Source organism: Rattus norvegicus, chromosome 5 (assembly GCF_021556685.1).
Source record: "Rattus norvegicus strain SHRSP/BbbUtx chromosome 5, alternate assembly SHRSP_T2T, whole genome shotgun sequence".
Taxonomy (NCBI): Eukaryota; Metazoa; Chordata; class Mammalia; order Rodentia; family Muridae; genus Rattus; species Rattus norvegicus.
In genome coordinates, this window is record NC_141538.1 from 108,122,353 (window position 1) to 108,699,068 (window position 576,716).

Genomic DNA, 576,716 nt, shown 5'->3' on the forward strand with positions numbered 1-576,716 from the left:
CCACTTTGTAAATGCAACAAGAAAACTATCTTTAAAATGGCTTTTGCCACTTTTGCTGGACTGATAAAACTAATATTGGAGTAATCACCACTAGGTGATCTGTGACAGGAAGTGACACAGAGAACACCCACAGAACTTCCTTGCTATAAATATTTGGCCTCAGCTAAGCAAAGCTTGTGGGTCTAACTCAAATCCTCGAGAAAGGAAGTGGGCAGGGAAAATTAAGTTAAGCCACTCTATGACTTCCCAATCCCAGAGATAAAGAAGATCTGGGAACCAAGGAGCTTGGCCTCTTATGAGATGTCAAAGTCAAGACAGAAACAATGAGAGGAGACAGGGAAATGTCCTAGGTAAAAGGATACTAAAGAGACACAACACTCCAGGGCTAACATTAAACTCTGGGCTGATTGCTGCTTCGAGGGCTCTTTAGGAAAACACTGTTCTTAAGAGAAATACTGTAAACGTTTAGGGGTGAGGGGTCGTGGTGTGTGCACCTTACTTCTAAAGGACTGGAGGACAGGAATATAAACTGAGATAAAGCTCAGTCAGCAAAAGACTAACAGGGAACCTGGACTCCCTGTAGTATTTCTCGTGCACGTCAGTATTGGCTTGCAATTCTTCAAAATGAAGGTGAGGGTATGCTTCTGTCATAGCGGGGAATCACAAGATTAAAGACTTACGTGAGAGTATGTGGAATTCTCATTTCAGGGGAAAGAATAATCAAATCAGCTATCTGAAGAGTGAGAGAATAGTTAAATAACCCAGACATTACTAGACAATGTTAGAGAGCAACTGATTCTTCCTCTCTTGTGTGAGAATGGTAGTGTTACTTTTTAAAACAAAACCCAGTTCTTGAGGGATTTGTCTCTAAGTACTGAGACTTTCAGGATAGTGAATGGAGTCACTGTTATATGACACACATGTGCATCAAACATGATTATATGTTTATAAATGGGGGCCTAAGGCATTCAATAATTCCCTAAACATATGTACACATTTATACACATAGGTTCTCATATATACTGATTGTCATTAGATGTTCATTTTATTCAAAAAGTCGTCTCAGGTTCTTACCTATTTTTCCTTTCCTGCAAACCATTTAATTCCACTATGAAGAGAAGTACTGTAAATATAGCCAGCTCTCTATCCAGCTGCAACCACTGTGGCAACCACCAACTACTAATCCCTGAAATGTGGCTACAGCTGAGAAACTGAGTCTTCACTTTTAATTAATTTGCATTTAAATTTAAATAGTCATGTGGCTATTACTCTGGACACTGCAACAATATGGTGCATGCAGAACTGGATAGTAGAGATGTTAGAATTCACAAGCTTAAATAAAGGGCAAAACTAAGGGGAAAGGTTCAAAATAACCAAAAGTCCTTAATGAACATTGCAGAATGAAATTCCGTTTTAAACCTACTTCAAGCCATTGTAACTATCAGAAAAGAAGGAGCACTTAGTCAATTGCACTGAATGAACATGGTTTAAGAGGCCACAACTGTTGTATTGCTGTAATGCGTATTTAAAATAAATTCTATCAAAAGTGTGGTTGCACTCACAAAGTTGGCTTTATTTTTAAATGTGTGTGTGTGTGTGTGTGTGTGTGAGAGAGAGAGAGAGAGAGAGAGAGAGAGGCAGAGAGAGAGGGGGGAGACAGAGACAGACAGAGACAGAGAGACAGAGAGACAGAGAGAGAAAGCACACCCTGTAGAGTTTAGAGGACAACTTGTTGAAGTTGGTTCTCTCCTTAGTCCATGTAGATCTTAGAAACCAAAGTCAGGTCATTGAGTTTAGCAGTGAGGACTCTTACCACTGAGCCATCTTGCTGCCACCCACAGACTTAGTTTATACACATGCTGCCAGTGACATTCGTTATATAAGATAGGCTATGCCTAGCCAGTCCTGCCACCAAGCACTGTTCTCTAGTACCACAGTCAGTTATACTGTCAACTCTAAATGTGTGTCCATACTTTGGAGAAGTATTTTAAAACCCACTAAGATGGAAATTTCTGGAATCGTGTGCACATAAGCATTTGATGATTTGTCTTTATCACTATCTCCTACCAACCTGGAACTTTTTCTGATTGCTTTCTTTCTCTTTGTCCGTACTAGGGATTAAACCTGACTGGCACTAAGCCAGCACTCACTCAAACACATTTTACTCAATGGACAGACAACAAACCAACACACACACACACACACACACACACACACACACACACACAATCTTACAGAGTAAAGTTACAGAAACAGCTAAATACATAACTATGTCTTGTTCAACTTAGAATGCTTTTATGTACCAAAAACCAACCAATTATCAAAGTAATTTATTTTCAAATACAAAAATATGGTAAAACTGTTTGGATTCAATATTTTAAATAATGAAATTAGGCAAATGTTTTCATAAGAAAAAAATTAGTCTTCACTGAAATATGATTCACAAACCATATTTAAAGTATGCAGTTCAGGCCAAGTGCGATGATGCACACCTTTAATCTCAGCACTCAGAAAGCAGAGAAGCGACAGGTAGATCTCTGTGAGTTCAAGGCCAGCCTGATGTACATAGCAAGTTCCAGGCCATCCAGGGCTACACAATGAAACCCTGTATCAAAAAACAGAAAGTACTAAGCAGTATAGTGAATTTACTCCTGGCAAGTCTGTACTCCCACTAACACAACTTCGGAATATTCTACCTCGGAAAGGCGCCCTGCACAGTTCAGGACCACCCCCACGCCGCCACTCACATCACTGGGCGGCTCTCTGTGTCTGTAAACTTCCCTATTCTGAATATCCACATAAATAGAATGAAATAGAATGACATACCATCTTTTTTTATGACTAGCTTGTCTTTTCTCTCTTCCTTTGTTGATAGCAAACATATGGCTTGTTTTTACCATTTTTTTACTAAAAACAATACTATTAACAAATACTTATGTTCTGGCTTGTGCATAGGCCTTTGTTTTTTATCTGGAGAAAACGAGATACCAAGGAATAAAACTGCTAGGTAATACAAGAACTCTACATTTAACCCTTTAAGGACCTACCCAGCTGTGGTTTTCCACAGGGCCTGCATGCAGCATTTTATACTTTGCTCAGCAGTGGGCAAGGTTTCTGATGGCTCCTTGTCCTCACCAATACAGTACCGCCTGGTACTCTATGACCGCCATCCAGCTGGATGTCTCACTGTGGAGTGGATTTCCATTCCTCACTGGCCAGTGGTACTCTCGGCACCCAATTATCGGCCATTTATCAACTTAAAGGAAGTCTTCTCAGAGCCTTTACCAATATTTAGCTGGTTGGTTGGTCCGAAGAGTCATAAAACATAGATTCTAAAGAAATTTTCATAATGAAATGTAATTTTTAGATGTTCTCAACCTTTGGTCAGGCTATTCGATCGCTGTCCTCTGAACACACGTGCTCCACGTTCCTAGAGAATGTACCATGTGCTTGTGACCACTGCCTCTGGTGGTTTCACTCCTTCTCGACAGCACACCTGAGGGCATGAAGATGAACTCCTGTGCTGTCTTATGAAAGCTCTACAACCATTGCTCTCCACATAGGTCTTTTGGTAGTAAAAATGTTCACTTCGGTTTGAGATAAACTGTATGTATAATGTGAAACAGGATTGCCTTAATCTGTTTACATACAGATCCAGTTCTGTCAGCGCAGTTTGTTTAAAAGACAGCACTCCCCTGAAGCCTGTATTAGCTGGAAGTGTGTAAGTTTGGCTTTGGACTCGCAGTTCTGCTGCACAGGTGTGTACCCATCCTTGTATCATCAGCACCGCACTGTGTCCACTGCTGTTGCTCTGAAGTACGTCTGAGTGTTAGGAAGTGTGAGTTCCCCCAGGCCTTTTGTTTTTTTCCATTAGTATTTTGGATGTTCTGGGTCCTTTGTAATTACATTTGGATTTTAAGTCAGTTCAACAGTTTTTACAAAGACATCATGAGAGGAAGACTCTAAGGAGATCTACTGAGACTGTACCAACTCGGGGATGTCAGCATCTTAACACAGTCTCTCAACCCAAGAGCACAGGAATTCCTTCCATTCACTTCTATTTCTTTAGCTTTTCCAATAATGTTATAATTTAAGAATAAATTTATAATTATTTTGTTAAGTATATTCCTGTTTTTCCTGATATTCTTAATATAATAACTTCACTAATATCACCTTCATATTGTTCACTACAAACATATATAAACTACTATTAATTTATATTTACCGATCCTGTAACCTAAAAAGTGAACCATGCAGAATATTCAGTCCTCAGTCAGACACAAAGATATTAAATACTAGTTCCTATTACTGACATGTTTGCATTTCAAATGTCTTATAATAAAGGTGTATCACAATAAAACATTTCCTCTATGCCTATGTGAAAAACTGTGATTTTTTTTTTTTGTAATTGTTCACAAGAAACTAACAACCTTAGAAACAAGAAACGCTATGCATGGATCCTACTGAACACTATAAGACCCGGATAATAACTTTGTTTTGTTTTTCATAACAAAGGATGTCCATTCATCCTTTAAGAGCCTCAGGAAACCACTTGCTTTCAAGCTGAGCCACGAAGTTCATTTTTCCTGATTCTTAACTTTTGTGTTTCATACCTGAATTTATGTGTCTCTTTGAATTTGGTACTACTGCAGGGTGATGCTGGTGCCCAGTACTGGACCAATATGACAGGAGGGCTGAGTGTGTTGTGAGCTCTAGCTCTGACTTTCCTTTCTCTGAAATCTATTTCATGCTTTTGACTTCCCAACGAAAACTAAGACAAATGGGGAGTGAGGAGAGAGAAGGGGGCAGTGAGGCCCCAGAAGTTCCTCAGTCCCCAGCTTCTGTCCGATGGCACTTGCTGAGTGCTTTTAGCCAACATTCTCACTCCCGTTCTCAGTCCCTTAAGCTTGGACATCTGGTTGGCATTCTCAAGTAACCTTTAAAAGCAACCAGGTCCTTTTTTTTTTTTTATCCAAGCATCATTTGCTTTGCTTCTAAATAATTTTTAAATTGCAGTCATTTGTTGGAAAAATAACAGCCACAACCTACAAACCACAATTTGTCCCACAAAGTCCAATTGTAGCCCAGATCTATTTTTGGCTTCGTAACAACTTGAGCTCAAGAATCTTGGTGCATTGTTCAAGTTGCATTATGAACAGTTTCTTGAAAGAAAAGCAAAACATCGGAGTTGGGGATTTAGCTCAGTTGTAGAGCACTTGCCTAGCAAGCGCAAGGCCCTGGGTTCGGTCCCCCAGCTCCGAAAAAAAGAAAAAAGAAAAGCAAAACATCAAATGCTGCACAAAACCTAAAATGGTACAGGGTATGAGAAGGTTTTGAGTTCCAACGTCTGCTATAGAAGGACGAGCAATGCCCTGCTCCCCCACGTCTCACGCGACTTTCTCAACCCAACTGTATGAAAGCAATCCTCAAACATGGTAAAAGGAAAGGTTGTCCCCTGACCTCCATATGAGCCACGGGACACCATGTTCATCTTTAAACCCATACACACACAAAGCATCAGTGACACAGGGCTGGTGACACAGCGCAGTTGGTAAAGTGCTTAATATGCAAGAAGCCGTGGGTTCGAGCCCATCACCACGTAAAACAGTGAGTGTTGGTAATTCCAGCAACTGGGAAGCAGCTGTGGCCCCACAGAAAATTAGGAGCTGTAGACTAGAGAGATGGATCTGTGGTTAAGAACACTGACTACTCTTCCAGAGAACATGGGTTCAATTCCCAGCACCCACGTGGTGGCTCAGAACTATCTGTAAATCTAGGTCCAGGGGATCTGGTACATCCTTCTGAACTCTGGGATAGTAACATGGCACACTTACATACAAACAAGCAAATACTCAAACACATAAAAATAAGTCAAACCCTGTCATACAAAAAAATTTTTTTTGCTGTTTTTAATTTTAAGCCAGACACTCACCTTTAATCCCAAGGGTAGGGAGTCAGAGAAAGGTGAATCTCTGAGTTTGAAGCCAGCTTAGTCTACATAGAGTTACAGGACAGCCAGGGATACACTAAAAGACCATGTCTCAAAAAGTATATAGCCAAGGCTATATAGTGAGACACTGTCTCAAAAAATAAATAAATAAAAATTAATTAATTACTTAAGATGCCAATCTGAGCTACATAGGAACCTGCTTTCCCACCCAAAACAATCAAAAGAGTAATAGTTTTGATGGTGATACCAGCAATGACCGTTTCCAACAACATGGGGCACTTGGTGGCTATACAGATAAGCTTCATGGGCCCCTTACTTAATCTTAGATCTTGGTCTATAACATCTACGTTAGGTGAGATTCACACATCTGAGCTAACAGAAATGGCTCTCTGCCCTTTCAGCTAGAAACAACTAAACTACACCCTACCATACAGGTCCAGAAAGTTCAGGGGCATCATGAAAGGGAAACATCAGAGATGAAAACGTACCCTTAACAGATTTAAGGGAACTTCTAATCTAAGCTAACTGTCCTTTATCAGTCAGCTCAGCTTCGACTTTCTGGAATACTTCGTTCAAATTCTCTTACCTGAGCAGGGCCCATTCAGCTCCTTCCCTGTGGTATTTTTCCAACTTTACAACAACTCTCCTGTTGTACTGCAGCTTCTCTTTAACATGCCTGATGCCAGTCAAGTCCTACAGGCGACAAAAATACCACCCTTCCTGCTTCTGCTATTTAGTTTCACTGTTCAGCGCAGTGCCCAGCTACTCGCTGGCACACAAAGGAGGTTAAGTAAAGGACCAACGCTTCAAAAATGCAACCTTCGATAGCCAGCCCCAACCCTCTGGAGCTTCAAACACAGCACTCAAGAGACTGAGGAAGGCTGAGCCAGAGTTTACAAGTAAGCTAGCCTGGGCTACAAAGTAAGTTCCAAGACTGACAAACCCTGTCTCAAGCAAACCTCTGTAACTACAGATCTATCATCATCGTCATCATCATCATCATCATCATCATCATCATCATCATCATCATCATCACTATTTCTATTATTACTATTACATGGATACTTACAAATGTGTTACAATGCATGTGTATACTTGTAGATGTGTGTGTGCCACATTGCACCTGTGGAAGTCAGGGGACATCTCTCACAGGAGTCTGTTCTCACCTTTCATTATGTGGGACCCCAGGAGAATCAAACTCAGGTCATCAGGCTTGGCAACAGCAAGTGCCTTTACCCGAAGAGCAGCTATCCTCCAGCCAGTGACATGTGTCTTTACCTGTTCCCCTCGGAGCACTCACAGTCTATGTACGGAATGAAGGGATCCCCAATACTGCTTCTCTCATAGAGGCTGCAGCTGTTTCCCAAGTGGGAACCTATCATGACATCCAGCTAGATTTTCAGCTTTGGGGAAACTCACATTTACATTTTGTTGCAAAACTTGCGATCCTTCACATACAGAAGAAGTCTTAAAACTTTCATCCCTGATTCAAAGAGAGAAGCCAGCACCTACTACTCGGCCATTTCCACTCTGCCCAAGCACCTAGCAGGGACATCCAGACAGTCAATGAACGCTAATCCTGCTTACTACAGGAGAATTAGAATCCGGCGAGAATAAAACTTAGATGAGAGCAAATTAACAGTTCAAATTCAACAGCACTGAGATGTCTTTATGGGTCACCAAAAATTTTTTTCTTAAAACAATAAAATAAAAATAAAAATAACTTTTAATTCATGGCAAAGACCTAAGAGTCCCTAAAGCATTTCTAGGGTTTCTTTTATCTTTTCTTTCTTTTCTTTCCTTTTCTAAGTACAGTCAATCACCCACCAGCGTGTTTGCTTTTTCTCTGCTCCGCTGCCCCCCAGACTCAGACTGCTCTAGGGGAGGAGACTTCAAAACAACAATGAGGCATTTTACAGCCGACTCCCTAACTCTGGGAACAGTCAAACTTCACTGCCGGCTGCTCTAACGTACAGACATACCTGATATTCTGCCCATCTTGAGTTCAAATACACTTTAGGAATAGAGGAAGAGGAACAATTAATTCAGGCATTTTGTATTCCAGATGACTTCTCCAGTTGCTGGAGCTAGAAAGTCATAAATGTTTTCTCCTGTTTCCCAAGAGTCTTGAAAACTTACCTGGCAAACACACCCCACAACCCCCACACCAGCACAGCACAGTGAATAAGGATCTGAAGGTGTGTGTTGAAGGTACAGTTTCCATGAGCATGGAAAGATTCACTTCATGCAACAATGTGTTCTTTCCCTAGCTAACTGACCAACATAAGATGAACTATAAATGTCTACTGGAAAGTCTGGCTCCTCCCCACCCCCACACCCACACCCACCCCCACACCCACCCCCACACCCACCCCCACGCCCACCCCCACGCCCACCCCCACACCCACCCCCCAGAGTTTCTTTTGCTGCAATGAAAATAATTTTAGTCAGACAGCAATAGAAAAAGAAAAAAGAAAAAGAAAACCGCCGACAAAAGGAGGTATAGCTTTAGGGAGTGCAGCACTAAACACCCAGTAGACAGACCCCCTCAGTGACACACCTTCAATAAAAACTTCCAAACTGGTTCCCTTTTTGTTCCTTTGAGAAAATGGTGAAGTAATTTGCATTTATAGCCTACTTCCTGTTTCCAAAATGCCCCTTTAACTTTTTCTTTTCTTTTTTTATGGTCAGCATAAATAGAACCAAATTGTCAAATCACAGCTATTCTGTGTGCAGCCGATACAAATAGGTCTGATTTCTAGCCAGCCATAAAACAATTACTGCTACATTCCTACTGCTCTTTGATACCAGGTTATCCAGAGCTTCAAAGCCAGTCTCTATGACTGTTCTCAGGGCACTGCTGAGAAACAACAGAAACCCAGAAGACAGATTGGTCTCAGCTCCTACCAGCACACAAAGACATGACTAAAAAGTAAAACAATTCTGTAGCTTTGAGTTGGAGAACTGATTTTGTGTGGTACAGATCCACTAGAAATATTTTCCTGGAAATCATAAAGGCTATTCTGCCTGTTTTCAAACTTCAAAAAAATAATAATAATAATCACTTTGCTTTCAGAGAAACTTTTTTATTTACTAAAATAACTTATCCCAGGGGAACTTGCAGGGTCTTAAGCACATAAATAAAACCACAGCACAATACTTATGGGAGGTAGCAAAATTCATTAAGGCTGCACGTTTGAATGAGGTCAAATTTGGTCAGAATATCAATAGAGGGAGTTTTTGAGCAACTGAATGTTGTGCCTACAAACTAATAGACAGCTTTCTCTGCGGGCTTATGAAACATCACCACGGTGTGGGATGACAGAAACAAGTAAGGCATACAGCACACACACAGACGACGAGCAGCAGCAAGGAGGCTGCCAGCTAAGTCGCAGCCTTAGCAACACATCCTTCACAAGACAGACAGGGAGTGCAATTACAGAAATTTACTATTTGGCATCGAGGATGGGAGGCAAATATAACACGATTATGAAATCTCCCATCCCCCCACCCCCGGAAAGTTCTGTTGGGCTGCAAGACAGTTCCGAAGTTGGACGCACTTGCAGCCTGATCTGATAAAGTGGTTTGATTCTGGAATCCACATGGCAGAACGAGAGAAGAGACTCCACCAGTTGTCCTCTGACATCCACATTCATGCCATGGTATACGCATGTCCACATACATAAAATAAATGTATGGAAATCATTAAAGCACACACCTGCAAATATATACACCTTTAATCTATACATACTTCATTCTATATATCAACGCCAAAAAAGATGATTAAAATGTTTCCTTTTTAAAAATATTCTTTCCACCACTGACACCAAGCCAATGGGTTTTTCCTTAACCCAAAACTTTTGGCTGCTCCACTATGATATGCCAGGATTTCAAATTAAGTGGCTGCCAAAGATGGCTGTGAGTGGAAAATACAGTTGGTACAGCCTTCCTGTACAGAGAAGATCTTTAGACATGATCTTCAGACATGAGTAAAGGGTCTCTAGTACTCAAGTTCTGCCTCTAACTCTGCCCTTCCTATTCTCAAGACTTCATTTAAAACATTACTCCAGACCTGAGTTGACCAGCTTCAGTATCAGACCAAGGACCCAAAAATGCACGCACGGCCAAGACATGTACTGCATTATTTTATGAAACCTAGACAAGTCAGCACTTAGAATTCCACACAGCGTGTCGCATTGAAACCCAAACTCTTCCCATTCACAAGAGCCACCTGTTTACAGCACTGATCTCGAGAGCAGCTTTATTTCTTACCCTGGCATCTAAAACTGGTACGAAATTTCTTTACAACAACGTGATTGTGTAATCTCTCAAATTTAATTATGTTTTCTCCCCTCTGAAGCTTTTTTAACCAAGGCTAAATGCATTAACATACAACAAAATTCTCAACGTTGAGGACAAAGATGCAAAAAAGTAACCTTTGATCCGTGCTATGTAACTGATTTTATTCTCTTTTGGCACGTTTGAAGTAACTCGTCTAAGGATTAGTTAGGCTTTTCCACACTTCTTTTTATCAGGACTCTACCATTCTTGATTTAGTTTTGAGAGAAAAGGGTTTGCAAAAACTGTAATAACCTCCCAGCTGGAGATTGCTAGAAAGGCTGCCACTCCACACTGTCCCCTGAATTTGCAGGAAGGCTTTGCTGCTCTCATTTTATATGTGGAGCAGTTTGCACTGATAAGGTACTCACAGACTGGTTATTTTAGATTAATGAGAAGCTCAGTAAAATTTTATGTTAAATGGCTGTAAACTTTCTCTTTAAAATACTGAATGAACTGCATCTTCAGTTTTGATTCCATTAAAACCTTAACTCTCATAATCTGTCTTGATAATGTTCATGCTAGTGGCAAAGGCAGTCTTAAAATATTTAAGAAGTATTATTTTCAAATAGAGAAGGAATCCAAAATTTTAGGCTATGAATTCAGATGGGCTGGCTGGAGCCTCGGGGCAAACACACGGGTTTAATCACACAGCTGTGGTTTCCAAATCTTGCCCTTCTTTCTCAGCCTTAGTGAAGGACTTCCCTGCCCCTCAAAGCTTCAGCAATAATGCAAATGTATGATACTAAGGACTGCAGTGCTGCTGGGATTTTGAACGTTATGACATTGATGTCAGTGGTGCTTGGCACTGCTCTAGTTGCACACATAACCCGAAATGAGTTTAAAGTCAATGACTTGGTATTTCCTCTCCCTCTAAACTTCACACCACGAAAGTACACCAAAAATGCCTTAGCACCAAGGAGTATAACTCAACTCCCACAATTCCTTTTGCTATCCCCATCCAGAAGCAAAAGTCAGACTCTGGAAAGTATGAGTTGATGTTCTTAGATCTGCCCGAATGAAAGCAGAAAGGGAGAGAGATGTGTCATACTCCAAGCGTTAAAATTACACATTGTCTGCTATCCTGCACACCAGTAAGGCAGAAGCTCATATCGTAAGCCCGGAGGTTATATCCCGCCCAGCAAGTTTATCTGCAGAGTAGAGATGACAGCATCGGAAACTAATGGTGTTAAATAATTTCTTCTTTGGTGAAGCCATGCAAAACCTACAGCAGCTGCCTAACTGTGCTTTTATAACCCAAGGAAGCCTTCCAAGGCGGCGCTGGCCTGGTAAGCAGAGCAGAGATTTCAGTCTCAGTCACAGAAAGGGAGAGTGAAAACAGCACTATTCCTCAGTCAGTAAGCTTTCTTGGCAAGCTCGTTTTTTACTAACCTTCAATGTTTACCTTCCTGTGCATCCACAAGACCTGTGTCTTTCTGTGTGTGTAGACAACCCTAACAAGGTCTAAATGCTGGCTGCGTGAGATAAACTTCAGATAGCTATCGCTTCTTTTAAGCCACTTATAAAACTACTGGGAAGAGTTTTAGCTGTTCAAGGGCAGAACTGAGGGAAAAGGGAAAAGGGAAACATTTAGCCGCTACTGCTGTAAAGTATTTGGCCACAAATCTCTGATTGTATCAGTTAAGAAAACTGTAGACTTTGTGCCGCTTCTATATGACCTAATCCACTGCAATGATTCTGATGGAGAAACAAACTCGGTTCCTTGAGACCTATTACTTTCTATCTATCAGTACTTACACCATTTAAAATAAACACAAAACCCATCTTATTACAGAGAGTCACCCACCCAGTCTCACCAATACATCTGAGATACCTGATCCCTCAAGTCTTTTCTACCTAGTCTGTGAAATACAAGTATTTCCCCTAATCAGGAAGAATAGACATTTATTTAAACAGAAATCCAACACTCTTCATAAATCAAGCCTTTGAAGTATGTGAGGGGGGGGGGGAAGAAATCAGTGGCCTAACAAAGCTATGATCCACTATGGCTAGCAATCACAGGCTCACCCCAGAGAAAGGAGTCAAAGTAACTTAAAATGAAGTTACGTGGAAACAGGCGTGATTTAGCACTCCCACTTCAGTGTTTAAACTTAGGTTATACATTAGGTTAAGCGCATAACTTCATTTGTGTTTGTGTGTCTAAAGAGGGCCTTTTCTAAAGACCAATGTTAATCCAGTATTAATTTATAATACTTCTGATAATGCTTATTTCATCAAAGATTTGTGCTACATTTTAAGTTGTTGTTCATCCCTGCTACACGCCAAAGATTTCTTACTAAGAAAAATCAGACGTACTGTCTACTGTGAAGACCCCCATCCATGTACCATGCTACCTCATGTACAAGAAGTGTTGCTCCAACTGGTTTCTACAGGACTAAGAACTGTTTAAAAAACTATGAATTAAAATACACATATTAACAGACAGTCCTCAGTTCACATATCACGGCTTGTTTTTAAAAGTAAATCCCAAATACTAGGTTAATATGCTCCCCTTTTGTAGACTTAAGCCATAAATTCTTCAAACACAATTAAACAAATTGGTTTTTCCCCTAATTACCGGCGGGAACTCAGCGGCGTAAAGCCATCCCTGTATTCTCTATAGCTTGGGAATGTAACTGGCCATGTTCACTATAATGCACTCAGAGGACCTCAGAGCCACTGCCTGTAAAATCTCCCATGGAGACTCAAGACCACCCATTGAAAACAGTACATTACTGCCCCAAGCAAGAAGCTACTGCACAGGACTGGTCACTCAAGTCTTTCAAATACTATTTTATTGAGGGATTGTGGGAGGTGGTGGAGGGGGACGAGGGGGATTCATGAGTGGATGGGGGAGGAAAACTCAGACATAGAAAAAACAGAAAATTCTAAAGCCCGGGTCTCTAGGGCACCCCCATTCCTCCCTCTACCCCTCTACCTTTTAAAAGGCTACATAAACAAAGTAATAAGTGCTCAGTTTCAGAGAGAATTATATTATCCTCCATCGAAACAGTCTACAAAGTACTTTTATTTGAAAAGCCGCTTCTCTCCTGTTATAAACAATTTTACTCCACACTAATTTCCAGACGAGACTGGGGAGCATTGGGGGGTGGGGGAACGCTAGGAAAAAATCCACTCCCTGTCTTTCAAAGCCTTAAAGAGTTGATCCAATAAAGATCCTTTAGAGAAAACTTTAAGTCTATTTTTTTCTCCAAGTAAGCAAATCATACATGAGGGCTTTTCTTTTCTGGAGGACTGCACCCTGTCCCTTTAAATGCCAGGCCTGCCCCATTTCCCACGCATTCAATGAAAGCCCCACGTTTGCTGGCCTCCGGCCCACAATGTCAAGTAGTTTTCTTGCTATTGAATTTCAAGATTATTCTTTTGGATCATTTGCCCTTTAGTTTTAAGCACGCCACAGCAAAAATAATGTCATTCTACAATGACATAAAGAAAGCCCTGAGCCTTCTACAAGCCCACAAGTAGAGAACACCTTGCCCTTTGGTTCCTCTTTACTGCAAAATATGCTCCGCTGCATAAGCTGCAAATAAAGGCTATTATCCACTATCTGGAACTGCCGTGGCCTTGCCCATCCAGTAACAAGGCAGACAAGTAGACTCATTTAACAGAGTCTGCAGTCTCCAACAATCCGCAGCGTTCAAGTCGGCCCTCCAGACTGCTCCAACTCTCAGTCCTTAACTCAGTCCACTGGGGACACGGCTGGAATAAATCTTAAAACGGTGACTTTATTTAAAAACAATTATTTTATTGCCTGCTGTTTCCAGCCCCGACAGCTTTGTAAGTTAATGATTAGAACAGCAGTAGTCTCAGGTCAGTCCTACTTCCCTTGTTCACACACATACCTTCGTCCTAAGGAAAGGAATCCAGCCACCACAAAGGCCATTTAGAACTCTCTCAAAAGAAACAGAAATAGTTAGGTAAAAAATTAATCCACAGAACTAAATTAAGCTCTGGGAAAATAATGTCACTCCAAACATGACCATATAGAGCTTGAAGTGTCCACATCACACAAGCAGCTCATTGGAAACACCCAGGTCACAAACATGAGGTTTTTTTCTCTGAATATTTTAATAACTTGATTATTTGGTTATTTTATTTATTTACATTTCAAATGTTATTCCCCCTTCCCAGTTTCCTCGAAGGGGTTTGCAACCCCATAGGAAGAACAGCAATATCAAACACGAGTCTTTATATTCGGTAAAAATTCTAAGGTGGAGTTAATCTAACCACGATTGGTAAGTTTCATAAAAAGCGCACAATGCTAATAGTTATTTGTGCTTGGCCTACATTTGTTATGCATTAGTCCATAGTACATTTATAGTAAGAAGTCATTATGATAAAAAGAGGAAAGATACTTCCTAAGGGATCATAAATTAAAATCAAAATTTATAATAAAAACACCCTTGAAGAAAACCGAAATTAACTCTGTTTTGGAAATTTTTCTTTTCTTTTTTTATACCATTATATCAATCATCTATATTACAAATGAAGCATATAGTTTTATTTTCATTTTTCAAAACATGTAGTTATTTTCACAGCTTAAATTTGAAATCAGGTTGAAACTACATTGGTGGCACCAGAGACATGTCTCGGCAAAGGACTCAGGTTTCCAGTAGCTCACAATGTCTGTAATTCCAGTTCCAGCGCACACGGCATATGGTTCACAGACATATATGCAGGCAAAACATTTATACACGTAAAATAAAAATAAAATTATTTTAAAAAGCATATTTTACCACTTTTTAAAGACTTATTATTTTTAATTGAGTGTGTCCATGCCTGTGTGTAGGCCAGAGGCATCAGATCCCCAGGAGCTGGAGTTATGCATGGTTGTAAAGCACCCGATATGAGTGCTGGTAACCAGCTCATCTCACCAGCCATATATGGTTGGTCTAAGTGCCCAACTAACTCTCCCGCCCTCCTGAAATTCGTGCAATATAAACCAACTGTCCACCCAAAAAGAACTTTCCTCCCCATCCCAACTGTATTGCTTCTGCCTGACTTAATGTTTCATGATCAACTTTAAACTGCATACAAAGACCAACAACAAGGAGAGAGAAGCGGGTCTCTCCTTCCAGGCACAGATAGACTTTATTGATTACTAATACTGTCACCATACATCTGAGCATCTTCGTGAGTATCATTTCATTTGTAGCTGATTTTTAAAGGAGGATATAGGCTTTGGAAATGTTTCTAACACTACACATCAAGAAGATAAAATAATAAAGTTATCAAGCACAAAAAAAATCGAAGCATTTGAAACTACTTCCCTGTGTTCTCCCACAATGTAGCTCTCCCTCCTCATCTTCGGCTTCCACATCCGAGAGCCAACCGGGCATGGACGAAAAAGAAAACCTTTGTATTTCGGATGTGCAGACTAGGGATTGGGGACTTAACTCACAGAACAGTACACAGGGCCCTGAATAGCTTCTTCAGGTCCAAAACCAAAAAAACAACAGAAAGTACAAACACAGCACATGGACAATTATTTGCATGGCATTTACGTTTTATTAGGCATTGTAAGGAATCAAGAAATGGCTCAGGGAAACCTACAGACCACAGCCAATGCTAAGCCAGTGCGCATAAGGAACTTCCGCACCCACAGATCATGATCTTTAAAGCAGTCAGTCCTGATGTCCTCCTCCTGCGGTGAGAGCCAATGGCACTAAGCAAAAAATAAAATATGACTGTGTCTGCTACAAAAATGCCTTAGATGATATATAAGTTAAACTATTTTCATATCTTTACAACTATGAATTAAGAAAGACTTAAAACATGTGTGTGTCCCTTTAAAGCTAAGCAGGTGATATTTATATTCATATTTATAGTGATAATAAAGAAAAGGATTTAATAAAACGTGGTGGCAAATTTTTATATAATGAGACACAAAATGTTCCTGGGGGGAGAAAAAAAGTCCTGCTTATTTATGTTCCAAATGACATCACTACTTTTAAAGGAACAAGAGTTTACTATAAAGATGTCCATGTATACATTTACATTTCTAGTTTTCATTTCATACAGGTAATATGGAAGCTTTACAGAAAGGCTTTGATTCAGATAAATGTTTTTACAGCTTGAGGCTGGTCATGGTGTTCCACATTTGTAATCTTGGCACTTGGGAGATGGAGACAGGAGAATCCCTAAAAGCTCAAGGCCAGCCTGGGTACATACTGAGTTCCAGTCTAGCCAGAGCTACACAGTGCGATCATCTCAGAAAACAAAGGCTAGAAGCCAACTCAGTGGGCGAAGTGCTGCTTTACAAGCTCAAGATTCAAAGTTCAGCCCCCAGAGACCACACTAAACAAGAATTAAACAGATGTGATGCTCCACAGGTAAGCACAGGTGCATCCTGGGGGTCCTTGGCCAGGTGGCCAGCCAGCCTACCCTACACTATCTAGAAAGTTCTAAGACAGGGAAAGACATTATCAAAACAAACAAAAACTAGTGGCTCATACCTTTAATCCCAAAACTCTGGAGGCAGAAGCAGGCAGATCTCTGTGAGTGTAAGGCCTGCCTAGTTTACATAGTGAGTTTCAGAGCAGCAAGAGCTAGGAGCTACGTAGACCCTGTATTTAAAAAGAAAAAATAGTGGTCCTCAGGCCTCACGAAAGTGCAGGTACAACATACATGCACAGAAAGAATAAGAAAAAAAACTTGTAAAAATCCAACAAACTTCGCTAGCAACAGACAGCAGGTCCTGATCTCCTGCTCCTCAAGGGTATTTTGCTGAGTTGGAGCATGAGGTCCTGCTTCAGATCCCACCACTGTAACATGCATTTTCTTGTATGTTACACACACACTTTCCTGTAGCATTTTCTTCCATTCCCATCATTGATATAATTATACCTGTAACAAAATACTCAAAATCTGTATAAAGATTAATAATTATGGACATTCTGATACAAAAAAAAATCAAAACTCAATCAAGTAGTAAAACCGGTGATAAAAGAAACTTCAAGAGCAAGCCTCTGTTGAAGAATATAAGGAGCGTAGCGCTAACCACAGACTCACTCGTCACCTTCCCAACACATCTCTCATCCCCGTGCTGTTGTGCTGACAATGTTTGAATTTGTTCATCTGCACATATATTAAGTTTTGAGTTCTCTTTGGTCACTTGACAATTTCCCTTAACAAGAATAGATTAGATTGATTTTCCCCTTGCCCTAAAAGGTACCTGGCATGTTACAACCAAGAAATAAGGAGCAACTTCAATTAAGATTCAATTAATAGCATTTTATAACACTGCCCAAATTGTTAAATGGACAACTTTCCAAGTATGTTGAATGGCCAAATGCTAGGAATACTCTGTTCCTGCTTGGATAGGATGCCGGTCCAATTTGTCAATTATTACTCTAGCAGTAGAAACAAGCAGATACATGTTAAATTACACCTCAGCAAATCAAGCCAGGTTACAGAATCTCAAATCAGATGAAGACATGAAAAACCCAAAGACCCAGGGACACCATCAAAACTTGCATTTTAAGAAGCAAGGTGTCGGGGTTGGGGATTTAGCTCAGTGGTAGAGCGCTTGCCTAGGAATCGCAAGGCCCTGGGTTCGGTCCCCAGCTCCGAAAAAAAGAACCAAAAAAAAAAAAAAAAAAAAAAAAAAAAGAAGCAAGGTGTCTTTAGACCCTGGAAATAATACAGAGGTTCGGTAAGTAATTTCTGATGTTACCTGTAAGTAGTTGCTGATGGTTGATGTAAAAGAAATGGTATTAATCTATTTAGAAACACAAACAAAACCTATCATATAATTCTAAAATACTGACACTCTTGTATCGATTTAGAAAACATTGATTCTCTAGACTGAGGGCATATCTCAGTGGAAGGACACTTTGTGGATTGACACACAGGAGACATGGGTGAGCCCTCGAGCCTCCAAAAGAGGAAAAGGGGGGAGGGTGCCATTTTCCAAATAATTTTCCTTAGAGTAAAAACGAAAAATTAAGTATAATAGCACAGGTGCACTGCATGGCAAATCAAGCAATGGGCATTTAACTGACAGAGGTTACTGTGTTGCTGTTATAAAAGCATCAGAGCAATTACAAACCTGGGTCTGTCCTTTTTAAAAATGTAAGAACAGTACTTCCAAGCTGGAAAAGTAGTTTATTGTTCAGACATCCCCTTTCTCTTAGGTCACACAGGCTTTCCCTGCAGCTCTGAGGACACTGCTTCCCAGGGCCTGAGATATGTTTCGTTCAATTCTAAGCCTCAAAGTCTGGGTATGTTTCATGAAGTAAAATAATTGAGAGATGACCAATTCTTTCAAATGTGTCTAGCTTTTTAAAACACAGCAAAAATAGATCACGACAGAGCTGAGAAGATGGCTCAGTAGTTAAGAGAACTTAATGCTCTTGCAGGGGACACAAGTTTGGGTCCCAGTTCCTACATCTGGTGGCTCCCAACCTCCTTTAACTCCAGCCCTAAGGGATCTGACACCCTCTTCTGGCCCTTGTAGGTACTACACTCAAGTGAACATTGACACACACACACACACACACACACACACACACACACACACACACACACACACACCCCTGATTTTTTTTTTAAGATGGGGTTGGGGGAAAATCAGGGTTAAAAAAATACAAACAAGATGGCTTTGACATGCAAGCCTGATAGTCTAAGTTCAACCTGTGGGTCACCTGTGGATTAACCAGGACCCCACATGGTATGGGAAGGAGAGAATGGACCTTCAAAAGTTGTCCTCTAAGCAATATACACATGCCAAGGCACATGCATGCCCACTCTTACATACAAACATATCATACACAGATTCACATACATTTTTTATTTAGCAACAACAATAATAATAAAGAAAAAGGGGGTTGCATGTGGTGGTGGATGCCTTCAATCCCAGAAAAAGCAGACAGATATCTTCGAGTTTGAGTTCAACCTGGTCTAGATAGTGATTTTTGGTCAGCCAGGATTACACAGTAAGAAGCTGGTTTAAGGAGGAAATTTTATTTTTGCCTATTAACAAAGATAAACCTATTCTAGAAAAGAAGTAGTTCAATACATACAATGTTGCGATGGATGGTATTGTTTACACAGTTCTTGAGCTACAGAAAAAGTATGTTTTAGAAATGAGAGGCAATCTACAGTTTAGCCAGTAGAAGCCAAGTTTGGGTGCCTAAAACCCTTTCCTTCTTTGTATTATCTACCTTGGCTACAAAGAAACCCAAAACTTGCAGTCTCTAGAAAGGGTATAAAAGCACATGGGCAGGATCTAGTGATACAGGAGGCCAGCACTGCCCCATGCCTAACTCTGATGCAGTCTAAGGGAAACAAGACAGATGCTCAGATAAGGACAGGATGAGCACGTGACATGTGGCATTTGCTCCACCATGCTGCATGTGAGGAGCAGTTTAGGCAATCAACTCACCTAGCACACGTACAAAAAGTCATACAAGGAGCATGTTGTGACAACTCCATGCCACGTACACGCTAAGTGACACATCTCTGGCAGCAAGCAAATCTCAGCAGCCCAAACTCTCCATTTCTCACTGAGTTCCAAATAGTACAGGAATTGGAAGAGAAAGCAAAAGAGGGAAAGGGGTATTCCCGTTGTTGTTTGTTTTACTTCGTTTTATTTTGTTATTGTTATTGCTAAATAGAATGTTCTTCCACACTAAGAACTATTTATCAATGCACATAGTGTAAAGTATGGACAATACATGGAGGGCTCAGGGGGTCTTGCCTTTTCCTGTTCAAGGTATCTTAGACGTTCACCAAAATGAACAGACACCTGAAAGAACCAGATAGCCATGTCCTCCTGGTACCTTAGAGGGAAATGGAAGTGGACACAAATCCTAGCTGCAAAAACTAAAAGGTATTCTACAACTAAACCTGTGCCCAGAACAAGACAAACATCCTGTTCTCTAGTGGTTTTTTATAATAGAACTTCTTTTTTAATTGAGGGGAGGGAGGTCCGTGCATGTGACCACAGGTGTCTACAGAGGTGTCAGATTCCTGGAGCTGGAGCTAAAGACAGTCAGGAACCACCCAACATGGGTGCTAGGGTCAGTCAGGCCTTCTGCAAGAGTGTAACATGTTCTTAACTGCTGTGCCACACGACAGCCCATACTGAAAGATTATTAACATTTACAGAAACTGTTAAAATATGTTTTGCTTTTTACGAGTAACATATATGCACCAAACATTTGGCCTGGTATAGATGATGACATAACTTATAGATTCTACTGAAAAGAAACAAGCAAACAAACAACAAAACAGCTTTAATAAAATTAATATTTTCAAATAAAAAAAGAAAACTATTTGGCTCTGACAATGTCAACCCTCAAACACAATAACTAAGTTCAACTAAACATCTTTATAATCAACAGGGATTAATGATCACCTTTATAATCAATACCAATTATTACTCTAAGAAAGCTGACCTCAGAGTTAGAAGTAAAGGCAAGCTTCATTCTCTAATAAAGCTAACTTTGAAGGCCAGCAAGACGGTTCAGTGGATAAAGGTGCTTGAGACCCACAAAGTAGAAGGAGCAAACCACCTCTTGTAGATACTCTGCAAACACATGTGTCCACACGTACACACATATTTAAAAAAGGCCTTAATTCTAGCACTTGAGAGGCAGAGGCAAGAGAATCTCTGTGAGTTTGAGGCCAACCTGGTCTATATAAAAAGTTCTAAGACAGCCTGGGCTACATAAATAGTGAGACCCTGCCAGGACATGGCTGCTAGTCACTATGCACCAACAGCTCTCCTAATGATTTTGTCACAAAGAAAAAACTTCAACTATGTATCTTATATGTGTGACTATTTTGGCTACATGTATGTTTGTGCACCATGCTCATGCAGAGTGCTCACAGAAATAAAGTATCCAATGTCCTGGAACTAGAGAGGTAAGCAGTTGTGAGCTGCCAGTGGGTGCTGGGAACTGAACCCAGGTCCTCTGCAAAAGCAGCAAGTTCTCTTATCCACAGAGTCATCTCTCAAGCCCCCACCCTAGGAGAACATCTTAAATCAATCCATAAAAGGAATACGATTTTATATAAAAGTAGCCACAGTACTTTTTTGTTTAAAATGTTATCTACCGTGGTCACTACTATTTAATTAAATCCTAGGTCATGCCTATAAAGGTAGTTATTACTGAACATTTCTCCACTGATATAGGTGAATAGTTACTCAATGCTTTAAAAGTAAACACTGACCACCATTTATTAGCAGTTCTCTTTGCACAGGTGACTCATTGTGTCTACACCCACAATCACTGCAAATCTCTGAGTCTGATTAAAAGGAAAAAGAGGGCTGTGGCTGTACAATATATACAAAATTATTATATTATTATTTTATTATGTATTATACATTAATCAAAAATACAATAATTAAAATATAGTAATGATTAAAACATATACATATGAATAGATGTCTACCAAAATATTAACTGTTTATCTATGACAATTTCAAATAGCTTCTGTATATTTATTAGTTTTTTCTATAAATGCATACATATCTATACCTTAGTAAAAACATGATTTTCATTTACATTTAAAATGATATGAACACTTCATAAAGGCAACACTGTCCATTTGTGGCATACAATGTCCTACCTTTTAAGTAGATTTATTTACATGTGCATGTGTAAGGTCTGTGTGGGTATACTCCATGTCTGTGCAGGTTAGCCTCAGAGCTGAAGTTAATTTATAGGCAGTTGGAAACCACCCACATGGTTCTGGGAACTGAACCAGGGTCCTCTGGAAAGGCTGTCAGAACCCTCTCAACCTTGAGCCATGATTCTAGTCCAATAATTTCCCATCTTCTATGCACACTTCTTTGGATGACTGAAAACACCAAGAGATGGGAAAGAGGGTGGGGGTGGAGAGGAAGATAAGAAGAGAAGAAGAGAAGAGAAGGGAAAGAGAAAGGAGGAGGAAAAGGAGAGAGAGAGAGACAGGGACAGAGAGAAAGAGACAGCCATGACATCTTTAAGGTAAAATTACAAAAATCAATTGGTGTCTCACCATTTTTAGTTAAGAGGCGGTTCTACAGGGCTCACCTAACATAATGACTGTACAAACTTCTGTGTAACACAAATAGTATATCATCAAACAGACTGTAAAATCAGCTATAAATTACACCCAGTGGCACTTCAGTTTGGACTCTCCTCTTGTGAAAGCACAGTGACATAACTGTTGTTCCCTGAGCACCTGAGCAGGAAAACCCTTGAAACTCCTACCCTTTCTTTTTCTGGGACGTGAGCAGGAGTAGTACAGGCAACAACAGTGACAACAAACAAACAGTGGCAACAACAAAGGGGACTTACTCTGTACATGATAGGTAATTTATCCATGTCAGGCTGTATGCTGAATACCTAGATTCCATGAGCCATTTCCAGAGTGTAGTCTCACTATTCCTCAGATCCGGTTCTCGAAATGGTGACACTACAGCTCTTTGTACGATGGCTCCATGTTTCTTTGTCTCAGTCTCTGAGGCACACAATCTGTCTGGGGCTGCGTGACAATACAGCTAACTGGGTATAACTGTGGATGAAGCTGCCACGCATCGTACTGATGAAACCAGACATTAAAGACATTTGTACCATGAAACATACACCGCTTCTCATTAAGTTTTGCTGTTTTAAAAATATTTTTCATTAAAATAATATATACTGATAGGTCGCACGTTGGTTATTTTTACACGGAAAAGCCCTTTGAAGTCTGGTTTGTGAGCCCGAAGTTTCATAAGTTTGAGAATAATGATATATTTAACCCTGGACATGCAAGTTGTGCTTCAACAACTATTCTCATAACTCAAATGAAAAAAACAGACGGTGACCAGAGACATCTCCTAACCCGGCTCTGGGGTCAATGTGTACTCCTAACCCTAGTTCCCCTTCACCATGAAAAGCAGAACCTCTCCAAGTTAAAGATCACTCTTATGATGATGTGCTCGCCCATTTAAAAAGGAAAGTTTGGATTTGTATTCCTTCTACTTCAGTCTTACAGACTAATGTGTGGTCATCATGACTTTTAAATTTATGGGGTTTATTTTTTCAAGTAAAATCCCACCATCACTAACACAAAAATCTGCTCAAAGCAACTACTGGCAAGACCAATGCCCAGTGCCCACAACCTGCGCACGCACGCACACATGCAGAATCTGAGGCACTTCCTTAATGGGATCACGCATACTTAACGACTTGTCTCACCAATTATCGATCTTCAACATGTGCCTACATTTACCTACACATCTGTCACCTTTTTTTTTCTTTTTCTTTTTTTTGGAGCTGGGGATCGAACCCAGGGCCTTGCGCTTGCTAGGCAAGTGCTCTACCTCTGAGCTAAATCCCCAACCCCATCTGTCACCTTTTACAGGTTGTCACCACTTAAGCACACCCGTTTGAAGACCCTTATATGTCTTCCTTCCTAATTTTTGCTATTAAAAGAACAGTCACAGTCACAAGAAATACTCGATGCTTGTATACTTGGGAAGCCATAGCTACTAGAAAAATCCCTGGTAAGTCTGCTGAATTCAATGACATAAACATTTTAAATCTTAATAGATTTTAGCCAGATGCCTTCCAGCTTCCGGTGCCCAGCTGACATTTTCACCAACAGACGAGATTCCTCCAGCAAGTCACCTGTCAAGTGGTTCAGGAAGTCGCTTCTGTAGCTTTGCCCTGATAAGGTCTAAGGCTGTTCGCTGGTCAGTGCAACTCTCCTCACAACTTCAGGCAGCCGAGATCTATCCATCCTCATTCTTTCAACTTGTGCATTTTTTTAAAAATGTCTCCAAAGACAAAATATACAAGAAAGTCCTCAACTAAGGAATCTCCGCATTATTAGGTCCTTGATAAAGAAAGTTTATCCAAATGACTTCGAAAGATACAAAATCAGAGCTATAGAACAAAGCTAATCACACACTCCTAAACCAAAGGAGAGCCGGAAGAGGGCAGTGATTATGTTTTATCTGCCCACTCAGAGGACTAGAGGCGACAAGTAAAAAGCTATCCATTCATACCAGGGGCCAAATTAGTTTTCATAAAATAATAAGCAAGAGCTTTCACATCATAAATGTCAATAGAACAGATTGCGATATTAAGGACGGCTATAATTGGAAGGAAAGTTCACCGAAATCTAGATCCGACTGAAAATGAAAACATTAATATTTTAAATGGAATGTTTTGAATATGACTATTCATTTCAGTCATATCAGACCATCATAAATCTTTGGTAATAATATGTAGGATATGCTCTTCTCCTGCAAACAGATAGTCTGGAAATGCATCAGCTCTGACCTGCCTATTCTTCATCAGCTAATGGATATTCTAGGCCTCACTATTTCATCAAAACCTCTTTTTCTAGGACTGTGTGCCAGTAGTTTTAAATTAAAGGTCTCCCACATGTCTTTGTGACAGAGTAAAACCTCATTAATTCAAATCCAATTAGCTCAATTCCAAAATGGTATATATAATTCTCATTTGGCAACAAGTTGAAAATACTATAATTTCTTCCTCTACAAGTTCTCATAATATTATTGTGAAGTAAAGGAAATCAACCTGAAAATCAATTTGCTTTTTCTAAACCCGGGATTACAAAGCTAAGGACTCTTGTATCTTCATGGCTGAACCATTCATACTCAGTCCTGGGGTTCCTCAGCTTGTTAGTGACTGTATATAATGCACAAGAGTTAACTTGTCACTAATAACAGCGTAGAGTAGAAGCATTCCTTCAAACATACTGTACTCAGATCTTTCTCAATTCACTTTTGCAGTTCCTCCCATCTCCAATTAGTTAAACTTTATCCTATCAATTATATCAATTATATAGCAAGATGCAGCACCTTAAAAGGTGCTAGAAGAAGCCTTGGGAATTCCTGGCAATCTTATTTTCCAGTTGTTCTTATCATTTTCAGAGACTTGATAAGCCAAAAGACAGATCCCAGGATTAAACATCGTGCTTGGTGTTGCTTGAGTTTACAGCTGCTATTCCCAACGAGCAGTGAAACCTCTCGAAATCTGAATCATGTGTAATTACAGTATGACAAGGTCTCTCCTGGGCGATATAAGTTGGCGTTTTTCCCAGGACTTGTCACATCATGGGAACCACACAACACAAATAAAAATCCAAAAATAAACATTTTAAAACAATGGCTTATCGTCGACATAAAGAAGAAACTCCCCGGTTGAGAACTGCAATTGTAAAGTCCAATGAACAGACATCCCTTGCCCGAGAAATGTGAGAAGACACTGTTACTATCAAGGGCCCAACCCACCTCTCAGGTGTGTGCTCTGAACAGAGACCCCTACTTCTCTCAGGCTGGGCAGAACATCTGTAACTACAGGATATACAGGGCAGCATCACCACACACACCCAGGAAGCAGAGAAATGGTGGTAAATACAAAAGAAGAGGGATTGAATGATTATCAAGGTGCCTAAACAAAGTTACCTTAAGAGCAACATTTTCTAACAACTGAGTTAATTTCTCTGACACAATGAATATTGCTTTCTAAAGTCTACTTTGCCTGAATGAATGGCAGCCAAGTGGCTGTAACAGAGGATGGAGGAGCCCAGGAGGGGCTTTCTTTTGTTTAAACTCCTCTGCAATGGCTCTACAGACTTATGGGAAAAGAGGATTCCATCAAGCACTGTCCCCCATCACCTGCAGACAGGGATGGCACCCTTGCCATGACTTTGGAGAAATACAAAATATAGTTCCTCTAAAGTGCTAACAAATGCTAAGTATTATCTCCTACAGGCCATGCAATCCCTTACGGTCTATTAGAAGCTGGATGTATTTATTAACCATTCAACAAAGCCCATCAAAATTTCAACCATTCAAGTTTTGAAAGGGAACTCTAAACCTAACCACTGAATGGCACAAAATAAAATCCTACTTCCCACCACACAAGCATTAAAAATAAAAATAAGCCCCAACCCTGCCACCTCAAAGGCGCACATCCTTTCTCCTTTCTTTATCCAGCCCTGAATGTTCAATAATTTCCCCATCACTCTAAGCAGAATGGATTTATTATGATGTTCTCTAAGAAACTGCAGGAGTTCTAGATGCCAATAAAGATTACGGATCAAATGGGAGATAACTACTAACCATTGGGTCGACTTAGATAAATAAAGCCGCTCACAAACAAAGCACCTTATTGTATTTCTACTGTTACCTCCAGTAATCCAACGCAAACGACCAGACAGTAGCTTTCCAGAGGCAGGAGGAAAGAAAAACCAGTATTTTTCAGAACCTCTTCAGACATCTTTTTAAATGACACACCCCCACCCCCGAACTGTCCTGCTCTGTTTAACTGAAGAGGTCGGGACCACAGAACCTCAGCAAGAGTGTGTAAGCCCGACTTTATGGCTGAGGATCAAGGTGTCGGAAAGAAGAACTAAAGAAATTGGCAAAACAGCACCTTTGCCTGAAACTTAGCTTGCAACCTTAAAGGAAACTCCCTCCCCTTGTGGGTCCCAACCAGAAGACAGTGCAGAAGGTAGTCCAAAATCTACTGGAGTAGTAAAATGCACCCCCAGGTGGGGGGGAATAAGTCACCCAACTAGTAAAATCCAGGCTGTGAGGTGGAGGCTAACTCCCATAGGGACACTCTACAGCGACTGGCACCTAGTGTCTCAAACACAGAAAAGGCCAGAATTGCCTAGAGAACCGACTTCTCTAAACGGAACAATAACTACCTCCAATGCATTCTTGGCTAGTAACACAGGTAAAGCTAGGTTTCTCCGGGAGGTGGTGAAAAGATGCAAACTGTTTATTCCTTCCAGCTTCGCTCTCCAAACCTCCAAACCCAGTAACTAATTACGCCTTCCCCTAAGGACCTGCAGCAACCCAAGAGGCCTGGGAGGAATAAACACGCGACACCTGACGGTCCTTTCTCTGTGGTGACTTTCCCTGAGCCCAAGTCGAACACTCACGCGCGCACGCGCGCGCGCGGGCAGCAGAGACCTGGCCAGCACGGCCCTGGCCAGCACGGCGCCGCGCCCCCGGGTCCCAGGCTAGACCGGCAAGCGCGGCGCGGGGGGGCGGGGACCGGCCCGGGGAGCGCCGGGGCCCCGCGATTGTTTCCTCTGGAGCAAAGACATTTTTTATCAAGTCTCTTTTGTATTCGAGCCCTACCTCTTTTTGGCCTAGGGAAGCTTTCATGCAAGTGGAAGACGACTTTCTCCACAAAGTGCTGAATGTTACTGTGCTCCGGGCCGCGCACGAACACCATCCAGTCGTGGGTGAAGCCCTCCACTGTGGGTTTCTTCCTCACCTGGGCGCGGTGCCCCAGCTCCAGCTTCACCTGCACGGCACACTGCGGGCAGGGGGAGGAGAGACAGCAGTGAACAACAGGAAGGCGACCGTTCGCTGCTCAACATTGCGCCTGACATTTTTTTCCCTCCTCCTTGAAACGCACATAAAAGGAAACGCCAGTGCCCTCTCCATCCACGTTTCACGCGCGTGGGCGCGCACACCCCACACCCCCAGATACACCGGGTCGGGCCGCAGGGGCCCCCGGCGCCTCTGCACAGCGGCTGGGATTGTAACGGAATGTTACCCCTAGTCGCGAAGGGGGTCGGGGAAAGGGGAGAACACGACCACCATGGCAAGCACGACAACAAACGCGTCGGTAACAAATTAGGAGACAATCAGGAGGGGATGCTGGGGCTCTTTCCCGGCGTGGGAGGGGAGGTGGTTGGGATGGGGGACCCGGGGTTCTAGAGAACCCCCTCCCCGAAAGTACCGCGGCGACAGGCACACACCGAGGAAGTCTTTGTGTACGTGTATGTGTGCGTGCGTGTGGAGCGCGGTGCCAGGCGGAATGGAAACTACAGGCAGCCTCTGCTAATGGGCACAAACTCCCGTGTTCTTTCTTACCATGGGGTTCATGCACAAGAATGAGACGTCGTCACACATACACACACTCACTCACGCCCGCACGAAAACACGCCAAGGCATCCACAACTCAAAGCACCCCGCACCCCTCGGCGAACAGCCCCCCACGACCGGCAAGGCCAGTCCAACAAGAGCCAACGCTGCACACTTTCAAGAGCCAAAGTGGTCGCAAACTCCCTCCAGCCTCCCCCCGCCAGCGAAAGCCACGAAATGCAGAAAGGCAGGGCTACTGGCGGACCGCCGCCGAGTCCTGGTCGCGCACACCGGCCGCTGGGGCAAAGTTGCGAGCAGCCCCGCCGCTGTCAGCCCGCACACTCGGGCTCACGCGCGCGCCGCGGAGAACGCACCATCGTGGCGGCCGCGGCGCTCGGCGGCGGAGGTGCGGCCGCAGAGGCTGCTCGCCGCGTCCCCGGACCGTGCCCGCAGCTCCCGGCAGCGGCGGCGGCTGAAATATGGCTGAGTTATTATTCGCCTCCTTCCACCGGGTGTGAGTGTGTGTGTGCGCGTGTGTGAGCCAGAGGGAGTGTGAGTGCGCTTCTTGCGATTGCAAAGAGGCGAGGCGGGCGGGAGGCGCGGGGGGGTGGTGGTGGTGGCGGCGGCGGCGGCGAGTGTGCGAGTGTGTGCGCGCGCGCCGGGGGGGGTGGGGAGGAGGGAGAGGCGGCAGCTCCCCGCGAGCAAAACCAACCTTTCTCTAATTGGAACCGCGGAGCGCTGGCGCTGTCTGGGCTGCGGCGGCGCGGGGCGGAGGAGGAGAGGGAGGGGGGCTTTTATTATTATTTTTGCATGTACTTACCGAGCTAGCCATGCCTGGGGGCCCGGAGGTTTGCCGGGGTGTTGTGTGGTACCCCCCTCCCCCGCCCCCTTCAGCTGTAATTCATGAAGAGGCTGCTATGAATGAGAGCGCGCCCGGGAGCTGAGGGTAGATGGCGGACATGCTCTGCCTTTGCCCCCACCCCACCCCGTGCTCGCTCTCTCGCTCGCTTATTAAACTCAGCCCCAAAAGCAAAAGCAGCAGCAGCAGCAGCAGCAGCAGCTCCGGGGCCAGAGGATGAGTCCGGAGCATGCGCCGTGGCGCCTGACACCCGGGCTTCGAGCCTCTCGGGGCGGAGGGAGGGCGCGCGGGCGGGGCGGAGCGCGCGGGGAGGCCGAGCGACCGAGCCAGGGGGAGCTCGAAAGAGCCAATCAGAGGCCGCCTCCCGAAACCCCGGCGGCCCGCAGCGCCACACTGGAACGCCTCGCTTAAAGTAACAGGTTCCTGATGGGGGAGGGGGAGGAAATGGAGGGAGGGGGCCTGGCACTGGGAGAGCGGCCAGCTGGGGAGCCATCCCGGCCCCTGTGCAAACTCCGTTCGCCCTACAATAAAAAACGGATTAAAACTGCTGGAATGTGGCCACTGCCTGGAGCCCCCAGCCGCAGGAGATGGGGTAGTTAATTCAAGTCTTTGGCGGCAGTGAGCACGTTTGGGAAGGGGGAGCAGGCTTGTTTTTACTTTCCACCATGGATTTTTGTGGGTTTGTGCTGAAATCGCAAGAACGCACACCCAAACAAACTTACTTAAACAGAGAGCGAGAGAAATCCACGCAACAAAAAAATTTTTGAAAAAAAAAAGCCTCCTAATAGCAATCTCTGGGACTGAACAGCCCGCAGCAACCCTTAAATCCCTTTCCCTATCTACTCGGAGGCACCAGCCCACCCCGCCCTCCTGCCGCCGTTACTGAAAACTTAAAAAAGAAATGAACGCGAAACAAGAATGTCATTTCCTTCCTAGGAAACGCCTCCCGCCTCGGTGTTCCCGGACTGTGAACCGTGCCCAGGTGGAGGCGGGACACCTGGGAGTGCCCGGTGCAGAGCCTCTGGGAACCAGTTGTTTGCTTCTTGTGGCTCCCCCACACACACCACTGACAACCTGCTGGGTTGCATCAGGGTCTGCCCTCTCTCTAAGGGCGCACCAGGCTACTGGGAGCCTTAAAATAGATAAAGTTAATACTGACTGTAATGTGCATAAATTGGATTATAATCTTTAGGCATATTGGTGACAGCCAGCACAATCCATCTCTGGGTATTAACCCATTTAGGCTCCCGGGTGACAACCCTTCGCAGAAGTGTTCTAGAGTCGCTCTTCTACAAATGCCCCAGCTCCGATTGTATTTTGTCTCAGTGGCCATGGGTAGAATATCAAGCCATACGTGAGGCGAAAGGGGAAAATAAAAGAGTTACTAGCTTCCTCTAGAAACCCAGACAACCTTTAAAAAGGAAACGGATAAGATCTAGGCGAGATACGAAAATGAAAGATGGGTGTGACTTTGTTTCGTTAAATAAAGTTCTTGTACCTCTCTGGCTCTTAACTCCTTTCTTGAATTGGTTTGGGGAGGTGGCTATTTTCCAGACTTTCTTTTGTTCACCACCCCTTTTCTCTGGATTGTCAGCTTCTGTCCTCCTTTCTCCCTGGGTTTTCTGTCTCTCTTCCTCTTTCTGACTCAACTTTATTGCTCTCCTCTTTTCCTCTCGCCTGGAGACCTTGAAAGCACAACTCACTCACTCCGTCCTTGCATTAAAGACTTGAGAATAACGGGAAGGAGGTTGCCTGGGGTGCCTTCTCCATGACCATGTTCTTTTCTTCCCACTACTCACAAAGTGGATGATGGGGGATTAGATGAGACCAGGTCCAGCCAAGTTCAAAGCAGCAAGTTTCCAACTCATAGTGTGATTCTCCTAAAATTGATACACCCAATCTCCAGAATTCCACACAGAGGTGGGGAGACTTGAACAGAAGTCCAAGGACATATTTCTCAACCACATCTATAAGTGCATGTAATCTTGTACGCTCATGTGTGTTTGTGTAAGCGCTAAGTTAAACAGAGCTGTTGTGTGGGGGATGTAAGCAAGGTATAGCTAAGTACTGTGCATTCATACACCAGTTATCAAATAACCAAATTGCAGAGGACTATTTTGAATGATGAGGTTGAAAACTGAAGATTAGATGAATGTCTTTAGTAATTGAAAGGTGAACATTCAACGTTTGCATTGATTCCAGAGTTGCTCTCTTGGTGTTCTCTCCAGAAACTGGAACTTGTATTGTAAGAGGGAGTCCCTGCCCCACCCCCTCGACCATGTGCTTGCTTGTGAGTGTATGTCTGTGTGCGCGCGTACGCGCACAGGCGCGCGCACTCGCGCGCGTGTGTGATATTTGCAGGATTCTCATTTATCCCAGCAATCACAAATAAATCATAGAATCTGACAGAGTTTTCCCTCAACACCCTTCCTTTCTCAAATGCCTTAACCCTCCTCCCCAATGTAAAGTAATTCCCCGTCTGCAGATGCTGGAGATTTAAAATATGCCAGTAGATGGCGCACAGAGCCCTTCCACCAGCGTCCTTACTTGACCCTCCTTAACAACAAAAAGACTTCTCTACCAGGAAAAAGAAAAAGAAAACACAAGCCGGAATACTCCAGGTTCAACTTTGAACAAAGGAATTTACACCAGTCTTTCCATTTGTAGCTATTTTAATAAGTTCGCCGTTAACAACAATAAAACTGTGATAGCAAATGTATTTCCTGTCAATTGATTCTGAAATAATAACAACGTTAAGTGTAGAAAATGCACTTAAAACAATCGGAGTGGTGGATCACATTTGGGAGGCTGAAGCAGGAGCCTGTAGGTTTCAAAGCTAATCACAGCTACATACCAAGCTTGGACATCATGGAAAAAGTGTACGGCATAAGACAGACGTCAGTGCTAGGTAGCAAAGAATAGGAATATTTAAAATAAAGTGATCAATGATAAAAGCATTTCCTTGTTCAAATAGAAATTAGCCCACGGAAATTCATACTGTGATGTATACAGTACAGTATGAAATTGGGTTACTCTAATGAATGGAAAAGTGATTAACATCAAGTTAAATAAGAACAGTGCTGGAGAATGGAAAGGATCTGTGTGTCTGAGCTTAACTCCTCACAGGACCACCACATCACCACTGGTTTGGCTCCAGCCTTCCCATCTCACCAGTTTGCTAGTTTGGAACTTCAGACCAGTTGGAATGATGCTTCTGCCAGAACAAAAGGGAAACACAGCCTTTCAAGTATAACTAGGGTGTTACAAAGCACCATCAAGTAGATTTTACCCATTCACTATGACAGGTTATTCGTACATACACTCAGCTAACCAAATCAACAAAAAGTAGCCATTTTCCACCCTTTGCTATGTGGGTTTGTCAGGGACGGGGAAGGCCCATGGAAAAACTACCAGACACTAGGACAATAGACATTTTGATAACTGCACATTCAGAACAACCAAAGCTCCCCCTCTAAGGCCTACTGGGTGTTTGCTTGTTTGTTTTATAAAATATCTCCCTATGTCGGTTTACCAAAACTGGAGCATATGTCAAGAACAAGACTGTAAGAATGCTAAGAGTTGGAGTGTAGTTAAGCCAGCAGAATGCTTGCCCCACGCGCCAGAAGCTTTAGGTTCGCCTCTCTGATTCCTATTAACTGGTCATGGTGGACACACTCATAATCCCTACTCAGTGGGAGGTAGAAGCCAGAATTTAGAAATTGAAGGCTACACAGAGAATTTGAAGCTAGGCCAGTATGCATGAGACCTTATCTTTAAAATAATTAGTAAAAACAAGATAAGAATGAATGCTGGTTCCTGCTATCATACAGTCCATGGCTCCGTGACACAGAGGAGAAAGTTCACCGAAATCATTTCTTCTTTCTTTGAATTTCATTACACCTAAGGTTAGGATAGCTGTATGTGTCACACATAAGCAGGCAGCATAGAAATCTGACACAAACAGTCAAAGGACTAGAAGAGGCAATGGCAGATTAGAAGCTGTTACTGTTGCCCTCAGTTCCACCTTTTTTTTTTTTTTCTTTTTTCTTTTTTTCCGGAGCTGGGGACCGAACCCAGGGCCTTGTGCTTGCTAGGCAAGTGCTCTACCACTGAGCTAAACCCCCAACCCAGTTCCACCTTTCAATACCTGAAAAGGGAGAATATGGCTGGCAGCAAATTCCTAATTTCCTTGGCCTTGAACTTTAGTGTTTCTATGCTCATTTCCTTGGTGTTCTTTTAGGTAAAAACAAATCCCACAATGAAAGGATTTCAAGACCGGGGGCTGAAAAGCACTGTTTCTGGTGGAAGTGTTCCTTCAGAACATTACGTGCTTAGTTATATCTAACTTAGGGTTCTAGGGCAGCGTGTCTGGAACTAACTGAATATACTTTGATATCCACTCAGCCACCTAGTGCAAAGGCTTGTTCCAGATATAATCAATGCACCAGGCTTGTTTAACCCACAGAGCCTCTTCGTGTGTAAATTATTCCCCAAGAGTCATTTAAGCGATACATTTATACATTCAGAGCATGAGTGTCTCTGAAGCAATGATTTATTAATTTGGTAGGCTGTATCCCTAATTTAATAAATAGCACCTCAAGGCCTGAAAATTAATCGAGGATGTTATGTAAGATGAGCAATACGAGGCACTGTAAATATTGAGGTCCATTGATAGAGTGGGAATGAACATGTCTCCCTGGCCCCACTGGAACCTCGGCAAAATAGCTGTAGGTAGGGGAAGTGCCTGAAACAACTTGCAGGGGAAAATTATCTCAAAGCTAGGATGGTTTATAATATCTTGATTTCTTCTTCATCTCTTCACAGATTAATAGGCAGTTTTCCATTACTGTGTGTGTGTGTGTATGTGTGTGTGAGTCTGTGTGTGTGTGTCTGTGTGTGTGTGTTTGTGTGTGTGTGTCTGTGTGTGTGTCTGTGTGTGTGTCTGTGTGTGTGTGTGTGTGTGTGTGTGTGTGTGTCTGTGTGTTGTTTTGGGGGGGGACAAAGTCTCACATAGCCCAAACTCACTCAGCTCTTCAGCTCTTAATCTTCTGCCCGCTATCTCGCAAATGCAGGGGTGTAGGGTCCACAGGTGCCCGTCCTCTGTCTTGTTTTGTCAGAAAGGGCCTGTTCATAATCCTAAAGTTTATCAATTCTGCTAGGCTGGTCCCCAATAACCTCCAGGGATCCGGTTGTCTCTACCGTGCCCCCACCAGTGAGGGATAGGTTTTACAGAGAAGCACACCATATCTAGCCTTTATGTAGGCGTTAGTGATCTAAGTGAAGAACCTCAAACTAGCTAGCACAGCAGACATTTTACTGACTACTCCGTCTCCCCAGCCTCCTGACATTTGTTCTTTTATTGTTGTGTGTTTGGGTGAGTGACTGCATGTATGTCTGTGTACCACCTGTATGTCTGGTGTCTGCGGAAGCCATAAGAAGATCTCCTGAAACGGAAGTTACAAATAATTGTGAGCTGCCACGTGTGGCTGCTGGGGATCTAACTTGGGTCCTCTGAAGGAGCAGCCAGTGCTCTTAACTGCCATCTCTCCAGCCCTTTCTATCCTTTGGGGTTGATCTCTGTGGTTTTTGGTGGGAATTTTGCTTATCTTCACATGCCAGCTCACCTCTTCCACTCATATAACAGCGAATTGGGAGTCAAAGTAATCATTTTACCTTAAACATAAACTACATTTTGCCTTATTTGGAGAAATGGAGAACATCAGGTCTAAAATTTAATGCAGATGCTGAATAATCAATTAAAGAACCGAAAGGGGAAGAAGGAAGAAAGGAAGGACAGGAGAGAGGGAGGGAAGGAGGGAGGGAGGGAGGGAGGGAGGGAGGGAGGGAGGGAGGGAGGGAGGGAGGGAGGGAGGGGAAGGAAGAAAGGGGGCAGGCCCTCCATATAGTAAATGATGTGACACTGGCTTGGAAATAACATAAAACCTCTAAGAGAGAGATTTACTACCTTCTAGTAGGATCATGTATTTTGGTTGGGTTAAGCAATTTACCATCAACCCTGAATAATCCGTGGGTATACTCCCCACTTTGCAAATAATCCACAATGGAAAAGTTAATATGGATTTTTTTTCATGTAAATCTATAAGAAGTGAGTTTTTTGACTGATTACATTTATTTGTTAGTTTCCATTTATAGTTTTTGTCGCAGAAAAAATATTTATCAATCTCTCCTTTCTCTTTTGGAACTTTTTCTATATTTTATAATTTACTTTTAGACGGAGTCTATAATTTAGTTCTGGTTGACCCAGAACTCTACATAGATCAGCCTGACTTCAAACTCACAGAGAGTTCCACATGCCTCTGCCTCCCTAGCTGTGGTATTAAAGGTGTGTGTCATCATGCTTGGCCCTTCTTGTTCTAAATATGGTGTAAAGGTTTGAGATACACCTCTGCTGTCACAAGGTTTGTGGATTCTGTCTCAAGCACTGCCCTGAGTCAGGCATGGTGTTATACACCTGTTATCCTAGTACTACAGAGGTGAGAAAGAGGAAGCAAGTTCGAGGTCACCTTCAGCTAAAAACAGGTTCAAGACCAGCCCCAGCTACATGAAAGACACTCTTTCAAAAAAAAAAAAAAAACCCCCACAGGAAAATTTTTTTTAAATTATCATGCAAAGTAATGGGTTTCACAATGGAATTTTTTAAACATATTCATCATGGCTTTAATTCACCTCACCCACAGCCCTGCTTCCTCTCTTCCCATCTAGTAGCCAGACTCTCCCTCTTCCTTAACAGTACCAGTTCGTTGCGTTTTGTTTTGTTGTGGGGTGGGGTGGGGTTCCAGACAGCAGTCCTTTGCATAGCCCGGGCTGTCCTTGCTCTATAGACCAGGCTGTCCCTTGAACTCACAGAGATCTGCCTGCCTCTGCCTCCGAAGTGCTGAAATTAGAGGTGTGAGCTGCCACTTCCCAGCCAGTCCAAGTGGGTAAGAGTTTGTTCCAGACTTGAAGAGCAAGTTCTGTCCCTAGCACCCATGCCAAGTGTAACCTCAGATCCCCAGGACATGTGACCCCTTTGAGGGCATCCACACTCACATGCACATACCCACACACAGATGCTCAGTAAGCATATAATTTTAAAAGTATTCAATGTAAAAAAAATTTTTTTCCTAACAACACATTGTATTAAGCAGTGAGTCATTCTACATATAACCCTCCTTCACAAAGAACTATTGATCTAGGAAACAGTAGATACTGTTTGATGGGAAAGAAGGAATATTCATTACCAGTGTGCTGAATCAAGAGAACTATTACCCATTGGAGGCTATTACCCATTATAGCTATGTAATACAACCCCTGTGAAATTAGATGGGGGAAAGTTAATGATGTCCTCTGTTTTTAATAGCAATTTGGGGGAGATTTCAAGTTGTAACTGATAAAAATTACTAGTGAAAAGCAGAAGAACTGTACTTATTTCTAGATTACTGGACCTCTAATATTTATTGTTTCAATCTTTTGTCTTGTGTTTCACGACTTCTGACATTTGAGCAGAGTGTGCTCAAATGCGTGATGTAACGCAATGAAAGGCAAACAGTATCACCTGTACAGTACTCCTGCCCAAAGGTTCATCTTGAACCTGACCATAAGGACGAAATGACTCAAATCAAGAGCAAGTGAGGGCATTTACCAACACAAGTTGCTTAATCTCTCCTTAAAATGGCAATATTGTAAGGGGGAAAAGGGAACAGTAGAAATGCTTTCTATTAAATTTGACTAACAGAAAAAACACAGCAGCCACATAAAATGAATGTTTGATACTTGCCTGGATTCCAAACTGGAATCAAACACAAACACAAAGCAGCCTAGAGAAGTTCAATAGCTGCTGGAGATGAGGTGAGGCACTTTTACTAAGGGTTATTTCCTGATGTGCTAATAGTGCTATAGTTACAGGGGGTGTTCTCTTGTGGCCAAAGAATTATGTATGCAGTGTTTTGGGTAAAGTTGTCTGTCGTGATATCTACCACTTACTCTAGGGCAGCCAGTTAAAACAGGCAACTAGTAAGCACAAAGAAGCAAGCAAGGATACACGTGTGAATCAAGATTTAAAAGAGAGGGGTATATGAAGAATGGAGGTAGTCATTGTGCTACCTTTTCTACGATATTTGTCTTTTACTCAAATATACATTTCAGGAGATAATTTAATACTCAAAAGTTAAGGCTAATTTTTCTTTTTTTGAGACAGGGTCTCTCTGTGTGGCCCTAGCTGGCCTGGAACTCACTATGTTGAACAGGCTGGCCTTGAACTCTCAGAGATCTGCTACCTCTGCTTCCAGAGGGGGTTAAAAGAGTGCACCAGCTTGGTCTGGCTGACCTTGAGTTTAGGATTCTCTGCCTACAGTTCCAAAGAGCTCGCGTTATCACACCTGAGTCATGCAGTACTGGGGGCGGAGTCCAGGCCTGGTATATGCTAGGCCAGTGCTTCACCAAGAGCTCTACATCCCAACCTTCTTTTTTCTTTCCTTCTCCTTTCCCCCCTTTTCTTTCTTTCTTTCTTACTTTCTTTCTCAGGTTGGGTCTTTATCTGCCTTACGTTTTCTCCTTTTTGCCTATCGTTCCATTGCTATTTGAACTGCAAGAATGCGATGGCTTTTGATTGACATATTTGAGGTCAGCATCTTAGGTGATCTCAGCTTTTCTCCGGCAACAAAGGACACCAAAAGGGAGCAGGACATATGACATGGGTTTAGCCTGTGCCGCTGAATGAGTGACAATATTTTCATTGAATGCTCTTTCAAAAGTAGATGCTGTGTATGAAAGGTTTTCCTCATGAGATTACAGCAATTTAAAGGTCATTCAATTCTGCAGACCACTTAATTGTGCCCCATTAAGCATTTCTCAAAAAAGAAGTGTGTGGCGTGTGTGTGTGTGTGTGTGTGTGTGTGTGTGTGTGTGTGTGTGCGCGCGCATTTAATAGCATTCAAGGACTGCCAGTATCAGCATTGTCTAACAGATTTTCTTCTTGCCTTCCCTCACTGACCTGATGTAAAGCACACTGACTTTTCCTTTTTATTGTTCAAGGGCAGCTGGATGAGTGGCCTTGGCTCATTTAGAAGCCATCTGATGCTTTTGTTCTCAGTTAATATTTTCTCTAAAGGTCACCTACCTCTGACACCTGTCAGGTTGCAGTTCTCATAATCAGGAATAGGACCTTCACATGATAAAGCACAGTGAATGCACTGTCCGACGACTGGCCAGCATAGCAGACTCATCACAGCCCATTAACAGATTGCTCTGTGAGCTCTCATTTTAGCCCCAGGTTCCTTGTGGGCATTTCTTGCTAACCAGATACCAGAGGGAGAAATGTGAAGAGAGAAATAAGAACAGAGTCGAGAGTTCCATGTTAGAAAGCACAAAGGCAGCCCTTACGCCAATGCCTGCCAAAGGAGTAAAGACCACTGAGTGAAAACTGGGAAGGGGAGCTAAACCAAGAGCAAATAAAATAAACCCAAACCACTGAGATAAACACAAAGCCAAACCACAATGCAAAAATGTATGAGAAATCTGAATATAATTAGAATATTAAGGGGAAATTCTTTGAGTCCAAGGAAAATGTTTAGAGAAGCTTTTGAGTTTTATTTAGTGGCCTCAGTTCAGAAGCTATGATTCTATGTAGCTAGTCCATACCATCTAGAAAGGAGTTAGTTCTGATGTTGTGGGTTTTTTGTTTGTTTGTTTTTGTTTGTTCGTGTGTTTGTTTTGCTTCAGCTGTGGCAAACCTATAAACAAACAGCACCAGAAAGTGTCTTTGAGATTTTCAAACTTCTTAAGTTTTCCATCAATTAGACCCTCAATTCCCCCATTATGTTTAAAAACATTTAAGGAGGTTACTCTACGGTCTGACTTGGAACTAAACCCAAGTTGAGCCGTGAGGGCAGCAGTCATGTACACATAGCAAGAGAAAGATGCAGATACACTTTTCAGGTCATGATGCAAAATATTCCAGATAGCTTTGTCTTCCTTGGCTCAACATCTTAGCACAGTTTTTTTTAGCTAGAACACTCAAAAGTGTTGACTTTTGTTGTTTTGTTTGGGGAAAATGTATGGGAAAGTTGAGACTCCTCTAATCCTAATTATTGTAAAAGAACAATTACCATAATCATAACAAAATTATCTTTTCTTCTACTCACCTGTTTGTAAAACTATTGATTGACTATGATTGAGCATTACAAAACAGAAAAGCATCTTCTCAGTCTCCATGACACTACAGTTTGTGTTAGCAAGGATTTATCGTGCACCTGTGCTGGGCAGGTAAAGCACACAGAGCTGAAGTTTGTGACTTTAAATAGAATTCAGTGCAAGTGTAATTGATGAGAGGGTTTGTGTAGCTGTGAATAAAAGACATACTCCTTTAATCCCAGCACATGGAGGCAGACGATCTCTGTGAGTTTAAGGTCAGCATGGTCTACCAAGCATCTTGCCTGTCAGCAGTGGGCAAATTCTCCCACTTAGCTGCACTCCCAGCCCAGAAAGACAATTCGGGTAAAATCAGTGTTGACTGAAAGGAGGAGAAATAAATGTTGTCCTCTCCAACATGGCAGCCTTGCCATGACTTGCAAATGTTAGGTCAATACTGGGCGATGCTGAGGGGGGACAGAGTCTGAGTGCCCACGGTCACAGAATGCATGCTGTCAGGAAAGTAGAGGACGCCTTCTGAGAAAATAGAAATTTAAAAGCTCCCATAACAACTCAAACCCTAGTGAACAAAGCCTTGAAATTATCCATCAACTGGTCCATACTGGCTACCTGTATTGGACTGACAAGCTTATCCCTGATGACCAAGAAAAGCACAGGATCTTGGAGTCGAGGACTAGGAAGCAGCCAGCAACAGCACGGAGCACCTTCAGCGTCCGTCCTCTGTGCACGGAGCCTCCCGACAATGGATGAGCAAAAACACTTGCTTCCCTAGTCCCATAGCAACGGATAAACTGAGGCTTGCTTGCATTCTGTCTCAGTCATACTGTGTGACAAGATGGTTATCAGTCCTCATTTTGGGTGTTAGAAGGAAGAACTGGAGATTGCTCAGCATAATACTGTGTATCATCTAATCTCCTCTCTACCCCGCACCATCTTATAATTCACCTACATTTGTATAGAGCCTTAGCAGACTTTGTGTCTTGGCTATTAATGATAAACACAATGATCTCTCTCTCTCTCTCTCTCTCTCTCTCTCTCTCTCTCTCTCTCTCTCTCTCTGTTGAAAGTAACTCATTACAATGAAAAGGGGGTAAAGAGAAGGCAAAGGGGATAGGAACTAAAATTTAAACTATGGGAAAACAACAAAATCAAACAAACATCCAAAATGCTCAGGACTAGAGAGATGGCTCCACAGTTAAGAGGACCCATTGCTCTTGCAGAAGACCTGTATTCCATTCCCAGCACCACAGGTTGGCTCACACCATTCCTAACTCCAGTCCCAGGAGATCCAATAGGCATGCACGGGGTGCAAACACATGCATACATGACAAATGTTAACATAAAACAAGTAAAATAGACTTAGTAATTGATACTTTTCATTGTACATCCCTTGAGCGGGGAATAGTGATTGTGATGATTCATATTGATTGTCATTTTGACCAGCTCAGTATCAGCTAGGAGACAAGCTTCCTGGCAGACTATGGAGGATTACATAAATCAGGTTAGAGGTGTGGAATCTACTGGAAATGGAGTTTCCAATGGTTGGGATCTACCATGTTCTCCCAGGAGAGCAGCCAGTGCTCTCATCGTCTGAGTCATCACTGCAGCTCCTGACTCAGAACATTCTCGTTTGCTCTGGCACTCGCCGTTAACCCCAGGCTCCTTTCTCCTTTTTTAAAAATCTGTTTGTGTGTATGTGTGCATATGTGTGTGTGTGTGTGTGTGTGTGTGTGTGTGTGTGTGTGAGAGAGAGAGAGAGAGAGAGGGAGAGAGAGAGAGATTGATTTACCATATTGGTCATTTTGGCCATTTCAAATGCTGCTTTGTGTTTTATGAGTAGAAACCTTGGCAGATAAGATCTAGAGGTAACCATTGAGACTTCTTTACTACGTTGTACTTGTTTGGGGTCAAGAGTTCACTGAGCTCACATATTAATATGTGAAAATGCAAAGAAATGATGGTAAATCAATCTTAGCAGGTTGGTTTCCTGATGAAAGCATTGATTCAAATATAACTCCACTAACCTACTCCTCAGTGTCAAAGATAAAATGATTTAATTTTTCTGTATAAGAAGCATTTGGCAAGTGCGCAGAGCAACAGCAACTCCGAGCCAGCCGTTCTTCAAAAAGGAAGCTCTTTGACATGAGAGGTTGTCTCCAACTGGCAGGGTTTAGGAGCAGACATTCTTAAAATAACAAATTTTAGACATCTTATTTTATTATAAAAATAGAAAATAGAAAAATGTTGCCAGGTCTTGTTTTTGCCGTGTGTGTGTGTGTGTGTGTGTGTGTGTGTGTGTGTGTGTGTGTGTGACACATGCTAGAAAGTAAACCCACAGAGCATTGGAAGCATTCAACCGCCACTAACTGTACTCTTAGAATGCAAAATAATTTTCAATTAAGTTGAGAATATTAAGAAATAAAGACAGCAAAGTACCATTAACAATAGGTAAAAGTTCTATTTTCTTTTCTCTCTCTTTTTTTAAACAAGCTCTGTACCACTGAACTAACTATATCCCAGTCCAAACTCTGATTTTTTTAATGTGTGTGTGTGTGTGTGTGTGTGTGTGTGTGTGTGTGTGTGTGTGTGTGTGTGTTTCACCCCCATGACTTCCTTTATTGGTTCCCACCATAATGCCCTGAAACAGAGTCCTTTACTTGAACTTCAGCTAGGCTGACTGGTAGCATGCTCCCCAGAACCACCACCTTTGCTACACCCTTCCCCATGTCACTCCCAGGGCTAGTGTTACACACATGCCCATTGTTTTAGTGAGAGCTCTGGGGTTTGAACACAGATCCTGTCTCAGTTGCACTCTATTGGTATAAGAACACACCAAGAGAGAGACCAAAAGTGACTTGAGGGAGGAAAACATTTGGCCTTACACTGCTACATCACAGTTCATCCTTTAGTGAAGTCAGGCCAGGAACTCCAGGCAGGAAGTGAAGAAGAGACCATGGAGGCACACTGCTTACTCAGTCTGCACAGTGGGGTTAACACCCACACTGGGCTGGGCCCTCCCACATCAATCGCCGATGAAGAAAATACCCCCACAGCTTTTCATCCTGACTAATGTGATGGGGCCCCTTTCCAGGAGCCCCGGCCTGCATCAGGTTGACAAACACTAACCCACACAGAATCTCACTATTGCACAGGAAGTGCTTTTACCCACAAGGCCATCTGCCCAGCCCCAAAGTAGTATCTTTTAAAACCACATGTCAGTTTCTATGTTTATTTGCTTTCCTTCTGTGGATATGCATAATTTCCTAAGTCTTAATTCTCTCTTCAGAAATAAAGCTAGGGCTGAAGAGACCACTGCTCTTTCAAAGAACCAGAGTTCAGTTCCCAACTCCAGATCAGGAGGCTAAGAAGTCTACCTCCAGCTCTGGGGCAGGGGACATCCGACACTTTGTCCAGGCCTCTGCAACGCCTACACAGGGGTCCCACATACTCATATACACGTACATCTTTTAAAAAGAAAGAGAGGAAACTTAGGGCAAAGTCTAGCCTTTCTGAGTCATGACAACCTAAATTTACTACTCACTGAAAAGCCATTTTCAAGAGGGAAGGGGGAAAACTTTTCACAACAATCTCCACAGTGAGGGTGGGGAATTGAGGACAATCCAGATTGTACAGTAAGACCTTGCCTCAGAAGCAAGGCGTGAGAGGAAAAGGGCAAGGAAGTGAGTATATTAATTACTTTTCCTTTTATTTTTTACTATAAAAGTTTAAAACTTTTGATTTTTTTTTTTCCGGAGCTGAGGACCGAACCCAGGGCCTTGAGCTTGCTAAGCAAGCGCTCTACCACTGAGCTAAATCCCCAAACCCTTAAAACTTTTAAAAATTAATTTTAATATTTAATGTGTATGTGTTTGACTTTATAAATGTTTATTGCTAGCATTCTGGAAAGAAGCCAGGAGAGGGCCTTGGATCCACTGGAACTGGAGTTACCAGTGGTTGTGAGCTGCCATGTGGGTAAGGAGAATTAGATCAGGTCCTCTGGAGGAGTCACTGAGCTGTCTTTCCAGCCCGCTACTTACTTTTCTAACTGGTATGTGAAAATACCTGACAATAGCTGCTTGAGGAAGGAAAGGTTTCTTTTGGTTTCACCATTTGAGACTGTGGATGTCGTGGCGGGGGAGTCAGGGTAGCAGGAGGATGAGTCAGCTGCTTAGACTGCGTGCACAGTCTGCTCATGAATTAAATTCCACACCCGAGGCAGAGGACAGGAGATGCGATCCCAGAGCCAGGGTACGCTCAGCAGCAGACGCAAGTGTGTACAAGGCTCCAGCTTTAATCTCCACTAGATGTGAGGGTTTAGTCACACTGGACGTGTCAACCTACTTATCCCATTTGACTTGAACACATTTCGGAGGTTATTGATTTAAAATGACATGGACAAGGGCTGAGGATGTAGTCTAGCAAGCAAGCGTGAGGCCCTAGGGTCAACCACAAAGAAAACAGAAACACAAGTATGTGAATTTGGAGATGTTTTATGTAAAAATGTGAGACCCCTACTTCTGAAGGGGAAAACAGTCACAAGATCTAACTTGGCACTTGAAACTGACTCAAACGAACAAGTCAGCTGAAACCTTGAGCAGCACCCTGTGAGGCCAGCTACTCCTGTTACCTCTGAATACAGCGTCCTATAAGGCTGGGTAGTTCTGTTGCCTCCAAATACATTACATGAGTTTGGAGTCAGGGACTGGGCTGGGTGTTTGTGGATTCTTGGCCTCATAGCCAAAGAATTGAAAATAAGGGTTCACTGAGGATTTCTAGAATAAGCAAAGTGGCTTAGAACAAATCAACAGTGCAGACTGAAGAGGAATATGCTGTCAGGACTGACAACAGCAGGCCACACAGGCGAGAATACTCCTTAGCGTACTTCACGATCCTTACGTGGAGTTCCAGAGGAAGAACAGTTTGATTACTAAGGGCTATGCCTGATCAGCTCTCTATTTTGATTAATACATTGAATTTTACATTAATTTGCCCTGCTGCATATGTTCCTTCCTATCATAATACAGCTGATTTTACTCACATGGATGCATAGGCAGGCATAAATCAGTAAACCAGTCTCTCTAAATCTTTACTAGAGAGGGGCTAGAGAAATGGCCCTGCAGTTAAGAATATATAATACTCTTGCAGAAGACCCAAGTTTAGTTCCCAGCACCCACAGCTGGCTGTTAACTCCAATTTATGAGGGGATCCGATGCTTCTGATCTCCACAGGCATCTGCAATCACATGCACATACCCACATGTAGGCACACACATGCATATATACTTTTCAAGCCAAAATAAGTCTTTAAAGTTTGCTAGAGGAACGAACTTTGCCTTAGTGCAATAATACACCCCACACCAAGTTCAGATTAGCCCTTCTATTTTTCATATCTGATATGTCAGGAGTACACTGTCTAAATTCGGTTACTATTATGAATGGACAAGCATTGTTCAAAGGTGAGAATGCAAGTAGCCTGACACAGGTGAGGAGCTGAGGTAGTTCTGAAGTTGTTAAGTGCGTTGTATAGAGAGAGTTGTGTGTGCACAGTGAATGTAGGTGAAAGAACTGGACCATTAAATGAATCTGTGTGGGGTTGGGGATTTAGCTCAGTGGTAGAGCGCTTGCCTAGGAAGCGCAAGGCCCTGGGTTCGGTCCCCAGCTCCGAAAAAAAGAACCAAAAAAAAAAAAAAAAAAAAAAAGAATCTGTGTGCTCTGCCTCAGGATAGCAATCTGTCTCCCAGGCCCGCCTGCTTCAGATCCACTCAGCCATTTCACTTGGTCTACTGGCTGAAGCTGTAAGCCCTGTAGGCATGATGAAAATGTGGTTCAGATATGTGACTGCTTAATCACCAGGGAGTGGAACTGTTTGAGAAGGACTGGGAGGTGTGACCTTTTGGAGAAAGTGTGTCACACCAGGCCCAGTGTCTCTATATCTTCTTGATGCCTGCAGATCAGGATCTAAAGCTCTCAGCTATTGTCCTAGCACCATGCCTGTCTGATTCCCTCCATGATGATAACAGACTGTCTGAAACTGTAAGCTAGCCCCCAATTAAATACTTTCTTTTATAAGAGATGTCTCTGTTATGGTGTCTCTTCACAGCAGTAGAATAGTTACTAAGACAACTTGTTCCTAGAACGCTGTCACTGACATGAGACAGATAAGGGGAACCTCTGACCAGCCAAATAGGCACAAAAACAATTCTGGTTTAAGGAAACATTTTGTATGTTTTGTTTGTTTTGGCAAGGCTTCACTATTTGGCCCTGACTGGCCTGGTATTAGAAGAGGCTGGCCTTGAACTCAGAGAGAACAGCTTGCCTCTGCTTCCTGAGTCCAAGGATTAAAGGCTCAGGCCACTACTTGGGTCCTGGCCTCTTATATTCTTCCAGCATCCTTCAGTCCCTACCTGTTACAAGGTATTGCTGGTGAACCCCACCCTCTACCCTGAACTCACCCAGCCTAGGTGCTGGGCTACCTTCTCCCCAAAGCCTTTTTCCTTTAAAATTCACTTTGGTTGCCCACTCCTCTTGCTCCTTTTATACCTTTGGCCTCCTAGCCGCTGTACTTGACTCTCTCTCTTCATTCCTCTCCCTCTCTCCCTCATGCTTCAGGATCATGTCTGGACACTCAGAGATATGTCTTCATCTGGTTATGCTCCTCCACATATCTATAATGAACTTTCTTCCCCCCACAACTAGAATCAATCTTGTCCTTTCCTTTCCTTGTTCTTTCTCTTTCTTCCTTTCTTTCTTTCTTTCTTTTTTTCTTTCTTTCTTTCCTTCCTTCCTTCCTTCCTTCCTTCCTCCCTCCCTTTCTTTTCTTTCTTTCCTTTCTTTCTTTCTTTCTTTCTTTCTTTCTTTCTTTTCTTTCCTCCTCTTCCTTCTCTTCCTCCTCCTCCTCTTCCTCCTCCTCCTCTTCCTTCTCCTCTTCCACCTCCTCCTTCTTCCTTATTTAGCCTTCAGTGATTATTTTCATAAATTCTGTTTGGAAGACTATTCAGGATCATCACAAAACACACAGGGACTGTTACAATAGAGTCTTGCTAAGTCAGCTAAGAGGATCACTTGGGCTGGTGTGGAGCTCAATCCAAACCACGGCATGGCAAGAACAAATGTGTAATTTAGGAGCAGGGGAGGGTTCAGTGGATGGACAAATCCTGAGCAGACATATAGACCAACCCAGCAGGATACAAACTTAAGGATTCATTCGATTTTTCCCTTCCTACACCGTCTTGGAAGTTCAGTGTGTATGCAGCTGTAACCCATCTTAGACAAGACTATCCCATTTCAAACTGCCAGTATTTTAAGGTCAAAGATGAGCTCAGATAATATTAAGTAAAGTGGGACAGGCTATTAGTACCAGCACTTGGGAGGCAGAGGTTGGAAGATGTCTAAATTCCAGGTCAGCCTGGCCTGCAGAACAAATTCCAGAACAGCCAGGGCTGTATAGCCAGACCTAGGCTCAAACAAACAAGCAAACAAACAAACACCAACCAACCAAACAAAACTATTAAAAGAGATATTTAGGATCATAGCTCTATGGAATAGCACGATGTTAGCCTATGAGAGAGTGTGTGGGCCCTAGTTTTAATCCCAGCACAAAAAGACTATTTGCACAAAACAGCAATTTAGCTGAGATGTTAAACCATTTACATAACAGAGAAGCCAAGGAAGTAGGGAAAGTGGAGTGGAGCAAGAACAAGTAGGTGTAAAGGTTGGGTCAATGAACTAAGAAGTCAATGGGGCAAAAAAAGGAGGCTTCAAAGATGATATTGGAGTTTGCAAGTCCTCTTGTGGAGTTCAAGAAAAACCTAGACATTTCATTATTTGCATAATGTTTATGCTTCCGTGGATTCATCCTGATGAAAACGCTGCTGAAGGTTTAGGGTTCAGTCCCAACCAGCTAGGTGTAGTGGTACACACCTTCAATGCCAGCACTTGGAGGCAGAGGCTGACAGGTCTCTGTGAGTTTGAGTCTACATGGTAAGTTCTAGAATGCGAAAGGCTACATAGACCCTGTCTCAAAATTAATTAATTAATTAATTAATTAATTAATTCAAAACAGCTATCAAGTTATCAAGGCCTACATGATTTCAAAGGACAGCTTTCAGCCTAGGGTATTATGTAGATAGACAATAAACTAATCCAAGCCCCTTTTTCTTTCTACTGAACTTGCACATGAACGGCCTTGACTAGGACTCTCTTGGAAGAGGGGTAGAGTCAGCTCTCACGGTTTCTTTCCTCCTTGCTGTGAGCTGGGGCACAGACCTTGCAGTTTTAGAAGTAACAGAACAAAGAAAAATCACAAACTAAGACGCCTTTCAAATGTTTGGTAGAAACACCAAGGAGATACATTCCAGAAAGCAGGAAATCTTAGTTATAGATCTCCGTTGCTATCTGACCACATTCTTAGCTGTTTGGGTGGTAGAAGAGTGTACATTCCAAAGGATTTCCTGAAGAGTCACACATACGTAGAGAGTCAATTAGAGAGGCAATAAATGGCTATCAAGGGGGAGTAGGGTGGGGCTAAAGATATCCCAAGATAAACTGTAAGTAGGGTTTAGGGCTTGCAACACTCCAACCTCTTCTCAATCATCCACATTCTAAACATTTAATCAGCATTGCAGTCTCTCCTTCTCTGTCTGCCGACATGCTGCCATGCTTCTCACAATGAGGATAGAGGACTAAACCTCTGAAACTATAAGCCAGCCCCAATTAAATGTTTTCTTTTATAAGAGTTGCTGTGGTCTTTGTGTCTCTTCACAGCAGTGGGAACCCTAAGACATCTAGGGTCAGACTCAGTGAGACTAATGTTTTATCTTCATTTGCTTTCTGTTTTGTTTTGTTTGGATGCTGGGGATGGAGCACAAAGCTTCACACATACTAAACTACCACTTAGATAAGTGACCTACACCAGTCCTTATCTATGTTGTAGTAATGCATAGACAACAAACACCATGGATGGGCAGGGACTAATTAAAAGAAATCTTGAAGGTCATTGTATTAATTCCTTTTCTGTTGCTGTGATAAAACAAGACCAGAAGCAACTTAGAGAAGGTATAGTAGTTTATTCTGGCTTACTCTTCCAGAGGGATAAGGTTATCATCATGACATGGAAGCCAGCAATAGGTAGGGTGGCAATAGGAGAGGGCTGAGAGCTCACATCTCAACCACAGGTGAGAGAGCAAACTGAAAGTAGGGTGAAAGACTCAAAGAGACACACTTCCTCCAGCAACTCCACATCTCCCAAAACTCCCCAAACTGCTACCAGCTGAAAAACAAGTGTTCAAATACCCCAAACCGCCTATGCAAAACACTTCTTCAAACTGCAGTCTGCCAGAGAAATCAGCCAATGAAGATGCATGCCTGACCACCTGAGATTCACCCCCAGAAGACCACCTAAAGGTAGAAAGAGAGAACCAACGCCACAAAGTTGTCCTCTGGATCGCCTCATGCATGCCTACCTACACATGTGTGTGCATGCGTACACAACACACACACACACACACACACACACACACAGAGAGAGAGAGAGAGAGAGAGAGAGAGAGAGAGAGAGAGTCTCAGAGTCTTAATTAGGGTTTTACTGCAGTGAACAGACACCATGACCAAGGCAAGACTTATAAGGACAATATTTAATTGGGGCTGCCTTACAGGTTCAGAGGTTCAGTCCATTATCATCAAGGCAGGAGCATGGCAACATCCAGGAAGGCATGGTGCAGGAGGAACTGAGAGTTCTATATCTTAATCTGAAGGCTCCAAGCAGAATATTTGCTTCCAGGCAGCTAGAACTAGGGTATTAAAGCCCATACCCACAGTGACACACCCACTCCAACAAGGCCACACCTACTCCAACAAGGCCACACCTCCAAATAGTGCCACTTCCTGGGCCAAGCATATACAAACCATCATACACACACATACATATGCACGCACACACACACACACACACACACACACACACACACACACAAAACCACTATCAATAGTAATAATTTTTAAATTGGATTTTTATTTATTTATTTATTTTATTTATTTATCTATTTATTTTTTTTTGCAAAAGCTGAAAAAGAAAGCAATCTTGAAATCTGGAAGTGTTGCAGCATAGTACACTTGGAAAATTCCTTTCAAAGCCAGTTGACCTTTCACAGCTACTTTAGAAAGTTCTAGTTATTTGTAAGTAGCTGAATGCTACTTACATACAAACAAGATAATTACACCTTTGCATGAGGACAGACAGAGGAAAGAGAGGGGAATTAGAAATCCTCAAACAGAATGGCCTCCTTTTCATGAGATGGTGACATTGGTAGTTGAGGGCTGTCTGATGCTGGTAACCACTGAGCCATCTCTCTAGCCCTACTAGAAAGACTTTTAAATTGTCTGCTTCTATCTCACCTAGACCTTGTTCGAAACAGGGCAGAGTGGCTGTGCTGGATATTTTTATGTCAACGTGACATAAGCTAGAATCACGTGAAAGGAGGGTACTTCAATTAAGAGGATGCCTCCATAAGATCCAGCTGTAGGCCATTTTCTTAATTAGTGATTGAAGGAGAGTCCAACCTATTGTGGGTGGTGCCATCCCCAGGCTATTGGTCCTGGGTTCTACAAGAGAGCAGGCTGAACAAGCCGTGATGTGCAAGGCAGTCGGCAGCTCCCCTGTGTGGCCTTTGTTTTGCATCAGCTCCTGATTCCAAGTCTTCCACCCTATTTGAAGTTCCTGCCTTGCTTGAGTTCCTGTCCTGATTTCCTTCTATGATGAACTATGATTTAGAAGTGTAAACCATGTAAACATTTTTCCCCAAGTTGCTTTTATCTAGTGTTTCATCGTTGCAATAGAAACCCTAACTAGGACAGTGACTCACTCCTGCAATCTCAACAAAGCCAGACTGAACGACGTTGTGAGTTCAAGACCAGCCTACAGACTAAAATATTGTAACAAAACCAAGCAGAAGTCAGAAACAAAGCATAAAGCACCTGCTAAGGGATAGAACGGATAAAGAAGCTGGGTGGCCTGTGGGGCTAGAGAGAAGACTCAGTGGTTACTAGCACTCTTTGCTCTTGAGCCAGCTCAGAGATTCTAGGATGTATTCCAGAAATCTCTAAGACTGGAATCAGGAGCACGACACCACCCGCCTCTCTCCCTCTCATCCCCTGACTGTTAGATTTATGTCTTCACTTATTTTGAGAACAAGGGCTGCATTCACATATTTACCTATTATAGGAGGTTAGGTTGGGGACTTTAGGTTAAAGAGTATGGATGCTAGGCAGTAAAGTGCTTGCTCTGAAAGCATGAAGAGTTAAGTTCAGCTCTCTAGCACACATGTCCAAAACCTAGATATGGTGGTACATACCTACCATCCCAGCAGTGGGCAGGTAGAAGCGGAAGGATCCCTGAGGCTTGCTGACCTGCCAACCTAGCCAATCATTGAACTCTAACTTCAAGGAGACACCTTGTCTACGGATACATAGATATTTTCATTCACATGAACACATACATGGATACACAAACATAAATAAAAATACAAAAATTTAAAATCCTAGCAATATTTCTCTGGAAAAAAAACCATTTAGGTTTTCAATTTAGGTGGTGCACACCTATAATCCCAGCACTTGGGAGGCAGAGGCAGGTGGATCTTTGTGAGTTCTAGGCCAGCCTGGTCTCCAGAGTAAGTTCTAGGACAGCCAAAGCTACACAGAGAAACCCTGTCTCAAAATGAAAACTATTTCATGCGTGTGAGTGTGTGTCTGGGTGCAACATGTACATGTCTAGTACCCAAAGAAAGTAGAGAGTGTACTAGATCTCATGAAACTGGAGGTGTGGATAGTTGTGAATGGCCACATTGGTGCTGAGTTCCTCTGCAAGAGCAAAGAGTGCTAGTAACCACTGAGTCTTCTCTCTAGCCCACCATCCTTACATTTTTTTAAAAATTAAATTTTAATATATTTGGGTTTTAGTAGAATTATATATGCATTGATACTTTGTACTATCATTAAAACAAAATCCAAGCATAAGGGAGGCAAACCTTTATAAGTTCAGTGCCAGCCTTATCCACATGGCAAGTTCCAAGCTGATGAGACACTGGATGGATAGACAGACAGACAGACAGACAGACGGATGGATATAAAATCGCAAATTTTTAGCTGGGCATGGTAGTGCCTGCTTAAAATACCTGTCCTTAGGTGGAGCAGGTAACTCATAAATTCAAGGCCATCTAGTTTGAAGCCAGCCTGGGTGTCTTAAAAAGCCCCACCCCAAGAAAAATCCAAACAAATTACTCTCCACATTGATTGCTCATTTGTATCTTTGCTTTGAAGATATGCCTGTAGTTTATTGTTATACCTTTTTCCTTTCAAGTTTCTATGTTGTCTTTATTGATTTAAAATGCTACACACTTTATTGATTAAACTGCTACACACGTTTTGTCAGATACCTTGAAAGATTTTTATGCTTTGTAATTTACCTTTCAATTTTTTTTTTGTGAGTTTCTGTTGGAGTGACTTGAATTTTTCATGTAGTTAAATCTTTGGTTTGATTCCTTCGTGATTTAGTCCATTGATTTTGCTCTTAAACAATTCTTCCTTCAGCTTAGGAGCAGGTAAATAGTTCTCCAAATATTCTTCCAGTTTCTCAACCAGCACCTTGGCAAACATTGATTTTGCTTCAGATACATGCTTTAATATTTATCTTACATTGAGCGCTCTTCAACTTTAACACGAGGAATTAATTTTAAGGCTGGGAAGATGGCTCAGCAAATAAAGGTGCTAGCCTCGAGATCCTGCTGGCTGGAGCTCGGTACTCAGAGCCTGTGTTAAAAACCAGATGCACCTGTGCTATCTGTAATCCTGTGTGTGGCAAGGACTGGGGTAGGGGGAAGCCGCAGGGACAGCAAAGTTGCAGTAGGTCTCCTGGAAGCTCAGGACCCACTAGCCTAGAGTACACAGCAGGAGGCTGAAACAGCAAGGGAGAGCCTGCTCCAAGGTGGAAGGCAAGAACTCCTGAATGTCGTTTTCTGACCTCCACCCATGCTGGCATCTGGGTCTATATGTACACACTCTAAATAAACAAAATAAAATTAGCAAAAAGTAGATCAATTTTAGCTGTGTATGACAGTACATATCTTTAATCTCAATATTTAGGAAGCAGAGGCAGGTAAATCTCTGTGAGGTAGAGGCCAGCCTGGTCTATAGAGAGAGCTTCAGGATAAGCAGGACTACACAGTGGATTGAATAAAATGCATAATTTTTATAATGAAGACTATCTATTCTTTGTTCAGCTCCAAAGATATGTTTACACATTTGTAGTATTAATATTCTCTAGTTTTTATTTGTTTTGTTTTGAGACAAAGTAGCACTATGCAGTCATGGCTGTCCTGGAACTCAATATGTGGATCAGGCTGGCCTCGAACTCACAGATATCTGTCTGTATCTACCTCCCAAATACAAAAGTGTGTACCAACAAGCTCATTTGTTTTTAAGATTTGTTTATTTCATGTGCATTAGTGTTTTGCCTGTATATACATCTGTGTGAGGATGTCAGATCTCCTGGAACTGGAGTTTCAGACAGTTGTGAGCTGCCATGTGGATGCTAGGATTTGAATCCAGGTCCTCTGGAAGAGCAGCCAGTGCTCTTAACTGCTGAGCCATCTCTTCGGCCTGAAGTCTGTCTGTTTTAATGTCTTTTAATCAAGGTAGAACAAGCCCCTGTATCAACCGTCTTGGCTGCAAGTAACAAGGTTTTCCCCCTTAACCAATCAGCGCTCAGAGCCATCACACTGCAACTTTTGAGTTGGGTATCTATCCTTTCTTCAAAAGTATCTTTTCCATTTTATTTCTACTTATGTATTTTTATGTTAATATGTGTTTATCTCTGTATGCATACCATGTGTGTGCAGGAATCTGTGGGGTCCCATAGTGGGCATGGAATCCCCAGGAGCTGGAGTTACTGACAGTTGTAAGTGATCAGAAATGGTCGCAGGAAACCAGACTCTTGTCTTCTGAAGAGCTGAAAGTACACTTCGCTGTTAAGCTATCTCTGCAGCCCTCATCAATCCTTTATAAGGTGTTTCCTGGATTGGGGATATAGCTCAGTAAAGTGTGTAACATGAAATATGCACAGTGACACTGGCCTATGATCCTAGCACTTGAGAGGTGGAGGCAGGAGGATCAGAAATTCAAGGTCATCCTTGAGTTCCAGGCCAGCTAGTGGTGGTGGCTCACTCCTGTAATCCCGGCACTTGGGAGATTGAGAACAGAAGGTTGCCATGAGTTTGAAGCCAGCTTGTGCTACAGAGTGAAACCCTGTCTGGGGGAAAAAAAGTATTTAATACCATCTTTATTATTTTTTTTCCCCCGGAGCTGGGGACCGAACCCAGGGCCTTGGGCTTCCTAGGCAAGCGCTCTACCACTGAGCTAAATCCCCAACCCCATCTTTATTATTTCTAACAATCAACTCTAGATTCACTACTTCAAGCTTTAAGACATATCCCATTTGGCTTTTGATTAGAGTTGCATTAAATGTATAAATTAATTTGAGATGAACTGGTCCTTTTATAATGGTCATTGTTATCCAGGATCTCAGTAGGACCCTCATTCACTCAGGGCTTCTTTTATGGTCTTCAGTAAAATTTGTAGTTTTATTTATACTGTTCCTGTCCATTTCTTGTTACGGTTAATCAGAGATATTTTATGTCATTCATTTTAAAGTCAATTACAATCTGACTTCTACCTATTAATCTTAATTCTTTTGTTACTAAAGCATGGTGTGGGGAGAAAGAGGAGGCAGGCGTTATTGCAAGGACACTGGAGCTCGGCAGTTAGAGAAGTGAATGATGGGTAAAAGAGGCTGGGCTGTCGCCTGGCTGAGGCTGGGATCCATGGGCTGAAACAAGGCCACACTCTTCCAACCTACACTCACCTCTGGCCTCTCTCAGACTCCACTCTTCGCGGCTGATCTCTTACGCCTACACATATCTGTCTTCTGACTTTATTCTGGTATTTCCATTATCTGGAAGTAGTTCTCTAGTGTAGCAGAACTAATAGAATAAATCTCTTTATATATACATATGTACACATATGTATGTGTATGTATGTTTGTATATATATATATATATTTGTATATGTATATGTTTGTGTATGTATGCATATATAAGGATTTATTAGAATCACTTACAGGCTACAGTTCAACTAATCCAACAATGGCAGGCTATGAACAGAAAGACGAAGAATCCAGAAGTTGCTCAGTCCACAAAACTGAGCAAATGATGTAATTCTCAAGAAGGAGGCTCCAATGCCAGTGAAGACTTGCTAGCAAGGTGACAACAAAGCAGACAGAGAGTAGAAGCTTCCTTCTTCCATGTCCTTATTTAGGCCTCCACCAGGAGGTTTGGCTTAGATTTAAGGTGTGTCTTTTCTCCTTAAGAACCACAGATCAGAGAGCAGAAGAGATGACTCAGTGGTTAAGAGCATTCCAGAGGTCCTGAGTTCAAATCCCAGCAACCACATGGTGGCTCACAACCATCTGTAATGGGATCTGATGCCCTCTTATGGTGTGTCTGAGGAGACTGACAGTATATTCACATACATTAAATAAATAAATAAATCTTTTTTTTGACATTTTTACATATTTTTAATTTTTTTTTAAATTTTAGTTTCTTTTTTTTTTGGGGGGGGGTTCTTTTTTTCGGAGCTGGGGACCGAACCCAGGGCCTTGCGCTTCCAAGGCAAGCACTCTACCACTGAGCTAAATCCCCAACCCATATTTTTAATTTTTTAAAAAATTCTTTACCATACTTGGTATTTTTATTGGATTTTTTTCATTTACATTTCAAAATGTTATCCCCTTTCCTGGTTTCCCCTCCAGAAACCCTCTATCCCATCTCCCCTCCCCCTGCTTCCATAAGGGTACTCCCCCATCCCCCCACCACTCCATCTCACCTCCCTGCCCTGACATTCCCCTACACTGGGGCATGGAGCCTTGACAGGACAAAGCACCTCTCCTCCCACTGATGCCCCACAAGGCCAATCTCTTCTATATTTGCGGCTGGAGCCACAGGGAGCTCTGGGGGGTCTGGTTGGTTGATATTGTTGTTTTTCTTTTTTTCCCCCCCTCCCCCGGAACTGGGGACTGAACCCAGGGCCTTGCGCTTGCTAGGCAAGTGCTCTACCACTGAGCTAAATCCCCAACCCCTATTGTTGTTTTTCTTATGGGGTTGTAAACCCCTTCAGCTCCTTCAATCCTTTCTCCAACTCCTCCTTTGGGGACCCTGTTCTCATATGAGGGAGGAGAGATGGCTCAGTGGTTAAGAATACTGACCTGCCCTTCCAGAGGTTCTGAGTTCAATTCCCAGCAACCACATGGTGGCTCTCAACCATCTATTATGGGATCTGATGCCCTCTTATGGTGTGCCTGAGAAGACTGACAGTGTATTCACATACATTAAATAAATAAATCTTGAAGAAAAAAAACAGAACTACTTAACAAAGGTGTGTGTCTTTCTACCTCAAAGTAGGATTCACCCACCTTCAACCAAGCAAAAAAATCTCTCACAGGTGTGCCCTTTATTTCTGGATTGTAGTTCATATCAGATGTGGTCAAGTTTACAACAAAGAACAGCCATCATGTCTGGATTCCTTGGAATCCAGATAGAAGAACAAAGGGCCTTGCTCAGATAAGCTCATAGACATTGAAACTATGTTTAACACAACTTGAGTCATGTGCCTGTGCATGGGAACAGGGAAGCATGTTAGTATGGAGGTGGGGACCTCTGGAAGGTGGGGCAGGTACTGAAGATCATTATCACTCCGAGCTGATATGCTATGGCTGCTTTGCTGTTTCTTTTCCACTGATTTACTTTTAGAAACCTTTGATGCAATTGAAGAACATCTCAAGTTCTCTCCTCTCTTGTTCCAATCATACATTCTGTTTTGTTTTGGTTTTGTTGTGAAGAGGGAAGGACTCACTGTGTGGCCTTGAATTTCTGATCCTCCTGCCTTTGCCTCCCAACTGCTGGAATTCAGGATTGTTGGTTTCCAATACTATGACTAACATTTTATTTGTTGGTCTGTTTGCTTGCTTTCCTTTTAAATTTCAAACCTTCCTTCTCCTACACATCCTTCCTATTTGTTTTGTGTAGGCTTTTATCTTTGGCTTCTTTCTCTTCTAAGTCTTGATAGCCATCTTATTCTGTGGCTTACTTTATGGAAACTTCTTGGGTTTTGTTTTTTTTTTTTTTTCTTTTCTGGAGCTGGGGACCGAACCCAGGGCCTTGCGCTTCCTGGGCAAGCGCTCTACCACTGAGCTAAATCCCCAACCCCTTATGGAAACTTCTTAAGACCTATTTCATTCTTTAAGGTATGTATACATGCATATGTTTGGGTTTGCTTTCTACCGTTGTGATAAAATAATATGACTAAGATCAACTTGAGGAGGGGTCAGTTATTTATGATAGACTGTAGTCTCTATCAGTCTATCACAGAGAGAAGTGAACCCAAGAACTCAAGCAGGGAAGGAACCTGGAAGCAGGAACTGAAGCAGAAGCCACAAATGAATGCTGCTTATAGGCTTGCTCCCCTACCCAGGAATGATAGGTCCCACAATAGGTAGGGCCCTCCCACATCATTCATAAACCAAAGACGTGCCCACAGGCCAATCCTCAGTTGACGTTCCTTCTTCCCAGACGATTCCAGATTTTCAAGTTGACGCAAACAAAAGAAAGCAGAACGAAAACTATCAAGAGTGCATGTATGTGCACATGATTGCACGTCCTGGAGTAAACCAGTTACAAGTGGTTATGTCCTGCCTGCTGAACATGACCTCAGGTCTCTCTACAAGGACAAATGTATGCTTTCAAACATTGAATCCTCTCTCCAGTATTCGGTGGTTTTATCAACTGCTCAGAGTTGCTTCTCAAATCCATTGCTCCAGGCCACTTCTCATTCCTTAGGTTAGTCCTTGAGACATTAGAGTCTACCGAGAGACTTCAACTTGCTGTGACTACAATTAGGATAGTGACTTAAACTGTCTTTTCATCGTAGAAGACGATGAACATACCATGAGTATTTTAGAAATGTGAATTCTGTCTTAGAATGAAGAGTAGACACATTCTTCCATTTTTGACCTGTATTCAGGTAGAAGCATCTTGCTGTCGTTTTAAATTTCATCTCTAATAAGCAGAGAGCTAGACATTGCATAATAATTAGAATACCATGCTATTTCCAGATTTTGTTTTTGGTTGCTGAGCCTTTTTTCTTAAAAGACAGTCTAACTCTCTGGGTATCGCAAGAGCTATCACCGAGATTACAGGTGTGTGCCACCGAATAAGACACAGCTGAGTCTTTTTATAGCTAAGATTCCTAATTGATGATTATGATGAAGATCCAATTAACACATGGAAAATCATTTCACAGACCATGAACAATTAAGGTAAGCACAAAAATATGTGCTACTCTTGTATAATTTTGCACGTCTATTCTATAGCTGTGATATGAACATTAAGTTTGATTACTAACAAATTGCAACATATAAGGTGTCACCTCTTTCTAGAGGTTCTTAATGAATTAAGTGATTTAATTTAACCCGACATACAAACAGCAGTCTCGTATATAAAATATATCTACCTCAACTCCGAAGCCAATATCACACCGTGATTGGAACTGTTAGAGACATCCTAGAGCAGTGCCTCAGTAGTGGTGTCAAATGCCTTTAATCTCAGCATTTGGGAGGCAAAAGCAGGAGAATCTCTTGAGTTCAAGGCCAGCCTGATCTACAAGAGTGAGTTCCAGGACAGCTAGAACTACACAGAGAAACCCAGTCTGGAAAAACAAAACAAACGAGGAGAGATATGAAAATATCTATCATCTTTACTCAACCCTGTACTGGAGGTGGTGTCAATCTCAACTAGAAACAAGAAGAAATGTACATTTGACAAGTGTACAGGGCCAAGTGTATGCCTACCATCCAAATGCATAGGCTGCAGCTAGAGGCTCAGGAATCTGACGCCAAGCTCAGCTACAGTAAGAGATCCTGTCTTTAAAAGTAGAGCTAGGTTTAGTGGTGAAATCCTTTAACCCCAGCACAAGGGAGGCGGAGACAGGACAGACTGGGCTACATTGTGAGTTCCAGGCCAGCCAAGGCTACAAAGTGAAATCATCTCAAGACAAACATAAAAGAAGCATTTAAAATCAGAGATAAAATTAATTTTATTGGAATGCTGTTCAGATTACTGGTAGACATGGGGGAAAAAAACCCAAAAACTAAATGTGGATCTATACCTACCAACATTAAGCAATTCCATTTAGCCTAAATATTTACATGTAAAAAAAAAAATGAAACGGTAGGGGCTGGAGAGATGGCTCAGAGGTCAAGAGCTCAAGAGCACTGATTATTCTTCCAGAGGATCTGGTTCGGTTCCTAGCACCCTCATTGTAGCTAACAACCATTTGTAACTCCAGTCCCAAGGGAGTTCTAGCACCCTCTTCTGGACTCTGAAGACACTATACACATGTAGTACATAGACATATCTGCAGGCAAAATGCCCATACACATAAAACAAAAATAAATAAATGGAAAGAAAGAAACTCTGACTAAGCATGGTGGCTCACACCTAAAATCCTAGAGGCTCAGGAGTTCTAGGCCATCATTGGCATTACAAAGAAAGCTTGAAGCCAGCCTGTGCTACATGGGACCTTATTTCAAAAAAAGCGATGGTAGCTATTTAGGTCCATGGTAGAACACTTTGGCTCTCACAGCTGGCAAACTGGAAAAGAATGTTTGGTATGCATACCACAGGCAAACAGTATTCTTCATAACAGAAAGAGGGCATTTGAATATCAAGCAAAATAAACACCTATGGGGGGAGGGGTGGATGAAGATGAAATTAAAAGGAGGATTGGAGGTCATTATGACCCTACACAAGATAAGAATATGTATGTATGTATACTTACACATGTATGTAAAAATTAATGAAAAAAGAAGCTATACATCTGAAAGAAATTAAGGTGGGATATATGGGAGGTTTGGAGGAAGGAAGGGAAAGGGAAAAATAATTTAATTATAGTCTATAAGTAACCTACTATAAATTATAGTCAGAAAAATTAAAACCACAATTAAAAATGCATTTCCTCAGGGATGTCTGGTTTCACAACCTTGATTTACATGCTTTTCTCTTCAGTACTGATGATCAGACTCAGGACTTCACACAAGTCTGGAACCCTCTCCCACTGAGCCACACCGCTAGTCCTAATCATTTACCTTAATTATGGGACCTCACCCATTTCAGACTGTAAGATTCTGTTCCCTTTATTTTATTGTGTCCTGTTTTAAAACTTGGAGTTAGCCTGCCCTTCTGAGTCCTGACTCAGAAAGTTGTAAGGTTTTTATCTTCTCTGTTGTCTGTCTGAAGCCCTCTGAGGTGCAGATCAGAACCTAAGCATTCTCCGAGTTACCACTCCCTCTGGGCTTCTTTGCTGTTTTAGTTGTCCGGTAGATAGATACTGTGTGGCTACTTCAAAGGGCATGGCTATCTATCTATCTGTCTATCTATCTATCTATCTATCTATCTATCTATCTATCTATCATCTATCTATCTATCTATCTATCTATCTATCTATCTATCTATCCATCTATCCATCCATCCATCCATCCATCTATCTCTTTCTCTGTCTGCCTCCATCATCTCTCGATCTACAATAAAATTCCCTCTAAGACTCTGAAGAGAGAAACAAAGAAAAACCTTTTGTGAGCCTCGTGGCTCAAAGTTTGTAAGGCTCCCCATTGAAGAATCCCCTGCTCTTTCTGTGTCATCTTCTTGGCTCTTGGTTCTAGAGCTTAGGCACTCTAGAACTCTGGATGCGCCTCTGAGTGCTTCAGGGACTCCAGGCAGGCACTTCACGCCCAGTCTATGCAGTGCTTTGTGACTGCTAGGCAAGCACTCTGCCAACAGAGCCATACCTCCAGTTCCAAGAAAATCCTTTTTATTTGTGGGGCCCTGGTAACCCAGGACCAGTATCTAAGAAACAAGACTACTATGGTGAGGAGAACTGGGTTCCGGGGATAGCACTATTCTGCACGTGAAATTACCATCCTTTATATTAATATTAGATCACTTCTGAAACCGTCTTAATCCAGCGGTTTATGTTTGAGGGTAATTGTTGACTTGCCTCCTTTCTATGTCATTTGTTCATAACTTCTGAGCTAAGTTTAAGAAATCTACTGCCTATGATCTATCGCTAAGAAACATCTGGTTCCTGGGGTTACAGTGGCTCACAAAAGCTGTTGAATGTTTTCAGTCTGAGTACATACATACGTGAGATAAGAGAACCATCCAAAAGGGATGCAGACAGTAAAAGGCAGCAAGCAGCACGTGACAGCTGCAGACAGCACAATGATGGCCAGATGGTTGACAGGAAGGTCAGAGTCGGAGCAGGCTACATTTTCTGCCCCTCCCCGTCTCCCTCTCTGAAGACTTAACCCAACAAATGTTTGTGCATTTGTTTGTTTTTGTTTTGTGGGACAAGGTCTCTCTGTCTAGCTCTGGCTGTCCTTGAACTTGCTATGTAGGCAAGGCTTGGCTGATTCACAGAGATCCCCCTGCCTCCTGAGTGCTGGGATTAAAGGCATGCTCCACTGTGTCTTTTCTTTTCATATTTCTTCTTATATTTATGCATAGGTGCATCTACATGTATAGTATGTGTACCCTCGGCATGCTTGGTGCCTATAGATGTTAGCAGAAGGTCTCAGATCTCTGAATCTAGAGTCACAGATGGTTGTGAGCCATCTGTGGGTGCTGGGAAGCAAATGAGGCTCCTCTGAGGGCAGCAAGCATGAGTTCCCCAAGTTTAGCCGCTCCTCCAATTTTTTTAAAGAAAAAAAAAGTTCTAAAAACTATCTCCTGACAGCAACCAACTGTGAACTCCACTACAGAAAGCACAGTAGAGGCTTCCTACTGTTCTACCTCTTTGTCCTTCTTTATCAGCAAAGTCTTACACATTCAGAGCAACAGCCTTTGTGCTTCTTAGGAGAACAGAGTCCAGAACTCAACTTCAGAACTGGTCTCCTGGGAAACTAAGAAAAGCACTAATTTCCAGGCCTCTGAGAGCTTTGTGGACAAACAAACAAATAAACAAATAAGAACTCCGGTGTTGCATCTTGCAAGGATCCCGTGATACTCCTCCTGAAAGTCTGCTTGGCTGTAGCACACTTTGATTGGCCAAGTGACATCTTGAGTCTTTTTCTATAGATTAGGAAGCAGGGCTTTCCTACAAAGTCTCAGGGGAGACAAAGAGCACATTGTCTAATGCTTCCATCCTGAAACTTGGAAGGGGAGCTCCTACGGAAGGTGACAGACCGGCTCTGGCTTAGCTTGATTTAGAAAACTAAGAAAGTGTGATTTCCCCACCCCATATGTAGGAATTATGAAGCAGGTGACAGAATCAGTGATTTGAACATTCAGCCCGGAGTAATCCTTAAGTAATCACAAAGCGATGACACGCAGCTACATTTACAAGGACTACAAAGACAGTGAAGATTAACATGCGAGAATTAAATTGGACATGTTTTCTGACTAGGGCAAAATAGTGTTTGACTTGTGGGCTTCTGGTTACTAAGGATACCAGTAAGCTAGAAGTAAAGATTTCAGAAATGTAGAGGTCCTCAAGTTAATCCCTCTGGGGGCTGAGGTTCACATGAAACTAATATATTTTCCAGTAAGACTCTCTTTGTGGGCACCACACTGTTTCTTCTTGGATTGAAACAGTAGGCCTTGACTCGAAAGCCGATGGCACAGCTTGATTATAATGCAGTGGCTTGGATTCTCCTGCAAATTCCGTGTTTGAAAAATGAAGGTGTGATTGGCTTTACCCCACGCACTTAGAAGGCATTGATGGATTGCTATGGATAGCTCAGTTCCTGAATGCCTGCTTTCTCTCTACATGAATTTTGGCTGCATACATAATGCAACACAGACCTTTTAAATTATTAATTAAAAAACTGAGCAAAATTAATTTTTAATATAATTTAAAAACATTAAAAATGTACGCATATGAGTGTTTTGCCTGGATGTATGTCTGTACACCACCTACACAGCTCGTGCCCGGGGAGATCAGAAGACAGCATCTAGAATCCCCTGTGACAAAAGTTACAGACACATGTGAGCAGCCACGTGGGTGCTAGGAATCAAGTCTGTGTCTTCTGGAAGAGCAGACACCAAGAATCTTAACCACTGAGCTTTCTACCTGCTTCTATTATTATTTTTTAAAGATTTATTTATTTATTTATTATGTATATAGCCTGAATTTATGCCTGTATGCCAGAAGAGGGAATCAGATCCCATTACAGATGATTGTGAGCCACCATGTGGTTGCTGGGAGTTGGACTCAGGACCTCTGGAAGAGCAGTCAGTGCTCTTAACCACTGAGCCATCTCTCCAGCCCTGTAGATCTGCTGGCCTGAACTGCTATGTAGACCTGGCTGGCTCATAAAAATCTGACTGTTTCTGACTCCCAAGTGCTAGGATTAAAGTCATGTGCCACCATGCCCAGCCAAATTTTAGTTTAAAAACATGTTTGTTGGGCTGGAGAGATGGCTCAGCGGTTAAGAGCACTGACTGCCTTTCCAAAGGTCCTGAGTTCGATTCCTAGAAACCACATGGTGGCTCACAACCGTCTGTAATGGGATCTGATGTCCTCTTCTGGTGTGTCTGAAGACAGCTACAGTATATTCATGTAGAATATATTCATATATATTCATATAGATAAAATAAAGAAATATTTTAAAAATCTTTTGTTTTTCTTAAATTTTTTATTATGTGTATATGTCTGTGAACATGTGTATGCCCATGGAAGCCAGAAGAGGGTATCATCTCCTGGAGCTGGAGTTCCAGGCAGTTATGAACACACAAAGCAGGTGCTGGGATCTCAACTGCTGATCTCATGAAAGAGCAGCAAAGTCTCTTAGCTGTTGCGGCATCTCTCCCCGCAGTCCACCTCAATTGAGTTGTAAGACGTTTTAAACTAACACAGGGCAGATGGTTGTTACTCGAGGCAGCCTGAGCTAACAATACATGAACGGCCCTGCTGGGCAGCTGTTCTGGTGTCCTTCATGAAGTACTGGTCCTTTCTAGAAGCAGAAAGACAAGCCCCAGCATCTGCTAGGAGGGCAGGTCGGAGAAGAACCATTGGCTCCTTCGTGCTGCCTAGCCTTTGTCTGGAGCCAGGAGAAGTGCAGGTCCTAGATCTCCTTGTTCGTTATCATTTTCTCTTCCTGGCTCCCACAGAGGAGCTTGTACTTTGTGACTCTTTCCTCTTCATAGAGGTGCTGTCCTTTGACCAAATTCCCTGGTTAATAGTGGTTGAATATAGAGCTTTAATCTTAGCACTCAGTCTGTCCCTTTAAAGAATGTCCAAAACACATCAACAAAACCCCTGAGAAGTAAGAAAAGGACATTACAAGTGGACTTGGATGTTGTAACTGCAGCCTTAACTTGTAGGTCATAGGAATGGGATGAAATGTGTATCCCAAATCCTATGCTGATGTATAGTTAGCATTCTAAATACGGCTGCTTATTGGGAGTAAAGGTCATATTAAAAGAGATATTTGTCCCATCTCTCTGCCTATCTGTCTACCTGTCTGTCTATCTATCTATCTATCTATCTATCTATCTATCTATCTATCTATCTATCTATCTATCTATTTATCTATCCATCCATCTATCTATCTATCTATCTATCTATCTATCTATCTATCTATCTATCTATCTATCAATCTATCTTAAGACAGGGTTTCTTGTAGCCAAAGCTGACCTCCAATTCACTATGTAGCTGAAGATGACCTCGTAACAGTCTTCCTGCTTTAGCTTGCAAGGATTGGGATTACAGATGTAAACTCAATTCAGGGTAGCAATATTGTATTCTCAATGACGACCAAACGAACATTAACGACAAATCCCAACCATCAAAGGTTGTTTCTTTTTTAACAATATCAATGACTATGTTTAGAAGTAAAAGTACATTTTAACACGCTCTTGTTTCATCCATCAAGGTGTCTCATCAGGCATCTGCAATCAAGCCTGAGGACCTAAATTCAATCCTTCGGACCCACACAGTGGAGAAGAGAACTGATACCCTAAAGTTTCCCTATGACCTCCACAAGGTATCCTCTGTTCAGATGCATCTTGCGGCATAAACCTCCACACCGACACCCACAGTAAACAAAATAAAATAAAGAGCTCTTTGCCAGGCACAGTGACTTGCGATTGTTTTGTGTCGTTTCTGAGACGAGGTTTTAGTTTTGTAGCCCTGGCTGGCCTGGAACTCAAAGAGGTCTATGTGCCTTTGTCTCATAAGTGCTGAGATTAAACACAGTTTGTTTCCTTTTATGTTTATTGAGGGGGTGGGGGTGTGAGACTGTCAAGGCGCATATGTGGAGGTCAGTTGTAAGAGTCAGTTCTCTTCTAACTAGGGACTCAACATAAGTCGTCAAGCTTGGCGCCCATATCTGCACTTGTGACATCTTGATCTTCCCCCTTCCTAGTAGTGCTCGGAATGAAATCCGGAGCCTTGCGCAAGCTATGCTTTATCTGTAGAGCCATCTCACTGGCCTGGTGGCTTGTGCTTCCAAGCCCAGCATCCTGAACTACAGCATGAGACCCTGCTCGAATGACAACGAAATACTCTTTTTTTTTTTTTCTGAATGAAATATATTACCAGTTTTCTACAATACCTGTCATAGGCTATCATACACACACACACACACACACACACACACACACACACACACACACACATACATACACACTCACTTGACCTGTAGGTACACAATTCTTCTATTTGCCATCTGTCCTCAATCACTTAAAAAGCATTTATTATTCTTTTAAGTGCTGTGTTGGGGCTGGCCTGTTGCTCAGAGGTAGAGTGCTTTGACCGCCTTCCAAAGGAGCCACCACACATTCCTAGCTACACCCGAGTGTAGCAAGCTACTCTGAGCTGTGTTTCCTGTTTTCAGAGAACTCACATTCTAGTCAATGCTTTAAAAAATAGTATCAGAATGCTGCTAATTATATGCATTTTATGTAATATGAAAACGTAAGAGGAACCAGCTTGTGGTAGTATTATCTTTAATCACAGCACCCGGGAGGCAGAGGCAGGAGGATCTCTGAGTTTGAGGCCAGCTCAGTCTACAAAGAGGTTTCAGGATGGCTACATAGAGAAATCCTATCCTGGCTTTATCCTGATACATACATACATGCATATACACATACGTATGTGTGTGTACATATATGTTTTATATATGTAGTCTGTCTGTGTATGCCTCTCTATATGTCTCTCTATATATGTAATCTTTAACTTGAGATGCATTGTCTGTCACAGCAGAGGTGTGGCTCAGTGGTGGAACCATTAAATCTTAGCATGCAGGAGGCTTTGGGTTTTACATACAACTGTGTTGGAAGGGGAGAAGCTCAAAATATCACAACATTTTCTGAAAATATTTTCCTTCTGCTTTTTTAGTTCTTTCCTAAAAGATTCTATACTAAAACCTGTCTGTCTGTCATATCTGTTGCCAAATACATTTTGTTCGGAAGTATTTTTAACCTTTTCACTAGAAAATGAATATAAATAGTCAATAAACATTAATTTTTCTTAAAATCATGAAGTACATCCTGAGGGAGGGCATTTTCACATGTGATCAACCTAACGGGAAAATGGACTGTTTTGTGAGACAGCATCTCCCTATAGACCTTGCTGGCCTTAAACTAGTAACAATTTTCCCTAGGCTGGGATTAAAGACATGAGTTACCACACCTGGTTGAAAAGATGATTGTGATAAATATGTCAAAATAAAATATCAAAATATGAGGTGGAGAAAAGCCCACTATTTCCAGCGAGAAAACAAAAGGCACACATAAATAATTGAGTGCCATGAATGTTGGAAAAACCAGATTTCTCCATACCAACAGGGGAGAGTAACTGGGAATATGTATTTATAACTCTAAGTATTATTCACTCCTCATTCTTTCTTTTCAAATTGTCTTTGTTTCCTTTTCTCTCTTTTTTCCTGTGTTCTTTGAGATAGGGTCTCACCATATAGACCTTGAACTGTAAACACTACCTGAACATCTGTCTTCCAGGATTACTGATATGAACAGTCACACTTAACTTACTTTCTTAGAAAGCTAGGAAAAAAATTAAACTAAGAAAATAAAATAAACGAAATGAGAAAATAAAGGATCTGTTAATGTATCAGGCTTTATTTTTCTATCAAAGGTAGCTAGTTAGTCAGCCAAGGGCTAATATTGCATAAGCACACCCTCCCCCATGCATAGAAAACATGTATGAGAATCTTTTAATCTCCCCCATCTGATGAGACTTCTGTTTAAGCAAAGGCCCTGCAGTATTTCTGGGATTTGGGCTGACTGACTTCTTCTCCTTTTCCTTCATTTCCTGTGCACTGATCTTTTAAAACTAACCAAGCTCAGAAGCTGAGGTTGGACCTCAGTCTGTGGGGAAAGATAGACACGAGCTTCAGAATAAAACCAAGTTTGGGTTTGGTCATGGAGCACCATTCCTTTTGGCAAAAAGAGTCTGCACTGTCAAGTTACTTTCACTTTGCTTATGTGTTTCTTTGTGTGACACCAAGAAAATATTTGCTTCTAACACATGGAAAGGAGTGAAGAGAATTTTATACCACGAAGCTCTAAGGGATTTTCTTTTTCCATAAAACTCATAAAAAGAAAGAAAACAACAAATAAGGGGTAGTAACTAAGGCATGGCCTAGATAGGAAAGATACTGATAGCCAGGGTTCTCTTCCCAGCAGCTACATGGTGGAGAGAACTGGATCCCAAAGTCGTCCTGTAGTCTGTAGTACATGCTCTATAGTATACATGTGTGTTCGTGCACACACACACACACACACACACAATCCACACACATTCACATACACACATTCACACACACATTCACATCCATACACAAAAAAAACTTATGAGCTTTGTGTTGTCACACACCTGTAATCCCAGTACTTGGGAACTCAAGGCAGATCAAGAGTGCGAGGTTAATCATCAGTATATAGCAAAAATTTAAAAATTTAGAAAGCCAGAATGAAAAGTCTTTGAATTTTCATTACACTGTTGTCTTTGTTCTTCTCTACTTGAGAGTCTGTGCTGAAAACGTTGGAGGAGACTAGTGACCTCAGATTATCTGGTTTATAATGGTTTCATTTTCACAACTGGATAGAGAAAAAAGCAGAGGGAAAGATGCCCTCTTAGCACACTTAGGAGGATAAATGAGGCAGAAACATTTACTGTTTATTGGCATAAGCAAAGTTGCTTTATCTGTCAGAATTATTACCTCATATAAAAAAACCACCCCTGCTGATAAGCAAGTCCCTAGGGCTGCTACTGTCTTTATTATACAGGATCCTAGATAAGTGGCACAAAACAGTCGTTTTAGTATTTCTATTTCAATGTGATGTTATAAAGCAACATCTTTATGAAAAAAATCCAAGGGGTTAGGGGAAAGAAAGAAATTGAAATAGCCTCTAAAGGTTGGACACATCCAAAAATTGCTGGGATTGCAGGGCAACAGGAATGGCTGTTGAATAGAGCCTTTTGTGGTAATTGGAGCTGTCAGGGGCCATGAAAAGATTGCCTTTGCCGAGGTCACCTTCCACATATGAACTAGCCTATGCTTGGTGATACTCTTGTAAGGAGGTGGAATGGCAAAGCTAAAAAAAAAAAATAATAATAATAAAATAAAAAAATAAGGCTGGAGAGTAGCAGTGCTTTGGAGTAGTAGAACGAAATGCCTAGCACAAGAAGTGCTAATCCCACTCAGATTTCACTGTCCATCCCTTCCCCGCCTACACAGAGGGTTGCTTGTCTCACTTAGCTGGACTCCTCTTGGAAGTACATTAGAAGGTGTCCCTTGCCTTCTGCCCTGCAGTAACACTCAGCTAACGCGAGTCCTGTGAGAGACTGGAGGATGGCAGGGAGAGGCAAGAGCTTTTATTTCTTTGCTCTTAGATGTTTAATTCTGCCATTCCGTAGGGTTGTGTTCCTTTAAGGACCACAGCTGAGCTTGACTAGGTTGAGTCAAGTGAGACTGGAGGCTGTAAAATTCAAACAGACCTCACTTAGTGTTGGGAAATGGCAGATCTGGCCGAGGAGACCAGAGTCTGAGGGCTCCTTGATCTTGACTAATAAATATATCCTCCCTGGTGCTGGGGAAGCCAGCCTAAGCCTGGAGGCATCCAGAGCTCCCTAATTCCTCACAGTACTCCTCCTTGCCTGATCTGGTTCAAGTTGCCTTACATTAGATTAGCACAGTAAAGGTCCACTGAAGGAATAGAACTCTTTCTGATCCAAAGAATAGAATGTCCTGCGTGTGTGGAAATGTAACATCCCAGTTAGACAGGGTCAGCAACCTGGCTGAGAAAGCACCCTCAGAGGGCAGGGCCACTCCTAGAGAGGTGTCACCTTAGGTCATGTTAAACATGATGGGCAGAGTAATTATCCCTTTTAGAGATACTGTATTTTTCCTTTCCAGAATTCCCACCCACTTCGGGAGCAGTTCCTGGAGGCCAGTCAGCAGTCATGAGGTTCTCCTGGGTCTGCCCACCCTTCTGAGTCTGGCTGAGGAAGGCAGACTTTTCTTTTCTTTCTTTTTTTCTTTTTTCTTTTTATCTTTCAGGTAAAATTAATAAAATTTGAAAAGTATGACTGAATTGGTTCCTTCAGCTCTCCCCGCCCAAGTTTATTTTACATAAGTGTCTGAGATAAAAGATCCCTTGAGGATCTGAGGTGGAGGTAAGCCCACAACCATATCCAGGGAGGCAGCAAGGTTAACTCCTTCCTTTGTACACATTGTCTAGAAAAGCAAGAACAAATCTACTTGTTCCTAAGATCTGGTTATATAAAAGTAATCTGTTTCTGTAAGTCTCATAGGCTAGCACTTCAACCACGCCCATATCTTACTGTGAAGATGTCTGGGAAAGAGTCTGGCAAAGAGAAATATGAAAGGCAGGCAAACTACAGTCTGGGGCCAAAGACCTCATCCTCTGAGGAAAGGGCGAAGAAAGGCTTTTACACCAAAACAAACAATTCAATTCCTTATATTCTGTCAAGTCAAGGAGAGAAGAAGAAATCAGAGGCTTTGAGTTCATTTCCCAAGAATAACAGAGGAAAGTGAACTTGCTTTTAAGACTTTCGGGTGGTAATTGTTTTGCTACATTAAATAACAAAGTGTGCTATGTACTTACTGGGCAGTGACCTACAAATGTACAAAAGATTACACACCGTTCCCAATCTGCAGAAGGAAAAAGGTGAGAAAAATGACATTCATGCTGGACCATCTCACTGTAGCAGGATTTCTTCACAAACATTTAAAAAAAACGAAGAGCTGAAACCCCAAAAAACCATTCCTGGCGATTCCTTTATTATCCATGAAATGAAAGCTGTTTGCTGATGGAGAGCTCCGGACTGTTAGCCCCTCTGTGTGAGCTTACCTGAAGAGTTGCAACACCAGGAGTAACAGGCATGGTCAATTAAAAAGCAAGAGCAACAACAACAATAACAACACAAGAACGTGAGGGCTGTAGAAACACCACAATGGTTAAGAGCACACACCACTCTTGAAGAGGACCTGGATTTAGTTCCCAGTACGCAAGTCAGTTAGTTCAGGAATGCCTGTAAATCCAGCTTTAAGGGATCTTGACCTCTCTTCTGGCCTCTGCCTGTAATTGTGTTCACACTCACAGACATGCAAAATAAAATGAAATACTAAAGACGAAATGAGCGAACAAACAGAAATCAATGCAAAACAAAGTAAATGATCGTCATTGGTTTTCTGAGCTCTTGATGAATTGATGAATACCAGTGTTATCAAAGAAACCACTGCTGGGGCTGGGGCATTGGTCATGGGAGAAGGTGCTTGCTGCCAAGCCCGATAACTTGAAGTTCAGTTCCTGGGATCCCCGTGGCAGAAGGAGAGAACACACTACCACAAGTGGTCCTCTGTCTTCCATACCTGCGCTATGGCATGCTCATGTCTCTCTATAAATAAATGTGATTTTAAAGCATAAAAAATGAAGTCAATGTTAGGTTTAAAATATTCAAAATCTGTAAATTGTCTGTGTACAGTAATTATGGGTCAATGTACTTAAATTATTCCTATTTATTTTTGAAAGTTTCACTACATTTATACAATTACATTTTGATCCTATCTATAAACCACTTCTTTCGAACTCCCCCTAGTGCCCCAACTCCAACTTCACACCCTCCTTTTTTCTTGCTCTTATTAATAATCCCCCTGAGCCCAATTACTGCTGCCCATATGCATGTGGGCATAGTGCCATCCACTGGGTATGGGCGACCTACTGGCAGCTACGTCCCCAAAGGAGAGTGGCAGTCTCTCCTTTGTCAATGGTGCCTCTGGTGAATGTGTTTCTGATAAAGTACTAAATCAGTACAACCTGAAGCAGCACTGTTTGCTGAGATGCCCTTTAACTGATAATCCGAGAAGTTCATGGAGCAGAGAAGGCATAGAGGACAAGTGTAAGGCATGTGACGTGGTAGTGTTTGCAGATCGTTTTCAGAAAGTGCTTAGACCAGTTACATGGTCTTTGTTGTTGTTTTGATCTGTTTGGCTTTGTTATGAGGCAGGGTCTCATTACTAGTCCTTGCTGGCCTAAAACTCACGCTGCTGGCTGGCCTAGAACTCACAGAGTTCTACCTCTTTCTCTTTCCCTTGTGCTAGAATAAGGGCACATGACATTCTGCCCAGCGGATAAACCTCTCAATCACTATTATTGAACAGGAATGGTTTTGGAAATTAACCTTTGCTTCAGATTTGTTTATGTTTCTCAATGTGAAGTCACAAGGCAAATATGGCTTCTAAGAACATCTCAGTCTGTGATAAAGTCATTTTAACAGCTAATGCTGTTTCCGTCGCACGTAATGTCAAGCTGGTTAATACACTCTCTGTGCCATCAGGGTTTTAAAAAGAAGCAGGATTTCCATTTCCACAAAAACTTGCAGATGATATGTTTTTATAGTTCCAACAGGATTTCTTTGAATCTCAATGTAAATGGGAAAAACATTTCCATAAATCAAAATGCATTTATGAAAGTAGATACATATAAATGCAGGGACACGTGGCCTCACAGATTGGAGAAATATCACCAAAATAGACACATTACCCAAGATAATCTACAAATTTCATATAATCCCTATGAAAAATCCCAAGGAAGTTACTTACAGAATAGCAATTAAAAATTTAAAATGTGCATTTGTGGTCCCAAATGCAAAGCAAGACCAACACTGTACTTTATGACATTAATGAGTTGCAAAGCAAAGATGATCAGAGTATTATCAGATTAGGGGTCAGGCCCAATGGTAAAGAATTGGCTGGCATGCTTGAAACCCTGGATTCCATTTTCAGCACCAGGAAAGCAAGAAAAGAATATGCATTTGTGTAAAATAGACTAATAGAACTGAACAGGTAGCTCACAAACAAATTCATATTCTGTGGTTATCTGATCTTCAATAAGGATGACAGGAGCACAGAATGGGTTAAAGATAGTCTCTTTAATAATTTTTTAGTTTGATATGTACATACAGAAGAATGAAATTAGATCCTATTGGGAAAAAAAATCAATGGAGGTGGATCGACAACTTTCATTTAAGACATGAATCTGTTGAAAATAGGAGAAAATACAGGAATAGATGAAATGGGTGGTGGTGATAATTCTTTTTAGATGTGACACCAAATCAGTCAACAATAGATAAATGGGATTAGATCAAACCAAAAACTTGTACAACAAAGGAGATAATCCACCAAGTGAAGAGACAGTCTATGGAATGGAAAAATTATTGCAATATAATACATCCAAAAGAGATTCACATTCAAAAACATATGTGGAACGCCAGCAACTTAATAGCACAACAAACAAGCAAACCTTAATAAAAAATGAACCCAGCAGCCTTGCCTGCTGGAGGAGACCAGTAATTCCAGCTACTTTTCCAGTCTGAGGCAGGGAGAGCATACGTTTAATGCCAGCCTGGGTCACAGAGTGACTTCAATGGTAGTGTGGGTAACTATGTTCCTGTCTCAAAATACAACATCAAAGAAGGGTTGGTGCTATAGCTGAGCCATAGAAGCTTATCTAGTGTGTCTGCGGCTCACCCAATCCCCAGCTTTCTCGGTTAGTAAAGCCTTTATAGAAGATCGCCCAAACGTTGCAACCAGTACTGTCTTGAGCTGTAATTCCACTGCAGCACAGTCTCCCTATACAGGACTATCATCTGGACCACACCACCACCGTCTTCAGGAGTTCCCCTGGAACTCTCAAAAGATCACCATACCTAGGCCTGTTGACTATTTATCTTCCCTAACATAAGGAGGAGGCAGAGGGTCACGAGACTCTCACATGAGTATTCAGCACCCTTCCCAATCACTTGCAAGTTGTTCTGTCCTAATTGTGTGTGCTTTGGGGGAAGGGGCTAGAGGATATAGGTGGGGAAGAAAGAGATTATGGGAATCTAGGAAGCCAAGGGGAAGCCACCATCCCCGCTGGGTGGAGGCCTTCCATTGTGGCTACTTTTAGGTCCCCTATGCTCCTGTCCACTGCCCTCACCCATTGCTCTGTAAGGAAGCCTGGTAAACTCATTAGTTCTCGTGGGTGAACTTTGAAATCATACTTTGATTTGTTGTTGGGACCTTAGCAGGATGGGTGGGGTAGATGTTTCTGTCACTCCTAGGCAGGGACTTTTAGTTATAATCTCCAAAGGAATTGAAATTAATATCTTGTATTGATATCTATACTCCTTATTCATGGTTATAGGAGGATATGGAAATAACCTGATGTCCACCGGTAGATGAATGACAAGAACCATGTGTGTACTCAAGGTATTTATGTAGTCCTGTATGTCTTTGTTTTGTGGTGCTGTGAAGAAAATCTAGGATCTCAAACTTGCTAGGCAAGTGCTCTACCAGCAAGTTAAGTTATAAAGTTATACCTCTAGCACTAGCCACCTCCACCCTCCCATCCCCCATGTTGATTCCTCAAAACTTTTTTTTTTGTAGCATGGTGTCTTACAGTGAAGCCCTGACTGACGTGGGACTCCCTTTGTAGACCAGCCTCCCTTATGATGGGATCAAAGGCATGTACCACTACACTTGGCACCTAACATGTATAAATATTAAAAGCATTATATTATATTAAGAAGGATTAAAAAAAAACAACATGAGAAAAGCTATTCTCATTTTACTTCTTTGGTGATTTCTAGTGAAGTAAAAATTCTAGACCGTAAGACAGTACTGTTATCAATGGGACTAACTGATACTGAGCTTTTGAATTCAAAATGGCAGTTGCCTATATTGTTTTGGGTGCTTCACGGTCTACTGGGCTAATAAAACTCCTAAGGATATATTCCACACCTGGCTTTGAGATTTTTGTTTAGAAACTTGTGGCTTCAGGAATGAAGAGATGGCTTACTGCTGGCACTTGGAGTTCTATACCATTGAGATATATCCTTTTTTTTTTTTTGTGGATATATCCTTTTTAAAAATAGTGTGATTGGCTACAGTTAATAGATACACTGATTTATCTCTACTGTTCTACCTTACACTGCCCACAATACCAGGCATGTGTATAAGGGCGTGTCAGATCAACTGAGTACAGACAGATAAACAGACCAGGAAGGAACCAGCAAAGCCAGCCTGGATAGTAAGAACCTCCCAGGCAGCCCACAGAATCCTGAGAGTGAAAACTCAATTGTTACTTTGTAAGTTCTGTTACACTGCAAAAGCAAGCTGTTACAGGTGATGAAGTGCTACCTTCTTTTTTCTCTCCACTCTGCACTAGGACTTGACCTGTGTGAATTTCATCACATCAGGGAAGAGGGAAAAGGGAGATTTAATTCCTTCATCCCCTTCTTGCTGTATTACTAGAGTCTGATGTGTTCCTTGATCAAATGTTTTTCTTCCTAATGTTCTTACACATGCAGATATTTTTCCTATGGTACTACCTGTGTGTAGGGGTGATTTGGGATTGCCCATATTACTGAGTCTCCCTTGTGATCTTTAAAAATCCTGCCTAGAGCTTTGTTATTGTCTCTTATTAAGCTCTTCCAATTTTCCTAATTTGATTATGCCATCTGTTTCTTGCTGGGACCCTGACTGAGAAGTAGGCCTTATCCAGAAGGTACCATCTTGGCAAAGACATGAATGATCCAACAGAATGAATCATGAAAAGAGCTGGGGGAATTGCCAAGCTCCTGCAGGACTGAGGAGGCAGGATGATTAGGGTCCAGAGAGCTGGAGGGTGTGGAAGGAAAGGTCAAGGTGGTGATGTGTATGATCGAGATAGAGGTACAAGGCCCAGGGCAAGTAAACCATACATGGTCTAATTGGCCTGTGTGCGAACTTTGGTTTTTGTTTTGAGTGGTACAGGGACAATTGGAACCACATACATCTAATTAAAATCTAATGAGTTTGCTTTCTGTTCTGTGCGGCAGTGGCTCTCTGTGACTCAGTAGTGAATTTCTCCTCCCAGTGCTGAGCCTGCTGATAAATGTGTGGGCGTACTCAGTCAGCCCAGCATGATTGGGTGCAAATTCAAGGTTTTGTGTCTCCCTTGATGCTGCGGGTGGCATGACCTCTCTTTATAGTCGGGATTCAGACTACAGTGTGTTTTTTGTTAGCATATTCTTTTCAGTTCTGCTAATGATTTGGGAGTGGACACATTTTTCTTACTCCTGTTCTCTCTCTCTCTCTCTCTCTCTCTCTCTCTCTCTCTCTCTTTCTTTCTTTTCTTTTTTGTTGTTGTTAGAGTCAATAGGCCCTTCTATGCCAGCTTCAAAAACTACTTATCTAAAAGGGTCTTGTACAATAGAGAACTAACTGCCTAACTACTTCAGGGGGAAGACTAGAATACAAGGCATTTAACAGAGAAATACTGTCTGCTTGCCCACCTCTTAGAGATGGTGGATACTACCTTTACTATTTAAAAAGCAAGGACAGACTAGGGAGATGGCTCATCAGGTGAAGGTCTTGCCACCATGCCTGATGTTGGATCTTGGGGACCACATAGTAGAAGAGAACCAACTGTCTCAGGGTTGTTCTCCAATCCCCACATTCACACAATAAATACATGTATAAAAAACTTACAAGACAAGGCATTCATTTTCATGTGCATTATATACATACAATAGTGTATAGGTTTGAAACATATTTTGATGCTTTAATGGCTATTTCTAGTAAAGGTGGCAGGAAATCTAGGTCATCTCCTGAGTAAATGTAAACTCCACTCTCTGCATTGTCTAACCCTTCCACCTTATCTCTGTCCTGGGAGAATGAGACAAGAGTATTGGAAATTTGAGTGGAGTTCAAGCACCCTAGGGAGATTCTGTGTGCTTGTGCTGGTTGGTAGGGAAGAAGGTGTGCTGGGGGAGGAGCACAGTCTCTGAATAATAGTAGATTTACAAACCCCAATACATTTTCTAGCTGTGGGGGTTTGAATATGATGGGCTCAGGGAGAGGCACTATTAGGAGGTGTGGCCTTGTTGGAGAAAGCTTGCCAATGTGGTGATGAGCTTTGAGACTCTCCTGGCCACACGGGAGACAGTCAACTGCAGAATCTCAACTCCTCCAGCGCCATGCCTACTCGGATGCTGTGCTTCTTTCCATGATGTTAATAGACTGAATCTCTGAACCTGTAAGCCAGGCCCAGTTAAATGTTTTCCTTTATAAGACTTACCTTGGTTATAGTGTCTTTTCACGGCAATGGAAACCCTAACTAAGGCATGACTTATATATATTTCAGTGAAAGTTTTGTTTGTGTCTGGCAGCTTATAGAACTCTTTCTGGTTTTAAAGTGTTTACTTTTGGTCTTGTCAATGTGCTGGCTGATGAGTTGATCTCCAGGGTAAATTGGTTTCTGGATTACACTTTTGATCTTGCAATTCCTGCTTTGTTTTGTTTTTGAGACAGGGTTTCTCTGTGTAGCCCTGGTTGTCCTAGAACTCCCTCTGTGGACCAGGGTGGGCTTGAGCTCACAGAGATCCACCTGCTTCTAGGATTAAAGTCATGCACCACCACTGCCCAGCTCATCTTGCAATTCCTATGTTGAAAGCTAACTTCCAATGCAGTAGTATTAAGAGCTGGGGCTATAGCTTAGTGGTAGAGCAATTGCCTAGAATGTGCAAAAAGCCTTGGGTTATCCCCAGCATGCTGGGGAAGGGGGCATGGCGCACTTGGAATTGATTAGGATATGAGGGCTAAATCTCAAGGATGGGGTTAGTATCATTATCAGAAAAGTTCGACCAGGCACGAGGAAGCATATTTGAGATTCCATCGCCTGTGAGGCTGAGGCAAGAGAATGATGAGTGAAAGTCTACCTGAGCTACAGTGCTTTGGAGGTGAGCTTGGGCAACAGAGCGAGACCCTGTGCAAGAACAGGCAAAGAGCAGGATACGGGGTAGGAAGACAGGTTTGAAGGGGAGAGGGTCCTAGGATAGTATAGAGCACATACTTAGAATACATGAAGCCCACAGTTTGACCTTCTAGTATCATCAAGGAGAAAATAAAAATCAGACAAAAAAAAGGAGTCTTTACCCCTTCTGCCATGAGAGGACACAGAAGAAGGTATTGTGCAAGCCAGCCACCAGTTGACAAATCTGTTCTTTCCTCACTTGGGACTTTCTAGTCTATAGAATGAGAGATCTGTTACATATATATGTATATATATTTTTCATCCAGTAAGGTATTTTCTCATAGGTGTAAAAACATGGGCTAAGATCTTTAAGAGTCAGTATTTCCCCACAAGGTCCTAAACTATTGTTTCTGGCAAGGCAGACAATATTTATTGAGAACAGGGTATCTGGGTTCAAATTTTGGCTTTGGTATCAGCTAGGTACATAGCCTTGGTCAAATTGTTTTATACTTTGTGCTTGGTTTCCTAATTTGAAAAATGCAATAACTTTACTATTCAACTTGGTCTGTGAAATAAATAAATAAAACAGTGCTATGGACATAGCAACATGTTCAGTTAGGACCAAATGAGCCTCAAGAAACACAGGAATAAGCCAGGGGTGTGGCCCACGCCTTTAGTCCCAGCACTTGGGAGGCAGAAGCAGGCAGATCTTTGTGATTTTGAGGCCAGTCTTGTCTACAAAGAGAATTCTAGGACAGCCAGAGTTACAAAATGAGAACCTGTCTCAAAAAAAACAAATACAGGAATAGGCAAAGGAAAAAAATTAATATGTTCCTAAAATTTGTACTTGTGTATTTGAAAAACTTATGGGAATATCATCAAACTAATAAAACCAAAAAGGTAATTATAAATCTCACAGAACTCTCATCTCCCCAAGGATATAAGCGATTGAATACAGGAGCAGGTTCAAAATTAACTTAAATTCTTACAGGATGAATGCATTATAAGTTATTGGACGATCTAGAGGTAGTGTGTGGAATATAATTACTGTTCTGAGGTGAAGGATAGGAAACCAAGAATTTCCTGTTAGCATATTATGACGACCTTGCAAATTCAGCTTACAAAACTGCTTGCTAAATTCCGACCACAGAATCAGAATCTCTAGAGATGAACCCAGGCTTCTTTTAAAGCTTCTAAAAGTACATGGGGTTTCAGAAACAGCCAGTTAATAAAATTCTATTCCTTTTAACTTGCTTATTTATTTTTAAACGCAGTTGTTTTCGTTTCTGCCACGTTGTGCCAGGTCACAGACTTCCCCTGTGGGACCATTCCTCCCCATTTCGCTAAAGAAAATGCTTGACTATAATAAATGTTATATAACAATAACAGTCATGGTAAAGTTATTTGAACCAGCTCTCCTTAGATCAAATTCCTCCTTAGCAGAAATTCCTGGGCCTTGACGACTATACAATAGAAGATCGGGCACAGCAGGAAGAAATGAAGTCACTGAGCTGTAGCTACAGGAAGCAAGCTGGCTCTGAACCCTTGCCATTATGAGTACCCTCCCCCACCTCCCCGCCACCCCAAGAAGCTGTCTCCCAAAGCTGCCCAAGGGCAGGTTGCCAATAGGACTCCATGGTTCTGTTCAGTGGCATCTCCAGACAGGATCCTTTGCTTTCACACTCCACAAAGTCAGCGAAGCTCAGTGTGCACCAGTGCGCCTAACACGGCTGGGATAGAGTTACACTGCCAACATCTAGCCGCAATGAGCCACCAAGGCCTAGCCGCGCATGCGCTTGAGGGGGCCGGCGTCCCAGCCGAGGAGGCGGGACTGGCTATCGGAGTAGAATTTTTATTGGCTGTTTCTGGAAGGCCCCGCCTCCCGGTGGTGGAGGCGGTCCGCGGGCCAGGTCAGGCTGGGGAACGGGCTGCGCCTGTGGCAGAAGTGAGGTAAGCCATGCGGCGTGGCTGTCGGTCCACCAGCCGCTGCCGGGTGGGCAGTCGTCGCTTCGGGTCCGGCTGCAGCCGCAGCTATGGGGGCGAGGGAGACCGAAGCCGGAGGATGTGGGCTGGGGTGCAGGCCGGTGGCGGGGCATGTAGTGTCAGGGCCGGGACGACGCGGGCGGCGGACTGGGCATTTGACCTGCTGCTCCTTCTGCTGGCCCTTCGAAGCGTCCGGCTCCGGAGGATCTGGCTTTGAGTGGTTCTCTGGTTTACGTCTCCAGGGCCGACTGGCAGTGGAGGGGCTTGGTAGCCGGAGGGGCTGGCATGATCCATCTAGCTTACCTGACTCAGGTTGCAGTTGTCCTGTCCCCACCCCCCCAACCTCGGTCTCTGGTCCGGGGCAGCGCAAGGGATTCTGGTGTCTTCCTGTCTGGCCTGGGGGTAACTGTCTATTCCCCGGGACTCAGGCAGTTTTTGTCCACTTTAATGCAAAGGCTCTTGGGTGAGCAGGGCCTGCTTTTCTGACTCAGGTCTCTGGCTCTGAAGAGTTTATTTGTGGGGCTAGGTGGATGTTTGTAGACACCTGCGGTTGTGTAGGATTTACTCTGAGTTTGATTCAGCCATGGTGCCTTGACCCCTTGTTTGTAGTTTTGGATTCAGTGAAACCAACCTCTCCATTATACAGTCATCAATTCATTCATTGCAAACTTTTAAAATGAGTTCCTTGGTGAATATTCCCTGCCTTTGCTTGCATTTAATATGTCAGTGCAAGTGTCTGAATTGACAAGATTTGAGATGGACTTTTTCTTTTTTTTTTTTGCTGTTGTTGTTCATTTTCAGGATCTAGATTTAGATGCAAAAGAGGTCCTCCCTCGTACCTCATTCAAAGTTTTGCTTTTTTTTTCTCCTAATAAACCCTAAAACATAGTGACTCTGAGGGATAATCCTAGTTAACTGTGTCACTGAAGACCACCCATAGATGGGCTTCCTATTGGAAAAGTAACGGGGTGAGATTACAAGTATTTGGTAATTTTGGAATGTTCAAGGAGAGATGGGCATACAGCAGATGTATTGAACTATGTTAGCAGTTGGGAACCAACTAAATAAAAAACACATGACGTCATTTATGATTGTGTGTTTTATGTTTCAGTGACAAGTGTTTCTATTCACAGACACTTGACTAGCTAGCAAGTGCATGGTTACAATTTTGATTGACATCCAGTTTCTTCAAAGAAAGTGCCATGACTCATCTAAATTTTGAAGTGTAGTAATCGTGAATTTTTTAGCTACATATAAAGATACTCCATAGAGATAACAGGACAAGAATGCAATTTTCAAACCTCTTGACTTGCTTTGGTGATAAGAGATAGCCAAAACAACCACATTATTTACTTTCCAAGGTAATCTTATTAACAGTTACCATTTCTTCCTTGTCCATATTTTTCTTATTTTTTTAAATTAAACATAATTAAACACTGTACCATGTTACCATTTGGAGGGTTTTAATTGCTTGGTGGTTCTAATTGAGGCCTGATAACTCAAAAGTAACCTGTATAGATGTACTAGATTTTTCATATGGTGATTGGTTAATGGTATTTACAAATAGTACAGATCACCCTTTTCTAGTACAAAATGATTTTAAAGGTGATTATTTTGATATTCTGAGCCTTGTGACGTGATACTTGACGTTGTCCATAAACTGTTAGTTGAATTAATGTCAGGAGTGTAAATCTATTACAATCACTATTAGGAGTAAGTATACTATCTTGAGCTCTCTCATATAAAATACAGTTAGCTTTAGAAGTATATTGTAACTTATAAATAGCAGTAAATTGAGCGGAACTTATGTGTACCATTTCCATCATGGGAAATAAAAAATGCTAAGCTAATAGGACAAGTGTTATTTGTCAGTTTCCTCTATTTAAATTATTTCAAGCTTTTTCAAAATGTAAATCCCATTCATTTCAAACACTAAAACATTTTAAAGTGTGTAAAAAAATACTTTTTTAATCTGTTTCAAGTCACATTGAAAGTAATACAATGGCATTTTTTTATTATTTTGCTAATTTATATTTTCATAATTCAGCCAGAATCAGAGTATGCATGTATTTGTTTGTTTTATTGTTTTATTATTTGTATAGCTGAGAATGGCCTTGAACTTCTGATTTTCTTGCCTCAACCTACCCAGTGCTGAAATTAAGGCAAGTGCTACCCCTTTCTGGTTTATACCTTGCTGGGATTGAAATCAATATCTTGTGCAATAAAAATGTATTATTATTATTGTTAATATTATTGTTATCATGTGTATTTACATGAGCCCAGACGTCTGTGAGAGCTAGAGGTATCAGATCCTTTGAATCTTGGAATTATAGGCAGTTGTGAGTCACCTGATGTGAGTGCTGGGAGCCCAACTTGAGTATGCTAGAAGAGCATTGTGCACTCTTAACTGCCGAGTTGTCTCTCTAGGTATCTGAGTATTCTGATTGTACAGACTCATTAACTTAGGAAGAGTTATAGCCCAAAAATCTTACTGTAAGTCAATAATATTGTACATCAAAAATGCAATTAAGAAGAATCAGCATGACGAGTAATTGTGAGGGAAAGACAGGTGTCTTCTATGAGTTTGAGGTCTACAAAGTAAACTCCAGGCTAGCTCATGCTGCATAATGAGACCCTGTCTAGTTCAGTGGATCAAGGGCTTGCTATGATAAGTGGATTTCTTAGCCCCCCATGTAAATGCTAAATAAATGGGTGCCTTCAATTGCAGTATTCAAGAGCTTAGAAGATCCCTGGGGCAAGCTACATAGTTGTACCAGCTATACAGAGCTGGAATTGATCAGCTATGGTTTCAGCAAGGAACTCTTCCTCATTAAATAAAATGGAGGGCAATTGAGGAAATCAGTTGGTGTTAACTTTTGTTGTCCATACAGTGTACATATACCCATACCCACATATTACCTACAAATATGCCGTGTGTGTGTGTGTGTGTGTGTGTGTGTGTGTGTGCAAATGCACATGCCAAAAAAAAAGGTAAGAGTAAAAACGATTCAATTAAAAAAGTGCTGTGTTGGTAGAGTGTGTATTGCCATCTGGAGACCCTCCTTTTGATCTGCAGAACCTGTGTTTAAAAGGAATTTGGGTGTGGTGGCCTGTGGTCATAATCCTAATTAAGGGAAGGTGAAGACAAGGAGATCACTAAGTCTTGGTGGCCTGCCAGCCTGCCTAGCCTACTTGGCCTATTTCTGGTCACTAAAAAACCCTGTCTCAAACAAAGCATATAGAATATCTGAGGGATGATAACTGAGGATCTCTTTGACCTCTACCTACACATGAACATAGGCTCATATACATGCATACCCATACATGTGCATCTATGTGCACACATACATACATACAGTCCATTTAATATATCTAGCTTATTGATCATCATGGTTTAGCAACTGTACACTCTACGCTATGGGGTCTTTATCCTTGTGATCAAGTGTGGCATGTGCAGTGCCCAAGGAGGCTAGAAGAAAGCACTGGATTCCCTGGAACTGGAGTTACAGACAGTTGTAAGCTACCATGTGGGAGCTAGAAATTAAACTGAGGTCCTCTGGAAGAGCAGCCAGTGCTCTTAGCCACTGAGCCATCTTTCCATCTTCTGATTAAAGGCTTTTGAACATATTTTCAGTTTACAATGCATTATTGAGCTATAACGTCATTATAAGGATATTATAAGTTAAGCTTTTAGGGTACTGATGGGATGTAGGGCTTAGCTGATATGGAAGGAGAATGGTGTGTACCTCACCTGGACATTGATACAGCTGATGACTTATGAGGGAGGGGAGGTGGAGAAGAGAGAGGCATGTGATCTTGGTTTCTGAAGTTTTATCTACCTGGTGGTAGTGGTCAGAGAACATGAGGGATACTTGGATGTTACCCTCTCAGAGTAAGCGATGAGGAAGAGAACATGAGGGATACTTGGTGTTACCCTCTCAGAGTAAGCGATGGGGAAGCACCTTTCCTGCACTTGAAGTTCAGAAGGTTTATTCTTCTTTGATTTGGGCCTCCAAAGATGGAATGTTTGCTTAGTTTTCACCAGGTTGTGGAAATAGGGGATTCTTATGAAGAATCAAGGATGCGAGAACATTTACTGATTGGTATTGGAGTCCAAATTGTTGTGAAGGAAGGAAGAGTGTTTGGTGGGAGGAAGACATCTTTAAAGTGTTTGGAAGGCTGGCTCAGGCCGTGACGTGTCTGAAGACATGAATTTGGATCTCCAGCACCCACATAAAAGCTGGTGTGATCTTGTGCCAAGTTGCTGAGTTTTTCAGTAAGATCCTGCTTCAAAAAACAAGGCAAAGAATGATCAAGGATGATGCCCACTATGGACCTCTGACCTTCACACATGAGTACATGCATGCACACACCTGCATACACATTTACATACAGTCACATGAACAGGTACATATCTCCTACACATATGCACATGTACAACACACACACACACACACACACACACACACACACACACACAATTTAGCTTTTAGGTGGCAGAGTTTCCCTGAACTCTTGTTACTGGCTTTGAAATTCCAATGATTTTAGGTTTTGAGGAAATTCCCTCTGGACAAATGTTAGCCCATCAAGTCATTATTGTTTCTGTTACAAAGCTTGTATAGCACTGTTTTAAGAAAAAGAAAAGACATTTTAGGGCAAAAACTACTTCATTTGTCCAATTGTTTCCTTAAGTCATTGTATTACATTGTATTTATTTACTAATTTACTCATTTTATGTAAATGAGGGTACATATATGGAGGTGGGAGAATAATTTGCTGGAGTTGGCTCTCTGCTATTATGGATTTTGTGGTTTGAACTCACGTGGTCAGACTTGGTAGCAAATGTTTTAATGCTAAGGCACTCATTGGCCTCATTCATTCATTCATTCATTCATTTATTTAGAGTTTGGATCTTGATATGTAACTCAGATTTATAGCAAAAGTTCTGCCTTAGCCTCTTGAATGCTCTCATTTTTAATTGTTAATTATTATGTATGTGAGGGGTGTATGTGTGTGTGCACGCATGTGTGTGTTTGTGTATTAGTGTGTTAATTTCCTATTGCTATGATAAAATACTATGTCCATCTTAAAGAAGGAAGTGTTTCATTTTGGCTTATGGTTCCAGAGGGGTAAAGGACCATCACCAGTATAGTGGGTAAGTGTGGCAGCAGGCAGGCATGGTCACTGGAGCAGCGGTTAAGAGTTCACATCTTGGGGGTTGGGGATTTAGCTCAGTGGTAGAGCACTTGCCTAGGAAGCGCAAGGCCCTGGGTTCGGTCCCCAGCTCCGAAAAAAAGAAAAAGAAAAAAAAAAAAAGAGTTCACATCTTAAACTGCCACACATCTAGGCTTGAAGTTAATAGTAGACTATCACAGGGCAGGAGAAATGGCTCAGTGGCTAGGAGAACTTACTGCTCTTACAGAGGACTTCAGTTTAATTTCCGCATCTACATTGGATGCCTCACAACTGCATAAAACTCCAGTTCCAGTGGACCTGATGCCTTCTTCTGGTCCCCACAGGCACCTACACTACTGTGGTGCGTGCACACAGACAGACAGACAGACAGACAGACAGACAGACAGACAGACACACACACACACACACACACACACACACACATACACACACACACAGTTTACCCAACAGTCTTCAAATTTAGTGGATAGAGATGAAGAACTAGCTTGCTTTTGAAATGGCTCAGGTAGCAGTCACTTTGTAAAGTTATTGCTAGGATGAATGGCATTTAAGACCATGGCCCACTCTCTTCCCCTCTCCTTCCTCCTTTTCCCTTTCCCTTCTAGTCCCTCTTTTTTCTAGGGCATCTCCAATGTTAGGTGAGCATTCTACCACTGAGCTGTATTCTCAGGCCACCATAGCTTTCACCTTTCTTGTGCTTTGAGACAAAATATATCTACATACCCTAGGCTGGGCTTGAATTCATGGCCATCTTCCAGCTTCCCAATCTGGGATTATAGGGGTTGCCTCATTATCTTACTAGTAATGTCTTTTGTTCTTTCTGCCTGCAACACTGTCAGCACAACAGCCAGAGTAGTTTTTCTTTTTTTAAAGTGTGAGTTAGATTTCTTTTTTTTTTACCTGAAATCCTCTAATGGTGTTTTTTCTTGCTACTCCCCAAAAGGACAGAGTCTGTCTTTATAGCTGCCTAAAAGACTATGCTATGATCTGACCTAATTTTGGCCACTTTACTGTAGTTCTCCCTCAGTCAATTATTTTCAGATGAGCTTGTTTCTCAGTCATATGAGCATATTCTCACCATTTTTTTTTTCTGGTCTGCTTTTTTCCCCTCTCCTGGAATTCTCTTCTGACACTATTGCCTCCTTTAAGCCTTGGGAGAAGTGTCAGCTCTGTCAGACCTTTCTTTCCCACCCTGTATAAGACTGGAACCCTTTACCAGTGTCATCCCTTGTCCTTGGTTACATTAAGCATAGCAGTCATTTCACAGGTCCTTGTGACTTAGTATTTTCCTGCTTCCTGTCTTCTCTCCAGTGACTGTCATCTAGCGGGGCAGGAGCGTCTGTCTCCCAGTGCCTCCTGTCATGCCTGGCACACGGCGAACATCTAGGAATTTTTGTATTAAATATATGTAGGTGCATGTATGGGACCTTTTGGAAGGCCCAGGTTTCTCTTCCATGTCTTATGGAAAAGCCCTGAACTGTGAGCTGCCACGAGAGGACATTGGCTTCCTGTAGCAAATACCTTGGTAATCCATGTTCTAATTTGAATTTTCATTATTATTTTTTTAAGGTCTGCTAGGCAGGATTCTACACCAAGGCTCTTTATCTTTTATAGGAAAAATATGGTCTTTCAGTGCATTGGATTCTTGCGCTTGGCCCAGAGCAGAGACTCAGAGACTTCACTTCATGTTCTACGTCAATCATGTTTATGGCGAAGCTGAAGGCTAGGCCTGTGGCACAGTAGGAGAATACTTTGATTCTGCAGCAGTACAGAAAGCAAACCAAGTCAAAACAGAAGCAAAGCAGGTGGGTAGGCCGTGGCTCAGCTGATAGAGCTCTTGCCTGCCACATGTGGAGACACGGCTAGATCCCCAGAGTGACATAATGGGGATGGAGTGTCCCAGAACTCAGGAGGTAGCGGTACAAGCATCAGAAGTTTGAGGTCATCCTAAGCTATTTGAGAGATCCAGGCTAGCCTGAGCTACTCAAGACTTTATCTCAGCTACCATCAGCCAGCCAATACAATAACAACAACAACAACAACAACAACAACAACAACAACAACAACAACGATACAAAAGCAAAACTCAAGTGGTTGACATGAAAGGGCTACAGTATAATGCAGAAAAATTTCAAATATTTTTTTTTTCTTTTTTTCCGGGGCTGGGGACCGAACCCAGGGCCTTGCACTTCCTAGGCAAGCGCTCTACCACTGAGCTAAATCCCCAACCCCCAAATATTTTTTAAATGCATAAATCTGTCTACTAAAAGGAACGAATTGAAAATATCAGTTGAGAGATGTTTTGCTATTCAAAATAAAAGTATTTAGAATTTTAATGTATGGCATAATCATCTTATAAATCAATTCAGACCAGGAGGTTATGGTAATAAGCATAACATTCAAAACGAATGATTCTGAATAAAATTTATAATTTCTTCAGTGCCTCATTTTGCTTCTGTTAGATACCATTAATGAAATCTTCATTCATACAGATGCGTGATACATGATTATAATTTTTTTAAACAATGGATATTGAAATCTTATCATTTTTAGTTGCTTATTTTACCCATTTTAGTCTTTGTGTGTATGTGCACGTGTGTGTGTGTGTGTGTGTGTGTGGTAGGCTGCATATGCATATCACAACATGAATATAGACATCAGAGAACAACTTTTGGGATCCTTTCCTTGCATTAAACTCAGATTGTCAGGCTTGGTGGTAAGCACCTTTGCCTGCTGATCTATCTTGCTTCCCCTTCCCTTCCCTTCCCTTCCCTTCTCTTCCCTTCCCTTCCCTTCCCTTCCCTCCCCTCCCCTCCCCTCCCCTCCCCTCCCCTTCCCTCCCCTTCCCTTCCCTCCCCTCCCCTCCCCCCTTCCCTCCCCTTCCCTTCCCTTCCCGGCTGGGATTAAAGGTGTGCCACCATACTAGGCCATTTTATTTATTTATTTCTTTTTTTTTTTTTGTCTGTATTTTTCTTTTTCTTTTTATAAATTCTAAATAGATTCTTCTCTTGTATAATTCTCCCTACTCCTAACTCCCCCCATATTTTCTCTCTCCTGGATCCATTCTTCCTCAGAAAAGACCAGGCCTCTAAGAGAAAATAACTAAATGACACAAACAAAGTACATTAAGACAAGTCAAAGCCCTCACATGGAAGCTGGACAAGGCAACCCAACAGGAGTAAAGGATCTGAGAAGCAGGCACAAGATCAGAGACACACCACCTCCCACTGTTAGGAGTCCCACAGAAACCTCAAGCTAACAGCCACAATATAGATGCTGAGAACCTTGTGCAGACCCCTGTAGGCCTTGTGCTTGTTGCTTCTGTGAGCCCGTATACTCCCTCCTTAGTTGATTCAGTAGGCCATGTTCTCCTGGTGTCCTCCATCTTCTCTGATTTGTACAATCTTTCTGCTCCTTCCATGGGATTTTTCCAGTTCTGAGGTGAGGGATCCAATGGACTCCAAGATAGAGTCTGCATAATGCCCTGCTGTGAATTTCTGTATTCACTCCCATCTGCTGCTGGAGGAAGCTTCTTTGATGATGGCTGGACAAGGCACTGATTTGCACATATAGCAGGCTATCCTTAAGAATCAATTCTTCTTCCCCTCCTCCCCCTTTTTTTGGCCAGATGTGTTTGGTTCTACCTTAGGTCTCTGAATATCCAGGCTCTGTCACCTGGCCATCCAGGCTGTGTCAGGCATGGGGCTCAGTTAAGTCAGACATTGGTTGGCCATTCCCCCAAGTTCTGTGCCACCATTTCCGTAGCACATTTTGCAGGCAAGACAGATTGCAGGCCAAAGGATTTATGGCTGGGTTGGTGTCCAGGATTTTCTTTCTGTAGCCTTTAGAGCACCAAAGAGACTAGAACTTAGTGAAAGCTCCATGCAGACACCGACTTGACCTCTCTTCATTTGATGAGCCACGTGGATGCTGTCCTTGGCAATGGAGGCCCTGCTGTCAGTGTTGTCCTAGTATCAACCTTGGTTGTTTAGGGATCTCCACAGGACTCCCTCAGCCAATGATTCTACCCAGTGCAACCCAGTCCCACCACTGGAAGCCCACAAGAGATGGGCAGTTCAGACTCTATATCTTCTATTACTAGGAGTCTTCGCTAGGATCACCCTCATAGATCCCAGGAAGTTTCCACTGAACTAGGTTTCTACATCACCTCCCAAGTTCTCCCCAAATCCAGCTGTCTCTCCCAGTATTCTCCCTCTATCCCTTACCTCATCTGATCCCTCTCTGTCCTGTCTCCACCAGACCCCCAGTCCATCTGCAAAATCTATCCTATTTCTCCTTCCCAGGGAGATCTGTGCATCCCCCTGGAGTCCTCTTTATCTAACTTGGCTGACTTCGTGGATTTTAGCTCAATTATCATTTACTTAATAGCTAATGTACATTATATAAGTGAATACATACAATACTTTTCTTTCTGGGTCTGGGCTACCTCACTCAGGATGCATTTTTTTCCCTCTAGATTTGCCTGCAAATCTCATGTCGTTACTTTGTTAATTTTTTAACAGCTGAGTAGGACTCTATTGTGCAGATTACTACATTTATTTATTGATTCTTTGGCTGAGGGACATCTACATTGTTTCCAATTATTGGCTATTATGAGTAAAACTGCAAATGTCTTTGTGGTAGGGTAGAGTGACCTTTGGGTATGTGCCCAAGAATGTTACAGCTGGGTCTTGAGGTAGATTGATTCCCAGTTTTGTGAAGAACCACCATATTGATTTCCATAGTGGCTGTACAAGTTTGCACTCCCACCACCAGGGCCAGGCCCATTTTCCTTGTTCTTTAAAGCATCTTACTGTGGAAAAATTTAAATGCAACATGAATAAGGAGTGCAGTAAGGAAACTTAGTTTCACCAGATTATTTTGTCAATTCTGTGCTAGCTTTAGAATTTACCTACCATAACCCATCATACATTTGCCCATTTTTTTTCTGTAGGAGTGTGTGTGTGTACACATGCATGCATGGATATGTGGGTGCCCACTGAGGCTGCAGGTGTTAGGTCCTCTTAGAGCTGGAGTTACATACACATGGTTGTGAGCTGCCTGATATGGGTGTTGGGAACTGAACTTGGGTCCTGTAGAGTGTGGTATGCACTCTAACCACTGGGCTACCTCTTCAGTTCACAAAAGACCTTTATTTTTGACAGATGCTAAAATAGACTTTCCTTTTACCTACCAATGGGAGGGGGGGGGCTTTGGCTCTATAGATATTATGTTGTATGTGTACTGGAAAATAAATACAAATGTAATCTTTGTGTTGAAGTTTGCCAGCCTTGTACCCTATACTGATTAAAACCAATAGAGGATGTTGAACACACTGAAGGAACACTTATTATTTTTTTTCAGAGGCAGATGATTAATCTCCTGACAAACAGTTTAGAACCAAATGAAATTCCATTAGATTACTTTGGAATACGGCAGGACTGTTATAGCTTCTAATAACTCAAAGGTTGGACTTTCCCGTTAAATAGTATTTAGTAAGTGGTATAATTTGATCCAGTGAGACTTGTTTCTTAGCCTTGGTGATGTGATGAAACTGCCTCTTAAGTAGATGATAGAGACCATGGCTTTCACTGATTTTAATTGAGAGTAAAATAATTTATATTAAGTTTTTATTTGAATTTAATTAATAACTCCATTTTAATTAAAAAATGTATGCCTACTGTAAGGAAAAATTAACATAGCAAATATAATAACAAATGTAATAGAATGTAATCCCCCATCATCCTCTTATTCAGAAATAACCTCTTTATGTACTTTGCATATTTACTTTGTCCTTTTCTCTATTTTTGGTCTGTTGTAAGCATTTCTTTCACATGTCGTATGTATATATGATCTGTGTGTGTGTCAGAGGACATCCTTGGGTGTCAGTCCTCTTCCACCTTGTTTGAGAGAGGGCCTTTCTCCCTGTTGGATGCTGTGGATCCCAGGCTACTTGGTCTGTGACTTGAGGAGTGTCCTGTCTCCTGTTCTCGTTTTATTGGGTAGTGAAGCTCTGGGATCAGATGCTTGAACTATTGTGTCCAGCTTTGCCTTGCCTTGCCCTTCCTTCCTTCCTTCCTTCCTTCCTTCCTTCCTTCCTTCCTTCCTTCTTCCTTCTTCCTTCTTCCTTCTTCCTTCCTTCTTTCTTTCTAAAAGGTTTATTTCTATTTAAGGAGTATGTGTGTAGTGTGTGTGTCTGTTTTGGGGTATGTACACATGAGTGCAGGGGCCAGAGGGGTCCAGAGACAGAGTCAGATCCTTTGAAGCTGGAGTAGTTGTGAGCTGCCCAGCATGGACCAACTGATGTCTGAAGCACTAAGCTGTCTCTCTGGCCCTTTGCATCCAACTTTTCCTTGGGTTCAGGGGATTCAAACTCAAGTTTTCAGGTTTGGATGTCAAGTGTTTTACTCACTGAATCATCTCCCCAGCCCTGCAAGCCTTCCTTTCTATTTAAAAATTACATTTATCCAGCCAGTTGTGATAGCACATACCTTTAATTCCAGCACAAAATACAAAAGAATATATAAACCTATCTCAAAAACCAATCCCCCCGCCCCCTGCACCCCTGTAAATGTACACATCTTTATTTCCTGGGGATTTCGGGGTTTGGGGAAGGTCTACTTGTGGTACTGCTTACTGTACATGTGGAGGATGTGCATGTCTGAGCACGATGTCAGGAGTTGGGTCTCCTACCGTATGTGTCCTGGAGATCTCCTGCCCCTAATTACCTTTTAATTAGCAATGCTTTCGCACTAAACTTGCTTGGTATTTGTTGTTGAGATTATTTAAGTCCTAGGCCTGAGGCTTCTACCTGGCCTTGTTCATTGAATTCCTGGATAAGAAACACACTCAGCCTTTATATTTACACAAGAGCAGCTGTGCAGCTGCCTACCTTCCATGTTGTTAGAATCTACTTTCCTAGCCACAGTCCTGAGTCATGACTTGCTGTTTCATCTGGGCTGCTCCTATCTCCAATTGGTCACCCCTTGCTCGGGGTCAAGCTCTCTAGACTCTGAACCCATGGCTGCTTCTCCTGCGCTTTCTTTTTCTTCCTTGTGGTACTCCTCTTCCCCAAGCCCAGCTAAACCTAAACTCCACCCATGTCTCTTTGGCGCAGCTATTGGCTGTTTTGGACATTGGCATCTTTATTTAGCAATCAGAAAGAATTGTCACAGTGTCACAGGGGCTATGTGCAGACTCCATGTCTTGGGGACGCACTTAGCGTTGCAGTAGACAGGAAAAGAAAAACCTCTACAGTTCTTGGGCTTTTAATATTCTTGCTTCTCTTGAAATGGGAGGCGAGTAGAACTCAAGAACTTGCTGCTGCATGGTTACAGCGGATTGATGAAGGACACCAAACCAAGCCCTTAGGAGCAGCTAGCACACTCTCTTGGAGTGGTTTAGGTTTTGGCCTATTCTGGACTTTCATCTAGTCCTCATCTAATTAGTCTTTTACTTCACTTTTTCACATTTTAAAATTTCTTATTTATTCTTTTTTTATACAGCACATCCCAACTATAGCCTCCCTTCCATCCACTGCTCCCAGTTTCCTCCCAGTCCCCTCCTCCTTCCCCAGATCCATGCTCCTTCATTTCCTTTCAGAAAAGAGCAGGCCTCCCAGGGATGCCAACTGAACACAGTATAACAAGACACAATAAGACAAGGAACAAACCTTTATATGAAGGCTGGACAAAGCAACCCAGCAGGAGGAAAGTAGGGCCCCAAAGAGCAGATAAAGGAGTCAAAGACACTCCCACTTGCATTGTTAGGAGGCCCACAAAAACTCCAACCTACACAACCACAATGCATATGCTGAGGATCTAGAGCGGAAGAAGTCTCCATGACTGCAGCTTCAGTCTCTGTGAGCTTAGCTGACTCTGTGACTTAATCCCGAGGAGTCCTGCTTAGTTGGTTCTGTGGGTTTTGTTCTCCTGGTGTCCTCTACCCCACTGGCTCTCCTGTACACCTTCCCACTTCCTTGGGGTTCCCTGAGCTCCCCCTAATGTTTGGCTGTGGGTCTCTGCATCTGCTCCCATCAGTTGCTGAACAAAGCTTCTCTGACAGAGATCCCTATGAGTGTAGCAGGATTAGGACTCCGCTGTACTCTTGATTTCCCCTAGTTATGTTTGCTTCTCTGGGCTATCCAGAGTCCAGTTCCTGGTCATCCAGGCACTTTCTGTTGGACATGTGCCTCAAGCTAGACCAGTCATTGGTTGGCCCCCCTCACAAGCTCTGAGCCACTAATGCCCTGGTACATTCTTGCAGGCAGGACAGATTGTAGTGAAAGATCCTAGCTCGAGTCTCAGGATGGTGTGCCCCAGGAAACACCGATCCCGGACGAGCCCCCAAATGAAAGATCCCCGAAGAGAGACCCTTTCTAAAGTCTTGGGAAATCGTGGACCCCAGACACAGAGAGACCATTTTGGATGTAATAAGCAAAGGCGAGGTTTATTATGGAGATCTATTACGGGGATCTCCGGGTCGACACGTATCCTGCGCAGGAGACAGAGGTGTCGACCCCGAAACTCAAAAGTCAGGGGTTTATATAGGGAAGGCTAGGGGGTTTGGCACGGTTACACACAATTGGCTAATTTCTGGCGCGGCTATAAGTGATTGGCTCATTCAAACATGGCAGTGAGATTACAGCACAGCAGAAGAGTACGTGCTGACTGGGGCGTATCAGGCTTTGAAGGACATCTGGTTAAGGTGTGACTCTGAGTAAGCTGGGGGAGGTGCCCTTCTGTATCTTTATGGCCTGTCAGTCTTGGCTGTAGGGCAGGCTCTGCCCTGTCTGGACAGTGTTTAGAAACTTACTCTTTTAATTTTATATTTTAAACCTTAAATCTGTATACTTTTCTTTTCAGTAGCTCGAAGGTTTTGTGACTGGGTTGGTGTCCCATTCTCTCTGCTGGAAACCTTACCTGGTTCCAGAAGATGGCTGGTCCAGGCTTTCTCTCCTCTCTTAACTAGTGTCCTCCCTAGGATCACCCTCCTCCATTACTAGGAGTCCTCACTAGGGTCACCCTCATGGATTCTAGGAAGATTCCACTAGGTTGCTACATCACCCCTCAATTCCTTCCAAATCTAGTCATCTCTCCTGTGCTCTCTCCTCCCATCCCTCCTACAACTGGCCCCTCCTGTTGTCCTCCCCATCCACTCTCCGGTCTACCTGCAAACTCTATTATTCATAATAGTCATAAACTGGAAACAACCCAGATATCCCTCAACTGAAGAATGGATGAAGAAAATATCATACATCTATACAATGGAGTATTACTCAGCTGTTAAAAAAATAGCATCCTAAAAGTTACAGGCAAATGGATGGAACTAGAAAAAAAAAATCCCAAGTGAGGCATCTCAGACCCATAAAGATAAACATGATATGTACTTACTTATAAATAAGTGGATATTAGCTATTAAGTAATCATAACCAAGCTATAATCCACAGATCAAGAGAGGCTAAGTAACAAGGAGGGCTCTGTGGGTGGGAGCACATTAGGTTTTTACTTCTAGTAGGCTAAAAAGTTCCTTTAAGACTACATATGTTGGGTTGGGGATTTAGCTCAGTGGTAGAGCGCTTGCCTAGCAAGCGCAAGGCCCTGGGTTCGGTCCCCAGCTCCGAAAAAATGAACCAAAAAAAAAAAAAAAGACTACATATGTTAAGATAGTGTGTTTTGGCTTAAACACTTATGAAATTAAATTCCTCTAAGAAGGTAAGTGTTTAAGATTTTGAGAACTGGGCTAGTGGCCTAATGTTTAATCCCATCATTGGGGAGGCAGAGGCAGGCCAGCCTGTCTACATAGTTACTTCCAAACCAGCCAGGGTTTGATGGTGAGACTCTGCCTCAAGAAACAACAATAGCATTTCCACTTCTCCCAGATCAGAAGAATCAGAGGATGTGAGGGCAATCTATCTGATCTCTGTGACTCCATTGATCACCAGAGCTAGTTTTGTTAATCTGGCTGGTGTTCATCCCTCACCACACAGGTGCATCTCTCTGGAAGCCACACAGGACCATTTTATAGAGCAGGCTCACTGTAAGGGATGTGAGCGTTGGTGATGTGAGTAATGGAATACATGCTTGACATGCTGGAGACCCAAGGTTCACCCTGGTGCCAGATAGGCAAACACAAAACACCAAGCAAAACCCTAAACCACGAGTGAACCTAAATTAACTTCACCCAGAGGCATTCAACAGCATGTCCTTTACAGGTTGGATTTGAGCATTTCCTTCCAGGATCCTCTTCTAATTCTTTTTTTTTTTGGTTCTTTTTTTTTTTTTTTTTCGGAGCTGGGGATCGAACCCAGGGCCTTGTGCTTCCTAGGTAAGCGCTCTACCACTGAGCTAAATCCCCAGCCCCCCTCTTCTAATTCTTGATGCTGCTGGTTATCTCTGTTAATGCAGAACTACTTAACACAGGATTTCCTGCCCAGAATGATCCAGAACGTTAGTATCAGGGTATCAAGAATCCTACCAACAAATCTGGCCAGGAAAAATGCTAGCTGTTTTAGAAAAGATTAGTAAGTGTTACTGCTTTGGGTAATTATATGTTTAAAATACCTTTTACCCCAGTGGGAAATACAGCGAGCACTGCTCTGCTCTTTTGAAGGGCTGTGATGTAGAGCGGATTAAGAGCTTGGCTGTGATAAACGATAGCTGTCAACTGCAGCATTCATGTAAAACTTATGATGCATTCACGTAACAGACTCATTTCCCTTCTCGATCAGGTTCAGCTGCGAACAGTGAAACAAGTTTGCAAGCTCTTGCATGTGTTTCGAATTTTTAAAGAGTGCACCCAAATGAAAAACAATGTATTTAATAAAATCTCAGAATTTTGCTCATTTAATCTTTATAGTTGACTAAAGTTCACCTTGTACAACCTGTACAAAAGTTACTCGCTGAATTAAAAGGAAAGATTTGAATAAGGTATAAACGAACCAATTATTTACCAACCTTAAATGTGTTGGTAGCTGAATTCAGCATACTACATAATGTGGAAGTAAAATTACTTGAAATTCTATTGTTTTACTCTGTTTTCTATCAATTTGATTTTGAGTTTTAATTAGTGAGGAAGGGGTAAATTGTCAGAACTGGAGAGAGGGCTCCCTGGTGAAGAGTGTTTGCTCCGCTGTCATGAGCGTTCCACACACACGTCTGTAATCCCCACTGAGCGGGGTAGCTGGGCTTTGCCAGCTTCTAGACCAGCTAAGACTTGAGCCCTGGGTTCAAGGAGAAACTGCCTTAGAGAAACAGGCAGAGAGTAATGGAGGAAGACACCTGCTGCCCTTTTTGCCTCCTTACGCACCTGTGTATGCATGTATGCATATACACACAAGAACAAAAATGTAAATATTAAAAGATAAAACTTCTCTCATTTGTCACTTTGTGCTTTCACTTTCTGCTCTTATTTTTCACTTTGCGTTATAATTAGGTGTTCCTGATTCAGACATTTTTGACCTTATTTTATATTAGATACTATCTTAAACATGGTATTCAACAGACATTTACTAGCTGCTTGTATGAATAGCTCTGTAATGATGAATAAGATACAGAAACTCAAGAGACTCAGAAGTGCAGGATAATTATTCAGAAGCTTTGGGGAGAACTCCTCCTCCTCAGCCACTTTCTAATTGGCATCTAGAGGCTAAGCACATGCAGTTGCTACTCAGAGGGAAATGTCCCCTTCACAATTCTAAGTCCTCCATGCCTTGAGGAGCTTGAAGGGGCGTTAGAGACTGAGCCTACCTCTGCAGTTTGTCTCCTCTACGCCGAGTACACACTTTCTCTTTGCCTGCAATACAATGTCAAGTTGTAGGTTAAGCCCTGAGGTAGCTGCAAAAACTAAGGAAGAATATGCAGTCACTTCTTCTATGTGATCGTGCTTTTGGACATTTGTTTCTTTCCAAACATTCCACTGTTTCTTCCAAACCCTGGGTTTATGTACCTAAACTAATCTGTGCACACATTTCCCCGTTCAATTGAGCTGTGCTTTCAACATTTCGTGGTTACCTGCCAGTCAGCACTCATTAGTGGAAGTGAAGCTATCTTGGTGTGGTAGCGTCTGAGTCAGCACTTAGGTGAATAGTTGCTCTCACCTATTTATTTCAATGAGAATGCTCTTATGAAAGAAAATGGGCTGGGTCTGGTGGTGTGCATCTTTAATCTAAGTACAGGAGAGGCAGAGACAGGTGGGTCTCTGTGAGGTATTGGCCAAGCTGGTCTATATACCGAGTTCCACACCAGCCAAGGCTACAGAGTGAGAACTTTCAAGAAAAGAAAAAAACAAAACAAAACAAAAAAAAAAAAAAACAAAAACAAAAAGAAAAACAAAACAAAAAAACCAAAAAAAACCCCCCAGTAACAGCAGCAACAACAAAAACCCAAACAACTCACACACACACACACACACACACACACACACACACGATTCTATAGTTGAAAAGGGCCTAAGAAACCATAGTTAACTTTTAATTTACATGATCAAAATTACAGTGTGAACTTTCTTGAGATTAGGGTGCTATAGCAGGGTAGTGGAGGCTCAGGGAGATGGGAAGGAGAAGACGAGTTAGCTGATTGAACCAATGGGCAAGAGCGCTTGGGATCGAGAGGATTTCAGCCTCAGGCGGGGAAGTGTTCGAGGGGTTGAAGGAGCGAGCTGAAGTCCAGTAAGGTGAAGTACTCTGAGGAGACTGGATCACATTAGACCTTTGGGTTGTGGAAGGGAGTTGAGTTTTATTGTAAAGTGTAGTGTGAGCCTCCTGAACAATTTTGAGCTGGAGTTATAGATGGCTGTGAACCACCTGATAGAGGTGCCGAGACCAACAGGTGCTCATAGCCCAAGCCAAGCTTTTCAGCCTTGCAGGGTGGTTCTGTCTATGATCTCTTCCCTTTGTGATTATTGTTATTTTGTGCCGCACTTGTGTGATATTCTCTGGGTCTCATTTTGGGATACATCGATCATGTTAACAATAGAGAAATTTTACTATGAAGTTCAGCTTTTGATTTGGTCTGCTTTTAGTCAACTAAGGATGCCAGTTAAAACCACTAAGCTATAACTTTTCTGTTCGGCATGATTTAATAATTTAATTTTATGAGAAATGACAAATGAGGTTGATTGGTCACTTTGTAGCAATCAAGAAAAATATTGCCATTAAGCTGGTAATTGGTCTACAGGATTCAGGCCTTATTTTGATGTGAGGAATAATCAAGAGACTGAAAAATTATGCTGGTTGTGTTTCTCTTTGAAAATTAAATGTTTTCAAATGGTCTTAAAGCCAATTAAATCTATTTGGTAAAATTAGACTGGCCCGGTCTTCCTGGTTGCTGCCGCCGAAGAGAGCCCGTGGGCAGCACCCCGCGAGCAAACTTGAGCCTCGGGACCACAGGTAAGACCAACTTGTCTGCTGCAAGAGAGCTGCCTGGTGAGATCGGGACACACAGAGGCAGAGTTCATCTAGGACCAGGCACGTCCTGTGTTTGCCGGAGGTCCCGCGGATCCCGGCCCGCAGCAGCTCTCTGCTCCCAGACCCCTTGGGAAAGAGGCCTCACTGCCTGGTCAGGTGGGCACTCCTGAGGCTGCAGAGCGGAAGAGACCACCAACACTGCCCACCCCTGCCCACATCCCTGGCCCAAGAGGAAACTGTATAAGGCCTCTGGGCTCCCGTGGGGGAGGGCCCAGGAGCGGCAGGACCCCTGCCTGAGAACCTGAGGGAAACAGACCGGATAAACAGTTCTCTGCACCCAAATCCCGTGGGAGGGAGAGCTAAACCTTCAGAGAGGCAGACAAGCCTGGGAAACCAGAAGAGACTGCTCTCTGTGCACACATCTTGGACGCCAGAGGAAAACACCAAACGCCATCTGGAACCCTGGTGCACTGAAGCTCCCGGAAGGGGCAGCACAGGTCTTCCTGGTTGCTGCCGCTGCAGAGAGCCCGTGGGCAGCACCCCACGAGCGAACTTGAGCCTCGGGACCACAGGTAAGACCAACTTTTCTGCTGCAAGAAAGCTGCCTGGTGAACTCAAGACACAGGCCCACAGGAACAGCTGAAGACCTGTAGAGAGGAAAAACTACACGCCCGAAAGCAGAACACTCTGTCCCCATAACTGACTGAAAGAGAGGAAAACAGGTCTACAGCACTCCTGACACATAGGCTTATAGGACAGTCTAGCCACTGTCAGAAATAGCAGAACAAAGTAACACTAGAGATAAGCTGATGGCCAGAGGCAAGCGCAGGAACCCAAGCAACAGAAACCAAGACTACATGGCACCATCGGAGTCCAATTCTCCCACCGAAACAAACATGGAATATCCAAACACACCAGAAAAGCAAGATCTAGTTCCAAAATCATTTTTGATCATGATGCTGGAGGACTTCAAGAAAGACGTGAAGAACTCCCTTAGAGAACAAGTAGAAGCCTACAGAGAGGAATCGCAAAAATCCCTGAAAGAATTCCAGGAAAACACAATCAAACAGTTGAAGGAATTAAAAATGGAAATAGAAGCAATCAAGAAAGAACACATGGAAACAACCCTGGATATAGAAAACCAAAAGAAGAGACAAGGAGCTGTAGATACAAGCTTCACCAACAGAATACAAGAGATGGAAGAGAGAATCTCAGGAGCAGAAGATTCCATAGAAATCATTGACTCAACTGTCAAAGATAATGTAAAGCGGAAAAAGCTACTGGTCCAAAACATACAGGAAATCCAGGACTCACTGAGAAGATCAAACCTAAGGATAATAGGTATAGAAGAGAGTGAAGACTCCCAGCTCAAAGGACCAGTAAATATCTTCAACAAAATCATAGAAGAAAACTTCCCTAACCTAACAAAAGAGATACCCATAGGCATACAAGAAGCCTACAGAACTCCAAATAGATTGGACCAGAAAAGAAACACCTCCCGTCACATAATAGTCAAAACACCAAACGCACAAAATAAAGGAAGAATATTAAAAGCAGTAAGGGAAAAAGGTCAAGTAACATATAAAGGCAGACCTATCAGAATCACACCAGACTTCTCGCCAGAAACTATGAAGGCCAGAAGATCCTGGACTGATGTCATACAGACCCTAAGAGAACACAAATGCCAGCCCAGGTTACTGTATCCTGCAAAACTCTCAATTAACATAGATGGAGAAACCAAGATATTCCATGACAAAACCAAATTTACACAATATCTTTCTACAAATCCAGCACTACAAAGGATAATAAATAGTAAAGCCCAACATAAGGAGGCAAGCTATACCCTAGAAGAAGCAAGAAACTAATCGTCTTGGCAACAAAACAAAGAGAATGAAAGCACACAAACATAACCTCACATCCAAATATGAATATAACGGGAAGCAATAATCACTATTCCTTAATATCTCTCAACATCAATGGCCTCAACTCCCCAATAAAAAGACATAGATTAACAAACTGGATACGCAACGAGGACCCTGCATTCTGCTGCCTACAGGAAACACACCTCAGAGACAAAGACAGACATTACCTCAGAGTGAAAGGCTGGAAAACAATTTTCCAAGCAAATGGTCAGAAGAAGCAAGCTGGAGTAGCCATTCTAATATCAAATAAAATCAATTTTCAACTAAAAGTCATCAAAAAAGATAAGGAAGGACACTTCATATTCATCAAAGGAAAAATCCATCAAGATGAACTCTCAATCCTAAATATCTATGCCCCAAATACAAGGGCACCTACATATGTAAAAGAAACCTTACTAAAGCTCAAAACACACATTGCACCTCACACAATAATAGTGGGAGATTTCAACACCCCACTCTCATCAATGGACAGATCATGGAAACAGAAATTAAACAGAGATGTAGACAGACTAAGAGAAGTCATGAGCCAAATGGACTTTACGGATATTTATAGAACATTCTATCCTAAAGCAAAAGGATATACCTTCTTCTCAGCTCCTCATGGTACTTTCTCCAAAATTGACCATATAATTGGTCAAAAGATGGGCCTCAACAAGTACAGAAAGATAGAAATAATCCCATGCGTGCTATCGGACCACCACGGCCTAAAACTGGTCTTCAATAACAATCAAGGAAGAATGCCCACATATACTTGGAAATTGAACAATGCTCTACTCAATGATAACCTGGTCAAGGAAGAAATAAAGAAAGAAATTAAAAACTTTTTAGAATTTAATGAAAATAAAGGTACAACATACCCAAACTTATGGGACACAATGAAAGCTGTGCTAAGAGGAAAACTCATAGCGCTGAGTGTCTGCAGAAAGAAACAGGAAAGAGCATATGTCAGCAGCTTGACAGCACACCTAAAAGCTCTAGAACAAAAAGAAGCAAATACACCCAGGAGGAGTAGAAGGCAGGAAATAATCAAACTCAGAGCGGAAATCAACCAAGTAGAAACAAAAAGGACCATAGAAAGAATCAACAGAACCAAAAGTTGGTTCTTTGAGAAAATCAACAAGATAGATAAACCCTTAGCCAGACTAATGAGAGGACAGAGAGAGTGCGTCCAAATTAACAAAATCAGAAATGAAAAGGGAGACATAACCACAGATTCAGAGGAAATTCAAAAAATCATCAGATCTTACTATAAAAACCTATATTCAACAAAATTTGAAAATCTTCAGGAAATGGACAATTTCCTAGACAGATACCAGGTATCGAAGTTAAATCAGGAACAGATAAACCAGTTAAACAACCCCATAACTCCTAAGGAAATAGAAGCAGTCATTAAAGGTCTCCCAACCAAAAAGAGCCCAGGTCCAGACGGGTTTAGTGCAGAATTCTATCAAACCTTCATAGAAGACCTCATACCAATATTATCCAAACTATTCCACAAAATTGAAACAGATGGATCACTACTGAATACCTTCTACGAAGCCACAATTTCTCTTATACATAAACCACACAAAGACACAACAAAGAAAGAAAACTTCAGACCAATTTCCCTTATGAATATCGACGCAAAAATACTCAACATAATTCTGGGAAACCGAATTAAAGAGCACATCAAAACAATCATCCACCATGACCAAGTAGGCTTCATCCCAGGCATGCAGGGATGGTTTAATATATGGAAAACCATCAACGTGATCCATTATATAAACAAACTGAAAGAACAAAACCACATGATCATTTCATTAGACGCTGAGAAAGCATTTGACAAAATTCAACACCCCTTCATGATAAAAGTCCTGGAAAGAATAGGAATTCAAGGCCCATACCTGAACATAATAAAAGCCATATACAGCAAACCAGTTGCTAACATTAAACTAAATGGAGAGAAACTTGAAGCAATCCCACTAAAATCAGGGACTAGACAAGGCTGCCCACTCTCTCCCTACTTATTCAATATAGTTCTTGAAGTTGTACCCAGAGCAATCAGACAACAAAAGGAGGTCAAGGGGATACAGATTGGAAAAGAAGAAGTCAAAATATCACTATTTGCAGATGATATGATAGTACATTTAAGTGATCCCAAAAGTTCCACCGGAGAACTACTAAAGCTGACAGACAACTTCAGCAAAGTGGCTGGGTATAAAATTAACTCAAATAAATCAGTAGTCTTCCTCTATACAAAAGAGAAACAAGCCGAGAAAGAAATTAGGGAAACGACACCCTTCATAATAGACCCAAATAATATAAAGTACCTCGGTGTGACTTTAACAAAGCAAGTAAAAGATCTGTACAATAAGAACTTCAAGACACTGAAGAAGGAAATTGAAGAAGACCTCAGAAGATGGAAAGATCTCCCATGCTCATGGATCGGCAGGATTAATATAGTAAAAATGGCCATTTTACCAAAAGCAATCTACAGATTCAATGCAATCCCCATCAAAATACCAATCCAATTCTTCAAAGAGTTAGACAGAACAATTTGCAAATTCATCTGGAATAACAAAAAACCCAGGATAGCTAAAGCTATCCTCAACAATAAAAGGACTTCAGGGGGAATCACTATCCCTGAACTCAAGCATTATTACAGAGCAATAGTGATAAAAACTGCATGGTATTGGTACAGAGACAGACAGATAGACCAATGGAATAGAATTGAAGACTCAGAAATGAACCCACACACCTATGGTCACTTGATTTTTGACAAAGGAGCCAAAACCATCCAATGGAAAAAAGATAGCTTTTTCAGCAAATGGTGCTGGTTCAACTGGAGGGCAACATGTAGAAGAATGCAGATCGATCCATGCTTATCACCCTGTACAAAGCTTAAGTCCAAGTGGATCAAGGACCTCCACATCAAACCAGACACACTCAAACTAATAGAAGAAAAACTAGGGAAGCATCTGGAACACATGGGCACTGGAAAAAATTTCCTAAACAAAACACCAATGGATTACGCTCTAAGATCAAGAATTGACAAATGGGATCTCATAAAACTGCAAAGCTTCTGTAAGGCAAAGGACATTGTGGTTAGGACAAAACGGCAACCAACAGATTGGGAAAAGATCTTTACCAATCCTACAACAGATAGAGGCCTTATATCCAAAATATACAAAGAACTCAAGAAGTTAGACCGCAGGGAGACAAATAACCCTATTAAAAAATGGGGTTCAGAGCTAAACAAAGAATTCACAGCTGAGGAATGCCAAATGGCTGAGAAACACCTAAAGAAATGTTCAACATCTTTAGTCATAAGGGAAATGCAAATCAAAACAACCCTGAGATTTCACCTCACACCAGTGAGAATGGCTATGATCAAAAAATCAGGGGACAACAGATGCTGGCGAGGATGTGGAGAAAGAGGAACACTCCTCCATTGTTGGTGGGATTGCAAACTGGTACAACCATTCTGGAAATCAGTCTGGAGGATCCTCAGAAAATTGAACATTGAACTGCCTGAGGATCCAGCTATACCTCTCTTGGGCACATACCCAAAAGATGCCCCAACATATAGAAAAGGCACGTGCTCCACTATGTTCATTGCAGCCTTATTTATAATAGCCAGAAGCTGGAAAGAACCCAGATGCCCTTCAACAGAGGAATGGATACAGAAAATGTGGTACATCTACACAATGGAATATTACTCAGCTATCAAAAACAACGACTTTATGAAATTCGTAGGCAAATGGTTAGAACTGGAAAATATCATCCTGAGTGAGCTAACCCAATCACAGAAAGACATACATGGTATGCACTCATTGATAAGTGGCTATTAGCCCAAATGCTTGAATTACCCTAGATCCCTAGAACAAACGAAACTCAAGACGGATGATCAAAATGTGAATGCTTCACTCCTTCTTTAAAAGGGGACCAAGAATACCCTTGGCAGGGAAGAGAGAGGCAAAGATTAAAACAGAGACTGAAGGAACACCCATTCAGAGCCTGCCCTACATGTGGCCCATACATATACAGCAACCCAATTAGACAAGATGGATGAAGCAAAGAAGTGCAGGCAGACTGGAGCCGGATGTAGATCTCTCCTGAGAGACACAGCCAGAATACAGCAAATACAGAGGCGAATGCCAGCAGCAAACCACTGAACTGAGAATAGGACCCCTGTTGAAGGAATCAGAGAAAGAACTGGAAGATCTTGAAGGGGCTCGAGACCCCATATGTACAACAATGCTAAGCAACCAGAGCTTCCAGGGACTAAGCCACTACCCAAAGACTATACATGGACTGACCCTGGACTCTGACCTCATAGGTAGCAATGAATATCCTAGTAAGAGCACCAGTGGAAGGAGAAGCCCTGGGTCCTGCTAAGACTGAACCCCCAGTGAACTAGACTGGTGGGGGGAGGGCGGCAATGGGGGGAGGGTCGGGAGGGGAACACCCATAAGGAAGGGGAGGGGGTAGGGGGGAGGGGGATGTTTGCTCGGATACCGGGAAAGGGAATAACACTCGAAATGTATATAAGAAATACTCAAGTTAAAAAAAAAAAAAAAAAAAAAAAGAATAACGATACTGAACGAATCCCCAGAACTACCGCAGGTTTTGTTTTTAATACACTTTACCAATTCTACTTGAAATTTTATTTTCTAGAAGAATACACAGTAACTAAAAATTGTATTTAAAGCCTTCTATAGACTTTTGCATTACTAAAAGTAAATTTGTTCTTGGTGAAAAAATAAAACAGTTAAAACATACTGAGTAGCGAAATAACCCTATCTAAGCAAATTTTGTTATTTTGAAAAGTTAACAAGAAACAACGATAAAGCAGTAGACTAACTTTGCCTTGAATTTAGGTGAAATTGGGTCTCCATCTGCTCTGGAACTTGAGGGCATTTTGTTCCTTTAAACTTGTATTCCACTTGTGCCTATAAGGAAAGGAACACTAATGCGTGCCTCACAGAAAGGCTGAGTGAAAACTTCCTACTGAGTCTTGTTCCTGCCGCTCTAAGAAACTCAAAGACGATGCACAGCTTGCTAGAAGTATTTTTTATTCTCCAGATATAATTGTCATCGGACTTTGACTGCGTCTGTCCGCTAACCTACGCCTAGTCCAAGAAGCTTTTAGCTTCCCTCCGTACAATCTAATCTAAGCCTCGAATGTTTTCAGTCTCTGATACTTGCTGTTCACCCCTTCCTAGTTCTTTCTGAACTCTGGCTAGTTCCACTCAGCCGTTCTGCCTCAAGATTTCTCAAAGGCTCAAAGCTGTGTCAAAGTGGCTTTGTTCTGTTTCTCACATAATTGACCTGATTGACCTCAAAACAACTCTAGTAATCACTTCTACTCTCCTGCCTCAGTCTCAGTCCCTGGCTCCCCTTCTGTCTTTACCTGTATCTAGCTTGTTCTCTCTGTAAAACTCTGGAAGTAAAAAGGGCTCCGCACTCCCTCTCCAGACTTTCTCTTCCCCCTCCCCTCCCCCTCCTGCTCCATCTCCACCTCTCCCTCTCTGTACTTTTCTCTGTCATAGCTCCTCTTTTCTCTCTGCTCTCAGGATCTCATGAAAGAGATAATATTTCTCTGATTTATCACTTTGCCTCTCGATTAGACATCTCTTTCTTTTTTTTTTTAAATTTAGAGAATACTTTATTAGTTTTTGTAATCAAACCCACGTAGATAAGACCTTACATATTTAATACAGTGTGTTACCCCTGTACAAATGGAAAAAACTTAAGTTCAACATTTCTAGACCAATATGGCTGTTAATTTCTGTACAGTGCCAACTCAACACAGTAAACGGGGATACTTTTTTCCAAAGTTGACAGCACAGCTAAAGTTTCAAAAAATTCAAATTATATATCTGTATATATATATTTATATTTATATAAAAAGACCAATAATAGCAGTGTGTTATGCATCAACAGCAGCAACAGCTTTTCCAGGTTCTGCAGTCATCTGAACAAAACTGTAGAGACATCCAGCACACTCCATTAAAAAAAAAAAAAAAGTAAAAAAACAAAACCCGAGAAAACAGCACAGTTCTGTTATTCTTGTGGTACCTGGCACCATTTTTTTTTTAAATTAGCTTCTCAATCATCATCTGGAAAGAAAACATTCTGAGCAACATCATTAAAAACAGCTCTGTCACTACTACTAGCACGGTCACTACTACATATCATAAAGCAGGTACAAGCTATTTTACATCCACAGAGGTATGATACAGTACTGTCCTACATCTATAATACTGGAGGATACAATTTAAAAGGCATTATTTGAGACTTGATTCTACTTTTCCAGCAGAGGGCCCAAAGGATGGTGTGACACAGGTTTGTAAAGAAACATACTCTAGACAGGATTTCCTTTCACTAGTGGCACAGTTCTAAGGATTCATTCTCTCCATGAATGTCAGCTAAAACCGTTATTAAAAAAATGAAATATCCCTAGAACAAAACCGTATAACCACCGGATTCACATGAAGATGACCTAGTGGAGACAAGCTGGACCTCACCTTACCAACAAGCTATCAAATCTGTTATGTTTAAACAGTGAGACCTCCAAGGAAGGAGATGCCAAGTAGTGCTTCAAAGCTTCGGACCACAATCAAACACAGCATCCTTTTCAACAGAAGCAGAAGCTCATCTGAATATGCTCAAGGATGCTGACATCAACATTTAATCATCTCCTCACTCATCCAGGAAGAAGGGGAGATCAGTTACTACTGTACTTTATTGTGTTCAACCAAATCACCATGTTACAAAAATAGCAAGCTGCCATAATAAAAAATAAGGCTCCTCTATCCAGCACCAGATAGCATCATTTTACTTTCAAGCCTAGAAATTGCACACTTGTATATAAACCAACCGAAGATGAGGATTGAGAGTTCATCTTGGTGGATTTTTCCTTTGATGAATATGAAGTGTCCTTCCTTATCTTTTTTGATGACTTTTAATTGAAAATTGATTTTATTTGATATTAGAATGGCTACTCCAGCTTGCTTCTTCTGACCATTTGCTTGGAAAGTTGTTTTCCAGCCTTTCACTCTGAGGTAGTGTCTGTCTTTGTCTCTGAGGTGTGTTTCCTGTAGGCAGCAGAATGCAGGGTCCTCATTGCGTATCCAGTTTGTTAACCTATGTCTTTTTATTGGGGAGTTGAGGCCATTGATGTTGAGAGATATTAAGGAATAGTGATTATTGCTTCCCGTTATATTCATATTTGGATGTGAGGTTATGTTTGTGTGCTTTTCTTCTCTTTGTTTTGTTGCCAAGACGATTAGTTTCTTGTTTCTTCTAGGGTATAGCTTGCCTCCTTATGTTGGGCTTTACAAATGTATTTATAAATGTATTATCCTTTGTAGTGCTGGATTTGTAGAAAGATATTGTGTAAATTTGGTTTTGTCATGGAATATCTTGGTTTCTCCATCTATGTTAATTGAGAGTTTTGCAGGATACAGGGACGTGGGCAGGGGTGGGCAGTGTTGGTGGTCTCCTCCACTCTGCAGCCTCAGGAGTGCCCACCTGATCAGGTGGTGAGGTCTCTCTCCCACGGGGTTTGGGAGCAGAGAGCTGCTGCCTTGACATCTCTTTCAAACATGGGTGTTTCCTTCTACAAACTAACGTTACCTTCATTGTTTGGGATTAAAGATGTGTACTTGCTGATGCCAAGAAGTGCTTGCTGACAGGAGCCTGATATAGCTGTCTCCTGAGTTGCTCTGCCAGAGCCTGACCAATACAGAGACGGACACTTACAGACAACCACAGGACTGAGCACAGGGACCTCAACAGAAGAATTAAGAGAAAGAACTGGAAGAGCTGAAGGGGTTTGCAACCCCAAAAGAACAAAAATATCAACAAACTAGAACCAACCAATCCCCCCGACACCCCTCAGAGCTCCCAGGGATTAAACCACCAACCAAAGAGGACCCATGGCTCCAGCCTCCTATGTAGCAGAGGATAGTCTTATCTGGTATCAGTGGGAGGGGGAGCCCCTGGTCCTGTGGAGGTTCGATGCCCCAGAGTAGAGGAATGCTATAGCGGTAACTGGGGGAGAGGGGATGGGATAGGGGATTTGTGGAGGGGAAACCAGGAAAGGAGATAACATTTGAAATGTAAATAAATAAAATATCCAATAACAAACAAAAAAAAATTAGACTGGCCCGTTTTCAATATTACTTGTGCATAAGCATAGGTAGATATAGTGAGAAAATCTTCCATCATTAATTTCTCTCTCGGTTTTTGCTGCCCACACTTTATGAACCCTTTAAAGATAGATTTCAACACTTGAAGTGATTCAGTTATCAGAGCATCATTCTTCCCCGTGCATTTCTTCTCATTCACCCATCTCTCTCCAAGGAGGGTCTCAGTGTGTTGTGTTGTCTATCCTGGAGCTCACTTAGTAGTCCAGGCAGACCTCAAACTCAGAGAGATTCATCTGCCTCTGCCTCCTGAGTGCTGTGGTTACCTGGGTGTACATCAGGTTTGCCTTTTGTATGTTTTTGAGACTGGGTTTCTTGTAACCCATGTTGCTGAGGATGACCTCTATCTCCTAAGTGCTTACTAAGTGTAACTAAGGGCTTACAGCTACGGACCACCATGTCTGTCTTCATTCTCCCCATCCCCCTTCAAAACAAGGTCTCACTATATAGCTCTTTCTGTCCTAGAACTCACTGTGTAGACCAGGCTGGCCTTGAACTCACAGAGATCTGCCTTTCTTTGCCTCTTGAGTGGTCAGATTAAAAGCGTGCTTCACTATGCCCAGCTATATTCCTTATTTCTAAAGAAAATGTTAAGATCAGAATGAAAATTTTTGTATTTGTACTTTTGGGAGTACTGATAGAGGTTCATGGTTTCACCTACTCTGGATGCTGAGACAGGAAAATCTCTTGAGTTCAGAAATTCCAAGCTAGACTCAGAAACAGTAAAACTCTCTAAGCAAACAATCAACACCCTCCCCCACAACACCACAAATTTTTTTTTTGTGGAAAAAATAGAAAATGCAAATGATCCCTTCCCCCCAAACCTTCACCCACATTTAGTTTCTAGGCATTTTAATGTGCATATTAAAACCAGACTGGTGGTTGGGTTGGACTTTACTTGCCTCTTATTACATTTATTACCATACCTCAGGAAGGTTACTGCCTTTTTGATCAGGTTTTTTTCCCCTTACTTTTAAGTATGTACAGTATCTATGTCTCTGTGTGTGTATGCCTGCCTGAGTGTAGGAATCCACCCTTGTCTGGAATTCTGTGAGGTTGTAAGATATAGGATGTGGATACTGGGAATCGAACTTAGGTCCTCTGCAAGAGCAGTATGTACTCTTCACTGCTGAGCCATCTCATCAGCCTTTAAATCTACAGCCCCCCACCCCCCAGCTCCCATAATGAATATTTGCCTCAGGTCTTTGTGGAAAGTAAGCCATGTAAAGTACATTGATAGTTGAATAATTACTTATAAATGTTGTGTGTGTGTGTGTGTGTGTGTGTGTGTGTGTGTGTGTATGTCTGTGCAGTGTGTACAGGTGCTTGCATAGGCCAGCAGAGAGTATCAGATTCCCTGGAGCTGGAGTTACAGGTGGTTGTGAACCGGATGTGGTTCTGTGAACTGAACTCTACTTTTCTGCAAGAGCAACAAACGTTCTTAACTGCTGAGCCCTCTCTCTGGCCTCCGTTTATTACTATGCTGGTTTTGAGACTGGATCTCACTGTGTAACCTGGGCTGACCTTGGACTCAGGATCCTCCTGCCTTAACTTCCCAAGTTGTAATGATCCTTTTCTGTGAGCATAAAAATGTTTAAATATGTTTTATACCGAGTAACAATTATTCTTTGTTAAAGCAAACCATTTACCGCTTGGGAAAAACAAAAAGGCTTTCTTTGAGGACTTAGATTGGCTCCTGTAAAACTTTTATTCCTTGGATAAATAAGATCTTAGATTGTAGGAAACGACCAGTTTTCATTTGTGTCCTCTTACACATTTAGCATGTAAGCATGCACATATGGTACTTTAACATTCAAGACTGGAGAAAGTACTGGACCAGGTCGGGCATCATTCAGTTGGTTTTGCTTCTTATTTCAGTTATCTGTTCTCTCTGGGGAGAAAGAATTCCAGTCTCCTGACTTTGATCTTATTTTAGATTTCCATTTAAAAATCTGCGGGGATAACTTAGAAGGAACTAAACTGTAAAGATAGCTTTGATTGTAGCTTATACACTTAGGGAGTTACAACAAAGGAGTCGCCTGGTCTATTCAGTGTAGGTGATGTTCTTTTTTTTTTTTTTTTTTTTTTTGGTTCTTTTTTTCGGAGCTGGGGACCGAACCCAGGGCCTTGCGCGTGATGTTCTTTAAGACGGGGTAGCACACTGGTTCTTACTGATGGTCCACTGGAATGAATGCTGATTGGAAGTTTGTAACGTTTCTCTTCTCACCTGAACTTTGCCATGGTGCATTTCTCTTTCGCAGTTTGTTTTAACCTTTTCTGGGAGGGTGGTGGTGGTGGTGGTGGTGGTGGTGGTGGTGTCGTCAGTAGGGTAGCAGTTTTCTTTTTTTTTTCTTTCTTCTTTTTTATTCCTAAGGTGGTCAGCACTGAACTCCATCCTCTGGCGTCAGTTTCTGGAGTGGCTGGGAGACTACGTCCCTTCCTTTCTTTGTTAGGATTTAGCTCAGGCCTCCAACTCCCTATGTAGAGGAGGCTGGCCTTGAACTCAGGCCTCAAACTCCCTATGCAGAGGAGGCTGGCCTTGAACTCTTCATTTTCTAACCTCTTCCCAAGAACCGGGTTATAGGAGTGTACCACATGCCTACCCCCAATGTTGTTTTTACAACAGTATCCCAAGTTACTGCCCTCGTGTGTATAACTTGACTCGGATTGTTCCCAGATCTTTCATGTGGTTGTGTTGAGAGAGCAGGCTCCAGTGGGAAGTGGCACATCACGCAGGCTCTAACCTACGAGACCCGCACTGGGGAATAATGAAACTAGTCAGATTACATTCCGGCTGTACCAAAGGATACAAAGGGGTTGAGATGGCTGGTGGTTTTGTTTTGTCCCCCCCCCCCCCCCCCATATCAAGCACAGTTCCTGTCTTCTTTAATTACTATATTGAGTAAAGGGCTCCACGACACTACTTGGTCCTCTGCTTTACCTTGAGTTTGAAGTTACTAACCAAGTATTTTCTAGGGCTGATGATAAAGCTCAGTTAACAGAGTACTTAGGTAGCATTCATGAAGCCCTCGGCTTGATTTCTGATACCACCTACAACTGCTTATTTATGACGGTGCACTTGCCAGGAGGTGGGGGATCAGAAGATCAAGGTCCTCCTTGGCTTCATCGCCTTGGGCCTGGGCCTTATCTCCAGATATATGCATTTTACTTTTGTTAACTCACATACTTTTAGATTCTCTTTAAAAGGCACAGTGTTGAGCTTGCTCTTAAAGGTAGAAACATTCCATTGAGGTCTCCATAAGCTTTCTCCCCATAGGAATCATACTTAGGCTTTGAAATGTCTTGTCCTGTAAACTTGGGAATGTACATGGCAGTGAGAGTTTACAGTTTTGAAGGAGAACTGAGGCTCATAGTTATCAGAATTTAGTACTGGGAGCGGAGCAGGGCCTGCTGCCAGCCCTTAGGGAATAGGAATACTAGGGTCTGGGCAGAAGTCTCAGGAAGATACACATATTGGTGAGCAGGGTAAGATTTCCCAGCTACTCCACTCTAGTTTCAAAGGGCAGCCAATCACCTAGGACTGTCTCGATGATTTTATTCAGTAATGAGGTTGGAACCGGGGGCACATTAGGCAAGTGCTCTACCACCAAACACACACCCCAGTTAAAAGGTATTGATAGTGTTCACCAGCTCTTCATCCAAACAAACACAGTGAAAGAGAACCTGCTTGCCCCAGTCTAGCCATTCCCTCTTGGAATCTGTGCTTTCACTTGCTGTGCTTTCAACTCTTGGTCAGCTGTGGTCTGAAAATACTAAATAGAAAATTCCAGAAATAAACACAAATCTTAAACAGTCCCCCATTCTGCACAGCATGGTGAAATCAGCCAGCCGAGGCTGTCCTGCCTGGCACATAAATCCTCCAGTGGGTCCACACTGTATACTCTACCTGCTCTTTATCCATCCAATCTCTGTCATCAGATGGGACCACAGTGTCACAGTGCTTGTATGTGGGATTTGGTATTGCGTTCAATTTCAGGCCTCCATCAGGATGTTGGAACATAAAAGTGAGGAGGAATATCTTATGGTTTTAACAACCCTAGGTGCACATGTCCCTAGCTAAGCCTGTGAGAAGAAAACTAATAAGTAAGTACCCTGATAATTGCAGGAGCTGATAGAATGTCATTTAGAAAAGAAGTCCTAGATGTTGAGTCTATGAAACAAACTCTGGTTAATGTGATAGGTTAATTTATCAATTTGTTGATCATATTGCTTGTGGAAAATAGCTTTAACAAAGTACTCTGTTTAGCTCAATTTCTACCAAGATTGAATTTTTCCTGCCTAGCGGTTTCATTAGTCACGAACACTTGGTCATATGTCTGTCTTTATGATCCTCTGACCCCACAGCTCCTCCATTTTCCCAGTTCCCAGTATAACCAACTATTCCCTCTGATGGGTTTCCAGGGTTTTCATAGCACTTTTTGAATATAATTGATAGCTTTTTCTCATTTATCTTCAGATTGTATCTTTTATTTGAAGTTTGACAGAAGTATTTTCATGTGATATATGGTGTGTATTTTCTAATCCTGGAGAAGCTGAGAGGGAAGGTTGAGGGCTCTGTGTTTCATCTGTGTGCTTCTCTTTTATTCTAGGGTGCAGCCGATTGATTTATTTTCTTGGAAATACATGTACAGGGCTGAATACCTTAGCAGATAATATGATAATTGCTTATATTAAACAAATCCTTTGATTCATGGAGAGTTAAAAGACCTCATTAAAAATTCTCTTTCTGAGTTAGATTTAGATGGTCAAAAAAAAAAAGCATGACAGATTGGAGATAAATCTTTTAAAATCAGACACTCTTTGTAGTGTGTGATTTATGGATTATATTGTGACTGACTTCCTTTTAGTAAGAATGTCATGATAGGAAGCAGTATATAATTCTTTTTTCTTTAATGTATCAAATGCCCAAAGGAAGTGAATATTAAATATAAAGGACACATGCTACACAATGCTGAAGCAAACACATGCCTTCTTGTTTTGAAATTCCCTGAGAGAATCCATTTTTATATCTTGCAAAGCCAAGTGGTTGTGGTTAACCTTGAAATCTTCAGCAAATGAAAGATGTTTGCAGTTTGTAGCCTTAGCTGATCAAGTTTGATATTGAACCATAGTGCAGCTTGGATGGTGGTTCTCAGAATGCCTTGTGGCCATCTTGCTAGAAAAGACAAAGTTACCATAAATTTACAAATTTAATTACTCTCTATATAGCACCATACTGAAAAATTTCAAAGCTGAGGGATTCGACATCTATATTTTGGTAATTTTGACTAAGACTCCATTTTGTTTACAGTGACCCGCTTGCTAATGGCAGTCATTCCTTTGGGGTGGCTCAACTTCGACCCATTAGCCTAACTCATCTTCTGCTCCTGCATTTGAGTGCTTAGCCCACATTTTCTTCTTCGATTCTGTTTGTGCTGATATTTGAGAAGTCACTTGTCATGTCGATTGCCGTCTGGTTCTGTGGACACCGAATCTCTCTTCTGCTGAGCAATATTAGATCATCAGAAAATTTGCTGAGTAATACTAGGTCATCAGAAAACTGGGCCTGGACCCCATTAGTTGAAACTCTTGCTGAATTCCATGTTACTTTAGAGCTATGCTTTTGCCCAAGGTGTGTTTTTATATTACTTCTTATTAAAAGGAGTAATGTTAAAGTTCTTTGCCTGTCTTTGAGAATATTGCATGCTACTTCCTTTTGCAGCCCATACATAAAACAAAATGTGAAAAGCTTCTTTATAGATGTAAAAACCTTTGCTTTCTTTAATAAAGGAATTCCTTTTCATTCTATAGACAATAAGAGGTAGATAATTCACTTGGCATGGAGCCAAGTTTGGATCTTAATTTCAGCAGTCTGTCAAGATAATTGGTGAGTTAATTGAAACATGTTATGCACACCAGTAGTTAGCAAACTGTGGCTCTCTTAACGCCTGCCTTTTATAATAAGATGGTATCAGTGTAGCCACAACTTCTTCCTTTTTTAAGATTGATTTTATTTTTATTTATGTGTATGTGTGCCTATCTGTGTGTGGCGATGTGTGGGTGTGCAGAGACTAGAAAAAGGTGTCGGATCCCCTGGAGCTAGAATGATAGTGTTGAGTCATCCAACTTGGGTACTGGGAACTGAATTTAGGTCCTTTGTTAAAGCAGGATGCATTTCTTAATGGCTAAGCCATCCCTGCTGCCTTTGATAATTTGTTTGTTTGTTTCCTTCCTTCCCTCCTTCCCTCCCTCCTTCCTTCTTTATTTATTTATTTATTTATTTATTTTTTTCTGGAGCTGAGGACCGAACCCAGGGCCTTCCGCTTGCTAGGCAAGCGCTCTACCACTGAGCTAAATCCCCAACCCTCTTTCTTTCTTTTAAATTAGATAGTTTCTTAAATAATTGTCTATAGTTGCTTTGTATGACAATGGCATATTTGAGTAATGTCTGGCACTTTACAGAAAATGATTTCTGGTAAATGAACCTGGGCTGGTATGAGTCAGACCAAAGGCAGTAATAAAGAAGAAGCGAAATTAGTGCTAGATGTAGCCAGTTGGGAAAGGTTTCACAGATGTGCTATGAAAGGAATTTAGAAGGTCTGAAGTAGTAGGAGCACATGAAGGATAGATAGTCTGTGTGGGTGACAAGTTCAAATCAAATCCCTTAGGAGTGAGCAGCTTGTGAGCTCCTGGGATTTTGGAAAACTCACCTGGGTTGGGATTACAGCTGTGAAAATGAAGGTGAATGGATAATTTGACAGACAGCTCAGAAGCCTTTACACTTAATCTGTGAGGCAGCTGAAGACCTTAGAGTTCTCCACAGGAAAACTGAGGAGAGCCAATCAGACAGAGATGCAGGGAGCACACTCCAGCTCAGAGAGCCCCAAGACTGACCAGGGGCTGGAGAAAGCCCAGAGGGAAGAAGCAAGTCTCCTAGGAGAAGAGTAAATATGGGGCTAGGGGCTAGAAACCCAGTGCGCTGTGACTGAGTTTAGAGAGTGGTGGTGAGGCAAACTGAGAGGAGACAGGGAGGCACACTGCTTGGTTAACAGCTCTTCTGAGAGAAAGAGCAGCTTGTTTTGACAGCTGAGGTCTGCCGCCTCTGGAACTTATAGGTGGCTTTGAACTACCAGAGATCCTCCTGCCTCTGCCTTCTGAGTGTTGGGACTAAAGGCATACACTAACATCTTCAGCGCCTTCCACTTGGTAATGCAGGGTCTCCTGGTGTTCCTGCTCATTGGCCAGTGAAGCTCTAGGGTCATTATGTAGGCCCTGTCTGGCATTGAACCCGTGATGTAGACCCAGCTGGTCTCACAGGGACCTGTCTACCTCTGCCCCCAAGGGCTGGGATTAAAGGCACCCACTACCATACCCAACCTACATTTTCTTGCAAGAGTTGAAGTTCCATGTCAGTAGACACATGTTTGTAGCCTAGGCACCTAGAATACTGCATAGATATATGGTAGCACTTAAATATGTCTAAACAAGTGAATGAATCCCAAGATGTGAGTGAGGTTCACAGACCAACCCCAGTCCCATCGCCCCATCTTCCTTTTCTGGGTTCCCTAAGGATTTGCTTTAGGTATTCTGTTATGATATGTTGTGGAATTTAAAAAAAAAATCAAGAAAGTTGCAACTGACACAATTGGGAAACTGAAGAAATAGTGATTTGCTTAAGGTCATGAGTACATTTAGGTGGGGGAGGAGTTTGCAATCTTAGAGCAAATTGTGAATTGTCAGATTCAAGGGGGTAAAGTTGGACATAGGTGTTGAATCAAAGAGCTGTGCAGTACTCTCAGGGAATTTAACTTCGAAGAAGTGAAGAACGTAGTTAAAGATGCTGCAGCTTCATTATAGCGTGTGTGTGTGTGTGTGTGTGTGTGTGTGTGTGTGTGTATTTCATGATGTAACTATTACTCTGCATTACTGTAATGAAGTGTCTAAGACTAAGGGATTTAACTGTAGTTTGGATGGGCTTCTTGCTGGCAGAGTTCTGAAGCCTCTCATGAGTCATATGGCAAGGAACAAGAAACAAACAAGGAGTGTGTTTGAGTCATTTCTGAGTCGTCTCCTCCTCTTCCTCTTCCTCCTCCTCCTCCTCCTCCTCCTCCTCCTCCTCCTCCTCCTCCTCCTCCTCCTCCTCCTCCTCCTCCTCCTCTTCCTCCTCTTTTTTGCTTTGAGACAAGGTTTCTGGCTTGGAACTTGATCTGTAGACCAGTCTGGCCTCAAACTCACAGATAAGCCTGGCTCTGCCTCCTGAGTGCTGTGATTAGGTGTGCACCACCACTGTCTGCCTTTCTCCTTATAAATTTACTATTCAATGAAGCTCGGCATGCCCTATGACTTTATTAACCCTAATCACCCCTTAAAGGCCACACCTCCAAACCCCTTATTTCAGCTCACTTTTCACCCTCTGAAGAGTCCACAATTGAGGTTAAATTCTAAAGCATGAATCCTTGGGGGTACATATTTGAGCCACATTCAAAGCAGAGCATCTTGTGTGTGGACAGTTTTTACACTGTGCTATAATGAACATGAGATTTAAGCATCTGGATTTCAAGGAATATAATTCTATGGGATGAGTTCTGCATGGCTGTTGGATAAATTGGGCCCCTAAGGAAATCCTTCTATTCTGCGTGTCCTCTTCTCTGTCCCCCTCCTCTTTGTGAGAGCGGTAGGATTGGGAGTTTGGTGTAAACAAAAAACCCTGGTGCTGATTCCTTGTTTGTTCTTACAACAGACAAGTAGTTTATTTGGATGTGCAGGGTTTGAGGCCATAGCTGAACTTCCTGTAGTTCAGCTGCAGTTGGATTCTTGCTGAGATCAAAGCCGGTATCAAAAGGAGGTGTAAGTTAAACAGTCTTGTCACACTTTGACTCTCCCTTTTTAAAAAAAGCTTATTTATATTTTATCTTACATGTGTTTGGGAATGCCCAAGTGTACATGTACCATGTGCGTGCACGCAGGTGCCCCGATGCTGGGAGTTGAACCTTGGTTTTTTTTTTTTTTTTTTTTTTTTGCCTTTTTGTTTTTTTGCATGGGAAGTGCGTGCTCTGAATCACTGAGCCCTTTTTTTAGCCCTCTCTTGTAAGTTTTGATTCATGAAAGGACTAACTTTTGTTTTAAGTATGTGGCTGAGCTTTGGGATTAAAGTAATTTGTTTTTTTAAAGGTTCTGTTATATGAATTCATCTGTTTCAGGATTAGCTTGTGGGAAAACACTGAGCTGTTGGGCACTTTTAGTTTGTTTATCTATGGTATTTTTGAGTGTTGAGTGGTTAACAGCAAAGGTTATGCTAAGAAGTATCTGCAGGCTTCCTGTTTTATTTCCATTGCTATCTTTTAACTTTACTTTTATACTATTTGAGGAATAACTGGTTTGAACTCCAAGGCAATTAGAGGGTTAATAAATCTCTTGTTTTGATTACAGGAACTGTGTGTATAGCTGTGAGAGAAGCAAATATGTCAGATGATATCAAGAAAAGGTTTGATTTTCCGAATTCCCTTATCCAGTCCCAGGTGATTTTTATTTATTTTTGCTTCATGGTATCAAATGGACACTTTTGATGGACCATAAACTGAACTTTGTATTTTCACATGAAATGTTTTCTTTAACTCATGACTTATTTTAGTAAGCAACATTTATATGACTAGTAAATATACTTGAATTAGAAAAACTAATATTTAAATTGTTCAATTTCAGCCTCTATTATATATGTTTTCCCCCTAGAAATAATCTTGATTAGTAGATTTTGAATACGGTTATTCTTTTTCCCTATGTTTAATAATTGGGAACAGAGGTAGATGGTTTCTTATATATCTCCACAGAGTATGAAAGATTAATGTTTTAAACGATATATTTTACCTCTCTACAGCTATTAAGAATACTGGATTTCAGAATAATGATATTTAATAATTAAAGCATTCTGGATTAATGTAATATGTACCTGCTGAGATGGGAAATTGGGACAATTTAATTTACAGAGCTTTTCAATAATTAAGACAAGTGGTTAAACCAGTGATGGTTTCTACAGTTAGCTAAGTAGAAACATTCTAGTAAATCTTGGTACCACACAAACTTAATGTCTCTTTCTACAAGTAAAGCTGACAGCCAGCGAAAGCCAGTCTGAAGGCTTAACCCGGGGACAGCATTGAAGACACCCGCTGTGGAAATTGACTTAGCTGGGAAGTGGGGAATACTTCCGTGAGGAGTAGAGCACTCCTTATGCCAGATTCCCTTCTACCTGGCTGGGTTGAAGTCAGATCCTGCTCTGTGAAACAGAGGCCCTTCCCCTGAAGAAGAAGATGAGGAAGATACTGTTCACAGTTTCCATGTACCCGCATAACCTTCATTAGCATAAATAAAAAGGAAATGCTGACATGTATTACAGTTAAATAAAGGAAAAGTGTATATGTATTGGTTATTGTAGATCGTCTATTTCAATTTGGTTATGGACGTGAAGTAGAAGGTAGTATAATGGATCAGGTGTGTAGGTGTCTCAGGACAGTTAGGCTGGTATCTCTGATGTTTTTCAGGTAGTATAATGGATCAGGTGTGTAGGTGTCTCAGGACAGTTAGGCTGGTATCTCTGATGTTTTTCAAAGATGAATGAAACACTGCTAGGTGGGGAGACCTGTAACGTGAAGTTTATTTTCTTTTAGTCCTGTTTTAAAACTTGGGCAGTGGCTTTTTGGGTGTGTCTGTTGCATTTCATGTTGGTTCTTAGGTTCTTATAAGTGTGCCCCATTCTTATTAGTCATACACAGCTGTTCTTTCTTAACCACTGTGTTGAGATAGTCCCACATCCCATTGATTGACGCTCAGCCCTTTTGCATTTTGGAAATTAGACGGTGTCCAGCAGCTGGTGACAGCAGCTGAGCTACAGTGGGTGCACATTTGTGAACCTGTCCATTATCTTCTAAGTGACTCTAGAAGAGTTCTCTGGTCAATCTAAATCAAAAATTCAAATTGCAGGTAGGTAGCACTGCTTATCGTAGATTAATTGGCAGCCCCTTTTATTCTTTGGTAATGAGTAATGTTGCATCCTTTCAGCTGATGGCCAGATACTCAATGACACATACAGTATAGTTTAGGAAATAGAAACTCAGGCTTCTCATTGGTCCTCAGCTTTCTTATCCTTTTGCTAGGAGATAAGAGACAGCAAATTGAATTACAGTTTGCCTTTATGTGAGTGATTTATTTCTCAGAATTCAAGCCTTGAGGTCTTAAATCATTTGATCATCAGAACATTTGAAATCCACATGCACATGTGCACAAAGGGGGCGGGTGCTATGTAGTTCTTTGAGCTTTTCTAGAGACTTTCCAAAACTGACAGCTGTTTTCAGCACTACTGTAAGTAGTCCCAAGTGTACAGTTGTAGTAGTGGAAATTTCCCTAGCTGCGTACAAAATAGTTACCATTGTTGCCAGCCAATTTCCGTCAGTCAGCAGTGCTGGTTAGGCCTGGAGAACAGGGCCCGGCACTGCGACAGAGGAATTTACATAGTTGTGTAATCAACTCTCCTAGAGTCTGATTTTCATTTTATGCTCTTTGACTGAAGCAGGATGTGGGAAATTTTTAGAGATTTGTGTGACTGAAAAGTTAAGACCCGGGGCTGGGGATTTAGCTCAGTGGTAGAGCGCTTACCTAGGAAGCGCAAGGCCCTGGGTTCGGTCCCCAGCTCCGAAAAAAAGAACCAAAAAAAAAAAAAGAAAAGTTAAGACCCAAAACCTGTGAAAAAGGGATAAATTAACATAGTGGTAAAAGCACTTTGCACTAAGCCTGAGAATGACCTGAGTTTGAATCTCTGGGCCCGCAGGGTGGAAGGAGAGAATTGAGTCCTCCATGTTGTCTTCTGCCCTCCTCATGTGGGCTGCGGCACATGCACACATATACATACATACACATATACACGCACATGTACACATATGCAAATGAATGTAAAAACATTAGAAAATAATGAAAATAGTAGGGTCTAGAGGAGGGAGGACAGGGTGGAGGAAGGAAGAGATACTTTTCAGATCTGTACTGGCTGTGTCCATAAAATGAGGGTGAGTGTTTTTACTAAGTACACCATGAAACATGACAGGGTGGAGTTAGATACAAAGGAGGTTTTAAAGATTGTCTTGTGTTTTAATGGATTATGTAATTCCCAATTATCTTTAATATTAGGTGATCAGAATTTGAACTGAAGGTTGATGATGTTAGCATCTATAAAGTATGGTTTGTTTATGGCTGATCTGGGATAAATTGCCTACCTTGAGGATTGGCCCGAGGATGTGGTTACATGTGTTTAGTGCCTCGGTCAGTGCTTTCTGCATTGCACACAGCAAAGGGACCTTTGTTTTAGTGGATGACAACCTGGCTCGCTCCTGCATGAGAACGAGTGGGATGTTGGTTCATTTTCAGTGCACTCTTTGGAAAGAACTTCTCTGAATCTCTTCATTAATTTTGTCTGTTTCTTAGGCTGTAGGTCATCTTATTGCTGCTGTCTTAAAAGAACATGGCGCTTCAGAAAAGATACACCAGTCCACAAACCAGGTCTGTGTCTAACTTTGTCTTGTGTGTGTGTGTGTGTGTGTGTGTGTGTGTGTGTGTGTGTGTACAGCTGTGTCAAACAGAAACAAGCCAGGATCATCTAGAGAGTAGGGAGCCTCAACTGAGAAAATGCACCGTTAGAGTTGCCTGTGGACAACTCTCTGGGACATTTCCTGACTCATAGTTGATGTGGAGAGCTTAGCTTGCTGTGGGAGTGCCACTTCTGAGGAGGTGGTCCCGGGTTGTAAAAGAAAGCAGACTGAGCCAGCTAGGAGAGGAAAGCAGTCGTCACTGCCCCTTCATGGAGTCTGCGTCACTTCCTGTTTGTACTCTGATTTCTCTTGATGGACCATTCGTGACTAACTCTAGGAGGAGCCATGTAAGAGGTGGAGGGTGTCCAATCGCTATCAGTGGAAGCCGAGGGAGGGCATGAGGGGGCATGCTGAGAAGGTGACAGAGTCCCCTCTGAGGGAATGTTTTTAGCAAGAGAGACAGTGGACACAGTGGTGGGCTGCATTTGGGTGTTAGAGATTTCTCACGCCTCATCTCAGCCCGAGTGTGAGTTCTAAGTTGGAAAGGCTCTGTGTTGATTGACAGTTGGCAGAAAGCTTCCCTTCCCCACACAGAGCAGGTACGTACCCAGATTCAAAGCAGTGCCTCGGAGCTGAAACAAACCAGTTGGGGTTTGACCAGTTGGCACTGTATATTTTGACTTGTTAGAGAGGAAATTGCTAAGCAAAGGTGCCTGTGTGTAAACTGCAGAAATAAGTTTCTCTCCCTCAACAAAAACAAATCAATTTCCTTTTCCTTACCTTCTCTTTCTTACAGATGAGTACATATGTGTGTATTTGTGCATGCAGATGTGGCTCGGTGTGCTTTGGTGTGTGAGAGGGGACAGATTGTGACAGTCTTGTTTTCTTCTTTCACCGTGTAAATCTTAGGATTTGAACTCGGTTTGTCAGGTTAGACAGCAGGCACCTTTGTTGACTGAGCCATATTGATGCACCTCACATTCTTTCTGATCAGCCACTCTCCGGTCATCTATCTTTACAGTACCTGTTGATATGTGGAAGTAAGTGTAGGGTGTGCTTCACTACTTGGCATTCATCTCGTGTTGGTAATAGTCATGTAAATCAGGTTTCCTGGGAAGCCCGATCCCAATCCTGCCTGTAATCACATTATGTACTCTGAGAAGACCTAGTGATCTTACTTAAATTGCTGGGGTTTATTGAATGATAAATCCGTTTAACTAAATGCTTCCTCTTCCACTAATAAATGAATGCCTCCTCCACCAGGGCAGGACAGTCTTAGGTGAGTCTATTCATCCATTTATCTTATTTTTCTGGATGATAGTGGAATGATGGCATTTAGGACCCTGGGCTATTGTGAAGACAGAAAAGAGGAAACAATATAAATATTTCTTTTCTACAGTACTGACTTTTAACTCTGTTGTCCTTTAACAGCTGGTCTTAAGACTGCAGAGGTTTTCAGCAGCTACAGGGAGTAAAGCACAGGGCTGTTCACTTCAGTGGGGGCTGGAGACCCTGAGTTTCCCTTGAATTGTAGAGTTCTTTCTTCTTTTTAATTTAGTGTGGCAGTGTGTGGTGTGTGGCAGTAGCGGTGGCGGTGGCAGTGGTGGTGGTGGCAGCTGTGGTTGTGTTTATGTGTGGCATGATGTGATATTGTGTGGTGTGTAGTATGTGGTATGTATGTTTATGTGTAGTGTGATGTGTAGTTTGTATGTGTATGGTGTGTGGTGCAGTGTGTATGTTTGATGTGTGTGTGTATGATGTAATATGATGTGGTATATATGTGCTTAGTGTGTGATATGGCATATATGTATGGTGTGTGATCTGGTGTGATGTGTGTGTGGGCTGTGTTTATATGTGGTCTGTGGTGTGGTATGTATATATGGTATATGATGTATTATGAGAAGTGTGATGTACGTGTATGGTGTGTGCTATGGTAAGTATATCTGTGGTGTGTATGTATGTGTGTGGTATATGTGATGTATAATGTGGTATGTGATGTGGCGTGGTACACGTGTGTATGGTGTGTGGTATGTATATGTGTGTGACATGTGTGTATGTGGTATATGGTTTTGTGGTGTGTTTGTATTTGGTGTGTGATATGGTATGCAATGTGGTGTGGTATGCGTGTATGGGGTGTGGTATGCATATGTGTGTATGGTGTATGGTTTGTATGGTATATGGTGTATGTGGTGTACTATGTGGTATGCAGCGTGGTGTGGTATGTGTGTGCATGGTTGGTATATGGAATTGTGTGTGTGTGTGTGGTTTATGGTATGTATGTGGTGTGTGTGGTATAGGTATATGATATATGTAAGTGGTATGGTATGTATGTGTGTGTGTGTGTGTGTGTGTGTGATGTGGTTGGGGTGTGTTGTATGTGGTACATAGTGTGTATGTAGTGTGGTTGGTGTGGTTTGTGTGTGGGAGTATGGTGTGTGTGATGTGGTGTTGTGTGCATATGTATGTGTGTGTATGGGTATATGTGTTGTATGCACAATGTATGTGTGTGGTATGTGTGTGTGTGTGGTGTGGGGTATATGTGTGTTGTCTGTACAAGCGTGTGTACTGGTGTGCCCACCTTGCATGTAAGTGTGAAGGTTATAGGAGGAAGTCGGCCGTCCTATCCTATGTTCTGTCACTCTCAGCCTTCCTCCCTCGAGGCAGGATCTCTCAGTGAGCCTGGAGCTTTGGTTTCAGTTTGATTAGAGGCTGGTCAGCAGCAGTGTGCCTGTCTCCTGCTGTGCTGAGGTTACAGTCACTCATGCTTCTGATACAAGTCTTCTTGCCCACTGAACCGTCTCCACAGCCCTGAATCATATCACTATTAAACTGCATCAAAATAAAGAACCCAGCTTCATTATGATTTCATCACCATTGATTTTGTTGTTATTTGAATCGTGTGTAAGTATGTGCACGTTCTGGTTAAGCTAGTTATAGATACCTAGTGGTGCTTTCTGGCAATCGAACTTGAGCCCTCTGGAGGAGCAAGAGTACATGCCCTTAGCCACTGGTCCATCTCCTCCTTGTTATTATTTCAAGTAACAGGATTGTTTGCAGTTTAGGCTAACCTTGAGTTTGCTATGTAGCCAAGGACTCTTGTACCCTTACCTCATCCTTCCTAGGGTTCTATGCTTTTGTTACCATGACTAGGAGTTAGAGAAAGGATTGAAAGAGCTGAAGGGGTTTGCAACCCCATAAGAACAACAATACCAACCAACCAGAGCTCCCAGGAACTAAACCACCATCCAAAGAGTACACATGGACAGTCCCATGGCTCCAGCTGCATGTGTAGCAGAGGGTGGCCTTGTTGGGCACCAATGGGAGAAGAAACCCTTGGTCCTGCCAAGGCTGGACCTCCAGTATAGGGGAATGTCAGGGTGGGGAGACAGGAAGGGGGGTGGTTGTGGAAGGGGAACACCCTTATAGAAGAAGGGGAGGGGGATAGGATAGGGGCCTTATTTACAGGAAACTGGGAAAGGGAATAACATTTGAAATGTAAATTAAGAAAATCAATAAAAAACAAAACAAAACAAAAAAGGATGTAAACCTCCATAGATTTAACCCAAAATACATTTAAATATGTTTTTATTATTTATTAGTGGATCTTTCTGAGGGGGCTATGCGTTCTGAGACAGTTATAAAGCTAAGCAGTTTTGTTTTCAAAATCTGAATTGCCCTTGACTTGCGTTCCCATCCGGTATGTTTTTATTAATAGATGTAGATTCTTAGAGTGAGGGAAAATGGCATTTTTCTTGGCAAAACAATTCATTTTGGATACGTTGCTAGGCATATCAATGGACAGTTGCTAGTCCTCTGTCCTGCATGGCTCCAACTGTCATGGCCCACATTTGAGTTGAGAGGTTTCAGCACAAGTGTGGTTGGAGCTGAGGTGCAAAGGTAGAAGAAGAGCGGGAACACTTTGGAAATGCCATTGCCATAGACGCTTCAGGCATAGACAGTATTTGGAGTTGAGCGTAGTGAACTGATAGACCAGCAGAAACCGTTGGGGGCCAGTCAAATCTTGTAGCTTAACAGATCATGGAGCCAAGTCCTCACTGTGCTGTCATGCTTGGATTCGGCTTGTACTTCTGCCTACAGCCAGCCTTATTGTACAGGCAGACACCAGGGAGAGACTCTACATCCAAACAAATCTATCCCCTGTCTTGGATTTTAGTTCCCTGTAGGAGCAAAGTGACAACGGCATCCTCCTTGGTGCAAAAGCTAGCCCACTGTGAGCCAATTACATGTTGATGAATGGTCGTGCTTGCGTGCATGCTTCTCCTCATCCTAAGTGTGTCTTAATCACTGGTTTGCTTTCAGACCGCTGCCTTGAACTTGCTGTGGGAGAAGAGCTGCAGTGACAATGTGGTGGTCCGAACAGCCTGCAGCGAGGGACTGGTGGCACTTGTTGCTCAGGGTCACGCAGAGTTCAGCTATGTTCTCAATGGGATACTCAACCTGATTCCTTCTGCCAGGTACACTTGCTGCTGTGTTTTGGTTAAAGGTTTAAGGTTTTAGAAACAGAGCTAACTTATTCCTTGCTAAGGATCACAAATTTGGGCTGCAGTAACGAATTGAATTATTTTAAGAAGGAGACTTGGCATAAGCATTTCTACTCACACAGTGACATGGTTCTTACCTCGTATTGGCTATCTGCAGTCAGCCCTTGACACCAGTGATGTGTATTAGAAAATTATAGCACGAGTTTTTCATAAATATCAGTGACATAGGAATGCATCTTCTGAGTATTCCCGGAGAGCAAGTTCTTTGAAGTTGTTTTGTATCGCCATATTTAGTCCATTCACAGACAGAGGGAGATAGAATGGTGGAGGAGGACGTAGGTCAGCTCCTTTTTAAGATAGTCATACAGTCATGTTTGAAGCAGGGGTGCCTGTAACGTCCTCCCTGAACGATGAGAGTTGGGTGAGGCTCTGTGGTGCAATGCCTGCCTCTAGGGTATGTGAGGCTCTGATGCAGTGCCTGCCTCTAGGATATGTGAGGCTCTGATGCAGTGCCTGCCTCTAGGGTATGTGAGGCTCTGATGCAGTGCCTGCCTCTAGGATATGTGAGGCTCTGATGCAGTGCCTGCCTCTAGGATATGTGAGGCTCTGTGGTGCAGTGCCTGCCTCTAGGGTATGTGAGGCTCTGTGGTGCAGTGCCTGCCTCTAGGATATGTGAGGCTCTGATGCAGTGCCTGCCTCTAGGATATGTGAGGCTCTGATGCAGTGCCTGCCTCTAGGATATGTGAGGCTCTGATGCAGTGCCTGCCTCTAGGATATGTGAGGCTCTGATGCAGTGCCTGCCTCTAGGATATGTGAGGCTCTGTGGTGCAGTGCCTGCCTCTAGGGTATGTGAGGCTCTGATGCAGTGCCTGCCTCTAGGATATGTGAGGCTCTGATGCAGTGCCTGCCTCTAGGATATGTGAGGCTCTGATGCAGTGCCTGCCTCTAGGATATGTGAGGCTCTGATGCAGTGCCTGCCTCTAGGATATGTGAGGCTCTGTGGTGCAGTGCCTGCCTCTAGGGTATGTGAGGCTCTGATGCAGTGCCTGCCTCTAGGGTATGTGAGGCTCTGATGCAGTGCCTGCCTCTAGGGTATGTGAGGCTCTGATGCAGTGCCTGGCTCTAGGATATGTGAGGCTCTGATGCAGTGCCTGGCTCTAGGATATGTGAGGCTCTGATGCAGTGCCTGCCTCTAGGGTATGTGAGGCTCTGATGCAGTGCCTGCCTCTAGGGTATGTGAGGCTCTGATGCAGTGCCTGCCTCTAGGGTATGTGAGGCTCTGATGCAGTGCCTGCCTCTAGGGTATGTGAGGCTCTGATGCAGTGCCTGCCTCTAGGATATGTGAGGCTCTGATGCAGTGCCTGCCTCTAGGATATGTGAGGTTTTGATGCAGTGCCTGCCTCTAGGGTATGTGAGGCTTTGATGCAGTGCCTGCCTCTAGGGTATGTGAGGCTCTGATGCAGTGCCTGCCTCTAGGGTATGTGAGGCTCTGATGCAGTGCCTGACTCTAGGATATGTGAGGTTTTGATGCAGTGCCTGCCTCTAGGGTATGTGAGGCTCTGATGCAGTGCCTGCCTCTAGGGTATGTGAGGCTCTGATGCAGTGCCTGCCTCTAGGGTATGTGAGGCTCTGATGCAGTGCCTGCCTCTGGGATATGTGAGGCTCTGATGCAGTGCCTGGCTCTAGGATATGTGAGGCTCTGATGCAGTGCCTGCCTCTAGGGTATGTGAGGCTCTGATGCAGTGCCTGCCTCTAGGGTATGTGAGGCTCTGATGCAGTGCCTGCCTCTAGGGTATGTGAGGCTCTGATGCAGTGCCTGCCTCTAGGGTATGTGAGGCTCTGATGCAGTGCCTGCCTCTAGGATATGTGAGGCTCTGATGCAGTGCCTGCCTCTAGGATATGTGAGGTTTTGATGCAGTGCCTGCCTCTAGGGTATGTGAGGCTTTGATGCAGTGCCTGCCTCTAGGGTATGTGAGGCTCTGATGCAGTGCCTGCCTCTAGGATATGTGAGGCTCTGATGCAGTGCCTGACTCTAGGATATGTGAGGTTTTGATGCAGTGCCTGCCTCTAGGGTATGTGAGGCTTTGATGCAGTGCCTGCCTCTAGGGTATGTGAGGCTCTGATGCAGTGCCTGCCTCTAGGATATGTGAGGTTCTGATGCAGTGCCTGCCTCTAGGGTATGTGAGGCTCTGATGCAGTGCCTGCCTCTAGGATATGTGAGGCTCTGTGGTGCACTGCTTATCTAGGGTGGCTGAGGCTCTGTGTTCTTGCACTAGCTCTACCAGGAAAAGAAATCAGAAAAACTCAAAAGTATCAGATTGCCAACTTCCTGGAAAGGAGTTGCTGCTCTTTGCTTGGAGAAAAGGTTTTTGGAAAAGTGTGTTGTTAACATTTAATGCACCTTCCTTTGTGGCTTCAAGCCACTCGGTTACAGGCAACCTGACATACTTGTCTTTCCCTTTGCTCTTCTACTGAAGAATTTGGCCTTCATGATGACAAGGGATCCTTCCATTCTCCAGAACTTCATAGTAACTCAGTTGTACCACATCAATGATGGGGCAGCTTTGAGTCTTTTGGGGGAAACATTTACCCCAGACTGTTCATGGACCAATACCCACAATTTATCAAGGTGGACAGTAGGCCGGAAGCTCGCTCTGCTTCAGTTTTAAGTGGTAATGCTTCATACCAACTTCCCAAAGTGACCTGGATGACGGTGCAGCTGTGGCTATGGCTCATGTGGCCCTGGAGCTTCCCAGTCCTCCTCGCTCATTCTCAGGTGCTCTTCTCACGTCGATTGCCAGGGCATAATGCGGAGTGCTTAATCTCTATGTCTCCAGAGTAGCTGTGACTTCATTGTGTAGAGACCATTCTGGTTTGGAGCAGTCAGTCTTCATTACCTCTGTTCTTTTAACTTTTTTTTTTTTTTTAATAAAACCTCTTCTCTCTGGTCACCTCTTTGTACACTATTTGATTATTGGCTTTCTTTTATATCGTTCTATCCATAACCCTAAACGCTGTAACATGTACATGTTCTCAAACTAGTGCTGGCCTCCCATTTACGCTGTGTTTCTTCTCATGACCCCTCTACATGGATTTAATGCATTTGTTGACCTCTACCTGAGGCAAGTGCTCCTGCTCCTCCTCTTCTGCTGTCACTGTTATTGTCACTTTCTGCTGTCACTGTCATTGCCCTTCAAGAGTCAGTCTGAATACTTGCGCCTTTTTAGCTCCGTGGCTTGTTCTTTCAGACTATTCTGGCCTGTGTTTTCATAACTGATGCAATCTTTGAATTTAGTAGGTGACCAAATGGTTCTGAAAACGTAAGGATTTTGTCATCACTAAAATCTATTCATTTTCTTCTATTTCTATACACATGTGCACCGAGAGAGAGATAGAGAATATTAGTGATTTTGGAAATTGCTTATTAAAAAGTCATTTTAGGATCCATTAAAAAGTCCCTCTGAGAGGACTTTTGACAGTAAAGATTTTTCATATCTTCCTTACTTATTAGTTGGCTTTAAGTAAGCTATGCAGATTTTCATCTTACTTGCTTCATTTATCAGGAACCAATAATGGCGTCCATCCCCCATAGCTCTGAGATGCTGTGAATCCGTAAGTGTAGAGTCTCCTTGCACTGTACGTTACATGGCTTGGGCCGATGGGCTCAGTGGGTGACGGTAACCGTGAGGACTGGTGGTGGGAGGAGAGAACCACCTCCTACAGTTGTCCTCTTGCACGCTGCGGCAGACGTACACATACACGCAGACGCTGGAGTTGTATTCCTTACACTAGGGTATCAGCAACCGAGAGGACCAGGACAATGCCTTTGTGTAATTACACAGCCCTCAGGGCTGGAGAGAGAGAGGCTCAGTGATTGTGCATGCTTGCTCTTTTTACAGAGGACCTGGGTTGGATTCCAGGTACCTATATGGTGGCCCACAGTCATCTGTAGGTACACATGTGGTACCTATACATACATACAGACAAAACACTCATGCACATAAAATAAGATCTAAATAAAAGAACAGAGCGGTTAGGCCAGGTTCGCATATTCACCTTTAATTCAAAAGGATTAGTTTATGAAATTATGCTGCCATGGGATATTAATCACACATTAATATAAATCCTCCATCACTATTATAAACCATAAAGTATAAGCATATAATACTGAGTAAGCCTGCCATCTGTTTATAATTGCCAATAACAGTATTCTTTCTTTTTTTAAATTGGATATTTTATTTATTTACATTTCTTTTTTTTTTTAAAGATTTATTCATTTATTATATATAAGTACACTGTAGCTGTCTTCAGATACACCAGAAGAGGGCATCAGATTTCTTTACAGATGGTTGTGAGCCACCATATAGTTGCTGGGAATTGAACTCAGGACCTCTAGAAGAGTAGTCGGGTGCTCTTAACCGCTGAGCCATCTCTCCAGCCCCTACATTTCAAATGCTATCCCCTTTCCTGGTTTCCCTTCCACAACCCCCCCTCCCATCCCCCTGCTTCTATGAGGGTGCTCCCCTACCCTCCCACCAACTCCCAACTCACTGCCTTGGCATTCCCCTATCCTGGGGCATTGAGCCTTCACAGAACCAAGGGCCTCCTCTCCCAATGATGCCAGATAAGGTCATCCTCTGGTGCATATGTAGCCGGAGCCATGCAAACTCCTTAAGCTCCTTCAGTCCTTTCCCTAACTCCTCTACTGTGGTCTGTGGTGCTCAGTCCAATGGTTTGCTGCTAGCGTTCACCTCTGTATTTGTCAGGCTCTGGCAGAAGCTCTCAAGAGACAGCTATATCAGGCTCCTGTCAGCAAGTACTTCTTGGCATCAGCAATAGTGTCTGCGTTTGGTGTCTGTATATGGGATGGATCCCTAGGTGGGACAGTCTCTGGATGGCCTTTCCTTTAGTCTCTGCTCCACTCTTTGTCCCTGTATTTCCTTTAAACAGGAGCAATTCTGGATTAAAAATTTGAAGATGAGTGGGTGGTTCCATCCCCCAATCGGGGACTTTGCCTAAGCTCTGGCTATGGTCTCTACATGTTCATCCTCCCCCCCCCCCTTTTTTTTTTAAAAAGATTTATTTATTTAATGTATTTGAGTACACTGTAGCTGTCTTCAGACACACCAGAAGAGGGCATCAGATCTCATTATAGATGGTTGTGAGCCACCATGTGGTTGCTAGGATTTGAACTCAGGACCTCTGGAAGAACAGTTAGTGCTCCTAACCACTGAGCCATCTCTCCAGCCCCCATCCTCCCCTTTGTTGCTTGGGCATTTCAGCCAATCTCATCCCCATTGGGTCCTGGCAGCCTCTTCCTTTCCTGGCATCTGGGGCTTTCTGGTGGCTGCCCCAGTTCCCATTCCCCATTGCTACACACCTCTATTTTCCTGACCCTCTGTATATCATCCCTGTTTCCTGTCATACCTGATCCTGCCCCCCTTTTCCCCTCCCCCTCCTGTCTTCCTCCTAAGTCCCTCCAACCCTCTACCTCCTGTGAGTATTTTGTCCCCCCTTCTAAGAAGGACTGAAGTATTTATACTTTGGTCTTCCTTTTTGAGCTTCATATGGTCTGTGAGTTGTATCATGGTTATTGCTTTATATCCACTTATCAGTGAGTGCATACCATGTGTGTTCTTTTGTGCCTGGGTTACCTCACTTGGGTACCTCACTATATTTTCTAGTTCCATCCATTTGCCTGCGAATTTTATAAAGTCATTGTTTTTAATAGCTGAGTAGTACTCCATTGTGTAGATGTACCACATTTTCTGTATCCATTCCTCTGTTGAAGGATGTCTGGGTTCTTTCCAGCTTCTGGCTATTATAAATAAGGCTGCTATGGACAGAGTGGAGCACGTGTCTTTTTTGTATGTTGGGGCATCTTTTGGGTGTATGCCCAGGAGTGGTATAGCTGGGTCCACAGGTAGTGCAATGTCCAATTTTCTGAGGAACCTCCAGACTGATTTCCAGAGTGGTTGTACCAGTTTGCAATCCCACCAACAATGGAGGAGTGTTCCTCTTTCTCCACATCCTCGCCAGCATTTGCTGTCACCTGAGTTGTTGATCTTAGCCATTCTCACTGGTGTGAGGTGAAATCTCAGGGTTGTTTTGATTTGCATTTCCCTTATGACTAAGGATGCTGAACATTTCTTTAGGTGCTTCTTAGCTATTTGATATTCCTCAGCAGAGAATTCTTTGTTTAGTTCTGTGCCCCACTTTAAAATAGTGTTATTTGCTTCTCTGGAGTCTAACTTTTTGAGTTCTTTGTATATTTTGGATATTAGCCCTTTATGGGATGTAGGGTTGGTAAAGATTTTTCCTAATCTGTTGGTTGCTGATTTGTCCTAACAACAGTGTCCTTTGCTTTACAGAAACTTTACAATTTTATGAAGTCCCATTTGTTGATTATTGATCTTAGAACATAAGTCATTGGTGTTCTCTTCAGGAAATTTCCCCCTGTGCCCATGTGTTTGAGGATCTTCCCCACTTTCTGTTCTATTAGATTCAGTGTATCTGGTTTAATGTGAAGGTCCTTGCTCCACTTGGTCTTGAGCTTTGTACATGGAGATGAGAATGGACCAATATGCATTCTTCTACATGCTGATCTACAGTTGAACCATGGTAGAATTCATATAGTAAAAATGGCCATGTTGCTGAAAGCAATCTACAGATTCAATGCAATCCCCATCAAAACTCCAACTCAATTTCTCATAGAGTTAGAAAGAGCAATTTGCAAATTCATTTGGCATTTTTTTCTTTTCTGAGAAGTTTATGTCTGAACTATTAACTGTGGGGAAATGTAGCTGAAGTCGATCCTGAAGCTAACCAGTTTGCTTTGTGAATGTCAGTGTGAGTGTGTGTGTAGGTACCTGTTCATTAGGTCACATGGAAGGAGAGGACAGCCTCAGGCATTGTTTCTTAGTGAGGTCTGTCATTTCTGCTTTGAATTTACACAGATAACATCTTTAATCACCCAACATCCAGTTTATTTTAGTGCTAACTCTTGGCATTTTAAGTGTTAAGGATTTGGACAGATTGTCTAAGAGTATTATATTTGTTTTTTTCTTTACGCTGACCAAATACTTCACAGGCAACAACTTAAGGAGGGGAAGGTTTGTGTGGGCCACAGATTAATGGACCAGCTTGAATGCACAGGGTAGCTAATAGTGGGAAGTGGGCAGCAGACAAATCGCTCCGTTGTTGTGGAAGTTTGGTCTGAAATCCTCCACAGGCTTCTTTTCTTTTCTTTTTTTTCTTTTCTTTCTTTCTTTTTTTTTTTTTTTTTTTTCCATTTTTCGAGGCAGCGAGTTCTTGGCCTGAAAGATCCTAAGAAGAGTAGGCTAGCTGGCCATTGAGCCCCAGGGATTTGCTTGTTTCTATCTCCTCTTGGATTATATGCATGTACCACTATGCCTGGATGTTGGTTGGTTGGTTGGTTGGTTTGTTTTTATTTTTAAACTTGTGTTCTGGGGGGTCAAGCACTTAGCTGACTGAGCCCAGCTGACTGTTCGTTGTGCTTTGAGGCTGGGTCTTGCTGCATTGCCTTCGCTGGTCTGTAAGTTCTGTGTTCAGGAGATCCTCCCACCTCAGCCTGCTCAGTGCTGGTGCTACATGGCCCTGAGCCTGGTTTCAAATTTAATTTTAGACTCTGATCATAAAGTGTGTTACATAAGATCTAAGCTTGCTTTAATGTCACTAGTAGAGGTCATAACTGTTTGCATGTCAGAAACCAGACTTTTCTTCATTTGCTTTATTTCAAGTAGCAGAGCTTTGAGGTTTGCAGCAATTACAAAACCCAAACTTTGTGCTGCCTATGTTTTTTTATAAAAAGCAAAATGAGAATGAAATTTAAGAAACAGGCTAATTAAAAACAGGGGCCGCAGCCAGCTTCCTCTTCCAGTGCTGCCTGGGGAAACCTCAGCGACAGAAAACTGTGCCTGTCTTTTGAGATCTAGAAGCTGGATGACTTTGGCCAAAAACAGTGGGTTTTCAGTTTGCACTGCTTGGGTCTCTTCTTGCCTCAGGATTTTCTCCACTCTTAGAGGTTGATGGGACTCTGGAGATACTTTAGGAGAAGAGCCACAGCAGGACCGATCCTGCTTTGATTTAGGAAATAATTTCTAAAACTTAGCTTTTCCTATGTTTTAACTGACATTGCTAGGATCTGAGATGGAGGGGTGGGGAGCGCCAGCAGTGAGAAGTCTGTGTGGAGTAGAGCTGTAGAGGATGTGGCTTGTGGAGATGCTTCGGTCCTGCAGCCGGAGGGTGAAAGCTTCAGAGAAAGGAAAAGTGGGTAAGCACCTCTCCAGCTGATTACCAGCCCTGGGGCCCTCGGAGGGGCAGTCTATTAAATGGCTTTGGAATGTGTAAGGAAATCTCTTACCTGAAGCCCAGCCCACAGTGTGTGAGATGCTGGCTTAGAGTCTGTTCCATTGTATAGTCTAATTTTGAGAGACTTGCCTTCTGCAGTGTCCTGGTCGTCTGAACTTAAGGGAGTGGCTGGGAAAGTGTCTGGCTCTGCTTGAGAGACTGCTCTTCAAAGGAATAGTTTGATGTCCCAGAGTGTTCTTGCTTCAAAGCCAGGGCAACAGGAAACAATTGTAAACTAGTTTTTATAGCTTCTGTAAACAAAGAAATGGATTTAAGCCCTCTGAAATGTTCTTTTAATCAGTAAGGAAATTTGAAAAAAAATTGCTTCCCTAGGGAGGGTGAAGGAACAAGGGACCATAAAGGACACACAGTAAGGAAATGATTATCGCCCCAAATGTGAGTTTTGAGATGAATGCAAGCTAGAATTAAAGTGAACGATACATAGTAGTGTATACTTTTCTTGTCCTTTGAAGAATTGCTTGTTTTGAGTTTAGATTGTGTTTCATTTCATCTTCCTATGAGTTTGAGGATTCCCAGTGTAAGGAGTTCCCACTTTTCATTCCTTAGATGGTTTTTTTCTTTTAGCTTCCGGAAAGCTCATGCAGCCTTTGTTACTGTTGCTTAGTAACGGGATTATGAATAAAATCTGACTCTCCTTTGGAACCAGGTATTCAGTTTTCGATATTGAGGTGTCAAGACAGCCTGTAATTTCAGCTGTGCTGTTCCCCCCACCCCCCTTCTTTTTAAAATGTGCCTAGTGGGAAGGAAGGTTAGACTCTAGATAAACTAGGCTAGCATTTGATTTGTGTGCCTTTTGTGCTTTCAAATAGGGAAGGGACCTATTGTTAATATATTTTACAAGGCTGTATTAAATATGGGAAATTAAAGACTATTTTCTCTATTTTCTGAAATACTGAAAAGTCTGCTTTTAAAGGAAATCGTCCATAAAAGATTAAAAATTCCATATTGAGTCTAATGCTTGAAAATGATTCTGAGGACTATTTGGAGTTAAGATTGAGGATAATTGAGAAAATTCTCGTCTCTCAGGGCCTTCCCTTTTGTTGATGATTCTCTTCCTTGAGAGACTTAATTGCTTTGTTATCATGTAGGGATAGGCAGCCAGCAACGGAGGAGACACACTTCTTGGTTTTCTGTACTGGACTTTTGTACCATTTAGCTTCCCTTTCTTCATCTTGTAGGACAGGGAGCAGGAGGGATGTTTGTATGAGAGCTCCTCTACGTGTTTGCAGGATGCAGCCTTTTATCTGGAGCCTTAGGACTTAGGCATGGCTGTGGGTTCGTCCACCTCCCCAGCAGAGTTCATCTTCCTCTTACCAGTCAGTGAGTTAGCCAAGCAGGTCTGCTGCCCCATCTTGTGTTTGAAAATTTCCCTTTAGGCCTCTAGCTGGCTTGCAGATGCTCTGTCTCCTTTCTGTAAAATCCCAAGATCTCCCTTAAAGCTCATCACAAAAGCCGTCCCTCACTTTCACCATCTGCACTCTGCCCTATTTCTTTTTAAAGTTCTGTGATGTGGCTGAGAGTTTGTTTGTCATTTTAAGAGACGTATTTATGCTGAAGTGTTTCTGGGTGATTTAAGAAGAGTGGCTGCTGGACACGTTACTTCTATAATGGAAAACTGCATCAGAGGAAATGTGACCATTTCTGGTACTTAGAGGATAAATGAGCAGGACTTTCTTAAGGACGTTCTTAGTAGTTTTACATCTTACGTTTGTTTTTTTCTCTTTTTTGAAGACACATTTGTTCTCTCAGACATTTAAACAGGAATTCCTCAGGACTGATTTTTACATCCCCCTTCCTTCCTGTGACACTATCTCTTTTTCTTCTACTTTTTCATGCACTTAGACAATGATTTAGTCATGGATCTATTGTTTGTCTCTCTTCCATTTGCTGTTGAGTTTCTGAGAATGCTTTAGGCAGAGCAAGAACCCTTTTCAGGACTCACAAACCTTTTCAGTTAAAAAGGTACTTGGCTAGCTTGGCTGGGTTTGTACCATTTGTATCCATTTTGGGACAGTCTTATTCTTCCTTTCCCCCCTAACCTCTTTTTATTCAATCTCTGGTCAAATAAGGGTAGTTGCTCATATTTCATATTTGATATGTTTTGAAAGTCAGAGCCTAACATTGTGTGTATTTTTTTTTTAAAGGAAGCTAGCATATGTGAGCAGTGTTTAGTGTTGTAATCAAGAAAACTCCAAACGAAAGAAACCCAATACCCCTCATTTCCTATGCACAGTTGTGATCATTTCTATCTGCCGGGTGTGGAACAGTTTGCATGAATGGTTTAAATTACCGTAGTTTGTATAGCTTGGCCAATTTTCTTCTTGTTTGTTATATATGATTTTTTTTGAACATCATTATTGATCCACACTCTTTAATTATAACATCTGAGTCTTGGGTCTCATGCTTAGTGAAAATTGAGGTTCTTTTTGTAATGTCTCTGGTGACTCTCAGAGTTCTTGAGTAATCTTGTGTAACTTGGCCTTAGAAAATTAGGAAAACAATAATTATTATTGAAGAACAGTCATACCAGGTTTCTGAGCATGCTTGAACATGTTAGAGCCCTGTGGGCCTTGAGTTACAGAATCCACTTGAATTAGCTTGGGCCTAAGAATACTCATTGTCTGTTGCTGCTGCTGTCTGTTTCTCTTCCTCTTCCTCTTCCCCATCTCCTCCTTTCAACTACCCCCTTCCTCTCTCCTCCCCTCCCCTCAGTTCCCCTTCCCCTTTCTCGTCTTCTCTTCCACTTTTCTCTTTAAAGGGCCAACATAATAGCCTCATGTAATTCAGACTGGCCTTAAGCCCACTCACTATATAGCTGACGATTATCCTGATTCTCTGTTGCTACCTCAAGAATGCAGACATTACACATGGGCACTACCATGCCCTGTTTATGTGATGCTGGGTATTGAACGCAGGATAGAACCCTTGATCTCTCCCTTCCTTCCTTCCTTCCTTCCTTCCTTCCTTCTTTCCTTCCTTCCTTCCTCCCTTCCTTCCTTCCTTCCTCTTTCCTCCCTTCCTCCCCCTCCCTCCCTCTTGCTTCCTTCTTTCCTGTCTTTCTTGTTTTTGATGAAGGAGGCTTCTGTGTGCCATATGACTCAACAATAGAGATACACATGAGCATTAGAAAAAATTGGATTTCAAGTTGTGTGTTTCATTCTTGGTTCTCACTTCAGACTGACCCTCAGCTGCTTAGCTCACAGGCTGTCTGTCGTTCCTTCCTGGACCGTCCTCTCTTACATGTGTAAGGGATTGCCTGGTTGAGGTCAGAATGTCAGTAGTTCTGAGGACAGGACATGAAGGCGAATCTCTAGGCTCTGCTAGGACCTGTGTGCATTTGTTTCTTAGGGTAAATGCCTATAAATTTGATGATTGGACTCACCAGAGATATGTTCTTTCATAATTCTGCATAGCAAAATCAATGAAGGCTTTGGGGGTAGGCTGAATCTGTTCTGTTTTCCAGCAGCAGACTAGTTCTAGCTCTCAGCTGTGGCTGAATAGCTCTAGTTCTGCCCCTGAGAATCCTGAGTACTCTCACCACACTGTTACTGTGTCTTTAGGTCTTAGACATTCCAGTTCTTTCTCTTACAAGGATGCTGGTTATTGGGTTTAAGGTCTAGTAAGGGTAAGTTCTTCTTGTGATCTTTAATTACATTAACAGGGATGCTCTTTTCAGGCTGTCTCATAGACACACGTGTAGGGGGTTAGGACTCAGACTCACCTTTTTGGAGGTCACAGTTTAACTTTCTACCAGCAATGCCTCAGTGTCTGAGAATGCATATGCCGAGGTCCCTTGCACAGTAATTGAATTGGTGGAGAAGGAGTGTTAACTCCCCACACAGGAAAGAAATCTTGATGTTATACTAAGAAGTTTTCTGCATGGGATCAATGGCTAGCCCTAAGAACAGTTATTGAGGTTGATCTTAAATCTACATGCATGCATACATACATGTATGCACCCCACATGTGTGTACACATGTGCATACTGTACACACATGAACACACTTGTGTATGTACACACACTGAAAAACAAGACTGAATAATCCCTCCAAACTGGAACAATAGCAAATAAAGCAACATAAGATCAAAGTAAAGGAGAGTAACCCTAAGTCAATACTGCGTGGGGACCCAGCCATTTGCTTCATAACCTCACCTCAAATTACTTATTTGATTTTCAGAAATGCCCTGGGCAAGAGGAGCTTTTCCATGTTCAGAATAGTGTCCTTTCATTCAGAGACACACGATCCCTGATGGTTTACATTTTCCTGATGCTAGCAACTATTAACATGCAGTTACTGTGTCTTTAGGCTAGTAGCTTCATAATAACACTTTTATCGGTTTTTCTTCATTTATTTCTTGAAATATTGCTGTAAGGAGAATTTTTCTAATATTTACTCTGGTTACTTAAAAGTATAATTTATAAAGGAAGACCCATACACATGCTTTTCTATTTACTAAATTCCAAAGAGTTGGGACTGGAAAGATGGTTCAATGAATGGTTAAGGACACTTGCCGTTCTTCTGGAGGATCTGCGTTCAGTTCCATTCACCCACCTCAGCAGGCTTATGATGATGTCACTCCAGTACTGGTGGGGACCTGTGCTCACATGCCCATAGCCACATGCACACACTCATTCCTACACAGATCTCAAAATGATAAAGGTAAATCTTAAAGAAAAATTTAATAATTCTTTGGTATGCCCAGGTAGATTTTTCTACTATGATAATTTTAATGTGTTATCATGACTTTAATTAAGGCTTTAAATTCACTTAAAACTCCCATTCTTTGAGGTCTCATTATTTTCCCTCCATTTCTTTTTTTTTTTTTTTTTGGTAGTCACTGTATTTTATTGGAAAACATTGATATATATTTTTCTTCACAGCTTGAACTGAACACAATATTGCCCGGTTTAAAACAACAACAACAACAACAAAAAAACAAAACAAAAACAGAAAAACAAAAAAAAAAAAAAAAAGAAAAAACCAAAACCCCGAAACATTCCGCAAAGTCCACAGCCTCATGCCTACCTGCCCTTGCCCTCAACTCTAGGCTGGGTCTCCTGATAAGCTCTGTCCCTCCCTCCCTCAAGGCTGGCGCCAAGGGGTGAGAAGGGAGTCTCAAAGCTGGGCAGGTCCCAGCAAAAAGCAACAAGATCGCCCTGGGGGGCCAGATGAGAACAGAGAAAGGAACGAACCCAGACTGAACTGCCCACGTTGACTGATGTGTCCCAGAGGCTAGAGTCAGAAGCAAGGGCGCAGATCATGCTCTCCGCTGGGGAGTGGGGCAGGCAGGGCGAGGGCAGAGGCGGGCAGAAAGCGATGCCAAGTCGCCATGGAGGGGCAGGAGGTGCCCGCTGCGTGCTCTGCGCGGCGGCCCACAGAAGTGTTTATTGCAGGTTAGTTCTTGTGAGCATGGTGGGGCTCGTCTCTCCTCTCCCCACCCTTTAGTTGGCCCGGCATGTTTAGGACAAAATCAAAGTTTTAAGGGTCATAAAAGGGGTAGGGGAAAAAGATCACTAGCACGTTACACAGCGACCATCCCCCACATCCATTCCTGGACCAGCCTGAACTGGGCTTTCCCTCCATTTCTAAGGAGGGTTTTGGAGTCTCTCTTTTGAAGCAGCTTGGGAGAAGTGTTAAAAAAAAAGTCTAAAAAATTCAATTGTTCAGTGATTCTCATACATAATAAATTCGTTCAGAAAGGAGGGATGGGAAGGGAATAGCATCTCAAGAAGGCGCTTCTTACAGCTGTGCTTGTTACTGTGCAGTTGGGTCTACTGTTGCTAGATCTCTGGCAGGAGTTTGCAATGTGGGCGATTTGGCTACGTAGTTGATAGTCTTCAGCACAGTTGAGTTTTTATAGGCCATCTGAATATTTAGTCCTTTTCTTACTCTGTCTGGAGTCTAAATAGTTTCGTGTTGTAAGTATATAGATTAAGGTTCACTAAATGAAAACAAAGGCTCTAACAACAAAAGCAAATACTGCCGTGTCTCCACAGAGTTCTCTCATTGTGGATACTATGTTTAGCACATTGAGTATATTTCTCCCGTGTTTATAATTATTTCATTGTCTACCTGTGCAGTCTTTGAAAGGATGGCTTTCTATAAATATACCCAGTAATACCTTTGTTAATTGAAATTAACTTAATAATGAATTAGGAATGTTAAAGAGATCATATGTTCTAGTTTCTTTTCTTTTCTCTTTTTGATACAGAGTCTCTCTATGTAACTCTGGAACTTGCTATGTAGACTAGACTGACTTCAAACTCCCAAGGACCTTCCTGCCTTTGCTTTCTGAGGGATGGAATTAAGGAAAGCACTACCCATTGGGTCTGGGCTGTCTGTTCTAGTTTCAGTGTAAATGTGCTAAATCCTGTAATTAGAAAACTAAATTTACCTTCAGAGCTCCCCTGAACACCAAACATAATAGCTTCTTTGCCACATCTGTCCTAAGCGAGGCATGGAATTGTCATCTCCGTTCTTGTGTTTTGTGTTATGATGTCACAGTGAGCAGAGCAGATATAGTTGTTGCACTCAAATGTATTTGACCGAGGAGGAAAGATTGTCACCACATAGTTTCTCACATTAACTCACAGTAATATAAACTACATGTGCTGATATCTGGTCAGGCAGATGGTACTGTGCTGCTAGGCTACAAATATGAGGGCTTGATGGAGTCATGGTGGTCACAGAAGGTTTTCCCAAGGAAGCAACATTGACATGAGACTAAGGAGTAATACATGTAATGTAGGCAAATGGGAGAGGGTGGAACTTTCATTTACAGGAAAGAGAGTATGACAGATTCCTCTTGTGGGCGGAGGAAAGAATACTCAAAGCAAAGGGAGAGGCATTTGAGATAGGACTGCGAGAGGAGGTGTGGTCAGACAGTCCAGGTAATGGTAGCTGATTCAGAAAATTTGGGTCTTTATCTTGGGTATAAGGGGAGCTATCCAAATGTTTCATGTGTGGGCATGGGGGGGTTCTGAAGTGACTACGTTGGGTTCAGCATGGAGATAAAGTTGTTAAGTTAGCTTTGGGTTCAAGGTCTAGGAACGGCACAGGAGAATTAATCTAGGTGGCTGTTGTTCAGGGGAGAGGTAATAGCTGCTTCTAAAAGAGATGGAAGGAATAGATTTGTGTGGTTTTGGGGTGAAGTGTTGGAGGTGGATTAAGTATGAAGATGCCTGGAAGGAATATATGTCAAAGGTATTCTTTCTCTCCCTCTCAACAAATGGTTCTCAACCTGTCGTTTGTGATACCCCCCTTCACATGGGTAACATATCAGATATCCTATATATCAGATACTTATATTTTAATTCAGGACAGTGGCAAAACTATAGTTTTAAAGTAGCAACAAAAATAGTTTTATGACTGTGGGCCAGCACAACACCAGGAACTATATTAAAGGGTCACAGCATCAGGACATATCTTAGTTAAGGGTTTTATTGCTGTAAACAGACACCATGAACACAGCTCTTGTAAGGACAACATTTAATTGGGGCAGGCTTAAAGATTTAGAGGTTCAGTCCATTATCATCAAGGCAGGAGCATGGCAGCATCCAGACAGACATGGTACAGGAAGAGCTGAGAGTTGTACATCTTCATCTGAAGGCTGCTAGGAGAAGACTGGCTTCCATGTCCTTAGGAGGAGGGTCTTAAAGGTATGCCTACAGTGGCATGCTTCCTCCAACAAGGCCACACCTACAAATAGTGCCACTCCCTGGGCCAAGCATATTCAAACTGCCACAATAAGTTTGAGAACCACTGCTCTAGACTGTAGGGAACATTGGAAAACCAGGTTTGTAGGAAGAGTGTGAGTTCAGATTTGTACATGTTGAACATTGGGCCATTCAGATGCTGAGGAGAGACAATGGGCGGGTGGATTGCCTCCCTCCTTTTAAATATTTATTTATTTATTATATATAAGTACACTGTAGCTGTCTTCAGACACACCAGAAGAGGGCATAGGATCTCTTTACAGATGGTTGTGAGCCACCATATGGTTGCTGGGAATTGAACTCATGACCTCTGGAAGAGCAGTCGGGTGCTCTTAACTGCTGAGCCATCTCTCCAGCCCGCCTCCCTCCTTTTAATGATGCATCTTGAACACCTTCTACTGTGAATACACTAGGCATAATCTCTGATCAGCTCTGTTTTGCCCTGATTAAAGTCTTTGCTTTGAGTTGTTAATTAACTGTTCTGTGTACCTGTGTACCTCAAACTCAGGCAGCCTGCTTGTCTGAAAGCTAATTCCAATTCCTGAAGTACTCCTCAGAACATTAATTAATTAATTTATAGCTCAAGGACTGCTTGATTCAAGTTTGACAGGAAAAACAACAGGACAGGAAAGCTGAAAACGCTAGCATGTTCTGGGCAGTGGGGAATGGAGAGAGATTTGTGGCAGTACTGTTAGGTATGAAGGTCAGAGAGATAGTGGGAAAGCCCGGAGTTTCAGAGGAAGCATGGTTAGGCTTTGGCCAGTATCAAGCAGGAGATACCCAGAGGAAAAGCTAGAGCTCAGAAAGTCAGGTGGGCTACGAGGGGCTCTGTAAGCGGCTGTCAGTAGGTGCTTTTGTCTTTGTGCTGCACTGCGGCTCAAGACCAATTAGTAACAAGACAGACCGAGCCTTTACGGTTCTGCTCATAGTGTTTATTGGGGAGATTATCAAACAATATATTTGCCTTCAGAATCCTTCATCAGGTGAGATTATAACTTCTCTCTCCAACTACTTTGAACTGAATGTAAAGCTTTGCACTTGTAGGCAGTCTATATTGAGCCTCATCCTATATTTTGACCCTTCCACCCCAGTTCTTTTAAAACAACTAATCAACCTGTCCACATATATATTCTTTTAATTACCAAAAGGATGAACACTTTTAAACTATGAAAGTAGTAAATGATAATTTTATTTTATTTTTTATTCAAAGGGGAAACTTGGAGTCAATTTTACTAGAGGTTAAAGAAAAAAAATGCCTGGACAGTAAGCTGTAGATCTTGGCAGCCTCCTGGAGCAGGCATTGAGGAAAGACTAGGTGACATTGTTTGAGTTAGGCTGGCAAGGAGATCTGCCACAGGAACTCAGAAAGGTAAGCAGACCCAGAGGAAACCCCCTAGTATTTTGTAGAGTCTGTATGAAGAGGCAGGAATTTTTTGAGGAAAGCATATTATCTCATTAAGGGGACAATTATTCCTTCTATCTCTTTAGCATGGCTTTTGGTGAGCCTCCCTCCCTCAGGGTTAGTCTTTTTGGCCTAGTAATTAACCTGGACAGATGGGTTAACTCTTAATGGAGGAGCCAATGGTCTGTCTCTATCCAGAAGTGGATTCCAATTGGCTAGGAGGCAACAACTTTCCTTAATGAACCTTCAATGCTACTGTAACATTCTCTACTCTATATATAGCCACGAGATTACTTAGGGTCCAGACTGGAGATTAGGGTTGCAAACACTCCTGGCTTTTCTCTTTCCATCCAGGACAGGACCATGGACATTTTGGCCCATGGCCTAAGGCATGAATTGAGGCATCATTCCTAAATTGCACGTCTCATTTCTGTCCCAAGTGCTTAGTGTCACCCCCTCTGCAGAGGAAATGCTAATTGCCCTTTATGGAAATTGGGTTGAATCTGGCTTCTTTCTGTTGGTGGGGTCATTGGGTGTGACAGTTAGGACACACCTCCAGTGGTCCCATCCTGGGGTCCTTGAAAATGCTCCAGTGGTTACACAGCTTTTAACAGCCAGATGTGGGAGGGAAAGAAGTTCTTGGCTGGTGCCTGGATAGAGCGTGAGGGAGAAGCACAGGCAAGAGTTCTTAACCTTAGAAACCCCAAGCAGGGAAGCAGGACTAGAGCCAAGGACAAGGCACGATCAGAGTCCCTGAGAGTCCCTGCTTGGGCTCCTTCCTCTATCTACTGGGCTGCTGCTCAGTTCCCTTTGGCCTGGAAGACTGGTCTAGAAGGTGATGAGCCTGGGAGCTGACATGAGGCCCTTTGAGAGCTGTTGGAGTGGTTAGTGGTCTGAGGCCCCTGCAGACACTTGGTCCTGGACCATAGTCACCTGCTGTGTCCTCAGAGGAGCTTTTGTAGTGTCTCTCTACAGCCACCAAACCTGCTACCAGACATTTTGATCAATCCAGTCCCTTCATGGCAGCCACATATTACTGGGGAAGTTGGGGTCACCCCTCTTGGGATTCTTAGTCTCATTAAGAGAAGAATTTAAGAATGGACTCAAAAGAAAGCTTGAGGACAATTTCATTAGAGTTTGAAAGGGAAAAACTCCAGGCCAGGAGGCTGTCTCAGCAGTCCCCTGGAGGAGGAAGATAGAGGAGAGAGAAAGTTGTGTTGTAACAGGGAGGTCAGCCACATGGTGGACAAGCTGCCTTAAGGTAGGAAAGGAGCTTCAGATCAAGAGGGAGATAGTTCAGAGGGCCAGAGAGCGCATTTAGGTTCTGGCTAACATCCAAAGGAAAAGGGAAAAGGAAACGGAAAAGCTGCATTTCTGGGTCAGGGCAGACAGATGCAGTGGAGTCTCACGCAGCTCCTAGGGACAGGATTTTAATCACTTTCTGTTTTCTAAAAAGTTCTTTTCTAGGGGGTCCTGGCAAACAGTAGGAAACTGCAGGACTAGAAAACCTTAGCAATGTTGGGTTGTTTGAGAGATTCTTCCAAGGCCTGTTCTTAATTTTCTCTGGGACGTAGAGGAAGCTGGGATCTGAAATCAGATCTAGATGAATGGAATTTGAACAAACTAATGCCAATGAAATTGGAATCCTATTTTTTCTGTGCACAGCCCTTCCAAGTGTTTAAAATAATTCTGAAGCTTGCTTTTCTTATCTTATAATGTGACGGACATCTTTCCACACTGCTGTTTACAAGTTTGCTTGCATCAGTATTAGCAAATTCAGGATATCCTGTAATGTTAGATGCGTCCATGCGTCACAGTTTAACTAATTTCCTACTGGCAAACATAGTTTCCTTCCCTCCCTCCCTCCCTCCCTCCCTCCCTCCCTCCCTCCCTCCCTCCCTCCCTTCCTTCCATCCATCCTTTCTTCCTTTCTTTCCTTCCCTTCCCCTCCCTCCCTTCCTTCCTTCCTTTTCCTTCCTTCTCTTCCCCTTCCTTCCTTCTTTCCTTCCTTCTTTCCTTCCTTCCTTCCTTCCTTCCTTCTTTCCTTCCTTCCTTCCTTTATTTTCTTTTGCACATAGCCAACACAATACAGTGTCTTCCTTATGGGTACATGTAAGGGCTAACTGTAGGGGGATTTTTCATTTAAAAGGTTTACAGATAGTATAAAATTGCTTTCCACAAAGGCTGAAGCAGTGTTTGCTCAGTGTGAGAGTGTGTGTGTCCCCACGCACTCCTTTGGGTGTTATGAGTCTTATTCAGTGGGATTTGCATGTCTATATTCTGTTGGGTTTTTTTTTTTTTTTTGGATATTCATCCTATCATTTAGGTTGTAAATATTTGATCTGTCACTGCAACTTTTTTCCCCTTTAGAATATTTCTCACTAACTAATTTTAGTTATATATTGATTTTTGTTTATTATTTTCCTTTTAATTATTATCTCATTATTTATAACCACTTTTGAATAATTATAGTTAAGTTCTTCTGTTATTCATGTTGATCCCACATTTCTTGTTTACTAAATTCTTTCTTATGTTTGTTTATATTGCATATTATAAAATCAGTCAGCATCTTAAAATACTATGTTAACTGATTTTTAGTGTACTTCCAATGGTGTACAATTGTTTGAATTATCTGTTCGGTGCTTGGCTAGAAGCCAGGATCTCAGACATGCTAGGCATGTGCATATCACAGAAGTGATGATACTCCTAAGTTCCAGGATCTCAGACATGCTAGGCATGTGCACCTCACAGAAGTGATACTCCTAAGTTCCAGGATCTCAGACATGCTAGGCATGTGCACATCACAGAAGTGATACTCTAAGTTCCGCCATGTAGAATGAGGCAGAGTGCAATCCTGAGACCTGAGGAGATTGAGTGACTTTGAGTCACTCAGCAACTGAGGCTGGACAAGTCCCAACTACTATAGGATCTTCAGCCGATGATAGCCCAGCTTCGGTTTCCCTGCTGAAAACTTCTGGATCTTTGTAAAGGACAGCATTGCAGAGAGGAACAACTCTTTGTGGTCCAGGTTCTTCATAGGCCAGCAGTTCTGAATAAAATAAATGGATAAAGAATTGTAAAGGAGCAGATCATTTCAATGTTGTGAATATTGAGATAGCTCCCCTCTAAGTAATGGAGAACTATATATTTAGAGTAGCAGTCGAGAAGATTGTTGGAAGAATCGCGGTGATCCTAATGGACAGAAACGGCCTCCAGAGGTGCCTGAAAACCCTCCTGAGATAGTTATCATGTGTTTTGGCTTTTGTCTTGGCCTCTCTGGGGTGGGCAGCTCTAGGATTCTGGACTGTACCCTTGCAGATGCCCATCTCACCAAGAAAAGAATCAAGCAGCCATGGAACTGCAAACAGCTTTGCAAAGCAGCCAGTGAGGAAACATTTGTGTCCCCTGGAGATCATCCTGTACCTCCTACTACCGTGTAAATACAAGCGGGACACCCTCGTATTTGTGTGCTCTGAGCAGACCCTGTGACTGGCCTGTAGGGTCCCTAGACCTGTCCTCATCACCTGCTCTGTCACTGTCAAAGAAGGCTCTTAGCTAAAGCACAGATCCAGTCCATTTTGCATTGTAATGAAAGGCTCTTGCTATGGGTCTATTGCTGTTTTCTCTACCCATCCCCACCCCCAGTTGTGTATCAAACTGTGTTAGCATGAAGTATTTCCAGCAGCTTTCTCTTATAAAATATAATATACTATGTATACTATAAAATTTTTTATATACTATAAAAGTTTCTCTGCTTAATTTTATTGGGTCACAGTGAGTTTAACTGGTCATTTTGTTGCATGAGGTAAAGTACCATGAAACTATCACAATCATTAAGGGCTATGTGAGCAAAGCTAACCTTTGACAGCCATCCAAGAACATACAGGGGAGACATAATCTGTGTGTATGTGGTGTGTGTGTGTGTGTGTGTGTGTGTGTGTGTGTGTGTGTGTGAGAGAGAGAGAGAGAGAGAGAGAGAGAGAGAGAGAGAGAGAGAATATGAATGAGTGGGTTTACCGGTTCATGTGCATGTAGGAGGCAGGGCCAATGCTGGTACCTTTTTACCCCATTGCCCCCCGCTTTATTGTTTTCCACTTTATCCTGTTGAGGTAAGAGTTGTACTGAGCCCACACCATTCTCAGCCCTGAGTTACTGACATGCTCTGCATTGTCCACCTCTATGTGGGGTCTCGGATCCAAGACTCAGGTCCCACTGAGTACTAGGAGAGAGCATCTTTACTTTCAGCCTTTCATTTAATGTGGGGACCGTTTATAGTGGATTCATAGATGAGCGACTCCATACACATATGATCTATGTCATAAAAGGTTCATCCGTGAACCTTTGCATGGGCATGTAAGAGAATTCATATGAAAGGAAAAACTACTGTTGAAAATACTGTGGAAAATTCAGATTGGAAGGGAAATGTTGACAGTCCCAGAAGAATCTCCTTAGGAACTAAATCTTAGGACTGTCAGCAACAGTGCTGTGAAGTAGAAATATAACATGAGCCGTGAATCTGAGTTACAAATGCTGCTCGAATTTTCTCATAGTTGCGGGTGCAGAGATGGCTTGGTGGTTAGGGACCCTGGCTGTTCTTCCATAGGACCCAGCTTTCATTCCCAGTACCCACATCAGGTAACTCATGAGTACTGTAACTTCAGCTCCAGGGGGAGCTGGATGCATCCCTGCAGGCATGTATACACACAAATAAAAATAAATTGACATTTCTTTTTGATAATAGATTTAAAAAAGTAAAAAGAAACTGATGATACTAATTTTAATAATGAACTTATGTAATCCCAAATGTCAAAATACTATTTGAACATGCAGTCATATTTTATGTTCTTTCTGATTTATTTTTTCTGAGATGGGGTTTCTCTGCATAGCCCTGGGTGACCTGGATATTCAGTTTGTAGACCAGCTGGCCTTGACCTCACAGAGATCCTCCTGCTTCTACTTCTTGAGTGCTGGGATTAAAGTTGTGTGCCACCTATGCCTGCTCCTTCTGAGTATTTCAAAAATATTTTTGTGCGTATGGGTGTTTTTGCATGCACAATATCTGTGTACCATATGCATTTTTGGTGCTCAGAGAGACCAGGAAAGGCATTGGGTCCCTGGAATTGGAGTTACAGATGCTATGTGTGTGCTGGGAATCAAACTTGAGTACGTGTAGCACATCTGGGTTTGGATTAACCACATTACCTGGGTGCCCAGTAGCCAAGTAATGGCCACTGCTGTTGACTGCTGTTGTCTAATCCTTTGTCAGATGGAAAAATTTAAATGGCATGAAAATGTACAGTTAGTCACAGTTCATGTAAGTACTCCAAGTCATGGGAAGTTTCCTGGCCCTAAACTCAGTGCTGAGGGAATGTTCTGTATGGTATGACCAATAATATGTTATGCACTTACAGTGCTCAGCCTAGAGTAGATGCTCAATAAATGTTAGCAAACATTATTTTTTTTTCTTTTTTTCGGAGCTGGGGACCGAACCCAGGGCCTTGCGCTTGCTAGGCAAGTGCTCTACCGCTGAGCTAAATCCCCAACCCCGCAAACATTATTTTTAAGTTGCTTAAAAATTAGTAAGCCATTTTTATTTATAAGATTTTTTTCTAGTTAATAAGGGAGACTTATTTTAATTGAGTACTTCTTTTTCTTTTTGATATATTTTTTCTTACAGAATAAGGAAAAACTTTAAAGTGTAATTCTTCTTTTTATTAATTTCCTTTTGATTTAATGCCCTTTGTTTTGCTTTAATTGGTCCCCTGGCCTGCTCTTTTGAGTGGTTGATCCATTTCATGTGTCTGGTTATTTTTCATGGTCTGCTAATATTTATAAATGACTTGATCGTTTATTCCGGGTAACTGATGTGGTCACTGACTTGAATTATGTGGGCTAATGTTTGCTTTTTTCTCTGATTGATTTTCCCCACGTGTGTGTAGGGAGGTGATTGATAGCTGGTTTGATTTTTTGGCCACGTTTTCCTTTTTCATACATGGGTCTTGGCTGTGCTGAAAGGAGAGCCGAGAGTCTGTAGGTGCCCACCGTTCAGTGTGGGTGGCAGGCGTTTAGTGGTTTGGGAATGATGGAATTGGAGGGAGGTGCAGCTCATTAGAGCGCTTGGCTAGTGTGTGTGAGGCTCTTATTTTAGTATCTCACATCACGAGAAGGAAAAACAGGATTAAACACCTGCTTAGCACATTCATTTTAAGTCTGGAACATTTAGCATGTTATTATGCTCTTTTTACAGGAATATGTCCGGTTTGATAAAAGCCCTTATGAAATTATTACAAATGCAAGCATCCAGGGAAGGACAAGGTGGGGCAAAGGATCTTCAGGACCTATATTCTATCAGGTAAGTCTTCTCTCCTGTGGTGTGTGCATGCGTGCGCGTGAGTGTGCAGACATTTGAGTGTGCACCTGTGTGTGATTGTGTGTATGTGAGTGTGCATGAGTGTGTGTGCTGGAGGATAACTTCTGGGAGTCATTCTCACCTTCTGCTCTGTGAGTCCACGTCTCAAAGTTAGGTCATCAGGCTTGGCATAAGAGAATTTACTAAGCTATTGGGCTGTCCCTTCCTCTCCTTTAAATATAGAGGAAGTTTTACGTCATTCGCTAAATTATGAACAAGATCTATTTCCTTAAGATTTGGCTTTTAAACCAGAAGGATATACATTCAGTCATTGTGGGCTTTACTCCTCAGAAAGTGACCGTTTCAAAGGCTGGGGAATGGTGGAGTTGACAATGTGTTGCGCATCACCAGTGTGCTTTCCAAGTTGCTTCTTTGGAAGTGAAATCTGTTACTCAAAATTGAAGTGGCTTTGCCCTGCCCTGCCCTGCCCTGCCCTCTTCCCCTCCCCTCCCCTCCCCTCCCCTCTCCTCTCTTCCTTCCTTTCTTTTTTCTTTTTTTTCTTTTTCTTTTTCTTTTTCTTTTTGCTTTATAATAACTGTCACCAGGTGTGTGATCTCTGCACTTGGTAGGTAGAAGTGGAAGGATCAACACTTCTGAATACAGAAGACCTCTCAACAACAACAACAACAGCAACAACAACAACAAGCTACTGTTTTCTCTCAGAACTTTGAAACCCGAAGAGCTCATTGAGCAAATATTTTTAAAGCACAGGGATTTGTATGGGCAGGAAGGCCAGCTTCTTCACCATGGAAAGTAATAGGAGACATTTGTTTGCAAGGTCAGGGTCTAGTGCTTTCTCCTTGTTGTCTGTAGAATGTGATAAGGTAGAGTGACTTTAAAAAGAAAATACACAGCAGTAACCACAGAATGCACTGGCTTTTGTGGGAGCTTTTCTGGTAAGGAGGGTGTCCTACTCAGTTGTGATGATGATGTCACTCAGCACCACAGAGCCCTTTCTGAGCACAAGGGTTCTCAGCAAAGCTCCCAGAAGATGTGTTTCACTAGTTCATGTTGTCATAGGAATTTGATGCAGTAGAATTTTTTTCTATTTCAAAGAATGAGGGTAGGGTTGGCTTAGGGGTTGGGGTTGCTTACCTGGGCTGTGCTGATTTGAGCTCACGGAACCTGTAGTTAAGAGTCGACATTGGCCACCAGCCCTGTGGGTTTCTGGAACAATGTTGCCTGCTGATCTCCTATGCTTTCTGTTGGTAAGTGAGCCGTGTCTGGTCCTTTAATGTTAATGTTGCCTGTGGTCGGCCTCATTTTCCTGAGTGTATTTATTATCTAGGACTTCTTAGGATATTTTTAAAAACAAAGTCAGATTGTATTTTACATATTTTTGGCATGTTTTTCAATAATTTCAAATATATAGAAAAAATAGAAAATGTGATATTTTCTTTCTTTCTTTCTTTCTTTCTTTCTTTCTTTCTTTCTTTCTTTCTTTCTTCCTTTCTTCCTTTCTTCCTTTCTTCCTTTCTTCCTTTCTTCCTTTCTTCCTTTCTTCCTTTCTTCCTTTCTTTTTCTTTCTTTGCCATGGCTGGCCTCCAACTCACAGAAATCCATCTTCCTCTGCCTTCCAAGTGCTGAGATTAAAGGCATGGACCACCACACCCAGCCTAGGAACTTGTAGTGTACAGGGCAAGTTTTCCAAATGGATAAATATTCCCCACCATCTCTTTCTCCTCCCTTTCCTCCTTTCCCTTCCCTTTTCTTTTGCTTCTTCCTTTAAGCATACTTTAAGCAGGGTTTTTAATGCAAGTGGTTAACTCACAGTCTACTTCCCATGTCCTGCCTGGAGCAGAATTGATTGATGTGTCGGCAAGCAGACCTTAGTATTTCTGGAGAGAGACTTGTCCTGCCTCATGTTTAAAAGAAATCAAAATTTTGGTCTAAATTTTCAGGATAGAAAATAATTCCGTTTCATTGTTGTTCCATTATTTATTCATGTTTCTACAGAGAAGCTACTAAGGGTTTTAATCATTCTGCATGACAGTTTTATTGAGGTATAATTCACAGATCACGTGAGGGACACATTTAAACTGTACAGTTCAGTGGTTTCCATCTACAGTTATACAATTTTCACCATAGTTAAATTTAGAACATTTCTTCCTCCCCCAAAGAAATTCCTCATCCCATTAGCAGTCAGTTTATATTTCCCTCCTACCCAGGAGGGTATTTTAGATCTATGGTTCTCTGTATTGCCTGCTCATCAGAACCACCTGGGTATGCTTTAAAAGAAACAAATGTGACACCATCCAAATACCTCACTGGACCAGAGTCTCTGCTAGGAGCCCCACTCCTGTGTTAAATGCTCCCAGGCGGAGCCAGTTCTCTGAGCACACGAGGCAGTAGGCTGCTGTCTGGTGATGCACACCAGTTGACCTGGATCTCTGTGTAAGCCTAAGGTGGACGCCAGAGATCTGACGAGCATGCAGTTGATACTGCTGCTGCTCCCTCCCACCCTCACCGAGGAGCAGAGCCACGGTGTAGCATGAGCAGCACCCGGGAACTTGGTAGAAAGCATCTGCATGAGTTGCACTGCAGGCTACTTAAATCCGAGCCTGCATTTTGGGAGATATCTGTAGGCAACTCATGGGCTCATTAATGTTTAAGAAGTGTATGTTTAGATGCTGGTAATATGAGCGATTCTTTTATACCGGAACAGTGTGGTTATTCTCATTCTCATGCTGATAATCTTCTCTGCGTGGGATTGACATCACCCATCTCTCTTGTCTCACCCACTGTCCCTTCTAGAATTCATTTTGTCTTATTACTGGTCCTTCTAACCATGGCCTCATTCTCACAATGGGAAAGGTACAGGTGTGACTAGGGAGCCCCGATTAAGGAATTAAGGAGAAATGGATCTGTAAGGTTTGCCTTGAAATAAGGTGACACGCTAAGGGGTCCAAATCAATCACCCAAGTTGGCATAAATCTGGTAATGTTTACGGAGAGCCCTTATGCGAATGGCTGTTTGGCATTATAAATCTGTAGAGTGTAATCGAGTGTATTAGAGTCTGAAGTTTTCCCAGAGGGGATTGTGGATGGCAGGAGCAGGGGGAAGGTAAGTGTGAAGTGCAGATTCCCCTCAAGAGAGCTATGATTACCTGAGTCGAGCATAAAATTGTCATGCTGTTTTAGAGCCTTCCTTGCTATGTGTTGGTTAGCAGCATCAACCCGCCTTTCAGAGGCAGCTGGTGAGAGCATGGTGTAAAGGGGAAAAGGATTGTGAGAGACTTAGAACATTGCTGAGAGGCATGGGATTAATTTAAAAATCATAGTGTGGCATATAACTGGCTTTTTTGTGTGTGAAGATAATCTGTAGTTTTCAGGACGTTATGGACTCTGCAAATATATAGTTGTGTTTTAAAAATGCTTGTCTTTTTGTTCAAATGTCTGATTAATTTGAATCATAGTAGCATAGAATACACGGTCGTTTTAACTGTTTCTGTGGAATGGCTTATGGCATTAGGCGTGAGAGAGAATATGTGAGGACCAGGGGCCCTAGTGAAGCTCCTTCTTCCAGTGGGCCCAGAGTTCAGTGGTCCTCCAAGTCTGTAAGAATGAGGAAGACTTGAGAGATACTTAGAACCACTGCTTCTTTGTGTTGCTTGCCAGAGAGTCTCACTCCTCCCACACTTGTCTGTGACTCAGGAGTCAGCGTGCTCATCCAGTTGCTTTCGGATATGGATGCAAGTCTTTTTGTGTCTCACACTTACAAGACCTTTCTTCAGCCCCAAGCACTGCATGGCACCACATATGGGCTGCAAGGATAGAGAGGGTGGGTCGAATGGTTCAGGTCCACCTCCTTTCTTCCTTGGAACAGCATCAAGGAACCATGTTAGCCATCTACAATGTAGAAGCTAGGAGCAGAACTAAAGAAGAACCCAGCCAAAGAGAGCAAGCAGATGCAAAGCGAGAGAATGTAGGAGGTCATGGATTCATTCAATGACTTAATTCCATGGCTCTATTAGATGCTGGTGCCTTCAGATGGTGAGTGGGGGGGTTGTGGGAGCAGGAAAGGAAGAGAGTCCTAAATACCCTCTTAGAAACCTGCACAGGTTGTCGGGGCTTCCTATGCACAAGGAGTTTATCCTCAGAGTTTTCCGTATGCAGTTTTGCAACCTGGGCCTGAAGTACACACTTGTGTTGGGATTTGAGTGCTGTTGATTACTGATTGTGCTTGGAGAAAAAGCTGGATTAGCGTTATTGTTGATGAAGTTGATCTTGCTCCTTCCAGAGCATCCTTCTTGAGCTTCCTGACTTGGTCAAGATTGGATGCCTGTATTAGAATAGAACTACAACTGTTGCTACCCTCGGGATGGGAGTAACTGTGAGGAAAAGGTAGTAACAGCTCTTGCTGTTAGCTGAGGAGCTTTAACCAAGTGGAAAATACCTAACATCGAAGTCCCCATTGCAGTTGTGCCTTAGCACGCTCTAAGCAGCTTCTCAATAGACCTGTAACCGATCAAAGCTTAGAGTGACCGTGGGTCAGCCTGAAGCCCTGGTTCTTTTCAGTTTCCTATGTAACTCCCGTGAGAAGGTCCTGTGGAGAATTATTAGTCTTGTTACAAAGAGGTGGCGGGTGTCAGCCTTGCCAGACCTTCAGATCTTTTAATAAGTGGAAGGTTTCTGTGTGAATTTTCCTGATTAAATGCTGGCAGGCACTCCCAGCATTTGAAAGTATGAGGTTGGCAGACACAACATGTCTGCTCACAGGATACAGTCTGCGGACAGCAAAGTTTATGACCCGCTCTAGGAACTGTTTTCCAGAACTTTAGAAATGCCTTTCTACTTGTAAACAAATTTTAAATTAATTAACATATTATTCATTTCATTGCTATTAAGGCATCTTTTAGTTCAGACTTTCTTCTCCCTTTGTTGGGTCTGAGTTGGCTGCAAGTGTGACCTTGATTTGCCAATTATTAGATGTTAATTTTCTCATTCACTTTGTAATACACCATTTCCATGAACTCTCATCCTGTGCTTTTTAATTTTTCTCTGCATATTCATATTATGGCAATCTTTTTACGGTCTCTCTTCTCTCAGTGAAAGTGAGGAAATAGCTGTGAATTCATGAGCAGTGACTGCTTGTTCCAGAATTTGTGCTTTATTCTGATGTGCCAGACAGTGGCTGACATGTACAAATATCAAATGTTCAGAATCCTGTTCGTGGGAAGCTGTACTTTCTGGGATGAGGGAATATTTAATGACTCGGCAGATGGTGGACTCTGAAGTAGGCGCTGAGGTCAGTAGCATAGGATGGTTGGATCCTGAGTGGATTGAAACTCTGTGCCCTGTGTGCAGGTTTAATCCTCTATTTGTAGGTTTTGTGACTGGAGAATTAAGGATTTAAGGATCGTAAAGGCCGAGATACTTCGTGACTTACGCTGATTCTCTGACTTAGCATTGAAGTCAGGTGTAAATACCAACAAACGAACAGAGACTGGTGTGCAGTTACAGTTATCAAAATACAGCACTGTTTTTTAATTTGGTGACTGTTTTTTTCTAAGCCATAACCCTCTTGCATTTTCTCTTACTGTCTATTTTGAAGGAAGACGTGGCACCAGAACTTGAATAGTTCAAACAGTTTCTCCACTGCTGATACAAGCCATGTGAGAGCTCTGTGGTGTGCTAGAGGGGCTCAAGGAGGCTGAACGGCTGTTTGGTGTTCAGAGGAGGGAGAGGCCTGCATATGGCTCAGGAGAGGTGGCCATTGCAAAGAATTTTAGTTTCATTTAAAGAATAGTGGGGATTCACTTTTTTCTGTTTCCCTTTTTATTTTGATAATGTGTAGGATATTGTTTAGGGTTGATGATGTGTAAGATATTGTTTAGGGTTGATGATGTGTAAGATATTGTTTAGGGTTGATAAAGTGAAGATATTGTTTAGGGTTGATGATGTGAAGATATTGTTTACGGTTGATAATATGTAAGATATTGTCTAGGGTTGATGATGTATAAGATATTGTCTAGGGTTGATGATGTGTAAGATATTGTTTAGGGTTGATGATGTGAAGATATTGTTTACGGTTGATGTTGTGTAAGATATTGTCTAGGGTTGATGATGTGTAAGATATTGTTTAGGGTTGATGATGTGAAGATATTGTTTACGGTTGATAATGTGTAAGATATTGTCTAGGGTTGATGATGTATAAGATATTGTCTAGGGTTGATGATGTGTAAGATATTGTTTAGGGTTGATGATGTGAAGATATTGTTTATGGTTGATGTTGTGTATGATATTGTCTAGGGTTGATGATGTGTAAGATATTGTTTAGGGTTGATAATGTGTGAGATATTGTTTAGGGTTGATGATGTGTAAGGTATTGTTTAGGGTTGATAATGTGTAAGATATTGTTTAGGGTTGATAATGTGTAAGATATTGTTTAGGGTTGGTGATGTGTAAGATATTGTTTACGGTTGATGTTGTGTAAGATATTGTCTAGGGTTGATATGTGTAGGATATTGTTTACGGTTGATGATGTGTAGGATATTGTTTAGGGTTGATGATGTGTAGGATATTGTTTAGGGTCGCAGGCTGTCTTTAGTTGTCGGTTTCAAAAGTTCTTCTAAAGCCCAGAACCTCATCTCACCTGCTCGGGGTCTGTTGTGGGGCTGACATTTTGAATAGCATAAACAGTGCCATGTGTATCTGAGGAGCACACCCCAGGTACCGTGATAGCCATCCTGTTGTTCACGGTGGGTTTAACTTTGATCACCTAGTCACCCTGCTCTGATTCGTCATACGTGTCAACTTCCTGACAGAACTGAGGAGAAATCTGTGGGGGAGACACAGAGACCGTCCAGAACCCAGCTTCCTATTGCCCGCAGTGTTCACTGCAATGGCATGGCGCTGCTTCAGAACAGTGCTCCCCACTCCCCAGTACTTCACGTCCGTAGCGACAAAGGGGAGCCAGAAATGGCTTGAGGGGCGGAAATGACTATCAGGAGTAAATGAGATCTGAACTTGGAATTTTCTTCAGGGAAATAAAATTTAATACATTTATTGTGTTAATTTACTTTATGTGATATACGTATGTTTCTAAAATGAAAAGGCTAGCAATTTAAAATAGTGTGTGGTCGTTGATATTTATTGCGAATTTGTTTGTTTGTTTGTTTGTTTGTTTGACATGGTTTTACCACGTAACTCTGGTTACTCCTGACCTGGAGCTCCTTCCATAGATCAAGTTGGCCTTGAATTCAGAGGTTTGTCTCCTTCTGCCTCCCAAGTGTTGCTAGGACTAAAAGTGTACACCACCCACTGTGTGTGTGTGTGTGTGTGTGTGTGTGTGTGTGTGTGTGTGTGTGTGTGTGAATGCAGTAATGTATGTGCTTTGGCATACAAGTGGAGGTCAGTCTTCATCTTCCACCTTGTGTGAGACAGGTTCTCTTATGGCTTTCTACTGCTTACACCAAACTAGCTCATGGAAGCCTACGAGTGTCTGGTGCTTCTGATCTAGTTTGTCTCTATAAGAGCACAAAGATTGCAGATTCACCCTACTGTGTACAGCTTTACATCGGTTCTGGGGATCTGAACTCAGGTCCTAAGGCATGCAAAGCAAGTTCTTTATAACTGAGTCATCTCTCTGCCTTAAGTTTAGAATTTGTAACGTCAATCTCATTGCGATTGTTTCGAGATTGCTACGTGGCCCAGGCTGGTTTGCGGCTGTGATCTCTTGCTTTAGGCTTCAGAGTACCAGAGTTAGAGGCCTGAGTCATCAGACCTGGCTGAAGTTTACAGTATTTTTTAGTGCTTCTTTTTTATCGTGACACAATTTATATGCCAGGTGTTTGAGCAAGTGGATTTTATTAAAGTTCACTAAATTATATAACTTCCACGACTAGTTTCAGGACGTTGTATCACCTCTAAAGGAAGCCCTGTATGCAAGGCCATTTATTCCCACCCACCCATGGAGAATACTGTTATTTAGTTTGCACATTCTAGAAATTTGTTGTGATGGAAACATAGAATGTGCCTCCTTCTATGTGTGGCTTTCTGGCATATGCTTTTCAGGATTTCATCCATGTTGTCACATGTACCAGTTCTTTCTTCCCTTTCTCTAATGCATGCATAGACCGCATTTTATTTATCTCAGATGTTTTTTTGTTCATTATGAAGTGAATTTTTAGTGTTTTGACTTTTACATTTATTCTGAAGGTTATTAAAAAATAAACCTACCTTGGTTTTTTATCACTGGTGAGGTTACTCAGGAAACCATTGTTTCAGGTGAGAACAAACCTTAGATAACCTTTTTTGGGTGGGGAGGGGGTAGTGTTTATAGTTCTGAAAACAGGTTAGCTAAGGCAAATGTAGCAATTACTCTAGATATATAGCCTGCTTTAATGTTTTGGTGCTTACTTCCCGTCAGAATCTTTAAGAGATCTTTCCAGTTTTTGGACTTTGACTTAGGAATGTGTGAACATAGTTTTAAACCTTTTTCATCTAAGTTCAAAGGGCTCATGGCAATCTTTATGTAAAGACCAGGGGGAGGAAGATGAGGAGCATGGTGTCACAGTCACTTCTGCCTCTGAACAAGCCCAGTGGGACTAAAGAAAACAAAAACAAAATGAAGAATGAAGCCAGGCAGGACTTGAGTGAGCCCAGGCAGCCATGCCCTTCAGGGCTATCTGCCTTCTCTGCCGTCCAATTCTTTCTGTCTGCAAGAATGTTTCGCTTCTGACTTCATTCTTCCTTCCTTTCTTCGCACTATGATTGTCTTTGTTAGTGATTTCTATTAATGATTCTAACCATGTGGGATTTGCTGCTGGGATTGACAGTCATACCTAAAGAATAAGTTTATATATATTATTCATCTTTAGCCAGCAGTCGTCCCTGGAAAATGCTGTGTGAAATTTTCTAAATATAGATACTGATGTAAAGACTGCCATGGTAATTTAAAAAAACATGTGTGAGGCTACAAAAATCATTCCAATGTTTAGCTTATTTATTGTGCATGGTCATTGCATATAACTGAATAAAAGAAAGGCCTTAGGGGCTGGGGATCTGGCTCAGTGGTAGGGCGCTTGCCTAGGAAGCGCAAGGCCCTGGGTTCGGTCCCCAGCTCCGAAAAAAAGAACCAAAAAAAAAAAAAAAAAAAAGAAAGGCCTTAGATCCTGAAGCACCTATACCATCCCTGCCCACAACCCCAGGGCATCACTTCTTCTTGAAAGCTAACTTTGCATTAAAAGTCTCATCTTCAAATAGTGATCCCAGGGAAGGATGCACGTGAGGACATAGTAAGCAGCGTATTTAATAAAAACCTTATATACTTCTTACCTGCCTGACAGACCTGAGGAAAGATACAATCAGTCAAAAATGTCCAGACCAAAGCACGTTTACTCTGGTGCTTTCCTGAGGCCCTCCTATGGAAAGCACACAAATATATGTTTTCAAATTATGTTACACAGTGCTTTATGATTACTACTAATTTCTCCTTTTGAATCATTTTCTCTTTTGCAGTAATACCCATGTTGTAATCCTCATAACATTTTCTTATTATGTACACCTTTTAACTTATCTGCAGAGATTAAAAAAAAAAATACCCAGCTTCTCACCAGCACTTTCCAATCAGAATTCCAAGCAGGTAGAGAAATGCTTTTAAAATGCATATTTGATGGAGTAAGTGCTGTGCATTGCTCTGAAAGCACCAGGGTCACAGCTGCATACATGGAAATGCACAGTGACGTGCAGGCATTGTTTCTCACAGAGAAAAGGCTCTCTGCGCCAGCCGCTGAATTCACCATGTAAATCAAATCATAGCTTTCTGATGCTCAGAGATGAAGCGAAAGGTTGAGGTGACCTAAAGGTTACAGATAACTTTTGCTTCCCGGTTTAACTGCCACACAGCTAATTTTTTTATTCCCTCATTTCTATTAAGATTGATGCATTTATTCTTGTAAAGGTGACTATGGTTGCATACCTTATTTTATCCTTGCCTCGGTGATAGTCTGATGGAACCGTGCATATATCATTCTTCTTTCCCTCTGCTCCTTAATTTGAGATGCATGCACTGCTCTCCACTGTCAATAATCCTAGTGAAAGGTGGGGAGCGAAGAAATATTTGCATCCAAGTCTGTAGTCTTCTCTGTCGTCCCCATCCCCCACTCTGAACACTACAGACTCTGGGACAGAATTGATTTTTCATGATCTTCTATATTCTTTCAGTTATGAGTATATAAATAAAGCAGTTTGAGCTTTAAAAGATAACGTGGGGACATGTTTGGTGTGTGTGTGTGTGTGTGTGTGTGTGTGTGTGTGTGTGTGTGTGTAATTATATTCATTATAGAAGTATATTTGACACACAATGGGAAACAAAAGAGATTAGGACAGAGACTCAACTTTTAGGCTGACTGTTCTCACACATGAATTCACCCTGGTTAGTGTTGATGGGACTCTTTAATTTGTTAGATATTACGTCATATAATTTACTTAGAATACCAGTAAATATGCTTGCACATCACAAAATAGAAAGTGCCAAAGAATGTTCAACATACTGGTTCATGTGGCATACCAAAGGAAAACCGAGGCACACTAAGAGATTGACCGGCGATGGAGGCCGATGGAGGCGACCCGCTTGTCTCATTTGTATTGATTTTGATCTTTAGAAATGATGTTATTCTCCTTTAAGGAGAAAGCAGATCTATAGGCTATCTCAGGAGCTAGATAATTCCGATTTAATCATCCTTCTGGACATAGCACTTTACTTTCCTAGGAAGCAGACAATACAGGATGCTTTTTCTCTCTGAGATAAAAATAGGCGAGGTTTTTGGTTTCACAGACATTGGCCGTAGAGTCATTCACGCTTGCCACATAATCACAGATGGGAGCACCATCTATATGCTCTGCTGCCTTTGCAGGGCTTGAGTGCGTCCTGTGTATCCTCTGCTTGGGATCTAATGCTCATGTGGGTTATGCATCTCCAGTTGTTAGCTGTCTAGCCTGAGCTCATTTTACAGGTGAAGGGGCATTGGTCAAAAGAGGCTAATTCTCTTGCCAGAGAGCTCATGCTTTGCTGGAGAATGTCAATCTGGAGACAGACGTATAGCTCAGTGGCTAGAGTTCTTAGTATGGATAGGGGTGGGTTTGATCTGCACGAATGGGGCATGGTGGTGCACACCTACAATCCCAGCACTAGGGAGGTGGAGGCAGATTATGTAGTGAGGTGAAAGCCAGTCTTGGCTACATGAGACTAGATTTTTTTTTTTTTTTTATTTCTGGTAATTCTGTGTTCCTTCATCCCACGTCACATCCTCTCTGTCTAGTTTCAGTTTTATTTGATACAGGGACGTGGCTATATAACAGTAAAAGAGTCCAAGTGTGTTCGATGTCTTGTATAATGTCCACTGCAGTGATGACAGCAGTGGTGGCATCCACACTTGGCTGGATTTTCTAAATATCCTACTCTGTGGCCACTATTAGCCAATGACCTGATTGGCTGGAGGCCCAGCCATACACTTTAAACAAAGGATGGAGTAATTTAACTATGTGGCTTGAGTAGCAGACCTGAGAATGATTGAATTAATAAATCAATTTATTTTAAGAAATCTCACAGAGCAGGAAAGGATCTGAGGCAGCCATAGTCAGGAAGTACACAAGTACCTGTGCTCAGTGCTCAACCACCCACCCTCCCTTCCCTCTTCCCTTCCCCTCTCCCTCCCCCTCCCTCACTGTCTCCCCCTCTCTCACTGTGTCCCTCTCCCTCACTGTCTCCCTCTGTCACTGTCTCTGTCTCTCTGTCTGTCCGTCTGTCCAACTGTCTGTCTGTCTCTCTGTCTCTCTCAATAGCACTTCCAAATTAAATTTTTTGGAGTTTAAATCGTGTATCCTTTCAAATGCCTTGAACTTACTGATTTGAATACATGTTAAAGAAGTTGAATGGCTAACAAAGAGCAAGTGAAAGAAGAAAGAAAGTTTGAATAATCCATAAATTTAATAATCAAATCTTGAATATATTGAGAGTGAACTATATTCAGCCGTATGGCATTTTTCATGCTCTAATTATAATGTTTTTGATTGGATAATAACTTCATTTTCTGTCACACTCAAATTAGCATCTGTATTTTCTAATGGTGTTTATTTTAGAATAAGATATAATTTATAATAATTTATAAAGGAATAATTTCATGTTTTTTTTCCATTCTAAGCCTTTTCGGTTTTCTTGGGCATCCAGTGCTAAGTTTTGTTAAGTGTTTTTCCGTAAGAAATGTAGATTTGGTCCTGACGGTTACATTTAGTGTAAGTTAGTGTTTATTGTGTAAGGTGAAGCCTGCTCAGCTTTGTGCTTCACCCTGCACTTGCTGTGGACTTCAGTTAGTGGTTCTGAACCAGAGACAGTTTGGCCCCTACAGGGACCTTAGGCAGAGTCAGAGGCAGCTCTGACTGTCAGCACTTGGGAGGCTCAAGAATCCTGGTGGAGGAGGCAAGGTTGTTGCTCATCAGGCTGTGGAGCTGTGCCCCACTGTGAAGCCTGTCTCATGTGTGATGGCGGTGCAGTTTGTTTAGTTAAGACACATCCATCCTGTTACTCGAGTATAAGCCTCTGTGTTTTATTTTTCATGTGTGTTCACATATCAATTTGATGGTTCACAAGGGAGAACTTAGCTCTTTGGTTTATTATGCTTAAAAACAAAACTTTGGCAATTATAATTGATTTTAGGTTATTTGTGTTGTTTGAAAAAGTGTGATATTAATAATCAAATACTATTCAACCAGAGTCAATGTTTTCATTTTCTATGTCACTTCTTTCAAGGTTATCAGCTTTTTGTAATCAATATCGTATGTTATTTTTTACAGTATTATCACATAGAGTGTATTCAGTTGTCTGGACAAATTAATTATCCAGTGGTCTAAATCAGTAATTAATTTGGACTTTATTCTTACATATTCTACCTAATCTAATCTTCAGGGATTAAGATTGAGGTGCAACTGGAATTGGCTGAATCCAATAGCTGGTGAAACAGGCCCTGCGTTTCCTGCAGCCAATGAATGAATGGTTCCTTACATTCTGAGTGGAACAGAGCTGTGTCAGAGCAGGCTGGTTGCGTATGTGTGTCACTTCTGCTGCGTTAAAATGTTTTATTTCTGTTGACCTGGTTTACATCGAATGTGTTTTCAAGGGGAGACTGACTTGTTGTTATCTTGCTGGGGTGGGAGAGACAGGAATGGAATGAGGATGAGAAGGTCGAGAAGAGGCAGTGGGGTTTGGGGGGAACCGGAAGAGGAGAGAGGGTAAGTAGAGTAGGCAGCAGCTGATTTCTCCCTCCCTCTCTCTCTCTCTCTCTCTCTCTCTCTCTCTCTCTCTTTCTTAATTTATTTTATATGCATTGGTATTTTGCCTGTATGTTTGTCCATGTGTGGGTGCCAGATGCCCTGGAACTGGAGTTACAGTTGCGAGCTGCCATGGGGTGCTGGGAATTGAAGAGCAGTCAGCGCTCTGAACCACTGAGCCATCTCTCCAAGGGCTGGTTTCTAAGAGAAGAATTGGGAATCACTTCAGGGCTTTGTGAATGCATAAGAGCTTTGCTGTTATGCTCAGAGTTTCTTCTTAAGTAGCCAGGCAGGCCACCCTGAGCTGGAGGATTCGGGACTGGTCCTGTACCAAGCTCCTTACACCAGCATGCTTATCAGAAGGGGCAGTGACTGCCATGAGTGTTCAAGACCTTATTCTGCTGTGATGTGCTCAGTGGTGTTTAGGACTTGGGAGCATTTGGACTTGATATCCGTGACATCCAGAATGGAAGGTGACTCTGGATAGGTTTACTTGCTAAAGAGTTTAGGATTTATATACAAGATTTTGATGCGAGTTTTGCTGCTTGGTGTAAAAGGTTGGTTGGAGTTATTTTAGCAATGGTAATCTGGCAGTCAGAAATAGCCTGTATGTTAAGGAGCAGGCTGCTGGCCTTTGAGATAAGTGCAAGGTAGAGCAGGTAAGCTTGAAGCAGAAGTAAAGAGATGAAGGTATAATAGCCAGAAATTGTAGAGGACTGTCAGGTATTACCACAGATCTGGAGTTTAACTGTCGTAGATCTACTAATGTTTTTTTCTTTGTAAAAGACAGTATAAATCAGAAAAAGCCCTATCCTTGGCTTTTCTTCAGAGGTTTCCCCCCCCTTGTAACAGCTGTCAGAGTGCAGAACTTATTAGAGTCACCTACAGAGTTTTAAAAAGTTGCTTACGTATGAACACTATTCCTAGAAACCCCTAGATAACTGAGACTAGGCCCTGGGCGAGAGCTACACTCTGACCTGCAGCTCTGGTTGGAATTGTTTCTTTTTTTTTTTTTTCTCTTTTCTTTTTTTTTGGAGCTGGGTACTGAACCCAGGGCCCTGCGCTTGCTAGGCAAGTGCTCTACCACTGAGCTAAATCCCCAACCCCGGAATTGGTTCTTTATGGCAGGGCTTTAGTAGGTCTGCATGGGCTGTGGGAATTTGTGTTTCTCACTTTCTAGGTAATGATGCTGATGTGCTGGAAAACCCATGTGCTTTTAGAACCAGCAAGAGCCAGTGGCGGCAGTGTGTGCTGGTGGAACCTCTGAAGAGCAGGGGATTATGAGCCTGAAGAGCAGGGGATTATGAGCCTGAAGAGCAGGGGGATTATGAGCCTGAAGAGCAGGGGGATTATGAGTCTGGGTTTAGCTGGGTTTAGCTTTACAAGGCTGCTGAGGTGATGGAGGAGTGGACAAACGCTCTTCCAAGCCTGATGGCCTGAGTTCTTTCCTGGAACTCACATAAAAAGTCAGATTCAGGAGCGTGCATCAGTGTTCACACACCTGTGTGGAGATGGGAATTGAAGACAGGAGGATTGCCTGGAAGCTGCTTGACTGCCCAGCCGGCAGGATACTGTGCAGCCGAAGTAAGAGAGTAGGGCAAGAGCCCATGGCTCCTACTCACGCTCTGTGGTACAAAAAGCAGACAGACAGACAAACGTTCATTTAAAAAGAATCAAGAGGGGGGTTGGGGATTTGGCTCAGTGGTAGAGCGCTTGCCTAGCAAGCACGAGGCCCTGGGTTCGGTCCCCAGCTCCAAAAAAAAAAAAAAGAAGAATCAAGAGTTGTCCCTGGGAAGTTACTTGTGTACTGCAGGTGACTCAGCGGTAAAGCACTAGTCTAGCGCATGTGGGGCCCTGGACTTAATCCCTAGCATTACGCAAATAAGTCCCAAGAAGTACTTACTACATCTACTGCTGCCTATCCTGATGGCTTGAGTTCAATCTCTTGAACCCCCATGGTGGAAGAGGACCTGGCTCCCAAGAGCTGTCCTTTGATCTCCATATTCACTCTATGGTGCCTTTCTCCCCCAAATGCGCAAATAAATATAAAGTAAAAGCAGCAACAACAACAACAAAACAAAACAAAAGCAAAAAAAAAAAAAAAAAACCTGGTACATTTACAGTTATTATTAGGCTTTTGAACTATTGAAAAAATGTGTTGTGCTTTTTGCATTCTTCCTAAAGCCCCATTCTTTGAAAATCCTCCAGATTTCAGATTCTCTGTTTAATAAAAACTTTAGATATCTTAATGCAAATAGGCCAAGTAATATGAAGTCCCGTACAACAGCAGTTTTAAAGCATTTTCAGTTTGGAAGCTTTTCTGTTAGAGATGGGAGGAATATTGTCTTTCCCTTTATACTTCTCTGGAGGACCCAGAACCATGCATGTACTGAGAATGTACTAAAAATGAGGATGGACCGGAGAGATGCCTCAGTGCTGAGAGTACTAGCTGCCCTTACACAGGACCAGTGACTCAGTTCCTAGCACTCACATTGAAGCTAACCACCATCTGTAACTCCAAGGATTCTGTGCTGTTTTCTGCCCTCCAGTCACTGGGTGCTCTCGATGCACAGACATACATAAACTAAGAATAATGTAAAAGAAACCATGAGCAGAAGATGCGTGTTGCTTACCAGCTAGCCTAATGTGAGAGGGAAGGATGACTTACCTGCATGGGAAAGAACAGTAAGAGGAGGAATGGGGACATCCAGGGTAGTTTGGAGAGAGCTACTGGATGAAGGAGACGGGCTGAAGTCTGAGCTATTGAATAGCAGGACCTCTGAGACTCTCTGGACATGTTTTCTTTTTTTTTTTTTTTTTTTTTTTTCTCGGAGCTGGGGAACGAACCCAGGGCCTTGCACTTCCTAGGCAAGCACTCTACCACTGAGCTAAATCCCCAACCCCTGGACCTGTTTTCTTTTCAGGAGAAGAATTAGATAAAATGCAGGAAAAGTCAGTTCTCACAAACCACCTTCCTAGTTCAGGAAGCCATAGTTTTGTGACATTGTAGCTCCTGGGAAATGTCTGTAACTGGCATTGGCTTCTTTGTTGCTATATTGGGATAGAGAGAATGCTTACTCCTGAAATGACAGCTAATGATATGATTTCCTGTGTTTCTCAGAAATCCTCCTCAGCCTTTGATCACCGTGCTTGAGCACAGGCCTGATTGCTGGCCACTACTCCTGCAGCAGCTGACAGCTTTTTTCCAGCAATGCCCTGAAAGGTAATGTAAAATAGAATAAATGAAGGACACAGAATGGGGTGTGCTAATTTTAGAGCTAGATCCTTGTGTTGTTCTTTCTTTAGCTGCTGGGACTGTGAAGTTCTTAAGGAGCAGGAATGTTCTAGAGCTGGCTGTACGTTCTCTTTTCCTTTGAACAGTAAGAGAACGTGATCTGCCAGGCCTGCTGGTTGTCGAGCTATCAGAAGGGAGTGACTTCCTACCTCTGGTGAATCTGTCCCATGGCCACACTAAGCCTGCTGTTTTGAATTTCCCTCTACATTCTGTTCCTTGTCTTCGCTTACTGCAGGTGCTATGGTGTCTCTCTTTTGTGTCCCCACAACAGCTTGCAGTTTGATTTGTAACATCTTTTGTATTTATTTATTCTTTAATCTTTTTTTACAGTCTAGACTCTAAACCCCTCCTGGTCCACCCTTCGACTGTTCCACATCCTACAACTCCTTCCCCCCATATGTCTGTAAGAGACTATTTCCCTCTCACCCCTCCACCCTCATATACCTCGCCACTCCCTGGGACCTGACGTCTCGAGGGTTAGGAGCATCTTCTCTGACTGAGTCCAGACCAGGCAGTCCTCTGCTGTATATATGTTGGGGGCTTCATATCAGCTGGTGTATGCTGCCTGGTTGGTGGCTCAGTGTCTGAGATCCCAGGGGTCCAGGTTAGTTGAGACTGCTGGTCCTCTTATAGGTTCATCCTCCTCCTTAGCCTCTTCCAGCTTTCCCCTAGAAACCACAGAGGTCAGCAGCTCCTGTCCGTTGGTTGGGTGTAAATATCTGCGTCTGACTCTTTCAGCTGCTTGTTGGGTTTTTCGGAGGGCAGTCATGATAGCCTCCTGTTTGTAAGCACACCATAGCATCAGTAATAGTGCCAGGCCTTGGTGCCTCCTCCTCCGACTCCCTGAGCTGGATCCCATTTTGGACTTGTCACTGAGCCTCCTTTTCCTCACATTCTTCTTTATTTTTGTTCCTTCAGCTCTTTAAGACAGGAACAATTCTGGGTCAGAGCTTTTGACTATGGGATGGCAACCCCATCCCTCCACTTGATGCCCTGTCTTTCTACTGGGTGTGGACTCTACAAGTTCCTTCTCTCCAGTGTGGGGTATTTCGTTTAAGGCCTCTCCCTTTGAGTTCTGAGAGTCTCTCTTCCCCAGTCTCTATTACATTCTAGAGGGTCCCCCACCTCCTGCATTCCAAGATTGCCTATTTCCATTCTTTCTGCTGGCCTTCAGGGTTTTAATCCTGTTCCCCTCAGTACATGATCATGTTCTCCTTTTCCTCTCTGTGTCACCTTTCCCACTTAGGTTCCTCCCTCCCTCACTCCCTCCCTTCCTCCCTCCCTCCCTCCCTCCCTCCCTCCCTCCCTTCCTCCCTCCCTCCCTCCCTCCCTTCCTCTCTCGTGATACTTTCTTCTCCCTCCCAAGTGGGACTGAGGCATTCTCACTTGGGCTTTTTGACTTGTTAACCTTCTTGAGTTCTGTGGATTGTATCCTGATAATTCTATACTTTTTTGGCTAATATACACTTCTTAGTGGGTACATATCATGCATGTTATCATTCTTAATAGCTGAGTAGTATTCCATTGTATAAATGAACCACATCTTCTATATCCATTCTTCTGTTGTGGGTCATCTGGGTTACTTCAAGCTTCTGGCTATCACAAATAAGGCTGCTCTGAACACAGTGGAGCATGTGCCCTGTGGCATGGTGGGACATCTTTTGGGTATTATGCCTAGGAGTGATATAGCTGAGTCTTCAGGTAGATCTGTTTCTAATTTTCTGAGGAGCCTCCAGATTGATTTCCACAATGCTTGTACCAGTTTGCAATCCCACCGGTAATGGAGGAGTGTTTCTCTTTTTCTACGTCCTCACAAGCATCACCTGAGTTTTTGATCTTAGTCATTCTGATTGGTGCAAGTTGGAATCTTAGGGTTGTTTTGGTTTGCAGTTCCCTGATGGCTAAGGACTTTGAACATTTCTTTAGGTGCTTCTCAGGCATTCGATATTCCTCAGTTGTAAATTCTCGGTTTAGTTCTGTACCCTATTTTTTGATTGGGCTGTTTGGTTTTTTGGTGGTTAGCCTCTTTAGTTCTTATACATTTTGGATATTAGCCCTCTATTGGATGTGGGGCAAGTGAAGATTTTTTCCCAATCTGTAGGCTGCTGATTTGTCCTATTGGCTGTGTCCTTTGCCTTACAGAAGCTTTCCAGTTTCATGAGGTTCCATTTATCAATTCTTGATCTTAGAGCCCGAACCATTCAGTTCTTATTCTTGGTTTTATTCTCTGCTCTCTTCTTTAAAACCTTCTGGAGCATCCTGTTTTATCATCTTCATAGTACTTAGGCATTTATAGGTGTCTTTAAAAAGTCTCAAATGGGTTGAAATTATCTTACCATAGAAATATTCAGTGCCTTGTAATCAGCTGCAAGAAGGTGGCTGAAAATTGCCTTCACCTTAAATGGCTTTCGCTGGTGCGATGTTAGTAGTCACTATGTAAACCTTTCTTCAACTCTGCCAGAACAAACAAAACCATAAACAAAGTTATAAATGAATTGGCTTCATGACATTTCTTTGAGTCATTATAAAATTGTTTTAGACTTCTTTCCCCACTACATTTGAGATAATATGCACCATGTAGCCTTGGCCAGCTTGTACTTCACTGTGTAGATCAGGCTGGCCTTGAACTCAATTCTGCTTGTCTCTGACTCCTGAGTGCCGGGATGGTATGTATGTGCTCTCATGCTGGCCCTGCAAAAGGGCCAGATTTCAATTTTAAATTTGTGCCTTGGGATTGTGCTTTGCGAGATGGAATTGAAAACTCTGGTTTCATTGTCAGGTCTAATTTAGGGGCAGTGACTTTTAAGTGACTTAGAAGGTTGTACAGGTAGGTTGGTAATGTAATAAGGACAGGAGCAGTGCTTCACACTTGTGTCATTGAGACAAAATGTAAAGACATTCTATTCTTTCCATGTTAGGAATTATCGATTAAGCCAGATAGTTAAGTCAGACATCCTGAACTGTCAATGTATCTTCATGCTAGGTCTTTGCGGCAGTGTTTATAGCAAGTTCTCCTTTCACTTACTGAAAGCCCGTGTTGTGATTTTACGTTCACTTTTAAGGAACTGAAGATTCTGCACATTGACAGGTTGGAAGCCTTAAGGTTGTTAACCCAGCACATGGGTTTGAGAGCGAGGACCCGGGGAGAATATATTGCACGGTATATTCCAGGCTAACTGAACGTTAGAGACAGAGGTGGCCTGCAGCCTTACTGTTTATCTTAGCTGTTGTGTACCGTGGCTTCTTTACTGGACAGTATAGAAGACATCTGTGCGGATGGAAGTGCATTGTTTCACATCTTAAATATTCTTTCTCCCTCTGTGGTTTGGGTCTTTTGTTTATGCTCTTCCTGAAGTAGCAATGAGTCATCACAGAACTCTGGGAATGCAGAGTATGAAATCAGAAAAAACATTAAGCCTGGGCAATTTTTAAATGGAACTTTATCATTAAGGAAGTACACCAATACAATTTCACTTATGTTTAAACGATGCTTGTATCAGTTAATTATTTTTTACAAATAGTAAATGAAAACACTGAATAAAAATGAAAGAAGAATAAGGTTATATCTGGTTGACGCACGCTAATTTCAATATCTGTAACTTTATGTAGCCATGTTAATTGAATGCACATTTCTTAGAAGATGTGCTTGGTGCATGCCGTCTTGGTGGTAGAGCAGTAAACAGAAGGCTATAGTGTGTGTCCTCATTTGGATGACAGTTTGTAGATGCTGCATATGTCATGATAATAAATGGTTATACTACAGAAGCGCATAATGGTGATCTGACACAGACTGCCTATCAGGAAAGGAAAGGACCCTGGGAAGTCATTGTAAAGCGGAGAACTGGAGAGTGATAGAAATAGAAGGACCTGCAAGTGGGGGCCCAGTATGGTGATTGGAGACCTGAAATGTGTATAATTTATTAATGATTAAATGGAGAATGAGACTGGCACAATAGGCAAAGGCTAAACCATGGAGTTTTAGGATTCAGGCACTATTTTGTCATAGGAAAGACTGTTTAAGTTGTTAATGACATGGTCAATTCTTTATTTTACATTTTATGGTCATTCTGACATGGTGGAGTCTTGGGATTAGGAGTTACTGGACTATAACAAATCTAGTTAGATACTAAAGATATGTCGATGTATAATCTTACTCCTTTGACTTGGAAGTTTCTTCAAAGAGGTTGTGGGCAACTATTTCACTCATCTCTCAGTTCCTGTAGCTACACACACTCACACACACACACACACACACACACACACCACACACACACACACATACCACACACACCACACACACACACACACACACCATACACCACACACACACACACACACACATCTATCTATCTATCTATCTATCTATCTATCTATCTATCTATCTATCTATCTATCTAATCAATCATCAATCATCTTTATAAGGATCTGGCAAGGATCAAATAAATTTGAAACATAAGGTAGAATTACTTGTATATACTACTTATTCATGGTGGGGGGCACTAAAGTCATCCAGTGGATGCCTCAACTTATGGAAAAATTGAAGTATGTGTAATACACAGATGCTGTTTACTGAAAAAGAGAAAGGTTACCAACAGTCATTTACCATCGATCTTAGTGACTTGAGCATTTTGTTTTCTTCCTACGTTGAGAAATATCACTTGTTCATGAAAGGGACAGGTGGCTTCTCACTGGCATTTACAGACTGCCATAATTGCTATTTTCTTCACTGGTGTCATTATTAAGTAAAATAAGTGTTCCTTGTGCACAGACAGCGTTATCATACAGTTGGCCTGACACCAAGATGGCTGCCAGAGATTCATGATGGCCTGGAGCAGTTCTCAACCTTCCTAATGCTGTGATCCTTAAGTACAGTTTCTCATGTTGTGGAACCCCAACCATAAAATCATTTCATTGCTATTTCATAACTGGAGTTTTGCTATTATTATGAATTGTAATGTGTGATCTGATATGTGACCCCTGTGAAAGGGTCATTTGACCCCAAAGGGGTTGAGAACTGCTGCCCTAGAGGATCAAGTATAGCATGCTTCATCTGTGTCTTAAAGACACAGAGTGAGATTGTTTTGCACTTTCTTATACTACTCAACTTGGACACAACTTAAAACGTATCAGTTATTTATTTCTGAAACTTTCCATTAAGTATTTCCAGGTTGGCAATTGATGGTAAATAAAATTATGGAAAAGGAAATCATGGAATACTATAAATGTGAGCTGTTACAATAATAGAATAATTGTATGGGTTTATTTCACACACACACATACACACACACATATATGTATGTATATAAAATTTTTCTACAGGTGTATGCTTGTGTGATACCCCTGAATTCTGATAGCTGTAATTCTAATGAGTGTTTTTAGATGGTTCTGATATTTACCATAAGCTGGTTTTGGAGTGTTACCATTATTTAATGTGAGAGACGTGTTTTTTAGTCCTGAGAACCTGGCTTAGTGCTTCCTGGTCTTGAGTCAATTCTTTCATTGGACAAGGACTGTTTAGCCAAGATCCCTTTAGGTCAGAGCATATTCAAAAGCTACTTGATGCTATCTGTGGCAGTTTACGATGTGCCACAAACTGTAGGTCAATATGTGCCATTCACTGCTTGACAGTGGAAGGAGAATTCCTGGAAAGAAGCTGCTGTGTCTGCAGAGATAGGGCTGTAGTGCTGTGCAGGGGTTGGAATATGACAGGTCCAGCATCTAATTACAGTTTATCGTGAGCTCCTCAGTTCTTGTCCTCTTTTGTTTTGGCTCTAACCTCCAGTGACAGATAAAAACCCCTTTGGAATTTATTAACTGAGCAAATCACTGGCTTCCACCATCTCCAAAGCTAAAAATTTCTCCATAGCATCTGAGTTCTATAGGAGAAATTGCTGCCCACCCCCCTTCTTGCTTACTGCCTCTCTGATGTTTTACCAGTGCCTTTAAAAAATGACTCTAGTTTTACCTTTCTTGGTTTTATTATTATGTAGACTGTGAACATGGTTCCTCGTTGGAGCTTGGAGCTTTTTATTCGGGAGACCTAAATGTGTGTTTCTGGCTCACTGGCATATCATTTTGCTCCAGAGTGAATCTTGTCTTTTATTCCCTTGAGGTGAGAGCTGTTCCTTCCACTGACATTAGCATATTCAGCTCGGTGACTGACTGACATGTTACACGATTTGCAGGTCAGAAGCTTCATGTGTCCAAATAATGGCACCATTTCTGTGGTATCTCTACTGTGAACCATCCCAGTTACAAGAATATGCTAAGCTTCGACTGTCCCTGCTCAAAGTCTTGCTTCAGCCCAGAGGTGTTTGTGAGGAAGCACAGCCATCAGTGTTGGAACAGCAGATCCTTCAGCTGTGCTGTAACATGGTTCCGTGCTTGCAGGTAAGGGCCCTCGCCATTCCTCCTCCTTCCTCAGTGTGCTAGCAAGTGTTGATTGTCATTAGTTCACACACAGCAGTTCTTGATCCTAGGTGATGGAGTGGAGAAACTGGACAAACTTGGGAGACCGTCTAGAAATCCTGGCACTAAAAAAAAAAAAAAAAAAAAAAAAAAAAAAAAAAATCCAGATTTAATAGTATGTATAGTATTCACTGAAGTATAAATCAATACCATCCATTTTGAGATTATTAGTAATGGAAACTCCTTTAAGAATCATTAGAGAATAGAATCTTTGATCTCTTTGTGCTAGATACTAAAAAGCAGAAGAAAAACAGAACAGAATAAACTAAAACACCTCTGGCAAATTGAACAAGAAGTGTGCCTCTGACCTGCCGTGTATGCATTTGAGACTCACCCGTCCCGTAGGGTCCACCGGCAGCCCTTGCTCTCGCTGTTTGGAAAGCCACAGTGTAAGAAGTGAGTTAAAATGACACTCCTCATAATTCTTTGTAGATGACGGAACATGGTATAGACAGTGATGAGTAAAGTGCTAAGGGAGTTGAGGGGGAGAGGGGAATTTTAGTTACTGTCTTTATGGCTGCGGATTAAAAGCACACAGTTACCACTGTGCTGCGATTCTAGTGTAGTGGTTTGTTTGTCAGGCTGTCCCGTTCCATGATCGATCAAGGTCAGGCGTCTGTGGGGTCTGAGCAGCATGCTGCTTGGCTGATGGAAGGAATCTGAGGATATATTTCACAGTGATCACTTTGGGTCACAGATGACCTGTTTTAAGTCTGTGTTAGCAAGGAGTGACTCGTTCCTCTGTGGCTCATAAATGTGCTTTCCTGTAATCAAGGCAGAGAAAAGTTAATTAAAACGAATTCTCCAGTGGCTTTTCTAAAGCTTTTGTTTTGCGTGGGTAATAAAGCAAATATAGGCAGGAGGTGTTCAGCTGGGGCAGTTTTCTGACCGTGCCTTTATTGCCATGTTCTGTGTGGTTTGGTAAATGTTTGCTTTCTTCGTGAGAAGCTTAGATGCTTATAGAAGCTCACTGTGGAGTGGTTTTGGGACACCCTGTCTTTTTAGTGATACAGGTGAGAGGAAAAGGGAAACATCAGATTTAGTCATGTAACCAATCTGTTTTATTAAGAGAAAGAATGAGAATGAGGAACCTTAGAGGCTGCGTAATCTACTTCCACATTTGTAGGTATTTCTTACACTCCTTAAACAGTGAACACCCCAGCTCATGAATGTGCTCCTGAGAAGTAATACGGCTTTCAAGCACTTCCATTGACTCTCATTAAACAATTGTACTTTAGTCTTCCTTTTTTCCTATAATAAGGAACTGAAGGAACTATGATGTTGTGAGATGTAACCCTCCAGTTTGATTTAGGGTGAGAGAGTGGTCAGTGAGACACATGATTAATTTCCTCCTTGACCAGTTGGTTCTCCATTTTATGTTTGTGCAACTGGTTTTTTATTTTAAATGATTCTTGTCACATCATACATAATCCATGCTACATGATCTATTTTTACGTAGAGGTAGAACATTACTTTGAATTTCTTCTTAGGAATTTTGATAATGCTAAAGACTAGAGTACTTTTTTTTTTTTTTTTTTCCGGAGCTGGGGACCGAACCCAGGGCCTTGAGCTTGCTAGGCAAGTGCTCTACCACTGAGCTAAATCCCCAACCCCGATCAGAGTACTTTTATAGCTAATTGGCTGAATTGATTTTTTTTAATGGAAAGTTTCTAGTATGCACAGTAAATATACTCAAGGAAATAAAATCACTGTATAATTTTGCTATTTGTTGTTGCTATTTTGTTTATAAATTATCTTTTGGTGTTCTTTCTTTCCCTTTGGTCTTTTGGAGTCTTTCTGGTTTTCTAGAAATTCTAATTGTATATAATTTGTATTGATTCTTCTTTTCTCATGAGTGATGACAGTGGTGGAACAAGCAGGCTTTTCTCTTGGTGAACTTATCACAAACCAGCATCCTGACTGGACAGATGGGTCACTGTTTATAATCCCCTGGAAATACCATGCTCGCTATGAGCAGGACCAAACCTTTAACTCCAGAGTTTTGACCAAAGCTGCAGGGTATAAATTGATTGGGGACTTTCAAGGGTACCCTAGTGTGCTGAGAAGACACCTACCATTTAAACACAGTCTTTCATTATATTCTCCAGTGTGCTAAGTGATGTACTAGGTGCACCAGGTAAGGGAGAACTTAGTGCATGGTGAGAGAAGCTGATCATATGACCAGGTGTCTTATATTGAACTGTTGTAGGATTCAAAACCCAACTTCGAGGTAATGTCTTTTGACGTGTAGGCACTGTACATAATTTGTGTTAAGACATCTTCTTTCAAAGAAGCCAGAAAAATAAAAAGAATTTGTCTTGGGAGCATCACTTTGTGGCATAGCATCTGGCTGTGGAGTTTGTGTGAGACAAGAACAGCAGAGGCAGTAAAAATTGTACTTCGGTTAGTAACAAATGCAGATGGCACACCGGGGGAGCTAAACACTCAGTTACACAACTACGTCTCCTTCACACTTCTGTTCTATTGAAAACTTTTTGTATAGCTTCACGTATTCTATAATTTTAACCTGCATAACTTCCTTCAACAGATGAAAGACCTGATGCAGACAACAGAGATGACGCTGTTCGTGGAGGAAGTATATCTAAGCCTTCTGCGCCATCCTGCTTTCTGGAAGAGACAGCTTACCCAGCTGACCGTTCAGTTGCTGTGCATCTGTGAAGTCAGCTTAAAGACAACTGGGGAATGCTCATCTTTAATTCAGCTTTTAGAGCGCAGTGTTGAACTTCTTGGGGAGGTGAGAACAATGTGTTAATTATCACTTTAGGAAGTCTTTGAGAAACTGGGTGGTTTTATTTATGCAGTTTATTGTATGTCAGGGGTGATTTAATGTCATGCTATTAGATCATACTGTTACGGATATTTATTATAAAATGAATTATTAAATAATCTGTGTCATCACTTAAAAGTCTACCTTGTTCCCATCCATTAGGAGGGAATATAAATATTGAACAAGTGGTATATTCTGGAATCTACTCGTTCTGTGATCTCAAGATACAAGAGTTGATGCAAATCAGCAATTCTAACAGAGTAAGACAGATGTGTTTATACGCCTCATTCACAAGGTTATGCGAACCAAGCGTCACGCCTCACACTTGCAGCCCTACCACGCAGCCAAGGAGTTTTGGAGCCAGGCTGCGTTCTGGTCGTCTAGTATCTGACCGATATGGTGAGATCTCAAAATAAAAACAGAAGCTGGGTGTGGTGGTGTACACCCTTAATCCTAGTACACAAGAGGCAGAGGCAGCTGGATCTGTGTGAGTTGGAGGCCAGCTTGGCTTACACAGTGATTCCAGGGCATCCAGAGCAAACTAGTGAGATCCTATATAAATAACCAACCAACCAAATCTCAAATCAAACAGCTATATGTATACGTAATCTGATATATACAAATATATATATATATATATTTATAAATACACACACATCTATACTTAATATTTGTTATGAAGTTTCTCGTTGCTCCTGTTAATGTTCCTGAGGTTTGAAAATTAATTTGAGAACTGTCAGTGCCTGATGCACACTGAGTGAAGAAGAATAAACTGGGCTTTTTGCGTATTTTGAGACTGGGTTCATCTGCTGACTATTCAGTCTAAATAGTAGCATTTTCTTCCTCTTCTTGTTCACTTTCAGCCTTTCTGTGGGAGGATTGCCCTCACACTCTTTAGGCCTGCTTCTCCAGTTGTGTGGTGTGGTGGATTTGGCTTTGGTTGAGCCATTTACCATAAGTTCTGAAGCTTGTCTCTTTTAGGTTTTTCCATTTCCAGGAAAATAAAATTACTATCAAAAAGTTAAGCAATAATATTATCAATTTAGAAGGTACCAAGTAATTTCTCCAGGTATAGACCAGACTAAACATTGTGGCTTTATACAAGTTAGGAGCCGGCAGTTTCTAAGACACGGTCACAGAATGACTTACTTATCCTTCCTGTTCTGTGTGAGTCAGCTCAAGAATTCCTAGGAAGGATGGTCTATGGGCATAGCTGGAGAAGTCAACTCTCCAGGACAGGGCCTGACATAGCTGTGGGTCCCAGGACTCTGTGAGCAGTGTTGCCTTTCCCTCTGTGTTTTCTGCAGGAGGCAAACCTCATCGCACCTGCTTTCACATTCTTGTTAAAGGTGCTTCCATGACTAAGACTGTAACATTTTTGAGAATAAGATCTTTCTTGTTAACAGTAGCATATTTGGGCTAGCTTGTTATTAGCCCTGTCACCTGGATAGTGTTCAGTTACGTCTTTCATTTGAATTGGGGACCAAACTGTGACCCAGATATTTCTGTCATTACAATCTTGTGGCACCTGTAACTAGTTAAGGCATTTACTCCTTCTCACTCCTTCTCCTTTCTCTAGCCAGGCTCTGTGTTAGACTCTTTCTTTACAGACCAAGCAGAGCCCGTGTTCTACCAAAAACAAACAAGGTATGGGGATGGAGTTCATTTACAAATGTGATGCCAAGCTGGGAAGGGGTTGATCTGGGAAAAACAGCAATATGACCATTGATTGCTATAAGCAACCAGTTGCTCCATTCTTTAGACTTCTCCCAGAAGCCTTGTGGAATGTTTCAAACCAAGAAGCAGGATCCAGGTCAAGGAGTAACCATCTGTCTGGATGGCCCTTTTGCCACTTTGTAAAACTTTCCCCATGGGGCTCGACTTTCTAGAGTTAGCAGTTTGGGGACAGAAAACAAAAGAGTTGTGTTGTGGGGCCATGTGATAAAATGTTCAGGTTGATTTTGTGCTGGACATGAGTGTTATGACAGGAGGAGTTGTAGTTAGTGGAAGGGGCATGAGAAATGCCAGCACAGTGGTGTGACCACTGGTCAGTTGCCTACGTTCCATGGATGACCTGCTCCCATGCACTCAGGAGCAGCACTAATAGATGGGGATGTGAATTTGACAAGTTGATTTCTGAGAATGTGGGGAGGTAGAGGGGGTAAATGGGGGACAGATATCATATTTTGTCAAATGCATATATGAAATTCTCAAAGAATAAATTAAAAAATATATTCTGGTGTCTATCAGTCAAACAAAAAGCAAACATTTGTGATCTAAGAGTTATCCCTTTTAATCCTGCACCATTCACTCTATATTTTTGAGATCCCAAATCTCTAGCACCTTTTCTGTTACCCTCTGTTCTTTATGGCTGGTCTCACACATGTCAGAGAAGTTCTCTTTCATTTATAATTACTTTTTTAATTTTTAAATTTATTTATTTGCATTCTGAATGTTGCCTCCCCTCCCAATAATCCCTCCCAGAGTTCTTCACCCATCCCCATCTCCCCTGTGCCTCTGAGAGGGTGCTTCCCCTGGGGGGGATGACATCCCCCTTCTGGGGCATCAAGTCTCTACAGGATTAGGCACATTCTTTCCCACTGAGACCAGACAAGGCAGTCCTCTGCTACTATGTGCCAGGAGCCCCTGACCAGCCTGTGTATGCTCTTCGGTTGGTGGCATAGTCTCAGGGAGCTCCCAGTGCTCTGGGTTAGCTGACACTGTTGGTCACACTGTTGGTCTTTCTATGGGGTTGCCATCCCCTTCAATTCCTTCAATCCTTCCCCTAACTCTTCCATAGGGGTCCCGACTTCAGTCCAATGCTTGGCAGTAAGTATCTGCATCTGTCTCAGTCAGCGTTGGTAAAGCCTCTCAGAGCTCAGCCATGTCAGGTTCCTGTCTGTAAGCACAACATAGTGTCTGTACTACTCTCAGGATTTTGTGCCCACCCATGGGATAGATTACCTACTTTTAAGCTCTAGCCATTGAGAATGTTTTTCCTCTATTTTAAAAACTAAAGATGCCTTTAAACATTTTTTTATTATTTTATTTTATTTTGCCTTTTCAGTCACAGTTGGTATGGAAGAGGCATTCAGCCAAGCCTTTAGTATACTGCATCATGCTTTTTCTATGAACCTCTTGGGGGTTTCCAAATTTGGCATGTAAATGATTTTGCTACCTTCCTGTTTTATATATGGGCATGCAGAAATTCAAGGAAATATGGCAGAAACTGATGCAGTGGTGTACATTGTGAGTATATTGGTTTCAAAGCCATCAAAACTTGCCCTCTGATGAGTTCGCTTTGCCTGCTTCCTTGCTCGCCACTACACCTCAAAGCAGGAAACATAGATAACTACAAAAGGCACAAATGGGCATGTTTTACTTACAAGGTTTAATTACCCCTTTTCTTTTGATGTTTTGTTTTTAAAGCTCATGACATGGGGATTCAGAAGATTTTATAGTTCAGTTTCCTTCTTGCCGTGGTAAAGGTGAGATGGAGGGCGTTATTGATTTATGCCAGCATTGATAGGGTCTCATGGAATATCGCCTCTGCTGCAGCGCCGTGGTTGTTTTCCTCATCGGTTTCCTTACCATTGTTTCTGTCACATGTCCACCCCGGACCCCCCACTTTTGTCTGTCTTTGTCCTCATGATTTGACTCTGCAGGTTCTGTACAATCTCTGTAGGCTTCTACTTGTTCTCTAAGGGAGCTCTTCACGTCTTTCTTGAAGTCCGCCAGCATCATGATCAAATATGATTTTAAATCTAGATCTTGCTTTTCTGGTGTGTTTGGATATTCCATGTTTGTTTTGGTGGGAGAATTGGGCTCCGATGATGCCATGTAGTCTTGGTTTCTGTTGCTTGGGTTCCTGCGCTTGCCTCTCGCCATCAGATTATCTCTAATGTTACTTTGTTCTGCTATTTCTGACAGTGGCTAGACTGTCCTATAAGCCTGTGTGTCAGGAGTGCTGTAGACCTGTTTTCCTGTTTTCTTTCAGCCTGTTATGGGGACAGAGTGTTCTGCTTTCGGGCGTGTAGTTTTTCCTGTCTACAGGTCTTCAGCTGTTCCTGTGGGCCTGTGTCTCGAGTTCACCAGGCAGGTTGCTTGTTGCAGGAAGTTTTGTCTTACCTGTGGTCCCGAGGCTCAAGTTTGCTCATGGGGTGTTGCTTATGAGCTCTCTGCGGTGGCAGCAACCAGGAAGATCTGCGCTGCCCTTTCCGGGAGCCTCCGTGCACCAGGGTTCCAGATGGCGTTTGGTGTTTTCCTCTGGCGTCAGAGATGTGTGCAGAGTGCAGTCTCTTCTGGTTTCCCAGGCATGTCTGCCTCTCTGAAGGTTTAGCTCTCCCTCCCATGGGATTTGGGTGCAGAGAACTGTTTATCCGGTTGGTCCCTTCAGGTTCTGGCGGTGTCTCAGACGCAGCGGTCTGCTGCTCTTGGGCCCTCCTCTACGGGAACCCAGAGGCCTTATACAGTTTCCTCTTGGGCCAGGGATGTGGGCAGGGGTGGGCAGCTTTTGGTGGTCTCTTCCGCTCTGCAGCCTCAGGAGTGCCCACCTGACCAGGCGGTGAGGTCTCTCTCCCACGGGGTTTGGTTTCTGAATGGATGGACTGAAGCTGCCTTATCTTTTTTGTTCTGACCTTGTGTCATCTTGATTAGAACTTACTGTACATGTCTTCTTCACTTTACTTATGAGTTGCTGAACTTGATGATTTCATTATGCTTATTTCTTTGTTACTGTTAAATATGCTCAATATATTACGATCCCAGCCTACTTCACACCAATGCTTTTTTATAATACAGTTTATTAAACTACATTTCATGTCATTTATTTTGTATTCGATGAATTGTGTCTAATGTTAGGTAAATAGGAAAAATTAGCTATTTTTTTCCTAATGAAATGCTCCTAAATCTAGCATTTCAGGCTGTTGCAGTGGCTCACAAAGATTTATTCCACTAGGTATTTTTGCTAGAAAGTTTTCTTCCTTAACAACCCAAACCAACCGTCCAACCAAAGCAGGGAGGAATGAACTAAGACACAAGTTCTTCTTGGTGTAACTCTGTTGCTTTCCAGCCACTGATTTGACACTTCACCGGCTCTGTGTGGTACTTGCCAATTGTTTTTTCAGTGGAACAGACTGGATTAGGCATTCTCTTCAGTGTTTACAATTGTTCATTGAAATATACTTCGCTTGCATTCATGTTGTGAAGCCATGCTTTCTGGATTCTTTTTAAGAAACTTTTTGTTCTCTTCTATTTCTAGGATTTTCCTGTCAAATTGGTCATTATTGGAATAGCTTTAATACTTCTACAGACTCCAGCAAGTCAGCAGAAGCCAGTATTGAACCTAAGTAAGTCAAAATATACTCTGCAGGGAACAGTGTAAATATGCACCTGCCTGGTGTTCTAGAGCAGTGGATCCTGCTCCTCCACATAGCAGGCTTGCCTGGTGATCTAGAGCATTGGATCCTGTTCCTCCACATAAAAAGTTTGCCTGGTGTTCTAGAGCATCAGATCCTGCTCCTCCACATAGCAAGCTTGCCTGGTGTTCTAGAGCATGGGATCCTGCTCCTCCACATAGCAAGCTTGCCCTGTGTTCTAGAGCATGGGATCCTGCTCCTTCACATAGCAAGCTTGCCCTGTGTTCTAGAGCAGTAGATCATACTCCCTTAAACAGTTTGAGTTTCTTTCTGGGTCATTCCTAATCGCTACCAGGAAGAGCTTATTTCTTACTGTAGTGTTATTCTGGGCATGTCTCCATGTCTTGTAATTTGCCCAGTATCTTTCATGCACTTTAGGTTGTAATAGAAATAATAGCACAATGCCATTTAAAAATGTACATGTGGGCATTTTATTTATTCATAACTATATACCAAAATGAGAATAATATAAGACCCTTGTGAGAACTGAGTGTTTTGCAGGTTGTATTTGTTTTAAACTTCTATTGTGTGCCAGAGGAATGGCTCCGTGGGTAAAGGCATTTGCTGTCATACCTAATAGGTTGAGTTCAATCTCTAGGATGCACTTGGTGGAAGGAGAGAATTGATCCCATGAGTTGGCCTCTGACCTACACACGCGCACACACATACACACACACACACACACACACACACACACACACACACACGCACATGCACACACCCCACATATCTCCCCTCTCATGCCCCACACACACCCACCACTGCAGAAAACCCAGGCTTATTTATATGAACAAGCTGTATAATATTCTTTTGTTAACTTGGGTTAGAAGATGAATGATGATGTTCTGTGATTGTCTAATACTGATTTAAAGGAAAGTGAAGGCACGCTGAGAGGGAAGCACAATGTGCTAATTATGAAGAGTACAAGAGTCAAGTTTCTACCCCAATGGGCAAATAAGACATTTTTAAATTTCACTGTTTTTCTTTATGTTGTCTAACTTTGCTTCATCCAAAATCAAGTTCATATTAATAACGGACTGGAAACTGAAGTGCCTTAGATAAATTTCTACTGTGCTTTCTCTGCGATATTATCTTGAGAGTGAATTACTCGGAACGGGTCTCAGTACTTGGAGGAGACCTTGGCTCTTAGATTGCTTTTGCCTCATATTCATTGTCTGCTCCTCCCTGCTCCTCTTTGGATGACTTTTGTCTTTACTCCAACAGTGCACATGGCGTCTCCTGGAAGCAGTGTGCCCCAGGCCACGACTTCTGTTGCTTTTACAAAGTTTAATTATGGTATAATTTAAATATCATGAGATTTATCATATAAAGTGTAATTCTCTGCCCCCTGAATTTCCTATATCTAATGCTATTAATCATCATTCCAGTTGCGCCCCTAGAGAAACATTACTCTGTCTTTGGGGAAAAAAAAAACATCTATTTGGGCTGCTCTTAAGAGGACAGTCTGATCTTCCCACCACATGGGCTTGATTCCCACCACTTAACATGGCAGCCTAACAACCATTTGTAGTTCTGGTCCAGGGGATCCTTTTCCCTCTTCTGACCTTTGAGAGCACTGAATGCATGTGGGGCACAGACATAAATGTAAGCAAGACACTGGGGTGTGTGTGTGTGTGTGTGTGTGTGTGTGTGTGTGTGTGTGTGTAAACAATATAAAGGTGGTTATCATTAATATTGTGTGTGTGCCATCACATGCATGGAGAGCTCAGATGAGAGAGTGCATTCTTTCTTTTCTCCTTTACTGTCCCAGGGCTGGGGTTCATGTCATTGGGTTTTGCAGGGCAAGTTCTTTATCTACTGACCCACTTCACTGGCCTTAATGTCTTTTGTCCTTGTAGATTTGCCTTTTTATATGAATGGATTGTAATTGTTTTATTGACAAAAAAAATTTCCAAAGCCCTCGAGAAGCTGCCTTTCTAATTTTGATGTTGCAAACATGTTTTGGCTCATGCACAATAGGAAAATGACACAGGAACAAGCAAATGCTTTGAGCAGCTGTGCGCTCCCAGACCTTTATTTCTCTTGTAAACCAATGCCTGTTTTGAGGTTATCTTGTTTAAGGGAATAAACCACACTGAAAACTGTTGAGAGAATCTGTCATTTGAAACTGTTTAGTATATTGGGAAACTATTTAGCTTTCAAAGTCGTAGATAATCAAAGGAATGTCAATCATTTCAAATTCAAAATGCAGCCTCTAATATACAGTGTACTTAATAACACTAGCCTTGATTATCAGTAATAGCTTATAAGAATAACTGGAAAATTTATAACAACACTAAATATGTGTGCTATGTATTTCCTATTTTTTTCCCCAAAATGTAATATATTTTCAAATGATTTGTAGACAACTGTGGATTAAGGCCAATATTTTGGGAAAATATCTCATAGTAACATTAACATGTGTTTGTACTTCAGCTCAAGTTAAGGTTTGACTTCCAAGCAATTTAAAGCACAATACCGACAATACCATGTTGTTATTTAATGCCCAGAGATATACTTTTTTGGTGTAGTGGGGAAATTATTTGATTACTTTGACAATTTGACCCTCATGCCTATGAGTGACATCTTAGTGCTTATTGAGCAACCTTGAAAAATATGGTGAGAACAGAAAGTGCACTTGTATCCTAACTCATTCCATTCTTAGTCTCCAGGAGATCCTGTGCATGGCTAACTCACTGCCCACCGTATCTGTGCCTCTGATGTAGAACCACTTACTGTAAAGGATTTCGTGGGTGTGACTTTGGGGCTTCAGTGATCCACTTAACAGTCTAGCTGACAGCTCTGGGCCAGCATATGTTATTAGCCCTGTCATATGGATAGTGTTCAATTATAGCTTTCATTTGAATTGGGGACCAAACTGTGACCCCCACCTTAGGACCCTTCACCTCACCGCTCACCTAAGCATCTGCTAATGTGATTTTTGCCTCATTGGTTGAAGACACATGTGTGCTGCTCTCATTTTGTGCTGAGCAGGGACTTATGGTCTCTTGATTGGTTGGTAGTAGGAGCTGAGAAGTTATTAAGGACAAATGTTTAATTGTATTTTAAAAAATTCAGTTACCAAAAACTAGAGTTGATTTATATATAAATCATGTATACATATGTATATATATACACACATATATGTGCATAATATGTGTTGTCTTTACAAGTACCCTCATTTTCTGTTATGAATATCAACAGCTTTAAAAAAACATGCGATCAACTTTTATTTTACTGTTATTCCTTTTTACTCTGACTTGTTATCCAAGTTGTGTCTGAGATGGTTGTAAAAGTGCAAGAAAAACTCTATTCCATGATTAAAATATTCTGTTTGACTGGTGTTGATTTAAAAAAATAATCGCGAACTTTTATTTTGATGCCTAGCTCTGAAGCTCCTCTCGCTTACTGAGGGTCAGAGAATCCCGAAGGCCTCTCTGCTGCTCCTGGTGCCTCTTCTGCAGATTCTGTCCTCCACTGCCTTGGAAGACTGTCTGGCCACGGGTGAGGAAGGCCCCTCCAGGCAGCAGTTAGCCCTCAGTCTGTTGGAAGTGCTACAGAGAGAGTGTCATGGCGACGACCGACACACGGTAATGAGCACCTCTTTATTTCTTTCCTCCATCTGTGTGCATTTTCTCATTTGTGCTTAGATGCAAATTCATTGCACTTTTCAGATTTGTCGGGCAGTGGTGTGGGAGATGTAATACTGCACTGGACTGTAAAAGGAGGTTAGGTAGCTCTGTGTTCAGTAAGTTTTAAAATGCTGTAGGCGCTTTCTTCCTTTCTGATATGGCAGTGTTTATTAGCTGCTAATGTTCCTGAGTAGTCTTGAGAAAAAGAAGTGAAATCTGTTTAATCTAATTATTTATTTATTTAATCTATGACATCTGTTCATTCTAGTTGTTTCTTTTCTTCCTCCCTCTTTCTCTTCCTTCCTTCCTTCCCTCCCTCCCTCCCTCCCTCTCTTCCTACCATCCATTTTATGTGCATGCAGCAAGCTTTCCACAAAGCCCAGAAGAGTTGTAGATCCCTTGGAGCTGGGGTTTGCAGGTGGTTGGGAGGCATCTGATGTGGGTCCAGTCCCCTGCAAGAGCAGCAGGTGGTCTTGCCCTCTCTCGTGTACTTGAACATGGAGTCTTTTGTCCTCAGAGACCATTAATGTATATCCCACATCTTGCTTAGGCAGAGTCTCTTGCTCAAACCCTGTAAGTTCTGGGGTTAGATATGGCATGTAATGTTAGGTTCCCTGGCCGGTGTGCTTTCCTGCCTCATGTGGAAGACAGGTCGGTCACTTGCTTTTTAAATTGCCTTGCAAGGCTGTGTGGCCATGGATGAAGACAGCCCGCCAGGCAGCAGTTGACCCTGAGTCTTTTGGTGCTACAGCAGGGGTGATTGTTCGACTCTCTTATTCTGTGTTCTCAGTCTCCCATTTTTCTTTTTCTTTTTAATTTTAAAATTGTATGCATGTATGTCTGTTTGTGTGCACGTGTGCACGTGTACAGACAACACTGAACATTTGTGGAGGTCAGATGACAACTTTTAGGATTCAGTTCTTCCCCTTTACCCTGTGGATGGATCCCAGAGATTGAACCCAGATTGTCAGGGTTGACAGCAAGCGTCTTTCCCACCGAGCCCTGTTGTTGGCCCTTTGTTTTCTCATTTCTGTGACAGTAGCATAAGATGGCTGGGTCCTAGACCTCTTTGCCAGACCTCTTTTCTTGTTACGTAGTGCCTTTGGTAAAATGTTTTACTTCTTAGCTCCTCTCTTAGGGGTTGGGGATGAGGGTTAAGTAAGATAAAGCCAGCAGTGTCCAAAGTCTCTGTGGAGTGGTCCCTGCAAACACAAGCTGGAACATGCTTGGTACTTTAACGGGACAAAGAGAGGTCTCTTATCCATGGATTGTTAGGGTTAGGGTCTAGTCATCATCACTGCTTACCTGAGAATGTACTGACAACAGAGTAAATGTGTATGACAGCTTCCTCAATCCAGATCATTATACTGTAATTCTGAACAGTAAGAGAAGGAGATTCTGAGTTCTAAAAAGGCTGGCAAGAATCTAGTAACTTTTTTATCCCTTCCCTCCCAATTCACCATATAGCATAATGAGAGGGTCTTGGGTGGGGCCAGGGCTGGGGCCAGTGCCAAGGTTCAGGCAGGATGTATTTTCATTTGTGTACCTTTATGTCACAAGTGTTATTTACTGAGGCTCACCGTAACTCTAATACCTACGGACTCGGCTTACTGTTTGCTCAGGTGTGTGTATCTTATTCATTAGCGATGGTAGCCGCACTTTCTCTTTAGCAGCTGTTGGCAAGTGGGGAGAAGGAAGGGATGCTATCAATGCTATAAATATCCCTTTCTTGATGTTGCGCTGTCTTACTGAGGCTGTGAGTAGACCTTTATTACCTTTTTAAAAAACTCAAGCCACAATTTACTATGGGATTCTCCTCCTCAGGTACCAGTATGGGCTATGCATTTCAAACACAACTTAATTCTGCTTGCCTTACACTCACCAAGTCTATTCCTAAATCTTTGCCCTCACATATAATGCTTTTTTTTTTTTTTTTTTTTTTTTTTTTTGTCCTCTGTATGAACTGTCAGTTCCTCCAAACACAGCCAAATGTTCTTAAGCCCCAAGGTCAGTATTCACTGTGCTTCGTGTTTCCAGCTTTTCTTTATTTACAAAGTGCACCAAGTACTGTGTGCTAATGTGGAAGGCTCCATGTTTGTACCTTCAGGTCTCTGGGGAGTTCACTGAGGGAAAGAAGTATGGCTCTTCCACCAGGCCTCTAGGAAAGGGCAACAATGTAAATTGTTAACATTAAATTGCACTAGTCATTGATCATCTTGTATTTTTCTATCCTAAGTATTTCTGCTTTACATTTCTCAACTGACTGTAGGAAAAGGCTTTAATTAAAAATATCTTAGCCAGTGTCTTGTTGAGTGTTTTCTTTCCCTTGAATAGCATATCAACTTATTTATCTTTTCTTCCAAAGAACCTGATACATTGTTTAGTACATGGTGGATATTCAGCATTTAGCAAGTTTTAGTGATAGAAAATGTGCACTTCTTCTAAGACTAGCCCATTTTCCTATTGATTTATTGCAAAAAGCTTTCTATGAAAGGCATGAATTTTCAGTTTTTAGTGATTTCTCTAGGTGATTTTGACTCAGTGTTTGATTATAGCTAGAGCTGTTCTTGAGAAGTACAGTTTGTAGGTTAATACCCTGCCATGCCGAGCTGTAACAGCCCCTCCATTTCTGCAGCCTGAGAACCATGAAATAAAACATGCTTTAATATCTTTTTATCCTCAAGATATAAAAATGCATGATTGTAGACATGATATTCATCTCTTTAAAGTCTAATAAGTATTTTTTATAGTGTTTGAAAAACAAGGTTCTCTTCTCTATTTGGCTATTAATATTTTAAACCATCTATTCTAATTTCAGGTTAAAAAACTGTGAGCCAGTAGTTGTAAATTCTAAAGTGTTTAAATATTCTCCCAAGAAAATGAGAACAAAAGAAATGTTGGTGTTCATGAATTAGGGCCACTAAGAAGAGAAACTTAAGACAAACCACCACAAGTAATTGTTGACCAGTAAAAGTGCTTAGTTATTCCTTGAAGAACGGTATGAGAGTAATTGTGGAGAGCTGTTAAAAGTACTCTAGATAAAGAGGCAGTTTGTCTCCTGTGCCCTCTGGTGACAGTGACCAACACTGCGCCAAAGGGCAAAGAAGCAGTGCTGCCCAGGTACCACCGTATTATCACAGAGCCCCATGGAGGATGGATGCGGAGAGCTGAGGGTCACACTGAGTACTGAGTAAGACAGTGAAGTCTTGGAGCCTTGGGGCTGAATTGCTATGCTCAGTTGGATGACAAGCTCATTCCTAAAAGCTGTTCCAGTTGGTGGAAAGATAGGATAGCTCAACCCAACTGGGGTCTACTGCAAGCTTGTAAGTGTGTGTATGTGTGTGTGTGTGTGGGTGTGTGTGTGTGGGTGTGTGTGTGTGGTGTGTGTCTGTGTGTCTGTGTCGGTGTGTGTGTGTGTGTGGTGTGTATGTGTGTGGGGTGTGTGGTATGTGTGTGTGTGTGGTGTGTGGTGTATGTGTGTGTGTGTGTGGTGTGTGTGTATATGAGGTGTGTGTGGTGTGTGTGTGTGGTGTGTATGTGTGTGGGGTGTGTGGTATGTGTGTGTGTGGTGTGTGTGTATGTGTGTGTGTGTGGTGTGTGTGTATATGAGGTGTGTGTGGTGTGTGTGTGTGGTGTGTGTGTATGTGGGGTGTGTGGGGTGTGTGTGTGTGGTGTATGTGTGTGTTGTGTGTGTGTGGTGTATGTGTGTGTGTGTGTGTGTGTGTGTGTGTGTGTTTAACTATAGTTTTCTGGGCCCTGTAGATCAAACAGTACCAGATAGCCTTTATTTGGAATTATAGGAAGCAGTGAATATTTAGGATATTTGTTTCTTGATTTAAATAGTCACGAACATTTCAGTGAGTTGCTATTATCTTACTTAGTGCTAAGTTAGGCCCTACTGAGCACGTGCACTATGAGAACTCCTGTTTCTCACCATGACTCTAAAATAGGTTCTCATCATTGTCAGTTGTTACTGATTGCCTTTTGTTTCTTTCTTTCTTTCCTTCTGTTTTCAGTTGTATGGCTTCTGACTAGTGGCTGATCTCTCTGGGCCCTGGTAAAATAAGTAGCCAGCATCCCGCTGTCATAGGGGTGTAGACTCCATTCATGCTCTGTATAACTGCATCGTCACACCACACCCTGTGGCGTAGTCTACCTAAGAGCTAACTTAGGAACAGAGGAGGGAGACATGCCTTGCCAAAGGTTGTGCTTTGGGAGCCCCACCCCCCTTTGGGTTTATTTTATGTGTATGAGTGCCTTTGCTTAACCTTTAATAGCATATTGGAATGCAGTTCACACACATATTGTACACAAGTCAGATGTACAATGCAGTGTCTTCCGGTTTGTTCAGTTACCACAACAATCCTTAGAACGTTTATTCGTATTGTTTCAAAAGCTGCACCTCACATCACCTGGCCCTTCCTCCTTAGTGGTAGCCTAGGCAACCACTAATCTGCTCTCTAGGGGGAAAGTTGTCTATGGTGTTTATTTTGGAATTTTCCCAAAGATGGGATCCCACAGTGAGTAGCTCTTTGTACTACCCCACCCTCACCCAGACAGAGTTACTTTGTGTGGTCCTGACTATCCTGGAACTCTGTAGACCAGGCTGGCCTCAAACTCACAGAGGCCCGCCTCTGCTTCCCAAGTGTTGTGATTAAAGGATGTTTCAATTTTTATCCTAGTAGCATGTCTGAACAATGCTTTGTTTCTCTTCCTATCTAGGGGTGAACTTTGGGCTATTTCCACATTTTATTACTGTGAATATGTTGGGACAAACATTTCATGCAAGTTTTTTTTTATGTAGTATGTGCTTTTATTTCTCCTGGGTAGATTTGTAGAACTGTGGGTCTTATTCTAATGCTGATTATAATGCTTATTATAACTGAGAAACTCCCATCACAGTATGAGAGGAGTCCAGTTTCTCTTCATCCTTGCTAACTGGTGTTACTGTTTGTCCTTCGATTTTAGTTATCCTAGTGATGAGGAAGAGGTATTTATCTGCAAAGCTTTCCCCACCCTCTCCCCTCCCTTTCTTTCTTTTCTTCCTCTGTACATGGCTTGGGATGAAACTCCTGCCTCTCATATGCTAAGTAGGTCAACCATTGACCTGTGTACATGTCCCAAGGGTGTTCTTAAAACTCTCATGTCCAAGTCATGAGTATGAGCTTAGAGAGGCCGTGGGTTTGTTCCAGTCACATGTGCTGTGTAGAATTGAGTTTCAGATTTTACCTCTGTAATTCTAGATCCTAGAATGTATTACTTCCGTCTATCCGTCCCTCCCTTTCTCCCTCTTCCTCTCCCTCCCTCTCTCTCTCCCTCTTTCCCTTTCTCCATTTGTCCCTCCATCCTTCCCTCCCTTTCTCCTTCCCTCCCTCCACTAGTTTATCTTTGTGTGGAATTTAGGAGGAAATAATAGTAGTATTTGGGTGGATTCATAGGAAAGACTGTAGTAAATTAGAAGTAAGTTGAAATGACCTGGTTTCTTAAGAGCTTTTGGTTGGAAATTAAGGATGGTCCTGATCTTATGTTGAGGATGACGTGAGTTATTTGATACCCAAGTATTCCTATGTTTCTCAACTCTCATCTTGATTGCTCATGGGAACACAGGGCTGTAAAGAAGGACCCTTTTTGTTTTCGGTTTTTGAGTTTCCCTATGTATCTCTGGTTGTGTAGACCAGGTTGGCCTCAAACTCACAGAGATCCCCCTGTCTCTATCTCCTAAGTGCTGAGTTTCCATGTCATCATCCTTTTGCCTGTTAAAGTCTGTTGTGGTTAGTGTTATAGACAAACGTTATTCCTTACTGTTAATTTGTGTTCGTGTGTATTCACAGACCTCTTCAGCTCCACAGAGAGTCAGATATCTGACTTACAGTTCAAACTTAATGCACTCGAACATTTTTAAATTTTAAAATTAGATTTAAACTCTAAGTTGAATATATAATAATATATTTAATAATAATCATGAGGAATTATAATTAAGAACAATATAAATTTAAAGTTTAAAGTTTAAAACTAGATATTCCGAATTCTTTTATAAAAATTGATAAAATCCATTTAAATACGTATTTAGCATTTTTAAATTTGTATCAGTGACTTGACTGCATGTATGCCTGTGTATCACATTTGTGCCTGTGGAAGCTCTAAGAGGGTATCAGATCCCTGGACTAGAATCATGGACAGTTTGGAGATCTGGATCTGATGCGGTACATCTCCAACCCAAATAAACCCATGCAAGGAAAATACAGCTCAGTTAAAGTGAATATAAGCTGTGCTTCTAGATTGGGCAGGTCCATCACACACTACTCTATTCCCTGGCTATGAGATCCTTCTAACTTGTGGTTTTTGCAGTGCTTCATCTCCATCTTCCTCCCACTTCCTCCTCTTCAGTCTTCCTCTCTCTCCTTCCTCTTCTTCCCCTGGCCCCCTCTCCTTTTCACACAAAACTCTTTAGCTCCACCTCTCTTCCCTACTGCCCTATCACTGGCTCTAGCCTTTATTTTATAAGTTAAAATGGGGAGAAGGATCATATGAAGTCACCTGAGTACTAATTCACTCCTTGTCCCAGGAAGCCCCTTTTGGCGAAGCAGAATTAGCATCAAAATACAAACAGCACCAGGGAAACCCACAACATGAATCCTTCGGAAGACCAGTCAGGGCCATCTGTGGGGCCATCTCTCTAGCCCGTCAGATCTATGCTTTATTTATTAAGTTTTTGAGTTCCTGTTCTTTTTTTTTTATTTGTATTATGTGTTTTTGAGATGGAATTCACCAGTCTAGCTAGTCTGTTATTTTCCATGAAAAGCAGACTGCCCTTGAACTGCTTACCTCTGTTGGGATTAGAAGTGCACAACACTGTGCCCGCCCCCCCTTTTTTTGGAGCAGAGTCTGGTCTTGAACCTGCTGCCACACGGTGCCAATGATGGTATTACATGTGCCATTCTCATTTGAGTTCTGGATTTATTTAACTGTAATTTTCCCATGGTTTCTGTTCTTTATTATTTTCAGTGTGCTATAATACTACCCACCCCTTTACTTTCTACATTTTTCTCTGAAAGGCAGAATATTCTAACACTTTCATCTGTTTTTCTGTCAGGGTAGGGAAATCCTTGATGACACCCTTCCCTTGACAGTATGCCAGTAGCAGCTGTCACTCAATGGGGCAAGAGGATCTTACTGTGATATATTATTTAACATCTTGCTTCCCTACTGCTGTTCTACCTGTCAGCAAGCCAGCAAAGCAGAGCACGAAGGAGGTAATACCTCAAGTAACGTGGCGTTCCCTTCCCTTCCTTGCTTACTTATGTCAGAGCATGTTCCTGCTTTGGACTCAATTTATGGTTCATGTTCACATCCAGTTATTGATCTTTTCTACTCTTACCCTGGGTTCCTTTCCCCAAGACAGGGATAACATTTTCCTATATTTGCAATTATAAGCATTGTACTAGCTGGTTTATTAGATATTAGATTGTTTCATAATCATCTTCATATCTCCGTAAGAAGGTAGTTGTCCTTTAAATTGTATAATTGAGTAAAGTAAAGTTTAGAGCGATTGCAGGGTATTTCATGACTGCCTTGGTTTTTCTGAAGACCAAGTCTTTTATGTCTCAGATCTAGTGTTGTTTTCATTAGTATAAAGGATGTGGCCATCATCATTAATGAATTTTATCTTCTTGTCAACAGTACCTTTTATAAGACGAAGGTATATAAATTTAGATTAGTATTTAGGCTTAAATTCTGTATGATTTTTGAAATAGTAATACATTTGCATGGCTCAGAAAGTATAAAATGGTATATGACGAGAGGCCCTGTTATTCGCTATGGTTCCTAGTAGTGCATTCTTGCTGTTTTAAAGAGAAGATTTTGCTTAGTGGTTACCAGTTTGCTATACAGCAATACAATACAGCGTACTACAATATAATGCAGTACAACCTCAGCCTCTTTTGGAAAAAATAATGGTGTTCTATGTAAACTATTTATGTTTCTTATATTTTCACTTGGGGAATCTGTTCACATTAGTCATTAGTATGGCTAGAACTTCCATACTTGTTTTTAGAGTACTATTTAATGTTCAAACCTGACAGCCTCTCTTTATCATATGTTCAAAAGAGTTGTGTATTTATTTGAATTGTCTTACAAATGTTTGTGGAAACGCTGATGGCAGTGTTTATAATTGCTTCCCAGAATGGAAATGGCTCAATTACCCATCCATCATGAATGGATCGACAAGAGGAGCTATATATGCTGTTTGGCAATGAGATGTACAGACCCAAGCCAGGACATGAACAGTCCTTGAAACATGCTAAATGAGAGGAAGCAGCAAAATGAGTGGTGTCTAACATATAAAACCTGTCATAAAACATCCAAAATTACATGCTTTATATCACATAAAATAGCCAGAGTAAAAATATAATGCCAGTGGGTGGTTTCCAGGGACAGGAAACAGGGGTCTGCTATTGGGGTTTCCCCTTGGAGTAATGGAAATATCGTAAAAGTCAACCCTGGTGATGGTCTCAAAATTCTATCAATTACTGACATCTACTAAATCATAAACTTAAAAAAAGCACATAACATTTAGGTTTCCCATCCTTTCGATGGTTATTTTTATACTTATGTCATCCTATGATAATAGGTATTAAGAGAGTTTACGTTCTGCCATTCTCTTCTGTGAAATGTGATCGACTCTATTAGCAGACAGTGTCAAATGCTTCTGCAATGCTTGTGGCTTCATTTGAGTTGTTTCCACTCAAGTGTCACTGCATAGTCTTGTTCACTCCCTGGACCTGACGACAGTACCACACTTATGTGAGGAGCTTTTTCTCAGATTTGCTGAAATGCAGCACCATCTCTTGGTCTTGTTCAGCTTAGAGCTGGGACTATGTTTTGTAGCTGAAGTTATTCACAATTACTAATGAATTACCAGGCTCGGGCTGAACCAACTCTGTTCCTGTCCACATACTGTCTGTTACCAATGGGAATTGTCCCGTGTCCAAGTCTGCCATCTGCTTTGGGCTGCCGCTTGCAAGGGCCTGGAGCTGGGCAAATGAAGCGGGGCATCTATTTTTCTTCTCATTGTTGGTCACTTTGAGGCTTTTTTAAAAAGTGGAAATAGATTTTCCCAAACTCTGTTGCTTTTGGATCTTGTATATTGATCCATTTCCCTTCTCTGTCTTAATAGGAAGTGAATGGTAAATAGAGAAAAAAAATCTGTGTGAAAGCATTCCCCAGTTCAATGGAACAACTGTTTTCCTCTTTGTCTCATCCTATTGCCTCACATTTGGGTGGAGAGCCATTTGGCAGGACCTCAAAGTGTCTATTTTTTGTCGTTGGGGGAATGATTTTGATAATGCATTGTAAAATACGTGAATGTCAGGAATAGGAATATCTTTCTGACATATACTCATCTCATTTTTTTAATGCCTTCTTATGTCTGTTTTCCAGATCTCCTGCAGGCTTGCTTTTCCTGTGAGCAGCATGTATGGCTCAGTCTTCACTGCCTGCAGGATTCTTGAAGTCATGGGAGAAGCGTCCGCAGCGAGTGACTGGCTGGCTGCAGTAGAGTCCTTGCTCCCTGCCACCACAGTGATCCCCCCACATGTTTTCTTACTGCTGGCTCACCTGCTTGTTGAAGATGGAGGACAGAATCTTCAGCAGATACTGAAGGTCACCACACAGTTAGCTCAAGCAGATTCCTCTCAGGTAAAGACAGAAAATATGGAAAGGGAATGGGAGAAAAGCTTAGTATTTATAATTATGGATTATTATTAGTTTATTTATGATGATGTTTTAACTTATGGCCTTAAAAATGTCTATTTTCCTAGTTTGGTTTCTTTATTCTTACTCTGAGTTGATGTTCCCTTAACAGTGCAAGTATTTTTCTTTAAACTACAATTTTCGAGGAACCCTGAATTCAGTACGTTTTTGTTCTGCTCGTCACAACCCGTTCCACGGTGCATTTCTTTTTAGTTCTAATATTGATCTTACGTGACCCAGGTTAATCAATCCATGATAGATTCCTTACAGTTTGATCCTGTCTTCACTCAGTCATTTAATAAACAGAAACATTGTATCCTTACCCTGTGTGGTCCTGATCTGCAGACAAGGCTGTGAGATAAACAGTTGTCATCCTGTCTGCATGGAGCTTGAGTGTAATAAGCAGTCAGACATAAATAAGACTTCCCTCCTCCTCTAAAAATAGAAATAAGTTTAGAACAGTCTTCTTTTTTCTATTGCTTAGACTTTCTAGAATGTTTTCTGTGTGGTTTTCTAACCAGCAGACATGGCACTTTTTATATTCCGTTTATTGGTGTCTATGTGTAGATTTTCTTTCAGGCATAGTGAAGAAAAACTTCACCTCTAATACAAACTCATGCATTCCTGGTTAGAAACGTTACTTGGTGTTCTTGGTGAAACATGTTGATGGTGGGAGGTTGCATGCTGGGAGTTTCTCATTCTCTCAGCTTGTCCTGCTCCCTGGTTTTATCTAGTAAGCTGTAGTGTATGCAAAGGCCCTCTTTTCTATCGTATGCAGATACTGTAAATCATCTCCTGTGCTTCTCTTCTAGTCTAGTTCTCTGTTTGACATTTTCTAGTGACCCTCCCTGTAGCTGGTGTTTTCCTCAGTGTTGACACTTTGTAGGACACTCTTAGAGTTGAAGCTCAGGTGGCATTCGGAGATCATGCAAAGGAGAATCCCTTGAAATAATACTGTGGTCTGTCTTGATCCGTATTCTCTTCTGACACAGTGTATATATGTGTCAGACACACACACACACACACACACACACACACACAGAGGCAGACAGACAGACATCTGTCTGTTATTTTTTATCCAATCAGTGCATTCCTTTGGTTTTAGGAGTTGTAGGGTAATTCTTGACTACCAGTAATAGTAAATCATCTTAAGTTGCCATTAACAGTTTTTAAGAGACTAGCATTTAGGTCAGTCTTGGCCCGAGTAGAATATTCAAGGTGCAGTTTTTTTTTTTTCCTTCCCATTGTGAATTATGTAGAAGACTTATAGAGACTTATTACTTCATCCTCAAAGTCCAAAAAGAATCAAGGAACAGAATATGCTTTGATCTTTCTTCTTGGTTCATGTGTCCATAATGTACAAAATATGATGATAAAATAATTTCTAGTTCTTATTCTAGGTAGAATGGAAGCGGGATGAACTTTCAGGATCACTGCCTCCAGAATTGTGAGGAGTAAAGTTAGGATATTTTACTCAGAATTAGTGTCACTGCAACAAATACTTGAAAAGAACATACGGGAGAAGAGATGATTTCAGAATTTCAGTCCATTGTTGGTTGGTTCTGTTTGATTTACATATGTGGCCATGTGGAAACATCATGGAAAAGCATGGTGGATAAAATTGCTTAGGTTGGGGCAGCTAGAAAGCAGAGAGAAACAAGAACAGGCCAGCGGTAAGATAGACTCTATAAAGGTATGTCACCAGTCCTAGAAATCCAAACCAGATTTCACCTCCAGATTTTCAACTACCTTCCAATAATGCTATCAATTCGTAAACCCATTAATAGATCAATATAGGAAGTAAAGTCCCCATGGTCCAGATACATTTCAGTGATTTGCTCTATCAATGGGAGCCAAGCTTTTAATACATGAATTATTTACTTTTACATTTTTATTAGCATGTATTAATTATACAAAGAACAGGTTTTATTATGGCATTTTATTGTGACATGCATGTATGCATTCGTGTGTGTGTGTGCGTGTGTGTGTGTGTGTGTGTGCGCGTGCGCGTGCGTGTATGTGTGTACCAATGAATTTAATTAAGGTTAAGGTTACTTACATGAGTGAATAAGGGTGAAGGGTTATTTATAGGATCGTGATTACCTTACTACTGAAGGAAATTGCTCTCTCATTAACTGCCTATAGATTCTCAGGGAGAGGTTTGTACTTTACAAACTGGCATGGCTTACACTGCCTTAGGGAGGGAGCAGGCCTTATGAGCCTGTGATGGTTTGTGCATTCTCAGCGTAGGAATGGCACCATTAGAAGGTGTGCCCCAGTTGGAGTAGCATGGCCTTGTTAGAGTAGGTGTGTCACTGTGGGTGTAGGCTTTAACACCATTGTTCTAATTGCCTGGAAGTCAGTCTTCTACTAGCAGCCTTCAGATGAAGATGTAGAACTCTCAGCTCTGCCTGCACCATGCCTGCCTAGATGCTGCCATATTCCCACCTTGATGATAATGGACTGAATCTCTGAACCTGTAAGCCAGCCTAAATTAAATATTGTCCTTATAAGGACTTGGTCATGGTGTCTGTTCACAGCATTAAAACCTTAACTAATATAGAGCCCTTGGCCCTCTATGTCACAGCATTGACAATTCCAATCTAATGCAGTTAATCACAGCTATTGAGAATTCAAGAGGGCCATAAGTATGCCTGGAAGAAAGAATTCTACAATATTGCATCCCATTCTCCTGCTCTTCTATTCTCTCTGTCCCCTCTTCTACTGTGTTTCCTGAGCCTCCGGGGGATGATTTAAGGCTGAGTGTTTAACAGTCACTTATTTTCAGCATGTTGACTATTTATGACTCTTTTCACTTACTACAGCTCACTGCAAAAGAAGCTTTTCTGGTGAAAGCTGACAGCAGTGCTAATCTGTGGGTATAAACAGAATGTTTAGCATGTCTGTTTAGGAAAACAGCAATAGCTTGCACATTACGTAAGAAGGCTCACGTCCATCTTAACCAAAGGCTTTTTGACAAGATTTATGGTACCAGACATGAACAGGCATCAGAACCAAACATAAAGTATTTGTTGCCCCCACAACACTCCCGCCACCATAGTACTGGTAGGCAAGGCTTCCCTTGTGGATTGGTCATGTGATACATAGGTCACAGCTGAGTAGGACTGATGCTGACAGTTCTTTCCCAGCAGGTGACACTCTGCCTTTTGGCACCATGGAGACCAACCAGTAGTGAAGATGCGTTTAGGTCAGTTCAGGCTAGATTCTCAGAATCTTGGAACCAAAGTGTAACATGAGTTTGGAGGATACCTTTTGTATCCAAACCATAACAGATGATTTCTTAAAGATAATTTCTTTGTAATAGACATGGAAGTCTGCTAAGAAGACAAAGTTGTTGAGCAAAATCTAGGGAATTACTAAACTTCTGAGAAGACACAGTGTGCTGGGATATCTCCTCCTCGTCCCTAGAAGTCAGATGCTTTGCTCAGCTCGGATTCCTCCGCGTTCTGGCTGACAGCCTGCAGCACCGAGTGTTTTGTGTGTGTGTGTGTGTGTGTGTGTGTGTGTGTGTGTGTGTGTGTGTGAGAAATGGCAATCATTAGAATGACCACCTGGGTTCATTTACTTGTTCATTAAGATTTCATTAAACAGTGCTATGTATTTAAGTCATGCTCTACATCCGTTGATTACTTCTTGGATAGTTTTGATGAAAATCAGAAAAATATCCTGTGTTCCTAATGCATGGTAGAGTGGAATACTTAAATATTGTTACTCAAATGGATGGCCAACCACAGACAATGCCATCTTAAGAACTCACAGCTAAGCATACGGGAGCAGACAGAAGTGGTACTGTAGAACTAGGAGACAGTGAATTCTTCTCTCTTTCTGTTTTCATTACAATGTGATCAATCTTGTTATTTTAATAGTCTTTAGCTACAGTTTAAGCAGCCAAAAAGAAAGGACTAAATATTTTGACTAAGCAAATTTAGTGTATTCATTTGCATTGAAATCGACTCTGCATGAAGTGATTTTTTTTTTTTTTTTTGGTTTATAAAACTATGTGACGCATATTTATATTTATATGTAATGGGAATTTGTCCCTGTAGGAGGACAGTTGGCTGAAGTTCATGGAAGAGCTAGTACTAAAGGAAGGCTTTAAACTCTTATCAGACTAAATAGACTGAGGAGGTACAGCCTTTTTAAGCCTGCCTTCTGCCCTTGCTTTTGGGGATTACCGAAGTGTGGTGACTAAAGTGTGGGGCTGCAGTGAGAGAAAACACTTTATACATTTAAAGACGTGAACTGCATTTGAAGTATATAGTGACATTCTTCTTACTGTTGTTCTAAGTGGAGATAATAGAGATTATTTCTAGGAGTAGTCATAAAAATATGGTAATTTATCAGAATCTATTGGTAGTTCTCCAGTGTGTCTTCTCCTTCTTAGTCTCTCCGTCTGACTTTGTGTTATCATGACCCTGAATGGCTTCAGGGACAGACTAAAGAAAAGACACAGAAAAAAACCTAGAATGAGGAGGTCTGAGCTCTCAGATGGAGAAGCCCCAGCATCCTGGAATGCATAGCATATTTATTGTATACAGTTGAATAGAGAGGTGGGATAATAGCCTGCAGATGACCAAGGAGGCAGGGTTATTATTACATACACCTAGCTGACTAAGGCGGTAGGATCGTTATACCTCACTGAACAAGGAGGTAGGTGTTGCTATAAAATTATTAAAAATGCTGTCTTTTATTCTGCTCTAGATTCGGCACCATAGTGCCCCAAGATATCTGGTAGATATCTTCATTTCAGTCAGCAAAGTGTCTTACCTGCTTTGCTCCATCCCATATCACACTGCTGATGGCTACTCTCTGAACCTGACAACAGTCTCTCATCTAGTTCTCAAGGCAGGCTGCCACCATGCCAGACACACACATCCCAATTCTGTGGTGGCCCAGTGTCTCCAGCCACCACACACTCTCCTGATTCAATTAAATTGACACATGAAAGAACACACAACACACTAACCTCTGATCCAATTGATAATATGTAATTGCCTACCTAGATAACATACAGTTTGTTCATCTAGATACACAAAATCCTATATACATCCATCCCTTAAGAATATTCATAACAACCTGTAGATAAATGTGCAGAGAGGAATCTTAACATCTGCCTCCATGTTCTCTCAGCTGCTCCTCTCTCCTCCCCAGTCTCCTCTCTAAAACTTTTCTCTCACCCACCCTTCTTTCTCATCCAGTGACAGGCCTTGTTCTATCTTGTACCTGCTTCACCTGCATAATGACATCATCCTACAGGTAGTTGAGCAAGGAGATAGCTTTAGCTAATCTTGATAGGAGCAGTTCTCTATAAGGGAACATTTTTTTGGGCTGTGATTATCCAGGGGGAGGGATGATATGGGAGAAAACTCTGGTGGACATTTTCTGCACTGTCAATAACTACACACAGACCAGAGGAAGGCTTTGCCATCCCTTCACACCTCACCTCAGGGAGAAGGCTTTGCCATTTCCCCACTGGTCTGAGGTTATGGTCAAGACACAACCATGTCTGTGTCAACAGTACACATTGACTCAGAATCGCATTACTTAGGGCATCTTCCACTTCCCTCATGATGAGGCATACATTTTCCTGTAGTTTTAAGGCAAGTAGGGTCTTAGAAGATGTTAAGTGGTATGAGAGAGTCCTGGCCTTGGGAATACTACTTAAAAGTTACCTGGATATATACTGCAATGTTAAAGAAACAAACAAACACCAACACAAAATAACCCGTAGAAAATATCAGCAATTGCTACTAATTCTTTCACTTTTCTCACGGAAGACTCAATTTACAGAAGATATAAACCCAGGTCAGGCAATGTCACTACTATTGAGGGCTGGAGAGGTGGCTCAGTTAAGAGTACTTTTTACTTTTGTAGAGGATCCAGGTTCAATTTCCAAAACCCACATAGTGACTTACAACCATTTGTAACTCCATTCCCAAGAGATCTCATACCTTCCTCTGATCTCTCTTGGCACCAGGTCTGCACATACTTATGTAAAGGCAAAACATTTATACACATACAGTAGAGGAATGGGGAAAAACATCCCCAGAATAATGACAAAAAGTTTATTATTTACATTTTTTGGTAGGCAATAGCATACAAGAATGATCATCCTGAATGAGTTTCCCTGAAAATCTTGAAAGATTTAACTCCATTGTTTTATTTTTACAGAGACGATTCCATGTCATATTTCTACATATAATATCTTTTTTAAAGGCAAAGTGTCCCTATGTAGCCAGGTTGACCTTAACTCATTATGTGTTCTAAATGGCCTCAGTCTCATAATCTTTATCTAACCTCTCAGAGTGCTGTGGCTATGGGAGTATACCACACTGTCTAGCATGTCCTTATTGATTAGTTCTAAGTAATAGTTCCTACTTTTCTTTTCTTTTTTTTTTTTTTTTTTTAATTTTCTTTTTTTCGGAGCTGGGGATTGAACCCAGGGCCTTGCGCTTGCTAGGCAAGCGCTCTACCGCTGAGCTAAATCCCCAACCCCCCTACTTTTCTTATAATGTGAGCAAAGTTATTACCCATGTATTTTCATGTATATCATGACAGTCCTGCAAGAGATGCCTAAATGACATTGCAAACACATGGCTTCCTGGCTTGTGTGAAACAATGCTTGTTTGACCATTGTTTCCCTTGCCTCAGGTTTGCTTAGCATCTGGCCACACTAAGTGGGAAGTGAGTAGGAGGAAATGTTCAACATAGATGCTGCAGAGTGTATTAAGGGATAGTGTGGGTCAGGCCTACACCAAGACTTTCTGAAGTTCAATTGAGGACTCTTCAGGACAGTCAAATTTGAACATTTAGGAAGTGTTGCCCACCTATGTACAGTGATTGTGGGCAAGTCAACAGTGTTACTCTGAGTCTAGTATAACTTCTCTAAGAAATTAACTTTTTTTTCAGAGCAAATGAGCAAATGCTGGCTGCCTTCTGGCTCTGTGTGAACCCATTAGTGAGTCTCTCTTACCTGCTCTGTGAACCTGGAGTTCATTCTTCGCATTAGTTCAGAACCTTTTCCCAGCACAGTCCATAGTGCAGATCCTGTCGCATTTCTCACTGTCGAAACATGACTTTTCCTTACTCTGCATGACTTTGCCTGTGCTTGTGGATTTTGTGTTTTGGTTCTTTGCCAATTGTGACTCTGGATTCCAGAGTTTCATTCATAGTTACTCTGACAGCTTCAGGTAAACTTTTCTTTGTATCTACCTCTAATGGTCCCTTTCCCCTTCCAGCCACCAGGGTGATACTTATCTCAACATGTGTCCGCAGCACTCCATAAGTGTGTACTTGCTATGTGTCAGTTAATGAGAAAACTTAATGTCTCGAGTAAACATTAGTCATCAAGGTCATCAGGTTCTGGGTAGAGTGAAGGTTTTTGATGTCTCCTTTTCAGGTATATTAATACTGTGTATAAGGAATATCAATTGCATTTTTTATTGATTATATTAAATTGAATATAAAGAGGAAAGGCTTTTAAATTAAAAAATTAACCAATATATACAGCAAACACTGTGCAAGTTAATGGGGTTTCTTATAGTATTTCAGTGTTCATTCTGGCTTTTGTTTCTTCTAGCATTTATTCTAGCTTTGAGAAATGCAGAGTGTTTCTACCTATAGTCACCCTGCTGTGCAGAACCTTCCAGAGTGGTTTTGTTGTTACTGTAGTTTAGCCAGCATTGATCTATGCCTCTTTCAGCTTTCTCTAGTAGCCTCTAGTGGTGTCTGTGAGCTTGTCCTTTTTAGATTCTACACATGGCTGAAATCAGGTGTCAAAAGACTCACACAGTGGACTGTAGGAAGTCACAGACTTCCTCCTTATGCTCTTAACTCATTGACCCAAGCAGTAGTCTCCTAAAGCTCCAAGTCCCAGCCACTTTCTCACCTTCTTGTTTTAAGGCGATGAAGGTCACGTTTGTGCATTTTCCTTGTCATTGTCACCTGCATTTTCTATCTCTGCGTTCCTTTTTTCCTGTTCAGGTTTTGGTTGTTAGGTCTTGTTAATGTTTGACTATTCTGTGATGTTTTCAGAGCCTTTTTTTTTCTTTCCATTTGTGAAAGTATGCATATATGCTTAGCCATTTGAAATCACTTAAGTGGCTAGGTTCATGGCCTTTCTGATCTTTCCAAAGTCATATATTATCAAATAGTAAAAGTCGACTTTCAGGGCAGAATCCTTGATAGTTCTACTCAGGGTCATAAGCTATGTTTTAACACAGAAAATGAATAGGAAATACGTGAGATTTAATGGTCTGTGAGTTAGAGCTGTGAGAAAGGGAGAAGATATATTCTGTAAAAGGGCGTGCACAAAGAGTCTCTGGCCACTCTGCACTCTGTTCTATTGTCATTGAGTTCTGTGAAATGCTACCCCCTGAAGTCAGTCATCGGTGTTCTTCGCGCCAGCAAAAGAAGCCTGCATGTACAGTACTTTGATTAAAGACCTTCAGAGATAAGAAATGCTGAACTATTTCCTGGTAGCTCTAACATCAACTAGGCCTTGAGAAAAACTGGGATAAGTTTATCTGCATGAGGCACTTAGACAAAAGGCAACACAGGCCAAAATACAATGGTCAGGGTATAGCAAATATATTATGTCAAAATGTATCTTTCTTCTTTAAATGCTTTGTGAAGGTATCTGTGGAATAGGATGCTTTAAACAGTTAGTCTGGCTTTTTAGCAGTGTGCATTAAGCTCAGGGTTTAAACCCAGGGAATCACTTTTGTGTCAGTTTCTTGCCTCAGCTTTAATACTATGTTGAATTACTGCTGATGCAGCTACAGATGAAGTTATCTAAAGCTTCCATTTAAGGCATGTTTGATTGTGATTTTTCTAACCCATAATAATTTTACTACTTTATGAATAATATACTAAAACAAAATCTTGGTGTTTCTGTGTCACTGACTCAGAACAGATATAGAATTTGATGAGGAGCAGCCTAATGCTCCATTCAGAACAAGGAAGCCTGCACACTTCCTTCTGGCTATGAGGTACCCTTTGTAGGCTTGTTCTCTGCTTAAAGCTCAAAAGGAAGAGATCAAGAGATCTTACCAAACCAAAGGCAGGATGCCAATTGCAGACTATTGCCTAAGCGCCAAAAGCTATTTTATGTATAGTTTCTCAGAATGTTCATAATTGAGAGAGGCATTTTCCTGCCTTCACTTGCTTCATAACTGTATTTCCACCCAGTGCAAACAAACTGACTTCAGAATGCTCAAATGTTACTTTATATTAACATTTCTGAAATATTTTACTAAATAAATTATTCTGTGTTTTACTTGTTTGGAAAGTAGTGTTTCGGAAACATTGAGAAAATTACATGTTTTTGTGGTTGACACATTGAAAAGGGTAGAGGTTTAGTTCGGGATCTTGAGATCCATGAAGGCATCTCTCTTCAGCATTCAGTCATCAAAACATCTGTACAACCTATGCTTTTATTGGGATGTGAATGCTACGGCAGTTGGAGATGTGGCCACATTGAGTAAGAGCACTTGCAGAAGACCCCGCTGTGTTGTAATGTAGAGAGGCTGTTGTGTGAGCCCAGATAAGGGCAACTAAGTCCCATGAGGGGCCAACTCAGACAGCTGGGAGTAGATAGTTCCTGATTAACTCTTGTTGGATAAATACAAGTTTAAAATGAAGTGGAAATATATCGCCTCATTTCATCTCATACGGGCTAGAAAGCATTTGTCTGTGACATAGGTTTATATTAGAGCAACGTCACTGAATAAACAGCAGAATGAATGCATTTCGGAGGTTCTTGATAACTTTGTCAATTGTAGTTTCACCAGTGACATCCCTCCTCAGTGTCTCTGATTTAATTTTCTTTTGGGGGAAGTCAAAGCCCATAGCACACAATCCCAGTTATATATTATGTCCTGTAGCTGTCAGTGAGATTATAGCTCTTGATTTGATAGTGGAGTTTAGCTCCAGAGTTCTCAAAAGCTGGGTGGGTGTTTTAGGACCTTCACCGGAAGTCTCATTTTTGCCCATGCCTGTTGGAACGCACTCGGCTTCTAGCCCATCAATGCCAGATTTGAGTGTTTTCTCATAGGCAGTATAGGCTCTTAAATGAGTTTTTCAGAAATGTTAATAGAAAATAACATTTGATCATCCTGAAGTCAGTTTGTTTGCACTGGGTGGACATACATAGTTATGGAGCAAGTAAAGGCAGAGAAATGGCTAAGAAGTGACTAGGGAGGGTCCTTTGGGCAGGCCCGTGGGGCATGGATTGGACTTCTGGAGACCATGAGTTCTGCTATCTCGATTGCTAACCCTTTTGTGTGAGTGAATTGCTTCTGCATTTAAGACAATTTATACATTTGACTGTCTCTGCAAAGAAAAATAAGCACATAAAAATGTTTATCCGAGTTTATCGTATTGCTGAATCAAGCAGTTGCCAAGATCTATGAGATTAATTAGTAAGGAGAAATTAGTGTTTTGAAGTAACCTATAGTTGTTTTCAATGTAAATTGTGTTGAAAGGCAATTTTTAGTAGAAAGAGTTTAAATTTAGAATTCATGAAAAGAATTCCTCAAGGAAAACCATGTTTTAAAGTTTTTGCTTCTCAGCATCCTTAGAAGGTTCCTCTGTTTTACTTTTTAATTGTTAGCAGGTATATATTGTATATATAATTTTATTCCCAAACCAATCAAGTATTTCCCAAAATTGTCATATTTATCCAGACTAATGGATGAAACATTGTGGGGTTCCTGGTCATTACATTTAGGCTAGGTTAGATTACACTGGCATCTTATTAGGTGAACTTTATTAGTTTAGAGTTCATGGTAATTTGATATAGGCTGAGTTAAAACATTAGCAGGTATTGATGCTACTGGTTTTAAGCTGTTTAAATTTGCTCACACTAATATGATGAGTGTGCTAATTTAAAATGACCAACTTATCTATTCATTAAGACCTATCACAGGGACTGGTGGTTGGTAACCCTTGGGTAATTGGTTTGGTACAGTAAAAATGCAAAATCAATCAACTTTTATTTCCTTAGGTCTTTTCAAATTCAGTCTTGCCTATCTTCATTATTTCTCATATTCTGAATTATTATTAATGATAATTATGCTGGTGGCATTTTACTGTTTATGTGTACTTAGCGGCAAATTATATTTAATGTTTAATGGTAGAGGTGCATCTTTATCTGTGTTCAGTGCAATTACCATGGAGTTACCTTTCAGCTTGAGGTACTGTGCATGCCTTGTTTTTATTAGGCCCCATGTTATTTATTAAGCGTTTTCAGGTCACTCATTTAATCACACAACATATGTTTATTGCAGCCCTCCTGTATGGTAGGTGCTGATAACACTGAGATGGAAGGATATTGTCTTCCGCTCAGGAATGATAGGGCCCAGTGGGTTGATAGAGGCATTAAGAATGACTGTCGATACAAGACAAGATACTTGCCACTGTGGAGGTAAATAAGCATCCTTGCAACACAGAGGAGAGGGCCGGTGTGTTTCTCCAAAGCAGGGGAATGAGGAAACATTTAGACAGAATGCAGACCATATGCAAAGGCACTGATAGGTAGCAGGTCACAGTGGGGACGAGAAGCCATTCTGAATTAAACTGGGTACGTGGGATGAGGGAAGTTGTTCCTGGAGTGGATATAGCTGTTGAGAAAAATGAGCTCCTGAAGCCATGCAGTTAGGCAGGATGAGGGGGAATTTCTAAACCACCAGGGCAAATCCGACTTGGGGTAGATGAAGTGTATAATAGGATTTTAAAAATAACAGTTTTGGTAGAGTCCCTGGCTTATATAAAAAAGTGAGGAAACAAGGAGAACCCATAGTATGGTAGGAACAATGCTAGGTGTCCAACAACTGTTGTTCATCTCAGCCTTTCCCTCAGCCTAGGAAATGAGAGGAGGATGGGCCTGGATGAGGGTTCTCAGAGAGTGACTGGGTCACATCCCAGCCTACTTGTCTCAAGTTTAGTGACTGGGACTTAAACCTGTCCCTGTCCTTCCCTGATCTCTCCTTCTAAGTCTACATCAGTGGGCCTCTCTCACTTTTGAGGGACATGAGTGATAGAGTGAATTAATAGTGATGCCCTTCAAAACCTAAAAGAGAGTGATGGCTGGAGGGTGTGTGTGTGTGTGTGTGTGTGTGTGTGTATGTGTGTGTGTGTGTGTGTGTGTGTGTGTGTGTGTGTGTTGCCTGGCTAGCAACATTGGTGGTGAGATATTGTAGTGTCAGCATCAACTTACGTGCACAGATTTTGTCAGTGCAAAACACGTGCTAGTACTTCTTATAATAAAATGTGGGCAAACTCAGGTTGGTGAAATTAAAGATCCAGTGGGATGAAGGTCTCTAGGGGAATATACAGGCCTCTGTTCACAGCAGCAAGGTTCCTAAGGGTTGTGGAATGGATAAGGCAGACACAGTTTCCCTGCACCAAGTCTAATGAAACCTTCATCCTGCAAGTTTGGCTGCTGGCCATGGAGCCGTAGGAGGATCCCTCTTGGGCTGTGAGATGTACAGACACCTTCACCATACTGACAATGTGCTGACCCTGTTTCCCAAAGGAGCCTGTCCAGATGCAGATATTAGAGGTTTCTGAGGGGCTGGGGCAGGGTGGTGGAGAGATGATGACCAGACCTATCAGCATCAATTAGAGGTTGTAAAGTTAAGGGAACTCTGGAGAATTCTGCCAGCTGTCACTGCAGCTCTTGCTGGGAATATGGGTTTAACCTTAGTAATCTCAGCAGCATGAGAGTGAGCATGTGGATATTCTTAGGTTTCAGCTTCTATGGGTCTTGAATGATGCTGGCACATTTATTGCAGTAGCAACTACCAGATGGCCGCTTCACACCTTTTCCTTTGATTTCTCTGTTTATATTTTGTGCTTTGTTGAAATTACAAACTCACTCTGGTTAACGCATCTCAGCTATGTACTGTTGTAATACTGATACACTGGTGTCATACCATGATGAATGAAGGTCATTCCAATGGTCATGTATGTTCTCTGTACCCCCTTTCTTTCTCTCTCCCTTTTGAGACATTAGAATGTCATTTTTAGCTTATGCAGAAAGAAGGAATCTCGCGTGCATTTCTGTTGCTTGGATCTCAGTGCATTTGGCAGCACTCATTGAGCAGTTGATGAGCTCCTGGTTGATTTTTGAAGTCACGGAGGGCACAGGCAATGGTCTGCAAAGTTACTGAAGAAAGCTCGGGAATCATTTTTAAAACCGTAGAAAAATGGAGAGCCACGCATGCATATGCTATGTTGTCTTAAATCAAACCCGGGGTAAAGCCGTGGTGACACATGCTGTTCGTGAAAGGCTTAATGCAGTCCTCCTAATCGGATGAATTGTCTTGTTGTGCAAAAACTGTTATTACACTGTGTGTGAAACCAACCATGCTGCAGGGGAAAAAATTAAATCGGCTGACTGAGAGGTCACTTGTGAATAGTAACACAAGATCTATTGCCGTTATTAGAGACTCTGGAGGACATTCACCCTTTTATGGTCTTTCAACTGCTGGAATGAAATATTTTAGTGGTAAATGACACCCTTCTGGGAAATCCCCCTGAAGATTCATTCTTTGCTGTTTGTGTTTAAAAAAAAAAAGAAGAAGAAGAAGAAAAAAAAAAAAACGGTGGGAGTGGGGAGCGCAGGAGGCCAATCACATTATTCCTTTCAGATCGCCTAGTAAACTTTCCTAATTTGATGTGGTGTGATAACAGTCGCTTTTAAATGTTTCTCATTAGACCGTTCTTAGTCAGTGTCCATTAGGGCCACGCTCCGTCTTTTGTAGCATGCCATGCACTTTCTATTTTCTTTTCTGGAGGGCGTGCATGGAAGCATAGGCTCAGACACCAGGCTGGCTGGGTTATGCACTTTAAGATACAATGAAGTGAAATGTCTTTCTGCTTATTCTATCTGCTTTCGTTTTAAGAGTCTTTGATTACATACGGTATACAGGAAAGATTATGTGAATTCAGGTTTCAGTTCTGCTTGGAAACTGTGTTGATTGGTAAATATTTTATGAAATATTTTTTAGAACTGAGTAAACAGTTATTGATCTGAGGTGTTTATAACATAGTCATTAATGTAGGGACTGTGGCTCCTTTCCCATGGCTAATATTCAGCACTATTTGTCTGTTTATTCATAGTTTATCACCACTTTGAAATTTTCTGCCTTTTAGCTAGATGATGCAGGTTAGCTTTTTATGGGAACAATAAAATTGTTAGGGATAGCATTGCAAGTAATTTGAATACATTTTGTGTTTTGCTAATTTTGAAGTCAAGTAGCTGACATTTCCTCCGTTTCTTATTTGGTTTCAGTGCCTTTCTTTTCCTCCTTCCCTTTAAAGCTTTCTTCCTTTATTGCCCAAAAGCTATGGACCAGTTAGAGTGGTGTGAATAGGGATATAAATTCTATTGGATTTCTCAGTGCCTGCTTTTGTTATAGGTATTTTGATGGGTTCATTAAAGCATATCAGTTGAAGTGGGGGCAGGGAAGAAAACAGAGTTCAGGAAAGGAAATATATTGTCAGCTGGAATAATACATAGATATTTGAGCTTCACCTGGAAATAAAAATAATTTTGTAGAACGGGAGATAGAAACCCTTTGTCAGGCTGCTAATGAGAGGCTTGACCTAGCTGCTGCAGAGGCAGCATCTTTGGGGATGATGAGAGATGCAAAATGCACTGTTGCTAAGCAACTCTCTTGGCTGCCTTTGGAGCAGGTTCATATGTGCTAAGAGCTAATGAATCCTTGTGTCTGCTCTTTGAAAATGCTCAAAAAAGCCAATGAAGACATTCCCAGACATTTACCATTTATAAGTACTGAACCTTTCTTGCCATGTCATCTACTCATTAAAAATTAAATTGACCATTTAGTGTGTACTGCACATTGCTTTATTTTCCAAGCTGGACAGGGTTTGAGTCCTATATAAATATGTTTTCACAAAGGAGCTCAATAAAAATGACTTAGCTTTGGTCTGCTACTTATGTTGTTGTATGTGAAGAATTTAGTTGGAGTATCTCATTCTCCTTTTCCCCCTTTAAAGTCCAGAACACTCCTCTTTGCTTAGATATTTTTGAAACCATGCTATTGGCACAGATTATTCAGCTCAATGCCATTGTCTCCGAAGACTCTAACAATCTAGAAACTAGTAAATATTTTTAAGGGCCTTATCTAGCCACCCCACCCCACCCCCACCCATGAGTATTAAACAAAACAAAGGAGGCAGGAGTAAGAGTGAGAGACTGAGGATGAATCCTGGATTCAGTACTGAATCTAAGTTCTTGGAATCTCTAGCAGCCTCTGATGACTTCTTGGGAGTGCTGTGAGGATGGACACAGGGATCACTGTGAGGGGCATGCAAGTTATCTCTCTCTCTCTCTCTCTCTCTCTCTCTCTCTCTCTCTCTCGCTCTCGCTCTCTCTCTCTCTCTCTCTCTCTCTCTCTCTCTCTCTCTCTCTCTCTCTCTCCTGTTCTTGTTTTTGCTTTTTTGCACTGAATTCCAGCTGATTTGCCATTCAACAGGAACTTAGTGTTACTGGAGTGGCTACCTTAGTCAGTTTACTTAGTATTTTCATAAGACATGAAGGCCCTTCCAGATCTGTTTTATATTTTACTCTTACAGGACATCTCAATTAAGGTGGCTATGTTTCTAGTGTTTACTTTACCCATGTTGTATGACAGACTTTTCCTGTAGCGATACAACATACACATCTCCTCACCCCAAAAGGGAACCCATGATAGGCCAAAGTATTGACTGCACCCAACTCCAACGCGGTGAGCCAGTGAGCATCTACTGGGCTTCCTAACAGGAGTGTCCATGAACACTTACTTGGAAATCAGCAATGACTCAAAAGCAGCTGCATCTCTCAAAAGCCCAACTCCAACACTGGTGATGCCTCACGAAAGCTGCAACCCCAGAGATGTCCTTACAGCCTTCAGGCAGCTGACACAGTCATGTGATTTCTGGGCAACTTAGATACCCCCCTCCCCCGTGACTCTTTCCCGACATGTGTTTACTTTCAGTGTCTTATGAGCCTCCTCCTCCTCCTTGGAGGGAAGGTCTCTATTCAGAGGAAAGTGCCAGGCAACAAGTTACAGATCACGATGAGCGCTTGGTCAAACTGTGTAGAGCCACTGAAAACTCCCAGTGTTTGCTCATCCTCATCATAAATGGAGAATGTGTGTTTAGAATACGCTTTAATATTGATTTATCCTGTCTAAGAGTACAGACTAGAAACTTAATGGTCAGGAACCGGTGTGTGTGTGTGTGTGTGTGTGTGTGTGTGTGTGTGTGTGTGTGTGTTGAAAAAAATTCATTTCTTTTAAGGCAGAATCCTCCTATGAAGCCCAGACTATCCTTAAACTTGGGAACTGAGGTGGTCAGGGTTTTCTGAAGGGAAAGAACCAATATAATGAATATTTATTATATAAAAGATAAGTTAGGTTAGCTTTCACAGTAGAGGCATAAACTAGGGTGTTGCTTATTCACTGGAGAGGCAGAGAACCCTACATCTGCACAGTTCACAGAACAGGATGCTTCAGCTATCTCAGCCCAACTCTGAAGGCCTGGGGCATTACTGCACAGCTAGGGGCTGGTTTTCTGCTCAAGTCGGAAAGACAGAGAAACCTGGTTCTGATAGTAGCAAAAGATGGCAGGAATGGGAGCAATGGGTCAGATGATGCTTTCCCCATCAGGAAGCAAGAGAAGCAGCCGTGCTGGCCGCCCCTGCTGGGGGAGGGTCTTCTTGAGTTCATCATGCCCAGAGGTGCTGGAACGGATCTGCCCACACCTGTGGCTCTTTATGTAATTCCTGATCCAGTAAAGTTGACGGTGAAGATGGATGGAACATGAAGACCTTCCTGATGTACAATGTCCCTCATGTTGCTGGGATTACAGGCATGCAGCACCGTCACAGGCAGATAATAACTGCCAAAGTATGGCATTCAGAATGCCACCCAGAGCATGCTAGAATGCTGGTGAGTCTTTTTTTTTTTTTTCTTTTTTCTTTTCTTCGACAGATCTACATTTTCTAAGGCTTTTTCAATTTAAAATTCTTCTTGAGTACATTTCAGCCCATATTGATAAGTACTTGATATATTATGGTCCTGAGCAAATACAGGAAAAGGAGCACAGTTCCTGTGTGCAATGTACATCATTTTTCGCTGTTGTGAGTGAGTAACTAGGTCTGAGAGTAGACCAAAGTAAACGCAGGGCTAAAGTTAGAACAGCAAATAGTAATTAGAGTAATTTCTTCCTAAAAGGATCAAAACTGGACTCCCTAAACACTATTTTTCCTGGCTGTAAAGGTTGTGGGTTGAAGTCCTAGGTTATAAGAAAGAAGGAGTCTGTCCTAGACAGGTTTTCTATTCCTGCGCAAAATATCATGACCAAGAAGCAAGTATGGGAGGAAGGGAATTATTCAGCTTCCACTTCCACATTGCTTTTCATCACCAAAGGAAGTCAGGACTGGAACTCACATAGGGCAGGAACCTGGAGGTAGGAGCTGATGCAGAGGCCATGGAAGGATGCTGCCTACTAGATTGCTTCCCTTGACTTGTTCGACTTGCATTCTTTTTTTTTTTTTTTTTTTATCTTTATTAACTTGGGTATTTCTTATTTACATTTTGATTGTTATTCCTTTTCCTGGTTTCCGGGCCAAATGCTCAAATTACTTTAGATGCACAGAACACATGAAACTCAAGAAGGATGACCAGAATACGGATGCTTTACTCCTTCTTTAAAAGGGGAACAAGAAAACCCTTGGCAGGGAATAGGGAGGCAAAGTTTAGAACAGAGGCAGAAGGAACACCCATTCAGAGCCTGCCCCACATGTGGCCCATACATATCCAGCCACCAAACTAGGTAAGATGGATGAACCAAAGAAGTGCAGGCTGACAGGAACCGGATGTAGATCTCTCCTGAGAGCTACAGCCAGAATACAGCAAATACATAGGCGAATGCCATCAACTTGCATTCTTATAGAATCCAGGACCACCAGCTCAGGGATGGCACCACTCAAAATGATTACTAATTGAGAAATGCCTTACAGCTGGATCCATGGAGGCATTTCCTCAGGGGAGGCTCCTTTCTCTGTGATAACTCCAGCTTGTGTCAAGTTGACACACAAACCCCGCCAGTACAGAGTCTATGCAAAGTAATGCAGGGCATAGAACGTGATGCACCTTGGAAAAATCCAAGATGAAGACAGAGAAGCAGGAACATGTTCCCAGTACAGCTGTCATCCATGTGAGGAAGCTCTTGTATCGTCCTCTGCTTCCTTCTCATCCATTCTGTCTGCCCTGGTCATTGAGAGCTCAGGGCAACCCTATCTGTTGTGGAAGGAAACTTGGCGGATTGAAGCAGAGGTCATAGAGGAGTGTTGCTTACTGCCTTGTTCCCCATGGCTTGCTCAGCCTGCTTCTTGAATCTCAAAGGCCCAACAGCCCAGAGTGGGCAGAACCCTTCCATGTGAATCATTAATTAAGAAAATGCCCTACAGACTTTCCTGCAGGCCATCAGAGGAGACATTTTTCAGTTGAAGTTCCTTGTCTCAGATGAGCATAGCTTGTGCCACATTGACAAAAACGATCCAACCCAGAACTTCAGTTGTTCGTTTGCTGTTACAGCACAATATCTGGTGCTTCTCTGCTTACCTCAGCCTGTCAGACAGCATTGCTTGGTATAACTTTCTGTTTTGTTGCTAGTCTTCTGTAGTTGGTGTTGTCCTGACACATCTAATTCTTTTGAATTTGAATTTGGTTAGTGTGACTGGGGAACACAAGATTTAATTTTAATTAGTTAAATCTTAAATTTGGGCAATAGATTCTCAGACTTGTAGAATCTGTCCCTCCCCTGTGAGGATGGCAGTAATTTTCTTAGTTGCTTGCTATTTTGCATGCTTCCAAGACTATCTTGAATTTTTTTTTGTTCTATTATACTTTATGTCCCCAGTAACATACTTGCTTTGCATTTGTCTTCAGAGTTGACTTTGAGGTCGTGGTGATGGGTTCTCTAACTGTAAAGCACTTGTGAGCATAGGGCAGCAGGGGCTGTCTCTTGTCCTTTTGTTATTGAGTCACTCACAGATCGTTTTACTCACTCACCATAACATTTAAAGCAAGGCTGGGCATGGTAGCGCATGCTTTTAATCCCCACAAACTAGCCTTGAACATAGGTCCACCTGCCTCTGCCTTCCTAGTGCTGGGATGAAAGGCAATGTCACCATGGCCAGAATATTCTGCTTTCTTAATGTCTTCAAAAAAAAAAAAAACCCTTGCATTTATCCATCTATTAATAATAACAACTATTATTTGTATATGGGGATATGGGTGAATATTATATATGTCACAACCCACTTAAATGGAGGCTAGAGGTCAACTGTGTAGAGTTTGTTAGAGTTTGTTTTCTCATACATCTTTATGTGGGCTCTGGGGATCAAAGTCTTTAATCTACTAAGCAATATCACTGCCATCAACTTTAAAAAAAAGATAATATTTATTTATAATTTCATGTATATGGGTGTTTTGCCTGCATATATGGACTTGACCCATGAGTGGAATGTCTTTAGGGGCAAGAAGAAGGCATAGGGTTACCTGAATCTGGAGTTAAGGGTGGGTATGAGCTGCTGTGGCTTTGTGGGTGCCAAGAACTGAACCTAGGTCCCCTGGAAGAGCATGTAGTCATAACCATTCAGCTATTCTTTAGCTCCCCAGCCCGACACTATTTTTCATAAAATGGAACTCTATTTCTCTGTGTATGATGCTACGATGCATGTGCTTAATCGTGTATTATGTGTGCGTGCTTATGTTTGTGTGCATGCACGTGTACCACAGTTTGTATATGGAGGTCAGAGGGCAATCACAAGGCATTGGTCCTTGCCTTCTGCTTTGATTGAAGTGGGATCTGTTTGCTGTTCACTGCTGTGTTTGACAGGGCAGCCAGGGCATGAGCCTCTGAGGACTCTCTTGTCGCCCCCTCCCATTTCACTGTAGATAACTGGGTTTATATAGACTGCTCCTCTACTCAGCTGTATAGTACATGTGTACTCTGGATTTAAACTCAGCTCCTTAAGTTAGGCCAGAAAACACTTTCCTCACCAAACCATCTACCTGCAGGCCTCACGCAATTTTTTTTTTTTAAAGAAAAACATATAGAGAGATCTTGAGTCTGAGGGGTCCTCAGGACTTACACAGAAGTTTAGTGATTTGGTAGAAGAACTCACATAACTCAGTGTGTCTGCGATCTGTTATAGAGTAACAGAATAAAATATAAAATAAGTGAGAAAATTGACTCATGGGATTGATTACTGTGGAGATCAGACAAATTAGTCCTCTGCCCCTAATTCCTCCAGCACAGGGTCTGATGGAAGTCATGCAGTGTCTTGTTGGGTGTGTATGAGAATCTTGGGGGTATGAAGGCACTGTTTAGGCTGCTTAGGTGAGGAGTTCTGTACATTGCTATTATTCAGGTTTTCTTAATTAAACGACAGTGGGAACGACCCCCAAATTCATTTGCCAGCACCTTACCCAAGGGCAGCCTTGCAAGAAGGCTTTTCCATAGAAGCTGGCTTCTTGCATTAATTCTTTATGGCACAAATGTATACTTAAGTGTTAATTTGGTTAATTTGGGCTGTTCTAATTTTTAACATAGTAGAGCTGAAATAAGTAATTGCAAGCTCCATTCTTTTTCTCAGAAAATTTTTTTTGTTTTTTATTTGAGACAAGGTTTTTGTAACCCATAAATGGTATGATGGTCACAGCATTGGCCAGGATGGCCTCATACTCATGGCAAGTCTACAGACCTCCGATTGCTAAATTAAAAGCACAGACTACTGTGCCTGGCCTTTTCATATTTAAGTGTACACATTAGCATCTCGCAAGTGTGGTATTATACTTCCTCCTCTTCCTCTTGTCATCTCCTCCCTCCATGTTCAGTGTTCTCCACTCCCCTCTGCCTGTGTCCTATTGCTTGAGGGAAGTGTATGATCTACTGATCTTTCCAGCCACTGGAAGTAGAGTTTGAAACTTTGTCTTTAGAAGCAGTCTTATTACACCCCAGAATTATGTGACCATTTTGCTATATCCTTCTATTGCATAATTTGAATCTACATCAAAACTTTAATATCCAATAGTCAGTTGTCTGATAATTTGCAGTTGTAAACAGTAATGAGATTGAATGTTCTTATAGTTCCTGCTGACTTTTTATGTGCACATGTTTATATGTGGGGAGGTACATATGGGCATGTGGAGGCCAGAGGTCAGACTTGTCTTTGTCAGCCACTTTGAGTTATTGCAGCAAGGTCTCTCTCTGAACCTGGAGCCCACTCGTTTGCCTAGAATGGATTTTGTATAAGCCTCAGGTCCTCTCCAGACTCTGCGTCGCCATGCTGATAGTGTGTTTCTGTGCCATCTGACATTTTCCCACGGTTGGTGGGGCTTGAACTTAGTTCTCCATCCTTATTCTTGCATGACAAGCACTTTACCAACCAAGCCATCTCCCTGGATCCTTGTTACTATCTTTTTTTGTTTGTTTCCAAGTTTTCCGTTTATGTGTTTTCCCATTTTGGATTTGGGTAGGAAGTGTATAGTAAGAAAGTTTACCATTTTTTCTTGGAATATTCGTGCGTGTGTGTGTGTGTCTGTCTGTCCATCCATGTGTTCATTTGTATGCACATGGGTGCATTTACTACAGTGTACTTTTAGAAGACAGGGAACAATCTGCATAGTAGGGTATTTCTTTTCGTCTTTATGTGAGTTCCTGGGGTTGAACTCAGTTTACCAGGCTAATCTGCATCTTCCTGGCCAGGTGATTGGGTTTATTCCTTTTGCTGGCTGTTGTTCTTAATCCATATCAATTCTCACCCAGATCATTTCTATCTGGAGTGGCTCTCAAAGGCCTACTTGTTAAAGGCCTGGTTGCCCCTGTGATACCACTGGAAGTGTTGAAGCCTAGAAAAGGAGTGCTTGGAAGGTTGAAGTAGGTTATTGGATTGCCCTTGAAGGGATAGGGAGCCATCCTGCCCTTTTTCACTTTGTTTTCTGGTGGCTATGAGGTGGACAGACATCCTTGACTACAGATTCCTGCCATCATGTACTGTACTTTATACATCCATAGTGACAGGGCCAGGTGGCCATGAACTAAATCTCTGAAGCTATGAGCCAAAACAAACCTGTTCTCATTAAATTGATTGGCAGAGGCATTTTGCCACACAGCAGAGACTATCATACTCTAAGAAGGCTTTCATTGTTAATGCTCAGTCAGTTCTTACCTGTCCCAGGAGCACGCTCGCATTCACCTTACATTTTTCTAAATTCTTTAAAATGATTCATTAGGTATAATTCCTAAAACCATGTGGAATTTTTTTTTCTTGTTGGTTTACCCTTCCCTGCTAGCTAATTGGTTTTTCTAAACCATCCATTGATTAATTTATCACCCACCCCATCATGCTCCTGCCATTGATGCGAGCGTCAGCTTCCTAATGCTCATTTCATCTCTAGTCTGATGATTTGCCCTGAAGCAGAAGATGATGCAAGATAAGGGCATCCAGATCTGTTTCCCGTCATTTCTTAACAGCAGTTTACAGTGTTCACTTCAGGCAAGACACCCAGTTTCCACCATTGCTCATTGCTTCCAGAGATTGATATCAGCTGCACCCCCACCCCCATGTTCCTGGTGGTTTTTTTCTTCTTTAGAAAGTTACTGTTACTTCAGTCTTTGTTTCAATCTTGGTTACTGTAACGTTTTGATCAGGTCAATGTTTACTGTTAATCCTGGGGGTTAAGACCTTATAGATTCACTTATGAGGTGTAAAGTTCCATTTCCAAGTCATTATCATTGAAGTGGGGAAGAAAGGCTTTGGAGCACGACTTGCCTGTTAGCAACTGTACTGACCCTGTCTTCTCTTTCCCACTGCTGAGGTGGGGAGTAGCACCTTTCTTACATGGTTAGCATAAGGTTAAGTTACACTGTTAATCTCTGCTGACGTTTTAATACCTGGGAAGTTGACTTGACTCTCACGGTTTCCTTGAGCAACCTCTCTCTCTCTCTCTCTCTCTCTCTCTTTTGTACTAAAATCAAGATATGGATTTCCTCCGGTTTTAGTATGTAGTTGCTCACTTCATTGTATATACAGAGTTATATCTCATTGCACAGTGTTTACACTCTAGGTTCTGTTTCTGACAGAAAACCCTTTTCCAGGGACACACAAGTAGCAAGATGACTGTCTGTAATGGAGGAGAAATCCTCATGCTCTACATCACTTAGAGGCTACTGGCCTTTAACTTCACTTCTACCAATCAGTTCTCCAATGATTAGGAGCTCACACGGTAGAAAGTAAAAGCTGTATTTGTTCATGGAAGGAAATTAACACCTTCAGGAATTCAGTTATCAAAGTGTTAGCAACTGGCAGAGTTAAAGTTTATTATAGTACCTTTTCTTCTTCAGTAGTTACATTTTCACAATGAGGTCAGACACTTTGATGGTTTAAATTTCTTGTCATATTTTTGTGTGTCTGTAGACCCTTTGATGCTAAGAGATGGTCAGCAGTCAGAAGGTAGTAAGCCTTCCCAGGAAGTCACATTTGTTTTGGGGCTAGCCAGCATATCTCAAACTCCTCCACTGATCCACTACCAAAATTCACCTCCCTGTAATGTGCAGCCATTCTTGGAGCTGCTGCACTGTTGACTTTATTTTCTGATATATTGGGAAATTTACATTTCAAATCTGAGTGCGTCTGCTTTTGACACAACTGTACCCTTTATCTGACAGGTACAATTTTCTGGTTCCATGTTAATTTGATTATCCTACTGTTAAGTACTTTACTTTGCAAATGGTTCGCTTTTAAGACCCATTTGTAGAGCAAACGATTGCAGCATTGTCACAGGATCCACTTTGCTCACAGGAATTCAGGCACCTGGAGAAGTTTCGGGATCCTTTAGGCAGAAATGAATCTGTATGTAAGGTATGAGGGTGACGAGGTGAAAATATGACATTGCTGACCTTGTAGGGCTCAATGGCAGCCACAAAGGTCTCAGAACTAGATTGCTTTGACATAGTTCTCACCTCTATTGGAGCTCCAGTTTGTCACCTGAAATATGCTATAGTGTGTGCAGGAGATGGATAGCGTTACGTCACTTGTTCTTGGAGAAGTCACTACAGATCAGGCACACAAGCTAGATTAGAATAAGGCTAGAGAGCTATAGCCCATAGAAAGATGATTGTCTGGTCTGTTTGTTGGTCTGTCTTTTTCTTCTCTTAACCTCAGATGACTGCCAAAGGCTAAACAGCACAACCAGTTCGACCATCAGTTTTCAACCTGAGGGTCCCTGTGTGAAATCAAGTTTTTCCTCCTGGCTCCAGGCTTTGAGAACAATGACTCTGAGACTCAAGTACTTTTTGCAGATACCCAGAGCACAAACTTTGGCTATTTCCTTAGTAGAATGTAAGTCATTATGTAATTTACTCTAGTCTAAGTTCTAGCACATAGCTGGTTACCTCTCACCAGCTCCTGGACTTCTGACCTCCTCCATGTTCCCTGGGCCAGTGCCTTGCTTGGCTCTGTGTCAGAAAGTTTTCTGCCTTTGGGATGTCCCACCTTCTATTCCACTCTTTCCTATGGGCCCCAGGATTTTTTATTTACAAGCAATGCGACCATACAGTACACAGAGATTCTGCATCACTGTCCATCTCGGGTGGGAGGGTCGAGCGGTGTGGGGTGGGGTGGGGTGATGGGGTGTCGAGTGTGGTTGTACAGCTGCTATCCTGAATCTCAGTATTCTGTATATATTTGGTATTTACATTATGGTTTGTAACAGAAGCAAAATTGAAGTTATAAAGTAGCAACAAAATAATTTTATGATTGGGTTATCACAACACGAGGAACAGTATTTAAAGTGTTGCAGCATTGGGAAGGTGGAGAGCCAGTGCTTAAGACTATTTGCTTAATGATGGTGTTGTGATGTAACTATAATTGAATCTCAGAGGAGTAAAATTATACCACATTTACCTTACTTTTGATGTCTACAGACTTCTTATATGTGGAGGAAATAATTAACTTTTCACTACCTATCAGTGGACTGCTTTCCAATGAATTACTTAAGCAGTAAGCAGTGCTATAATTAGAAACGTCAGGTAATTGAGGAAGAAGGAATTAATTAATCTTAAAAAGCCTAATTGTATATAATGTCCTTTTTTTGGTAGAGTGATTTGTGTGTGTGGGGGTAGGGGGTGGAGGTATGTCTGTGCACGCTTGTGTGACCCAGATTTATAGCTCCTGGGTTGGAGGGATTTTGTTGCCTCATTTTCTCCAGCAGTTGGGAGTATACATGTGTCATACAACATCCAACTAAGGTGAAGAGGTTTGTTTTTAAGATTTCAGTTTATGTGTCTGCGTGTTTTCCTGCATATATGTATGTACATCATGTACACGGCTTGGTGGCCAAGGAAGTCAGTCTGGATTTAGAGTTACTGGTAATCGTGATCTGCCATGTGGGTGCTGGGAACTGAACCCAGTCCTCTGCAAAGACAAGTGTTTTTAACCACCGAGCCATCTCTCCAACCCCTCAAATGAAGGATTTTTAAAAAGGCCCTTTAAGTATTAAAATTCTTAGATTCATTTCTGCCTATGCCTATAGACACAACTCAAGTACATTACCATTTTTTTGTAACATAAAATTTGTGTTTTACCTTTTCATTTATAGTCTTGTGCATATTTATTATTTGATAGTCTTTGAGAAGTGGCAAAGAAACTTGCACACATAGAATTTAGGTCCACATTTCACAGGGCTAAGTTTTAGGCAAAACTGGACCAGCATTTGCTCAATTCCAAGGTGTAGAAACCTGTGTAAGAAAGCCGTGGGCTTACTGTGGAGTGTGGGTGGAGCAGGGTGCAGATGCTCTTCTCACCAGGTGACCTGGGAGAAATGGTGGCAGGAACTGTGTTCAAAGAGATGCACTTAAAAGCAAGGGCGTGAAGGGAATGCCCCTACTGTGTGCACAGTACCTCTGTGGGGAAGGCGAAGGCCAGCGAGGAAGTCCTAGCTCTTTTCAGGTGAGCACAGGCGCTGAGACTCCTCACCAGGTGCCCTCCCTCTCTGGACTTGTATTTGCTTAGGCTGACTGTATACATCGCCTCTGGCTTCTTTTGCTTTAATGCTAGAAATGGGTAGTGCTTTGTTCACACCACCCCTGAACTCTGCTGCGACTCCCCTGGTTCCCCATGCAGGTCTTTGGAATGCCCTTTGATCGTGGGTCAGCACAGGGATTCGAATAAAACATGAATCATCAGTGCACTTTGTGGTGCTTTTGCCTGGTGTCTGTGACACCAGTTGGAAAGTAGAAGAGAAATAGACACTGTTGTGTCTGCTTCCCTCTTCTGTTGGATGATTACCTTGTTCTTCGATCCTTTTCCCTGGTAATTTTCTATTTATGTGTTTATTGGTATATTTTCATTTTAGTGATAGCCATGCCTCTCCTCTCTTAAGAAAGAGAACTAGTTATAAGCATTATAAAGTCTCATATTTGATGACTGATATTGTAACAAAGCACTTACATTGTAATCGGTAAGTAAATAGTGCTGCTTGTGATTTTTACTATAGAGCTATCTGTAAGAGTGTGTGTGTGTGTGTGTGTGTGTGTGTGTGTGTGTGTGTCCCCTATTGAAGGCTTGGCAGCATGTATATTTTTCCTGGAATTGGAGTTAAATTATTATATTTCAATTTTAATGTTCTTGATTCCAGGGAAATGCAGGATTGTGTTTCACTTGAGGGTTTGGTTTTTTTTTTTTTTTTTTTTTTTTACCTTTTTAATGGCAGAAGGTTCATATAACTCCATATTCCTGTAATAGACAGTCTAAAATCTTTGTTTCTTGTTACTGTGCCATAAAAGAATAGATGAGTATATTGAGACACGAATTCTCATCATTCTCTGGCTACTAATAAATGAAGATTCCTATGGGTTTCAATTTTATCATACAGAAAATAAAATAGTTAAATTAAATGAACTTGACAAAGCATAAAGTCTTTCTGACTTTTTGCCTTTCCTTTTTTGAGATGTGGACTGCTGTTAGCCCTGACTGTTCTGGGACTTACCCTATATCCCAGACTGGCCTCAAACTGATGGAAAGCCATCTGCCTGGGCCTCTGCATGCTGGGTACAAAGGCAGGATCATGATGACCAGCCTTTCTTACTCTTAACAAACGAATCCATGATTCTTTTTTTCTTGGTTAAAAAGATCAGCAGTGGGGTTTGGGATTTAGCTCAGTGGTAGAGCGCTTGCCCAGGAAGCACAAGGCCCTGGGTTCGGTCCCCAGCTCCAAAAAAAAAAAAGATCAGCAGTGTGAAATCTTTCTCAACTAAGTCAACAGTGTGAAATCTATCTCAACGGATTTCTAAGTATAATATTGTATAATATTGCTAACTATATGAACGTTGTTATACGGTAGATATTTATACAATACATATAATGTTGTGCAACACTGCAAACTAAAAATTGCTGTACAGTAGATTGCAAGTGTATTCTCATTGCTGATTACTGATGTTCTGTCTCTACAGAGCAGCGCTCTCTCACATTTCCTTCCCATATCAGCTAGGAGCTACTATTACTTTTTGCTGGCCTCTTTTGTTACTTTATTTCAGTGGATTACATGGTATTTGTTCTTTGTGCCTGGCTTGCTTCTCTAAGCAGAATTCCTCAAGGCTCAGCTAAGTTGTCCGTGTGATAGGGTTACTTCTCTTTGAAGGCAGAGTAGTACAGGCAGCACTGTGTCCCTCCACCCATCCATTGATGGCCTTGGTTGACATCTAGGTTGTCTCTGTTGTGAATAATTGTGAATTATGATTGTGGATAATGCTGCAGTGATTATGAGTTTGTAAATATCTTCTTGAAGTTCTCCTCTTGCTTGTTATGGACAAATGCTAAGAAGTAAGTTTACTAGATCATATATTAGTTTTATTTATTGTTTTTTTCAACTTTTGAATTTGTTGGTTTAAAAACAATAACTTTTTTTGTTGCTTGATGTTTTTGGCCATTCTGACTGTCTCTTGATCACCACTTGTGTAGAGTGTCTCTGCTCTCAGCCCTGTGCCTTTGGCTCTCAAGTCAGTGTCCTGCAGCATTTACACAGCTGGACCTTGCTGTCTGTCCACTGAGCTGCTTTGTCTTTTGGGTGGAGCTGAACCCCTTAACCTTAAGTGAAGTTAGTAGTGTGACAGAACTTGCAGTTGCCAACTGCTTCCGGTCTGTCTGGTAGCTTTTTGCTACACATCTTTTGCTACTTTTTTGTTTGTTTTTCTGTGTTTATTCTTGCATTGGTTCTTTGCTTTCTTTCGTGTATTTTTATGATTATTTTCTTTACAGTTACCAAGGGCATCAAATAAAACATCATTTAGGTGCAGCAGTCTTTTTCAGCTGATAATTTGTGTACATAAATGCCAGTCAATATATAAACCCTGCTCTTTATTTTTTTAACATTACCTTTATTGTGTCTATTTATATATTTCATAGCTACAGTATTTATGTTTTTGCCTTCTAACTCATTTAATAGAATTAAAAGATATATATATATGGTGCAGCAAACTGGAGCAGCTGCTAAAGATGCTGTGACCAAGCCTGCTGGTCTGAGTTTGATCCTTTAGAATGAGAGCACTTTTGCTTTAGTTTAAGCTCTGATCTTCACACATGCATGGTGGCATTCCTTCCTTTATCTCCTAATAAATAAATGCAAAAAATTGTGTTTTATATGATAAATGTCTCATTACCATAATATAGGATTTTGACTGTCTATGTATTTACTTTTCAAGTGAACTTTAGAGTTTTCTGTGTTTCTGTGGTGCTGTCTAGCATACTTGCTTTTCATTTACAACAGGTCTCGTTAACATTTCCTTTTAGACAGGTTTAGTGCTGTTCTCATTCAAGCTTTTCTATATCGGAGAATACATAGTATATATTCTACCTACATGGCTACTTAACTTGGGTCATTATGTCTTTTTTTACCCCCAATTTATATATATATATATATATATATATATATATATATATATATATCCTACAATTTGGGATATGTCTTTTTTCTCCAATTATATTTTTATTAATTAATCTTTTTTTATACATCCCAAATATTGCCCCCTCCTGGTACCCCTCCCATAGCTCTTACCCTTATTCCCCCGCCCTGTTGCCTCTGAGAGGATGTACCAGTAGTGTATCTTTCCTCCCTCGGGCATCAAGTCTCTGTAGGATTAGGCACATTCTCTCCTCTGAGGCCAGACAAGGCAGCCCTCTGCTACATACGTGCTGAGGGAGACCCACAGTGTCCGCTCGTCAGCTACCATGACTTAAGGATGACAGAGATGATGTAGAATAGCCAGTGTAAACATCTGACTTTTTTTTGGGTGGAAGCAGACAGAAAAGGCTGATGTTTCCTGAGGTCTAAGGCTCTTAAAGCAGCTCTACTTTTAGGGCATAAATACAGCATTTTATTTCTCTACTGACAGTATAATTAAGACATTTGTTTAAAAGCCACATGATTAAATACACTGTTTTATAAAATGCACTAAACACTCTGATTGCCATTCTCAGAACTAAGGATCTGTCAGAGTGCCCTGGTAGAAACCGTTACACAGCACATAATTGATTGAGACCCGTGGAAGGCAATCTAAGATAACCTTTTGTTTTTAATTAAAACGGGAAATAAGAAGCCAGTTCAAAAAATTGTCTTCCTTCATTTGTCCAGGCGGAGAGCAATGGAGTCTCTGTGCCGGCGAAGCCCTATAACCTGTGAAACTCCTTAGGAATTCTGGCGGTGTACCGTGAGCTTATAGCCAGCACAGCTCAGGCACTGCCGCGATACACATGGCAAGGATCATTAGCAGACTAATATTTTAGCTGTCACACGTTTTCGTGGTAGGGGTAAAAGGACATTCTTCCTTCCTGAAATTAAAGTCAATGCCTTCTAAGAGGCTTAGAAGAAACCAGTAAATAAAGGATTCAAGCCGTTGAAATGTCGAGGACTAGGTTTTTGGATTACACTTTGGCCTATTAAGCTAAGGCTTGGACTATATAAAGAATCACACGTTACTTTAGGGAGAGTTTTTTCATGCTCTTTTGAGACAGCATGATGTTTTTGTTTTGTTTGTTTGTTTGTTTGACTGTTTTTGTCTGGCAGACTTTAAGTCCCTGTAGAGCCCTGGTTGGCCCCAACCTCTAGTCCTGAGTGTCTGAACCTGCATTCCTCCTCCGCAGTGTCCTTAGTGCTGTGATTGTCGTATGCCACTGTGCCCAGCTGTTTTGTTTGTTTTGTGTTTTGCAAAATTAAAAGTTTTTTTTACAGCTATAATGAAATTACATCTTTTCTGTCCTTCTTTGTCCTTCCTCGACTTTCTCATGCTCCCTACTCTCAAACTCGTGTCTTACTTTCCCTTTGTTATTATTACATATATATGTGTATAAATATATGACTACAACCTGCTATGTCTGTTTTGTGTTGTTAGTATGTGTATGGTTTCAGGACTGATTATTGGATAAACAATTAAGGGACTCATCCCTAGGAAAAGTGAATTTTCTCTCTCATTAGCCATTATTTGCTTATGGTTCCTTCTCTCTGGATAGACCCTTGTGAGATCCCCTTTCCACAGTAACATGTGTGCTGACATTGCCCTGCAGGGGAGTTTAGGCAGTGATCCTAGGTGAAGTTTCTCTGTCATTTTGAGAAGATACGCTCACAGCAGATTTTCTGGGAATCTGCCTCCTCGATTCATTCTGCCCACCCCACCCTTCCTGTTTCCGAGATGTGGGTAGAAAAGTTGTTTTCTGGATGTATCCGCTGGGGCTGGGCACATTGCAATCACCCGTTCTCCATTTTTCACGAGTTGTGTCTTTTTGTCACATTCTCTGTCTACTCTGTCTATAGACATTTGAGGTTGTTTTAGCTTTCAACCTCCTTTGCTTTTAGGACTAGTACCCAACCAAGTAATTTTAGCTGGGATTTCACTGAATGGAGTCAGTGTGGGAAATACTACCTTAACATTTATTCTCATGACCAATGAATACATTGTTTTTTTTTTTTTTCCATTTTATTTTGTAATGCATGGAGATAGAAACAAGGGCTTATAGAGACATGTTAAACTACTCACCTCCTTTGTAGGACCCTGATTTTAATTATTTCACATGAGAATAACCTAAGTGGATATATCTCTGTGTGGAGTTATTTCCTGTTTGTGTAGCTTAAGTGTTAACTGTCTGAACTATAAATTTCTTGTGGATAGCCTATATATTAACTTCCTTATTATTTGGTGTCATAGTTGTTTAAGAAATGCAGATTTTAACTCTTGTTTGGAAGTTCATTATAATAGATTTGGAATGTAAGTGTTAATATGAAATTGCCATTAATAACAAATAGGACATTTCTAATCCTTCTAATTCATCCACAGCCATACTACTGCTTTGAAAAATAAGAGGTGGGCTTGGTTTGTAGAGTTCAGACCATGGCCTAATTTACATGTCCTTTAAATTTGTCTTAGGTACCACATCTGATTCCAGTTCTGATGTTCAAATTGGGGAGACCCTTAGACCCTGTATCATATAATCATATATTATATACTTTGCCCACACTTGGTGTTCACAAGGTTAGTATATCACTTGACTAGTGTTTTAGGGGGTGGGGAGAGAAACCTAAATATTTGGTACTTATCTCTACTTCATATATTACTTGACTAACTTTTTAGTGGGAGGAGAAGGGTAGAAACCTAAATGCTTGCTCTTGATTTCTATTTCCTATTATGAAATTTTAGGAACTCATTTTTCTAAGATTATTTCTTGCCCCTTTATTTTTGTTTTATAGTAGATAATGTCTACGGATAAATTTATTACAGTATGTAAAAATTCATTTAAATCCCTAAATGTCTGTTTTCACATTTGCTGTTAGGCCTCTTGTTCCCCAGATTGCTGATTAGTTCCTCCCCAAGCTACCTCCCTTGTTCTCAGAAGATGGGGAAGAGTTATGCAAGCTTACACTCCAGTTTTTACTTGAAACAAAGACTTTAAAATGCGGTTTGCAACCTTGAGGTTGCCTTTCTCCATGAAAACCGTTTCCTTAATACTTTTCCAGGTATGCGTAGGGCAGATTCTGCGGGTGATTCAACTGCTGGGGACCACACCACGACTAAGAGCTGTCACGTTACGCCTGTTGACATCTCTGTGGGAAAAGCAGGTAAGCCCAGCTATACACTTGTTGCATATTAAACGTGTTCCTTCCTCTGAAGAACAATAACTATGTGACAGAGCTGCTCAGATTTAGTAATAGTCCCATCAACGACTACCTCGACAGATTTTGATTTATTGTGGTGTACTTGATCTGTAAAACAGTCACTTCTGTTTGACTCAGAAATTAAGAACATAAAATAATCTTATTGCACTACTTCTGACATTTATTTCTCCATTTGTTTGATAAAGTAATAGAAATAAACTTGTGATTAGAGGCTTTATAGAAAGGGTGTGATCTGGCTACTTGTTTTCTAGGATGAACAGTGCACAGGTCTGTAAGGAAAACCTCTATAATCAGAGCAGCATTATTCTCTGCTGATTAGCAGAGATACATTATAATTTCCAAATGCAAATGCAGATTTGGAGGTGAAAATGCTGCATAAAAGATAATGGTTATTCAGCTCGAATTAGCAAATTATCTGTCTCTCTCTCTCTCTCTCTCTCTTTTTTTTTTTTTTTTCGTGAAATGATTTTATTAGGATCGTGTGTACCCTGAACTGCAGCGCTTCATGGCCATGTCTGATGCACCCTCTCTCTCTGTGGGCAAGGAGCTGCAGTGGGAGAAACTGATTGCAAAAGCTGCATCCATCAGAGACATATGTAAACAGAGGTAAGATAACTTCTTCAGGATGCATGCAGTGACAGGGTACTTTTCGCTTAACTGTTCCTCTTTCTTTTTATAATACAGAAGGATACATTATTTTTCAAAAGCAAGTATGTTTTGGGTAATAATTTAATATTTTAGTAACATGCTATATGTTGCTGTAATGTCACAATATATAGGATGACATATTTTTTCTTCTTCTGTATATAAATGCCTGACAACTAAGCAGTTGACTGTGGTCATAAACAATTCTTTGTTTTGCTTTTGATTTGTGGTCTTACTGGGTAACTCAGACTGACCTTGAACTCATAATCTTCCTGTTTCAGCTTCTTAATGGCTGAGATTACAGATGTGTGCCGCAGTACAACACTTAGGCCAGATTCTTGTAAGCACTTAGTAGGAACGGCCTAATTGTGACTTGTATGGTATTATATACAGTATAGGATAGCAAGAGAAAAAATGGTGTTGAATTTCCTTTTATCCTCTAGTCTTTTAGGAAAACATGATGACAAAGAACTGACTGCTAGTCTAGATTAATTGAAGAGCTAAGGTTGGAACAACATAGGCAAAGCTACCATTGCTTAAATTTCTTCTTTTCCCCCCACTTGAATGGGGCCAAGTAAAACTGTGAAGAGGAACTAGATTGGGTGCATTTGATGTAACTTCTGGTTCAGTAGCTTCATACTCATGCCAGGCTGTGGCATTGTAGTCTGTGGACATACTGTTCTTCTGTCCAGGACCCCAGTGTAAAGGATGTGTCCCGTTGGTGTGCAGGAGGTAGACACCACTGTTGATTGCATGGGTCATTCCTGTTCCCAGTAAGAGTTTGTGTCAGAATGTGTAAGAATAGAAACCTTAGCACTTCTGTCTCTTTTCTCAGCCTGTGTACAAAAGAGAAAGAGCGGGCTATGGTACAAAAAAGCCAGACTTACTTAACTCAAGACCCGTGTGTCTGGATGTTATTAAAATCTTGGCATGGAACAAATTTCAGACACAAGTTCTTAGCCGACATTCTTATTTTCCAGGAAGGTTGAGGTGCAGGGAAGATTGGCCATCAGACTAGATCAGTCTTGAGGTCCAGGGAAGGTTGGCCATCAGACTACATCAGTCTTGAGGTGCAGGGAAGGTTGGCCATCAGACTACATCAGTCTTGAGAACTTACTCATGGGCCTTGCTTTCCTCTCCTCACATATATCAGTTTCCCTCCCAGCTTTGGAAAATCTCTTCCTTTTGTGGGACAGTGAGCCAGAAGAACCTTGTCAGGCAATTTCATTTATTGACAGTTTGTTAGTTAGAGAACGGACCTTGTGTCCTTGAGACTTTCAGAGAGTAGATGTGACCAATTGTTCGGTTAAACACATTCTGGGGGTGGCACAGTGTATGCAGAAGAGGTAGGTAGGGAGGGCAAAGGACATGGGTGGATGAAGCCTGGTGTGGGATAGTTATCCCTTGTATTAGTATATTTATTATCATGGTGATGATAAATATATTTACCACTTTTAGTGTCATGATCATGAATCATCTGATCTTCAGTGTCTGCTTTCATACTCACTATCTGATGTCAGAACAACCAGCAGACAGAAATAGCTTTGCCTTTTCCTATAATCTTTATAAAGATTGTCCATTAATTTATCATTGTTAAAAATGTGGGAATGATTGCAGGAGCTAGACACCACAAGGAGACCCACAGAGTCAACTAACCTGGGCCCATGGGTGCTCATATGAACTGAACCACTAACTAAAGAACATGCAGGAGCTGGACCTAGGCCCTCCATACATGTAACGGATGCATAGCTTGGTCTTTCTATGGGTCTCTTAACCACTGGAGCAGGGGCTGTCTCTGACTCTTTTGCCTGTCTTGGGATCCCTTTGCCCCAGCTAGGCTGCCTTGTCTGGCCTCAGTCAGAGAGAATCTGCCTAGCCCTGCTGTGACTTGATATGCATGGGGATGGGAAGTGTTCCCTTTTCTGAGGAGAAAGAGAAGGTAGAATTCGGGGAGGGAGTGTGAGGGTTGGACTGGGAAGAGAGGAGGAAGTGGGGCTGTGATCCAGATGTAAAGTGAATAAATACATTAATGAAAAATTTGCCAATTCTGCCAACAGGATTTATGACTTAAAGAATGAAACTCATTGGAAAGTGCCTTCTTCAGTGTTGCCTAGGTAGCTCAGTGGGTACAGGGTTGCAGTACAAGCATGAGAACCTGAGTTTGGATCCCCAGTGCCCATATAAAAGCTGAGCACGTTGGTTAAGTCTTAAATGCAACAGTAGAGGAGTGGAGAGAGTTGGACCCCTGGAATCTCCTGGCTACGCAGATAGTCTAGCTGGAAAAGTAAGGCCCAGGTCCAGTGACAGACCTTGTTTGAAAAATAAAAGGCAAAGAGTAATGAAGAAAGACACCAGATATCAACCTTTGGCCTCCATGTGTGTCTGCATAGACAAGTAAATCTCCAGAAGAAATGGTACCCATATACACGTGTGTGCCTGTGCATATGCATGTGCACATGTGTATGTGCATGAATTTGTAACAGTATCTTCATTTTTTAACTGCTGTATAAAATAAGCATTAATTTGCAGCAGAAATGATAATATAAAGATCTTGAAGATCAAATGCTGTTAGTATTTAAGGGTGAATCTCTAGTAGGTACATGGGATTTAAAAAAAGAATTAATACCTTTATTATAGTCAAAAGATTTGGGGATGATAGTGACTTCTTGGCTCTAATTTTGATTTGAAACTGTCATTTGTCGTAGGCCCTATCAGCATGGTGCAGACATGCTGGCAGCCATTTCTCAGGTGTTGAACGAATGCACCAAGCCTGATCAAGCTTCTCCAGCTGCTTTGGTGTTACAAGGTCTTCATGCACTCTGCCAGGCTGAGGTAGGCATTTCTGAAATGTTCAGAATAATTCTTCAGCTATTTTACAAGGATGTAAGATCAAATTTGAGTAAGCGAACATTTCAGGATTAATTCTAAGATTTCCTTTTGTTGGGGGTGAGGGGAGTGGAGGAGGAGAGTAGAACAGGATTGCTATGCACACGTGTTTTTTCCTGAGGAGATTTTGGTTCATCAGCTTGAAACTCTACAGAGACCCTACTTTTTGGTTTGTGTTTGGTCTTGGTTTTTGTTCTGTCGAGTGGGTATTTATGGAGCTGTTGAATGTGTTTCCTTTTTAATTTTTTTGATTAAAGAATTTTAGCTAAGGCAAAGGAGTAGCCATAGGTCAGTGGTACTTGTGTACTCCGAATAAATCATGATGGACCTGAAGACTGGCAAAGGGATCACTCCTTCCTGGTGACGCTTAGATCTGCCAGATGGGGAAGAGGAGGCTTGCAAATTATTGCCTGAAGTCTAGAGTGTTCCCAGAGTGACCATATATCCAAGAGAATCTTTACTGTTTTGAACAAATACGATAATCACATCAAAGATCATTCGTCTAACCAGTGTTTTTGACAAAGTGAATGTGCACACTGCAGAGTCTAAGGGAATAAGAACTCTCCTAGGGTTGTAGGTAATCATGGTTGTTGTTGTTGTTGTTGACAATGATGATGATGAAAATTGCTATAAGACAAACAACAACAAAACCCAGCCTTTATCAGTTTCTATGCATGTTTCCAACAGTTGCACTATAGGAATTAGCAGGAAAATAAACCTCAGAGAGACATTTACTCAGAGTCTTGGTTTGAGAGTAGTTTATGCTGTTGTGAACACTCCTTTCTTCAGACCGTGATAGAGTCCCTGTTCAGTAAAGGATGTGTCCTCAAGATGACTCTGTCAAATCTACTGACCTGCAGTTGGAAAGCTGTTAGACCTTCACAAAACTGGTATAGCATCGATGGTTCAATGAACTTACAGACTTCTATTTTCTTTCCTTTTTTTAAAAAAAAAATTGGATATTTTATTTATTTACATTTTCCTCTGGAAACCCTCTATCCCATTCTCTCTCTCCCTGCTTCTATGAGGGTGCTCCCACACCCACCTGTCCACCTACTCCTGCTTCACTGCTCTGGCATTCCTCTACACTGGGGCATTGAGCCTTCCCTGGACCAAGGGCCTCTCCTCCCATTGATGCTAGACAAGGCCATCCTCTGCTACATATGTGGCTGGAGCCATGAGTCCCTCCATGTGTATTTTTTGGTTGGTGGCTTGGACAATTTTCTTTTGCTTCAATTGGTCATTGGGACACACTACTTTACCAATTATATTTTCTCAATAAAAAGCTAGATCTTATCATTAAACTTTTTTATCAACAGCGTCAGAAAACAATGTGTCATATATATTCACCTCCAGAAAAGATCATTTTTTGCCCCTTTGAAGTAATTTCTTTAAATTTTCATCCCAATTATCTTTTTTCTAACAAAATACTAACAAATCATTTTGTTCCTCTAATTTCATTGTTTCCCACCTCACTCATCCTCTGTGGTTAGTATAAGGCTCAACTGTATTAATGCTTACCTTTTAGGAGATGCTAATTCGTCAAGAGTTTTCTTGACCCATTTATCGAAGATATCATTACTAACCACAGTTAGTACTTAAAGTAGAAAGCACACTGTGACAGAGGACATCTTTGTCTCTAGGCAGTGGTGAAATGTACTTCATAAGCACTCACTGCTGCTGGAATATGTCCTTTGGTTGATTCACTTAACATTGTAATTTCCAAATGCAAAGGCAGGATTAATTCACTTTTCATATTTATGCTTCAGATGGAGAAAAACGAAGAGTGTATTCAGAGAGAGCCTGGTCTAATATTGCCCACACTGGTGCTGTCTAGATGTTGGACTTGCCCCGGGTTAGTTAGTATCTAGTTACGTAGAGTGTCTCAAAGAGGTTCTGAATAGTTCTTTGCTCTTTTCCCTGACACCCACATATTTGTGGTATCTTTTCCCTCATTACTAAAGTTCCATTTCCCTCATTGCATACTTAAATGGCACCAAGTAGAATCGATGAATACTTAGCCCTGAATCCATTCTCCGACCCAAACCATTACTTACAAATACAGTTCTGAGCCCACTAGAGAACCATCTTTTCTTGCTTCTCACTGTTCTTCCTAGAGCAGCGGGTCTCAATATTTCTAATGCCATGACCCTTTAATACAGTTCCTCTGAATTATAGTTGGTGAGTCCCAACTACAAAATTACTTCATTATTACTACTTCATAACTGCATTGCTACTGTTATGTATCATGATGTAAAAATATGTTATGCAGTATACTTGATTCAACTGCGAAAGGGGCTGAGACTCACAGGCTGAGAACCACGGCACTGAGGCACGTTGTCCAGGTGTCTCATCAAATGAAGCTCATCTCTTAGTTTTCTTCTAAGGTAAAAGAGTTATTCTTTCTCCTTAAGTCTCTTTACTCTTATCATCATGTAGTCTAAATATCACATCCAATTTTAAGTCAAAACTTTTCTTTAAAAAAAAAAAAAACCTTCATTTGACTGAAACTAGCTGCATTGGCTCACACCGTTAACCCCAGCTCGGGAGGCAGAGTTTGTACTGCTTGGTTCTAGTGTGAGTTCCAGGACAGCTAGGGTTACTCAGAGAAACCCTGTCTTCAAAAACAAAAACACAAGCACAAATAAACAAACAAAAATTAAGAAAGAAATGAAATCTGATAGGTTATGAATCCAGTATGTGTAGTCTAACACTAGCAGTTAGTGTCCTTAAGTCATGCTTGGCAGCAAGAAGAGAATTAATAAATCATAGAACTATGCCATCAACCAGTTAACTTCTTATTGTTTTGTGTGTGTGGTAAATGTTTTATTTTGTTATCCTTTATTGCCTATGTATTCCTTGTGTAGAGTATAAAATTTGATCAATGAATAAACTACATGCCATGTTTTCTTCATAAATATCTCAAATGTCCTGGGGTGTTTTGTTTGTTGTAACTCTATTATTGTTAGTTTTGGTAATAACCATGCCTTATTGATATTTAGTACTGGATAGCTTCTAGATAAGTAGGAATGGCCTCCATTTTGATGGTAGTTTTCTCTCTTTTTGTCCTGTGTAAGACTTTTTATACTTTCTGTGTTTTCATGGTGAGTTTGCTGCTGTTCTGTCCTGTGATGTATGCTAAAGTCACAACAGTTATTCAGTTCAGCCTCTCTTCCTAGGCCATATTTAATATTTACTATGTTGGGGCTAGTTTTTTTCTTTTGGGTCGGTGTGCTACCCTCAGAAGTCAACATTCATTCCCCGAGGCCATTTATTCTGTTTTCTAATTGGTAACATGTGTGAAATACTGGTGTGATCACCAGGTTCAAGAATGGACATATTCAGCATAGTTATGAATCTGTTTCCCAGAAGCATTTGGTCATGATTTGTCTGTCTTTTACTCTTTAGGTCTTTAACTATCAAATATCATTAGGAGTATAGAAAGATAGCCTGAAACAGTGGAATAAATCAATAAAGATAAGACCACAAACTGAATAACCCTGGCTTTGAGAAAATATATCAGCTAGAAAGACATTTAAAATTGATTTCTGGTGCTTTCCAAACCTTGCTTCTGTGCAAGAGGTAGAGTTTGCCCCCTGTAAGCTTGGTAGATAATGAAGTCTTTGGTTTTGAAAGTCAAAATGATGAACTTCATTTGTCCTCAATGGGTCAAGTTCATCTTAAAAGCTACAGCTGCTCACTTATTTCCGTGTCTACCTAGGACAGGTTTCTAAAAGGATGGATGGAGTCTCCTCAAATGCAAAGTGTGTCAGAGCAATGACTGTATTTATGCATTCTACTTGGCTAAACAAACAAATGAACAAACAAGCAAAAATAAAAAAAATAAAAACCAAAAACCACAGCAAAGCTCCTAGAAATCTCAGCTAATCAGAAAGATGCTAATGTCTTTTTGTTAAGGAGATAATTCATTCCTTCTTTAAGATAGTTAATATATTGATTTTTGACTTCTCACATTTCTTTTAGGGTAATGTTTTTCTTTGCTAACATTTCTTTGGTGACTAGTACACAAATTGTGCTTTTGTGATATATGGACTATAGTATTTCATTTTGTGGTGAAGGAAATTTTCTTGTAGCTGGTATTCACTGAACCCCTTAGAAATTCTAACTTGCCAAATTTCTATGAAGCGCTCAACGATGTGGACGTCTGATTGTTCTTTAGTTCACTCTTTTATTCTCTTCCTTCTGTATTGTTGCTTTACCAAATGTGATAAAATTTGAGGGACTTTAGAATAGTTTGAAGTTTTCTCTTTCAGTCATAGAATGCACAGAAGTGGAAAGGATCTGAGTTCTAAGATGGCCAGAATGTTACACAGGTAACGTAAAGTTTCAAGGGTGAACATAACTTTCAGTGTAAACAAGCTGCCCAGGGTTAGACGGAAAACAGCGTGTGCAGAAATAAAGTCAGTGCTCTGCACTCAGAAAGAGTCTCATTCTCTCTGAACGCTTTTTCTCTTAAGGTCTTAAGATGGGAATAGAAGGCAGTGTTTTCTTAGTCAGCTGTGAGTCTGTTGTGGCAAAAATTAATAGGCGTTTCAGAGTCACTGAGAAAGGTTCTTTCATCTTGCCCAGCGCCATCGGGGTGTTACATGTTCAAAGCAGAGCATTGTACAACCGAGCAGTAGATAAGGACGGGAGGGGCCTTTCCTGGGGCTTCTTGACCGCTGGAAGAGTTCATTTCAGGCCATTTGTCACAGTGGTGATTTCCCCTGAGATGCCCTCCGCCAGCGGTATGTTTTGGCTATTCTATCCTCTTTTATTTATTTATTTTCTGAAATCATGGTGGAGGGTAGTTGTCCTTGCCCTCTCCCATCATCCTAACCCTTTGTCTAAGGTCTCCTTTACAACGGCATGGGGTAGGAACAATTTTCAATGGGACCCAGCAGGTCTGGAACGTTTTAGAGAGTTAGTGTGATATAAAAATGCCCAATAGAAACCCTGCATTTTGTCTAAGCATTTTTAGCGTGATAAATATAATTTAGTATGGAAATGTGATCCATTGTTCCATGGCAGGTTTTCTCAGCTGTGTACAGTAAGGCTTCTGTCGCCTACTGTGGATTTGGTATTTACTGCACTCTGGACCTCTTTGTTGTTTCTTGGTTTTGTTTGTGGAGACTTTTAAAGGTGCATTGCCTGCATAACCTTGCAGAGGAGTTGATTAAGTTTAATTTGCTATGCATTAGAGAGTGGATTTGCTGGTTTTTTTGAACTGCCCTCTGTTATTTGTAGTTTGGGGCCTGTTTTTTGATGCCTTCAGTTCTTTCTGGGCATGAAAACTCTTTTTGTACATTCGTTGAATCTGTTTCCATGCTGTGCTTTTTATATTCTACACAATGACTCTTTGCAGTTGAAAGTTGTAGTTTGGTTTTATTTTTAACTTTAAAAGGACAGCAGGAACTTGTCTTTTTATTAAACATATGTGGATATTATAACATGTATTCTGCTTTTCTTCAAGCAGGTTTTCAAATGTAGTTTCTTATTTTTAAAATAAAATTTTAACTGGATGTGTTATACTTATATAATGGCTACTATTCAGCACTCATAAGCCATGTGGGGAAATAAAAATAATGTGTGTATGTGTATTTTTTTTAAATAGACCAACTTGGCTTCCCACTACCTTTTAATTGCTTGTTTTTTACTTTTTAAAAAGGAAACACTCAGAGATTATTGGAAGTTGAGTTCTATATCAAAACCTTTAGTAGGAAATTTTAAAACTGAGGTCTTGGTTTTTGGTCACTTGATTTTGCTTGCCCTCTGCCATCTGCCACTTTCTAATGTTCCTTAGGATCTCCGCAATACCTTAGCCTTAGAAATGATAACTTTCAGGATCTCCCTTGCTCCATGTGCTTCTTTTCATCCCCCTTTAAGGCATATTTTTTGTTTATGGGTTCTTTTCTGAAGAATGTTCTTACTTGAATCAGAATCCTGGGTTTGAGGAGTATTAACTGCCATGAGTTGTCTGTGAGTGAGCGTGAAGGCTGTGCACGGTGTCCAGCTGGGAGCTTCCGGTTCTCAGTCATATACGGAAAGCATTCTTTAAAAGATCAAACGTGCTGGACACTGGGAGGGTTTTAATGATGCCAGTTAGCATCAGAGCAGTTGGACTCAGTGGTTGCAAATTGTGCTCATCTGAATAAATGCCACTGAGCTGGAAATAATGATGTGACTAAAATGATGCTAATTGTACCCCTCTGCCATTCCAGTGAATAAAATATATTGGTTTAAGCGTAAGCTTTCCTTTCGGGGGTAAATGAGGACATGGGGTATTCAGTGAAAGGCCATCAGTGGAGGAGGGCAGCACAGTAAATGATGTTAATGGTTTGAAAGGCTTTGGGTTTTCAGATCCGATTGAAAGCATTATTTTGGTTCCTTCCAAGAAATTAGCAAGGCTATTTCAAAAGCTTTTTATCTGGTCTCAAATGACATAAAATCATGCTTTTCATAAAAATGTCATCTCAGATGTGCTTAAACTTATCTCTGTGCTATATAATGTCTAAAAGAACAGGAGTACTTTACCTTTTATCTGCCTAGTATAAAGGACCATCAAGAGACTCATTCCTACAAACACTAGTGACCCCTGGTTGGAATTAACCTTGATTCTGTGATTAAAATCATATTCATTGTAATGACTGTAGGGAAGTTAACTTGCTTAAGGAGTACGTGGAATTAAGAGGGCAAGGCATTGGTAAGTCTTCGTAGGGAATGTTCAGAGTCTCTAACTGGAGAGAGTGCAGTGCGTGCATTTTCTTTAACGTTGTTGGATTTTACATTTGAGAGACTTTCCTTAACCATCAGACAATGGCTTCCTTCTTCATTAGGTATTATTTTAAATGGAGTTTTGTATTTTGATTCTGCATGTGCACTAGTTCCCTGTGATTTAGGCTACTTCAGTAACGTACAGAGCTTTGTATTTTTGCCTGGTAGATTTTTTCCTCTAAGGATCTCAAGGTAGCATAATGGAATGCATAAGGTCTGAATTGAGCAGTGAGTAAGATGTTCTCTGGGGCACTATCCCTCTTGTTTCAGGGCCATGGCACTGGGCCTGGACTTATGTAAATTGCCATTTGAGGAATTTAGTTGCTTAAACAGTTGACAGGGTCATGCGGCTATGATTTCTAATGATAGAGCTACAGTCAGATGCAAGAATGTCATTGACCTGCTTCATTTGTGTTGTATTTGTACTCTGAACTGGAATAAATTTCCTTGTCTTTGACTTGTGTGTCAGGTACACTAGCTAAGTTACGGACGTTGCAGGAAAATGAATGGCAGTGATATCGCGTGTGTCAGGTAGACTCTCTAAAGGGATTTGAAGAGCGGAGGTTACTGAATAAAACTTTCCAGAGATGAAACAGATGTTTTTGTGTTTGTTCCCCAGTGTCTTGTTTGTTTAGTATTGAAGTTTCATATTGTTGTCAAGAGCGGTTTCTAAATGGCTTGTTTATGAGCTTGCCCATACAGTATGAAGAAAAATTATACTTATTTTGCCTTTATATTAAAGGAGAAATTAAATATTATTCATATTTCTCTGGATTGATGGTTTCTTTGCCTATACTTGTATCAGAGGAACATATGTTTCCCATTGTAGTCAAGTGTATTAGTCAGGGTTCTGCAGAGGAATAGAACTGATAGAATGAGTGTGTGTGTGTGTGTGTGTGTGTGTGTGTGTGTGTGTGTGTGTGTGTGTGTATAAGCAGGATTTATTACACTGACTTACAGATGGTGGTTCAGCTAGTCCACTAATGTCTGTCTCCTGATGGAAAGTCTTAAGACTGGCTGCGATGCCAGCTGGTCTTTATTGTCTGTTGGAATCCCAAGGAAGCAGGCTGTATAAAGTGAAGTGAAGGATGTGTAAACTGCCATGGAGAATAAGGGAAAGCAGGCGAAGAGCAAGAGCTGCTTTAACATGTCCTTTCCATAGGCTGCAACCAGACAGTGTGGTCTAGACTTAGGTTGGGTCTTAGGATCTTAAGTGATCCAATTAACTAAAAATTGGACTTTTAGGTGTTCCCAGAGGCTTGAGTTGTTAATTCCAGATATAGTCACACTGACAACTAAAACTAGCTATCACAATCTACCTTTTGACACATAATCCTATCTCTTTATGTTGTGCTTAATTTCTAAATGCAAATAATATGTAATTCCATGTATAACCATAAATGTATTAGATATTTTGGAACACGTGTCAGTGTTCCTTGAGGGATATTCTTGTACTGCCTCATGACTTAGATGATAACCACCGATATTATCTCAAATGACAAAGAAACTGAGGAAAGTTAACACAAGAATCTGCACAAACATTATTAATGAAATATGACAGACACTCATGACAATTATAGTACTTTTGTGTCTGCAGTTGGCCACATGACCTTAGCTGATATTTGTACCTCCAGCTCCCTTCCTTGCTTCTGTATTTTCTCCATCTCCAGCAAGCTCCTCAGCAGGACTTGGCTCTTTTCCTGGAAGAGTGACCCATATCTCCATTCTGGATGTCTGGGTCCTTTGTCATTGTGCTTGGATTGGGTTGTCATTACCTGTTGACTTTAACCAAACAGGAAATGTTAGCACAAAGAGACGTCCTGAGGCTCTCCTGCACTTCAGACATAAGCTTTCTTACCTCCATAGTGGAGAAGCTATCTAATTTCCCCATGGTAGTCTGGACCAGTCACTTCTCATAACACTGTTATACCTTTCTGGGCCTGTTGGCTTAAGGGCATCAGAAGCTTAACGTGGCCTGGGGAATGTGAGTTTACATTTCATGGACTGTGTGTTTTAGCTACTAGCAGGAGAACCAAAACTTATAGCCTAGCAGAACGTAAGGTACCGGGAGCATCAGATACCTAGAGCAAGTGTTGGGGTGGGAGGGGCTGTCCTAAAATAAAGACTAGTCGTAATGCCATCTGTCCTTTGTTAGAATATGGCAGCACTGCAGATTGTGTATACATGTAAACCTATAGGGTGAGTGTGAGCATGTAGGCATTTATATCTAATTCATTTATTTCATTAGCTCTGCTCATTCCAGATATAAATCCTTTGTGCCTTCTGAAGCACTATTAAGCTTGGTTTGTGAAATTTTATTGTCTCTTTGTGTTATCTATAGATGTACCAAATTATTTGTCTACTTTTTCCTGTTTTTGAACTTTGTGAAAACTATTTTCCTGACAACTATGCACTATTAGAAAGGCTTTATTGATACATAGTCAACCACCATAAACTTTACTCTCCAAGTATCGAATTCAGTTCTTAAAAGTATATAAGAAAGATAAGCATCCATCTTTGAACTTGTAGAACGTTTTCATCATTCCTGTGAGTAATAGCTCCTGAAAGGTATGCAGGCGCTCAGGGGATGCGGCTTAGGTAGTGAGCGTGCTTGTGCCGTTAGTGCTGCTCAGGGTATCGGTGCTTGATTGGTTTTTCTCTTTGTTTTTGAGACGGTGTCTTATGTGAGTCGTAGTTACCAGGAACTGACTGGCTGAGATAAACTTAAGCTTCGTGAGACTCCTTCCATCTTTGGAAGGGTGCCTGGGCTGCAGGCCTGCGTGCGTGCTAGCATGCTGCTTGTCTTGCTGCTGGGGATTTCACCGAGACCCTTCTTCATGCGAGGTCAGCACTCTGCTAGCTGGTGTATGTTCCAGCTATGTGTAGGCTTTTATATACATATTTTATCTTTGCCTTTTCTAAGCATATTCCTAAGAATTGTCATTTTGGGATGAATGCTAACTTTTTGAGGAGTTACCAAACTGGTTTTCAAATTGTGTCTACTGCTTTGCTTTTGTGTGTGTGTGTGTGTGTGTGTGTGTGTGTGTGTGTGTGTGTGTGTGTGGTGTATGTACATGTATATGTGAAAGAGTGTGCACCTATTCATTGAGACCTGAATAGAGTATTGGGTATCTTCCTCTGTCAGAGGCCTGAGGAAGTCATTGGATCTCCTTCTGTATCATTGAGATTTGAGGAAGTCATTGGATCTCCTCCTGTATCATAGAGGCCTGAGTAGAGCGTTGGATATCTTCCTCTGTCAGAGGCCTGAGGAAGTCATTGGATCTCCTCCTGTATCATAGAAGCCTGAGTAGGTCATTGGATATCTTCCTGTATCATAGAGGCCTGAGTAGGTCATTGGATATCTTCCTGTATCATAGAGGCCTGAGTAGGTCATTGGATATCTTCCTGTATCATAGAGGCCTGAGTAGGTCATTGGATATCTTCCTGTATCATAGAGGCCTGAGTAGGTCATTGGATATCTTCCTCTGTCAGAGGCCTGAGGAAGTCATTGGATCTCCTTCTGTATCATTGAGATTTGAGGAAGTCATTGGATCTCCTCCTGTATCATAGAGGCCTGAGTAGAGCGTTGGATATCTTCCTCTGTCAGAGGCCTGAGGAAGTCATTGGATCTCCTCCTGTATCATAGAAGCCTGAGTAGGTCATTGGATATCTTCCTGTATCATAGAGGCCTGAGTAGGTCATTGGATATCTTCCTGTATCATAGAGGCCTGAGTAGGTCATTGGATATCTTCCTGTATCATAGAGGCCTGAGTAGGTCATTGGATATCTTCCTGTATCATAGAGGCCTGAGTAGGTCATTGGATATCTTCCTCTGTCAGAGGCCTGAGGAAGTCATTGGATCTCCTTCTGTATCATAGAGGCCTGGGTAGGTCATTGGGTCTCTTCCTGTATCATTGAGATTTGAGGAGGTCATTGGGTCTCTTCCTGTATCATTGAGATTTGAGGAGGTCATTGGGTCTCTTCCTCTATCATAGAGGCCTGAGTAGGTCATTGGGCCTCCTCCTGTATCATAGAGGCCTGAGTAGAGCGTTGGATATCTTCCTCTGTCAGAGGCCTGAGGAAGTCATTGGATCTCCTCCTGTATCATAGAAGCCTGAGTAGGTCATTGGGTCTCCTCCTATATCATAGAGGCCTGAGTAGGTCATTGGGTCTCCTCCTCTATCATAGAGGCCTGAGTTGGGCTTTTAGTATTCTCTGCTATCCTCCTCCTCTTTCCCTTCCAGTAGGATCTCTCTTTGACCCTGCTGTTCATTCCCAGGCCATCTCCCCTGACTTCCATTATCTATTATTGCAAGGGATGAGTGAGACTTCCTCTATTTTACTCCTTTTTTTGTTTTGTTTTGTTTTCTAAACAGGGTTTCTCTGAGTAACTCTGGCTGTCCTGGAACTCCCTCTGTAGGATTGTTGTCTGCCAGCCTCGCTAAGTCCTGTCTCTGCCTACCTACATCCATGGTGCTTCAGGTTTTTACCCAGTTTTGTTACATTTGTGCTAGAATCTAAACTAGGGTCTTTATGGTTATGCAGCAAGCCCTCTTAGCCACTGAGATATCCCTCTGGCCCTCTTTTTTAAAATAAATATTTATTTTAATAATTCATATTTAATGAAAGAAGATTTATTCATCCCCTCACTCATTCTTTTTTATTTGCTTGTTTTAATTTTCTAAGGATTTTACTGTGGTCCTGACTGACCTGGAAAACTCTATGTAGACTAAGCTGGCCTTGAACTCTCAAAAATCTGTCTCCCTAGCCTCTGAGTGCTGGTACCAACCTGTGTTGCATTACACCATGTCTCCTCTTTTCTTTGCATGTACATGTGTGTATAGTGTCCATGTGTGTATATGTAAGCCTGGGGTTGATGTCAGGTTTCTTCCCCATTTTCTTTTTTCTTTTCTGTTTTTTGGAGCTGGGGACCGAACCCAGGGCCTTGCGCTTGCTAGGCAAGTGCTCTACCACTGAGCTAAATCCCCAACCCGTCTTCCCCATCTTTTATACCTTCAATATCAACACAGGGTTCCTCAGTTGAACTCTGAGGTTGAGAAACTTTGCTAATCAAATGCTAGCTAGCTTGTTCCAAGGATCTGTTGACTCCACCTCCCAAAGACTGGGATTGTATGTGGGCTACCATGCTTATTCAGCATTTGCTTAGATGCTAATAACCAAACTCGAGGCCTTACATTTGAGCGGCAAGACCTTTACCTGCTGAGTCATCTCCCGTGACTGCCATTTTATATTATTGCAAGGAATGAATGAGACTTTCTCCAGTTTACTTCTTTTGTTTTATTTTGTTTTCTAGACAGGGTTTCTCTGAGTAGTCCTAACTGTCCTGTAACTCCTTTATAGACCAGGCTGGCCTTGAACTCAGAAGCCCACCTGTGTGTGTAGAGCTCAGAGATCAACACACTGAGCTTATTCTTCATTCTTCACATGTATTACTGTGTGTCTTTTTTATTTGCTATAGTCTATTAAATGTGAAGTGAAACCTCATTGTGATCTTGATTCATATATTCCTAGTGACTTCAGTGCTGGGCATATCTCCAGGTGCTTACTGACAGAATATATTATGTAGAGTACTTTATTCAGATATTTGGAGTGTTATGCTCTTAAAGTATATTTGCATTACCCAGAGCCTCACAGATTGTTGAATATGAGAAGATACTTTGAATTTTATTAAGGGAAGTTGTTTCATATGTTTAAATTTTGTCTAGTGTTTTTTATCCCAATGTGTGTGAAGGAAGTTTATAAAAGTATATGTATATGAATGCCCAAAATAGTTTACTAATAATGGCTGCCAGTTTATGAATAAAAACCGTGGGAAGAAGAATGGCTGAGGGCTGTGGAGACAGTATTAGCCACATACAATTTAGTACACTTGGGATTTATTGGAGGTGGTATCTATCCTGTATAGAACAGTACTAGGATAGTTGATTCTAAGGTATTGTACTAACTGACGACAGCCTGAAGTCAAACAAGAGGACTTGGTTTCTAAGACATCCTACTATACTTCTTTCTATGTATTTATTTTTTAATTTTTTGATGTTTATTTACTTTATGTCTATGGGTGTTTTGGGTGTACCAAGCATGTGCCTGGTGACCTGAGAGGCCAGAGGAGAATCAGTTGGCCTAGAACTGGATGCAGATGACTCTGAGTCACATGTGGGTTCTGGGAATTGAACTGTGGTTCTTTGCAAGTGTAGCAAGTTCTCTTAACCATCTGGACCATCTCTCCAGTCCCTAATTTTTTCAAAGTTAAATAATTGAGTTACTCATTATGTGACCCAGAAATCCCATTTCTGGGAATATACTCAAGATAAGTGAAAATATGTTTACACAAAAGCATGTGCATGTAGACGCAAAATATTTACAGCTGCTTTTTCATAAGAGCTACAATGTACAACAATTGAGATAGCTATCTAGTCAACTATGAGTCTTAGTTTACATTTATCCAGCTAAGGTAATTCAGTTAATTAAATTTGTGTCTATCACTCATGAGAGCACTAGGTTTCACACATAGAAGGGTTAAACATGGTTTTAACCCTCAGGAAACGTCTACTCTAAGTTCAAAACTTTAAACAAGTGGCTGTTTCAGGAGTTTATGTATTTGTGGTGGTAAAAGGTCTTAGAAAGCAGCAATGCAAATTCCTTTGGAAATTTAGGGAATTTGTACTTATCTATGAATTCCGTCACAGTTTCTACTGTTAATGAGACATTTGTAGTTGTTAAATTAATAATGAAGTTAATGGGGAGGACCTTGAGTTGGTTTTGTTTGTTCTGTTCGCTCATTGCTATAAACAAGTAACACACAACTTGAGACAGGCAGGATTATTCTGGGTCATGGTTTGTAAAGGTGCTGTTCATCATGGGGTTGAAGGCACACTGGACTTGAAGGGAGTGGCACTGTGTGACAGGGATTGCACATCCTGGCAGAGGAGGTGATGGAGGAAGAAGAATGCTGATGTTTATTCCGTTTCCTTGTTCTCAGTCAGCTCGCAGGGTGGGTCTTCTTAACGTTCTCTGGATTTATCCTCATAGACCCCGCCAGCGTGTCTCCTCAGTTAGTACAGTTGAGTTGGCAGTGAAGATCAGCCAGTGCGGGTTTATCGAATGATTTCTGGTTGATGTGTGTGACATATTCTGGCTGTTTAGTTTCGTGTCCCTCCCAGTACGCCCCATGGCACCCCATTATGTGATCATCGTAATTGATACTAAATGTTTGCTACGATGTCCATGAACTGTGAGCTGGTTTAGGTGTGTGTTCTTTATCTCTGGTTCTGAGTTTAGTAGGGGGCTAAGCCTAGGAGGAAACTATGGCATCCACTTATAAGACAGCTTGGACTGCCCGTGAAAGTCCTCTTTCCACATATCTTACCGTTTCGATGATTTTTCTTTGTAGAATATGCATGTTGAGTTTTAAATGTTCTTTTGCTGTAAAGTACATGGTTGTTATTTAAAAACCAGAAAATACAGGGCCGGAGAGATGGCTCAGTGGTTAAGAGCACTGACTGTTCTTCCAGAGGTCCTGAGTTCAATTCCCAGCAACCACATGGTGGCTCACGACCATCTGTAATGGAATCTGATGGCCTCTTCTGGTGTGTCTGAAGACAGCTACAGTGTACTTCTACACATAAAATAAAGAATTAAATCTAAAGAATAATCAGAAAATACAAATTAATAAACTTAGAAACAAAAAGGGAGCCATAATGCTACTTCTTAGAAGTAACTCGGAGGATGCGCTATGTATAATTACGGCGCTTACTGTTCCTGCCTTTGAATCTATATACATAGTTTAAAGGCCATATGAGCTTTGCCACAGAGTATGTGTGTTGTTCATTCACTAGCTTGTGATTGGGTGTTTTATTGTGTTTTCTGACGTATGCAGTGCTGCTGTTTTTATCTTTAGAGTTAAACTTTAACACATATTCTAAATTCTCTATGAGCTAGGAGTTGCTGGTCCAATCCTGTGTAATTACAAGTCCAGCAATTTCTTCCGCCTGACCTGCTGCCTGCATGACTTGGCCTGCTGCTTTCCCTATGCATGCTTCTCTGTGGTCTATCAGCTTTTCATTAGTGTCTTCATGTTGCTTTGGAAACATGCCTGACCCCTATACCTGGACTCCTAATGTTTTCTGTTATGTATTCCTAGGACTTGAGTCTCCTCTGCCAATCCTAACAGTGGGCATTACTGATGATTTGGTCAGACTCCACTGGGTCAGCTGATGAGGAAGTGCCAGGAGAGCTTAGCTGTTTCTTGTTGTTTGCAATAGAAATTTATAGTTATTTTCTTATAGTACAGTAGTGTGATATTGGGAGGAGACTTCACAACATCTCTGGACTTAGCCTCCTCAGTGCGTTCCTCAGGGAGGCCAGGCTCGAATGAGACTGCTGGAGTCATTAGAATAATATGTGCTTTGCCGTTCTCCTCCTCTGTGGCTGTATTTATGAGGGTTGAAACTCAAGTTAGTGCAGAGACAGGTCTGCGTTTTCTTCTTGTGTGAGGTTGCTGCCTAGCTTTGCCTCTTTCCCCGCCCTTGAAGTCACAATGAATAGAGTCAAAGGCACCATCCAAATCTCCATTATTTCCCTTTCTTAAAGTGCAATTCCAGAGCCAACCTAGGTACTTGCAGCAGTCAGCATCCTGGTGCTTCCTGCTCCATTTCACTGACCTCATTAACTTCAGTTCCCTCAAATGCTTTAGCAGGTAAAATCCTGTGACTTAGAGGAAGCATAAAAGAACTCAAAGGTAAAGTAAGCTTTTTCAGCCACTGTATTTCACCTGGTGTAAGTGCCTCTGCCCAGTGATGATGTGGAGGTTTCCTGGAGTGTGCAGCCTGCACTGTTGGATGACCCAGGCACCAGCCAGTGTTCTAGCTCTCCAGGCTCTCCAGGCTGTCACTGTGATAAGTAATATAGGAAGTTCATGGTGGCCTTCAAACCTGAATGCTGACACATCCAGCCAGCTGAGTGTCTGGTCTTAGAGATAAGGGAAGGTAGACAAACCAAAAACGGATGTAATCTCCGTCTGTTATTGCCTACAGAGAAGTGTTACTGCAGCACAGGCTCACCCGTCCACTGGAATATTGAGTGTTTTCATGTTAAAGTAGCAGCGCTGAGACCTTGTTAGCAGTGCTCACAGAGAATAATGGGAAACGTGTCCATTACAGAAAGAGTCGCCAACACCCAGATTTCATTTGAACGATTTATTTCTGTTTAATGTGTGTTCCTCTATGTATGGGACAGGCATATGAACGTGCACATGGCCACAGAGCCCCAAGGCTTTGGATTTTTCCTGTAGCCAGAGCTGGGAGACACATGTGAGTCTCTTGACATGGGTGCTGGGAACTGAACCTAGAGCTTCTGTATGAGCAGCATGTGCTCTTAACCACGGAGCCACCTCTCCAGCCCCAGTAAATGATATTCTTTTCAGTTACCCTCAGGCTTACTGAAATCGGTAGAGCAGTGCCCTTCCAAATTGTTCCAGTGGTGGACGCTGAGGGCCCTGCGTCGGGGAGAGTGTCGGCATCCAGAGGTCTCACCAGCTTCTTATCTGGACTGTCCTCATCCTTCCCCTGATCAGTGCTGAGATCGCAGGAAGACTATCTCTCCACTATCTCCCTGTCCCTTTCCTTCTTCACAGGACCTCTGTGTACCTGCTTCATTGGGTATGTGACATGGCCTGTCATCTTGAGATGGATCGTCTTACTGGAGACAGTGGAGATCATGCACATGCACTTGTTAGTCATTACCCTAAATTTCTCCATGACGCCCCTGGGCTGTCACCTTCATGGTTTTGATGTAAAGGCAGTCCATATTGGTGGATCTTGGTTAAAGTAGAAACAGAAAGCTGGTACACACACACACACACACACACACACACACACACACACACATGCACGCACATACGGACGCACATGTACTCATGCACACACACACACACTGCAATTTTAAAAAGTGTTTTGTCAGGGCACGCACTTATTTATTTTTAAATTACAAATTTTGTCATTTATTTTATTTTTATAGAACCTGTGACTCTATATTATGGTTTCCGGTGTGCAAGTGTCTGGTTTGTGCATCTGTGTGCTTCTTGTCCTTTTTCTATGGCTCTTTTTCTTCTGTTTGTTTGTTTTGTCCTATTCTGATTTGCTTGGTTTTATTTTATCTCACTGTTATTCTTTAGATGCCCATGTGTTTTCTAAGGAGAGACACACGGTATAGATTTGGATGGGAGGGGAGATGGGGAGGATAGGATCTCAGAGGAACTGGAGGAGGGAAAACTGTAATCAGAATATATGAAAACATATTTTCAGTAAAAGAAAAATCGAAATGATTATTGTTTGAGAATTTCATACATGCATATCAAATTCTTCAAACTTGCCTCATTATCTTCTTCCCCTTATGTCTCCCCTGCTACTTTGTCCCCCCAACTTCATGACTCCTCCCACCCTTCAGACACACTTGTATTTTGAGGCAGGTTCTCACTGTGCAGTCCTGGCAGGCATGGGGCCTTCAGCATTGTGAAAGCTTGCCAGTAGGTGTAAGTATACCAGCTTGATTTCCTGATGTTTGATGACTCAACTATGTGGCATCTTAACAGTGTCTTATCCTCACATCCCACGAGCAGTGTCAGTGACCTGTAATGCTTTGAGGGTCTGTGTGACCTAATGGCCAACAACTCACAAAGGCATGATAACAGACGTCTGGCATGATACTCCCAGGAGCTGAATATAAAACTAGACCTACACATTCTATATTCCCCCTCTCCCTCTCCCTCCCCCTCTCCCTCTCCCTCTCCCTCCCCCTCTCCCTCTCCCTCTCCCTCTCCCTCCCTCCCTCTCTCTCTCTCTCTCTCTCTCTCTCTCTCTCTCTCTCTCTCTGTGTGTGTGTGTGTATGTGTGTGTGTGTGTGTGTGTGTGTGTGTGTGTGTGTTCTGCCTGCATGTTTTGTTTGTGTACCATGTACATTCCTGGTACACATGGAGAGCAGACAAGACTGCCAAATTAACTGAAACTGGAGTTATAGAATGATCTGTGTTAGCATGTGACTGCTTGAACCTGGGTCCTCTGCAAGAACAAGTGCTCTTACCTGCTGAGCCATCTCCTCTCTCCAGGCCCTAAAAACTTTATATATATATATATATATATACATATATATATATATATATACACACACACATATATATACACATACATATATACATACACACATATATATGTATATATATTATAAAAATATATAAATATATAATATATGAAATTTTATATATGTATTTTATTTATATATGTACTTTATGAATTGTCTAATATATTGAGTTTCTAAATTGCATTTTCAAAGCTATTTAGAAGTTTTCTTTCCATCCGTTCCTCTACCCCACTGTCACATTCCTCACCCCATTTACTCTCTCCTTTTCTTAGTCTTCCCCCTTTCTATCATTTGGCGTCTGTCCATCCATTCCCCTGGGAATACCTACCCCACCCTATTCCATGAACACTTTCTATTGTCCTGACATCTGCAAACCATATGCATGAAAAGATTCAAGGTTAGGGCAATGTATTAGAAGGAGCATGTGCTGTTTGCTGTTCTGAATCGGAGTTACCTCACTCATAGCGATTACTTCCAGCTCTGGCCATTTACTTGTAAGTTTTATAATTTTTTATTTTTTTACAGCTTAATATTACATTATATATATATGAACCACATTTTCCTGGTTGACCCATCAGTTCATTGACACACAGGCTGTTACCATTTATTACGTATTGTGACTGAGGCAGTAGCCAGTCTGAGTGAGCAGCTATCTGTGTAGTAGGCTAGAGCATCCTTGGGTACAGTCAGGAGTGCTGTGTAGTAGGCTAGAGCATCCTTGGGTACAGTCAGGAGTGCTGTGTAGTAGGCTAGAGCATCCTTGGGTACAGTCAGGAGTGCTGTGTAGTAGGCTAGAGCATCCTTGGGTACAGTCAGGAGTGCTGTGTATTAGGCTAGAGCATCCTTGGGTACAGTCAGGAGTGCTGTGTAGTAGGCTAGAGCATCCTTGGGTACAGTCAGGAGTGCTGTGTAGTAGGCTAGAGCATCCTTGGGTACAGTCAGGAGTGCTGTGTATTAGGCTAGAGCATCCTTGGGTACAGTCAGGAGTGCTGTGTATTAGGCTAGAGCATCCTTGGGTACAGTCAGGAGTGCTGTGTAGTAGGCTAGAGCATCCTTGGGTACAGTCAGGAGTGCTACAGTTTAGATTTTGAGGAACCTCCAGACTGATTTCCATAGGGGCAAAATCTCCAGATTGGACTCTTACCGATAATAAGTTTTCTCCTTTCCCTAGATTCATGTATTTGTTTTCGATTGTTTTATTTATCTTAGTGTTTCTCACTGGAATAAAATGAAATTCCATAAAAGTACTTTTCCTTTATCTTTCACTTATGACTGAGGATGTTGAAAAGTTAAAAAAAGTATTTCTTAGCCATTTGTATATCTCTATTTTGAGAACTCTGTATAGTATTCCATTTTAAAATGTTTGTTTCCTTGGTGTTTTGAATTTGTTGTATGTTTTATACATTAGCCCACGGCTAGATAAATAGCTGGTAAAGGCTGTCCCTACCCCGTTATTGAGACTGCCTCCTCACTGAGTTGATGGCTTTCTTTGTTGTACATATGGTTTGTCATGTTATGTGGACCCCTTTATCAGTGTAGGTGTAAATTACTGTGCTTCTGGAGTCTTGGAGAGGGAATCCCTTTCTGTGCCTAAAGTATATTCTCTACTGTCTTCTCCATAAGATTTAGGGTATCAGGTTTTAGTTTGAGGTCGTTGATCTATTTAGAATGAATTTTGTTCATGATAAGAGAAAGGTTTGGTTTCATTCTTGAACATGTAATTTTTTAGTTTGACAAGCACCATTTGTTGAAGGTGATGACTTTTCCCAATGTGTATTGCTGTCATGTTTGTAAACATCAGGTGCCTACAGGGGTATGAGCTTGCATTGGATCCTTAATTTTACTTAATTAATGTGTCTGTTCTTGTGCCATGCTGTTTTATTTCGGTGTCTCTGAAATATAACTTGAGAATAGGAATGGTGAAACCTCCAGCAGTTTTTGTTTGTTTATTTTTAAAGATTGTTTAGGATTGTTTTAGCTGTCCTGGATCTTTTGTTTTTCCATTTGAAAGTTAACATTTTTTCCTATTTTTTAGAAGAATTCCACTGGAATTTTGAGAGCAATTGTACTAAATATAGATTGGTTTTGGTAGGATGGCCATTTTCACATTAACTCTACCATCCATGGTTTCTCGAGATTTCTCCATCTTCTGGTGTCTTCATTTCCTTGATGTTTTACATTTTCCACTGCATAGGTCTTTAACTTTCTCAGTTAGGTTAGTGTGCTTATCTTTGTTATGTAGGAAGACTGGAGTTTTGTGTGTTAATTTTGTATCCTGTCACTTTGCTGAAAGTATTCATCAGCTATAGGATATTTCTGGTAGCACATTCAGTTCTTTTATGTCTAGAATTGTATCCTCCACAAACAAGGATACATTGACTTCTTCCTTTTCCTTCCCTCACTGCTTGCCTTACTGCTTGAAGCACTTGAAGCACTATATTGAATATGAATGGAGAGTGCAGATATCTTTGCTTTGTTTGTGCTCTTAGTAGAAATACTCCATTTTCCCCTCCATTGAGAATGATACTGACTGTGGGCCTGTCATATATTGCCTTTGTTATCCTGAGATATGGCCCCTGTATTCAATTCTTTGTAACTTTTAGCATGAAGAGATGTTGGATTTTGTCAAAAGCTTTCTCTACTTCCAAAGAGATAGATGATCACGTGTTTTTTGTTCTTGAGTATGTTAATGTGAAACATTATATTTATTGATTTATATATGTTGAACCATTGCTGTTTCTCTTAGCTAAAGGCAACTTGATCATGGTAGGTGACTTTTGCTCGGATGTGGTTTACAAGGATTTTATAGAGAACTTTTGCATCTATATACACCAGAGAGATTGTTGTATAATTTTCTTTTTTTTGTTTTTGCATCTTTATCTTCTTTCCTTTTTATATTTTATGTCAGAGTTTAAGAAATATTAATTTTAGTTCATTACTGGTCTGATAAATTTGTGTGGGAAATCCATCTGGCAGTAAGATCTTTTGATTTTTGTTTGGAAGGTTATTGCTGCTTCGATCTCATTGCTTGTTTATGTCTTCCTGGTTTACCTCTGATAGGCTGTATGCCATAAAAATTCGGTTCCTTTAGGTTTTCAAGTTTGCTGGAATACAGGGTTGTGATGTGTGCTCATAGCCCTCTGGGTTTAACTGGTGTTCATTGTACTGTCTCCCTTTTATAAACCCTAGTTTTGTTAATTTGGATCCCTTGCCTTTCTTTTCTTTACTTGGTAAAGGGCTATCAGTCTTAATTTTCTCAAAGAACCAGCAGTTAATTTCATTGATTTTTTTTGTATCATTTCTTTGTTTCTATTTCATTAATTTCTGTACCAATCTAGGGTATTTCTGCCTGCTTCCTTCTTTGATTTATTTTTTGTCCATACCTTTCTAAGGCCTCAAGGTATTAAGGGACATCATTGAATTGCTTCCTTAGGGCCTCTCTGATTTTTCGATTTACTTGGCACCATAAGCCTTCTCTCTCATGTCTGCCTTTATTGTGTAACATGGATTTAGATATTGGGCTTTCAATTTCATTTAGTTCTGTGGGTTTGTGATTTTTTTTATTTCACTTGTTCATCTATTCATCATTAAATAATGTGCTAACTTTCCATAACAAGTTTTTGTGTTATCTATTGCTATTGATTTGAAACTTGGTTTCATTGTGGTCAGATCAGATACAAAGGGCATTTTAGATTTTTTTTTTGGTATTTTTTGAGACTGTTTTGTGTCCCAGCATGTGATCTATTTTAGCAAAAGTTCCATGGATTGCTTAGAAAAGTTTGTAACTAGTTGTGTATGGAATATTATGCAACTGTCTGTTTGGTTCACTTGATCTGGGATGTCATTTAGGTCTATTTTTCTATTTTGTTTTTGTTTGTTTATTTGTTTTTCTGGATGATCAGTTTATTAGGCAATGCAGAGTGTTATACTTGTACACTGCTAATTTGTCAGGGTGGATCTGTTGGCTAGTAGCATTTGCTTTATGCAGTTGGGTGTCACTGAATTTGGGGCATATTTGTTTAGGATTATAATGTCTTCACAGATTTTTGCCTTTATTAGTATGAGGTCAACTTCTTTATCTCTTGTAGTGAGTTTTGGTTTAACATTGCACAGTGAGTTTTGAAAGATCTCACTGATTCGGAAACATTTATTAAAATTCACATACCATAAAACTAATTCTGTTTAAATACATAGGCATAGTGTTTTCTAGGAGTCACATGCTATATCCTCCTCTAGGATGCTATGGCTCTTTGTGTCATATAGGAAAAGGAAATTTTTTATCCATTTATGTGCCTTAAAATAGTGTGTGCGTGTGTGCGTACATGTTCGTTTGCGTGCGTTTGTATGTGTGTGTCTGTGTGTATGTGTGTCTAGTATTTTTCTGCTGTATGTTTATGGATTATGTAATTACCTGTAAGTGTAGCTGTAAGTGTACCTGTAAGTTACCTGATGTCATAGGAATAGCTGTTAGTTCCTGGCTTGGGTTTTTGGGAAGGAGGAACAATAAACATGTCTGTCAGTAGAATGGTATATAACCTTGGAACTTTGTTTCCCAAGTATGGTAGAAGACATTTAACACTGTTTTGTAAAGTATGAGTAACTATTTTAAACCCTCATGTTTCCCTGTAAAATAAAATTTAAGTAGGTGGATGGAGAAACCCTAAATGTCAGTTCTTATGAAAGAGTACCCAGTATGCCAAATATAATTCAAAGCTTAGTTTTATATGTCATATACAAAGCTTATGTAAGACATAGGAAAGCAAATTAATTACCTTAATTAAAGAAGATCAAAATCATAAAGAGTGTATATTTTTATTAAAATAATATATGTACTTAATATTCTGTGTACTTGGTTGCTGCATTAGTTACTTTTCTTTTGCTGTGATAAAACACCATGACCAGGGAGGAGTTTATGGAGGCTCATGGTTCCTGAGTTCATCACGGCAGGAAGGCATTACAGCTGGAGCAGGAAGCTGAGAGCCTCCATCTTGAACTGCAGATAAAAATAGGACAGTGAGCTAGAAGCCATGAAGGGTTTCACTCTCGGATCCTGTCCTCTTTAACAAGGTAGCAAAGCTGTGCCTCAAAACAGTAGTGCCACCAGCCTACTGGAACAAGTGTTAAAATGTTCAAGATTATGGGACGCTTTTATAACTCAAGCCACCAGTCTTCCTGGCCTCCATAGCCTCATGGCCATAACATAATGCAAATGCATTCAGTCCAACTTCAGAAGCACCCATACTCACTTTCTCAACGCAGTTTAAAAGTCCAATGTTCAAAGTCTCTTTGGAGACTCAAGGCAACCTCTTAACTGTGACCCCCCTTAAAAAGCAAACGGTATGGTTCTAATATAGAATGGCATAGACATTACCACCACCAAAAAAGAGTGATTCTGGAATAGTGAGGAAATACTGGACCAAAGCAAGACTGAAACTCTGTCTAAAGGGTTTAAATGGCTCCGTCCTTCCAGCTTTGCTGCCTATAGCATACATGTTTTTCTTGAACTAGTCCTATGCCCTTTGTGAAGCATCTCCTTGGTTCATGACTTTGGCAAGTCCATTATCTTGGCCTTTGTAATGTGGCCCAAGCTCCTCCTTCATAGCTTTATGCAATGGCCTCTCAGGGTCTTCAACCAGGACCTCCCCTGCCAGGAACACATAGCTTGGCTCTCAGAAGCCATGGAGTAAGATTCCACGACCCCTTTACTCTTGAATTCCTTATGTCTCTAAGGCTAGCATGTGAATCACACTGCCAAGTTCTGTTTCTAGTGTAGGTTGGACCCTGGCTTCCTGACCCCGCTAGCATATAATAAACTCAATAAAAGTAGTGAATTTATTTCAGTTTTCTAGGAGGGCACAATGCCTTAGGCATTTTCTTTCACAAGTTGGAAGGTTGCTCTGAGGGTACCTATTCCAGCTAAAGGCCTCTCTTCATTGGACTGAGCTTTTTATTTCCAATTTTGCTTAAAGGGTGCTGCTTTTTTCCCCTCTTTAAACTGTACAGTATGTATGCATGTATGTATGTATGTATGTATGTATGTATGTATGTATTATGTATGATCTGTCTCTCCCTGTCTTGCTCTATTTAGCTATTTTCCTGCATTACTTACTCTTTAAATTGGAAACCTGAGTAATTATGTTTTATAATAAACACTCCAGAGATTCAATATTATGTTGCCTTTAAATATCCTTTGTCAAAGGAATTATACCATCGCCTTTAAGTTTAGACTCAGGCAAATTCTTAGGATATGGGCAAATGGCATTCAAAGGCTTTGCCAAAATACCACACAAGTACCCTCTAGCCATCTTTCTAATACTGTTGTTTCCTATGAAATATTGTTTCCCTCGTATGTCGTCCTCCCTAGTCCTCATGGCTCTCAGTACTACTCTCTTCCATGTTCTTAAAGATGATGGTCTGCTGATAACATTCAACTCCTTTTTTAGTCCAGAGTTCCAGATCTTCCATGTTTCTCCAAAAATGAATATGGTCAGGTTATACATATCAATACTCTGGTCTCCTGATACCAACTTCTGTCCTAGTTACTCTTCTGTTGCTGTGATAAGATACCATGACCAAGGCAATGTATAGAAGAAAGAGTTTATTTGGGCTTATGGTTCCAGAGCAGTAAGTTTGTCAAGGGGTGACCTCCAGAGGAGGGAGCTGAGAACTTGAATCTAGAACCACAAGCACCATGCAAACAGAAGAAAATTAAAGTGATGGAAGTTTTTTAACCTCAAAAATTTCCCCGAGTGATATGCATTTCCTCCAGCAAGACTATACCACCTAAACCTGCAGAAACAATGGCACCAACTGAGGGCTAAATGTTGTGATGCTTGAGACAATTGCTGACATTTCTCATTCAAACCAACAAAGTAGAAAAGTCAGATTGTAGAGGATACTCAGAAGAGATTAAAAATTATAATGCTGTGTATACAATTAAATCATACATAGTGTGAATATGAGCATGCTATACATGCTTTGTGACTTCCTGACTATGTGTGAGGATCACACATGTACATGTGAATGCTTTACATGTCTTACATGTCTGCAGCACATCTGTGTGGAGGCCAAGGGTTGACACTGGATGTCTTCCTCTCTTATTCTTCACCTTAAATATTGTCAGGATTCCTTACTTGAACCCAGATAATTGCCATTTTAGCTAGGCTGTCTATGCTGCTTGCTTTTGAGATCCTGTCCCTTCTCCAGGAGTGTCAGGGTTACAGTTGGGTGGGGTTGTTATGCCCACCTGGTGTTTACATGGATGCTGTAGACTGGAATTCTGATCCTCATGCTTCTACGGAAAGTGCCTTTCTGAGCTGTCTTCACAAACCACTCACTTGTTTTAAACTAACAGTTTGTCAGGGGCACCATACTGTTTTGATTGTCTGTGTTGGCATCTAATTGAATGAACACATGGATATAATATAAGTAATGAATTTAAGATTGTGGGATATACTGATTTTAGTTATTACTATTACTGTTATTTTTATAGAACACATTTTGATAAACGAATTCTTAGTCTTTGCAGTAACTTTGTTAGTGACTTGTCCTCCTACTCTTTTTCTTCCCCCTGGCAGGTAGACAATTATATTAAAAAATATTTGGGTTGTGAAGAAGCATTTTTCTACACACAATAACTAGTTAAAAATACACAAGCAGTTTAAACAAAAAGTTTTTATTTTAAAATTGAATGGAGGAATAGTAAAGCTAGTGGGAGTTTGGGGCAAGTAAGATGACGAAAGTGATGGAGGGCTTGTCCTTGTCTACCTTTACCATGAGTCCCAAGGCCAGTTTTCATTTCTTTCCTGTTCCTCACCTCCCCTCTGGTGTCCCCTCTCCCCTTCCCATCTTCTCTCTAATGCTCCTTTCCATGGCAAGTAGACTCTTGTTCTCCCCCTTGTTTACTAGCAGCTGCCGCATGTTTTCTCCGAAGGCCCCTTCCTCACTGCTGTAGCACAGATGTTTTTCTGGTACTTTCTGAAGTACTCAATTGCCTTGTAAGTTGTTGACAATAATTTCACATGGCATCAATAGCTCACTGAGATTTGTGGAATTTTTATGGAAATTAAAATTTGAACTTACAGTATTTGCTAAAGAGCAACTTGGTTTTGTTTTGGTCTTAAACAACTTGGGCATAAGGTGTCAGCATTTATGATTTGCAGTGAACAGTTCATTAAAGGAGAGGTCTGCAGGCTGCTGTGCCTGTGAGAGAAAATGCTTTCTTTAAAAACTATTTATTTATTTATTTATTTATTTATTTATTTATTTATTTATTTGTATGAATGTGCACCTGCATGAGTCTAAGTACACCATGTGTATGCAGGCGCCCATGGAAGCAAGAACATGTACAATTCCCTGGAACTGTGAGTTATATTTGTTTGTGACTCAGCTGTTGTGGGTGCTGGGAACTGAATCCAGATCCTCTGCACGAGTAGTACGTGCTCTTAACTGTCGAGCCATCTCCACAGCCCAAGATTAAATGACTTCCTAAGGGACAGGCAGCCACGGTTAGTCTAAGTTTTCACAGAACTTTAATTTCCCCTGCCCTCCTCACAAGTCTGAATCTACATGAGGTCACTCTTTACTCCCTCTCCATTGTCCTTTTCACTTTGCCTCTCTACCCTATAAAAGGATGCTGATCTCTACTCATTGTCAGAGCTTTCTGGTTCTTCACTGTAACCTGCGACAGTGCCAGGACACCAGAATACGGAGAATGTAAAGAAGTAGTTTTAAACTAAGGCACCATCTCTACTGACATCATTGCCGTTTCTGAATTTTTAACCCTTTCTGTCTAATGACTACTTTGTAATATTGCAGTATATTTATGTCTTAATTGTGTGACCATTGTGCAGCTCGATTTAAGAGGCACCTGAGTCTTATGGTGTTAGAAAATGAACATTCGTTTTGATTTATGTACACATCTTTATGGTGGGGACACTGGACGGGTGATCCATAGCGGGCTTTCACCCATGAAAATGCCTTTGGATAAAACTGAGGAGGAAGTGGGATGGAGATCCTGGTTCTTAAAGGAAAAGATGACAAAATATACCTTTAGTATTTTAAGCACTTTTAGGCATTTTATATTTTTATATTCTATATTCTATTCAAATATATATGTATATTTTATAAAATGGGTAATTGTAGATCCTGCAATGACATTTTACCTTGCAGTATAAACATAGTAGATTATTTTAACAGTTGTATATTAAACTGACAGTATTTACTATATATTAGCAAATAAGTCTGTCACATCCCTCAAATTCATAATATTGGATGCCAACTTGTGAAAAGTTTTGAAGACTGTCAGAAACTGCATGAGCACTCACTGCCTCAGTGCCCTATTGTGCTGCAATAACAGCTGTTCCTGAACAGTCCAGTCGGGATACTGGAAATTGCAAAGCCCTGGCAATGTTGGGTGCGTGAGTGCCCTTCCACGTCATCTCCCTCACAGTCACATATCTGACATCCACTCGCTTCTCATGTGTTACTCTATGTCTAATGTGTGACGTGTGCAGTTACTTCTCCCCCGGAGTTCTGTAATGCCTGTTCCTGTATCACGCGCTGCTACCAACGAGCTTCTCAGGGTATGAAGCATATTCTAACCGCCACTGTTTCCTCTTCTCCCTCTCGCCAGTGTCCGAGCTTGGTATCGGGCACACAGCACTTGTTCAATTTGTCCTCCTAAAACTGATGAAACATAGACGACTGATTTTGAGCCTTAGGAAAGCACTAGCTATTCTTAACTTGTTTTCCTCCTTTGGGTTTACTCTCATCCGACTTCAGTGAAAGCTTTTTCGTAGAGTATTTACTCTATGTGAATAATTTAAAAACGTTGCTATTGCCAAGTAATATAAAGAACTATTAGAAGTTTGGGAGATTTTTTAAAACCTTTTAGTGGTGTTTTTTAATTGTATTTATCTATTAAACATGTTAAACATTTAGTCTGACTGAAAGAAATGGCTTAGAAATTATAATATTCTCCTCTTTAAATTCCAGTGTGAGAGTAAAAGCTTTGGTATTATCTTCATGCCTCTTGTATATGAAGAGTGTAATTAAAGTCTGAGTGAGTCTTAGAATTCATGGTCAAATTGACTTCTTTATGGGATAGGGAGCATACAGTTTCCCATGATTAGAATCCTTCTGGTGAAGTCTAGAGCTTATTGCTCCACCTATACTTTCCCACCTGTTTTGAAATTCTAAGAAATATCTACTAATGCAGTTTAATATTCTTTAACTCAAAATACAGTTTAAGTTCCTTCCTTCCCCTCCTCCCCTTCTTGTTCATTTGCATTTTTGAGTCAGGTGTTACTATGTAGCCCTTGCTAGCTGAGAACTCCCAGTACATACCAAGTTGGCGTTAAAGTGTGAGAGCTACACGTCCTTTCTTGTTAGGAGTTACCTCACCCATGAGCTGACCAACAGTCATTAGGCTTTGCACCCCACCTGCTGGACCAGTCACTGTGTGATGAGAAGGTGCCTTCCCCGCAGAGGCTCATGTGTGTGCTACTTTCTTTTTTTTTTTTTTTTTTTTTTTTTTTCTTGAAATTTTTTTTTTTTTTTTTTTTTTTTATTAACTTGAGTATTTCTTATATACATTTCGAGTGTTATTCCCTTTCCCAGTTTCCGGGCAAACATCCCCCTCCCCCCTCCCCTTCCTTATGGGTGTTCCCCTCCCAACCCTCCCACCATTGCCGCCCTCCCCCCATAGACTAGTTCACTGGGGGTTCAGTCTTAGCAGGACCCAGGGCTTCCCCTTCCACTGGTGCTCTTACTAGGATATTCATTGCTACCTATGAGGTCAGAGTCCAGGGTCAGTCCATGTATAGTCTTTAGGTAGTGGCTTAGTCCCTGGAAGCTCTGGTTGCTTGGCATTGTTGTACTTTTGGGGTCTCGAGCCCCTTCAAGCTCTTCCAGTTCTTTCTCTGATTCCTTCAATAGGGGACCTATTCTCAGTTCAGTGGTTTGCTGCTGGCATTCGCCTCTGTATTTGCTGTATTCTGGCTGTGTCTCTCAGGAGCAATCTACATCCGGCTCCTGTCGGTCTGCACTTATTTGCTTCATCCATCTAGTCCAATTGGGTGGCTGTATATGTATGGGCCACATGTGGGGCAGGCTCTGAATGGGTGTTCCTTCAGTCTCTGTTTTAATCTTTGCCTCTCCCTTCCCTGCCAAGGGTATTCTTTTTCCTCATTTAAAGAAGGAGTGAAGCATTCACATTTTGATCATCCGTCTTGAGTTTCCTTTGTTCTAGGGATCTAGGGTAATTCAAGCATTTGGGCTAATAGCCACTTATCAATGAGTGCATACCATGTATGTCTTTCTGTGATTGGGTTAGCTCACTCAGGATGATATTTTCCAGTTCCAACCATTTGCCTACGAATTTCATAAACTCGTTGTTTTTTATAGCTGAGTAGTATTCCATTGTGTAGATGTACCACATTTTCTGTATCCATTCCTCTGTTGAAGGGCATCTGGGTTCTTTCCATTTTCTGGCTATTATAAATAAGACTGCGATGAACATAGTGGAGCACGTGTCTCTTTTATATGTTGAGGCATCTTTTGGGTATATGCCCAAGAGAGGTATAGCTGGATCCTCAGGCAGTTCAATGTCCAATTTTCTGAGGAACCTCCAGACTGATTTCCAGAATGGTTTTACCAGTCTGCAATCCCACCAACAATGGAGGAGTGTTCCTCTTTCTCCACAACCTCGCCAGCATCTGCTGTCACCTGAGTTTTTGATCTTAGCCAATCGCACTGGTGTGAGGTGAAATCTCAGGGTTGTTTTGATTTGCATTTCCCTTATGACTAAAGATGTTGAACATTTCTTTAGGTGTTTCTCAGCCATTCGGCATTCCTCAGCTGTGAATTCTTTGTTTAGCTCTGAACCCCATTTTTTAATAGGGTTATTTGTTTCCCTGCGGTCTAACTTCTTGAGTTCTTTGTATATTTTGGATATAAGGCCTCTATCTGTTATAGGATTGGTAAAGATCTTTTCCCAATCTGTTGGTTGCCGTTTTGTCCTAACCACAGTGTCCTTTGCCTTACAGAAGCTTTGCAGTTTTATGAGATCCCATTTGTCAATTCTTGATCTTAGAGCATAAGCCATTGGTGTTTTGTTCAGGAAATTTTTTCCAGTGCCCATGTGTTCCAGATGCTTCCCTAGTTTTTCTTCTATTAGTTTGAGTGTGTCTGGTTTGATGTGGAGGTCCTTGATCCACTTGGACTTAAGCTTTGTACAGGGTGATAAGCATGGATCGATCTGCATTCTTCTACATGTTGCCCTCCAGTTGAACCAGCACCATTTGCTGAAAATGCTATCTTTTTTCCATTGGATGGTTTTGGCTCCTTTGTCAAAAATCAAGTGACCATAGGTGTGTGGGTTCATTTCTGGGTCTTCAATTCTATTCCATTGGTCTATCTGTCTGTCTCTGTACCAATACCATGCAGTTTTTATCACTATTGCTCTGTAATACTGCTTGAGTTCAGGGATAGTGATTCCCCCTGAAGTCCTTTTATTGTTGAGGATAGCTTTAGCTATCCTGGGTTTTTTGTTATTCCAGATGAATTTGCAAATTGTTCTGTCTAACTCTTTGAAGAATTGGATTGGTATTTTGATGGGGATTGCATTGAATCTGTAGATTGCTTTTGGTAAAATGGCCATTTTTACTATATTAATCCTGCCAATCCATGAGCATGGGAGATCTTTCCATCTTCTGAGGTCTTCTTCAATTTCTTTCTTCAGTGTCTTGAAGTTCTCATTGTACAGATCTTTTACTTGCTTGGTTAAAGTCACACCGAGGTACTTTATATTATTTGGGTCTATTATGAAGGGTGTCGTTTCCCTAATTTCTTTCTCGGCTTGTTTCTCTTTTGTATAGAGGAAGGCAACTGATTTATTTGAGATAATTTTATACCCAGCCACTTTGCTGAAGTTGTTTATCAGCTTTAGTAGTTCTCTGGTGGAACTTTTGGGATCACTTAAATATACTATCATATCATCTGCAAATAGTGATATTTTGGCCTCTTCTTTTCCGATCTGTATCCCTTTGATCTCCTTTTGTTGTCTGATTGCTCTGGCTAGAACTTCAAGAACTATATTGAATAAGTAGGGAGAGAGTGGGCAGCCTTGTCTAGTCCCTGATTTTAGTGGGATTGCTTCAAGTTTCTCTCCATTTAGTTTAATGTTAGCAACTGGTTTGCTGTATATGGCTTTTACTATGTTTAGGTATGGGCCTTGAATTCCTATTCTTTCCAGGACTTTTATCATGAAGGGGTGTTGAATTTTGTCAAATGCTTTCTCAGCATCTAATGAAATGATCATGTGGTTCTGTTCTTTCAGTTTGTTTATATAATGGATCACGTTGATGGTTTTCCGTATATTAAACCATCCCTGCATGCCTGGGATGAAGCCTACTTGATCATGGTGGATGATTGTTTTGATGTGCTCTTGAATTCGGTTTGCCAGAATTTTATTGAGTATTTTTGCGTCGATATTCATAAGGGAAATTGGTCTGAAGTTCTCTTTCTTTGTTGTGTCTTTGTGTGGTTTAGGTATAAGAGTAATTGTAGCTTCGTAGAAGGAATTCGGTAGGGCTCCATCTGTTTCAATTTTGTGGAATAGTTTGGATAATATTGGTATGAGGTCTTCTATGAAGGTTTGATAGAATTCTGCACTAAACCCATCTGGACCTGGGCTCTTTTTGGTTGGGAGACCTTTAATGACTGCTTCTATTTCCTTAGGAGTTATGGGGTTGTTTAACTCGTTTATCTGTTCCTGATTTAACTTTGATACCTGGTATCTGTCTAGGAAATTGTCCATTTCCTGAAGATTTTCAAATTTTGTTGAATATAGGTTTTTATAGTAAGATCTGATGATTTTTTGAATTTCCTCTGAATCTGTAGTTATGTCTCCCTTTTCATTTCTGATTTTGTTAATTTGGACGCACTCTCTGTGTCCTCTCGTTAGTCTGGCTAAGGGTTTATCTATCTTGTTGATTTTCTCAAAGAACCAACTTTTGGTCCTGTTGATTCTTTCTATGGTCCTTTTTGTTTCTACTTGGTTGATTTCCGCTCTGAGTTTGATTATTTCCTGCCTTCTACTCCTCCTGGGTGTATTTGCTTCTTTTTGTTCTAGAGCTTTTAGGTGTGCTGTCAAGCTGCTGACATATGCTCTTTCCTGTTTCTTTCTGCAGGCACTCAGCGCTATGAGTTTTCCTCTTAGCACAGCTTTCATTGTGTCCCATAAGTTTGGGTATGTTGTATCTTCATTTTCATTAAATTCTAAAAAGTTTTTAATTTCTTTCTTTATTTCTTCCTTGACCAGGTTATCATTGAGTAGAGCATTGTTCAATTTCCACGTATATGTGGGCATTCTTCCCTTATTGTTATTGAAGACCAGTTTTAGGCCGTGGTGGTCCGATAGCACGCATGGGATTATTTCTATCTTTTTGGACCTGTTGAGGCCCGTTTTTTGACCAATTATATGGTCAATTTTGGAGAAAGTACCATGAGGAGCTGAGAAGAAGGTATATCCTTTTGCTTTAGGATAGAATGTTCTATAAATATCCGTTAAGTCCATTTGGCTCATGACTTCTCTTAGTCTGTCGACATCACGGTTTAATTTTTGTTTCCATGATCTGTCCATTGATGAGAGTGGGGTGTTAAAATCTCCCACTATTATTGTGTGAGGTGCAATGTGTGCTTTGAGGTTTAGTAAGGTTTCTTTTACGTATGTAGGTGCCCTTGTATTTGGGGCATAGATATTTAGGATTGAGAGTTCATCTTGGTGGATTTTTCCTTTGATGAATATGAAGTGTCCTTCCTTATCTTTTTTGATGACTTTTAGTTGGAAATTGATTTTATTTGATATTAGAATGGCTACTCCAGCTTGCTTCTTCTGACCATTTGCTTGGAAAGTTGTTTTCCAGCCTTTCACTCTGAGGTAGTGTCTGTCTTTGTCTCTGAGGTGTGTTTCCTGTAGGCAGCAGAATGCAGGGTCCTCGTTGTGTATCCAGTTTGTTAATCTATGTCTTTTTATTGGGGAGTTGAGGCCATTGATATTGAGAGATATTAAGGAATAGTGATTATTGTTTCCCTTTATATTCATATTTGGATGTGAGGTTATGTTTGTGTGCTTTCATTCTCTTTGTTTTGTTGCCAAGACGATTAGTTTCTTGCTTCTTCTAGGGTATAGCTTGCCTCCTTATGTTGGGCTTTACCATTTATTATCCTTTGTAGTGCTGGATTTGTAGAAAGATATTGTGTAAATTTGGTTTTGTCATGGAATATCTTGGTTTCTCCATCAATGTTAATTGAGAGTTTTGCTGGATACAGTAACCTGGGCTGGCATTTGTGTTCTCTTAGGGTCTGTATGACATCAGTCCAGGATCTTCTGGCCTTCATAGTTTCTGGCGAGAAGTCTGGTGTGATTCTGATAGGTCTCCCTTTATATGTTACTTGACCTTTTTCCCTTACTGCTTTTAATATTCTTTCTTTATTTTGTGCGTTTGGTGTTTTGACAATTATGTGACGGGAGGTGTTTCTTTTCTGGTCCAATCTATTTGGAGTTCTGTAGGCTTCTTGTATGCCTATGGGTATCTCTTTTTTTAGGTTAGGGAAGTTTTCTTCTATGATTTTGTTGAAGATATTTACTGGTCCTTTGAGCTGGGAGTCTTCACTCTCTTCTATACCTATTATCCTTAGGTTTGATCTTCTCATTGAGTCCTGGATTTCCTGTATGTTTTGGACCAGTAGCTTTTTCCGCTTTACATTATCTTTGACAGTTGAGTCAATGATTTCTATGGAATCTTCTGCTCCTGAGATTCTCTCTTCCATATCTTGTATTCTGTTGGTGAAGCTTGTATCTACAGCTCCTTGTCTCTTCTTTTGGTTTTCTATATCCAGGGTTGTTTCCATGTGTTCTTTCTTGATTGCTTCTATTTCCATTTTTAATTCCTTCATCTGTTTGATTGTGTTTTCCTGGAATTCTTTCAGGGATTTTTGCCATTCCTCTCTGTAGGCTTCTACTTGTTTATTAATGATTTCCTGTGTTTCCCTAAGTGTGTTCATGTCTTTCTTGAAGTCCTCCAGCATCATGATCAAATATGATTTTGAAACTAGATCTTGCTTTTCTGGTGTGTTTGGATATTCCATGTTTGTTTTGGTCGGAGAATTGGGCTCCGATGATGGCATGCAGTCTTGGTTTCTGTTGCTTGGGTTCCTGCGCTTGCCTCTCGCCATCAGATTATCTCTAGTGTTACTTTGTTCTGCTATTTCTGACAGTGGCTAGACTGACCTATAAGCCTGTGTGTCAGGAGTGCTGTAGACCTGTTTTCCTCTCTTTCAGTCAGTTATGGGGACAGTGTGTTCTGCTTTCGGGCGTTTAGTTTTTCCTCTCTACAGGTCTTCAGCTGTTCCTGTGGGCCTGTGTCTTGAGTTCACCAGGCAGCTTTCTTGCAGCAGAAAATTTGGTCTTACCTGTGGTCCCGAGGCTCAGGTTCGCTCGTCGGGTGCTGCCCAGGGGCTCTCTGCAGCGGCAGCAACCAGGAAGACCTGTGCCGCCCCTTCCGGGAGCTTCAGTGCACCAGGGTTCCAGATGGTCTTTGGCTTTTTCCTCTGGCGTCCGAGATGTGTGTGCAGGGAGCAGTCACTTCTGGTTTCCCAGGCTTGTCTGCCTCTCTGAAGGTTTAGCTCTCCCTCCCACGGGATTTGGGTGCAGAGAACTGTTTATCCGGTCTGTTTCTTTCCGGTTCCGGTGGTGTCTTAGGCAGGTGTCCTGCTGCTCCTGGGCCCTCCTCCACGGGAGCCCAGAGGCCTTATACAGTTTCCTCTTGGGCCAGGGATGTGGGCAGGGCTGAGCAGTGTTGTTGGTCTCTTCCGCTCTGCAGCCTCAGGAGTGCCCACCTGAGCAGGCGGTTGGGTCTCTCTCTCACAGGGTCTGGGAGCAGAGAGCTGCTGCGGGCCGGGATCCGCGGGTGTGGGACTTCCGGTAAACACAGAACGTGCCCGGTCCTAGAGAAATTCTGCTTCCGTGTGTCCCAAGCTCACCAGGCAGCTTTCTTGCAGCAGAAAATTTGGTCTTACCTGTGGTCCCGAGGCTCAGGTTCGCTCGTGGGGTGCTGCCCAGGGGCTCTCTGCAGCGGCAGCAACCAGGAAGACCTGTGCCGCCCCTTCCGGGAGCTTCAGTGCACCAGGGTTCCAGATGGTCTTTGGCTTTTTCCTCTGGCGTCCGAGATGTGTGTGCAGGGAGCAGTCTCTTCTGGTTTCCCAGGCTTGTCTGCCTCTCTGAAGGTTTAGCTCTCCCTCCCACGGGATTTGGGTGCAGAGAACTGTTTATCCAGTCTGTTTCTTTCAGGTTCCGGCGGTGTCTCAGGCGCAGAAGTCCTGCCGCTCCTGGGCCCTCCCCCACGGGAGCCCAGAGGCCTTATACAGTTTCCTCTTGGGCCAGGGATGTGGGCAGGGGTGAGCAGTGTTGGTGGTCTCTTCCGCTCTGCAGCCTCAGGAGTGCCCACCTGACCAGGCGGTTGGGTCTCTCTCTCACCGGGTCTGGGAGCAGAGAGCTGCTGCGGGCCGGGATCCGCGGGTGTGGGACTTCCGGTAAACACAGACCGTGCCTCCTAGAGAAATTCTGCTTCCGTGTGTCCCAAGCTCACCAGGCAGCTTTCTTGCAGCAGAAAATTTGGTCTTACCTGTGGTCCCGAGGCTCAGGTTCGCTCGTGGGGTGCTGCCCAGGGGCTCTCTCGCGTGTGCTACTTTCAAGGGCTACTCTAATTGCTTGTGGAGCTGTCTCTAAGTAATAATCACTGAGATCCCAGGCACTGGGGAATTGTGGCTACCCGGCCCCATCCAGTCCACTATCTGTTTTTATAAATAAAAGTCATTTGGACTATAGGCATACCTATCTGTGTAAATGGTGTTTTGGACTGTTTTCATGCTATAACGGCATAGTCCAGTAGCCATGACAATCATACTTGGCCAATGTGTGACTCTTAAATTCTGAAATACTAATCTTCTTTCCCTTGCAGAGAAAGCCGTATGGTAGATGGCAGTCATTTTTTATTTATTCATCAACAAATTTGTGGGGAAACGCTGTGCTGGATGGAAAAAAAAAACCTTGTTGCATTTGTAAAATTTTATTTGAGGAAACATTTTTTAGTTTGATTCCCTGGATTTTTCAAACTGATAAAAAACTCAGTTCCTAAAGAAGCCTGTTAATTTTCCTCCTCGGGCACTAGTAGGTAATAGATTTTTGTTCTTAAACCAATCTTCCTAAGGAAGAGATTGCATCTACTGGAGGGGGCAGTGGTTGTTTCGTTGTTATTAGGGAGTTACAGAGAGCCCTGTCTGTGTAAGTCAGCCACTCCTAGCATTAGCTCTGTGTGTGTATCAACGGGGTGCGGGGGAAGAATCACTTCCATTGGACAAAGAATCACCCAAGGTTTGGTTAGTCGTTATTGCTTATTTAGAAATATAGTTCTGTAATTTCATCTTTTAAAGTTATTTAGGCCCAATAGATGTATCAGCGCATCATCTTTTCAATGTGTAATTGTTTTCTACACTATTTTTGGAGGCTCTGAAGTGACTGCTTAACTTATCAAATATTTGTATCATATAGCACATCAATTTTCAATATGAAAACTTGGACCATACTTCTCAATGTGTGTGCTTATTATAGTCTTCTATTTTAAAACTGAAGTGAACAATATTTAAATTGCTTGATCCTTTTTTGGGGAGGGATACATTTTTTAAAATATCCAAGAGTGGTCTTTAACTCACGATCTTCCTATGTCAATACCTAGAGCGATTTATAGGCGTGTGCTATCGTGACCAGCTCTAGGTAGATAGGTACTTTGTTCATGTCTAGTAAAAACTTAATTTCCATTGCTTTCAATTCTTTATCTTCTGGACAACCTTACTGCAGTTGTTGTTGGGTTCTTTCTGGGATGTGGATGTGGGTAAGGAGGTCTTAAGCTATACTGATTGGATTTCTACTTTCCTTTGTCACCTTGAAGTCTTACCTTCATTAAAGAAAAAAAAGACAACCAGGAAGAAATGGCCTTAAAAAACTCAGGGTGAGGAGGTGGCTTTGCAGGTTAAAGGGCTTTCCTTGCAAACCTGATGATCTCGGCTTTATCCCTGTATCCCACAAAAAGCAGGATGTGGTGAGTCGCATCTGTAATCTCAGAATTCCTGGTAAGCAGTGACAGGAGAATCTGCTGGAAGCTTGAGGGCCAGCTAGTCTGGAGTGTACAGAGCAGCAGCAACAGGGGAGACTCATTCTCAGCAAGGTAGAGGGAGAGAACCAAGTCCCCAAATTATCCTCTGACCTCTACGTGTGCACTGCAGTGTAACACACCCACACACAATTGAACACATTTTTTACCATGGCTTTTGTATCAAAAGAGTATGTACCAAGATAATTAGTTCCAATTAGAGTCTGGCATCACTGAAAGGTGAGCGTGCTCAAGGTCTCCTCACGCCTCTTGCTGTTCCTGCAGAGAAGTCGCTTGACTGTACATTAGAAGGACTTGTTCCTTACAGGAAGGCATTTCAGGAAACCTGCAGTTTCTCACTCTGGGGAATAGAAAAGCAACTTGATTAAAATCTGCCTGGCTGAGCTATGTGTTATAGTTGTACCATGTGGTGCTCTGGTGGGACTCCTGACAGAGGGAGTGGAGATTGTTTCTGATTCTTTTGCCGCTCTTAGGACCCCGTGCTCCCATCGCATTGCCGTAGTCAGCCTTAATATGAGTGGGGGTGCCTAGTCTTACTGCAAATTGATATGCCATATTTTGGTTGATATCCCTTAGGAGGCCTGCCCTTTTCTGAAGGAAAACAGGAGAAGAGTGGATGGAAGGGACTAGGCAGAGAGAAAGGAGGAATAAAATATATGAGTGAATAAATAAGTCAAAAGAAGTGGGCCTGGCCCCTGAGCTGGGAACCCCTCCCTTGACAGTTTAGTAGGTTAGTGTGTTTGATGAAAGGCTCTCAGCTCTTGCTTGTGTAACCTGAAACTCTTCCACCTCTTTTCTTTGGGTATCAGAATGCTTAAAGGTGCATTTCAAAATGCTCACTTGTTTCTCTGAGCAACTTTGGAAATGGGACAGTGGTGTTGGGGCTTGTTAGTAGAATATGGAAGAAGCAAATAACTTTTCATCAGTTAGTCTTGGTGGGATTTAGAAATGTGCATCTGCGGTCTTTGCCATGAACAGAACAAAGGTTGAACAGATGTAAGAGAGAGATCATTGGAACGACTGGCCTTTAGATTGTGAGAGACTTAGGAAGCCACTCTGCATTCGTAGTGATTTGTGTTTCTTTCCCTACATCCCTGCCTTCCTGATTAACTAGTCTCACACAGTAAAGCATTGAAATTGCATAAATAAACTCCTGTTAGCCATTTTAAGAAATGTTTATGACCTTTAAGCCCATATTATTGGGGTGAGAAAGAGTGCTTTGCCCCCATTGTTTCTGTCCCACCGATTGTGTGTCTTTCGCTTCCTCTTATCCCTGCTTTTTGTAGTGTAGCAGAAGCATCCTGTTTTATGAATTGTGTGTGCTGAATTGGCTTAAGAGGGCTTCCCTATGTGATGACGGCTCAAGTCCTTTAATTGTAAAGGCAGTTTCTTTTACCTTCATTATGAAAAGGGCACACGAGGCATTGTTCATAGTCTAAAGGTTTTTATAAAGCTTTCTCCCTGTTGGAGTAGCGAATCAGGACAAAAGGAGTAGGCTGCTCTCAGGAGTTTCTAGAAATAGCTTTTGAAAGTAAGATTAGGAGATAGCGCTCTGTTCTCCATGCAGGAACAAAGTAATTTCGCAGCACAGGAATTAAGAGCGAAAGCTCCTGTGCTCCTGGGGTTTGTTGGTTTCCCCCGTTGCTTATATAACGGCAATAACCATCTTTTTCGTCATGTGAAGCACATTTGTATGCAGTTGTCTCCATGCGGCCTTTACTGTCACCCTCACTCTATCCAAAGAGCAGGTGTTACTAGTATTGTTTTCATTTTGCAGCTGGGGAAACAGACAGAGAGATTAATGGCTTTGCCATAGTCACACAGCTATGAAATGGGAAAACCTGGGGTCCCCTCCTCTAATCCCGCGTCCCTTCTGCACCTCACTTTACAGTCTCCTTAATCTTTACTCTCAGTGTTGCTACAATTGTAGAAGAGGAACATGGGAAAAGTATCATTCTTTCCTTACCAATAAAATATGCATAATGAAAGCACTTAGAATGGGATGAATCACTTCTCAGACAAACTCAATGAGACATCGAGTCATTTGTGTGTAGGCATTAACTTGCTGTCTGCATGCAGTTCACAGGTACCGTGCCTGGCTTGATTTTATGTACTTACTTTTTCCTGCTCTCTCCCTTATTATTGAATGGTGGATTTAGCACTTCTGGATGGCACTTTCCTCTTACGATTTTATTTCAAAATTGTCTGGTTTGTTAACTCTGAAAAGTCTGTTGTTGTTTTAAGCTGCTCCTTGACAGGTAGTATGTGCTTTCTTCTGACTAGCTTTGAAGATGGCGTCTGTGATTCCATCATTTAACAATCATAGTATTAACAGCAGCAGCAGCAGCAACAGCAACAACAACCTTTTATCTTAACAGGGAAGCTAGAGGTTTATGTTTTTATTGACTCTGGGTATTCTTAGCCATTATTTCTTTGATGCTTCTTTTCTGTTCCTTTTATGACCCTTAGTGTCAAAATGCTATGGAGAAGGTAAAAAATAATATGGAAAATATATTAAGTAGAGCGGAGCAGTGTTCAGTGAAAAGTGCAAATACATGGCACAACATGATGGACCGTGAGTAAAATAAATAATAAATAAATAAAATAATATAATGAAAATAATAAAATAAATAAAAGAAGCTGGCTATGAAAGAGCACATGCTCTTGGCTTCCACTTATAGGAAAAGTTGAGTACAGGCAAATCTGTAGAGGTCGAAGTTAAAGTTCTGGGTCCTCAGTGTGGGAAGGCTCGGTATGGAGAGTAAGAGTGAGCAGTGATTGGAGGAAGGGGGACAGATGGTTTCATACTGATTCTGGTGCTCAGGGAACTCTGTATATGTGGAGATCGCTTACCTAGGGCAATTATATGTGGATATGTGGATTATTTCTTTAAAAAGGTCTCGTTAAAACTAATGCAGAATGTTGAATTCTTTCAGCTCAGTCTTCTCTCATCTGAGCTGCTTACTGATGTCACTTAAATACAGGTACCCAAACCAGCCCTGCTGCCCTGCTAGTGACCAGCTGTGAGTTTTATTCAGCTGTCAGGTTTCCTGCTCCCGTTCCCTTCCAGGTCCCCTTCCCATCCCAGGAGTCCACATGGAGTTTAGCTTGCATGTTCCCTAACTCTCCTCTAACTTTCCTGGGTGCTTCTATCCCACCGCCTTCTGTAACCCCGACTTCTAGAGATTCTTGCCAGTTATTTGGGAACACATTCCCTAATTTAGGCAAATGTGCTGACTCTTCATTATTTGGCAGGAATATTTCAGAACTAATCTTCTTGTCTTGGTGTATCGTGCCACAGGAGATGTGTCGTATATTTCATTACTGTTAATGTAGGCATCGTTCCTGTGTTAAAGGTGATTTATGCCACATTTCTCTACTGTAATCGCTGTATTTCGTTCATAATTAACAGCTCTCAGAGGAGATCCCTTGACGCTGTGCAGTTTTCTTGTTTGCCCTGAAACTTGTGCACCAGATCTGGCACCTGTCCGTAAGGGCCAACTTCGACAGTGAATCGGGTGGCATTTACCTGGTGGCAGCTTTGTTTTCATTGCTTCTACATTTATCAGTTAGGATTCTTCTATAAGGAAGGGTTGCTTGTTCTCCCATACCCATATATTTTTTCTCCATTTTGTATCAGTGAGTACTGCTACAATTGTAATCTAATGAGTGACATTGCTACTTATTAAAGTTGTTCAAGCGCTGACCATTCAGAGCACTTTCAGATTGGTTACTTTGTTGTTTTCACAAGCCCTACCCTGTTGTTGAGCCCCCCTTTCTGGTATAACCAGCAATGCTTTATATCCTAGACTGAAGTTTTCAGTGCCTCAGCCCTGCAGCCAACCAGGGCCATTCTAAGGTTAAACTCCCTTTGTAAATACTGCTCAGCATTTTGGGGGTGGGGGAGGGGGATGGGCAGCCTTTTCTATTGCAGTATTGGATACTTTAGATAGTCAACTTAGAAGAAAACTGTTTTATCTTTCTTCAGACTCATGGGGTATTTATTTAGTTCATGACTGACTCGTTTGCTTTTGGGTCTGTGACAAGGAACATCATGTTGGGGATGATGTGGAGACAGTCTTTTCCTCTCATGGCAGAGGAGTGAAAAGGTGAAGAAGGAAGAGAGCAGGCCCTAACATCCCACTCTCAGGACGGGATTCCTAACTGTAAACTCCCCAGTTGCCCCATTCTGGGGCAGTTCCTTTGACATTGGATATATGGGAGATGATTCAGATCCAAAGTATAGAACTAACTTTGACCTTTATATTTTATACCCCTTATTTACTTGGATTGGAGTTAGGGTAACTGACTGTTGGATTAATGATGCCTATCATTACAGTGAAAATTTTTATTACATTTTATTTATTTTGTGTGCATTCATGTGTGTATGCATGTATGTGAGTTAGTGTGCATGTGTTTTAAGGTTAGAAGACAACATCTCATTGTTTATTATCTTTTTCTATCAGGTGGGTCCTGGATGTTAAATTAAGGTTGTCAGAGTTTGACAGCAGGTGCCTTTACCCTCTAAGATGTCTTACCAATCCATTTCTTTTAAAACTTTTTTCTTTTAAAGAAAATGTCCCATGTAGCCTAGGCTGACATCAGACTCCCCATGAAACTGAACAAATAACCTTGAACTTATGATCCTTCTGTCTCCATCCCCTAGGTTCTCTGATTACAGGTATGTGTGACCACCAGTTGTAATGAAAACATTCTTCTATTTATTATTATTATTATTATTATTATTATTATTATTATTATTATTTATATGGCGTGTGTATGTGTGTGTGTATGTGTGTGTGTGTGTGTGCATGTGTATGCATAGTGCATTTGTGGAGCTCAGAGGCAAATTTATGAAGTCTGGATGTGTTTTCCACCTCTAATTGAGTTAAGGGGCTCCAACTTATATTTTGAGGCTCTATGCGGCAAATGACAACTGTCTGAGCCATCTAGCTGACCCTCTATTCTAGTTTTTAAATTCCTGGACCTTTAGATTATTATTTTTTTTTATTTTTTTTATTAACTTGAGTATTTCTTATATACATTTCAAGTGTTATTCCCTTTCCCGGTTTCCGGGCAAACATCCCCCTCCCACCTCCCCTTCCTTATGGGTGTCCCCCTCCCAACCCTCCCCCCATTGCCGCCCTCCCCCCATAGTCTAGTTCACTGGGGGTTCAGTCTTAGCAGGACCCAGGGCTTCCCCTTCCACTGGTGCTCTTACTAGGATATTCATTGCTACCTATGGGGTCAGAGTCCAGGGTCAGTCCATGTATAGTCTTTAGGTAGTGGCTTAGTCCCTGGAAGATCTGGTTGCTTGACATTGTTGTACTTTTGGGGTCTCGGTCCCTTCAAGCTCTTCCAGTTCTTTCTCTGATTCCTTCAACGGGGGACCTATTCTCAGGTCAGTGGTTTGCTGCTGGCATTCGCCTCTGTATTTGCTGTATTCTGGCTGTGTCTCTCAGGAGCGATCTACATCCGGCTCCTGTCGGTCTGCACTTCTTTGCTTCATCCATCTTGTCTAATTGGGTGGCTGTATATGTATGGGCCACATGTGGGGCAGGCTCTGAATGGGTGTTCCTTCAGTCTCTGTTTTAATCTTTGCCTCTCCCTTCCCTGCCAAGGGTATTCTTTTTCCTCATTTAAAGAAGGAGTGAAGCATTCACATTTTGATCATCCGTCTTGAGTTTCCTTTGTTCTAGGGATCTAGGGTAATTCAAGCATTTGGGCTAATAGCCACTTATCAATGAGTGCATACCATGTATGTCTTTCTGTGATTGGGTTAGCTCACTCAGGATGATATTTTCCAGTTCCAACCATTTGCCTACGAATTTCATAAACTCGTTGTTTTTGATAGCTGAGTAATATTCCATTGTGTAGATGTACCACATTTTCTGTATCCATTCCTCTGTTGAAGGGCATCTGGGTTCTTTCCATTTTCTGGCTATTATAAATAAGGCTGCAATGAACATAGTGGAGCACGTGTCTCTTTTATATGTTGAGGCATCTTTTGGGTATATGCCCAAGAGAGGTATAGCTGGATCCTCAGGCAGTTCAATGTCCAATTTTCTGAGGAACCTCCAGACTGATTTCCAGAATGGTTTTACCAGTCTGCAATCCCACCAACAATGGAGGAGTGTTCCTCTTTCTCCACATCCTCGCCAGCATCTGCTGTCACCTGAGTTTTTGATCTTAGCCATTCTAACTGGTGTGAGGTGAAATCTCAGGGTTGTTTTGATTTGCATTTCCCTTATGACTAAAGATGTTGAACATTTCTTTAGGTGTTTCTCAGCCATTCGGCATTCCTCAGCTGTGAATTCTTTGTTTAGCTCTGAAGCCCATTTTTTAATAGGGTTATTTGTTTCCCTGCGGTCTAACTTCTTGAGTTCTTTGTATATTTTGGATATAAGGCCTCTATCTGTTGTAGGATTGGTAAAGATCTTTTCCCAATCTGTTGGTTGCCGTTTTGTCCTAACCACAGTGTCCTTTGCCTTACAGAAGCTTTGCAGTTTTATGAGATCCCATTTGTCGACTCTTGATCTTAGAGCATAAGCCATTGGTGTTTTGTTCAGGAAATTTTTTCCAGTGCCCATGTGTTCCAGATGCTTCCCTAGTTTTTCTTCTATTAGTTTGAGTGTGTCTGGTTTGATGTGGAGGTCCTTGATCCACTTGGACTTAAGCTTTGTACAGGGTGATAAGCATGGATCGATCTGCATTCTTCTACATGTTGCCCTCCAGTTGAACCAGCACCATTTGCTGAAAATGCTATCTTTTTTCCATTGGATGGTTTTGGCTCCTTTGTCAAAAATCAAGTGACCATAGGTGTGTGGGTTCATTTCTGGGTCTTCAATTCTATTCCATTGGTCTATCTGTCTGTCTCTGTACCAATACCATGCAGTTTTTATCACTATTGCTCTGTAATACTGCTTGAGTTCAGGGATAGTGATTCCCCCTGAAGTCCTTTTATTGTTGAGGATAGCTTTAGCTATCCTGGGTTTTTTGTTATTCCAGATGAATTTGCAAATTGTTCTGTCTAACTCTTTGAAGAATTGGATTGGTATTTTGATGGGGATTGCATTGAATCTGTAGATTGCTTTTGGTAAAATGGCCATTTTTACTATATTAATCCTGCCAATCTATGAGCATGGGAGATCTTTCCATCTTCTGAGGTCTTCTTCAATTTCTTTCCTCAGTGTCTTGAAGTTCTTATTGTACAGATCTTTTACTTGCTTGGTTAAAGTCACACCGAGGTACTTTATATTATTTGGGTCTATTATGAAGGGTGTCGTTTCCCTAATTTCTTTCTCGGCTTGTTTCTCTTTTGTATAGAGGAAGGCAACTGATTTATTTGAGTTAATTTTATACCCAGCCACTTTGCTGAAGTTGTTTATCAGTTTTAGTAGTTCTCTGGTGGAACTTTTGGGATCACTTAAATATACTATCATGTCATCTGCAAATAGTGATATTTTGACCTCTTCTTTTCCGATCTGTATCCCTTTGATCTCCATTTGTTGTCTGATTGCTCTGGCTAGAACTTCAAGAACTATATTGATTAAGTAGGGAGAGAGTGGGCAGCCTTGTCTAGTCCCTGATTTTAGTGGGATTGCTTCAAGTTTCTCTCCATTTAGTTTAATGTTAGCAACTGGTTTGCTGTATATGGCTTTTACTATGTTTAGGTATGGGCCTTGAATTCCTATTCTTTCTAGGACTTTTATCATGAAGGGGTGTTGAATTTTGTCAAATGCTTTCTCAGCATCTAATGAAATGATCATGTGGTTCTGTTCTTTCAGTTTGTTTATATAATGGATCACGTTGATGGTTTTCCATATATTAAACCATCCCTGCATGCCTGGGATGAAGCCTACTTGATCATGGTGGATGATTGTTTTGATGTGCTCTTGAATTCGGTTTGCCAGAATTTTATTGAGTATTTTTGTGTCGATATTCATAAGGGAAATTGGTCTGAAGTTCTCTTTCTTTGTTGTGTCTTTGTGTGGTTTAGGTATAAGAGTAATTGTGGCTTCGTAGAAGGAATTCGGTAGGGCTCCATCTGTTTCAATTTTGTGGAATAATTTGGATAATATTGGTATGAGGTCTTCTATGAAGGTTTGATAGAATTGTGCACTAAACCCGTCTGGACCTGGCCTTTTTTGGTTGGGAGACCTTTAATGACTGCTTCTATTTCCTTAGGAGTTATGGGGTTGTTTAACTGGTTTATCTGTTCCTGATTTAACTTCGATACCTGGTATCTGTCTAGGAAATTGTCCATTTCCTGAAGATTTTCAAATTTTGTTGAATATAGGTTTTTATAGTAAGATCTGATGATTTTTTGAATTTCCTCTGAATCTATAGTTATGTCTCCCTTTTCATTTCTGATTTTGTTAATTTGGACGCACTCTCTGTGTCCTCTCGTTAGTCTGGCTAAGGGTTTATCTATCTTGTTGATTTTCTCAAAGAACCAACTTTTGGATCTGTTGATTCTTTTTATGGTCCTTTTTGTTTCTACTTGGTTGATTTCAGCTCTGAGTTTGATTATTTCCTGCCTTCTACTCCTCCTGGGTGTATTTGCTTCTTTTTGTTCTAGAGCTTTTAGGTGTGCTGTCAAGCTGCTGACATATGCTCTTTCCTGTTTCTTTCTGCAGGCACTCAGCGCTATGAGTTTTCCTCTTAGCACAGCTTTCATTGTGTCCCATAAGTTTGGGTATGTTGTATCTTCATTTTCATTAAATTCTAAAAAGTTTTTAATTTCTTTCTTTATTTCTTCCTTGACCAGGTTATCATTGAGTAGAGCATTGTTCAATTTCCACGTATATGTGTGCATTCTTCCCTTATTGTTATTGAAGACCAGTTTTAGGCCGTGGTGGTCCGATAGCACGCATGGGATTATTTCTATATTTCTGTACCTGTTGAGGCCCGTTTTTTGACCAATTATATGGTCAATTTTGGAGAAAGTACCATGAGGAGCTGAGAAGAAGTTATATCCATTTGCTTTAGGATAGAATGTTCTATAAATATCCGTTTACTATTAAGTATCCGGAATACTATTATTGTGTGAGGTGCAATGTGTGCTTTGAGGTTTAGTAAGGTTTCTTTTACGTATGTAGGTGCCCTTGTATTTGGGGCATAGATATTTAGGATTGAGAGTTCATCTTGGTGGATTTTTCCTTTGATGAATATGAAGTGTCGTTCCTTATCTTTTTTGATGACTTTTAGTTGGAAATTGATTTTATTTGATATTAGAATGGCTACTCCAGCTTGCTTCTTCTGACCATTTGCTTGGAAAGTTGTTTTCCAGCCTTTCACTCTGAGGTAGTGTCTGTCTTTGTCTCTGAGGTGTGTTTCCTGTAGGCAGCAGAATGCAGGGTCCTCGTTGTGTATCCAGTTTGTTAATCTATGTCTTTTTATTGGGGAGTTGAGACCATTGATGCTGAGAGATATTAAGGAATAGTGATTATTGCTTCCCGTTATATTCATATTTGGATGTGAGGTTATGTTTGTGTGCTTTCATTCTCTTTGTTTTGTTGCCAAGACGATTAGTTTCTTGCTTCTTCTATGGTATAGCTTGCCTCCTTATGTTGGGCTTTACCATTTATTATCCTTTGTAGTGCTGGATTTGTGGAAAGATATTGTGTAAATTTGGTTTTGTCATGGAATATCTTGGTTTCTCCATCAATGTTAATTGAGAGTTTTGCTGGATACAGTAACCTTGGCTGGCGTTTGTGTTCTCTTAGGGTCTGTATAACATCAGTCCAGGATCTTCTGGCCTTCATAGTTTCTGGCGAGAAGTCTGGTGTGATTCTGATAGGTCTCCCTTTATATGTTACTTGACCTTTTTCCCTTACTGCTTTTAATATTCTTTCTTTATTTTGTGCGTTTGGTGTTTTGACAATTATGTGACGGGAGGTGTTTCTTTTCTGGTCCAATCTATTTGGAGTTCTGTAGGCTTCTTGTATGTCTATGGGTATCTCTTTTTTTAGGTTAGGGAAGTTTTCTTCTATGATTTTGTTGAAGATATTTACTGGTCCTTTGAGCTGGGAGTCTTCACTCTCTTCTATACCTATTATCCTTAGGTTTGATCTTCTCATTGAGTCCTGGATTTCCTGTATGTTTTGGACCAGTAGCTTTTTCCGCTTTACATTATCTTTGACAGTTGAGTCAATGATTCCTATGGAATCTTCTGCTTCTGAGATTCTCTCTTCCATCTCTTGTATTCTGTTGGTGAAGCTTGTATCTACAGCTCCTTGTCTCTTCTTTTGGTTTTCTATATCCAGGGTTGTTTCCATGTGTTCTTTCTTGATTGCTTCTATTTCCATTTTTAATTCATTCAACTGTTTGATTGTGTTTTCCTGGAATTCTTTCAGGGATTTTTGTGTCTCCTGTCTATGGGCTTCTACTTGTTTATTTATGTTTTCCTGGAATTCTTTCAGGGATTTTTGTGTCTCCTCTCTATGGGCTTCTACTTGTTTATTTATGTTTTCCTGGAATTCTTTCAGGGATTTTTGCGATTCTTTCAGGCATTTTTGCGATTCCTCTCTGTAGGCTTCTACTTGTTCTCTAAGGGAGTTCTTCACGTCTTTCTTGAAGTCCTCCAGCATCATGATCAAAAATGATTTTGGAACTAGATCTTGCTTTTCTGGTGTGTTTGGATATTTCATGTTTGTTTTGATGGGAGAAATGGGCTCCGATGGTGCCATGTAGTCTTGTTTTCTGTTGCTTGGGTTCCTGCGCTTGCCTATCGCCATCAGATTATCTCTAGTGTTACTTTGTTCTGCTATTTCTGACAGTGGCTAGACTGTCCTATAAGCCTGTGTGTCAGGAGTGCTATAGACCTGTTTTCCTCTCTTTCAGTCAGTTATGGGGACAGAGTCTTCTGCTTTCCGGCGTGTGGTTTTTCCTCTCTACAGGTCTTCAGCTGTTCCTGTGGGCCTGTGTCTTGAGTTCACCAGGCAGCTTTCTTGCAGCAGAAAAGTTGATCTTACCTGTGGTCCCGGGGCTCAAGTTCACTCGTGGGGTGCTGCCCACGGGCTCTCTGCAGCCGCAGCAACCAGGAAGACCTGTGCCGCCCCTTCCGGGAGCTTCAGTGCACCAGGGTTCCAGATGGTCTTTGGCTTTTTCCTCTGCCGTCCGAGATGTGTGTGCAGAGAGCAGTCTCTTCTGGTTTCCCAGGCTTGTCTGCCTCTCTGAAGGTTCAGCTCTCCCTCCCACGGGATTTGGGTGCAGAGAACTGTTTATCCGGTCTGTTTCCTTCTGGTTCTGGTGGTGTCTCAGGCACAGGGGTCCTGCAGCTCCTGGGCCCTCCCCCACGGGAGCCCAGAGGCCTTATACAGTTTCCTCTTGGGCCAGGGATGTGGGCAGGGGTGAGCAGTGTTGGTGGTCTCTTCCGCTCTGCAGCCTCAGGAGTGCCCCTAGATTATTATTTTTAAAGTTTGCCGCTTCTTTTCTATTATGTCATGTTCTTCCATTGGACTGTAAACAACACATCATCCTTTCTTTTATGTGTTTTTACTTTTCCTTGTTTTCTTATACTAGGGCCTGAGAAAGAAGTCCTCTGCTTTTGGCAGTTCACACTCATCATAGGCTCTGTCACTGGTTAATTTTATTTGTCATTGTGAACTCATTTCTAGGTGGCCCTGTTTTTTTATATTTATATGCAGAACTTTGGGGTATACATTTGAGACTTCTTCCAGAGTGTTTGAGGTGTCCCAGCTTACTGCTATTTCTGATATCACAGTCCTTGTCCTCTGGTTTTGTAATCCAACCTCTAAACCAGGCATGGTTCTTCCAGGTGCTGGTCTTTGAGTGGGAGTCTCAATTCTGACTCCTCATCTTTAGTAGGATGAAGTCCACGTCTCCTGTTTGTATGTGAATGCTCAAAAAGAGGTTGATAGGTTGCAAAACTGACTTCATAAAATACACATATCCATATGCAACTATATAACTATTTCTGGAATTCGGTATCCCCATCCTGCACTTACCGCTTCTAAAGTCAACTACATATTGTAGAAATTAAAAGAAGTCAGTTTGGGTAGTAATTGTCAGGACTATAGTCTTAGCATTTGGGAAGCTGAGGCAGGAGGATTGCCACGAGTTCAGGACCAGCCCAGGCTACATAGGAAGTTCCTGTCTCAAGAGCAAAACAAGGCAAAACACAAAGCAAAAAGAAGTCAGTTTGTAACAGAGACAGATTAGTTATGGGTTAATGAACAGCAGAGACAGAATAAACCAGCGAAAGCCAGACTAACCTGAAACAGCTTGACAGGCTAACCAACCAAGAGGATCCTATCTCTGCAAGGTCCAAGGAGAGCCATAGAGCATGGAGGTGTTAGGCCAATGATGGCACATCATCTTGAGGTCAGATCTGTCATATCCAGTCACGAGTGGTTTAGGCTGGGGAGGTCGGAACACTAGGGAAAGCTGCTTTGCCAGGCTCTCTTTGCTCTTGTTTTTGGGTATGCCTTGCTTACATGTAAGGCCCTGCTGTATGTAAAGATTCTAGAATGTTCTCTCCTAGTTTATGAAAAGAGTAGCTTTATAGGCATTATTTTTAAACTTTTTAAGTAGAAGAGAAAATTAAAATTTTTTTCCTGAGCTGTGAATGTTCTTTCTCCTCACTCAGAGAGGACTGGCTCCTTGTGTACAATTGATGACTGGAGTTTCGTCTATCCTGCTAGTTCATCAACATGCCATTGCAGCGTGAGGCATACCTTTTCATGGTGTATGGGTTTATAGAACTTTTGAGTGAAAGCCATTGTCTGACCAGCCTCACACTTCAACGCACTCTTCCCTCCTGTCTGTAGGATAGTTCTCTGTTACATCTTCCCAAGGATCTTAGTCAGGCGCCTATAGGATATCTCGTTTTCACCAGTTTACCCAGTTCTTAATTGTGGTGAATGTGCCCTCTTCCAGTTTCCTCCTGTGTTGTTTGGCTTTGCTTTGATCCAGGCTGTTAGGTTCCAGGCGTCTCAGTTTCTAACTCAGGTCCTGAGTTCTTTTTGTAATGAATTAAAGAGATGATCATTTTGATCATCCTTGTTTGTCATTCTTAGATTTGTTTGTGTGCTTGGTGTAGAATTTTAAAATTTTTAATTATTTTATTTTTTGACATTATTATATTGCTATATCATTTACCCTTCCTTTTCCTCACTCCAAACTTTCTCATATATCCATCCTTGCTTTTTTAAATTCATGGTCTATTTTTTCATTAATTGTTGTTATATACATATTTGTATATTTTTATACATATGTATTCCTAAATACAGAAATGTGATTCCCATACCCTACACTGTAGAAGAGGTTGATAAAAGATTCTAAGAAGAAGAATAGGAAGTTTGCTGTGAGATTGTGTCCCCTCGAATATCAGAGAAAACACCCATATTCTCTCGCTAACTTTGCTGCAAGCAACAAGAGACCTGCTAACATGGTGGTGCCCAAGGTCAGCCCTATACAAAGAACTACTGGCATCTAAGGAAAGCTGAGAGTGGGAGAAATAGTCTCCCCCAAGAAGGAGCACACTGAGTGATTATCCAATTCAGAGTCATCACCCCAGTTCTTTTAATTCTTTGTTCTCACCCTTAGATTTTTATTCCTGCCCCTCAGTGTAGTGTTGCCTTTAGTACTTGATGAAGACCAATAATGTGTTAGGCCAGTGAAGGGCAAGAATCAGGCTACATGGTCATTGTCTTTTTTAATACCTTAATATCTAGTTGAAAAGACAATTTCCATACACAAAAATAGCAAGCAATGCCAGTGTATAATTACATGCTAAACCAAGAGGCACAGCAATTTAAGTGTTAGAAGTTGAAGGGGAGAAAGGAGGAATAGAAAGAATTTCAGGAGAAAACCTTATTTAGGAAGTTTGATTTAAAACAGGTCTTGAATTAACCAAGATTGGCATTAGATAGGCATTTAAGGTAAGGGGTAAGCAGGGACAATCTGTGAGTTTACTGAGCAGCTCCTTTACCTCAAGGAATGGTTAGAAATAGAAATGTGAGGAGGAGGGAAAGCTGCTGGCCACTTTGACTTGGGCTATAAGATCACCACATGAACTTTAGCTAAACGAGATTTCCTTATGGAGTTAAGACTCATTTTATATGTTCCTCAGCTCTGAAATCTCTGATTTGTTTTTCCTTAAACTTTGGTCCAAATCCTTTGGTGTTCTAGGAATTCTGTGATCCACCTGCTCTCCCAGCATGCGTACTTTTTGTGCCAACAAATGGTTTTTCATGCTTGGCTTGCTATCTTGTGGTGCATCTGCACGACTTCCGCCCATTTCTTCTCTAGGTCAATTTCAAGCCTCACCATCATCTCTTGACACTCAGTGGCAGGATCCCTACCCCCGACATTTCTTTCCTTCTTAGGTTCCTCTTTCAGCTCTTTTATATCTAACAGAGTTGTAGTCATGCCAAGTAACTTAGGATCATGTGTTTCACTTCCTTTCTAATACGACTTGATAAATTCTTCAATAGACTGACCTGCATTTTATTTTGTGTTTCCTTCTGGTTTTGTGTACTGCTTTGGATATGTGCCTTTAGCTTTGTGGGTAGCGACTAAGGAATTACATCTTTTAAATTTATATTAGTTAATGTTTTGAAACACCTATTACTTGCAATACCACAGTTGCATTTTTCTTAATGTGCTTACTATCATACCTTGCCCATAGTATTCCTTTCTTAGTACATATTTGTTAGATTCAGATCATGGAGTAGATTCCAAAACACAGGACGTGTGTGTGTGTGTGTGTGTGTGTGTGTGTGTGTGTGTGTGTGTGTGTGTCTGTCTGTCTGTCTGTCTGTCTGTCTGTCTGTCTGTCCATCTGTCTGTCCGTCTGTCTGTTTTTCATGGAAAGAAGGAATTAGAGCAAAAACCATAAATCCAAGTTTTTCTAGAGGCATTCTTTTTGCTCTTATTTCCAGCCATTTCTTTTCCTGGGGGGTGGTGGTGGTAATTCTTAATCTGTCTCCTTAAAGCATATATTACTCATGCATCTTTGACATGTCTGCAATTGTGATTTCGTGTAGCTCTTCCTAAATAATTTATATTTGTACATAGAGGTAAGTTGTATATATTAACTGAAGCACAACAGAAGAGATGGACATTTAAGAAAAATTAATCCTGGTTAAACTTATTGGCCCTTTGTTGGCACTTTTCTTGTCTGTGTCTTAAAATTTTAATAAAATATCTATCAGTGGAAATAATCATCTGTCACAGCTCAAATTAACATTAGGAAGACATTTGAATAACTATAAAATCAGATATTGTGATGACTTAGGAACACTGGTCTAGGAAATTGGGACATGTAATGTAACATTTGTGTTTGCTTCCAGAGTTAACAGCCTGTTAATCCAAGAGTACTTTAAAAATATTTAAATTATTTATGATAAAATTATCTTATCTCCTTAACATTTTTGTAAGGCAAAATTGGCTGAGAAGTTTTTGAATCATATATGTATTACCCTCATTCCCAATTTTCTGGATGGGGTTTCTTACTTTTATCTTACCTTTTTTTTGGTATGTTTCTGGAAGTACATTTAAAAAAAATAGGTACACATATGTGTATATACACATATAAAAGCTGGAGTTGATGTATGTAGGGAGCGTGTGTGTGTGTGTGTGTGTGTGTGTCATGTATGATATTGTCTTTATTGTGACAAATACCCATGAAAGTGACTTTAAAGGAGATGCTTAGTTTTGCCTCCCACCTGCAGAAGCTCCCCCTCACTGTTGTTTTCCTGTAGTTTTGGGCCCTATGGTAGCATACCATGGCAGAGAGGACCGGATCATCTCATGGTAGTATGAGGGGGATGTAGGGAAGAGTGGGAGATGGAAGGAAGACCACCAAAGACAAGATACACCTTTCATGAGCATAGCCTAAGTGACCCACTTTCTCTAACTCTTGCAACCTCCTAGAAACCTATTCAGTTGAGAACTTCTGAATGGATTAACTCATTGATGTGGTTAGCACACTCGGGGACTTCACTGTCCAAGAACTTTATGAGCTGCACTTCAAGCTTTGATGTGGGGTTGGTGGGATGCCTGATATTTAAACCATAATGGGAATTGTTTAGTAACTGAAATGTAGTTGTTAAAAAACAATTTTGTGAGGTAAGTTGCATCTTCAACCATTTAAATTGATCTAAAACTTTCTTTTTATGTCTACTACCTTATAAAATCTTATCTCCTAGCAGTGCCCTTATTTCTTTCTTCTTATATTAGCAGAGAGCACTTCCTGCCACTCTGCAGTACTGGGGATTGAGCCCATGGCCTCCTCTCTGCTAAGGAATCCTCTCAGTGAATTCTCCTAGTAACCTTCTCTCCTCTCCTCTCCTCTCCTCTCCTCTCCTCTCCTCTCCTCTCCTCTCCTCTCCTCTCCTCTCCTCTCCTCTCCTCTCCTCTCCTCTCCTCTCCTCTCCTCTCCTGTTTGTTTGTTTATTTATTTATTTATTTATTTTTAATTTCTGTTTTGAGACAGGGTCTTGCTACATTGCCCAGACTGGTCTATGAGTTTGTCATGCAGCAAAGATGGACTTGACTTAGAATCCTACCACGTAGGCTTCCAAAGAAACTGGAATTTCATGCCTGAGCCACCTTGCCTAGCTTGTAGTACTCCTAACTCCTTATGACTTCATCTGAGTTTCAGTTTTCGTGGTTGTTGACTTTTTACCTTTGTTTCATAGGTTGTCTGTATTCGCTCCACATGGAATGCTCTCTCTCCCAAGTTGAGCTGTGACATGAGACCACTTATATTGAAGACCCTGAGTGAACTGTTCTCTCTGGTTCCTTCCTTAACAGTCAATACAGTTGAATATGAGGTATGTGTTTGCAGCCCAAGAAGCCGATTGTTCTGGAAAGGTGTATGATGTGATAACTACTCTCTGAATTAATCCTTCATTTTTACAACTGTTTACATAAAAGGAGATTATGCTTTTATTACAAGACTTATCAAGATTTTAAAAGTGTATTTTATGTTAAAAGTAGTTTCTAAAATGATAGTGTATACGATTAGCTGTTTAAAACCATTATTTCAAATGTTTTAAGTCAAAAAGCATAAGCATTAAAACTTATAAGTTCATGTTTATCATTTTAACAGCCCGAGACACTCCTGAGACTCCTTGCTGTGAGGCTCCTATGACGCTGTTTAATGCTTGCTTCCTAGCTCTGCTTTGAGTGAAATAGTAGACAGTAAAAACTGCATTTATGTCTTTACTTTATAAGGCCTCAGTCTCTTTTTCTCTCCATTACACCTTTCCTCCGGAAGAACTCTAGAGCAGTTTTATCGGTGAATGTCCAGTTCAGTGCCTCTAATAAATTGCCACCTTTCAAGTTTCTCTAACAGCCCTTTGTGTGTTTCAGATCAGGTGATTAGACAGAAGTATCAGAAAATACTTCTAGTCACTTTACTTTGTTTATATATGTGTGTGTGCATTCACCACGTGTGCCACATGCATTCGTGCATCTTCAGAGGTCAGAAAAAGGTGTTAGATTCCCGGGAGCTAATGTCCCATGTGGATGTGAGCCACCCAGCCTGGGTTCTGGGACTCTAATTCATGTCCTCTAGAATAGCAGGGGTTCTTTCTTAACTGTTGAACTATTTCTCTAGCCCCATTTCCTACCATTTAAAATGCTGCACAATGAATAAAATCCAATCCATAATTGCCGAGGTTGAATATCTAGGACTCTGCACAGTGTGTACTGGGTTCGTAGCTGCTGAATGAACTGTGGAGCCAATGCAGGTCGTCGCAAATTTATTTTTATGTGTGGTATTTTCTTATAACTATGAAAGAAAATACTTATTCCTCAATACATTAAGGGGAAACTTTGAGTTGTGACCCTTAGGGCGTGTAGTACAGCAGGTATCTTTGTTTCTGGGTATGATACCTGGGTACTCAGTCTTACTTTGTCCAGAGCCTACAGTGTGACTGGTCAATAGCTAAATCTCAAATGTACAGCCATGGCATGTTGGGCCTGTTCACTTTCTGTCCTCAATGTTGGAAATTTTAATACTTTTGAGTCGCTTGTACTTAAAGGTTTTGAAATTTTGTAATGGACTGCTTTGTGAAGTGGTTTTTATGTGTGGTTTTTGATGTTTGTATACGTGTGGCTGAGAAAGGCCTTTGACCTAGATGATCTTTTCTTTCAGATTTTTTATCTCCTTGGTTTGTCTTTACACAATCAGCAGTTTTCTGTTACTGAGGCAGACTGCACTGAGACCACTTAACCCACTTCTTTTTTCTCAGTCAGAGTGAGAATAGCAACAGTACTGTTAGCAGCAGTGAAGACACAGTGGAGAGATCCAGCCTCTCCTCTTCCCTCCAGCCTCTCCACTTCCCTCCCCCTCCTCTTCTCTACTTCTTTGCCTATTTGCTTTTCTCATATTTGCTCTCTTTTCTTCTCCCTCCCTTCCTCCTCTCCTCTCTCTTCCCTCTAATCTGTTGGTCCTGCTCTCTCACTCTTCCAAGGCATGTATTTAGTTGCTTTATTTAACTGTTTAGCAATTACTTGGATCGAAGCCAAAGTTACATTCAGTTTTCCCAAAACTTTTTTTTGTTCCTTTTTTCTCTTTATCTTTTATTGATTCTTGGTGAATTTCACACCATGTAACCCAATCTCACTCATCTTCCCGGCCCTTTGTATCTTCTCTCTGCCCTTATAACACCTCCCCCAGAAGAAAATAAAATATAAAAATAAAAAAGAATAAAACAAAACCAAAAGAAAACCAAACCAAACTAAACCCCATCTTTGTTGTGGCAGCTTTGGGGGTCACAGTGTGTCCCACAGTGCACCGTCTTTTTCACTTCTTTGCTTGCAGATGTTCATTGCAGTGAACACTGATCTTATTCAAGGCCTCTCTGGCTTCTGCTACACCATCCATTTTGGATCCTCACTGGGACTTCTTTTGAGGTAGATCACCCAATCCCACAGCCTGCAAGGGGCATGGCCAGCTCTCCTTCCTGCTACAGCTACGGGTGGAGGGCATCTCTCCAGTGCCCTCATCTCCTCATGGCAGCTGAGTGGCGGGGCCAGTTCCCTCAAGTTTGTGCCCTTGGATGCCCAAAAGTGCTTCTCACGTCACTTCTATCCCTAGTCACTTCCAAGCTTTCCATTTGTCTGGAATAAACTCTAGAAAACTGAATTTTCCTTTTACAACATGGCAGTTCTCTAAGTGCCATACCCAGCCATCCAGTGAAACAAAGGATGTCTCCCAATGTGTCTTCAAACCTTTCTTTTTATTCATGCTATTCCCCCCGACTAGACTTCCTTTCTTTTCATCTTTAATTTTAAAAATATGCTTTATGAATTGTAAAATCACATTATCTCACTCAATCCTTGGAGAATTTTCCTCCAGCAGGCAGCTGCTGCTCTCAAACTTCTTTGCCTGCCTCTGTGAACTTGTCTTTTATTTTATACTACAGGGATATATAATTTTCCCCACTAAACTATAAACAGTGAATCATAGAGTCCATGATTAAATTGGATTAGGCTTTTTAAATTGCCTTCCATTAGTTATGGTATATTTATTCACCGACTCAGAATACATTAATTCAAACCATATTATGCCATAATGGTACTGATAAATAATGGTAGATACTATTCATGGCCTCTGAAGAAATCAGTATTTATTGAATGTTTGATATATGCCAGGCAAGGGACTACATGAAAGTGTCTAACTCAGGTGTCCTCACTTTCCTGTTGTACTCCGTGGTCCACATCCTCTTCCTCCAAAGTTCAACAGGCACATGAGTGTGGTGGAGGAAGCAACGGACCTCGTTGGGGGGCCTTTCTGAATGCTGATTTAATTGGTGTCAGCAGACTGGCTTTGAAGATGTGCAGTGTTGCTTCCTGTTGACGTAAGGGGGAATTGTTCTGTAAAGTTAAGGAGGGAAGAACAACAGAATGTGATTCAGAGGGGTCAAGCACTAATCTTAACCCTGCCCTACACAAGGAAGGCACTGAGCACGAGCGGGCAAACAGTTCTGAGATTGACTAATTGTTTATTAAATAATTGTCATTAAAAGAAATCAGTCTAGGATTTGTGTTTTTAGTCTTTGAAGTGAAAAAAGACACAGTGACGGCCATATGACATGTGCAACTTAAGAGGGAATTAATCACACCACATGCTACCATGCACCTGCCATGCATCCAGTTAGGGGAAGGTGGCCTGGGAGTGGATGGGATGGGACTAAGACTAATGTCATGGAGTAGTGACGTTTGTATGGGACTTAAAAGATCAGAGACAATGGTCAGCTTTCTGGATGGTGTCATCTTGGCATTTTTAGTTATGCATGTGTGCAGATGGTCAATTTGAGTGGATTTCCTTTCTGAGTAACGGGTTCAGTCAATCAAATGATGCAAGTTCGTAGTAACGTAATTTCTACCACGTGTTACTTCAGAATCTTCAATTTAAGTCAAACCTTTTCTTAACTTTTTTTTTTCTATATGCTTCCCGATTTTTCAGAATTTTAAAGTTCAAGTCCTCAGCTTCCTCTGGACTCACACTCAAAACAAGGTATTTTTATAGAATATTTTTATAGGAATATCTGTGAATCAGAACAAACTGGGGAAAGGGTTATGGGAAAAAAAAGGCTCAAGATAAACAATTAGTTCTCTGGAACTGAAGTTTCCATTTTTAAAAAAGTGACTATTAGTAAGTTCATATTTAAAAATGGTTCTCCACTACTCTTATTAATAATGACATGTGAAGGGCTGTTGACATTATCCCTTGCTTTTTATGGTTCTTTCCCCTTTCTGCTTTGGTCCTTCCATATCTGTGTAGTAAAAGAAGGCCTAGTACACAGTACAGTCTGTGTGTTTATGTGGGTTCATGTATGATTGATGTATGTGGAGGCCAGAGGACAACTTCCCATGTCCAAGTAATATCTTTCTTGACACAGGTCTCTGACTGCCATGAATACACCTAGCAGGCTAGGCTAGCTATGCAGCGAGACCTGGGAAACTGCCTGTCTCTGCCTCCCCTGTGATAAGGTTCCAAGTGTGTGTCAGCATGCCAGGATTGCTGGAGACACACTTGCCCAGTGGGTGCATGAGCTCGGACTACAACTAGGTCACTTGTCCTGTTAAACACGGACTTGTCAGATTCTGAATCCTCACAGTCCTACTAAGATCTACTAACTCAGAGCGACCTGAGTAATTAGATAACTTATAAGATTCAAATTAGGATAAAACACTGAATGTTTTTGAGCCCATTGGCTCGGTTTTAGTTTTTGTTACTGTTGGGGGCACTTTCTCCTGAAGAATGCTTCATGGTGATCAGTCATTCTTACTTCTGACATAATGATTTTTTGGTTTTGTTTTGCACCTCTCCAACTTGGGTTTTTTTTTTTTAAACAGTATTTCTTTGAAACGAGAAACAATTTCTTTTCTCAAGCGTCTGGTAAATGTTCTTTTGGACTAAGTAGTACTTGAATCTCAATGGATCCTGGCATTGGTTAGAGGAGATTTTCTTGCCTTCTCTAGATCTGCCGCTGATGTCTGTTGCTTTCTGTCTGCTTCCTCCAGGATCCCATTGTAGCAAGTGCCGCATATAAATCTCTGTCTCACTTCAGTGCTGGAGAGCACACCATTCTTCACCTGCCAGAAAAGGTAAGCACTTTTGAATTTTTTGATGCCGGCTCTTGATTTTTTCCCTCTGGATTCTATGACTTTGTCTCTGGTCATAGGAGCTCTTTACTCGATGAATGTATGTATGTTCCTGTAGGTGTTAGCCTTTAGGCAGTATAACTTGCTCACTGTTCTTTTTGGTCTGTGAAACTGTGAGGGCTTATGCTTTGTAAGTGATGGGTTTGAATCTCTTGCAGCAGCTGAAAGGCAGTGTGGTGCAAAGGCATTTAGTTATCTTACGTGGCTTGCCTGGACGTTCTGAGCTGCTCCTGGAGCCACTTTTCTGTCAAGTTTGAGTACTTTCCTGGAGTTCAATTCTAAGCATGGCCTCACAGGTTCATATTTTTCTATTTCCTGTGGTGCTAAAGATCTTTATATCTCACAACAAATGGTATAAGTAAAAAAAAAAATCTTCCTTTTAGTAAGGTGGAAAATGATTTATATGGCATGAAGAAAGTGTTGTTACTTCTTAAGGCTCAGCAAAAATATGGTATTAGCTTTTAAAATAACTAAGTCGTTAATGTTGTTATTATTATTGCCGTGTTTGGGATGGAACTCCAGCCTTGTATACGTTAGGCAGTTATGTTTATTTTAAATGAAACATAAAGTCTAGTATCTGATGGACATAGAAGTACATTTCCTTAATCCCAGCACTCTCTGGATGTAAAGGTAGGAGGATGTCTATTATTTCTAGACCTGCCTGGTCCACATCTCAAGTTTTAGGCTAGCCAAGGGCTACACTGTGAGACTCTGTCTTCATAGAAATAAAGAAAAATCTAGTACTTACCTTATTTTAGGTCTTGCTATCATTGCCACTAAGTCCAAATAATACAGATGAGAGATGAATGCCTTTATGGTAAATGATAATATTATACTATATGAAATTACATATACCATTATCCAGAAAGTACCCTGGCTATCAAATGTTGTAAATTCCTTGGCATCTTCAGGCAGAAAAACATGTTTGGCTTTTGTTCTGTGTTAAGTCTTTACAGGGGTCAGGTACAGTAGGGACTTGGCCAACTTAACGCTCGTAGGATTGAAATGGAGCCTCCATGCAGAAGAAGCTGAGCACAGGTCCTGTTGAAGCCAAGTCGTAAGCAAGGCAGGATTTCCTGTACCACTGCGGACTCCCAACAACTTGCCTGGCCAGTGTATTCTGCAGTGCTTACAAGTGCTAAGGCTTACTTAGGTCTTCACAGTGAAAACCAAAGGCACTTCAAACTGCACTGCGCTAACCGTTCAAGTCTGCTTTTACAATGTACAGCTGGGGCTTGAGAGCTGTCTCACTGGTTAAGGAAGAGAGCCGACTGCTCCTCGGACAATCTGTGTAGTTCCTAGCATCCACCTAGTGGCTCAAAACTATCTGTAACTCTAGTTCCAGGGGATCTGACACCCTCTACTGGCATCCACGGGCATGGGCACTGTATAGTGTGGTGCACAGACGCAAAACCATACATGTGCAATAAGAAAATAAAAACAAAATAGTACTAGGAATTTGGTTTGATATCTCCCGCCAGTAGATCAGTCAAACACTAGTAGGGACACTTTTTTATTATGTTTTTAATAGGCATTTGCTTATTTAAATCATAGCATAACAAGTACCTCTGATTTTTGCTGTTATTGCAGAAATAGCCCAGTCTTGGTAATGGCTTTTATTAAGCAGTTCTTAAGCACTCCTTGCAACTTACCCTGTTAAAATATTGGCTTCTTTTTCTTTTATGCCTCTGGGGCTATATTCACCATCTGATTGTTTGTTAGAGATTATATACTCCATTAAATGGTATATGAAGTTCCCCTTTAGCAGTTCCTCAGTGAAACTCTTTGATACCTTCCGATGCATGCACACCTCACACCGGCTCTTTATACTTCATAATGTAACTAGTAGTGATCTACTTAGAATCCATGCTTCAGTCATCAGACTGCAGAATGATCAAGGAGAGCCTTTATCACTTCTTTATCTTCATCTTTAGGCATATTCTTTTAAGCATGCTTTTCTGTTGAAAGTAAAATCAGGTTGCATGTTAAAATCCCCTTCTCAGATAGGTCCTCTGCTTCAGAGTGGTAATAGCTCACTATTACTTACCCTTGCCACGGTGGTGACGGTGGGGTGTAAGAATCTTCCCCTCTCTGCCCCCAGTTTCTCTCACCAGGAATCCACCCTCCTGTGTAGACTCACAGCCTCCAGTGCTGAACCTTGTATCCACTGCCGCCGCCGCCTCCTCCTCCTCCTCCTCCTCCTCCTCCTCCTCCTCCTCCTCCTCCTCCTCCTCCTCCTCCTCTTCTTCCTCCTCCTCCTCCTCCTCCTCCTCTTCTTCCTCCTCCTCCTCCTCCTCCTCCTCCTCTTCCTACCCCTCTCCCTCCTCCTCCTCCTCCTCCTCTTCCCCCTCCTCCCCCTCCCCCTCCCCCCCTCCTCTCCTAGAGAATTTCACAATCTGCTATGGTTAAATAATACTTACTGGATATTTGCTAAGTGTTGGGCTCTGTCCTATGGGCTGAAGATGTTAAATGATTTTATGAGCTCTTTGAATTTTCAGTAAACATTTGAGTTTACTGAACTCAAATGAGTAAACAAATGAGTAAACATTTTCATTGTTTATCTCAAAATGAAAATCTAAATTTGATTAAAATTTTTTGAGGACCTTTTCATTTCTATGTTAAAAAATATATAGTGTTCTTTCCATTATTTGTATGTATTCTGTTCTTTCATTCTATTTACTATTTTACCTTCATTTCCACAGCATTCCTCTATGTACTCCCCCGCCCCAACAACAACAACAACAGCAAAACCCCATACAAATCAATTAAGACAATATAGAATTGTATTTTCTAGTAAAGTAACAAATAGTGGATACATTTTTACATAGAAGACTGATTATTTTCTTCTGACTTAGAGTCATTAAAAATATTAAACAGTTTTAAAATTAAACTTATAAGATCTTAAGATAGTCTTGTTGATTTCTGAGGTTAATTTTAGAAGTGATAAAGACGGACTCATTATGTATCCAGGGTTGGTATAGCTGTGCTGTAACCACTTGGCTTTGATTTAAGTGAATGTCATTGCATTCATCAGAGGCTGTTTCTCTTTTGAACTAAATGTATGCAGATACTTGACACTTTCTCCATTATGCTCCTCTGCTTGCGTACACACTCTTAGATTTTCACAGGTTAGACACACGGCAAGGTGCTTGGAAGGTTATCTGGCTAGGAATGCACAGTGAGGCATATTGTAGGCTAAGTTTTCTCATAGTCAATTTAAAGGAGATTTTTAAAGTAATTTGTCATTTTTTTATTCCGCTTTGAGTTTTTCCAATGAAGCATTTCTATAATTTGGAGGCCTTGTGGTTTTCTGTCTTCTAAGAATGTACTGAGCTTTCCCTGGATGTTTTAGCAGCTAATGTGTTGCAATTGCCCAAATTTTGTAACTTCAACAGATACTCTTACAAGTGAGTGCTGTCCCTCTGAGCCTATTAAGTTGTTACATATAAACCAAGGGGAAGGATTGATGTTAGATAGTAGGAGGAAATAATTCCTTAAGACCTGAGCAGAGGCAGGAGAGATGGCTCGACAGTTAAGAGCACTCACTGCTCTTACAGGGGACCGAAGTTCGACTCCTAGTGCCTACATTAGCTGGCATTCACATCAGTATGAAATTAGACTATTTAAGATGAGTGGTTGGGTTTTCATCGTTCCACCTTAGAACTTCCTATAGTGGCTTTTAGAAATGTCAGTGGCCTGAATACTGTTACTTGTTTTGAGTAATGTCACTTGATGGAGCAGAAGGGAGGACCAGGAAAGAAACAGTAAGTACAGAGTGATTGTATCCCTTCTAAGCAATTCTGGAAGCATTTGGTTCTTTAGCACACTTTGCCCAGCAGCTAAGTCTCCTCACATGGAGGGCAGCAGTGGTTTCCTTTTCTCCTTTGCTGCCACCCCATTTCCTTTCTTTTTACTTTCATCTTAAACAACTGTTTTGAGATGTAATTCACAAACCATAGGACTCAGCCATTTAAAGCCAACAGCTCAGCATGGCTAGAACTTGTAAAGAGTGTGTGAGAACATTATTCCCTAAAAGAGCCCATGTTGGGTAGGTGGTCGTCTTTATCTCTTCCTCTCCACATCCTAAACAAACATTCATCTTCTTTCAATCTCTGTGAATTTGTCTTTTCTGGACCTTTCTATAAACAGAGTCATCCAGGTTTCTCTATATGCAGCATGTTTCTCTACGTATCTCTATGCTTTATTCTCCTTTTTAAAAAACGTTGATCATTTTTCACTGCCCCAAGCAGTTCTCTCTCCAGTCCCTAATATATACTTTCATGTCTGTTATTTTAAAGGAAGATTCACAGGTAAGAGAAAACATATGGTCTTGTTAATTTCATTGAATATGGTGATCTTTAATTTCATCCTCTTTCCTACACGTGACATGACTCTACTCTTCATATTGGTAGGATAATATGCTACAGGGCATACATGGCACTTTCTTTCTAACCAGTCAGCTGCTGCTGGGCTACTGTGAACAGCGCCACAGTAACATGAGTATGCAGGGATCTCTATAGCAAACCACCCTTAGTTCCTTCAGGTATACACTGAGAAGGCGGAGAGCTGGGCTATAGGCTAGTCCTTCACTTAGTTTCCTGGGGGGCTTGCAAACTGACTCCAGCAGTATATTGAGGGTTCTTTCCCCTTACATCATTGGCAGCATTTGGTATATTTTTAAATATTTTATATTTGCTACTCTGATTGGATTTGGGCTAATTAAGTCACTTTGTCTGCCCAATGACTAACAATGCTGCACACATTTGCATTTGCGTGCTTGTTTATTTGAGAAGTGTCTGTTAATTTTTTTCATTTTTGTTTGGATTATTTGTTTTTTAATATTAAAGTTTTAAAATTCCTTAGATATTCTGAATATTAATCCCTGTTGGTTAAGTAGAAGGCAAAAGGTTTTTGCTAGTGCATGTGCTGCCCCTTCCCCACTCTGCCATTTTTTCTTAGAAGGACTATAATATGATGCGATCACCATTTGTCCTTTTCAGGACTGAGGGAGTCCTACTCAGAAGATCATTGATGGTGCTGGAGAGAAGGCTTAGCAGATAAGAGCACTGGTTGCTCTAACAAAGGACCCAGGTTCAATTCCCAGCACCCGTTTAATAGTTCACAGGCATCTGTAGCTCTAGTTCAGAAGGATCTGGCACTGTGTTCTGAACTTCACAGGCTCCTCTCGTGCAAGCCGTACACTCACACATGCAGGCGGAACTCCCATGCAAAAAAACAAAATTGCTTTGCAAAGTCATTGCCAGAGAAGAGTGGCATTACACACCTGTAGTCCAGACTTGGGAAGCAACAAAGGGAGAGTCAGGAGCTCCAGCTCAGCCTCGCTACATAACTAGTTGGAGGCTAGCCTGAGCTATGTGAACTTCTCTCTCCAGAACATAGGTCCTCTACCTCCCAAGGGAAAAGGGCTGTTGCCTGGGCCTATACCTTGAATTATTTCCCCTAGATTAGTCTCAGCCTCTCGATCCTTAGGTTGATGTCTTTAATCAATTTTATGTTGATTATTTTATTTTAAATAGTGTACCAGAAGTAATGGTCTGCTTTCAGTGTTCTCTGTGGATATGTAGGGTCTCCTTTCTTCCTTCCTTCCTTTCTTTCTTTCTTTCTTTCTTTCTTTCTTTCTTTCTTTCTTTCTTTCTTTCTTTCTGTTTTTGCACTCTTTCTTGAGACTTTTCTCTAGCACATGTTTTTCACCATTCTTTTGAAGACTATTTTGCTGTGACTGGGTACATTTAGTTTTTTGTTCATCTGTTTTTTTTTTTTTCATTGTTGTTTGTTTCTGCTTTTGTGTCAATATTAAGCTGTTTTTGTTTTTATAGTTGTATAGTATAATTTACAATATTTTCCCCTCCTTTCCTCTCCACTCCACAAGATTACTTTGGCTTATTGTGGTTTCTTGTCCTTGAATATGAATTTTAGGATTAATATTTTCTCTTTCTATGAAGAATATGATTAGAGTTTTGAGGCTCTCCCAGAATCTCTCTTCTTTTTGGTTACTTGGCCTTTTTGAAAATATTAATCTTAATAATCTATAAACATTGGATGTCTTTCCATATTCTTCAGTGACACATATTTTTACTTCGTTGGTTAAATTTATTCCTAGGTATCTTGTTTAGGAAAGGGTTATTGAGAGTAACATTGTTTCCCTGGTTTATTCCTCATTAAGTTTGTTGTTTAGAAAGCTATTGCATTCTTTCATATATATATATATAGTTTTCTAAAGGTATACCTGATTTAAATTTTTTTTTGGTGGACTCTTAAGGTTTTTAAACTATAGTACTGTGTATATGTGTGAATAATAATTTACTTCTTCCTCTCCTGTATGCATTCCTTTTCCTTATTCTCTTACTGACTTGGCTATGGTTTCAAGTACTAGATTGAATGATAGCAGATAAAGTAGAGAACCTTGTCTTCCTTCCAGGTTGAGAGGAAATGACTTTGTTTTTCCTTATTCAATATAAAGTTGGCTGTAGTTTTCTGTCTATAACTTTCATTGTCTTGAGGCGTTATTCTGTCTCTGATTTCTGCAGGGTGGGAGTTTCTCATGAAGGGGTATTGAATTCTGTGAAAGTTTTCTACCTGCAGTAATTATGCAGTTTCTGTCCTGGGACTGGTTAGGTGATCCATTTTTAAATTCTTTTAGAAGATTTATCTGTCTTATCTTACATGTATAAATGTTTTGCCTGCACGTATGTGCAACACATGCACGCTTGTTGGATGCCTGGAAATGGGGTTAACAAATGGCTGTGAGCCACTGGATGTGCTTTGGGAATCAAACCTGGGTCCTCTGGGTCAACAGGTACTTTCCAGCCCCTGCTTGTTATATTTTTATGTGCTTACATTTTTAAAAATTCACTGTAGCCTGATTTCAGCCCTCCTCCTGCCTCTCCTCACACCCTTCCCCTATTCTTCCATTTCCTTATCCTCAGAGACCCCACACTGTGGGCACCAACTCACTCTGAAACATCAAGTCACAGCTGGAATAGGTGCATCCTCTCCCTCTGAAGCCAGGAAGGCAGCCCAACTAGGGGAAAGGGGTCCAGAGGCAGGCAATAGCGTCAGAGACAGCCCCTGTTCCAATTGGTGAGGGACCTACATGAAGACCAAGTTACATATCTGCTACAAATGTGTTGGGGACAGAAGTCCAGCCCACACATGCTCTTTGGTTGGTGGCTCAGTCTCTATGAGCTACCATGGGCCCAAGTTAGTTGACTCTAGGTCTTCTTGTGGTATCTTTGACCCCTCCAGCTCCCTTAATCCTCTTCCCCACCCTTCCACAGAACTCTCAGGACTCCACCGATTGTTCAGTGCATCTGTCTCCGTCAGTGGCTGGAAGAAAGCTCTCAGAAGACAGTTATCCTAGAGTCTACACGCATAGCAGAGGGCCATTGATAGTGTCAGGGGTGGGCTCTCTACTGGGAGATTCGCTATTGAGGCTTCAGTCTCATTGTTCATAGTTGATTTGTTTAGGCTTTTCATCTTCTTTAATATTTGCATATGGTATATGTGTGGACTTTTATGCATTTCTTCCACATTCTTCAATTTATTAGAATTTTTTGAAGCTTCCTCCAGAGGTTCTTTGGATTTCAGTGGTTCCCTGAGGTTCTCTGGATTTCAGTGGTATCTATTGCTTTTCCTCTGTGTCTAGTCTTTCTGTCTCTTCTGATTTGCTGGGTGAAGTCTTTGTCAATGCTGTTTATGCCTTCAAAGGACAAATTCTTTTTTTTTTTCATTGATTCTTTTGATTTTCAGTGTTATTTCCATTATTTCAACAAGTTCATTTTTGATCTTTTTTTTCCAAACCTTTATTTATCTGGTACATCTGGAAGAGAAGGGCATATGTGTGGTGGCACATGCGAGGCTATCACAGGGCAAATCAGTTTTCACTGTCTCTTTACGGGTCTCGGGGATCAAATCAGGTCATCGGGCTTGGTAGCAAGTGCCCTAAGCCTTGCACCCTTTATTATTTTTTTGAAGTTTTATTTTATTGCTTTTAATGATTGAGTAGTGTTCCATTGCATGAATTTACTTAAGTTTGCTTATTAATTCATACACTGAAGAATATTTGAGTACCCTTTTATTTGGGAACTATAATGAATAATGCTTCTTGAACATTTGTATATAAATCTTTGTATAAGCATATACTTTTGTCTGTTTTTGTTATTGTTTTTATTGTTTTTCCAAACATTCTTGGTGCTTAAAACAAAGAAGCAGGTCAGAGTGACAGTGAACTAGCTCTTTTGTTCACCCAGTTTTCAGGAATTAGGAGGTTCTAGTACTGGTTAGACTTTCAAAGACAGTTCTCAATCTTAGTAGACATAGAAAATTGCAACCACAAGCCAGAGACACTTGAAACTCTGCTTGTCAGAACTAAAGGTTCTTTCTCTTTGTGCCAGGGCATCTCTGATAACTCTCCTTACGGATTCATGGCTGTGCTGGAGTCAGATTATTACACATAAGAGAAGCATTTGCTGTCTGTTTTCTTTTATCCTTTTGAAGACTCCTGACTCAGTGCAGTTGCTAATGAAATGGTGCTTTGGGGACCCATGAAGGAGGCAGTCTGCAGGAATTGTTAATTATTTCTAAAAATAACTTCCGGAGACAGGCAAATGGTAACGACTAGATTCTGGCACTTTATGGTTATAGCAACCACTTTTCTGTATTTTGATTCCCTACCCTAATGCTTAATTATCTCCACATGGACATTATGATGGTGTGTCATTGAAAGTATTAAAAACTTAATTAATTGCCACCATCATGTTATAGAAAATATGATAGTGCTAATCTTAGATTCTTATTTTGGTTCACACAAAGCTAAGTAATCACAAAGCAACTGAAAAAAAAACTTCAAAATGCAAATTACACATAGTAAAGCAAAGCTACTGATTACTGATTTTAGTGTTATTTTCCATAGCAACTATTGCTAAATCCAAAGAATGTCAAATAGAGCATTTGTCATGTCACAATCTTGTCACTAGAAGATTTGACACTTCGCCTTAGAGAATAAGTAGGAATGACAATTTTTAAAAATTTAAACTTAATATTTGTGTGTATGTATGTATGTGTTTGTTACATGTGGGTGCAGTCAGAGAGGCCAGAAGAGTAGGTTGGAATGCCAAGAGCTAGAGTTTTAAACCTTGGTGGGCTGCCCAGCATGGGGCTGGGATCCAAACTCAGGTCCTCTGGAAAGTCAACAGTTGCTCTGGTCTCGAGCCATCTCTCTAAAATCACACATTAAAATAAAAACTTACATAAATAAAATATTTAACTATACACCAGAATAGTTAAACACATTGAAAATGTCATTAATATCTTACTTTACTGTGTGATGTATTGTTTTATTAGTTTTCTATAATAATTGCTTATGCTGGCGTATGGTGATGTTCTTGTTATATTGCTCTCGGTTCATTAAATGCAACTGAGAGCATACCAAATAACATGAATTTACCATTCAGTCAGAGAGTGTGTGTGTGTGTGTGTGTGTGTGTGTGTGTGTGTGTGTGTGTGTGTGTGTGTATGTTGGGGGGTGAAGGGAGCCAGGTCTCTTTATGGCTGACCTAGAATTCACTATGTAGACTAGACTGACCTTGAACACAACAGTTCCACCTGCCTCTGCCTCTCATGTGCTTGGATTAAAGGTGTGCACCACCACACCTGGTGATACATGATAGAATTTTTTAAATTTTTATTTAAATTGTCTTTTGATATTGAAGAGTGATTGAGTCTAAGACAAATTTTTATATCTTAACAGTCAACAAAGAATGTATTTGACATGTGTTATTTTCATGCTCTCTAACATGTCATTACTTATGTCAGATAAGGCCAGAAATGCCGGTTCCCGATGAGTTGGATGAGGAGGAATCTGTGGACCTTTCCATCCCTGGCTCTTGCTATCTCCGACTGCTGACCATCACTGCTCCTTCAGTTTTACCAGGTAACTCCTGTTTGACTGGAATCTTCCAGTGCTTTTGCCTGTGTAGTAAATTGTGGGAGCTTCTGTTTGTTTATTTGGTGTGCACATGCTGTTGTTTACAAACAGATACTTTCTATCTGAAATGCTAAGTGTACCTGAGTGTTTTAGAGGGACGGTCTCAGGTGATATGGTGTTTCACCATCATAAAGCCATTAGAGGACAGTAACATTTAACTGAGCATAATTGTTCTCAATGAGAAGTAGAAGTCATTTCAAAAGCTGGTAATTGTGTAAAACAGATTTAAAGTAGAACTCCAGGCCACTGCTTTAATTAATGCCTCTTTGTTATAAGCTAAGTGAGAAATATCTACTTTTAAGAGATTTACTTGTGGTTTAATCATTATGAATTTATTTTCCTTTTTAAATTAAATTTATTTATTTATTCCCTTACAACCCAATATCAGCTTTCCTTCTCCTCCCAGTACATCCTCCTTCCCTTTGGAGAAGAAGTCCCACTGGGACTCCCTAGCACATCTTGTTGCCTCAGAGGACTAGGCACATCCTCTTCCCCTGAGGCCAGACAAGGCTGTCCATTTCAGGCCATGGGATTCACAGGCAGGCAGCAGGCAGGTGAGAGGCTCAGGGGCAGTCTCTGCTCCAGTTGTTTGGGAGAAGACCAACCTGGTCATCTGCTGCATATGTTCAGGGTGCCCTAGGTCCAGCCCATGTTCTTTGATTGATGATCCAGTCTCTAGGAGTCCAAGGGTCAAGGTTAGTTGACTCTGTTGGTCTTCCTGTGGCATCCCTGTCCTTTAGGGTTCCTCAGTCTTTCCCCCAGCTCTTCCATAAGATGATCCAAGCTCCATGTAATGTTTGGTGTGAGTCTCAGTATCTCTTCCCATTGACTGCTGGGTGCAGTGAGCCTCTCAGAGGACAGCTATGCTGGGCTCCTGTCTATTGCATTTTTAAAAGATTTTATTTTATTATTTTTTGGGTTTGGGTACCTTGCTTGCATGTATCTCTGTGTGCCATATAAATAGCTTGTGCTTGGGGAAATACCACAGACAATTTTGAGGGACCCACATGGGTGCAGGGAATAGAACTCAGGTCCTTTGCAAGAACAAGAACTCTTACCTGCTGAGGCATCTCTCCACACCAGTTTTTTCTTTCTATAAAGTTTGTGAATCACAGTATTAAAGTTTTAGAGCTATAAATTAACGTGTGCATTATTTGTGCATATACAGACGTAAGTTAGTTAATTTAAGCAGGAGTCAGGTTGGGCACTGAAACACACAGGTGTGGTGTGCTGATGAGGCAGAAGCAGAAGGCCGTGAGGGAGAGGCCAGGGTTAGACTTCTGCCAGGCACAGTGGATTTGAGCCTCACCTGGTCTGTGTAGTGAGTTGCAGGCCATCCTGGGCTACTTGGTGGCACCATGTCTTTTTGTGATTTTAAATAATTTTAAGGATCAAATTATGTGGTCATTGGTTTTGGTATTAGGTTTATTAGACTGCTAGCTTTTAAGAGGCATGCTGTGCGTGTATGTGGTCTTCACACACGTAAAACTTTCACTGCCTCTTTTTAAGACTTACCCAAGAAACAGTAGGTGAATATAGCTGAGACATGGATTATGACTATGATTAAAATTTTATATTATTTAAAATTTATCTCCTTGCTATTAAAAATTCCTTAAAAATTTCATAGATGATCCATTGTGATAGCTGAGATATGGATTATGGGCTGTGATTAAAATTTCATATTATTTAAAATTCATCTTCTGGTTATTAAAAATTCCTTAAAAATTCCATAGATGATCGTTGTGATCGTAAGCTCGTCAATGTTAGCCAATATTTTGCTTTTTTGTTCAAATTCTGCCTTGAAAATATATACATGCAAACACTTAAGTTTTGAAAATGAGGTTTCATAAAAGAAATGAATGTTGTTATAGCTTTTCAACATAGTCATTGTTATATGTGATTATAGTAACCTATAGTGTTAATATCTGTTTATTTCTTGATTTCCTGACAAGTAGAGTTTCTCTGGAAATTTAGCCAAGTATGTATTGTTCATTTTTAGACAGAAGTCCTGACTGTCTCTGCCTCCTTTCATTGGAGCAAACTGAACAGTGGAGCATAGCCAAAGCTACCATGTTTTCATGTCTTCTCTTCTTTATGAGCTTCAAAGACTCCTTCACCATTGCTTTCTTCTCCACACTTCCTATCTTATGGCTCTCCGGGAGCCTTGAGTCTCTCCAGGGTTAATTGCTGCAGGAGTAGGAAAACGCCTTGCTCTATAAATCCTCCAGTACCCTGAAACAGCCATGCCCAATAGCTCACTTGGGGTTTTAAAATGACTTTGTGTCCTTTGCTGATTTCTGCTGCCTTCTGGCCAGTGGGAGGGTGTGACTACCTGGGGAGGAAGGAAAGGTTGCTACTGAGAACACCTTTTGAGGGTTGGTCCCTCTGTGCTAGCTCTGTGCTAGTGTTCATACTTGATGGCTACAGCACTCTACCAACTGTGCTTTTTAGTTGTTGTTGTTTGTTGTTTGTTTTTTGGAAATCTGGTAATTGGAGTCAAGTTGGTTTTGTAGGTATAACTCTGTCTGGCAAACCATCACCATAGACAGTGTTTTAATTTGTTCTGTGCTCACTTTCTCTGATTAATGAAGTGCGGACAAGCAGACAAGGGCATAGGTTGCAGCCATGGCAACAAAGACTAGGAGGATCCTGGGTGGATGATGCTTGGTAGCCACTAGTTACTGATGGTGGTGAAGTTGCTCTGAAAAGAGAGAGAACATGGCCTGTCTTTCATGGTAATTATTTCTTTCTCTTCCTCTTCCTCTTCCTCCTCTTTCTCTTTCTCCCTCCAGTCTTCTTCCTCCTTCCCTCCTTTTCCTCATCCTCCTTTTCTTCCTCTTCTTCTTAAACTATTTTTAAAAATTTTACCTGTGTTGGTGCTTTGCCTAGGTGTGTATAGGTGCATTGTGTCTGGGTGTACCTGGTGGCCATGGAGGAGAAGACATCAAATTTCCTGGTCCTGGTGTCCTTTTAAAGTTGGAGCTTAAAATTGTTTGCACTATAGTCCTGTTTGGATTTTGCCAGAAACTTTGTGTTTGTGAACGTTTGGATTTAGATTTTTATTTCTTTCATTTCAGACAGTGTAATTAAGATTCTTGGTTCCTTATGCTAAATTTATTTTTTTCAGTTGTGGGATGATTTTCTATTAGATATAACTGCAGTGATAACATGCTCACCTTGTTTTGTATAGATTTTCATCCTTTTATTAAATTCTCACCTGGTTGTATGTAAGGAAGAGGCCAAGGTCAAGCCTGCAGAGAGAGGGGAGAATGCTGGTTACTGGCTCAGTTGCTTGGGCAAGACGGTGTTCTCTGTAGTGTCTTCTCCATTCAGGTGCCTGCGTCTTCTCCTTACCTCACATCTCCAGGAGGGAGTGGAGAGGCTTTTATTGAGCACAGAGCGAGATAAGTAGACAGCTTTCTGTTGCTGGAACAGTGCACTTGCAAGTAAGTAGATTTTCTCTTGACATATGCTTATCCCTTTTGTCAGAACACAGTTCTTTCTTAAGAATATGAAATCACCCTCTCTTACCCAAGCGCTCCTGTCTTCACACTCACATGACTCACACACATTTCAGAGTCTGTACTCAGGCTGAGCTTGGAGCAGTCATACCTATACCACATTGTTCCGGAATTGGAGTACATAGCCTGCAATTTCATAGCATTCCTTTGTTTAGACGTTACAGTCATGAAGGTCATTACAAAGAAGGGCTTCGTGCTCAATGGAATAATTGAAGAAAGTTTAATAACGTCATTCTTTACAATTGTGTTTGTGAAGTTTATGGAAATTCATTAGACACAATGAATCATCCGAGAATAGCTAAGGTCCTTGGCCTGTGCGGGGAGGGTGAAAGACGTGCATGTCACAGATAGAGCTGCCTGAGGGGAGACAGCCCTCTGAATAAGGGTGCAGGCAGCCTGAAGTAACCTGTTGGACAGTATCTAGGGAATAAGTTCCCTGACTTCACTGTGTTTTCACTCTTTGATCTTCTGCCAATGCCTTTCATTGGTTGACAAAATGAGCAACCTCTTAATGCATTTCTTAAAGCTTAGTTTTGGAGGCTGCAGAGCAGCATTGAGAATGGTAGAGGGTAATTGTAGAGGAGTCAATAGAAACTGTTCCCAATAGATGTTCTCAGTTCTCTCTCTCTCTCAATCCCTCTCTCTCTCTCTCTCTCTCTCTCTCTCTCTCTTTCTGTGTGTGTGTGTGTGTGTGTTTGTGTATTGTATGTGAATGTTTATGTATATGTGGAGACCAGAGGTCAGTACTTTGTATGTATGTATTATATGTTCATGTACACATCTATACATGTGTATGGACTAGCAGTTGATAATGCGTGTATATTATATGGACATCTGTGTATGTGCATGTGTGTGTATAGACCACATTCGACGTTGTTTGTGTTATATGAGCATGACTGTGTATCTTTGTGCATGTGTATAGACTAGAGATTGATATTGTATGTGTGTATGCATGTCGTATGTGCATGTCTATGTATGTGTGTGCATGTGTATAGGCCAGAGATTGACATTGTGTGTGTGATATATGTGCATGTCTATCTGTGTGTGTGTGTGTGTGTGTGTGTGTGTGTGTGTGTGTGTGTGTATACACCAGAGATTGACATTGGTTGCCTTCTTCAATTGCTGTCTTCCTTTTTTTGAGATGGAGATTTTCGCTTGTATCTAGGCCTTGCCATTTAGGTAGACTGTCTGACCAGCAGGTTGCAGGCATCCTCTGTCTTTGACTCACCATTGCTGGAGTGGCATGTGTGTGCTGCCTCACTTGGCCTTCTTATGTAGGTGTTGGAGATCAAATTTATGTCCTCATGCTCTGCTGTCATCTTTACCAACTGAGCTATGTCCCCAGTCCCTCTCCTCTCTGTGCATGGGTAAGTTTGGTTGTATCCTGGGGATTATATAGAAAAAATAGAAGAAAACTTAATTATTGTTCCAGTGAGCACTTACTTTAAATCATGGTCATTTAAAGGAGACTGTGAGGTAAAAATATTTCTAGTTAAATTTGGATATGGCTGTGTGGTCCCTTATTTTCCTGTTTATACTGAAGGAATGTGCAGTAGTTTTTCCTGTTTGTTTTTCCACTGTGATTTATTTAGCTTTAATGTTTTGTTTTTATTTCTGTATTGGGCAGCCTCTAGTGGTCCTTGAGGAAATAACACTCAAACATGAACCCACTGTCTTACCATTGTTTTTTGACATCTTGTCTTCCGATCCTACATTTTTATGTTGTTTTGTAGTACATACAGTGTCAAATAACAAAGATCATGAGGTTCGCTAGAAGGAGCATAAACAAAGAAAGTAAGAAATGAGCCTTTCCTTACAAGTTTTTAATACTTGTGCTAACATTGCTACAGGATCGGCTTGGTTCTAAAAGGTCTCTCTGAAAACATCCAAAGGACAGGAGGACTCATTCCATGCAAAGCTAGAAACAGCGTGCTTCAGGAGGACAGCCAGCAAGTCTTGTGCTCCCGTACAGCACAGCAAGTGTACATTTCAGAACAGAAGGGGCTCTTTAGGCTATCTGGAAAGATATCTTTTACTTGGCAAGAAGGGAACATGGCAGAAATGAGGTCAGAGGGAGAGCCCCAATGATTCCTTATTTGAGGTCAGAGGCTGTACCGTTTTTGTTTGTTTGCTTTTGTTTGTTTTTCTTTATTTGTTTGATTTTATGTACAGTGAAAGCTATTAGATGGTATTAAGAAAGTAAAGGGCAACTTGAGCGTCTGGCTAGAGAATGCTACGGGGTGATCATGGGAAAGAAGAGACTAAAGATACAGCTTTTGTATTAGATATTTGAGGAAGGGCAAATAACTAGGCAAGGTTTCATGAAAATGATTGTAAAAGAAGGACTCTAAAGGTGGAGGCACAAGAATTACCAGTAGATGGTATGTGAAGAAATGAGGAAATAAGAATGAATTCCAAGAACTGAGAATGAAAGCTAAGAATACCTGAGCTGTGCGGTGCTTTGTTCAGGTCTGTGAACTTTGAAGGAAGAGACGATGTTCAGAGGTTTACTTTTCCTTTTGTAAATTTCAGCCTGGAATGGAGCTGGATTCCCGTGCACCAGGTATGGAGGAATGCACTTCTTCTGGAGTATCACATGCATTTGGGTTTTGATCTCTTTTTATTTTATTCTAGCTTTGGAAGAATTCTTCACGTCTCTTGTGAGACAAGAGATGGTGAATATGCCCCGTGGGATATACCACTCAGCATTGAAGGGAGGCGTCTGCTCAGACCAAGGGAAGACAGTAGCAGGAATCCCCAACTTTATATTGAAGACATATGAAACAAACAAGCAACCAGGACTGAAACCCGGTCTGGCAGGTAAGAACTGCACGATGGTGAAGCACAGGCGTAGAGCGTCCTGTCTTAACTTGTACTGCCATGTGTACTTGTAATAGGTTACATGGTAGGATGTGCTAGGCTGCTGCTCACACTTACACACAGCGGGAAAGGGACAAAAAACAACCTAACTGAAAAGGACTTCAAAAAATGTAGAAGCAAAGACAAGTAGATAGCTTTAAGCTCCAGAATTGGGAGACTGTTTAAGACTGTTTTCCCCCTTGGAGCATATTCACCATTCCAGCTATGGACTTGATTGGCAGCTGGCGAGGGCAGAGGTCAGGTCTTGTTGGAGAAAAGAGCAACCAGCAGCCAACAAATGGATGGAAACAATTTTAATATTTTAGTTATCAGGGAAATGCAAATCATGACTCCTTTGATATTCCAGCTCGGCTCAATCGGAAGAGCTATTACAAGAAAAGAAACAAGAAATGAGACATAGAGAACAAGGAATATCATACAGTGTCGTTGAAGCTGTAAATTCTCTTGGCCACTATGGAAGTCAGTATAGATGTTTCTCAGAAGGGGAGAACTAGAACTGCCACACGATCCCATGCAGCCTTGGTTGGTTTTAGGAAAAGCGATCGAAGTTCACATATAACGGAGTGCACTTGCACTTTTGCATTCATTACGACACTGATCACAAGTCAGCCTGTGTCCATCAACAGGTAATTAGTAACAGCCACAACAGCAATAGCAATAATAAAGCACAGTTTATAAACATATGGATTTTTATTCCTCCAAACTAGTCAGCACAGAAATGTGCACTTTCAATGTACATATTAGCAACAATGAAAGGAAACCAAACTTCTGTTTAATAGAGCTTAGGAAAGAATAGCAAATCAAGTGAAGATCATAATAATCTGTGACCGCAGACATGAATATACTTATAAAGTGAAGATTTAACAAAACCAACAGATTTGGAAGGCTGACAAGGCCTGTGTGAGTAAGAGAGGAAATGCTACTGCAGTTCTTACACTGTTCAGAAAGGGAAGTGCTTCAAGAACTTTTAGTCAATAATCTTCAAATTTAAGTGAGTTACATAAGTCCTTAAAATGTAAAACCGATAGGAAAAAGACATTATATGAACAATTTGATATTAACTCATGAAATTCATTCTTTAACCTATTAGTCATCCCACAAAGAAAACTTGGGTACAAGTGGCTTCTTGTCTAAATTTATACAGACTGTAGCAAAAACACAGAGAAAAAGAATTCTTCTTTATGGGACCAGCATAATATTAATACCAGAACTTGACCACAACTTTCCAAGACAGGAAACTTATGCACCACCCTTTTCCAGTGAGCACAGGTAGAACGATAGGGTAGGAGGGAGGTTGACTTAAGCAATACATGTAAAGCGTAAGACAAAGTTAATTTAATGTTTCAAAGCCAATATAAGTCATTATGTTAATTCAAATGGCTGGTCAGGCTTTAAGTAGATTCAAATGTGCAGGAAAAAATGTCTGAAAAAATTAGCTCAAGTTCATGATGCCAAAAACCTCTTATTAAACTTCATGTACAGTAGGAAACTTTTGGTCTGATAAGGAACAACCACCAACCACCAGCCACCAGCACACACTCATGGTTCATCCTGAAATACTGACAGCCTTGCTCTCTGAAAGTGAAAAGACATGAATGTCGTTACCACCACTCTCACTCAGCGTTGTACCAGAAGTCATGGCTAGTGAAGTCTGCTGAGAAAAAGAAATAGAAGCCACAAGGTTGAAAGAAACAAGACATTCATTACTTGTAGATGACATGATTATATTCACAGACAATCCAAAATAATCCATGGCTAATTATCAGGATTAATAGTTGAATTTCATTCAGTAGATTGCTGCATATATCTCTGTATAAAATTAAATATATAAAATCAGTTGTATTTTATATACCATAATGAATATAAAATAAAATTTAAAAGCTATAATAGCATCATATATATTGAGTAACTAAAACAAATCAATAGCCTTTATTTTCTCAGTTACAGAAATATTATTGAAGAAACAGTGTAGTGATACATGATGTTTATGGGCTAGAAGACTGCATATTGTAAAAATTTAAGTTAGATTTAAATAAATCATAATCAGTGCAATATGTTTTTGACAGTTGGCATTCTTATTCCAAAAACTGTGGAAATACAAAAGCCCTAAAATAAACCAAGGCAGTCTTGAAGACTATCAGCAGCACAGTAGGAAGACATGCATTATCAGATGCCAAGCACAATTATAAACTCATGATAATCAGTAATTGGTGTTAGTGCAGTGATACCCAGGCTGAGCAAAAGAACACAGTGTGAGACATTCACACAGTCACCGCGTCACTGATTTATAGCAGTGATGTGGAGAAAAGCCGTGATCTCTGCCATGAACAGCTCTACTGTGTTTATTTTTATGTAATGTCTGTTTGTGCTATCTGGTCCATGTATACACACGTGTCAGGATGCACATGTATGCCCTTTTACATGGAGGGGAATTGTTTTCCTAGGTCTTCTACCTTATTGTCTGAGTGTGGGCTTCTCTCTGGACCAACACACAGGTTGGCCCAGTGGTTTCCATGTATCTATCTGTCTCTGCCTACCCAGTGCGTGGGTTCCAAACATATGACATCACACCTTGCTTTTATGTCAGTGCTAGATACTGAGCTCACATCCTCCCATTTGTGTGGCAAGCACAATCTTCTAAACCATCTAACTAAACCATCTTCCCAAGTCTAAAAGCTCTAATTAAATAAAAAACAAATGCACTGAAGATGTTTATGATGTACATATCTGATGAAGGACACTTGAAGAATATGAAGTAATGAAAATTATTAATAGAAATACTAGAAACTGCCTGAGTTGACACTTAGAAAAGAGGAGAGTCCACTATCACTTGTTCCCAACATTAACCATTGCTCGCTGCAGTAGGAAGTTCCTCCAATGAAAGACCGGCTAACACAACCAGTGAGTACAACATGAGTAGTTAGAAGGCATGTTGTCTGCAGGACCACTTAGCAAAACTAGTAATGAGGATCCTCTCTTGGGTCTGTGACCTTCCCAACCATGCTCTTTAACAAACTGTTGGCGGTTAGGTATGTGGGGGAGAACAGGGGCCATTTTCTTCAGTGCTATAGCCACTGATAAGTTGCCCTTGCTTCAGGAATAATCTCCTACCCATGTTTGGTCAAAGAATTGAAATTAAACTCATTGGATCACATGCAGAAAAGTAGGAGGGGCTTCTTGGTTGTTGGGAAGGAGGTTGCAGTGAGATAGAGAAGAGAGGAGGACCAGATGGAAATGCAGCTATCCTATCAGTGCCATAGGATTAAAAGAGGTATTCAAATGTCTGGTTAACATATGAGAAGATAATCAACTTCAACATCCAGAGAAACCTGCATCGAACTATAATAAGATCACATTTCATACCACTGGAGTGGATAAAAGATAGAAAATGCCAAGTACAGTTGCTCCTGTGTTCCCATGGGTTTTTACATCTGAGGATTCAACCAACTGAAGATGAAAAATATTTCTAAAAGTTTACAGTTGTTCTGAACATACACGGACCTTTTCTTGTGATTAGTCCCCAAACAATGCAACACAGCAACTGTTCATGCCACATCCAATGATCCAATGTCTGCATTGTGTTCTTTATAAATAATAGAGAGGTCATAGGAAATGCAGGAGGAAGTGATTGGATTATATGCAAATGCTATGCCATTTTATATAAGGGACTTGAATATTCGTAGATTTTACTATCCATGGGGATTTTGGAAGCATTCCCCATGGACACTGAGCAAAGGCTGTCGGTTCAGTAACTAAGACAGCTGTTGCAAATGTAAGTTCCTCTGATATTTTTAAAATTGATTCTGAAAAAATTTCTGCATTACTTGGGATTTTATTTTTACAGAATTTGAACCCCTTTTGATGCTGCCAGAGACATAAGTCCTCAGCAGTTCTATTTGCCCAGTGTTTAACTCAGGAGCTATCTGAATGCCTGTGTGCAATCAAATGATTACACAAACGTTGCATGTGAAGGAATACGATGAGAGAATGAGTAGACTCCAACTGCCAACAGAGCAAGCTCATTCGCAAAACAACGCGGGTGGGTGGAGGAAGTGAGATGTGAAGGCATCTTCATGCTCTAACTCCATTCATAAAAAAAAAAAAAAAACTGGGATAGGCAAAGTGGCTGCTAGAGTTGGTGCTGCCATCAGAGTTGGAGATGTGACAGAAAGGTGTGCCCAGTGACTTCCGGGATGCACATAACAATTTGCTTCTTGATCTGGTTCTGCTTAGACATGTCTTCTCGGTGAAAAACGGTTTACTGAGCCATGTTTATGAAAGTGTGGACTTTCCTCTGTCAATACTAAGGATAGATGTTGGAAATGTAGTAGTTACCTGGGTCCTTAAATATGTCTCTCTGTTGGCTCAGAATTACCAAGTTTCCACAAGTTGCCTGGGGTTACCATAAGTTACCTCACAAAGCACTTCACTGCCTTCCTTGGCTTTTGATTAACTTGGGGTACCTGGTGCTGGGAGTTCATTGAGAACTCAGTTAACCACAGTTACAAAGGCAGGGGAAAGAGGCCCAAGGAAAAGCTTGCTGCTGCAGGTGTGAGCTCAGCTTGTTCACATGTGCGTGTGGACTAAGGGTTATCAAGAGTTGACATGCCCACACCCACGGATCCCGGCCCGCAGCAGCTCTCTGCTCCCAGACACCTTGGGAGAGAGACCCGACTGCCTGGTCAGGTGGGCACTCCTGAGGCTGCAGAGCGGAAGAGACCACCAACACTGCCCACCCCTGCCCACATCCCTGGCCCAAGAGGAAACTGTATAAGGCCTCTGGGCTCCCGTGGGGGAGGGCCCAGGAGCGGCAGGACCCCTGCCAGAGACACCTCCGGACCCTGAAGGAAACAGACCGGATAAACAGTACTCTGCACCCAAAAACCGTGGGAGGGAGGGCTAAACCTTCAGAGAGGCAGACAAGCCTGGGAAACCAGAAGAGACTGCTCTCTGCACACACATCTCGGACACCAGAGGAAAACACCAAAGGCCATCTGGAACCCTGGTGCACTGAAGCTCCCGGAAGGGGCGGCACAGGTCTTCCTGGTTGCTGCCGCCGCAGAGAGCCCGTGGGCAGCACCCCGCGAGCAAACTTGAGCCTCGGGACCACAGGTAAGACCAACTTGTCTGTTGCAAGAAAGCTGCCTGGTGAAATCGGGACACACAGAGGCAGAACTCCTCTAGGACCGGGCATGTCCTGTGTTTACCTTCTACGAAGCCACAATTACTCTTATACCTAAACCACACAAAGACACAACAAAGAAAGAGAACTTCAGACCAATTTCCCTTATGAATATCGACGCAAAAATACTCAACAAAATTCTGGCAAACCGAATTCAAGAGAACATCAAAACAATCATCTACCACACCAGTGAGAATGGCTAAGATCAAAAACTCAGGTGACAGCAGATGCTGGCGAGGATGTGGAGAAAGAGGAACACTCCTCCATTGTTGGTGGGATTGCAGACTGGTACAACCATTCTGGAAATCAGTCTGGAGGTTCCTCAGAAAATTGGACATTGAACTGCCTGAGGATCCAGCTATACCTCTCTTGGGCATATACCCAAAAGATGCCTCAACATATAAAAGAGACACGTGCTCCACTATGTTCATCGCAGCCTTATTTATAATAGCCAGAAACTGGAAAGAACCCAGATGCCCTTCAACAGAGGAATGGATACAGAAAATGTGGCACATCTCCACAATGGAATATTACTCAGCTATCAAAAACAACGAGTTTATGAAATTCGTAGGCAAATGGTTGGAACTGGAAAATATCATCCTGAGTGAGCTAACCCAATCACAGAAAGACATACATGGTATGCACTCATTGATAAGTGGCTATTAGCCCAAATGCTTGAATTACCCTAGATCCCTAGAACAAACGAAACTCAAGACGGATGATCAAAATGTGAATGCTTCACTCCTTCTTTAAATGAGGAAAAAGAATACCCTTGGCAGGGAAGGGAGAGGCAAAGATTAAAACAGAGACTGAAGGAACACCCATTCAGAGCCTGCCCCACATGTGGCCCATACATATACAGCCACCCAATTAGACAAGATGGATGAAGCAAAGAAGTGCAGACCGACAGGAGCCGGATGTAGATCGCTCCTGAGAGACACAGCCAGAATACAGCAAATACAGAGGCGAATGCCAGCAGCAAACCACTGAACTGAGAATAGGTCCCCCGTTGAAGGAATCAGAGAAAGAACTGGAAGAGCTTGAAGGGGCTCGAGTCCCCATATATACAACAATGTCAAGCAACCAGAGCTTCCAGGGACTAAGCCACTACCTAAAGACTATACATGGACTGACCCTGGACTCTGACCCCATAGGTAGCAATGAATATCCTAGTAAGAGCACCAGTGGAAGGGGAAGCCCTGGGTCCTGCTAAGACTGAACCCCCAGTGAACTAGACTATGGGGGGGAGGGCGGCAATGGGGGGAGGGTTGGGAGGGGAACACCCATAAGGAAGGGGAGGGGGGAGGGGGATGTTTGTCCGGAAACCAGGAAAGGGAATAACACTCGAAATGTATATAAGAAATACTCAAGTTAATAAAAAAAAAAAATCCAACCAAATAAAAGAGACAAATATTTAAAAAAAAAAAAGAGTTGACATCATATGTACACAGGCTTTTACTTACTGAAACTTATCTCAGGATTAAGTTTAATAGAGAATGGTTTGCAAAATGTGAAATGAATACAAATTATAAATGTTTTTGTAAATATTTATATTGATTTTTAAATATAATTATATGTGACTTGTACATAAACTGTATTTGAAATGTTAATTTTTATATCCCATTTGTTTTCTTTTGACACCAATATTGAAAAATAATAATTTGCCCAATAATTTATATTTTCATTTATATATTCTTCATCCAACCTTGCTGAGTGCGGATTACTAGAATATAATTTATAATTTTCTCTCATTGAAAATGCTCATTCTGAATTCTTTGTTTTGAAAGGTGGCATGCTGTTTTGCTATGATGTGGCCATGTATCAGAGCAAAGATGGTAAGCCACTGAATCGGCTGATGGCCAGTAGAGGGCGAACCTTCAAGCAGACAACACTGGCCCTTGTTCATGAAGTAGGTGCCTTTCTACACCCCATCAGCTCTTTGTGTTTTAGAGTTCCTCCCTTTCCTTTATGTATATGAGCATGAGTTTGTTTGGAATGTTTTGTTTTCTTTGCCATAAGTAGCATAGGTTGCTTTTAATGGCTTCCAAAATAGCTGGGCAAATAGGATACTAAGTCTGGTGTTTCTACCGCAGAGATGACACTTCCCCACTGCCCAGCAGTGTTAGGGAGTAGCCTCTAAAGATTTTTCTTGTCTACGTATTTCGGAAATGCTTAACTTTCATTGTTTAGATAGAATGTTGACTTATGTAAAGAAAAGCACTTCCCCTTTGTTTCTCTTAAAAACTTTGTGTTCATGTGTGTGTGTGTGTGTGTGTGAGAGAGAGAGAGAGAGAGAGAGAGAGAGAGAGAGAGAGAGAGAGACAGACAGACAGACAGACAGACAGACAGAGACAGAGACAGAGACAGACAGAGTTATACCATACATGTATCTGCTGTGATACATGTGAGTATCAGAAGAAAACTTGCAGAAAGTGGCTTCTCTTTCCATCATGTAGTTTCTGCGTTGGAACCCAGGTTTTGATACCGAAAGGCTAACGTTTTCCTGTGCTAAGCACCCTCTGACCCCTTCCTTTCCTGTTTTGTTTAGTTTGTATGTGCATGCCTGTGACACACATAGGATCTGGACAGTAGCCTTTTCTTCTACCTAGTGAGTTCTAGGGTTTTCACCAGATTGTCAGGCTTGGCTGACAGCAAGCAAATCCCTTCACCCATGGGGTCATCATGCTGGCTCCTGCAGAGTACTCGAAGTCTTTTTTGATAGCAGTGCCTCTTATTCAGTTAAGAGAAAGCAGAGGAAAGCAGGTCATTTCTGTATCTGTCATCCCAGGCACCTCCTTAGTTAGCATGGGGAAGAAAGAGATTCACTACCGTTATCACTTCAAGCTCTGCAGATAGGTATTTTCAGGACAAATCCAAGTTTAAACTCTTTATGTAAAGTGGTTTTGAAAAGTTATCAGAACGGAAAAATTTTTAAAAGGTGTGGGCTAGTAGAAGCTATGATAAATTTAGCTAATGTATCAGAAGCTATGAGATATGCCCCACATATGAACAGAGAACGTGTCTGGATTAAGGTACTTGTAGCTTGTGTTATAGAAGGCCTAGAAACCCTCAGAGGGATGAGAAAATGGCAGTATTATTGTGAGTTAGTTAGAGGGCCTTTTGAGCAGAATTTTGTTAAATCTGTAATAGGATTTTAGTTCAGATTCAGTTCACATGGCTTAGTGCTTATCTGTGTTGTGGAGGTTACCTCTGATGTGGAGGTTACCTGTGTTGTTGTGGAGGTTACCTGTGTTGTGGAGGTTACCTGTGTTGTGGAGGTTACCTGTGATGTGGAGGTTACCTGTGTTGTTGTGGAGGTTACCTGTGTTGTTGTGGAGGTTACCTGTGATGTGGAGGTTACCTGTGTTGTTGTGGAGGTTACCTGTGTTGTTGTGGAGGTTACCTGTGTTGTTGTGGAGGTTACCTGTGTTGTTGTGAAGGTTACCTGTGTTGTGGAGGTTACCTGTGTTGTTGTGGAGGTTACCTGTGTTGTGGAGGTTACCTGTGTTGTTGTGGAGGTTACCTGTGTTGTGGAGGTTACCTGTGTTGTGGAGGTTACCTGTGTTGTTGTGGAGGTTACCTGTGTTGTTGTGAAGGTTACCTGTGTTGTTGTGGAGGTTACCTGTGTTGTTGTGGAGGTTACCTGTGTTGTTGTGGAGGTTACCTGTGTTGTGGAGGTTACCTGTGTTGTTGTGGAGGTTACCTGTGTTGTTGTGGAGGTTACCTGTATTATTGTGGAGGTTACCTGTGTTGTGGAGGTTACCTGTGTTGTTGTGAAGGTTACCTGTGTTGTGGAGGTTACCTGTGTTGTTGTGAAGGTTACCTGTGTTGTAGAGGTTACCTGTGTTGTGGAGGTTACCTGTGTTGTTGCGGAGGTTACCTGTGTTGTGGAGGTTACCTGTGTTGTTGTGGAGGTTACCTGTGTTGTTGTGGAGGTTACCTGTGTTGTGGAGGTTACCTGTGTTGTTGTGGAGGTTACCTGTGTTGTTGTGGAGGTTACCTGTGTTGTGGAGGTTACCTGTGTTGTGGAGGTTACCTGTGTTGTGGAGGTTACCTGTGTTGTTGTGGAGGTTACCTGTGTTGTTGTGGAGGTTACCTGTATTATTGTGGAGGTTACCTGTGTTGTGGAGGTTACCTGTGTTGTGGAGGTTACCTGTGTTGTTGTGAAGGTTACCTGTGTTGTTGTGGAGGTTACCTGTGTTGTTGTGGAGGTCACCTGTGTTGTGGAGGTTACCTGTTTGTTGTGGAGGTTACCTGTGTTGTGGAGGTTACCTGTGTTGTTGTGGAGGTTACCTGTGTTGTTGTGGAGGTTACCTGTGTTGTGGAGGTTACCTGTGTTGTTGTGGAGGTTACCTGTGTTGTTGTGGAGGTTACCTGTGTTGTTGTGGAGGTTACCTGTGTTGTGGAGGTTACCTGTGTTGTGGAGGTTACCTGTGTTGTTGTGGAGGTTACCTGTGTTGTTGTGGAGGTTACCTGTGTTGTGGAGGTTACCTGTGTTGTGGAGGTTACCTGTGTTGTGGAGGTTACCTGTGTTGTTGTGGAGGTTACCTGTATTATTGTGGAGGTTACCTGTGTTGTGAAGGTTACCTGTGTTGTTGTGGAGGTTACCTGTGTTGTGGAGGTTACCTGTGTTGTTGTGGAGGTTACCTGTGTTGTTGTGGAGGTCACCTGTGTTGTGGAGGTTACCTGTTTGTTGTGGAGGTTACCTGTGTTGTGGAGGTTACCTGTGTTGTTGTGGAGGTTACCTGTGTTGTTGTGGAGGTTACCTGTGTTGTGGAGGTTACCTGTGTTGTTGTGGAGGTTACCTGTGTTGTTGTGGAGGTTACCTGTGTTGTTGTGGAGGTTACCTGTGTTGTGGAGGTTACCTGTGTTGTGGAGGTTACCTGTGTTGTTGTGGAGGTTACCTGTGTTGTTGTGGAGGTTACCTGTGTTGTTGTGGAGGTTACCTGTATTATTGTGGAGGTTACCTGTGTTGTGGAGGTTACCTGTGTTGTTGTGAAGGTTACCTGTGTTGTGGAGGTTACCTGTGTTGTGGAGGTTACCTGTGTTGTTGTGGAGGTTACCTGTGTTGTTGTGGAGGTTACCTGTGTTGTGGAGGTTACCTGTGTTGTTGTGGAGGTTACCTGTGTTGTTGTGGAGGTTACCTGTGTTGCAGAGGTCACCTGTGTTGTGGAGGTCACCTGTGTTGTGGAGGTTACCTGTGTTGTTGTGGAGGTTACCTGTGTTGTGGAGGTTACCTGTGTTGTGGAGGTTACCTGTGTTGTTGTGAAGGTTACCTGTGTTGTTGTGAAGGTTACCTGTGTTGTGGAGGTTACCTGTGTTGTGGAGGTTACCTGTGTTGTTGTGGAGGTTACCTGTGTTGTTGTGGAGGTTACCTGTGTTGTTGCGGAGGTTACCTGTGTTGTTGACGGGAGTTTGAATTCAAGCACCCATATTATGCAACTCTGTCTGTAACTCTAGCTCTCTGGGTTTCAACAGTCGTCTGGTCTCCATGCATACATATGTGTGCACATGTGAACAGGAAAACACACACATACACATACACACACAAATAGAATGATCCATTGGTTTCTTCTTTTACTTTATTAATCATTTTATTTATTTACATTTCAAATATTTTCCTCCTTCCCCTTTGCCTCTAAGAGGATGCTCCCCCACCCACTCACCCACTTCTGCCTCATTCATCTAGCATCCCCATTCTCTAGAGGATCAAGCCTCCACAGAATCAAGCACCTCCCCTCCCACTGATGCTAGATATGAAGTGGGAACTATGAACTGGCCCATGTATACTCTTTGTTTGGTGGTTGAGCCCCTGGTCCATTAGTTTCTTAAACTGTTTAACCGTAAATAATGATGGTTTTGAAGACTTGACTAATTAACAATTGCAGCAATAGCAACTGACAATCAGCTTAGATACTCTAACCGTTCTGTATGACTACTACCATCCATATGATATACATCCCAAACATAATGTGTTTGGGCTTACTGTATGTTGACTTTTTAATGTTCCAAAATATGCATGGCTTTAGTAGAAACAATGCTTTGGGTTTACATTTTCCTTGGGCTATCAACATACAGAACAATGGTCTTCCTTGGTCCTGCTCAAGGGCAGCCTGGGAAATGCTGCTGCATTTTGCAGTATCCTGTGTGGCTGAGCTAGGATGCCTGGCAAGCTATGTTAATTACATGTATTTTCAAGTTAGGACATTTTCAGTTTGTAATGCTTTATTAGGACGTGACCTCAGAGTAGTAAGCAGAGGAGCACAGTATATCCATTCACTTAATCTCCACGTGCACGGTCTGAGGTGGGTCCTGCTAATTGGTTCAAGACCGTAAAGCAGCTAAGTCGAAGAGTCTGGAAACTGAACCCTGGAGTTCAATTCCAGTTTGTCACTGTAGAGCTCAGCAACCATAGCAAGTGAATTTTAAAATTTTGTTTTATTAAGTCCACAGCTTTTGCTTCTTGACTTGCTTTGGCATTTCTGATTTAACAGGACCACCATTCTTAAGGTTAGAGCCATAATTAAATGAAACATGGGTTACTTGAATACAAGCGCACCGATACCTTCAGAGTTAAGGTGGTCTCCGAGTGAGCTAGGGCTAAGGGCAGGTAGTGCATACAGTAAGTACAGATACACCGAAGGAACGCGTCACGTCCAGAGCGGGGCAGTGCAAGGTTTCCTCAGGCTGTTTAGGACAGCTTGGAAATTCAAGCCTGCAAACCATCTCATTATGGGATTTTCAGTTAAATATCAGACCGTGGTTGATGGTGAGTAACAGAAATCACAGAGTGGAACCTCGACGCTTAGCTTGTCCCCTTGCTCCTGTCTTGTTTTGTTGTCATTGTCACTGTTTGTTTTCTTTTGATTTTTCCTGGAGCCTGTTTGGCATTTTTCTAGAAGTTTTCTTCAAACTCTACTTTGTATCCCTGGAAGTTTTTCCTGGGAATTCCGTTTGTTTATCAGTTTAGTGGGTGGTGGACCTTTGGTTTGCGCCTGGTTCTTGGTGGTGGTATACATGTTTTTATGATGATTCCTCACTGAATTACTCAGGTATCTTTGTGTTGACATCTGGTTTGTGCTGACATCCGTTCCTTTAAGTAGAGGAATAGCTGAGAGTGAGATTGTTGGGGTACTGCACATAGATCTTTGTGTAAAGCGGGGGGGGGGGGGGAGGGCTGTTTTCCATGGTGGATGTCTGCTTGTAGCTGCCCCTGAGACATAAGAGTTCCCTGCCTGCATCCCTGCCAGCGACAGTAAGGGATGGGCGTTCATTTCTGCACTGATGAACGGTGCCCGGCATCTTTTCACTTCTCTGTTTGTCATCCTCGGCCTTCCAGGATGTGTCTGATATTTTCACAATTTTTCCTTGACAATGTGTTTTCCAAAGAAAGGGCTTTACACATTCTGGATATAAAATATATGTTAGAAATGGATTTTGAAAATGTTTTTTTCCCCTTCTAAGAAGGAGTGAAGCATTCACATTTTGGTCGTCCTTCTTGAGTTTCATGTGTTCTGTGCATCTAGGGTAATTCAAGAATTTGGGCTAATATCCACTTATCAAAGAGTGCATACCATGTGTGGTTTTCTGTGATTGGGTTACCTCACTCAGGATGATATTTTCCAGTTCCATCCATTTGCCTATGAATTTCGTAAAGTCATTGATTTTGATAGCTGAGTAATATTCCATTGTGTAAATGTACTGCATTTTCTGTATCCATTCCTCTGTTGAAGGGCATCTGGGTTCTTTCCAGCTTCTGGCTATTATAAATAAGGCTGCGATGAACATAGTGGAGCACGTGTCTTTGTTGTCTGTTGTAGCATCTTTGGCTATATGCCCAGGAGTGGTATAGCTGGGTCTTCATTTTCTGAGGAATCTCCAGACTGATTTCCAGAGTGGCTGTACCAGCTTGCAATCCCACCAACAATAGACTTGGGGGGTTGGGGGACAGTAGGATAGCGGATTTCTGGAGGGGAAACCATGAAAGGGGATAACATTTTAAATGTAAAAAACAATAAAAACAAAAACAAAACAATAAAAAGAGAAAATGTTTTTTCTTTTTTTAACTTAGTACTGTCTTAAAATGGTTGTCTTTTGAAAATCAAATTTTTAGTACTGAAGATTCTAAGTTATCACATTTTCTTTTTGTGGCTTTTTTTGTTTTCTGGTCTGAAGCAAGATTACAATAATTTTCCTTTCCTCTTCCACTTAATTTAACTTTTATTCATTAATTTTTATTTATTCATTGTAGATATAAGGGAAAGTGGTTGTGTTTTGTGTATTCTGGTTTATACTAGCCTTGCTGGGGTGACTAATTCCTGGATTTTTTGGCCAGTTTGTTCACATTTTATAGGTAAATGCCTATGTTATCTGTGGCAGAGGCAATTTTTTTCTTTCCTTCCAGTATATGCTAAGCTTTCTGTTTCTATCATATTACATCAGTGAGGACTTCTGGTATGATGTTGTAATGAACTGCTGAGAATTGACATCTTTGCCTTGTTCCGATCTTTAAAACAAGCTTTCAGGTTTTTGCTATGTGTATTCTATGGGATTCTCTTGGTTTGGGGAGCTGTGTAGATTTTCCTTGTCAAGCTTAGACTGAACCTTGGTTAAACTAGTTGGAAGGATGTACTTTGGTTTTGTTTCATTTGTTTTCCTTTTATCATGATAGGTTTTGAGTTTCTCAAGCGCTTTTTCTGAAGTATTGATCTGATGTATGATCTCTTTGCCATCCATTCTTGAATATTGATCTACTCCCACTGGATAAATACCACTAATTGTGGTGTGTAAATGTTTTTAAACATTGTCAGACTCATTTTGCTCATGTTTTTGAGGAGTTTTGTATTTATGTTTATGGGAAATACTAGTCTGTGCATTTCTAGTTAGTGGCTCTGTCTGGCTTCAAATTGGGTAACGCTGACTCATAGAATGAGGAAATAACTGTTTCTGTCTTCCAAAAGAAACATGGAAAATCAGAATGATCACTTCCCTAAATGTTTAGTTGCAGTTAGCTATGCGAACATCTGAGACTTATACTTCTGTTCTGAAAGGTTATTAACAGGTCAGGGGACAACTTGATTTTCTAATTCTACCATGAGGATCCCAGCAATCAACCACAAGACAGGTTTGGCAAGTGTGTTTGCATTCTGGGCCGTCTTGCTGGCCCTACTTCTCTTACACATGTTCCTGCCACTCTACTGCCCAGAATCAGCAAAGCCAAGGGCCATAGTCTAAAACCTATGAAACCTTTGACCCAAGTCAGACTCCTTCCTTTTAAGTTCCATCAGTGACCCTGTTCCCAGCTGTGTAAAAGTAACAACTACAGTATCCTTGTTCATTCATCTCTCATGCATGATATTATTTTGAATAAACTTACTGTTTGATCAATTATGAAAGTCAAATCTTATTTCACCTTTCTGTGTGCTTTCTCTGGTGTTCTTCGGTGCTTTGTGTAGCTTTGAGCTTTCAATCTGTATCCTTTTCTTCAATGTAAAAGTTACTTAAAAGAAAAATGTATCCTGAAAGGCAAGCTTTGTCTGATAAAGTCTGCTAGAGAAAGCATGTTCAGAAAAAAATAGAAAGAAGAAAAGGAAAAGTCACACTTTTTTTCTGAGTAATTCAGAAGCAGCATGGGTGTACTGTGTACGGGAATGTTCTCCAGGGAGGTTTCTGTTGTTCTGCATGGCATAAGATGACCTGTACCTTCCTAGGGGTGATACTACCTTCCTAAGAGTGATCCCCTAACTGAGGAATTGGCCCACCCAACTGGAATGTTAGGTCTCCTTCTAGACCCAGGAGATTACATTTCATGACCAGGTTTTACTATTGATCATCATGCATGTTACATGTTTCCACAGACCTTGGACATTCTATTTTTGTTTGTTGGTATTTTCTCTTTGCTTCTCAGATTCGAAGATTTCTATAGAGACATCCTCCAGCTTAGGTATTCAATCCTTAGTTTAGTCACATCTATACACACCAATTCCATTTCTGTTTCACCAGGGCTTTGGTCCTTAGTTTCTTTATGGTTCTTCCTTAGAACATGTTCCTTTTGCTCTGATAATGCTGTCTACTGTGTCTATCCCAGCCATTGTGTATTAATAATCGGTTTTAAATTCCTGAGATGAGAATTCAAATTGTCTCTGGCTCCTATTCCTGTTTGATTTCTTGAAACTTATTTTTGCCTTTTTTTTTGTTCTTTTTTATTTTTTCCATCTTTATTAGATTTAGTATTTCTTATTTACATTTCAAATGTTATTCCCGTTCCCTGGTTTCCAGGTCAACATCCCCCTAACCCCTCCCCGTCTCTTCTATATGGGTGTTCACCTCCCCATCCTCCCCCCATTACCGCCCTCCCCACAATAATCCCGTTCACTGGGGGTCCAGCCTTGGCGGAACCAAGGGCTTCCCCTTCCACTGGTGTTCTTACTAGGCTATTCATTGCTACCTATGAGGTTGGAGCCCAGGGTCAGTCCATGTATAGTCTTTGGGTAGTGGCTTAGTCCCTGGAAGCTCTGGTTGGTTGGCATTGTTGTTCATATGGGGTCTCAGGCCTCTTCAGTTCTTTCAATCCTTTCTCTGATTCCTTCAACGGGAGTCCCGTTCTCAGTTCAGTGGTTTGCTGCTGGCATTCGCCTATGTATTTGCAGCATCCTGGCTGTGTCTCTCCGGAGATATCTACATCCGGTTCCAGTCAGCCTGCACTTCTTTGCTTCCTCCATCTCATCTAGTTTGGTGGCTGGATATGTATGGGCCACATGTGGGGCAGGCTCTGAATGGGTGTTCCTTCAGCCTCTGTTCTAAACTTTGCCTCCCTATTCCCTCCCAAGGGTATTCTTGTTCCCCTTTTAAAGAAGGAGTGAAGCATCCACATTTTGGTCATCCTTCTTGAGTTTCGTGTGTTCTGTGCATCTAGGGTAATTTGAGCATTTGGGCTAATATCCACTTATCAATGAGTACATAACATGTGTGTTTTTCTGTGATTGGGTTACCTCACTCAGGATGGTATTTTCCAGTTCCATCCATTTGCCTATGAATTTCATAAAGTCATTTTTTTTTATCGTGTCAAGCCAGGAGAGGAAAAGAGAGAGAGAGAGAGAGAGAGAGAGAGAGAGAGAGAGAGAGAGAGAGAGAGCAGAAGAAGAGAGGAAGAGCAGAAGAGAGAGTGAGAGTCTCCTGTAGCTTTATCGTGTCAAGCCAGGAGAGGAAGAGAGGGGGAGAGAGAGAGAGAGAGAGAGAGAGAGAGAGAGAGAGAGAGAGAGAGAGAGAGAGAGATAGGAAGAGAGAGGAAGAGGATGAGCAGAAGAGAGTCAGAGAGAGAGAGGAAGGAGGAAGAGAGGAAGAGCAGAAGAGAGAGTGAAGTCATTGTTTTTGATAGCTGAGTAATATTCCATTGTGTAGATGTACCACATTTTCTGTATCCATTCCTCTGTTGAAGGGCATCTGGGTTCTTTCCAGCTTCTGGCTATTATAAATAAGGCTGCTGTGAACATAGTGGAGCACGTGTCTTTGTTATATGTTGGAGCATCTTTTGGGTATATGCTTAAGAGAGCTATAGCTGGGTTCTCAGGTAGTTCAATGTCCAATTTTCTGAGGAACCTCCAGACTGATTTCCAGAATGGTTGTACAAGTCTGCAATCCCACCAACAATGGAGGAGTGTTCCTCTTTCTCCACATCTTCACCAGCATCTGGTGTCACCTGAGTTTTTGATCTTAGCCATTCTCACTGGTGTGAGGTGAAATCTCAGGGTTGTTTTGATTTGCATTTCCCTTATGACTAAAGATGTTGAATATTTCTTTAGGTGTTTCTCAGCCATTTGGCATTCCTTAGCTGTGAATTCTTTGTTTAGCTCTGAACCCCATTTTTTAATAGGGTTATTTGTCTCCCTGTGGTCTAACTTCTTGAGTCCTTTGTATATTTTGGATATAAGGTCTCTATCTGTTATAGGATTGGTAAAGATCTTTTCCCAATCTGTTGGTTGCCGTTTTGTCCTAACCACAGTGTCCTTTGCCTTACAGAAGCTTTGCAGTTTTATGAGATCCCATTTGTCGATTCTTGATCTTAGAGCATAAGCCATTGGTGTTTTGTTCAGGAAATTTTTTCCAGTGCCCATGTGTTCGAAATGCTGCCCTAGTTTTTCTTCTATTAGTTTGAGTGTGTCTGGTTTGATGTGGAGGTCCTTGATCCACTTGGACTTAAGCTTTGTACAGGGTGATAAGCATGGATCGATCTGCATTCTTCTACATGTTGACCTCCAGTTGAACTAGCACCATTTGCTGAAACTGCTATCTTTTTTCCATTGGATGGTTTTGGCTCCTTTGTCAAAGATCAAGTGCCCATAGGTGTGTGGGTTCATTTCTGGGTCTTCAATTCTATTCCATTGGTCTATCTGTCTGTCTCTGTACCAATACCATGCAGTTTTTATCACTATTGCTCTGTAATACTGCTTGAGTTCAGGGATAGTGATTCCCCCTGAAGTCCTTTTATTGTTGAGGATAGCTTTAACTATCCTGGGTTTTTTGTTATTCCAGATGAATTTGAAAATTGTTCTGTCTAACTCTTTGAAGAATTGGATTGGTATTTTGATGGGGATTGCATTGAATCTGTAGATCGCTTTTGGTAAAATGGCCATTTTTACTATATTAATCCTGCCAATCCATGAGCATGGGAGATCTTTCCATCTTCTGAGACCTTTAGTTTCTTTCTTCAGAGGCTTGACGTTCTTATCATACAGATCTTTCACTTGCTTGGTTAAAGTCACACCGAGGTATTTTGTATCATTTCGGACTATTATGAAGGGTGTCATTTCCCTAATTACTTTCTCAACTTGTTTCTCTTTGTGTAGAGCAGACTACTTATTTATTTGAGTTAATTTTATACCCCGCCATTTTGCTGAAGATGTTTATTAGGTTTAGTAGTTCTGAGGTCGAACTTTGGGGATCACTTAAATATACTATCATATAATCTGCAAATAGTGATATTTTGACTTCTTCCTTTCCAATCTGTATCCCTTTGATCTCCTTTTGTTGTCTAATTGCTTTGGCTAGGACTTCGAGAACTATATTGATTAAGTAGGGAGAGAGTGGGCAGCCTTGTCTAGTCCCTGATTTTAGTGGGATTGCTTCAAGTTTCTCTCCATTTAGTTGAATGTCAGCTACTGGTTTGCTGTATATGGCTTTTACTATGTTTAGGTATGGGCCTTAGATTCCTGTTCTTTCCAGGACTTTTATCATGAAGGGGTGTTGAATTTTGTCAAATGATTTCTCAGCACCTAATTAAATGATCATGTGTTTTTATCTTTCAGTTTGTTTATATAGTGGATTACATTGATGGTTTTCCGTATATTAAACCATTCCTGCATACCTGGGATGAAGCCTACTTGATCATGCTGGATGTTTGTTTTGATGTGCTCTTGGATTCGGTTTGGAAGAATTTTATTGAATATCTTTGCGTCAATATTCATAAGGGAAATTGGCCTGAAGTTCTCTTTCTTTGTTTGGCCTTTGTGTGGTTTAGGTATAAGAGTAATTGTGGTTTCATAGAAGGAATTCGATAGCGCTCCATCTGTTTCAATTTTGTGGAATAGTTTGGATAGTATTGGAATGAGGTCTTCTATGAATGTCTGATAGAATTCTGCACTGAACCCAACTGGACCCGGGCTCTTTTTGGTTCAGAGACTTCTAATGCCTAATTCTATTTCTTTAGATGTTATGGGGTTCTTTAAATGGTTTATCTGTTCCTGATTTAACTTCGGTACCTGGTATCTGTCTATAGGCCTGTGTGTCAGGAGTGCTGTAGACCTGTTTTCCTGTTTTCTTTCAGCCAGTTGTGGGAACAGTGTTCTGCTTTCAGGAGTGTAGTCGTTCCTGTCTACTGGTCTTCAGCTGTTCCTGTGGGCGTGTGTCCTGAGTCCACCTGGCAGTTCACTTGGAGCAGAAAAGTTGGTCTTACCTCTGGTCTCGGGCCAGGATTTCCTTCTCAGAGCAGGGGTTTCAGCTCTTTGTGAGTGCAGCAACCAGAAGGGCCTGCCCCGCCCTTTTTCAGGTCCCTGTGCACAGGGGTCCCAGATGTTGCTAGGAGTTTTCCTCTCGAGTCAAGAATGTGGGCAGAGAGTAGTCTCTTCTGGTTTCCCAGGTGTGACTGCCCCTCTGAAAGTTTAGCTCTCCCTCCTACGGGAATTTGGGTGTAGGGAGCTATTTGACTGGGTCCCTTCAGATTGGGGCGAGATCTGAACTGCAGGGCTCATGCAGCTTGAATGCCCTGTGTTCCTGTTCCCAGAGGCCCTATACAGCTTTCTCTAGGCCAGGGATGTGGGCAGGGGTGGGCAGTACTGGAGGTCTCTCCTATCCTGCAGTCTCAGGAGTGCCCACATTTCTGGGCGATGAGCTCTCTTCTCCCATGGGTTTTGGGAGCAGGTAGCTGTGGGCCGGGATCAGCAAGGTTTGGGCACCAGCTAGAAATCATATTTTTGCCTTTTATTGTGCTTTGTTCTTTTTCTAAAATCTGGACATGATATAAAAAGGTTTGAAATAAATAGACATTTAATCATTTAGTGGTTAAGGAGATTGGGGTGATGTGGAATCACTCTTTATTCACATAATTAGGTCTGGTTTTTTTTTTTAATTAGTGTGATTATAAGTTTCACACCTCTTTTTCAGCTCTCTCTACTGCCTTGAGGCAATGTAACGTAGAGTAGCCATGATTGATGCTTTTCTTTTCTACATGGAAGGATAGAAAACATTAGAATTATACATTTTCTTCCCCATGGGTTTGTTAGGCTCTCACAAAACCTAGTTTCCAGCCTGTTCTATTGGAGTATGCCTGTAATCCCAGCACTTGGGATGCTGGAGCAGGAGAATTTCAAGTTCAAATACAGTTAGGCTACATCATAAACCTCGAAGCATAACTTACTGTGTTAACCTTGCTTCCTCCGATAGTGTACCCCTGGATGATTATTTTAGATGTCAGATGTATATGTGACTTTCATTTTGTATTCATTGTAAAAATTTGGTGAAGCTCTGAGTGTTACATGCAGAGGTGTGTGGTGGTCTAATGGCTCAAATTTCTGATCCACTGATTGGCCGACTCTTCCCTGACTGTGTCCAATCTGGGATTTTGTATCGAAGTTCTTGTTAGCACTAGGTGTCTGCACCTTGGTGACTATTGAAGCAAGTTTTGCTTCTCTGCTTTGGCCTGCTTACTCTCTAGCTGCACTTTGCTGTGATGTAATCCCTCTCAGGGCTCAGAGAGCCATGGGGTGCATCAGCTTCTCAGTTGTGCTTTGTAGGATGAGTTGTGAGTTGTAAGCCCCTTATGTGCCAGACTGGAATGGGCGGTTTTCATCCTTGACATCTCTTTTATATGTAATACTTTATTAATACTTGTCAAGAAAGACATGTTAGCTAAATTAAGACTCTTTGATGCCATGGTGAACTATTTATATAAAGTTGCCTCATAAATTTCCCTTTATTTTCCTGCTTTTCAAAAACAAACTGATAATTCCACCATGCTATTATACGTTTGAAAGGACTGCTGATCTATGTCTGATGCAGTGTTAATCCTACATGACTAGTATCTGTATCTTCTTAGCTTTGGGTGAAACCATGTGCCCTCTCTTTGATCTTTTGAATCCACTAGTGGTCATATCCTATCTTCCAGGCTTTTCTGTTACCTTTCTTCACCCCATTAGATGCCTCCTGCCCTTTGGGGGAAGCTGGGGGCAAGTGGCAGTTTTCTTCCCTGGAATTTACCGATAGTCCCATTGTCTTTTCTCATTTCCTACTTCAACATAGCATTCTCATCTCAAGTGGTCAATGGTGACCTGTCCTGAGCTGAGAATGGCAGTCAAATTTCATTCCTTTCTCCTTCTTGGTGGTATGGATATTCCTGATCATGTCAGTGCCACCCAGCCGTATTTATGCTTAGCGTTAATTAATGAGCTGTTCTTCCATTTGTATTTTAGAGGAACCTTATTCAGCCAGACTGGAAGCTGGACTCTGAACAAAATCGTTGGTGGTGTTTGTTGTTGTCGTCGTTGTTGTTCTCATCCTCCGTTTCCTCTTCCTCCTCCTCCTTCTCCTTCTCTTCCTCCTCCTTTTTCTTTTTTCTTTTTAATTAAAATGATTACTATTTAATTTTTTAAAGATGTATTTATTTACTTATTTATTTAATATATATGAGCACACTGTCGCTGTCTTCAGACACAGCAGAAGAGGGCATTGGATCCCATCACAGATGGTTGTGAGCCACCATGTGGTTGCTGGGAGTTGAACTCAGGACCTCTGGAAGAGCAGTCAGTGTTTTTAATGCTGAGCCATCTCTCCAGCCCTACTATTTAATTTTTATCCATTAAAAATTAATTTTTCTTTTCTAATTCTATAATTTTTCCTCCAAGCTGTTTCAAGTTAGATATGTAACCACTTCTTTGAAATAGAATTGCAGCCTTACCTTTTCTTTCAGTTGCTCCTTTGTCTTAGAAATATTTCTTTAAAGGTACAGGAATATTGTTCACATTTATGCAATATGAAACAACTATGTGAAAATTGTGAATAATAGTGGGAAGAAATTATATCTGTGCCTCTTACAGATTCTCCCTTGCAAATGCTGTGAAAAGTACGTATTGCTGTGTTTTAGATACTCCATAATTACCATGTGGATGTGAGTTGTTATGGTAACTGGGTTTCCCCTTCTATTAAATAACAGAGTAAATGGTTGCTTGAGATGCAATTCAATTGTCAGCTTTCAAGCTAATGTTATCCTGATAGGAAATGGGGTGGGGTGGGGTGCAATGATTGAGTGTAGAGGTGAGGGGGGGATATTGAATGTCTGGAAACTACTTACAAGGAGATGAGGGCTTTGCACTTTCAGGAGGCATCCTCTTAAGTCTTCTCTTACAGTATGTCAATGGAGAGGGATGGCAGAAAGTTACTTCGTAGCAATGGTATTACTAATGACAGAAAGTTGAAGCCTCTTATTCCTCCTTATAAACAGCCATGCAGTGAGTGTCTTTTAAGACCTGTAACAAGTGAGAATGCTTTTTACTTCTGGGAACACAGGAGGAATGAGTGTGGGAGTTGATACTCTTTGTATTCCATGTATCAACTGAAATCAAATACCTTTATTCTTTTCTTTTGTTGTGTTTGTTGTTATGGAAGAGGAGGAAGAGGAGGAGGAGGTGGTGGTAGAGGAGGAGGAGGTGGTGATGGAGATGATGGAGGTGGAGGTGGTGCTGATGGTGCTGATGGTGGTGATGATGGTGGTGGAGGAAGAGGTGGTGGAGATGGAGCTGGTAGAGGTGGAGGAGGTGGTAGAGTTAGTAGAGGTGGAGGTGATGGTTGTGGTGGTTGTCGTGGTTGTGGTGGTGGTGGTGGTAGTGGTGGTGGAGGAAGGGGGGGTGGAGGTGGTGATGGTGCTAATGATGCTATGGTGGTGATGGTGGTGATGATGCTGATGGTAGTGATGATGGTGATGGCGCTGATGGTGCTGATGGTGGTGATGATGCTGATGGTAGTGATGATGGTGATGGCGCTGATGGTGCTGATGGTGGTGATGATGCTGATGGTAGTGATGGTGTTGATGGTAATGATGATGGTGGTGGCTATGGCTGAGGTGTAGGTGGCTTTGATGATAATTGTGAGAGGGAAATTGTCTTGCTTTATGAGTTGGGGTCATAAAATGAATGGAAAATACTTGTTTATGTGTGAGGTTTTGCACACTGCTCTGCCTGTCTTACTCTAGTTTTACAAATAACCTCATCAAAAAGTTTTTTTATTTGATTTAGAGTAGTCAATAAAAGTCTGTTAAAATGAGTATTATATTTTTAATCACATAATGGTGTTTGTTCAAGAAGCAGAGTGAGTTATGTGCTTCCATTACCAAACAAAAGGGGAGAAGTTCTCTCTCCCAGCGTTCTCTTATATTGAAAATGTATGTTTCTAAGCAGGAGATGTTCATGAGCCCGTGTATCAGGTGCACTAAATCATAATCTAGATGCTCATGAAATTTCAGATTATAAAGTTTACAAAACTCCCTACAAAGTATAACCTTTTCACTTAGAAGATATTTACCTGAAAATAAATATTTCTAGAATCTTTTGGGCATGTTCTGTAAGGTTGAAATAATTATGTGTTTACTTTAGCTATGTTGACTCAGATAAGCTTTTTATTTCTTTGTTCTTGAGACAAATTCTCTTAATTCCTGGCTGTCCTAGAACTCCTGTATAGACCAGGCCGGACCCCAAACACACAAAGATTCACCTGCCTTTGCCTCCCAAGTACTGAGATTAAAAGACTTATATGCCACTATGCCTGGCATATTTTTTAAAATTTGTTGGTTATTTTATTTATTTGCATTTCAAATGTTATCTCCCTTCCTAGTTTCCCCTCCAAAATCCCCCTATCCCATCCCACATAGCCCCTGCTTTTATGAGGGAGCTCCTCCCCACCTCACCACCCTGACATTCCCCTACACTGGGGCATCAAACCTTCACAGGACCAAGGGCCTCCCCTCCCATTGATGCCTAACAATGCCATCCTCTGTACATATGCAGCTGGAGCCATGAGTTCCTCCATGTGTACTCTTTGGTTGGTAGTTTAGTCCCTGGGATCTCTTGGGCGTCTGGTTGGTTGATATTGTTGTTCTTCCTATTGGGGTGAAAACCTTTTGAGCTCCTTCAGTCCTTCCCCTACCCCATCCATTGGTGTCCCAGTGCTCAGTGCAATGGTTGGCTGCAAGCATCTTCATCTGTATCAGTAAGACTCTGGCAGAGCCTCTCAGGAGACATCCATATTCAGCCCCTGCCAGTCTTCTTGGCATCAGCAGTAGTGACTGGGTTTGGTGTCTGTATATGGGATGGATCCCCAGGTGGGGCAGTCTCTGGGTGGCCTTTCCTTCAGTCTCTGCTCCACTCTCTGTCCCTGTATTCCTTTTAGACAGGAACGATTCTGGGTTAAAATATTTTGAGATGGGTGGGTGGCTTCCTCCCTCAACCCTACATTTTTTTTTAAACTTTGTGTTTATAGAATGATTGAAAGTTGAATGCCAAGTCTGGTGGTGCAGGTCTGTATTCTAACAGTTCAAAAAGTTGAGGCAGAAAAGCCCTAAATTCAAGGTCAGCCTAGATTAAGTTAGCGAGCACTTGTATCAAAATAAAGTGAAACGAAAGTTTAGGATATAGCCCAGTGATAGAATGCTCACCTAGCTACCAATGTGCACTCGAGGCTCTCAGTTTAACTCCCAGGGTTACAATAAAACGTTGAGCACAATAGTTTTATGATTGCTTTTAAAATTTCACTTTACATTTTAATATGACAAACATTTTTCTCTGTTAAGGAGATGTGGAATAATTAAATCATTTTAACTAAGTGGGTGTGCATAAAGAGTTTTACAGGCACTATAAGGGGATCCCAGGAAAACCAGGAAGTGATCTGTGTGCCTTGGGATTGTGTGGCGTTATAGATGTCCGTAGTATACTAGAACTGTAGAGGTGAGAGAAATCAGCCAGGTATGTTGAAGTAATAGGAAGAGAGGGCATGGAAAATAGAGAGGTGAGTGGTTCCATAGGTGCTGTGAAGAGCAGGACAAATGTGGGAACTGGTTTATACTTCAGTTCTCTAGATTAAGAACGATATCATGATGCACAGTTCTAAGAATTATGGAGAAATTCATCGAGGTTCTTGAGCAGAAAAATTATCTCTTAAATAAGTGAATGATGTTGTTTTGATCCTGAGAAGCTGTTAAGTACTATAAAATGCTTTCATGATATTCTTTATGAACTCCTAATGATTTTGCAAAGAAGTTCTGAGTAGTCAGCACCATTTGAGATGAGTTATCAGAGGACAGACATGAAGATCTTATAGGTGTGTCATAGTCACATGGGAAGAGTAGGACTAGGCCAGTGATGAGGAAACTAGAGGTATATCAAACTTGCATTTCAGAAATTGTCTTGATTGTTAAGTCATGGAAGACTTCCAAGGTAAATCCAAAGTTTCAAACCTCAATAACGGTTATTGATAGTTGATATCGACAGACATAGGAATGATCAATGAGTGGGTTTTTAAATGATGATATACAAGCCAACTGACCATAAGATTTAGTAGATGGAAAGGTCTAAGAAATATGTTCTAAAAGCAGCAATTTTCTAACTACTTTTGATTTCTTAAAAGATTTATTATTTTTAATCACGTGTGTGAGGGTATGTGCACACCGTTACTGGTGTCCACAGAGGCCAGAAGCATTAGATCTCCCTGGAGCTGGAGTCACAGGCATTTGTAAACTGCCTAACCTAGGAGCTGGGCATTGAACTCAGACCCTTTGCAAGAACAGCAAAAGCACATACTCTTACCCACCAAGCCATATTTCTAGCCCTACTTTTGATTTTTTTAATTAAAAAGAATTTTACTGATACATTAAGACATAAAATTGTACATATTAAATTATTCATACCTGAGATACAGTCCAATGTGTTAATATATGCAAACTATGTATATTTTATATATGTTTTATGTTAGTGTATGCTCTATGCATCCTGGCAGGTGGACATATTCTGTAACCAGCACCCATCAAGATGAGAATTATTCTAGCAGTCTAAAAAGTGCCTTCTCATGCTTCCTAGTCAAACCTGTCACCTTCCCCATCTCCTACCTATTGTTCTCTTTTCTATCTCCACCTAATTAAAGTTCCTGCTTAAAATGTTTCAGGGACCATCCACAGTGACCACAACGGTGCTCTAAGTCTCAGCTGTTTTCTTCACTGTGTCTACACAACTCCTCCTCTTGATTTTCTCAGATGTTTAACATGGTATTGGAAACGGAGTGGCAAATGGGATAGCTGGGTTTTTGGAAGCCATGGCTCTACGGTGTCATAGTATCAAAGTGTCACATCACTCCACAGTGTCCCCAGCCACTGTGGGTTTGTTTTTGTTTGTTTAACCTGGGTTGCTGTAGACAGCTCTGCAAGGTTCGCCTGCTCTGCGCTTTCCAGTCTGCTTTCAGCTCAGTAGTCATCAGGTCCCTGTTCAGCATAAATGAGACTATCCAGTTCCCCTCAACCCCCGAGGGTGGAGGACTCCTCTCTTACTAAGAATGGAAATAGGCTGGAAAGGAGAACCAGAGGAGTCTGGACTCTCCAGCTCCCCTGACTCCACCATGCCTTACCTTTCCAGGTTTCTTTTCCTCTTCTTATCCACTCCAGCTACTCTGGCTTTTTGACTCTTTCTCACATAGGTCAGCCCTGAGCCTCTATAGGGCCTTTGTGATTTGTGCTTTTGTTGGTGGTGGTTTGCTTTAGACCTACCTTGAGAACTGTGCTTAACCTGGAGCCTTTGTCAACCCTCACTCCTATTTCATTAGTTTGCCTGTTTGTCTGGTCTTCTTTTTAGGTGTATGAGTGATGTTTTATCAAATTTACCACATTATACACATGGAACCTTTCCTCCTATTCTTCCTGAAGAAGGAAGGACTTGTTTAACCAAGTGGTCCCTCACACAGCTGTCACTATAAGAGTATGCATGGTTAGTTATAGGAAAGACTTGAGTTTCTCCTATATTTTAAATCTCAGTGATACAATGGTTACTGGCTCTGCTCTATTAACTGTGGTTTAACTAGATTTACAACTTCATGGTTTGGAATTATTTTATTGACTTTAGTTTCCTGATGACTTATTACTGGTCCAGCAAAATAGACATAATTTTCATACTTCATGAATGCCAATTGAGTTTATTTTTCAGGCTAGCAACCTCAACCTCAATACAGATAGGCAATGTCTGAAACTGTGGATTGAAGTGAAATAACTTCCTAATGATGGTCATGGGAAGCCCTTTAGCCTGAGATGCAAATGAAAAGGGCCTGGCTTTCATCAAGCTGTTTCTGAGGGAGCACTCAGGAGAGCGCTGTAATGATCTCCACTCAGCTCATTCCAGGGCACCCTACAACTGAGGTATAATTCCATAAAGCCTGGGGCGTCTAGGCTGGAAGGCTGGCATGTAGTGTTCCCTAAGTCCCTGCATCCGCTCAGCATGGTCAGAGCCATAGGAGGATCCGCTGGGTCTTTTGATGCCCTCTTTGACTGTGTCCCCTGGCAGGAGTAGCTTTCTCTTTTGAAGCGCAACATTCCATTTGCTCATTTACATTTTTTCTAGAATTCTTTTTCTTTTCAATGTCAATATTAAGAATGAATTGAGACTATTGTCTGTCGAAATGATTCGGTGTTCTTTTCGTCGGTGTTGAGGCTGACAAGGAATCTTAGTAGTGCAAAGATAATCCATGGAGTTTGAGCAGGAGAATCTGAAAATAGTTCATAGTTCTTTATTTTTTTTTTCTTTTTTTTCGGAGCTGAGGACTGAACCCAGGGCCTTGGGCTTACTAGGCAAGCGCTCTACCACTGAGCTAAATCCCCAACCCCTAGTTCATAGTTCTTAAGTAAGAGGTAAAACTCAGGTTGCATTATTTGAGGCCTCAAATAGGAGCTAATGATAATATATTTGTGAATAGGAAACATAATTCACAGGAAAGCGGGGAAGCATTTGGAAACAGAAACGGGTTGAAAACTGAGGACCTCCTTCTCAGCTGGACATGTGGCCTAGGTTATTGTTTAGCTCCTGAGTGGTACAATGAGAGAAAAACCAAAAGCCCAGGTCCCGAGGGCTCATTTCTTCTATTGGTGGACACACTAACAAGGCCCTTCTCATCCCACCTGGCAGTGTGAATTCTCAGTCAAGAAACGTGTTTAGAATTTCTTCCAATTCATTTCATGGTGTCAGTATCCAGCTTATGCTGGTCAAGTATCTAATGTTTGGGAAAACCAGCTGTGGCATCAGAAGTGATTGACAGAAATCAGAATTGATCCTATTGTTCTCTTCTGCCCCATGTCCTATAGAGTCTTCACAGTCCCACCTTACAATCTATTTGTGGCCATTTCTTGCTCTCCTGCCAGCAAGAAAGCTTCTTGTGGAGTGCCCCATAACCCTTGTCATCCACAGTACCTTGCACAGTAGACTGTCACAAGGGTAAGAGTAAAGCATACTGAGAGGCCATGACAACTGACTCTATTCAGCTGTATGATCTCCCCTATCAAAAGGCACCTGAACACCTTCTCAGAGGGTTGGGAACTGTTTGGAGCGCTAGTTGCCATAATTCTGTCCTGATCCTATACAAACTTCTCTCTGTCTCGTGTATAGGGAGGTGGGTGAAAGTTTAGGGACAGGGATGAAAGTGTTGGTTGTTGAGCTGAGGGATGCATGAACTGTGAAGCTCTCCTTAACTGCTTCTCTTGAGACTGCTTCTGTTGAGCAGATGCAGACCCTGGGAAGATGTGTTGCAAGACTGCTGTGTGCTAATAAGTGGAAACTGAAATGACTCTGCCAGCCAGCTGCTTCGTCGGGCTCTGCTCAGGAGTAGACCTCATTGTTGATGTGGATTGTCTTTCTCCTGCGTTTCCACACACACGAGAGGGCCGCTATCTAGCAGTGCACATGGTTGCTGGGTATCACGCTCATCTGCATGTGCTGGTCACTGTGGCTTATACACAGCACTTCTGTTGGCAGTTTATGTTTATTACTGCAGAAGTGAACATCTGAAGTCCAGGCCATGAGTAATATTTATTTTCATTTAGCATTACTGGGGAGTTTGTTAGACAGTACCCTGTTCCCCATCTTTGGCAGGAGGTTTTATAGCCTTCCCCCCTGGTTTTCAGAGAAGGATTTATATTACAAATTCATCTTAAATTTATTATTGCAGGGTTTCATTTGCTTTAATTTAGAAAATTCCAGGCTTACTTTATTTTGTATTTACAAGATTCCAAATTCTTTTCAACTGGGAATATGGTAAAGATATTATTTGTGGTTCGAGTCCTGTACTAATTTGGTTTGTTTTAGAAAACAAACCACTTAACAAAAGGAAAGAAGAACTGAGGTTTTCATTTTGTCCTTAATTCTGTACAGTCTAATGTGGTTTTGTTCATCTTTCCCACAGGTCCACGTCCAGCTCTCAGAATGGCACCGTGCAATCTTTCTTCCACAGGCTTGGCTTGCATACATGACTCGAGCTTACCATGCCATTTTACAGGTGAGGCTGCCCCAAGGGGTCTGCTGTGTGTGGAGGGGGAGCTTTCTCCCCTTATCACTAATTTTATAACGCTGTGTATTTACTGTTTTAAGAATTTTCTCTCTGGGGCTGACAACACTGCTTCTAATGTCCCAGTGAGAAACAAAGTTCAACTGCACGGAGGTCCCTCTGGGAGAACAGTGAGGTCATTGGGTTATTTAAAGGCATGGATGAAGTTTATTGACAGGAGTGGGGGTTATCCCAAATAAGCCTCCCTGGAAAATCTTCCTCCAGCATGCCTGGTTTCCTTAGAGCTGCACAGATGAAGCCCCCTTTCCCTAGGCTTCTATAGCCCATACCTCTCCCCAACACCCCAAGATCCCATGCTATTAAGGCAGAGTTGTACACAACTGGTTAGGAGTAGGTGAGTCTTAGGTGTGGGTCTGTGGCCTTCCCCACCTTCTCCTACTATGGAGGAATGTCAGTGTCCAACCATCCCAGCTGGATTGTTCTTTGCAAGCGATACAATTTACTTTCCCAAGATGGGAGAGTCTTCTACCCGGAGGATCATACTGAACAAGTGTAAGAGACTTGGAAAGAAGAACACTATCGAAAATGCCGTGGTTCCTTTTGCTCATAAGAAATATGAGGCTCACAGGTACAGAAAGATAGAGATAATCCCATGCGTGCTATCGGACCACCACGGCCTAAAACTGGTCTTCAATAACAATAAGGGAAGAATGCCCACATATACGTGGAAATTGAACAATGCTCTACTCAATGATAACCTGGTCAAGGAAGAAATAAAGAAAGAAATTAAAAACTTTTTAGAATTTAATGAAAATGAAGATACAACATACCCAAACTTATGGGACACAATGAAAGCTGTGCTAAGAGGAAAACTCATAGCGCTGAGTGCCTGCAGAAAGAAACAGGAAAGAGCATATGTCAGCAGCTTGACAGCACACCTAAAAGCTCTAGAACAAAAAGAAGCAAATACACCCAGGAGGAGTAGAAGGCAGGAAATAATCAAACTCAGAGCTGAAATCAACCAAGTAGAAACAAAAAGGACCATAGAAAGAATCAACAGAACCAAAAGTTGGTTCTTTGAGAAAATCAACAAGATAGATAAACCCTTAGCCAGACTAACGAGAGGACACAGAGAGTGCGTCCAAATTAACAAAATTAGAAATGAAAAGGGAGACATAACTACAGATTCAGAGGAAATTCAAAAAATCATCAGATCTTACTATAAAAACCTATATTCAACAAAATTTGAAAATCTTCAGGAAATGGACAATTTCCTAGACAGATACCAGGTATCGAAGTTAAATCAGGAACAGATAAACCAGTTAAACAACCCCATAACTCCTAAGGAAATAGAAGCAGTCATTAAAGGTCTCCCAACCAAAAAGAGCCCAGGTCCAGACGGGTTTAGTGCAGAATTCTATCAAACCTTCATAGAAGACCTCATACCAATATTATCCAAACTATTCCACAAAATTGAAACAGATGGAGCACTACCGAATTCCTTCTACGAAGCCACAATTACTCTTATACCTAAATCACACAAAGACACAACAAAGAAAGAGAACTTCAGACCAATTTCTCTTATGAATATCGACGCAAAAATACTCAATAAAATTCTGAATTCAAGAGCACATCAAAACAGTCACCCACCATGATCAAGTAGGCTTCATCCCAGGCATGCAGGGATGGTTTAATATACGGAAAACCATCAACGTGATCCATCATATAAACAAACTGAAAGAACAAAACCACATGATCATTTCATTAGATGCTGAGAAAGCATTTGACAAAATTCAACACCCCTTCATGATAAAAGTCCTGGAAAGAATAGGAATTCAAGGCCCATACCTAAACATAGTAAAAGCCATATACAGCAAACCAGTTGCTAACATTAAACTAAATGGAGAGAAACTTGAAGCAATCCCACTAAAATCCGGGACTAGACAAGGCTGCCCACTCTCTCCCTACTTATTCAATATAGTTCTTGAAGTTCTAGCCAGAGCAATCAGACAACAAAAGGAGATCAAGGGGATACAGATCGGAAAAGAAGAGGTCAAAATATCACTATTTGCAGATGACATGATAGTATATTTAAGTGATCCCAAAAGTTCCACCAGAGAACTACTAAAGCTGATAAACAACTTCAGCAAAGTGGCTGGGTATAAAATTAACTCAAATAAATCAGTTGCCTTCCTCTATACAAAAGAGAAACAAGCCGAGAAAGAAATTAGGGAAACGACACCCTTCATAATAGACCCAAATAATATAAAGTACCTCGGTGTGACTTTAACCAAGCAAGTAAAAGATCTGTACAATGAGAACTTCAAGACACTGAGGAAAGAAATTGAAGAAGACCTCAGAAGATGGAAAGATCTCCCATGCTCATGGATTGGCAGGATTAATATAGTAAAAATGGCCATTTTACCAAAAGCAATCTACAGATTCAATGCAATCCCCATCAAAATACCAATCCAATTCTTCAAAGAGTTAGACAGAACAATTTGCAAATTCATCTGGAATAACAAAAAACCCAGGATAGCTAAAGCTATCCTCAACAATAAGAGGACTTCAGGGGGAATCACTATCCCTGAACTCAAGCAGTATTACAGAGCAATAGTGATAAAAACTGCATGGTATTGGTACAGAGACAGACAGATAGACCAATGGAATAGAATTGAAGACCCAGAAATGAACCCACACACCTATGGTCACTTGATTTTTGACAAAGGAGCCAAAACCATCCAATGGAAAAAAGATAGCATTTTCAGCAAGTGGTGCTGGTTCTACTGGAGGGCAACATGTAGAAGAATGCAGATCGATCCATGCTTATCACCCTGTACAAAGCTTAAGTCCAAGTGGATCAAGGACCTCCACATCAAACCAGACACACTCAAACTAATAGAAGAAAAACTAGGGAAGCATCTGGAACACATGGGCACTGGAAAAAATTTCCTGAACAAAACACCAATGGCTTATGCTCTAAGATCAAGAATCGACAAATGGGATCTCATAAAACTGCAAAGCTTCTGTAAGGCAAAGGACACTGTGGTTAGGACAAAACGGCAACCAACAGATTGGGAAAAGATCTTTACCAATCCTATAACAGATAGAGGCCTTATATCCAAAATATACAAAGAACTCAAGAAGTTAGACCGCAGGGAAACAAATAACCCTATTAAAAAATGGGGTTCAGAGCTAAACAAAGAATTCACAGCTGAGGAATGCCGAATGGCTGAGAAACACCTAAAGAAATGTTCAACATCTTTAGTCATAAGGGAAATGCAAATCAAAACAACCCTGAGATTTCACCTCACACCAGTGAGAATGGCTAAGATCAAAAACTCAGGTGACAGCAGATGCTGGCGAGGATGTGGAGAAAGAGGAACACTCCTCCATTGTTGGTGGGATTGAAGACTGGTAAAACCATTCTGGAAATCAGTCTGGAGGTTCCTCAGAAACTTGGACATTGAACTGCCTGAGGATCCAGCCATACCTCTCTTGGGCATATACCCAAAAGATGCCTCAACATATAAAAGAGACACGTGCTCCACTATGTTCATCGCAGCCTTATTTATAATAGCCAGAAACTGGAAAGAACCCAGATGCCCTTCAACAGAGGAATGGATACAGAAAATGTGGTACATCTACACAATGGAATATTACTCAGCTATCAAAAACAACGAGTTTATGAAATTCATAGGCAAATGGTTGGAACTGGAAAATATCATCCTGAGTGAGCTAACCCAATCACAGAAAGACATACATGGTATGCACTCATTGATAAGTGGCTATTAGCCCAAATGCTTGAATTACCCTAGATCCCTAGAACAAACGAAACTCAAGAAGGATGATCAAAATGTGAATGCTTCACTCCTTCTTTAAATGAGGAAAAAGAATACCCTTGGCAGGGAAGGGAGAGGGAAAGATTAAAACAGAGACTGAAGGAACACCCATTCAGAGCCTGCCCCACATGTGGCCCATACATATACAGCCACCCAATTAGACAAGATGGATGAAGCAAAGAAGTGCAGACCGACAGGAGCCGGATGTAGATCGCTCCTGAGAGACACAGCCAGAATACAGCAAATACAGAGGCGAATGCCAGCAGCAAACCACTGAACTGAGAATAGGTCCCCCGTTGAAGGAATCAGAGAAAGAACTGGAAGAGCTTGAAGGGGCTCGAGACCCCAAAAGTACAACAATGTCAAGCAACCAGAGCTTCCAGGGACTAAGCCACTACCTAAAGACTATACATGGACTGACCCTGGACTCTGTCCCCATAGGTAGCAATGAATATCCTAGTAAGAGCACCAGTGGAAGGGGAAGCCCTGGGTCCTGCTAAGACTGAACCCCCAGTGAACTAGACTATGCGGGGAGGGTGGCAATGGGGGGAGGTTTGGGAGGGGAACACCCATAAGGAAGGGGAGGGGGGAGGGTGATGTTTGTCCGGAAACCGGGAAAGGGAATAACACTTGAAATGTATATAAGAAATACTCAAGTTAATAAAAAAAAAAAAAAAGAAAAAAAAAAAAGAAAAAAAAAAAGAAAAAAAAAGAAAAAAAAAAAAGCTTTTCAGTTTCATGAGGTCCCATAAAAAAAAAAAAAAAAAAAAAAAAAAAAACTGCAAAGCTTCTGTAAAGCAAAGGACACAGTGGTTAGGACAAAACGGCAACCAACAGATTGGGAAAAGATCTTTACCAATCCTACAACAGATAGAGGCCTTATATCCAAAATATACAAAGAACTCAAGAAGTTAGACCGCAGGGAAACAAATAACCCTATTAAAAAATGGGGTTCAGAGCTAAACAAAGAATTCACAGCTGAGGAATGCCGAATGGGTGAGAAACACCTAAAGAAATGTTCAACATCTTTAGTCATAAGGGAAATGCAAATCAAAACAACCCTGAGATTTCACCTCACACCAGTGAGAATGGCTAAGATCAAAAACTCAGGCGACAGCAGATGCTGGCGAGGATGTGGAGAAAGAGGAACACTCCTCCATTGTTGGTGGGATTGCAGACTGGTAAAACCATTCTGGAAATCAGTCTGGAGGTTCCTCAGAAAATTGGACATTGAACTGCCTGAGGATCCAGCTATACCTCTCTTGGGCATATACCCAAAAGATGCCTCAACATATAAAAGAGACACGTGCTCCACTATGTTCATCGCAGCCTTATTTATAATAGACAGAAGCTGGAAAGAACCCAGATGCCCTTCAACAGAGGAATGGATACAGAAAATGTGGTACATCTACACAATGGAATATTACTCAGCTATCAAAAACAACGAGTTTATGAAATTCGTAGGCAAATGGTTGGAACTGGAAAATATCATCCTGAGTGAGCTAACCCAATCACAGAAAGACATACATGGTATGCACTCATTGATAAGTGGCTATTAGCCCAAATGCTTGAATTACCCTAGATCCCTAGAACAAACGAAACTCAAGACGGATGATCAAAATGTGAATGCTTCACTCCTTCTTTAAATGAGGAAAAAGAATACCCTTGGCAGGGAAGGGAGAGGGAAAGATTAAAACAGAGACTGAAGGAACACCCATTCAGAGCCTGCCCCACATGTGGCCCATACATATACAGCCACCCAATTAGACAAGATGGATGAAGCAAAGAAGTGCAGACCGACAGGAGCTGTATGTAGATCGCTCCTGAGAGACACAGCCAGAATACAGCAAATACAGAGGCGAATGCCAGCAGCAAACCACTGAACTGAGAATAGGTCCCCCGTTGAAGGAATCAGAGAAAGAACTGGAAGAGCTTGAAGGGGCTCGAGACCTCAAAAGTACAACAATGTCAAGCAACCAGAGCTTCCAGGGACTAAGCCACTACCTAAAGACTATACATGGACTGACCCTGGACTCTGACCCCATAGGTAGCAATGAATATCCTAGTAAGAGCACCAGTGGAAGGGGAAGCCCTGGGTCCTGCTAAGACTGAACCCCCAGTGAACTAGACTATGGGGGGAGGGCGGCAATGGGGGGAGGGTTGGGAGGGGAACACCCATAAGGAAGGGGAGGGGGGAGGGGGATTTTGCCCGGAAACCGGGAAAGGGAATAACACTTGAAATGTATATAAGAAATACTCAAGTTAAGTAAAAAAAAAAAAATAAATAAAAAAAAAAAAAGAAATAAAGATTGGCTTGAATGGATAACAAAAAAAAAAAAAAAAAAAAAAAAAAAAAGATTGCATGTGCCGGGGGTAAAGCAGTAACTGAGCACTTGCCTAGAGTGGATGAGGCCCTGGGTTCAATATCTCTCACCCAGAAACATTTCTTAAAATAAAATTATGTTAAAAAGAAAAAAAAAAGAAATATGAGGCTCGGGACATCTGTTTCTCTCTTACACACACACACACACACACACACACACACACACACACACACACACACACACACACACTTTAAGGGTGGGAAGAGTGAGAGACTAGGAAGGGAGGGTCAAGCCTTGTCTTCTGATTGAGAGAACCAGTGCAGTCCTTGAGCTCACAGCAGCTGTGGGCATCTGTAGGAGACCCACATAACAGTGAGCTAGTTGGCACTTGAACATGGACTCATGATCTCCTACCCCTTGCCGAGGAGCCGCTGATAGTTGATGACATCTCAAGAGAGGAGAGCGAGTCTTCTCTAAGAGTGTTGCTCCTTGTAGGTTGATAGGTTGATCAGGCTCCAGTGGCCCCACCCTCATGAGTATATCAGCAATGCAAATTGGACTCTGTGGATTATTAGAACCAAAACCAAAGATATGAAAAAGGGAGGTAGGGGGAGGAACCGGGAGTGACTATGATCCAAATACAATGTATGGGAGTCTCAGTGAATTGATACAAATATTACATTAAATAAAAGAAATGTAAGGCATAAATATATAGTTACACTTCTATTTAAATGTACATATTCCTATGTTTCTGAGTCCCATCCAGAGCCTGCTTCTAAGCTCTATTCTCTTCTGCATGTTTTGGCCTCCTGAATACCCAGCTTGACTGTCCCAGAGTATCTTGTCTTGAGTGCCTCCCACACTGAGCTCAGCACTTGTCTCTGTGTGGAGCCTGCCTGTATCTTTAGGCCCACCTCTTGACCATTCTCTCAGACATTTATATTTCTGCTTTTCCAAATTTGTAAGACTCTGCAAGCATCCCTAATGTCTTGGATTTCATACACACTGTTCTGTTCTCTCAGGTACTGCCCTTTCTGCATACTGTTCTGTTCTCTCTCAGATGCTCCCTTTTTTGTGTGCCCATCCCATTTTACCTTGTTCTTTAGATTAGTTATGTGTTGTACTTAACTCCTGTCCTGAAAAGTCATTGTTAAAATGGTGTGTATGTGCCTGGTCTGAGATTACTTAAGTAACGTGTCTCAGAAGATTTTCATGAAGTGCAAGGAATCCTAGTGTTAGGGGTAAAAGTGCTGGCCGCCTTATAGGGGTTCAGAGATGAGAGCCAGGGGATAGTTGGGGAGGTAAGGCTGATTGACTGTCTGGAGTTTTGTGTTCCCTTCTCCAATTCAAACCTCAGTGCAGCAGTGCAGTCATTTTAGCGCAGAACTGATCAACAGTGTAGAGCTTCTGATTCAGTAGAATTGAGAAAGGGAGACAGAGTCTCCACTCAACCGCAGGCAGACCCTTCTAAAGTGCTTAGTCTGCAGCCCACACCTTGATCAGCTTTGTTTTAGTGTCCCCAAGGTAATCTGCACCTGCAAAGCTGCTCCTCTGGAATTCCTGCTTCCTGCTTTCTTGTTATTTTGCCAGTGTTTTATCCTTCCCAGTACGGGAACCCCTTTTGTTTTGAATAGACCCTGGGTGAAGGAATGACTTTCTCATGTCTGCATACTTCTGTAACCTCACTGTACACCACCAGACAATTGATTTCTATTCAAGAGGCATGAGAGTAGCCAGAGCACAGGCTTCTCCATGTTCATGCTTCCCTTAGTCGTTTGCAGGTCTTCCTGGCAGGGCAGGGTGCTGAACTAACTTGCAGACACAGAGGGAAATAAAATGCCCCTTCCTGCTGTGAGTCCCTGCCCAGTAAAGGAAGCTACAAGCCCACCAGCCATTTCACTGCAGGATGCTCCATTGTTAGTGAAAGAAGGAACAAAAATTCTGCAAACACCTGGAGAAGGAAATGAGCAATTCCTGTAGACAGCTGAGAATTGGTGTTACTTTAGGGAAAGTAGGGTTAAGTTAGAGAGTATTGTGATACAATTCAGACTTTGCAAAAGCCTCCATTTTCCCCATAATTGTTATTATTTATTGAATACTTGTATGTAGCTAATACTTAACAAAACTATTTCAATCTTTACAGATACCCAGTGAAGTGTATATTATTAAGCCCATGAGTAATGATGTTATAGGTGGACAATCAGGGAAGGAAAGCAAATAGTTCAAAGCCAACAGTTGGTAAACAAGAGGAATAGAATTTAATTTGGAATCTTCTGATTCCTGAGCCTCATGTGATTGCCTAATACCATCATTAATTGTAATAACAAACAACACAAGCTTGTCTAACATTTTATTTACCTATTACATTTATTAATATAGTGTTTGTGTGTCTGTGTGTATTTATGTCTGTCTGTCTGTCTTTCTGTCTGTGGATGTGTGTGTAAGCATGCATGTGTGGAATATGTACATATGTGGAAATAAGTCGGCTTATTGGAACATGTTTCTCCTCCGACTGTGTGGGTCCAGGGTTGGAGGCAAGTGCCTTTGCCTGCCCTGTAGAAAGGACAAATGCATTTATGAAAAGTCTTTTAGTTTTAGTAATATAGGCCTAGTATTCTCGTCAGCGAGTGTAGTGGTGTATGTTTGTTTACTTTCACGTAAGATCTTTCCTTTGGGTTTTACATTCAGTTATATTGAGAATTGGTGAAAAACGGTAAACTGGAAAGGTTCTCTTTCATAAGGACTTGAAAATTCAGCAGTGTGGTATTTGTCATTCTTCCCCCCCCCCCCCCTGGAACTGGGGACCGAACCCAGGGCCTTGTGCTTCCTAGGCAAGCGCTCTACCACTGAGCTAAATCCCCAACCCCGCTATTTGTCATTCTTACCTGACAAGTGTCTGTGTGCTTCAGCTGATGAGTTTCTTGTTTGGATTCATGCATTTGAAACTTTAAAAAGTATCACAAATTAATTGGAGCAAAATTGAGATCCTTGTTTGTACAAGAGTTCATGTCCTGGAGGTGTCTTCTGTTGCATTAGCTGTGGGTACATCCAGCTGGTGCTGAACAGGTTGGTAGCATTGAACTTGACCCGTTCGAGGGGCTGTATTCTTGGCCACCCTTAGGAGACAGGCTGAAAGGTTTGCATTCTATATTACGTTCTTGAGGTATGTAAGACACAAGTCTTACCTTTTAAAGTCTGAACCCCCAAACTCCAGCCCCCAAACATTTTAAAAATAGTTAAGTATTACTCTATAATACAGAATCTGATGTCATGTCCAAGTTAGAATCCACCAGTAAACTGTTATTTTAATTACATTAAATAATATCATTGATAACAGAGTAAAGGAATGAACCCGATTGTAGTAATATAGTGAAAACTGTGAAGTTTAATAATTGAGGGTGTTGGCCTTAAAGAAAGAATATTAACTCTATTTCTATTCCATGACTGAAGTTGAGAACTCTATTTCTATAAGAAGTAGAAATGAAACGCTGGTGATTCCTTTTTTTCCCTTTTCTTTGTCTTTGTTTTGTTGCTGTTGTTGTTGCTGTTGTTGTTGTTGTTTGAGGTATCTTTTTTATTTTCACAAGATCTACTCACCACAGAGTTAGCTATCTCAGAAAAGTAGAATGACTTCTCTGTGACATTTTTTGTTTTGTTTTTGTTTTTAAATCTTATCTTTTATAAACTTTATTTTTTTGTTTTTATTGGATTTTTTTAAATTTACATTTCAAATGTTATCCCCTTTCCCAGTTTCCTGTCCATAAACTCCTTATCTTTTCCCCCTCTTCCTTCTTCTTTTTTTATTGTATATTTTTTATTTACATTTCAAATGTTATCCCCTTTCCTGGAAACCATCCATATACCCCCCAATTCCATCTCCCTCCCCCTTCTTGTATGCTCCCCGACCCAACCACCCACCCCTTTCTGCTTCCTTGCCCTGACAATCCCCTACACTGGCAGGGGGGTGTCCAGTCTTGGACCAAGGGCTTCTCTTCCCATTGGTGCCCAACAAGGCATCCTCTGCTACATACGCAGCTTGGAGCCATTGGACTCTCTATGTGTACCCTTTGGTGGTGCTTTTGTTCCTGGGAGTTCTGGTTGTTTTTTTTTTTTTTTTCTTTCTTACACACATCTTAAGTATTATATTCTCATCTATTTAATTTTCTGCTCTTCTGTTGTGACAGTGGTGCTCAGACCTCAATCTCTGTATAACTAAATTATCAGTCGCTGACCATTGCCATGTAGGGAACTTTACAGTGAGACCCATGAGTATCACGTCTGCTTTGAATGGCATCCTGAAAGCATGCACTGCACTGGATCGGCCAAGCTCACATCCTCTTTAGGACTGGCCTCTAGGGAATGCAGGGATTCTCTGAGCAGGGATGTGAGTGCTTCCCTCACTCATGCTTGTTCCAGGTTTACTGTGCCAGCGTGGCCAGTGGCCACAGGACCTCCATCCTTCGGTCTGCGTGCTGATTCCTCCTGTGTGGTTTGCAGGGACGGATAGCAGAGCTGGAGCTGCAGTTGCAACATGGCAAGGAGGGCCCCGAGGAGGTGCAGTACAAACGAAGCACGGCCTGGCTCTGGTAAGGGGACGGCATTCTGCGGCACCCTGTTGTCCTGGAAAGTGAGCAGAGAAGGAAGCAGTGGATGCCTCAACTGCCCCTGTGATGGTTGCATTACCTCATGTGAGCTGGAGGTGACTGGAGAGGCCCCATAGGTTCATTTTCATCTACTCCCTAGATATGATAAGGAACACTGTTTTCAGAAATATATACGTGTGTGTGTGTGCGCATGCATGTGTGTGTGTGTGTGTGTGTGTGTGTGTGTGCGTGCATATATGTGCATGTAGGCGTGCAGGTGTAGGTGTGTAGACATTCCCATTTCCCGGTGTCTATGAAGAACTGGCACCAGTATCCTCTGTAGAGTGTAAAAGCCACTGAAACTCATGTCTCATATCTACAGTGTAGAGTTTCCATGTAACCTTTGACATCCTTCTTCATATAAATCACCTCTAGATTACTTTGGTAACTTATACAGTGTAAATTCTGTGACTATCCTTGTGCCGTATTGTTTAGAGGATATGATAAGAGTCTAGACATATTGAATCCAGACACAATTTTGCGTAAATACATTCATCTGTGTTGGTTAAATCTATAGATGTAGAACTCACAGACACAGAGGGCTAATTGAATATGTCCATATTTTTTTTTTCCTAATGCAATGTGGGAATGGTTTGGTCCCCTCCATGTTGTTTCTTGTAAGGAATTATTTTAGTCCCTTTGAATAAAAAGTGATTTTCCCACCCAGGTCATTGCCATTCCACATCAGATGTAGTCTAGAATTGCTCCCCTTCTCCGTTCACTAGGTTATCTTCATGATTGGGACAGTCCTTCTACCTCAGGGCTTAGTTCCTCAGCAGATGTCCCTAGGGTGCTTCTACTATATCACCTAGAAGTGTGGAATCCTAAGACATGTAAAGCAACACAGATTGTTATGTAGTTTGAGAAGAATAGTTTGTCATATTAATTGATGAGGCAAACAGAGAATCAAAAACCTAAATAGCTTTGCCTATATCCACACATTGCTTTATTCAAAATTAAAAGTTGCTTGGTTATAGAAAATAAAATCTTTAGGTATTTAATTCTGTTGATTCATTTCATAGACTTTTGATAAAAAGCAATGGATTTATTATTAGAAGTTAACAATTTTGGCTTCACTTCCTATTTTTTTAATGAGTATGGGTATTTTGCCTGTGTGAATGTACATCATGTGCATACAGTATCCATAGAGACCAGAAGAGAGCATCAGATTACCTAGAACTGGAGGTACAGGTGGCTATGAGCTACCATGTGGGTGCTGGGAACAGAGCCCAGGTCTTCTGGAAGAGCAATCAATGCCCTTAACCACTGAGCCATCTCTCCAGTCTCCCTTTTTGCTATTTTGAGATCTAGTTTTAATATATCATCTGTGATAATTTGACAGGAATGGTATATTTACTGCATTCTCAAAGATATAGACCTATAGACATAAAGCCTCTAATGAAACTCACAAGCTAAATGGATGTATCGGGAAGAAATAGTTTTGGATGTTTCTTTAGCATAGTACAGACTATAATAGACAACTAATAAGCAACTGAGAGGCCATTTTGAAATGAGCTTTTCAGCAACTTTATTAGAACATAGTCCCAATCTAAGTAAAGACATTTCTCTATTATATCAAATGTATTTATTGTCTGTTGTGTATCAGGCATTCTTCTGAGCATAGAAGAACAGCATTTGTTGTTGTTGTTGTTGTTGTTGTTGTTGTTCTTTCAGGCCTTATAAACAATTGAATTGAAATATAATATAAGCAAACAAACAAATGGGATAGGATAGATTTTATTAGGGCAAAAGAGGTAGAGCGTGAATGGGCAGTGGTGAGTGGGAGGAGTTGAGGGTAACTCTCACCCATAGAAAGTTCTAGAGAGCCTGTTTAATAATATGGTCTTGAGACGAGAAGTGATGGAGTGAGGCAGTCTAGAGCCCAGGGAAGAACCCTGTGACTGGCAGTGAGTTTAAAGGAGTGTAGCTAGAAAGTGAAGCCAGGATAGCATGAAAGAAACAAGGAAGGGACGAATGGGCAACACAGAGTTCTGGAGATCACAAGGTCTCTGTGAGGGGATAACATTGGTGGATTTGAATATGGGCATCCACTTTCTGGTTTGGAAGGAGTCTTATGAGGATGAAGTCAGATTTTGTGGACTCTACTGCAGCAATTCAGCCAAACGATGGTAGAGTCTTTGGCTAAGGCAATAGCAGGAGAAGAATGAAGTAAATAGATTTTCAATCTGTTTTGAAGACAGGTTCCTAGATTTATAATTTCATAGATTTAAATTATTGGTTTAAATGGAAGATGGACATTAAGGGTAAAACACTGATTGAACAAATGAAGCTTCTACTGACTAAGTTAGGAAAAATGGCTGCCAGGACAGCTAACTTCATCTGATTCTGAATCTGAAGGATGTGAGAGACCCAATGAGGTCTAAAACTAAGGATTCCAGACAGGTATGAGTGTAGAGTTCTAAGGGGATGTAAGGATCAGAGGTATCAGTTTTGGAACCATTGTCATATTGGTGACAGCTAAAACCATGATGGTAGAGGAAATTTGTAAATAAAGAAAATTTCAGAAGATTGAGCCCTGGACTGCGTCAGCATTTACAGGAGGAGAGGATGCAGTGAGAACCATGAACCAGGCCGGAAACTAGCAGTCTGAATAGGAGATGACTGAGGAAGCATTGCATCTCCAGAGTCAAGAACAGAGGGGACCCAAGAAGGGGACCAGCATTGTGTCAGATACTGACGGTGGAGACTGGGAACTGAGTGCTCAGTCTAGACTCTTGAAAGTCTGAAGGGAGCCGATGGGTGAAGTTGTGGGATAAGAGCCAGACTAGTGATGGACTTGAAGTGGAAGGAGATGAACTCGAATTAGGCATAGTGATGCTTCTCTGAAGTTTTGCTGCATAAGAATAGTAGTAGTGGTAGTAGTAGCAGCAGCAGCAGCAGCAGCAGCAGCAGCAGCGGCGGCGGCGGCGGCGGCGGTGGTGGTATAAGTAGCAACTGGAGGCCTTTTCTTCTAAAAGCACAGATATTACAACATCTTCACTTGCAAAGGGCAGGGATACGAGAAGGGACAACTGGTAATGCAGCAGAGAGAAGCGAGCCTCCAGAAGCTCGATTGTGACCATGCGTGCATGATAGTTGACAGCTCCCCACTCATCACTACTACACACTGGACAGTAAAAGATCACAGCAAGTGTGGACAATCAGTAGATAAGTGTGTCATTGAAGTACTTCTTCAAATATGCTTGTGCTTTATAAGAGCAATTTGCAAGTATGTGAAAAATTCGACTCTTAATGATGACTCATTCTCAGTCATGCTGACTTGCTAAGAATTTATTATATGTCAGATGCAAATATTTATGAATTTTATATTCATGAAAAACCTTGAGTTACTGAGCCTCGAAATGGCTGTGTGGTTCAGAGCACTTTCAGTACTTAGAGAGGACCCAAGTTTGCTCCCAGCTACAAACACTTGAAAGTCTACTTTGATGGGATCCAGTGCCCTATTCTGACCTCTGTGGGCACACATATGTATGGGGTTCACATATAGACACATACATATTCATATACACGCATTCCCTCTCTATCTCTCACAAAAACACACACACACACACACACACACACACACACGTACTCATACATAAAAGTAAATCTTTAAAGAATTTTTAAAAATATAAATTTGACACAGTGCTGTCTACTGTACCTCAGAATTTCTTTGTTGGAAAAGATGTTATAATCTAAATATTTACACTAAGCATACCTACCTCCCAGCCCACAGGTACTATTATCTTCTTTTGGCTTTGGTATAATTGTACAGCCAAAATTTGAAGTTGTATTTTATATATATATATGCAATGATTTCTGTATATATAATTTGTATACAACAAATTGATTTTGGTGAACTCTTCTGCAAAAAGGGGAGAGCAGTATCACTTGGCTGCCATAACAGAAATACTGTGGGCTGGGTGGCTTCAACATCAGAAGCTTTCTCACAGCTCTGTAGTTTGAGAACCAGCATGTCTGGCAAGTCCTCACATCCTGTGCATCCTCATGTTGGGGAAACAGAGAAAGGATCAGGCTTCCTTATGCCTGTTCCTATGTGGGCCCTAAGCCTATCTTATTTGGCTCTGACTCCAATTAGTATCATGTTGGGTATATTCAATATAGGCTTAGAGGAAGGTAACATCCAGTCAAACAAAGGGTGCCTGTGCACCCACCATTGCATTGGGATGGCATTGACACAGCTCCACGTGTCTATCCTTCTGGGTGACATTTTCTCCTTTCCTATCTACTAAGAGAGCCTACAAATGGGAGACAACACTGACTCTGACATAAAGCCGTTACCACTGTCTTTTCCCCCACCCTAGCTCTGCACATGTACTTTTAAGACCCGGAGGCAGTGCTGGAAGTTTTAAAATTAACTTTCTTGCACTGATCCTTTATTTGTGCATCAGGGCATATGATCATGCATGGACCACAGTGTTCAAGTGGAAGTCAGGGGGAGCTTGTAGGAACGTGGTTCCTGGGGATCACATGTAGGTCATCAGGTGCCTCTGTCTGCTGAGCTGTATGACCGGCATTTGGAAATTCTCCTAGACTGATGGATAAGAGGGCAGGTGTAGCTCATGGTGTCATATCAGCTCGTGTCTATTTCCATCTTCCCTGCAGGGTCAGAGACATGCTGACAGATGAGATCACCAAGACAGCTGCGAAGTAAGTCCTTTATTCTCCTACTGACCTATTAACAAACCACCCACTTCCTGACAGGCCCACACGCTCTCTCCATCCACAGCATTCATAATATTAAGAACTATAAAGTATTTTCTGGGTTATTTTTATAGAAAACCATTGTTATTCGTGTTAGCTCTATTAATTCTCACCACATGCCTTTTTGTGCAAACACAGAGAGACTGGTACAAATACTTAGCTTTTCATTGAAATACCCAACTTGAACCCTTAATAAAATGCCATGTGGTTTGGCTTAAATTTAAAGGATTATAATTTAGTTCAAGGAAGACAAATGAATTCTTGAGAATGTGAGTTACAATGGATCTACAAATAAATTATTAAATCTCAGTTGCAATGCAGCAAAGTAGGGCCTCCTCTTACATTTCTTGGAAGCCATGGGCTCCGGTGCATCTAAAAATCAGATTCTAATTAGCAGTTAATCTGACCTTGGGTGAACCTCCTCAGCTCTACGATAACCTTTTAAAAAACAAAATTCATATATACCACATTTGTACACATTCAGTAAACGGCAATGCCAGTCATAGCCTTGTGATGGTTTTAACAAAAATGACTCGAGTGTTACTTCTTCAGGCTTTTTATTTACCTTCAGGCAAAGCTCACTAAAGAAATTACACCCTAATGAACTTACTTGCGGAGCAGTCTCTGCACGCTCTTCTGCTAACAAGCTGACTAATTGTTCCTGGCAGCAGAGATGCAATCGGTGGCTTTCATATCTCCTCTCCACTGTCACCTTCTGCCGTTGTGTTGTGTGGCTCACTTCCTCAGTCTCCAAGTGACATAAGCACATCCTTGCCCTGGGATTTCATAAGTCCTGAAGCCCATATCCTACAGAAGTATTTTAGTGCAATATTATGTATCTTGGTCCTATCCTGGGACATATGGTATAGCTAAAATGATTTGGCATCAGGGACAGCAGAAACAAACAGCCACTTAATTGTCGATCTGAGCCCTTGCTCATTTTAACACCCTTACCCCTCCACTGAGTAAAGGAAAAGAGAACTGGTGGTCTCCCTGTCTCCACTGCTGGGATGGGCACGAGGAAATATATTTTGACACAACTGAGACTCCAGTGCATAAAGGATACCATAGGAATGCATGTGCTCTGCTTCATAGGTGAGGGTGGGCCATCTTGGAAATTTTCCTTTCACAGTTTGTTAGTGTGCAATCTTGTGTCCAGTAAAAATAGGACATTTGGAGCAAAATGCTTAGATGATTAAGAAACCAGCAAGCCTATGTGCAGGCAAACTGTAATTTTGCTTCTTAAGTCACCTTTATACTTCCTGTTCTTAGCTCTTATTGCAGCCTGCCTTTTCTCTATAGATTTGCAAAGCATCATGTTTCCTCTCATGCGTGCCCAAGGTCAATGTGTTTACATTCTCAGGGGTGTGGAGTAAAACAGTTCATGTTCTTATGGGATTACTACCTTTTTTTTTTAATCAAAAACTTAAAAGTGGTAACGGTGGCAGGAAGTAAACAAGAGCTATGTAAGCTCAAGAGGCCAAGTGACTGTGGTAGGGCAGGGGAAATGTCGACCACTTTCTCTCTGCTACTTTCCAGGGGCTTCCTTCACTGAGGCAGAGATCTTACTCCTGCATTTTGACAGCTTACCTTTCGGTACTTGGAAAGTGGTGGTCCCAGCTGCCTGAGACCAGGGCGTGTGTTGTCCACTCACAAGTTAAATGCCGGAAGTGACGCTGCAGTCACAGAGCGCTCGCTGACTTGCTCATTTGAGAGAGTATTTCTTTGCGAGTCAGGGTTATGACTCAGGAAGAAGCAGAACACAGATAAGCTGGGTGACTGATGGCAATTTGTTTTCATTGTTATTAATTAAATGGATTTGAACCCGAAGACAAAAATCCCCAAATGATTGGGTCACTTTGCTGATATGTAATGTGATATTCTGTCCCTCAGAAAGCATCACTGAAGCTCATCCTTCCTTGGGCTTTTTAATTAGGTTAACGACATCAGTTTGTTCCAAAGGACAATTTAATTAAAATGTCAGTGGTGTTGCTTAGATAAAGACTGCACCGATGCTGACATGTTATTATGCAAATTAGTCACAGCTGTTTGACTGGTAGGGGATAGTTATTTGAGTAACAAGGCGGTGAGTTTGTGCTGCTCCAGTTGTAGACATTTCACCAGCCAGTTCCTCCTCAAATATGTTTTGCTAAGTATGCAGTGCATAGTATCAACCAAAGGCTGCTGCTCTGGGCTTGGGGCAGGTTTGAGATAAGCAAGCTGGTCCTGGGGCCTTTTCCAAATGTGGAACTTGAACTGTGGATGCTTTGTGTAGACTGGAGCAGTTGTGTTTTATCTGGAAATTAATGTCCAGATTAAATTTAACCTGCATCCAAAGATCTAATTGCCTTAAATACATTTTTCTTCTCACCCCCCGCCACAGTACATATTGAGTAGTGTCAAGATGAGTGAAATACAATGATTTGGAGTACTATTTTAAAGCTGAGGCAGGATCTAGAGAGATCACTCACTGGTTAGGAGCACTGGTGACTATTGGAGAGGATGCAGCCAGGATCTCAGCACCTGTCCACATCAGGCAGTCACTCCTGTAACTCCAGTTCCAGGAGATCAGTTGCCCTCTTCTGGTTTCTGATGACATCAGCACATACATATCATACATGCCTGTGGACATACATACATACACACACATAGATTTAAAAATGAAAATAAATCTTTAAAAAGAAATAGGCCACATTCTCCTATGTACTTGCATGCTATAAAGATACTTTTTATGTCACCTTGCATAAGATGCTTGTTTAATGAGAACTGTATGGTAAGAAGACTGAGGATTTAATCTTCAGATTACTGATAACTTTAAACAACTCCTTCCTGCCTCTCCTCCTCCACCTTTTTTCCTTCTCTTCCTCCTGCTCTTCTTCCTCAATCTATCCTTAGAGATTAATAGCCATTTTTAAGCAGGAAAGACTTCAGGACATTGATAATAGAAAGAAGAATGATATAGCCTGACTACTCCTTATCCTAAATTCTTGAAATCAAAAATATTGCAAATTTTGGCATTTTTCAAATTTGGGAATACTAGTATGAAAACTCAAAATGCTAGAAAACCTAAAATAAAATTGAAAATTGTTACTCAACCTGCATTAAAAGCAAACGATTTAGTTTTGCTTTTGTTAAGTGACTTTTATTGCCTGAGTCCTAGCTTGCTTGAGGTAGTTTATTATCAGTTAAAAAGTGCTTTGTAATCCATAACCTCAGGGGCAGCCATTTCTTCAGACCTGAAGGAGTCCTTCCAACTTAGGTCAGCCCGGCCCTCAGTCTCACTGACTTAGAGCAGACCTCACAGGGGGTAAAGAGAATGAGCAAGGGCTGGGCAGGGCTCCACTGAGCTGAGCAAGGAGGGGCGGGGGTTGGGGGGCACAGAAAGGGTCAGGTGACTAGCAAATGAAAAGATTTGATAATGGCACATCCTTTATCCCATAAAACCTATAGGAGCTCGTGCTCACAGGAACCTTTAGCCCCTGCTCAGTGGTGGCAGACTGGTCTGGAGGCACATACAGGGGTCACATGAAGAGCTAGTGTGGAGATCATTCTCACCCTCTGGCCTGTTCTAACACTGTACTGTGCACAGAGAATGCACACGGTGAAGTCGGGCTCAGGTCTCGTGCAGCGCTGTGGGGATGTTTTCTGTGGGACGTTACTGGGATGCAGTCATAAGGATCCTGAGTTGCATCTTCAGACAGGGAAGTTCTGCAGACAGCAGCTCATCATTGTCCTATTCAGAGCTTTCTGTCCTAAGATCATCCTGGGCATATGGAATCATACCAAGTGTGTACTTTTACATGCTAAGTGTGTATGATAATCAGGTAATGTTTATGATGCCAGATTATGAAGTAAAAAATAAATGAGTTTCTGTTGTTAATATTAGAAAATTATCATTTGAATTATGTTACAGGACATCTTTTAACCCATGTGGTCTAAAACCAGTTCTTTCCCCACCTCCTATCCCATATGGAATCACCATGTCATGTTACAAAGTAGCTAGGCTTCTGGCTCTGATACAGTGAGATAAGAGAGAATGGGAGTCATGACTGTCAAAGGCTGCCACATGTTACAAGGGAGTAAAGGGAAGTTGTGACCTGGTTTATGGGGAGCTGGTTCCACACACTGCTGTTTCACAAGAGGCTGTTGCACTCTGCTGGGTCTTCTTTCCTATAACTTTTAGAGATAAATCAGTATATTCAAATTGACTAAAAATGGCATAGATGAATACCTTGGGAGATGCTCTGTCGGAGTAAGATGTGTAGAAAGGATACTTAGAAACCGAAGCCTGCATTTCTAAGCTGCATAAGATCATAATGACTGTGCTGAGGAGAGCCAAAAAACAGCCCGTGTCAACACAGAAGTTACTGGCCCCTGGGGATGAACAAGCCTGTACTTTTTTTTTTTTTTAAAGATTTTATTCATTTATTATATATAAGTACACTGTAGCTGACTTCAGACACACCAGAAGAGGGCATCAGATCTCATTACAGATGGTTGTGAGCCACCATGTGGTTGCTGGGAATTGAACTCAGGACCTCTGGAAGAGTAGTCGGGTGCTCTTAACCGCTGAGCCATCTCTCCAGCCCCCAAGCCTGTACTTTTAAGAGGATTTATCTCGTTTTATTTTATTTTATTTTACTTATTTTTAGGACAGGGATCACCAAGTGTCCCTGCCTATTTCGGAACTCACCATGTAGACCTTGATGACCTTGAGCTCACAGAGATCTGCTTGCATCTGCCTCCTGAGTGCTGGGATTAAAGGTGTGCACCACCACACCTGGCTAATTGTTTTTATTTTGCTTGTAAGAGCATTTTGTCTGCGTATGTGAGTGTCTCGTGCGCATGCCTGGCACTCGTGGGGTTTAGAAGAGTGTCAGATTCTTGGAAGTGGAATTACCGATGGTTGTGAGCTACTGTCTTAGTTACGGTTTCTGTTGCTTTGAAGAGACACCATAACTACGGCCATTCTTATAAAGAAAAACATTTAATTGAGACTGACTTACAGGTTTAGAGGTTTAGTCCATTGTCCTCAAGGCAGCAGGTCTTGACATGCAGGCAGACGTGGTGTTGGAGAGGTAGCTGAGAGATAGGAAGTTATCGGGCAGAGGAAGTGGCACTGGGCTGATCTTGAGCTTCTGAAACCTCAAAGCCCCCATTCCCCACATGTGTGGGAACCCCCTGATACACTTTCTTCACCAAGGCTACTTCTCCAATATTGCCAGTCCCTATGAGTCTATGGGGGCCATTTTCATTCAGAACACTACAGCCACCATGTAAATCCTAGGAACTAACCCCAGGTTCTGTGAAAGAACAAGAAGTACTCTAACCACTGAGCCATCTTTCTAGCCCTCCATACCCACATCTTCCTTCTTGTTTTAACTAGCTTTGTGCTGGAGCAGAGGTGCTTTTCTTCCTTGTCTGCTCTCCCACGACAGTGCCCCTCTCTTGGTCTTCTAAGTCTTCTCTTGGAATCTTTTCTTTTCACATAGAGAGAGTCCAGTGGTCAAAGGCAATGCTCTGTTGGCCTTAAGCAGCCTTGCCGTCGTGGTGTCCAAGCATGAAGCCAGCCTTTCCTCAGAGTCTGATGGAGTCCTAGAGGTGAGTTGGGAGGATTTAGTACACGTGAGCTTTTGTTGCAACTCTTCGGTCTTTATTTAGGTGGCCTGCGCTAGGTTTGTGAGGTTAAATTCTGCGACTGCGTGGACAAATTCTGCCATGTGGTGAGCCCTTACTGTGAGCCCTCCTCCCTTCCTGACTTGCTGTTACATTTCTCTCTGTAGTTAAGTGGCCATTTCCCTTTGAAGGTGACATTTTATTAAACGGGCTGTCTTTTTATGATTACATCACGAGTAACCAATCTTAGAAGGTTAACCAGGCTTACAGAAAGTGAACAATACTGTCAAACAATGATAAATAAGCTGTGTTTACACATTGAAAAACTTGTACTTTATATTTTAATTGTAGATGTCAGTGATAAAGTGCCTGTTCATTTTTGCAATGCGTTTATTTCTTAATTAAACATCTGACAGGCTGGCCAATAATCATTTCCAATGTACTTTTTCAGATAATTCATATCTGTCAAAATAAAAAGATGCGAATTTATTCTTGTTTCAAGTTCTATTGTCTGTTGGCTATCATTAGCTAGATATGTGCCCTGAGTAGTTAAAGAAACAAAACAAACATAGGTTTTCAAATAACAGAGTCATATATTTAAATTTCATTACCTTGACTTATTAGCTACACAGCCTGTGTGTAATGATTTCTCCTGTTGGAAACCGTTTCCCCATCTATAATGTGGAATGGCAGTACTTCCCAGATAATAGTATTGTAAAAACTAAATGAATGCGCTCAGGTGTGCACATGCGCGCGCGCGCGCGCACACACACACACACACACACACACACACACACACACACACACACACACAGAATCTCACAGTAGATAAATGGTACGTCTTCATGGGGTTGGTTTGGGATTTAAGGTAGGATCTCCTTATGTGGCCCAGGCTGCTGACCTTACTGCTCTATCTCACCTTCTCAAGTGCTGAGGTTATCTCTCTCATCTCATACCTGGCACTGTACTCTCCTTTCCTGGTGCTTTTCTGGATAGAAAGAAATGTACTTCCCATCCATTTAAAAGAAGAACTGAAAATGTATGGCCTCTGAAAACCCTTGGAATTGAAGACAAAGTTGAAAGGCTAGGTTTAGTCAGGCAAAGAGGAAACGCTGACAGAGTGCTCTTGAAATATCTTAGTACAGTATCCCCACTTAGGTAAGATTTTGTCCTGCATCCACCATTTACAATTTAGATCCACAAGGTCCTATTCCCACCCCGTGGGTAGGCTGTGGACACAGATTCATCTGAGCATTTAATTAATCCTCTAATAATGGAGAAGAGAGAATTATCCAGAGTGTTATTGAAGTAGGTAAGTTTGAACTCTGTGAACCAAGACAACTACCCTTGAGGGAAAAATGTGTCTACCTGTAGGGCACCACCCAGTGCCTTCTCTCCTGTGGGTAATTTTGGTGAGACACGTCCTGGTAAAGGGAAAGATAAGCATGACCTATTCAAACCACTACTCGGACCAAGGCTGTTGAGGAGGATTTGTCCTTGAAGTGATCTCTAAGTCAGGAATAAAACTCCTCTTATGGACTAAGCACGGTTTTCCAATGTTATATTAACAGGCTTAGGATCTACTTTATCCCTGCCTATGGAGACAGCTCCTACCTCTACCTAGACCCAAAACCTCCCCAATAGACTTTAGGCTCTGGAGCAGTCAGCTCCTTGCTTAGGCCTGCTCTAATTCTTCTGCTCTTCTCACTTAGTAAACCTATGCACTTTCACAGTTACTCTGTGTCTTGCCTGATTTGTTGTTGGAAACAAATGACCTGGGTATCACATCTAGTGACACTGTCACCAATGAGCAGGAGAATCAGTCCTGTGAGGTGTAGACATGTAGAGAAGGGGATGAGGCCTGGGATTAGTATGTGAATGGTGAAGGTATAATTACTTAATATTCAAATATTTAACACTGAACCCAAATTTTTGTTTTAATAATAACAAAGACAAGGAAATATTTCATTTCATTTAAAGAGCCATGGAATACTTTATTTAAGGCTACATACTAATTAGATCTGCAACCCTGAATGTCCATGCATTTTATAGGATCCCTTTCCTTGGGGGACCATTATGGTGAATTACGAGTTGTGAGGTTAATTTCCCCGTAATAACTGGAGGTAGAGCTCAAAGTTGAAGTTCTAGATTCTCATGTGCTTTCTCTCCTACTTCCAGTCTTGTCAGACTGAGAAGCAATGCAGGCTGAGAATGGGGCTCTGGTTTATTTTTATTGACCTTGCCTTTAGCCTTTTATCATTACAAAGTCCAGATCTCATTATTTGATTAAAGTTGAACAAGTCTGACCAAAAACAAAAGATCTTAAGATGAATGTTTCTGACCCTATGGCCACGGGTGACTTTTATAACCAAGTCTTTTATTTTAGTGAATGTAGTTTCTTATAATTTTTTAGTTAGGTGAATGGTCATGATAATTGATGGACATCCATATGTAATAGGGGACAGAGATGCAGCCATATGTAATAGTGAACAGAAATGCAGCCATATGTAATAGGGACAGAGATGCAGCCATATGTAATAGTGAACAGAGATGCAGCCATATGTAATAGGGACAGAGATGCAGCCATATGTAATAGGGACAGAGATGCAGCCATATGTAATAGGGACAGAGATGCAGCCATATGTAATAGGGACAGAGATGCAGCCATATGTAATAGTGAACAGAGATGCAGCCATATGTAATAGTGAACAGAGATGCAGCCATATGTAATAGGGACAGAAATGCAGCCATATGTAATAGGGGACAGAAATGCTACAGACATTGGCCAGACTGTTGCAGGCCAATTGGCCACTTTGTGAGATGGTAAGTCATAAAGTTTGGAGACTTTAAATTTCCTTTTTGCACCTTTCTCTTGTACATGATATTTTCATCACAACACACTAAGCAGAGGAAACCTGAGTATCTTCTGCTGTAGCCTCTGTCTTCCCACTTCTGATAATCATTGTACTATTGTTGGGGAACAGGTACATACCTGTTGGGACATACCTTTGTCAACTCTATTCACTCATGCATTCCAAGCAGATAAAGTTTACTTTTGGAAGATAGCCCTTCATTATTTAACAACAATAAAAGTTTAGATGCCAACATACTTTAGATTTGTTATATTTTTTCTACTGTAATTTCACATTGTTCCTCATCTACAGGTCCAACCTAATTTCCTTCCAGTGAAAGAGTGGGTTTCCATGGTGCTTAATACTGTCCTGGTCATTGTGGATAGCCATTACCACCCCAGAGGTCAACTGTTCACCTGCTTTTATCATGTAAGTGCAAGAAATGGAGTGACTAGAGTCACCAAGGGTTGACTATCTCGACATCCATTGTCCACACGAAAAATATATATAACGTGGTATAGTAATATCTGGTTCTCACTATAGGCCTGAAGGTGCGTGTGTGCGTGCATGCGTGTGTGTGTGTGTGTGTGTGTGTGTGTGTGTGTGTGTGTGCGCGCGCGCGCGCGCGCGCGCGTGTCTGTGAAGACTGGTGTGTGTGTGAAGACTGGTGTGTAGGCTCCATGTTTGACTGAGTTGGTTTAGGATATGCACCACGCACCAGCAGTATGAAAGCTCCAGTCTAACATATAGTCAGGGTCAAGGGCGACATTTGTAGGATAAGTGGCTCTTGGAATATATTTCATCTTTTCTGTCATTATTTATAAAATGAAAGGAATAGCAGCCTCCTCTGTAGTGAATGCCTCACACCACCTCTTAGTTTTGGGCCTGTGGACTTGATAGTTCTCCATTATCATTCTTGGTCTCCTTGTTCATGAAATAAAAGCCAAAACCCTGTGCCATGCCTTTCCGGCTTACCAAAGACTGTGAAGGTGAAATTGGTTATGTAAAAGTGCTTTATTTTCAAAACAGCAAAGTTCTTTGTAAATACCAAGTAATCCTGTTGGTCACATGAAAAACTACTGCCACCCACATTTTTCTCGGCTTCATGATGGCATCCTAATGACTAAGCAATGTGAAGTGCGCATCTTGTTGCTGTCTAATGCTCCCTTTGGGGTTGTGGCATGGCTTTGCTCCGGCAGTAGTATATAGTTATTTTGGTTCTGTCCTTTCGGTGGCCATTGCTTAGGTGATTAGCGAGATCATGGCCAGTCAGCCCAGTGCTGCGGACTGCAGTTGTTTAAAGAAGTGTGGAGCACAGATCCTGAACTGTTACGAAGGATATGGTTTTAGTTCAGAGTCCATTGCCCATGATCTTCTCTGTAAATGCAACTCTTTTTACCCTGCCCTTGGGAGGACCAGGTAGGTCTTAATCTGGGGTCTAGGGTCCAATGCTAGATTTTAACTACAGTTTTGGCCAGAAAAAGTAACTTAATAGGTAATATAAAACTAAATTGGAAATTAGATTTTGTTCAGAGAAGGAATCCTCCAGAAAAGGAATGATTTGTTTAAATTGTTTTGAAGCTTATAGAGTAACTATGTGGGTCAGAGCAAGGCAGTAGATGAGAATCCTAGGCATTCTGCTTAGTTCTTATGAACCAATACAGAAACTCTTCATTGGCCAGTTCAGAATTGCCGCTTACCTTCTCAATTCTTTTTACATTATTACTTATTTTAAGGACACATTTTAAAAGTCACTTCCTTTATTTCCTGTGTCATACATAGCTGAGTCCTTTTAAGAAACATTGTCATTTGAAAACATATTAGCATTCAGTATGATGTCCTACATGCTTGATTTTTATCCTTCAAGTACTAGAGCTTAGGGAGCCAATACTCACAGAATAAAAACACATTGTGCCGTGCTTTGACTGCTGGGGATGAGGCCACTTTTATGGCATGTCTGAAAATCCAAAATGGATAAGTGAGGGTGATAAAGCGGCTTTCTTCTCTTTTTGAGACATATTCACAAAATGTATAGCATGTGTGGGAGAGTCTCTAACACGGACTCTTGCACATGGTGTTTCTGTCCAGCTACCCTTTGATTTTATTAGGGCTGTTATTCCTGTCTCTTCCCACCATTGCCTATCAGAAGGCACATGCAGAGCCCCCAGTTTCCTTTTGAATAGCTAGTTATTGCTTTGTAACCAGAAGCTTTTAGAATCTCAACTTCCCTCTTAATTAAAAGGAATTGACCCCCTGTAGAAAATAATCCATCTATTAGGTTGTGTTCCCACACAAAAACTTGGGAGATGTGCCAAATAGATGCTTGTGCTGAACTTCCACCTGTTCCTCTGTAGTAAACGTAACTCTTGTCCTTTCTCTTTTCTTTTCTGGACAAGTCCTAGCTTTCTGGACAATTGTAATGTGGCATATCCACATTCAGATAGCTTTACTGTTAGCGTTCCTGTTACATGCACACAGGCTTTTAAAAACATTGAAACTGAATTTATCCACCACCTCTAAACACAGGCACTTAGAATTCCATCTCTGAAGTTTCAGAGGAAGCTGGTTACTCAGTAGTAGATGGGCACACGGACTGGAAGCTGAGTGTGTAGCAAACACAGTCAGAGTCTCCTTTTTGTGCAGGAGTAGAAGCTTGCATCGCTGTAGCACATGTGATAGCTGTGCAGCCTTTGTGTTTAAGCAAGAGGCTAACCCGATTTCTTTCTTCATTCCCTAGAAGTCCTATTCTGGCGAGAACACGGCAAGTGCTATTGCGCGCTCTGCCGCCGCCACGGCTTTGTCTCTCCTCGTGCCGGTTTTCATTATCTCTTGCAAAGAGAAGGTTGAGGAAATCCTGAACATGCTGACTGCCAGGTTACCTGGGAAACCAAGTGCTGATGAATCTCAAGCCGTGCAAATCCACATGGGCCTTGCCTTGGGGATGTTTCTCTCTCGCCTGTGTGAGGAGAAACTCAGGTACAGTTGATTGAAGCATTGCTGTTTCCTTTCTGTGACTTAGGTGATGGGGTTATGTATACATGCATGCAGGTACCTAAACCTTGTGTCTGAGCAGTATGTGCTTGCTAAACTTTTTGAGATGGTTGAATTGATTTTGATATATGGGTGAATTTGGCTGCCTAAAATACTATATGGGTAGTAGTGTTCTTTAAGGGATATTATTCAAGTGACTGGTCACTTGAAAACCATCTCAGGCTGAGATAGAAGTACACCAGCCTTAGGGTGCTGTAAGTGTACCCCTTCATCATTGCTCCTTTATTGACATCTCCATAAACTGGGAAGAAACAACTGGGGAGTCCCATGTAGCAGAGGGGTCCTGGGTGGGAGTGACTGGATCACCTGGGAGCAGCATGCACTCAACTTTAAAATGCTCTTTTGTTCTGACTACATTTTAATAATCGTTAAAGAGCCCTAATCTGTGCACATTATGCTGAGTTCTTTATCCAGTTTGATTGCTTGTTTTGTCGGCTGCTAGCATTACCAGGGAATGGCGCAAGCAGGATATAAAAGACCCAGGTGGAAAATCCCACTAAACTTGTAGGCAAGTTTTCCTACACATCCATTAATCTGTCTTAGTTTTGTTAATAATTGGTCTTTTCCTGTATTTTATATTAAGCCTTAGAGTTTTAGGCACCGAGGCTGATTGTAGGACAGTCTGACATGAATATTTGTTTACTATGAATATTAATGGTAGTGACTCCGGCTTCAGCCACTTCCTCCTACACTGGAAATAGGATATGGGGGAAACATCTAGCTATGATGTCAGATGTCCTTATATTTCCTAGTTGGTAGCATTTAGTGGCCCCAAAGCAAACACTGTTGTGGATAAAATGGAAGGTATTACACAGCATCTAAAGTGCTCGATTTAAGTTTGTGTGTGTAATTTACTTACCTTGAACAAACACTATTGTGTTTTGGGGAAGATTACTATTGCTCTTGGGGACTGTATATTTCAAGAGGACATATTTAGCTCCTGGGAACATCTGTCAGACAAGCGGATGACTGGCATAGTAGCTGCAGATGAAAATGAGACACGCCCAGAATGTTCGCAGAGGCCCAGCTCAGGATGTGAACAAAGAATATGCCCCTTGCATGGGAATTGGCGCTTGCGTTCCTCCTGTGCCTGATAGAACATAAAGTGTTTTGTAAAAGCTTAAGGCTTCAAAGTGATTTTCCCCTTTGCTGCTGTGCAACAAATGGCACTCTCCCCACCATCTGTCTTCAGGCTCTTCCTCGGTTTGCTTTTCAAGCAGTGTGTTTTTACATCTAAAACCGAGCCCTTGGCAGTTCAGTCGTAGGCGACTCGCTTCATCCCATCCTGGCTGGGCTCACGTCTTCATTAACTTGGGATAAGTTGCTGCACTGGCTTCATGACTATCAGGTTTGCACTGGGGTTTGATTTAATCATGCTGCCTGGAAAACCCGCACGTGCATGCTCAACTCTCATTCCCAGGTTACCTTCCACCCCGTCTCTCTTACTTGAGTTTGTACCTGTGGGGAATCCTGCGGAAGGACACAGGAAGCTCGTCCACAGTGGGTCACTCAGAGTACTGGTAGATTGGTTTGATAGCTTTTTAAGACAGGGCCTGTCTATGTGGGCATGGCTGTGCTGACCAGGCTGGCCTCAGGGTTGGAGATCTGCCTCCTGAGTGCTGGGGTTAAAGGTGTGTGCCACCGTGCTGACTACCTGCAGATGTTAGCTCTGCCTCATAGCATTATTCCTTCTGTGGGCCCTGTGTCTCGAGAGGGTAGTCACCAACATATCATAACCCCTGGCTCCCACTTACCCACTTCTTCTAGATCAGAGAAATCAGAAATATTTGCTCTTTCTACCAGTAGATGTTTCACTTGGTAATTACAATATTACCAGATGTTCCAACTTTTCAGACTTGTCATTTTGTTGTTGTTTTTTTTTCCCTCAAATAAAGGTTAGGGGCTGAAGAGATGCCTCAGTGGTTATGAGTGCTTGCTGCTTTTCCAGACAACCTGAGTTTGACACCTAGTACCTTGTTGGTGGCTCAGTGTAACCATAACTGTAGCTCCAGAGTCTCTAATACACCCTGGTAGCTTCTAAGGGGAGCACACACTCCTACACAGGCAGCAAGCACAGACAGAAAATCAAAAATAAAATGAATCTGAAAAATTAAACATAGGGGCCGGAGAGATGACTCAGTGGTTAGGAGCACTGGCTGCTCTAGGGCTGGAATTTGATTCCCAGTACCCACATAGCAGCTCGCAAACACCAGTCCCAGAGCATCCTGTGCCATTTTCTGGCTTCCTTGGGCACCAGGCATACACATGGTGCACAAATAGGCATGCAGGCAAAACACAAGTGAAAGAAAGCTAAGTACCAAGAGAGCTTTTGGCTTGAAATGGGTGTGTGAAGTACCCGTAAGAGAACAGACGTCGGCACCGCACTGTCCCAGGTACATTCTCCCTCCTAGCAGAGACTCCTCACATCCGGCTCATGACTTTCCTGAATTTGAATTTCTATTTAGGATTATTCAGGAAGGTTCACTACAGGAAGCTTCTTGCCTCTGCCCTAACCTGTAGAGGATGCAAATACTTTATTCCTAAGAATAACTCTAAAGGAACTTATTTATTGAATGCCCCTCCTATACTCTGTGTGTGTGTGTGTCTGTCTGTCTGTCTGTCTGTCTATATGTCTGTCTGTCTGTCCATCCACCTGCCCACCAAGGCTTCTCTCATGCCACAGTACAATCTATGTTGACAAGCCCCACAGCAGTCTTGGTTGGGAAGCTGTAAAGTGTCCTCTGGCTGCCTGGTATCGTTGGGCTGCGTTTTATCCAATGTGGTCTGCGGGTGAAGAGAAGGGGCTTGAGCTCTAGGAACCCCAGGGCAATACAGGGAGTGAGGAAGCCCACAGCTTTGCCTGAAGAAAGAGCCAGAGAGCTCCCTCCACACTTCCTTTAACTATCTAGTCTTAATTCTCAGTAAGACGATTATAAAGACCAGTCATTACACAGAAGCACAAAAATGTAGGGCTAGGTACGTTTCCCCTTAACAACTGTTATTAAAGGAAAATGCTAACTGGCAGCCCACACAGCTAGACATGGAGTCACAACCTGCATCCCTCCCAAGAGAGGAGAAATTTGGAATGAATAACAGCTTTATCAATAGTTTTATTCAATTTGCTTCAAAAGCATCACTTTTATATTCTTAGAAATGTTTGAAATTGTGTTCTTCAGTGGTTTCAAATTTAAACACACAGGGAGAAATCAAAGGAAGCTTTAGGGCTTATTGTTTGTAATTGGTTATATCCTTCACAACCTGAGTACTGAACAGTTTTCAGTTACCCTGTCTATAAAATGGCATATACGAGTCACCATATTGTTACTGCATTTTAACATATAAAGGAATGCTAAAATTTCCAGCAGATAGTGACAGAAGAAGACTTTATTTGAAGAACTTTGACTCTTTTATTAGCATGTATCCATCTGTATATATGTTTACATGTGTGTGGTGTGTGTGTCATGGTGCACATGTGGAGATTGGAAGATAATTGGTAGGAATCATTTGAACTCCATTGTGTTGGTTCTGGAAATCAAGCACAAATGGTCAGGCTCAGTGACTGTGTTAGACAAGCACCCTTACCGGTCAAGCCATTTCTCTGGGCCAGAATGCATTTTCTTTGTCTTGTAGATCCAATCCAGAGTCTTAGGCATACTGGGCAAGCACTCTACCATTGAGCCTACACTCCCAGATATGCCATGAACATGAATAGTTGAGTGATTATCAGTAATCCTTTGTCCTCGTCTCTTCATCTAGTGACATGTCTGGCCAACAGATGAGCCTTCTTCTGATGAAGTCCTTGGATGCCCTGGAGAGCTGCTGTTTCGACCCCAGTCTTGAACACAAGTACGTTGGCTATGTTCATAACTCATGCTTAGAGTCTGGCTGATACTTGCAGTAAGCTTCGGAGGCTGCGCTGAAGCGTGTGCAGGATCTACTCTGGAGCTCCATGGCAGAGAGTGCTCAGTAGTAATGGTAAAGAAGCTTGCACCAAAGCTGCTTGGTTCCAAAACCCTGTTATCAGTGGACAGTTCCTCATATGCAGAGCACTGTGTGCCATCTTGTAGCTTAATCCTCCTGTTTCCAAGACTTTTGTCTTGCTTTGGGCATACTGACCAGGATGCCTCACTTAACCTTGCTTCAAGATTAGCTAAAATGATTTGAATAGGAGTGGACAAAGAGAGTCTGTGACAGTTTGAATTTCTCTGTAAAACCATCATCTGAGGCATCTCGTGGAAACAGCCATTTATTATATCAGAGGTTCACAATCTTTTTAATGGGTACGGGTCTTCCACAAACCCCTGTTTGGTCCTCATGCTTTGTTAAGTTTTTTGTTTTTGGTTTTTTTTAAACGAAACATCTTAACTTTTATGGTCTCAATCTAATATTGAAAGATAACAGAATGAAAATAATCATAAAAGAACAAGAATGTAAAAACTGTTAAACATGCTAGTGTACATCTAATCTCTAATCCCTGAGAGTTGTATGGCTGAAGAATATGGTTTTGTTAGGTTTTGTGGATTTTTGTCAACAATAGCTTGCACCTTTTGACTTGTATGTTTTGGAATCTCTGTCCTTCTAAGTTTGAATGCTCTGGGGTCCATTGTTCCTAGAAAACACAACAGATCAGAACAGTTTGCCCTTTCCTGTTATCCATAGATAGCATCGAGTTTGTTGGGCTCAGACTAACAGAGTACAGTAATGACGTAGCCATGCAAAGGGAAGCAAATACAGTTGGTCTCTGTAGTGGGCAGCACTGATGACATCTTCATATGCAGGATAAGACTGAATAGAAACCTGAGGACAGTTCTTCAAGAGATCCTCATGGATCCTGTGACATCTCTAGAGTACAGTCTGAATACGGGAAGGGGGTGTGAGGTTGAAGCCTTCTGAATATAGAAAATGACTAATGAGAGGAGTGAAGACATGTGGTTATTGTTCAAATCTAAGTCTAATTCTGAGTCTAATATTTGCATTCCTATTATCTGACTGGCCAATAGGTAAGACTTCTGCATCAGACCTTTCCTTTCTTCCTGCTCATTCTCCCAAGAGACTCCCCACAGCCATAGCTCAGGATGTTAGAAAGATATGGAGAAGCTTACAGTTCAAACACTGCAAGGTGCTCACCAACTGGAACTGTAGAGAACACATGCTGTTTGCATCCATCGCTATGGTATATGTGTTCTATGTCTTAAAGGTATCACCTGTCTAAGTGTTCTAACCTTAAAGTTTATTTTCATGATTCTTATTTCCTCATTCTTTTCCTCTCCTGATTCTCCTCGTTGCAGTAAGGAGCAGTATTTAAGAGTGGGCCTGGACAGGGGCCACTCCCACAGAGGAATGTGAAACACCTTCTCACTGGATAGAGAGGTGCTTGTTTTTATTTAGGTCCAACCCTCCAAGCAGGCTTCCCTCTCCCATCTAAACCTCAGCGTTCCTACTGTTAGTGGAGCTCAGTATTTCCTCAGTCCATCCATCAGCGCCCTGAGCTGTCAGCCCTGGATGGCGGTCTTTCTCAGTCTTGGGCTTCTCTGGCACTTGTCCAGCAGCTGCATTTCATATGTGTGCCTTGCGTTCTTCAGTCCTGATCACAATGGAGAGAGAGCTCGAGGCAGGACTCTTCATCAGTGTGTACATAAAGAAAGCTAGTCTCTGAGATGACACTCTTGCTTCGTAAGTGGCACAATTAAGAAGTGGGTCTAGGACGTCTGAATTCAAAACCATGTTTCTTCGTCTTGTGTAATACAGTGTGGAGAACATAGTTCAGTGGGAAGAGAGCATTTCATACTTGGAAATAGGTGACATTATTATTGCCGTCATCATCGACATTCAAGTGTCCCCACGAAATAAAGAAAAAAGAAGTTATTTCTCCTTTTCTGACTTGGCTCAGGCCAAAATGCCCAGAGTATGGCATAATGGGCAAACCTCCATCTGCCACTGAGATAGTAAAAACACTGTTGTAAGATGATTAAATATTTCTACTTCAAATGAGAGAATTCTCCCAGAGCAAATACACCAGGATTCCCTGATTTACTGGGTCAGACTCTGGCTGCTGAGAGGGGAATACCTGTGCTGGGTGTCTGGCGCTATTACTAACATTCTGCTGCCACCTAGTGGTCATCTCTTTGCCATCGCAGTCCTGACAGCCCTAACTCTGGTCCTGTTATTCATCAATGACCTGAGCTTTGGTTAATTACTATTGAGCTGTTACAAATACAATAACATTTAAATTGTGCTTTGTAAAGGGCAAAGTGCTAAACAAATGTTAACTGTTATTAGAACTAATTATGATGCGGCTTGTACTTAATCTGTAGGATTGCTAGCAGTAAGCTAGGGAGTTCGAGACTTGTCTGTGACAATCTCTCAGTTGATATGACAACATAAACAAGATCTGGGTATTATTTTGTGGGTGTTTTGCTGATAATGTCTTAATACACTGTGATAAGACATTCAAATAAGTAATAGCAAGACAGCAAGCAGAGTTTTACTTGTTCCCTCCCTCCCTCCCTCCCTCCCTCCCTCCCTCCCTCCCTCCCTCCCTCCCTTGCTGTCTTTCTGTGTGCACATGCATGCACCTAGTCCATGCACACACACAGGAGGGTATTGGGGGGGGGTTCATTATTGTTTTCCATTGTATGTCTTAGGATAGGGCTTCTCACTGTTCTACTGTTTTGGCTGGGATAGCTTGTCAAAAGGCTCCCAGGATCTACTGTCTCCATCTCCTCATGCTGAAGTGACAAGCACACATGACCGTGCCTGACTCTTACACCCATGCTGAGATTAGAGCCTCTTGCTTTCAGAGCAGCACTCTTACCCACGGAGCCATCTCTCCAGCCCATGTATAGAACCTTATAATTAAAATCCCCTCTAACTTTTTCAGTTAATTCTATTTCAGTTAGTAATATTTATACTAGCCACTCCAAAACTCCATCGAGGATCTAACATCAGTTGTTTTCACTTTAGCAGTTGGAGGCACCAACCCTTAACTCCCTTTTGTTTTCAGTGGATGGATCATGTGAAAACTACATCTGTCCAAGTGATTTGTGATATAGAGCTGGCAGATATAGCCAGAAAATCCCAGAGTGGGTCCAATGGGTGGAAATGGTGAGCTAATCATTTTAGATAGTTTTTAAGACTTAGGGCATTAAATTATGAAAGATTTGAAATGAAAAGAAATCTTTCGGGATGCTTTCTAGGTTTAAACTAAAAATTGGAGGTGGGGGACAAAAATACATTCAAAAGGTCAATGGATTATTTAATTCAGAAGAGAAAGACTAACATTTGAGAAATACACTAAGGGTATCAGACTTACTACAGATATCATTCAACATAATCTCTGTCAACACATGCATACACAGTTAGACTGTGCAATCATATGATACAGTCAGCTAACACTGCAGCTCTGAGTAGAGCTGCAACTGTGCCTTAGATCTCTGGTGTAGAAAGTCACATGTCCCTTTGAAGTGCTGCAGAAGAACTGTAGTCTAGGATACCTTGAAAAGCAGAATCGGCAAACTTGCTTGTTCATTAAGAACAGTAAGCCCCGATTTTTATTTGAGTATTGAAAGAAATCATCTGTCCATACAAATACAACATTTGACTGCCTTCATGTAGTTTGGCAAGAGATAGAAATTGTGTTTTCCTGATAGAATCTTATATAGTATGTTTACTTTTGGCAACTAAACATAGACATCAGGAACTGTGCATGTGTGTGTGAGTATGCACATGTATGTGTTTCCCCTCTCCCCCCTCATGTAGATGCTCTGTCTACCCAACACTTACAAAACCCAGTTAGCCAATTTTCCAGCACACAGCAAATACTGGGTTAGTGCCTCTGTGCATCAAGTTGAATACCGGAGGCTGAAGGTATACTTTAGTGAAGAAAAATAAAAAAAAAAAGATATCTTTTGTCAAAGAACTGTGAGGTTAGAGAAGAAGTAATTCCCCAAAGAGTTTCTCTTCATAATTTATAATTAAAATTGTAGGGCATGCCTTATACAAGGGGCCATGTAAGAGTTTTAAAGAGATTCTCTCCTGGGCTTGGGATGGTGTCTCAAGCAAGAACCATTTAAATATGAAGGATAAGTAGCAATTACATAGTCAAAGGAAGAACAGTAGTCAAATTTGTCAAAATATGAATCAGACTGTGTCTAATTATACCGTTGTCTAATTCTGTCTGCTCTACATGTGCCAATATGGAAAGATAGCTTAAAAAACTTTCCCTGTAGATCCCTAATTAAAACAAAAGCTTTAAATTCCTTCCAATCAAAAGTAGCCTTCCTTCAGAAATTTGATTGGCCTCAGAGCATGTAGCCCCAGAGCGTGCAGCCCTGGGCGCTGGTTTAGCTGGTGGGAAATGCATTAGCTGTTGAACTTGTTAGGCTGCTGGGAGCTGCAACAGCAGCCCTGCCTAACTGAGGGATGCTGGAGAGTTGGCAGCTCCACACAGGACTCCCTTGTGCTGTTTGTTATGCAACAGAACTAGAAAAACACTGAGTTGCCTCCTCATGGGTATCATCATGATACCATGCAGGGCATGACGGGGCCTTGGGCATGGCAGGTGGAGCCACAGACTAGGGACGGAAGTCCCTTTTTCTGATTGTGCTCTCTCGAAAGCTCTCTGTGTATTCTTAGCACATCCTGAATCCCATGTATCCTTCCTGGTCTCTACTGTCAGGGGTGGAAGCTGTGTTTACACAGGGCTGTTTAGGCACACGTAGTTCGAGTGTTCATAGGAAGGTAACTGACACCAGCCAAAGGCATGAATGCTATTTAAGAGAAAAATTACTTTCCATATGGATGTTGGAGAAAAGCCCTGGAATGCCTGCTTTAGCTGTGTATACCATGTTGGGGGTGGGGGGAAGGGGAGTGCCAAACCAGCACCAATAGCATGTTTTCTGAATGCTTGGCATTACCTCCAGTTAAAAAGCAACAGTAAGGAGAAAAACTTTAAAAGGGAAAGATGGCCATAGGTGCACTGTGTTAGAATACTAACCTGAATTTTCTTGAGAGCAATTCTTTTCTTTAAATGGTATGTGTCCTTTCAGGGGATTGGGACACAAAGCCCCAGATTCCAATTGAATTGTCACAAGGGGTAACTTTTGACAAGCCTGTCATTTGTCCATTTTCTCTTCTGACCTAGTGGTACTCGGAGAGAGCAGAGGGGAGAGAAGGATTAATGTCATTGTGCACAGATGAATGCACGGTTTCTTTAAGAAAGAGATTCCACTTGTTGGAGTTGACTGGGAAACACGGGCGCTCAGCACCACTGTGCTCTGCACTGATTCTGTCCGTAACCAGAGCGCCTTCGCTCCCACCCTGGAGTTTGACCCATTTCCCCTTAAGCATGGGCCAGAGGGGAGGATGTGGGAATTTCTGTGAGGGCAGAAATAGAGCCGTTTCTCACCAGAGTTTAAGTCAAACTTTGTGTGTTTGTTACTGTCTGGTGGGCCAGGGCTTTCTGATGCTTGGTAGTTGGTGGTGGTAGTGCTGGGTATGTCTACGGGGAGATACTCGTTCTCTTTCTCCCTCTATTCCTCTCTCTCTCCCTTTGCCTCTCTCTCTCCCTTTCCCTCTCTCCCTTTCCCTTTCCTTCTCTCGATAGATAGATAGATAGATAGATAGATAGATAGATAGATAGATAGATAGAGAGAGATATGTCTGTCTGTCTGTCTGTCTGTCTGTGTCTCTCAACCCTCTACTAAGGATTGAAACTAGAGCCTCGGTCAAGTATATTACTAATGACCTCCAGTCCCAACCCTGCATGTAGGTTTTGGTATAAACTTTTCCTTTTGAGAAAAGAAGTCAGCAGTCACAGAGCACCGTTAGCCAGGCAGAAGTGGAACCCTCTGTTACACTTCAGTTTCAGAGCCCCATGAGCTCCTGTGGGAGTGTGGAGCAGTCATGTTGTGTGTGACCCTGACACTGTCTCTTTTGGCATCCAAGCACCGGCTGTATACTGGGAGTTGGACTTGCCCTGTCCCTCATGAGCCACAGCAGCCACACAGAGTCACGCGTTCATGTGGCAGCATCCCTGCAGAAGCTGTCTGCCTACCTGGATGAGAGCGGGAGCCAGAGCAGGACATTTCAGGAGGTAGGCAGAGGGGGTCTGTCTCATCTTGCTCTGCTGGCTCTTGCTGCTATGTCATTGCCACTTTCTTTGTCTCATAATTCAGTAGCTCTCTGACTGAAACCCCCACTTAGAGCTGCAGTAAGCAGAAAAGCTGAGTGGCAAACCATCTATAAAATGCCGTGAGGCTTCCAAATCGTCCTTAGACTCACCTGGTGTCTGAGATGAGAACCATTAGAGAATGCATGCACCTTCTGGAGGGCAAATCAAGGCTTTCCAGAATTGTCCTCAAGTGAAATGCAACTTTAAAACCAACTCAGAAACAAGCTTAAGAAGCCACAATAAGTGCCCACTAGTATGAAAATGATGGAGGAAATTCCCTATACCACATTTCGTGAAAAGGTTTTTTTCTACAGTGTGGAGGAAAAATATACATCAATAGAGTTGGGGTGACACCACTGACATGTGACCCACGCTGAGCTGTGCTGCGTTAGCTCTGGGTCATGTCTTCTCTGTTGTGCCCAGGTAAAGCTGAGCTGCCCACGCCCCCCATTGGGAGGGGCAGGGATGACCTTGTGGCCGGGCCAGATTCTCCTTCTCATTAGAGCAGATTCTGTTTTCTCCCAGCCTGCCCACAAGCTATTGATGGGGACATAATGGCTGCTCTGTTTCCCGCCCAGCTCGTCTGTTTTCAGCAATGGGCCTTGTTGAATTGGGGAATTTCTTTGTGACACAGAGGGTTGAAGTTTTGTTCTAGGTATGCACTGCATTTCCATTTTTTAAGCAGTGTTGTGCACGATTTAAAAGCATGGATGCATATATAGTGTATCTATACATGTAGAATGTACTTTTATGTCAAAGAAAGAACTATTTGATCAACCAGCAAAAGCCAGGGTATTTTAACAGATGCTTTTGTCTGCTGTGGTCTTTTGATTAATAAGTCCACCAGGAAGTAGTCTTGGCCCTCCTCAGATGTTTTATATCTGGCTGCTTCCTTGTAAGTGGCTTACATTGTACACATCAGCCAGTGCTAGGAGTTGAACTTTCTCCTTAATCGAAGCAGCATCTTTATGAGGAAGGGCTTGTTGGTGAATACTGGACACTGCAGGAAAAAGCACATTCATGCTCTTAAACATAGACTCTGCTTTGCAGAAACTCACTTTCTCAAACTTACGGGCCCTCCAGATGTCAGCTTGGGCCACTCGGCTCCCATTATCAGTTCTTCTTTATTTGTTTGTTCATTCATTTACTTGCTAAGTTTGCACACCCATACAATGACATCTGCAAAACCCCTCTCAGCGTCACGCAGTTCCTGTTCATTCATGCTCTCAGGCCCGCCTAGGGATTGGAAACACAGCTGTTTCTCATCTTTACTGCCCTCTCCTGGGAGTGTGGGGTGGAGACCAAGGCACTTCATAGCTAGTAAGGACCTATTTTCCTGTGCTGTTTGAATGTGCTGTGCGGTGGCATGGCACTGTAAGCCAGATTTGGTTTAGAGCCGTCGTAGTCAACCTTCCCAGTGCTGTGACCCTTTAATATAGTTCCTCATGGTGACCCCCAACCATAAAATGATTTCTGTTGCTACCTCCTAAGTCTAATTTTGCTACTCTTATGAGTTGTAATATAAATATTTCCAGAGATAGTGGGTTGCCAAAGGGATCGAGACCTACAGGCTAGGAACCACTGGTCTAACAGCCGAAGTCCTTAATTTGAATTCTGGTTCTCCCTCATAGCTATGGGCATCTGAGCCTTCAAGTCCTATCTAAGATGAACCCCATCTTGAGCCTCTTGTGAAACACAGTATAAGTCAGACAGCAAACTGTACCCAGTCTGCAGTGTCTGTATCTAAATTCAGTCCTTCTGGGGAGAACTTTGACAGATGAACTGTAGCAACCAAGTCATGGTCTTTGGTTTCTGCCCGTAAGCAAACGTTCTTTTCTGCTCGGTTTTCTTCTCAGGTCCTTGCCTACACACTTAGCTGTGTGTGTACATCAGCGTTCAGTGCTGGCATTATTGAGGCTGTGGAGGCTGAAGAGACTATGACCAAGCTCCAGCTGTTGGTGGAGAACAACCAGCAGGTTGTTATGTGTCCCTCAGTGTTTCTCTCCTCGAGTTTCCTGTTGCTGTTGCATGGTGCTGACTGACTTACTGGGATGGACTCTGCTGTGTCTAGAACAGTGCCAGCAGCCCATGGCCACCAGATACCCTTCTCTTGTTTTACTTCTCAGCTTCTGTGGACATTTGGCTGAGAATATATTGACTGACTGTGGATATCAAGACAGTACATCTCTGGCTGAGCTAGCTCTCAGTATGTAGACCAGGCTGGCCTCAGTCGAGATCTGCTTGCCTCTACCTTCCCAGTGCTGGAATGGAAGGTGTTTTTTATTTTAATTTTTCAAACCATTACTCTATATTCATAAAATCCTAAAATATGTGGCTAGAATAAAATTCAGGTAAAGCAAGAAACTATGTTGAGGGGAAGAAATTTGAATTTGTAAGACTTACATAAGGGTAATGACAAAACTTTAAAAAGTTATACATGCTTATAGGGCTCTGATTAAGTCAAACTGGCAAACTCAAGACAGACGATTTCCATTCATAACTGAGGATGTAAAGGAAGGTTTAAATTCTTAAAAATTATGCTTAAAACGTTTGCTCTTAAATAACAATCACCCTTTAAAAAGGAACCTTTGACATTCGCTGTGATCTGTGCTAAGGGAGATGAGCGCTAATCACAAGAAAATGCTGCCCAGCTGTGCTTGTGTGAGATCCATAGAGTTCCTCCTTAGAGTCAGTTCACAGGGACAGGAAGTAGACTGGTGGTTGCCTCTAGGGTAGGGGGTAGGGAAGTTTAATAGCAGAGTTTTTATTTTTCAAGATAAAGATAGTTCTGAAGATAGTTCTGCACAACTGTGGGAGTTCTTGATGCCCATGAGCTGCTGTCTGTGCTGGAGACAATGAGAAAGAATTGTAATTACAACGTGCCATAGAATCCCCCTCATAGGACTCTTCAGAAAGGGTTCTCCGTGTCTTAGTGCTGGCCTTTGTGAATTACTTCAGGAGCCACTGGTCTTAGTGATGTCATTACTACTCTGTGAGCCTATCTGTGGTCACGTGTTCAGGATACACTTTGCAGTAACAAAGTCAGAAGTGTCCGTATGCTGCACATTTTCTTGCATAGGAGGTGACTTGACCTTGGTTGGTGAACCACTGGCTTCTCACTTGCCGCACCCTGTTCTGAGAATTTAGATTGATTGAGCTTTTGATTGACAGTAAGAATTCTCCTAAGGCAACAGCAGCAGAACTCCCTGCGTCAGACTCTGTTTCCAAAGTCCATGTAGGGATAGGAGCCCTAGAAATGCTCGGTTTGCTCTGTACAGTGTATGTTCTATATGAATCCTAATCTACGTCTTGTTTTCCCTCACCCCTATTTTTGTTTGTATCAGACTTCAGGCTTTGCACTGGCCTTAGGAAACTTGGTTTATGGGTTGTCTGTGTGTGGACATGGAAAAGCTGAAGACTTGGGCAACAGACTTCGCCCCAGCTGGATTAAAATTGTCCTGTCAGAGGTAAAAGTCACCTCCTGCATGCTAGTATAAATTTTTAAAAGGGGGGAAAAAAAAGAACTGATTTATTGGATCCTTTATAGAAACTGCTAAAGTTCTGTAGCATATGTGGGTAATTTCAAGTGAAAGAGACATCTACTTTTACAAGTCGATTAACATGTCAACCATTCAGATGGTTTTATTTTTAAAAGCTGGCTACTTGATTATGCCTTAGCTTTTAAAACAATGTTTGATTTTCTGAAAAAATGGGTGGCTTCTTATCATTTCTGTGACATAGCTGCCGTGACGTTTTACTTTGTTTTATTCTGTTGCTATTTGGGGGTCAGTTATCAGTTGTTGATTGTATCGATCCTATGTCTTTTTTCAGTCTTGGCCATTGACTTGCCTGTGTAGCAGTAACTCATGTAAATTTCAAACCTGAGGTGCTTCGCTTTTGACCATTTTGATTCTTGGTTTGCAGGGTGCCCCCACCATGCTCTGTCTGGCAGCCCTTCATGGCCTGGTGGCACTGGTAGGCTCCGATGTGGATGTCATGCAGGTAAAGCCAGGGACTCTGAAGGGAGGGAACTGAGATGACTGTGTAACCATAGCAGCCATAGAGTGGTGTTGGCGTACTATCTAGGGGCAGAGGAGTTTGTGCTCATGGTAAAACAGTTACTCGGGGGCCTTCAGTTCCTTGCTGTGTGAAAAAGTACTCTTAGCTGAGAATTCTGTCTGTAGAGAGTTGGTCCTTGTTCTTAGTTTATAGGAATTATACCTCCTAAGGCAAGGACTTTCCATAGACTCTCCTGCCCAAGAGAGTGACTAAAGCATAAGAAATTTCAAAATTCATGCCCAAGGAATTAACAGTTCATACCTGTAATGTTCTAGTTTAAATTTTTGCCAAAGTTCTATCCTGAAACATTATCACAGTGGACATAAGTGTGTGTGTGTGTGTGTGTGTGTGTGTGTGTGTGTGTGTGTGTGTGTGTGTGTATGAGAGTTCATCACAGTTCTGAATTGCAGGCCTTGGTTCATACGGTACAGCTTTGAGGGACTGTTACGTACCACTGTGAATTGGTGCTAAGAAACCAATGTAAATCAATCCTGGGCCCTGCCTTTGAGGAGCTCACCAGTTACAGGCTTGAAATATTCTCATAGCTGATAAATCATCTCACACCTAGATGGCTGCTCATGCCCTGGGCCATTTCTGCTTCTTCTTTCAGTTCCAGTCAGAAGCCATCCACAACTCCCAGTTTCAAGCAAGACTTAATGAAGTCATTCGAACCTTAACTGAGGTAAGAAGCGGAATTTGCAGTTCCTGGATGGGACACACATCTCCTTTGTTGTCTTTTTCTACTGTTTGCTATCATGTGTCTTTCCTGGCAGATATGAAAGTCTAACATTCCTGCCGAGTTCGTGGGGAATTTCAAAGTAGACAGTGGACCTGCACTCATTGACAAATGTGCTATGCTCCTGGAAAAAAGAAACCTGGCTTTTTAAAAAAGTTACATTTCTATTGATTTCACCTTAAAAAGTTAAACATGACCTTGCAAGGGTTATCCAGCTTTTGTGACAAGGACAAATGGAAGGTGGCCAAAGGGCAGGGCAGATACCAGGGGAGCAGTAGTCAGGTGGCCTTCGTTCAAATGAGTAAATAATTATCATTGTTATTCTTGTAAGTAGAATCATATTCATCTCCTTTAAATTTTTTTATCTGTTATTACTTTTACTTTTTTAAAATATCATAGTTCCTAAGTAAACTTTGAAAGAACAGGCTGAAGTGTTGACCAGTGTTGCAGCCGTCCTGAGTGTGGCGGTGCCTCTCCCCACACATCGGGCCTAGCTCGGTTTCTGTGATTGTTACTCTTATGATACCCAGTGCTTTCTACCTTACTTTTCCTCCCACACAGTAAACTTGTTTTCAGTCTAATAAAACATGGTTAATTATAATACCTAACACATAAAGAAGTTTTAGTAATTCATGTTATAAAAGCATGCATTTCTGGGCAGAGAAAAAATACTATATATATATATCATTAAGAATGTGCTCAGAAAATGGATGGAACTGGAAAATATCATCCTGAGTGAGGTAACCCAATCATAGACAAACACACATGGTATGTACTCATTGATAAGTGGCTATTAGCCCAAATGCTTGAATTACCCTAGATGCACAGAACACATGAAACTCAAGATGGATGATCAAAATGTGAATGCTTCACTCCTTCTTTAAAAGGGGAATAAGAATACCCTTGGGAGGGAAGAGAGAGGCAAAGTTTAGAACAGAGGCAGAAGAAACAACTATTCAGAGCCTGCCCACACGTGGCCCATACATATACAGCCACCCATTTAGACAAGATGGATGAAGCAAAGAAGTGCAGGCTGACAGGAACTGGATGTAGATCTCTCCTGAGAGACACAGCCAGAATATGGCAAATACATAGACGAATGCCAGCAGCCAACCACTGAACTGAGAACAGGATCCCGTTGAAGGAATCAGAGAAAGAACTGGAAAGCTTGAAGGGGCTTGAGACCCCATATGAACAACAATGCCAAGCAACCAGAGCTTCCAGGGACTAAGCCACTACCTAAAGACTATACATGGACTGACCCTGGACTCTGACCTCATAGGTAGCAATGAATATCCTAGTAAGAGCACCAGTGGAAGGGGAAGCCCTGGGTCCTGCTAAGACTGAACCCCCAGTGAACGTGATTGTTGGAGGGGAGGGCGGTAATGGGGGGAGGATGGGGAGGGGAACACCCATATAGAAGGGGAGGGGGAGGGGTTAGGGGGAATGTTGGCCTGGAAACCGGGAAAGGGAATAATATTTGAAATGTAAATAAGAAATACCCAATATAATAAAGATGGAGGGAAAAAAAAGAACGTCCTTAGAAAAAGAATTTTACTGAAATTTAAGTTGTAAAAAGTTGGAAGAATTAGAAAACTATTATTTTAAAATGCTCATGGATTATAGTAAGCAATGATAGAAATTAAAGAAGGGAAGATAAAGTTTCTATTTTAACTCTTCCTTCCTTTCTACTTCCTGGATTTCTTTCCTTTTGAGTCAGGATCCCATGTGTTTCAGACTAGCATCAAACTGTTGTTGAGGAGGACTCTTTCCTCTTGGTCCTCTTGCTCTTGCTCCCATGGGTTGGGATGACAGGCGTGAGCTGCCACACTTGGTCTGTGCAGTGCTAGAGCTGAACCAGCCTTGTAGACACCAGGCAAACATTCTACCAACCGAGCTGCATGCTCAGGCCCTTTGCAGCTTTCTTTTGACCAGTTCTTTTTATACCAGTCTTATTCAGTGAAACCCAAGAATGCTGCTAGTACTTTATACCATAATTGGTGGGTTGGTGGGTTGACTGATTGATTGATTCATTGATTAATCCTGCAAATACTCAGCAGTTAGTGCTAAGCTTCGGATCTAGTATAGGACCCACACATGAGCATCTTGTTACAGAGCTTCTCATTTTCACCCCAGCCTCTAACTCCTGCTCAGTCCATGAGACTTTGAGGTGGCTTGGCTCTTGCCCCATTATGATCCTGCTTTGTTTCAACAACAGGTCATCAGTGTCTCAGGGGTGATTGGTCTTCAATCAAATGCAATATGGCTGCTAGGACATCTTCATCTATCCACCTTGTCTTCAAATCAAAGCAGAACTTCCGGTAAGATGAAAGTCCTCATACACCAGAGCTGGAAGAAGGAATGGCTGGTTCCGTGTTCTGTACTTTGTTAAGGGGATTGTCCACATTGATGGGTGTTATGATCTTTATTTTGTTTCTGAACAAAATGAAGTAAAGAGCGGCTTCTAGGCTTACTGCAGTTCACTGGCAGGGAGTGGTGCTTTGCATGTAGATTGATTGACCTCCAAACCCCATGTTGTTCACACTTCCTCTCTGCTTTCCTTGAGGACAGTGTAGGAATCAGTCAAATTCCTGTACTTTACAAGTAAACAATATGCACCTCAGAAATATTGCATGAGTCATGTGCAGGGTTTTGTATACTGACAAGCCCATACACAAAGAATCGGGTCCTCAAAGCTTGGAATACTCATTTTATTTTTACTAAAAGTAATAGTGTTATGTTTCATTTAAAAAAAATCTCTCTGAAGAGCTATATAGTAAGACCCTGTTCTCATAAAAACCTGCTTTTTTAGTTATGCCTGGGATTTTTCTGCCCAGTGGCTTTATAAAGGTAAAGAGCTAAGCACATTCAAAGATGTGCACCTCCTTGGGGCTTGGAATCCTAGCTCTTCAAGTAACAAAGCCATTTCTATTTGTATCTTTTGATAAAAGCAATAAAAACATTACAATTCTCATGTGCTTGATATGCGTTTTTACGTGGAGATTTTCTGGAGGAAAGAACCACCATAATATATCTGTCCCTGGGTCTTTGTAAATGTCACTCTGACCCAGCGGCCATCTTGTACCTGGTTTAGAAAACAAAGATCCCTCACTACACTTAGCGTCACATACTCCTGGCAGCTCGTCTACTGGTAGTGTGACCATGAGTGTGGGCTGCTGTAATGTTGTCCTTACAGCAGTCCCTCTGCAGCTTTGGCCAGAGGATTCCGATCCATAGTCTTCCCAGCATAATGAACTTTATACAGCTGGAAGTTGTCATATTATCGTAGGAAAAGGAATTTAAAAGCTTAGTGACAGAAGAAACCCTTGCTAATGTTAGTTTTGAAGCTCAGGGCTTTTACAGTATCCTGGTAAAACAGCACATAGTACCAGAGTTTGGTAGGGTTTTTTTTTTTTTTTCTTTTTTTTTGGTTTGCGGGTGTGTGTGTGTGTGTGTGTGTGTGTGTGTGTGTGTGCGCGCATGCGCACGTGTGCATGTGTGCATGTGTGGACTTATAGTTGTATTACAGAGCACTTGGTCCATGTATTCAGATCACTTAGTGGTGAGTCATTTTACTCCCAGGTTCTTCCGAACAAAATAATTGTGTATCTGGAAAAGCACAACTACTTGTTCCTGGTGGAATTTTCCAGTTGAGCCATTCACTGCAGTGAAACTGCTTCATGAACCAGTTATGGGAGATTAGGAGGAAAGGGATGTAGGGGACTCTCGGAACTCAGCTAGCAGAAATGTCACTGACTCACTGGTTCAGGTCAGCAGACACATCTGGTTCTTTGTACATGTTGGTCACTTGAAGATCTCTACCGTAGGTAAGAGATCATGCTGTTAATCAACACTGGGTCTTGAATGTCTTGGGTTCATACAGTTTATGCAACATCCCGTGAGGAAGCCTCCGGGAAAACACCTAAGTTTTAGATGTCCAACAGGCTCCTTGCTTACCCTGTGGAGTTCACTGGATTGGTGCTCATTGGTGTGACAGTACACAAGGAATATTTTACCACTTCACTGGAATAACCATCCTTTGCAATTTTTTTTTCAGTCTCTCCTAGGTTTGTCACCATTTTAAATTTTCCTGAATAGCCTAGGTGATTACCGCAAAGCCAGTCACTTAATCTAATAGAATTCATTGCAGCCAGAGTATTGTGCTGAGATTAATGGCATAAACACCCCGCCCTGTCTCCAGGTTGATACAGCAGCATGAGATCATTACCTCTCCTTCATTAGCCTTACCAAGTTCACTAGTTAATTTGATCATTTTCTGCCTCCACAGTTCCTACCGACTACAGCTATTTGCCTGAAGGCAGTTTTATTAGAGCAGCCATTGGCTTCTTCATCACAGGAGGAAAAAAAGGCAAGTGGGCACATTTCTTGGATTCTATCATTCTTTCTTCATGTTCTGTAAGCTGTGTGACTTAAGCACACCCCTACAAAATCAGACAAATCGACTCCAAAGGGGGGAGTGTTGTCTTCTGCCAAACCTTCTTCCTAGATGGCTAGGAAGCTAGCTGAGGAATTGCTAGGTGAATGTGCAAACTATGTAGTCCATCATGGGTGGCTCTGTGAAAACTCCATCTTCCATTTTGTCACGTGTAGAGTGTATCAAGCACACACGGCTTTTTCTGTCAGTCTCCCTAACACTGTAAGTCATTGGTGTAAGTAGAGAAGGCACATCCAGGTGTCGTTCGTACCCCAGACCTGGCTGGGAAGCAGCCCTTGTCCCTGGCCTTGTCTGATCATTCTGTGTTGCTGGAGTCACGGGCTCTAACTCCTGTTTCTAGCTTGTGATTTTTCTTGGCACTCGTTTATCCTGCTGTGCTCCTGGGCTGTGGCCCTCCATGTTATAAGATAGAGAGGTTCAGTGCTTTTGTTATACAGGAAGCAAAGCAGTGCTGTGGGAGTTCCTAAAGAGGAGCTCTTTAATGACATACATGTTTCAGAGTTGTGAGGAAAACGTGTAGGCTGTTAGAACTGTGTGTGTCCTGACTCAAGTGCCAGCTTCATTAGTGTAACTGTCTTTCAGTGGTGTTCACTTCTGTTCTTCTTTCCTGTCTGGGCAAGCAAGTGACTATACGTCCAGTACTGTTTAAAAATTATTTTAAATGCTTTAAAGTAAGTTAAAATGAAAAACTGCAAGAAACCTGAAAGGGGCGGTTTGATGACTAAAGTTCATGGAAAAATAAAATTTTTCCATTAGAAGAGAAAGTATTATTGCTTGATGTCCCTCTGGAAGCAGCAGTCTCCCCAGGGCTCCAGATCAGAAGCTGGTTTTGTAGCTTGACTCCTTTAGTCTCTGGAGTTTACAATGCATACTCCTATTCTGGGGTTGCGAGTTAGCACTGTTGGCTTTTAATTTTTTCCATATAAAAGTTGACATATGATTATGTCATGTTACGGTTGTTCTCTATAAACACATATGATGTGTAAATTAGTTTAATGATTGTATGGCTATGGTTTATATGATCTTAAAATACATATAATAGAGATATCTTCATTGTGAAGAAGTTGAATTCTTACTAAATGCTCATCTAAACTTTGCACAGCCAGAATGTTAGCACCATATATTTTTGTTGTAGTGTTATTAAATCGTTCGTTGTTAGTTTTTAAAATTTAAAAATGATTGTAATGTGAGAGATTAACATGAGAAGCAAAGTAAAAACTGAGGTCAGATAAAAGCCTTCAAAAACGTTTTCTTTTTCCTTTTCTAGCAAGTAAAATATCATTTGTCCTCCCAGATCCAGAGCCTGGTTTCTTGGCAGGAATGAACCTTCTTTGAATCTCTGGGCGGGTCCTTGGTTCGCTGTGGCAGGCTTGCCTGTGATCTTTTGCAGTCCAGGCTCAGCAGGGAGGGCTCTGCCCCGCGTCTGGAAGCTCAGGTGGTGCTGATGCTGCAGTGCTCAGCCTTGCTGGGAACCCTTCTACAGTGTCCTGCTGGAGTGTTTCAAACTGCCATCTTGCCAGTCGGATTTTTGGCATTTTCAGGTTGTGGGAGAGGGCTGCCTTCCTGTCAGGTTTGCTGACTAGATTCAGAGGAAAATCTATTCAGCCCACACATTACTAATGATGACCCCAGAGGAGTGGGGGCCGTGGGAGGCTGACCTCAGCCTCCGAAGCCCATTTACAAAAACAAAACCAGCCCCTGCTCTGTAGGACTAAATGGGATGGCCAAGCGGAGCAGAGGTGTGCATGCAAACGAGTGAGCAAGCGAGTGCTTTCTTCAGAGTGCCCAACTCATTTGAATTTTAATAATGCCCTTCTGAAGGAGCTTTTGAGTTTAAATGTCTGGATGTCACTCACCAGAGCCCAGTGGGGCTGCTGATAGGAAGGATGACAACGTCCGTGAACTCTTTTGAGGAAGAGAAGGTTTGTGAGAATAAAAATCATGCTTGGTACAGGCAGAGGATAGACCAGTTCAGGACCAGCACAGCTTCCTCGCCTCCCTCTGTGGGCTATTTTTAAATCTAATAACTCACAAAAGAAGCGAAGGGTTATATTTTGATTCACACATACAACAGAATCAGGGTGACAGAGGTTTCCAGCACAGCCCATGATGTCTGAGAACGTGCCAGATTGCTTTCTGAGGCTTAAGACTTTACCATGCTGTGTATTCACACCGTAATAGACAGGTGATGTTAGAGGGTCCATTCCTTAAAGGAAGCCTGCACTCCACGGCTGTACCATGTCCACGGAACAACCCTAGTTTTTAAGGAATTCAGTTCTTGGTTTTGAAAGTAACTGCATCTTTGTCTACCAGGTGATACTGTCTGACTGCTCTGATATGGCCCTCCTATCCGCTGCGTGATTCCTTAGCTTTGGTAGGCATCATTCTCAATCACTGTGGAAATTTCTTGAGTGTGCCAGCCTTAAAGTCTTTGTTCAGAATTGAATTCCTCCCATCTGGCTTTTTGTTGTCATTGTTGTTTTTTGTTTTTTAAAACACAAGGGCACTATGTAGCAGAGGCTGGTTTTGGACTGACTTTACTGGTAATAAACTCAATATACATTAAAGCTAGCCTTAAACCTCTGACCCTTCTCTCACCATCTCCCAAGTGCTGAGATCACAGGTGTAGGCCAGCACACCCAGCTCTAATCTTGAGTCTTACAGTTTCCCTTTTCTACTCATCCTTAAGATTTTTGATCTTTTATCTTTTCTCAATCCTCCTCCATTTCAGACTTCACCAGTATTTTATGTACTTCTTTAAGAGAATATTTAAGACAGTTAATAAGAGTAGTGATTCTTTCTGATACGGGTATTTGTACATAACAGGGATGCTTCTGTTGTTACTGGGGAGTGTGACCAAAGCTTTCTAAGTTAGTGAGAGTTTTATATTAGGCTTTGAAGAAGTCGATAGCAGAAGTGTTACCGGAGCAAGGTATAGGAATCCCTGGAGGACAGTGGATGGCATTTGCTGTGATCTCACATTGGTCAGTGCTGTGAAGGGAAGCCTTCGGCTTATACACAAATGATCTGAGTTCATATTCGCAATCAGTTTTGGAATTTTAGTCATTTTTGGACTAGTGTGAGATTTACTTGTTTAGACAGTGCCTTGCAGAATCCCTCAATTCCTGAATATACTCTAAATGATATTAAAGGGTTGTTTGGTTTTATGAGATTATGGAATTGGTTTCCAAAACCGTGCGCCATTTTTAGTATTTTGAATTATTAAATATTTTACCTATACAACTCTGAAGCATTACTACAAATGTACGCTTGCGTAGAACACAGGGAAGAAACAAGATAGCAGCCGAGCAGAATGTCTCCCACCTGTAATCCCAGTGCTTGAGAAGCTGAGGCAGGTGGGGTTTGGAGGCCATCTTGGGATGTATGGTGACTTCTAGGCCAGCCAAGGCTATGAAGCAAGAATAGGCTAACCCCTGTTCCTGCAAATGAGCACAGCTGTCATTTGTCTTCTGTGACAGGAGGCGTGGAGGACACAGGAAAAGCACAGCAGTGCAGCACTTTTCTTGACATTTGTCAAGATCTCAAAACTTTCCTGTAGGTTTGTTATTTATGTATCAATCAATTAATTTAGACAACATCATACGTACCTAAGGATGAGCCTTGAACCAACTATGAGGCCAAGGATGGACTTGAACTTCTGACCTCAAGTCCTGGGATATTAGGCTTGTGTCCCCATGCCTGATTTATGGGATGATGGAAGTCCAGCCCAGGGCACCTGATCATGGTATGCAAGGAGTCTCCCAACTGAGCTACATCCTCAACTTTTTATTTCTTCCTTTAATCATCATTATGCTATTCATAAAGGAAAACCCACCCATTAATCTTTAATTCTCTTTAGATAGTATCATTTAAGAAATGATACTATTAACAAATAGTACTATCTAACAAATACTTATTTGTCAATTTATTGCTTTTATTAATATACAAATTTGATTTTATAATATTTATGTGTGTGTGATGGCTAAACTTGCCTACCAGCTTGACACACCAGGGGAAAGGGACCCTAAATTGAAGAATCACCTCTATCAGATGTGGCTGTGTGCATATCTTTGGGACATTTTCTTGACTATAATTGATGTACAAAGTCCCAGCCCACCGTGGGCAGTACCATCCCTAGGTAGGTAGGCCTGGGCTGTATAAGATAGCTCAATGAATATGAGTCAGTAACAAAGAAGCCAGTAGGAAGCATTCCTCTGTGGTCTCTGCTTCAAGCTCCTGCCTTAAGTTCCTACGTTGGATTTCACGGCGGATAGACTAGGACCTAAAAACTCGTGAACCGTTTCTTCCCCACATTGGTTTTGATGATGCTGTGGTGTTTCACAGCAACAGAAAGCAGCTGGAATCATGCTTTGTATTTTTAAGTAATGTTTCTCAATTTCACATTTGTCGCCATAATTATCACTTATACACAGTTGTAGAGGGTCTCATCAAGGGGCAGGCAAAATGGCTTAGTGTACAGCACAGGCATAAGGAAGAAGATAGCGGCTGAGCAGAACAGCTCCCACCTATAATCCCAGTGCTTGGCACAAAGGATGACAACCTAAGCTTTGATGTCCAGACCCCACATGTGGACATCAGAAGAACTGACTCTTGAAATTTGTTCCTTGACTTTTGCATGCCTCTGCTCTTTTGAATATACACAATAAATAAGTGTAATTAATACTTCATTAAGTTGATATATCAAAATTAGTCATTCTACTGTGGATCACTTTTAAAGTATCTGTTTAGTGAATATCTCTATCCAGGTAGAGTTCTCTCTTTTACTCTAAGTTTTCTTCTGGTAAATTTGCAGCAGTTTATTAGTGGGCAAAAGTGTGAAGATTTGGTAACTAGAAGGGTGGTGTGGTCTCTTTAAAGATTTATTTCTGTTTTTGTGTGTTTGTCTGTCTCTCTTTCTCTGTCTGTCTGTCTGTATGTATGTATGTATGTATGTATGTCCATGTCAGTGTCTACTATGTGTGTAGCATTGCCATGAAGCTGAAGTTACTGGCAGCTCTGGATGCTCGCTCTCTCTCTCTCTCTCTCTCTCTCTCTCTCTCTCTCTCTCTCTCTCTCTGTGTGTGTGTGTGTGTGTGTGTGTGTGTGTGTGTGTGTGTGTGTGTGTGTTAGGAATGGAACTCAGGTCCTCTGGAAGAACAAGCTCTCTTACTAAGCCATCTCTCCAGACCTTGGCATGGCCATTCAATGCTGCAAAAGGATTATGAACCCTGAAAGAAATCAGTATATCATGAAGGTTAAAATACAGGAGTCTGGCTCGATATCCTTTTATAAAGAAGAACCAGTGGTAACAATAAAAAATAAACATTCAGGTATACTATGATGCATTGAATGTGATTTGTTTCAATTTTATTTCGATGTCAGGAAGAGTGAACATTTTGCATGCATTCACTATATTTTAAAATTAAAATTTAGAGTTTTTAAAGTAACTTTATTGTTGTACGTGTATGTGTATGAGTGCAGGCACATGTGATCAAATACGTGGGATCAAAGAAAGGTTGTCAGGTTAGTGTGGTAAGTGTTTTTACCCACAGAACTTTGGTCCAAAATTTTTTATTTGTGTTTGTACTTATTTACATTTATTCTACAAAAAAAATACAGGAAAGTTCTTTAACTATAAGAAAAACATCAGTTTTCCTTTCACTCAGAAACAACAATTCATGCTTCACTAAAATCCAGCAAGGACTCTTGGAGGAAAGGGGAAATGTGCAGTGTGTGCTGGCTGTTGTTTCCCTCTGCCTTCTCTAATCCCAAGGAGTCCTCAGCCCGTCTTTCTTTACCTGGTCATGTTTTATGACTAGAGATGTTATTTCATAGAGCATTCCTCAGTTTGGGCTTGTCTGGTGTTCCCATGTTAGAGTCAGGTCAGCCACCTTTGGAAGGAGAATCACAGAAAGGATTTCTAATCTCACTGCACCCATGGGGTGGCATGCAGTGCTCTCCTTCGTTCTCTGTGCGGTTAAACATTCAGCTTAAGTAAGATGATAGCATCTAGGTCTCTCCTAAACATATATCCTAATGTTCCTCCTGTTTTCAATCATTGATTTTGGTGTTTATTAATGTACCTTGTCTAAGTTATTGCAGTAAGACTGGGGTGTAAGTCCAGGTAACCCATTTTTTCGTTTTGCTTTGTTTTTCAGAGAATGGTATTTAGAAACCAAGGTCTGGGGCAGAGCCTTTCTCCTGGGATAATTGTCACTGTTTCCAGGAATGTTGAACAGTAGCTCTGTTCTCTTTCTCTCTTTTATATCTTGCCTATTTGTACATCAAAGTGTGTCTTTATCTTTATCCATGTCTAAGCTGTGTTTACAAATTCATGCACCAGTCTACTCCCCCGCCTCTCTTTGCCCATATTTATGACCCTGTGTTCTGGACTGTAGCAAGCCTGGCTCATTCTTCTCAGCCTGTTTGCGCATTTGATCAGTCTACCTATAGGAAACCAAGCCCTATCCCTCTGGGCCACAACCCTACTAGGTTGCCTTTCTCATTAGCTTCTGACCTCTGCTTGGTGGCCTTCCTGGTGCAAGGGCTTGGGATATTTTTGGATTTGGTATCTCTGAATGTTGTTCAGGGTTTTGCTCCAAAGATAGAGTGCTCTACCAGCTTTTAGTATCTGGTGTTTCAGAACCAATGCTTCTCAGCAACTGTATTGATTGTAGTTTCTGGTCAGGGACAAAGTATTTAATACTTCCTACATACAAGCCATCCTATAATGATGTCTGCCTGAATTCTCTATAGACTTCATCCTTTCTACCTTGATCTAGACATCTTTTATTCTGGTGAGTGAAGATCGAACCTTCAATGATGACCTCTGATTAGATCTGATTTCCCATCTCATACTTTCCTGTATCTTTCTTTGTGTGTGTGTGTGTGTGTGTGTGTAAGAGAGAGAGAGAGAGAGAGAGAGTGTATGTATGTATGTATGTGTGTGTGTGTGTGTTATATGCCATCATTTACATGACTGTTTATTCCTTTTTGTTTCAAGTTTGCCTTTTTCATTAGACTATACTTTCTTCAATGTGCAGGAAGAACACCTTTGAACAGTCTACCCATCATGTAATATAATTTAAGTATTTGATCTTTATCACTTGGATATATTTATACCAAAGGTTGGATTATTCTAAGCTGGGTTAATTTGTCTCCTGCAGCAGTGAAGATGGAGAAACTAAATGTCTATATCACACACCTGATGGAGATTATACATTCCATATGTTAGCCCATCCGTGGCCAGACTTTTCCTGTAGTAATCACGCTGTCCTCTGTGCAGCCCACGCACATGAGACAATGTGTCCTACTGCCCTACTGCGATGCCCTACTGTGCTTGGAATGCTGTCTGGAGCTTTGGGGCTGTCAAGTGGATGAGGGATGTGAATCAGCTTTACATTCAGGTTTTAAAACATCTGGACCTTTTTGACAAGTGCCCACTGGCACTCTCAGGTTCAAGTTCATGGTTCATGGCTGATGACAGTCCAGTGGTCACCTTACCGTAGGCACTTATTTGAAGGACAAAACACTGACATAAAGGACATGATGATCCCCATCGTTTGCACTCTTCTGTTCTAAACAGAAGAGCTCTGTGGTAGGAACCAGAATCCTGCACTTCAGATAAGCTTTGGGCTTCCTTTTTCTTGCCCTCTTCCCCAGAGGCATGTAACTGCCACATGTTTTCTCATTCCTCGCTGTTACTGTAGTTTCCATCATTCCACTGCCTGTCAGAATGGGTTCCTTCCAAACACAGAGGAAATGTCTGTGTGATTCTCATCATGCTTCTCAGTACTGGTGCCCTGCCCCTTTTAACTGGAAGATTTCATGCACTATCAGAGGCGTGAATTTCAGCCCTGTGCTGCATTTCACAGCTTGTTTCTGACACTTGCTGGCATGTCAGGTCAAGTTAATGAAAACTGGAGTAACATGCACATTCAGGGCCGACAGTGCCAGGGCAACATACACATCCAGTGCATCTAATGCCAGGACAGCATGCATGCACATACAGTGCAGTCAGTGTTGGGGCAGTACGTATATAGGATGTAGTTAGCGGTGAAGTTCATCCCATCAGAGGCGAGCCATTGTCTCAGCAATAAAACATAAACAGTGCTCATATTTCGCATAGGCTCCTCGTATGACAGAAAATGTTGAACCCTTTCTCCAGCTTCCTTAAGTCTTTTGGAAACTACACATTTTCTATAATGCGTGCTACTGGAGGACTTGGAATACGAGATATGTAACTTCAAAAGTATTTGACATAAAATCCTGAGACCCCCCAAAGTAGACATCTGCTTATGTATTAAAGACTTCCAGTAAGATTTGCAATGTATGCCTGTGTACCAGGACATTACTGTCAATGTGTACCAAAAGTACCTTTACAAAGCAAACTAGAGGCTAAAGAGATTGCTCAGTGGTTAAGAGCTCTGGGTACTCTTGAGAGAACTCAGGTTTCTTTCATAGCACCCACATCAGGTGGCTCCACCTGTAACTCAAGCTCCAAGAGGATCCAACACCTCTAGTCTTCAAGGCCACATGCATTTATGCATATGCACATAACCACACATAGATACACATAATTAAAATACAGTAATGACTAGAAAAGCAAATTACTTCCTGTTGCATGAAATCAGACTCTAATCTTTCTCCAAAATTGGACTTATATGCAAAGCTAACCTGTTTCAGCCAGTTATCACACCTGGTTTCACTTTTTTGTTTGTTTGTTTGTTTGTTTGTTTGTTTGTTTCTTGCTTTTGGTCCTCTCATTAGAAAATAAGTTCTCTGAGCATAATCCCTCTTTTGTCTTTGTTAAGTTCTCTGTGTGTTGCTGGAAAGTAAACACTTGGGTGCACATATTTATAAAATGTCTCTATTTTCTCTGCCAGAAAGTCTTCCAGAAACAGCAATAGTTAAGCCCCTCATGAGACTTGCTAGAGTCCCAGTATTACATCGCTAGGTGGGATAGAAATAAGGTATCAGTTACTAGACACACAGCACTGCTGTGATGTTATAGAACAGATATATGAATGGAGGGAGCATTGACCTTTAACATTTTTTAGCTGGAAAAGGGAGGCGTTAAAAGTAAAACCTTGCAAGGCGTAGTTGTAGTTTTAGCTGGAATAAAACAGCCAACAGCCAGGAAGTAGTTGAGTGGGTAGCTAGGCTTAGAAAACATTGCTGATTTGTTAGCTGCTCTGGTGGGAATGAGAGTCAGAACATAGGGTTAAAGTCTGTATTGAAGGTAGGTATGGATTTGTATTATCAACTTAGAATTAATATTTAAACTGAACATAGATGAGCTTATAGAGATTCAGCCAAAGATAAACACAAAAGCTTATTTTCATAAGCAGCTATCTCTAGAATAGGAACGTGGTGCACATACACTATTCATTCATTCATTCATTCATTCATTCATTTATATTTGTCTCTGTATGCGTATGATGTCTATGTTTGTGTGAGGGCCTACATATGCCATAGCACCTGTGCAGAAGTCAGAGAATAGCCTTGGGACCAGTCTCTCTGATATGCTGCAGTTTGTGTACCCCACGCTAGCTAGCCTATGAGCTTCCAGGGGGATGTTCCTGACTCTACCTCCTATTTTGCAATAGGCATGCTGGGATTGTAGATACATACTGCTCCATCTAGCTTTTATGTGGATTGCAGGAATCTGAGTTCAAGTCATCAAACTTAGCAACAAGTGCCTTTATATATTGAGCCATCTTCCCGGCCGCATGATACACTTGTTATTGGAAGAGAACAGAGCTTGCTAGATATGTGCACTTTTTATGTGAATGCTTATTTTTATTCTTTTGGACAGTCACCACAGAGATACTGAAATAGTGATACAGCTGAGCTGCCTTGGCAAACTTGCTGTCCAGTTATGTGATGTCCTCCATCCTGTTATAATTCAGCATAATGGTCTTCAGCAGATCATGGCACCCCTCTTAGACTTTTCAGCCTCCAGAACTATGCTGCTCTCTCAGCTTTACTTCTCCTTTTTGACCCCCTACTTCTGCTTCTTTCTTTTCCTCTATATCTATGGTTTGTGTTCTTTTTCTCCTGTCCTGCTTTCCTCCTCATTCACCGTCAAGTCTCCTTTCTCCCAAGCTTCTTTCTCCTTTCTATAGTGTGATGTAGCACTGCCTCCACCCTTGCTAACCCTTTCACAAGGTCAGCCTTTCCCTCCTGGTTCCCTGCTTCTTCTTCACCCACCCCTACCCCACAGTTTCTCCTTTCTGGGTTGTGATGTAGCTCTGCCTTCACTCTTGCTACCAGTCACAAGGTGGTTTTTCCCTCTTGGTTCCCAGCTTCTCCTTTCCCTCAGTTTCTCCTTCCTCTCAGCTCTTCTTTTCCCCTCAGCTCCTCCTTTACCCTCAGCTTCTCCTTTCCCCTCAATTTCTCCTTTCTGTGTTGTGATGTAGCTCTGCCTTCACCTTTGCTACCGGTCACAAGGTTGGTTTTACCCTCTTGGTTCCCAGCTTCTCCTTTCCCTTCAGCTTCTCCTTTCTGTGTTGTGATGTAGCTCTTTCTTCACCCTTGCTACCGGTCACAAGGTTGGTTTTTCCCTCTTGGTTCCCAGCTTCTCCTTTTTCCTCAGCTTCTCCTTTCTGTGTTGTGATGTAGCTCTGCCTTCACCCTTGCTACCAGTCACAAGATTGGTTTTTCCCTCTTGGTTCCCAGCTTCTCCTTTCCCCTCAGCTTCTCCTTTCTGTGTTGTGATGTAGCTCTGCCTTCACCCTTGCTACTGGTCACAAGATTGGTTTTCCCCTCCTGGTTCCCTGTTTCTCCTTCCCCCTCAGCTTTCCCTTTCCCCTCAGCTTCTTCTTTCTCTTCAGCTTCTCCTTTCTGTGTTGTGATGTAGCTCTGCCTTCACCCTTGCTACCGGTCACAAGATTGGTTTCCCCCTCCTGGTTCCCTGTTTCTCCTTCCCCCTCAGCTTTCCCTTTCCCCTCAGCTTCTTCTTTCCCCTCAGCTTCTCCTTTCTGTGTTGTGATGTAGCTCTGCCTTCACCCTTGCTACTAGTCATAAGGTTGGTTTTCCCCTCATGGTTCCCTGCTTCTCCTTTCCCCTCAGCTTCCCATTTCTGTGTTGTGGTGTAGCTCTGCCTTCACCCTTGCTACTAGTCATAAGGTTGGTTTTCCCCTCATGGTTCCGTTTTTCCTTTCCCCTAGCTTCTTCTTTCTGTGTTGTAATATAGCTCTGTCTTCACCCATGTTACTGGTCACAGGGTTGCTACAAGGTCAGGTTTTCCTTCCCAATTCCCCGCTTCTCCTTACCCCCCAGCTTCTCGTGCAGCTGTTTTTTGGTCTGGCTGCTGCACTCTCAGTTCTGCTTTCTTTCTGTTGACTCATTACCTTTTGTTGTTCTCACTCTGCTTCTCCTTATCTCTGAGCTTCTCTTTTCTGGGACTGTGTGACCGTCACTGACTCTGCCGTCACTTGTGGTCTAGTGAATTTGCCTTTGCTTTTCCCATTTTTTGAGCTTCTCTGTTTTCAGCTTTCCCCACATATCAGCTCTCTCATCTCTGCAGCCCCTCCTAGATCTGCTGATCCTGTGGGTTTTTTGCTGATGTAGTTTCTAGTTTTCCCCTGGTTTCTCTTTCTGCTGATGGAGGTTTTCCTTTTGCTGCTGATTCTGCCACCATTTCTTGTTGTCTTCATTATTCTGTATCTACATTTTCTGCATTTCTTTGTTTTTCTGTGTTTCTATGTAGCATCACTTTTACCTGCCCAATTTCATGGTTGTTCCCGCCTTTTACATCTACACGTTAATCCTCTAGCATCTTAGGTTATCAGCTTTAAGTACCTCCCTCCCAATATGAGGACCAATACTGAATCAAGAGGTGGCTGATTAACATATGAAATAGCTATTTCTCCCTTGGTGCTCACCTCTAGAGCAGGTGCTGTGGCTTAGGAGCAAAAGAAGGTGGTAGGTGATGGGTGTGGTGCTTTAGAGCCATGGTAGATGGAGGTATTGTGTAGCTCCCCTAAGATGCTGAGTGGGCAGCCCCATCTATCTGCTGTAAGGGTATTAAATTCTATACCAAGAGCAATGGGACAATAATAAAGACTAGCTCATTGTTCTAGAACACTAGGTAAAGAGACATGGAAATGTAGAAGACAGTAAAGATGTGTGGGGTATGTAGGGCCAAAGGAGGAGATTGGAGAGAATATCTGAGAACAGGGGAACAGCGTTTGTAGCAAAAGGAGTTGGATTCAAGTTGTAACATTGGAAGGTTGATTGTAACTAAAGATCTGGCATTGGAGTCTTTGACTGCAAAAGTAAAAACAGCTCCACTTTCAGTTGTAGCAGCCACACAGGTGCTTTGCTAATTCTCTTCTTTTCTGTTGTAGGCCCTGAAGCTGTGCCACCGTCCCTTCTCAAAGTAGTGATGAAACCCATAGCAACTGTTGGGGAAAACTACCAGTACCCTCCTGCAAACTTAGCCGCACTCCTCTCTCCACTTATGAGGCTAAACTTTGGTAAACATCAAGTGTTTTTTTGGGTTTTCAGGCTATGTTCTTAGGACTTGGCCTGAATTAAAAAAAAAAAAAGCAGATTTTTGTGTCACAGTTGACAGTGACTGGTAGATTTATTATATCTTGTGAATGGTTATCTTACATACAATAGCTGAGTTTCACTGAGCCATTATAGGTGAGGGTGAGGAGGAAGAGGTCTAAAGACATAGACTTTATGGCTATGTCTGTATAGCTCTGAGACTGTATAGTTCTCAAAAACAACTCTTGAGGAACCGGGGAGATAGCTGAGTTGGTAAAAGGTTTGCTATGCAACCATGAGGACCTCTGTTAGATCTCCTATTCCTGACAAAGATAGATAGATAGATAGATAGATAGATAGATAGATAGATAGATAGATAGATAGATGAGGGGTGGGTGGATGGATGGATAGATAGATAGATAGATAGGTGAGGGGTGGGTGGATGGATAGATAGATAGATAGATAGATGGATGAGTGGGTGGATGGATAGATAGATAGATAGATAGATAGATAGATAGATAGATAGATAGATAAATAGATAAAGCAAGTGAGCAAGCAAGAGCAGTGCAGTGGTGCATGCCTATAATCACAGTGCTGGGAAAAAGAAAATGACCCCTGAGAGGCTGGAAAGATGGCTCAGTGCTTAAGAGCACTGGCTGCTCTTCCTGAAGACTTGGGTCAATCCCCATCAGCCACATGGCAGCTTACAACTAACTCCAATTTCAGAAGGTATCACACCCTTACAGAGATATACATACAAGCAAAATACCAATGCACAAAAAATAAAAAACTGTTAAAAAATGTAAAAGAATGAAAGGAAGGGGGTGGGGAGAGACAGGGGAAGAGGGGGAGGGGGAGGAGGAGACCTCCCCCCACAGTCTTACCTATAGGCCAACTTGATATAGGCAATTTCTCACTTTGGGTTTCCTCGAGTTTGTGTCAAGTTGGTAAAAATTTAACTGGTACACCGGATAGAAGTTTCCCATGTGCTGAACACATACTGCATAAGAGGAGGGGAAGGCACTAAGATTTGTAGCTAGTGTTTTTCTCATGTGTCTAAGTAGTATCGGAGTGTGCAGATTTCTTTAGAATGTCAGAGAGATTTCCCAAGGTAGTGTAAGGCCCATGGCTGTATCAAGAGTTAGGACTGAGATTCTAGTGGACATCTTTACCTCCTCACTTGAGTGTCTCAAAGTTCTATTTGGTTGGATGGATTCTGTCATGTGCATAAGAGATCCAATCAGAGGGCTTGATTCAGACACTGACTCCTGAGCATCAGTCGGGGACCTGAGCACAGTATTACGGAAATTCCTTTCTTCTCTTTCAGGCGAGGAGATACAGCAACTGTGCCTTGAGATTGCTGTGTCCCAGGCACCGTCGTCACAGAGTGCAGCCGCACTGCTGGGCTTGTGGGTGATGCCGCCGCTGGTCCACGGTCTGAGTGTATGTAGTAGCTCCAGGTGCTGAGTGTAGCCAGGGACTGTTCTCTGGGACGGCCACACTCATGTGGAATATGGTCTCTGAGTCAGGAGTAGAAAAGTGAAAGCTGGCTAATACTTGATCTAACTGGCCAGCAGCCTGAGAGATGACATGGCTATCACCCATCCTTATGTGTTTAAAATGCTACTTACTACTAAAGGGGTAATGAGGGCCACAGGTACTAACATTATGTATGTATCCATAATCCAGTCTGGATATTTCATTGGCTGTTAACAGAGGCATCCCCCTGTGCTGAACACCTCTCACAAGCATCCCTTTGCCTGCTCTCCTGGATCTTGAGACTACAGTGTCCTGTCGTAAGGAAGGTTGCAGAAATTTCGAGTATTATCTGCTAGGATTGAAAGGATTCTCCATGATTTCCTTAACGATCTAACTTGATCGTCAGTACATGGTCATGTTCAGGTCTAGTCATGATCTGGCTTTAGGTTTTTAAAGTAGTACCAGATTCTCTTACACTCTCAATCTCCTGGCTTTGGTCCCAGCCATATTTTTGTCATTTTTATTCCTCATGGTGCTCTTTAGTTGAAGGTGTGTGTTACTGAAGTCTGCATTTTTTTCTCTTAGTTACTTTACCCACACCTGTCCGCTCCAGCAGCTCACGTCTTTCTGTCACTTGCCGAGCACTTGCTGTGTACCTGGTAGTCGCTAGCATTTGGTTCATGTTGAAGACATCAGCTTTACTGTCTAATGTCTCTGGCAGCTCATTTTAAAAGTTAGCCTTATTGAGTTGTAATTTATGAATCCTTAATGGTAAACTTCAGTGAATTTAGTGCATTTATGTTTCTAGTCATGTTCATGAATATTCATACCACTTGACATGACGTTGGGCCTATTTTTAGTCAGTCTTGGCTGAGACTCAAGCCACCAATAATGTGCTGTCCATAACTATTCCTGTACGTGCAGAGTACAGGTGCTTGGGGTATGTAGAGTATGGGGAGTGGAGGTCAGAGGTCAACATTGACTGTCTCCGTACGTGCACTCCTATTTTTGAGACAGGGTCTCTCTCTGAACCTGGAGCTCATGATTTGGCTAAACTGGCTGGCCAGCAAGAAGCCACAGAGATTCCATTTCCTTTGCTTCCCTAGTAAAGGTTTACAAGAAGCACTGGATTGCAGGCTCACTGCCATCTTTTTCACATGGGTGCAGAGATCAAAAGTTCGTACACAGCAGCACTTCACCCCCCGAGGCATCTCTTCAGACCTTGTTCTTCTTTTCCTCTCCCATTAGTTCATTATTTCCTTGAGAACTTTGTACAGTGTGCTATGAATATGTTAACTCCCTCCCCCTTTTCATATCCACCCCAACCCCTCCCTACCCACCCAACTTTGTGTCCATTTTTTCTTTTTCTTTAAATTCACCAAAACCAATTTATGCTGCCCAGATACTCTTGGGCATGTGGCTTTCCACTGGAGTGACATAGGCCTACCTACCAGGAGCCACATCCATGAAACTGACTTTGTTCCCAGAAGTTGTCACCCATGGCTCCTAAGCTAGGAATAGGGCTCTGTGCCTGTTTCCTGTCTCTCCTCCATGCTGGAATTTGGTCTGGCTTGAACTCGTGCAGGTCTTGTGCAAGCTGTCACAACTGCTGTGAATTAATATATGCAGCTACCTTATACATTTAAACTGTACATACATTTTAGAAATTCTTTAGCATAGAATGATTTTATGAAGCTTTGTATCTAAGAAGTATGTTTTGGTATTTCTTCTTTATACATTGATAAGCCTGAGACCTGTGGGAATCGAGCAAAGTTTCATAGGGAAATAATGGGAAGCCAGTATATGGCTGACTCCCAAGCTATGTACATGAACTCTTTCTTCCTGTTGAATCAAGTGTCCAGCAGCCTATTCTGTTGACCTGAGAATTTTCTCTACAGTTCTTAGGCCTTCCATTTCCAGTTTAGATCTATGCAACTCTTAGCATCTGGTTTGGTTATGGTTGTATGTTGTTAATTGTTGTTAAAATTATATGAGTTGAAATATTCTTGAAGATGAGCTCTTTAGAAAACTCATTGATAAGTTTATATTATATTAAGATTTTATTATCTTTTTCCCCTAGCCTACTTCTTTTAGACTTGTCCATTAGTTTCAAACTTGTATTACTAAGAGTGTGTGAAGTGCTATGAAGCAGTTAATACCAGTCCTGCTTCATGTTGACTCTCATGCACTCTGGTGCACATGTCAGGCCCACACAGTCAGTGTGTGGCTCTTTGCTCAGAAGTGGCACAGCATGCAAGTTCCTCTTATTGCTTCCCTATTTTTCCTCAAAAGATGATTATAATATTAGATGCTTTGCTTAGTTGATTTTTTTAGCAGATGGGCTTCCCATCTTTGACCTCTACATGTTATGTTCACACACCTGCATGTGTAACTGCACACATGCATAAAGTGCATGCACACCACGGAAACAATGAAAAACATCCTTATGCCAACTGTGTCACACTATGAGAAGTAGCCTTTTATTCCCACCCCTGAAAAGATCTAAGGTATACATTAAGCAGAATAGTTGAATAGATTGACAGCTTCTCTTGCTGGAGAATATGATTTTAAGATTGAATTGGAGAAGCTGGGAAATGTTTGCTGTAAAAGCATAAAGACCACTGCTTGGATCTCCAGCGTTCATGTAAAGCTTGGGTGTGTTGTGTGTGTGTTAGTGAGTGCTAAGGACGTGAAGACAGATGATCCATGAAGCTCACTGGCCACCCAGACTATCCGATTGGTAAACTCGGTGTTCAGTGAGAAATGTTGTTTCAAAAGCAAAGATGAAGTGTGACTGAGGAAAACACCTGAAGGTGACTGCGAGTGTCTTCGCACAGTGTATGCACATATGGGCATGAACAAGTGTGCACACGCACACTCATGTATGTGCAAACACATATGCATACACCACACACAAAACAGTCAAAATAATAAGAAAAAATTAGAATAGCAACTGTGACATCCTCTCAGAGGTAGCACTTAGTTCGCATGTCTGAACAGGCTTAAGCTATTCGACAATTTCAGTTGAGCTGATCCTCCAGGTACACGTGCATCACTCTGGATGAGAAGTCACTGAAACAGCTATAATTGCTTGTGCCCCTTAATAATTACAGTGGCCCTTTGGACTATGAAGCCATGGGGGAAAATGTGGGAGAAAGAAGTAATGCACAGCTTTTAATCTGTCTGCTCTCCAGCTCAGATGACCTAGGGACTTTGGCCAGCACAGACTCAGACAGACTTGTTTATGTCTGGCCTTCTCTGTTTCCCTTCCAGCTGAATATCAAGAAATACCTCCTGGTATCTATGCCTCTGTGGGCAAAGCATGTTTCTGATGAACAGATCCAGGGTTTTGTTGAAAATCTGATGGTGGCAGTTTTTAAACCGGCTTCCCAACCTTGTCATCCTGAGATGTGCCCAAGTGCCTTACAGGGTCTGAGCCAGGCCATGAAACTGCCCAGTCCTTCCCACCACCTCTGGAGTCTGCTCTGCGATGCTACTGGGAGAATTTTTGACCTTCTGCCAAATAGGATTCGGGTAAAGAACAAAAATATTTACATTCCTGACAGTTTGTGCCTGGGCTTCTTTAAAGTCAGTTTGGCAAAGGCAGGCTGGGGATGTTTTAAGATATGGGTGGGAGGGCTAGCAAGAAATGACACATTCTTCACTAGGACTGGGTTTGTATCCAAGACCAAAATTGAGGTTCAATGTTTAGAACCAATGTTCTGAGCAGGCTTAGAGGTAAGTTAACCAGTGCTGAACCAGGAGCTTCCTGAAGATGAGGAAGAGCAGACATCTGTCCCCAGTGGACCTTGGTGACACTGTCTTATCTATACAGACATTCTGTCACAGTCTTATGTAGGCCCTTTTCCTCCCACAGCAGACCTCTACACTGGAGTTTCACAAGTTAACAATCTGGGTTAGAGAAATGGAACTCTGATAGGGAGAAAGAAGTACAGCCAAGGAAACACACAAAACAACGGAGAAGATAGTCTTAAATTATGAAAGACCATATGTTTTGGTTACCATTAGCAACTGCTATTGGGGATAAAAAGCCTAATAATTCATCACAATATTAATAGATGTGATACATTTGTCTTACATTGCATTTTGACCTGTTTGGGATTTGTCTTTACCAGAGAAATGATCTCGAGCTGTACATCAGTATAGCAAAGTGCCTCTCAGAGATGACGGATGAAGGTGCCAATCAGGTTTCCCAGATTACTAAGGTAATAATGTGTAGTTCTATGCATTATTTCATTATTGAAATATATTTCATTATTGAAGCAGAAATCACATGTGAAGAGTTGTTTACAATATACTTTTGGGCATAATGTAGTTTTACATCAAATTTGTTATTGGATAATTTTAGGCAGCTGACTTTCTCCTTTAGATGTCAGGTCTAGTAGCTGGCCTGGTGGTGTGACCAGTGTTTAATACATGCTATCTAGATGAATAGGTGGATGAACAACTTTATAACACAGTTCTTACAGTTTATCGAGAACAGTTTTGCATCACCTCTGGGGAAAAAAAGAACAGGACAGTATCTTCAAAACAGTACCCACAAAAATAGGGATATCCTGACCAAAGAACTTGCCAGTGTATTGAACGCATAGTTCTGTTCGCAGCTTGGTTTCTTGTGTGAGATATTGTCCTTTTGTATGCAGAAAAGTGGTCATCTGAAAAACAAGGACTGTTGGTAAGGTAATTGACAAGTAGTCCTTAGATCCAGTCACATGATGAACAAGCAAATAATACAAAATGCTTTGTGAAGCTGCAGTTTCAAGCACCGAATCCTTTAGCATAAACACATCCCAGTTGGCATATTTATTTGAGTATAACCCTTCATATAACTACTACTGTGAACCCTCATCCCCAGTGGCTGGTGGTCTGCTTATCATTGTCAGGTTTGTTTATTCAGTTGGGTCCTAGAATATTTGTATCACATAGCAGTGGTTGTCAGCATGGGGTCGCTGGGCCAGTGTCTCATACTGTCTGGTGCTGATTAGATAGGGGAATTCTCAAGTCTTGCCTGAGACCTTGGGGCCCAGCCATCTATGTTTTCATAGTCTCTCCCATCAGGCCATTCTGGTGCATCCTGAGGATGAGTGCAGAGTGCTCGGCTCTAGGCACTTTGGAAATTAGCTTATTTTAAACAGAAGCAGTTCAGGAAAGTGGTAAGAGAAGGGGGTCTGGAGGCTCACTGCTATTGTGTGAGACCCAGATCAGCAGCTTATGAGCAATGGGACCTCAGTTAAGTTGTACAACCTCTTGGTTTCCCTGTCTGTAAAATGGGGACAGTAGAACCTACTTAGGGTTGTCTTGAAAGTTAGATCACTTAGTCCACAATGAGTACCTGGAAAAATACCAGCTCAAAGCAAGAGTTCAGTAATTACTTACCACCATGTTATTCCTTGATACTGCACCAAAAGTCAGCAGCTCTTAGTTTCTTCAAAATGATTTGCAGTGTGGACTCCAAAACCATGCCAAGGTAGTTTGACTGCTCTGATATTAAAATCCATTGGTTAATTTCGAATGTTAGCTCTTTGATAGATATTTGATTTTTTTTCTAATATCAAACACTGTCATTTGGAAAATGTTGGTTTGTCAAATTTTAAAGGTCTTCCAAATGCTGATATGTTTTATGATATAATACTAAAACATCGTATTTGCTATGCTCCTCAGAAATCTTCTCAAGATGTACTCTACGCTTTGGGAAGTTGTCAAGCTCAAAAAAGTAGACAAAATTTTTCTGAAAATCTAATAAAAATTAGACTTAATATTAAATTTAATATTTGGTAACAAATACTATGGAATATTTTTCTTGGTGTGATAAGATCATTCCTTCAGTTTTTAATGAAATAGTCTGTTTAATGTGCATTTAAAATGGCTATAGTTTATCAACAATTTTTCAAGGAAAGAGCGCTCCATATATAGAACTATTTTAGTTTTCAATTCCATCTTCCCGGTGTTTGTCCTTGATACAACCATAGCACTGGAGCACACAACTGAATCCTATATGTTTTTCCCCCAGTTTGTGACATAGAGTATTAGTTAGATATTTTTTAATTTTTTATGTTAATATTAAGTGCAACTGACTTATTTACTTATTTACTTACTTAATGTATGTAGGTGTTTAATCTGCATGCATATCTGTGAATCACATGCATGCCTGGTGTGATGATTTATTTATATATGCTTGGCCTAGGGAGTGACACTATTAGGTATGGCCGTGTTGGAGTAGGCGTGTCACTGTGGGTGTGAGCTTTAAGATCGTCATCCTAGCTGCCTGGAAGTCAGTCTTCCACTAGCAGCCTCTAGATGAAGATGTAGAACTCTCAGCTCCACCTATACCCTTCCTGCCTGGATGCTGCCATGCTCCTGCCTTGATGATAATGGGCTGAACTCTGAACCTGTAAGCCAGCCCCAATGAAATGTTGTCCTTAGAAGAGTTGCCTTGGCCATGGTGCCTGTTCACAGCAGTCAGACCCTGACCAAGACACTAGGTATTCATGGAGGACAGAGAGAGTATCATATTGCCTGGGCGTTATAAATGGCTACAAAGCACCATGTATAGCTGAGAGGTACTGAGAACTGAACCAGTGTCCTCTGGAAGTAGGTCAATGCTTCGAACCACTGAGCTGTCCCGCTAGCTCCTCTTAAGTGGATTTTAAAAATTAAGTGGTATTAAAAATGCAGTGGATACCAACATAGTTTGGTGGACTTAGAAAATAGTCTTGACCTCACAGAACCTGTCAAAGGGCCTTGGAATACCCAGACGTCTGTGTGTCACATTTTGAAAACTGCTATACTAAATGCATATGTTTAGACTGTGTTAGGGTTCAGGAATCTGTGACGGAAGATCTCAGACTCAAATAGTATACAAGAACAAAGAACATTTATTCTGCAAAAACAACCATCATGCTGAAGTCACCCTGCCATCAAAATGGCAATGACCCCAGACAAAGACACGTAGGCCTTTTATAGGGAACCAGGGGAACTCACTAGAAGGATTAGGTAAGCTCTAATGTGATTGGTAGGGGTCAAAACCATGACATTAGTACAATTTTGATTGCCTACTGTGTTAGGGTTAGGTAATCTAAAACCTCATTGGTGGGTGCCAGGATGCCCCTGATGAACTGCATTCCTATACCGTGAATAATTAACCACTGAAAGGGCTGCCCAGCACAGATGGCCTATCCTGAGCTCAGATATCTCCTATTCATATGGCTATCTTCAGGCTGTTCCTCAGGTGTGGGATTTCATTGTCTTGCTCCTGGACTTTTGGGGTCTGCTGCTAAAGCACATAGCTTATGGCCTAGTTTCTGAGTGAACCCCTTCCATTAGTATTTGGAACGTAGTAAGTATAGTTTGTATTATGTTAGTACTCTGTGTGCTCACTTCCTAACCTCCAGACATACCCATAGCTATGGGAATAAAATGTGGCACTCCAGCCCTCTATTGCATGTACATAGTGTAACACAGGCGTCTAGGCTCTGTGCTTCAGGATGTGAACAGCTCTAGTGTTGTGGGGGTGGAGGTGTCAAGCTCATCCTCTGATTGCCTCTGCCTTGAGGTTTTGTTGACACTGTTAACTTACTAATGACTGAACAACTGGCTTCCCATCCCCTAGGAAAACATAGAAAAGGCTGCCTTTGTCAAGCTGTACTTAATCTCTCAGGGACGACTCCCGTTGATGAGCCTGACTGATTTACTCACTGCTGCTATGCAGCACCCCTCGAAGGAGACTCTAGCCTGGATGATCCTGCACAGCTTATACCAGGCACGCATTGTCAATCACGCCAACACAGGTGAGCACAGAAACGTTTGCCCGCTGTGGCTCTTCAGCCCCACATGTCTCCTCGTGGCTCCTTCGAAGCTAGCTTGTTTGCTGACACAGGTCTGGCCTTACCCCAGATGGATAGTGCTTTAGATGGATGATAGGCTGTAGCTCACACCATCCATCTTTCGGAAAGAGGAGAGAATTACTTTGAAGATTTTCATATTATCTTTGTTCTGCTGGTCAACCTGTGGGACACAAACCCTTCAAGGGACAACCCTTTTACAGGGGTAGCATATATGATATCCTGCATATCAGATATTTATATTATGATTCATAACAGCAAAATTACAGTTATGAAATAGCACTGGAAATGATTTTATGGTTGGGGGCCATCAGAACATGAGGAACTCTATTAAGGGTCACATGCAGCATTAGGAAGGGTGCGAACCACCGATCTCAACCCTCACTGATACAAAACTGGGTTATTTCTGTCAATTTTACTTTAGTTTTCCAAACACACAAGACGGAAATTGATTCCCCTGATCGTGGAAAGAAAATGGTTTGTGGGTGGCCACTTAATTAAGGGTCAAAAAGGAAACAAAATTAAATAATCTGTGTGAAAAGACTTCTCAGGTGTTCATTTCGGGGAGAGAGGACTGGCCTTAAACGCAGAGAGATCTCTCCGCCTTTCCCTGCCAAGCGTTAGGATCAAGTTAACTGTGCACTGCCGTGCTTGGCATGTTTGCTTACAGAGAGTTTTAGACACCGAACTGTAATGGCCCCTTAGGGATAGAACTTGCTCTCGGCTATGTGTTTATTAGGTCACCTGATACGCTGAAATTGAGCGGTTTGCTTATATCCTCCTCCTAGTGCACTGAGAGAAAAAGTGGCCTTGTGATGAGAAATGTCATTTTCTCTTATTTAAATAAATAAAGTTTATATATTGGTGTCTGTCTGTCTGCCTATATGTCTGTGTGAGTATGTGTCTGAGTGTGGGCACACATGTGGTATGGTGTATGTGTAGAAATTAGAGGACAGCTTTGGGAACATGGGTCTCCTTCAACTGTAGGTTCCACATATTGAACTCGGGTCATCAGGCTTTTGTGCCACGCATCTTCACCTGCTGGGCAGTATCACCAGCCCAAGAATCTTAAGCTTTCATCCTAAAGTGAAAATACGTTTGTTAATTGGGAACAGATTTAGTAGCTGTTTCCAGTTTTTGATAAAGATACTTAGAATAAACTAGAGACGTCTGACATTTTTTATTCTGATGAGCCTACTTGAGAAAGAGCTTCTTCTTTTCCTCTTATTAAATTCTTAGGATGTTCCTAAGTAGTTTTTCATGTACTGGAACACTTATTTAAAAAAGGAGAAGGCTGGACTGATGGCTCAGTGGTTAAGAGCTCTGGTTGGTCTTCCAGAGGACTAAGGTTCAATTCCCAGCATCTACATCGCAGCTCACAACTGTCTGTAACTCCTGATCCAGGGGATCTGACACCCTCCCCCTACTCCCACCCCCCCACACACAGACATACACAGTCAGAATACCGATGTACATGAAATAGAATTTCTTTTTGTAAAAAAAAAAAATCTTATTTCTCAACTTCTATGCTGACGTTTGTTCTCCAGTTACCCTGTGGTGGGTGATCGGTGTTTCTTTTTTATGTCTCCGGGACAGGCTTCTGATTACGCTGGTGTATTGAGAGTAGAAAGCACAGGAGGACTGTAAACAGTTAACTACCGGAGATTAGCCATTATTGCCTAGTTACATTCCAGATTTCTCCTGGCGCATTCAGTTTTCAGAGGAAAAACTCCAATAAATGTGTTCTGTCACTACTGGGCAGAGAGACTTGAGGGAGTATTCACTTAAATAAAAAAGGCTAAAAACTGGTTTCTTGATATGAGTAGCATAAACTTTAGCCTGGGCAGCATCGTTTCCAGAACTGCATCTTAAAGCTGTCCCAGGACTTCTGACCACGTGTCCGCTTCGGTTGTGATAACTGTTGCTGATCCGTGGTGAGGAAATGCCCGTTTTGTTGCAGGTGTACTGAAGAGACTGGAGTGGCTCCTGGAGCTGATGGGTTATATGAGAAACATTGCTTACCAGTCGGCGTCTGCTCAGAATGTGCCTCCTGCGGAGGTAGGATCGATAGAGAGAAGCAGTGAACTTAACTTAAAGTGTGAAACTTTCCTTTCCTTTCCTAGAAGACCCGGTTGCTGTGCTGCTCAGCTTTTTTCTTTTTTTTTTTTTTTTTTTTTTTTTCCGGAGCTGGGGATCGAACCCAGGGCCTTGCGCTCCCTAGGCAAGCGCTCTACCGCTGAGCTAAATCCCCAACCCGCTGCTCAGCTTTTCAGTGCTGTAACAAACGCCTGAGGCCTTCAGCTTACAGAGGGAAAACACTCACCTGACTCGTAGTTTGGGTTCTAGCCCAGGGCCCATTGATCCCACAGCTTTGGACATGCAGTGAAGTAATGCATCATGGGAGTACATTGCTGGGCCATGTCTAAGACCCATGTTCTTTTCAGGACACACTTCCTCCCCACATTCCAAAGAACTCCTGCTACTTACTACCACCTGTATGGTCTACTGCTCTCCCATAGCATCATCCTGGGAGCTAAGCCTGGAGGCCACGGCCATTGGCTCATCTAAGATCCAAAATCAAACACGCTCTCACAGCCTTTCTTTTTTATTTTGAGAAACACTGGAAATACCTCTGATGCCATAAGGAAACAATGGCTGTTTCCATGTTTCTGGAGACCCCAAGACTGTCTGTAGAGAAATATTTTAAGCAAAACATGTTCTTTGATGCAAAGGACTCAAAGAACACTGGTTAGGGAGAGAATCTCAGGGTCCTCGTAGTGTGTGTAGGAATGCCAGGCCCAGGTCTCTGGCTTCTCTGGCTCCTGTAACTAAAAATGCCTAGGACCAAGAGATTCATGAATTATATGCAGGGTATCTGTGTGTGCCGACACCTGCATGCGACATCTATCTGCGATGTGCCCTATGACACCCCTCCCAAAAAAAGGTCTCTAGTATTGGGTGATTGTAAAAACCAATACAAATAATGCAATAATGTAAGTATAGTGCTATTCTACTCTTTTTTTCTTAATTTTCTGTGTAGGCATTCTTCCCAGTTGAGTTAAATTTGCATAACCTGATATATTCTTTGGAATTCTGAATCATTTATCTGAAGAGTTGTGTGTCTTTTTGCAGTTATTAAAATTTTAATTCATCAGTTAGCATCTTAAGAGACTAAGAAATAAGTTTTGTAAAAAAAAAAAGCTTATTTTTAAGCTAATATAGTCTTTCCTCTTTCTTCCTAATTTCCTGAGCTTTTATTAACTTTGTTTTATTACCCCGCAAAAATCCTCAAAACACTTAGCATGTAAATTAGCTGGAAAAAATATAATTGAAATCACAGTAATTCAGCATCTTGGAAGTGTCCCCATTACCATGTCTAAAATTTTTATAATTGTCTAATGTAACCTGAAGGTTGGATTGCAGACAGCTTTTTCTAAAATATCTAAAGATAAACTTTTTATTGTTTAAAATAAAATAAGATGTTTCATATTTTTTAAAAAGCAGTTTTGTTCATATAACAAATAACTCCCTTGGTTTATTTATCTTTTTAAAAAACACCAAAAATGGGGAAGAATTCAGATCTTGATATGATTAAGAAATGAATTAGATTTCTCTTGAAATGTTGGAGGAATAATCTGGAATTCTTGGATCCTCCCTCACATAAGGAAAAGTCAGGAACTTTCCAAAGCCCACATTAGCTCTTCAGTTGGCATGGAAACTAAGTTTGCTGTTCAGTGCAGTTCCTCTTCCGGGCAGCAGGAGTGGTGGGGAAAAGGGAAGACTGTCCTTTATCACGACAGAGGCTGTGTTTGTGAACTGTGTAACTTTGAATAAAGCATACGGTCTCAAGTTGCTTCTGTTTTCTTAACAGGCTTTGGACTTCTTGATGCTGATATTTGCTGCTGCAGTGGTAGCATGGGCAGACCATGAGGCCCCCCTTCTCCTTGGCCTCAGTGCCAGTTGGTTGCCATGGCACCAGGAAAATGGCCCTGGTGGGCCAGCAGCAGCCTTACTTGGCAGGAGTCCGATGCACAGAGTCACTGTGCAGGAGGTTCTCACTCTCCTCCCCACGAGCATGCTACTGCTGCTGCAAAAAGAGCCATGGAAGGAACAGACCCAGAAGGTGAGGGATGGCAGCCCACCTGCTGGGCAGGACAGGCAGGCTTCTGTCTCCAGCAGTTGCTGCTGTGTGACAGAAGGAGGAATTAGGTGAAGCTTGGATCACACCGAAGGCTTTCGTACTCACCCCCAAATATCACCCACGTGCCATGTGATCGAGGCAGTGGCCAGCCTAGGGTCACGGTAACTGTTGTCTAGACAACCGACAGCAGCAACAACTGGTTTATGGTAAGGGGGCAGCTAGAGAGAAAGCCTACATCTCCATTCATTTTTCGAGAGCACATGTGGGATCCCGGGTGGAAAGAGTACATTTTACCTCAGATCCTTAAAGGCAGGGCACATAGGCAAACAAACTCAAGATCCGCTGTGTGGGATAAGAGGTGATAGGTAAGAGAGGGGCCTGGGCTCAGATGCACGGGTGGTTCAGCGCACATGCCAGGGAAGTGTGGCTCCAGAGTAACCGTAGAACACTGCTCACCTTACTCTGTCTCACTGTGCACTTGCCGGAGCTGGCCTAGTGTGGATCCCAAACAGGGTTTTGTTAAAGCCCAGTGTCATCACCCCTGCCCCCAGGAAAGCCCAGATCGTAAGCAGCACTTTCATAGCCTCGTGTAATGACTCTCAGCAGAACACATGGCAGCACCGTCTTCTCTGCTCGGCTTTAGCTGGCTCTGTCCTGTCTCTAATCCTGCTGATTGGAAGATTCTTTCCTGAATCCTATTTAATCAAAACTGTATTTTTATGATGTTGAAGCTTTAATAATTTGCCACTTATTTTTGAAATATCAACATTAATCCTTAAAAACATTTCTGAACTGTAAACCTGGCTTAGCTACGCCTAACGCTGCTGAGTGTCTTAGCTGAAAGGCCTTTCACTGTTAAGTCGGAAAGTGTTAGGGGGCTTCCCCAAGCTTTGCATTTTATGTCCTACTTTTAACCAAAATAAGCGTGGTCTCTTCTGGTCCTTCCACAGTGGAACACTGTTCACCTTGGTACAGGATAGACATCTTAAATCGCTTGTGTATTTGGAGTGACTTTTTACTAGTAAGTTATGAAACAGGAAGGAAAATTTATGAACCTATGATTCTACGCCAAAATGCATATGGAACCAGTTGGAGATGGTATGATGCAAAGAAAATCACTTTGCCGCCACATATAGCTCCGTTCAGATCTTGACTCTGCTGTTAGTCAAAGGAAGTTGACTTGGATCAGGTCGCTTACCCTGTCTGAGCCTATCAGAGTGATCAATGTTCATGATAAACAGTCCTCTGGGCCCACGTCTACCGTAGGCTTTCTGCACAAGGTCTTAGATATCACCTACGGAAAGTGGGTTAGGTTTTGTGAGGTCTCTTGATCCGAGTTGTATCTTTCATCCCTGTTCATCTCTGCACCATCTCCATACTCAAGTTATTCCCGCTTTCCACGTCATTTCTACTTCTCCAGCCTCTACAGGAAATGCTTCTTCTTGTGTACCCTGGCTCCAGAGACTGTCCACTCTCGTGCTAATGGTGGGGTTTACTTCACTGACAACATTCTCATTTCACCCTAGTTCATTGACTGGCTGTTCAGCATCATGGAAATTCCTAACGAAGCCTTTGCAGCCACGTCCAAGGATCTTTTGAAAGGTATTACTTCATGCTTTGTGCCCAACATGCCCTCATGATGAGGTGGAAGAGCACAGTGGAGCCCGGGGTCTTAAGAAAATGTCCTTACTATGGCATATTCAGTCAGAAAAATGGGGTAAAAACCGAGGGCCAGTGCTTTAAAATTAACTTTTAGATAAGTGGTATTAAATATTATAATTGTAAAATAATTAAATTTTGCAAACTTCAGAAAAGTTTAAATACGGCCAACAGAAGTCCAGAGTTCCAGAGAGAGTTTTGGTGATATCGCTAAGTTTTTCCTTCGTCCTGTACGTGAGGGCTCTTCTAAAACATTTGTAATGTGAAACAACTGGGAAAATACAGAGTTCTCATGTCACCTTTTATGTTGCAACACTATTGGTGAATCCTATAACCCCATACACCAGCTTCTAATAACAGTCAATGCTGCTCAGGATTTCGAGAAGGGAACTAGGTGTTGACTGAGCCATCAAGCACTTTCAGTCCTGTACTTCTCCACAAACTGGCACGTTATGACCGTAGGAAACCCCAAGTGTGGAAGATTTTTCTGAAAGTTTTGTACAGTTTTAAACTCAGCTCTGAGGTGTGATTTGGCCATTGGCCTCATGACCTGAGATGGCTCATATTTGTTACCTGTGTCTTGGGACATAGCATGACTCATAGTCTCCTGTAGGGGGGATATACTAATTTTTATTACTAAATAGGCAGGAATTCCAGGCGAATGGGAAGCATGTAGATGAGGGCCAGCGCCTCTGTGTGATTCTGGTGCGCACAAGGCTTCATTGTGAGTCAGGCTTGTGATTTATCTATTCCTAGGGACTTGCTGATAGGAGGCCCTGATGGTGTGCCTCAGGGAGTTTGGACCAGTGATGGTTGCAAACATAAGCTATCTTCAGTTACAAAGCTACCAACTGATATCAATAAAGAAGGAGCCATACCTTAAATAGATGACATAGTCATTGGCTTACTGGAATGGCCTGGGTTCCCAATATTCCTTCACATTCTTTTATTTTACATAACGTTATGAATATATTATATTAATATAATGTAGTAATTACTAAACAGTGTTAATCAGAATTTCTCTACTTTAGTTGTTCCTTGGGACCCATAACACAATGGGAAATACATACATTACAGATACATGTCCAGGTAAAATTTAGTATGAGTACACTTGCTTCATTGAGCACAAGAACTCAGCCTTCTTATAGGGGTGGGAGCTTCTTTTTAATTGAATATTTAATGGAGATGAACCAGTTCATGTATAAAAGAACACACATTTAAAGTAAATTGTTACAAGAGGCAACATTTCATGTAAATAGTAATGACATTCAGAAAAACAATTATCACTAGCATGCCAAACACCAATAGTTCTGCACATTTTCCTATTTACTGTTTTGACACCTTTTTGATCAAAATGATTTTTTGAGACACAGCACAGCTCTGTCAAGTGTATCAGTCTTTCCTGTGTTCTTGTCCTCCTAGCCACCCTGCTGTCCTTGAGAGTTCTCCCAGAGTTTAAGAAGAAAGCTGTATGGACCCGAGCGTATGGCTGGTGACAGTCACAGGAACCAACAATATTCTCCACTGAAGGAGACAGACCAGAGAAACTGAAGCTTTCTAGGACTGCTATCTGAGATCAGTGAGACGTGGTCCTCACCATTGGAGGCCATGAAAAGATGGCTACAAACTGACATCTCACCATGTGTGTGGCCAGGGGTGCATTCCTTGCGCATCTGGACATTTGAAACTGAAATAGAACATGCCTCCTATATGGCCAGAATTCATTGTAAAAGTCTTCTTTTCTTTGTGAAAACTGGAGTATATGTTCTCTCCCTTAAGTTCTAGCAAAATAAACTTATGAGTTTTGTGCAATGTGACTTATTTTTAAGTATGTGGGAAGATTTTGTCAGTGAAAGTAAACCATATAGGTGACAAGGATATGATAGTCTACTTTCCATGAAGCCTCGTCATTGAGTTAAACAAGTTTTATTCCTGTTGATAAAACACCCACTTAGAGAACTGCTAGGCACATCCTGATCACTACGCATGACAATGACTGGTACCCAGGTTAGATTCATCAGTGATAGATAGAATTCCGATGCTGGGTTGTCATGAGTTAAGTGAAACTTATGCAGTTCACAACAGCAGTGGACACAAAGAAGACTTAGTTCACAAACCAAGAAATTCAATGGCTGGTCTAATGAATCCTATGATGCTGTGGTCTCTTTCTCTGGAGATCATGCCTCCCACTTAGCAAAATGGCAGCCAGTAACTACGTCAAAGATAAAGAACGGTTCTTTTCCCCACAGGCATGGTAGACACAACACTGGGCAGACTCTAGGGACACGTGTAGGTCTTTTAAGAAGTACTTGGTCTCTGGCAGGTGAGATATACTCAATGGTTAGGCCTAGGTCAGGTGTTGAGCTGAGTTCTAGACACAGAGGAGGTAGCCACAAGCAAACTTGAACTGGGTTTCCCTGAGAGGAAGACGATAGGATGCTAGACAAACAGAAATGGATAACTATCTCCTCAGATGATCAATTGTTTTATAAGACTGAAGATCTCTTCACCAGAATATTAGGGGCCTAAAGGCTTCAAGTATTAGTGGTCTAAAGACAGTATCATGACTTCAGCTCCTGCAATGACTAGAGACTCAGGCAACATTATAATGTTGATGCTTGTTGATTATTGTGACTTCGATTTGAGCCCCGTCTTCAACCAGTCATATAAATACACATACAAGGGACCGTTAGGAGGGAAAGTCATGGCACTGAGGTCAGGTGCTTTTGTCTTCCACACAGACAGTGCCTGGGCTTTCACAAACACCAGGGAACTTCTGCTACTCACAGGTGTCTAGTATATCTTCTTGTCACAAAGTGCACCAAGTCACAGTAGCACTGCTAGTTTTATTTTCCAGATACATAACTCTTTTACAGGTTTAAGCCAAGAGAAAAGAGATAGAAGCAATTTATACCAGCTTTCTCCTCCTTCCCATATGCACTATTGTGTATTTCCTACCAGCTCGAGACTGAACGTCATCTAGCATTACTGTTGGGGACCAGATTGTGAAAACGCTAGACGTTTCATTTTGCTTGGCTTGTTGGAAGTCTTGCAACAGTACCATGGGGAACACTGTTTTCTGCTTTAAAATGGAGCAAAACTATCTATTTCTACTGCATCAGACATCTTGGCTCCCACTTTAAGATGCACATCTGCTAAAAAAAAAAAGGCAAAAAAAAAAAAAAAAGAAACAAAAACCACCAGGCCTTTGGCACTGGGAAACTTGAGAGTACTGTAGCGGACCAGGTTTTTCTGCATGCATTAAAGAGCTCTGGATTCCAGAGTACCTTGGAAACACAGGAGACAGTGATTAGAAGAGGAAGTGGGCCCCGAAGACATTTTCTCATTGTGAATCAGCAACCAAGCGTTTGCTGATGCCTGAGGAATGGGAGAATCTGTGCAGACTTCATATTTCAGATTTTTCGTGTCTTTCCAGCCCAGTTTCTCTTCAAACCTGGTGTTTCCTCCTGTCCTTCACAGGAAAACAGAAGTTTACGGAAAGAAGGAAATAAGATGATCCTCAGTCCTCTCTTTCCTAGTTCTTTGTTTTGAGCAGTCATGTATGGAAAAGTCATGTGGTTTTCTGGCTATGGGCCATCTGAAGAGCCTACATTGGTGACACTAAAGACCAAACTCAATGCTTTGCCACTGAAATAATAACCTCCCTCCTGGTTACCTGTGTGACCCCAAGTAAGAGGTGAGTTGTTCTGTTAAGATGTTTTACACAAACAGGAAGCTACTTCTTTAGACCACGTTTGTAACTACATAAAGGAGGGTTTTGTTACAAATCTTCTGTCAGCTTCTGAAAGCACAAGTTGCCAGGACAGATAGTTTTGCGTGTGCACCAGTGTAGGGTTAAAGCTACCTTATGCCTCTGGTATCCAAGCACAGATTGGACCAGAAAGGTTCACATACAGCACAGATATGGGACAGTTCCCATATCTGTGCAACTATCTAAAATCATGTTTCAGTCGTAACATATAGCTCCATAGTAAACAAGAGGCTGCTAATAACTTTTTATGATGTGAATTAGTAGATGTTGACATTTTTTGTTTGTTTGGAATGGAAGTGCTTGGAGGTGGGGCTTTGGGAAGTGAGTAGGGATGAAGAGGGAGCCTTTATGGAGGAGATTAGTGAGTTCACAAGGACAGATCTGGGAGAAGTACTTTCCTTCTCTACCAGCAAGGAGGCATCCATCTCATCCCACACTCAAACGCCACTTGTCATTTGGCATCCTGATGTTAAGCTTTTTGATTTCCAGAGTCACTCGATTCAATAATACTTTGTTGCAACAATCGAGACTAATTGAGCAGTAGATACAGAAGGTGAGGCACTGCTATGGACTAAGCATAGAAGTGGAGAAGCTGCTGTGACATTAGTGAGTAGACGGTGAAAGACTTTGGAGATGCCCATAGCACCTTTTCAGGTGTGGGAAAGGTGACTTTTGATCAGAGATGAGGAAGAAACAACATCTGGAGTGTAAGCCCCCATTTTCCTAGGGGACTCATCATCATATAAATCAGAGCTGGTAAGTAGCCCCGATGCATTTGAAGAGACACCTCTGGTAACCTGTGATGCACGATCACCTCCCGAAAAAGCTCAAGGGTGCATTCTGTCAAATCTAAGAAGTCTTAATTGTCTTTCTGTCTCTATTAGCTACAGCTCAAACTAGCAGTGCTCCTAGAGAGGCTGATCAAGTCTATAGTCCACGCCTGCACTAATCTCATTGAGCATCTTGCTCTTGTACCTCCAAGTCTCCCAAACCCTAAAACATAAATTTCTGTAGTTTTAACAACCAAGTTTTATAAGGTAGAGGTGCATTTTATGACAGCAGCAACCTGAGCTAAGGTACAGGAAGATGTTTAATTTTCTGGGTATATGTAATGTTCACGGTTCTAAGGGCACAGGCATTTGTGTATAGAGTATGTTATCTTAGAATCCAAGAGGACATCTTGCCACATCCCCTTCGTATAAGTCTGTTAGTTGCTATTGCAGAAGTGAATCAGCTGGTTTCTCAAGTCAATTGGATTTGCTCCATGGAGTCTGTTCTCACTAACATCACAGGGAGACACTCAGAGTCGACTCATTATAAACGTAGCTTGTATGACGCCCACAGCCCTGGTAAAGCAGTGTACGCTGCACCTGTTGGGAATTCTTTTCTCAAAGCCCAGTAGCTTCGGAACATGGCGCCATGGTGGAGACCAGTCCAGTTCTATGTTCTTTTTCTCTAGCAGAGGCCCAGTGTTGTATTCGCTACAGTTTAATCCGTCAGCCCATCTTGTCCCCTGTGCAACAGGCTGTCTCACATTTTCTTCTGTTTGACAGAAGATCCTCGGAGGATGTCTTTTCTTTCCGTATAAAGATGGCTGTAGGTAAAATACATACCTGTAGTGAAAAGGAAGTAAGGTTGGTTCATCATTGCTCTGAAAAGAGCCATGCTTTCAGGACACAGGCAGAGGGGGCTGCTTGAATTCTGGGAGCAACAACAGTTAACAAGGAAGGCTCAGGAAGAGCACATGAACGGTCCAGATTTTCCATAGAAAGGCAGTGCAAGCAAACTCGTCCAATCAACACACTCTAATTCAGGGTCCCCCAACACCCCTTTCTTGGCTAGCTTTCATCACTACCTCCAAACTGTCCTTTTACCTCTTTATTTATATGTGGTATTCTTTTTCTTTTTTTCTTTTCTTTTTTTTTTTTTTTTTTTGGAGCTAGGACCGAACCCAGGGCCTTGCACTTCCTAGGCAAGCGCTCTACCACTGAGCTAAATGCCCAACCCCTACATGTGGTATTCTTTTATTTTATTTTTTTTATTAACTTGAGTATTTCTTATATACATTTCGAGTGTTATTCCCTTTCCCGGTATCCGGGCAAACATCCCCCTCCCCCCTCCCCTTCCTTATGGGTGTTCCCCTCCCCACTCTCCCCCCATTGCCGCCCTCCCCCCAACAGTCTAGTTCACTGGGGGTTCAGTCTTAGCAGGACCCAGGGCTTCCCCTTCCACTGGTGCTCTTACTAGGATATTCATTGCTACCTATGAGGTCAGAGTCCAGGGTCAGTCCATGTATAGTCTTTAGGTATTGGCTTAGTCCCTGGAAGCTCTGGTTGCTTGGCATTGTTGTACATATGTGGTATTCTTACACTTGAAAGCTATTGTCTCACAGAAATGACTATTATCTTCATAATTTGTAAAGGGTAGGGGCAGGAAAATGTAAATAATAAAAGTCTTCCCCTAGCTTCCTGGAGAACATTTAACTGATCACATTTGTTCAAATACAGTTTTCTACTAGCCCACACTACCTCTGATTAATTTACTTTTATTAACTTCACTCTTCGATTTCAGGTTTCCTGTGTTGCTGTGCATATTAGTGGATTCAGTGTGGTATTTCCACACATGCATGTGGAATGCACTCGTCAAATCTCACATCCCTTCTGCTGGCTTCCAGCCCCATATAGTCGCTGGTCAACTTTCATGTCAGTTCTTAAGTTTTCACACAAAAGCAAGACCAGCGTAGCTGGTGTTGCCTAATATGCGCTGTGTTTCTCGTTGTGGTCCTGGAAGACAAGGAATTCATTCTTTATGACTAAGTGCACCACTAGATATTTCCTCTCTCCATTCATGTTAGCAGCCTCCTGGGCTGGTCCCACATCTTTCTGCTGTGAAGAGTGCATGCTTTTTCATAGGCTGCTAACTTCACTTCCTTTTGTCCTCTCTTTGGGGCAGCTGGGTCACATGGCAGTTCTATTTTTAGGGTATTTTTTGAGGAACTTCCACAGGGTTGCAGTAGTAGCTGCACTAATTTGCATTCCCAACAACCGTGGTTTCTTTTTCTCCACATCCTCACTAGCATTTGTTTTGTTGTTGTTTGGTTGATAGCCAGCCAATCTGACTGAACTTAAATGATAACTCACTGAATCTGGTGCCCTGGTGGTTAGTGAAATGGAACATTTTTTCATAGTAACTGGTTGTGTGTGTGTGTGTGTGTACTTTACAAGTGTATTTATATCACAAACACATTTTCAAATTGTATTACTTATTTCATATTGAATTTTGAGGTCTCTATACCTTCTGAAGAATAGGCAACTATTCTCTCTCACTCTGTAGGTTTTTTTTCCTTGCTCTGTTATTTGCTGTGTGGAAGCTTTCTATTTTGATGTCATCTCATTAATTCTTGCTTTTATTTCCTGAGCTATTGGCATCTCATTCAACAGTTATCATCTGTACCACATTGTGAAGTCGTCGCTGGTACTTAGAGCTTCAGGTCTTCTGTTAAAGTATCTGATAGTTTGAGTGGATTTCTGTGTAGGGTGAGGGTGGGTCATGTGTCAGTCTTCTTCTGTTCGTGTGTATATCCTGTTCTCCTAACACTGTGTGTTTCTCTGATGTGTATTGTTAGTGTTGGCATGCCTATTTCTGGATTCTCTATTCTATTCACTAGGAATTGCCTTTTATGTAGTATCTTATTGCTTGCTACTGAGCTCTGCCTTGTGTCTAGAAACCAGGTGTCCACGACTCCAGCTTTGCCCTTTCCATTTGATTCAGTAGCTTTAGGGTTTGCATACTAATTTTAGTGGGTTTTGTTCTTGCTGTTCCGTGCAGCATGTCACTTGCTATTTTATTCTTATTAAAATTATTTTCTTAAAAGCATATGTGTTTATGGTATTTGCACATGTGTTTGCTGGTGCAAATGTAGGGGCTAGTGGAAGACTCAGCTCTTGGCTCTATCACTCTCTCTGCCCTATGCCACTGAGACAGGGTCTCTCACTGAACTTAGAGCTGGACTAACAGCCCACAAGCCCCAGCAATTCTACCTACAACAGCCCCAAGCTATAGGTGTGTGGCCATGCCCAGTGTTTTGGAGGATGCTGGGAATTCACACTCGGGTCCACATGCTTGTGCAGCCTGACTCTTACCCACTCACTAATGAGCTCAGTCCTCAAGTGACAACAGTGTTTTTATGGAGATTACATCGAGTCTTTAGATCACTTTGGGCACTAAAGACATTTAATGACTTCTGCCAATCCATGGAAATAGGCAATCTTTCCATCTTTTAATATCTGATGTTTCTCTCATGAGTGTTTTGTACTTTTTTTTTTTTTATAGAGGAACTTCCTTAGTTTGTTCCTAGGTATGTTTTGTGGCTATTGTGACTTAGAGGTCATTCATAAATTCTTCCTTGGCAAATTCATTATGTGTGGAAGGGCTTTAAACAAACCAACAAAACAGAAAGTAAAGTCCTAAGTAGACAGCCCTAAGCAGCATCAAGTCTCAAAAAGACAGAACTGTTTTGAATGAACTCTTGAGTTCTTCGTCTGAAGAGCATTAGAGGTCAGAGAAGGCTGTAGAGTATGCTTCATCCAGCTTAGGTGCTGCCCACATCAAAAGCTGCTTCTGTGGACACTGTCCTCCTACTGAGTAGTTCTGCTGAAATCTTTATTCATGCCCCTCCCCCAACACACAGTTGGTTTTTGTTTGTTTGTTTTGCTTTGTTTTTAAGACAAGACCTCTCTCTCTGGCACAGGCTGGCCTCAATCTGACTCTGACAATATCCTATGTCACCCTTCTGAATGCTGGGATTTCATTGTGAGCTATATCCAGTGCATCTGTGAACGTGGATAATTTGACTCCCTTCTTTCCTACGTATCTACCTTTTCTTTCTCTTTTCTAATTGCTCTGACTAAAGTAAACATGGCATTGAAAAAGAGCAAGGAGAATGAATATCTTGTCTTGTTCCTGATAAGAAAGGAAAGACTTTGTCAACATTCAGTATGGTATTAATTGTAGGCTTGTTATACATAACTTGTTTTTCTGTTTTATCATGAATGGATGTTGAACTTTGTCAAATGACTTTTCTTCACTTACTCACATGGCTTTTTATACCATATGGTAGTTTATTGATTTGTAGAGGTTGAACCATTCTTGCATCTGGGAATGAAGCCTACCTTCTTACAGTGTGTGGTCCTTTTGATTCACCTAGTACTTTGTTGACTGGGGCTGTTCTACATTAAGTTTTGGTAATGGTAATGCCAGCCCAAATGATTACCTATTAATTCGAGAAGTGGTATTGGTTACTCCTTGAAATCTTGGTAAAATTCATCAGTGAAGCCATCTCATCCTGGCTTTTCTGCACTGGGAGATTGGATACTACTTATTACATGTTACTGGTCTATTCAGGTTTTTCTATATCATGTTGAATTTCCATATCCTGTTGGTTGGATTTTGGTAGGTCTTTTATAACCATTTCCATATCTTCTAGACTTTCCAATTTATTAACAGGTACTTTTTCAAAATAATTTCAACTGATCGCTAGTATTTCTGTGGTGTGGATTGTAATGTCTCCCTTAACATTTCTAACTTGATTGCTTTGGATCTTCAATTTTTATCAAGGTTTATAAATTGTTTTCAAGGTTTATCCACTTTTGGTTTTTCAAGTAAATAACTAGCTTTTCTTCATTGACCCTTGGCACTTGTTATTTTATGTTTTATTTCCGGTCTGATTTTTATTTCTCTTCATACAATCATTTGGGTTCTGTTTATTTCTTGCTCTTCCTAGTACTTGAGATGCACGACTAAGTTGTTTATTCAAAATATTTCTTTTAAAAATGTTCTTGTTCATTGTTCTTGGTATTGTTTTTTTAAGATATCCCGTAGGTTTGGAATTTCTATTGGTTTCAAGAAATGTGTAGGTTTCCCTTGGACTTCTCAGTGGCCTTTTGTTTGTGGAAGAAAGTGAGAGCAGGGTGCAGCCAGCACTTGATTAAGCTTCTTTGTGGACCTCCTTGGGCCATGTACCCTATGGACAGGAGCACTAACTGGAGCCTTAGCATTGCTCAAGGCTGCTACAGTTTACCCCTGTGGTCAGAGACACAATAGACCACAGGTAAGTCTTGTCTTACCCTGTAAGTAGGAGATACCCATGCTTGGATCTGTGAGAAGGAATGACTGGTCCTTATACTTCTATGATTCTACACTCTACTGACCCAACTGTGGTCTCAGAGGGCATGTTCGCCAATCCCCTAGATTGAACACAGCTTGTTAGGACTCTGTTCACTCACCCTTAGCCAGAAGGAGATTCTCCCACCCCTAGTGATGCAGACGGCATAGCAGTACTCAGATATTTCGTATCTGTTGCTATGCCAATTCTTTTAATATTACAGTGCATTAGTTTCACCCAGCATTTTCTTGTACTCACCTCAGAATGCAGCTCTATACCTATTGCTTTGTGTTTTCTTTGTGGAGCAAAGTGCTGGGTGCCTCTACTCATCCATCTTGTAAAGTCATCTTGAAACCCACATGAGTCTCTCTCTCTCTCTCTCTCTCTCTCTCTCTCTCTCTCTCTCTCTCTGTGTGTGTGTGTGTGTGTGTGTGTGTGTGTAATTTGGTTTGGTTTGGAGACAAAGTCTCTCTGTGTAGCCCTGCCTGTCTTGCAACTCACTATAGAGATCCACCTGCCTCTGCCTCTCAAGTACTGGGATTAAAGGTGTATGTGGCAAAGCATGGCTCAAGTGAAGCTTTTTAAAGGATCTATTTCATACATATATAAATGTTTTACCTACAAATATATGTGTGCACTATGCACATGCCTGCCACCAGAAGAGAGGGTATGGATTCCCTGGAACTGAAATTATGGATGGTTGTGAGCTGCCATGTGGGTGTCTGGGTTCTCTTTACGAACATAAATGCTCTTAAGTACTGAGCCATCACTCCACTTCCTACAACTGTAAGTTTTCTACAGTTTTCCTTGGGCCCTTATCATCAACTTCCTATTTGCCTGCCAAGGGGTGCATTCGTATAGCATGTAAAGTCAAACAGAAAACAAAATGGGTATAAATGGGGGAAAACAACTAATCCTTCTGTTTTCCTTTTTGTATAATAGTTGTGTCCTCATGGTCAAAATTTCTGTATTTCATGCATCTTGCAAGCATTTTTTCCACTAGTAGCATTGTTCTTGCTGTGAAGTGAAATTGTGTAACACTTGGTTTCGTGATACCCCACAAAAAGCACCAGGGGCCTTAACCAGACAGTCTAGTTGACTGTGTTGGGCTTCCTCTTTAGTTCCTCTCCATTTACTAGTCAGTGTAGGACAAGGACAATATAAACCAACACATACATGAAGAATGCCAAACAAAATATCTACTTACCTATGAAGAGCATCATGAGATATAGCTTCAGCACGTAAGGGAAATAGGTAGATATATCAAACGGAAGCATGGTGGAGTTTTTGCCAAATGACTCAAAGTAAGGCAGTGACTGATAGATGGTGAATGCTGTTTAAAGAAAAAAAATCATAAAGATTCCCTTTCTGGGTTACACAGGTGTAAGTGCATATGTTTCTAACAAAGGAGATTTTGAATTGGTAATAACAGTTTTGCGATGTGCTGAATCCTTTAGTTAAAGGTTCAGCTTGATGGAGAAATCTTGGAGTGATTATGTGGCTTAAATTGTTCTAGCATTCTTGTTAATTATTGCCTGTTGTGCACTTTGCTGTTGGTTGAATCCGCACATTTCATGCTTAAATGGAAAGACTGTATAGCGCTTCTTAAGATGATGAGTTAAAAATACATCTGTCTCCTCGCTCACAAGTAGGGAGACAGTCAGGATGGAAAGTGCTGCCTATTACTTTCTTCTTGGAGTTACAGGACATATGTTTAACATAGCGAAGACTCTGAGCAGTTCTGCAGCAATGAAATGGACCACCCGTCATCCTGTCACCATGACTGACCTTAAGATATCGGCTTTCTTCTCAGCCCTAGAAGTACTTAATACAAATTTAGAGGAACTCTGTGAGAAATACTGACATAAATTATTCTGTGGGAGGAGACTAGTTTACTGTTAAAAACACAGAGGATCCATGAAATTATATCACATGTGTAGACTTTTTTTTATAGAATTCCATGCAGTAAAATGGCGTGCTATAGTTATCTAGGCTACTGCCATCAGGAACGTGAAATAAAAGGTAGTTAGATTTTTGCCTTACATGTATCAGTGTTTTGCCTGCATGTATGTAAGTGTACTAAATGAATGCCGTCCCCTTGGAAGCTGGAAGAGGGCAGTGAATCCTCTGAGACTGAAGTTACAGACAGTTGTTAGATGCCACATGGGTGCTGAGAACCAAACCCAGATCCTCTCTAAGCCATCTCTCCAGCTCCTTGATGTACTATTTTTTATAGCAGTTATCTCAAATTCTTTAATAATGCAATGTGTTGCGCTGTGATAAAGTCGGAAGCCAAGGCAGAGAGATATGGGATGCAGGGTATCTACACGGGACTTCCAGTGGACACCAAGCAAGCCATTAACAAGGGCAGCTCTGGGTCGAGAGCAGGCTGACATAGGAGTAATTACTTGGGTATTTATAGGAGCTGTGTTTATTTGTTGAATTTATCCTACATGAAAAATATAGCTTTAAAATTAAAAAAGAAAAATAAAAACAAAAATAAGAGCTATTAAATTCATTAAAGTAGGTTTCCTTCCCTCCATAATTTTATACTCCGGAAGATCCAGTGTACGAAAAGGAAAAATTTCAGGCTTCCCACCACCTGGAGTTAAGCATCATTAACACTGTGCCATGTGTATGCCTTAATTTTCTTCTGCTGATACTTTGTTGGTTGGGAGAGTGATTTACAAGATAATAAAAGAGAGGGGATTGTGTGGCGTTCATGTCAAAACAGGCTTCCTTCAACAGGGAAGCACTTAGAATTTTGAACAGCAATAACAGAAATGATTCTTGTATACTTATTCATTCCTCACATTTAGGGAAAGAGTCCATTATACAGTCTTTAGAAAAAAATTAACTCTATTTTGTTAATATAGTTTTAATTGAAAAATCACTATATATATGTATGTATATACATATATATATATATGGATCACAGTGTGGGGTTGTGGTGTTTTGATATATGTACATAATGCTTAATGATAAAATCTAGTATTCAACATCTACTTTTTAAAGCAAGGTAATTGAATTTACCCTTTCAGAAACGTACACTAGTATTGACTGCACTCACTTTGCTGTACAGATCTTACAACTGCATTTCTCCTGATGTAAATCCTATACTCTTTCCGACATCCATTCCTTTTATGTTCTTTATAATATTTCCATATGACAAGACAGATAAGTACTCTTAGCAAATCTTCCATGAATGAAGAATTTTATTCTTAAAGAATGGGTGACTGGGTTTTGTTGTTGTTGTTGTTCTTGTTCTTGCTCTTGTTTTTAATGATTTATAAAACATTGTTCTCTAGATTTTCTGAAAATCTACTTTTAACAATTCATTTTAACAATTAACAATTTAAAATTCTGACTTATTATTTCTAACCATTAGTAAATATTGAAAACATACGATGTTCTTTTATATGCTAGTCTTTATACACTCACAATTATTGGCAACAGCACCCTTTATAATGTCTGTATTTCCCTGTAGTTACTGCAGCATGCTTTTTGCATTATTAAAAATTTTTAATCGTGACTTTCAGAAGAAACTCCCTGCAGCCTGTCAAATCCACTACTGGAGGAAGCGTTTTTTCTTTGCTTAGCCTCAAGTCTTTTGAAAAATGCTTACTTTAGTTCCATGATTTTTGCTTTATCAGTACAGGCAATAGTTGATCTCCTGCTTGTTGCGCACGTCTACTGGAGCACATGAGAAAGGAGGGAAGCGAGAAGCAGGCACCTGTGTTTGCACATGGAGCTGGTCTAATCAGGGACATGCCATCAAGGAGCATACAGATGTCCAGTTGCACCTGAGATGTACTCTATAAAATAATAACCCTGGTGCTGTACTGGAGGACACTTTTAGTTTAGCCTTCCTCTGAAAGTGGACACTCATGAGATGGTGGTCAAATGGTCACCGGCAGAGGTACAATGCTTTGGAGGTGGTAAGAAGCATTCTAGCCAGAGATGACCAAATTTCTAAGTGTTTAAAGAATTAAATGGTAGCTTCTGTATATGTTAAACCCAATTTGGGGGTATAAAAAGACTCAGGGGTGAAATGAGTTGCCCCAGATGCATAGTTAATAAAGGCAAGCACCTGGACCCTAATGCTTGTTTCTAGCCCAGTATGTTGTACCCCGTGTAGGACCACCTCCACTTTGAATTTTAATGTTCTTTCTCCCCGATTCTCCCTTCCTCCTTCCTTCCCCTTTCTTCTTTCCCTCTCTCCTTTCAGTCTTTGAGACAGGGTCCCTCTATGTATCCTTGCCTGGCCTGGAACTCTGTGTAGACCAGGCTGACTTGGTGTCTGTCTCCAGTGTTACAGGTATAGTATACCCCATCACACCCCACTGAACTTTGCTTCTTTGAAGCAAGGAAATAGACTAGGAAGGTTATCATCAATAAGCCAGGAACAATTAAAAAAATAGCTATTTCCCTATCAAGAAATTAGTGAACGATTATAGCTCAATGGCTTATATCTGTCAGAAATACAACATAATTCTTACCTTCAGCAAGAACACACAGAGGGTAAATTGGCATCCATAGTGTTTGACTGAGCCATGTCAAGACAGCATAAGATGTCCCTATGACTGACAGCATGCTGTAAGTGTACCTGGAAGGAGACGGGTAGTTTGTAAGCATAGTTTGCTGCTGCTATCTGGGAAATAAGAGAAGAAAATATGTTACTACAAATTAAACACGGGAGTAGACTTGGAAGTGGGACTTACATGCTTTAGTTCCTACAATTTAGGTAAGGACAGGGGTTAAAATGGTGTTTTGTTGCGGGGAGAACCTGTGTCTCTCTGGCTTATCTCATGGGGTGGACCATAGATAATTATACAGCTGAAGAAAGCAAGAATGTAGCTCTTACCTCCTCCCAAGAAATTACAGCTATAAACTTCCATGATTAATGACTTCAATTTTATTTAAAAGCCAAGCTCATTTTATGCAGCAACAGCTAGGCTTCTTGAAAAGACAGACCTATTTGCATGTATGTTAAAGGATGATGTTATTAAAACACAACCCCCAAATTCATATCTACCGCCCCTCTGTTTCTGCAGCTTTGCCCAGTTACACAATCAGAACTGGCCTTGGAAGCAGGTTTGGGGCGCAGTAAGTAACTTTAAACCAGCTAGTGCAGAGTATTTAATGTGATTTTATTTCTATAAATAGGCCAGTGGTTTTTACACTTCAACACGTGTCAGAATTACCCAAATGGCCTATTGACTCCCAAATTGAGTTTTCTTTCTTTCTTCTTTTTCAATTCAGGATTGCAGTCCAGGAGATGATGCAATTCAAATTCAGGGCGGGTCTTCCTCAGCTAAACTCTGGAATTTTGTAGGAACACCCAAGAGCACCCTTCTTTTTTTTTTTCCCATCTTTATTAACTTGAGTATTTCTTATTTACATTTCGATTGTTATTCCCTTTCCTGGTTTCCGAGTCAACATCCCCCTAGCCCCTCTCCCTCCCCTTCTATATTGGTGTTCCAATCTCAATCCTCCCCCCATTACCACCCTCCCCCCAACAATCATGTTCACTGGGGGTTCAGTCTTGGCAGGACCAAGGTCTTCCCCTTCCACTGGTGCTCTTACTAGGATATTCATTGCTACCTATGAGGTCAGAGTCCAGGGTCAGTCCATGTATAGTCTTTAGGTAGTGGCTTAGTCCCTGGAAGCTCTGGTTGCTTGGCATTGTTGTTCATATGGGGTCTCGAGCCCCTTCAAGATCTTCCAGTTCTTTCTCTGATTCCTTCAACGGGGATCCCGTTCTCAGTTCAGTGGTTTGCTGCTGGCATTCGCCTCTGTATTTGCTGTATTCTGGCTGTGTCTCTCAGGAGAGATCTACATCCGGTTCCTGTCGGCCTGCACTTCTTTGCTTCATCCATCTTATCTAATTGGGTGGCTGTATATGTAAGAGCGTGCCTTCTTAATGCCCTCGGAGTCTAATCAAGTTCACAGTAGCAGGCATCACAGTAACTCGTTGATACAGTTCAATATCTAGTTTTTCCTTGTTCCTTGTGGCTTTGGTGTCCTGTCTAAGGGTGCATTGTCAAATACAACTTCATCTTTTGCATGCAGTGTCCAGTTGTCCTGTTAACCTTTCGTTGAGATGACTATTCCTTTCAAATTGAATCTCTTGGGACCTTAACAAAACTTAACCCAAATTAGAAGGGGTTATCTCTGAACCGATACCTCTATCCCCTGACTGGTTCATGGAGTAGGAGCACACTCGTAATCGTTGTCGCTCTCTAGTAAGTTCTGAAGTAGAAAGGGTGAGACCAAGTGTGTTCTTATAAAAGTTTAATTCATCTGCATTCAGGTTTCTATGTGAATTTTAAGATTAGCATCTTAATTACTGCCCCAAAGCCGTTTGAGATCCTAACAGGGCTTTTAAAGAAAGAATGCCGTTTATTTGTGAGTATTGGCGTCTGAACTGTATTAAGTTCCAACATGGAATGCCCGCCCATTTATCAATGTCTTTACTGTACAAGGTCTACCTACTTTGGCTAAATGTATTCCTGAGTACTCCATGCTGTTGGAGGCGATCGTAAACAGGGTTGGTTTCGTTATTTTCATTTTCAGACAGTTCACTGAAGAAATGCCGCTGATTTGTATTAGCCTTGCCTTGTGTTGTGTGACTCTACTAAACTCGTTGGTCACTTACAGTTTTCTACCATCTGGAAGACTTTTACATTTTTTCCCAATTACTGTGGCTAGGAATTCCAATACAATGTTGAACAGAGTGGCAGACATGGATGTCCTTATCATGTTCTTAGGAGGAAAGCATCTGTCTCATCGTTAGCTCTCATGTTAGTTGTAATCTTTTCACGGGCACCTTTGGCAGATGACTAAGATCCCTGCTCCTGCTACTTCACAGTAGACGGAGATGATATGTCTACCCTCGTTTTGCTGAGAGAAAAACAGTATCAAAAGAGGAACCCAGAGCTCTTACTACTGGCTATAAGGGAAACAAAAGCTTGTACATGAATGCTCATGGCCTGCCGAAAGGTGCCAATAATGCAAATGGGCATCAGCTATGAGGATAATCCAGGGGTTTGTTGACACAATGGAATATTATTCAGCCACAAAATGCCATGAAATACCATTACATGCTACAATACCATATTGAGAACATTATTCCAAGGAAAGAGAGAACAGTAACAAAAGACCATCTATCCAATGATTCCATTTACATGAAACACAAAAATAGGAAAACCCACATAGTGAGAATATAGTCGCCAGGGCCTGGGGAGGGAGGGAATCTGGAGTGATATGTTCATATGGGCATAGACTTCTAATGGGTGATAAAAGCAGTCTTCAGCTGAATAATGGGGATGGTTGTACATCTCTTTGAGTATACAGAAATGCATATACTTTAGATTTTAAAAGTTAAATTGTGGTAGGTAACTTATATCTCAATAAAATAGTCATTTACAAAAGTTAAATGGTTTGCCCAAGATCATGTATCAAGTAACTAGTGGAAGTTGGTTCATTCCGCTGTATCCTCTATGTCCCCAAATCATCCCATAATAGTTTGCTACCACTGTTAATGCGAAAGTCATCTTATTCTGTTGAGTTTATGTGAAAATGGATACTGAAGTCGATGGACTCATATTCCAATATAACAGAAGGCTGTGGTCCCTGGGGAGAAACCAATGCTTGTGTAAATAGGAAGTCAGACTACAAAGCTCCCAGTCAGTATAAAATGCTATTTTTGAAGCATTAAATAGCTTACTAAATATACATATGATCTTTAGGACTCAGCCTATTGTTGAGGCTATGCTGTAACTTGGTCAAGTTACTGACAATAGAATAAAAATATCAGAATAAAATATGCAATCTTGGCCACAAAATAAGGACTCTTTTGGGGCCTGCTCCCGTCCAGATATTTGAAGCAGAAGTTGTTCCTAGGGATGCCACGAAAGGGCTACTTAGTTATTGGATCCCACTAGAAATGGATAAGGGGCTATATTTTTCCCTAGAGAAAAGAGGTCTTATTATAAAATATTCTTGAAGTCACAGAAACAAACTGGTATAGTTTACTCCTCTGTTGCTATAATAAAGCAGTGATCAAAACCAATGGTTCGGGGGAAGAAAGACACCAGGTCATATTCCCTCACTGTAGGAAGTCAGGGCAGGACCTGAAGCAGTGTGTAGCAAAGGGCTTACTGACTTGCCTCCAGGCCCACAGTAGGCTGGACCATGCTCCATCAATTAGTGATAAGAAAACACCTCATGGGTGAGGTTTTCTCTTTCCCCAGGGGTCAGGTTGACAACTGAAGCTAACTATGATGCCAACTTTGTGGGTTCAGACAAGTAATGAAAGTCCATTATAAAATAATTTATGGTAGAAGAATGATAAGGTCCCTTCCATTAGCATATAGCTGTGAGGTCATTTCAGGTCAGTGTCATGGCAAAGCCTTGTGCTTGGAACCTGGGAACTTGGCATTGCACTTGAAATACAAAGATACACACATCTATTTCAATATAAAACAACATGCAATGAGGTTTTCTGTCTCATTCAGAGTAACCAGTATGAGCAGTTATCACTCATTTCACTGAAGCAATTTTCCTTTGTATTAGCAGATTGATGGATGACTGAAGACAGGGTCTCACTATGTAGTACTGGCGAGCCTAGAATTAGCTATGTCTCCAGGCTGGCCTTGAACTCACAGAGATTCACCTCTGAGACTAAAGGTATGTACTACCATGCCCAGAAATCTTGCTTACTTACCTTACCATATCCAGTAGATTCCAAAAGATGAATAAAACACACACTACATATTTCTCTTGGACCTCCTCTTGACTGGTGATCACCCCAAAAAGGATGATAATTCTCTCTGTAAGCTTAAAAAAAATTAGCTAAGAATTAGGGCAACCTGTTGGGCCATTTAAGTAATATTCTAATATTAAAAGTAGGGATTTGTTTAAAAGAACATTTTAACTGGAAATCCATTTTCTAACCTTTTAACAGTGACTATCTCTTAAAGAGTTGTGTTATGAATGACTTTAATTTTGTTTGTTTTCCTGTACTTTTATAATTATACATAATGAAACAAAGATAGCATTTTGCCTAAGTCAAGATATTTTCTTTCTTCTTGACATATACACATTTCTATTCACTTTGGCAAGTGCCTACTTAAATGTCCACTATGAATTAGAGCAGCAATCTGTGGGTTATGACCCCTTTGGCGGGGTGCGGGGGGCAAACAACCATTCACAGGGGTCACTTAAGACCATAAGAAAACACAGATATTTACATTACAATTCACATCAGTAGGAGAATTATAGTTAGTAAGTAGATACAAAAATAATTTTATGGTTGGGGGTCACCGCAACATGAAGAACTACATTGAAAGGTTTCAGCATTAGGAAGGCTGAGAGCCACTGGATTAGATGGTACAGTAAAAAAAAAAACGGTCCTTCCTTCAGAGTTAGTGGTGGGGAATGTAATTACAGTTTATGCTGCAGAGGGAGGCAGGGTTCAGGGAGGAGATGCTTGCTGCCTGAGAGAAGGGTGAAGGGAGAGAGCTTCATGAGACCGAGCAGCATTTCCGCTGGCTCCAGATCCACGGATCGGAATTATCTAGTAAAGCAGATGTGAGGAAAGGCATCCCAGGTAAGAGCAGCCCCAGCAGAAGTCGCAGTGTGATGATCTACACCGCCCTGGGGCGGAGCAAGAACCACGGAGAGGCTGGAGTGGGCGGTGTGGAGCAGGAAAACGGGGAAAAGTAATTGAAAATGCGTTTGGGGCTGGGATGTGAAGGGTTTTGAGTGACAGGCCAGGAAATTTCAATTTTAGCCAATAGAGAAGCCACTGTAACTTTTTTTTTCAGGGCAGTAATATAATCCTAACCCCCCTCAGCCAGTGGAAAATAGAAAGAATTTAACACATTCTTGGAATATATATTATATATGCCAAGTTATAAGCATTAAAGATCATTGAAAACTCACATATTTTGGCTTAGCTCCAATTACCAGCTTAAATAAAACACAGTCCTCTTTCCTTACAAAGTATAAAGTGACTTGTGTTATATTCACATAGCCTTTTCAGTCTGCATTTTTGTGCTTAATTGGGCATTTCTCTTTGTTCTCAGTGCACCCCCCCAAAAAAAATGAACTCGGAGATTGATGGAGCGAAAGAAAATATAAGGGAGTTAATTTGTACTTTGTATAGCTGCCTTTTTTTTTTTTTAAAGCTGATTAAGGGAAAAAAATCCTGGGATAATCCACAACAGAATCATGGGCTTTTAGTGTTAAAAAAAAATCCAAGATTTGTCAACAGCAGTCCACATGATCAGAAATCCACATGTGCAAGCTATGTCAGCATGTTTATGACGACGGAGGTGAGTCAAGAGGGCCCCTGCATGGCTAAGAGGAATTAGACATGATTCAAACTTAGTCAATCTATGGGAGTTATCCACAGAGCTCTTTCCCTCATCAATCCTTCTTTAAGATGTAACAAGCTAGTGTTTTCATTTAGCTTATATAAAGTCTTCCAGACTGCAATGTAAGTAATTGAATAACCCAGCCTGGCTGACATGATTCCTGGCAGCTCTTGGATGTAAGATTTAGGGGAAGCTTGTGGACGGGCATCTCACAGATACTTAGGCACTGTCTCGTCATGGGTGCCTACGAATCTGGCTTGTGCTTCCTATTCACCCATGGTATGAACACAGCATTTAAATTCCGTGTCCAGCTTCCATCCAAGTGAGACTTGGGTTAGGCTAGGATTACAATGTTCTGTGTTGAGGGACCTAAAGTTTTAAAGTACTCAACGATGAGGTTAGAAATCTACACTGTATGCATTCATGTGTGTTCCTGAGGGTTTTTTGTTTTGTTTTTGATTTTTGCAAAACATAGGTTCTCTGAGTTTTAGGCATTAATCAAATGCAATATGAGATAGTGCCCTAAGTATTTGTGAAACGCAGCCTCACTGGTAGATTTTCTTTGCCCTTTAAATGGTGAGGACAGAGGAAAATCTACCAGTGAGGTTGGGGCTATATGATGAAAGTATCTTAAGACATCGGGGAAGGCTCTGTGACTCCCTGGTGATAGGGTCCCTAGTGACATAGAAATCAGCAGTGGACATGCCCCCAAGTGCCAGCACGTATACAGAAATAGGAAGATTCCCACCACATGAAATGTCAGTGTTAATTCATTATCTGATGGTTATTTAACTACACTCAATGATGGCAGAATAGAGGAATTTTGTTACAGATAGTAAGTTGATAAAAGTCAATACTTAACTACTTTCTGCCTATTTCAAAATTTATAGTTTTATGTTTAAGCTCCAAAAAAACACCAAGAAGGCACTTTCACTGTTTGTTTGCTTTTACCCAAAAGCATGTGTTTTCCTGGGTGATACGGACTTTCTTCGTATTTTGGAATCAAAATCTAGACAGTAATTCTAAATCCTGCATTCTGAAACACTAGAGCCTTTTAATTTTTGTCATGTTGGGGGCCACTCTAGAACCTAACATCCAGACAGTGGTCTGTTCTTTAAAGGTGTTGCTACAGCTGATGGCACAGCAGCTCATGGCGCTTGCCAGACAGGCCTGGTGACAGGAGCATGCAATGAAAACCCTCATAGAGTTGTAAAGAGGAAACTGATTCCTCAACCTTGTCCTCTGATTTCTGCATGTGCAGCCAGCACAATATATTTAATTTAAAGAATGACAAGTTACATTGTTAAATGACAAGGTACTTTCTAAAAGTGAAGGGTTTCTTGCCTGTGCATGGGTGGCTCCAGCAAGGAAACTCAAATTAACCGAGTGGTCATACACAACAGAAGGCATGAAGGTGAGGGTGGGGACCCTTGAGAAGAACATTCTAGCAGGATGGGGAGGAGATGAAATGCCTGAAAGTCCATAAGAAAGGGATGAAACCTCAAACAATATTTTTTTAATTTAAGAAATAGGAAAAAATGGAAGGGTAAGAACAGTACCCTGATAATGGGGAGAATTTCTCAACTCAGTAAGTTTCAACGTCAAAATTATTGTTTTACCAAAATATAACTATTTTATACCCTATTAACATTTAAAAAACACAAAACATGTATTTGTGTGTGCCTGTATACATTTTTGAATGTGAGGAGATATATGTACAATGTGTGAACATGTGTGTAGAGGCCGGAAGTTGATCTCTAGGTTGTTTTCTGTCCCTGCCTACCTTGTTCTTTGAGAGAGATCTTTTCGTGGAACCCAGATCTCACTGATTCGTGGAGTCCAGCTGGTCAGTATGATCCAGAGACTAGAGGTAGATGTCCCTGTACCTGCCTTACTGTAAATGTTAGTTAACTGTGGAGCAGGGGTATGGAGTGTGGAATGGATGTATGGTGTGAGTGTGTGGCATGAATACCATGGTGTACGTGTGGAGGTCAGAGGCTTGGGAGTTGGTTTTCACTCTCCACTTTAAATGGGTCCCAGGGGATCGGTTTGCCAGATTTGTGTGACGAGAACTTTCCTAATGAGCAATCTCTCTGGCTATTACTTATCTCAGAATATCTGGGATGTTCTTGTTTTAATGCCTACTTTATAAGGAACAGGCCATTGTCTGGATGTCAGTTTTAGAGGGGCCACCAACATGACAAAAATGAGAAGATCTGAGTGTTTAGATTACAGTACTCTGAGTCATACTTCCAGAGTTCGATTCCAACTCTGTAGGAAGTATTGTTTGCAGGACATTTTTCTACCGAGATAATGAAGACTCTACATGGATTTTTAAAAGCCATTCTGCATTTGTAAAATAACACTATAAAGAGGATAGCTTTGTTTCTGTTCACTGAAGAACTCCATGAATCAAAATGACAAGTCCCAAGGACTCCAACTTTCCCTTCCAGTGAACTGTGTGTGCTCAACACATCAGAAGCTTTATCCCTAGTAATCAAAGCCTGTTCTCAACTCAGGGCCTACTGGGGGTAAAAAATCAGTGAGATTTTTATGCAAAGTTCAAAGATGACTTAGTTTAGCAGTCAAATTCAGCTGCTCCACAGCCTGGAGAAAGCAGACTGGAAGTCACTGTCCTCTCACAAGGGAGTTAGGCATTCTCCTGTGAGATGCCTTCCTTGCCTTCAACACAAGCAGGAGACAGAGCTGATGACATTGGTTAATACAGAGTGTTTTGTGCCCTTGACTTTCATGAGTGGAACCTACACAGGCATGACAATTGGAGGAAATCATTTATAGTGTGACAGATTTTTTTGAAGTTGCATAAGCATGTTTAGGATTAATGCATCTGCTGCAGTGTTAATTGTGATCAATGGAGGGCAAGATGTGGCTCCGAACTGCTTGTAGTTGTAGTCAGCTGAACTATATTCCCCTGAGAGTTTCCTCCAAGCAGAACCTGCCAAGCACTGTGGTACAAAAGTTTATCTGGGATTGTTTACCTTTTCTTTCTTTTAAGTTTCATCAAGAAAAGCTGCTAAGTCTTTTCAAGGCTGAAGACTCAACCAAGGCATCAGAATTAACCCTCAGGTGTGGCTGAATTTCCACTCTACAATGGTCACATTGTTGGGTTTGGCTTTCTTTAATGAAATTTAACAAATCTACCAGTCCCCATTAACTTTAAAAAGACCCTGAAGTAATGAAATATGCAAATGAAAATTTGATTGGAAAGAAAAGGCTGGAAAGGGAAAACAGCTTTCATTTGCATTGTCCTGTTTAGCATGCTTCTTCTGTGTCTTTTGATGCTTCCCATTTGAAACTAAGAAAGCAAAGCTCTATGCTATGCTTCTATGTATAATTTAACTGTTAAGCTCTATGTTATGTTTCTGCAAACAATTTAAATGATATATGATTATCATAAGCAATGGAAGTCTATAAACAGCTTTTTGTGCTACAGTTTTGGATTTTCCTCATAAGTAATTTGAAAATAAAATATAGATGTCTGTTAAATAACTACTGTCTTATAGTGTGTGTTTTCTCTGCTTTTTTGTCTGAGCAATTGCATACAATTTTTAAAATTATAGCTTATGACTTGTTGTCAGATATGTGAGTGTAAAACATGTAATAACTCGGAACAATGAACAAACCCAAATTTACCCTCATTCCCTCGGCACCAGCACTTGCCAGATGTTACATTAGTTGTTCAACTAACTAATCCTAATTCATTGTTCGTGCTGGGTGGAACTATTTATCTTGACATTTTGGAAAATCTGTTCTCAAAAGAATGCATTCTGTTGTGGCTTCGTAATGCTATGAAGGTAATATCATAGTAACATCACAATTCTGCAGACCTAGCTTTTGTTCTCTTTGAAGCAGGAGGACACTATGCATTTTTTTAAAAAAAATTATTGCATGCAGTCAGCCATAATCAGTGTAAATAACTCAGCTGCTCTAAGTACCATTTCTTCATTTAAAAATGGGGAAATGAGAACACCACAAATGATTTCACAATCTAGGGTTTTGTTGCATTGTTTTTAAGCAGAGTGCTTGGGGTCTTCCCATAGTGGGGGATTGCCACTGTCTGCAGAACTTGAATAGGGAAAGGCACGGAACACGAGAATTTACCTTGATGCCTTTGTAAAGCTTTCCCAGTCTCGGTCCCATTGTGAAAGCAATGCTAGAGCAACAGAAGGCAGTTCCAACTCCAGTAAAAGAGGAAGACTGATAGGCACATCAAAAGAGCTGTGCTATCGTCGGGGATACACACAGCCCGGGATGCTCATCCTCAGCACTGGTGTCCTGATCCTTGCTTGTCCTCCCCCAGAACCAAAGGCTTGAAGAGCACTGTGCTCCACTAGCATTGGACTTAGTAATCACTCTTTAAATAAATTTACCCACATGTGTATTTACTGTTATATCTTAAGTAACCAAATCAGGAATCGTTTCTTTGGTTTCAATGACTTAATGATTTCAATGATTCAAGGATTTAATTAGTAATTTAATTAATTTACTAAAGTAATTAATTTAAGTGTAATTAAAAACCACACTTGAATGTTCTAGAATTTGTACACCTCCAAAAAAATTCAGAGGTCTCAGTTCTACAGTAATTTTGCATATTAGGCAAGTCTAGCTAATTGTGTCAAGCAGACCGTATGTGTGCACTTTCAAGCTCTCACTCTGTTTTCTTCCTGACAAGAAAAGGTTCTCTAATCTCATAGTGTGCATTAACAACAGCTAAACTAACACATCCTTGCCTTCTGAAAATTCTTTGTTACCAAGAAATTAGTAATAACCAAGTCAGCCAAAAAAAAAAAAAAAAAGGAAGAGTGAAAGTGATAACATGACTCAGATTTTATATGAACTTAATTCAGCTCCCAGTGAATAATCTGCAGGATAGGGTGCAGCTTTTGTGAACTCTGAGTTCTGCTTTCCAGAGGTAACATTCCACTGTACACATTTTGACATTTCCAAAACGACAGCAGATCCATTCAGCCAGAAAAACCAATAAATCTTGTTTCTAAATTATTCACGGCTTCTATGACCAATTGTGCCCCTCTTTAGTTTGTAAAGTTACACGTGTAAGGAGGTTCTATGAACTCTTCATTTTAATGTAACTATTTGTACATTATTACCTCCATTTTTTAAATATTTGATATTTCAACACATAAAATGCCTTCATTCAAATGAACAGTGCTCTCCTATTTTCTTTACTAAGTAAAATGAAATCTACCCCCTACCTTTTAAAACATTCATGACTATGTATCTGTGTGTCTGTATGTGCGCCCACACGCATGCACATGCCCCCACACTCTCGTGCTGCAGTGCATGTGGGGAGGTCAGAGGGTAAGTGTAGGAGTTTATTCTCTCCTCTACCACGGAAGTTCCAGAAATTTAATTCTGGTCATCACGCTCAATGGCAAATGCCCAGACATCTTGCCAACCCATTCTTGCTGTACCTTTCTATAGTTCCTGTTAATATTTATAATACTGGGCTCTTATTAGATACATGAAGATTAAGCTGGGGTTTTTTGCATCCTTTAAGTTTTCTTGGCACTTTAAGCAAATTAACGCAGTTTCAAGCAGTTAACAAGTTTCAAGCTCTGTGCTTGCGTCCCAAGTGCTTTGCCAGGTCTTTGAATACATTAAGATTCTGATATTCTAGGAAGTAGTTTATTTTCAGATTTCTCTTGAGGATACCTAAGATTATGCTCATCTAGATGGCTATTCTAAATCCTGGAGTTTTTAAAATATATATCCATGTAGTAACTTAAGCCTTATTTTGTCTTTTTCATGGAAAATACCATTTAACAATATTTCTTACTCTTAGTCCAGCAGTGACTATTTATGTGGAATACATACCAGTGAATTTTCAATCTTCTGTCAACCTGCTGTTAAAACAAACACCTTTTTCTTTTGTTTTAAATCACTCATTCTTCACCATCGAGAGCCTGGTGGTGGTTGTAGTATAACCTCACAGTGGCCCATAGAACAGCCAGGCATCAAACTAAAAGGCTTCAACTCTGATTCTTTTCACTTCTGATCTACCTCAGAGGGAGACACATGCAGAGTGGTAAATGCCCATGGAATCTCCAGGACAGGGCAGTGTGCAGGTTGGCCGGTGGCACTGCCCAAACACTGCCCGTGGGCCATTCTAACTGTTGTGGTTTAGGTAAGGGAATCCTGTGGACAAATTCTGCCATGAAATCACTAGGGGCTACAAATGGGACAAAGTAAAAAATGAAATAGACTCTACAGTGACAGCATGATTAAACTTACCTGCAAAAACTTTGGGAAAAGCTGATTTGACTCAATGCCAATATAGATGTGCAGTAACTCCAAGAGGGAAATGGATTGGCAAACCCGCATAACCAAACCAATAGCGTAAAACGTGTCGACCATTGAATCTGTATTAGCAAATGACAAACAAATGCAGACATTGTGAGTCAAAACTGCATCCAGACACACGTTTGCAGAGTACAGCAAAATACAGCTTAGATGCTTTTATCCCATGTGCAAAAGTTATTTTAAATAAGCTACCAAATCGTAGCAATGCGATATATCCCTAGAAAGTACTGTGGTCCTTACAAGAAGTCAGAGTCTTCTAAGGGTGATATTTCTGTTTTTAATTGGATTCCCTGTGTTCGTAGGATTATAACTGAACAGGTACTGGGGATTCTCACCTTGGTGTCTCTGTAAGGTAAATGTTGTCATCACATGCCCCTCTCAGACGCAATTCCTGTCACACTAATAATCCATACTCCTATCCTCTGCCTGTACCTACCATTACATAGTCTTGGGGTCACACAAGTTCAAGACTCTGCTGCACTTGCTCAACTTGAGTCATTGCCTAGAGCAGTTTCTCAACCTGTGGACTACAACCCCCTTGCAGGGGTCACACAACCTTTCATAGGGGTCATACATCAGATATCCTGCATATCAAATATTTACATTATGATTCATAATTAGAAAATTACAGGTATGAAGTAGCAATGAAATAATTTTATGGTGTGTGTGTGTGGTGAGGGGGTCACCATAACATGAGGAACTATACTAAAGGGCCACAGCAGTAAGAAGGTTGAGAGCTACTAGTTTAACGGATGGAACTGCCCTCCCGTTCTTTGTTCTCAGGCTTCATTTCAAATGAACAGACCAGTTCTGTTTCTCTAACTGAGCTGCTACAATCACAGTGATGAGAGTAGCTGCTACAATTACAATAGTGAGACAAGATGACTAAAGCCACTTTGTCCACTGGATGGGCAGGGACACATTAGCATTCTTGCCTGGGGCATGGGAGGTAAATGAATTGTATTCTGCTCACATGGCCTATTCAAAGTACAGAACTGATGGCCACCAATGAACTGAGAATGGGGTCCCCAATGGGGGAGTTAGAGAAAAGACTGAAGGAGCTGAAGGGGTTTGCAACCCCCTAAGAACAACAATACCAACCAACCAGAGCTCCCAGGGACTAATCCACCATCCAAAGAGTACACATGGACAGACCCATATGTAGCAGAGGATGGCCTTATTGGGCACCAGTGGAGGAGAAGTCCTTGGTCCTGCCAAGGCTAGATGTCCCAGTGTAGGGAAATGTCAAGGCAGGGAGGCACAAGGGGGTGGGTAAGTGGGTGGGGGAACACCCTTGTAGAAGAAGAGGGGGAAGGGATGGGAATAGAGGTTTATTGATGGGAAACAGGGAAAGGGGAAAACATTTGAAATGTAAATAAAAAAATGCAATTAAAAAAAAAGAACCGATGGCCTCCATCCACTTGTATCTCAGTCTCCCTCTGCTTGAAAACTCAGCTCTCATAGTTGATATTCAAGCCTTCTGCTATAACTTTGCGGTTATTGACATAGGCAAGAATGTATACATTTTCAGTAAGACTGAGAAACACAGGATAGTTTGTAGCGGCCCACTAGATGCAGATGACATAGGAGTCTCAATTGATGAGCTCGGCATGTTTTTTTTTTTTTCCAGCCACACTCGTGTTTGTTTTTAGCTAAACCAGCAGTTGCTCAAATTGTCAAGTCACCAAACAGTTGTAAACTGTGATGACACTTACTCATGTGGGGATGGGACACGGAGAAGGTTGTTTTGACAGTCACTTGGTGATTCATTCTGTAACAATCTGAAGTGAATAGATTAAAGCGTGAATTCTTGACTTTTTAGGAAACTGAAGGAAGTTTATGATTCAAGTCATCAATACCAACTCCATATAGGTGACTAGTCACCGGTGTGCTGTGTCATGTACATGTCTTCTTAAGGGGTCAAGCAGGGTCTTGGGGAGCATACAATTTGTCATTCAGTTACTGGTAATCTCCAGCTACCCTAAACCTGGAGATAAAACGTAGTGGAAGAATTTCATTAACTTTTTGTTGCTCTACCCAGAATGTCAGGCTGGAACTTAACAGATTTTTTCAAAATGCATTTAATTTACGAGTTTGGTGCAGAACCAAAATGGAACATTCCAAAGACAGTCTTTGCTTTCAGAGCAAACGGGCGGTTCTGGGGCAAGACAGGCCCCTCTCACCTTGTCTCACCTTCTTCTTTCCTGTTCTCAAAAGGTTTAAGTCTGAAATAATAAAGTATACTTATGGAAAAACAAACTACAGAAAAGTGAACGGTGCCAGATGCAGGATGCACAGAGTTTGAAGTGAAAGTCAGCGAGGCCGGATGAATCCAGGAATAAAAGTTAAAAACCGAAGCTGTTTAGGGGTGTTTACCTTTCCCAAATGAGAAGAATCTGACTGTCATGTTTGTCAGTATCCATGAGTGGCCACAGAACTGAATTAAGTAATAGATGAAAAGATACGCACTCTTCCTATACCTATAAATACAGAAAAATGCCATTAAACACATCTTTTAATGGACCAGTCAAACCGAGCAAACAAAAGCAAAGAGTTCTGTATTAGGGTCTTCACTGGGTTGTCCCTCCAAACCCATTGGAGTCTGATGGGATGAATTTGTCTAACAAGAGTATGCTGACTGAAATTGCTTAAAACCAAAGGCAGTTCTTTTCCAAGCTTCCTTTTCGTCTTTGATAATATTCTAACCCTGTTTCTCTAACATTGTCAGCCACTGTAAGGATAGCTTCGAAACTGGAAGGGGACAGGGAAGAGACTTGGATGCAAAACGACTGATTTGGGCAGCTAGCATTCCAGCCGCTCAGTCTGCTGAATGAACTTGCGGGAGCTGGCTTACAGTTATCAAAGGAGCATGGTCACGACTGTATTGGGACTCAGTACCTGAACACACCTGACTTTTGTGATTGGGGTTACACTCTTCCTTCTTGCCCCTGCCTCCTGTTGTATTTTACAAGGGAAGCGAGTTCTCTCCATCAAATGCACATAGAAAGCAGTTTAGTTGCTCACCCGGAAAAAAAAAAAAAGGAAGTCAAGCTGAGTGTAAAAAAATGTGTGTGTGGGTTGCTGGGGAGAGGACAACCAGGATGTAAACTGAATTTAAAAAAAATATATATATATATATATATATATATATATATATATATATATATATATATATATATGAGCTGAAAAAGGAGGTGAAGGGCTTTCCTGGTGTGCACAGGGAAGGATAGAGTAGCCTTGTTAGTGTTAATAATGGCTTCTTTTAGCTGGAAACTTCTGAGAAACAAGGTATGTAAGCCAACTCTATGGAGCAGTCAACAGATAACCAAAACTGTTAAAGGAGTTCAAAGCGGGAAAACTCCAACCCAAACAGAATCACCTGGCTTTAGGTAAACACACACCCCAGGCCCTAGTTTCCCTGGAATTCCTCCTGTGGTGAACACTGTTGCAACAGGATGCTGCGAAAACCGCCCTGCGCCAAGGTCTGGGGCGCAGCGGGGACAAGGAAGGGAAGGACTTGTGGGAGCGAGCGCACAAAGAGGTGGCCATGCAGTCTGCCTTTCCTTCCATTTCCTCATCTCCAGAACTAAAGAAAAGAAGGAAACAGCAAAGCTCCATCCTGAATCTATGGAGGAGAAAATGCAATCCACTAACACTAGGCAGGAGGAGCAGTAAGTGTTGAGCAGAGTCAGGAACTTCAGGCGTGAAAGCCCGTGGGTGGGCGGCTGCCCAGCGCCCTGGCCCCTCCCTCCCCGCAGCCCCGCGCCCTACCTGGGCTGCAGCCAGGCTGGCAGCACCGAGGGCCCCATGGGCCACAGTCTGCTTCTCTGGCACCTCCGAGAAACAGCAGGAGTGGGCTGGGAAGGCGCTAGGGGCGGCCTCGGGCTGGGCTCGGGAAGGGCGGGGCCTTAACACACTCAGCAAGTTTTGAAAAAAAGCCGAGGTCGTGAGATGGCAGGCAATGAAAGCCAAATTCCTTCCATGCCATACTGGGACAGCCGGCCAGGCGTAGAAAGTAGGCTGGATGAACGGATGAACAAGCACATCTCACCTCGAGGCTTTCCAAACTGATCTCAGGCTACTAATCTGTGGGTGGAGACCCCTAAGAGTTTACCTGCCCATATAATCTGGGTCTAACTAGCTATAAGAGTTCACGGATCCACAGGGTGGCCAGGCCTTCTCTGAGACCCTCTCTTCTTCAAGAAAGGAAGCTAGGGGCAGATGGCACAACACCTATTTAAACATGAGCCACAGCCCTCCAGAAATCCATTCGGGACACCTGGGTGACAGTGACGTGTGCACAAATGCTTTTATTCGTTTAAGTTAATGTCATTCATTTAGTGTTCCGTGTCATTAAGTCAATGTTATTCACTTAAGTTAATGTCACTGCCCATGGCCTACACTCCCACACACATTTTCCTAGTTTCTTGAGAAGCCGGCATCCCACCTCCTACTTGAATAAGACCCACCTCCTGCGTCATGAAGATCAGATTCCAAACATTTGGCTCTAGCAGGTGAGAGAGCAAAACAGCTCCCCAAAGCACTTTCCCCTAAAAAAACTGCCACCAGAGAGAGAGAGAGAGAGAGAGAGAGAGAGAGAGAGAGAGAGAGAGAGAAAACAGGGGAGGGAAGGGAGGGGAGGGGAGGGAAGAGGAGAGGAGAGGAGAGAAGAAAAGAAAAAGCAAAAGGACAAAAGAAAAAGAAAGAAAATGGACAAAACAGCGCCCCAAACTCCCAAGTGAGACAGTGACAGTTACACAGTTACTGGAGTTGGAAGGTAGCGCTGCCATCTTACCAAAAAGGAAGTTGAGGCCTTAAGAAATATTGTCACTCACCACAGGTCACACAGCTGATAAACAGCAGGGTTAGGAGTTAGAGTCAGCAATTTTTCTTATTGGGTCATGGTTTCCTTCCTCATAGCTGTCACTAAGTCTGCCTCTTGGAACGTTCTACTGTTCCATGCCCTCTGCCAAGGGCCAGCTCCTCTGTAGCCTTGGTCGTTTCTCAAGCCCATTGGCAGCGACTGCCCGTTGCACTACTCTCTCCACTGTTGCACTATTCTCTCCACTGCCTTTGTTCTCTCCTGTAAGCTGGCCTTCATGGCAGGGTAGTAACAAATTCACAGCACATGTGGGGGTTCACATCTGTAATCCCAGCACTCTAGAAGCTGAGGTGGGGAGCTGATCACACCTTCAGCATCAGCTTGGTCTACACACTGAGTTCCAGGCACCGTGGGTAGAAAGGGAGACCCTATCTGGAGGTGGGGGATGGTGGTGGAGGGATAGAGATGCACATTTTCAAATCCCTAACCCTAGAGTTTAGAATCCACCTTTCTTAAAAAAACAAACAAACAAACAAACAAACATAACAAAAAACTCACCCTTCCCAACACTGTCTCATCTGTCATCAACATCCAGGCCCTCTCTCATTTCCTACCCCGGTCTTGCTCCGTGTTTGAACTCTCAACACTCATGAAACCAATCTCAGGGTTCCCCAAGTCCCTTTTATTGTCTCCCAGTCTTCGCTTATAGGACATGAACCTGTGAGCTTAACATACCCAAGCAGCCCACAGGCAAGGAGCTCTTTCCAAAGACATCTGTGGTGCTCAAGCCCAGCAGAAGCCAGAGTGTTCTGGATGGACTGGAGCTGGGAGGTCAAGGGGTCCGCCAGAGAAGAGGTCCTCTACAACACACACATCTTCATCCTCCCTGCCACCCCTTCACTTCTCTGGCTCTGCATATAGTTACGATTCCCTTGCCCTCTGCCTCTCTAGACAGCCTTCTCCCTCTGCTTCCTCAGAGGCCTGCCCAGGGCCAGCTCTTCTGCAAAGACAACCACCAAGCACAGCTTCATCCCTTTGCAGCCTCTCTCTTCTGAATACCTGCTCTGGCCTTTGAACAGTTTCTGGGTATTTTTTTGTGAGAGTTTCATTACTTCCAGTTCAAACTGCTTCAGATGAGCTTACCACCCCCCCCCCAAACACACACCTTTCTTCTTAGATCGTTTGCCTAATTCTCAGAGCAGCTTAGATTTAAAACTCTGGTGTCGTTAGCTCTCCCCATCCGATGCAGGCCTGTCAATTAGAGCTACTGCTAACTTTCTACACGTGCTCCCACTCTGCAGTAGCAGTGTGAGCTGAAGCTGGCCCCTGTCGACCCAGTCCACACCGCCACCACATCCACCCCCTGCACCATCACTCCATCACTTGGCTTAAGTCTTTCCAATGTATCACTGATCCCATTCTAGTGCCAGATGGCAAACAGGCCAATCAACCAACAAAAATAACGACGACGACAAAACCTTTCTGGTCCAGCGGACTATCCTATCTTATTTTCCAAGGAAATGGGTACAAGAATTATAATAAGAAGTCTAGGTGGGAAGTGAAATTCCTCCTTTCCCTTGGAAGATGCCCAGTGCACTTGTCCCTGAGGCCCAGGCAGTGACGTGGAGCTGGTTCATCCCACCTCCTTACTTCACCCCAGTCAGAGCTTTGTGCAAGGCTGCAGAGAGCATTTCTTCCTTTTTAAACATGTATTTTATTTTAAATTATATGTAATGTATGTATGTATGTATGTATGTATGTATGTATGTATGTGTGAGTGCCTGTTAGTACAGGTGCCTGTGGAGGCCAGAGGCATCCAACCCCCTGAATATAGACTGGCCCAATCTCAGATCCTCTGCAAGAGCAGTACATGTTCTTAACCACTGAGCTATCTCTCCAGTCCCCAGACAGCATTTCTTAAAATAGAAGTCTCTCTTACAGAGGAACTTGATTTGGTAGCCCAACCTTATGTTTAACCTGTGACCCATGGGCATCTCCTGTGGGCTATCACTCCTCGTGTTCTCTGACTCCACCCTGAGCCTCTGTGAATCTTCCCACTTTACTCTACATTTCCCTTCTACTTCCCACCCCCCTCTTCTCACAGTCCAGCATTTACCTTTCAGAGCTCTAGTCATTCTTTAAAGGCTTTCCCCAAGCTTCCTGTGGGAGTCACACTGGGTTAATGCATGTCTACGATGACACATACCTTAGGCTATCATTACCCAGGTCCTCCCTCCTTGACTAGATTATAGAATCTGAGAGGGTGCTATGCCTAGTGTTAACAGTGAGGCCCTGACAAGCTTAAAACCTTTGTAAACACAGTTCCTTTTGTGAGAAGCACACAGCTGCTGGGAATATTAAGCAAGACAAGGTAGAGAGGAAAGGGTCACAGCATTTAGCACAGTGCCTGGCACAGCAGGTGTCTATTAAAGTGCTGTGCGGCTGGATCAACCAGGTAAGCCTTCATTTTCCCATCACAGAATTTCAACACAATGAGTACTTCTTGAGGGTTGCCATCCTGAAATGTATGATGTGAACTCCCAGTTCCCTGTTCATATAGAAGAAATTGGTGGCCTTTGACTCAGTTAACTCTGAATTCATATAATCTTGTCTTTGAAAGGAATTTCTTTTAATTATTGAAACACTTTAGTGGTGCTTCCTTTGGGGAAATGTTACAGTGTTACACATCCTAAAGAACATAGGTTGGGAGCCTTGAAGAACAGTCCATGATAGTAAGACAGGCTGCGGATTAAGACAGAAATGTGAAGTATTGATATAGCATGCTGGGACCACAGATCCCTCAGAGAAACTACATCTATGGTTAAAGATGGTGTTTTGGGCACTTCTTGGTGTTTCTCTAATATTTGCTACACTTCACCAAAACTCTCTTCATGAGACAAAACCACACAGAGTCTAAACCAGGTTTTTGAGACCTCTTTTATCATTGCTACTAATTTGACTCTCTTCACTTTAGCCTTGGGCAGATTCTTCAGACAAGGGCAAGAGGCAGCCATAGTCTTCACCAATGTATCATAAGAACAGTCTCTCAGCTACATACTAAAGTTGTTTTCCTCTGAAATCCCTATAGTCAGAATTTCATAGTTCAAATCACCCTCAGCAACAAAGTCTTCCACGTTCCTACTAGGATAGCCATTAAGCCCCATTTGAAGTATTTCACTGCTTTCCCAAGTCCCCAAATCCATATTTCTCCAAACAAAAATATCTATCGCAGCAGTACCCTACTCCTGGTACTAATTTCTGTATTAGTTAGGATTTTACTGCTGTGAACAGACACCATAACGAAGGCAACTCTTATAAGGACAACATTTGATTGGGACTGGCTTACAGGTTCAGAGGTGCAGTCCATGATCATCAAGGTGGGAACACAGCAACATCCAAGAAGGCATGGTGCAGGAGGAAATGAGAGTTCCACATCTTCATCTAAAGGTCACTAGGAGAAGACTGGCTTCCAAACAGCTAGGATGAGGGTCTTAAAGCCCATGTCTACAGTGACACATTTTCTCCAGCAAGGCCCCACCTACTCCAATAAGGCCACACCTCCTAATAGTGCCACTGCCTGGACTAAGGATGCTGAAACACCACAGTACCACCCTGATTTGCATCATCTTTCTCAGTGTAATGCCTGTCCTATTCCAAACCAAATGTATCCAGGTCATTAAGCCATGAAGAAGCTGGCTATTTTGTTTGGCTTCATTTCATTTGGGTTTTTCAGACAAGCTCTCAAATTGCAGCCCTGGTTGGAATAGCCTAGGCTAGCCTCAAACTCACCATGACACTTTTATCTCAGTCTCCTGAATGTTGCAATTACAAGTGTGAGTCACCACAATTTAGCAAATCCTATGCCTTGGACACTGTCTTCATTCTCTTCTCCTTATCCAGTTACTGACCATTAGCTGTATCAGTTCTACACTGCTTTCTTCTGCTTCCCTGTAATGCTTACAAGTAGCCAGTCATGGGAATGCTTCTGACTATAACTCTATAAATATAGAAACAGTCAGATCTGTAAATGGTTTGGTCAAGGCCATATAGCTGGTGAGTGCTGGAGCTGTGATTAGATGCTTGGCCTGCTTGTAGATAGTAAATTTTTAGCTACAGTAGCTTGTTACATATGATGGTTCAGGATTTGCTTGCAAATACCGATTCTCTGTCTATTGTATATGACAAAGTCCTATTTTAACACTGCGTGAAACCCACAGGTATGTACTCACTTAGAGGGAATATCAGCCATAAAGTACAGGACACCCATGCTACAGTCACAGACCCAAAGAAGCTAAGTACAAGGAGGACCTTGGGGAAGATTCATGAATCTCATGGAAACAGGCATGGAGGGGTGGATGGAAGGAGGGAACTTGATTGGAGAGGGGTCGGGAGAGGAACAGGAGGGATCAAGTGTGGGGAGGACAGAAGGAGAGAGAACTGGGATAGAGAACTGGGATAGGGCGGCATCTCTGGGATGAACTAGAAACCTAAGACAAGGGAAACTCCTAGGAACGTATGAGGGTGACTGCAACTAAGACCCCTAGCAATAGGGGATATGGAACCTGAAAGGGTCACCTCCTATAACAAGAAAAACTCCCAATGGAGGGATAGGGACAACAACCTGTCCACAAAACCTTCAACCCACAATTTATCCTGCCTTAAAAAATGTGCAGAGATAGAGAGGAAGTAGAAATTGAGGGAATGGCTGACCAACGACTGACCCAACTTGAGACCCATGCAATGAGAGAGAGCCATAACTCTCTATTAATAATATTCTGCTCTACTAGAAGACAGGAACATAGTATAGCTGTTATCTGATAGGTTTCAACCGCCAGTTGATAGAAACAGATGCAGAGACCCACAGCTAAACATTAAAGTGGAACTCAAGTAATTTGGTGGAAGGGGGGAGGAAGAATTGAAGGAGCCAAATAGGTTAATGATACCACAGGAGAACCTACAGAATCACTAACCTAGGCCCACAGGTTCACAGAGACTGAGCCACCACAGAGCATGTATGGGATGGATCTAGGTCCCTTACACACATGTACCAGGTTGCAGTTTGGCCTTCATGTGAGACTCCTAACAACTGGAGCAGGGCTGTCTCTGACTCTGTTGCCTATTTTTGTACCCTTTCCCTATAACTGGGCTGCCTTGTTTAGGCTCAATAGGAGAAGATGTGCCTAGTCCTGTTGCAATTTGCTATGCCAAGGAGGGTTGATATCTACAGGAAGACTCCCCTTCTCTGAGGAGAAAGGAAGGAAGGCGGGGGGCAGGGGGAGGGACTTGGAGGAGAGGAGGGAGGGAAAGCTGGGACTGGGATGTAAAGTAAATTAATTAATAAAAAGAAACCCACATGTGTAATATTTTAAAAAGAAAACAGGGAAAAGAAAGATCTTGTGGTTTGGCATTAGGCGGAAATGTTATAGTTACTTCTTAGGCCTACCTTAGATATCTTCTCAGACATTTCCCAGCTACTAGTCATTTTTAAAAGGTATCTAAAGATGACAAGGTATAAACTGGAGAGAAATCTTTATTAAAAACACGATAGACAAGAGACTTCTCTGCCAAAATACAAGAACTTGCAAATGGCAACAACGAGAATGTAACCCAAGAAAAATTGAACAAAAGATCTGAACCTAGGCTCCACCAAAGCTACATGAAAGAACATAGAAATATCCTGAGAATCATTAGTAGAAAAATACAAATTAACCACAAGGAGTATATATACCTATAAGGATTCTAAAATTAAAAAAGACTCCCCGATTCAAGTGTTAGTAAAGATAGCTGGAAGTATATATACAACCTAAAAACCTGAGTAATGAATTCAAGGTCCTTGACTTCAAATCCAGGGCTCAGAAGGGATCAGAAGTTCAAAGTCATGCTCTGCCACATAGTGGGCTCAAGGCTACCCCCATGTGACCCATGATCCTGTCTGTAAAAGAAATAAAAAACTCAAACTGGAAACAACCCAAATTTCAATCAATAGATGATTGGGTAAAAAGATAGTAGCAAAGCCATACATGGAATATTACTCACTGATAAAAAAGGAAATGGTCTGCAGTATACGGGTGAAGCTCAAAATAGTTTTGCTGAGTGTAAAGATATAGACTAAAGACTAACGAGTCCGTACTTTATGACTCCACTTGTTTAAAATTCCAGGAAATGGAAACCAGTTGCAGTGATAGAAGTCAGCAATGGCTGCCTGAGAGAGACTGGGGAAAGAAATGACAAAGAGGGTGGGAGAAGGAGTTTCCTTGTTGACACTGTGCCTGAGGTTTGACACATAGAATTGGGCAGCACATAGTTGCAAACCCAGTACTCAGGAGGCTGAGCCAGGAGGATGGAAACATTGTGGCTTTGGATATTTAGCAGGACTTTGTCTCCAAAAGTCATCAAATTGTAACTTATGGAGTTAATTTTTATGTTGATTACATTGGACTTCTTCGATAAAGATGCAAAATATTTAGCCTACTAGGTTTTTGTTAAGATTTATTTATTGTTTAATGTATATGTGAGTGCACTGTAGCTGTCTTCAGACACACCAGAAGAAAGCATCAGATCCCATTACAGATGGTTGTGAGACACCACGTGGTTGCTGGGAATTGAACTCAGGACCTCTGGAAGAGCAGTTAGTGCTTTTAACCACTGAGCCATCTCTCCAGCCTGCCTACTAAGTTTTTTTTTAAAACAGATATCCTTTCATTCTTTGTTTTGAATGACAGATTTATTCTTGTTCATTAAACTACTGCATTTATTAAAGGAAACAGAAAGCCAAACAAAATCCGTCAGTGAAAGGTGCCCAGGGTCTTCCAGTTCAGCCTCTTTCATGCTGCCCTTCTCCCAGGATGCATTGCTGAGTGGAGACCTTTGCACACTTCAGGGATGTGAAGACTGGAACTCAGGACTGTGCACAGCAGTCTGTAGCTTGTAATTTAGGGGCTTGATAGCCTCTGGCTAAGAGGCAGGTGCACCAAATGTCTCTGTTGAGGGTAAACTGATCCCATCTGTTACCGGGCTTCCGCTGGTGCTTGGAAAGGTTGTATTTTTAATTCCCCAGCCTTTGGCTTTTGGTAGTCTATCCTCCTCCGCAACTTGAGAGGCTCTGTAGAAGGTTCTAGAACAAGCTGGGGTTGGGGAAGGAGTGGTTACAGGCACCTTTCTGTCTTTCCCACATCCTGCTGGACCTGGGTGCTGCTCTGAATAGAGGGTAGGGAGTTTCTCTAAGAATTCACGGGCTTTCTTGTACCTGACTGAGAAAGCAGACACTACTTGGCTTGTGGTTCTTCCAAGATGTTTAGAAACTTTCTGTTACCACATCCGCATCTTTGGCACAGAGGCCGTACTGGATGGAGCTGTTAAGGGACCTAGGGCACACGATATTTGAAATGCTTCCTTTCGGATGTGCAATACGAGAAGGGTGACCCTCTCAAGGTTTGCAGTCAAAGATCCCCTGACCATCCCTTCTCTCACCCCCTCGGGGCTCAGCCTAGGCCTGTGGCACCGAAGGGAAAAATAACAGGGCTGTGGCTATCGTCTTCCATTCTCTTTGCTCCCACTCACCCCCCACCTCCATGCCTCCTGTTTGTGACTCTCTTCTCCCATCCTTCTCCCTCCCTTCCTAGGAAGCTCTGCCTTGGATGTCCTGCTGAGCCAGAGGAAAGCTGAACAAGGAGCAGTTACAGCCTTTGCCTAACAGTATCACTACAGTATGCCCGGACCGAGGTCCACACCGAATCTGGCCAGTGATAAACAATGTCACACCAGACAAATACAGGGAGAGATTCATGCTGTGTTTCCAAATTGCTATCCTTATTACAGATATATAGTCAAGGTTTTATTTAAGCTAAATCATTTAAACTACATACAATTTTATTTCTGTATATACTTGTTCTATGAATTGCCTATGTTTAACAAACCCTGATCAATCTATTTTATCAATTGCTTAGGGGAGTCATATATAGAAAATCACTTAATACAGTTTTTTTTTAAAGATAAAGCTTTAATGGGAAATTGAAGGCTTTTTGCTGTAGATATAAAGAGTAAAAGGAAGATAACTATTGATTGATTATATGGAACTATTTGTGTTATATTCTGATAATTTTCAATATTCCAAAGGAAATAATTTTTAAATAATTTAGCCTGTAAAAGTGTCAGGCATTGTGGTTGTAAAGTAAGAAACAGAACTTCAGTTTTCCGCTGGGCCAACCATCTTCCGGTAACTCGCAAAAATGACGAACACAAAAGGAAAGAGGAGAGGTACTCAGTATATGTTCTGTAGACCTTTTAGGAAACATGGAGTCGTTCCTTTGGCCACATACATGCGAATCTACAAGAAGGGTGATATTGTAGCCATCAAGAGAATGGGCACTGTTCAAAAAGGAATGCCTCGGGGTTGGGGATTTAGCTCAGTGGTAGAGCGCTTGCCTAGCAAGCGCAAGGCCCTGGGTTCGGTCCCCAGCTCCGAAAAAAAGAAAAAAGAAAAAAAAAAAAGGAATGCCTCATAAGTGTTACCATGGCAAAAACAGAAGAGTCTACAATGTCAGCCAGCATGCTGTGGGCATCATTGTAAACAAGCAAGTTAAAGGCAAGATTCTGGCCAAGAGGATCAATGTGCGGATTGAGCACATCAAGCACTGAAGAGCAGAGACGGCTTCCTGAAGCGGGTGAAGGAGAACGATCAGAAGGAAAATGAAGCCAAAGAGAAGGGCACCTGAGTTCAGCTGAAGCGCCAGCCTGCGCCACCCAGAGAAGCCCACTTTGTGAGGACTAACGGAAAGGAGCCTGAGATGCTGGAGCCCATGCCATACGGATTCATGGCCTAATGTATGCAAAGGAAATAAAGGACCTGGACTGCAAAGTGCTTTCCTTAAAAGAAAGAAAGAAAGAGAGAGAGAGAGAGAGAGAGAGAGAGAGAGAGAGAGAGAGAGAGGAAGGAAGGAAGGAAGGAAGAAAGAAAGAAAGAAAGAAAGAAAGAAAGAAAGAAAGAAAGAGAACTTCAAACTTCTTGTAATATTGAATAAGGGAAATTAAACAATTTCGGATATTCTAAGCATTTACCCATTAATTTATTTAAAAGTTATCTCTTTTCCTATAGTTCATGGCATCTGTTGTTTATTTGTTGGTTGGTTGGTTGTGAGCCTCATGTTAAATACCTGGGCCTTCTCTCCAGCCCCACAGCATGTCTTAATAGTGCTGGTCCCCAAAGAAATATGCTCAGCAATATCCCTTCTCTGACTAACAGATTCCAGAAACCAAGGAAAAGGGACCGGTCCACCTCTCAGATCCCCTTTTCATATCACATCCTTAACTTGACTGTTTTCTCTGTGTGAAGACATTTGTGAAAAAGCCCAGACATCTCTGTGTGATAATCTCGAAGACAATCTTATGAGTCACTCTATGGCTCAAACTTACTCTCCATAAAGCTGCTCTGGGAGTGGCAGGCGCTGAGTGCTGTGAGCTTCCTGTCTCCAATCATGTGTTGGTTCACACGTTCACTGTTCACACTTTTTACAGACTTGTTCATCCAAAGATGAACACAAGACCTCCTGCTGAAGGTCCTTGCTGGACATTTAGACCAGAATGAATGCAAAGATGAAAAGAAAACATTTTCTCTGTTCTCAATCACTCTAAAATTTCATAAGGCCAGGCAATTTTTTTTAAATTTTATTATGCCCAGAAGTAGAACAAAGAAATTATAGGAGGCCACAAATTTTCCAACATGAGGCTTGAGTTCAGGTTGGTTTCACTTCTCTCTTGTCCCGGACGTGAATCAAAGTCTGCCTGAGCCTCAGCAACTTTGTTGGTTTATTTACTAATAAATAATTGGTTTATTTATTGGTTTGTCAGAGTTCTCTGGCAGGACAGAGCTGTTAGAATGAACCCATGTTAAATCTATGCTAGATTGACTTATACAGTGTGGTCTTCATGGTCTAACAATGACTGCCTTCACCCTGTAGAGACTGACAGCAGACAGCTCTGACTTCATGAGCCTGGGTATCTCAGAAAGTTTCAATCTAGCATGAAGACCTGGAGGATCCTGGGAGAACCGTTGTTCTTCATTCATATTCAGAGAGGGTGGGTTCCAGTGTCAGTTAATGCAGCATCAACAGCGTAGACGAACTTTCAAACAGGCTACGGACAGTCACAGGTGAGGTCCTAAGACCTCCTTACATCTGGCCCACATCACTGGAAAGGGCTGCCCACAGTTATGCCAGCTCCTCCCACTACAATTAACCTAATCAAGAAAATCCCTCCCAGATGTGCCCAGGGGCAAGTACCGAGATTAGCTGTCACAATTTGGCTATTATTTGACTTCATCTTATTTTGTTTGTTCCTGATACTGAGGATTCAACAAGCTAGACAAGCACTCCCTCTACCACAGAGCTGAGCCATCAGGTGCATCCCTTCTTCAGTGGAACTGCAGGCGTCCCATGGGCCATCAACTGTACACAACCATCAAAGTTCAAGTGAGAATGAGACAGAGGTTCTGACAGTCCCAGAGCCAACTATATTTACTTACACTGGACACTGGGATTAACGGGGTCCGGTTAACAGAGCTGAAGTTACCAAATAGGTCAAACGGTGGCAGACAAAGAGATTGTCATCCTTAAAGAAACTCACGAATTGATACTTTAGCCAGAATAGTCCAAATCCTCAGTTTGATCCCGAGCCCTCCCCTGGGTAAAGCCATAGAAGAGCAGGTGATAGACAGAGGAAATGAGGAAGTAGGGAAGGGTAGAGGTGGATTCGAAGTGGAGAGTTCTGTAATAGATCAAAGCGGCAGAGCTCAACCCAGATATGACCATCCTGGTTGACCCTAAAGGTGAGGGACTAGGGAGGGGGCAGGGAATGCCAGCTATGGCGGCCCAGGTATGCTCATATGTGCCTGCTTCCACAGACAGAGCAGCTTCTGTCTCTGGCAGAAAGATCTGGGTCTTTTTAGGGTATAGATGGAGATGAGAAGGCTAAATGTCATCTGTGTCATGATCAATAAGAGAGAAAGAAAACTACCTCCAGCTGGTTGGGGGTTCTTCGGATGTTTATTGGGAAATCTGGTATCAGTGACAACAGGGTTTAAGTGAGATAGTTCTGGGCGTCAAGCCTCCCAGTACCCAGCAGATCTTGTTACGTGACTCAGAAGTCTTGGCGGCTGTTCACTCACTTTGACATCCTACAGCGTCTCCTGCCTCTCCTATTTACTGTACTCCATGGGCTTCCTGGGGACCACTCTCCACCGTCTCTTAACATCTCTTACTTTTCTGGAACTCTGATTGCCTCCTGGAGGCTGCTATGTCTGGGAAAAGCAACTATAACAAGTAGTTTTCATCTTGCCCATTACCAGATGGGCCTGCTCTACCTGTGAGAGGCCCCAAGTAGGCAATAAAACCACATGGGTAAGGCTTCGTTGGGGCCCACACAGCCTCTTAGCTGCTAAACTCTATGCTCAGTCACACCTGTCTGCACAGGCTTACTGGATCTGCCTAGGGCAAACATCAGGATGTGAAAGTTTGCCTACTTGAGGGGATTGAGGACAGCTGCAAGATGGGTAGGAAGTCACCGTTGGGGGCATATAAAGGCTACTGGAAGCTTTCCGTATCAAAGTGAACTTTTATGGGGTTGTTTCAGGGGGTCTGAAGAAATCGTGACTGAGGCAAAGTTTCCTGAAGCCAAAGCCACAGTTTTGGCAATAGCTTGACTGCAGCAGTGAGTTCTGAGATCAGAACAGGCAGCCTGAGCAGCCATCAGTGTAAAGCACCTTAAAGGTCTGTAGACAGCACCTGTAGCACAGAGCAGCTGGTTGGCTGACAGTTCCATTTCAGTAAATACAGTAGGGCATTCACAGAATGATGACAGTCACTGGAACTCAGGTACCATCACATATAATCCTGAGGAACTTGAAGTCTGGGGAGACACCATAGTGATAACAGTGACTCCTGATCCAACCATAGGGGCTCGGAGGATGAGATGAAAGTTGTCAATGGAACAGCCAGTCTGCTTGCTTCTGACAGCTCCAATCATTCTTTCTCTGTCTCTGCCCCACCTCTGTCTCTCTCCATGTCTGTCTCTGTTGCTGTCTTTCTATATACCTTTCTCCTTGCATGCTTACAACAGAGATATAACATAAAATTAACATTCAATGATCCACATACCCTTAGGGAGGGCCGAATACTAACTTGCTTAACTCTTCCTGCTTATTACAAACGGTAGGCTACACAAATTTAGTTGAGCATTAGTCTATTGGCTCTAATGCATCCGGAACAATAATTTTTTGATGCAGGCTTGCCTTTTTAGAGCCAGGTGATATGAAGATATGAAACTTTGTTAAAAGTATTTCTTGTAAGTCATTTCTTTAGCAAATCTTTAGCCCATTAAAAAGAACATATCACTACAAATTCCTCTCACAATAGTAACACTATAAGATACCTAGAAATAAGTAAGATCTGATTTCTTTAAAAAAGGAAGTTAAAAACTCTTATTGTGGGAGATATAAAAGCTGACACTAGTGGGAAAATGTATCATGTTCTTGAATGAATTATTGATATTTATTCCTCAAATTTAAGGTTCCCCAAATTGAGTTATGAATAGACAGTAATTCCAACTAGAGCACAACGAGGTTGTTAAAACTGAATAAAATTTGAAGAATGGCTACAGTCTTAACAAAATGGGGAAAAGTGAGAATAACTTGAAGCAACAAATAAAATTATCAGAAAATTATTTTAAGTATAACAAACTGTATTAGATTTTGGTGCATTGATAAAGGAGCAAACTGAGTTGATAAATAAAATAATCAAGATAATCAGTAGTAATTATAATAGGCATGGGAACATATGATGTGGTTTGCCCTGGAGTTATCTGTATTTTGAAGCCAATTCCACTGCCCCAAGGACCGCTGTCTAGTCTTCTACTCAAGACTCAGGTGACTTCACCAGAACCACCTCCCTATTGAATTTGTAAAGTACAGGTGAGGGACAGGTACAGGATAGAAGGAGGCCTGTCTTTGGATGAGAAGGAAGGATGGGGGGGAGAGAAGTTTGAAGGAAGAGGAGGAGACTGGAACGAAAAGAGGAAGAGACAGGAGGGAGAGGGCGAGAAGCCATGGCAGGTGACATTAAGATTCTGCTCTGTGTATTTACAGGTTGTTATTGATGTTCTTAAGGGATGGATGGTACTGGGCTTTGTATGTTTAGGTGGGCAATTATATCTTATCAATTGGATCAGAGGTTGTTGTGTTGTGTGTTATTTCATGTGTAGATTTAAGTTTAATGGAGTGTGGGGCGGCTGGTCTGGGCCGCCACAGAATTTGGAATGTGTTGTGCTGGCAAGATATCCAGCAGATATCTTGGGGCCCTGAGGTGCCAGACCTAGGGGGATAAAGGGCAACTATATATTTTTTATTTTTTTTACAACAACAAACATACTGTTGGACAAAGGTGAAACTTCAAACAAGAAATATATTATGTATCTAAGAAATGGTTGAAAAATGCTGTCTTTTTTCCACTGGATGGTTTTGGCTTCTTTGTCAAAGATCAAGTGACCATAGGTGTGTGGGATCATTTCTGGGTCTTCAATTCTATTCTCTTCATCTACCTGTCTATCTCTGTACCAATACCATGTGGTTTTTTATCACTATTGCTCTATAGTACAGCTTGAAGTCAGGGATGGTGATTTGCTCCAGAAGTTCTTTTATTGTTGAAAATAATTTTCACTATCCTGAGTTTTTTGTTATTCCAGTTGAATTTGAGAATTGATCTTTCTGTCTCTATGAAGAATGGAGTTGGAATTTTGATGGGGATTGCATTGAATCTATAGACTGCTTTTGCTAAAATGGCCAGTTTTACTATGTTAATCCTGACAATCCATGAGCATGGGAGGTCTTTCCATTTCCTGAGATCTTCTTCAATTTTTTTTCTTCAGATACTTGAAGTTCTTATCACACAGATCTTTCACTTGCTTGGTGAGACCACCCCAAGATATTTTATATTATTTATGAGTATTGTGAAGGGTGTCATTTCCCTAATTTTTTTCTCAGCCTGTTTATCTTTGAGTAGAGGAAGGCTACTGATTTATTTGAGTTGATTTTATATCCAGACACTTTGCTAAAGTTGTATATCAGCTGTAGGAGTTCTCTGGTGGTATTTTGGGGGTCACTTATGTATACTATCTTATCATCCACAAATAGTGAGATCTTCACTTTTTCCTTTCCAATTTGTATCCCTTTAACATCATCTGCTTGGTTAAGGGAAAGGTTTCAGGGTCTATCTGGATGTGAGCCAGGAACCAATCCTTCCATGGTTCAGTATAGGGTTGGACAAAATCCAATTGTGTATCTAATTATAGGCTAGCAATAGTAGTGAAGACTTGGGTAACTACCCTGGCCAGGAACCATGTGAAGGTTTGTAGGTGTCTTAGTTTGCTTTCTTTTGCTGTGATACAGACCATTAAAAAAAACTACTCAGGATTGATATGGTTTATTTGACTTACATACCACAATCAGAAACCTTTAATCAGAGAAACTAAGACAGGAACTCAAGCAAGGCAAGAACCTAGAGACAAGAAATAAAGCAGAGACTATGAAGGTTGTTGCTTTACTGGTTTGCTCTGCATGAATTTTTAGACAACCTAGAAGCATCTGACCAGGAGTCGTATGCCTCTAGTGGTTTTGACCCTCCCACAATAGTCATTTAAATAATAATAATAATAATAATAATAATAATAATAATAATAATAATATCCCTTAGACTTGTCTACAGGCCACTCAGATTAAGGCACTTTCTTAATTGTGGTTTCCTAATGCTAACTTGACAAAAGATTAACCAGCTGTTGTTTGAAGTTAATTAGTTAGTTAGTCAGTTAGTTAGTCAGTTAGTTAGTTGTTAGTTGGATGAAGGAAAATTCTTTTCAGCTCCATTCCCTCGGAGCTCTATCTATTGGTGGGAAGCCAGGATCTTTGTCTTTCCTGCCAGCTCTACCCTCTCAGCCTTCCCTTCTATCCATACTTTATTCCTTTCTGTCAGATTTGCCCAAAAGAGCATTTAATACCAGGAACTCCAATGGCCACCCTATGTTGGGGCACAGTAGGTAAATTTTATTATCCTTCCAGTCCCCTGCTCCAATTATTTCAGACTTACTCTTAGTCATATAGCAGACTGCCTACAGAAGCACTTTGTCCCCTTCTTCTCTATTCTATAGGAACTCTACCTCTTGGTGAGGCTCTCAGTCACTTAGATTTTCAGACTGTTCCTATCAGCTTCTCCTCCTATCCAATTTCCATTCCTTTGTGTCATTTGTCAGCCTTCAGAAGAACTCTCTGCAAAGGACACCAAAGCCACCACAGTCGACTAGGATCCTGAGTAGGCAATAGCAACTAAAGAACAGAACACCCACCCAACAAAACATCTGCATAAGAAACACCTAAAACCTCATAATTCTATATGTTTATATCCTACTCCAAAACCACAAACAAGAACAGTCCTATGACACCTCCTGAAGCCAGTAACCCTGAAAAATGTAATTTAGCTAAAGCACAAGTCAAGTACTTCAAAACCAATTATGAATATTTTCAAGGACTTTAAATAGAAATGAGTAAATGACTTAACAAAAACTGTGAAAGCATAAACAGTTGAATGAAACAATGGAAATGTTTTTGAGATACGAAAATAAAAATAGAATCACTAAGAAAGGAAATCCAAAACTGAAATAAAACTGGAAATGAAGAACTTAGGAAGTGAAATATAAACCTCATAAATAAGTCTTAACAACTAAGTATAAGACATAGAATTTCAGGTCTTGAAAAGGTAGAGGAAACAGATAACTCAGTCAAATAAAATGTTAAATCTAAAATAATCCAGGTACAAAATATTCAGGAAATTGGAGACACTATGAAAAACGAACCTATAGATAATAAATATAGAGGAAGGAGAAAAAACATGTCAAAGAGATGGAAAATATTTTTAACATATAAGAAGAAGTTGTGTTTCAATCTAAAGAGAGAAGTGCTTATCAAGGTTCAAGAAGGATACAGAACACCAAAGAAGCAAAACTAGAAAAGAAATTTCCCCTGTTGCTTCATAATCAGTGCACCACATGTGCAGAACAAAAAAAAAAGATTTAAAAAGCTGCAATGAAAAAGAACACATCATGAATAAAGGCAGGCCCATTAGAGTAACATCTGATTTCTCAATGGAGACTCTGAAATGCAGAAGGGTCTGGACAGATATTCTACAAACTTTCCGAGTCCACAGATGCCATCTCAGACTACCCTACATTGGGGAAATGAGCCTTCACAGGACCAAGAACTTTTCCTCCTCTGATGCAAGGCAATGCATCTTCTGCTACACATGTGGCTGGACCATGGGTCCCTCCATGTGTGCTCATTGATTGGTTATTTATCCCTGGGAGCTCTGGTGGGGTCTGGTTGGTTGATATTGCTGTTCTTCCTATGGGGTTGCAAACCCCTTCATCTCCTTCAGTCTTTTCTCTAACTCCTCCACTGGGGTCCCGTTGTTCAGTTCAAGGGTTAGCTGCAACCATCCTCACTGTATCAGTAGGGCTCTGGCAGAGCCTCTCAGGAGACACCCGTATCTGGCTCCTGTCAGCAAGCACTTCTTGGCATCAGCAATAGTGACTGGGTTTGGTGGCTGCATATGGGATGAGAAACCTTTGAAGGAAATGTCCAGCATCCTTAGCTATCAAAAAATGCAAATCAAAACTACTTTGACCTTTCATCTTACACAGTTCAGCATGGCAAAGTTCAATAAAATAAATCACAATTTATGTTGGCAAGGATGTGGGGGGAGGGGAAATGTCATCTGTGTCTGGTGGGAGTCCAAACTTGTATAGCCAGTATGGAAATCAATGTGGCAGTTCCTAAGGAAACAGAGAATAAACCTAAGTCAGTATCCAAGATCTTTATTCACTCTGGTGCATCTACCCAAAGGATTTTACACCCTACTCCAGAGATACTTGCTAATCCATGGTTGCCTCTCTCCTACTCATAATACTCAGAAATTAGAAACAGCCTAGATGCCCACCAAGTGATGAATGGACAATAAAAATGTGATTTACACAGTGGAATATTATTTGAATGTTAAGAAAACTGAAATGAAATTCATAAATAAATTGGCGAAGCTAAAAAAAAATCATCCCAAGTGTGATGATTTGAATTAAGAATGGTCTCCCATAGGCTCAGATATTTAAATTGTTGGTTCTGAGTTGGTAGACTGCTTAGGAAGGGTTAACAGGTGTGGCCTAGTTGTAGAGAATGTGTCCCTAGGGATGGTCTTTGAGGTTTCAAAGCCATGCCAGGCCAAATCTTGCACTCTTTCAGCCTCTGTACTGTGGTCAGTCACAAGCTCTCAGCTCCTGCTCCAGCACCACGCCTGCCGCCATGCTTCCTATCATGATGATCATGGACTTACCCTCAGAATCTATAAGCAAATCCTCAATCAAATGCTTTGTTTTATAGTTGACTTGGTCATGGTATTTCCTCACAGAAATTAAAGAGTAACCAAGCCAAGGAGGTAATCCAGATTCAAGATTGTATGCTTTCTCTTCCATGTGAACATTGGCTTTTAAGTTCTTTACATTTGCAGTACTACAATCCAAATAATCACAGAAGCTAGATATCTAGCAAGGATATAGGGAAGTAGAGAGGATCACCCAAGGAAGGGGAAATAGGACTTATTTTTATGGAGAGACAATAGGATAACTAGAATAGAAAGATTAAATAAGGAAGGGGATGGAGGAAAAGGGTAAAGGAAGAAATGGAGAACAGCAAACATTAAAGGCCATTGAAAACCACATGGAAACCTACTATGTAGAAGCTTTCTGCAGTCTCTCTCTCTCTCTCTCTCTCTCTCTCTCTCTCTCTCTCTCTCTGTGTGTGTATGAAAGGAATCTAAATACAGCCACCAAATAATAGAGGAGACAATACCCCAACTAAATGTGTCATGCCATCAAGTAAAATGGACTACATCTTGTTGACTTATTGGCAAATGGATCCCATAGAAAAATCCAAACATCCCAGGCTATTGCCAAGGTCATTGGTTATTCTCCACAACTTGATGGTCAAGCCCTGAAGACATATTCCATTGGATACAGAGAAGTTGAGCTGGTGCCTAAAGAGAAGCTTTGCCCCTACTGACTTGCATTCATTGTGCTAGAAAGTGCTCTGCATACTATCAGAGAAGAAAGGTAATCAATATTACCCATTTATGATCTCTGCAACCTACAATAATAACATGCCTTCAAGATATACTAGCTCAACAATGCTAGAAATGCTTACAGGAGTGAGCATCTACTTTTTATTTGGACATGAGGCCCATTTAATGAAATGGCACTCATATTTGGCACTGCCAATGTGACGAAAAATCTGAAAGTAAGTGGGTCGTGGACCTAGCAAAAAGCCTACTACTGTTGTTTGGCTAAAGGAATATAGCAACAAAATTGCTCCTGTTGGGTTACTACTATACCCATAGATTGGTGCCTTACTCAAGCCTTCTCAGAGAAGCTTCTCCTTGCAGTAGATGGGAATTAATGCAGAGACCTACAACTGGACAATGTATAGAGAGGGAGAGACTTTGAAACACTTAATTCTAGTCCTAATGTAATATAATATAATGTGATATAATCTAATGTCTTCGTTATAGCCCATTCCTCAGTGTTCACTGATCTATGTAGAAGAGGAGGTAAGCAAAAGGACTGTAAGATCCAGAGGTGATGGATGACTCCAAGGAAACGGTGTCTTATAGACAAAATAGAACCAATAGACATATGCATTCACATACAATGTGGTAGCATGTTCAAGTCCTGCAAAGATTCAAGCTGGGTAGGGGGCCAACACAGAGAGGGGGAAGTGGACATAAAGTCTTGCTCTTTTTTTTTTTTTTATTAACTTGAGTATTTCTTATATACATTTCAAGTGTTATTCCCTTTCCCGGTTTCCGGGCAAACATCCCCCTCCCTCCTCCCTTTCCTTATGGGTGTTCCCCTCCCAACCCTCCCCCCATGGCCGCCCTCCCCCCATAGTCTAGTTCACTGGGGGTTCAGTCTTAGCAGGACCCAGGGCTTCCCCTTCCACTGGTGCTCTTACTAGGATATTCATTGCTACCTATGGGGTCAGAGTCCAGGGTCAGTCCATGTATAGTCTTTAGGTAGTGGCTTAGTCCCTGGAAGCTCTGGTTGCTTGACATTGTTGTACTTTTGGGGTCTCGAGCCCCTTCAAGCTCTTCCAGTTCTTTCTCTGATTCCTTCAACGGGGGCCTATTCTCAGTTCAGTGGTTTGCTGCTGGCATTCGCCTCTGTATTTGCTGTATTCTGGCTGTGTCTCTCAGGAGCGATCTACATCCGGTTCCTGTAGGCCTGCACTTCTTTGCTTCGTCCATCTTCTCTAATTGGGTGGCTGTATATGTATGGGTCATATGTGGGGCAGGCTCTGAATGGGTGTTCCTTCAGTCTCTGTTTTAATCTTTGCCTCTCCCTTCCCTGCCAAGGGTATTCTTTTTCCTCATTTAAAGAAGGAGTGAAGCATTCACATTTTGATCATCCGTCTTGAGTTTCGTTTGTTCTAGGGATCTAGGGTAATTCAAGCATTTGGGCTAATAGCCACTTATCAATGAGTGCATACCATGTATGTCTTTCTGTGAATGGGTTAGCTCACTCAGGATGATATTTTTCAGTTCCAACCATTTGCCTACGAATTTCATAAACTCGTTGTTTTTGATAGCTGAGTAATATTCCATTGTGTAGATGTACCACATTTTCTGAATCCATTCCTCTGTTGAAGGGCATCTGGGTTCTTTCCAGTTTCTGGCTATTATAAATAAGGCTGCGATGAACATAGTGGAGCACATGTCTCTTTTGTATGTTGAGGAATCTTTTGGGTATATGCCCAAGAGAGGTATAGCTGGATCCTCAGGCAGTTCAATGTCCAATTATCTGGGAACCTCCAGACTGATTTCCAGAATGGTTGTACCAGTCTGCAATCCCACCAACAATGGAGGAGTGTTCCTCTTTCTCCACATCCTCGCCAGCATCTGCTGTCACCTGAGTTTTTGATCTTAGCCATTCTCACTGGTGTGAGGTGAAATCTCAGGGTTGTTTTGATTTGCATTTCCCTTATGACTAAAGATGTTGAACATTTCTTTAGGTGTTTCTCAGCCATTCGGCATTCCTCAGCTGTGAATTCTTTGTTTAGCTCTGAACCCCATTTTTTAATAGGATTATTTGTTTCCCTGCGGTCTAACTTCTTGAGTTCTTTGTATATTTTGGATATAAGGCCTCTATCTGTTGTAGGATTGGTAAAGATCTTTTCCCAATCTGTTGGTTGCCGTTTTGTCCTAACCACAGTGTCCTTTGCCTTACAGAAGCTTTGCAGTTTTATGAGATCCCATTTGTCGATTCTTGATCTTAGAGCTTAAGCCATTGGTGTTTTGTTCAGGAAATTTTTTCCAGTGCCCATGTGTTCCAGATGCTTCCCTAGTTTTTCTTCTATTAGTTTGAGTGTGTCTGGTTTGATGTGGAGGTCCTTGATCCACTTGGACTTAAGCTTTGTACAGGGTGATAAGGATGGATCGATCTGCATTCTTCTACATGTTGCCCTCCAGTTGAACCAGCACCATTTGCTGAAAATGCTATCTTTTTTCCATTGGATGGTTTTGGCTCCTTTGTCAAAAATCAAGTGACCATAGGTGTGTGCGTTCATTTCTGGGTCTTCAATTCTATTCCGTTGGTCTATCTGTCTGTCTCTGTACCAATACCATGCAGTTTTTATCACTATTGCTCTGTAGTACTGCTTGAGTTCAGGGATAGTGATTCCCCCTGACGTCCTTTTATTGTTGAGGATAGCTTTAGCTATCCTGGGTTTTTTGTTATTCCAGATGAATTTGCAAATTGTTCTGTCTAACTCTTTGAAGAATTGGATTGGTATTTTGATGGGGATTGCATTGAATCTGTAGATTGCTTTTGGTAAAATGGCCATTTTTACTATATTAATCCTGCCAATCCATGAGCATGGGAGATCTTTCCATCTTCTGAGGTCTTCTTCAATTTCTTTCCTCAGTGTCTTGAAGTTCTTATTGTACAGATCTTTTACTTGCTTGGTTAAAGTCACACCGAGGTACTTTATATTATTTGGGTCTATTATGAAGGGTGTCGTTTCCCTAATTTCTTTCTCGGCTTGTTTCTCTTTTGTATAGAGGAAGGCAACTGATTTATTTGAGTTAATTTTATACCCAGCCACTTTGCTGAAGTTGTTTATCAGCTTTAGTAGTTCTCTGGTGGAACTTTTTGGATCACTTAAATATACTATCATGTCATCTGCAAATAGTGATATTTTGACCTCTTCTTTTCCGATCTGTATCCCCTTGATCTCCTTTTGTTGTCTGATTGCTCTGGCTAGAACTTCAAGAACTATATTGAATAAGTAGGGAGAGAGTGGGCAGCCTTGTCTAGTCCCGGATTTTAGTGGGATTGCTTCAAGTTTCTCTCCATTTAGTTTAACGTTAGCAACTGGTTTGCTGTATATGGCTTTTACTATGTTTAGGTATGGGCCTTGAATTCCTATTCTTTCCAGGACTTTTATCATGAAGGGGTGTTGAATTTTGTCAAATGCTTTCTCAGCATCTAATGAAATGATCATGTGGTTCTGTTCTTTCAGTTTGTTTATATAATGGATCACGTTGATGGTTTTCCGTATATTAAACCATCCCTGCATGCCTGGGATGAAGCCTACTTGATCATGGTGGATGATTGTTTTGATGTGCTCTTGAATTTGGTTTGCCAGAATTTTATTGAGTATTTTTGCGTCGATATTCATAAGGGAAATTGGTCTGAAGTTCTCTTTCTTTGTTGTGTCTTTGTGTGGTTTAGGTATAAGAGTAATTGTGGCTTCGAAGAAGGAATTCGGTAGTGCTCCATCTGTTTCAATTTTGTGGAATAGTTTGGATAATATTGGTATGAGGTCTTCTATGAAGGTTTGATAGAATTCTGCACTAAACCCGTCTGGACCTGGGCTCTTTTTGGTTGGGAGACCTTTAATGACTGCTTCTATTTCCTTAGGAGTTATGGGGTTGTTTAACTGGTTTATCTGTTCCTGATTTAACTTCGATACCTGGTATCTGTCTAGGAAATTGTCCATTTCCTGAAGATTTTCAAGTTTTGTTGAATATAGGTTTTTTATAGTAAGATCTGATGATTTTTTGAATTTCCTCTGAATCTGTAGTTATGTCTCCCTTTTCATTTCTGATTTTGTTAATTTGGACGCACTCTCTGTGTCCTCTCGTTAGTCTGGCTAAGGGTTTATCTATCTTGTTGATTTTCTCAAAGAACCAACTTTTGGTTCTGTTGATTCTTTCTATGGTCCTTTTTGTTTCTACTTGGTTGATTTCAGCTCTGAGTTTGATTATTTCCTGCCTTCTACTCCTCCTGGGTGTATTTGCTTCTTTTTGTTCTAGAGCTTTTAGGTGTGCTGTCAAGCTGCTGACATATGCTCTTTCCTGTTTCTTTCTGCAGGCACTCAGCGCTATGAGTTTTCCTCTTAGCACAGCTTTCATTGTGTCCCATAAGTTTGGGTATGTTGTACCTTCATTTTCATTAAATTCTAAAAAGTTTTTAATTTCTTTCTTTATTTCTTCCTTGACCAGGTTATCATTGAGTAGAGCATTGTTCAATTTCCACGTATATGTGGGCATTCTTCCCTTATTGTTATTGAAGACCAGTTTTAGGCCGTGGTGGTCCGATAGCACGCATGGGATTATTTCTATCTTTCTGTACCTGTTGAGGCCCGTTTTTTGACCAATTATATGGTCAATTTTGGAGAAAGTGCCATGAGGAGCTGAGAAGAAGGTATATCCTTTTGCTTTAGGATAGAATGTTCTATAAATATCTGTTAAGTCCATTTGGCTCATGACTTCTCTTAGTCTGTCGACATCACTGTTTAATTTCTGTTTCCATGATCTGTCCATTGATGAGAGTGGTGTGTTGAAATCTCCCACTATTATTGTGTGAGGTGCAATGTGTGTTTTGAGCTTTAGTAAGCTTTCTTTTACGTATGTAGGTGCCCTTGTATTTGGGGCATAGATATTTAGGATTGAGAGTTCATCTTGGTGGATTTTTCCTTTGATGAATATGAAGTGTCCTTCCTTATCTTTTTTGATGACTTTTAGTTGGAAATTGATTTTATTTTATATTAGAATGGCTACTCCAGCTTGCTTCTTCTGACCATTTGCTTGGAAAGTTGTTTTCCAGCCTTTCACTCTGAGGTAGTGTCTGTCTTTGTCTCTGAGGTGTGTTTCCTGTAGGCAGCAGAATGCAGGGTCCTCGTTGCGTATCCAGTTTGTTAATCTATGTCTTTTTATTGGGGAGTTGAGGCCATTGATATTGAGAGATATTAAGGAATAGTGATTATTGCTTCCCGTTATATTCACATTTGGATGTAAGGTTATGTTTGTGTGCTTTCATTCTCTTTGTTTTGTTGCCAAGACGATTAGTTTCTTGCTTCTTCTAGGGTATAGCTTGCCTCCTTATGTTGGGCTTTACCATTTATTATCCTTTGTAGTGCTGGATTTGTAGAAAGATATTGTGTAAATTTGGTTTTGTCATGGAATATCTTGGTTTCTCCATCTATGTTAATTGAGAGTTTTGCTGGATACAGTAACCTGGGCTGGCATTTGTGTTCTCTTAGGGTCTGTATGACATCAGTCCAGGATCTTCTGGCCTTCATAGTTTCTGGCGAGAAGTCTGGTGTGATTCTGATAGGTCTGCCTTCATATATTACTTGACCTTTTTCCCTTACTGCTTTTAATATTCTTTCTTTATTTTGTGCGTTTGGTGTTTTGACAATTATGTGACGGGAGGTGTTTCTTTTCTGGTCCAATCTATTTGGAGTTCTGTAGGCTTCTTGTATGTCTATGGGTATCTCTTTTTTTAGGTTAGGGAAGTTTTCTTCTATGATTTTGTTGAAGATATTTACTGGTCCTTTGAGCTGGGAGTCTTCACTCTCTTCTATACCTATTATCCTTAGGTTTGATCTTCTCATTGAGTCCTGGATTTCCTGTATGTTTTGGACCAGTAGCTTTTTCCGCTTTACATTATCCTTGACAGTTGAGTCAATGATCTCTATGGAATCTTCTGCTCCTGAGATTCTCTCTTCCATCTCTTGTATTCTGTTGGTGAAGCTTGTATCTACAGCTCCTTGTCTCTTCTTTTGGTTTTCTATATCCAGGGCTGTTTCCCTGTGTTCTTTCTTGATTGCTTCTATTTCCATCCTCAATTCCTTCAACTGTTTGATTGTGTTTTCCTGGAATTCTTTCAGGGATTTTTGTGTCTCCTCTCTATGGGCTTCTGCTTGTTTATTTATGTTTTCCTGGAATTCTTTCAGGCATTTTTGCGATTCCTCTCTGTAGGCTTCTACTTGTTCTCTAAGGGAGTTCTTCACGTCTTTCTTGAAGTCCTCCAGCATCATGATAAAAAATGATTTTGAAACTAGATCTTGCTTTTCTGGTGTGTTTGGATATTCCATGTTTGTTTTGATGGGAGAATTGGGCTCCGATGGTGCCATGTAGTCTTGGTTTCTGTTGCTTGGGTTCCTGCGCTTGCCTCTCGCCATCAGATTATCTCTAGTGTTACTTTGTTCTGCTATTTCTGACAGTGGCTAGACTGTCCTATAAGCCTGTGTGTCAGGAGTGCTGTAGACCTGTTTTCCTCTCTTTCAGTCAGTTATGGGGACAGAGTGTTCTGCTTTCGGGCGTGTAGTTTTTCCTCTCTACAGGTCTTCAGCTGTTCCTGTGGGCCTGTGTCTTGAGTTCAGCAGGCAGCTTTCTTGCAGCAGAAAATTTGGTCTTACCTGTGGTCCTGAGGCTCAAGTTCGCTCGTGGGGTGCTGCCCACGGGCTCTCTGCAGCGGCAGCAACCAGGAAGACCTGTGCCGCCCCTTCCGGGAGCTTCAGTGCACCAGGGTTCCAGATGGTCTTTGGCTTTTTCCTCTGGTGTTCGAGATGTGTGTGCAGGGAGCAGTCTCTTCTGGTTTCCCAGGCTTGTCTGCCTCTCTGAAGGTCTAGCTCTCCTTCCCACGGGATTTGGGTGCAGAGAACTGTTTATCCGGTCTGTTTCTTTCAGGTTCCTGCGGTGTCTCAGGCAGGGGTCCTGCCGCTCCTGGGCCCTCCCCCACGGGAGCCCAGAGGCCTTATACAGTTTCCTCTTGGGCCAGGGATGTGGGCAGGGGTGAGCAGTGTTGGTGGTCTCTTCCGCTCTGCAGCCTCAGGAGTGCCCACCTGACCAGGCGTTTGGGTCTCTCTCTCACCGGGTCTGGGAGCAGAGAGCTGCTGCGGGCCGGGATCCGCAGGTGTCTAAAGTCTTGCTCTTAAATAAGAAACTACCTAGAGTTGATACGCACTGATAAAGGGAAAATCAGTCTTCTCCAGGGGAGTCTCATTGGGCATTATCACTCATATTTCAGTGAAGGTGTTATGCCCAGGAATAGTTAGCCAATACAAAATTAACTAAATGGTATTATGGTGGACTTTTTTTGTCTCATTTTGCCTTGTTTTCACAGTTTTTGTTTTAATGTGAATTTTTTGAATTTTTGTTTTAGAAACCAAAGTATTTTTGTTCTAAAAGTGATAGACAAGGAACATAAAGTTGGGGGCGGGGGGGGGGAGATGGAGAGGATGTGGGAAGAGTTAGGGGAGGGGAGAACATGAGCAAAAGATTTAATACAAAGAGTGTTTTCATTAAATTATTAAGAAGAAAAAAAGCAGGAGAGGAAAGGAGATGTTATCGGAATTAAAGAAACGACCTGCCAAGCTGAGAGTCTGTAGAATGCGAAGGAAAGATAAAGACATTCCCGTGCAAGCAAAAACGGAGAGGAGCATATCTTTACCACACATGACTAAAGAAAATAATGAAGAACTTCTTCAGCCTGGACAAAAAGAAACATTACTAGGTAAGAAGTAAACAGGAAAAGGTATAAAAGTGAGTACCAAGTGGTCAGTCCAGTCATATTCATAGTAGTAACAATATTTGGAGCTAGTAGGTTATATTTACATAATCATGAATGTAGATACACACAGATGCACACGTGTAAGAACAATTAAGGAAAGAGAGGCCACGAGTTTGCAAAAAGGAGTGCATGGAATGTGTTGGAGGGACGAAAGTGACGGCAGAAAACAATGTAGTAATATTTTAATTTCAAAAACAATACAAGCAAATGCAAGATGCTATTATATTGTATTATAAACACAGTATGTAAGTTATTTATATAGTTTTAAGTCCAAAACGACAGTTGAAAATAAGTACATTTGGGGCTGGAGAGATAGCTGAGCATTTAAGCACATTCGGTCTTCATCAGAGTTAAGTTCCTAGCACTTACGTCTGGTGGCTCACAACCTCTGTAACCCTTACTTCAAGGGAGCCATGTCCTTTTCTGGTACTTGGAGCATCTCTACACATATGAATATACAGATATATAACATAAATAAAGCGTTAATTAATGTATCAGGATAAAGACAAATATGTGAAGGTACAAAGTATGAGATTAAAATTTCAGCATTTTAAAACCAGGTGTGGCTTCTGGTTTCTGCCTGCGCCCTGAGCTGACCCTGGGCCACAGCTCTCTGTACTCAGATCCCACTGGGAGAGAGCCGGTCTTCCAGAAGGGCTGACACACCTGAGAGCACAGGTGAGACCACCACTTCTGCTCATATTACTGACCCAAGAGGAACCCTCATAGAGCACTCTGCACAAAGGAACTGAGGAGCAGAATGGGGCAAGATCTTTATGGTTTCCATCTGCACCTGAAGCTGACCATGTACCACAACTTTACATACCCAGGTCCCGCTGGGAGAAAGCTGGTCTCCCAAGAGTGCTGACACACCTGAGAGCACAGATAAGACAACCACTTCTGCTCCAAGCGACCCACCCAGAACCCTCAAAATGCAGGAATTGAGGAGCACTCTGGGACAGAATCTTCCAGTTTCTACCTGCACTGGAGAGAAGCAGGGCAAGAACCTAAGCAACAGAAACCAAGGCCACTGGGCATCATCAGAAACCAGTTCCCCTACCACAGCAAGCCCTGGTTATTCCAACACACCAGAACATCAAGATTTGATTTACAATTACAACTCATGATGATATTTGATGACTTTAAGAAGGACATAAATAACTCCCTTAAAGAAATACAGGACTACACAGGTAAACAGATAGAAACCCTTAAACCAGAACACAAAAATCAACCAAACAAGCGAAGGAATTGAACAAAACTATCCAGGATCTAAAAATGGAAATAGAAATAATAAAGAAATCACAAAGGGAGATAACCCTGAAGATAGAAAACCTGGGAAAGAGATCAGGAGTCATAGACACAAGCATCACCAACAGTATATAAGAGATAGAAGAGAGAATCTCAGGGGCAGAAGATACCATAGAAAACATTGATACAACCGCCAAAGAAAATGTAAAATGCAAAAAGCTCCTAACCCAAAACACTCAGGAAATCCAGGACACAATGAGAAGACCAAATCTCTAAGGATAATAGGTACAGAAGAGAGTGAAGATTTCCAACTTAAAGGGCCAGTAAATATCTTCAAGAAAACTTCCCTAACCTAAAGAAAGAGGTGCCCATAAACATACAAGAAGCCAACAGAACTCCAAATAGATTAGACCAGAAAAGAAATTCTTCTTGTCACATAATAGTCAAAATATCAAATGTACAAAACAGAAAGAATATTAAAAGCAGTAAGGGAAAAATGTCAAATAACATGTAAAGGCAGACTTATCAGAATTACACCTCAACAGAGACTGAAAGCTAGAAGATCCTGGGCAGATGCCATACAGACCCTAAGAGAACACAAATGCCAGCCCAGGCTACTATATCCATCAAAACTCTCAATTACCATAGATAGAGAAACAAAGACATTCCATGACAAAACCAAATTTACACAATATCTTTCCACAAATCCAGCCCTACAAAGGATGATAGATGGAAAACTTCAACACCGAGGGAAACTACACTCTAGAAAAAGCAAGAAAGTAATCTAATTTTAACTAACCCAAAAGAAGATACCCACAGAAACATAATTTGACCTCCAACAACAAAAATAACAGGAAAGAATCATTGGTCCCTAATATCTCTCAACATTAATGGACTCAATTCCCCAGTAAAAAGACATAGACTAACAGACTGGATGCATAAAGAGGACCCAGCATTTTGCTGCATACAGGAAAGAGACCTCAGTGACAAAGATAGACACTACCTCAGAGTAAAAGGCTGGAAAACAACTTTCCAAGCAAATGGTCTGAAGAAACAAGCTGGAGTGGCCATTCTGATATTAAATTAAATCAACTTTTTGATAACCAAAAATTATCAAAAAACATAAAAAAGAACACTTCATATTCATCAAAGGAAAAATCCATCAAGATGAACTCTCAATCCTAAATATCTATGCTCCAAATGCAAGGGCACCCACATTCATTAAAACAAAACAAAACAAAAAAACCCAGGCATAGCAAGTGCAACGCCCTGGTTCGGTCCTCAGCTAAAACAAAACAAAACAAAACAAAACAAAACAAAACAAAACAACAACAACAAAAAAAACTTACTAAAGCATACATTACACCTCACACAATAATAGTAGGAGACTTCAACACCCCACTCTCATCAATGGACAGATCATGGAAACAGAAACTAAACAGAGACACAGAGAAACTAACAGAAGTTACAAATGAAATGGATTTAACAGATATCTATAGAACATTTCATCTTAACAACAAAAGAATATGCCTTCTTCTCAGCACCTCATGTTACCTTCTCCAAAATTTATCATATAATTGGTAACAAAACAGGCCTCAACAGATACAAGAAGATTGAAATAATCCCATGCATCCTATCAGATAACCATGGACTAAGGCTGGTCTTAATTAACAACAAAAACAGTCCACATACACATGGATGCTGAACAACGCTCTACTCAACGATAACTTGGTCAAAGAGGAAATAAAGAAAGAAATTAAAGACTTTTTAAATCTTTATTAACTTGAGTATTTCTTATTTACATTTTGATTGTTATTCCCTTTCCCGGTTTCCGGGCCAACATCCCCCTAGCCCCTCCCCTTCCCCTTCTATATTGGTGTTCCAATCCCAATCCTCCCCCCATTACCACCCTCCCCCCAACAATCATGTTCACTGGGTGGTTCAGTCTTGGCAGGACCAAGGTCTTCCCCTTCCACTGGTGTTCTTACTAGGCTATTCATTGCTACCTATGAGGTTGGAGCCCAGGGTCAGTCCATGTATAGTCTTTGGGTAGTGGCTTAGTCCCTGGAAGCTCTGGTTGCTTGGCATTGTTGTTCATAAGGGGTCTCAAGCCCCTTCAAGTTCTTCCAGTCCTCTCTCTGATTCCTTCAACGGGGATCCCGTTCTCAGTTCAGTGGTTTGCTGCTGGCATTCGCCTCTGTATTTGCTGTATTCTGGCTGTGTCTCTCAGGAGAGATCTACATCCAGTTCCTGTCAGCCTGCACTTCTTTGCTTCATCTATCTTATCTAATTGGGTGGCTATATAAGTATGGCCCACTGTGGGGCAGACTCTGAATGGGTGTTCTTTCTGCCTCTGTTAAACTTTGCCTCCTTATTCCCTGCCAAGGAGGGAATTCCCCTTTTAAAGAAGGAGTAAGCATTCACATTTTGGTCATCCCTCTTGAGTTTCATGTGTTCTGTGCATCTAGGGTAATTCAAGCATTTGGACTAATATCCACTTATCAATGAGTGCATACCATGTGTGTTTTTCTGTGATTGGGTTATCTCACTCAGGATGATATTTTCCAGTTCCAACCATTTGTCTACGGATTTCATAAAGTCATTGTTTTTGATAGCTGAGTAATATTCCATTGTGTAGATGTACCACATTTTCTGTATCCATTCCTCTGTTGAAGGGCATCTGGGTTCTTTCCAGCTTCTGGCTTTTATAAATAAGGCTGCTGTGAACATAGTGGAGCACGTAAGACTTTTTAGAATTTAATAAAAGTGAAGACACAACATGCCCAAACTTATGGGCACAATGAAAGCAATGCTAAGAGGAAAACTCATAGCTCCGAGTACCTCCAAAAAGAAACTGAAGAGAGCATACACTATCAGTTTGAAGTTCACCTAAATGCTCTAGAACAGAAAGAAACAAATACACCCAAGAGGAGTAGATGGCAGAAAATAATCAAACTCAGGGTTGAAATCAACCAAATAGAAATAAAAAAGACCCCACCAGAGCTCCCAGTGACTAAACCACCAACCAAAGCGTACACATGGAGGGACCCATGACTCCAGCCACATATGTGGCAGAGATGGCATTCTCTGGCATCAATAGTAGGAAAAGCCCTTGGTTCTGTGAAGGCTTCTTTCCCATATGTGGAGTAATGACAGGGCATTGAGGTTGAAGTGGATGGGTGGGAGTGGGAGCATCCTCATAGAAGCAGGCGGAAGTGGAGGGGATATGGGAAAAGAGAGAAAGGGGATAACATTTTAGAGGTAAATACATAAAATATACATGAAAAACAAATTAATTAAAGAATTTAAAAATTTGATGATGTGGTAATTGAATAAATTCTTATAAAATGAAGTCCAAATTTGGATATTAAAAAATAAAATAAAAAGAAGAGAAAGTGGAAAGAGCCTTGAACAAATGGGCATAGGGTAAATTTTCCTGAACAGAACAACAGTGGCTCATGCTCTAAGATCAGCAATAGACAAATGGTACTTCATAAAATTGCAAAGGATATTGTCAGTAGAACAAAACAACAACCAACAGATTGGAAAAAGATCTTTACCAATCCTACATTAATATTGTGCTAATATCCAATATATACAAAAAACTCAAGATGTTGGACTCCAGAGAACCAAATAATCCTATTAGAAAATGGAGTACAGAGCCAAACAAAGAATTCTCAACTGAGGAATATTGAATAAATGAGAAGTACCTAAAGAAATGATTAATATATTTAGTTATCAGAGAAATGTAAAACAAAACAACCATGAGATGCCACCTCATATCAGTCAGAATGACTAAGATAAAAAACTCAGGTGACAGGAGAGTTGGTGAAGATGAAAAATAAGAATACTCCTCCATTGCTGGTGGGATTGTAAGCTGGTACAACCACTCTGGAAATCAATCTGGTGGTTCCTCAGAAAATTGTACATAGTATTACCTGAGGACCCAGCTATACAACTCCTGGGCATATACCCAAAAGATGCTCCAACATGTAACAAGAACACATACTTCGCTCTGTGCACAGCAGTCTTACTTATAATAATCAGAAGCTGGAAAGAACCCAGATGCCCTTCAACAGAGGAATGGATACAGAAAATGTGGTAAATATTCACAATGATATACTACTCAGCTATTAAAAACATTGATGTCATGAAATTTTTAGGCAAATGATGGAATAGAAAATATCATCCTGAGTGAGGTAACCCAATCACACAAGGACTCACATGATATGCACTCAATGATAGGTGGATATCAGCCCAAAAGATTGGAATACCCAAGATACAATACACAGACCACATGAAGCTCAAGAAGAAGAAACATCAAGATATGCATGCTTCAATCCTTCTTAGAAGGGGAAAATATGGAGATAAAGTGTGGAGCAGAGACTGAAGAAAGGGTCATTCAGAGACTGTCACACATGGGCATCCATTCCACATGCAGTCACCAACTCCAGTCACTACTAGGGATGCGAAGAGGTATGTGCTGACAGGAGCCTGTTATCCCACTCTCCTGTGAAGCTCTACCAGAACCTCAAAAATACAGAGGCAGATGCTAGCAACCAACTATTGAACTGAAAATAGGATCCCTGATTGTGGAGTTAGAGAAAGGACTGAGGTAGCTGAGGGGGTTTGCAACCCCATAGGAAGAACTACAATATCAACCACCCAGACCCCCCCCCAGAGCTCCCAGGGATTAAACCACCAACCAAAGATTACACACGAAGTGACCCATGACTCCAGGTGCACATGTAGAAAAGGATAGCCTTGTTAGGCATCAATGGGAGAAGAGGTCCTTGGTCCTGTGAAGGCTAGATGCCCCAGTGTGGGGGAATGCCAGTGCAGGGAGATGGGATGGAGTGGGTAAGTGGGTGGGGGAACATCCTCATGGAGGCAGGGAATGGGGGAATTGGGATAGAGGGTTTCTGGAGGGGAAATTGGGAAGGAGGATAATATTTGAAATGTAGGTAAAGAAAATATCCAATAAAAAATGAAAAACATTGATAAAAAACCAAAACAACAGAATGTGAAGGAATTCAAAATATCAGATTCTACTACAAAAGGCTATATTCAACTAAACTGGAAAACATGGAGGAAATGGACAATTTTCTAGACAGATATAAGGTAACAAAGTTAAATCAGGATCAGGTAAACCATCTAACCAGTCCCATAATTCCTAAAGAAATAGTAGCAGTTATTAAAAGTCTCCCAACCAAAAATAGCCCAGGATCAGATGAACCCTTCTGTGCAGAATTCTATCAGACCTTCATAGAAGACTTCATACCAATACTGTCCAAACTATTCCACAAAATTGAAACAGAAGGAACACTATTCAATTCCTCCTAGGAAGCCACAATTATGGTTATACCTAAACCACACAAAAACCCAACAAGGAAAGAAAACTTCAGACCGATTTCCCTTATGAATATCAATGGAAAATTACTCAAAATGAATCCAAGAACAAATCAAAATGATCATCAATGATGATCAAGTACTTCATCCCAAGGATGGAGGGATTGTTGAATATACAGAAATCAATCAATGTAATCCACTATATAAACAAACCAAAGGAAAAGACCACATGATTATTTTATTAGATGTTGAGAAAGCATTTAACAAAATTCAACACCACTTCATGATAAAAAGTCCTGGAAAGATCAGAAATTCAAGGCCCATATCTAAACATAGGAAAAGCAATATACAGCAAACCAGTAGCCAATGTCAAACTAAATGTAGAGAAACATGAAGCAATCCCACTAAAATCAGGGACTAGACAAGGCTGTCTACTCTCTCCCTACTTATTCAATATAGCACTCAAAGTTCTAACCAGAGCAATTAGACAATAAAAGGAGGTCAAAGAGATATAAACTGAAAAAGAAGAGGTCAAAATATCACTATTTGCAGATGATATGATAGGATACTTAAGTGACTCCAAAAATTACACCGGAGAACTCCCAAATCTGACAAACAACTTCCACAAAGTGGCTGGATATAAAATTAACTGAAACAAATCAGTAGCCTTCCTCTACTCAAAGGATAAACAGACTGAGAAGGAAATTAGGGAAATGATACCCTTTACAATAGTGACAAATAATATTAAATACCTTGGTGTGACTCTAACCAAGCAAGGGAAAGATCTGTATGACAAGAACTTCAAGTTTCTGAAGAAAGAAATTGAAGAAGATCTCAAAAGATGGAAAAATCTCCCAGGCTCATGGATTGGCAGGATTAATATTGTAAAAATGGCCATCTTGCCAAACACAATCTACAGATTCAATGCAATCCCTATCAAAATTTCAACTCAATTCTTCATAGAGTTAGAAATAGCAATTTGCAAATTCATTTGGAATAACCAATAACCCAGGATAGCCAAAACTATTCTCAACAATAAAAGAACAATAAAAGATGGGGGAAATCTCTGACCTCAAGCAGTATTACAGAGCAATAGTGATAAAAACTCTATGGTATTGGTACAGAGACAGGCAGATAGATCCATGAAACAGAATTGAAGACCCAGAAATTAACCCACACATCTATGGTCACTTGATCTTTGACAAAGGAGCTAAAACCATCCAGTGGAAAAAAGACAGCATTTTCACCTAATGGTGCTGGTTCAACTAGAGGTCAGCATGTAGAAGAATGCAAATCAATCCATTCTTATCTCCTTGATCAAAACTCAAGTCCACGTCAATCAAGAACCTCCACATAAAACCAGATACACTGAAACTAATAGAATAGAAAACAGGGAAGAAGGGGTTGGGGACTTAGCTCAGTGGTAGAGCGCTTGCCTAGGAAGCGCAAGGCCCTGTGTTCGGTCCCCAGCTCCGAAAAAAAAAGAACAAAAAAAAAAAAGAAAAAAAAAAGAAAAAGAAAACAGGGAAGAGCCTCAAACACATGGGCACAGGTGAAAATTTCCTGAACAGAACACCAATGGCTTATGCTCTAAGATCAAGAATTGATAAATGGCACCTTATAAACCTGCAAAGCTTCTGTAAGGCAGAGGACACTGTCGTTAGTACATAATGGCAGCCAAGAGATTGGGAAAAGATCTTTACTAATCCTACATCCAATAGATGGCTAATATTCAATATACACAAAGAACACAAGAAGTTAGACTCCAAAAAATCAAATAACCCTATCAAAATATGGTGCAGAAATCAAAACAACCCTGAGATTTCACCTCACACCAGTGAGAATGGCTAAGATCAAAAACTCAGGTGACAGCAGATGCTGGCGAGGATGCGGAGAAAGAGGAACACTCCTCCATTGTTGGTGGGATTGCAGACTGGTACAACCATTCTGGAAATCAGTCTGGAGGTTCCTCAGAAAATTGGACCTTGAACTGCCTGAGGATCCAGCTATACCTCTCTTGGGCATATACCCACAAGATGCCCCAACATAAAAAAAAGACACATGCTCCACTATGTTCATAGCAGCCTTATTTATAATAGCCAGAAGCTGGAAAGAACCCAGATGCCCTTCAACAGAGGAATGGATACAGAAAATGTGGCACATCTACACAATGGAATATTACTCAGCTATCAAAAACAATGACTTTATGAAATTCGTAGGCAAATGGTCAGAACTGGAAAATATCATCCTGAGTGAGGTAACCCAATCACAGAAAAACACACATGGTATGCACTCATTGATAAGTGGCTATTAGCCCAAATGCTTGAATTACCCTAGATGCCTAGAACAAATGAAACTCAAGACGGATGATCAAAATGTGAATGCTTCACTCCTTCTTTAAAAGGGGGAACAAGGGGCTGGGGATTTAGCTCAGTGGTAGAGCGCTTACCTAGGAAGCGCGAGGCCCTGGGTTCGGTCCCCAGCTCCGAAAAAAAAGAACCAAAAAAAATAAAATAAAATAAAAGGGGGAACAAGAATACCCTTGGCAGGGAAGAGAGAGGCAAAGATTAAAACAGACACAGAAGGAACACCCATTCAGAGCCTGCCCTACATGTGGCCCATACATATACAGCCATCCAATTAGACAAGATGGATGAAGGAAAGAAGTGCAGGCCGACAGGAGCCGGATGTAGATCGCTCCTGAGAGACACAGCCAGAATACAGCAAATACAGAGGCGAATGCCAGCAGCAAACCACTGAACTGAGAACGGGACCCCCGTTGAAGGAATCAGAGAAAGAACTGGAAGAGCTTGAAGGGGCTCGAGACCCCTTATGAACAACAATGCCAAGCAACCAGAGCTTCCAGGGACTAAGCCACTACCTAAAGACTTTACGTGGACTGACCCTGGACTCTGACCTCATAGGTAGCAATGAATATCCTAGTAAGAGCACCAGTGGAAGGGGAAGCCTGCTAAGACTGAACCCCCAGTGAACGTGATTGTTGGGGGGAGGGCGGCAGTGGGGGGGAGGGTGGGGAGGGAAACACCCATAAAGAAGGGGAGGGGGAGGGACTAGGGGGATGTTTGCCCGGAAACCGGGAAAGGGAATAACACTTGAAATGTATATAGGAAATACTCAAGTTAATAAAAAAAAAAGTGAATATATAGAATGCTATTATAGAGTTTCTATTGGGGTGTTTTCTTCATTTCTTTCTGCATGTCTTTCTTGAACCCTTTCTTATCTTTAGGTCATCTTATGTTACCTTTATTTCAAAGCAATTTTTATAACAATCATATTTGTTTTTATACATTTCTTGATAATTATTCTGCAACAGCAACCAGGGGCAAACCAAAAGAATAAAAAATGAATCAAAATAAACTAGGAAAGTTAATTCATCACAACGAACAGTGTAAAGGTAGAAGGGAAGAAAACTAGAAAAGAAGTTATCACATGACTATGAACCTTACCTATTTCTAATCATCTTAAGTATAAATTGAATTCCTCAATTAAAGGACCTACCAACTCTTTAAAAGCACATGTTAAAATATAAAGGAAAACCATGTTACCTATATGAAACTTACTTCCCTCTAAGGACATATGGAAAGTGAAAGGATGGATTGCAGCATTTATGTAAATGAAATGCAAAGACAGGAGTAGTCATATAAGATAAAGTAAACATTACAAAGCATGGTGAGAGGAGACAAAGAGAGATACTATACAATGATACAATGTAATGATATTGTGTAATGATACTATGTAATGATCCTGTGTAATGACATCATGCAATGACACTATGTAATGATATTATGTAAAGATACTATGTAATGTTGAATGTCTCAATTCAGTAACATTGTTAGATATAGGGGTGTTTGGTATCAAAGCATTCAAATATCTGAATCAAATCCTAAGGACAGAGTTAGAGTCCAGTGAATAATGGTAGTGACTCAAACCACTCACTTTCAGTGGATAGATCTTCCAGGATGAAAAATTAACAAAGAAACAGTAGTAAATTATACCACAGGCAGACCTAACAATCCTCTATAGATCTCTCCCTCAACAGCTGCAGGGTACACATTCCTCTCAACAACATGTGGGACATTCTGCAGGACAGATCGTGTGGGGCACAAAGCAAGCTATGGTGCAATAATACTAGAAATCAGTAACGAGAAAAACCTTGGAAATTAACAGTCACTTACTCCCCAGCAACTAGCAGACCAAGTAAGGGAATTAAGACATTTCTCAAAACAGAAAAGAACAGAAACACCATAGCAAAAGCTATGTCATAAACAAAACATTAACAACAGGGAACTTTATAACTGAGAACTGTATCAAAAATCTAGAAAGACAGTTGGTATAATGGCTAATTTTCACTATCAATTGACTAGATTTAGAATCTCCATGGAAATATACTTCTTCTGGATGTGTTTATGAGTGTGTCTCTGGAAGCTTTGACTTAAGAAGGAAGATCATCCTGAATGTGGGTGGGCAATTCCATGGATAAGGAGGCAGCACTGAATGACAAGACAGAGCAAGCTGTCACCTGCATCATCTACTTTCATTTCTAACTGTAAATGCAATGTGAACTTTGTGAACCTGCCGCCATGTTTTTTTCCACTGTAGCCAGCCATAATTGCAAACTGAAAGCCAAAATAGACCTGTACCTCAGGTTGTTGTTATTAGATACTTTTTCACATCAATAAGAAAAGAAATTTTAAAAAGCTAGAAATGGTGATGACTACTTCTAATTTCAACACCGAGTGGCTGAGGCAGGAGATCATGAGTACAAGGCCAGCTTATGCTACATAGCTTGACTTTATGGGGATGAATGAGGTCTTAAAGAAGCAATTTATTGTAGTAGATCAAAGAATTGTAAAATAATATAAAACACGACTATATTCGTAGAAGGAAAGAAAGAAATGAAATAATATAGATTGGGGTAGAAATAAACATGATAAAAAAATTAAAAATATAAAAGACCTGGTTTCTTGAAAACATAGTTGATGAAGAAGGTAGCGGATACCAGGAAGACATGGTGGCTTCATTTGGTTTTCTATTGCTGTGATTAAAAAAAATCATAATGAAAAGTAACTTAGGGAGAAAATGATTTGTCTGGCTTATGATCCCTACCACAGTCTGTCACTAAGGTACGCAGGGAAGAAGCCAAGCAGGTCAGGAATCATGAAGCAGGAGCTGAAGCACAGCCCACAAAGAATTGCTGCTTATTGGCTTGCTGTTCCGTGATTTGCTAAGCTCTTTTTCCTTTTTTAAAAAATTGGATATTTTATTTATTTACATTTCAAATGTTATCCCCTCTCCCGGTTTCCTCTCTGCAAACCCCCTATTTCATCCCCCTTCCCCCTGCTTCTATGAGGGTGCTCCCCCACCCACTCCCACCTCACACCCCTAACATTCCTCTACACTGAGACATCCAGCCTTCACAGGACCAAGGGCCTCTCCTCCCATTGATGCCAGATAAGACTCCTTCAGCTCCTTCAATCCTTCTCCTAATTCCTCCACTGTGGTCCCTGTGATCAGTCTGATGGTTGTTTCGAGCATCCATATCTGTATTTGTTAGGATCTGGAAGAACCTCTCAGGAGACAGCTGTATCAGGCTTCTGTCAGCAAGTACTTCTTGTCATCAGCAATAGTGTTAAGCTCCCTTTCTTAAACCATCAAGATCACTAGCCCAGAGGTAGCACTGCCCACACTGGGCTGGGTCCTTTCACATCAGACATTAATCAAGAACATTCCTTACAGACTTGCCCACAGATGATCTTATGAAGACATTTCTCAATTGAGGTTTCTCTTCGTCTTCCCAGATAATTCTAGCTTGTGGCAAATGTTAACAAAAATCTAATCAAAACACATGGTTTTGCTATAATCCCTGGAAATAAATCAAATTAGATAATAGCTATCACTTTTTAATTTTTATTGTAATTTTATGTGTCCATGTTTCGCTTTTATATCACTTTTTTGCCTGTGAAAGCCAAAAAAAGGTAAAGGATCCCCTGGAACTGGAGACATTTGTGAGTGTGGGTGTTGGGAATTCAACCTGAGACCTGTGGAAGAGCAGTCAGGGCTTTTAACTGCTATTATTATAAGAGATAGGTGACAGCTGAACCACTCGAATGTTACTAGCAAATTACAATAAGAAACCGCAGTAGGATGGGAGAGAAAGTCAGGGCGGCTCCTAGAGGAGCTGGTTGGTCCGTGAGAGGGAGTGAGGCAGCGAGAAGAGGGTCCAAAGTGGATCTTATTAATAATTTGAAGAGCAGAAAAAGAGACAGGAAGGGGACAAACCTTATGAATGGCAATGGCACCAACAGTGAGAGAAGCACTCAATTGCAGTGCTGGCAAGAAGCCATTTAAAAGAGACCTCCTCTGAGTCAGCAGCGGAGTGATCCTAGACCCTCCCTGAACCACACACTCTGGGAATCTGGAGCGAACGTTTCTATGTGGAGCATGGGACTATATGCTAAAATCCAGCCTGAAGAATACGTCTAGCCAGCAGGGGAGAAACTGAATAAGAACCAAATGGTAGAAATCTGATCTCCGATCCTACGCAGAGTATACTGTGGAACCCTGACATAATTCTCTGTGCATACCCATTTACCAAGAATGACATAGTAGTTCAGCCAGCATTTACATTCTGTCTTGTGAAGGACCCACACAGGCTCACCTCCCCTCTGAAAGGTCTTCCCAAAGGCAGATAGCGCTCATAGCTGGACCAGTAAAAGACTGCCTAGAATCTCTCTCTCTCTCTCTCTCTCTCTCTCTCTCTCTCTCTCTCTCTCTCTCTCTCTCTCTCTCTCTCTCCTGTCTTCTTCATTTTTAAAAATAGATTTCTCAAAAGAATATCAACTGGCTTCGTTTGGGTGGTCCCCTTAATTCAGCCAGGAGAATGTTCAGTTTGTCTTCACTTTTTTTTGTTTCTTCTTCCTTTATCTACATCTACCCTGTTGCCCCACTTGTTCCTTCTTCTATTTACTTCTTCCCCTTCATTTTCTCTATCATCCTAAGGCCATCTGCTATTCTTCTATGCCCTTTTCCTTTCCATTTCTACTCTCAGGAGTATCTTAGTTAACACTGTACCACTAAAACCATTAGAATGGAAGGGAAATTACTTTTTCATTGAGTATTACTGTACTTTGGATCTGACCTTTTATAGTAATTGGTTTGGAAAACAGTGTTTTGCTCTCAGGATAGCACTGGGGACAGATGCCAGGCTTGACCGCATTATCTCTACTGAGCTGTAACTCCAATCCAGAGGAGAAAATGATACCTCAACATTACTACAACCTAGTCCTACTTGAAGATTGTAAATATTGCCATTGAAAGAAAAGGAGTGATTAAAAAATGAAGGCATTGAATCTAATCTCAGATGTGAAACTGGAAATAGAAAATTGGAAAAAACCAAAGCACTGTTAGTGATCTCACAGTAATGGCTCCCACCATGAAGGAGTTAGATGATGTCTCGGATAAAGAATTTAATAGTTCCCTGTTGAAGGAATCAGAGAAAGAACTGGAAGAGCTTGAAGGGGCTCGAGACCTCATATGTACAACAATGCCAAGCAACCAGAGCTTCCAGGGACTAAGCCACTACCTAAAGACTATACATGGACTGACCCTGGACTCTGACCTCATAGGTAGCAATGAACATCCTAGTAAGAGCACCAGTGGAAGGGGAATCCCTGGGTCCTGCTAAGACTGAACCCCCAGCGAACTAGGCTGTTGGGGGGAGGGCGGCAATGGGGGGAGGATGGGGAGGGGAATACCCATAAAGAAGGGGAGGGGGAGGGATTAGGGGGATGTTTGCCCGGAAACCGGGAAAGGAAATAACACTCGAAATGTATATAAGAAATACTCAAGTTAATAAAAAAATTTAATAGTTTATAAATCTATTCAAAGAAATCAAAGAGGACACAGATTGACTCCTAAATGAATTCAAAGAGAACACAAGCACACAGCTAAGAAAATAAGGAAGTTAGCACAGGATATGAAAGTGCAATTTAATACAGAGAAACACTGAAAAACATGGAATATTGGAAATGAGAAGGTCAGGAAGTCAAACAATGGCAATAAAGGAGTGGAAAGGTTCAGCAATGACAGATCAAAGGGGGACAGGACATCAGAACCCAGGGAGACAGGTAACTTAAAACATTCAGACAATGACAAAGATAAGCTAATAAGGAAGGACAAATAGAACATAGGCTATCTATGGACACTATGAAAGACCAAATAGCACAAGTTATGGGCATAAAAAGAAGAAGAATTTTATGCTAAGGACAAAGAAAATAGGTATGGAAGCATACAGAACACCAAACAGGAATGACTGGAAAAGAACTTCCCCACAGCGCACGATATGCAGAACAAAGGAAGCATAGAAAGGTAAAGAAACACCAATCACACAAAAGCAGATCTGTCAGAAGAAAAGCATATTTCTTCAACATAAACTGAAAAAGCAAGGAGAGCATGAGGTGATGTTTCAAGATTTAAAAAACGGTAACTGCCAACCCAGATTCTACACACAGAAGAGAATGGTTCATCCAAGTAGCTACAGGAACAAATACAATGCACTAGATCAGGAGAAAAAACACTATAAAACCCTCAGAACAATGATTCTATATGTACCTTTCAATAATTACTATGAATGTCCTCAATTCCTCAATGAAAACTAGCAGCTTGAATTAAAACATACTATCTATGCATTTGCCTGAAAAACCAATTACAAAAAAAGCACAGCTTTTGTGTGAAAAGATGAAAATGGATATTCAAGGCTGTTGGAGATAGAAAGCAAGCCGGTGTGGGAATGATAACTTCTGACATGATAGACTTCAAATCAAAGTCACAAGGGATAATCCCAAGTCATTATATAGAGATTAATTATAGTGGTAGTCATCAAGAGGGCATTACAGTTCTAAACACGTAGGCACCAAACATGGGTTCACCCAGTTTCAAATACCACTGGATGAACAGAGACCGAGCTCAGCACAGTAATAAAGGGCACCTGGAATACATACACTCAGCAATAGTAGAGCAACAACCAAGAACCACCAACGTTAAGTGGCGTTAAAGATTAAATGAACTTAAGAGGTAGCTATAAAACATTCCACCCAAATATTGCATAATAAATATTGTTCTCAGTAGCCCACAGACCTGCCTCTAAAATAGATATACTGAAAGACATAAAGCAAATCTTAGCAAAATATAAGGACTTTGAAATAATTTCTTGTATTATATTTGCTTGCATAGGAATAAGGCAAGGAATAAATATAACAAAAGTTATGGTATACTCATGGACCCAGGGAGAGTGAAGAACACATTACCAAATGGTGAATGGGTCATTAGAGAAATCAGGATAGAAATTTTACAACTTCTTGAATCAAATGAAAATGAACACACAGCATACCAGAGCCCACGGGATACAATGCAAAGAGTTCTAAGAGGGGAGAAAGATTATAGCTATGTGACTATAAAGCTACGTAAAGTGATTACAAACCTATAAGTTATAAGTTATAAATTTATATTTATATGTTATAAGAAATAAGTATAAATTATGAATTATTAACCTATAAATTATGTGATTATAAACCTGATTTAAAAAGTAAAAGATTTCTGCAATAAAATTCGAAGTAAGAAATTTAAAAAAGCAAAAATTTAAAGGAAAGGAATTGAAGTAGACAACAAACTAGGAGAGAACCCTTATGCCCATGGGTCATTAAAACTTACAGTGATGACCTCTTAGCAAAAGCAATATACTGGTTCAGTGCAATGATACTCTTCACAGAAAGAGAAAAGGCAATCCTCAAATTCATACAAAAATTCTGGAGTCAAAATGATTTGCTCTGAGCCAAAGGAGCAAAGCTGTAGGTATCATAATGCCTGACGTCAAGTCATACTGTCAGGCCACAGTAATAAAAACAGCACCAGACCAGCACTGAAACAGAAGCATGCATCAAGGAGCAGAATAGAGAACCAAGGATTAAGGCAGGCCTGGTGGTACATGCCTTTAATCTTAGTACTTAGGAGGCAGAGACAGTGAGTTCAAGGCCAGCCTGGTCTACGTAACAAGTTCCACATCAGCCAGGGGTAACATGATACATGGTACACAATAACTCTCTCTTAAAGTAAAAAAGGAAGATAAAGTGGAGGAAGAGAAATTAAATATGTACCTATAGTCACCTATTTGGGTTTTGTTGGTTTGTTTTTACAAAGATGCCAAAACTGCATATTGAAGATGTGTGTTATCTGAGGGTTTTATTGCTGTGAAGAGACACCAGTGACTGTGGAAACTCTTATAAAAGTAAACATTTAATTAGGGCTGGCTACAGTTTCAGAAGTTTAGACCACTATCATCATGGCAGAAACATGGCAGCAGCAATGTGTGGGCAGATGTGGTGTTGGGGAAGGAGCTGAGAGTTGTACATTTTGATCCACAGGCAGCAGCAGGGGAGACTGTCATCTGTGGGCAGTCAGGAGGAAAACAATGTCATACTGGCCAGACTTGAGCATATATATGAGACCTCAAAGCTGCCGCTCCACTGCAATACACTTCTTCTAATAAGGCCACACCTCCTAATCGTGCCACTTCCCATGGCAGGAAGGGGTGGTAGTTGGGGAGGGGGAACACCCTTGTAGAAGAAGGGGAGGGGCGGGGAAGGGGTTAGGGGGCTTATGACAGGGAAACCAGGAAAGGGGATAACATTTGAAATGTAAATAAAAAATACCCAATTAAAAAATGTTAAACAAGAAAAAAAAGTAAAAAAAAAAATTGAGGAGCATGACTTGTGTGGCAATCTTTCTTTGAATTAAAAATTAAACTTGGGGAAAAAAGAAATGTAAGTAAAAATATCCAATAAAAAAAAAGAAAGAAGGGGTTGGGGATTTAGCTCAGTGGTAGAGCGCTTGCCTAGGAAGCGCAAGGCCCTGGGTTCGGTCCCCAGCTCCAAAAAAAAAAAAAAGAACAAAAAAAAAAAAGAAAGAAAGAAAAGAAAAGGAAACAAAACCACTTCAAGATATAAAGAAATAAGGAAAAATTCTAAAAGAGAAACCAGTCACTTAGAAAATAGTACAAATTGACAAATGTAATTTCATGAAATTAAGAGACTTCTGTACATACCATCTACGTATAAAGGTATTTTTAGTTTCCTATTGGGTATTCTTCTTGTTTTCTTCTCTTGACTACTGCTTTGGTCAAGACTCTAAATATTATAAGGAACAAAAAGAGAAAAAGCAGACATATTTCTTCTTCCTAATGTTAATTGAAATGCTTTGACATTTTCTCCATTAGTGTAATGCTTTTTAAGTTTATCATACTGTGTTGAGCTATATCCCTTCTATTCCTAGTTTCCTTAAAATGAAGGGATGTTGGCTTTTCTTTATCAAGTATTTTTGTATATATTGAGATGATCATGTTATTTGTATTTTGAATCCATCTAAGTGCTATATCATATCTGTTGATTTTTGTTGTTGTTGTTGAACCATACTTGCATGCCTGGAATGGAACCAACTTGTTCCTGGTGGATGATCTTTTTGATATAACTTCAAATATTTTATTTTTAAAAATGAATTCATATTTATCAAGGAGATTGGCCAATATTTATGTCTTATCCAGTTTTTGTATTAGCATAATGTTGGCTTTAGAAAAAGTTTTATTAGTATCTGTTATGTTTCTAATTTCATCTCTAGTTTTATTAAATTGTATCCTCTCTTTTGTTTGATTTGTGTAAAGGTTTGTCAAACTTACCTTTTTTTTCTAAAAACCAACTTATTTTTCATTTATTATTATTATTTTTCACTTCCATTTTTAAAATTGTTGTCTGTGCCTTTTTTTGTCTACTAATTTGGGGTTTGGCTTCCTTGCTATTTGAAGGAAGTAAGTTTTATTAGAGATCTTTTTTATTGTATTTTTTATACTTTTTATTAATTATTTTATTTATTTACATTTCAAATGTTGTCCCCCCTTCCCAGTCCTCCCACCATGGGTCTCCCATCCTATTCCTTCCCTTTCATCTCTAAGAGTGTGCTCACCCACCCATGCATCCTTACCTCGCCCCTCCAGTATCCCCCTTCTCTGGGTCATCAAGCCTGCACAGGACCAAGTGCATCCTCTCCCACTGAGGCCAGACAAGGTAGTCCTCTGTTACATATGTAGCAGGTACCATGGACCAGCCCATGTATGCTCTTTGGTTGGTCACTTAGTCCCTGGGAGCTCTGAGGGTTCTGATTAGCTGATACTCTTGTCCTTATGGGGTTGTAATCCCCTTCACCTCCTTTGGTTCTTTCCCTAACTTTTCCATTGGGGTCCCCAGACTCAGTCCAATGGTTGGCTGTAAGTATCTGCATATGTCTCAATCAGGTGCTGGCAGAGACTCTCAGAGGACCACCATGCCAGGCTCCCGTCTGCATGCTCATCTTGGCATTGGCAATAGTGTCAGGGTTTGTTGTCTGCACCTGACATGGATTATCCGGTGGTGGCTGTCACTGGATTGCCTTTCCTTCAGTCTCTGTTCCATTTGTCCCTGAATTTCCTTTAAACGGGGACAATTCTGAGTTAAAAATTTTGAGATGGGGAGGTGGCCTCAACTGGGGGCCATGTCTATCTACTGGAGGTGATCTCTTCAAGTTCTATCTCTCTGTTATTGGGCCTTTGTGCTAATGTCATTCTCACTGGGTCCTGGGAACCTTTCACATTCCTGGCATCTAGGACATTCTAGTGCCCCCCCCCCCAATTGCTACTTATTTCTATTTCTTCTCCTGTCCCTCTAGACTCCTCTCCTGTTTCTTCACATATTTGGTTCTGTCTGTCTCCCCTTCCCCCCTTCCCCTCTCACTCTGGTCCCTCCCTCTCTCATGATTATTTTGATCCCCCTTCTAAGTGGGTTTGAAGCATCAGCACTTTAGCCTTCCTCCTTGTTAAGCTTCCTATGGTCTGTGTCAAGTTGTATCATGGGTGTTCTGAGCTTTTGGGCTAATATCCATTTATCAGTGAGTAAATACCATGTATGTCCAATTGGGACTGGGTTACCTCACTCAGAATGATATTTTCTAGTTCCATCCATTTGTCTACAAAGTTTGTAAAGTCGTCATTTTGAATACCTGAGTAGTACTCTATTGTGTAAATGTACCACATTTTCTGTATCCATTCTCCTGTTGAGGGACATCTGGATTGTTTCCAGCTTCTGGATATTATAAATAAGGCTTCTATGAACATAGTGGTGCATGTGTCCTTGTTGTATGTTGGAGCATCTTTTGAACATACATGCATATATATATATATATATATATATATATATTGGGTATATGCCCAGGAGTGGTATAGCTGGGTCTTCAGGTAGAGCTGTTTCCAGTTTTCTGAGGAGCTTCCAGATTTATTTCCAGAGTGGTTGTACTAGTTAACAATCCCACAAGCATCCTATTTCTCCATACATATCCTCACTAGCATCAGCTGTCACCTGAGTTTTTGATCTTAGTCATTCTGATTGGAGTGAGGTGGAATCTTAGGGTCCTTTTGAATTCCATTTCCCTGATGACTAAGGATGTACAACATTTCTTTAGGTGCTTCTCAGCTATTCGAGATTCTCAACAATAAAAGAACTTCTGGAGGAATTACCATCCCTGACCTCGAGTTGTATTTCAGAACAATAGTAGTAAAAACCACATGACACTGGTACAGGGATAGACAGATCATTAATGAATTAGAATTTAAGACCCAGAAATAAACCCATATACTGTTGGACACTTGATCTTTGACAAAGAAGCCAGAACTTACTCGGTGGGGGAAAAAAAGTATCTTCAACAAATTTTGCTGGTGTATTCGGAAGTCTGCATGTAGAAGTATGCAAATTGATCCATTCTTATCGCCTTGTACAAAGCTCAAGTTCCAGTGGATCAAGGACCTCCAAATAAAACCAGATACACTGAAACTAATAGAAGAGAAAGTGTGGAATAGCCTCAAAGACATAGGCACAGGGGACAATTTCCTGAACAGAACACCAGTGGCTTATGCTCTAAGATCAAGAATCAACAAATGGGATCTCATTAAACTGAAAAGCTTCTGTAAGGCAAAGGACACTGTCACTAGGACAACAGCAACCTACAAATTAGGAAAAGATCTTTACCAATCCTACATCTGATAGAGGGCTAATATCCAAAATATACAAAGAGTTCAAGATGTTAGACTTTAGAAAACCAAACAACTGAGAGAATTCTCAACTAAAGAGTCTAGAATGGTTGAGAAGCACCTAAAAAATTTGGTTTTTTGCATAGCACCTGTAGGTGTAAAGTTTCCTCTTTGGATCACTCACCATGTCCCATAGTTTTTCTATGTTTCATCTTCCTTGAGTTTAAGGAATTTGAAAGTTTCCTTCTGAAAATTTTCGATGACACATTTACCATTCAATAGTGTATCATTTAACTGCAAAGGTTTGTGAGATTTTGTAGTTTTCTTGCCATTGATTTCTAGGTTTTTTTTTTTTTTCCGGAGCTGGGGACCGAACCCAGGGCCTTGCGCTTCCTAGGCAAGCGCTCTACCACTGAGCTAAATCCCCAACCCCTGATTTCTAGTTTTATTCTGTTTCCGTAGACAGAATACAAGAAATTATTCCTACTTTTATATGTTAAGACTTGTTTTGTGTCCCATTGTGTGATCTGTTTTATAGAAAGCTCCATGAGCTTCTGAGATGGGTGTGTATTCTTTGGTGGTTGAATAAAATCTTTTCTAGACAATATCGTTAGGTCCATTGATCTCTAACATTCTCTAACTCTGATGTTTTTCTATTTTTATTATATTACTGAGTCTTTGAGAATCTCCTAAAATGTATTTGATCATAGTCACACCTGGGGCCAACTCGTTCATCTATTTGGGGACCGGGTATGATCTGATGACTGGGGCGAGTTGGTTATTCAACTCAAAGCACTCACAACATTCAACTTAGTACAATGTATTGAATTTAATTTGTACAATGTAAATGAATTTAATTTGTCTTTACATCTCAACATGTTTCTTTTATGAAATCATGTGTGCCAGCATCTAGGGTAAATGTTTAAGACCATAATATCAACTTGGTGGACTTGCTCCCACTTGGTATGAAGTGAGTATCTTTATCTCATCTAACTTACTTTGTTTGCAGTTTATTCTGGCAAATGTTAGGATAATATTACCTTCTTGTGTGTATTCCTTTTTTATCCTTTCACTCTAAGGTTACCTCTGTCTTTGATAGTGAGGTACGCTTCTTGGATGCAACAAATTGATTAATCTTTGTGACTGTGGGGAGGTGTGTGTGTGTGTGTGTGTGTGTGTGTGTGTGTGTGTGTGACTGTGCATACATATGTGAGGACATTGACATTTTATTCTAGCACTTTGGAGCTAGGGTGGCAGTCAATAAGTCCCAGCAATCCTCCTGTCTCCACCTCCCACAATTCTGGCTATACCCAGCATTCCACATGGACACTGGTATCCAAACTCAAGTCCTCATGCTTGTTCAGCAAGTGCTCTTATCCAGTGAGGCATCTTTGCAGCCCAGAAAGCCCATATTTAATCAAATCTGATACTCTGCATGTTTTACCTGGGGAATGTAGAGCATTAACCCTCAAGGTTATTATTGAAATGCATATGTTCCTTCCTGTCATTTGGTTGATATTATGTATTCATTTGGTTGACATTATGTATTCATTTGGTTGATATTATATATTCATTTTCTTCCTATTCCCTTGACTGACGACTGTTCTAGAATGTTCGGTTGGACATGTTTTACTTTTTGCTTCAGTCTGAAGAGTTCCTTCAATTATCATATGTAGTGCTGGTTTACTGGTCATGGATTCCTTTAGTTTATTTATTTATTTATTTATTTATTTATTTATTTATTTATTTATTTATTTATTTATTTATTTTTGGTTCTTTTTTTCGGAGCTGGGGACCGAACTCAGAGCTTTGCGCTTCCTAGGCAAGCGCTCTACCACTGAGCTAAATCCCCAACCCCCCTTTAGTTTATTTTTATTAGGGTTTTTTCTTTGTCCATCAGTTATGACAGATAGCTTAAAATTGTTGTTATGTGTGAAATACACACACACCCTGAGGTCTACCTTCTCAGCCTGTTTAGTATTGCTTACAATTTTATATTTAATTTTTATATAATTACTCACATGTATGTGATATGCATCATATAGTCATATTCTTCCAGGTTTAATGATTTTATTGTTAGATGTTACTGATAACACTTGTTGAGAATCTGATTTTGTTACCTCTTGCAAAGCACTGACTTTGGCTGGCAGGCCGCTCATTCCTCGCCATGGCAGACAGATGTTACTTGTTTACTTCTTGTTTTGCTTTTTTAAAAATCTGTTCATAGTGAATCTGGAGCAGCCATTACTTGAGGAAAAGAGTCACCCTCTGGTGAAAGACCGTGCTTCAGTCTGATATAGGTCAGGGGAGTCCTTAGTGAAATCTGACTGTTATTGGTTAGAATGTTACCACCTTTCTGTGTGGGAAAAGCTCTGGAACCTGGCTTGAAGACACGGTTGCTGCAGTAGCTGCTGTCAGTCAGATATCACCAAATTCTGGCCTGGGGATTTTGTTATTTGTCCAAATATGTATCTCTGCTGGTTCTTTCCTTCCAAATCCTTATACTGCAATTCTACTCACCTCGGAAATCCTTAACCCCAACTTCTGTTTTATGCAGACAGGCAGCTGCTCTCTGCAGTAATTCGCTTCTTGCACAATAATTTGAGGAATATCAGGCAGAAAGCTGCTGTGGACGTGTAGCAGAAGTTGCACTGGACACCCTACCCCTGTCTCCTGAGCAATCTCAGCCATGTACTGTCTTTGTCTGGTGATAGAAAACAGGTGGTTCCTGTGTCTTGTCAATCTTCAGAAATCAATCATAGGAAGGCCCCATTCCTCAGACTTGGAATCAGTTATTTGGGCAAGTGTTCTGCAGTTAACATTCACACTTCAGCTGTAGAAATAAAAAGTATAAATATTTTAGTTGAAATTATTATAGAATATAGAACCTATTTTCCTGACATTTGAAATCAGGTAGCAAATACTATTTAATCTTTATTAAGAATTTAGTCATAATTACAAATAATACTTGTCATGCTAGCTACACCAGTAGCATTGAGAGCTCGTCAAAATGAGGAGAGGAAATGTGACTGAGTACCCTGTGTGTGATCTGACACAAAAAGAAGCAGGAAAAATAATAAAATACTGTATTTCGAGGAAAAGCTAGAAATGGAAGCCTGGAAACCAGCGGGAACATGATAGAACATTTCCTGAATTGAAAAATGGAAAAATAGCATGGAGAAAGGACAAAGTAATTCTCAATCCCAATCCTAGATCCCAGGTTGGGGGTAAAGGGGCTGAGGGACACACAGGGACAGGAAAGAGTAAGAAGGGAAGTGCCAGTTACTCACTGACTGTAGCATATGCTGACAGTCCTAACTGCAGGAAAACTCCATGGTCCCTGCAGTCTATGACTTCAGTTTAGGGAGCAGGTTGATCTAAGGTTGACTCTAGTATAACAGTCAAAGGAACTCATCTTGGGTCTCTGCAACTCCAAGAATATAATCTACTGAAGCAGCCCCCTTTAGACATCATCTTGGCTTAGAGCATTGGTTCTCAACCTTCCTAATGTTCTCACCCTTTAATACAGTTCCTCATGTTGTAGTGACCCTCAGCTATATAATTGCTTTGTTGTTATTTCATAACTGCAATTTTACTACTGTTATAAATTGTAATGTAAATATCTGATATGCGGGGTATCTGATATGTGACCCCTGTGAAAGAGTTGTTCCCTTCCCCAAGGGGTCATGACCCACAGGACAAGAACTTAGAGGTTGTTATTCAGTCCCTTGGGTACTTCCAGGTAGCTTAGTTGGCACATACCTTGCTGGGAAGAAGACAATCTCCTCCACATCCTGCCATTTCAGCTGCTGTAGCCAAAACCAGAGTTTCACTTCTACTGTCTCGTCAGGACTCACAAAGGTTTTCTGCCCAAATTGTCAAGTTGATAACCAATATTAATCATCACAGTAGGGGAGGTATTTATAATGCCCAAAACTCCAAGGGTATGAACACTAGTATTATAGCCCAAATATTTCCTTTATATGCACTAGGGAACCTAGGGACGGAATTCGCACAGCACATAGCCTTAAAAGTAAAATAGCCAGTGCTGAAGGCCCTGTACATGTTTGGCACTTTGGCCTTGCCTAAGTTATGCGGTTGTCACAAATGAATATAAGCAACCAACAGGCCCATAGCTCCAGAATCAAACACACCTATCCCCACAGGATGAAGGAACATCCACTTCATGCCTCACAACATGAGCTGAGTCCACTGTTATCAGCAGTGCAAATCTCCAGCATCATCTGTGTGAGACTTGTGGGAGGTTCTGTCCAATTTTGTGACGCCAAATCCATTGACGCAAATACTAGAGACACAACAATCTTCCTAATTATTGCTGAGTCATGAGCAAAGTCTCTTTTGCATGCTGTGGCATAAGAACCATGAGTACAATGCCATAACCCTTAGTATTATCTACGCCTCTCATTAAGGACAGAGGCAGTGCTCTTTCTGTCCCTTACTACTGATACTTTGGAAGCTGTTGCCATAGTACCATTTTTATCAATGTTATGCTCAATGGGGTCTGAAGATACATATCTCTGGAAGCTATGTTCACTGCAAAGTTGTAAATTGTTATCATGAACTGTTGGAGCTTAGACTATTGATTACTTTATAGACTCTTCTGGCATCAATCAAAGATCAATAAATCACAGAGAGTGTGCATTTAAGCTCCTCTAATAGAATTAAAGTCCAATCCAACTGATACACTGTAGGACCCCTAACTGAGTCCTTTATAGTTGCTACTAAATAAAACTGACAAAGGTGAGTGTTGTACCAGATGTGCTGACATCAATGAAGGAGGGCACAACAAATGGTAAGAAAAAAAAAGACATTTCCACAGGAAAACAATAACTCTTTAAGAAATAGAATTGGAAGGAAATTTATGCCATACCTTAAAAAGAATGAAAAATAACAAACCAAAGTCTTTAATGTGCAAGACAGTACAGGCAAAGGAATGTGAAGACAACCCAGGGTAAGAATGAAAATTGGGCTGTGTGATGGCAGTGCATGCGTTTAACTCAGTGCTCAAGAGGCAGAGGCAGAGGCAGGCAGAGTTCTGAGTTGGAGGCCAACATGGTCTACAGAGTGAGTTCCAGGACAGCCAGTGCTACACAGAAAAACTATCAACACCCCCCCCACACAAGCAAACCCAAAAGAACAACAACAACAATAACAACAATACAGAAAACTATAAGCAACTGGAACAAGTGAAAGAATTAATTTCTACCGGTCTCTCTCTCTAGATTTAGGCTGCTCTCAACCTTGATCAGAGAAGCTCCTTTTGGCAGTCAATGCAGAGGCTCATAACTGGTCACTGTGCTTAGATTATGAGATTGAATAATCTCATAATCTCACCTGTAAATGGGACATGGTTATCAATCTCTTAACCTCTGACAAGGCTCAAAGGACAACACAGAATTGGAGGTAAAATGAATGTAGGAGTTGGGGGATAGGAAGGAGTGCTGTGAGATGCTGTTTTCAGGAGGTCAGGTGGCTATTGCATTCATGAACTCATCAGCTGTGGTTGGCTGAACCAGACCCATAAAAGATGAAGCTAGTCAAAATTCCTACAAAGGCGGAAGAGATGATCGTTAGGCCCCACTCCCTACTGATGAATAGCGAGCTGCCTGGGCAGGTAGAATCATTCGTTTCTAAGAGGGTGGCTACTAGTGAGTTTCCCATGCTCCAGTGGGAGGGAGGGAGGAGGGGGAGAGGGAGAGGGAGAGGAACAGGGACAGGGACAGGGACAGGGACAGGAAGACGAAGCTAGAAGTGGGGAGATGTGCATATATATCTATATCTACATCTACATCTACATCTATATCTACATCTACATCTACATCTATATATTGTTGTATACATGCATGAAATATTCAAGGAATTCAATAATAAAAAATAATTTAAAAACTTCAGGGCAGGTCATTTGAATTAATTCAATCACATAAAAAGAAAGAAGGAAGGAAAAGAAAAGTAAAAAGAAATAATTAAAGAGAATGAAGGCAGCTTATGAGATTTATGATTCATCAGTAAGAAAACGAATATTCATATTAGAGAAATTTTAGACAGTGAAAAGGGGCACTGACATGTATTTCATGAAATAATACCTGAAAAATTCCCAAAGATTCAACCAAATTAGGCCATCCTATTTTGTCATACATAGTCATAATGTCATTATCACAGCATTCACAGGATATCCCAGAACAAAGAAAATATATGAGAGACGGTTGTCCAGCCACATGTAAATGAATGTCCATTGATTTAGACAAGACATCATAGGCCAGAAAAGAGTGGGCTAGTACATCCACAATACTGAAAGAAAAAAATCCTACAAAGCCAAGAAAACTATATTCAGCAAAATTATATTTTTAAAAATAAAAGAGAAAAAGGGTGTTTCTCACTAGTTAAGTCTATAAAAACTACCTAAGGCATTATACATTAAACAAGGATGATGATGGCCATTGTGAAAATTTGTGAATAGGTATATAGCTCACTAGAATAATAGATACATGAGAGAGAAAGAGAAGAGAATGAAACCTCAGCGTGACAGAAACTACCAACGCACAGAAATAAATAACAAGGAGTTGGGGAGATGGTGTGGTAATAAACTGCTTGTCATGCAAGCCTCGGGAAATGAGTTCAATTATTGGCACTCATATCAAAGGCCAGATGTGGCAGTTGGGAGGTGGAGAAGAGACAGGAGGATCTGAGGATTTGCTGGCCAGCCAATTTAGCCGAACCACCAAGCTCTTTGTTCAATGAGAGACCTTCGCTTGTAAAAGGAAATAGCCATAATAAAGAAGACATCCTATATTGACCTCTGGCCTCCACATGTGCATGTCATACACACACACACACACACACACACACACACACACACACACACACACACACTAAGGTGAGCAGCTCCTGAGGAACATCTGGCCTCCACATCTGCACACATACAAACATGCACATGTACACTGAGAATAAATTTAAAAATAAATGTGTGAGAGAGAAAAGAACAATAATAAAAAAAGGTCAAGGAGAATGCAATTAATAAGTAGAAAGTTCAAAAAGTTCACACCTTTCTGTAAATATCTGTGAATGCAATGTGTGAAATTTACTAATCTGGTGGCATACACTGGGTGGATAAACAGAAATTGACTCAAATATATGCTACCTACAATAAGTGTATTTTATTTATGAAGATAAACATAGACTAAAAGTGGAGGATTGAAAAGGATACATTATGTAAACAATAGTTTTGCCAGGTAAAGAAAGCTTTAAATAGAAATCTCTAAAAGGAGTAAAAGAAAGTCATTGTATATTGATAAAATGGGTCGATTCAGCTAGCAGATATCACATTTACAAATAATATATGGACCAAACATGAAACCATATAAATATTAAAATAAATATTATTGGATATAAAGGGGGACATAGATTTTAATGCAATAATAGTTAAGACTAGACTGGCATACATAGTATGTTTCAAAAGCAGGGAAGGGAGCTTGGGAAATAACTCAGTGGAGTATTATTCGGCCTGAGTGGGGCCCTATTCAAGTTCCATCACTCTTGACCCTTACCCCTGATGAATATGATGTTCAGAGATGCAAGAATTCAGAACAAAATGCTGGCAAACAAGATTAAAAGTAACCTACAAGTTTGAATATCACTATCAAGTTGCATTTACATCAGGAATGCAAGGATGGTTTGACACATACCAGTCACATGATATATGATACCAATGATTCAAAAACCATATGTTTATTTTAATGAAAGAGAATATTGGATAAAGTTCAACATTCCTCCATGATAAAATTCTTGACAGATTAAGCATATAGTGAAAAATCCTCAAAATATTCAAGTCTAATTTTGAAAAACCTGCAGCTGAAGACCTTGATTTTGTCACAAGAAAGGGTGTCCATTTTTACTACTCATATTTAATACAGTTCTGGAAGCCTTTGCGAGGATGACTTAGAACAAGAAAAATAAGAAAGGGTCTCCATATTGGAAAGGCTGAAGTGAAGTCATATACATTTGCAGTTGCTGTGACGTCATACATAAAAAAATAAAACCAATGATCAGAGAACTATGTAAACTTATGAACAACTTCACCAGGATAGAACAGCACACATATAAATGGAGTGTTCTCTCTGCTGATGGTGGACTTACTGAATAGGAACTTTGAAAGCATCTACAGCAGCAACTAACAGCAAAATCTTGAGGCATAGATTTAAACAGGGAAATGGAAGTACTCTTCAATGAGACTTGTAGAAAAACAATGAAAGAGATACTACAGAGGCCATAAAAGGATGGAAAGACATTCTATGCTAATGGATCAGAAGAATCAGTGGTATTAAGGTGACTATAGCACCCAAAGAGATTTATAGAGACAATATAATTCCTAAAAAAATCATTGATTTTCCTTAGTAGAAAAAAAAACCCTTAAAATGTATTTGACACCATAAAAGACCCAGAATAACAGGAACAGTCCTAAAGAACAAAACAAAAGAAAGTAATAGAAAATAAAAGAGAAATCTATAGAGGCATCACAATACTGGATGAAAAGCACATACGAAGCCATACTAACAGAAACAGCATGGTACATATATGAAAACAGACAACATAGATCAATAGAACAGAATATATAATCCAGAAGTAAACCCATGTTTGTATAGCCTACAGGTTTCTATGAAAGAACACATAGAAAACAGTCTCATCAATCAATGTTGCTGACAAAGTTTGATATACATATACAGAAGAATAAAAGTAAACCCCTCCTCACTGTATACAACAACCAACTCAAAACTATATTAAATACCTAAACCAAAACTCTAAAAATGTAGTGAGCATAAGAGATCATAGGGGTACACTTCAAGACATTGGTCTAGGTAATGACTTTTTCCAAAGGCACAGCAAGGAAGATGAAACAGACAACCTGGGTTACATCATACTGAGATGCCTCTGTCTAGCAAAGGAGACAGTCAACATAATTAAAAGGAAAATTACAGAATGTGGAAGAATGTTTTCAAAGCATTCTTCTACCATGAGATGAATATCTAGAACAAGGAACTTCAAGACCTGAGCACCAAAACCATCTGCTTAAACAGTAGAAAAAACAACTATGTAACTATGAAATGTGAGAGCCTGGGTGCTACCCTGGCTGCTAGCCTGGGTGCTGGCCTGCATGGCCCAGTATCCACCATGTTACTAAACAAAGATCTCAGTGTGGGGTGTTTCCTTATGCACTGGAGACTAGGGCTCCAGAAGCTCCCCACAAATAATGTGGACTCTTGCCATTCCCTTTAGCTGCTCCCCAGAACCAGCTACTAAATCTTGCTGAAGACATCACACACCTTGGATATAAGATACAAAGAAAAACAGAAACTGAGCTGACAGCTTCCCTCCTGCTGACCAGCTTTCATCATGTCCGGATGAGCAATACAGGCCAAGGGGGTGAAGGCAGGCATGAATGACCTTACCTAGCTGAGAACCCTACAAACTAGAGTTTCAACCTGCCCGACAAGATGTGGTCACTCATGCAATAGTGGTATGACTGACATTCCAAGATTGGTTCTGAGGCCCACTGCACAAGAAGAAATCTATGCCTAGTACTACAAACCCACTTAAAAACTCATGGCTGCCGACAACCTAGGCCTATCAGGGAAACTTACCATTTAGCTCAGACTGCACCAAGCTGCCTTCTAAATACTTACATTTATTCTCATAGACAAGTGCTAGTCTCGGGCTTAAACAAACAAAATCTTCTCTTCACAATGAAAGGTTAATGTTCCTCAAGACACTGATAACAGATGTTCCTCTCTAAACAGGACATTCCTACCAGCCACTCTATGACTTAGGGAACAAGACCAGAGATGGGGTGTAAAGAATGTCTGGAATGCTCTAAACCTTGGCGGGCAGCATTCTATGCAGAGACTCAAAACTGGTCCAAGTACTGAGAATAGGTGACTGTAAGTGTCCAGCCCTAAAGGGGACATTGTATCATGCTGCCTGTGCCCGGAACTTCTTGCTGCCAACCCTACCTGCTCTTGGGGGTTGGAGATGAGCTGGGCGCAGGTGAGAAACACTGCAGCAAGCTCTTTTACACCCCTCCCTCCAGAAAGTATCTCTTCTAAACAGCAGTTCCTGATTGGCAGGCATTGTCTGCACCAGCAATCCTTGGTGTCTCATGCAGTATTCAATTAGGTCCTCCTACAGGAGATGCCTTTGCAGCTGTGCAGCACCCTCACCCCCCCACACCCTTGCATTTACTTAGAGGTGGTTACGCCAACACTGTGTAGGAAACAATACACAGGATGAAAAATGGAGAGAAGTACTGCGGAATGCTGACTACTGGACACTACATAGCTAGTGTACTCATAAAGACACAGCAGCTCTAGTAAATATTCCATATTTACACAAGATCAAGCCAGTCAAAATTCCTGTGTGGGTGGTGGATGAGTCCCCACCCCTAGTTGAGGAGTTATTTTCAGTTGGTAGTGTTTAGGCAAGAGAGAGTATTTGGACGTGTGGCCTACACATACATGGATGGTAGTGACTACACACTGGTAGATGACTCCACACTCATATGCACCTGAGCAACACCAGGATGCAGAGGGGTGAAGAAGAAAAGCCATGAAATCAGGGTGCGTGTTGAGGTGGGTCCAGGAAGGACATGGGGATGGATAGAATCACAATACATTGTTGCATGTACTGTGGAATCATCAAAGAATAATTTAAAAAGGGAAGTACATATTCTTCAAAATCAAGTGAACATATCTATGAAAAAATACTACATTTTTGTTAATCATTAGGGAATTGTAATCAAAATCACCATGAGATGATATAACCCTAGTTATAATGGTTATCATACAAAATATAAAACATCAACCATAAACAGAAAAATGCTGGTAAGGATGTGGTGGTGGTGGGGATGTAAATTAGTACATCCATTATAGAAAACAGTCTGAGAATTCCTGGAGAAAAATCAAAACTCTAGCTACCTGTGACCCTAAGATGCTACTACTGGGTATCTATCCAAAAAAAAAAATGAAATCATTACACCAAAACGATACTTGTGTTCCCAGTTTCATTGACTTGATTTTAATGTATTGATTAATTTACGTTGATAAGTGTTTCACCGTCACATATATCAGTGCACCACCACATGTATACCTGATGCCTGTAGAGGCCAGAGTAGCCCCTAGAACTGCAGATGGTTGTGAGCTGCCGTGTCAGTGCTGGGAACTGAATCCAGAAATTCTGGAGGAGCAGCCAGTGCTCTTAGCTGCTGAGCCATCTCCCCAGCCTCACATTTCCATTTTATTACAGCAGTATTCACAATACCTAAAATATGGAATCAACCTAGATGCCGATAAAGGGAGGCATGGCTATACAAAATGTGGTACACACACACACACACACTCACACACACACTGAAGTACTATGCAGACATAAAAGGATGAACACCGACATTTGCAGCAATGTGTACAATTGGAAGTCCACTATATTAAGGGAAATAAGCCAGACAGAGAAAGACAAGTACCACATTTACCATTTCTCATTCATTTCGGAAAATTAATAAGTCAATAGTTTAGAAGAAAATAAAATTGCAATTACTAGAGCCTGGGGAGTGCAAGCGGGGTGGGGACAGAAAGACATTCAATAAGTGGCATCAAAAACCCAACAAAACTGGGAACACAAGTATCATTTTGGTGAGACGATTTCATATTGTTTGGATGGGTACCCAGTAGTGGAATCTGGGGATCATAAGGTCAGTCAATCATCTGCTTTTTTTCTACAGCATAGTGGCAGGAGCAACTACAGTTTAAAACAATGTACAATATTTTTAAAGATGACTAGAAAAATATGAATTTCCAACAATGAAAATGACTAATGGGGTTCGAGAGATGCCTTAGTGGTTAAGAATGCATACTGCTCCAGCAGAAGACCCAAGCTCCGTCCTTGACATCCACACAACGGCTTACAATCCCTGTCATGAAAGCTCCAGGGGATCCAAATCCTCCTCCGGCCTTCATGGATAAATACCTGTACTCACGTGCACATACCCACACATACATGTAACTAAAAATTAAATCAAGCCTTAATGCTTGCAGAAATGGAGATTCTTACTGTCTCTTGATAATGCGTGTTGTGTATACACATCAGATTATTATTATCTGCCCCATGTGCCACACAGACACTATGCCTCCATAAAAGTAGATTTCTTTTTTTCCTTTTCTCCATCTTTATTAACTTGAGTATTTCCTATTTCCATTTCAATTGTTATTGCCTTTCCCAGCTTCCAAGCAAATATCCCCCTAACCCCTTCCCCTCCCCTTTTATATGGGTGCTCCCCTCCCCATCTTCCTCCCCTTACCACTCTTCCCCCAACAATCACGTTCACTGGGGGTTCAGTCTTGGCAGGACCAAGGGCTTTCCCTTTCACTGGTGCTCTTACTAGAATATTCATTGCTACCTATGCAGTTGGAGCCCAGGGTCAGTCCATGTATAGTCTTTGGGTAGTGGCTTAGTCCCTGGAAGCTCTAGTTGCTTGGCATTGTTGTTCATATGGGGTCTCGAGCCCCTTCAAGCTCTTCCAGTCCTTTCTCTGATTCCTTCAACGTGGGTCCCGTTCTCAGTTCAGTGGTTTGCTGCTGGCTTTCGCCTATGTATTTGCTGTATTCTGGCTGTGTCTCTCAGGAGAGATCTACATCTGGTTCCTGTCAGCCTGCACTTCTTTGCTTCATCCATCTTATCTAGTTTGGTGGCTGTATATGTATGGGCCACATGTGGGGCAGGCTCTGAATGGGTGTTCCTTCTGCCTCTGTTTTAAACTTTGCCTCCCTATTTCCTCCCAAGGGTATTCTTGTTCCCCTTTTAAAGGAGTGAAGCATTTGAAGTGACATTTGGCCATTCTCAGTGAACAAGCTGTTAGTTTCTTTCTCTTTTGCCCATCTTTCCCTTGAGTGTTGCTCTCTTACCTCCCATCTCTCCTATTTTACTGTCTGAAAACTCAATTGCTTTGGCTTACTTCAGCATACTCATTGAATGGAAGAACACATTTACTCTCTGCATTGTTCTTCTTGCTACATCTCAATGTTTCCTAGAAGTGCTTTCTACTTTACTGCTTTGGCACAGTCTCCCACACTCATGACAGGTTTAAATCTCCAAACATTTCCACTTCCATTTCTGCACTGTGATGGATGTCACATGCCTGTCAATTTTCCAAGAGGAGTTTAGATTGTATTCAGTTCTTTGACTCACTTCCAGGAAATTCAACAAACTATCATGTATCACACACCAATTTTGCTCTAGCCCAGGTGCTAAACGCTGGATCTTGAGGGTGTTTGGGAACCTGATGTTTCTTCTACAAAGAGAAAACATAAAGCCACACTTGATGTGCTTTTTATGGGAAGCCTCAGTGTTCATGAGCTGTTCTTTCACTCCGGCCTCAACTTGCTCAACCTTTACAAAACTTTAGGTTGCTGTGAGTCGCATACTTACGGATGGTTTGCTACAAATCAACATTTCTTCCTGTTAATTTTTTCTTTTATTAGTTTTTGCCTCAGTACAATTCAACTTACTTTAACTTTTATATAGCATGTGACCCAGGGCCAGCATGATAAACAGAAGTAACTGAGCCTATAATTTAAAAAAATGACTTCACTTGTTAGACGTAGAATTAAACCCAGGTTGCTTTGCAATTGTGATGGTGCCTTATCATGGACATTGTTGGCCTTTCTCAGAATCTAGGCGGGTGAGAGAGGACTTGGGGGCTGTGTCCTAACTCTGATTCAACCAGTGTAGGACTCAAAGTGCAACATTTCCCCCAGGGAAGCCAGCTCACCTCATTTATAAAGTGTGATTAAAAAAAGAAAGAAAGAAGACAAAACCAAAAACTTTATAATTATAGAATTGTGTCCAATGGAAGACCAAATAATGGTGAAAATTGTATTATAAATTATATAATTATAGCAGTGCTGTTGACTACTGAATTTATCCATAGATTGACTAGTGCTGTCCATTATTTCAAACACCTGATAGAAATCCATTCATTTGAGTCCGGCTGCTATGGGGCCACTGGTCACTATTGTTTTCCTCTCTCTGATGAGGAAATGGGAACACAGGAGATTGGATTTGGGGATCCAGTGTGAGGAACTGCAGCAAGCAGGGAAGCTTAAGACTTGAACTCAGGCTGAAATGAGTGAACAGATTCCTTACACACAGATTGAGGGGGGGAGGGAAGGAGGGAGGGAGGGAGGGAAGAAGGGAGAGAGAGAGAGAGAGAGAGAGAGAGAGAGAGAGAGAGAGAGAGAGAGAGAGAGAGAGAGAGATTGATTTTCAAAAAGTGCTGCAGAACCCTAGAAGGTCGTGTTTGCTAAACAAACAAGATTTTGGCTAGTCTTCAGACTAATCTTCAGTTCCGGACTGTATTCCAGAATGTATGTTTTCCCCTCCAACTTAATTTAATTATATGTGAAGCTCTTCTGATAGCCATCCGTCACGATTACATTTTCCATGGCAGCTGTCAGCCAGAGAGAAAATCTTCATATTAGAGCAATTGAATCGATCCCCCTTAAGGCACGTTAAGACACGGCTTCTGGGCCCTCTCCCATGACTGTGCCTCTTGCTCCAGCTGTTCCAGTCAGGCTTTGTATACTTTCCAGACTTCATCTTCTTGACTTTTCTGCCAGTTGTTAACCACTTCCTGTTTCTTTAAACTTGCTGTTGTGCACAGCTGTTCTCAGCCTCCATCCCATCTCTTCTTCTCCCTCTCAACTCATATTCACTTGTGTTCTGGTCTCTCTCTCTCTCTCTCTCTCTCTCTCTCTCTCTCTCTCTCTCTCTCTCTTTCTCTCTCTCTCTCTCTCTCTGTGTGTGTGTGTGTGTGTGTTCATGTGTGTGGGCACTCATGTGTATGGATGTACATGTGTAGGCGAGAGATTGATGTCATATTTCTCTGTTTCTTGATCATCCTCCACTTTATGTACTGATGCAGAGCCTCTCACCTGAATCCAGAATTGGCTAGTCTAACTAGTCAGTCAGCTCTCTCTGCGGATCCCTGGTCTCTATCTAAGAAGAGCTAGGATCACAAGTTGGCATTTGTGTGGGTGGTGTGTGCTGGGGATCAAGCTCGGGTCTCCTTGCTTGCCTAACGAACACTTCACCCACCAAGCCATCTTCTCACTCTGGCTTCCCATTCTTATTTATACCACTGTGGGCTGGACCATGATCATTCATTCATCTATTGCTTCATCACATTTGGGCCTTCCAAAACCAGGAATCTTGGCAGTGCCACTCCAACTTTCATGGTGCCAAATGAGTAGCTACCCCTACTGTGGTGTTTAATGTCATTTGAAACATCTGCCCTTGAGAATATTGACATGCTGATTCCATGAGTATGGTAGACCTGAAGTCTAGGAAAATCATGGGTAGATTTTCAAGGAAAGATTTTCTCTACACTTGGAAGATTGAATATGTTTAAAGGCTCGGGGTTCTTCAATTCTATTCCATTGATCAACCTGTCTGTCTCAGTACCATACTATGCAGTTCTTATCACTATTGCTCTACAGTAGAGCTTGAGGTCAGGGATAGTGGGGATGGTGATTCCCCCAGTCATTCTTTTACTATTAAGAATTATTTTCACTCTTCTGTTTTGTTTTTTGTTTTGATTTTGTTTTTGCTTTTGCCATTCCAGATGAATTTGAGAATTGTTCTTTCCATATCTTTGCAGAATTTTGTTGGGATTTTGATGGGGATTGTGTTGAATCTGTAGATTGCCTTTGGTAGGATGGTCATTTTTACTCTGTTAATTCTGCTAATCCATGAGCATGGGAGATCTCTCCATTTTCTGAGATCTTCTTCAATTTCTTTCTTGGGAGACTTGAAGTTATTGTCATACAGATCTTTCACTTGTTTGGATAAAGTTACCACAAGATATGTCATATTATTTGTGGCTATTGTGAATGGAGTTGTTTCCCTAATTTCTTTCTCAGCCTGTTTATCATTTGTATAAAGGAAGACTACTGATTTGAGTTAATTTTATATCTGACCACTTTGCTGAAGTTGTTTATCAGCTGTAGAAGTTCTCTGGTAGAATTTGTGGGGTGGCTCATGTGCACTATCACATCATCTGCAACTAGTGATAGCTTTACTTCTTCTTTGCCACTGTGTATCCCTCTGATCTCTGTTTGTTGTCTTATTGTTCTAGCTAGAACTTCAAGTACTATATTGAATAGATATGGGGAGAGTGGGCATCCTTGAATTGTCCCTGATTTTAGTGGGATTGCTTCAAGGTTCTCTCCATTTAATTTGGTATTGGCTGTTTAAAGACCCAGAAATAAAACCATACACTCACAGACACTTGATCTTTGACAAAGAAGCCAAAAATATACAATGGAAAAATGAAAGTGTCTTCAATAAATGTTTCTGGTCTAACTGGCTGTCTGTATGTAGGAAAATGAAAATAAATCCATATTTGTCACCTTGCACAAAGCTCAAGTCCAAGTAGATCAAGGACCTCAACATAAAACCAGATACACTCAATCTAATAGAAGAGAAAGTGGGAAAGAGCCTTGAACTCATTGGCACAGGAGGAAATTTCCTAAACAGAATTCCAATGGCTTTCTCTCTAAGATCAAGAATTGATAAATGGGACCTCATGAAACTGGAAGGCTTCTATAAGTCAAAGGACACTGTCAGTATGACAAATCGGCAACCTACAGATCAGAAAAACATCTTTTCCCTAACCCCACATCTGATAGAGGGCTAGTACCCAAAATATTTAAAGAACTCAAGAAGCTAACTACCCCCTCCCACACGCACACACAAACCAAACAACTCAATTTAAAAATGGGGTATAGAACTAAACAGAGAATTCACAACAGAGGAATCTTGAATGGATAAGAAGCACTTAAAGAAATATTTAAAGTCCTTAGTGATCAGGGAAATGCAAATCAAAACAATCCTGAGATTCCAACTTATACCAATCAGAATGGCTAAGATCAAAACCTCAGGTGACAGCACATTTTGGGGAGGATGTGGAGAAAGAGGAATATTCATTCCTCCATTGCTGGTGGGATTGCAAACTGGTAAAAAAAACCACTTGAAATTAATCTGGAAGTTCCCCTAGAAAATTGGAAATAGATCTACCTGAAGATCTAGCTATACCACTCATGGGCATATACCCAAAAGATGTCCTACCAGGCCACAGGGGTACATGTTCCACTATGTTTATAGATGCCTTATTTGTGATAGTCAGAAGCTGGAAACAACCCAGAAGCCCCATAATGGAAGAATGAATTTAAAAAATGTGGTTCATTTGCACAATGGAATACTACTCAGCTATTAAGAATGAGGATATCATGAATTTTGCAGGCAAATGGATAGAACTAGAAAATATTCTGAGTGAGGTAACTCAGACCCAAAAGGGCATGCATGGTATATGCTCACTAATAAGTGGATATTAGCCAAAAAAGGTACAGAATATGCAGAATACAACCCACAGAACTCAAAAATGGTTAACAAGTGGAAGGGCCCAAGTGAGAATGCCTCAATCCTACTTGGGAGGGAGAAGAAAGCAGTCACAGGAGGGGATAGGGAGAGAGGGTCCTGGGTGGAAAAGAGGGCAGGGTTGGGAAAAGGGGAAGATGATCAGGTATTGGGTGGGAGAAAAGGACTGAAGCCCTGAGGGTCAGCAGAAAGGATGGAAACAGGCAACCTCAGGAGGTAGGAGGCAAGGGGACCCTCTAGAATATACCAGAGACCAGGAAGGTGAAAGACATTAGATGAGATGTTCTATAGTGGGGAGAGGGAACTTGTAGAGCCCACCTCCAGCAGATAGGGCATCAAGTAAGGGATGGGGTTGCCATCCCACAGTCAAAAACTCTGACCCAGAATTGTTCCTGTCTGAAAGAACTTCTGGGACAAAAATGGAGAAGAGCCTGAGGAAAAGGAGGTCCAACAACAGGCCCAAAGTGGGATCCAGCTCAAGGGGAAGCCCCAAGACCTGACACCATTACTGAGGCTATGGTGAACTTACAAAGGGGACCTATCATGACTGCTCCAAAAGACCCAACAAGCAGCTGAAAGAGTCAGATGCAGATATTTATACCCAACCAATGGACAGAAGCTGCTGACCCCTGCGGTTGAATTAGGGAAAAGCTGGAGGAAGCTGAGGATGAGTGTGACTGGTAGAAGGACCGGCAGTTTCAACTAACCTGGATTCCCGAGATCTCTCAGACACTGAGCCACCAACCAGGCAGCATACACCAGCTGATATGAGGCCCTCCAACACATATACAACAGAGGACTGCTGGGTCTGGGCTCAATCTGAGGCCCTCCAACACATATACAACAGAGGACTACTGGGTCTGGGCTCAATCAGAGAGGAAACACCTAACCCTTGAGAGACTTGAGGCCCTAGGGAGTGGGGAGGTCTGGTGGGGTGGGTGTTGGGGAGATGGGAACATCCTCATGGAGATGTGGGTGGGGGGAGGTATTATAGGATGTGGAATAGCCAGGGAGGACCGGGAGGAGGATAAAATCTGGAGTGTAAAAAGAATTAAAAAAAAAAGACCAAGGGAAGAATGGTCTGGAGCATAAGCACCCATCCGAGAGACAGAACACTTTCTATTTCGAGTGGGATTGGGGGCAGGACACTGGGGAACACAGAAGAGAGGGATCACTATTGTTTTCAGTTTTCCTCAACTGAAACTCTTTCTCAGAGAGCAAATGTGTTCAGAAGTTATCCTGAAAACCAGAAATATTCAGACAAGAAGCTCCCCAAAGTTTACCTCTAGGCAGACTTCTAAACAGGTATCATAGTGCTGGGTGGACCTGCCCTTCGTGTGAGTACAGGAAAAGTATGTCGCGTTGGTGTTTGGATGCAATTCTCTCAGAGATTATGTTAAATGTCCATAGTGATGAAACAGAGAAGATGGTCTCCAAAGAGATATTTCAACCACGTTGAAACAATGCCCAAGCCACAGCAAGCATCTTTTCAACAATAACATGAAACTATGGGTCAAGTTGGTATAGCGCCTGAGAAACTATGGCTGGAGCTTATCCTCTTACACCCTAGTGTCCTTAACTGTATTAGTTTCAAACATAGCATTAAAGCCAGGAAGAAGTCTGGTGTGTACTCCAGAGGGTAGACTAACAGGATATAGAGTCATGACCGACCACATGCATAATGCTCTCCTGATGAGATTCGTTTGCCAACAGTAGAGGATGTTGCAGACATTTTGGTTTATGTACATATACTCTATTACCTTCACAAAGCATTGAAGTTGAACAATGTTGTATTTTGCAGAAAGCAATCCTGTCACTAACTGGTGCAGGGATATTTTGAGATCTTTGAGAGGGAATTGGTTTACTTCAGTATGGGGGTTCAGAAGTCCCACCATGGGCTTTCTGTCAGCAAAAGAACAAGGAAAACTGATATTTGCTTAGTTCAATGCTAAAAACTAGATTTTTTTAAAAGTCCAGGATTGAGGACTTAGACCCCAAACTAGAGGGCAGGAGGTAGAGCCAATGTGTGGACAGTGCTAGACCAATACCAAGAGGTGGCAGCTCAGAAAACATGATATGTTCACAGACATGGGCAGAAGAGAAAAGGCATTCTAGATGCACAAGAGAGTGTAACCATTTGCCTTACTTCTATGCTTTTGTACACTGGGTCTCCAGCTGATTGGGTGGTTTCCATCCAATCAGAGGGCTGCTCTTTATCACAGTAACAAGTCACATACTAATCTTCTCCAAAATGAACCTCCACATAAACACAGGGAGTCTAATCAAAGCTAGGTCACCTGTGCTTTTCTTTTCAGTAAAAAAGGACTGGACTCAGCAGCTATGGAAGTGGAGAATAGATAATGTTTTGCTATCATTCAGGGAATCTCATCAGTCAAGATGGCACAGAATCATCATCACTATTTGTGGACAAATACATATATGTGAGCAAATTCATATATTAGCATGGTGCCTCGGACACTCTTTCAATATAAATCCTATTAATTATTCATTAAACTGATTTATAAGTATGACACACCTATTTGAGAGCTAAAATAGTTTTGCTCTTAACCAATAGAAATTGGCATTCTACCAAATTCTCTCTCTCTCTCCCTCTCTCCCTCTCTTCCTCTCTCTCTCTCTCTCTCTCTCTCTCTCTCTCTGTCACACACACACACACACACACACACACACACACACACGCACGCACACGCACACGCGCGCACGTGCGCGCACACACACACACAATAGTAAGGATCATCTTATCCAAAGTACGGTGCAATGAAAAGTGTTCATCTTAAAACAAATGGCAATTTGCTCATTAAATAAGTATGTGCTGGTTGACTGTTTCTTGATGCCATAAGAAAATTTGAGAGCAAATAATGAAATAACATTTTCTTGAATTGGTTTTTCAATGTATTTTTTGGTAGGAGCTCTGTCATTCTTCATGTTTTGCTCAATAGTTATTTTCACAGCCTTCTTACTGAGTATAAAGGGATGGTTATTATTTCTCTAGCTTTAGAATTTTGGAAACTAAGCTACAGAGGAATGGACTTTGCAATCAGGTGACACTTGGTTATCCAGAGCTGGTGATTGCATGAGCTAGGCTTTCCAAGCTAAGCTATACTCACGTCTCTCCTTGTGGCAGTAATCAGTCACTGCTTTCAAACCTTTTTAATTCAAGTGTGTTTAGAAACATGCACCTGGATTTTAAGGTGCTCTCTCAAGGTAAATCAGACCTTTCTTGTTATCCAGGATCCAAGACAGGATATCTGATTTTAACTATGGATGCCTTTCTATTCCAGAAAAAGATCTAATATAGATATCCCAAGTCATTTTAGGTTGGATCTAAGGAAATCTTCTGAAGTGATGTTGTTCAAAAGACAAAATGAATGATGCTTTGACTTTTCTATTTTTTAAAATTATATTCTGTGATGGTTTGTATATGCTCAGCCCAGGGAGTGGCACTATTAGAAGGTGTGGCCTTCTATTAGAGTAGATGTGTCACTGTGGATATGGGCTTTGGGACTCTCATCCTAGGTCCCTGGAAGCCAGTATTCTGCTAGCAGCCTTCAGATGAAGATGTAGAACTCTCAGCTTCTCCTGAACCATGCCTGCTTGGATGCTTCCCCGTTCCTGCCTTGATGATAATGGATTGAACTTCTGAACCTGTAAGCCACCCCAATTAAATGTTGTCCTTGTAAGTGTTGCCTTAGTCATGGTGTCTGTTCACAACAGTGAAATCCTAAATAAGACATATTCTAATTCTTAAATTCTATAAATCGCACAGAGTGTGCATTCTCTATTAAATGCACTGCCAAAAATACAGGAATTCCGGTGACTTTGAAAGTTCCTTGAGGTCTCTCTGATGCCATAATGGCCTTTCATGTGAATAATAGATATTTTACCTCTTTGTTTAGTAAAGAAGAGAGGAAGAAACACAAAAACTAGGAGATCATACACACACACACACACACACACACACACACACACACACACACACCTCTCACCATCACCAATCAGCCAACTAATTTCTTTCAGGTGCAAATATCTGAATAGGAGCCTTAAAAAAACAACTAGACAAACAAACAAACAAACAAACAAACAAAAAACTCACCACTCAAATTAAAGTCATGCTTTAGTTAGGTTTACTATTGCTGTGATAAGACACCATGACTAAAAACAACTTGGGAACAAAAAGGTTTAACTGCCTTATATATCTCAGGTCACTGTCCAGAAGCCAAGGTAGGAACCTGGAGGTAAGAAATGAAGAGACAGGAGGAACACCTCTTACTGGCTGGTTCCTCTTGACTTGTTCAGCCTGCTTGCTTTTACAACCCAGAACCATCTGCTTACAATAAATGGGTCCTCCCATATCAATCACTGCTCAAGAAAATGCCCACAGACTTGCCTCATCTAGCAATCTGACAGAGGCATTTTCTCTACCATGGTTCTTCTTCCCAGATGACACTAGCTTGTTTATGTTGACAATATATATCAATATTGATATGTGTATATATAGTGATATAAAATACATGTTTATATATAAGTGTTGGTGTGTGTGTGTGTGTGTGTGTGTGTGTGTGTGTGTATCTCACATCACCAGGGTAGGTCATTATGAGGATTAGTAAGTAGGGTATTGTGAAAATATGGAAGACAAGAAGACTGTGAGGAAAAGCCATGAGCTGATTGAAGCCACCACTGGCCCTGGGGTGGCTCTGGCCAGTGTACGGTTGATGTTACACTTTATTAGCCTCATAAAACTATTATACTAAAGTGCCATGGGACCAGCTGGCTTGAAACAACAGAGCTATGTTGTCACCCAGTTCTAAAGGCCAGAAGTCTGGATCCGAGATGTTGGCAGGTCTGAATTCTCTCAAAGACTCTAGAGGACAATCCCTTCTTAACTCTTCCTAGCTTCTCAAGGCTGCATTTCTTGACTTTGTGTCTGTCTTCACATGCCATTCTCTGGGTGACCATATGCAAATAAATATTCCTTATATGAAAAGATCTATGGTTGTTGGGTTAGGGTCTACTGTAATCTAGTGTGCATCCCTTGTGATTAGATTACATGTGTGTAAAGCCTGTCTTCACATGAGTTCACAGTCATGGATATATTTGTAATAAGGATTAGGACCTCAGCATATATTTTTCTCAGGACACAATGGAATCCAGAGGCCCATTGTCAATAGAGGAGAAAGATGACCTGTTCAGTTTAATTCTCCATTCAGATAAGTGACCACTGTGTGTGTGTGTGTTGTGTGTGTGTGTGTGTGTGTGTGTGTGTGTGTGTGTGTGTCGGGGGGGTTTACACAGGGCAGGGAGCATTATACGCTGTACATTTAGAGGGTGGTCTCCAGACCAGAAGAAAACAGACATTATCTGAGCTCTAATTAGCTATGCAGAATTTCAGGCCCTACTTGAAGTGTGCACTGAATCACATGTTTTATTTTAACAGTATCCCCAGTTAGGTGACTTTTACATTACCTATCTGGTCAAAGGAATATTATCCAAGACCAATGGTTTTCGAAGTATGGGTCTCAGTAACATTGACTTCACTGGGTAGTTTGCCAGAATGATAGGTATTGTTTCCATTCAACCTACTGAGTCAGAACCTCTAGGTGATGAACAAGCTTCTAGATGGTGTGAACTTCAAGAACCACAGATTTTTGTTAATAAACAAACAGTAAAGAGGAGGGATTTCCTGGGTAGAGCTATGGGAGGCCTCCGAAATAAGGAAGTATAAGGAAAATTCACCAGCACAGAGAAGACAGGAAATGCTCTCAAGCCCAGGAAATCTGGGTCATTATATTAGGCACAAGACAACTGATGGCAAAGAGTATCTTAAGGGTTGCAGAATAACCAGAGCTTTGAGCAAGCTGCAACTCCTACTTCTCACTAGAAAAGGGAAGCTTTGTATTTAGGACAGTGGTTTTCATTTATGCATTTACAGAACCCTGCATATCTGAACCTTCCCACTGTAAATGAGGGAGACTGGGGTTGAGGGACACAAATGCATAGTTTTAGAAAGCACCACAGAGGAGTCTAATGTTTGCCTGTGGTTGTACAACCTTATCTCAGAGAGAAAGAATTGATGATTAAATAAAGTCAAAGCCACTTTACACAGAATATTATTTGCTCAGTTGTAGTCTATTACCTAAACATATTCTTGGGGAACAATTGTTTAATAAGTTTAAGTGTAACCAAAACACTGCTTTTGTTATTTTCAATAAATTCTGTATTTCTGAGATTGTTTTCAATGGTGAAGAATGCTTTTCTGGGTCTGAGAAAACCTCAAAACACATTAGACCCACTAGTCAATTTGTCTAGTCACTATTCTTTATTCTTTTTATTCATTTAAAAGTTGCTCGAGGCAGATTTGAAGTAGAAACTTAAGGGTTCATTAGAAAGTCAGTTGTGTCAATGGTGTTTTGCTGGGGCAAACATGTGAAGGACTGTTTTCCTGAATTGGACACAAGTGAAAGGATGTTTTGCTAAAGCAAGCAGTGAAAAGATGTGTGATTAAGGATTCTTCACTAACTACATACATGTATTTGTTTGCCTTACATGCATTATTGAGCTCCATTTGTCATGACTTCATAGAGAGAAACACATCAAAAAATCTTCTGGTGGTGTTTTGGCAGCTTCTTGGAGCTTCTGAGGACTTGGGCCAACTGGCACAGTGATGTCAGCTGATACAGCCTCACATGGAGTTTTGCTAAGACAGACTCACACGCTGAGGCAAGATACGTGGTGAGGCAAGACCCATGGAGGACACATGATGTTTGGAGGGGGTATAATAGGACTCAATGGACTGTGAGAGTGGCTTTCTTGTAGAACTAGCTTTGCAACACTTCTTGGTCTGGTGTCTCTGCTGATCTTTACTTCACTGAGAGAGGCACAAGGAACTTCTCCCGGTGTCTCTGTTGGTCCTGATTCCTCCTGCTGACTTGTGCCAATTCAGGTGAGGACTGGCTGTTCCTGCTAGGTTGTGCCAATGTTGCTGCCATCCCAATACTACTGAACTGGACAGCTGGTATATCCGTGAAGAGACTGCCAATGGAGAGAGCTGCTGCTGACTCCTGTGAACTGAACTGCTGATTTCCTGACTATGCAGATGGGATTTTCTCCAAAGAACCATTTCTAAACAGGTCCAGTTTTCCGGTATCTTAATAACCCTTCTTTCCAAATGGTTGGTTTCCTAGGAGGAAGAAATCCTCCTTTCCCCAGTCCTCTAAGGCCTGCTGACTTTCTCATGTCTGTATCAAATGCTTACCTCACAGGGACTCTACCAACCTCCTCCTGGTCAACATTTGAGTCCTCTGTAGCTTACCATTTGGAGACGTCTTAGAACTCAGTTGTGCTTCCTATTGGTGAACCATCTTGGAAAATGCAAACTAAGACAGAGACACTTTGCCAGAAGAATTACAAGAGGTTTCCCTAACCACATCAAGGGAGTCAGTCACTGGGTCAGACCAAGCCTGATTTAGGGTGGTGGGGGAAGGGGACAGTTTCATAATGGCTTCATATGTTTTCCAAATAAAACAGCAGCATAATAGCAAAAAAAAAAATAACCCTTCTTTCCACCACCTCTGGTGGATGGTGTGCTGGAAGGGAGGAAAAAGCCTGTAAGAACCATTATCAAAAGTAGGCTTTGAAAAAGTTACAGGTTCTTACTTTGTAACTTTGGCTGGCCTACAAGTTACTTACTATGCAGACAAGACTGCCCTTGAACTCACAGAGACTCATCTGTTTCTGCCTCCTGAGTGCTGAAATTAAGTCACACATGACCATGCCTGGCTGTACTGTTCTTTATGAGATAGCCAGGTGGGTAATTTTTCGAGAACTTGTTACATGACAAGGATGAGAGCTGTACTTAATGTGCGTGACCATTCATTTACATGTGTTTGTGGGTCTTTATGCAGACATGTACATAAATATATCATTAAATAAAATACTCAAAATGCTTGGGTTTTTAGAGGTTATTCCTATTGGGAGAAAGATGGGGAAAAACAAATTACTAAAATTCCTCACTTTCCATACAGCAGTAAATGGGGCAACAGCTGAGAGAATATTGGGCGGAGGGAATGGCTGGCGAATGTCTAACTGGAAGGTCTGCTCTCTAGGCTAAGTAGTTATACATGCAGTTTTTATGGAGGTTGTGTTTGTATCAAAAAATGAAACAAGTAGTTTCATGAAATTACCTTCTCTCATGGTTTTCCTCTTACCCAGGAATTCTTGGGAATGTAGAATTGGGTTGCCCAATGTGACCGTGACTAGGTATGTGTATTATCGAAATCTAAGTTAATTAGAAGTTAATTTCATAACAATTTTTGTCACACTAGGCCCATTTAGAATGGTCAATAGTTATGTGACTACTGTCTATAATGCTCAGACAGTGCAGTCAAAATCCCTTCCCCTGGGGAGACTGAAATAAGGTCTACCCATTCTCCTGAGGTCCCAAGGACAACCACAACATGGTTCTACCTAAGCGCATTTTGGGAGCAATGATGTGTTTATGCAGCTTCCTTGCAGAGCTTAGGTTTTGTTCCAGAGTGCTGCACCAGGAGAGCTTTATGCTACAAGGATGACAGCTTCCCTGTAGCAGGGTAGATAGAACCTCCTCCCCTTCTCTTCCCACTCTAGCCCCTGCTCAAGGGAACAAGCAGTTAAGACACTGTGCCACCCAACAGGTGGTAGGGAGCATCTGAATACTCTGGAGGGCTTGGGAACCCTCCTCACCCTCCTGTGAAGGAATATAAACTGTCAAGGAGCCCAGTTGGGATAATAATCTTTTTGCACGTGGGCATAGCTGAATTCACCAAGATGGCAGTTGCTGAGCTTGGAAGACAGCCCTACACAACAGGCAGACAGAATCGTTTCAAGTGTTTCAGACAGTGCTATTGGATGACAGCCTACATAGGAGAAATTATTTAAAAACCATCAGTAACTTAGGTTCAAGAACTAACTTACAGAGAAGCATATGGTACTATGACAGTCAAACACTTCAGAGTAATACTGGAGGTGAATTTTAAAAGTATTTTTGCATTTGCAACTCAAGCCCCTACCATAGAAAGGAATGACTAAAATTGTAAACAACTGGCTTCCTTTGTGAAGGCAAATGGCCCTGGGTCTGGTTCCCACTCAGTCATTCTCCTTAGTGAACAGAGTCCTTTCTTTCTGTTTTTAAAACTCAAGTTAGCCCTCAATTGCACCTAGAAATAAAAAAATAATTTGTTAAAAACCTAAACACTGTGAAGATATCAAGACTATTGTCCCAGGTTGCCCACAGGCTTAAAGATAATATCAAAAAAACAAAGACAAAACAACATGGTGCAGGCTGATGATGCATTACTGACTGTCAGGTAGGGGATTTAGCCAGGAATGTGGTGATAGGAATCTAGGAAGGGTGTGAACATCTGGGCTGTCCCCAATGTCAGTTTAGCAGAGCTGGGAGCAGAGTGTCTTGGGAGTTCCTGCCCCATAGTTTTACTAGTTATGATCTGAAAATTTGTGTCTCCCATGTTTGAATCCTAGCCCCCGTGGTGAGGATTGAGTCCTGATGATAGAGCCCTCTTGGAGGGATAAAACTTGTTTGATCTTTCTACATTTTAGGGACACAGCAAAGGGCAGCCCTCCATTAGCCTGGAAGCAGGCCCTGACCACAGGCTCAACCCTCAAATGCCTTGACGTAGACTTCGTTATAAATCACCCAGTCTACCTCATCGACACAGTGCAATCAGATCAAGGCAGAAGAAGCTCTTCTTGGTTCACAATTATCAAGGCAGCAGCTCCCCCAAACTCTCCTCTGCCAGCATCTTTGTTTCCAGCCTTCCTCTGTTTTCCTTCTCTTAGGGAACAACATAAAACACCCAGATTATCAGATTGGCGAGCTGGGGACCTGGAAGGAGCCAGTTTCCTGCTTCCCCTGACCAACTTCCAGACTCCGTGAGAACAGAAAGTTCTAATTATCCTACCACAACCCCAGTTTTCTTTATTGGGCTGTCTTGTTGTTTATCTGGTTCTTTTGAAAGAGCTTTTTCTTCTGGGTGGTGAGATGACTCGAAGACAGTTTAAGGTTAATATTGTTTGTCAAATGAGTAGTCTAAAGAATACTCTTGAGCAAAGCTGAAAAAATAATGTGAGAGGTGCTGGTTATAAAATCTAAAGAACATGCTTAACTTTAAAATATTTTATGTGAATAAAAATCATTAAATATAATGGTGTTTCAGTAATAAAGTAAGTTATCTGAGTATTTAACAGTGATCAAAATAATCTTATTAATACACAAAGTTGAAAATATCCCAAGCTACCAAAGATAAATAAAAAAGTGCTTGGACAGATCAAACTGATTTGAGGGACAGTGAATTTTATCTTGGTCCTGGGGGTTCTTAATCCTAACATTCTCAGGAGCTGCTCATTCTATAGAAACCATTTCTGCATGGGCCATCTCCCTGGCACATTTGCTAGACTTTTGTTCTTGTTAGTAGTCACAGACCCCTTCGAAGCAACAGGAAGCTCAACCCTGCTGCTGGATTTCTAGCCCCAGGCATGTCTTCCAATCTGGTTTCCACTCCAAGGTAAAGTCCCACAAGGAGCCTGGCGGTGCTGGACAATGTGGTTCCCCCAAGGAGTCTGGGGCACACTGGCTGAATGTGTAGGGGATTTGATCCAGCACTGTGGTCTGGCTGTGTGGGTGCCTCCTTTGGGAACAGCAGAGTTTTTGAAACCTGGCAGAATCTGAAGCTGCCCCTGTCCCTTTAGACCTCACAGAGGACAGTCTTCCAGTTGTCTTTGGTCCTTTGAAAAGGATAGTGGTCCCAGGGAGTAAACTGCTACTCAAAGACTATACATGGACTGACCCATGGCTCCAGCTGCCTATGTGGTAGAGGATGGCCTTGTTGGGCACCAAAGGAAGGAGAAGCCCTTGGTCCTGCCAAGGTTGGACCCCCAGTGGAAATACCCAGATAGTGTGCACCTCTTACAGAGCACCTGTTCCCACTGTACGGAGAGCTGCAATGCCAGACAGCCAGGGTTTGAACTGGTGATTGTTTGGAGGATACAAATAGATGAGAAAGGGAAGGTTTTTCCAAAGCTGGATCTTCTCACCAAAGTCCCAGAGCAAGCCCCAGAACTGGACAAGAATAGAGTCACAGAAACTGCAGAAACACAGTCCCCTCAGTTTCCAAAGCCTGCTAGGTGTACTTGGTATTGAAGCTGCTCTAGACTGCCTGATAAGATTGTTCAGCACAAACAACAGCTAGTTCTCTGCTGGAAAACTCAGGAATATGATACAATGAGGAGCTGAGGAGCATTCGAAGTATGTTGAATATGAACATTTCTCTTTTTCAGTTAGAAACCACATCCTTTAGACATACGTTTGTTGCATTAGTGGTATATTACATATGAACTCCCATGGCATAAAAATAAAGCTATTCAGATATATTTAAAAGAAAGAAAGAAAGAAAGAAAGAAAGAAAGAAAGAAAGAGAAAGAACAAAACAAAAAAGAAACAAAGAAAAGAAATTCCTGGTACAAATTATTTTTAAAATTACATGAAAAAGTTTATCTCTTTTAATAAAGAAATGCAAATTTTTGCTATGTCATAAAAAAAAGGAAAAAAGAAAAGGACAGTGGAGCAGGACTTCCTAGAAAGAAGCGGAGTAACGTTCCAACATTTCCACCCCAACCCCCACCCTCCTATGCTCCACCCTCCCCACCCCTCCCCTCCCCCTCAAGCTCTTCCACCTCCCCCAACAAGTTCCACTAGGTGCTGTAGACCTCCCTTCCCCACAGGACTGACAGAGTTTGGATGTGCATTGCCTGTGTTGTCTAAGTCCCATGGTCTCCAAATCTACATTTCTCTGAGAGCTTTGTTTTAGAGTGACATTTCCCAACCCTCCATTTTCAGGACCCTGCTTTTTTACACGACACTTTCCTATCATTGACAAAAAAAGAAATCTTCAAAGTGTCTTTAGACAATGGTATGCATGCTTACTTTTAAAATTGTTGTGATATAAACTATCTTGGGGTGGGGCAGATGGCTTGGCAGGTGTAGGCACTTCCACAAAGTTTGATAATTTGAGTTTGTTCCCTGGGCCCCACATGGTGGAAAGAGAGAAAGGGCTCGTGTTAAGTTGTCTTCTGAGTTTTACATGTGTGCCTTGGCAAGTAAACATACACACACACACACACACACTCACACACACACACTCACACACACATCATGCACACAGAAAGAATGAATAAACAAACACATACTTTTAAAATAAGTATAAATTAACTGTCTCCTCGGAAAGATCAGCGTCATTTACTGAACACAAAGCTGAGGGTGTCCTGGCTTACATTGTGTCATTTACAAAGTCTGTTCCTGGACCCCCTCAGTCTCAGTTATTAATATTTTCCAGTCTCTGTAAAGTATTTAAGACAAAGCCCCACAACTCTCAGTGTTCAATGATGGCCAGCTGCCTCCGTGGTGACCAAGCACTGCCACAGAGAACCCTTCCTCTGGCTGTGGTGAGTCCACAGTGTATGAATCAACAAAACTCAGCTGCCAACAGTTCTCATGCCTCCCTTCATTGCTCTTTGACAGACCACTTGTAGGACACTGTGCTAAGTGCTGGGGATTTAAAAGCAACAACAAAAATAGAGATAAGCACATCGCTTCAGTTTTCGAAACTTCACATATGCCTCTAGTTCCATGGCATACATAAAATCCTAAATCCTGACTTGAAATATGCCTTCCCTGGGCACGGGAGCAGAGCAATACTAGAGTGACCATCAGTCCTATAGCTGAATGATGTGCCAAGAAGAAAGGTGGGCTGTGGCTCAATGTTGTAATATACTTGTTCTACACAGATTCCATTCTGCTATAAAGGTCACAAATTCTCAGGTAAGGGTAGAGAAATGGGAATGTGGTTGGATTAGAATGTAGGCTTTAACCCAATTAGACAAGATGGATGAAGCAAAGAAGTGCAGGCAGTCAGGAGCCGGATGTAGATCTCTCCTGAGAGACACAGCCAGAATACAGCAAATACAGAGGCGAATGCCAGCAGCAAACCACTGAACTGAGAACAGGACGCCCGTTGAAGGAATCAGAGAAAGAACTGGAAGAGCTTGAAGGGGCTCGAGACCCCATATGAACAACAATGCCAACCAACCAGAGCTTCCAGGGACTAAGCCACTACCTAAGGACTATACATGGACTGACCCTGGGCTCTGACCTCATAGGTAGCAATGAATATCCTAGTAAGAGCACCAGTGGAAGGGGAAGCCCTGGGTCCTGCTAAGACTGAACCCCCAGTGAACTAGATTGTTGGGGTGAGGGCGGCAATGGGGGGAGGATGGGGAGGGGAACACCCCTAAAGAAGGGGGAGGGGAGGGATTAGGGGGATGTTTACCCGGAAACCGGAAACCGGGAAAGGGAATAACACTTGAAATGTAAATAAGAAATACTCAAGTTAATAAAAAAAAAAAAAGAATGTAGGCTTTAGAGCCAGATTTCTTTGATTTGAATTATTAATAGTCACATGACGTTGTAAAGTTGTTTAATCTCTGTGCCAATTTCCTCCAGTTTTGGAGGTTAAGACAACAATATTATAGGTGGTGGTTACAATGATTTCTAGTCAGTGTTTGGTAGGAAGGAAGCACATACTCGATGTTTGTGAGCATCACGGGCGCTGCCACCATTACAGCATCAGCATGAGCTTTATTTTTTAGGGGAGGGAAAGCCTGGCCACCTCTGTCATGGACCCTCTGCCCCCACCCTAGAGTTTTCTTCTCTTAATGAAAGAATATCATAGAAACCTATGGGTGAATTAATATGCAACTGGGCTGGAGAGATGGCTCAGAGGTTAAGAGCACTGGCTGCTCTTCCAGAGTTCATGAGTTCAAATCTGAGCAACCACATGGTGGCTCACAACCATCTGTAATGAGATCTGATGCCCTCTTCTGGTGTGTCTGAAGACAGCTACCATGTACTTATATATAATAAATGAATATATCTTTAAAAACTTAGTGTGCAACCTATCAAGATTTTGTTTTTGTTTTTTTTTTCTTTGAGAGTCTATGCTTTATGCTTCGTTTAACTAGGGAAGGTGTGCAAGCACACTGTGAACACTCATGGAGAGAAATGGGGACTTCACTAGGAATAGCTTGTAGGTTGATGTCATTATGCAGGTGAAGACAGACACAAGATAAAATGAGGCCTGTCATTGGACCGGAAGGAAGGGAGGCAGGAACAGAGGTTTTAGAAGGAAAGGGAGAGGCATAAAGGAGGGAAGCAATATGGAAGCAGATGTAAAAGATCCTCGCCATGCATCTCTACATAGATACAGGTTCTTATGAATGGGATGAATTTCTATAGGTCAATTTATCTTATCTAGGTGGGCGGTTTATGTCTTTATCAATTGGTTGTGGGTATATTGTGTGGATATATTGTGGGTTGAGAATTTAACAGATAAATCTGATTGTTAAACTACAGTTTATTGAGCCCTGATTTACCGGGTAACTGAAACCAGAGAGCTCCCGGCTAGTAGAGAGCTGCCAAGAGAGATACTAACCAGAGATAAATTTTGGTTAGTTCCATTTGGCCCTGTGGTGCCCGTGCCGGAACTAACTCTAGGGACCAGTGTGGCAAGGTGCCACGCTGGAACGGCTTGTAGACTGCCTGGGTCTGAGAGTACTTGGCGGCAGCGTGGATCCGCTAAGATAAAGATACTCCGAAGTGCCACGTGGCCCCATGGGTGCTGGGGCTAGAGCGGGATAAAAGGTTCAGGCATTTTTTTTTCCTACTTTTTTTTTTCTTGGAGCTGAGGACCTAACCCAGAGCCTTGTGCTTGCTAGGCAAGCCCTCTACCACTGAGGTAAATCTCCAATCCCTAAATAAATCCCAATCCCGGCATTTTTTTTTAAATATTCACCGCAACATAACTAACCTATGTGGTAGATGTAGGCACACTTATTGAGAGCAAATTACATACTTGTGCTTTACTAAAGATACACCACTGTAAACACAGTGTTTACATAGCCTGAATTTTCTAAAAGAAAAAGCTGGTCATGGTGAAAAAAATGTAAATGAAACCAGTAAGAAACCCTATATATTATTGAAGGTAATAATCATTTTGCCTTTTGCATTCATATAATGCAATATAAATATATATAGCATTTATATAGATTATCTTTACACTAACTTATTGTGGAATATATCTTTTTGCAGGTGAGAAAGTGAATATTAAAAAGTTAGTTAACAGTTGTGGTCAGACCACATACCTGGCAGAGAAAATGTCCCCAGGTGAAGAAACCACAAGGCTGGAGGACTGCTGTAACCTGAAGAAACAAGTTAAGGCTCACTCTAAATTACTTGGGATTAGTCTTCTGAATTAAGAAGGACTCTGGGGGACTGAAGTGCTTCCCGATGAAATAGATATGAGTCCTGTTCATTTTGTACTAATAAAGCAGGATTTCACACTGGATGGTAAGAGAAGATTCAAAAGAAAGTGAGGAAATGGCAACTGCAAGATGTGGAGATTTCCAGACTTGTGTTGAATTTACAAGCTGGCATTGTTAAAAAAAATTACCACCCCCTTCCTCTCCATCCCCCTGACCCCTGACCCCAGACAACTTCCAAGACAAACAACTGCATTAGAAAGTTCTAATTGTACTCCCCAGGTCTTCAGGAAGTCCTACAACCTACTGAGGCCTGTCTTTAGGAAGACCAGCACCTGACTAAGGGTATCACATCTTTGAGATTGGGTGTGAGAATTCACGAATGTCAACAGAAAACTATTATTTCAAGATCCTGAATCAGGCAGTTCTAACTGCAGGGCCGGTCAACACCTGCTCCTCCATGAACGAAGACGGTGAGCCGTCTCTCTGTGCTTTGACTGCCTGCCCTCACAGTTCCTGTGGCAAGAGTGCTCGCCCGCCCAGGCTTAGCTTGAAGTGGAAAACCACTTCCCCTCTCTGTGGCCCTGAAAATCACAACCACATGCTGTTCCAGTCTTTCCTCTCAGTTTTATTTTCCAGGTCTTAACTCATAATTGCCCTCTGGGTTTCTGAAACAGTGAGGGAATGTTTTCAATTGAAACAAGAGTTCCAGCCAGAATGAAAGAACATGAAAACACGAGTCTCCGTCTCATATTTGGTAATTCCCCCACTTTCCATTTGAATTCAGAATTTGGAGGTTAAATTACAAGAGCACTTTCAAGTGCCGTTTACTTTAAAAAAAAAAAAAAGATCTGTGTTTATCTCAAATCACAGGCAATCTTTGAATGAGCCTGGGAGTTTAAACTGTTTACATGCAATTTATCGAGGAAATCTTTTGAATGAAAATGGATGGTCTACACCAAAATAAACACATTAATTCGTTGCTTAATGACTACTATGAATTGAGAATCTCCTTCCATTACTGCACATTGTGATGGCCGTCAACCTTTTTAAAGCAAGTTGTTCTTTCCAGTGAGAAGGAAAAAATGACTCTTGAGTTTTGTCTATTAAGAGCTATTAAGAAGTCCCTTGCTGGTACCCAGGAAACATGATGTTGTTGGACCATTTCTTTCCCTTCATTCCACTAATTCTCACTTATCACCAACATGTCTTTTTGTATTTAACAAACTCTAGTTTCCTTAGTCTCATTTTTATATAGTACCTCTAATCGGGGCTTAGTGTTTGAGTTGAGGTCAGATGGGACCACTGATTCTTAGAACCTCACCTTTGTCAAATGTTCCTTTGTGCTAAGAGATTTAAGTGTAGTTGCTCATTTTTAAAAAGGAGACGATTTTATTATCCCATGTTTAAGGGATGAAGATCAGCTTTAGAAAAGTCAAGACATTTGTTCACTGCCATGTGTTATATTAGTGTTTGAGAGAAGATTCAAATAAACACTTTTACCACCTTTCTTAAAGCCAGACCCTTCTGTTTTGGGTCTTTACAAAACAGTAGAAAGCCCTCTTATATTTAATTATGATCTTAAAGAGAAAAAGAAGCCAGATAAGTTATTAAATCTTAGAATGAGAGATGTTAAATCTATGTACAACCAAGCCTTTGCTAAACTCCCATGAGTCCCTAAGGAGTCTTGGTGAGCAATTTGCCCAAACAAGTTAGTACTGCAAAGGGAAAGCCCTGAAGCCTCCTAAATCCCAGAGCAGTCCGTTTCCCAATAATGATAAAGGTTTATGAGTGCATAATTATGTTTTAAGATTTCACGGAGGAATAAAATACTACCATTATGTGATTCTCAGAAATTAAATTGGAGTTTATATCAACAAGAGCTTATTTTCATGTTCTCAGGGACACGGAGCAATTACTGGAACACCAGGAACCGGGCAGGACTCATGGACTAAGATTAGAGACTATGTCTCTCAGTCTTAAAACTGAGATAGCTTTCCTATCATTAAACGATTATACAGGTCGTTATGCACTGTTGAACGTGTTAACCACTCAGCAAACGTTTGAAAGAGAAATAAATTGTTTTCTAAATCTCAAAGACAGTCTCTTTAATGTTTTTCCATTTGGGTGGAACAATTCTGAGCTTTATTCTGTGCATATCTATAGATGATTTCTTATGAAACAGATCTACACTATACATAATATTTGCAAGTGTATCATTGGCACTTAATGTCTTGGAGTAATTTCGAAGTAAATATAGGAGATATCATGAGATTGTGCGCGTGTGTGTGTGTGTGCGTGTGTGTGTGCATATGTGTGCATGTGTGTGCATGTGTGCATGTGCGTGTGTGTGATGTATGAGTATGTGCAGATGTATTGTTGGCCATACTTGTGTTGCTTGTTTGGAGACCAGAGGTGGACATTGGGTATCAGCCTCTATCTCCAAGTTTTATTTCATTGTTTAAAAATAATTACGTTTCGTCTACCTTATTTTTTGAGGCAAACTCTCACTGAACTTGGAGTTTAATGGGTTAGTAGGCAGACTGACCAGTGAAGGCCCTTCAGCTCTGGGTTTATAGAGAAGCAACTTCACACCTAGCTTTTCTGTGGGTGTGAGGGATCCAAATCCAGGTCCCTAGTAGCAAGCACTTTACTGATTACACTATCTCCTTAGCCTCACTGTTTTTAATGGGTACAAGAATTTCCAATTTGAACCATAACAAAATTTAATTGATCTAGGAGTTGAAATTTATAGTTTATTCCCCAATTGTGAGTATTGTAACTCTTACTAATAGACATCACTAACATCTTTTCAAAGTGAGCTCAATAATTTCCTTAACAGAAAATTATAGTACAGAATGGACAAATCAAAAGAAATAAACAGTGTTGACTTGCTATTGCCTTCCGCGGACATACCATTTGCTAAATATTTGAGTATCTCAAACAACACAACCTGAAATCTATATTATTGTGTATATAATTCCTGTTTCTTTTTTAAATTTATTTTTTTTTACTTATTCACTTTATATCCTGCTAATTGCCCCCTCCCAATCACTCCCTCCCCCATCCTCTGCTCCTTTGAGCAAGATGGGCACCCCTGGGTATCCCCCCTACCCTGGCTCTTCAAGTCTTTCAAGACTAGGCCCTTTTTCTTCCATTGAGGCCAGGCAAGGCAGCCCAGCTAGAAGAACATATACCACATACAGGCAATAGCTCTTGGGATAGCCTCCATTTCAGTTGTTCTAGACCCACATGAAGAGCAAGTTGCACATCTGCTATATATGAGCAGAGGGCCTAGGTTCAGCCCCTGTATTTGGTTGGTGGTTCAGACTCTGAGAGCCCCAAGGGTCCAGATTAGTTGACTCTGTTAGTCTTCCTGTGGAGTTTCTATTCCCTTGAGGGCCAGCAATCCTTCCTCCCACTCTTCCATAAGAGCCCTCAAGCTTCATCCACTGTTTTGTTATGGGTGTCTGTGTCTGTCTGAGTCAGTTGCTAGATGAAGCCTCTCAGAGGACAACTTGCTCCTGTCTGCAAGCATAAAAGTATCATTAATAGTTTTAGGGATTGATGCTTGCCTATGTGATGGGTCTTAAGTTGGGCCAGCTGTTGGTTGGCCATTCCTTTAGTCTTTGCTCCATTCCCTGTGCTTGCATTTTTTGTAGACAGGATAAATTTTGGGTTGAAAGTTTTGTGGGTGGGTTGGTGTCTCTATTGCTCCACTGGGGTTCCTGCCTGGCTACAGAAGGTGGCCTCTTTAAGTTGTTTCCAGTTTCTGGATGTTATGAATAAAGCCGCTATGAACGTAGCTGAGCAAGTGTCTTTGTGGAACGTTGGAGCATCTTTTGGATATGCGCATATGTGCTCAGGAGTGTTATAGCTGGGTCTTGAGGTAGAACTATTCCAAGTTTTCTGAGAAACTGCCAAATTGATTTCCATAATAGTTGTATAAGTTTGTGCTCCCACCAGCAATGAAGAAGTCTTCCTGTTGCTCCACATCCTTGCTAATATTGATGTTGTAACAAAGCCAGTAGATCTCAAACCAGACCAGTGACTCATTGCAGCGAACACTTGAGAGTGAAGATTGTTGGGGTCTGGTATTTGCTGTATAAACCACTCATACACCAATCTCAGTCAAATAGGGATGGTTCATTGAATGCTATATCCCAAGATACTTGATCAGGCTCAGGAGCTGAACTGTGACCTCCTAGTTAAGGTCTTACAGGGTTTTTTAAGGGTGAGATCTACAAACATCTGTGCTAAATTATTCCACGAATCAGGACTTAGGGATAGGGGAATTCCCTTAGGGTAGGAATTTGTTGTACACTTATCTTATTCTCATTGTTTTGGGTATTCAACTGTGGCAGGGGACTTGTCTTGTTTAGCATTCACATCTTAACTTGCCAACCAGGGTGTCAGTTGCCCATGTACATGTACATTTTTGCCAAGTAGGATATCAATTCCCAGCAAGGTCCTGGGAACTTTTTAAAAATAGTTTCTTATATCTCTTTTGTTGGGGTCCACCCCAAGGGCAGCTTATAAAAACAAATATCAAAAAAGCTTATACACAGCTGCAGGAAGTACAACTGGGTGGTGTGTTCAGGCCCAGGCTTATTGTGATACGAATCAGTTTTACTGACTTGTGTCGTAATTGGTTGACAAGGGCTCAAAACAAGACAATATATAATCAATTTGGGCATGAGAGAGTTTCCTAGTAACAGGTTTCCAGAAACCTAAAAAATGTTTTCTAATAATGGCAGCCTAGCCAGGTAACAGTGGTAAAGATGTGTGGACAGAGGGATATACTGTGGGACACAATGGGCATACTGTGACATACTACAGCTTCCATGATGAGATGTTGTCTATGCTTTGGGTTGTTGGGGGGGTGTGTTTGTTTGTTTGTTTGTTTTGTTTTTTTGGGGGGTTGGTGTGTATGTGTGTGTGTTTGGTGAGGAGTTTGAAAGAGCATCTCCCATGAGAGGATTGGGAGAGGAGCAGGAATGGGATATACAGTGTGAAATTCACAAAGAATCAAGAGAGAGAGGGTGGGAGGGAGTAGCTGCCATTCCCTCAGAGGATCTGAGTTCAGTTCCCAGCACCCACATCAGCTAGATTACAAGGAATTGCCTGTAACTCCAGCACTATGTGATCTAATTCCCTCTTCTGGCTTTCGTGGGCATCTCCATGAATGTGCAAGTACACACATTAAGACACACACACACACACACACACACACACACAAATACATAAATAAGAGGACAATTATTGACCAACATTAGCCCCAGATGCCACCTCTCCTTTATTGCCCTAATCTGTGGAATATTCCCTTCCACTCATGTAGCTCAGTTATTCAAAAAAGCCAGTTTTTCTTTCAAGGCACACGGGCATAGTTAATCAGAAAATCTGGTCAGTCTTTCTTGGGTCCATCTGGCATTTCTTTTTATTATTGTAAATCGATATCATGAGCAATTCAGTTGTCTAGCTCTTCCCCATGCAGTGCTTAGACCGGGAGCCACTTAGACAGGGAATCACTCAGACTTTTGATCACTTAAGACTAGTAACCACTGTGAGGTCAGCCAGTTGAGGAACTAGATAGATGTGACATTAGCATAAAAGGACAGTCCTCATTGTGACCTCTTCCACTGTGTGTGTACACTCCCCTGCATGTGCCCTAAAGTACATATTAGCCATCACAGCCTGGAATTTTTAAGTGTCATTCACAATTATCCACTGTTTTCAAGATGCAGCCTGAGAGTATAGATGACTGAGCCCATGTAGACCACACAGAGGTCATGTTGTCAGCCACACAGATGCCCTGGAGGTATTTTTGCCCATCTGCTGTGTCAGTCTGTTACCAGCCTAGTTCCCTCCATCTCTCATGGTGCACGTCCTATAACAACAACTTTGAAGTTACGAGCAATTCCACTCTTCCAAAAGAAATTCCACTTTTACATAACAGGTTGAAGCTGGGTTTCCATTACTTTCAGCTGAAAATGCTGAAGGAAGCTTCTGAGGTCCTAGTCTGTCTTTGTGGGGCATATGGCATGCTGGCTGGGAATGACGGAGGCCCAATCAAGCTAAAGAAGAAAGGAGAGCCTCATTATTTTTACTCAAATCAGGCTGGCCGCTGAGGTGGTGTGTCGACTGTACTAGCTAGGAGATTGCAGTCATGGGTGTTGGGAAGCTTTTGGGTCCATCTTTGTAGCCCTCTCATAGCTCTGTGCCTTACCTGGCCTCTCAGTCAAGGCTCCCTGCAGACAGGCTTGCGTCTCTGATATTCTGAATGCTGTAAACTGTCCAGTGCAGGTGTGTAGATGCATGGGTGCATAGATGCACAGAAAGTGAATGATTTCTCTGCCATCGTCCACGTCATCCATGTGAGGGTATTCCACACATAGTCACCACTCACAAACTAGCTACAAAACACTAACCTGGCTGGAGCAATCAAATGTCGTAAATCCAAATCTTGTCATTCGTCCTTACCTAACACTTAAAAGAAGATGCCAAATTTCAGTGCAGAGATCTCTGGTGTGAACTGTGACTGACGTTTAGAGTACGTTCTAAGAAATCTGTTATTCACAGGACATTATGACTCAGAGGTGTAGTTAGTTATGTGGCCAACGTGTTATGTGCACCTGCCTGAGAACTCATATATCACCTTAGAACTTTATTCCTGTGTGAATGACTTGGGGGCATTTATAAAACAGTTATTCCTGCTAATTTGGCTTAGTCGAGAGTAAGGGAGATCACTGATGGCCACTCACCAGAGGCAAAATCCATTTTATGTACAAGCAGGCGAATGATCACTGAGTAAGAAGGCTGTGTGCCATCAGGGTGGTGGGAGCCTCTTCCAATTCACTCAGGCCAACCAATCAGAACTGTGAACCCATTCTCTGGATAAGTCTTTCTGCTCTTACTTCCTTTTTGGTTTATTACTACTGATATAATAAATAAATGAGAGGATATTAAATAAAGGGAGAGAAAGGGGGAGAAGGGACATCATGAGAAGCTTCAGACTTTGGCGAAGATGTTGTCACTGGTGAATAAGATAATGTGGTTATCACTGCTTGACTGTCCACTATTAGACCTCAAAGTCTTCAGAAGGCCTTTGGCTCTGGAGTTCCTAAAGTGCTTAGTCTAAGCATTATCTGTGATTTTCTTTCCCCACATTGTAACCCAAGAAGTAATAGGAAAAAGGCAGGTGAGAATGTAAAGAGCTGGTAACAATCCAAGTGATAAAACTTCTAAATATGGAGGAGTTCCTGTATCACTGTGCATGCGTGTGTGCGTGCATGTGTACATTCACATACATGTGCATTTTCATATGGCTGTATAGGGAGTGCAGTCAGCCTAGAAGTCCAGTGCGGGGCATAAAACCTATTGAGTTTTCCTTCAGGAGTCTGAGCTTAGGCAACAACATCTGTGGAATTGTGTGATGAGAAATGGCGAGCTCATTGGACATGGAGTTCAAAGGCAGAAGTCTAGGTCATTGTCTCACTCTACAAATATATATTTGATAGTCACAGACACAGTGTTTTATTGCCTAAATAATGGAATGATCATATTGCTGTTTTAAACTACATAGAATAGAATATATATTTGATCTAACCTGGACTTGATAAATTTCTACTTTGGAAGAGGGGTTGGGGTTTTTTGTGATAAACACCCCTGTATTTCATGAAGAAAATAATACATAATAATTTCCCAAAGAGAGGATGGAGTGCTACCATTTGTTGGCCACCTATTACACACCAGGAACAGTTTGGGGAAAATACTTCATAAGTAGCAGATGTGATGTATGACTGCCTACCACACTCTCCTTACATATACTTCCCAAGCAAACAGGGACTTGAGGTGAAACTAAAGATCTAAAATGAAGCAATTTGGAAGAAAGAAAAAAAGAACCCACCAGAATATGTCTCAGAAAGCTTGAGCTCTTTGGGTTTAGCAAATCCAATTAGGCTATAAAAATAAATAAATAAATAAATTTAGATAAATAGAAGTGGAAAATTATTCCCTCATGTAGAACACATTTATTACTTTAAGGGTGTGGTTTAGGACAAGAATTAAGCTATGAAACTCATTGTTATATCAGAGTTTAGCATGTTTAGATCATGTTGCACCCTTCAGGGCCCCTCCCTGGCATGGTCTCTCCTCAACTGGTATCAAGATTCACAATACCCAACAGAGATGTTGGTCCCAAGCCAGCTGACCAAATCATTGTATTATAAGCTATTCACAAAGTTTATAGCAACCATGAGAGTGATTTTAGGATCTTTTGAAGAACTCTGTGGCACTTGATTTGTTTGTATTTCAAAATGAAACCAAACGGTTTCATTGCATCATTTTAAGGAGCACCAATGTAGTCTGTGCTCCAGCTTCCTGCTGCTGCCGATGGAGGAAGCTGAAGTGACCAGAGGAGACTCTTGTGGCAAAACCAAACAGAAGAGTAGACATACAAAGTGGTGTCCAGGGAGAAGACTGAAGCTGTCTCTTCCCTGTGTTATTGGTTGAATTGTCTGCTCATCACCCACATGCTAAAGCATGAGCCCCCAATACTTTAGGACTTTAATTTGTGGAAATAGAGTTGTTGAAGGTAAATTAGAATGAGTCATGCTGGAAGAGGGTGGGCCAAGTGAAGTATACCCTTGTATAAAGGGAGAGGTTAGGGGACACATACACACAGGAAAAAATATGACGGAGGCAGAAGTAGAGTAATTGTCAGCAAACCTCCAGGGGTTAGGAGAAAGTCATTAAAGATCCTCACTGTCCCCAGATAAAGGCAACCCTTCTACCACCTTGCTCTCAGACAGTCCTTTCCCAGGACTGGAAGCCTGGAAGTTTTTGCTTTTCTATGCTACTCAACTTGGGGGATTTTATTACGGCAGCCTAGAAATCAGATACACCAAATGGAAATTTCACCAGCATTGGATGTGTGCATTTATGAGATTGGATATTAGGCAGAACTGCTATGGCCCTATTGGGCATAAAGAACACATGTCCTTTACAGTCTCTTGAAAGTTTGATGGTATCCGCCATGGAATGGGAAGGTCTTCTACTGTTTCTTGGAAAACAATTGGAATATAATTTGAGCGATGCCCTGTGATGGTCTAAAGTTCACAGTTATGGGAAAGACATCAATCTATGTTAAGCTCCTCAAGTGACTTCTTAGGCTCAGCCAGTTCTGGAATGTTGCTGCTGCAGAGATGCCCTGGTTAGCATTCTTAAAGGTTCTGGGATCATGGGAATTATTGAGCAGTAGCATCAACCTGCTTCCGGTCTGATGAAGAACTGTATTTTCAGTCCCTTCAAAGATTGGCCATATGAGAGTGGTGATATTGTATTGCGTGTGTGTGTGTGTGTAAGGGAAGCTCATATCAAAGCTGAGAGGTCCAGTGATACAGCCTATGAGCTCACCCTCAGTCTTGCTTCAGGCCACCAAGTCTTTGTCCCAGTTTCTCAGCATCCTCTCTATTTCCCAGTCTCCCCCTCTTTCCATCTATGCCTTCCATCCACCCAAGGCTTCTGTACACAATGAAGGTGTGACCATGACACTTAAAGACCCAGTGTGCTAGGTCTTCAGCAAGCCTCCCCACTTCTGCCTTTCCCTGCCCCTGCTTTCTGGTAGCACCATTCTTCATGCCATTTCCTTAATTACCATGATGGTCTTTGCCCCATCCTTTCATTTAATATGTTAGTATGCTTTCAAATCCTAGGTCAAATCTCACCTTTGTAAGTCTGTTCAGATCCTGTTAGATGGAGTCACTCTCAGCAGGGTTTCTGCAGGAAATTGTTCATTGCTAGAATGGCACTCATCAAGCTATCAACTTTAGACCCACATGTGTTTCCTTGTGGAAATGAGCTTCTTGAGTACCTGTCTCTGGTTATCTGTGTGAGCTCAGGGCTGACAGCGTCGGGTACTGCTTGCACTGAGGAAACATTGGTTGGATTTCGTTGAATGACATTGATATGTGCTTCTACTACATATTGTCTGAATAAAAAAAAAAGTTCAGTTAAAGTAAAAGCCCTAGTCATACTTCTTTAGTTGTTCTACTGTACTCTTAGGTTAACATATTCAACGGGGGAAGGCTGAAGATTGCTTCCTGCATCCTTGACATTGGTTATCGAACAAGAATCAGCTTACGAAGGAGGGGCCCAGCCAGGCGTGAGTTAGAACTCCTCTCTATACTTTGAAAGGTAGGCCTATGGAATAATCCTCACAAAACTTGGGTTGTGCTGAAACATGGGTCATTGCCTGGGTCCTTAGGTTTCTAGGTGATTTACAGCCCCCTTTACTATTTTGGAAACATACTGTGAGATTTATCTGCTCCACACACAGCTAAACAGGATTTTCATGCCTCTTTTCCCATTCTGTTCTTTGAGCTGGTTTTCTTTAACCAGGCCCGCCATAGAAGGGCACCACCTAGAGGCCAACCAAGTACAGGCGCCGAGCTCGAAGTGGCAACCTGACCCTAAGAGTTAACAGTGGGCTCCTCCTGCTAGTGCTCCTTCCTCCAGCCCCCCAGCATGATTTTGGCCTATCCTATTATGGCCTATTTTGGGAACACACGTTTATTCCCGATTAGTGTTTGTAAGAATGAGATACCAACAGGCAGGACGAATGTCCAATCACAGAGGTAGGGATCTGCCTGGCCCTCAGAGGAAGAACTGCTGGCCCCGATGTTGTTTGGCAGAAACAGGTACCACGTGGAAAGTGCCAAACCCATTCAGAAATTACACAGGAAATAGGCGAAGGCTGGTTCTCTTTCCTGCTCGTGTTTCCTCACACCTGAGTGCAACTTTTATCCATCTTTTCCTTGACATTTCACACACTCGAAGTAAGTGGCCTCACTTTTTGAAATTGGAATTCCAGGAGAGAATTAGCCCTGTGTGTTATCACACATGTCCAATATATGAATATTTCCCAAAATCTACCATTTTGGCAAAAGTGACATTTATGTAGACTCTATTGGGACAATAATTCATCAAAGGCAAGCTGACTACTCGGGACTTGACGTGCTTTCTCTGGAAAGCACATCTAATTTGATATTGAGAAATTTCCATAATCTTTATTTGTTCTGTAGTTAAACACTGGGCATTTTCTATTAGATCTGTGCTGGACCGAGTCAGACAGCCTACTGGCTTCTCACAGCAACCCCGAAGAGCTTGGGGTAGTATTATTTCTAATTTACATAATGTCACCAATATGATCCACTTAGCAAGTGGCTGAGCCCATACTAGCTCTCACGCTTTTGTCAACAGAGTAGCTTTTCTTCTTCAAACATTTGAACCTTTAAAATCATAGTTTCTAATGCATTCATTAAGATTAGTAGGTTATTTTCTGCTTTGAAAGTGGTCTGACCTCTGGATTTTCCTGCAAACATAAAATGAGCTAATCCGTTAACAAGCAAAGGGACAGAGAAATGTGCTGTGTCTCTCTAGGAGCAGTGCAGCCCGTTCTCATTGTTCTTTAACACTGCTGTGAGATAACGAAAGCAGCGTGGGTCAGACCTGAAAAGGAAACTGCATGCAGAGGTTTCAGGCTTGTGCAGGATAAAACTGGCATGGTTGAAAGAAGGAAATGCAGCCAGCGGGGAGTGTGATGAGTCAGTACAGACCGTTACCTCCAGATCCTTCTGGGTAGATGCGGGGGAGAGAGTAGAGTCGGGGGAGGAGCAGAAGGAGATGGGAATTTCTAGCCCTTATCTCTAAAGGGAGGAGGGGGGCTGCTCTTCTGAGTGGAGATGGAAGCAACCCGTTCTATCACGGGCCCCAACAAGCCCCTAGTGGTTAGAGCAACTCTTGGCATAAAGCCAGGGGCTACAATACTGAATTGTGAGCCACTGGGTAGTAGAGCTTCATACCCCATCTCAGCTACTATGACAGGGTTTTGCAGATAAATGAAAATGTCAATTGACTTGGAGGTAGACAGCAGAGAGTGCTCTCTGGTACAACGATGCCTCTGCTTTTTGCCAGCCTATGCGGCCTGATGAGCTCCACTAAGGCCCCCTGGGTTTCCTTATGTTCAAAGATTCCTGAAGGGGTGTCAGGAAGATTATATAAGTCGATCTATCTCATGCCCCCAAGTCGCCTCTCAGCAGAGTCCATTGCAGCAAGTAACTCCTTAAGAAATATTATTTATCACTGTTATATTTGCACCCTGATGAACGTATGAGATCCAGGAGTTTCCTTCGGAGCATGTTTTGCAAAGAAGTAAAAGATGGGACTCGAACTGTTGGTGTGCTCGTGTTCATAGTAGCAGTATTCACATTAACTAAGAGGAGGGGCAGCGACTGGGGTAGACTGAGCAAGACAGAGAGATGATGTTTGAGTGGTTGAGTGGTGCGAGTGTGTGTTTATGTGGTGTGGTGTTTGTGTGTCTGTGGTGTTTATGTGTAGTGTACATGGTGTTTTCTGTGTTTCTGTGGTATGTATGTGTGTGTGTTCTCTATGTATGGTGTGCATTTGGGATGTGTGTATGGTATTTGTGTGTGTGGTGGGTCTACAGGATCTATAGGGTCTCTAGGGTGTGTGGTTTGTAGTGTTTGTGTGTGTGTGTAGTGTTTGTGTGTGTACGTATGTGGTGTGTTGTGTATGTGCTGGGTATGTGTGGCATATATGTGTGTTGTGTTTGTACTTATACAACAGAACTTGAATTTAGAAAAAGGTATAACTGACTCAATGAACTATATGTATCTAAGACAAATACTTTAAATCTTAATAAGCATTTACTCTCTGAAACCATTACCACAACTGAGCTGGTGACCATCCATGACCCAGGCTCTTACTGTGTCACTTCTCTCACATGGTTTCAGTCCTTGATGCAACTGCCCCAATCTCCAGGTAACCACCAGTCCATTTTATGTCATGTAGATTTTATTTCTAGAAATAGAGAAGTACAGAGTTTACTCTATTTGGACCACTTTCTTTTAAAAAATAATATTCTGTCTTTTCAAATTCTATATAAAGTAATTTGAGCATGTTCTCTCCTGCAACTGCTCTCAGACCATACTGCCCTACCCAACCCAACTTTGTGTCCTGTTTTAAAAACTCATTCTTGGGTATGGAGGCATCCCTGGAGCATGGCCAACCGTCTAGTCGGACAACCCTTGTCTATTCAGCATTATTATTTAGAGACTCATTAATGTGGCTGCATCTACTGGTGCTTCATGGTTTTTGTCCCTGCTAAACAGCATTTCATTATATACATCTATTTAATTATCCATTTGTGATCTGTGTGGTTTGTTTATTGCTAGTTTTAGACTATTATAAAGCTCCTAAATATTTATATGTAATTCTCTATTAGATAAAGCATTTATTTTAAAGAGAAGTTTTAAAATAAGATGTTTGATATATATTAAGAAATATATATATATATACATATATATTTCCAAAGCAGCCTGAAGTTCTTATTTGGGGAACGGTTAATGAGAGTTGCAGTTACCGCATATTCTTGTCAATACGTGATACTTATTTTAACCTTGGCGGACAGAAGAAGTCTGCAGTGTGCCTCTTGTGGGTCAGACTGAATTAACTGAGCTGGTCAAGCCTCACACCCTCTTGTTGGACTTGCTGTGTGTCTCCTCTGGTGAAGTGGTGGTTCAAAATCTTGCTCCTTTTTAGTAGGTCATATTGTTTTCTTACTACTGAGTTTTGGGAGTCTTTATTGGTACAAATCATTTATCAGCTATATATGGCTGGAAGATCTAACCTCCCCGTGCAGTTTTTGTCTTTTTATTTTTGAGTGAGACGTACTCGTTTTAACTTAAGTTAATGTGTTGGGACGTGATTTAGACTGTGTCCCGGGGTGTGCTGAGAGCAGTCGCTCAGGGATTTGTGCAATGGCTGGGATTTTGGACTAGGGCAACTGAAGCAGAGAATGCTGAACAGAGAGAGTGCTTTGATGGGAATACATTTCTGGAGTACTCTCCATCAAATCAATGAATGAGTTAAGTAATTAACTCGATCCTATTAATTAGGGGAAAGCTGTATGGCACTTCTAGTCCTGCACTGGTGTTTGCTTAAAACTATTAATTCTAGGGGCTTAAGCCAATTAAAACAACATTTTTAAAACAACACAGAGAGTGAAAGAATTCAGGGAAGGGTTCATTTTGTAAGTCAATGGGCATTGCAAAAGACTTAGAGAAAATGTATAGATACAGCATTTATTTGAGAGCAGACTTGTTGAATCAGATGTTTGGCATGTATTTGCCTTTTAAGACACTCCCAAATGGCTTTCCAAAGCAGCCTGCAGCTATTATTTGGGAGGGGTGAATGAGAGTTGCAGTTACTGCATATTTTTGTTAATATTTGATTCTTCTTTCAATCCTAGCTGTCATAAGAAGTCTGCAGCAGGCCTCTTGTGGGTCAGATTGAATTAACCGAGCCTGGTCAAGCCTCACACCCTCTTGTTCAACTTGTCAAGTGACCTACTCCCAACTAATTGCTTCCTCTGCACTTCTTACAATCGGAGAGAAAACCGGAAGTCCAAATTGGTTAGAACCTTGTCACCCCTACTAGGCAAATCTGCCAACTTCACACACAGATGCAGCCAAGGTGAGGTGGGCTGTCCTCAGAAGAGCAGTGACAACAGCAGGCTCTCGTGATGGAATTGGCCACTTCACATTCCTTTCTAGCATGACCCACTCCAAGTCTCCAAGCACGGCCTTACTATCTCTATGTACTTAGCTGATTCTCATGCATCTTAACTGACGGAGCTACCATTTAAACACATTAATCATTTCATTGGCCTATTTTCTAATGATTGAATTTCCAGAATATTTTAAATACACACACACACACACACACACACACACACACACACACACACACACAGAGAGAGAGAGAGAGAGAGAGAGAGAGAGAGAGAGAGGTGTTTCACTAGACAAGCTATTTCTCTCAATCCTTGGCACACTCCTTCTTTTCTTAAGACATTTTATGAGTAAATCTACAATCAGGTGTTATCTGAGGACCTGGAAGTGCTTAATGCCACTCAAATATCTGGATATTATTTTTTGTTAATTACAAGAAAGGCAATGCCAACATGTGCTTATGCTTCCCTGCGTCCACATGCCTACCCTGTCCATGTGTCTAGGAAACGCTATGTTTACACATAGCTTTCCAGGACCTCTATACAACTCATGCACTTGAGATGGCTGCCCTTGCTAATCCACATCTGTAGAAACGATATCTTCATGATTCACTTGGAGGCCTGAGGGAGCAGAAGGGAGAGCCAGTGTTCTGTTACTGCTTAGTCTTTTTTTTTTTTTCTTACAAGTTTAGTTCATTACTAAGGTCTGGTCACCCACTATGCTCTTTTCTCATACAATTTGACAGGTGGACCTGGGCACTTTCTGGGGTTTATATGTATTCCGCACACAAAAGGGCTTTAATAGTTTTATTCTGAGACAGGATCTCACAATGTCACTCTGCCTGGCCACCGTGCCTGACTTGATCAGCTGTCTCTGCTGGAGGTTCAGAGGAGATGACAGAGAGTGATCTGATATCAACATATACAATGGGGAGTTCTGAGTAACATCACCGGTTCTGAAGAGCCTGGTTTGTCTCCACCAGGAAGTTGTTACTTTCTGACAGACTTCGGGGAGCACCACATGTTCAGCCAACTTGTAGGGTTGTTTGCTCTGTCTCTCTTCTCGGAACAGATTAACACCTCCAAACATGCTGTCTTAAATCATTTTATGTTTCTGTAACATAATACCCAAGACTGAGTAATTTGTTAAAAAAAAAAAAAAAGAGGTTATTTTGGTTCCCAATCAGGCAGTCACTTGAGTCTCATAATGGGAAGCAGAAGCGAAGATTGGTATGCATATGAGAAAATGGTTCTGGCCATCCGCGATACCAAACTCGTACCTTCAAGAAACACATTAATTCACACATGGAAGCAGTAGACCGATAAGTGAAACCCCAGGTCCTACCTCATAACACGGCTGCACTGAGGAGGAATTGAAGTCCCATTCACAAAGACACAAGCATGCTGATCCTTAAACAGCACCACATAGATGCCTTCCTGCCTTTTGTGCTGCTGTACCATAGGTTCACTCTTCTCTATCAAGTCTTTGTGGGTATCTTCCTATACTATTATCCTTATCTGGTGCCAGCTAAACTAATACAACCTTACCATAGCTTCCATGCACAGTTGCCTGCTTAAGCATACGCAGATGATACCCTTTATGTTTGGGTTCTTTTGAGAAGCACTTTACTCTTTGGGGGAATTCTTATTCTCCACTGGTGTTGGACATACCTTTAGCATTCTGGATAGCCAGTAAGCTCAGCCAGGACCATATTTTTTTTTGTTTTTTTCTGGAGCTGGGGACCGAACCCAGGGCCTTGCGCTTGCTAGGCAAGCGCTCTACCACTGAGCTAAATCCCCAACCCCCAGGACCATATTTTAAATTATGCAAAAATAGCTTCCTCCCAGTTTATCTGTATGGCCCAGAGAAGACAGCAAAAATATACCCAATGCTGAGCTGTTGGCGTCATTCTCTGAGCTGTTCTAGACACTGCTTAGCCTATGTATTTCTATAGACTGAACTTGTACTTGACTCCTGGGCAGAAGGGAAACCTGCTGAAGAGGAGGTCTTGGGAGGGCTGAGGTAGGAAGTTATAGAAGACAAGAGCTGTGTTTTCAGGGTTCTTCATTGCTTTAGACCCAAGGGTGCAGGCTCACTGTGATGACTCTTCTTAGTTTCATCCCATGCTGTCAGCACAATAGTAACTTGTCCCCTGCCAAAATTGTCCTATTAAGGACTCACTCTCTTAGATGAAGCTCTCAAAGTTTTGTAATGCTCTCAGAGAAAATGCCTCAGCCCAGTAATAACCTCCACGATTCTTCATGTCGCACTGTCTCTGAAAAAACTCCACTTATCAGTAATAAGAACTTAGAGCAGTTACTATATCTTTTTGAAACTTAGTTTCCTGCCTGACCTGGAACATAAAGTAACAGAATAATTTCTACCAAAGGGGCTTATGTGAAGGGGATCAAATCAATTGTGTCCATAGCTGCTCTGAACAGTGCCTGTTTATTAGAATCTCTTAAGACATAACTGTTGCATGTGTCAATAGGAGTCGTAAAAGCCCAAGCTTCTAAGGGTTGGGTACAGGGACAAAAGCCTGCTGGCCACATGCTGGCCAGGTACCAGAAGAATTCCTTAAAAGTTTGATTTTTCTCAGGACAGTTGTTGGAGACATTGGTGTTGCTTGGCTCCCCTTTTGCATATACTTTCTTGATTTCCACTTAGACCAGGTTTGATTTGATCCATTCATTTTTGGATTTGGCTCTGAGAGTTGCAGAAAAAAATGGAAGCCAGAAGGATGAACCCAGGGTTCTGTGTGAACAAAGCTGAGAGGCCAGGAGGAGATAATTCTGAGATGTAGATGAACATGCAGATGTTGAGGAAAGAAGGAACAGATACCCTCAGCTTCCCTGAGAATTGTGAGGAGCAAGATAAAAGACATTTAGCAAGAGTCATGGTGTTTAGAGGCTCCTCATCTGTAGGTCTGGAGGCACATACACATTTAATAATCCTGCTGGAGCAGATCATTTCTCTGATAGCAAAGGTTTTGGGGATAAATAAAGCAGCTGATACGTAACTCTTGGCCACTCCAAGTGCCCAGGCAGGTTCTAACTTTATAAGCACAGAGCCCAATAATAGAGTAGAAGCAGAAGGTACCCCAGGTTCAGAGCCACCTGCTTGTCATTTCCTTTATCAATCCCATAGCAGGTAATGTCACAGTCATTTCCCTGGAAGCTTTAGATTTCCAATTATCTCTTACCTTGTACAATGCACATGTCTTCCTTTGATTTTTAAGTTCTTCAATGCAGGAGCCAGAAACTACACTACTTTTTCTTTCAGGGGTACTTTACAAAGAACCCTTTAACTAAAATGTGTCCAGCAATTATTAACACAGACGACTATAGAAATCAGTAGAAATTAAATTGCAGTTATTGACTTTTGTATTATAAATATTTTATTTTTGAGGTTAAAAGTTTAAATAAAGAGTAGAAAATAATTTAAATTATAAATTAATAAAAATTCAGTGTTTTCCTTTGACCTTTCAAATGCAGTAGATTCACTACCAGTCACAGAGTCAGTCTCTAATGTTTTAAGATTGCCTGCAACCATCACCTGCTCTTGGAGGCATTGGCTGACAGGTCTTCAGTTCTGGAAGTTTCTATTAAGTCTTAGAATAATGGAAAAGTTCCTGAAGACTTCTGCTCGGACCACCATCCAGGCATAGCTGTTGTACTTCTTGTCTTTAAGGTACCTTTGTACCCTCCAGTAATAGCTCTTCAAGCCTAAAGTAGTCGTGGATGTCACCCAAGTCAATCTTTCCTCTTGCTTTTCCTTTAGTATTATCTCCAGAAGCTCTGTCTGTTGATGTAGTTCATCCAAGAGACTTTCAACAATAGTCTCATTCCACCCAGTGCTGGAGAAATTGCTTCTGAAGACAAGAAAGACATTCTGGAGCATCACTTGAATGGCAAAGGCAGTGTAACTCTTCTCCATCTGTGACGGGTGCATCACCTCCATAGGGATCTTGAAGTCCGTCCTGTAGCTGAGGTTGAGCCTTCCATTCAGCTGCCTCAGGAGCTTCTGACATGTCCGAATGCTAGTGCTTTGTCGGAACTGGAGCTGCTTGTAGTCGATGGAGAGGGCAGTGGTGGAGAAGCACAGCAGGAACGCAATGTGGAGGGTCCACCTGTTGGCCATGATGGAAGCTGGGCTGGTGTTGGCTGCTACCTGCACGATGAGGCAAAGGCTGCCAAAGGCTGCAGTGAGAATGATCTTCCTTCATGGTCTGTGCTATTTATAAGGGATGGTCCTTTCTGCCTCAGAGGAATTTCCCACTTTCAGTTCTCCCTTTCAGTTTTCCTCTGTCATTTTTCTCTTATTCTAACAGCTTCTAATATTCATTTTATTTAAGCTCCTGGCTATTTTATATACTATTCACTGGATTAAAATGTATGCAAACTGTAGAGATTTATAAAAACTTTATGCAGTTTCATTAATTACCAGAGTAAAAGAAGAGAAATATCCAGGAAAGAAGAACAGAAAACAGACAACCCTGAAGATAAAAGGACTCTCAAGCAGTCAAAGCATCAACTGAAAAGCCAGGTAGAGTAGTAGCTCGTTCAGGATGGCACAGCTTCTGCCCTTTGAAATAGTGGGCTGATAGGAGAGGGTCTCTGTGAGTTCCGAGGGGGTTTACAACAGTGTACGATAGGAGAAATGTCACATCAATGAGCCATAGCTCCCTTTGCGAGAGATCCTCACATCCTGGAGAAACTGCTTAAAATGGGATCCAGTTTGAGCAGTGTAGCAACAAAAGAGACCAAGGAAGGAAGGGTTATGGGATGGGCAACGGAAAGGACAAAGGAGGCCAAGTTTCCCAGCACTTCACCAAAGCAACAGAAGAGGGAGCTCTGAGAAGTGAGAAAAACCATATTGGGTCACTTCTAATGGAGCAAGGACAACGAGGGCCACAGGAGAGAGTAAGTACTGATAGGACCAAATACAGTTATTAGGAATACACTGTCTCTAGAATAATGAAAATATTCCAGGATTTCATGCAAATAGCACAGATCAAAGCTGCAATGTTCTCATCCAAGAGCTTGGCATATAAGGAATTATTTAGAACAGTAAAAACCAGAGTGGGAAACCCTAGAAATGAAGTAAGCAGAATTTTTTAATTTTATTTTTTATTAGATATATTTCTTTATTTACATTTCAAATGTTATTGCCTTTCCCCGTTTCCTGTCCCTAAGCCCCAATCCCCTCCCACTCCCCTAGACAGGTGTCCTCTCCATCCACCCCTTACAGCTCCCCACCCTCTGTGACATTCCCCTGCACTGGGGGTCCAACCTTGGCAGGATCAAGGGCTTCCCCTTCCCCTGGTGCCCCAACAAGGCTATTCTCTGCTACATATGCAGTTGGAGCCCTGGGTCAGTCCATGTATAGTTTTTCTGTAGTGGTTTAGTCCCAGGGAGCTCTGGTTGGTTGACATTGTTGTTTTTATGGGGTTGCAAGCTCCTTCAGCTCTTTCAATCCTTCCTCTAATTCCCTCAAAGGGGGTCCTGTTCTCAGTTCAGTGGTTTGCTGCTAGCATTCACCTCTGCATTTGACATGCTCTGGATGTGTCTCTCAGGAGAGATCTACATCCGGTCCGTTTCAGCATGCACTCTTTGGCTTCAATCTTATCTAGCTTTGGTGGCTGTATATTAGACACAGTCACAAAAATGAGTTCTTTGGGAGAAATCACCATGGGACAAAAGTCTTGAATCTTTTGAAAAATATCAGCAGCCACAATCCAACAATACATAAACATTATATGTTGACTAGGGGAAAAGTGAGATTTGTTCAATGTTATAAGATACATAGAACATATGAAGTGGATTAGAAGGTCAAATGACCAAATGAAAGAATATGAAAAGTGACATTGGAAGAGGAGTCATCTATTGCATTAATACACGAATCCCAAAGCTTAATAGGAAATACTGTAATGTGACTATAGACAAATTATACACTTCAGTATGTCAAAGCCACCCACAAATCCGAGAAAGGGCAGTGTCAGAACCACGCTGGTGATGAACAATGGGAAATATCATTTTCTGCCCTCTCCAGGAGGTTACCCACAGAAAAATTATATATAGCCAGATGCCAGGAAGAGAAACTTGAGGGATTGAGAAAGGTGATACCAGTTCAATGTTACTGGATTTAAACAATGTAAGTCAAACAAAAAATATGAAGTGGGCATTTTTCTTTTATAAGTTTAAATGTACCTTTATTTGGTGGTGGGGGGCAGGGATGAGGGGTTTGTGAGTGCCATGGTGGGCAGATAAGAGGTAAGAAGACAACTTGTAGAAGTTGGTTCTCTCCTTTGATCATGTAGAATCCTGTAATCTGCTGAATCACCTCACTGGCAAAGGTAACCATTTTCATTAACCATCTCTGCAAAAGGAAGAGAGCAGTGAAAGCACTCATGTGCCATCAATTCAAAAAGTTATAGATGTATTCAAACATTTAAAGTACATAGATTTTGTTTTTCAAAACCAGCTGAAACAGGAATTCTTATTCTGTATGACTGATAGGTTGATCCACTGAAAGGTGTGTGTCTGGGGCGGGGGGTGTTTGTGTCTCCTCTCAGGTCTGGGCAGACTTTTATGTTTAAGAACCAGTAATGATTTTGGAATCTGGATCTGAAAGGTGAACATAACTTCTACTTTGTTACCTGGGATTCTTGCTCATGAGATTTTTCAACAACTTAGTATAAGTTATTGAGTAAGAAAGCACAAATAAGCTGGTTATGAAGGCTCAGACCTGTAGTCCCAGCTCCTGAGAGGCTGAGGCAGGAGGATCACAAGACCAAAGCCAGTCTGGGCTACAAAGCAAGTCTGAGGCCATTTTTGCTAGTAGTTTTAGGTTAATTTGACACAAGCTGTCTGAGAGAAGGGAACCTCAATTTAGAAAACCCTGCCATAAGACCCAGCTTTAGGGTTTTCTTAATAATTGATGGAGCAGAGCCCAGTGATTGTGGGTGGTGCTAACCTTGGTCAGGGTTCTATAAGAGAGCAGGTTGAACAATCCATGGGAAGTAAGCTATTAAGCAGCATTCCTCCATGGCTTCTACATCAGCTCCTGGCTTGATACCTGCCTTACTTGAGTTTTTTTCCTTTGATGATGAACTGCGATGTGGAAGTATAAGCTGAATAAATTCTTTCTTTCCAACTTGCTTTGGTCATGGTGTTTTATCACAGCAATGGAAACCCAAACTAAGACGCTAGCAGAGGCTACATTTGAAGACCCTGTTTCAAAGAAACAAACAAATGAAAAAGGATCAAACAAGCTCACCAGAAAAAAAAAAGCATGTGGAAACTGCTAATTTATTTCTAATTAAACAGTTTTAAGCAATAGAATTGTCTCTTTACCATATCATACCATGGTTGTCTTTGCAGAAGTGTTTACTATGTTTGTACAACAGTGACAAATTCTCATCACAGCACTTACCTTGTTAAAAAAATAAACAAATATTTATCTTTGGGAACTAGTTAAGCAATACTATATAACAACAATGCACATACTGATGACTCTAGTCGTGCTTATTTGGTTAATTTAAAGAAAGTTGTACATGTATGTTAGTGTATGAATATAATTTTTTGGCAAAATTATATTCAATACAGTCAATTATATTCACGTACAATCAAACATCATAGACTTTATAATGTGAAAAGGATTTAAAAAAATCTTTCCCTCTTCAATTTGTACCCAGAAACCTAGTATACAAGAGTGTAATGTCCTATAGTTGAAGCAGAGTGCCACAGGTGCCACTTATCTATATTTTATGAAGAGCTAGAAGAGAGTCCCAAAATGAAGGCATTATACACATCTAAGAGGTTGTCTCCTCATGTGGATGTTAAATGTTCTCTTAAAGATGCAGTCCATGGAGGGCCCATTGGTAGAGTCTTTAAGAGATAAGTCCCAGTAAGAAGTCATCTGGTCTTTGCTGGAAGGGAGTTTGACTACCCATTCCTCAGTGTGCGTTCTGGTTGTGAAGTGAAGATTGTCAAAGTACTTCCCTCAGGCCTTGATCGGTTGCATCATAGATCCAAAGCAGCAGAAGTAAAACTCCCCTCTTTGCAAGTTCATTTTTCAAGCATATGTTGTAGTTATAGAATGCGAATACAGACGAAATTCTAATGACTTTGTTGTAACTATTACACATTGTGCACACACATGATTGCCACAGACTATTATGTACAGATATTATTCATACTAAACACTCAGTCATACTGAAAAGCAAGGCATCAAAAGCACTTATGACACAGTCATATAACCATATAGGGAGGAAAATAAGCAAAACTAGGCATACCAACATTGTTACAGTCCTTCGTTTGGCTTATAAATGGAATGGATTGACTTTCCCTGCTTTTGTTCATTGTGTGGCTTCCTACCTTTTCACTGTGAGCATGTATTTTTCTTAAATAGATTAACCTACAGCAAAAAAAATCAAGGAGCCTTGACTTTTGATTTTTTTCTGCCCTTCCTACAGATTGCATTCTCTTTCAGGCTTTTGGCTTTTGCATGCTAGATCTTAGCTACTTCCTGAGTTTAAAAAAAACAAAAAACCAAAAAAAAAACAACAACAAAAAACTACCTTCTAAATGAGTTTCTAAAATAATGATTTTCTTTCAAAAGCAAAGCTATCTGTCTGCTATTGAATTTGTATACATCTAGTAACATTGATGAGTCCTTAAGCCTGAGGCAAAATTTCTCCTCTCTGTCTCTGTCTATCTGTCTGTCTCTGTCTCTATCTCTGTCTCTGTCTGTCTCTGTCTCTGTCTGTCTCTGTCTCTGTCTGTCTCTGTCTCTCTGTCTCTCTGTCTCTCTGTCTCTCTGTCTCTCTGTCTCTCTGTCTCTCTGTCTCTCTCTCTCTCTCTCTCTCTTCTTGAAGTAACCTGGGATATACATGGCACAAAGATCAATATAAGGAGTTTCAGAAGTCATTCAAGGAGGTTGGCTTATTCCTTTTATAAAGAAAGGGACTTGCAGCATCATAGAGGGTTGCCTTTCTCTCCTACACACAGTGGCCTCAGATATTCCTCACTACATGGCACTTGGAGAGCTCAGAGTTTGATGGCATCACAGAAGGAGAGGCAGTGGCCGAGTTAAGTACTTTCTGGGTAGGGGGGTGTGGCACTTACTATGCTGTGGTCTCTGAAAAGTTCTCATAGTAAATATTTGAGTGTATTTAATAGTCCATAAAATGTTACTATAAAAATATCACAGGCAGGGTAGTTTTTACAAAGAGATTGTTTACCTTAGTAGACAGTTGAGGTTCAATGTCCAAAATTGAGTAATTCTGTTGGTTTGACCACAGTGTTGCTAGAGGGGATAAAACTCTCTAAGGGATATTCTGTAGTCCAATTTAGGACACTCTAAGGGCAGTGCACGCATCACTTATAACTACTGTATAAAGGGTAAAATTGAAAGTGTTTAAAATGAAACTACAGGTATAAAATCTGTTAATGAAAACATATAAAAATAACATCACAGGGCTGGAGAGATGGCTCTGAAGTTAAGAGCACTGGCTGCTCTTTCAGTGGACTCAGATTTAGTTCCCAGCAGCCACAAGGCAGCCAACAATTGACTCTAACTCCAGTTGCAGAGTATGTGACACCTTTTTCTGGCTTCTACTGAATGCACATGGTTTACATGCATTTGTGGTGGTAAAATCCTCATAGATGTAAGTTAAAAGTAAAAGTCTTTAAAAATAAATGCAGTAGCATTCTAAACATAATACAGTGTGGAGCTAAATGTGCCAAATTTTGACACATGACTGAATTATGCTGTTAAGAGATTAAAGTACTTTGTCATGCCTGTATTTGCTACTCGGTGTAGTGATTCTAGCCTCTAATCCCAGCATTTGGGAAGTAGATGCAGGAGGAGCACTTGAGCTCAAGAGTTCAAGGTTATCCTGGACAATGTAGCAACAACAGGTCTAAGTCTAAAAACAAAAACAAAGAAAGAACAAAACCAGATAACTCAGGGGGTAAAGGTGCCTGCCATCAGGCCTGATGACCTGAGTGTGGTCCCCAAGACCCATGTGATGAGAAGAGAGCAGAATGACTCTTGAAAATTCTCCTCTGTCTTCTACACATTGGCTGTGGTATAGGCATGCCTTGGAATACATACATACATACATACATACATACATACATACATACATACACACACATATATATATACATCTTTAAAAGATAATAAGAAATAATAGCAAAGATAGTAATTCTCATGATTATTATAGGGGAAAAATCTGCATTACTTACATGAACTATAAAGACTAAGTAATAAAATGTACATTAATGTAAATCAGTGACAAACTGAGTTAAGAGGAAGAAGAAAGCTAAGAAAAAGTCTATCTACCAATATTCATTTTAAATGGAAATGGTCTAAATTCTCAAAAACAAAACAAAACAAAAACATGGCTTAAAGATTTTTAAATGGCAGTATAAAAAAACACATTAATTGAAAGCAATGGGAAAAGATATTCTCTGCACACAAATTTCTTTAGAAAACAACTTGTTTTAAATACCATTATCTACTGTGAGGCATAGATCATTACACGATGTTAAGGGGACAGATTCATCAAAAGTGTGTGCTCATTGTAAATAGATATTCACCAAGCACAAGAATACCAAAAGTGTAAAGACTACAGCAGTAGGTCTGAAGGGAAGATGGTATGTGTGAGGATAATAGTACAGAGGGCTACAGTATTTTGGACAACATGTTAAGAAAAACAATAGTGAAAAAGAAAATAAATATACCTATAATAATCAGAAATTTAAAATATAATTATACATAAAGATAATTCTGATAAATAATAAAATCATAATGGACATGAGCTCCATCATTTTAGGATGATTAACATTCGTTTTTGGGTTTTTTTTTTTTGACTCTCAGGAGTCTAACTTCTTGAGTTCTTTATACATTTTGGATATTAACCCTCTATCAGATGTAGGATTGGTAAAGATCTTTTCCCAATTTGTTGGTTCCTGTTTTGTCCTAACGACAGTGTCCTATGCCTTACAGAAGCTTTGCAATTTTATGAGGTCCCATTTGTCAATTCTTGATCTTAGAACATAAGCCATTGGTGTTCTGCCAAGGAAAATTTCACCTGTGCCCATGTGTTTGAGGTTCTTTCCTGGTTTCTGTTCTATTAGTTTGAGTGTATCTGGATTTATGTGGAGGTCCTTGATCGACATGGACTTGAGGTTTGTACAAGGAGACAAGAATGGATCTATTTGCATTTTTCTACATGCTGCCCTCCAGTTGAACCAGTACCATTTGTTGAAAATGCTATCTTTTTTCCACTGGATGGTTTTAGCTCCTTTGTCAAAGGTCAAGTGACCATAGGTGTGGGGGTTCATTTCTGCACCTTTGATTCTAGTCCATTTATCTGCCTGTCTCTCTCTGTACCAATACCATACAGTTATTAACACTATTGCTCTGTAATATAGCTGGAGGTTAGGTATGGTGATTTCCCCCAGAAGTTCTTTTATTGTTCAGAATAGATTTTACTATCCTGGGTTTTTTAAATTCCAAATAAATTTCCAAATTGCTCTTTCTAACTCTATGAAGAATTGAGTTGGAATTTTGATGGGGATTGCATTGAATCTGTAGATTGCTTTCAGCAAGATGGCCATTTTTACTATATTAATCCTGCCAATCCATGAGCATGGGAGGTCTTTACATTTTCTGAGATCTTTGATTTCCTTCTTCATAGACTTGAAGTTCTTGCCATATAGATCTTTCACCAAGGTATTTTATATTATTTGTGACTATTGTGAAGGTTGTTGTTTCCCTGATTTTTTTCTCAGCCTTTTATCCTTTGAGTAGAGGAAGGCTACTGACTTATTTGAGCTAATTTTATACCCAGCCACTTTGTGGAAGTTGTTTATCAGGTTTAGGAGTTCTCTAGTAGAACTTTTGGGGTCACTTAAGTATACTCTCATATCATCTGCAAATAGTGATATTTTGACCTCTCCCTTTCCAATTTGTATCCCTGTGACCTCCTTTTGTTGTCTGATTGCTCTGGCTAGGACTTCAATACTATACTGAATAAGTAGGTAGAGAGTGGGCAGCCTTATCTAGTCCCTGATTTTAGTGGGATTGCTTCAAGTTTCTCTCCATTTAGTTTGATTTTGGCTACAGGTTTGCTGTACATTACTTGTACTATGTTTAGGTATGGGCCTTGAATTCCTCATCTTTCAAAACTTTTAACATGAAAGGCTATTGAATTTTGTCAAGTATTTTCTCAGCATATAATGAGATGATCATGTGTTTTTTTTTTCCTTAGAGTTTGTTTATATAGTGGATTATGTTGGTGGATTTCCATATATTGAATATTCATTCCTGGGATGAAGCCTACTTGATCATGATTAATGATCATTTGTGATCATTCTAATTCAGTTTTGGAGAATTTTAGAGAATATTTTTTACATTGATATTCATAAGGGAAATTGGACTGAAGTTCTCTTTCTTTGCTGAGTCTTTGTATGGTTTAGGTATAAGCGTAATTGTGGCTTCATAGAATGAATTGGATAGTGCTCCTTCTGTTTCTATTTTGTGGAATAATTTGGAGAGTATTGGTATTAAGTCTTCTCTGAAGGTCTGATAGAATTATCCACTAAACCCATCTGGTCCTGGGCTTTATTTGGTCAGGAACTTTTAACGACTGCTTCTATTTCTTTAGGAGTTATGGAACTGTTTAGATGATTTATCTGATCCTGTTTTAACTTTGGTACCTGGTATCTGTCTAGAAAAGTGTCCATTTCCTCCAGCTTTTCCAGTTTTGTTGAGTGTAGCCTTTAGTAATAGGATCTGGTGATTTTTTGAAAATTTCCTCAGATTCTGTTGCTATGTCTCCCTTTTCATTTCTAATTTTGTTATTTGGTTACACTCGCTGTGGCCTCTGGTTACTCTGACTAAGGGTTTATCTATCCTGTTGATTTTCTCAAAGAACCAGCTCCTGGTTTTGTTAATTCTTTGTATTTTTTTTTGTTTGTTTCTACTTGGTTGATTTCAGCCCTGAGTTTAATTATTTCCTGCCTTCTACTCCTCTTGTGAGTATTTTCATCTTTTTATTCTAGAGTTTTCAGGTGCTGTCAAGCTGCTACTGTATGCTCTCTCCAATTTCTTTTTGGAGGCACTCAGAGCTATGAATTTTCCTCTTATCACTGCTTTCAGGTGTCCCCATAAGTTTAGATATGTTGTGCCTTCACTTTTATTAAATTCTAAAAAGTCTTTAATTTCTTTCTTTATTCCTTGATCAAGTTATCATTGAGTAAAGCGTTGTTCAGTTTCCCTGTGTATGTGGACTTTCTGTCGTTTTTGTTATTGAAGACCAGCCTTAGTCTGTAGTGACCTGATGGGGATTATTTCAATCTTCTTGTATCTGTTGAGGCCTGTTTTGTAACTGATTTTATGGTCAATTTTAGAGAAGGTACCATGAGGTGCTAAGAAGAAGGTATATTCTTTTGTTTTAGGATGAAATGTTCTATAGATATCTGTTAAAACCATTTGGTTCATAGCTTCTGTTAGTTTCATTGTGTCTCTGTTTAATTTCTATTTCCATGATCTGTCCATTGATGAGAGTGGTCTGTTGAAGTCTCTTACTATTATTGTGTGTGGTGCAATGTACACTTTAAGCTTTAGTAGGGTTTCTTTTATGAATGTGGGTGCCCTTGCATTTGGAGCATAGATGTTCAGAATTGAAAGTTCATCTAGGTAGATTTTTCCTTTGATAAGTATTAAGTGTCCTTCCTTATTTTTTTTGATACCTTTTGATTGAAAGTCTATTTTATTGCCTATTAGAATGGCTACTCCAGCTTGTTTCTTGGGACCATTTCCTTGGAAAATTGTTTTCCAGCCTTTTCACTCTGTGGTAGTGTCTGTCTTTGTCACTGAGGCATGTTTCCTGTGTACAGCAAAATGTTGGGTCTTCTTTATGTATCGGTCGGTTAGTCTATGTCTTTTTATTGGGGAGTTGAGTCCATTGATGTTAACAGATATTAAGGACCAATGATTGTTGTTTCCTATTAGGTTTGTTGTTAAAGGTGGAAGTATGTTTGTGTGGCTATCTTCTTTTGGGTTTTTCTAGGCTGTAGTCTCCCTCATTGTGTTGGAGTTTTCCATCTATTATCCTTTGTAGGGCTGAATTTGCAGAAATATATTGTGTAGATTTGGTTTTGTCATGGAATATCTTGGTTTCTCCACCTGTGTTAATTGAGAGTTTTGATGTATATAGTATCCTGGGCTAGCATTTGTATTCTCTTAGGGTCTGTATGACATCTGCCCAGGATCTTTCTGGCTTTCTGGTGAGAAGTCTGGTGTAATTCTGATATGTCTGCCTTTACATGCTACTTGATCTTTTCCTCTTACTGCTTTTAATATTCTTTCTTTGTTTTGTACATTTGGTTGTTTGACTATTAAGTAATGGGAGGAATTTCTTTTCTGGTCCAATATATGTGGAATTCTGTATGCTTCTTGTATGTTTATGAGCATTTCTTTCTTTTGGTTAGGAAAGTTTTCTTCTATAATTTTGTTGAAGATATTTACTGGCTCTTTAAGTTGGGAATCTTTTCTCTCTTCTATACCTATTATCCTTAGGTTTGATCTTCTCATTTTTGTCCTGGATTTCCTGGATGTTTGGGGTTAGGAGCTTTTTTGCACTTCCCATTTTCTTTGACAGTTGTGTCAGTGCTTTTTATGGTATCTTTTGAATCTGAGATTCTTCTATCTCTTGTATTCTGTTGGTGATGCTTTCGTGTATTACTCCTCATCTCTTTCCTAGGTTTTCTGTCTCCAGGCTTGTCTCCCTTTGTGATTCCTTTATTGTTTCTATTTCCATTTTTAGATCCTGGATGGTTTTGTTCAATTCCTTCACCAGTTTCTTTCTGTTCAAGGGACTTTTGTGTTTTCTTTCTAAGGGCTTCTACTTGTTTACCTGTTTTGTCCTGTATTTCTTTAAGGGAGTTATTTATGGCCATCTTAAAGTCCTCTAACATCATCATGAGATGTGATTTTAAACCATAAACTTGTTTTTTTTTTGATGTGTTGGGGTATCCAGGACTTGCTGTGGTGGGCGTACTTGGTTCTGAACCTGACAAGTGGCCTTAGTTTCTGTTGCCTAGGTTCTTGCAGCTGCGTCTTCCCATCTGTTTATCTCTGGTGTTAGCTGGTTTTGCTGTGTCTGAGAGTGGCTTGACCCTCCTGTAAGCCTGTGTCAGTACTCCTGGGAGAACACATCTCTCTAGGTGGGATCTGGGTACAGAGAGCTGTGGCACGGGGTCAGCTCTGGGTACAGATGGAAACTGGAGGGCACATTTGTTTTATATAAGAAGGTTTTGTCACACAATAGAAAACTCTATAAAGAACATAGAATAACTTCTGGGAAGAGTATATTTTAAGCCACAAATCCAATCTTAACAGACTTAGGAACAGACTTAAGAGATTGAAATTGCAATATTAAATATCACTTCTAATGACATAAATCTCAAAGTTAATAGCGGGAGGGAACCAGGAAAAAAGGTTGAAAATTGCAGGGCAGTCTCCTGCACAGTCAGTGAGTCAACAAAGAAATAAAAAAGGAAAGTAGAAAACTGCCTTGAGGCACAAATGGAAACAGCACACCAAGCTCATCAAGTGTGGCAAAACTGGTTCTAAATGGAACTTTATTGTGACAAATGTGTCAAGAAAAGGGGGCATCTCAAACAATAAACCTAACTTTAAACTCCAAAGAACTGGTACAGAAGAATCAATTAATCCCATAATTATAGAGCAGAGAAGATGACAAGATTCAGCATATCACACATGTAACAGAAACTATGAAAACAAGAGGAAAAGACCCAATCCAACCATTAGTTGGTGGTATTTTTTCATTGGATTTTTAAAATTTATTTACATTTCAAATGTTATCCCTTTCTGGTTTCTTGTCCATAAACCCCCTATCCCAGACCCCTCCCCCCTTCTACGAGGGTGTTCCCCCATCCATCCCCTCACCCCTTTCTGCCTTCCCACACTGACATTCCTCTACACTGGGGGATCAAGCCGTGGCAAAATTAAGGGCTTCTCCTCCCATTGGTGCCCAAGGCCATCCTCTGCTACATATGCAGCTGGAGCCATGGTTCTGTGCATGTGTACTCTTTGGGTAGTGGTTTAGTCCCTGGGAACTTTGGTTAGTTGGTATTGTTCTTATGGGATTACAAACCCCTTCAGCTCTTTCAATTCTTTCTCTATCTCCTCCAATAGGGGTCCTGTTCTGGGTTCAGTGGTTGGCTGCAAGCATCTGCGTCTGTATCTGTCATGTTCTAGCAGAGCCTCTAAGGAGACAGCTATATTAGGCTCCTCTCAGCACTCGCTTCTTGGCATCAGCAGTGTTGTCTGGGTTTGGTGGCTGTATATATATGGGCTGGATCCCCAGGTGGGGCAGCCTTTCCTTCAGTCTCTGCTCCAAACTTTGTCCCTGTATTTTTCCTATGAATATTTTTGTTCCCTCTTCTAAGAGCGACTGAAACATCAGCACTTTAGTTGTCCTTCTTCTTGAGCTTCATGTGGTCTGTGGTAATTCGAGCTTTTGGGCTAACATTTGCTTACCAGTGAGTGCATACCATGCATGGTTTTTTTGTGATTGTGTTACCTCACTCAGGATGATATTTTCTAGTTCCATCCATTTGCCTATGAAAAGGACCATCTGTGTGCCTAAGAAGAACAAAACCTCAAAGAAGTAAATTCAGAAATAAAAGACAAGGTATTTCAACTGCTAACAGAAGTACAAAGGATCATAAGAGACTACTGAGAAAAAATGGAATATGGCAAATAGCCAAAAATTAAATGGTCAAACTGCTTGTACACAGCATGTGACCCAAAATGGGCAAGTTGTGAACAAATAGAAACAGAACAGATAAATCCTGATGAAAGAGACTCCAATCCCAATCCAATCAAAATCTCCCAGGATGGGAGGTACTTTCTGGAAAATTCTATGCACAGTTAAAGACTGATCTCAGCACTTTTCAAGCCTTTCCAAACACTGAAGAGGACAGAACATTTTCAATGTATTCTATGAGATCAAAACCACTATCCTAATTTGCTTCTCCATTGGTGTGGTTAAACACTACTACTAAAAGTAACTTTAAGGAAGGAAAAGATTTATTGGCTTTATGGTTTGTCATGCATTAATGAGGGAAGCCAATGTTAGAATTCAAGGTGGGATCCTGGAGGCAGGCATTGAAGCTAAGACAATGGAGGAGATGATGTTTACCGGTGTATAAGCTATCTATCTTATACAGCACAGGGCCATCTCTTTATAGTACCACCTGTAGTGGTCTTGGTCTTCCTATGTCAATGAACAGTTAAGAAAATGTCCCAGCTCAATCAGATGGGAGAAATTCCATTGTTGAGGTTCCCTGTCCCAGGTAATTCTGGGATGTGTTAAGCTGACAGCTGAAAAGCTAACTATGATATGACAAAAATGAAAAAATGAATGACTAATGTACTTAATGGGCAAAAATGAAAAAGTACTGGCAAACCAAATTCAGCAGCACAGGCGGAGGATGGTGTACCTCAGTGAAGTGGAGTTCTGTAATGTGAAAGTCAGATGCCCACAATAGCTTCTCTGGTTTGTCCTGCTTGAGAGTCTCTCTAGACTACTTGTGATTAGTTTTGATGTCTGATACTAATTTGAGAAGATTATGTCAGCATTATTCTGTTTCTTCTTTCTTCTTCTTTTCTTCCTCCTCCACAAAACACTGTTCTTATTTCTATTCCCCCTTTGGGTTTCTGTTAGTTCTGCTCTTGAACACTATTTTATCCATAGATGATGAACCTTTGTTTAAATTTCTAGTGTGATAATTTCAGCATCACGGACATTTGTGTTTCTTTCTGTTTCTTCAAATACTTTGCCTTTCTTTTGCTTAGTTTTGCTTTCTAGTATGCCTTGAAATTTTTCTGCTACACCTAGGACTTGAAAACTAGAAAAATGTGTTGGTATGTTGGGCAGGGCATGAGTTTTGTAGTCTTTTAGTGACTGTTATGTGAAGTGTTCCTGGTCTAACTAAACTACAATGATTTCTGAAGCTAAAATAATTCATTTCCCTCCTGGACTTATCATCCTCCAGTAGTGGTTGGCCACGAGAAGGGTTTGTCAATCCCCTGACATTTTTAAACTGGCCATTCTACTTATTTCCCTGGTTATTCCAAACAAGGGCCAACCATGGGACAAAAGAGAAATTTTCATTCCTGTCTCCCCTGCTCCCTTGGTGCCATATAACTAGCTTGTAAGCACACTGCATGATCTCTGGCTTCTTAGAGTAGAGACCTCAGCTCTGTAGACCTCTTCCTGAATAAATGCTGGAATCAATAGTCCTCCTTCTGTCTTCTTACTAACTTTACTAGGAGGCTGTGCTGCAAGACTGAACTTACAAGAACTGCCCCACACTCATCCCATTAGATGGAATGGGATGGTCAGAGTCCACTGGTTGTGGGTGGTCAGAGTCTACCGAGGATAGATGGTAAGTTGACTGTGAATGGCATTTTCTTCTTCCTATATGGAAAACTAGGAAATGGCATTTCCTGGTTGCCATTTTGAAGGTTAGAGCCAGAAGCAATTGTACACTTCTCACATCCAATCAGTGAGGGCTGTAGTGTGAGGAGCTGTCCGAGGAGCTGTCCTCACAGATGTGAGGAGCTGTCCGAGGAGCTGTCCTCACATATGTGAGGAGCTGTCCTCACAAACTCCATTACAGGATGGCACCGGCATCCGGCAGAACGCACCTAGTAAAAAGGGCAATACGCAGGCGCCTGGTAACTTCCCTACTCAAAGGGACACGTACGTTTTGGTACGTCATCTGGCATAATTGGCAGCGACCAGTCAGAGAGTGACACGTCCTAGGCGAGGATAGTTTCCTATATAAGGGACGGTTATTCCTCACTCGGCGTCTCCGCATTGTAAGCTTATGCTCTCCCTCTCAAGACGCATTAAAGCTTTTCTGCAGTAGGATCCTGTGTGTGCCGCGTCGTTCCTGCTGGCGAGACGTAGACGTAGCGTGGGACACTGTAGTAAAGCCCCAGCCTGTTAATCTCCAACTCATTTCGCCTGAGGGGAGGTCTTAAGAAGAAAATGGAATCCTAAAGAATGGTTTCTTTTCTCCTCCCCTAACCAGAAGCTAATGTTTACTGTAAGAATCAAGAAGAAAAAGGTGTACGCCATGCTGAAATTTTAAATCTTCATCATCTCTGTGTCAATCATTTCTCAGCTATGGTCTCCTCTTCCTACCCCAGTGCTGTTCCTCAGCGACTTCTACACACTAGTGCTTAGCAACTTCTCACCCCTGCATCCTCTCTTTCTGTCTTTCCGTTTGGGCAGCAGTTTAACCTATGCTTTCATTTCTTATCAACTGAAGAGAGCTCTTTTGTATCTATTCAGCATTTACCTTTCAAGATTCTTATGTACAGGGCTGTCTTCAGAAGCTCCCTTCCTGGAACACAATGTTTCCATTGTAGTTCCCAAGTTTCACAAGCTCTCGGGGTTGCTGAGCAAAATGTTTTAGTGTGAGCAGGGATTTTGTTGAAACCAGCCCTGTTCATATAGAAGACATTGACTTATTTGAAAGTAAGATGACCAGAAGCCATGGATTCCTCTGTTCTTTAAGTTGGTACAGATTTTTTTTCCATCTTGATAACCAATGAGGATTAAGTAACTTATTTATTCTTTGAGAATTTCACACTGTGCAATACATTATGACTGCCCCCCCCCCTTCACCTTTTGCAAAGTCCTCAGGAAGCCTCTGTCCAACTTTGTGTCCTCGTGTGTGTGTGTGTGTGTGTGTGTGTGTGTGTGTGTGTGTGTGTCTATGTGTTCCAGTATGTCCAACTAATACTTCCTGGATGTAATGCTTGCGACTCATTCCTTGGAGCATGGGGAGATACGGTAAAATAAGAACATCATTGAGAAAAATCGGACATTGACAGAAGTGCCTGCAAGGCCAAGGCAAAACAGTTGCTTTGTTACCTGAGAATACACATTGATTTATTGAAGAAATATTTACTACTTACTAACTTACCAGTCAATATATACTAAGTACTTCATGAAGAAAATGCCTATCTTATTAGTTGACTATTTAATAGCTTATGTTAACTGCAAAGATTAACCTGCCACTTTATGGGCTTCTTCTGAACATATCTCCTAATGATGTTTTGCTGTTGGCTTGATTGTTGTGTATCTGTGCCAACATCCTGGGGTTTATTCCAATATATTTTCTGCTGATTTTTTTACACTTCAGTATTGTGCATATGAGCAAAGTCGTGTTTTCATACCTAACTTTGAATGAAAATAATTTTTCATTTCATGTCTATAGGTTTTATTTTAAATAAATATTTAAAACATTTTAATTTTAAATTGTAATGAGAAAAATATACACTGTAGAAATTCAGAGGAATAATCTCTTTAGGTTTTGCAGATAACTGGGACACCTCCTACTCCCAGCCATCAGAACAGTGTCTGCCAGTTACCCTAGTCTGACCCTCATGGTCATAGAGTTCGGGATGCCCCGAGACTGTATTTGACTTGCTGTTGTTTTCAAGTATCTATAGTCATAGTAAATGAGAGATGAGTATTGTAGGCTTATAAATTAATCTTTTTTTTCCTTTAATGACTGCTTTTTCAAAACATGGAGAAACAAATGTGGGATTTTGTGTTGTTTATTTGTTTGGAAAAGGTAGCAATTATGGGAAAGCTCCAGATTGCTTTTGAAGAAAAATCGTTGGGGGATGGGAGGCAAGAAGGACAAGTAGTGGGAAGAGCATGGCTGAAAATCAGTGACCACCTGTTAAAAGTGATGGCTTCACCCAAAACCCTACTCATACTAGAACTTCGTTCAGTAACTCAGAGAGACTGAAACCAGGGAATCCCTCCTGGTCTACCTTCTCCCTCCCAGGGTGCCTGAAAGTGCTCTTGTCCAGGGTTGGGGTTTTTCTGTTGACACAAGCAACAGCTGCTGCGGGGGGGGGGGGGCGGGGAGAGAATCTAGCTTTAGCCTTGACTTTCACCTGGCAGCTGATGAAACCACCAACCACATGTTGAGGGCTCCAGAAACTTTCTTTTCTTTGTTTTTTTTTTTTCCTCTAGCAGGAATGTCTTGTCATAAGCCAATCACCAAACTCATTTTTTGGGTTTCCTTCCTGGTCAACCCCTAGATGCAGCTGTTCAACACAGGTCACTTGACTGTGGGTTCTGTCCAAGTCTTCTCTTGTGTGAGTTCAAGATGTGTTCCGCCAAACTATCACAACTTGGAATATCACAGAAGAAAGTTATTTTCTCTTCAGTGTGTGATGACCATCAAAGAAGTTTTCACTTTCCTCACTTAAATTAGGAGGTCAGAAGATGCTCATGTGAGAGGTGTCCTGGTCCCCCATCCCATGAAGGAAAGGAATGAGAACAGAAGACCTCAAGAGAAATCTCAACAAGGTGCTTTGCTGATCCCCTTCCTCCCACCTACTTGTTTGCTGCTACTAGGTCACCACGTCCACTTACCCAATCAGAGTAAACTTCTTTTGGTTGTTTGTTTAATTAGTGGAGGCTAGCTTCATGTAGCCCTGGCTACCATGCAACTAAGTCTGGTAACCAAGCTTGCCTCTGCCTCCAGAGTGCTAGAATTAGAGGTGTGCCATCATGCCCAGCTTGGACCTTCATTTTTAAATGAAGTCCCAAGTCGCAGAACTTCTCTCAAACTTTGTTTAATCTTTTATTTTTAGTCTCTTATTTTAGGGTGTTGACCCCAAACTTGTAACTGCTAAGAACCTTTTCCTCCTCCTCCTATATACATGACCAGATGGTCCTCTGTCCTGCACTTCTTTCCCCAGAACATTCCCGTCAGTGGATTAAGGCGCCTGAGATACATAGGACTGCTCACCCTGTATCTTCCACACATGTTGTCAGGACACTTGCTGATTACTTGACCATCTAACTGACCCCGAGTCTCGGTTTGCTTTACCTTTGGCATAGCAGACAGCTCTGGGCACGGTTGCTCCTACATTCACTGTTAGTGATGGGCTTAGGGGCTTGCAAGGGTCAACCTGACTGGATGATTAAATGGCACGGTGTCATTTCTGCAATGTGTTTTCAGAGGGAAATGATGGGTGAGGTAGTGAACTGAATGGGAGAGATCAGAGAAGGCACAATCACTTGGGGGTTTAGGTAAAACAAACATGGCAAAGAGTGGGTGCCTCCCTCTCTTTCTCCCTGCATTTGGACATGTGTCATTTTCTGCCTCTGAACACAGCTGCAGGATCTGTCAGCCCTTTTGACTCCAATGGCCCCCTTGAGTTCTTGTTCTTTGTCTCTGGACAGAATTATATTCCAGTCTTTTTTTGGTTCTGAGGCTTCCAAACTTGGACTGATCTGTGCTCCTGGCAACCCGGGGTCTTCAGCTTGCAGGTGGCTTGTCCTTTGAAACCAGGGAATCACAGCTACCATAGTCCTCTGAGATGAGCTCATAATAAAGTCACTCCCCGCTCTCCTTTTCTCTTTTCCTCCTTCCCTTCCCATAGATGAAGAAACACAGCCTCACCCCCATCTCTGCTAGTATACACGTGCCATTGTCCATTCTCTGTTCTCTTCCTGTCTCAGTTTCTGGCATTCTACAGAGAAACAGCCAAAGAAGCAACACTCTCTGCATCGCTAAACTTAGACTCCAACTTAGCGATTTCCTCACCAAGGGTTGCGTAATTAACTATGAACCACGAGCACAAAAATAACAAAGGGGATGACGCAACAGGCGAAAGGGAAACTAAACACGTTAGTTGTCAAACTGGATTTGAAGAAATGGGCCAGGAGTCCCCTCCAGCCAGGCTGAAAGGAGTTCAGCAATCTTCTCAGAACAGGGGATTTTTATTTTTTTCCTTTTGGCTGCCTAATGCTTTTCTGGTAAAAACTTTTAACTGCCTGAGCACAAAGAGAAATAGGAAAGTTCTGAGTAAGGCGTGGCCTTGTAACCAGACAGCATGTAGTTGAGAGCAATGGTATTAGCTGTAACTCAGAAATCTTGGCAAAAAGCTCAGTGTAGGCATCTGGCAAATGCCTCTCTCTTCTTCTTCTTTGTGAGAAGTGAAGTTAGACTGACAAAGTTCTTGACCAATTCTCTTGAATGGCTTTGCTTCTGCTTATGAACTGAGACTGTTCTAACGGTTATTAACATTTCCAATAGAGGACCTAGGTACAAGGAACATTTATTAGCTGCCAAGTAACATTCTGAGCAAATCAGCTAAACAAAACAATGATCCACCGTTTTATGACACAGCACTACAAAGGCATTTAAAAATGTATAGCTAAGGACACTGGTTACACACTGACCTTCTTGCTCCATGTTAAAATGTTAAATGTAACCCACTAATTTAGGCGTCTAACAGGGACACTCAATACCTAGTGGGCTTCCCATCTTCCACTCCCAACCAAAGGATGAACTTTTTCTTTTGGTTCATTCCAACCATTATGTTTTACCCATAAAACACCCATTGGTCAACTCATTGTTTTAGCTCTTGCTTGCCTACCCCAACCCTTTTGTCAGCTTATTCTCTTCACCATCTCTCACAACTTCCATCAGTTCTAACATGAGGGTACTTCTGGGAGGGGGTTGTCTCTCCATTTCACTCTCTGTTTTGGACCTATGCTTCTTTGCAAATATAATGAGTCTGCAAGAAGCCATTGTTCTGTGATTTGAGTCTGAGCTCCTAGTCATTAGCACAGCAGTCCACCAGAAGTGGAGAAGGATTTCTGTTTCTCCATTTTCATGGATATGTGTTATCTCCTTATCTGGTTTTAGGTTTTTTGTAAAGTGGGTTTGATTTGGATGAGTATCTCCCCAGTGATGCTAATCACATCCGATTTAAACTTTCTTGCCTCTGTCTTAGATGTCATTAGTCAAGTGCCATTCCTTCTCCCCCTCCCCTTTCAGATTAAGCCTCTCCCTGACCTAGAACATCCCAAGTGAGCCCCAGGGATCTGTTGGTCATCTCCATCTTCCAGAGCAGGGAGCACACAGACATACAGGTGCTCACACCAGGCTTTATAAAATGTGGATTCTGGAAATGAGACAACTCAGGTTTTCATGCTTGTGAGACATTCATGTACAGACTGAGCTATGTCCCAAGCCCGCCATGTATCTGTCTTTAAAATTGGATTTTCTCCATCTTATTGAGTTCTATTAGTTCCTTCTGTAGCATTCTGGAACCCCTTGTGAGATACATATGATCTACATAAATTTCTATGACTTGACCTTTCATTTTCCTTTTTAAAAATTATTTTTATTATTTTACAGTCCAGTCATTATTCCCATTCCTAGTCTTCCCTCCCACAGTTCCTCACCTCATTCCTCCTTCCCCTTGTCTCCAAGAGGATGCACTCCCTACCCCTACCACCAGGCCTCCCCACTCCCTGGGGACTCAAGTCTTTTGAAGGTTAAGCACATTTTCTCTCACTGAGGCCAGACCAGGCAGTCCTCTGCTGCATAAGTGATGGGGGATCAGGTCATCGGCTAATGCATGCTCCCTGATTGGTGGCTCAATGTCTGAGAGTGAGAGAGATCTTACCGGTCTGGGCTAGTTGAGACTGCTAGTCTTCCTATGGGGTTGCCCTCCTCCTCAGCTTCTTCCAGCCTTTCCCCAATTCAACCACAAGGGTCCTGACTTCAGTCCAATGGTTGGGTGTAAGTATCTGCATCTGTCTCAGTCACCTGCTTGTTGGGCCTCTCAGAGGACATCCGTGCTAGGCTCCTGTCTGTAAGCACAGCATAGCATCAGTAATAGTGTCAGGCCTTGGAGCCTCTCCTTGAGATGGATCCCAAGCTGTGCTAGTCATTGGGTTGCCTTTCCCTCAGTCTCTTCTCCACTTTTGTCCTGTGCAGTTTTTTCAGACAGGAACAGTTCTGGGACAGAGTTTTGATTATGGAATGGCAGCCCTATCTCCCCACTTGATGCCATATTTTTCTACTGGATGTGGACTCTACAAGTTCCTGCTCCCACTGTAGGGCATTTCATCTAAAGTCTTTCCCTTTGAGTCCTCAGAGTTTCTCACCTACCAGGTCTCTGGTACATTGTAGAGCGCCACCCCCCACCTCCCACCACCAAGGTTGCATATTTCCATTCTTTCTGCTGGCCCTTGGGCCTTCTTTCCTGTCTCCCCCCTCTCAATAACTGATCATGGTCCCTGTTTCCCTTCCAGCTCCCCCTTCCCTCTCCCACACAGGTTCCTCCCTCATTCTGCCTCCTGTGATTGTTTTCTCTGCCTCCCACCCCAAGTGGGACTGATGCACCCTCACTCTGGCCCTTCTGCCTGTTAACCTTGAGTTCTGTGGATTGTATCCTAGATATTCTGTACTTTCTTGGCTAATATCCACTTATTAGTGAGTACATACCATGCATGTGCTTTTGGGCCTGAGTTACCTCACTCAGAATATTTTCTGGTTTCATCCATTTGCCTGCAAAACTCAAGACGTCCTCATTTAAAACAGCTGAATAGTATTCCATTGTGCAAATGAACCACATTTTCTGTATCCATTCTTCCATTATGGGTCATTTGGGTTCTTTCCAGCTTCTGGTTATCACAGTGGAGCATGTACCCCCTGTGGTGTAGTAGGGCATCTTTTGGGTATATGCCCACGGGTGGTATAACTGGGTCTTCAGGTAGATCTATTTCCAATTTTCTAAGGTACCTCCAGACTGATTTCCAGAGTGGTTGTACCAGTTTGCAGTCGTACCAGGAATGGAGGAGTGTTCCTCTTTCTTCACATTCCAGCCAACGTGTGTTGTCACCTGAGGTTTTGATCTTAACCATTCTGATTGGTATAAGGTGAAATCTCAGGATTGTTTTGATTTGCATTTCTCTGATCACTAAGGACTTTAAACATTTCTTTAAGTGCTTCTCAGCCAATCAAGATTGCTCTGTTGTGAATTCTCTGTCAGCTCTATACCCTATTTTTTGATTGTTTTTTTTTTTTTTTTGGTTTGTTGGAGATTAGCTTTTTGAGTTCTTAATATATTTTGGATATTAGTCCTCTATCAGCTGTGGGGTTTGTTAAGATTTTTTTCCCCAATCTGTAGGTTGCCAATTTGTCCTATTAACTGTGTCCTTTGCCTTACAGAAGCATTCCAGTTTCATGAGGCCCCATTTATCAATTCTTGATCTTAGAGCATGAGCCATTGGTATTCTGTTTAGGAACTTTTCCCCTGTGCCAGTGAGGTCCCATTTTCTCTTCTATTAGATTGAGTGTATCTGGTTTTATATTGAGGTCCTTGATCTGCTTGAACTTGAGCTTTGTGCATGGTGACAAATATGGGTCTCTTTTAATTTTTCTACATACAGACAGCCAGTTAGACCACTACCATTTATTGAAGATAAATACATTTTTTCCATTGTATATTTTTGGCTTCTTTGTCAAAGGTCAAGTGTCTGTAAGTGTGTGGTTTTATTTCTGTGTCTTCAATTCTATTCCATTGATCAACCTGTCTGTTTCTCTACCAAAACCATGCAGTTTTATTTTTTTTTAATCACCATTGCTCTGTAGTACAGCTTGGATAAGATCAAGCATCACAAATGTTTATCAGAGAACCTGAAAACAACATTAAAGTCCTATGGAACACAGAGGATCAAATAGAGAAAACAATGGTAAGCCGGGATGGGTGGGGGTGAAGGGGAGGATGGCAATGCTGCTGCTATACCGGTTTCAAGTTCTCCTGCAGAAGCTAACAAACCCTGTTTGGAGATGGCACAAGAGCAGACACGGACACAGTAGACTAGGAATAAGCCCGCACAACCATAATCGCCAGGGTAAAGGTTTTCTTTGGTTTGTTTGTTGTAGTATTTATTTTGTGTGTGTGAATGTTTTGCCTGTGTTTACGTATGTGCAACACATGTGTGTCTGGCGCTCACAGAGACCAGGTGAAGGTATTGTTTGCCCTAAAACGGTATTTCCAGAGGGTTGTGAGCTTCCGTGCGTGTTCTGGGAGCCATCTTATTTTGTGATAGAGTCTCTTCTTGAACCTTGAGCTACCGGCTGACCGGCAATTCCTGGGGAATTTCCTGCTTTGCTGCCCAGCGCTTGGATTTTGGCATGCACCCCTGTACCCCATCTGTAATGTGAGTGCTGGGGGTACAGACTCATGTTTTCATGCTTTTGGGGCAAGCTCTTGGCTGATGAAGCCATCTTCTCAGTCCCAAATATTTTATATTATCTAATTTACAGTTATTCCCCTTATAATTTAATTATGGATTTTATTTGTCTAGTCCACTTTCCTAAATTTAATGCATTTCACTGAATTCTCATCAATATTAGTATTGATATTAGTTATTGGCATCTCATTGATATCCATATCTCCAATGCTGCTTTTTTGTACCCCCTTCCTCTGTGTTTGCCCAAATGTTGTTTTGTTCTTGCTTCAATTTAGGCTTTTCTCTATGCAGGATAATTATAAGATGTGTGCTTTAATCCAATCAAGAACTCTTAGTGGGAAGTGTGGAAATATTTGTGGGGATTATTTTTACCATTTGGGTTTGTCTTGGACTGATGCAGACTAGCACTTCACAGTTTTCATACTCAACACCATCTTTTACTTTCTGTTGTAAGAGTCTTTTGTGTAAAAGACACCTTTACTGTCTCAATGTCTTCTATGAGCTTTTCCTGATTTTCCTATTCTCATAAGGGTGGTTTGCTTCGTAATCAGCACAGTGCTTGAGAGACAGGATGGGGGTAGTTGTACATACAGTTCATGTTTACACAGTCAGAGATGAGGAACTCTGAGGAGTTAGTGACTACAAATTGATGCCGGATTTTAGAAGACAGAGAGACTGACTTAGCGGTTCTTCAGAACATACTGGATGCAGTCTCGCAGATAAGCTTCCCTACTCCAAATGTAGTTGTGTGGTCATTGGGTTGGTAATCAAGTTGAAGCCATTTTCATTTTAAGATCTAACACATAACTAAAAATTTATGAGTCTGACAATCATGTCCTGCTTGTAAACTCTCTGGGGACAGTCTCATATTCTGCATTTAAAATGTTGAAAACCCTGTTTCTGTGGAAGCTCATGGCAGTTCTGGCATCTTCAAGGCAGACTTAAATGAAGCAAGATGCTTTACAATAGAAAAATAAGTAAAAGTTGTATTTGCGCATAACACGGGCTATTCCTTTAAGCTGTCTCGAGCTTTACCCAAGAAGGCCCTGAGTCCCATTTGGTCTGAGTGCTGGTCTTAAGCAGTGTTTCAACTATCTGTGCAGGCATCTGATGGGCTATCTTTGGTGATGTAAGTCTAATGTCAAACTGGATCAATCTAAGGCAGTGGGAGAAGAATGATTTTAGATGACATTCTTTCTCTGTCCTCCAGACTTTCCCCTTTTGTAGTCTTCCTTTGACTGGCCAGTTACCAAATATGTAAGCCTGGCGTCATACTCCCATCTACTGGAAGGAAAAGGAAATACTGACTTTGAAAAGGTACATTAATCTACCATGACTTCCAGCAGAACAGAATGTAGCAAGTTAGCAGTAGAAAAAAAGGGCATTTTTGGTGTCCCGTGCATCTAAGAACAAAGAACAAAATGAATAGAGGAAAAGTAACTTGCGATAGTTACCTATGTATGTAAATGCATGAAACATATGCACATGCGCGCAAACAGAAACCTGAACTTTACATTTTCGGTATTCATCTTTTTACTCGAAAGGCCAATTTTGTCATTTTTAAGTTTTGTTAAAAGTCCCTACCACCAAAGAAAATAATCACATAGAAACTGGTGAGAGTAACAGTGTGGATGTATTTGGATAGTTTTATGAAGTGAAAATTTCATTCTCAGAGTTGTCAAACCTTGGTGGCATACCCCAGTCCTAAAGGGTCCTGGAGGGTCCAGGAGGGTCCTGAAGTGTCCTGGGGGCGGCCTAAACTTCCATCTGGTGGTCTGTTTCTTGGGAAACTTGTCATAGATATGTTGGGGGCTATAACACTAGGAAGGTGCAGAGGGGACTTTAAAAAATTTACTCTCTACTAAAGTGGAGGAGAACAAAAAGAAAATTTTTGAGAATATTTTTCCAGAATATTGGAAATTAATCCAAATTTGCTCTGTGAGAGCATGTATTTGAGAATAACAACTGAATGTCAGTGAGCAGGTAGACAGCTACAGTGTTTTAACTTGTACTAGTCTGACACACGCTTTTAACTCATCAATAGACTTAAAGGGCGACGTCCTTCTTTTTGGCACCAGCAGGAAATGGCTGAAGCTATAGGACTTGTTTTCAAGTCCCACTCTCAAGGGTTGTTTGTTGTTCTTTGAGCAAACGTTGTGTGACCATGAAGATCCTCACTTGTTTGTCACCTGTTTCTGTTTGTTTTTTTAAGTTTTGTCTTGAGACAGAGTCTCTTTCTGAAGCTGCAGATCACCAATTTGAAAGACAGGCTAGTCATCAAGTTCGAGGGATCTATCCACCTTTGCCACCTAGGGCTGTGAGTTCAGGCATTCTCTGCTCTGCTTGGCTTTTACGTGCGTACAAAGGAGACAAACTCAGGCACCCATACACGCACTGCCAAGATTCTGCTAACTGAGCCATCTTCCCAGTGTTTGCTTTAACTACCTACACACCGAAGCAAACCAAACGAAGCAAGTTAACAAAAACCACTCCTTATATTTATTTACAATAAATCACTAGTCCTACTTTCTTTTAGTAAATAGTAACATTTACTTACATCATATATGATTTGAGTAAGTGGCATATTTATATAATATCCTTCAAGAATGAAGAGAGTATAGGCAAAGAGTTTCTGAAGTCTTGATACAGGGCCAGAGACCAAAAAATAGCACCAACCCTTTCAACTATGATTTGAAATATGTGTGTGTGTGTGTGTGTGTGTGTGTGTGTGTGTGTGTGTGTGTGAAGGCCACAGTATGCAGGGGAATGGAAAGGTAGACCAGAGAAAGTGACTTCCTTGATGAATTATGGATGATTTGAATAAATGAAAATATGGTTAAATCAAAAAGGAAGCTTCCATGGTGGTGTTTAGGTACCAGTAAACACTAACAGATTATGAGTAGAAGTGTAAGACTTTTGAAATCCTTAGAGCAAAGATTTGATTGTTACAATATTATTTCATCAAGGCTAAATGGTGCGAAATTACTGGGCAAAGACTTCGTTATGGTTAAGACATCTTTAAGTAAATGTTCATTCCTTCATATTACACAATTGTGTAGCCATTCAATTCGCAGCTGTAAGTTCAATGTGGTAAATCATTACCACCTTCCGTGCATTAAGCCAAGGAAAGGAGAATGGACATTTGTGAAGATTTGACCAACTAGACCATTGCAGTGGGATTTGTGGAAATAAAGAGTGTAACTGGGAATTTCACCTCCCCTTCATTTCTGGAATGTAGATTATTTCCCTCCACCTTCTGTCCTTCCACTCTTAACTAAATATTTAAATAGACACAGTTAAGTGGTCAGAATGAGCCAGGTGGGAGAGTCACACAGATATGCCTTGAATGATTCTACAGTCTAATTCTATTTGGATCTGTTAAGTTTTTTAAGTATTTATTATATATTATATATTATATACTTATTTCTTTTTAAGGCAGGGTCTCACTATGTAGCTCTAGGTAGACCTAGAACTATCTATGTACACCAAGTTAATCTTGAACTCAGAGATCCACCTAGTTCTGCCTCTCAAGCACTGGTATTGAGTGCATGTTTCACAACTCCCTGACCTATTTTATGTTATTTTTAAAAGTGGACATATTTTGATCAGAAAGGTATGTGGTGAATAACAGCGGGAAAATGGTGGAAACGAAGCGTCCTCTAGTGTTGAGAGCTTTTGGTACTGCTTTTAGGAATTTGGCATTGTCCGTGGGCTTGGACAAGGACGTCGCCTCAGATAAGAATATTAGAAACAGTGACCCTGGGGCTTTGTTTACTGCTTTGCTGAATTATGATTTTTATATGATATCATTGCTCACTACTTTACTTAATTACTATCTTGTGTGATCTCCTTGTTTATTACTTTGCTTGATTACTTTGTCTTTGATCAAAGAAGTGACTATATTTTTTTTTGGATATACCTAGAATGATAAAAAGCAGGCTGGAAAGAAATAAAGCTGCTTCAGCCTCAGTACAGACTGGAGTAATGTCATAATTTTGTCTAACTGTTTTTCTTCTTTTTCAATCCTCACTCCCTCTGACTTGAGACTCTACTGACTGAATGAGCTGGTTTGGTCTCTGTAGCAATCACCACACAGCAGAATAATCTGGTAGCCATCCATGGACAAAAGTGTCCCTGTGAGATCTTGGTAGAAGACTGTCCCAGAAAAGCACATGAGTAAAGAAGTCATTTTCTTTTAACAGAAAGCAGGGTCATTGACCATGGCCTGGAATATCTACCACCCCTGAAACAGCCACATAACCCTCTCGGCTTAGTTACAGTACCTGAGACAGCCCCATATCCCTGTAGACTAATTTATATCCCTGAAATAGCCCTCCCCCAAAGCTCCATTTGGCATTGCCCTGCCACAAACACAATCTTCCATGGAATCTGAGAGGGAAACATGGTTATTTGTGCTTTGAGTACTGGCTGGCTGAACTCAATCCCAGCTGTGGACCCTGAATTGACCAGTGACCTCATTTCTAGCTCTTCTTATCCATAGACTGGAAGTGATCTTTCTCATTTGGGACCTAAAGTGAGAGACTCATCCACACCCCTGTGGACTCCTATCATAGATCTTCCCCCTCAGCTGTAGTGTAGGGTAGTCCTGTCTGTCCAGAAAACGGGATACTCTTCTATGCCTCTGAATGTGTGAGCACTGTAGATCCGGAAATGTCCCTGTGACTCAGACTCAGTCATATTCATGTGTGATCTGGGACCAGTACTGCCTATCTAGGGATGTGCCCTCTCGATACCCAGCGGAATGCATCCCCATCTCTATATCTGTGTCCCAGAGCCAGTCTTACTGACAAAGGGCCAGGGACTCTGATCTCATCCATTTAGGAAGACATCAAGATCTGTGCTCAACTTCAAGGCCCAGGAAAGAAGCCTCCCAACTGCAGACCATACTACAGAGTCAGAAGCAGCCACACAGTCTCGTCTCAATTCCACATGGTGATTTTGGAAGCAATCCATCAAACAGGGAGGCCCAGAGGAGATGATCTTCATCTTCTAACAACAGCAGGCTCAATTGTGTGGGAAAAAGAATTAACAAACTCAACTTAAAAGGCAACCGATTAGAGGAAACAAAGGCACAGGAAACCCTAGTACCATATTAAACATATGGATATGTGAATTATGGGAGAGAACTCTAGAAGTTTCGAGAGATAAGAGCAGAATACGACTATGTGCTGCACATGACATCTTGGCTAATAACAGACCACATACACAACTGTACTGTCACGGGGTATAATGAAGCCAAAAAATCCATACTGTTCAGTAAACACACAGCTGAAGAAGAGATAAGGAAAGCAAATGGCAGGAGGAGAGGGAGGTCCACCAATTTCCTTAAAAAGTTTAAACACTGCAGTGAGACTATACTTCACATTTGAAAAACATTTTGACTATTATCCCTCTCAAGAAATGCTAACTGTCTCAGGACAGACTTTTCTGATTTAAACATTGTACAATGCAAACGTGATGACATCACTTGGTACCCCCACACCAGGGACATGTTTCATGTGTCAATTCCAAAAATGTTTGAAACCGTGACCTCAATGCTGACAAGATTTCTTTGATGAAGAGGATAGCTCATGGAGCCCTATCTGCTTAAAGTGAATTGGTGAAGAAAAAGAGAAATGCCTCAAGCAAATACCGTGATGGTGATGTACTTCTGGACAGAGTGACAATTCCCTGAGAGGAGCTGCGAGCACTTCTTTAGGGGGACTCTACAGGAAGGGTTGTAACATATGAGTTGACTACCTGTGTGGATCTTGTCTGAAAACCACCAGTGGGCCAGGATTGGGGGAGAGGAGTGACCATCCCAATCATGTGTCTGAGCTTTTAATAAAAAATTTGAAAAGAAAAAAAAAAGGAAAAAAAGCTTCTAGGGGAAATACATAGAGAATTATTATTTTTTGTATTTTGTGTTTCTTTTAAGCTAAGTGTTATTAAAAAGATGAAAAAGTTTTTAAAATGTTTATAAAGTAAAAATGTTATAGCAAACTAAGCTGCTTTATTTTTAAAGTAATGAAATATTTAAAAACAAATTTAGTGTCGCTGTTTACATCACTAGTGTTAGAAAGTCTTCAGGAGTACACAGTGACGTCCTTGGCCTTGGCATATAATCACAGTTTCACTGACTCAGAGCAACTTGTGTTACTGAGTGTCTCATGCATGGCAAATACCTTACCCAGTGTACTATTGGACATTCCATACTGATATTTAATGTATTTTTTACTTGAAGTATGTTTAAGCTTATCAGCCTAGGTACCAACCATTGTATTATAGTTGCCTTCAATCTATAGAGTATTCTGCCCTGTTTTATAGCCAGGAGTGAGAGGCCACTTCCTGGATCCTCAATGTATAGTTATAGAATATAGGTTTATGTAAGTATACTCTATGATACTTGGAACGATGTCAAAGTCAAGACATTATGCATTCTTTGGTTCATATTCCCATGCTTAGGTGAAACATGTCTTTGGGACACAGTATACTTAACCTGTTAACAAGTCAAAGAAAGAGAATCTTGAAGTATCTGTCTCCCTGAGGTAAACATTTAGCTCACATAAGGCAAGGGCCACAAGGCTTCCAGTGTACTTCTCAACAAAACCCTGCATTCCTGGAAAGAATAGAAGGGCACACTCAAGGGTTTGAAGGGAAAACAAGCAATATAATTATACAATACCTGACCAAAATGTCCTTCATAAATAACAGAGATAATGAAGAGTTTCCATGCAAGCAAAAGTTGATGGAATACTCTTCTGTGACCAGCCAACAAGGACCTACTAACTGGTGATTTTCAAGTTAAGATGTGACAACATATGGAAATTTAAAACTTACCAATAAAGGTAATAGTCAATACATATCCAAGGTCAAGGTACTTCAATACCGTAAGTTAGAGTGTAAAGTCACCACTTTGAACTCTAGTTAAAATGTTAAGGGGGAAGTTAGTAAAAACAACGCTGACTATTATCATTAGCCAGTTGACACACAGTATAAAAAGAAGTACAATATGATATCAAGAGCATGACTTGGGGCCTTTTCAAAGGCAATTGAAATTAAATACCTGGTACATGAAGTGAGCATTTTGGAAATATTAGATGTTTTATGTAAGCCTTTCACTAACCAGGAAGGAAGATAAAACAGTAAGAGAGATACAAGGAGAAAGAAAAATACCACAAAGCCTCACTAAGAAGTGTACCACCAACCCCAAAGGAAGCCCACACAGCTAAAAGGAAAGAATTATTAAATCCATTAACTGAATGACAACAGGAAACTGATATCTCTTTAAAAAATAGGTCATTTTAAAAAATATTTAAAATTTAAAAATTTCGATCAACTGACATCAGCACTAAAGGGATTAACTGACATCTCGTTTTGTACAATAATACAAAATGAGATATGTCAATTTCCTGGTACACTTACACAATGGACAGCATTAAACATAAAATCATAAAACTTGCATGCATATCAATGGGGCTGAAGAGATCATTTTGAATGAAGAAACTCAGGCCCAGAAAGACAAATATACACTTGTTTGCAGCTATTAGCTGCTGGAATAATATTAACCAAGCTATTATAATCAATAGAACCAAAGAGGACAGGCATAAAACAAGGGGTTGAAGGGCCCTATCAATCTCCCTGGGAAAAGAGAACAGAATAGATAGTTATGGTTAAATGGATGGGGTGTATGAGTGTCTGGAATGGAAAGATCAAGTTAGGGAGGGGGAAATAGGGGAATGAGGGAGGGGATATGGGGATAAGACAGCTAAAATTAAGGGCCATTTGATAGGTTGTATGGAAACAATGAACAGAAGCTTCCTAAAACATTTACATATAGGAAGGCAATCTAAACGAAATTGCCAAATAATGGGGGAAACAGAGCCCCAGTGGACATCTCTTGTCAGAAAATAAGGTTTCCGATGCTAGCAATGGGTTTCATCTAATTGAACTGTTAGCCAAAGCAGTCCCAGAGGGATTCCCAAACAACCCAGGCTGTTGCTAAGACCACATAGGTGTCTCCTCATAAACTTATGGCAAGACCTGTTGCTGAAGAAAACACTGCCACAGCTCATTGAGCATGGAGAAGTCAAGCCGGTGCCTACATGGAGCCTTCACCCATATGTGCTAGCATCTTTGGTACAGGAAAGTATTATGTATGCTAGCAAAGGAAAATGGTAAAACACCAACCCAGCTACAAACTCTTTGATCTACAATGGTGTTCACCAGCAAGATATGCTAGTGCAATGGTGACACAGAACTTGTGGGAGCAACCAACCAATTTCTGATTTTGCTTATGGACCATTCCACAAGATAAAACTCATCCGATACCGTTTGGGTGACAACCTAACACTAAATAGCCCAGGGACCTAGAGTAAAACCAAATCGTACTGTTCTATTAAAAGAATTTTGCCATAAAATGACCCCTAATGGCGCTCCTCTGCTATACTCATGACCAGTGCCTTGCTCAGTCATCACCAGTGAAGCTTTCTCCTGTAGCAGATGGGAACAAATGCAGAGATACACAACCAGACAACATAGAGAAAGAGAGAGAGGGAGGGAGGGAGGGAGGGAGGGAGGGAGGGAGGGAGGGAGGGAGGGAGGGAGGGAGGGAGGGAGAGACCTTGGAACACTCAGCTCTGGATGGGATGTCAGCATCATTATCTTGGAAGGAAAGGTACAAAGAATGTAATGTCAGAGGGGAGGAGGACACCAAAAAAACAGGGTCCTTTAAATCAGCTGACCAATGCACGTATGAACTCACAGAGACTGAGGCAGCATGCACAAGGCCTGCATAGGTCTGCACCTGATGGGGCCTAGAGCTGAAAGGAGAAGTAGACACATGCCCCATCCCTAATTCAGAAGCAATCTCCAATTGATAACCAAGGGAGTCTCACTGGGGAAACAGACCACGCTTAAGGGCCTGCTGTGTGCCCAGCAGTAGATGCCAACAGAAAATGAACTCAGTGGCATGTTTGGAGGCTCCTTGTCCCATAATGTTGTATAATTTTAAACGTTTTTTATCTTATATATTTTAATTTATTTTACCTTTTATTTTTATTACTTTATTTTCATCCCATAGGAGCCTCTTTGTTTTCTAATGAGAGACAGAAACAGGGTAGACCCAGAGGGGAGGAAAAGTGGGGAGGAACTGGGAGGAATAGAGGGGAAACCATATCAGGGTATATTATATAAGAAAAAAAAATCTGTTTTCAATAAATTGGAAATAAAAAAGTGATGATCACAACACCGAGCTGCATTTTCAACAGATCAAAAAAGAGACATCAATTTGTCCACTAACATTTAAGGACACAGGTGACTGAAAAATGAAAGGAGAGGGGAGGGGCTCCGAGTCTTCTAGAAGCAGGCTGCACCTGCCTCATGCTCATTTTTCGGGAAGCATACGGATGTGTGCAGGAGTGACCTCTGCAATGCAAAGCCAGAACCCCAGAAGCTTGGCACATTTGGTACCAGTTTGTTTCATACACTAAATAGGCACCAATGTGGTTGCCAATATTCACACAGTGCAACGAGAAAGCCTCTTTGGCTGTCATTTGGCATCAGAGTGCCCTAAAAGTTCGTTAAGCATACCCGAAACCTCTACTCGGCTATGGGAAGGACTTCCTGTATTTGTTACTGCTGTGAGGGGTATTTTCACACTTAATGTGAAAGTTGGCGTGGTGTGATATTTGGAATGAACTGTGAAGCTGAATTTACTCTCTTACGCATAGCTCTCTATCGGACCCAGCCCCAGACTTCTGGATTAGTTACTAATGCAGCCCGGCACTGAGTTCCTCTGGAGTCTGTCCCACAATGTGGATAAGGGATAGTGTCAGCCACAACAGGCAGAAGGCACAAGACCTCATTCTTTCCTTGTTCCCTTCAGCTGCTCATTGCCCAAAGAAGACATATGCTGCTTGAAGATATATATCGAATCTTTCTGTAATAATATAATCTCAGAGGACGGTGTTATTTATTTCAACACTGGTTCAATTTTTGAGAACTCAGGGCCCTAAAATTTAGGCTCAGTCCGGTGACGCGCGGACAGCAGGGGGCGCGCTCCCACGCACTGCTCAATGATCCAGGCAAACCCCGCGATTTCTTTCACTTTCGGATCATCACTTCACTCTGACTGAGCATTCACTCCACCCCCAAAATATTCCTCGAGACCCAAATTTAAACCTGTGTAGAGCGCTTTTGTAAACGTTTGCTTTTCGTTCGTCATAGAGACAGGAAGCTAAAACCACAAAGAGAATCGAAACACCTGCGGAATGACTAGAGAGTGGAGGCAGGGGAATTACCTGGGCTTTGACAGGGGAATGGATTCTGCTGAAGCTGGATGGGCTTGAGGGGAAGGGACAGCGGCCCCCGCAATGCTGCCCCCAACTGCTCCCGTGACAGAGGAACCTTGTTCCATCTTTTCCAGGGCTTGTTCCAAAGGTCCACGGAATTTCTCTCTTGGACAAGCAGAACAGACTTCAATGCTCTGTTCTGGAGGTCTTAAGAACTCACTAGAAGGTATGTTGACTGCCACAAGATCATCCTACGTGCCTTGATTGGCCTTGAACTCTATAGTCAGTCTGCTTGCTTCAGCCTCCGGAACGCTGGAACTAAGGCATGTGCTTGCGTAGCCTGCCTGGGTTTCTGTTACCAGTTGTTTTAAGTCTGAATGTATATGGTTATTAAGTTAATTCTCTTGACAGTCTTATTTATCAATGGTTGCTGTTATACAGTGGGTATAATAGTATTTCTGTGCTTAATATGCTGTTTTGTTCTGTGTTCTGTGAGGAAGATTCTTTCTAATTCCTTTCATTCATTTAACCATATATCTCACTCCTTAATTTTATCTTACAATTAGCCAGGTGCAATTGTATGGTTGAACGATTAACTAAAGTTCTCACAGCCACCAGTTCTACACAGTGTTAAAAAGGGTGTCTTAGTTCAGGTTACTGTTGCTATGATCAAACACCATGACCAAAAGGAACTTGAGAAAGAAAGGGGTTTTCTGGCTTCTGGATCCTGAATCTGTTGAGGGAAGCTAAGGCAGGAACTCAAAGAGCAGGAATCTGGAGGTAGAAACTGATGCAGTCCGTGGGGGAGTGCTCCTTACGGACTTCATCCTCCCAGCTTGCTCAGGCTGATTTCTTAGAGAACCCATAGGAATTATTAGACACTCTCGGTGATGAGCAGTGAGTGAACAGAGAGAAGGTTTACTAACCACACCAACAAATCAGATAATGTGGAAAATGCTGTAATATCAGCAGGAAAAGATGTTTCAGAGGTTACTAAGACATGGGAGAAAAAGTCAAAAGATTTCAGGATTGGCCAACATTAACAGAAAGCAATTTACATTATCCTATCCTAGATGGAAAACCCTGGTAGAATACAGGATTGAATACACTTGAACTGGGAAGATACTGAAGGTGTTTCAAGTCAGAAAGAAATAAGGTTAGGGAGAGGTCCTCTGATCTAGACATTCCTTCGTCAAAAGAAGAAACAGACTGGAACCACACAGCTCTTAGTACACAGGTAAAGTAAAGGCAAAACAAAACAAAACGACAACAACCAAAACAAACCAGACATCAGTCAAAACACCACTAGTTTTTAGAAAATATATATAGCAATGATTAGAAATTACAGTCATGAATAAATTATGCAAAAAACCAACACAAAGTCTAGAACCATTCATGAGGAACTTGACAGTATTGTTTAAAAAGAGAACTGAAATTGAAAAGCAAATACTTATACTGAAGCTTATTATAGAGTCACACTAATTAGAATATCAACAGATTGACTACACTTCTGAAATTGAGCAATTATTTAATTAAAATGCTTTAAATGTTCATGGGTTTGTGCTAATATGCCCAGTCTTTGTTTTCAGAAAACATATCTAAACCCAGGAAAAGAACCTCCTGGAGACATTAATCCACATTCTTCTCCAGGACCCCTCATTCCAGTCTCTACTTACCAAGTTTCAGTGAGGAGGGAAGTGCTAAATTCCCTTGTAACTTCTTATTTATTTGCTTACTTTCTCTTTCACTTTACATCCCACTCACTGCCCACCTTCCTGGTCACCTTCTCCCACACTCCTTTTCTCTTTCCCCATCTCGTTCTCCTCTAAGTGGGTGGGGGCCCCTCTGGGTATCCCTCAACCGACACTTGAAGTCTTTCTGAGGCTAGGCACTTACCCTCCCACTGAGGCTAGACAAGGCAGTCCAGTTAGAAGAACATATCCCACGATCAGGCAACAGCTTTTGGGATAGCCCTGTTTCAGTTGTTCACGATCCACATAAAGACCAATCTGCACATCTGCTACACATGTGTGAGAAAACCTAGATCCAGCCTTTGTATGTTCTTTGGTTGGTGGTTCAGTCTCAGGTTAGTTTATTCTGTTGATCTTCCTGTGGAGTTCCTATTCTCTGAGGGGCTGCAATCCTTCCTTCTAATTTTTTATAAGAATCTCCAAGTTCCATCCACTGGCTGTGGGTGTCTTCATCTATCTGTCTGAGTCAGTTGGTGGGTGGGGCTTCTCACAGGACAGCCACGTTAGACTCCTGTTTGTAAGCATAACAGAGTATCATTAATAGAGTCAGGGAGAGAGTGGGCAGTCTTGTCTTTCCCTGATTTTAGTGTAACTGTTTTAAATTTCTCTCCATTTTGCTTGATGTTGGCTATTGGCTTATTGTATATTGCTTTGATTATGTTTTGGTATATGCCTGATCTCTCTAATACTTTTTTTTTGAAAGGTAGCTGAACAGATTGTATAAAGATATTTATTTACATGTTTATTCAAATTCTTTGCAAATATATTCTTTTTTCTTTTTTTATTAGATATATTTCTTTACTTAACATTTTGAAGGTTATTCCCTGTCCCGGTTTCCTGTCTATAAGCCCCCACCCTCTCCCTTACCCCTCCCCCTCCCCATATGGGTATTACCCCCATACATCCCCCTTACTGGCCCCCTCCATATTCCCCTGCGCTGGGGGTCCAACCTTGGCAAGACCAAAGGCTTCCCCTTCCACTGGTGCCCCAACAAGGCTATTATTCTCTGCTACATATGCAGTTGGAGCCCTGGGTCAGTCCAAGTATAGTCTTTTGGTAGTGGTTTAGTCCCTGGAAGCTCTGGCTGGTTGGCATTGTTGTTCTTACTGGGTTGCAAGCTCATTCAACTCTTTCAATACTTCCTCTAATTCCCCCCAGGGAGCTCCTATTCTCATTTTGGTGGTTTGCTGCTAGCATTGACCTCTGTACTAGACAATGCCCTGGATGTGTCTCTCAGGAGAGATCTATATCCCGTTCCTTTCAGCATGCATTTTCTAGCTTCATCAATCTTATCTAGTTTTGGTGGCTGTATATATATGAGCCACATGTGGGCCAGGCTCTAAATGGCCATTCCTTCAGTTGCTGCTCTAAGCTTTGCTTCCATATCTCCTCCTATGGATATTTTTCCCCCTTTAAGAAGGAATGTGAGCATCCGTATTTTGGTGATCTTTCTTCTTGAGCTTCCTGTGGTCTGTGGATTGCATCTTGGGTAATTTGAGCTTTTTGGCTAGTATCTACTTATCAACGAGTGCATAATAAGTGTGTTTTTCTGTGATTGGGTTACCTCACTCAGGATGATATTTTCTAGTTCATTACATTTGCCTATGAATTTCGTGAAGTCATTGTTTTTGATAGCTGAGTAGTACTCCATTGTGTAGATGTACCACATTTTTTGAATCCATTCCTCTGTTGAAGGGCATCTGAGTTCTTTCCAGCTTCTGGCTATTATAAATAAGGCTGCTATGAACATAGTGGAGCATGTGTCTTTGTTGTATGTTGGAGCATCTTTTGGGTATATGCCCAAGAGAGGTATAGTGGGTCCTCAGGTAATGGAATGTCCAGTTTTCTGAGGAACCTCCAAACTGATTTCCAGAGTGGTTGTACCAGTTAGCAATCCCACCAACAATGGAGGACTGTTCCTCTTTCTCCACATTCTCACCAGCATCTGCTGTCACCTGTGTTTTTGATCTTAGCCATTCTGACTGGTGTGAGGTGGAATCTCAGGGTTGTTTTCATTTGCATTTTCCTGATGACTAAGGATGTTGAACATTTCTTTAGGTGCTTTTTGGCCATTTGCTATTCCTCAGCTGAGAATGTTTTGTTTAGCTCTGTACCCCATTTTTTAATAGGGTGATTTGGCTCTCTGGAGTCTAACTTCTTGAGTTCTTTGTATATTTTGGATATTAGCCCCCTATCAGATGTAGGATTGGTAAAGATCTTTTCCCAATCTGTTGGTTGCCATTTTGTCCTAATGATGGTGTCTTTTGCTTTACAAAACCTTTGCAGTTTTATGAGGCCCCATTTGTTGGTTCTTGATCTTAGAGCATAAGCCATTGGTGTTTTGTTCCCGAAATTTTTCCCACTGCCCATGTGTTTGAGACTCTTCCCCACTTTTTCTTCTATTAGTTTGAGTGTATCTGGTTTTATGTGGAGGTCCTTGATCCTCTTGGACTTGAGCTTTGTACATGGTGATAAGAATGGATTCTCTATTACTTTTAACATGAAGGGGCATTGGATTTTTGTTAAAGGCTTTTTCAGCATGAAATTCAGAAAGAAATTAAAGACTTTCTAGAATTCAATGAAAATGAAGGCACAAAATGTATCCCAAGCTTATAGGACACAATGAGATGATGATTGCTTTCTTTGTTTCTAACTGATTTCAGCCACAAGTTTGATTATTTCCTGTCTTCTATTCTTCTGTGGTGTGCTTGCTTCTTTTTTTCTAGAGCTTTCAGGTGTACTTTTAAATTGCTGATATGAGAATTTTCTAATTTCTTTATAGAGGATATATACTCTCCTCTTAGCACTGCTTTCATTGTGTCTTTAATTTCTTTCTTCATTTCTTCATTTCTTCCCTGACCTGGAGATCATTAAGTAGTTGTTCAATTTCCATGAGTGTGTAGGCTTTCCGGTGTTTCTGCTGTTGTTGAAGACCAGCTTTATTCCATGGTGGTCTGATAAGATGCAAGGTGTTATTCAATTTTTTTGTATCTGTTGAGGTTTGCTTTGTGACCAACTGTAGGGTCAGTTTTAGAGAAGGATCCATGAGGTGCTGAGAAGGTATATTCTTTTGTGTTCAGATGAAATATTCTATAGATGTCTATTAGGTCTATTTGATTCATAATGTCGGTTTCATTATTTCTGTGTTTAGTTTTTGTCAGGATGAGAGTGGGGTGTTGAAGTCTCTGACTATTAGTGGGAGTTCAATGCATGATTTAAACTTTAACAGTGTTTCTTTAGTAGATGTCCTTTTGTTTTGGGCATAGATGTTCAGAATTGAGATATTATCTTGGTGGATTTTTCCTTTGATGAGTATGAAGTGTCCCCTGTCTCTTTTCATTAATTTGGATTGAAAGTCTAGTTTATTAGATATTAGAATGGCTACCCAAGCTTGCATCTTGGGTCTGTTTGCTAGGAAATCTTTTCTTCCAGCCCTATTCTCTGAAATAATTTATTGCTGAGGTGTGTTTCTTTTATGCAGCAGAATGATGGGTCTTGTTTTTGCATCCATTTTGTTAGCCTGTGTCTTTTATTGTGGAATTGAGTTCATTGATGTTAAAAGATATTAATGACCAGTGATTCTTATTTCTTGTTGTTTTGATTTTGGTCGTGTTAGTGTGTCTGTTTTTGGGTGTGCTTTCCTTATTTTCTATGGTATGAAATTACTTATTTCCTGTGTTTTCTTGGATGTAGTATCCTATTTAGGTTGAATTTTTCCTTTTAGTATTTTCTGTAGGGTTGTACTTGTGGATAAATATGTTTAAATTTGGATTTGTCTTAAAATATCTTGTTTTCTCCATCTGTGGTGACTGAGAATTTTGCTGGGTATAGTAGTTGTGGTGACTGAGAATTTTGCTGGGTATAGTAGTCTAGGTTGGCATCTGTGTGTGTGTGTGTGTGTGTGTGTGTGTGTGTGTGTGTGGTTTTTTTTTTTTTAGAGGTTGTAAGGTATTTGTCTATGACCTTCTAGCTTTTAGTCTCTGTTGAGAAGTCAGGTGTAATTATGATAGGTCTCCCTTTGTATGCTACCTCCCCCTTTTCTCTTATCACTTTTTTTCCATGTGGAGAGGTTTAATGAAAGAAGAGTAGAAGAAGAGAGGAAAGGCAGCTGGCCATAGGCACTTGGAAGAGGGGGATGAGGACAAGAACAGAGAAGTACAAAGAGCAAGAGGGGTAAGAGACAGTAAGAGCTCTCTTATCACTTTTAATATTCTTTCTTTGTTCTGTATAATTTTGTGTTTGATTATTGTGTGACAGGACGATTTATTTTCTGGTCCAATCTAATTGCTGTTCTATATGCTTCTTGTATGTTTATAGGTATCTCTAGGTTGCAAAAGTTTTCTTTTTTGATTTTTGTTTTATTTTTTGGACCTTGAAGCTGAAACTCTTCACTTTCTTCTGTTCCTATTATTTTCAGGGTAGGTATTTTCATGGTGTCCCAGATTTCCTGTATGTTTTGTGTCAGGAGTCTTTTAGATTTAACATTTTCTTTCACTGATGTATCAATTGCTTCTATTGTCTCTCCTACCCCTGAGATCCTGTCTTCTATCATCTCCTGTGTTCTGTTGGTGATGCTTGTATCCATTATTCCTGGACATTTTCCCTAGGTTT

General features: G+C 41.4%; 4 protein-coding genes and 1 long non-coding RNA gene across 20 annotated transcripts in view; 1 reads left to right on the forward strand and 4 right to left on the reverse strand.

The window, feature by feature from the left end:
- The window catches only part of Mllt3 (MLLT3, super elongation complex subunit), a 254,496-nt gene extending 225,205 nt beyond the window's left edge, over nt 1-29,291 (reverse strand). Inside the window, 2 exon segments of one of the 2 annotated variants that reach the window (NM_053718.4) lie at nt 27,414-27,594; nt 28,969-29,291. In NM_053718.4, the coding sequence (NP_446170.2) occupies nt 27,414-27,594; nt 28,969-28,980 (193 nt within the window). In that variant the 5' untranslated portion in view covers nt 28,981-29,291. 2 annotated transcript variants of the gene reach the window in all.
- Nucleotides 29,292-78,474: 49,183 nt separating this feature from the next.
- Nucleotides 78,475-409,071, forward strand: Focad (focadhesin). 7 transcript variants are annotated; one of them, XR_015619711.1, is made up of 44 exons: nt 78,475-78,523; nt 116,701-116,789; nt 119,737-119,811; nt 124,161-124,315; nt 148,100-148,204; nt 164,651-164,752; nt 171,010-171,214; nt 173,841-174,047; nt 179,341-179,428; nt 182,885-183,087; nt 192,568-192,825; nt 224,395-224,499; nt 224,982-225,083; nt 225,616-225,746; nt 228,491-228,617; nt 282,502-282,636; nt 286,281-286,331; nt 287,342-287,425; nt 297,317-297,434; nt 303,644-303,829; nt 310,859-310,980; nt 333,039-333,131; nt 343,804-343,892; nt 348,576-348,620; nt 354,167-354,275; nt 357,455-357,571; nt 359,880-360,118; nt 363,950-364,039; nt 370,139-370,286; nt 372,221-372,340; nt 373,709-373,831; nt 374,289-374,366; nt 375,034-375,105; nt 377,378-377,480; nt 379,448-379,532; nt 391,969-392,097; nt 393,441-393,556; nt 396,866-397,126; nt 397,729-397,818; nt 401,223-401,400; nt 403,415-403,512; nt 405,326-405,577; nt 407,122-407,197; nt 408,677-409,066. XR_015619711.1 is itself a non-coding variant. In XM_087549044.1 (44 exons), the coding sequence occupies exons 2-44, from the start codon at nt 116,733-116,735 to the stop codon at nt 408,748-408,750; spliced, it is 5,349 nt and encodes a 1,782-aa protein (XP_087405170.1). In that variant the 5' UTR covers nt 78,475-78,523; nt 116,701-116,732; the 3' UTR covers nt 408,751-409,066.
- On the reverse strand, nt 396,978-401,548 carry LOC148005897 (uncharacterized). The gene is made up of 2 exons (XR_015620967.1): nt 398,990-401,548; nt 396,978-398,268 (listed from the first exon to the last, which is right to left on the reverse strand). It is a non-coding gene; the product is annotated as an uncharacterized LOC148005897 (long non-coding RNA).
- Hacd4 (3-hydroxyacyl-CoA dehydratase 4) lies at nt 408,397-437,772 on the reverse strand. Of its 9 annotated transcripts, none has more exons than XM_087549781.1 (8): nt 437,685-437,767; nt 436,290-436,393; nt 435,629-435,900; nt 433,845-433,972; nt 425,918-426,030; nt 421,689-421,795; nt 418,397-418,522; nt 408,397-412,639 (listed from the first exon to the last, which is right to left on the reverse strand). In XM_087549781.1, exons 3-8 carry the CDS (start codon nt 435,681-435,683, stop codon nt 412,557-412,559), a joined length of 612 nt encoding a protein of 203 aa, XP_087405907.1. In that variant the 5' UTR covers nt 435,684-435,900; nt 436,290-436,393; nt 437,685-437,767; the 3' UTR covers nt 408,397-412,556.
- A 98,519-nt stretch (nt 437,773-536,291) lies between these two features.
- Ifnb1 (interferon beta 1) lies at nt 536,292-537,129 on the reverse strand. The gene is given in 1 exon segment (NM_019127.2): nt 536,292-537,129. A coding segment is annotated over 1 exon segment (555 nt). The 5' UTR covers nt 537,058-537,129; the 3' UTR covers nt 536,292-536,502.
- Between the last annotated feature and the right edge of the window lie 39,587 nt (nt 537,130-576,716).

Excerpts from the sequence above, each read along its gene's own strand:
- Focad (XM_087549044.1), top strand. The coding sequence starts at position 116,733 with ATGTCAGATGATATCAAGAAAAGGTTTGATTTTCCGAATTCCCTTATC. Across the intron at positions 377,481-379,447 it reads AAATCAAAGCAGAACTTCCG|TTCCTACCGACTACAGCTAT; the intron begins GTAAGATGAAAG and ends CTGCCTCCACAG. Across the intron at positions 397,127-397,728 it reads TTCTGCCAAATAGGATTCGG|AGAAATGATCTCGAGCTGTA; the intron begins GTAAAGAACAAA and ends TGTCTTTACCAG.
- Hacd4 (XM_087549778.1), bottom strand. The coding sequence starts at position 437,722 with ATGGGGCCCTCGGTGCTGCCAGCCTGGCTGCAGCCCAG. Across the intron at positions 436,394-437,684 it reads CCAGCCTGGCTGCAGCCCAG|GTATAGGAAGAGTGCGTATC; the intron begins GTAGGGCGCGGG and ends CTGTATTTATAG. Across the intron at positions 418,523-421,688 it reads TCTGTGTGTTCTTGCTGAAG|CATTCACCATCTATCAGTCA; the intron begins GTAAGAATTATG and ends TTCTTTAAACAG.